This window comes from Cupressus sempervirens, chromosome 8 (assembly GCF_028749045.1).
Source record: "Cupressus sempervirens isolate cs-2001-9-10 chromosome 8, ASM2874904v1, whole genome shotgun sequence".
Taxonomy (NCBI): Eukaryota; Viridiplantae; Streptophyta; class Pinopsida; order Cupressales; family Cupressaceae; genus Cupressus; species Cupressus sempervirens.
The window spans coordinates 747076358-747653073 of NC_143125.1; the positions used below are offsets into that span (position 1 = coordinate 747076358).

The 576716-nt window shown below is 35.1% G+C and overlaps 2 protein-coding genes and 1 pseudogene across 3 annotated transcripts; 1 reads left to right on the forward strand and 2 right to left on the reverse strand.

Moving 5' to 3' along the window:
• Positions 1-3543: 3543 nt before the first annotated feature.
• On the reverse strand, positions 3544-20892 carry LOC149544577 (serine/arginine-rich splicing factor SR45a-like). Of its 2 annotated transcripts, XM_089795191.1 has the most exons (7): positions 20597-20826; positions 7632-7717; positions 6421-6500; positions 6172-6283; positions 5307-5456; positions 4484-4547; positions 3544-4326 (listed from the first exon to the last, which is right to left on the reverse strand). In XM_089795191.1, the coding sequence occupies exons 2-7, from the start codon at positions 7650-7652 to the stop codon at positions 3869-3871; spliced, it is 885 nt and encodes a 294-aa protein (XP_089651317.1). In that variant the 5' UTR covers positions 7653-7717; positions 20597-20826; the 3' UTR covers positions 3544-3868. The 2 variants fall into 2 exon arrangements, with proteins under 2 accessions (XP_089651317.1, XP_089651318.1); XM_089795192.1 differs by lacking the exon at positions 7632-7717 and having other exon boundaries at positions 20597-20892.
• A 130325-nt stretch (positions 20893-151217) lies between these two features.
• Positions 151218-405497, forward strand: LOC149544578 (ubiquitin C-terminal hydrolase 13-like). The gene is made up of 34 exons (XM_089795193.1): positions 151218-151475; positions 151593-151635; positions 154675-154801; positions 156436-156602; positions 156955-157214; positions 157312-157524; positions 157611-157719; positions 158751-158866; positions 159060-159158; positions 159270-159379; positions 159508-159582; positions 193971-194049; positions 194152-194295; positions 296684-296740; positions 297188-297244; positions 297687-297761; positions 297874-297993; positions 298106-298228; positions 298324-298392; positions 306570-306658; positions 306761-306869; positions 392535-392603; positions 392753-392857; positions 394913-394968; positions 395099-395276; positions 395374-395475; positions 395560-395631; positions 403784-403849; positions 403937-404023; positions 404133-404213; positions 404301-404414; positions 404540-404611; positions 404707-404789; positions 404955-405497. Exons 1-33 carry the CDS (start codon positions 151422-151424, stop codon positions 404767-404769), a joined length of 3360 nt encoding a protein of 1119 aa, XP_089651319.1. The 5' UTR covers positions 151218-151421; the 3' UTR covers positions 404770-404789; positions 404955-405497.
• Positions 237826-238668, reverse strand: LOC149544579 (UBP1-associated protein 2C-like; annotated as a pseudogene).
• Positions 405498-576716: the final 171219 nt, after the last annotated feature.

The following is a 576716-nucleotide window of genomic DNA, read 5'->3' on the forward strand; positions in this document are numbered from 1 at the left end:
CTTAGGTACAAACTCAAAGGCAAAGACAACTTTATCCAAAAACTACCAATCAACACTGTCGTAGGCTTTAGGTAGGTCCAACTTGAGCATGAACCCCTCATTGGAAGAAATCTCAAGGGAATGAACTCAAATGATAGAATCCAAAATCTGCCTACCGGAAACAAAACCAAAATGCTAAGAACAAATTATGAAGCGGAGAAGTTCCAGAAGTCTCGGAGTAAGAAGCTTTGATATAATTTAATAGAAAGACTATAAGAGGCTAATAGGTCAAAATTTGTCCATAGACTCAATACTCACCACTTTCAGCAAGACTAGTAAAGTAGAATTAATTTGTTTCAAAATGTTCATAGACCCAAAGAACTCTATAACAACTTTGATAACATCTTTATTAACAATCTCCCAAAGATTTAGGAAAAAAGTTTCAAAACTTCATCAGGTCCTGGAGCTTTGTCCCCCTCAAAGGAGAGAGGGCATCCTCAATTTACTAAGCTCCAAGGATGGCACCATTTTTTCAATTTTGCTATTCAGAAATAATTGGAGGGGCGTTTCTTAGAAGGATCTCCTGATCGTCGAAAGAGAGATCAGGTTCTATGGAACGAAGAGCAACAAAGAATCTTTTTTGGTTCCAAACTGACCTCATTGTCCTCCCGAGAGCCATTATCCACTACTCGGCAGCTTTGTGCTTTAATGATGGAAAATCTGATAATTTTATCCCCTTATTATAGCCAAAGCAATCTTAATTTTTGTTTCTAAAAGTACTACCTATTCGGAAAGCAAGTCTTCCTTCGCTAAACCCTTCGTTATATCCAATTGTGTTGGATCTCATCTTGAGTCTGCTCGATGTATCCATAAGCAAGGGAGATTTTGAATCAAAAATGTTTCCGATATCAGATTTATTCCATTTTCTAACCTCTACCTTATTTTTAATCTGATATACTTATGACTTCTAATATGTGATTTTTTTTTATTTTTTACAATTTATGGAAGTTGTGCATGCCATCTTCGTTATATCCAATTGGTTGGATCTCGAGTCTGCTCAATGTATCCATAAGCAAGGAGATTTTGAATCAAAAATGTTTCCAATATCAGATTTATTCAATTTTCTAACCTTTACCTTATTTTTAATCTGATATACTTGTGACTTATGATATGTGATTTATTTTTATGTTTTACAATTTACGGAAGTTGTGCATGCCATCACCACGACATGTTCCTTTTTCACATGTATGCATGTATGAGATTTACATATACATGTATGTTAGACATATTTCTTGTATATATATATATATATATATTTCTTATACAATTATTAATTGCTATTACAGATTTTTCACTCATTTTAACATCAATGTAGATGCATCAGTGTAGAAAACTATCAAATCTACAATTCAAATAACCATTCAACATTTAGAAAAGCGATACAAATTTTAAAGAGGCAATCACAACGTTTAAACTTCATCTAAATTGGAACTTCAAGTATTAATAGAAAGCACTCACTAATCTCTAGACAAAAATGCACTGAGACAAAAAAAAAGAAGTCCAAACATTTTTTGTTTCAGATAGTATTTCTCAATTTTTTGTTATTTTTTGAAATTTGGTCAACAGTGAATTTTGTAAATTTTGAAGGATAGCTGCATCCTTAATTAACAATTCAACCCAAGGAACCGAGGAACCAAAGATAAACTAGCACATTAAAAGGCTAGTGACTGGTTTGTTCACCTCTAACACTAAAGCACTAAAAACCTGCTCGAACAAGTTCATAATTCGAGATTTTAACTAGACTTATCATTAATCAAGCGCTATCAATCAATGAAACCTCTAACGCTTAAGCACTCAAAACCTGCAAGAAGAAGTTCATAATCCAAGAGCTTTTAACTATACTTCATCGTTAATCAAGCGCTGTCAACCGATGAAACCGACTCTTTAATCATCGAGATACCCGTCAATGAAGTATTTCAACATTTCAAAAATAAAGAGTGAGGATTCAAAAATAAAATATCCCTGATTACACATTCAGCGAGCCAGAACTTAATTTCAAAAAAAATCATGCAAAAGTGACAGTTTCCTTAAAAAAAGATGAAAGGATAGAAATTGATGTTAAATTAGAAAGGTTAATGAACCATCCAATCTTTGTATATTTGTCTACGTGAGAGGACCCCAACTTTGCACTCCTCAGAATCATACATATAAATTTCAGCTCAATCCCAATATTTTACAGCAGCTTACTTGACAAGTCCCCTAATTACAGGTTTCAAGGCAGACCACCACATACAATGTCACATCAGCATGCATTTTGCCATGGGGTCCAAGAAGGTCAAATAGAAAAGTGAACAATACTCGTCACCTTAATCATATTTTGATGTTGCATCACAGATTGTGTTGCTCTTTAGATCTAAGTATTTCTTTCGATTAATGATAGTCATTACTAACAACTTTAAAGTCACAACTATTGATGTAATACTTTTTATAATATTTAATATTGAATCAACAAGAACTATCACAAGTATTGAAATGAGCTCAACTACTATCTCATATCCCGTGTATCGTGTTCAACAATGTCAGAGCAACTTTGATGATATTGCTCAAATGAATGACGAGTCATTTGACCAGTTCCTTCACCTCCAATGTTTTCCACATGAGCTGCAATCTCTGTTCAAACTGGTGCTAAAATGAGAGTTTGAAACATAGATTGTAAAAGGGATTCCGAATTCAGACTTCTTAGACCAATACAAAAATACAGAATCAGATAACCTTGACACAGAAAAATGGAAACCCCCTAATTAAAATGGTGGCAAATTAAATGCTTCAACAGTCATGGATTGCATCTCTTCTTAAACTATGAATAATACGAAAACACAACTTACGAACTATATCTCATTATACAGTGACAGTGGACAGCACAAAATCCCTGCTCACTTAAAATGGTGGCAAATTAAACACTTCAACAAAATCCCTGCTCACTTAAAATGGGGTCTAGCCAACGGCCGGGTCAGGGCAATGCCCTGGCGAATAGTAGGGGCGCTCTAGGCCCCTCCATCTCTTCTTAAACTATGAATAATACGAAAACACAACTTACGAACTATATCTCATTATACAGTGACAGTGGACAGCACAAAATCCCTGCTCACTCAGGATTTACAATATCAAGGCTCAACTACGGTACCACAGAAGCCTAATTCCAGCTACCATAAATCTAATGCATCTGTTCTTAAACTATGAATAATAGGGAAACACAACTTACGAACAACTATATCTTATTATACAGCGACAGTGGACAGCACAAAATCCCTGCTCACTCAGGATTTACAATATAAAAGCTCAGATACAATACCACAGAAGCCTAATTCCTACTACCATAAATCTAACCAGACAAACGAAGCTTTTTCATTTATTGCAAGCAATTCACACAATTTACCCTACATCAAAACATGCAATATTTATATAAAACTAGAACATGGAGAAAAACAATCATGCAAAGTTTCAAGTACATTTCAAAATAAGGAACAACGCTGAACAGTTTGAAGGATACAATGTGACAGTGTCTGAAAGAATGTAATAGCAAGTATATAAGAAGAACAGAAGAAAGAACAAAGATACCATTTGATATATGCTCCACTCAGTGCATCCATACAGTATAAAAAGCTTGCCGCATGATACGATAGGATATAAAAACCAGCAAGGCAAAGTTTGTCACCAACCAATTTTTATAACAAGCACAAAAAACCTCATTAGTTGTGTGCAACAAAGAAGCCAAAATGCTTCTCCAGCATGCAAGTAAATTGCTAGACTAAATTCCGTCCTCCAATAAATGGCTGAATATATGAACAATGAGTTTAATCTCCTATTTAACTGCTAACTCAAGTAGGCTCTAATCATATGGGGCCAATGATCTGGACCTTGATCGATCCCGAGATCTATAAGAATAATTTCTTCTGGAACCATATGGTGAATTTGGAGTAACCGATCGTTCACGTCTCTTATATGGTGACAGTGCTCGATGCCGCCTAGAATATGGAGATGGTGATCGCAGGTGCCTGGCATAAGGTGACACTGAGCGATCTCGCCTACCATAAGGAGAAAGTGACCTATCTCGTCTTCCGTATGGGGACTCCGATCTATCACGTCTTCCATATGGGGACACCGATCTATCATGTCTTCCATAGTATGGTGACAATGATCGATCCCGTCCATACCTTCTATCATCGTATGGCGAGTGCATTGGTGAACCATAGTGATCTCCCCTGTATGGAGAATAACTCGGAGAACGACGAGAGCTATATCGATCACTGGACCTGCTATATGTACGCCGCCTTTCATAATCACGCACTGCACACAGCAAAAAGATATATGCCACGTCAATGTTCAAAATAATACTAACTACATGCAAAACTATAAAGTATATAATAAAATTAAAAATTAAAAACCTGCATACAACAGAGAAATGTTAAACAAGGGTGAGCTCTAGCATGGTTTCACAACTGACCTCTTGTTGGTCTCACACCAAGGTACTTGCCAGGAGTAGGAGTCCTTCCCCGCTTCCGTTTTGCCTGCAGCAACAGATTAGTGTCAATTTAAGACCAACTAAAATTTGGCATATTCTAATGAGATACAACCATTTGTACATACTATATGTACATAGCAAAAATTAAATTCACAAGAATGTCTAAAATATCTGTTTTAAAACAACAGGGAACGGGACTTGTTCACACCTAAAAACAACCTGTTATAATTTAAGAGGATCTAATCTGACAAAAGAAGTCAGACTTGTAATGACATTAAGCTCAATCTATCATACACATAATGCATTTAGATGCAATCACAAAAACTTCTAAAATACAATCATAAGCATGGTGTTATGCAAGGAAAGTCAGTCAATTGCTATGAGACAAATAAAATATGCATGGCATACAACCCTTTAATAGATGGGTGATTTGTCGTATTTGAGTTGAATTTTGATAAGTTTCAAATCTGATGTAGCTGATGGTCACATTGTCGAATCTATCAACATAAGTACCAATTCATGTTGGTGGGAAAGTCTGACTGTTATGCTCGTGAAGGCTTAGACTCTTAAGTTGAGAAAAAGTCGAAGCTGTTAAAGTTGAAAAAGAGTCGATGAAGCTACACAGCTGCCCTGCTGCCAAAATAGTGGAGGCAACATTTCTTAAAAAAGTGAGGGTCAATATCACAATAAGTTAAACTGAACCAAACTGAACCAAACTCATTTTGCATAAGTGATTTTGCAACGTATCATTTCCAAATGACAGATAACACACCACATTAAGCCTGACCATTAAATTCAAACATACCTTCTCAACAGTAATAACACGACCTTCAAGAACAGAACGATGCAAATACTTAATGCAGCGCTCTGCATCCTCGAAACTAGCCATAGTAACAAATCCAAATCCACGGGATTCCCGAGTGCGTGGATCAACAACAAGATGACATTCAACAACCTGTTCATGTGTTACACACAATGAAGAAAGGAATATAGTTAACATGAAAGCGTATACAATTAGTAAAAGAAAGTATTATTAAGTCGAAAAAACAGTCTATAACAAAAAAACCTAAATTACAAAGCTGCATGGAAATTAAATAATTACATCAAAATGGCATCTTAACATATGATTACATAAATTGAATCCATATAAAATGTTAACAAGACCAAACTCGACACAGTAATCAGTTTCCCATTGTCACAAGACCACAGTAGCACAGGGACACATCCCCCCACTTTTTGCCCAACATCCCAGATACTTACGCACCTGGAACTTGCAGACTCCGTCTCCCTGTCCCCAGCAGCACCACCAGATTCCGCCATCTCCACCAAGGGTGGGGGACATCCCAATATTGACTATTTTCAGATTCAACTTATTTATGTTTAATGTTCGATGTTCCAATTCAATGCAATGTTCAAGTATTTTATATCTTATATTGCAATACATATATTCATAACTAGCGTTTCAAGTACCATATGCAAATATATATACCCCCCTCCTCTCCCCCACCATCCCCAAATTAAGGCCCCTATGTCCCCCCGTCCCAGAAACTTGTCCCCCCGTTCCTCCATCCCCCCATCCCCCAGGGCAGTGTAACCATGCACAAGACACACCTGAGGTACAGACTATAGCATCAAAATAACACTTGAGAATTCAAGGAGGCCATACCCACCGTTCCCTCTTTAGAGAAATGATCTTCAAGATCCCTTTTTGTTATTCTGGGTGACAGACCAGTGACATAAAGGTTGTTTCCAGGATTACGGACATCATCGGAATCACGGCTCCTATTAAGAGACAAAAATTATGTTAAAACAATATAAATATCTGCAAAACCGAACACATTTCTAAAGAACTTTAAAAAGCAGATCAATATACAAACAAACCAAATTGAATAAGAATTGGAACATAGCAATGTCCTTACCTGGAACGGCTCCGTGACCTTGACCTTGACAGTGAACGGTTTCTTCGCGGTGAGTAGGAATCATACCTCCTTGAATAAGACTGCACCGAGAAAATTACAATAAACAATATTGCTAATAACTATCACGATTTAAAATAACAAACTTTAACAGTCACTTCCAAGCAACCTTACAATGAAGATAATAAAAAGAACACTGTACTTTCAACATATTCAAACATCATTCAACTTTGGAAAAGAGCAAAGTCAATATAAAAGGTACATAATTAGACTGGAAAAATGACTTTCAAAAGCTCCACTCCCAACAGTGATCATAAAAATAAATTGAATGCGTGAATGTTTATAGTGACAATTGTATCTTTTCAGCCTCAACATGGACTAGTTTGATCCAGACTTTTTCCTACACAAATTTTGTAAAATGAGCTTGATCCTTCAAAATTCAACGCTTTCAAAAGCATTACCAGTTAACACCATAGTGCAGTCACGTCTCAACAATCAACTTCTAGCATATCCATTCGTCAACAATAAACCACCCTATCTATCTCAATCAACTTGAAGCATATATCCATTAATCAGCAATAAACCATCCTATTTATCTCTATCAAAGACTTTTTCAGACCTTCACATAAATTTTTGAAAAGAGATCACATATTTTCCTTATCTTAACAATTTGGTGATTAAACAAATTAATCAATAATTTCCCTATAATCTTTTTGAGGGCTTTGATCTCTTCACATCAAAAAGCTCTTCAGTCTGTCTGCCACAACATCAAGACACCACAAGATGAGGAAGGTAGCTCTGTCACTCTATTTGTCTCCTCATAATGTGCTGTTTCAAACTTCAAAGGAAAACTGCTACAACTACTTCCTCTCTCTTGAGATATTCTACTATATATTATGAGTCAGAACAACTTTCTTCCTTGGCTACCATACCAAAAATGGCACACAGAGAGGATTTCACCCAACTGTATAACTTGTTTACCTGGTACACATCAGAAAACAAATATTCTTCCCCAATAAATAGATATCTATTCTGCTATAGAGTCCCTCCATAATTAGGCAGTAGGAATACCTCTTATTATAATACACCAAACTGATTTTCCTTCTTTATTAAGTTATGTGCACTAGTGTGTTTTGTGGGATGATTGCACAAAAATTTCTTTCATAGGCCTTCCGCTTTCTTGGATTAGAATACATACATAATTTTATATTTACCTCACATACTAGAAGGATCATCTTCCTTGGTTTCACAAAGAATGGCACAGTAATAGACTTTCACCCAACTGTATAAACTTGTTTACCTGGTACAAATCCAAAACAAAATCTTCTTATCCAATACGAAGATATTTATACATTCTTATTATAATACAGAAAAGTTATAAACTTTCTTCTTCTATGTAATATATGTGCACTACTGTGAGTTTTGGGGGATGAATGTACAAAGATTACTTCCATAGAAATCCAGCTATCTTTGATTAAAATGCATCCATCACTTTATCTTTACCCACAGACTAGCAAGATCAAATGCTCCGATACTCTGTAAAGTCCCTTTTAGTTAATTCCTGACTTTCCTGATTTTCCCCTTAAAACAATAACATTTATTCAAAATTGATGATAGCTTATCAGAGAGTGAGAATTTATGATAATATTCAGATCAATAAATCACAGCAAAATACTCAAAACCAATCATACCATAGAGATTTATGTCCCTAGCCCAAAAGTGACAATACACTAAGGGTTTTCATCCATCCTCAACCCAATTTTAGGGTTTTGACTTTTCATCCAAACTTAGTAAGAGCGTGAAAGGATTTTTGTCCTTGAAATTCTCATGTACTTCAAAGATTGCATCTTTCCCGTTTGAAACACAATTCTTCATATTCAGAACAGATTGCTTTACGGATTTGCCAGGTTATTTTTTATTGCCTTTGCCAATTAATATTTCTTGATGGATTAACAAATCAACATTTGAATAATCTGTGAATGACTTTATAACTGATTAATGCTTGAATTTATTTTCTGAATTGATCAAGTTTCCTGAACTGATTTTTTGATTCAATGGATTGATGGCCTCCTTGCTTGGCAATGAACTGGTTTACCCTTCATAATAACCATTTCTTGAAGTAGTCAGCACCCTTCACAAGAATTGAATCACCACCCATCACAAGAATTGAGTCATCACCCTCTATTGCTGCCTTTGAGAATAGTATCTCCTTTCCAAATTGATTCATTCATTCCCAATTGATGATTAATGGATCCTTTATGAGTCAATGATCTATTCCATGATTCTCCCAATGAAATGATTTGCCCTTTATATCCATTTTACGGCCTTTTTTAGAGTAATCACTTATTTCCAAATCCATTCCTTCACTTCCTATTGATGATTGATTCAATGATGATGATCCACGGATGCCATTCTAAAATGAAATGATCATCCTTTTATATCTCATGTTTGCAAAAGTCAAAAAACTTCAATCCACGCCTAGTGACAAATCACTTAAGTATTAAATTTAATTAATACCATATTTCATTTTTATCTTTTGTATTTTTATGGCTGTCACTAAAATGCATACATGGTTATTCCACCATCCTTGAAATGCTAAGGAACATATATCCATAGATAAGACCTGCAGACACATGTGTGCATTCACTTGTTTTTTCAACATGGTGTCTCAAGGATTATAACAACATCTAGTTCTAGTTGAGTTAACCAACCTTGCGGCATGTAGAATTGGCAGAGTTGATTCTCTCTGTGGGACATATTGGACATATTGTATTGTACCCTGTAATGTCCCCATTTTCTAGGACATTATAATTTAGTGTTGCCGGCTCACTTCATCTAGGTTTCAAGGGTGAAAAGGTTCTTTACAAGGTTCAGTTCAAGATTTGGCCTAGACATTTCCAATTTCAAACCCATCTAAGCAGTTTTGGCAGGTTGTCCAGATGATTACTATTTTTAGTAAGTAAACAGTGCTCAAAATTCTTGATATCTCAATGTTGGTTTGGAAGTGTCTCACCGAGAGCTTTCCAACAAGCTATTGCACATGTTTATCCAAGCACATGTTTATCCGAGTTCATTTGGTCAATTATTTTGATGCCTGATGATTATATAGTTCACTGGCTAAGTAACTTTTAAAGTTCATTTAACTTGTCACTTTATTTTTAAAAGGTACTATGTTCACTTAAGTGACTAAAGGGCAAAAAAGGTGTTTTATCCCACATGGGAAGGAATGCAGATTATAATATTTAAGACAAATATTAATCTGGGAGCTGAAAACAATTACTAGTTGTCTCTTCTAAGACGCAAACCCTGGAAAAAGCTTTCGGAGGTTGGATGCAAACCTAGCCTTCTTATAGGTTTACGTTATATTTCCAATCTCAATGTTATTTCTATTTATAAGATTGGATTTTCTGGATTGTAGCGTATTATTGTATTGCTGTTGTATAATACAGTAACGTTATTTAGTAACTATTTGTGTTAATTGTTGGTTTAAATATGTACTTCTGAATATTGGAGGAAATAAACACACTTTTTTGGGTTTTCTAGTACGCATATCTGCTGGTTATAAATCAATTAAAGTTCTGGACTTTTATATCAAGTATTGGTTTTTTCTGTCGGTTTAAATCTGCACTTTAATATCAAGAGTTTTTTTAGTATAATATCTGAAAAGGGATAATACAGTGGTATCAAAGCCAAAGATCTTGCCAGCCTGTGAAGTTCAATAACAATGGTATTTATAAGAGTCTGGAGAGATTTCTGGAATATTAGAAGTACACGGAAGTCTAAGGAGTCGAGATCAACTTTCTTTTGGCATTTTATCTGCTTCGTGAATTTTGGGGAAGATTGATTTTGAGTATCAGACGTATTGTGTATCACGGGAAATAATTAAGTTTACGGTGACTCTGAAACAAACCCCTAACCTCCAGGTTGACTATATAGATGTTTGAAGACTAAGCACCACGAATCTATTTGAAGGGTGCACCGCTTATGATTTATATGGATTTTAATACTTCCAGGGGAATCAATTCATTTCATTCTGAGGAGGAGTTTATGCATATAAGAACTTTGGCCCAATTTCTATATTAAAAACAAAGAGGAATGTGGAACAGACTTTGGATTTTAACAAGACTAGGCATAGTAACAGATGTGTTGGTCGGCATTCGCATTTGGTTAGAGAATAGCAGCGACATATTCCCATTTCAGTCGGAGAGGACAAAGTTACTATCAACAGTGAGTTGCAGGGTTATGTGGTTGCCAGTTGCCGTGAGACAAATAGGGATTCACGAGTCAGCTCCAACGTGAAGGACAACTTCCTAGCATCTAGCAAGGTATCGGCAGTGGAGTGAAGACAATCGAGGAAGTCTGGAAGGGTCTTTAAAGACGTGTTTTAATGCAATCACAACAATGAAGGGATTCAAAGAACCCAGATGATAGTCATCTCAAAGTTGGTGATACACATCTCATCCAAGCATTGGAGGGCACTCTACAATCACATGCATTCACTCTCATATCAAGGGAAGTTGCCACACTTACTGATGCCACTTGTTTTGAAGCACAGATTGCAATCACAGGTAGAGTGTCTCCCGTGAGGGGTCACGTAAATCTAAGGCAAACTCACATCAGATTTCGAGAAGTGTATGAGCGATCAGTGCCACTCAAATACGATAGTCGTGTCCACCAATAACAGCATTGTTTGAGGTTCACAGGGTGAGCTTGGGCCATAACCATGAAACCTACAGTCGGAGCAATGGTATCATTCTCTTCACAGGTCAGAGCCCATTCTTCCCTCAGCATGGGTTGCGATTTCATACTGCAACCAGCAACAGTTTGGACAAGAACCAAAAGGTCATCCGGGTTATATACGTGGAGCAGACCAAAGCACTTCATGGCACACTCCTAAACCATAAGCTGACTATTAATTTCGGTCTGCAAGTTTGTAATAAACTTATCTATTACCAGTCCTCAATACGAGACTTAGTCTTCCAATCTTCTGCAAATGGTTTGAGACTCCAGATTTCTGGCATTTTGGTTCTTATCCATATACATGTTTATATTATGTGATTGTATTTGCCGTCCCATTTGCAAATTTATGGTTTTAGTTGGGCAAGTTCGTTGAAGATTATTATGAACTGTATGCTCCCTGATTTCCTTTAAATAAAAGAGATACATACTACAGTGATTCCTTCCTTATTCAGCAGTATCCATGCCAACTATTCAGAAAAATGTCTTGGACTGAAAACATAACAAATTTCTTAATATCTACGGAAGCATATTACAGTGGTATCTCTTACCGCTTCCCAGTCTGAAAAACTCAAGACAGATAAGTGTTTGATGAAATTCCATCAGACTGTTGTTCTAATGCTGTTTCATTTGGATCAGAGACTATTACAGAAAAACTCTTGAAGATTCCAGGCTGGCACCCCCAGTTTGCCTGTGGATTGTAATTTCACCATTTTATCAGCTAGATCGAACATTGTGGTATCAATTTTGGATAAGATTATTATCTTCGTGGAAGGTACACTGTTTGGAAGTATCTAAAGATTCTAAAGAGTAGAAATTTCATATCAGAATTAGCAGACAAGTACAGAAGAAGTAATTTGATAATTATTTTAATGCATTAGCTGGACCATGCATCATGAGGAGAGGAGTTAGTGAGACATAAAGAAGTGATCTCCTTGGCTTCAGTTTGGTTATTGATTGAAATGGCAAATTTGGCTCACATGGGTGATATTGAATGGAACATTCAACAATTTCATTAATTACCACACCTAGCCGTACACACCAAGAATCACCTCACACCATCTACAGCTGGTAACGAAGTTGAAGCAGCAGTATTCGTAGAAAGAAAACAGAATTTGTTACCTTTGTCAGCAGACGTGAGGCAAGAAAAAGAGCCCAGTTAAAGATCATCAGCCAGTCATATTACTTTGGCATTTATTTATGCTTTGCAAGCCATACAAACATCAGAGAACGAACACCAAGTGTTTTACCAAATTCCTACAGCAAACATTTAGAATCTCTCTGTTCAGTTTAGACAGAATTGTGAAGTTTATTGCAGCGGTTTGACAAAATACCTTCTACATTCAGAGTTCAGCAACAATTGGCAGTCAGACTGTAGCTTTAAGTTCACCGAATTATTGGTCAAAAATTGGGAAGTTGATTACACTGATTGGCATTGAGTCGGAAGCATAACCTTGATCAGTCTTTCAATACAAGTATAGAAAGTCAAGAATTGTTGAAGACACAAATCATGGCTACAACAGAGCTTCAAAAAAAAAAGAATTCAAGGTCCACTCATGATGGGCATGTCAAAGATCCTTATGAATGTAAAACTGAAGTAAGGAGATTGTATGATGATTATAACAAATTTCCATCAAAGCTTCAAAAAAAAATTTCCTTTCATTAATTATGTGGACTTTCAGCTAGAGCTGCAAAACAAGACGGATATGATAAAAAACAAATACTATGCATTGGCTTGAGATCTCCTTGCAAAGGACAATTACAGAAATTTGCATAGGGAAAGATATCAATCAACTTGATAGTAGTACTAATAATGGCACGAGTATACCGAAAGGTAATTGGGAGACAGAAGTATCTTATGGAGCTGTTTACCCTAGTCCTTTTGATGAGCATATTAATGGCCCACATAGAAGAGTTGACCAAACCGTCAACGTTGGCAACTCCCCATCTTATTTAGACATGGAAAACACCAACATCTTATTTGGTGACATGGAACTTAACTTGGATCTAATTTTTAGAAGCAAATGGACCACAATGTTGACAGGATAGATGATCTAGCACACATTGAGTTAGAGGACATATCTGAAACTGTTGTCTCCCTAGGTGATAAAAAGTCAAGAGATTCTATCGGGAACAGGCCGCTTGTGTTCGAAGGAGATGGTCAAAAACCATTATCACTCCTTGACTTATTGGATATTCTTTTGGTCAAAGAGCACAAGATTGTCCAAGTGTTGACGAGAATGGATGAATCTTCCAATTTGATGGAGGCTTTCATGCAGAAGATTGTGATAGAAGAAAGGCATGAGAATGCATGTGGTGATACAAGTCCTCTTTTACATATTATTTTTTAAATGATAAAATATGGGTACTTGCAACTATTAATGGATAGAGGCCTAGCAATAAAATTTGGAAGGGGCAAGGTGAGTGAGGTAGATGAGCTATGCCTTCAATAGAGCTTAACACATTACTCCATCCACAAAGTTGAAAATCAAACGAGTGGGGCAGCCACTTATGAAGAAGATAACTGTGGTTCAAGGGCACAAGAAATCACGCAAATCATTGAAGAAATTCATAAAGCGGGTAGATGTGAAGGCAAATAATGTAATTCAATTACGTGTTCCCCATCTGAGACTTTCTATGATGACAAAAATTCTATGGATCAGCAAGTTGATGAGTCTGAACATTCTGCTTTTTATGACAGCAGTTGTACATTTTCACAAGGGCACATGGTTAGTGATACGACAAGTGAGGATAATTCAGAGATTTCAATTAATGGTGAGCCTTCCTTTTATGAAGACTTTGACATAAGCGAGAGTACTTATGATGAAGTACGAAGTTCAGATTTATCCTTAGCATGCTTTGAGTGATATTTTCAGCTTACCAAGAGATTTATCACCCAACTCTTATGAGATGGCCACAGCCTACTTGTTGATTGGCGATTTTACTTAGTATATTCCTGCTATTAATGATGTGCCTATGTATGTTGGTAGTTTATTCGCGGATTCTATTTGGCCTTCAGAGGTCAATGAGTTATTTGCAGATGAGTGAGGAGAGCATATATTACCCTACGTACCACGTGAGGTGTCTACATTTTTATTTCAATAGTACATTGAAGACAATGTTAGCATTCATGATGTTGGTGATTCACCAACCCCTTTTTCCTTTACCCAAGATCATGTTGATTGGGTGATCGGGGACCCAGGTGTTACAAAGGATTCATAAATTGAGGCAGGGGTAACAATTGTTTTAAACATATGAAAATATGCTAGAAATCATCCATTGATCAATGCTTTGATGATGTCCGCTAAAGGGGCAATGTTTTTTAAAGCAGTGGATTGTGAAGAGCAAGTAAAAGATGGGCAATTTATTGCTAATATTCTCATCTCTACCATTGAAGGAGTGGGTGCTAGAAACGTCGTCCAAGTTGTAATGGACAACACAAAAAATTGTAGAGTTGCTGGTTTGTTGGTTGACATGAGATATTGTCATTTTTTTGGACAACTTATGTGATTCATTCACTCAATCTTATGTTACAAAAGATTGGGAAAAGTATTGAGTGGATCAAGGAGGTGCTAAGGACATCCAAATGTTCATCACAAACCACCACATGACTCAAAATATTCAAAATGTTTTCACATTTGGAGTTGTTGAAGGTAAGGCAACTTGATCTCAAGTTAGTAATTTAATATTTTTTAAATATTATCTTACAATTTCTGATTTTTTGATTGTGTATTGTATATTCTTTTTTGAAGTACACATCTAATAGTTATATTTTTTGTGCTCTATTTTATGTTACAAGTTGTTGAGACATGTTTTGTATCAAATGTAATCGTCTTGAGGCAACCTATGGAAGTGAAAAAGGCAATTACCAATATGGTAATCAGCAACAATTGGGCTATGTGGAGGCAAAGCAACAATGAGAGAGCATCAAAAATAAAGCTTAAGATAATAGACGACATGTTAAGCACATGTGGAATATCTCATTAAGCACACCAAGCCCATTATGATCATCCTTAGGTACATCGTTGCCTTGGAGGGGTGGCATAGACTCAATGCTTGAGAAGATCAAGCAAATTGTAAATGAAAAAGACCAATACCCTCAAGATACCTTCTTCACACAAGTGCAAGCTATTGTTGTAAAACGATGGAACAAATTGGCCACTCCTCTAAATTTGCTTGCATATGCATTGACATCAAATAACTATACCACCCAATATATTGATCTACCAAGAAGGCTACCACCCTATAGAGATTTAAAAGTGTCTAATAGATACAAGGCAACATTTGAAAGACTTTCCAAATGATAATATGCGATATTTGATTACGCATAAGTTCATACAATTTGTAGAGGCAAAAAATCTAAGTAATGATGCTCCTCGTCATCAGTTTAGGAAGGATGCTCATAGTTGGCAATGCCTCCATGGCCAGAATCCCAAACGTTGCAACCCCTTGCAATCAAGAGATATTACAAGTTTAATTTTAAAAAATAATAATAATGTTAGATTACTTTGTCTTCATAAATTGTTAGATTCAAAAAAAACAAATTATATTATATTTTAATTGTTTACTTGGTTATGTCTATGTAGGTTGTTAATGCATCTACTTCATAAAGAAATTGGAGCACATATTCTTTCATCCACCCAATGAAGCACGATAGGTTGCAATTATAAAGAGCGGTGAACTTGGTATTTGTGCATTGCAACTTGCATCTCCTCTCCCACAACACTAAAAGATACAGAAAAGGTGAAAAATAGAGGTGGGATGTAAATGCAAAGATGGCAAGACTTCGATGGTATGATCATAATTTGAAGTCCCTTGGGACTCACCACAACACAAGACTTGTGGCTTGTCGAGTCATCTCACTATGGGGTTGCAAAACAAGTCCTAGCACGCCCAAGTCAAAGAGTCGCACAAGCTTTCAAAAAGAACTCTCAGCAGATTCTCGAAATGCCAAAACATACTTTAAACCCTTCCGAGTCCTAAAAGAATTTTTCCAAAGTCCAAAGTAGGAGTCCTATTTTGGGCTGTTGAGTCCAATTTTTCAAACTTTTCCATATTGCTTGCCATAGGCCCACGAGTTTAGACATCTGTTAAGCGGTCACCAGAGGCAACCCTGACCCTTTGTTTCATAGTAGTCCTTGACACTAACTCTATGCTTCTCATAAAACAAAATGCATGCATTCATTCCCCTCTTACTCGTAAAGTGAAATGGAAGTGTGAATGACCATTGATTTAGTGTTGAAGTCACAGTTTTGACAGTCAAAAGTCAACCAAAATGCATTGAAACTGACATTTAACCCTGGGATTAAAGAAGAATTGCCTCAATTATCTAAAATAGACTCCAAAAAATCTGTGAATGAACATCCATGCCCTAGGTAAATCAAACTAGTTTTCAGTTCCATTAATATATTGTACTCAAAAAAGCATCTAACTAGTTATACCCTGGTCAGTAACTTCGCATAATAAATCATGGATATGAGACTGATAAGAATGTGCATGTATTAAGAAACTATTTTATTAGTCTTAACACATGGTTACCAGGAGACCCGTCTCCTACACCTGGAGACGCGTCTCGAAGACCCCCAGTACCGAAGACGTCCCCAAAAATGTTTATGGATGCACGAGGTTTTGGTTGCCATCTCCAAAGTCCCCCAACCAACAATTGATGTCTCCCACCAAAAATATTGAGCATAAAGCATCCTAAAACTCCTAAATCTTATCCTCTATCATCACCCCTTAAAAATTTGTTATTACTTATATCATATATGTTAGTAATTATAATGATAGCCACTATAGTTTTCCAATCAGTTTGCTTAATTGCCTCTAGAAAGACTTGTCAATGATGTATAATTATTTCTTTATTAAATAACAATTAACATCTCCAAGTACCCACGTCTCCTATTTTTGAAAATTAGCCATACCAGTACCAATACCAGTCTCCAAGGTCTCCAAGTACCCCAATCTCCTGGTAACCTTGGTCTAACATTTCACAACAAAGAAATTGTTTGCCCTGAGTTATTAATTCAATTGTAGAAACTCCAATCTGTGATATTGCTATCAGGATTAAACTCTTGGAGTTTTCAAATCAACTTCATTGAAACATATTTCATTAGAGTAGCAATTCCTAGGAACCTAACTCTCATAAGAATGAATGGAACATATAGCACTCATTTAGGACTCATTACATATATGTGATGCTCACTTGAGTGAAGCATTGGAACTTCTTGGGACTCATTCCTCTCAGCTTTGCTCACCTCAAAGCATGGGTTAATGAGTTTGACGTGTGCTAGGAAACACCTCCTAGTTGTCGAACTCTTGTTTCTCAAGTAAGAAAAAGCTTATTTGTCAAAAGGTTGAAAACATAAAATATCCTGATTAACCAGTGATAATAATCTAGAGATACCACTTTTGAGACAGAACTGTAATGTTAAATTCAACACTTCAAAGAGCAAAATTGAGGGAGGAGGAAGGTGGAGAACCTCCATACGGCTTAAAACTCAAGTTTTACCTTGTTTAAACTAATTTAAAATTGCTAAAAAAAAAAGTTGATTGGTCTACCTATGCTTTTTATGTTTCCTTCGAAATCATTATAAAACAAAACTGAAAATAAATGGAATTTTTATTCAAATATTGTCCCCTTGAATTTTTATATGTTGAGGACAACCTCAAAATTAAATGGAATCATTCACTCAGAAAACAAGGAGAACACACTGCCAGATGATATTAATTGAACTGTATGACAGAAACAACCATCCTAGACAGAACTAATAACATAAATTAAAAATTAGAAGACATTCTAACAAGATTAAAAAAACGTCAAGGTATACTGCTTCAATGTCGCTTGGCTGCAGAAAACTCAGGCTACAGTTTTTACAAAATATGTTGGTTCCTATGCCTGCAACAGACGAAAACCATGGCCTGAGTTTCAAAAAATGGCAGAAGGCAGGGTGCTGGAGCTTCGTGCAATGCACCTGTGACAGCTTTGGACCCCGAGCATCTTAAATGGAGGATGAAGGGGCCATATTTCAATGTGTTCAAAGTAAGTTGAACATCTCTTGTTGCAGATCATGCAGGTGATGGTGATCGTTTGAGCCGAAGTTGAAGGCGAAGAGCACAGGGAATAGTGTATGGGGTGTGGGCTTAGAAAAAGTGAGGCAAGAATCCGTAAATGGGTAAACAGTTAAGGCCATAGCACTCTCACAGAAGGCTTGCTCTGTTGTCTTGGAGGCAGAGTTAGAGGAAGAAGCTGTTCACAACATGGCCATATTCACTGAGCTTGGGTTGATTTGCCGGTTCAAAGGCCCTCTGAGCAAGCTTGATTGATCTTCACAAATGGATATCAGAATATTGGAAGACGATTCTGGAAGGTTATGTGCAGATCTACCCTGCAGCCAAAGACCTTTTTACCTTTGTTTTTGAACTTGTAGAAGATGAAAATAGGATCCTAGTTGTTTTTTTAACTTGTACAAGATAAAATATGTGATTATCAATGGTGTTGAAAAAAAAAATTCCTCTGATGTTAAAGCCATGGCATCTAGATTTCAATCCAGCCAAGGAAGTTTTCGTGAAATTTCCAGTTTGGGTGAGGTTGCCAAATCTACCCTTACATATTTGGTTTGATTCTTGTCTTGAAGCAGTAGGTGACTTTTGATGGTAGATGAGGTATCCTCAAATCTGCTCCAATCTACCTATGCTCAAATTCTTGTGGAGATGCATAGTATGAAGGAGCTCCCAGCAGAGATTGTGATTAAAGATTAAAGATTCAAAGGGCAACTGGTTCCAACCAATGGATTATGAAGGAATCCCCTCCAGATGCAGGATATGTTTTCAGACTGGGCATATAGCAGCCAAGTGCAATAGGGAAAAAGAGTGTGGAAGCCAGCAACATGGTGGAGAATGTTTCTGCCCAGCACTATACAGTGGAGAAGAAGGCAGAGCAGCAAATGAGCTTCGTGCAAGCAATCTCTAGGGAGTAAGAGCAGAGTTAGTTGAACAACCTACAAAATTCAATGAGAATAGAAATGAGCTAGTTGGCGTGAAGGAGGCAAAACAGAACAATGAGTCTGCTACTCCAGCTGGAAAAGAGGGAAAAAAACCCTTTAGCTGGGACCCGAGAAATGGGTGATGAAGAGGCAGCATGAGGGTTTCTCTCCAATCTAAAGGAAGATTTTGCAGGTGAGCAAAACCCCGCAAACCCAAGGGGATCTTGCGGAAGAGAGGATTTTGCAGGGGAGCGAAACCAGGTTTTAATGGATGGCTCTATGTATTGGCAAACGGTAGCAGCCAGGATGGAAGAGGGTTGGAACATTGTAAAAGGCAAGAAGAGTAGGGAGGCAAAGTTGAGTTCATTAAATATGACTCTATATCCTCATACAAAGGGAAGCCAAGATGGAAGAGGGTTGGCACATTGTAAAAGGCAAGAAGAGTAGGAAGACAAAGATGGCTTCATCCGATATGACTCGCTATTCTCATACAATGGGAAGCAAAGATTGTAAAGCTTGATATGGATGTAGTTACCTGTGCTTCAGGTTGCTGTTAGCAGTCCTGGGTGCCCTTTGATAGCATGCTTCAATATTTCTGTTTTGTGCGTGCATGATTTAAATGGTTAGATACAGAAAGGGCAGTGTGGATGTTGGGGGCCTTAAGAGGCTTGATAATGGGTGTATGGTGTCCTCTTTTGAGGCTGTGAACTTCATGTAATATCTCTTTTTAATTAATAAAATGCATCTACTACCGAGCCCAAAAAAAAGATAAAGAAAAGGTCAAAGCCCTTGAAGAGAAACGCTAATCAAAGACAAATTTACAGAAATCCTATGAAAGAAAACGGGAAAAGATAAGCAAAAATATGGCAAATAACTCGTCCTACGGCACAACTCAAAGTCTAATCTAAAAATCAACATTGTCGCTTTCAGAGGATATCCAAAGACGAACAAAAAAACATAAAAAACCCTGCTTAAATACAATTAAAACAGCTCTCTCATTTTGTTTATGGGAGAAAATTATAGATACTCCAGTAGTTTATAGATAGTCGAGTCGAGACACTCTACTATAATTCTACTAAGATACTTCCAATCGTATCCAACTTAGGTTTCAAAGAGGGGAAAATTAAATAAGAAAAGTTTCCTAACGGAATCAAGGACAAAAAAATTGATGTCACAATTTAAGCACAGCCAGAAACGTAAAAGGAGAACAGAATAACTCGTATGTTTATTTTTATTTTTCGCCTCCTTCAAACAAAAGAGGGTTTCATCTTCTAAACTCATTACATTTTTCTGTAAATACTATAAATCTTCGAGAACTGTAAAAAGGTTTCTTAATATTCTGCCAACAGTAAACGCACTGTTTCAGCGTTCCGAAAATCAAAACTTGGAAACACCAAAAAAAAAAACAACATCATCCAAATTCCGGTTTCGAGGTTAGACCAAAAGAGATCGAAAGTTACCATCTCAGTCGGGTAGACTATACTTTACGCCAAAGAAATTGCGGCTTAAGACAACACTCTGCAAAAAGTGCTCAACTCCTCCCGTCAGAAACCCTCTCGCCGATTCCGCTTCTGCTGATAACATCTCCCGAAAAGTACCGTGGAGTAAAAATATATGAAAGCTAAGAGGGGAGATCCGCGAGGCTTATACAGCCACAACGGATTGTTCTGGAAGTTTAGCTTCCGGACCTCAAATACCCATTAAATTTTGTTGCATAAATCGGTTGGGCTCGAAATGTTAGAAGAGGGGAGATGATATGTGGGATTCAAAGTGATTGCTAAAATATGGTTTAAGATGGAGAAGCGGATAAAGTTTTATTTTATTTTTTTAATTTCTAGTGGGTTCTTTAAGAATCTTAAAATTATTATTAGTCCCTACCTAAAAGGCGGGAGACTATAGCTTTCACCTCACTACCACCAATTAATCTATTCTTTGAAAACTAAAACTATGTAAATTACAAATTATCTCATTTATCTTATGCTCTCGACAGATTTTCTCTTTAAAACATAATTTTATTTATTTATTTATGTTTTCTTATTGGCTCTATGCATTTTTCTCGGAGCCTTTTCTATTTACTAGTTGGAAATTACCAAAAATAAGGTTGAATGTTGCACGTGGCAAACATCTACAATTGGCACTCAACAAGATATTCATGTGGTTCATCTGTGTTGTAACATTTTGCATACGTGCATACCAAGGCAGTTGCAAGAGGAAAAAGAAAACAAAATAGCAACTAGACAAAGAGAAATCAATTGTTGGACAAACTTTAGAATGCATGCTTCTCGTCTCTTCGTGCTACTTTGGATTATTCGATGGGAATTAGCTAAAGATTGAGGTGAGTTTGGATGATACGGTGGGATTGAGATGGAGATGCATATATCTTACTTCGAAAAGAGCTGAAATATTCCATGTTGGATTACAATATTTAGTCACTTTCCTCCCACTAATAGATTTGTGGTATGAATCTTTAGCACCCATTTCATTTATTTTTAATTTGACATATTTGTTAGCTATGGAAAGTGTCAATTTTGCCTAGGCTCTAGAAACAAGACTTATAATTAACAAATTTGTTTTCAATTTTTTTCTTACTGCTGGAACATGTCCACTTTGTTTAGTGAATCATCAATGCTACATGATAGTTGATCAATAGAGATTTTTTTTTAATTAGGAGGAATTTAGCACATAAAGGGTTGGGTTTGAGCTGCAGGGTTTATGTCTATTTGAAAAAATCTCAAAATGGTTTAGATTTTGAATTGTTTACTAAATCAGAGGTTGAAATGAGCTATGAAACCTCATAACAAAACCTACAAAATATCATCCCACTTGCGCAAACATTAGAACTATTCTTTAGCCCTAGTATGCTTCAAATATTTTAGTTTCCATAATTTTAGAGTTATGGAGTACATTTTTGGATGAAATTTGTTTTTTTTAAGTACCATGAATAACAGAAAGAGAAAATTATTTAATTGATACTAATAGATGTCTACCTCTTATTAATGTCGAAAATATAAATACCATTTATATTACTTGTTAGGTCGGAGAAGCATCATGTTATTGTGTTTCTTTAACATTTTTAGCCGCTACATGCCTTTTAAACTACGCCTTAAAGGAAGCCAACTAAAAAATAACCTAACCAGAGAGAGCTATGTGCAAATTACAAACTAAGAATAAAGTTAAATGTGATGATTTTCTCATGATAAACTAATCTAATGTGACGTATAATTTTTATTCTAAAATGGACATATTTTCATATCTTAGAGAAGAATAAATTTAAAGGAGAACTTAGTCGAAGCTTTGTATCATTGTTTCCACCCATGAGTCAATTTTGGTAACCTATAAAAGAAATTAAAATTTTGGCTCTCAATATCTATATTTGATAATACACTCACTCTTGCAATTAATTTTTTATCTAACACATTTCATTCTTCCAATATCTATAGCGATACACATTTTAATTTTTATCTTCTATACATTTTAATGTTTAAACATTGCTAATGTACGATGAGTGCATTGGCTTAGGCATCTAGTAAAAGTTAAATTATTATAGATGCTCTGATATTGTTCTTTCTTTGCTTATATTTTCCAATAGTTTTTCCTTTGGTGATAAGGATGAAAGATTACTACATAGCCCTTCAAAAGATTGAACAACCAAATCATGTACAATACAATATTTGTATATTGCTCCATTGTGGGCTTTATTTAGTCCCTAACTTTTAAAGGTAGGGATTAAAGTTTTTGATGCTCTATTTCATATTAATCTATGTTTTGGTATTTGTGTAAGCTCTTCCATTTCGCTTATAATCTATGGTTGTCTCAAAATATTTCATTAAACAAAATTATTTATTTTTTATTACTATTTTTTCATTGGCTATATTCATTTTTCAGGGCAATCTAATAATTTTAAGGCATAGGAAATTTGAGAAAAATAGGGTTGGACAGGCCAATCCATAACGAAAAGAGACATGTTTGTTTTCAAATTATTTTATGTGGCATTGTGCATGTGCTTCACTTACCTCTCTATGCTTGTGTTCCTGGAAACTTCATTTCCTACATAACAGAGGCATGTCTAGTGGTAGGAGCAATACAACATTCTATAGATATGAGATACTATATAATTTTGGTGTTAAAATTGTCTGTCGTAGAGGTAGACTTTGATCTATTGCGTATGATAGTGAACATCTTGTACTACAAAGTTTTCAAAGGCAAGGGAAAAATCAAAGCTTACAGGCAGCCATCCATGAAAAGTCTACGCAAAAAATGATTGTAGCCATGATTAGTACAATCAACTATTATTGTAGAAAATGTGATCTCAGATATAGCAGGTGTGTTCCAATTCAACTTCAAAATTTATTGCTAAGACATTGTTTAATAATTTTTTATTTCTAATTATGTGCAAGAAATTTTAAACTCTAGACATTATATACTAGAATTTTCTATTTACTACTAAGCGATGGATTGAGTGTCGTACAATAATCTTTGGTGAAATTCACACTAGGCATACAAATCAACATGGTCCTCTTTGACATATATTTATTTGCACAAGTCTTCTCTTTAGCTCAATAATCTAGTAGCTTTGAACCCTGAGACCATTAGTTCCTCTTTTAACTTATGATATATTGATTGAATCAGTAACTTTAGGGAGGTTGATTTTTGGTTCATTTCATTTAAACAAAATTTTGGTGCTTTTAGTATTTTGTTTCATTTGTTTCTCTTTCATAATTTTTATTTAAAGCTTTGTTTTTTATTATTTTAGTGAATATATCAAGTACAGTTGCAATTTGGTTATCTATTTATGTTTCCTCCTTCCATGTGAACATATCTTGCATTTTTTTTTAATAGTTAGTACTGACTTGCCAATCTGAAATACTTAACATGTTTGAACATATGGACCATAATATATTTTAATATTAGTTGTTTTGGGCAAGTGGCATTTTGCTAAAAAATTGGATTGACTCTTGAGACAAAATGGATACTTTGTTTATTCTGCAGCATATAGGAAGAATAAGAACTTCCCATTTCAATGGTAGAATGTGATAAAAAAATTTAAAATAATGTGTTGGATAGTAAATTGGATTAAATTAAGTGACAGGAAATGTCAACTTCAAAAGGAACAATGCAATTTGAAAAAGTAATAATAATGAGGGTAAATGATAACTATGGTAACATTTTTCTCTCTTCTAAAGCTCTGGCAATATGTACACTTCAACATAGTACACAAATGTTTTGTTTTGTGATGTTGAGTAAAATTTAAAATTTAGAGTCAAAATCGGCTAAGGTCTTGCAATTAATTTTATAATTTTTCTCAATCTATTTTCATGACCATGTCTTTTTTAAACTACATTAGAAAGCTTCTAGACATTAAATAAATAAATTGTAGAAGCATTTAGATCAACATACATAAACCTGCCAAAAACAAGTACATAAATGTTTTGTTTTGTGATGTTAAGTAAAATTTAAAATTTAGAGTCAAAATCGGCTAAACGTCTTGCAATTAATTTTATAATTTTTCTCAATCTATTTTCATGACCATTTCTTTTTCAAACTACATTACAAAGCTTCTAGACATTAAATAAATAAATTGTAGAAGCATTTAGATCGACATACACAAACCTGCCAAAAACAAGTTTTGTCTAACTATTCAAGATCTACATTATATAACCTTTTAGTAAAGAAAAGTTGAAAATATTAAAATGTTGTCTACATTTTTTATAATTTTAAATTATATTTATCATAATGTTTATTTTTAAAATATCACAATTTAAAAATAAAATTAATATGTTTTTTTCATAACCTTTATTCTTATGGGTTGCGCTTAACATAGTTCTTGTCTAGTGCTTTTTCTTACAATTTGTTCTTTAGGCAGAAGGTAAAAGGTATTGCATTGACTATTTAAGTTGCGTAAATCTACATCATCAATCATTTATCCAATAAAGATATGCACAATCCTCATTAGATTGCAAAAATGAATATCCATTATTTTGGAAGTGTTGCTGCAATTATTTTTCCAAAAAACATTTATACAAAAAGAATATAAAAGATCATATGTAGCAATTTTTTGTTATATAGAAAGAGTACAAAGGATTAGATTAGTACCAATGAATGCAACAATTAATTTACCTTAGTTAGTTATGAAGCACAATATCACTAGTTTTCTATTTGGCATTCTATGTTGTCAAGATCATTATAATTGATCTCATTTTGTGTCTAATAAAATTAGGGTGCAACTGTCATGGGAAAAAGCTAATATATGATCTCTATTTGACATATGCACTTTACTTGGTGGGGATCAATGTGTAATTTAAAATATAAAAAAATCACATATTATATATGTTCGTATATAGAGATAATTTATGACATATTTTATTGTCAAAATTGTTATTACTAATCTCTCTTTAGCATACTAAAGTGTAAATTACTTAAAAATACTATAACTAATATTATTTAATTCATTGTATATTGCATTTACTACCTTGCACCACAATATTTGCCATCATGCCATGAGAATCACAATTAATATTTTTTATTCTTTATATGTTGCTAAGGTTGGGAAAAAAAAAATTCTTTATCGTTGTTTCAAATATCTCGCCATTGATGGACATGTCGTTTTTATTCTATTACAATTACATTAGATATTTTTAATTTGATGAAAATGTTATGGACATGTTGACTACATATGTTGTCACTTAATATTCTTTACAATACCACTCCATTTAGGCAGGGACTCAAGCTCTTTCAGAGCTCTTGTTATAATTTATTTTTATAATTATGGTAATAATAATTTATTTTTATAATTACACTAATTATTTTTTAGTATTTAATATAAATTATAATTATTCTGAATTATAAAACAATTTTTATTATAATTAAATTTAATGTCATCATTGAATTAGGCTTAGTTTAGAATAATATTTACAATTATTTATTTCTAAGTATGACTCAGGTTTAAATTTGTATTTATAATTGACTTCTCAATACAAGTAATATGTTATTATTATGAGGCAAGAGCCTACAACACAACGGTAATTTGTGACCTCTTATTGAAGAAGTCTTGGGTTCAAATCTACATGCACTTAATAAAACTAATAATAATAATTAATAACAATACATAATAATTAATCTTTGCTTCAACCTCTTATCAATCAAAATATATATATATATATATATATATATATATATATTATTATAGAGAAATTAAAAATATAAATTAATATAATATTTAAAAATAATATAATATAATAGTTGGGTGATTAGAGGATTATAATCACATTTTGTATAAATTAATTTTATTTTTATTTTTGGATTGGTAAGAGGTTGAAGCCATGATTAATTATTATGTGTTATGATTAAGTTGTTATTATTTTTTAAGCACTCGAGTAGATTTGAACCCAAGACCTCTCAGATAAGAGGCTCACAATTTACCGTTGTGTTGTAGGCTCTTGCCTGAATAAATTAAAATATTTATATATGAAATAGAAAAGTAAATATTTTTTTGTATAGAATTTTAGGGGAAAATTATATATAATGTTAAAATTAATATTAAAATAAACATGTGTTATGTAGTGGATCTACCCCTAGTTGATTTTTCATGTTTATTGTTGAATTCTTTTAGGCCATCTTTTATGCTTGTATGTTGTGATCTAGTAGTACTTGGTTAGTTGATTTGATTGTTGTTACTTCGTACTTAGATTATATATCTGATGAGCTGCTTGATACTTAGTTATTTCATGTGTTCATGGTTATTCTTTCGATAATGATGCTTTGTATGTTTCATATAGTGATTTCAGTTGTTTCATGATGACAATTAGATGGATGATTTATATACGATTTTCATGGTTACCTACCCCGTACTTGCATGTGTATGGTATACATGTATGTTTTACTTTATGTTTGACATTCCTGATGTGGTTGAGGGAGGGAGTCATAGTCACCTACTAGTTTGGATCTACATAATGTACCACTCCTTGTCATTGCCTATTTAGTTTAGATATATATATGCATATGTACATGTTCAACTTTTATGCAGATTGCAAGTACAAAGCATCAACTTCCCTAAATTGCCAAGATGAATGAGTCATCGCAATATTTCATGGTAAAGAGGGGAGATAGTTCTCAAGTCCAAATCTAAATCTGAAGCAAATTGTCCTAGAATATAGGACAAGTATCTGAGTTATTTACCCTTCTGAATTCATCAACTAACATGAATTTGAGATTTTAACCCTTAAGTTTAAATCTGTACTTTGTCTTTTAGATGAGTTTTCTTATTAATTTTGTGGGTTTGCTGTGATTTTCAGTTATAGTTAAATCAAATACAGATATTATTAAATGATTTAATTTAACAAAAAAATTATAAAGAAAAATCATTTTTTAATAATATTTAATTAATTGAGAAATTAATTAGATAGAAGAAATAAAATTTAAAGATTTAATTAAAAATTTAAATTTGACGTAATTATATTTATTTAATTTAATAATAATTAATTTAGAAGTTTTATTTTAATAATAAACTCTAAGATATATGAGGATGGAGTGTGATTCTCGGTCTACTAGGGCCTGTGGGCCCTAGCCCGACCTGCGACCTTTTGTGTTCCCTATGGCATTGTGTCTGTTATTTTGACATTTGTGGGTTGCTGCAGAGTGGGTGTTCGTCGGTGTTCTGAGTGTCTGGTTTCCCCTTGGCTATGGGTGATTGCTTGCAGCTCATTCTTGTGTTTTATTAGATGCATCCTTGGTGGGAGTCTATGGCAGTGTGGGATTGAGGGGCTTCTGCCCTGTCTTTTCCTTGTCTGCTTGCAAAGTTCGGGCTCGGGGTGAATGGGGGTCTTGGTGTCACCTCTCCCTGGCCTTCTAGTGGAGATTTGGAGATGGGTGAGCCGATTTCGGGGGTGCATGCCAATAGTAGGGCTCTGAATGGGAAATCCCAATCGGGAGAAGGAGAATCCTCTTCGAATGGGAAGCTTTGACTACAAAAAATTAATGGATGTTTGCAGAAAGATGAGGTCTGAACAATTATAGTCATTCAACTTGAATAGGTTTCAGAGGATGTCGAGTATTGGAGTAATCATGCTCTTATCTGCAAATTTCTGGGGCTTCGTCTTTCATTGTCGGTGTTGGAGTCCTGGGCCCGTCAGGTGTGGAACCCAAAAGGTGATATGGAGATTTTGTTAACAGTTAATAATTATTTTATGGTTATCTTCTCATGCATGTCAGATAGGAATAGGGCTTTTAAAGGTGGCCCTTATTTCTTTAACCAAGCGGGGCTATTCATCAAGCCTTGGCACACAGGCTTTAACTCTGTTGAGAAAATCCCCTCTCGGGTTCTGATGCGGGTTCACTTGCCGAGACTTCCTTTGGAATTATGGAGGGAATATATTCTTCACTCAATCTCTATGCTTCTATGAAAACTTGTGGGATCGACTACACAGACTCAAGATCGTAAGGTAATTTATTTTCCTCGTACTTATGTAGAAGTTGATTTGAATAATCCATTGCCAGATTCTATGGAGACTTGTCTGGGCTCAGTTTCTTGGATCCAACAGTTGGATTACAAGACCCTACCACTTAGATGCAAAATCTGCTGTGAATTTGGGCATCTATTGTGCAAATGTCCTAGGTATAAGAATCCCTCCTTGGATGCTCTGGGTCCCCCCTAGGGAGGACAAGGGAAAGGCTACAGTATCTAATGGACCTGTTGATGGTGAGGGATTTACTCAAGTTAAATCTCATAACAAGGGCAAAGTTAAGAAGAGAACCAGGATGGATAGGCTGACTAACGACACCTTTAATAGGTTTGATGCTCTTGGAGACATGGTCCAAGAGGAAGGTATCCCAGTTGAGCTCTCTTTTGAGGCCAAAAGTCAGCATGAGATTCAAGTAGGGGATATGCAAAGAGAGGATTAGATTCTATTTGCAAGGGACCTATAGCTCGAGCAATTGGAAACTAATGTGCCCCCTCCTATTCAAGATATCGTGGATCTTCGTGGAGCACAGGGTTTGCAGGGCCCAGCCTTGGTGGCCACTAACCCCCTTACGTCTAAGGGGACATCTGATTCTATTAAGAGTAATAAGGCTCCTCTTATTTCAGGCATTCAACAGAAACCCTTCAAAAAGTGGCCTTTAGATAAATTGTCAAAAAGTGGTAGGAAGACTGATCAGGAGAAAGTGAAGATAATGGGTGAAATTTTGGTTGAGCCCGAGTCTATAAACCCATTGGTTCTCATTTCTCTCACCCCATAAATGATTGTGCTATCATGGAATGTAAGGGGGTTGAACAACATCCCTAGACAAAAGGTTGTTCACAAATTAATTGAGTCTCTGTCTCCTTATATGGTCTTTATTCAGGAAACTAAGCTTTAATTGGATGGATTAGCTAATTGCGATGCGTATATCTGGCCCCAAGGCTCTTGGCAAGGGGTGGGTGCCTTGAATAGTTCAAGAGGGGTGGATTCCTTATGGGACCCAAGGAAAGTCTCCCCATTATGGTGGATCTCCAATTGGTCATCCATTTCTTTGATTGCCACTAGCTTTGAGAACAAAGAAAGGTGCTTCTTATCCAACATTTATGCTCCTACAGACTTTTCAGGTAAATCCCAGTTATGGGCCCATATTAGAGTCATCTGATCCCTAGAACCTTATCTCCCTTGGATTATGGTGGGAGATTTTAATGTAGTCATTAGCCTAGAGGAAAAAAGAGGAGGGCTAGCTAGGCTCCACCAATCTTCAAATCTGCTCAAAGATATGATTGGCCCATTGTTTCTCATTGATGTGAAGCTGACTAATGGTGTCGTTACATGGAATAATCAAAGATCTGGTGGTAAGGCTATCTCGGAAAGGCTTGATAGATTTTTGGTTTCATGTTATTGGATGGACAATAAGTGCATCACCAATTCTAAAATTCTTGACCGGAGGGGATCAGATCACTAGCCCGTTAAGCTTTCCATCACTTCATACTGGGTCACCAAGAATCCCTCTTTCAAATTCTAGTTGATGTGGCTCAGAGACTTATCCTTACTTGATCTTATGGTGGATTGGTGGTATGAGGGGATGCTTGATCATGGTACGACCATGTATACTTTTAGTAAGAGGCTTTAACATGTGAAGTATAGGCTTAAGAGATGGAATAAATAGTGTTTCAATTATCTACATGTTCAGAAGATTGTTGCTCAAACCAAGCTAGATAACATTACCTGTCAGATTCATGACCATGGGTTGAATTTTGAGATGAGTGAAGCTGAATCCCTAGCTCTTAAGGAGCTAGAAGAATGGGAGCTTTAGGAGGAGATTTTCTGGAAGCAAAAATCTCGTAGTGATTGGCTTCAGGAGGGGAATAGGAACACTACTTTTTTCTACAACTTTGTTAAGGCATGAAGGCATGGGAACTCTCTCTCCTCTTTTGTCTTAACGGATGGAATTCAAATCTTTTCTTATGAAGATATCTCTAGGGAAGCAGTCAATTAGTTCTCTAATCTCTTTTCTAGGGAGGATCCTGGTGTTGGGCCTGAGGAGTGAGACATCTTGGATTGTATCCCTCACCTAGTCTGTGTAGAAATGAATGGCACCCTCTTAAGCCCTATCTTGCTTCCAAATTTGGAGAAAATTGTGTTTAATATGAAGAAAGGTAAGGCCCCTAGTCCAGACGTGTTTTCAATTGAGTTTTTCCAAGAATTTTGGGAGATAATAAAGTATGATCTCCTAGATGTGGTCCAAGAATCATACAGGAATAAACAAATGCTGAAGTCTTTGAATTATACCTTCTTGGCTCTCATACCTAAGAAGGAAGGGGCTAATCAGCTGGATCAATTCAGGCCTATAGCATTATGTAATGTTGTCTACAAGATCATCACCAAATTGATTGCTGAGAGGCTCAAGTCATTTCTCGGTTCTTGGATCTCTATTGAACAGGGTGGCTTTGTTGACAAAAGACAAATTTTGGATGGAGTTGTGATAGCAACAGAGGCAGTCCACTTGATGGCCACCTCTAAGGAGAAAGCTATGTTCATTAAACTTGACATGGCCAAGGCTTATGATCGGGCGAGTTGGGAGTTCTTACAGAAAATTCTTTTGACTTTTGGGTTTGTTGTGGAATGGGTCGAATGGGTTCTTAGCTATGTGACCTCGTCCTCCTTCTCAGTTCTTATTAATGGAGAACCTTTTGAGGTGTTTGGTGCCTTTTGGGGACTTCAACAAGGAGACCCTCTATCTCCCTACTTATTCATTATCATGGCAGAGGGTCTTGGCAGATTTTTAAAAGCTCAAGTGCGGTAGGGGTTTAGCTAAGGTTGGAGTTGGAATAATAACCTTCCTTCATATTCTCATCTTCAATTTGTGGATGATAATAGATTGATGGGCATGGCTAGAATCAGTGGGGTAGTGAATATCAGGAAAGCTTTGGATATCTATTTGAGAGCCTCAGGTCAGAAAATTAATGATGATAATTCTTATATTTATTTCCTTAACACTCCTTGGCTTATTCAGAATAGGATTGCTAGAATTATTAGGTTCCAAATTGGCTCCCTTCCTCTGATGTATCTTGGGGTCCCTTTGTCCTTGGGTGCTCAGTGAAAGGATTACTAGCAGGGGATTTTGGATAAATTCTGGAGTAAGGTTAGTCACTGGACTTGTAGATGGTTATCTTCTGCTGGGAGATTGGTTTTGCTAAAGACTATGGTGTTGTCTCTACCCATTTATAGGTGTTGTGTTCAAGTTCCCCCTCCTAATTTTGTGTGGGACTTTGATGCTTTATCTCGGCAATTCCTTTGGTTAGATAGTCTTCTCTCCTTGAAGTGGAGCCTGGTCAAGTGGGAGTATGTGTGTAAGCCAAAACATGCGGGTGGCCTTGGGCTTCGCTCAATGGCTCTTATTGTCACAGCTTTGGCTACCAAACTGTATTGGCAATGGTGTAACAGTCAAGATCAAGAGTGAGCCAAGATTCTTACCCATAAGTACTTTCCTGGTGCAAATTGCTTTGAGGTGCCATGACTTCCTTTGGTGGGTAAAGGCTCCTGTATTTGGGATACTCTTAAGAAGGGAGCCCAACTAGTTAAGGAGGGGCTCTTTTGGATTTGTAACAGAGGCTTGGATACTTTGTTTTGGTAGGACTCATGGGATGGCCATCCTCCCATTCTTTCTAGCTTTCCCTAGCTTCTCCCCCTCTCCCAAACTTTTAGTAATGCAGGGTGGCTTAAGGTGGAGCATTTTAAGACCGTCAAGCGCCTGGGGCAAGTTGAGATGACTTACTGGAAGGATTCTCAAGAGTGGTCAATGAGGGGCTCTGATGAGAACCGTGCCCTTCTCTCTAAAGTTCTGGAGGGTAGGTTGTGCAGCTCTTTCAGTGGGAGGGACAGCTTGGCTTGGAGTCCAAGTCCAAAAGGTATATTTATAGTGACTCAAGGCTATGTTATTCTTGACAGGAACCTTCACAGTCTGGCTAAAGTGCATTGGTGGAAGAAGGTTTGGAGTAGCTTTTCATGGCCCAAGTGTAACTTTTTCTTATGGTTGTTGGCTCAGAAGAAATACCTCACTTGGGAGAATCTTCGCAAATGAGGTTTTCAGGGACCTTTGGTTTGCATTCTTTGTTTGCACAATGAGGATTGTGTCTCCCACTTGTTTTTTCTCTGCCCCTTTTTGAGAGAGATATGGCATAGATGGTGGGAGGTTGGTGTCATGGTTGTATTCATGCTACTTCTCTTATTGATTTTTGGGAAAGCTTGGGCAGACCTCCAGTGAAGACTTCTTTCTTACAGGTTGCCTGGTTGGTTGGTTTGATCTTCATTCTCTGGAACCTTTGGCTAGAAAGGAATTGCATAATTTTGTGTGATTCGAAACTTGGAAACTCCCAATTGTGGAAGTTGATTCTTAATAGGCTCCAGGAGATGATTTATGCAAAGTGTGATATGTCTGTCAATATAGATCCTAAGGATCAAGTTATTGTGAGGAATCTGAACCTGGGAGATAACTGTCAAAGATGTATTCCCGAAAAAATATCGGGCCATGCTAAGAAATGGGTGTGTAGAGATGGGAGGTGGTCTCCTCCCCCGACTGGGTTCTTGAAGATCAATACGCATGGGTCTTCTTGGGGGAACCCTGGTCATGCTGATATTGGGGCTATTGGTAGAGGCGATGATGGTGGTGTGGTTTTTCTCCTCTCTGTTTACAAGGGTCAACATTCTAAAACATTCTAATAATCTGATGGAGGCCTTGGCTATTAAGGTTGCTATTGAGCGTGGTTGCTCGTTAAGGTGGTATAAGATCATGTGTGAGTTTGACTCTTAGATTGTTGTGGATATGTTGAATAACTAGAGGTTGGAAAATGTTAGTTGGCAACTTGCCTCTTTGGCCAGACAAATTCTTAGTCTTTGTAGTTCCTTGGACTCTATCTCCTTTCATCATATCCCTCGCAAATGGAATAGAGTGGCAGATTGTCTGGCAAAGTGGGCTTTAGAGAATGTGGGTAGATGGGATATTAATGGTAGAGATGAGTTACCTTCTGAGTATTGTGAGATCATTGATCAGATGTTACTGGAGGACAGGAGTATGTAGTGTTGTTTTGGGCCTTCGGCCTTTGCTCTGTAACTTGGATTTGATTGAATAAATTTTTACCCCTCTTTTTTCCAAAATTAAATAAAATAATGAACTCTAAATATTATTAGTTAAATTAATAGATATACTTTCTAAATACATCTTATTATTTAATATAAAAAAGTGCGAATAATTTAAATAAATTTCATTCTAATTAAAAAGTAAAAAGTATGCACATAGATTTAAATAAATTAAAATAATAAAAGAGAAGGCTTTTGCATGCTCTTAAAACCGAAACTCTAAGAGGAGAAAATCTTTAATTGGGAGATTAGAACTCATTTCTCCACACACAGGTTTGGAGGAGCAATTTTTAGAAGGGGTTTCAGGAAACGAGAATTTTTACATTCTTCACGCATTAGTAAGGTTTAACATCATATCAAAGTAGGAATTCTATTGAGATTATCACAGTAAATCCTTTCGAATTACTTATGTCTTCTTTGTGCCTATTTATGGATCTTGATTTGGAAACTCATATTTTAATTGAAAACCTTATCTTGTTAAAGATCATTGTTCTTCGTCACTGAAACCTCTATGAATGAAAATGAATTGAAAACCCTCATGATAGGAATTGATTGTAAAAGATTGGCTAGGGTTTTATTGGAATCAATTTAGATCTTATTTATGATTTTTTATTTTGAAAATATACTCGTTAATATTTTTTAAGAGAGAGAGAGAGAGAGTTGCTGGAAAAATTCATCCTCCAGGCTCAAATTTGCAAGCAATTGAAATATATATATATATATATATATATATATATATATATATATATATATATATATATATAATATTTTTTTTTTTTAAAATTAAAAAAATTGGAGCGGAACGGGGAACCCATCTCCCACCCCCATGATTGCCAACAATAACGATTGTCCTAAAGGATAGGTACGCTGCTAAGGCAGTGTGGCTGTCTTTGGATAGTTCGTCGCTACTAAGGTAGCATGCGCTGCCTTTGGCAATGCGACACTAGGTCACACCTCATAGTTTGGGGTTAGAAGATAATTAAAAATAAAATAAAATTAAATAATTAAATAATTTATTATTATTTTAATTAAAATATTATTTAAAATTTATATTATTATTAATTAGTTTTTTAATATATAAATTAATTTAGAATTTTAATTAATTATTAATAATTAATATTTTGTTAATTAAGAGTAATTTAATGAAAATTTAACTATTGTTTAATAGTGTTGAATTTATTTTGTAGGAAATTGTATTATGTATTAAGGGAATTACTATTGGATTGTCAAATCATTTAGAATATTAGTCAATGGGTTTCATGAGTAGAGTTGAAATGAAATAAGTTTTTCGTATAGATTATCATTGAACAAAAAAAAAATACATCTTTTATTTGGGAAGACATAGTTGATTAAATTAAATAAATGAAATCTATATATTTGATTAATTCAAATTGGAACCCTCATTCAACTACAATACTTTCAAAAATGAAAACTTGAAAACCTTATTGTGAATTGAATTTTTATGATATTATTGACAAGCCTATGTAACTACACTTGTTTAACTACATGATGAGATGTTATGTTTTATTTCATGTTGAGGTTTGGGATAAACCTAGTTTTGACTAGTTATGTATGTTTACCAGAAGCTTGGGAAGTGATTGACTTATGATGTTGTTGTGTAATGTTATTTGGTCACGATCTTATTTATTCTCAACTATTGTGATGCATTCATGTATTTTTGTGATGAGGTTTTCAATTAGTCATATCTTTGTGCTTTCTAGTTGCATGTATAGGACTGAGGTGAATTTTGTGATATATATATATATATATATATATATATATATATATATATATATATATATATATATATATATATATATATATATATATATATATATGAGCTTAGGGTAGGTTATCTATGTTTATGTTGGGAAGTGGCTTGTAATGGAGGTTGGAGCCCTAAAGATTTTATCTGGGTAACCCATTGTAAGTTGTATTAATAAGTGATAACATTTTATTAAATGGGTTAAAATGAATTAACAAGAGTTATTTTTTTACCTCGCCCATTCCTCAAGTCCTAGTACAAGATAGGATCAGAGTAGAGAGGATGCTTGGTTTTGATCTTGCATCATTAGTATGCCTTGTCTGTAAGAAAGGATATTGATGCCGCATATAGTCACTAGGGGGTTGAAGTCCAAAGAGGTTGTCAAAGTAACTGTTGGCCATTTTTGCGCCCCATTCAACCCATTATTAATAACCAATCTGAGAGAGATCTTCAATGGGTTGGATTCTTTGTTGTGGGTTAACATGCGATATGGTTGGGGTTAACATTTCATGTTAATTCAGTCTCTTCATGAATTGAATTGTCTTGGTTCCTTCATTGACTAAGCTAGTTCAGTTTGTTCTTTGATTGAGTTGACTCATTTTCCTTCATTGACTAAGTTGCAAGTTAATGTGCGCATCTGCAGGGGTTTGCTATTTTGGGGAGTCGCTTTTCTTACTTCCATGAAATTGCAACTGCCTCTTCAACCATGCATTTGGAATTTTGTCGACCAATAGATTCATGTCATGTGGTGGCTCCTTCTTGTCATGGGCTACTTTTAATTGGATAGTGCTCGCATTTTTGTATTGTTGCCTTTTGCTCATGCAAAGATGTGATGGTCATTAGATCTAGGAGCATATTTGGATATTATGAGTGCATCACAGTCATCTATTGGAGAATGAAGGGAGATCTTGGGTCTACGATTGGGTTTTAATCTTTTGTTGGGGAGATCTTTGCAACATCTGGACTGTCTATTTCAAATGAAGATCTACATTGGCAATTCGGATTATTTCCAAGCATATTAGATTTATTCCACGTGGATCATCTCTGTAATTTTCATGTGGGTTAACATTGTGTGTTATCCCACCCTGCATTTTTTGACAACGGCATGAATTACTTTGTTGCAGCACGACACGTTACGAGGACTGTTCTTTGATATTGAACGACATTCTTTGGCCTGTTTGCATGACATCTTTGCATATCCATGCCTCTTTATTAAATGTATTGATCAAATCTCATGGGATTTGATTTTTTTATGGTTGGGTGCATTTGTTTTTCCCTTCCTATCACTTCCAAAACAACAAATTATATTTCATGATCGAATTTAGTTCTAACTCTTTAGTTATTGTTCTCTGCAACTCAACTCCACCTTGGTTAGGGTTTGAACTTCATGATTAAATCAGAGTTTTTCCTAAACTCTTTAAAAGGCAGTTGTAAATACTTTTTCTGGGTTCTTCTCTATTTTTCTCTTGCAACTGCTTATGCTCTGCAATTGTAAAGTTCTTGTTTTGCCTTGCATTAATAGAAAACCACGTTTCCTCTTCTTACCATTTAACTATCTTGTGCATATTTTTGTCATGTGTTGAATGTTTCTTTTCCATCTTTTAAATATGCATGTTGTGTTAGATGCTCATGAATGTTGTAATGTGAATAGATCTTTCCTTGCAACATTTCATTTGTTTGAACCTTCATATGAGCATTTGAAAGGTGAATCAGAGTTGAGATCTGTGACTTTTGGTGTCTTTTGTTAATGTCACATGTATCTACAGGCCGAGTGGCAACCACATTCTATCTCGGCGCATCACCCCCCTTTCCCTTCAACATTTTAATTTCTTGCATTCCTCCTCCCTTTTCCTTCCCAGCTATAGTGTAGGTGCATCCTGATAGTAAGGAAGTCGACCTTCTCCTGAGATTCAACCTCAAAGTGCAAGTCTCACACTTGGAAGTCATTTCCATTTTACATAAGGTCATTTGAGGGCCATACCTTAAGCAAGGGTGCTGATTTTTGTGTCAACACTTTTTGGCATGCCTAATGGGACACATAGATTTTGGTTTCATAAGTTTGTTGGAAGCCAATCTAGTATTTGTGCATTGAGAATTTGAGTGTTATTCTCAATGAAATCAGCCTTTGGAGGTATTCATCCAACACCACGGTGACTCTATGCATACATTGGTTTCAATAGACCAAGTGTTGATTTGTGTAAAGATCATTTGATCTTTTTTGTGTTTCTCATATTTCTTATGAAGTTCCTTGTTTAAATGCTTCTTCATGGATCCCCTTCATGAGGATAACTTTTTCAATCCTCTATATTATAAGAACAAAAGTGAATTTGTGGCCTACATCCACTCTCCAGAGTGGAAGGTGAGAGTGGCTCAATTTGAGGAGGATCTTGCCAGAAAATTGGCTGTCATAGAAAAGGAGACAAGGCTCAAACTTCCCCAGTTGCAAGAAGTTGAAGTGTAGGAGCCTCCAAGGCATAAATTTTCTCACTTCAGGTAGAGCAATCCTCCCCTTCTACAACAACATGAGGAGACACATACATTACCAGCCATACCATCAGAACGATCCCCTTTTGACCAAGAGGATTTGGGTGTTGTAGAGCACAACATGGTCAAGATTGATTTCCTAAACCCAACACCATCAAGAGGATGCCCCATAAGGCATCTAGCTCTTGAACAATGTAAGTTCCCCCTGATCATGCTCATTCCAGAGCACGAGGGAGAGTTCTAGAAGGAAGAGCAAGCATGTTTTGCTCAAAATTTTGGTGTCCTAGTGTTGGAGAGCTTCATTTTTCTCAGCATTGGGAAGGTGTTTCAAAGTGCAGTAGTATGCTTGTCATACTGGTTGATTTGTCTAACTACCCATGTACATGGGAGAAGGAACCAACTTGTAAGGAAGGGAAGCTACTTCAATAAGCCAGATAATGTCTTTGTTTGATCTTTTTGTTTGTAAATATTTGTACATAGTAGAGTAGGAGTTTTATGGTTTCCAAGAAGTATGCATGCACATTTTCTCCCTTTTTTGCAGTTTTTTTGAGCTTTTTAGAGCTCCCCAGAGTTTTTGTTTTTTTGTTGGTTGCAGTTTTTGTGAAGTTGCAAGTGGGATAATACATCATTCTTTTTGGTGACTTTATGCCCAATGGATTGCTTGAGGCAACTAATCTATGCTTACCAGGATAGCATCCCCTATGAGTCACCAAGAATGTTGGCCATTTTTAACCCCCATTCAGCCCATCATTGATAATCGATTTGAGAGATCTTCTATGGGTTGGATTTTTTATTGCAAGTTAACATGTGATTTGGTTGGGGTTAACATTTTGTGTTAACCATTTTTGCTATTTTGTGGAGTCACTTTTCTTACTTCCATGAAATTGCAAAATCCTTGCTGCCTCTTCAACCATGCATTTGGAATTGTGCCAACCAACAAATTCATGCCATGTGGCGGATCCTTCTTGTCCTAAGATTCTTTTAATTGGACAGTGCTTGCATTTTCACATTGCTGCCTTTTTCTCATGCAAGGATGCGATGGTCGTTAGATCTGGGAGCATCTTTGGATATTATGAGTGCATCATAGTTGTCCATTAGAGAATGAAGGCAGATCTTGGATCTACAGTTGGGTTTTAATCTTTTGTTGGGGAGATCTTTGCATCATCTAGGCCATCTATTTCAAATGAAGATCTACATCAGTGGTTCAGATTATTTTTGGGAAGATTAGATTTATTCCATGCAAGTCAACTCTATTTTTTGTGGCGGGTTAACATTGCGTATTATCCCACCCTACATTTTTTGATAGCAACATGAATTCTTTTGTTGTGGCCATGACACGTTACAAGGATTGTTCTTTAATGTTGAATGGCATTCTTTGTCCTTGTTTGCATGCCATCTTTGCATCTCCATGCCTCTTTATTGATTGTAATGATCAAATCTCATGGGATTTGATTTTTTATGGCTAGATGCATTTATTTTTCCCTTCCTATCACTTACAAATAACAGATTGTATTTCATGATCAAATTTAGTTCTGACTCTTTAGTTATTGCTCTCTGCAAGTCAACTCCACCTTAGTTGGGGTTTGAACTTCATGGTTAAATCAGAGTTATGCGTAAACCCTTTAAAAGGCAGTTGTAAATACTTTTTATGGGTTCTTCTCTATTTTTTCTCTTGTTGTTGCTTATGCTCTGCAATTGTAAAGATCTCATTTTTCCTTACATTAATAGAAAACCATGTTTCCTCTTCTTACCATTTAACTATCTTGTGCATATTTTTGTCATGTGTTGAATATTTCTTTTCCATCTTTTAAATCTATATGTTATGTTAGATGCTCATGAATGTTGTAATGTGAATAGATCTTTACTTGCAACATTTCAATTGTTTGAACCTTCATACGAGCCTTTCGAAGGTGAATCAGAGTTAAGATCTATGACTTTTGGTGTCTTTTGTTAATGTCATGTGCATCTACAAGAAAAGTAGCAACCACATTCTATCTTAGCATATCACCTCCCTTTCCCTTCAACATTTTAATTTCTTCCAGTTCTTCTCCCTTTTCCTTCCCAGCAGTAGTGTAGCTACATCCTAATAGTAAGGAAGTCAGCCTTCTCCAGAGATTCAACCTCAAAGTGCAAGTCCCACACTTGGAGGTCATTTCCATGTTACACAAGGTTGTTTGAGCGTCATACCTCAAGCAAGGGTGCAAACTTTTGTGTCAACAATAACCTCAAAGTTGGCAATGTGATGACACTTGCCCACGTGCATATTAGGTTTCCTATGTGTCTTTGTTGCCTCTAGGATTAGATGTTATTTGTGTACTTGGTATCTTTGAGATAGATCGCTATCAGGATATCCTTGACCTAGATTCTTGTTATGACTTTTGGATTGTTATCCATTTGGGACTTGAGATTATCTCCTCAACCTAATGGGAATGGGACATTTAGGTTCCATGAGGTAGTGTTTCTTATACCATTTAGATTTTGATAGCTAGATGTCATTGTTGGATGTACTTGTGCAGTTGTTCCTTTCTTCTAATCTTGTGATTATGTTCTTTAGTGATGCTCTGATGCATTGTACTTTGATTATGTAAGATCCTATAAGATGTTGTACCCTATCATGATGTATATTATTTTAGCATTTTATACCCTATGACTTGTACAAAGGATGATTATGCATTTTTTGTTATGCTATGTGGCATCTTATGTACTTGTATATTATTTAACATGATTTTATACTTATGGTTATTCTATGATGTGGACTTTCTTTATTTATCATATTTAATCTTAATAAAACTTATGCATGTGATTCATCGTCATGGAACCCTTGAGAGATGTAATTGTTATTGTATTGCTTATGTATGTATGTGAGTTATTTCTCTGGCTATGTTATCCCATTTTGTTTAAATCTTTCAAAACAAAAATCTTAGCCAAACTTAGTGACATAATAAGTTAATTTCTTTTGGTTTCCCTGGCATGGTGTTATATGTTATAATATTAATTTATAATACAGAGTAATGTCAGTAGTGTGAAACTTCACTGGACCTAGGGCTTCTCGTGGATTGGGGACATAAGGAATCCATGCACCTCCTTGGTGATCTAGACATAGGTTGTCCTCCCTAAAAATGGATTGAATTGCTTCTTAAGTGAATAACATGCAGATATTAATGAGCATCCTATAAACTTGGTGAAGTTAGAACATATTATCTCCTTCAAGTAATGCCCTTCAAGTCTGTATGTGACTACAAAGCTACATAATACTATGTAGTAGTAGTAGGGAAGCTTGCTCAAGCTATGAGAATGAAGCATCTCCTTCCCCCCCCACCCCCATTAATGATGTGGCATCCCCCAAAACCCACACCTCATACCATTTCGCTCCTTCTCCACTCAAGGTGGAGTTTAGTAAGGAGATCACACTTAAAGTTTTAGAGAATGAAGATTTATTTTCTAAACAAGGTTTGATTCAAAGGTTTAAAGGGTTATGTCCAAATCTTCCCAGCTCCATAAAGGGATCTCTTCTATCTAGAAACCTATTTTAAAGGACAATTTTCAAATTTAGCCATGTGTAAGAGGGTTCTTTGTGGTGGTTTTCAATGACACCCAAGATAGAAGAGTGACTCCCATGGTTACCAATAGGATATGGAGGAGCACCTTCTAATGTTGAAATCATGGCACATATCCTTTGATCTAGACACTAATCTTTTACTGAATTTGGGTTAGGCTCTTGAGTTTACCACTACAATTTTTATTTCATTTTTGTTTTGAAAAGTTTAGCAACTCCTTGGGAAAATATATGGTTGTCAATGAGGGATTTCTAGAGTATTTTGACACAACCCATGCCCGAGTTTTGGTTGATATAGACACCACCAAAGATTTTCCTATAGAGCTCACCCTTTAAACCTCTGGAAATATTGGAATCAAATTATTGACTACAAAGGCAATCCCTTTCGATATTGCAAGTTTTACAATGTTGGCCATACGAATGCCCAATGTTCTAAATAATGGAAAGACAATCAAGCTTACACCTCTTGTTGGAAGGATGCTTCCCCTCACCACTATTAGAAAATGATGTATCTTGCTAAGACAATAATGGTGTGGCTGAGGGGAATCTTACTCCACTAGACTCACTAAAATGCACAGATGATAATCCACTATATTCAAGTTACAACATTGACCCACAAAATCCCACCGACAAAACCATTACCGGTGATGGGGGAACATAGTTCACATCAATATTGATTATTGATTTGGTGATCGAGTATTATACAAACCACAAGAAGTCTAGTACATATCACCCTCAGGAAAATGAATAGGTCAAGATAACTAATTGGAAGATTGAATCAATCCTCACAAAGACAGTCCAACTACATAAGAAGGATTAGAGCAAAAAACTTCTTGAAGTAGTATGAACCTACAGAACAACCTGCAAAGCTACAATAAGGTTTACACACTTTGAGTTGGAGTATGGTAAACTAGCTATGATGTCTATTCAATTTGAGCATAAAACTATGAGAATAGACTTAGAACTTGACATAGATCTTCTTATAACACAAATGGAAAATACTTGCAACTAAATGCATTGGATAAAATAAGGAAATATGCACTACAACTCATTGGGTTAGTTCAAACACAAAGGAAAAAATGGCATGACAATCACATTAAATCCAAAAGATTTGTTCTTGGTAACTGGGCACTATTATATGACTCATGTTTCCAAGGGAATCAATGCAAGTTGAATACCAAATCGTTGGGACCCTATAAAATTGAAAGAGTGCTTGTTAATGGAGTTGTGCAATTAACTACTTCTGATCTAGTGAGGTTCAAGTTGTTGGTAAATGCACATAGGCTTCACCTATATCATGAACCAACCACTAAGGATGATCTCTTGCAACAATTCAATACTCCACAACAAACAATACTTCATGTAGCTAAAGGTGTTAACCTCTAGATTGTTGCTTCTCTTTGATGATGCCATAACATGAAGATCCTAATAAATTTTTCATTTTCTAGGAAACTTTTTTATCCATAATTATATTTTCAACTCCACCTATTCCACGTATCTTTCATTCCATCTGTAACTCCACTTCACCCTATAACTGAGTCATTCTTTCAAGATGCCCAAGCAGGAAATAATTATGAACTAGCACATGCAATTTTTATTTAACCAATTGATTTATTCATTATGATACGATGTAGATATTATGTATTAGTATATTTGATTATTTGTTCACTGTGAGATAATTAACATGTGTAGATACATGGAAATCTTTTAGTAGGGGGTAGGGTCATATCTTTACTTTATTTTTCATGCATCACCACCTTTTTTCTATGTTGCAAGTTCATGTAAACATTCACACATTGCCAAAAAAATGATATGTCCTAGTAATCATTTTCTGTAGTCATTGTATGAACTAATTTGATTGTCAATATGTATGCAATCTTTGAAATATGTTATTGTACCCAAGTATATCCTTCCTACTACTATTAATAGCATTTGTTGTGCCTAAAACTTGATTTCACAATTAAGCTTCTCAAAAGTTCCAAATTTTCTTTGAAGGGTTTGTTAGGTTTGTTGAGTGGAAGACATTAGCAAAAATTTATAGTAGATGGATGCGATATCCCTATTTTGACATATAATAAATATTATATATAAAGTAATATTAATAGTAATATTTTATAAATAATATAATATTATAATCATATAATAATACCATATTATATATATCGCATTTTACTATAGAAGCACTATATTAATAAAGTATTATAATATAATAATAAAAATAGTTGATATATTATTAAAATAATATAAATATATAATTATATTATTGTTAATATGATATAATTATGATTAGGAAAGGACGTGACTCTTACTATGTAAAATATATATAATAGAAAATGTTCCTGTAAGGATAATCAAGGAAAAAATGGAAATTATATGCACAGTCAGAATTAAAAATCTAATGTCCTAATTGGGGACATTACAAGTGGTATTAGAGCATGATCCTGCCATCCTAAAGGGTGAAGGTTAAATAATGATTGTTATCAGAAGTGAAGTAAATTAAAAATGGCAAAAAGACAGTGGATACATTATGGAAGCCCATGATTAAATTGTACAAGATAAAAAAAATTGTGGAAAAGAAAGAAGGAAAATCTGAAAACTAAGTAAAACTCAAACTTGTAGAATTATCATTACAGTTATGGAAACCTTTTAGAAGTCTGCAATCAATTGTAAGATGTGATAAGGAAAATTACAAGCGTCTAATATGGAGGAATGAAGATGAGAAGTGGGCACATTAATCAGTTAGCAAGAAACATGACCAGTCAGGAGATAGGAACCAAGTTACTAATAAAGTTAGGAGAAAATGGCACATCAAGCAAGGAGAAGCCATCCTTAGAAGACTTCATATAAAAACATATTAAACTCAATTTCATATCATCGGAGAGTTGGCAAATTAAAAAAGGACAAACATCAGAGTAATAAGCAACAAATTAAGATAAGCACCCAAAAATGAAAAATATGCAATATAGGAGCAAGTACAAACAATAAAGCACAAATCCTATAAGACAAGGACAACAGGGCAATAGGAAAACACATACAGTCAGTGATAAGGAAGATGATATCAAATGAGGAATATTGTCAATCTAAATACACATTATCTTTGATATCATAATTGTATAAGAGTATATTATATTGAGTGGTGATCGCAGGGCTTTCTACAATATGGATACAAGTGCTTAAATTAAAATATTATTGTTAGAGAAATTAGGGATAAGATATCATTTGAAATTAATTTTCTTATTCTACATACTACATCAATTACTCAACTAGTGTCTCTAAATACAAGTCTCGCATCCGCTTATCTAGCTTGTAGTTTATGGGATCAAACTGGGACTTGAAAATGTCAAGCATTACTTTTATTTCATATGAGAGTGATCGCATACACCACAACCAAATGGATAACAATAGAAATGTAAGAGTGGGGGCAAGATTAGTAAAGGAAATATAGTGAAGGTGGACACCAAACATAACATACATAAGAATGGAATTCAAGATACCTTTCGATAGGATATCCTCATTAGAACATATCAAATCCTATTGATGTCAGAGAGAGGTGATCATATTTAAACATATCCATTTGGGGAGATTACTAAAAGTCCCCACATTCAAATATAAGATTGAAAAAAGGATAGAGTTGGCAATAGTCACTAGAAAATTCATTTATCATAATCAATTATGGGATGCCTGCATGTGCTCGATTATTGAAGATAGCTTTTAGTGTATCCATGCCACTTCTCTTTTAAATGTTTCCATTTTACAATCAATTTTTAATTTCATGTAGTGATTGATTTGCCTTCTATTGTACAATATACTTGATTCAAAGAAATTCATGTTATGTAACTATCCTCATCACAGTAGCACATGTCATTTCTATTGAGCCTATCCATTATCTATCCTATAGAAAGTATTTAATGCAAAAATACTAGAGGGATTAGAGAGCATTAGAAAGGAGAGGAAGGAAACATTGATTTTTTTGAGCAAGAGAATCCAATTTCCATTAAATGGAAGTGTTAAATAAGTATAAATAGTCATTTAAAGTAGTACCAATTTGTTTTAAAACATATTATTCAGACAAGACACCGATATCTTCCAAGTCAGGGATAACACATTCAACTTTACCTTATAAAACTAGTAAATTCCTCTACTATCTTCCATGTCAACAATGATAGCCAAGAATTGAAAGGAAAATACCAAACAAAAAAAGAGGCAGTAACACAAAAGTAACCATAAACAGAAAGATAAAGGGAAAGAACATAAAAGAAATAGAGATCATGTGGAGCATGATCATTAACTAAGGGGTATATAAGGAAGAAATGTCTTGAGGGATCAATGTGGTGATATCAGTGGCTAGCTTAGACATGATTATGAGAGAGGAGATACTTATAGATTGAAAAATTTATATGTCACATAAAGAGGTCAATGTATGATGTGCAATGTTTTTGGGATTGATACAAGATGATTTAGTGTTCATCTAATGTGCTTGACAGGGAAACTATTAGCACTAACTGCAAATAGCTTTGTATGCATTGAAAAATAATGTTATGTTAATCAGAAAAAACTTGGTGGATATACATATATCTAGTTTGATAAGAAATTGAGCATTGAGAGGCCCTATTAATACTCAGTTGATGGACTGAAAACCTTATGGACTGTGATGATATGTATTTGTATTACCATAAACCATCAAATAAAAATAGAAGAACATTATCAAAATGATCAAAGAAGATATCAATTGCATCATTATTCGTGCTATCTTACACATGGAAAGAATGAAAAGGACATAAGTTTAACAAACTATCCCAAACTCATCCTTGTTAGGTCATAATAAGGTGCTTATATCATGTAACTAATATTATATTTGACAAGGTGACACTTTACTGGTGCAAGCCAAATAAGTTAAAATAAGAAGTTTTTCTTCTTATAAAAGGGTCAAATTAAAAGCAAGCCCTAAGTAGATCCAATATAAAAGTAGAAAGGAAGGTTATAAGTTCTAATGCCGAGGAACAAACTTGGAACTATAGAGAAAGTTAATTAAGGTCTTAGAAGGGAAAGCCCATCTAGGGTCAACAACTTATTGCTTTTGGGAGAAGTTACTCTTTGGAGAGCACAATACAATGAAAATTGTGACCTTTGAATCAGCAAGAAAAAGGGTATATGATTAAAGGATAAATACCTTAATGTGGAATGAGAGAACAAGACCATCACACACTCCTACATCATCCCCCAATCACCAAGGTATGGAGGTAAGTTATATATTTTCTACATATATTGTTATTATAAAATAATTGTTAATGTCTTTCTTATTATTGACACATTTTGTTATTGTGATGAATATTGAATAACCTAATACCTACTATCAATGATTCTAAATCAAATGAAATTGATTTTATTCTAAATAGAAATCAAAGGTAAAAATGGGTAATGTCCTTAAATAAGACATTATTGATAGGTAATAATCAAATAATGATATGATAGAATTAAGTTTTCAAAATTCTAATATTGAACTTTGAGTGAGATTATTTTCAATCATTATCACAAATAATAGTATTAAGTAAAATCAATAAGATTATCTCAAAAGTTTTTTGATATGAAGCATATCTATGTCAATGATAAGAATTTTGGTATTAGTGTATAGTGGATGGGGAGTGTGCACAGGGGGAGGAGTAAATCAATCGCGTTGGGGCAAGAGAATCCCAATATGGATAAAGATTTGAGGGAGCCCCAAGATGAGCATGTCCAACCTCAAGAAGCAGTAAATCTACCATCCACATAAAAATTAAAGATGTTCCTAGTGCATAGGGAGTGTGCATAGGGGGAGGAGTAAATTAGTCATGTTGGGGCAAAAGAATCCCAATATGGATAAAAATTAGAGGCAGCCCCAAGCTGAGCGTATCCAAACTTGAGCAACAACAAATCTACCATCCACTATGGAATTATACACCCTATTATTGTTTTCCCTCCCATACTCAGGAAATGATGAGTTAATAAATGAATTATACTTTTGATTGACAAGTCACAAAAGTGAGACCATAAATACCTTGTCAGGGGATTGATATAAGGAAATCCTAAAAAGAAAAATTTATATATAAATGTGTACTAATGATTTTTTTGGTTGCAAGTTTACAGTCAAGGGATTGAATAACATGTGTATTGTGTGTTTGCATCATGTATGCTTCGTGCTTTCATGCATTCATGTGTCTACTTTGTGCTTACTTTGTGTTTTCATTTATTAAAGATGTATATCTCATAAATCTTTTAGGCCTTTTGTATGTAGATGTGTTTTGATATCTATGAAGGAGCTTGTGTATGAATGATTTTGCTTGAGGACAAGCAAATTCGAGAGGGGAGGACTGTGATATCCTCATTTTGACATATAATAAATATTATATATAAAGTAATATTAATAATAATATTTTATAAATAATATAATATTATAATCATATAATAATACCATATTATATATACCACATTTTAATATAGAAACAATATATTAATAAAGTATTATAATATAATAATATATAGTTGATAAATTATTAAAATAATATATCTTATGATATTAATTAATAAAACTAAGCTTATTAATATAAATATATAATTAATATAATTATATTATTATTAATATAATATTATTATTATTATGAAAAGACGTGACTCTTACTATATAAAATAGATATACATAATAATAATGCTCCTGTAAGGATCATCAAGGGGGAAAATGGAAATTATACGCATAGTCAGAATTCAAAATCTAATGTCTTGATTGGGGACATTACAATGGAGGTTTGTGTGACGTTAGCAGTTATAGGTGAAGATATTTGCAAAAAAATTCCAAGGAAAAAATTCACATATGGTTTTTGAGTGATGGAATTTAAAAGCTTACAATGGATGGTCAACAAATTTGGCATGAGCTTGCCAATTATAAAGTTTTACATCAAGCTCGAGGATGTTTAAAAAAATTAAATGATTGTGTGTGGTTGATTTATTTCTTAGGATGAATGGTTATAATGGTAATATTTCTTTTGAGTTTGTAAATACATTTAACAATGGTGAGGCTATAATGAAAGGACTATGAGTTGTTTCCTTAGAAGAAAGGATCATAGAAGTGACTAGTCCACTAGTTGTTGGTTAGTCATGTCCTCGTAGGCATGACGTTAGAACAACTAGAGCTAAATTTATACAAAGAGTAGATTGTCGCTTGGAAGTAGACAAGCAAGGTGACATAAGATTTTAATCGCCTCTACAATATAATCAACTAGCTACCTATATTATAAGGTGTTTAACCTATGAAGGCCCTTTTTATTATTTACATGTGCGTAGGGGGGATGTGAATCAAGGAAGATAGCCCTAAGTTCATCACACAACCACACACACCTCAAAAGGATTGAGTTCAAGGAAAGAGATTCTTTCAAACCAACCCTCAAAGGTGTCAAATCTTAGCAGGTTAATGCTATACAAGGGATAATTGAGCATCAACACAAGCTAATTTTTAACTATTACGAAGGTAGGGAAAATAATGCCTCTTGCCTTTGAGATCTAAACTAATTATTTCTGGATCTATGCAAGATATATAATGTAAAGTAGATAGAGTGCTTAAATAAAATGTTCAATTGACAAAGGGGAATAAGGGTACTTATCTTGAAATTTTAAACCTTGGTTTTTATGTTTAGTATTGTTGAGAGTGAACATAATTGGATATAGGCTTGAAACTGTGAGGCAAACAAAACCCATAAATCTTTTGGTGATCTATTGGAGGTGAATTGGATCTTTAGGGGTGAAATGGGATCATCAGGCATGCAGTATACTCTTGATGACAATGAGTAATTCTAATTTTGATTTCGTAGTTATGATAAATGACAAAAAGGCTACTCCAATTTGCAACTCATTTTTCCTTCTGAGATCTGTTGGTATCTAAATTTGTGGGGTGTTGGGTGGCTATGTAGGGGTTTTCCTAAGTCAGCTCCCCCCTTTTGGTGGTTTCCACCTCCATAAATAGCCAATTTCAAAATGTAAAGTGTGTGATTCTTATGTATGAGCTTTGAATGTGTAAATGTTGGGATCCAAATTCTTAGATTTGAAACCCCAACTTCAAGTATTGTGCTTCAATGTAGATGAATAAAAATTCATAGATTCAAATGGTTATGGTTAAATGGTGGAGAGTAGGGTTTTCAAGCAAGAATGAGGGTGGTTTCATGAAGCATGGTGGGGGTTTTCAACAAACTCAAAGGTTTGAACTGTTCAGAAGGCATGTGTAATGCCCTGTCATGTGAACCAAAATAAGTGAACCTAATGTTTTACTAAGTTTGTCAAACATCTTTTTTTAAGTTCAAGATAATAACTTAACAACAACAGTTATAACATAGCGGAAGCAATTATCGTTCACATAAACACATACCATAAAACAAATGAAAATTCTTAAGGGTCTCATGACGTTGAATCACATTTAAGTTTAATTAATAATAAATTTAATATATAATAAATCCACATCAAATAATAATATACCAACATGAATCCATTTAAATAATATACAATTATATATGATGCCACTTGGTAATAAGCAGAATGCACAATCATCCATTGTATAGGTCACAGGGTATGAAAGCCCGAAATAATATACATCATGCAATAAATTACATCATCTCTTAAGATCTTATGAAATCAAATACAATACAATAGTACAACCATCCATCATAGAAATACAAGAACAGATAGAAAGGAACATTTGCACAAACACATCTAGCAACGACATCTGATGGTTGAATCTCAATGGTTTAACAAAAAGCACTACCACCTGACCTTGTGGAACCCAAAAAGGTCCACTCCCACTATGTTGAGGAGACAGTCTCAAGTCCCAAAGATGATAACAAACTCAACAAACAAATCCAACATCTAGGTTCAAGGAATCACCTGAAAGCAATCTAACTCAAAGGTACCAAGACACAAGTATTAAAAAAATTCAATATTTAATTAATTAAATAAAAGAATTAAATTTAAAAGATTATATCAAATTTCTATTTTTGATGTATTTATATTTAATTTAATGATAATTATTTAGGAGTTTTCTTTTAATAATAAACTCTAAATAATGTTATTAACTAAGTTAATAAATATATTATTAAAAAATATCTCGTGAATTAATTAAATAAAAGAATTCAACTTAAAGATAAAGTTTTGGTTCTAATTTAGGGGTAATTATATTTATTTAAATTAATAATTATTATTTAAGAATTTTATTTTAAATAATAAATTCTAAATAATATTATTAGTTGAATTAATAAATATATTATTAAAACATCTCATAATTAACTAAAGAGAGAAAATATTAATTTAATAAAGTTATTTTAATTAAATTGCACAAAGTGTATGCATGAAATTAAAATATAATAAATTAATAAGAGAGAGTAAGCAATTATTTAATAAAGTTTATTTTAATTAAATTGCATAAAGCTTATGCATGAAATTAAAATATAATAAATTAATTAAAAAGAAAAAGCAAATAAATTTAATAAAGATATTTTATATTGCAAAAGCGTGCATGAAAACATAAAAGATAATTAAAGGATTAAAAGATCAAAGATTTGATATTGTTTTATTGTGATTATTTAATTAATAATTATTAAATTAGAGTTGCATTTAAATAATGAGCTTTAACTATTCTTATTATTTTAAATAATAAACTATGCTTTAAATAGTGGTTACAATAATTAATAAGTGGAGGAAAAGAAAAAATAAGAAAAATATTTTAATTAAAATTTTCTTTAAATGTGCATGAAAGAATTAAATTTAAAAGATTTGATTAAAGTTTATAATTTGGGTGTATTTATATTTATTTAATTTAATAATAATTTATTTAGGAGTTTTATTTTTAATAAACTCTAAATAATGTTATTAGTTAAATTAATAAATATTATATTAAAAGCATCACATGATTTAATAAGGGAGAGAAAACTTTAATTTAATTAAATTGCATAAAGTGTGTGCATGAAAATTAAAATATAGTTATTAAAGACAAAGGGTTTTCACATGATTGCATGATCAAAGCCTTGATTTGGGGGAAAATCTCTTTATTAAGGAAATTAGAGCTCATTTCTAGATACAGAGGTTTGGAGAAGCCAATTTCTGAAAAGAGGGTTTTCGAAGGAAAAGGAAGATTCTTGCATGTTTGTGCGTTCATTGTTTTAGCATCAGATCCAGGTAGGATCTTATGGGTTTGTGCAGTAGCTGCTCATTCTTCAAATTCCTATCTTCGTATCTATTGTGTTTCTGTTTTCAGAAGTTCTCTGGGCAGAAACCCTTGTTTGAAAAAAATTGATTTCCATTATAGAATTATTTGTGATTTAACCTAAAAACCTTTAGTAAATATTGAACTTTAGGGTTTTCAAAACCTAATGAATTATGAAATTCACTTTTTTATGCACTTTATGTGACGTATGATTTATTTGTGTTGGAGTTTTTGGGTTTGTCTTAGCTTTGGCCAATCATGATGTTTACCAGAGGCTTGGGGGTTGTTTTATGATGTCATGATGATGTTTATATACGAGCTTTTATGCTCAACCATGGTAATGTGTCTGGTGTTGGTGCTCAAAATTGCATTCCTATTTTGAATGTCCATTCTAAGTTTTGAGCCCCTATGAACACTTTTCATGCATATGTACCCGACTGTTGAATTAATGCCTAAGTGGTGTTTTATGTTTCTAACACCCTTCATTCAGCCTCTCCATGTGTTCCATGATGGTAAATTGACATTTCAAACCATTTTGTGAAGTCCCATTTTGAGTTGTCTTCAGTTCTACATTTTCTGCATAAGTTTCAAACAATGATAGAGAACCCAGTTTGCCTTTGAATATCTCATACTCGATTAAGATTCATGGCCTGCCACTTTGAATATTTTTAATATGCATATCAAAGAACCTATGTTCCAAGTTTGAAGTCATTTTGAATTCATTTGACTTGGTTTCAAACCTCTCAAAGTTGGTCAATTACCTCTGTTGTGAATTTGCATTTTGTTCATAATTTCGGGTAGCTCTGTTTGACAAGCTATAACTTTTGACCAATTGACCCAAATAAGAAAAATCCTTTTGCATCATATTCTAGGGGTCAAAAAATTTATACACTTCAGATTTAAGCTTGTGATGAATCTGTTTGATCAGTTTTCAAACGCGATTCCATTTGCAATTTTTAGAGTTTCACTGGTATTTTGAGGTGTAGATTGATTGGGAGCCCTGTTCAGGATGTCATGTCTTTGAGTCTGTGATTGGTGGGACCAAGTGGTTTATTTCCTTGCATTATACTCCAAAAATACTACAAGCATACCAATTTTCAAGTCTTGAAAAATCCGTCTGCACACTTTTCCAGGGCCATTCCATTCGCAAAAAAAACTATTTTACTGATGTTTACTGTCTTGCAAATCCAAGTAGCCAACTTCAGACCTTTTCCAAATGCGTCCCGTGAATTTTCATGAGCCCAAATCATAGAATTATATTCTCCTCATGATAAAGAACAAATGCCCCAATTTTCAGAACCTCAAGTGCCCGTCTGCCTAGTTTTCAAGGCCAAAACCAAACGCACTTTCCAGCTTTCTGACATGTTTATCTGCAGGTGATTTTAAGAAGGCATGTTCGGAGGTCGATATCTTTTGACCTCGATGTTATCATGAGACAAGATTTGGTAGGCCTGTTGAACATGTCAGAGAGATAAGGTATCCAAAGTTTTAGAGCCTGACCAAGTGTTTATGATAGTTTTTAAAGCCAGGCAACAGGTCTCCTGACACAAATTTCACAGTGGTGCAACAATGATTTAAAATGAGTTTTAGTGATCAATTTGCGATCAAATTTGATTCCAGTCAGTTCAAGGTGATCGATGAATCAATTTTCCATGTTAGTTGTTTGGAAACAAATTTTTTTTTTTTAGCTGGACCCATTGTGGGCCTGGCTGAATCCACTGAGATTGACAAAGCTCAAGGGAATTTAAAGATGTCTCGGAGGAGAGAGTATAATAGTGTTAATCACCAAAATGCATTTTATATATTTATCATCTTGTTTGAAAGAATGAAGAGGGTTAATAACTAATATGTTTTTATCAGCATCCATGGCATATTTTTCTTAAAAATATTGGGCGATGCCAAGCAAATGTCATAACATTAGAGGAGATTACAGCTAGCTTTTGAAGCCACTACCCATTTTTTGAAGCCATCCATGTGCTTGAGGAAAAGACTTAATGTATATATGTTGAACCCATGCCTGGTAGAGTTAGTGGGAATGCCAAATGTGCTTTCACAATAGGCAAATGAAGAAATTCACATCAAATGTGAGGGTACCATGATTTCAAATACAAGCCATCATTCACATCCTAGCTCCATAGAAGAAGAAGCAATCTTCATAATGAAAGGCATTTGATGGCTTCTGCCCATGTTTTGGAGTTGCCACAGCATATTAGTGTTCCACGTTTTTATTGGGGATGCCAGGTTAGAACAGGGGTCACCCACTTTTTAAAAAAGGGGGGAGGATGATTTGCATTTTGCAGCAGATAATGAAGCAGAACCCACGCACAGGAATCGACATCTGCAGGGATATCAACGTTGAAAGCTGCAGTAATATAAGGAAAGCCCCACATTTTGGTATAATTGGGCTATTCAAAATGTCTAGAAGCCTCAAGGGCATGTACGCCCATGTACATAGCAGGAGGGGGCAGCTCACATTAATGGCAGAGGAACCACGTAGTGGAAGATTAGTCCACACCTTTAAAAAGAAACAAAACTGCAATTTATAGATGAAGAATGCTGGAGGGAGCTGAATATGGGTAATGCGGTGGTATCCACATTGTTTAGAGCCTCCAATGCATGGTATGGAGGAGCTCCAAGGCTGAGCATCCAACGTGGCAGTATATTGAAGAGCATATCCACTGCAGTCATGGAAAATTTTAACACAAGGAAGGATGCCATTAAATCTACAAACCACGACACAAGGTAAGTGGCTTCAGCGCGTTCAACAAGGTGGAGTTCCCTTGGCAGCATCAGGATGGAGGTTCACACAAGAGGGAAATTACCTATGAATTAAAATGCCCAGCTGAACATATCCATAAAACATTCACATAAGGTGTTCAATGTGTTTGTCCCACATTAAGAAATCAGTGGTGAAGTTGTATATTTTATAAACTAAGGTGCACGAGAGACAAGTGTCTTTAAGACATGTTGCTTGGGAAGCTGCCGCTCATGTGCAAGGGGGCCCAGCCTATTGCGAGTCAATGCAGTTTGATCACCCAGTCGCATGGTCGAGAGGCAAATTTTGTGGAGCCCCGACCTTACAACATTCTCGTAAGATCAGAGGGTAGGAGAAAGGGGACCATGACCTTACAAATTTCGTAAGGTCGGGAGTTCAAATTTGGAGGCCCACAATCTTACAAAATTTGTAAGGTCGTGGGAGTTAAAAAAATTCATTCTAATGCTACGAAAATGATCTTGCCGTATGATCGGGGAAGCCAAAATTGAAGGCTATGATGCTACGACATGAACATTAAGTTGAGTTAAATAATTAATATAAATATTCAAATGATGGTCAAGTATCAAAAATCAAAACTTGTCGTGACATCGGGAAGATGATCTCAATGAGCTACGATATTACGATTTGGTCGTAATATCGTAGGCTTAAATTTAAAACATTTCAAATGCATAAATGATAAAAGGGTTGCCTGGGTACACTCCAACAAATGAAAAATTAACACATGGCATATATGGACTGGAGGGATAAGTAGAAGAAAGTCAAAATGATTATAAAATCAAATCCCATTTGATTTGAACGCTTAGATTATAAAATTGAAATAATTGAATTGTTTTAAAAGTTTATATAGTTCATACTATATGAGCCTTTTAAAAAGAATTCAATTTGTATATGCTTTGTTCATCCCGGGAGCTTGATTTTCAGAGTGGTCTCAGGGGGGCGATTTTTGTCCAAAATGTACAGTGTAATATATTGTCGAAACTGGAAAAGAGAAAATTTTCCAATTTTGCAATCAAATTTTGTGCAGGTCTCAGCCGGTAGCAGCTACAGGAGGTTTTTTGATTTTGGGGGCTTCTTAGTGAAAATTGCAAATTTAATGTTGCAGATGAAATTGCAATCTGATATAGACATAATTTCATCATGTATGTCTTCTCCAGCAATTTGAAGGGTGATTTGATTGTCTTTGATGCAATTGGGAGCAATTAAATGTTTTTGGCAACAACACAAGTTGCATTTCACGACAAAGCATAAGTGACATGTTGAGATCAAATTTTTGGAGCCCCAGTACAGTTTGATGATTTCTTGATATTTCTCCATGGGATATTTTGCTAATTGTTAAAGGGGATATATCAGATATTTTGGCATCATTTATGGTTTTTTGCAGGTAGATGAGGAAGTTTAGTTTCAACAACTTCAGAATGAAGGCTCTTTCAGTGGGACAGATGTCAATTCCAAATTACATTTCCTAAAAGATCTTCTCTCCTATATATCTTCCTTTTCTGTTGATTGTAATGGTTCCAATTCTTTGAAGATTTTAGGAGGATTGTGAGACCAATCTGGTTCCAATTTCCTAAGTTTTCTCACAATTATGATACCAATTTTCTCAGTGTTATCTTGTTATGAACATCATATTGTATTCCTTTTTAGGCATTTGCTATATTATACAGTCATTCTTTGTGTATTTTATGAGTTTTGATATGCAGATAACATATTGTTTTCAATGAAATTAATACAAAAGCTTCACCTTTCTTAGTTTCATTCAGATTCTTATCTCCTTCTTCTGTTATCTGTAATGTTTTGTGTTTGAGAATGAAAAGCTTGGACTTAGTTGCAATCCTTTAAGCTTGTATGTCAGGATGAATTTGTTGTTGGAACAAAGATCCATGTAAATGCTTGTTTATGCTGATAGGGTTACAGGTTACACCAGAAGGATTTCATCATAAGTACGAGAGTTGTTATGAAGATTGATGTATGTTTGCAAGTCAAATAGATAGATTATATGCCTAAATATATGAGTATACTTTAGGTATCCATCTGCATGTTAAGGTTTAGTTGATGCCCAATGGATAAGGGACTGGTCAGCTTGAAGGATACATGTTCTCTATTGTTGCATACCTGGATAATGTTGAGATACAAATCTTAATCGAATATCTTTCCTTTTGTGTTTAAGAGTTAAAATAGTTTTCCCTCACTTAGTTTATCAAGTTCATGTGCTCTGTTATCAGCTATTTCACCCATGAATGCTTGCATAAACATAAAAGATTAAGGGATTTTATCTATTTTCCAGATTCAGTTGTATGCCTTTACACTGATACCATATGAAGAGTTTGAGGTCCACCTACCTAGGTCTAACAGAGCCTGAAGAAGAAGAAGGATTTATCGTTATAGTTGGCCCAAGACTGCAGCCAAGTGCATCGATTATAGGAATTTTCTAACCTTAGATGTATTGGTCTGGTTTCTTAGTTATTTCCATAACTGTTAAATTAGGAGCCAACATCTAGTATGCTCTATGATGTGTGTTGATCTATTGATTGTTATTGCTTTTCAGTGTTCTTGTGTGAAATTGAAGTGAATGGTGTGACCTATCTGATATAACCTTTGAGTCTTCGATCAATTGTATTTGGATTGCTTTCCAATTGCTTTTATAGGACTAAGGTGTTTGTATGATTTGTTCTTGGTGATGTCATGTTATGACATGTTTGACTTAACCTTTTTGAGTCTTCGATCAGTTATTTTTGGGATGCTTTCTAGTTGCTATAAAGAACTGAGGTGTTATAGTGAATTGACTTATGATGCTTTCCAGTCACTTATATAGGGTTGAGGTAAAATTTGTGATTCTTTGATTTACACTTTTATGAGCCTAGGGTAGTTATCTATATGTAATGTTAGGAAGTGGCTTGCAATGGAGGCCAGGGCCCAAAGTGGCTGCCAGGGTAACTCATTATAGGTTATGTAATATGTAATAACATTTCATTAAATGGGTTTAAAATAAATTAACAATATATTGGTACCATAGAAAGTCACTAAGGGGTCGAAGGATTAAAAGACTAGCTAGGTAACCTTAGAGTTGACTCGTTAGTATGCCTTGCCAGTACAAAAGGATACTAGTGCCGCATAGAGTCAGTAGGGGGCCAGAGGATTAAAAAACTAGTTGAGTAACCCTAGATTTGGTTCGTACGATGACACTTGCCCACTTGCATAGTAGATTTCCTATGTGTCTGTGTTGCCTCTGGGATTAGTTAATACTTGTGTCTTGGTACCTTTGAGTTAAATTGCTTTCAGGTGATTCCTTGAACCTAGATGTTGGATTTGATTATTGAGTTTGTTATCCTATTTGGGACTTGAGACTATCTCCTCAGTGTGGTGGGAGTGGATGTTTTTGGGTTCCATGAGATTGGGTGGTAGTGTTTTTTCTTATACCATTGAGATTCGACCATCAAATGTCGTTGCTGGATGTGTTTGTGCAAATGTTCCTTTCTATTTGTTCTTGTATTTCTATGATGGATGGTTGTACTATTGTATTGTATTGTATTTGATTTCATAAGATCTTAAGAGATGATGTAATTTATTTCATGATGTATATTATTTTAGCCTTTCATACCCTTTGACCTGTACAGTGGATGATTGTGCATTATGTTTATTGCCAAGTGGCATCATATATAATTGTATATTATTTAAATGGATTCATACTGGTATATTAATTATTTGATGTGGATTTATTATATATTAGATTTATTATTAATCAATCTTAAATGTGATTCAATGTCATGGGACCCTTAAGAATTGTAATTTTTTTTAATAATGGTATGTGTTTATGTGAATGATAATTGCTTCTGCTATGTTATAAATTTTGTTGTTAAGTTATTATATTTAAGTTTATAAAAAAAATGTTTGAAAAACTTAGTAAAACATTAGGTTAACTTCTTTTGGGTCACATGGTGAGGTGTTACAACATGAAGGTCTAAACTAGCGTGGTAACAAAAATGGGAGATGACATAGGGAAGATAGAAATCTGCAAAAGAGAGTTCAATGGAAAAAAGTGGAGCAACAAGGCAAAGAGTTTTGGAAAAATGGTGGAGAAAGGACTAGTTTCAATGGACATAGAAGCCATACAACACAAATATTTACATCCTTTAATTTGAGGGAAGAGTGGACTTTGGAGAGATTACAAAACAAATGAGGAAACCTCAAGCAGTGAAAAACTAGGAAAAACAAAAAAATTGAGGACCAGAAAATGGTAAGATGCACAATGGAAAGGGTAGTTTTAGAACAAGGCCCTATGAAGGTGAAGAGGGACTTCTAGAAAATAATTATTTCTTTTTTTTAAATGGGAGGACCATGGCCTACAATAGGCAAGCTAAAAAACTAGTGTGATGAAAAATGGGGAAAAGTAAAAGATTGCAAAACTCTGGAGAATGGGTTTTGCATGGTAACAGTGGAGTTGGTTCAAGATAGGGATAAGATTTTGAATGGGGGGCCATATTTTTTAGAAGAGTTTGGTTTTTATATGAAAGCATGGGTACCAAAATTTGACCCCACAAAGGAAATAATAAAACAATTTCCTATATGGGTGGGTTTGAGAAACCTCCCTCAGAAATATTAGAATGAACATTGTTATAGGATGATAGGTAATAAATTGGGAACTTTTGTAAAGGCTATGGAAATTATTGATGTGGAGACTCTTCAAATGTTTCCAAGAACTTGTGAAGGTGAAGAGGGACTTTCTGGAAAGTAATTCTTTCTTTTTTTAAATGGGGAGGACCAGGGCTTGCAATAGGGAAGCATAAGATGACTCTTAGATTTAATACTTGTTTAATTTTGATAAAGGATATAGAGCACATGGTTAAGAATGTCACAAGTATGTGGGAGAATGTTTATCACTTGCATAAACAAAGTGACTTCCCTATAGAAGTCAAGGATGATAACAGTGATGATGAGGAAGAAAGATACTCTGAGCCAACACATTTTGACAATGAAGAAGTTGAAGAAGACAAAGAGGAAGAAGCTACCAAGTAAGACAAAGAAGATGATGAGGAGACTGATCCTATGAAGATAGCAGCCACAGTCATTGCCTCACTTCCACACTCTCCAAGCAAACCAATAGCTACATCAAGCTTAGAGATAGCTTCAACAAGTTTGATTGTGACCACAACAGATACATCAAATGTCCAATCACTCTTCGCTCTCAAACAACTCAACACATCATTGATAGAAGTGTCTATCACTTCATCTACTGAGCTACAGTCTCCCTCTTCTTCAGCTACCGAGTCAGCATCATCAGCAATGAGTACAATATGTTCTACAATTTTGTGTTCTACTATATTAAGTACAATTTTGGATACTTATGTAAATACTTCAGTTTTGGATTTAGTAAGTATACTAGTTAGTATTCCATTTGTTGGTACTATATCAATTCTCACTACTAGTCCTACTATCTCTACTATTGTTTCCATTTCGGACTCAAAGGCATTAAGTACAAGTATAGTTGAACCTAAGACTCAACTGAGTACAAGATTTTTGAGAAGAGGTAAGGAGATAGAGGAGGATATAGATTTAGATGAGGAGATTGAGATTCCCAAATAGGATTTTGATAATATCACTGTGGATCAAGTGCATATAGCTGGTCAACTCCTTCAAAAGAAGGTAAAGTAGAAGAAATTGAGAGAGGAGAGAGACAGAGAATACAAAATTATAGAAGATGCCAAGAATATTTTGACTGAGGTGATAGGTGTTGAAGTTGATACTCCTCAACACATTTTGTTCCAACTGGAAGAGGCAGTCCAAAAGTTTAATGAGGACTCTAGTGGTCAAGCTAAATTGATTGAGAAAGCAAAAAAGAAATTTGATAATAAAGTGCTTGAGCACATTGCTCAACAAATTTCTATTCAACAAGTGGATCTTTCCTCAATTTTGACCAATCTTGAAACCTCTTGCATAAATGTAACATCACTTTTTGGAAAGTTGTGTAATGTTACCAAGTTTATAAAGAAAATAAAGAGAAAATTGACAAAGATTGATGAAGATCTAAAGGCTAGTGCATAGCAGTTGCAACTTGACCCTAGTTCAAGCTCTACACATCATATGAAAATTAGATTCTTGTCAGATATGCAGGCAGAGTTGTTGAGAGAAGAAGCAAGGATCCGGTCTTCACCGATAGATATTCAGAATACGATCCTTCCCATCATGGATATAATGCAGAAGCATATTGCTTATTCAAAAACATTGATTCATGACAACAACTTCTCCATTGTAGACCACATGATAGAACTATCTGTAGAAGTACAAATTTCTCTACATACATGCAAAATTTTAGAAGAGAACTAGGATAAGACTCTAGCACTTATTCTCAAGGTACATTCTGATTTTCTTTCCCATATAGGTGTCTCCATGTAAATAAGTTTTGAATAAATCTTTGGCATTATTGTCAAAAAGGGGGAGACACTTAGTATGTATATATGGGGAGAGACACTTGTTATGCTATGTATATTGTATGGGGGAGAATCATGCAAAGGGAGAAAAGTGTATATAGCAGAGAATTTGCAGATATAGTATATTGTATATACTTACAAAGACAAATTTTGAAATCTCAAAAATAGTATACCATACTAAGCCAGTACCACATTGAGATGTATATAAGCTTTGGCTGATAAGTGTTTTTGTCACTAATGCCAAAGAGGGAGATTGTTGACATTCAGTCAAGTTTTTTTATTAGTGACAACACTTATTCAGATTTTGTATGGCTACTAAGCTCATTGAATAGTCTATAGTGTTTGCCATGTAATTCAGTAGCCACCGAGCATTACAGTTCCTACTAAGGGAATTCAGTTAGTGTGAAGTGCAAAAGTTCAAACCAAGCAGAATTAGTTAGTGTGAAGTCTAGCAGTTCAACCCAAGCATTTCAGTGGTTGCCAAGCTTTGCAGTTTCTATTGAGCTAGCAGTTCATGTGAAGCAAAGTTAGTGTTAACCGAGCTATATGAAGATTAGTGTTTACCGAGTGAAGTCAAAGTAAACATGTAATTCAATTTATACTGAGTTACACAATATCTACCAAGTCACCAGTGCAGACTGAGTTCAAGACTACTCTAAGATTATTAGTATGGACTGAGCTTCTACTTCTATCGAGTGCATGATGATACCAAGTAATGACAGTGGATGCCGAGTATCAAAACTACACCAAGTCAGTCTACAAAACCCAAGTATCTACATATGGGCCAACTTTGTAATATTGGTGTTAACTTGTATATTGGCCAACTTTGTAGTTTTGTAAATTGGATTGATATATATGTAATGTATTGCTTCATATCCAAGGTAGTATGAAAAGTGTGACAATGACAATAGTGTGAAATAGAAGCATGTGAATGTGAATCAGCAGTAGACAAAGTGTCTTGTAAGGCCATATCAAAAAAGGAGCAACGGAGTCATATCTATCACATAAAGGTGATTAGTACTTCAAAAAAATCTCTATCAGCAAATTAGTTCTAAGTCAAAGATCTATTATTTCATCATAACAGGTGAACCAGTCCAAATCCTTTAACAAGGTAGACTTAACAGTCTTTTCTCAAATCTCTTTACCAAGTGCATACTTAATTGTGTGTTTGTAAAAACCTCTAAAAAGGTAGACCTAGTAGTCCTAATTGCTCCTAATAGGTTAGATCATTAGAATTGATTGTTGCAAGCCTTAACAGGCCAACTTTATGTTGTAGTAGTGAAGTTTAGTGGGTATCTTCCCACCCTAGTTTTACTTTCGATTTGGAAGGTTTTTGGGTCACCAAGTTATTGTGTTCAAGTGTTATGAATATTTTATGTTTTTAGTTTCTCATGCATGTAGTTAGATTTGATTTAATGAACTAAATGGTAATTGGATTATTGCAATTAAGATCTAAATAGGATAAAGTTTTTGACGTTACTAATTCACCCCTCTCCTCTTAGTTACCTAGCTAGTCTTGAATATTTTCAACAACAACATGTTCCCAATTGTACTTGACCTCATCTTCAATATTTGATCTACAAGACCTCAATCATTGTTTGTTACCCTGCCAATCTTCTTAGTATGTTGAAATCAATGACAAATATAGTCATGAATGCAACACACAGTCATGTTATCAATCTCTCTAATGCTCTAGCAATTCTAGGATACTCCCCCATAGGAATATCATCAACATTCATGCTAAAAATCTCCACCTTTAGCAATGATGACAACATAGATGAAAAATATCTAAGTTCCAAGAATACATATTGCTCTATTCTTGTTTTTGATCTTATCTTGTAAAATTCTCTTCATTAATTAAATCTGAATCTCTCAGGAACAATGATTGGTCCCCCATTAATATACTTTCCTATTGACATCAATAATTTGTTTATGTACAACTCTCCTCCATTCTATCTTCTCATCTTTCGATGCATTCTCTCCCCAATGTTTAGGAAATGTTTTTCATATGCACTTACTCTCCCCCATTCATAGGAGATGTTTTTCATGCATTATCTCCCCCACTAAAATCAATGACAAAAGCAACATTATGTCAATCTACTAATCATTTTTTTTCAACCAGCTCAAGTTTCCATAGACATTGTTCAATACTAACTACTAGGAGTCTTTCGGGACTCTGCTTAATCAGATATACTTCCTCATAAAGGAAGAATCAACATTCAGTCTAGATAAACAATAGTGCTCTATACTACTAGACTGATTCAATTTCTCCATCATCTACTTAGAAGTAGGTAGGGACATAACCCCAAGCATACCTTGCAAATACACAAATGTATACTTAGGCAAAGGATTTGTAAAGATATATGTAATCTACTCCTTTGTATTAACATACTCCAATCTTATCTTTTTTTTCTAGAAATTTCTCTCTCAAGACATGATACTTAATTGATGTGTGCTTTGTCTTAGAAGGTAATACAAGATTCTTAAACATACTCACTGTATTGTGTTATCACAATGTATGATAATAGTTTCTAAAAAATCTATCCCAATATCCTTCAATATCTATTTCATTCATATGGTCTGATTCTAATTGTTTATCGCTACTACATACTATGCTTCTATTGTACTTTGTGAAATACAAGCTTATTTCTTGCTTAGCCAAGAAACCAATCTTCCTCCAAGAAAAAATGCTCCACCACTTGTACTCTTTTTGACATCCATACTGCCTTCCTAGTCTACATCACTATATGTGCATAGAGTAAAGTCATTTTATCTATCATACGATAACCCAAAATTAGGTGTACCCTTGAAATATATGAATATCCTCTTTACTTCTGCATAGTGTGATTTCTTAGGATCAATTTGAAATCTTACTACTATACCAACTACATTTTCTATATCTAGTCTTGTGTAAGTTAGATATTGAAAACCTCCAATCATGGATCTATACTTCTTCTGCTCAACTGTAGGTGTCTCATCTTTGTTAGATAACTTGTGACCAATTATCATAGGTGTACCAAAAAGCTTACAAATTTCCAAGACAAATCTCTTCAAAAAGTCTTTCAAATACTCAATCTGTGATAGGAAAATACATTAAACTAAGAAATATTTCATCCCACCAATCATGCTCATCTCAAAGTCATTCTTCATTTCATCAACAGTTTTTTCACTTTCTTCATCATTGCCTACAAAGATTATATCATCCATAAATACCACAATAATAAACAAGTCATTCTCAAATTCTTACAAATATAATTACTATCTACAGTTCTTTAGAAAATCCTAGTTTTTCCAAATACTTATCCAACCTTGCATACTAGATTCTAAGTGCTTGCTTTAGTTCATACAATTGTTTCTTCAACTTGCATACCATATCTCCTTCTTTTATTAAAGGAAATTCTTTAGGTTGCTCAATGTATAGTTCTTAGTCATGTTCTCCATTTAGAAATATTTAATTCACATTTATTACATACACTTTGAACTTCTTATTTGATGCATAAGTCAAGAACATTCTCACCACTTCAATTTTGGAAACAGGTGCAAATATCTCCTCATAGTCTATACCTTCTTACTATGAATATCCTTTGCATACTAGCCTAGGTTTGTTTCTCACAACCTCACCTTGTTCATTCATCTTATTTCTAAAAACCCACTTATTTCTTATAACATATTTATATTTAGATCCAAGGACCAATTTAGGTCTAGGGACCAATTCTCATGTATCATTCTTCACAATTTGATCTATTGCTTGAATCCAATGATCATCATTGCATGCTTCATCTGCACTCTTTGGTTCAACTTGAGAAATCAAACATAACTCTTCATATACTCTGTTTCTTGTCATAACTCCTTTTTATTTTCTTCAAATAATTTAATCAACATGGTAATTCTTTGTGTAAATCTTGTTTGGTGTTGGTGTTACTATCTCAACCCTTACTTCTGGTCTAGGTTCAAATCTTGGTTCTTCTCTCTATTTTACAACTTGAATGTCATTCTGCAAATCATTGTTACTCTCATAAAATAACTCAACATTCTCATGATTAGTCTTAGGATTAACTTCTTCATTAGAATTATAATCAAGTATTCTCTTTTGAATTCAAAACTTCTCATCCACTTTCACATTTGCACTCTCAACAATAGTCTTAGTCCTCTAATGAAAACATATATAAGCTTTTTTTTTCAATGAATAACTAATGAACATACCTTTATTGCTTCTTGCATCAAACTTACCAATTTCATCATTTCTCAAGTAACATTTACTTTGAATTTTTTTGAAATACTTTACTAATGGTGCATGTCCAAACCATAATTCATAAGGAGTCTTGTTCATACCTTCACTAATCTACACTTTGTTCATTGTATACACTAATGTATTAACTACTTCTCTCCAAAATGTCTTTGGTACATCATTATCAAACATCATAGTTCTTGTTTCTTCTATTACATTCCTGTTTCTTCTTTTTTCTATACTATTCTACTTTGATGTTTTAGGGGCTAAAAGTTGTCTTTTAATCCCATTTAGTTCACAAAAGGTTTTAAACTCATTTGAAGTAAATTATCCACCTCTATCAAATCTTAAATATTTAATCTTCAATCCATACTCATTCTCAACTTCGTTCTTACACATTATAAACCTTTCAAATGCTTCAAAAATTTCTCTGAGAAATTTTACCCACATCATCCTAGTAAAGTCATCAACAAGAATCATAAATTACCTTTCACCATAAAATCCACTTGTCTTTTTAGGACCACTAAAATCTTTGTGAACAATCTCTAGCTTTGTTGTTGTAGTAAACTTCTTGCTAGGAAAATAACTTTTCTTTTGTTTAACCATAACACATTCCTTGCACACAATATTAGTAGACTTCACAATTTAAGAAAATCTCTCACAACAAATATACCACTTACTTTCATAATATTATCAACATTTATATGACAAACTTTTTATGGCACAACCAACTGTTGTCAACCTTAGCAACCAAACACGTCATCTCTATAGGGTTCAACTGAAAAATATTACCTCTAGATCTTGTGCCAATTCCAATCTCTTACCCTTCTTATCCTTGATAATACATGTCTTCTTTGTGAATTGCAACCGATATCCCTTATGAACTAGTTGTCCAACACTCAAAAGGTTATGCTTCAATCCATCAATAAAGTAAACATCATCAAATTCATCAAGAATAATAGATCCTATTCTCTTAATGTGATAAGCCACATTGTTACAAACTCTAACAATTCCTCCATCACAACTGTTGAAGTCAACAAATTTATTCATATGACCAGCCATATGATGTAAACAAGCACTATCTATGATCCAATTAGTTTTCTTCTCAACCTACGATACTAGGATTTTCTCTTATTTGACTTGCTTTCTAGGATTTTCTTCCTTTATAACAACAAATCCTAACTCATTATCATTTTCACTTTGAACTCTTTCATCTGATTCTTTTTTTTTTTTTTTTTTTGAATCAGTAAGAGGCCGAAGCCAATATTAATTATAATGTGTGCTTGATTAATTATTACTATTTATTTATTTAAGTCAATTGGATTCGAACCCAAGACATCCCAGATAAGAGGCTCACAATTTATCGTTGTGTTGTAGGCTCTTGCCTCTTTCATTTGATTCATTAGCATCCTTTGCATATAAACATTCTCTAGCCCTTATAGACTTCAAATTATTTTCATTCTTGTTCACCCTTTTAGGATATTTAGAAGCATAATGACCAAATTCATTACAAATCCAACATTTAAATATTTTCTTACCATCTGGTTCTATTTTCACAAGCAAGGAAATTCCTTCTTCAATATTTCTATCTTCTTTAGATCTTGATTTACTACTACTAGAATAATCTCTATTATGCTTGTACTTCTTGATAAGGAAGGGCGAACACTTAATGCACTAAAGGTAGTCTCCACTCTAGGAAAATCTCCAGACTATTTAAAACTTATTTCTACTGGTTCTAATCCTACAAAAATAATATCTCTAGAAAAATTTCTAGTAAAGAGTATCACTTTCTCAATCATTTCCATTGTCTTCTTGAATGGTGGTGTCAAAGTTTTCAAGATCTTCCATATGATCTCATCTTCTTCTTTAGTTCCTTTACAAGCCTTGATTCCTACAATAATTTTTGATATTCTGCTAATATAACTTCTTAAAAATTCATCTCCATTATTTAAGCTTCTTGAAATAAACATATCCATTTTTTCAATATGATTCTCTTAGCATGCTTATCACTTTCAAAAGTAGATTCTAAAGCTTTCCAAATTTCATGAGATAATGCTGAATATTTTACTTGACTGAACTCATTTTTTAGGAAGAGCTAAGAAAAGTGCTTCTTTGGAAAACATGTTACACATTAAAAAATATCTTTCAACTTTTCCACATTCTTCAAGTTTTCTTTCTTTCACAATTGTCTTTCTATTCTTGGTAATTAGCCAATATCTTGGACCCATGCATAGTAGATATGTATTCATCTTCTCTTTCCAATTGAAATAATTAACTCCATCAAACTTACGAATTTATTTTATGAAATGACCCGCCATTGATCTCCTTGAGTTGTTAAGATTTTCCTTCAAGAACCTGATGCTCTAATACTAATTATTAAAAAGTAAAGTCCACCAAGATAACTAAGAGAGGTGGGTGGGTAAATCAATTATTAGATCAATACAACTTTTTATCAACCTTATTATTTATCTTAAACATGTGATTAGTATCAAGAACAACCATAATAAGATACACATACACAATAACACAAGATATGTTAACTAGGGAAACCCTTGATCAGAGGGAAAACCCCAGTGGGGATGTTACCCTTTAAATGATGTACTAATATATAAGTTCCTTGTAAGAGGATGGACTCTATTATGAGTCAATGGAATAGATTCAGTACATATTAGTCCCTATTGAAGACTTTGAATCCCTATGAGAAGATTCTAACCCTGCTAGGAGTTCCAAATCTATTAGGAGTTGTAGAAGGCAGATGGAGCCACTGTCCAAATAGCTTTAGGGTTAAGACAACTAAACTCACTATCCAACTGGCCTTTGTATTATTCCTTTCAAAATAATATAAATGCAATTGATCTCTACAACTCAAACTCTTTCTTTGTCCTCTTACCATGCCACTACCACACCAAAATACTTCTTAGGTCTCAATACCAGATCTACAAACTCATATCACAATAATCCCTTTGATCTCTTATTCATATTTGCCAATCTTCTTCAATTATTGAATTCACAATCACTTATATACACTATTTATATATCTAATCAAAAGGAAAATAACCTTCCTTTATGGATTGTACCCAAAATAATTAATCGAGTCAACCTTGAGGCTTTCCTAATTACAATTATAATAGGACCTCATTAAGCTAATAGAATACATTACATAATTACAAAACATTTCCAACTCATAGTCTTCATAAATTCTCACATGTGTGACCTTGGAGTTTGTACACTCTCTAACATCATCATCGGGTTGTCTTTTGTCTTTGTCTAACTATGCTTAGTCAAATTCTATCCTTGTTAGTGTTGATCTCATTTTGGTTTTGATAAATGAGTGACAATACACTTAAGTCATTACTTAATAGCACTTTGTGCATGTCGAGCAAGTAGTGTATGTCGAGCATAAGTTGTCAGATAATGCATGTTGAGCGTAATATACAGTATGTGTCAAGCATGAGTATCTATTGAGAAGATAGTGCCGAGTCACTCTATTACTAAGTAATCTAATACATGCCAAGTGATTTAGATGTCGGGTGAATAGTGAATGTTGAGTCATTTAGAGGATGAGTTATGACATTGAAGATGCAGTGAATGTTGAGCATTAGAGGCTTCAAGTGTTGAGTAAGTAGTTTTGGACATAGTTGTTTGCAATGGCACAAAATGCTATGTAAACTATTTTTAGGCCAACTTGAGGATTGTTTTATGATTCTAGAAGATATATACGAAGGTATATTATGAATCCCTATACAATGCATGCAACCAATTAGATTAAGGGATGCTCTAAGCGAAAAAATGGGTGAATCACAATCATTGATTCCTACCCAAGCCTAGGTCACCTAAGTCTTCTTAAGGAGGGAAAACCCTAATGAGTATGAAGAATGTGAAAATGAGAAGAGAAGGGTAAATGCTAACCACATAGAGCATTCACAGTGACTAAGGAGTTTGTGATAGAGATATGAATTGGGTAAAAGAACAAACCTGTGTCACCTTTTATAAAGAAACAAGATATTAGAATGTGACAATTCAACATTAATGACAAAAAAAATGGTATTTGTGTTTAGAATATGAAGACGATGTAAACTGATGAAATTTATAGAATTGGATAAATTTTATGCCTATAATTTTTATAATTTTTTTGATTAAGAATTTATTCATTTTATTTTATTTTGAAGTCCATTTTTTAACTATAAAAAATATAGGGTGTAGTTCCCATCAAACAAGTATATGCAAATCATCTTTTTTGTTTTGATTTGAAAATATCTTATAGATGACATGTATAGCTAGGGAACAAAAAAAGAAATTATATATATATATATATATATATATATATATATATATATATATATATATATATATATATATATATATATATATATATATATATATATATATATATATATATATATATATATATATATATATATATATATATATATATATATATATATATATATATATATATATATATATATATATATATATATATATATTCTTTGTTATAAGTACTCAAGTTCAACCTTATCAAAATCCAACAATTTTTCTGTCTCGTCAAAACTTTCCTATCAAATCTATACCTTCTTGAAAAAAAATAACATATTCATGAAGAGGATTCTCTCCTCTGGAGATAAATATGATTTTTTAATTCTTTTGACATGATTTACTATTTTTGTTCTTTTTTTGAGCGAGCATCTTCTGAAATGTTGAAATATCAACATATAATATTTTGAGATTATAACATATTATAACTAATCAAAACACTCAAAAATTTATATAATGATGATATTGAATCTGAGATCTACAAAAGGGCATTTTTAGTTTTTGAAAAAAATTGAGTTTTGATAGAGAAATGAGATTTGACCAAAACAAGTTTTGGTATCCTAAACGGTGACACAGATCTGTGCTTTTATCCAATTGCATAATCACTTAGAGAGAACAAAGGAAAGTAGAGAAAGGACATAAGTGATACATTTGATCGGGAGGATCAAGTATACATCAAGAAAGAGGAGATCTGATATCTAGCAGACTAGTGCTAATTGAAGGATCAAGGTTAAAACATTCTAACAGGTGAATCAATAGAAATATCTTAACCGAGTGGTCCTAGAAGGCTTTTGTAAATCCTTTAACAGGGTGCTTATTTTATTGTAAGTTTAATTCCTCTAACCAAGAACACTTCTTACAGGGTGTTGAAATCCTTTAACAAGGAAATATTTAACAGTCTTTGTAAGCCTTTAATAGGGTAGACCTTTTACAGGGTAGATTATATTTTATGATCAAACAATTGTAACCTTCATTGGATACACTTTACAACTGCATTAATGAAGAATTTTTAATGTCATCCCCACTCCAGTTTTACCTTCTCATTGGATTTCTTGACAACAAATTTACAGTGTCATGTGTTATTTGTTTTCATGCTATGGATGAATATGTTTAGCTAGTTATTTCAATTACATGCAAATTGTGAGATGGATGTGTGGTGAATATTTTTATGGTTAAATTTTAGAAGGACTAATTCACAACCCCCCCTCCCCCCCCAGAGTTTACTTTCCCATTGTTAATTCCAACAATTGGTATTAGAGAGTTGGTTCTCTAGAAAGGAAAGCTTTGCAACTTAGAGGAAATATCTTGAAGATGGAAGTCTACAAGTTGGGAAAGGTTATTGATAACTAGAAGATTGAAATCTAGCTTTCTCTACATCAGTTGAATGAAGCAAGAGATGAGTTGAAGTGCTCATTTAAGAGAAGGAAAGATATAGCTATTGAGGAAAATGACACAGATTACCAAGAGGAAGACACTATTAGTGAATTTGATGTAGCAATTGTAGATCCGATGGAGAAGAATGGTGCCCTAACTCAACAGGTCAGAAATCTAAAAATAGAATAAGAAGTCCAATCAATATTGCTATTGGAGGTGACTGAGTAGAAAAAGAATGATGAGGAAGACAAGGTCATGATTGAAGATGACAAAAACACATTGACCAATAGACTGGAAGAGAAGACATTAGAGGTACAAAGAATTTCTAGCATGCACTTGGATAGAATGAATCAACTAATGATTACAAATCATGAACTGAATGGGAAGGACATTGAGATCACAACCCTGAAGTTACAGAATGAACAACTGAGGAATGAATTAAGAAGAGAAAAATAATTTGTTGAAAGTCTCAACAAACCAAATGAAGCCATCAAATACTTTGAGAAACTAATGAGATCTCCTAGATCTAACAATGGCACTAATAGATTGGGATACACCAGTACTAATGAAGGAGAATCCTCTAAACATGATGAACAAAAAAACAACAAAGGTAAGAAATACAAACCCACTTGTCATAATTGTGGAAAGTTAGGTCACATAGCCAATGTTTGTAGGAGAAACAATGAAAATCAAAACCCTAAGTAGAAATTCATGGGTTATTGTCATAAGTGCAAGAAGCAAGGACATCAAGCACATGAATGTAGGACCAAGACTTCAAGAACACAAAGATTTGAAGGATATTGCACAATTATTAGAAGTGATGTGACAATCAATCTTGATAACAAACCCTAAGCTCTCTAGGGTCTTCATAGGTCTTCCACCTAATCAAATAGGGCTTCTTTCACACCCTATGCTACTAAGGATTCTATCAAAGAGATCCCACTTCTTCAAATGGTGCACATCAATAGGTCAATACAAGATCACTCAAACTTCCACAAACACACAAATAATTGTAATACCTTTCCATTTGGTCAAATGAATACCTAGGCATTCCTAAGGTTACTCATCAGCATACTACATCCAAAATAAGTACAAAACTCTATTCTAATTGCTATCCACAAGTCAAATTGTACTTAGTTGCTTGGAAAAATGGTTACAAGAATTAGCCCTCCAAACATACTAAAACTAAGATATTTTGAAAAATCCCTTACCAATGGCCAAAAAAAATCACCTTTCTGTATACCCTTTTTGAAGTACTTGAAGATTTTGTAACTCTTAAGCCCCCAACTTGTCTGTACAACCCAAGCATAATTTTAGGCTTAATTTGAGGGTTTCATGGATTTTGGTGTTATTCGAGTTTTAAACCTCCTAAATGTCCTTACCAAAACTCCTCCTCTAGTTTTAGTTGTCCCTCACCATATACTTACTCACCACATTCTTGGATTGAATAATCAGACCTTTGAACACTCCAAATGCTCTTTTTCAGATTTGTGATCCCTGACCAGACAGCTTGCCTAGGGCATCACACTAAAAGTTCTTGTTGTGCTTCCTATGGGCTCTCCTTTGTTTTACATAATGTAAAAGGAGTATAGTTCCAAATCATAAGAGTTTTTATATTTCATACCCTGGGAAATGACCTTAAGACTTCATTTTGTGTTGGTTGCCCAATTCAAAACAACAACCTGCTAACTTATAAGATAATTTATTTGAACACACAAAATTCTCTAAAAAAACACTAAAAATAAAAATAAAAAATCAAGTAAGACCTCCACTAAAAATTCCAACTCAAAAAACCCTAAGTTTGATCCGTACGAGCATGAAAAAAATACTCAAAATAAGAAACTGTTGTAATAATGAAAAATGTTGATTACATTTCGTACAATGTCATTTCTCCTTCTTCCAACCCCTTGAAAAGGTTGAGTTCACCCTTATATAGACTTGGAATGTAAGTTTCCAAATACTTTAAGTGGTTGAAGGGCTCCCATGAAGAAGTTTCTCTTTTTGCATAAAAGTTGCAAAAGTTGTCAATGACAACATTGCAAGAAATGAGCAATTTTTGCAATTTTGCAAATTTTCTACCCAAACTTGCTCTACTTGCTACCAAAATTTCCAAAAAGCCTAAAATGGATCCAAAAAACCTAATAAGGGCCCTAAAACACTTGATTACCCTATTTGGCCCACAAAACCCAAAAATGCTCTATGGAGCCAAATGAGAACTTTTTGCGCAATTAGGAGCAATATTGCATTGTGGGACTCTTCAAACCTATTTAACCTCAACTTAGAACCAAATTTATCCTATTATTACTCTAGTGATGTGGCTAGCATCACTACAATCAAAAAACACCAAAGAAGCCCTAGGTCTACCCTTTAGCCTACCTAGGTGCTCCTGCACCATACTCCTCCCATCAAAAAAACTAAGTCCCACATAATGGAAACATGTCTAAGGGTATTCAAACCTTATTGAACTCTATTTTAGAAACCCATGTAGCCTCTAAATTTTTCTTTCCCTTCCATTGAATGAGATGTTCCATATACACCTTGTGCCCTATAGATTTATTCACCCTTGAGTCTAACACTTTCTCTACTTCCAACTCGCTGATATTAGGTGTTTCAATAGGTTAAAGGTTAACATGAACATCTAGACTGATCTAAGGTAAGGTACCTTTGTATTCTACCAAGTCTTACACATTGAAAATCGAGGATGTGTCTAAATCTAAAGGTAAGTCTACCCGATAGGCATTTGCTCCATACTTTGCCAAGATTTTGCAAGGCCCTACCCTCTTCATATGTGGCTTGGTAGGAACACTTTTTTGAAGCCTTTCTTTATTCAAATGGATTGTTACATTGTCACCAACAAAAAACTAAACATTTATCCTCTTTTCATCCACTTTGGCCTTGAGCTTTTGAGTGTTATCTTGGATGGTCTCCTTGACTTTCTCTTGAATCTCCTTCATAGTTTAAACAAAGTATTCAACTTGTCCACTTCTCTGATCGATATCACCAAGATATCTTAGTTCACGTACACCCCTTGGATGCATTCCATAAACTATCTCGAAAGGACTCTTTCCAATGGTCTTATTCTTGCTATCATTATAGGCATACTCTGCTTGAAATTATAACATCCCAACTTTGACCATATTCCTTAGTTAGGCACCTTAGAAGGTTTCCTAAGGTCCTATGTACCACTTTAGCTTGACCATGAGTTTGGGGATGGTAAGCTGAACCAAATGACATGTTTGTACTAAGCTTTTTCCACGAGGTTTTCCAAAAATGGCTCATAAATTTAACAACACTATTTGATACAATTCTTAATGGGAGTTCATGAATATGTACAACCTCCTTGAAAAATAAGTGGGCAATGTGACTAGCATCATTAGTCTCCCTACATGGAATGAAATGCCCCATTTTGTTGAATCTATCAACAACAACATAAATGCTATCATACCTTTACTTAGTTTCTGGTAAACCTACAAAAAATTCCATACTTACACAATCCCATGGCCTATTTGGAATTGGTAAAGGCCGATATAAACCTTCATTATTGATTCCTCCTTTGGCTTTCATGTACACCATGTACTACTCCACATACTTGGTTACATCCCTTGCTGGTTTTAGCCAATAATAGAACCTTTGCACTAGTTCTATGGTGTTGTTGATACCAAAATGACCACTTAGGTTGCCATTATGCTTCTTCTATATTAGGTTCTCTCTCATGGAACTCCTTGGTACACACAACTGATTACCCTTGAATAACAAGCTATTTTGAAAGGTATATTATGAAAATTTTCTATGAAAATGATTCTAAAATTCCATGCATACCTTGTAGGCTTCAGCAAAGTCCTCATCTTCCTTGTAGAGATTATGAAAACTCTCTATTCCAATGCTTTGGAGCTAAATCTCTTCGATTTTCATAATCCTCCTACTTAGTGCATTTGCCACTTTGTTCAATTGTACCTTCTTATGCTTTATTGTGAAGGTAAAGGCCTACAAACACTCCATCCACTTCAAGTGTCCATTTCTTATCTTTTTTTGAGTGTTGATGTAGCTAAGAGCTCGATTATCTATAAACACATAAAAAATCCTTGGGCGACAAATAATGTCTTCACTTCTTAAGACATTGAACTAAGGCATAGAGCTCTAAGTCATAGGATGAATACTTCTTCTTGGCATCATAAAGATTCTCACTATAAAAGGCCACTGGTCTACCTTCTTGACTCAAAACACCACCTACTGTTAAGCCACTTGCATCACATTCTAAGGTGAACAATTTCTCAAAACTAGGCAATTGTAGGATAGGTTGAGTAGCTACTTGTTTCCTCAACATTTCAAATGACTTTTCAGCTTCTAAAGTCCACTTAAACTTAGACTTCACTCCACCCTTTATGGTATCCAACAAAGGTGCACCACTAAAACTCCTAATGAATTTCCTATATAATTGAGACAAACCATGGAAACTTATTACCTTAGTAGATGTGGTAGGTGTTGGCCAATCTATTATAGTAGAAAACTTCTCCTTGTCCATCTTTAATGTGCCTTGAGACACCACAAAGACTAAGTACACAAGTTCCTCCTTGAAGAAGTCACACTTCTCAAGATTTATGGCTAGCTTCTCCTCATGAAGCCTCTTCAAAGCTATCTTAATATGCTTGATATGCTCTTCTCTAGTCTTGCTAAAGATAAGTATATCATTTAGATACACCAATAAAAATCTACCTATGAAATCCTTGAGCACTTCATTCACGAGCCTCATGAATGTGCTACGAGCATTAGAAAGACCAAATGGCATTACAATCCATTCATAAAGACCATCAGTAGTCTTAAGTGATGCTTTCCATTCATCTCCCTCTTTTATCCTTATTTGGTGATAACCACTCTTCAAATCTAGGTTAGTGAAGTATTTAGCGCCTCCAAGACAATCCATAAGGTCTTCAATCCTAGTTATGTGAAACCTATACCTAATTGTAATCCTATTAATGGCTCTTAAATCTATACATAATATCCATTCACCTCCTTTTTTAGATGCCAACACAATAGGAACTACACATGGGCTTATGCTCTTTTGTATCAAGCCTTGATCCATTAATTCCTAGACTTGTCTTGCCACTTCTAAGTTCTAATCTAGAGTCAACTTGAATGTTCCTTTATTAGGCAAGGAAGCACCTGGAACAAAGGCAATTGGATTACCATCACTCACTATGTCCTTATACTTTTCAAGCAAAGTTTGGACTTCAATTGGTACGAGTTCCTTAGTTGCATTCTACTTTGCTTTAGACTTTAGCACTACTACAAAAATTTAACATTCCTCATCCTTGAGGTCTTTAACAAACTCTTTCCCACTACAAAATAACACACTAGGCACTTTTGCTTGTGTCTCCTCCCCTTCCAATAAGAACTAAACATTGAAGGTCTTTCCTCCTTTTATAAAAGTTGTGAAATTTTCTCTACCATCATACACAACTTCTCTATCAAATTTCCAAGGCCTACCTAGCAAAAGATGACAAGAATTCATAGGCAAAACATCACACAATAGTTTCTCCTTGTATCCTACTATGGAGAATTCCACCCAAGCTTGCTCATTCACCAAGATGCTTTGTCCCTTATTGAGCCAAGTAACCTTGTAAGGGTTTTCATGAGGTATCTTATACAATTTCAGCTTAGTAATATCCTCCTTTGGTATTACATTATCAGTAGAACCGAAATCAACCACTAATTTGCATACTTTTCCTAGGATTTTGCATTTTATCCTAAATAATGCCGTCCTATGTTTAGGTTCATTAGGAGCTAGTTATTTGATCAATATTCTCCTAAAAATGAGGTTCTCACCTTTTTTGGACTCAATGTGGTCTACATTATATTATTTTTTGCAATCCTCTTACACATATGCCATTCTTTTGTCCTAATTTGAGGAAGAAGGCTTCTTTGGGCATCTGTAGGATGGATGACCCAAGTGACCACAATTGTAAAATTTTATACTTGAAAAGTATGAATTGGATTTTCTTGATCCTCTCTCTCTACTTGATCCTCCTTGGTTTCCTCTCCCTCTATTGTAACCAACTCTTGAGGAGTTATCACTAGCTTGCTCTGTGAACTTGCTTTCACCTTGATTCTTCTACTCACTACTTCTACCTACGTAGCCTCCTCTTTTCCCTCTTTTATTTCTACCCTTGCCTCTATCCTTGAAGTTAGAATCTCCTTTCCTTGTGTTCTTTTTCTCTACCTTTAGAGCTAGCTGATGGAATATTTGAACTGAGGTAGGTGCCCACAAACTGAGCTCCTCTTGGATATTCCACATCAAGGCACCTAGATATCTTGCCACTTTGATTGGCTCATCTTTTTGTTGCTTCTATCTTAGAAATAAACTCTAAAATTATTCAGTATAAGAGGTAACATCTAGGTCCTTTTTTCGTAAACCTTGCCTTCTCTTGAGGAACTAAAATTTCAAAATTTTAAGGTAGGAAGTTCTCCTTCACTTTAGTGACCATATCTTGCTAGTTAGCTATAGGAGCCTTACCCATGTTGATTCTTTTATCTTGAACATATTTCCACCATGTTATAGTCGAGCATCTAAGTCTTGAATTAGAAACTTTAACCTTTTGTGACTCTGATACCCCCTCACACTCAAAATGGTTCTCCATGCCATCTATCCAGTCCATGATTGCATCTATGTCCATCTTTCCACTAAAAAGTGGTAAACCTTCCAAAGTTTTTCCTCCTAGGTCTTTGAAAGCCTTCAAGAAGGTCTATTCATTCAAGATAGAGTCAGGTTCAAGGACTACATCCTCCTCTGCTACCTCTTTACCCTTCTCAAATTCTTCTTCTTCCTTTCTTCTAGCTGCTTCAGCAAATGCATCCAGTTTCACCTTCACCTCTACCAGGGATTCTTCAAGAAATCTATTCTTCTACCTTTTTTCATCAACTTCTTTGGCTAGTTCTACATTTTTCACCATGTTGGTTTCACCTACTGACTCTCTAGTAGCTACAGACATCCACCAACTATTCCCAAATCTTTAACTTACTCTAGTACCACTCTGATGTGACAACCAATCTTGCTTACAAACCCTAAGATCTATAGGATCTACTTAGGTCTTCCACCTAATAAAATAGGGATTCTTTCACCCCTATGCCTCTAAGGATTCTATCAAAGAGATCCCACTTCTTCAACTAGTGCACATCAACAAGTTAGTACAAGGTTGCTCAAACTTCCACAAACACACAAATAACCCCAATGCTCCTTGGACCTTTCCATTTGGTCAAATATATACCTAGGCACACCTTAGGTCACTCATCAACATACTATACCCAAAACAAGTGCAAAACCCTATTGAAATTGCAATCCACAGGTCAATTTGTACTGAGTTGCTTGGAAAAAAAGGCTACAAGAATTAGCCCCCCAAACACACTAAAACTGAGATATTTTGAAAACTAGCTTAACAATAGCCAAAACAAATCACCTTTTTGTATACCCTTTTTGAAGTACTTGAAGATTTTTTTAACTCTTAAGCCCCAACTTGTCCGTACAACCCAAGCACAATTTTAGGCTTAATTTAAGGGTTTCAATGATGTTGGTGTTGTTTGGGTTTTAAACCTCCTAAAATTCCTTACCAGGACTCCTCCTCTAGATTGGAGTTGGCCCTCACCATATACTTACCACATTCTTGGATTGAATAATCATACCTTTGAATCCACTCCAAATGCTTTTTTTTAAGATTTGTGATCCCTAACCAAACATGGTTTGCTTGCCTAGGGAATCACACTAAAAATTCTTTCCATGTGTCCCATGCTTCCCAAGATCAAAGAACTCGAACACAAGCACAACTGTAGACCAAAAAGGAGTATGATCAATATATCATGACATGTCCATATACATCACTATGTGTTCTAATTAGATTTTATATGATTGTACATACTAGGAGTGCCTATCTATAAAGGCCTCTTAGGAAGCACCTAGAATGTCTTTAGAAAGAGCTAGGAGATAAGATAAGCATGATAACTAAGCACACATCTTATCCATCATTCTAGATGAGAGGATAAGAATGATGAGGTTTATCTCAAGTGGAGATGTTGTAGACACCATGTGCTTAATTAGTGTGCTAACTCCTGTGTTGTCAACATGACAACTCACAAGAGTGCACATACTCCTAGGTGACAAATAAATAAATATTAAAATAATGCATTAACCTAAGTAAACTTAAGTAAGTGTAAATAGTAAATACTTATTTACACCAACATTATCAATGACAACTTTGCAAGAAATGAGCAATTTTTGCAATTTTGCAAATTTTCTCCCCAAACTTGCTCTACTTGCTACAAAATTTTCAAAAGGCCTAAGATGGATGCAAAAAACCTAATAAGGACCCTAAAACCTTTTAGTACCCTATTTGGCCCTCAAAACCCTAAAATGTTCTATGGAGCCAAATGAGCACTTTTTGAGCAATTAGGAGCAATATTGCATTGTGGGACACTTCAAACCTATTTAACCTCATCTTAGAACCAAGTTGATCCTATTATTACTCTAGTGATGTGGCTAGTATCACTACAAGCCAAAAACACCAAATAAGCCCTAGGTCTACCCTTTAGCCTACCTAGGTGCCCCTGCACCAAGAATTATGGACATAAAGCACATGAATGTAGATCTAATGCTAAGTGGACATCAAACAAGAAGACAAAGGTATAAGCCAATGGAAATTCCTACAATTGGGATTACAATACAAGGTACAATTGTCACTATTGTCAAGAGTATGGACATGTTGCTGAGAATTGCATTAGAACACATTTCAAAAGTGATTACAGTAGATGGTTGAGTCAAACTACATGCTCTAGTTGTTTGAAGACTAGTCACATCAGTAGGAACTGTCCAACAAGGTCAAAAACACCAAACAATAAATTCAATAAAGGAAAAGAGAAGGTTGATATTGAGAAATTTAATGTGGGAATGATATCTCAATGATATATTTTACATTAGTTCCAAGAACCTAAGTTCTTAAAATATTATATATGCATGAATTAAGATGCAATGTGTTGGTTATAACCTGGAAAAAATCTATAGGTTTTATTAGTTTTCATGTTGTCAAGCATGAAAAGTTTCATAGTTGTTGCTGAGTGAAAATGAAATTTCAATTGATGTTGAGCTATTAAGGGTGATAATATTGGTCGAGCTTGTTGTAATTGTTGAGTGTAGTGGAAATTATGTGTAAGCCGAGTAAGTTGAAATTGCTATGATAGTCAAGCTTACAACTATGTAAGCACTGAGCATTTATTACCAATTTTTAAGGGTTATATTGTTTATTTTCAACTCATTTGCATTCATTCAAGATCAAATAGAGCATGAAGAGCATAAGGAAAACCAAGGAGGAAGATTCAAGTATTTGTGAACTAGATTTAGCTGCTACTCATCACCAATCATCAAATTCATATGGTATTTATCGTGTGTCAAGCTATGTTGTCTGAATTATCGTAAACCCTAGTTAATTAATATGGCATCTAGATCTTCTACCATTGTTAGGAAGGAGGGAAAAGAGGTTTTAAATGTTCAATTAGTAAGTAATAAGATTAGACAACCATCCTTCCAAGCTATTCCTAAGATAGCATTTGTAGTCAAATAATGACGGCAATTTACAACAACAGTGTAATTTATGGTCATTTTCATGTTTTTTTTGCAATTGTGCCCGATGCCATCGCAATAAAGAATTTGACATCTTAATTGCGATGCCCCCCAATCATTTTTTTAAATAAAAAAATGACAATCATTTTCCATTTATTTTGATTTTGTGGAGCTACACACAAAAGAGGTGGAGAGCTCCGAATTACAAGGGTGGAGAGTTGTGAACATTGTCATGACCCTTGTGATTGGTGCATTTGGTTGTTGTGCCCTAGTGATCTCTACATTTCATTTTTGTGCCCTTTCTTTGCAATTTCATTATTGTTTCATGTCCTTGCTTTATGATTTCAATGTCATGTCATGCCCTTGCTTTGTGATTTTCTTTAAGGGCAAGAAGAGATATGTATGTAAATGTTTTTCTTTTCCTTGTAAACATTTATGTATTTATATTTCCTTCTAAACATGTATCTCTTTATATATTCAAAGAGAACTTTTTGAAGGTGCTTATTACATATATGATCCAGTTGCATACATATTCTAGAATCCAAATAATAAAACAATAAAACTCACTCAACCCGTGCTAAGTGACCTACCTCAAAATCCTATGCAAAAATAATGCAGACCATGAAAATGGTTAGAGTTCACAAGAAATTTTACAAAAACGTATCATAGTAGATATTTTTAGAAAGAAACAAGCCATAACCTAGTTAAATTGGTCTAGTTGTTGATTAGCTGGGTTGATTACAAATTGTTGTAGAACCATCATCAGGTTAGGTACAATAAAAATGAACAATCAACTTTACAAAAATGATCTAGCTACATACATATTCCAGAATCCAAATAATAAATAAAACTCACTCAACCTGTGCTAAGTGACTTACCTCAAGATCTTGTACAAAATAATGTAGACCACAAAAAATGAGTAGAGTTCACAAGAAAATTTACAAAGACATATCATCGCAGATATTTTTAGAAAGAAACAAGCCATAACCAAGTTAAATTAGTCTAGTTGTTGATTAGCTGGGTTGATTACAAATTCCTGTAGAACTATCATCACATTAGGTACAATAAAATGAACAACCAACTTTACAAAAACTAATCCAGTTGCATACATATTTTAGAATCCAAATAATAAAACAATAAAACTCACTCAACCCGTGCTAAGTGACTTACCTCAAGATCCTACACCAAAATAATGCAGACCATGAAAAATGGGCAGAGTTCACAAGAAATTTTACAAAAACATATCATAGCAGATAATTTTAGAAAGAAACAAGCCATAACCTAGTTAGATTGGTCTAGTTGCTAATTAGTTGGGTTGATTACAAATTCTTGTAGAATTGTCATTGGATTAGGTACAATAAAATGAATAATCAACTTTACAAAAATGATCTAGCTGCATACATATTCTAGAATCTAAATAATAAAACAATAAAAATTCACTCAACCCATGCTAAGTGACTTACCTCAAGATCCTACACAAAAATAATGCAGACCACAAAAAATGGGCAGAGTTCGCAAGAAATTTTACAAATACACATCATAGCAGATATTTTTAGAAAGAAACAAGCCATAACCCAGTTAAATTGGTCTAGTTGTTGATTAGCTGGGTTGATTACAAATTCTTGTAGAACTTTCATCATATTAGGTACAATAAAATAAACAATCAGCTTTACAAAAAATGATCTAGTTGCATACATATTCCATAACAGTGGCCTCCACATCATTTTACTTATTGTACAATTACATCATAGGGATGGCAAATTTTTCAAATAGATGTAGAGAATGTGTTGCTGCATAGAAATATTCATGAGGAGATCTATATGAATCAACTATAGGGATTTTTTTAGGAATTCTATGTTTCTTTTAGTATCTAACATTCATTATATGGCCTCAAGAAAGTTTGTGAGGCTTGGTAAGAGAAGATGAACTCTTTTTCTCTCTCTTCTAATTTCACTCATTGTCATTCCAATCCCATAGTTTACACTCAATAGCAGGAGGGAAACTACAAGAGGGGTATTATTTTATCTGGGTATTATATGTAGATGATTTGGTCCTTACAAATAGATCTCACTCTATGATTCAAAGTGTTTAGTGAACATTGATGGATATTTTTAACATGAGAGATCTTGGGCATCTACACTATTTCCTTTGGATTGAGGTTGTTCAACATTTCCATGTGATTTTCATTTGTAAACAAAAGTGACATGCTTTCAAAGTTTTGGCATGTTTGATTCCAACCCAACATCACACTCTCTCAACTAGGTATTGTTTTGAATACCAACAGCACTTCTTTATTGGTTGATATTTTGTTTGGCAGTCTTTTATACCTAACACATACTTGTCCTAATATTTATTTTATGGTTGACCTTTACGTGCTCACTTTTCTCATGATCCACATGAGTCAATGGCAGACTATCAAATGCATTTTGAGGTACTAGACTTTCTTTATGCAATTTGAGGCATTACTATTTACATGAAGCAATGTGGTGTCCTCATTATTCTAATGTGGTTCTAAAAGCCTCAATTAATGGCGATTTTCAAGGAAAACTTTTGAAAATGTTCAACAAAGCTTGAAAAAATAGAGAAATAGAGAATTCCTTGTTCAGAAGATAGGGCTAATATGAGCAATTTGTGGTCATGGTCTTCTAGTGGATAGTCCTTGACCCAACTCATTCTCTCATACCCACAAAAGAATATCTGATGGGTTCTTGTAGTCCACCGCAATAGAACTCATCTGACCTCTCATCAAATGGGTATAAATACTGTCATTCATTCTTCCCATATTACATAGGGAAATTGATGCCTTCTCCTCTATTTTAACCTTTGAAGATGAATGGGGTTGCATTGTGGTTCCGATGGTCTAATTTTTCACAAGGCAAATTTTTCCTTAAAATTAGGTGTAAAAATCAGATGGGCTTTGGGTCTTGCATATTAGGGTCTAGTTTGTAAGAAAAATTTTAACCCTAGGTGAAATCCTACTTAAAAAGTTTGTTGTCCCAAATAAACATGTTAGGTCTTGTGCTTTTATTTTATAAATGTTTTGGTCAGGAAATTGTTTTTAAATTGGAACATTATTTTGAGAATCTTTTTAAGTTTTCTCCTTTTCCATTTCTTGTTCCCGAAATTATTTTCATCATCAAATCTTTGCAACATCTACGATGGTCATTGTGTCGCATAAAAAAGATGCAAGGTTTTTTTAGCCTATGCGACTTGGCGACCATCACAAAACAAAAGGTCGATGACGTAAAGTAGAAATTAGGCACCGAATTTTCCTCTTATTTTGAGATTTTTAGTAGTGTGGCTAATGTCAAAATTTTTAGTACTGGAGAGGTGACTAGTTGGAATATGCTACATTTACCATCACTGGCTTTGGGTTTTTTTCGGTGAGTCGCTATGTCGCAATCGAAAAATGCAAGAACCCTACCAGTAGCGATATAACACCTTGCCAAAAAAGTAAAAGGATGTGAGATTAATAAGTGAACAGGAACTATACAGGTTTTCCACTTTAATGGGGGTTGTATGCTCATAATTCATTGTCAGAAGCATTGAATGTAGTGATAATGGTAGAAATGTGCATTTTTCTCGGCACAAGAGTTTCTTAACACCTCAAGAAAGTTGCTATGTCGCAACTGGAAACTCTATAAGTCCTACCAGTAGCGATATAGCGACTTGCTTAAAAATTTGGAACGTGGCAACATTAAGGAAGGTAGGTCCCAAAGAATTCCCTAGTTAGTAATGAGTTACGTAATCAGAGTGACACATTGGCAGCAATAAAAGGCATGTATGCCAGAAGTTACTATGTCATGACTGGAAATTAAATGAATCCTTTCTGTAGCAACATAGCACCTTGCCAAAAAAGATAAGACACGGTGGGGCTCATTTTTATCATAATTATTAAAGGATTAAAATATTGATTTGCTAGCATGCCAAAGTCTTTCCGAGTCATGCGTGATGTGGAACCATGCTCAAGCAAAGGGTAGATGAAGAATTAGGAATGTTAGATCAAATTCACGTCAATGGTAGGCACTGATTCGTTATGAAAAGCTAATTTTTTTTAATGGTAGCAACATAACGACCTAAGAGAGAAATGGAGGGACCCACCATAGTCATGTTAAAATAATGATCAAATGCACATCGTTAGATCATAATAAATCCACAATGGTCATTATGTCACATAATCAAACTGCTCATTGTTTATGCATGGCGATGTAGTGAGAAGGCGACACGTGTCCGTGAATGCCAGTGGGTCTAGTCCAAGTTGCCAATAGTAAAAGAAAAGATTAGGTGGAGAAAGCTTATTGGATTGGCTTCCAGCTTGGTGAGTGGAAAATGAGTCATTCCTAGTTTTATTCCTGGATCATCAAATTTTTTGAGATTGATGGCGTATTTTTTAAATTCAAATGTGATGTCGCCCTATTTTCCTTACAATTCATTTATGAAGATTGAAGGCTCCTCATGCGAACTAGGAATAGGATATATTGCAAAAATCTTGTTTTTTCCTTCATACACAAACAAATCTTTAGGCCTCCAAAGAGCTTAGAGTTATTAAGAACTTGTGCTTGGTGACTAAAACTTGAAGGAACTCTAATAATCATGGTGTGTTGCAGAATTACAATTGTAAGATGGTGGAGAGAAAGTAAGTTTCTTAGTCCAAAATATATTAAGCTTTCTAATATTCTACAATTTTAATCACCATGCCTCCAAAGAAGGTTTTCTCGGGTCAGGTTGGTTATTTGTCCAAAAACATACATGATGACCTTTGAATTGTTGCCTAAATCCACTAATGAATCTGCTCAAGTGAAGAAATTAACCACTCTGAACCCTAGACTCAAAATTGTTGATGGATTGTATGATAAGGGCAACTGGGTTAGGGATGCCAAAACTTCTCAAAAAGGACTTCGTCTCTTCAAAAAATGGTTCTCTGAATGAAAATTATTTGCCCCTCATGGGAACATCTGGAATTTTGACCTAGGAAAACTAGTGGTCCCTAGTGTTTTCATGGATTATGACCTATTAGAGGTCATTGCTAAAAATTATGACCCAATAATCAAAGTAGTGAGAAGATTGGATGGTGAATCTCTCATCACCATAAGCCCTAAGGAAATTCAAGAAGTTTTTGGTCTTAAACCACTTTTAGATTATCATATAGCTATTGACCTGCAAGAGTTAGAAAAGGAATATTTATCTAAGAGGGATAAGATCAGACAGGGTGCACTAAGGGCACACATAGGCACAATTGGAAACTTACCAGTGATCACAACATCTACTAGGGAACCTTTTAAAAAGGAATATTTCACTTCCCGGGCTATGGAGATATATAGGACTCTATGCAGGCTTTTTGGTGAGGATGAGAAAAAATTTATGCCTATAAGTTTTATGTATATGATGGCTCAGATTTCTTCTTTTGGCATTGACATTCTTTTTTATTTCGCTTCATACTTAGCAGAAGAAATCCATACAAGCTTGGTTGGAATTGCCAAGGGCAAGGTGGAAAAAATTTTTGGTCATTACTTGCTATTGATGCATATATTCTTATTCAAAGGTGTAACATATTTTGGAAAAGAAATGAATTTGAACAAATAACAGGATGGAGAAGCTATGCCTATTCAATTGTGGAGTGTAGATATGACTTGGGATGTAGAAAAGGCCAGTTTTGTCAGGTTTGGTAGATATTTTGCCTCAAGGTTAAGGTGTCTCTTATTGAGGGACAATCCCAAAATCCCTAAGGCATTAATAAATTTTATCAAACCTATGGAGAACCCCTCTGGTTTAAAAGTATCACACAATTGGGGAAATATTATACCATACCCTATTTCAATTGTGTTTAGAGTTTATGGTTTCAAAGGGACTCCTCATGTTTTTCCCTACCAGGTGCCTCTAAAAGTGGGGATAGCTGAGATGCTATGGCAGCTAGGAGGATTGGAGGAAAATTATTTAGTAAAAAGACAAAGAGGCTCAATTTTCCCAACTTGTATTGTAGCCTATCATTTTGTTATTACAAAAGGTGGTTGGTTATTTCTATATAAATTATTAGACCAATATAAGATAGTTGTGTTTCATTCCTATTTTTGTGATAATGAGGGATTCTATGATTTGGCTTTTAGACACAGGGCTAAGCTTGGTACCATAAAATACGAGCCTTATTACCCTGAGGATATAATAAAGAATGTGCTCTCTTTCCAAGAGCAGGAGACTAAGAAAGAAAAGTGGAGAGTTTTTTGAAGAGTTTTGGAATTCATTCATTATTTTGACAAAGATTATAAGCCTCTTGGTAATGCAGTTTCAGAGGTGGATAGAATAAATAAACTCATGATAACTTTTCTTGAGATAATCGAGACAATGAATGAGAAGAAGTAATTCTTCATCAATACCTATCCTAATGAAGCCAAAGAGGGTATGAGAAGACTGACATTCACTCCCAATGTTGGAATAGGACAATTGATTGTTCAGAAAAGGTCTGGCTATAATATAATTCAAAATAAGGAGACCATTATGGATAAAGGTAAACAAATAATAGGATCCACTAGTGTTGTCTTGGAAGAAAGACCTGATGAGACCTCTCCTAAGAGGTAGAAAATAATGAAAAAACAAGGTCCTCACATTGAGGAATATTCACCTACCCAATCCAGTTTGCCAATTGAAGAGGAGTAGCTCACTGGAGTGAAAGTTGAATAGTTGAGGTCCCAAGGGGGAGTTTTTATTACCCAAGCAGAGCTGGATGAAGGAAACCTTCAAGAGCCTCCAATGCCAAGTCTTGATTTGATAGCGGCAGACTACAAAGAAGGGAATTAGACCTTGTAATAGAATAATCTAGCCAAGAATTTTTTTCAGATGATAAGTGTTAACCATATTTGCCCCTCGCCAAAAATTTGAAATTCAAACACTTGAGCCCACCCAATGGCCGCTTCCCATCTTTAATATTATTTAAATGCCCTGGAAATACAAAAAAAAAAGAGATAAAAACTTTATGGTATTTCTTTTATTTCCTAATTTGTTTCCACTAGCCTGCAACTTTCTGTGCCGTCAGATCTTTCATGATCTACAGGGGGCGCTTTTTCGCATTCTCAAAATGCACTACCTTTACATAATGCAGGTAAGCCCTTTTGTGATGCATGGTAGGTGAGGCAAATGTTCTTATGTGGATCGCAAAAAAGAAGAAATGTCAGTCCAGCTGGCATTTTGATTGGTGCCCTCTTTCTCGCATTCTATCTTTTGTTAGACTTCTTGACAATGTGGGAAAGTGCCCTGGTGACACATGTCCTAACGATGTCATGGAGGATATTCACATAGGTTCAAAGGGTATGAGTTATGTACACCATCTGATGCAATGAGATCGAGGGCTGGTGCTTCCCTACATTATGAATATGCAAGGAGATTAAGGAATGTGGGCAAGCGCCTTGCTGCCATGTCTCCCTGTGGGGTTAGGTTATTATGAAGCTGCAAGGTGATGCCAAGGTGGTGCCAGGTCATGCTGAAGTGTATGCTGAATGGTTTGCAGGCCCAAAAGTATTAAGGGCAGGCACAGTGTAATGAGGATCTTTCACGATCATTGATCTTACGGAGATCAACGATCAGCACTTTCCCGCATTATGAAGATGTGAGGAAATTAAACAATGCGGGGAAGTGCCTGAAGCACATGTGTCCCAACGGGCCCGGCTAAGGAAATTAACTGAAAGGCAGCATAGTTAAGGTTGGCAGTTATGTGACCGCCATGGTTAGGGTTTTTAGGAGGTGGCGTGGTTAGTTGGTTTGGTGGTCAAACTTGGGAAGGCCTTACGAGGTGGCAAAATGAAATGAGACTATTGGCCCACATGGCCCATTTTGGTTGCAGGATTCAGTTGACCTGCTGACTTTGTTGACTGATGAACCAAAAATGAAGGAAATCGAGTTTTCTTGCATGATTTGATCCTTGTGATCAATTCCAACTACTCTCGAATGAATACTGAACCCAGTAAATAGTAGGAGAACACTCCACCACCCCAGTTTATCCATCTACTTGGTCAAAATGGTTTAATGGCGTTGTTTCTGTCAGAGCCCTGTTTCAACAAAATATCAGATTTCATTGTATTTGAATCTGTGCCCAGATCAAATTTTCTCCAGATCTTTATCAAGACTTAATGGCAGTGGTTGTGGAGTAACTTCAGTTAGAGAACATCTTAGTTATGCCTAAGCTATAAAGGCAATTTTTGTAGATTTTCTCTTCACTGGTCGACTCTTCTCTATTTTCTCTGATATTGCTCTCCAATTTCACAGTAAATCCCCTTTGCCTCTGAATTGTATGACATTGTTATCTCTTTCAGCCATTGATGCGAAGTGCAAGAACTATTTGCCTCTCATTGGTGTATTGTAGATATCTACAATCTTGCATGACTGTATCTCTTTTGGCCTATGAATGATATATAAGTGAATCCTCTCTTTCCTTATGTCATTTATTTGGGTTTTTCTGATCTGCATGTGATTGTTAGATTAAAGCAAGTCTAGATGTGTATATCTTTTGGTGTCATGATGGTTCAATAGTGCATGTATGGGCAGAGATTGGTTTGAACACTCTATTTTTGGTGCATCACCCCCTTGCATTCCTTCTCCCTTTTCCTCTCCAAGAGTAGTTAGGTGCACCCTGATAGTAAAGGAAGCCGGCCTTCTTTGGAGACTCAACCTCATAGTTCAAGTCCCACAGCTTGGAGGTTGTTTCCATGTTTCACAAGGTTGTCCTTAGGTAAAAACTTTAGACAAGGGTGAAAACTTTTGTGACAACAATAACTTTGTTAAGTCAAGAGCCTTTTACCAATTTGCATAAAGAGAAAATATGGGAAGGTATGAGGAAATGTGCAACAAGTTGAGAACTGAGCACTCAGAAATAGAGGAGGCAGCCATCCAAAGTCAAATAAAAGATGAAATGATGCAAGAATTCCAAAACTTGACCCCTGAAGAAGGGAGACAAATGGTAAAAGTATCAGGTGTTTTGTTGTTATCCTATTGGGATATAGCAAATGCTCTAGTTTTCTATTTTGTTTCTAGCAGATTAACATATAGGATCAGAACAAGAAAAAAATAAAAGGTTCCACTTTCAGTACAGACCAAGCTACCTTAGTCATTTGGTCATTAAGAAAGGGATCCAAGACTATTTTATCACAGTTAGATGATACTAGATTAATGGGAAATATAATTGTGAAGAGGGTAGTAGATACAAAAAATGTGGAGGTTGCACATTTGAATGTTGATACATCTAACCTAGCCTTGGCCACTGCAGAGAGGGATGAGAAGGAAAGGTTGGAGTTGCAGGCAAAATATGAGAAATTTTTGGAAGCTTGTAATAAAGAAGTTCAAAAATGAATTGAACTTGAAAATAAAGTGATGGGACAGTGCTCTAGGCCCTAGATCACATACCCTCACCCACTAGTGGAGCCTTTTAAATCCACTCCCCTCATTGAAATTCTTGATACTCCACAAAGGCCACAATATTATACAGCTGAGGATTTTGAAGAGGAAAAAAGCAAATTGTGGGCACTACATCTAGAGTTGAATGGTCAATATGAAGATAAATTGAGAAAGGCTCTCATGTATATGGTTGACAAGATTGAATGGCCATTGTTCTATGATCAATTAGCAAGGGTAATAAACATATGAGAAGAAATAAAAGCAAATGAAGAGACTTTGAAATCCATTGTCAATAAGTGGAATAAAAGGAGAAAAGAGGTCACATTTCTTTGTTATTCTATCATAAAATTTTCACATGATCACATAGAAAAAACTTATTATATTACTAATGATCTTCTAGAATTTGATGACAGAAGAGTTGGGTTGTAGAGGAGAATTGTTAGTTACTTGAATAAGTATAAAAGTGAAAATTTTGGCTTGTTTCCATTTGCTTTAGATAAGAAGAATAAATTGAAGAATAAAGATGAATGGGTCAAAGATTTAGATGATTTATTTTGTTTAAGAATAAATGAAGTCATTAATGAGAAAGGACATGCATGGTGGGCAACCACAACAGAGGAGCTGGTGAAGGTTCAGTTATTTTTTGATTCTTTGAAACGAGAATTTGTTAACATTGATAAGGAGGCTCAATTTGTAATCAAGAAGTAGAGTGATATCTTGCACTTTAATTGGCTAGATGACACACTTTTTGACAAGTGGATGGCAGATATTGCTTCCAATGAGCAGTGGGAAGAGGTTGGGAGTGATAATGAGGAGATGGATCAAGATAAAATTTAAATCATTGCTGCACCTTCAAAAGATCAGAGGAAAGAAGAAGACAAAGAAGGGAAACCATCTCAAGTGGAAAGTACCATAGGTCAGGATAATGATGTGATAGAAACAAACCTACATGTACTAGTTACCTTAATAGTTCATGACGAAGATAGTGAAGATCCTCGAATTGAGGTCAATCTACAAGCACTAGATCATAACACATCATTAACAAGTTTGATGGCTACATATTTTGAGGAATCAAAATAGCAGAAGAGCCAACCATTGAAATCATCATTTTTAAAGATGTAACGGAAAGTGGACCCACCAAAAGAATGTTTTGTTGTAAAAATTTTTTGTTACCCATAGTTTTGTCTTTTATGATAGTTTTTATCTTTTTTTAAAAGACAATTGTTAGTTCTCAATGCCTGAAGCTTGTTGCATCTCACAGTATATAAGTGAGATTCTAGGGCTAGAGAAAGGGTCTGAATAGTTGTATCACTTTTAGCTTTTGTTAAGTTTTCCTTTTAAGTCTATTCGATCTAATGTCTTGTTGTGAATACTTTGAGATATGTTTTCTCTGCAAATTTTATGAGAATACATCAATTTGACATGATTTAATTGTTATGTCTTGAGTCATTTTGAGTCCTATTTAATAGTATACAAATTTTAATGGAAATTAATACAAAGATGGATTATCCCCACTTATGTTCTTCCTGAATTTTTTCTCCATTCTATTATCTGGATATTTTGAAGTTGTATAAGCAAAAACTTGTCCAATTTAATGCAATTAAATCAAATTGTATGTCAATTCATTATTGTTGTTAATTCAATGAATTAAGTAAATGCTTTAGTGATGTTGGTAGGGTTTTCCATGGTAATAAGAAGGATGTTGCTAAGTATGAAATTCCAGTCAAGGCTATTGATAATATTGATTGTAATGCAATCAATTAGATCTAGGAATTGAATGGATTCTGAATCCCAATGGCTAAGGCACTAATCTAATTAATTTAGTTTGCAGATAGAAAAGTTATAGATAAACATCAGACTTATTTTCAAAATCATTTTCATTTTACCTTTTAGAGATCATCAATGCTGGTCAACACTCATTTGCATTTGGTCTCTGAGTCTTAGTTAGCTACTATCACTAGAAACATTTATAAACTTGAGGAGAATTGTGACCAAATCTACTTATAAGGGATGTATATCATCTTAAAGTGTCATGGAATGAACAAACTATGTATATGTCAGAGATAGGAGATGAAAATAAGAATGAAACTAAAAGATTCTTATTTGGTAGTATTCATTTGAACCATCCCTCGGGTATAACCACCTTGGTTCTGCAGAGTCTAAAGAGAAGGAAATCCATCTTGATTTTGTTGCAGTTGGGTCCAAATAAGGAACACATTCAATTGTTTATAGGAAGTAGCTGATCCTTAGATTAATTATCTTGGTATTGAGCATTTTGTTTCTTAGTAGTTTTTTGAACACCAACAAAATGGTGACTCTACTAGGGAGTTGCCTAACACGTGTGTGTATAAAATGTACTACAGTTTCTTTGTTTTAGGTGTATATGTGTATGTCTGAGCATTTTAGTAATGATCATAGTGGTGTTGAGATTCTAGTGACAAACCTTGAGAATTTAAAGAAAAGACAAAAGACCACAAGTATCACGAACTTATAATAACCTATACAACTTTTATGAAGTGTCTTATCTATCAAGCAAGAGTTGCAATCATGTATTTTGTGTGATTGGTCCCTTACATCATAAAGTCATTTGGTATTTTCTGGTACTTTTTCCTCTAAAGTCAAAAACAATCTTACTGTCAATTTTTCCTAAAATAGGGTGGTGACTCAGTCAAGGTTTTGAAGCTAGTGCTTATTTAACAAAAAATTCTCTGTAATGACTGATAAAATGAAGAATACAAGAGCTTATTCAAGGGCCAATCCTAATATACCCTTATATACTAACTTACCACAAGGTGGTAGGAAGAATCAAGGCAAAAAGAAGGTAGATCCAAATCTTGCTTGGAAACCCAAAAGTAATACATCAGTGTATCCTTAATATCAACTAGTGGTAGGAAGGGAGTCTTCATCACTAAGTTCTGAGTCAGAAACTACAAGGCTTTTGGGCACGAACAAGTTTATCATGATAATAATGTTTCCTCAATAGGAGATACATTTCATAGATTAGATATGAACCTTAGGCTAGGATATGGGAATGCCATGAAAGATCCTTGAATAGCTCCATATGAAGAGCCTAATCTTATAGATGTTGATGATCCTATTGATTCAGAAGCAACTTCTACAAACCCTAAGGAATTATGTTCAGAAATTGAAGTTCTAAAGAAATGGGTTGTAGAAGAGGAGGCCAAATGTATCTATTTGGAGAAAGAAAGAGAGCAAGCCACTTTGAATGCCATTGTTGAAATAGATAACTTGCTCAGAAGAATGGCTACTTTGAAGGAACAAAATGAGAAATTAGAAGAAAGGACCTCAATCCTTCATGTTGATGTGTTTGGAGATATACATAGTTTAAGTTCTAAAGTTCTAGAACAAGAAAAACTCATGAGCCAAAGGCAAGAAGCTATCATTACCCAAGTCCAAGCCTATAAGCATGTCCAAGAAAATCCTGTAGAACCTACTGTGAAACCCATAGATAAAGGAAAGGGAAAAGCTGTAGGAATTCAAATAAATGAACTCCAAACTGCATTGAGAAAATTTTTAAATCCTCTTATGTCTAAATTGGACCTTGATTTTTGAAAAGGCTAGAAAAGAGAAAGAGGATTTGGAAAAAGAACTTGAGAAAGTTGAGAATGAAACTCAGCCAGTAGAAACTAGGAGAAATATTCAGTTCATTAAGTCTAACTCTACTTTTGCTTCCTGGCCCAACTTGTCTACCCAAAATATAACTCTTGTGCCTACTTGTGGACCAGTAATATTTAGTCAGGCTATGCCTTAGTCTACCCCTGTCTCTTCATCCAATACTAGTATCTCGATCCCTACTGTCCAAATACAACAATCTCAAGCCAATATTGCTCAAAATTAGACTAATATAGCAAGCACATCAAATGCTATTGGTTTTCGGAAGAAGCCTATGTATATGTAGAAATTTAGACAAATATCATTCCTAGGGATTCCTAGTTTCCCTCATCCCATATCTTTTGATCTAAGAGATAAAGTTATTAAGTTCTCTAGGAACAATGTTGTCACTGGAGAGGAACACTTGAGAGTCTTTGTAGACATGTTGAATGACTTTGAAGTTGAGCATGAAGATGTAGTGATGAAACTGTTTGTGCATTCATTTATAGAAGATGTTAGGGATTGGTTTAGGAGATTACCAGATGATTACATCAATTCTTGGAGTGATATGGAGAAATTGTTCAAAGGACAATATGGTGACAATACTAACGTTGGTTTCATGTTGAATGATTTTAATAATATCAAGAAAAACCCTAATGAATCTACATTTGATTTTAATGCAAGGTTTCAAAGAGGAATGCATAAGTTGTTCCAGGTTATGAGGTTGAATGAGGATGTTTGTCTCACAATATATTTTAATGCTTTTGATAGCAAGATGGCTTATCAGTTGAGGGATACTGATCTTAAAACTTTAAGGGATGCTTATAAGATTGTAGTTAATATTGAAAATAATAGAAAAGCATCTAGTAAGCTTGGGAGGAGAGATGATCCAAAGCTATTCAATCCCAAAAATAGCAACAAAAGGGAAGTTGATAAAACTCCTGTAGGTAAGAAACCTAAAGAACCCACAATAGGTCAAGTATTGAACTTGTTAAAAAAGATGAACCCAATTACTTTTAATACACATAAGTCAAATATTGGTGAGAAGATCACAATGAATAATAACCATTTCAACAGATAACCAAGAATGCAGAACTATCCTTATACCACACAATGGAAAGATGGCAAACCAATTCCTAACCTGCCCCAAAATGTAAAAGATAAGGGTACATCAGATCCTCTACAAAAAAAATTTCTTAATATGAATGATGATGTACCATGGTGCATCATATGCCAATCACCCCACTCTCTAGATTATTGTGCAGTTGCTCAATCATTTTCTTTAGATCAAATTGCACAAGATGGAGAGCATGAAGAAGAAAAAAGCCATGATGATGTAAGCTATAATATCGTTAGCATGTATGATGATTGCATAGATTCTAATTTGGAAGAACCTAAAAATGATATTGCACACCAAAGAATTGCTTATCAGTTACATCATCAACAAGTGTTTTCAGACAATGAAGGTTATGATGAAGAATAGGTATGTGTTACATCTTCTGAAGTTGGCCATGTAAACTTGAGAATACCTTCTAAGGAGGAGATTGATAGGATTACTGGAGAGATGATTTCTCAAGTTCACAACAATTACAATTTGAGAAATCAAACAGTCAATAATGATGCTAGGATATCTTATGGTATATTCATCAACGATATTACACACAAGATGAAGGATGAAAATGAGAAAACTCAGGCATCTACAACAAAGGCCAAAGATAGTAAGGCTAAGAAGTGGGAGCCTAAAACAAAGAGCATTTTCAAAAATGTGATATCCCTAAAATAGTGGTGCAAGAAAAGAATTTAGGAACCAATTTAGCCAAACAAGTTGTAGTGCTTGCTACTCAAAGGACTTCAACTCCAGGTATGCTTGTAAAGCCTACTATATCTAAGCCTATTGATATGATATCCATGTTGTCACAGATCACTATCAAAGTACCTTTGCCTGAATTATTCAGAATTGATGAGCACAGGAGCAAAGCCTTGTCATGAATAGGTGGGATAGGAAATAATGGTAGTATGGTTGAACCAAACACCACTCAACAATCCCCAATAGTGCTAGAAGATAGTGGTATTATATCTCAAATTCGCCAGATGTTCTTGGATGATTCATTAGTAGCATTCATAGAAGATATTGACCCATTTTTTCTCAGTTTAATCATAAACGGAAAAACCCTAAAGAATTGCATGATAGATTTAGGAGCTTCTAATACCATCATGCCATTCAAAGTTATGGAAGCTTCAGGTCTAAAAGTAGATACCAAGCAAGGAAGATGCAAAGGTATGGATGCTAGAGAAGTTCCGGTCATAGGTACTATCAATGCTTTACCATTTAAGCTAGTTGCATACCCTGAGGTAGTATTGACCACGTCAGTCCTTGTGGTTGACATTCCTCCACATTATGGGATTTTTCTTTCTAGGAAATGGAGTGTTGCTATGGGAGGTAGCTTGTAGTGTGATTTATATTGTGCAACTTTCAATATAGGTGATAAGGCAGTTAGGGTTGATAGAGAACCAAAGGTCAATAAAATATTAGGAGAAGGCATTGATAAGGATTCAACTTGCTTTTTGGACATTGTTGTAAATTCTTTTAGGGAAGAATTGATCATTCAAGAAGTAGAGAAATTGTCTGTTGTAATTGAACATGAAGTGGAATGTTGCATAGATTCACTAGTTCTATGGACCATCTACTTTGATGGGGCTAGTTCTAAAGAAGGTTTAGGGGCAGGAGTGGTTTTTGTTTCTCCTAAGAAGAACACCTTTAGATATTCATTTACTTTCAAATTTTCGTGTACCAACAATATAGAAGAGTATGAAGGTTTGTTGTTAGGACTGAAAGCTGCTACCCACCATGGGATTAAGAAATTACATGTCATAGGTGATTCCAAATTGGTCATTTCACAGGTAAAGGAAACCTATGCTTCAAAAAACAATATAGAAATGCAATCTAGGATTAGATAGAGTTTTTTGATGCATTTGGTATCTCATGGAGAGATAGAAGTCAGAATAAAATGGTAGACTTACTTGCAAATGTAGCAATCAAGCCTAAGGAAATGCCATTTGTAGGAATCTCACAAATAGAAGTTCAAAACAGACATTCAATACCTGACAATATTGAAAATTGGAAAGTTTTTGAAGATGATCAGGATATTTTAAACTTCATGTTAAGTGAGGACAAATACCATGGTCAAGAAATGGATTGTATTGATTTAATTGATACCATTGATGGTAAGGAAACTATTTTTGGCCAAGAGATTATGCAGTTGAAAACCAACAAGGTACCTAAGGGGTTAGTGATTTTAGAGAATATTTTTGATAATCAAGATAGAGTAAAACTTGGAACTAGGGATCCTAAGCCTCAAGAATTAGAAGAAGTAAATCTTGGTACTGTTGAGGCTCCCAGGAAAGTCTACATTGGCAAGAATTTGTTAGCAAAATTTAGAAAAACACTAATTGAATTGCTAAGGAAGTACAAACATGTTTTTGTCTGGTCATATGATGACCTCAAAACTTATAAAGAAGATTTATTTCAACATGTTATACCATTGAAAGATGATGTAAAACCTTCCAGATAGAAATAGAGGCCAGTTAATCCTACTTTAGCCCCCAAAATGCAAGAGGAGCTAATGAAGCTAAGGGATGGAGGGATAATTAAGCCAATCAGACATTCCACCTAGGTTTTAAATATGGTACCTATCCAAAAAAAGAATGGAGACATCAGATTGTGCGTAGATTTCAGAAATCTAAAAATTGCTTCTTTAAAGGATAATTATGGGTTACCAAGCATGGAGGTCATGTTGCAACAGGTAATAGGCTTTGAGTTGATGTCTATGATGGATGGATTCTCAGGGTACAATCAAGTCCTTGTGAAAGAAAATGAACAATTTAAGATAACATTTACAACTCCATGGGGAACTTATGTGTATGTGAGAATGCCATTTGGGTTGATTAATGTTGGTGCAACTTTTTAGAAGGCTACGGATGTAGCTTTCCATGATTACATAAATAAGTTTATGGTAGTATACCAAGATGACCTTACAACTTATTCCAAGAAGGTTGAAGACCATTTTAGTCACCTAGAGAAGATTTTTGTCAAAGCCTTGGAATATGGGGTATCTTTAAATCCAAATAAATGCACATTTGGGGTAACAAAAGGTAGATTAATAGGACATATAGCATCAAAAGATGGTGTAAAGATAAATCCTAAGAGAGTGGTAGCCATTCATAAGGTGCCTAAGCCAAAAAATGTGAAGGTGATACAATCTTTCTTTGGGCAAGTTAATATTCTGAGGAGGTTTGATTGAGTTATCTCTTCATTGTATCTAGCTATATTACATTACAAATTTAGTTTGAGTTATCTCTTCATTGTAATTCATATTGCATATTGTGACTTTTTTAACGAATATGACTCCCTATTTGAATTTTGTTCCCTCTAGTTTTTGCTGAAATTTGATGTACCAAGATCTTACTTTGTGCATACTTTGATCGTTATAAGTATATGATGATTAGTTGGTTTAGTGTTTCATTAAATAGCACCAGACACACAATTTATTTATTTAATTGAACTCCTTTTTGAGTTTTTTATTCATATATTTGTAAGCACTTTCCTTATTGTTATCCTAAAATGATATGAGATTTTCTATGCATCATAAAAATATGGAGAAAGAAATTTAAAATCTATTCTACAATATATAACAATAGAGAAACAATACAACTGGGAGAAGCAAGGATTTAGGTTAGTTGAAGATGGAGAAATAATTTTTCAATTGAAAATAATTTGAACAATCAGTTGTTCCTAGCTAGCAAGATCAAATACAATTTTTCAAGGTGATAATATTTCATACGTAGATGCATCAATTGCATGCTAGGCATGAGTGCATTCCCCAACTTATAATGAATGGTTGGATATAAAGGCTCCATACGCTAGCCCAACAATGGAAGCCAACGATGTTGAAGAATAACTTTAGTGAAGAGTTGAGTGACATTACCTCTAAACCTCTAAACATATTGAGAGACATTTTGTGGTTGACATTGAGGCCCTTTCAAATAATGATCAAATAGGGCCCTAAGGCACAAATATCTTGGACATTAATTTGAGCACCCAAGATTGTGATTAAGGACTTCAAAGTCATTAGGATGAACTAGATGAGATCACGTCCCTAACATGGCTATCAAAATGAATGTGATGGGACAAATAATAATAGCCCAACCCATTAGGAGTTAGCAAGGTAGATCTAATATCAACACCATGTTCTTTCTTTTGAGCTAACAGTTCTTCAAGTGCATTTTCTTGTAAAACATTAATTTTGTTGAACAATTGTAAACTCTTAGAAAATGCATTCTTGTATTCTATTACCATTGACAGGCTTCCCTTGAACAAAATAAAAATAAAGAGGCATAAATACACAAATTTTTTCTTTCAAAACCATGTGTACAGATATAAACATTAAGTATAACATGTCCAATATTTTTACAGATATACACATTAATTACACCAAATTTTTCTTTCAAAACCATATGTGCAAATTTAAAAATTAAGTACAACATGTCCAATATTTTTGCAGATAGACACATTAATTACACTAAATTCTTCTTTCAAAATCATATGTGCAAAAATAAACATTAAGCAAATGATACTCCTAATGCAAATTATACTGCTACTGATCACGATGATGATGCTTCTACTGATTATGATGATCTAGGAGCATGATGATGATGATTATAACCTTTTACTATTTTTAATTCATATGTGATGCTAATATTTGATGTAATTTTGATTATATGTATTATGAATTTTCTAGCTAACATAAGACAATTGATTTACTATTGCAGAAACATGAAGCCATCTCATGAGCATCCCACATAGTCTCATGGATCATCAAGTATAAGTCAGTACACCCCATAGAGATTAATGTCTTTTACTATTTGTAAAATATCTCTCTCATTAACACCTATCTCTCTTATTTTGTGGAGTCAAGGTACCAACAAATAGGTATTTGTTAGATTTGTCTTCCTCGAGTGAGGAAAATGTAGGAATGGAAGAATAAAGTGAGACATTTAGTATGTCTAAATCAAGGAGATCGACTCGAGGTCAAAATATCAGAAAGAAATTCAATAAGTGCATGAAATTTTTCTTTGCTCAAGGGGGCTCATTTTCTTACGATGATGAGAGTAAAGGCAACTTCAACATGCCCTTTAGGTACAAACATCTACATAAACAATGAGTCCCTAATGAACTTCCTCCAATAAACATTGGTTTTAGTGTTGGAGAGAGGATATATCACATAAAACCATCCTCATTACATGGTTTGGGCCTATTTTCCATGGATGGCATAAAGGTCTCTTACAATAGGGTTGTTGAATTGATAGAGTATGTCAGATCTTGCTATGATTATAGTAGTTGGACGCAGATTGTTAGATAAAAAAAAAGTATGTGTAGGTATCCACTTGCAAAAAATTATATACAACAAAAAGTTAGTGAACAGAGTAAAAGAAAGCTATATACATTGACAGAAGGCCAAAAGCATTAGGGAATATTGTAAGTTTTATAAATAGTACATGACTTGCATCAACTAAGAAGCAACTCGATTGCATATTTCAAGCATGTGAGGTAAATTGTGTATTTGTATGTGTGATAATATCAATATGTAGAGGCTAAGAGCTTCTTATTGATTATAATTCAAATCACATAGATACAAACAAAGCCACTATCATGGGCGATTGGTACATAGTATGCACATTTAAAATCAACTCCAAGCAATGAAGATAAATACACCATTAAATTTGTATATTTTTTTGCTAACTTAGAATAATAACACATGTTTTAACATGTCTCAATGATTTTTTTTTTGAAATGCAAGGCTACAGTATGGATTAATAGCCACAAGATCTGCATGACAACAATGGTTCTTCTTCCTGACAGGTAAAACTCATTGTTATTGTACAAATTAGATACAAGCAATATGTTAATGCATTTTTTTTTTATGATTTATTCTTCACTACTATTTTGGATTGGATTAAATATAGAACTAATAATATTTCTCTCACAAATGAGTGTTGATCAGGACAAGGGAAAAGAAAAAGTAGTCCATGAGGACGAGGAACCACGCCACGATGAGTTGGCTAAATTTACTATTGATTTTAATTCAGCCCCTGATTTAGTTCTTGCATTAAAGAAGTGTATTAATGATATAGGAAAAAAATTATCAGAATTGTCATTAACTCAACCTTAGACTCCTATAACACAAGACATGATCAATAGTTTGTTGACCCTAGTTCGCATATATTCAGTAAGTATTAATGTAGTTTTTAATTATAACAAAAGTTCAATGGTGGTTTTTATAGTATACTCTTTTATTTATGTCATCAAATAAAATGCATGTGTTATTTTTTTAGAGGATAGAAAGGATGCTAAGGGGTGATCCCCTAGAGGATGATACTTCAGGTGGTTCAAGTACATTGCATGTTCTATCCTAAAACCTTTTGCTCGAACAATATTTTTTTAATAGCTCTAACAATCTTGTTTTATTGTGCTTTAAAAATCTCATTTTTTAGCTCATATTATTGATCCTCTATTTACTACAAATTTGACAACATGTATCTCAGAGACAGATGCGATGGCACTGCCTATTGGTAACCCAATTACTCTTTCTCTCTCTCATTTCTCATGTGTTTATTTCATTTGAATTATTATTTCTTAGGGGGCATTTTGTAATATTGGATTAATTTTATGTAGGAGGCGATGAGTACCTTCCTGGGTGTTCCCATGTTAGATGTACGAGAACATTAAAGAATTGTAATCAACTGCTTGTTAGCAATGAAGATGGTCTTCCCCTGAAAGTACCCCAACTTCTAGGTAATTTAAAGATTGATCCTTGCTTTTATATGGAATAATATATTTTATGAAAAACTTATTGATGAATGTTTGCATGTATTTGGGTCGATCATATGCACAGGGTATCATATTTTGATTTCATTACTAAGTCATGTTTCCTTAATTTGATCAATTTTTTCAAGCAAATTAAAATGTAGCTTTAGTTCATTTATGAATCTAACCATTTTTCTCTTTTATGAAAAGGTGGAATTTGCAAGCAAAAGAGTTAAAGGACCAACTCATTGATGCCATGACATCACTTTTTGGACCCAATGTCTTTCAAAGACTTAGGCTCCTTGAGAAAGCGGGCCAAGCTTTGAAGTATATTAGGTTCAACTGCATGACCCAAATGAAAAAAAAAAAACCCTTGTTATTAGTGACCCCCTTACATTCCCATTATTGAGTGGGATAACCTTATAAAGGATTCCACTAAGATAAAAGCAAGAGATAATGGAGAACCGGTACCTCCCAAGGAAAGAAGTTATGTCATAATATTAAGAATGAAATTATGTAATAATTACTCTTAATACTTATGTGATCTAACATATTTCAAACTTCACATAGGTTGCTTGACACATCAAATGCAACCAATGCAAGAAAATAGAACCACAAGCAACACAAGCTCAACTCAAATGGATATTCAAAACTTGTTGCACAAGTTGTAAGTATAAGCAAAGGAAAAATTATCTACAAATATTTATAAATTGTAAAAAAATTGGTCTTGATGAAATTGATTACAAAAAAAATTCATGATACCACACAAAAATGTAGGCCATGGAGTTTTTAAAAAAAATCTCTGAAGAGGACAAAAAATTAAGCTACACAAAAGACTATACAACCATGGTTGAATGACTCCAAGCAATGATTGTGCAAGGTTCTTCTATTGGATTGGTCAATGAGGTAAACAAGTCAATTAATTTTTATTTTAAATTGAATACTCTACCAATTATTGTATTTGATATTAAGTTCCAAAAATATAAGTCGTTATATTAGTTTAAAGTAAGGAAACAATGATTATATATTTGATACACGTATTAAAATGAATGATTAAGATTTCTCAATATTTGTCTTATATTTATATGTATATATTGTTGATAAATGCACTAATTATTTGCATTGGATTGCATCTTGCCAATCCTGATACATCAACCAAGCACCGTGGAGGCGATGCTTCGAATGTGGGTCCTAGTACTCAAGGTATATATTTTCTATTTGATTTTTTATTTCTAAATTATTGATACAATTTAAAAATTTAAACTGAATTTGGTGTAGTAATACAAATTTAACTATAATATGTGTTGGGATTAAAAAACATCTTGTATTGCAGTTGCGGGGGATATAGAGGTTGTTCCTGATGAGCATGTTGAGGTTCAAGCCGGCGAGAAAGATGATGTGGTTGGACAAGGTAAAGAGCACTACAATGTTCTTCAAAATCTTTAAAGTCTCAATTTTTTAAAATTTAACCCTTTTATTTTTTATTGCAGAGGACTTTCCTTTGTAAAGGACATCAAGTGCACATTCATAGGTGTAAAGAAATATCGATGACGAAATGAATATGCTTGTGCAACAATATAGGGAAGGACAAAAAATTAAATTAAATTAAAAAAGAAGAAGAAAGAAATGATTCGTGTAACTTATTTGGTAATGATTAATGTTTATATATAGACATTCTATTTATGTTCTATTGAACGTTCATGTGAATGTTCTAATGAATCTGGTGTTTCAATGTTAATGGAAATGTTCTAATGAAACTAATGTGTTATTAAATGTTATCATGTGATAATTCATGAATGTTACATTTTATTAATAGAATGAATGAATTTAAGATGTTAATGAGGAATTAGATGTTGGGGAAGTGGGGTGGGGCCAAATGAGCTTCCACCTTCATGTGGTTGGCCCCGATTAGTAGTGAATATTAAACTATTCTTGAAACCAAGTGAAGCTCAACATTAACCTATGATTGGATGGAAACTATGTGAATCTCTTGGTTTCAGGCAATGTAGAAGGACGACATAGTCAAACTCATTTATTTATGAAATTTAATTGCAATGTATGAAGTATTCAAAAGAATGGCTTACTATGGGATTATCTCAAATTGTCATGCCCAAAAATATGGGGCAAACACACACAACAATTTTTTTTTTAAGGTTAAAAATTAACATACTCTAAGTTTGATATATTTGTGTTCATAGATAACGTATAAGTTCTCTACATAACATCTTAAGTTATAATCTTGAGGAGAAATAAATCGTTAAATTTTGAACTCTTGTTATTATTTTAATATTGACATTTGTTTCGTTATTTCATTTCTTATACAACATTATATTTAAAATTATTGAATAACAATTTAAATGAATACGGGTCTAATTAATTGAAATATTAAATCAAGAATTAATTAAGATAAAAGTCACATCTAACGTACACATAAATATACTTTATTTTACTTTATTCAAATTACAATTTTATTTAAATCCATGATGATTTTTTTGAAATTAACATTCTTAATTTAGTAACAATATAAAATAAACTTAAATTTCACCAAATGTTAAAACAAAACAATTCAATCTATCTTATTAGTCTCTTGAAAGAGAACTTGTACTCTTGAAAGAGAGGTCACAAGTTCAAATTCCACGGGGGGGTAGGGTATGTACGCCTCGTTTGTAGCGCCAAGCACCTCTCGAAAAAGAGTACGAGGTAGTCCCATATCACTATCACCATATGTAAACCCAAAAACTATGGCATAGTGTCGTGGACTATAAAACCTCCTTTCCTTTCCTTTCCTTTCTCACATAAATTTACAACTAATATTAATTTTATAACTTTTTAACTAATAAATCAAACAAGCCATTTAATAAATATTACTTTATTAATATCAATAAATCTAATATTAAAACTAAAAAAAATAAAAAAATAAAAATAAATAAATATTATCTAACAACAATTCTTAACTAAAATTAAATACTAATAAAATAAACTAATTTAAATTAAATTTAAACTAACATAATTATAACACTAAACTAAAAATACATCAAAAATTAAACTAATATTAAATAAAAATCTAACATTTATTACATACTAACATTTAAGAAAACATAAAACAACGTAACACTAACTTAGTAAAACAATTATAAAACTACTAACCTTAATTTAAATCCATTTTAATACACTAAAAAAAAACATAATTTAAGACAATACTAAACTAAATACAGACTAACTTTACATTAATACAAACTAAGCTCCCAAACTTATTAACTACACCCCTAACCAAAGAAAAAAATTAAACTATCTCAAAACTAAACTAAACTAAACTTAAAAACTTTAAATGATACAAACTATACTAAAACTAATCCTAACATAATTAATAACTAACTTAAAATTTTTAATAAATTAAACTAACATCACATAAACTAAAACAAATCTAAACTTAATTTAATCCTAACTTAAATCTAAAACAAAACTTAATTCAAACTTTTAACAATAAAATAACAATCCTAACCTAATAGCTACCCTACACCCACGTCTCATCTTCCTCTCAAACAACTTGCCTCAACCTCCCTACACACACATAACAACTTCCTTACAAACTAATGCGCTTTCCTAGAAGAGGCACGATGTTTTAAGTTGCCAGGCCTTCTTTCTAGCAGGTTTGTCCCCTCTTACATGCATGACAAGACCTTCAAGGCTAGGTGCTAGCAAAGGAAAAAGATGGAAGTTTTTTTTTTTGTTTAAAACAAATGCATTTGTCATACATTTGTTTGGTTGACTTTGATGCCACATATGACACCTTGCCCCCTTCTCATTCGCTAGCACTAATGTCATGTCAGGCCCCTCCAAAAAAAAAACAAGCACATTTAATGTAAAAACTGGTCAAAAAGGTCTGCGCCCATTTTTGGGAAAGAGTTAAGTTTAAAAAGTTAATTAGGTGATTTGATTTTGCAATGATACATTAGGATATTTAAAATAAAATAAAATCTAATATTAATAAATTCAAAATAAGAATATTTAGAGATTCTTTTTAGATGCTCTGTTGCAATTGAGAGGATTAATTCATCCTCATACAAAAAGTAGAACCATTTTTCTCAAGGATGAGCAAATTTTCTCAAACTCAAATTTCTTCTAAGTGTGGAATTTTTGAGTAAAGTTATATTTCCAAGTTTTAAGGGGATGATCATACTTCTCTTCTAGGTGTTGAAATTTTGCAATACATCTATTTGATCAAAGGGGAAAGATTATTTTTCTCTCTAACATTGATAATCATTGAGTTTAGATATTATTCTAACCATATTGTAAGACTATCTATCATATCTCCTAATAATCACGAAGCCAAATCAGTTTCCCCACATAGAAAAATCTTTGTCTTAACATTTTTGAAAAGTGAATTTTTGCATAATTGAACATCCTCCTTTATCTCATTTTGACATTCATTCCTATAACTAAAAAGAAAAATACGAAGACCTCATAAGAAGCAATAATTCTCAACCACTATTTTATTGACAAACCTGATTCAAAAGCTCAGTCGGGAAAGAACCAGGAAGAAAACTTAGTGTCGTTGCTGTTACAAAAAAGTTTTGAAATACAAATTACATAGGATTCCAATCCCAAAATTATAACAATTTAATTGAATTTCCTTCATGACCTTTATTAAGGGATCCATATCATTTTCTGCAATACATTGCTAAGATCGTGGAGAGAACAAAATATGATCAGGTGTCAAACAAGCATGACCAAGAGACAAAATCAAACATGCATATTCATACTAGGTTTTCACAATAGGATTCACAATGAATCAAAACTAGGGAAAGGTGGATTTTTCCAATAGGATATGTCAGACCCAACACCAAAATAGATGACCAATCGGGGCTATAATTCAAGAACTTCCGTTCTTCCATTTTAACATGCCAAAACTCATACGAGGTTTGTGCTGACAGGTAGGGGCCCATAACAGCCTACCCTTTCTCCCTCTTCTTTTCCTGAGAAGAGACTCTATTGGAGTCCAACTAAAAAGACCTTTCTCGAAATTGGCCACTTCTGCCCTATCCAAGGGTGAGTAATGCCAAAACACCCATACATGAAAACTTCAAAATTCAAACAAAAACATGAAAGAAAAGCATTCAAGAAACATGGTTTCAATCCTTCCCAACATACCCAACATACATACAAGCATACAAATTAACAATCCCAATAGCATAAGCATGAAACAAGCATGAACAAACTGAACAAGGGAGATGAAGAACTCCTACCTTCACAAAGAGGTAATGGTAAATGAACAATTTTGAGAAGAGCTTTTCCTCCCTTCCCTTCAATCTTCCAGGACTCCTCTCTAAAAGTAGAGATTGGGTAACCCCCAAAACTACTCCAAGAAGGGCCTCTAAATAAGATCCAAACTCAACCGCCCAAAAAGGGCAATAACTACCCCCACTCACCTAACAATCTAGAAGTTTCTAACTCAATCAAACCTAGGGTTAACCTCTAAGTGGAGTTGAGGTTATGCAACTCAAGATAACCACTTTCAATTTTAGCAGAAAGGCAAAAATAGACTTTTTGAGTGACCTCAAAAGTCAACAAAAGGGGCTTAGGGGGTGGAAAATGCCCCCAACCCATACCCATACCCCTTGGGTATAAAGATTTCATGTTTTAAGGCCTTAGGAGTTGATTTGGGCCCAAAAAATGCTAGAAAAATTAGGACCATCTAACAAATCCAAAAATACAGATTAAGCACTAATCTAGATTAGGGGTGACTAATCTCAATTAAAACAAATTAGCAAAAAGGTCACTAACTTAGTTTGACTTAAGTCCAAAGGTTACATAGTTAACCCTAACTAGCATGCTGGAATGCATATGCAAATTCACGAGTGTCAAGCGACACTAAAGATCATAGTTACGAAACATAACATTTATTGATCACGAAAAGATACATTTATACATCTCACAATAAAATTAAGTTACGAACAAAAAAGTTTTCACAAATGGCACATAGGGATCAGTTTCGTTCCTTCGTCGGGTTTCTCAACTAAAATATCCTGCACACTCATTGCACACATCAGTAGTCCAATAAAATCACATGCACATATGTATATATGTATCAGGGAATCACATAAATTGAAACAAACATCTATAAATCAATCAGGGTTTCTCTCATCCTACTCATATTTTTAATCATTAAAATCTCTTAATCAAAGTGTTAATCCTGCATTTACTTATTTCGTCAACATACATGTTCATAAAGCATTAAATGACGAACTCAAATATCTGAAAGTAATCATCACACAACATGAAATAATATAATATGTTCAAGTACCCGATAATGTCTTGACAACTCGAGTCGTGAGTATCAAAATAATAATGTATTAACTATGGCTATGAAGGGTCAGGGCGAGGCCTCACATCCTCCCCCACTAGGCATGAACTTCCTCCTAGAGTTCATCAAAAGATAAGGGTACTAAGATCGCATCCATGCCACATCCTCCCATAAAGCTGTAACCTCATCATAGCAATCCCACTAGACCCTAACCTGGTCCAGCTCTCAATCTTGAAGTGTTAGGGTCCATCGGGCAATAATACGGATAGGTTCCAGCACTAACTGGCCAACCAACTCCACCTGTAGCCTCAATAACTATAGCCTGATGCTTAGTCTAATGGTTGTCAACTGGTGCAAAAACTCTGTGGGACCTACCCATGTCTCCAACTGTCGGCTCTGAAAAAACCCCTCTCTGACCACTGGATGACTGTCCCTACGGACACTCTCTAGCTATATGACCCATGCCACCACAAGTGTAGCATGGTCCTCAGGTATAAGATTGTGCATCCTGTGATCCAGACTGCTGTGGGCCTCCTGACCTGCTAGACCCATTGTATCCACCCCTGGAAGACTGTTGAGTCTTCTCTGACTGTGGCTATGGGGCATATACTTTTTGATCTTGTTGTGACTGCCACTGCTTGGGCTTGGAGTCCTGATAACCGTGTGAGGGTTCCTGCTATTGTTGTTGAGACTGTTGGCTCTTAGAGGACCCTGGTGTATAGTTCAGATTCCCTTTCCAAGGGGGTTTTTGTCGGGTAAAGTTTCAGTTTTGAGACCAATCCCGTGATTCCTATCTACCTCGAGTATCCTCAGCAACTAGTGCTATCTCCACTACCTGTCTGAAGGTGGTAGGGAAGGCCATACAAACTGGACCCTGAAGTGAGAAATTCAAACCCATGATAAAGCGATGCACTCACAGTTTCTCATCGTTCACGTATTCCACGTAAGGAAGGAGCTCGAGAAATTTGCTCTCATACTGAGCTACTGTAAGACCTCTCTGATATAGAGAAAGAAACTCCTCTATTTGCTTCTGTTTGAAATGCTCTGACAAGTACCTCTTTCAGAATCTCTCCAAGAATGATTCCCATGTGAGGGTATCCATCCTTACTCCTCCTATAGTCTCCTCTTGATGCCACCAATTGGAGGCATCTCCTCTCAACTGATGGACTACTAGACGTGTCTTTAGATTAATCCCATAAAGATGTAGTCCAAAGCACCATTGTAGGCTCTGCAACCATGCCTCTTCTATTGTGCCCTTAGTGGAACCGATAAATAATGGTGGCCCGAGTCGAATCAATTTCCTGATATCATCTCCTATATGCCTAGGAGGTCTGTCAAGTGGGGGTCCTCTTTGGTGTATTGACTCACCCTCATGCTCACCCTGCCCCTCTAACTATCTTGGTGGGGGACTCCTAGTCCTCTCTTTGCCTCTAGGCCTACCTCCTCCGGGTCCCTCTGCTCCCACTACTGGAATCTGCTAACCTGGCTGAACTACGGGTACTATCCTCTGCTGAACTACATCGATCAATGTCTGAATTGCATCAATAATGTCCTAATTTAGGTTGGGTGGTGGTGGAGGTGGTCCATCCTCATGTCCCGCACTACCACCTCTTGCCCTACGACCTCTGCCTCAGAAATTGCTTCGAGTAACAGGAGGCATCCTACACAATTTAATGTTTAGTTTTACATTTCAGAAGCATAATAGTTTTAGGTTCCTAGTGTTGAAACACAAGCTCTGATTAAAATTATTTTTTTGTAAAGTATTTTATTGTTTTTATTTATCTGCAATTGTGTTTAATTGCATTTGATAACTTTTGTTGTAAATTGGGAGAATGAAGAAGAATTTGAATAGTGGAAACAAATGATATTAGATCATTCTATAGTATACATTGATTCATGAACTATTCTCATTATTTCTTTTGAGTGTGGTGATATGTTGAATAATATTACAGGGAGGAAGCAGAGGATCCTAAAGTATAGCCATTGTCTCAAGAAAGACCAGAAAAATCTTGAGATAGCCGAGCTTGTATCGACAAACATCAATAGACATTATTTCAAACTCCACAAAACCTGCCATCATAGAAGAAGTATCTCTTTGAATAAATTTGGTCTTTCTCTTACCTAGGCTCTGATACCATGTAAGATCAGAGTTTTGATTATTCATCAAGTCATAATTTTTTCTCCTACAAATCCTAAATGAACCCCAAATTAAATTGCCTATTTAGAAACTCTTTTTAGGATATGAAATTGTATCAAAGAATGGGAATTTCATTATTTTTCTCCTAACTCCCTTCACCTAGATTGAGCAATATTAGGCCTAATTTGCAGATTTAGGACCAGCTCACTCTATAAGTTATTATTGAAAATATTTACTGGACATCTCTGTTACTAAGGAAAAAAATCCTATACCCTTGATGGTATGATTTTTATATGTTTTCATTGTTAGTTAAAACCTTTATATTATGTTGTGTGACATAAAGAGAAATGTTATCAGAGAAGTGTTATTGATATACTTATAATCTAGTCCAACTTCCATTAACTTTTGATATAAATAGATCATTGGATTCTTCATCTTGCATTTACATTCTCAATGGGACTTATTTTTAGTTTTCTATTGATTTTTCACTGTTATATTTTCCAATTCACTTCAAGTGTTTTCACATCATTTTTTTTATTCTACCTAATTTTTTATTTGTTCTCATCTTGAATGCATCCTTTTGGCACAGGGTGAAATCATCTATTAGACAAAGGATTTGTAGTTTATGGAGTAATATGTTTACAATAACAAGAAATAACTCCTTGTGTCATTGTCATTGTAAAAAAAATTTGCATCTTTGATCTCACACAAACCTTCATCCAATATTTCCTTTTATCCTCCAAGTTTTTGAGATGGGGAGGATGGTAAGGGACAACAATTAAAATAAGAAAATTGATAGAAGTATAAAAAAATATTTTTTAATTCCAAACAAAATAATTACTCACTTTTTTTAACCTAATAGTTATTACAAGATTAATATAGATGTAAAAATTTAATGAATGTGATCATTACTATATTAAAATATTATATAGATAATAATAATAATAAATTATAGAGGGAGAGAATTCCAGTATGCATATTAAAGTCACTCTTAAACAAATTTTTAACTACTTGTTAATGTCTTGTCATATCTGACATTGACTTAATCCAAGATCTCATCATGAGTCATGTCCTGTCAATTAATTTCCCACACTTCAACTAATCATCTGCACGAATGTACATTTGTCACCTTCTCTTTAATTTAAACCCCTCAATTTGATTACAAGATGTCCTTGCACTAAAACAAGCATATCATTGATGAGCCTATAAAATGACATATTTATATTTATCTACTACAAAACTTTACCCAATTATTTCAAAATATTTCCAAGCTATTTCCATACATTAACTTGATTTATGAAGCATTAACTATGATAAATGATTTATTGATTAGCATTTGTATGTGTAGCTAGTTAATGCTAAATAGTGATGATTTATTATGATAAGTGGTTATTATTAAAATATAATTATCTTGAGGTGATTAAGACATATTTTGTGAGGTATTTGAGTCATTCATGCAGCTAGGAAAAAGGAGAAGCAAGTCGACAATTGTCAATATTCAACAGTTGTAGGAAATGCAGAAAAAGTCAAAAGTTAATTTCAGTAAAATAGGTATATATCACTCAATTCTTAATGAAATTAATAATGTCTTATGGATTTGGAAAGCTGAAAACAAGGCACACAAACCCTTTTAAGCATTTGATTTATTTCAAAATAACTAATGAGCACCACAGATCAAAAGTTGATTGAGTAAAAGGTGGCACCGTTTCAAGCAACAAAAAACCACTTTCAGTAAAATGATCATAACTTCCTCATTTCTTAATGAAATTCAGATTTTAAAAATGATCTAGAAAGATAAAATTAAGGAGCACAATATGGTAAAAGGGTTTAACATAATTCAAAATAATAAAAGAGAACCATGCGTTTGAGTGGAATGCTAAAAATGTGGAACAAAAAATCAGCAAACTTAGTCATTAGCTTTGTAATTAATCTCTTCCTTGTTTAAAGGAATGATGAGAAACTTGTTAGATTGTTTTTAGAGAGTGAATAATCTTATATATTTGAAATTGTAATCAAGCATTTGATATGCAGACATACATATAGATATAGATAGATTAGATAATATACAGTTCGTATAGCCACTACTATGCAGTTTCCTACAGCCATTACTGTGTGCTTAGATTTGTTTTCAACATTGTTATAGTTTTTATTTTATAATGCTAGAATAGCTTAGAGATTTTTATAGTGCATATACTTTGCAAACTTGCTTCAAGTATATGTCCTCGAGTTGACAATTTAACTAATTTTTCTCCATAAGAAAGATAGCTACTCATTTTGGATGTCTAATCTATGAGTTGAGCTCTTAGAACTAAGTTATTAATCTAATTGGGAAGCCAAAAAAAATTGTGTCGTTGTCAGGACAAGCCAAGCTATGAGAGTCTTTGAGTTTTTAGCAGCTCTTTGTAATTTTTCTAGAATCTTAGTTTCTATTCAAAGCACTTAGGATCATAGAAGTTTGCAGAAACACAATATGGATTTTAGATCCATGGATAATAAGAATGAAGTTCTATTATCATTTTCAACAAGTTTTAAAATCAATGAAGACATGTTCTCTGGCATCATAGAGGAATTTTGTTCACATATGGATGACAAAATGTTGATTTATGAAGAGTCAAATCAAGACAACCTTATTTTGCAAAATAAAGAAATCACCATACACAAGGTTGTTGTTAATGATCAATGTGATGTCAAATCAGAACTCCTACTTCAAGAAGAGAGTTGCAATAAAGTGAGAATCAGTCCTCTTAAAGAAGATAGGTTTTGGGATGATTTAGAAGAGTTTTTCTTAACATTAGATGTTAAACCAATATCTTTTGTAGAGAAAAACTATGAGCCTTATAAAGATGGTGCAAAAATTCTTGTACTCTTATCAAATCAGCCACATAAATTAGATTTTAAAAGTCAAGAAGAGGTTGAAGAAGAAACTCATCTACACAAAGCCAGAAAGGAGGGTTCAAATTTGTTCTTTCATGAGGGTGTCCTATTAGACATCTCATTCATATGGAGGTAAAGAAATCTTCGCAAGCTATGCAAGAAGTTACAAGTGAAGATAAAAGTAAATATGCAGCTGGAACTAGAGGAGAAATATTTCATCTTACTTATGTACTTCAATACGACAATATATATTATCAACATGAAGTAGCAAGTGAGATTTCTAATTTCTTTCCAAAAATTTTGTTGCATATTAAGTTTTAACTAATGCTACAACTATTTCCAATTGCTCATAAGCATGTGAAGCATTGGAAGATTTTGAGAAGAGGAAGATACTTCAAAGAACCAGTTAATAGTTTTGTTTAAGCAGTTTATGTAATTTGGTTAGTGTAGGTTAGGATAGGTTAGAATAGGTTTCTCATTCAATAAGTGTTTTTGCACAATGTCTTAGAGTTAGTAGTTGTGTATTTTGGTTTGTTTCCCAGTTCTTCTTGTCTCAATGACTATTTTGGAGGAGTTTACAACTAGTTGGTTGGCCAGATTTCAAATCATTTTTCCAAGGGTGTGACTATATCAAGTTTCTAATTGTGTAAAAGAGTCTTTGCATACATTTTCAAAAAGTTACATTGAGCAATTGAGTCTTCATGATGTCAAGAATATATATTCAATGATAGTGTCTAGCTGGTATTATCTATAGGTTTCTTGTTGTAACAGTTAGTCCTGCAGCAACTACTATCTGGTTTTAACAATCACTCCTACAGCCAGTTCTCTTTGATTGAATAGACAATCCAATAGAAACTTCTATGTGATCCAAAAGACAACTTTGAGAAAGTATGAAGACAACACTTATATTAAATATGCAATACTCTTAGAGGGGCCTAAATTTCAACAATCAGGGCCTAAATTTCAACAATCAAGGACTTGTACTTTTAGTTATTTGCAAAGTTTGAAGCTTCTCACAACAACAAATGGTACTATGTTTATGATTTCTATTTATTCATAATAATTATCATTTTTAGTAGTTGATTATCTATGCATTGCATTTTGTTTTTCAATTATCATTATTCCAATTATATGCTTCATAAGTGATTTTTCTTCTACCCTCACACATACATTATCATTTGAGGATAAACAACCTTTTAGCTAGGGGGGAACATATGTATGCCTTATTTTATTGTATAGACCATTTGAGGATGACTTTTCATGAACATTTTTAGGCTACCTCCTATATTCTTGGTGAAAAATATGAAGATGAGAGATGGAAAAAAAAAGAGTATGGAATTATAATAGCTTTCATGACTATCTAATGCCTATCCCTTGCTCGAGGACAAGCAAGATTTCAACTTGGGGGGATGATGAGCCTATAAAATGTCATATTTATATTTATCTACTACAACACTTTTCCCCATGATTTCAAAATATTCCCAAGCCATTTCCATACATTAACTTGATTTACAAAGCATTAACTATGATAAATGATTTATTGATTAGCATTTGTATGTGTAGCTAGTTAATGCTAAGTAGTGATGATTTATTATGATAATTGGTTATTATTGAAATATAATTATCTTGAGGTGATTAAAATAACGTTTGTGAGATATTTGAGTTGTTCATGTAGCTAGGAAGAAGGAGAAGAAGTTGACACTTGTCAATATTCAGCAGTTGTTGGAAATGTAGAAAAAGTTAAAAGTTAGTTTCAATAAAATAGGCATCTCACTCAATTCTTAATAAAATTAAGAATGGCTTACAGATTTGAAAAGATGAAAAAAAGGCACACAAATCATTTTGAGCATTTTATTTAGTTCAAAATGATTAATGAGTACCACCTATCAAAAGTTGATTAAGTAAAAGGTGGCACATTTTCAGACATCAAAAAAATCACTTTCAGTAAAATGATCATAACTTCCACATTTCTTAATAAATTTTAGATTTTCAAAATGATCTGGAAAGAGAAGAATGAGGAGAACAATGTGGTAAAAGGGTTTGATATAATTCAAAATAACAAAGGAGAACCATGCGCTTAAGTGGAATGTTGAAAATTTGAAACAAAAAATCAGCATACTTAGTCATTAGTTTTGTAATAAATCTCTTCCTTGTTTAACAGAATGATGAGACACTTGTTAGATGGTTGTTAGAGAGTGAATAATCTTATATATTTTAAATGGTAATCAAGCATTTGATATGCAGATATACATAGAGATATAGATAGATTAGAAAATATATAGTTCCTACAGCCACTACTATGCAATTTCCTGAAGCCATTACTATGTGCTTAGATTTATTTCCAGCATTGTTATAGTTTTTATTTTATAATGATAGAATAGCTTAGAGATTTTTATAGTGCATATACTTTGCATACTTGTTTCAAGTATACATCCTTGGGTTGACAATTTAAATGATTCTTCTCCATAAGAAAGATAGCTACTCATTTTGGATGTCCAATCTATGAGTTGAGTTCTTAGAACCAAGTTATTAATCTAATTGGCAAGCCAACAATCATGCCATCTTAGAGCTTTTTTGGCACCAGGTAATTTTCTCTCTGTGTTGCTAGGCTTCCCATTTTATTAACTTTTTAAGCTCCCAATGGGTCTACTTCACATTTCTTCTTAAACTCTATTTTTTTGTCATCTGTGTTTGCTATTGTTTCAATTGGTTTGAAAATATGTTACAACGTTAAACAATTTTTGAATTTAATTGTGTAAAGAATTATTTTGTTATTAGAATGCAAGAGAGCTAAGGAGTTAAAAAATAATAATTCCTTCATCCAACCACTAAAATCAAGACGAGCAAGTAGCGAACAAATTGTAATACAAAAGCATTCATTTTTTGGCCTGGAAGCAATATAAAAAGTTAGTTTATTCAATCATTACTTTGATTTAATTATTTTTATTCTAGTTCTAATTTACTTACATGTAATTACAAGAAAGGCAAGATTTGTTACTTTTTCTATTTTAGAATTAGATCGAGCATTCACAATATACTTTGATGTACTTATTTTTCTTCTAGCTCTTTGGTTATGGGCAATTGCAATATACATGAGATTATGGTTATAAGGACACTGACCATACATATATGGTTTGTTGGAATATTTTGGATAAGCACAATAAGAAATATTCAGATCCTTCAAGGGCACTTACAAAATATGGAATCCCGATCTTAAATATTATTGTTTGTATTTATTGAAGAGAATTATTCACATTGCAATGATTTGAAATAAGTACAAGTCATGATCAATATGATTCAAATCTATTTAAGGTTTTCTATGTGGTAGATGCAACCAACATTTGTATTACATTTAGTTTCCCTTCTAGTGGTGTTCATTTTACATGTAGTTGCAACTTCTTCTTGTTTCAAAATGTACCTCCTTTTTGTCTAAGGATGTTTCTACATTCAACGGCAATATCTGTTACTAGAGGGTCGTGACCATGTCTTTAGCTTCCACCATCATTCTCTTTTAAAATAAGTTTACTCATGTACCTAGGCCAATTATGTGTTATGTTAAACAAAAGTGTAGGTATTTTTCATGTTACCTTAATTAGATGGTTCATTTCATGCTTCCAATAAATTTCTCCTTCCATGTTGGCAATTTGTATATGTTCCCTATTTGAAATATGACATAACATGCAAATTTATGGTAGCTCAATTAGTGCTTCCACTCTTGTGGGAGATTGTGATTCCCTAAAGCTAAATCACTCAACTCATAAAAGATCTTAATTTTTTCTTTGGTATAGTTTGGCATCAATAATTCTCTAATTAACTTTACACCTTTTGCAGAGTTGAGTGAGTTTAATCTTTCATCTTCGTCGAGGTGTCTAAGTTCAATTGAAAGGTTGCAAGAAATGGTAAAAGCAAATACCAAACTGCAACCAAGCCAGCCAAATGCACTTTTTATAATTCTTGTTTAACAACAGTTTGATCAGTAATTGACATTACTGCAATCACTATTGTAAATAAAAATATAATTATTTTTTACCTCTTCTAGATAAACCCGGTGACTACAATATTTGAATTGGAGTATTTCAAGTATAGCTTTTTGTGTTTTGTGTCCATATGTCACAAAGTATGACACTTTTTCTTCTCCCTATTTATGGCCCAATTGCAAACAAGATTTGTGGTGGCCATCACAATCTATCCTTCTGATCATTTTTTTCATAGAGATATCAATGGTATGGGGCTTCCCACCTCAATATTAATTTAAATTTAATAGTTCAAAGTTGACAAGCTACACATAACATATGTGCATTTGATCTAAATAGAACCCTTCTTATACTAGAAGCCTCACTACACAGAAATATGCATTTACTTCAAAGAAGAAATGAATATGAACTATGAAGATTTCCCTCTTTATATTGTAGTAAATAGGCCCTTTAGAAAGATTTATAGAGCTTAAACTTGTATTTATTCTACAACAATTATGGGACTAATATATTATCGTGTAGTGTATATGCCAAGTGAAGCATGACTTGTACTTGCTTTAGATCATTGCAATTCCTCATGCTTGTACGTTGCATGGGAAAAATAAAAGTTCCCTAAGACAAATACACTTATCATGATGTTATTTTTTGGTAGACATGTCTCCATGATCTTTGATGATCGTATGGATGTGCTCTAGTGGTTCTGCCTTTTGCAGATTCACAAATTTAATTTTGTGTTGGAGATGAGTTGCATCAACTTGGGGGATCTTCTTTTACAGAAAAATCAAAATGTAGATAGCATTCAGAGGAAGGTTATGTGGGAATTGTGGCCTTCCATTTGGCAGTGGCATTGATGGCATTCTCTTAGACAGTTTCATATGAGAGCTCATCATATAGGCCAATATATGTTTTGAATTCTGATGAAGTTAGGTGTATGTAGAACTTAAACTAAGTAGAGACAAAGGGAGAATGTGGCTCTCAAGGTATAAGAAATTTGGGCTGATCAAATACAAAATTATACCTACCAAACAGTATTTACTCCTATTCCTCTTCACACCCCCCTTATAATATGAGTTAGAAAAAATAAATAAATATATATAGATATATTTTACCCCTCCTATAACAACTTCTTTACATGGATGAGTTGTTATCATATACAATAAAATTTAACCTCATGATCATTACATGAGTTGTAACAAATGCTCACTTATTTTGAGCATGGATGTATGTGACACATTTTTATATTTTGTTCAATTGCTTTTATGATATGTAATGTAGTTTTTCTAGATAGAGCAAATCATGGTCATTTTCACCATATGAGTGGTAATATATGATGTAAATAATTTGGCAACACAACTGCTACATGATTCTATAGTTACCATAGTTGAAGTATAGTCAATATGGAGATTGGTTCAGAAGATTTTGCCATTTGTAAACAAGCAAGATCAGTAGTGTCCCCTTTTCTCATTCTTGTTATTTTATGGTTTATCTAGAATGCATACCACTAGAAGGGCAACTAAATGTGATACAAATGTTGGTTTCATCTACCACATAGAAAACCTTAAATAGCTTTGAATCATATTGATCATGACTTGTACTTTCTTCAGATCATTGCAATGCCTCATGCTTCATATCATTGCAATGCCTCATGCTTCATATCATTGCAATGCTCTTTCTACAATGAATAGTTCTCTTCAACAAATACAAACAATGATATTTAAGATCAGGATTCCATATTTTGCAAGTGCCCTTTAAGGATTTGAATATTTCTTATTGTGCTTATCCAACATATTCTAGCAAACCATATATGTATGTTCAGTGTCCTCACAACCACAATCTCATGTATATTGCAATTGTCCAGAATCAAAGAGCTAGAAGAAAAATAAGCAGATCAAAGTATATTACAATTACCCATCTTCATTCATATCAAACAAATTATTTTTTAACAACCTAATGGAAATCCGTTGGACCAACAACAATACCGTTAGATGTTCGTCACACTTGTAACAAAATAATCTAATGGATTGTCATCGCATCCATGACATGGCTATCGCACACCGTGGCACTTGCGATGACATTCTAATAGATTATTATCAGCCATAGAGTGTGGATGTCACTATGGGGATGACATAATGGAACAATCATCTATCATAATTGCAATGCCCACCTGTCACAATAATGACAATGTGATGATGACATATTGTCATTATCGTCTACACAATTGTGACAATTTTTTGCATCACAATTATGACGAAAGATCTTGTTATCATAATGTGTGATGCCAAAAGTGTGACACTCATCTAATAGGAGCCATTTCTTGGTACTGTTACTTAGGCGATAGTTGATTGTCATAATTGTGACATCTTACCATCGCAATTCAGGTCCAAATGTAGTAGTGAGAGATCCATCTAGTCTGTTATCTATGAGACCACCACATGTTTTTATGATACAAGATGTTAGGTGTTGCTACACTTGTAAGGTTGGAAGTATTGGAGACATGGAAATTAGAGATTTTTATGGAAAACTATGTATTGAAGGAGGAAAACAAAGTTGTAGAGAGAAAAGGGTCAACTCGTGACCTAGATTTTCCAAATGTATTCAAAATAAAATGGATTAAGATAGTACTTAGTAGAATACATGATCACTCTATATGGTTAGAAAATGGCCCTACCAGGATCACAAAAATGATCATTAACCGAGTAACAAGGTATCCTACCCTTGATAGACCTAAGACTATGCGTAATGATGAAAAGGAGATAATAGAGAAGAATACAAGGGTAATATGGAACAAAAGAGGAATGACTATAGACACAATGATTGATCCCCTAATTGCATTTATAATGAGAATAATTGCTCACAAGTTCTTTCAATCTAGCAAATTGAACGTGTCTTGTATGTAGTGGATTTAGGCTAAAAGATAGTGAAGAAGGACCACACTTATGACCTTGCCGAGTTACAACTCTAGAAATTATCAAAAAAATTGGGAGCCATAAGAAAAACAAAGAGTACATAATGCAAATTTGGTTCATTACTAGTCTGTATATTTTTCTATGTGCTGAAAACATTTCCCACATTTGGTTAGGTGGTGTGGAAGGCAAACAAGCCAGTAACTGTGCAAAGTTTAGAATTAATAGAACAACTTGGAGAAAATTTTGAAATAGTTATGACTAATTGTAGACACCTAAAATTGATTACACCGCTTTGATAATCCTATTTAGTTATCTCTAAAGGCATCATTAATTAAATCCTTTGTCATCCCCTAGCTGATTAATTTAATTAATTATCTATAGTCCTAATTGATAAATCAAATAACCTATTATTTATCAATTAATCCTATTCTTCTATCTAATTCCAAAATCCCCATTTATTAAATAAATCTATTTGATAAATAAAATCCTCAAATCTAATAACCCCTAACGTATCCTAAACCCCCTTTTAGCCTAATCCACCCCATCCACCCATACTAACCAAGCTTAGCCACTAACTCACCCACCCTCATGAATACCATCCACTTACAAATCTCTAACAAGCCTAATCTAATCCTAAACCCAAGCCTAATCCACCCCCTAATGTTGTCACATTCCCTAAGTAAGCTTAAGACTTTCTTAAGCCAAGCAAAGTCAACAATCTCAACTCCCCTCAAAATATCCCAACCACTTAGCAATGAATGCTCTTACAAAAGCCATAAAGACTCTTACAAGCTCTTACAAGCCATAATGAAGGGTCTTTATGAAGATATTATCCCTTGAGCCTCCTTTGTTGACTCATACATCCCCTTTCCTCCATCCACTCACCCTGTGACATGTGTCACTCCCTGATTGGTGCTAAACAAGCACAATCCATGTGCTCCTCTTTGAGTGCATCCTAGCCCTCCTTAAGCTTTTTTCTTTCCTTACATCTTAACCCTCCATCCCTCAAGCCCTTAGCCTATAAATTGAATCCCCTCCCAAGCCATTTCATCACAATCTTGAAGCTAAAGTTATAATGCTAGTTTGAGAAACCAAAGCCCTTAACCATACCCTTATGATGCCAAATTGAGAGCTCACAAAGCTACCAATTTGCCATTTTTCATCTCCATTGAAGCTAGTTTTGAGAACCTTGAGCATACATACCAAATCTAAGCAAATAGACTCATCCCCAAAGCAAGTGACCATCCTCATTGGGAGAGCCATTCTATGGCTCATATTCTCATTTGAGGGTTTCACTTTGTCTCTCATATATGTTATGTTTTTTTATGCTAGTTAATGCTTTTGTTCTTTTAATAGATTAGTATTACTTGCTAACATATTTATCATATACACTAACTACTTTGAAGACTTTAAGAAGTCTATGAAACAAAGACTAAGGATTCCAGTGTCACTAGTGGAGAAACATTATAATGATGTTTGCTTCTTAGTTGATGTTGATCAGACATATGTTCAAGTAGCTATTCTAAGGGTCATATGGCTCTAGTCATTGCCACATGAAATCAATTTGGATGAGGCATAAACAACCATCACAACACTATTAGTAGAAGAAATAGACAAAAGTGCAACCTCATTTGGAAACTATGAGGAAGCCAAGTCAAGAATCACAATAGACTTGAAGACAACTTAAGTTGTAAGAAAAAAAAACTAGCTTGTGAAGAAGCTCAAGGAAATATTTGGTGAAGGGGAAGAAGAAGAAGAAGATGATGATGATGATGAAAATGATGAAGATGATCAACTAGCTAAAGCCCCACTTACACAAGGTCAAGGAGAGGACCAAGAAGAAGAAGAACATGATGAAGGTATCAAAGAAGAAGCCAATGAAGAACCTAAACCAGTAGAAAAGAAGAAGAGAAAAGCTAAGGAGCCAACAATGAGTAAAATAAAGAAGGTTGTGAAGCCAACACAAAAAAAGCTAGCAGTACCTATTAACAGGGCTAGCACAAGATAAATTGCAAAGAAGACACAAGAAGCTGAAAAACTTTACGGTAAAAGAACTATTGCTACTACAAAGAAAAGTTAGCAAGTTAAACCAAAGAGGAGAAAGTATGTAGCTCTAGTTGAGTCAGATGAGGAGAAGACTAGATCATATGACAATAGCTAATTCCAAGTGGTAAGCCACAATCCCTCTTCTAATTTAAACAACTTGTGTGACACACAAAAAGAATAATGTAGATTTATCAAGGTTCACACATGTTGAGTTTGATAAACTTGGAAAGCTAGACATGAATAAGGTAGAAGAGGCTATATATAAGATGATGGCCAAATTTAAGAACACTCCTATTCAGCTTGCCAACTCATTACCCAAAATTCTATACGAAAAAGTTGAGCGGAGGTGGCAATACAATTTAACTACTGGAAGAAATATAAGGGAGACTACTCTAGCTAGAGTAATGCCAATTTTGGATAAGTCAACAATGACTAAGGCCATAAAAAAATATAAGGGGATATTTTCTCCAATTATAGAGCCGTTAATATTTTACAAAATAATATTGAGGAGGTTGTCAAACATAGCACCTAGATATGGAAAGTTATCTATGGGTTGACAAAAAAAAAGGCAAGTGATCAAGCACCTAAGGAGGCAAGTGAAAAAAAGATGATCAAGAGGTAGTAGAGATTACTAAGGTTGTAACTATCAAAGATGGACATGATGGAGGCATAGAGAAGAAAGTAGATGAAGAGGCTATAGCTAAAGAAGAGTAACAACAAGATCATAACATACCTAAGGTACAAATGTCGAGTGCTAATCCCCCTCATGTGGACCAAGCAAGTCAATAGAATACAATAAAGATAAAGGATTTTTATGATAACATAGTGCAAAACATTAGTCCTTTGATAGAGGATGACTTGAAAAGGATATTATAGGATTCTACTTTAGTTGCAAAATTATGCACTAATCTTGTATTAGTAAGCACAATTGAGATTGACAATTTATCAACAGGGGAGAAAAAAACTAACACATCTAGTGTACCCCCCCACATCTACATAAATAAAAGGTACACAAGGACTATAAGGTGTCACCATTGATACACATATTTCAATTCCCATTGTGGTATATCAAATAAAGGACATAGTAATATCAGATGTTAGCACATTAGTGTTGAATGCTTCAATGCAAGCAATTTTGACACTTGAGCAAGATGGGACACAAGTCCATATAGGTCAGGAAGTCAGTCTTGTACCTATCTCGCATGAATAAGGTGAAGTTTTGACAAAAGAGAAAGAAGCTACTAGGACTAAAGAGTCAGTTTTGACTATGAAACCATAGGAACATATAGCAATTCAAACATTGGTTTCCCTGCCGATATTTGCATCTCCTCTTCCTAGTCAAACTCCTCATAGGTCAAGTGAAGATTCTACACAATTGCAATCATCAAGGCCTAGTCCTGATATATCTAAGGTTGGAGAAGGCACATCTTATGGAGATGTCAACTTAGATGAAATGATTGAACTTCAAAAGTTTTATCTTACAACAATCACCATAGAATAAATGAGCATATTGCAGGAAGCTCTATCAAGAAAGAAGCACCAAGAGTTACTCAAAAGGGAGCACAAGCAAAGACAAGTTCTACATGAGATCAAATAAATATTTATTAATGCATTTATCCTCCCAAAAACTAATGAGGAGAAACCTATTATTGAGCAAATGGTGAATATAGTTGACAAAATTAGTGATGTAGACCTGGATACTAATACTAAACTTCTAGAATGGTTTGAGAAGAAGTTTCAAACAAAGTTTGATGAAAAGATATGTAGTGCCATTGTACTAAGATAGGTTAAGCTATAAGCAAGATGGAATGAAAAAGGAGTTAGAGAATATATTTTCTCTATACAAAAAGCTTTGTGATGTAAATTTATTCACACAAGAAGCATAGAGGGCTATTGACTGGCTGTAGAGAGATCTAAAGACTACAGGTAATATCTTACAACTATCTCCTAGTTAAGGTCATACTCATTTTCAAAGATTTTTATCTACTGAAGGTCAGCTAGTTGAATTACATGCACAAGATGTAAACATTCGAGCTACCTTGATAAATATTCAAGCCATGTTGACCCCACACATGGAGGTTTTGCACAAGCAACTAGCCTTTGCTGAAAAATTGATGAGGAAAGATTCTCATCTTTCCACTCATGATGGCCTAATAGACCTTGCTGGCAAGCTAGATGTTCAATTTCAATTTATAGAGGTAGCATGCAACAATTGGGATGCAACACTCAAGATTATAATGGAGGTCCATAAAACATTTTTGGATAAACACACTATTCATATACCACCCATGACATAAGTGTCAAAAAAAAGAAGGATATTGAAGATATTAAGAAAAGGGGGAATTTGGAGAAAAAGAAGAGAATACACAAAGGAGGAGTAAGTGTAGAAATAGAGGTAGACAACAATTCAACATTTTTACTCAATAGAAGTATCAGATTCAGATACAACAAAGAACAATTAACTCAGGGGGAGTTATGAAGTTTTGAGGTATCACTGATAAGTCATCAATTTTGCAAAATTTTGAAGTTTTAAAATTTTGTATGCAAGCCGAGTAAAGAATATAGATTATTTGAGTTATGCTCATAAATTAAGGTTATATATGCATGACAAAGTGTTTTTTCCACTCATGTCAAAGGGGGAGATTTTTTATCTCATTTTGGTTTTGACATATGAGTGAAAATGCACTTAATTCATTACTTAATAGTACTTAGTGCATGTTGAGAAAGTAGTGTATGCCGAGCATAAGTTGTCTAATAATGCATGTCAAGCGTAATATACAATATGTGCCAAGCAAATAGTTAGTGCCAAGTCACTCTAGTGCCAAGTAAGCTAATACATACCAAGTGATTCAGATGTCGAGTGAATAGTGGATGCCAATTCATTCAGAGGACGAGTTACAACATTAAAGATGTAGTGAATGCCGAGCATCAAAGGCTTCAAGTGCTGAGTAAATAGTTTTGGACATAATTGTTTGTAATGGCAACAAATTCTATGTAAACTATTTTTGGGCTGACTTATGGATTGTTTTATGATTCTAGAAGATATATACGAAGGTATATTACAAATCCCTATGCAATGCATGCAAACAATTAGATTAAGGGATGTTCTAAGTGACAAAATGGGTGAATCACAATCGTTCATTCCTACCTAACCCCAAGTCACCTAAGTATTCTTAAGGAGGGAAAACCCTACAGAGTATGAATAATGTATAGATGAGAAGAGAAAGGTGAATGTTAAGCATAGAGAGAGCATTAATGGTGACTAAGGAGTTTGTGATAGAGATATGAATTGCATAATCAGTTAGAGAGAACAAAGGAAAGTAGAGAAAGGAAAAACATCTAATCAGGAGGATCAAGTATACATCAGGAAAGAGGAGATATAATATCTATAGGAGCTAATGAAAGCCAACTTCACAACTCACCAAGATCACCTGCATGCAAATAGCTCGTTGAAGAGAAACTAAAGGAGCAAAAGCTTGAAGGAAACAAAGCAAGAGAAAATATTTCACAATAGGAAAATGAAATTGCTATGTGAATGAATGATTTTACAATGAGAGAGAGATTGAATATAAAGGCCTCAAGGAAGCTTGTAGAACAAGCTAGAAAGTGGTAGAAGATAAGGTTAACAACTAAGCACACTTCCAAAAAAAGGTGGAACATGCTAGAAGGGAAAAAACTCCCATGTTGTCAACAACTAACCACTACAACTATTAAATACTAAATATTAAATAAATGCATTAACCTAAGTAAGCTTAAGTAAATAGAATAAATAATTAATAATTAATTATTTACTCTAACACCCCCCCTTAAGTGCAACTTAGGGGAATTCCTTAAGCTCACAAAACTAAGATGAAATGAAGAATGGGTCCCAACAATGAGGCCATGTTAGGTACCCATGTACAATGCAAGAAAATGCAACCTCTGCAAATAGGGAAAGAGAGAAAACCACGTGGGAAAAATCCTCCCCCAAAAAGAGGTAAAAACAACATGTTGAAGAAAAAACATGAAGTGAAGGAAGGAAGGCCTCAACCAATCCCCCCAAGGCCAACTGCCACCAGAAAAGAGTCAAGAGGCCCACTCAAAACCATAAGTATAACCAGTTCCCTCATGAGAGATACTAAAGCCTCCCCAGAATAAAGAAGCCCCTAAAGGAGGGATCGAACCAATGCAAATCCAATGTAGAAGAAACAAGGGTACATAACAAGGGAATCCCTGAATGAGAGGCGAAACTAGAAAGCCTAGCTGATGCCTAGAGGAGAATGTATGAGGAACCGGAAAGAGAATCCCCAAGGAAGGTGTATCAGCAACAAGTGCATCTGGAGGCTTGATGAATGATGCTGGATGATCAAGTAGAGTGGAAGCAGAATCTTGCGAAAGAGAAAAGCCCTCAACTGGATGTGGTGTGGCAATCAAAATAGGGATCTTAGGAAAAATACAAAGGTTCAAGTATCCTAATTGCACCACATGATGCTCCTGTGAAAGAGAAGAGCCATGCTCCAACAATGGAGATGGTGGACCAAAGTGTGAGAAGGTGTAGAGATGAGTGGAAGGATCAAATGCCCCTGTAGCAATAAGAACTCCTGTTATACAATCTCGAATGAAGAGTGAATCAGTAGTGAACTCAACTGTCTTCCCTGATCCACTACGTGTAATTTGAGAAATCAAGAGAAGGTTGGTAGACAAAGATGGAACATACAATACATCATTGAATATACCATCCTGAATGTAAATTGAACCTTTCCCGCAGACTAGTAGGGAAGTGTTATTCCCCATGAGAATATGAGGAATACGAGAAGCCTCAAGAGTAGAGAAGACACCTTGAGAAGATGTCATATGGTGAGAAGCACCTGAATCCAGTATCCAAGGAGCCTATGAAGGAGATGCAATGGAAGCCTATAATGCATGACCCTTTCCAAGATCTAATGTAGATGGTGAAGATGTGGAAGAAAATTGAAAGGCAGAGCCCTATGAGGTAGAAGAGGATGGGGAAGAAATAGTGCTCTTCTGAAGAAGAGCTTGCAAATTTGCAATTTGTTTCTCATAACCATCAAATCTCTTCTGAAAACAATGTGCCTCATCATGAGATCCTTTTTGATAATAGGAATAGGTAGGAGTCTACTATGTCTTCTTTTTCTCCTTCTTCTTAGAAGAAGATGATGAATAGTAGAAGGGGAATTTGATATCTGCTTTGACTTCTACTCCTATGTATCCTTGACAAGCAATGCCTATGATTGTGAACCTGAAAGTGAATCCATCTCATTGATTTTGGACTATTCACAAGTTAACCGATCACAAAATATCTCAAATGAAGGCATCCTATGTTTGTCACTCAAGGCATCCATAGTGAAGTAGAAAGTGGAAGAGAAGATTTGATATTGTCCCCTCAACTTTAAGAGTATAAAAAAGATACACTCATCATCTATCTTGGTTTTCCCACATCCCTGCAAAAGTGTATGCAAAGATTTGAACTTCATCAAGAAGTCCTCAATCGTGGGAAAGCTATCAGGTGTCAAAGAAGTCAACTCTGCATCTAACTAAAGTGCCTAGAACTCATTCACTTGGCCAAAAAAAGTCTAAAATTTGAGCCAATAAGCTCATGGAGTAGTCAAACCATCCAAGTGAAATAGTGGACTGTTTGTAATGTTCAGTGCAATCAATCCCATGGCCTCATCCATTTTATTCCTATGCTGAAGAACCTCAAAAGCTCATGTAAGAATAGGTTGATTCTTATCCAGACATGACCATAAGCCCCTTGACATGAGAACCTATGTCATTTGTGCCTTCCAAGTGTTTTAGTTGTGTGGTGTGAGACGGGTCACAAATGGATCCACCATTGAGAGAAAGAAGAAGACGTAAGTAGAAGGGTCTTATTCTGAATTAAATTACAAAAAAAAAAATACTCCCCTAATGTATGATTTGGGCACTCTATACTTAGTGTGACTACAATAGCCAATTTAGGGCCTATTTCTGAAAGTAATATTTCTATCCACAAAACCTATAATCTAATTGCAGATCTAGAAAGTAGACCAAAAAATATGCACTTAAAAAAAATGGAACCTGATTATGTGTCTAGATGAGCCTGTACAAAGCATTTAAAGTGGTAAAAATTGGAATTTGCGAGTTGCAAAAAAATTTTGAAATAGAGAAGTCAAACCACCTACCTTAATGTGTAAATCACAAAATTATGCCCCAAAACAAAAAACATTGTTTAAAAAATGAGTCCGTATGAGGGAGATATCATTGTTTGAAAATCACCTCTGTAGTTATTTTTTCTAAATCATTGCCGTCGCACCTCCAAAAAATAAAGAAAAAAGCCCAAAAATATCTGATCTTTTATGTCAAACCCTCTTTCTCCTTTTCTCCAAATACTAAAAAAATGCTCTTCCTCCTAATTGAAAAAAAAATCACAAACAAACTAGGGTTTGTGTCTCCGAATCGCGGCTTCAAAAATTCTTTAGACCAAGAAGAAGAAGGGAGGCTCTGATACCATGTAGGAGTTGATGAAAGCCAACTTCACAGCTCGCCAAGATCACCTGCATGCAAATAGCTCGCTGAAGAGAAACCAAAGGAGCAAGAGCTTGAAGGAAACAAAGCAAGAGAAAATATTTCACAATAGGAAAATGGAATTGCTATGTGAATGAATGATTTTATAATGAGAGAGAGACCGAATATAAAGGCCTCAAGGAAGCTTGTAGAACATGCTGGAAAGTGGTAGAAGATAAGGTTGACAACTAAGCACACTTCCACAAATAAGGTGGAACATACTAGAAGGGAACAAACTCCGATGTTGTCAACAACTAACCACTACAACTATTAAATACTAAATATTAAATAAATGCATTAACCTAAGTAAGCTTAAATAAATAGAATAAATAATTAATAATTAATTATTTACTCTAACAATATCTAGCAGACTAGTGCTAACCAAAGGATCAAGGCTAAAACATTCTAATAGGTGAATTAGTAGAAATCTCTTAACCAAGTAGTCCTAACAATCTTTTGCAAATCCTTTAACAAAGTAATTACTTTATTATAAGTTAAAGTCCTATAACCAGGCACACTTCTGAAATCCTTTAACAGGGTAAGATTTAATAGTCTTTGTAAGTCTTTAATAGGGTAGACCTTTCACAAGGTAGATCACATTTTATGATCAAACAATTGTAACCTTCATTGGATACACTATACAACTACATTAGTAAAGATTTGTGGGTTTTATCCCCACTCCAATTTTACCTTCTCACTAGAGGGTTTCTAGGTAACAAATTTACTATGTCATGTGTTATTTGTTTTCATGCTATGGATAAATATGTTTAGCTAGTTATTTCAATTACATGCAAATTGTGAGATGGATGTGTGGTGAATGTTTTTATGGTTAAAGTTTAGAAGAACTGATTCACCCCCCCTCTTAGAGTTTACTTTCCCATTGTTAATTCCAATAGTTAGGAGATATAATCCATTTACCAAAAATTACTTCTTAGGAACTTTGTCTACAAACTGTCTTGCGTATATCATTAAAAAATAATACCAGTCTTCAACTTTATGCATGCACACTTGACCAAGGAATTATGATACATTGTAGAACATGTCCCCAACTGTGCTTGATCTCATCTTCAATAATCGATCCATACAACCTCAATCACTACCTACTACAATCACTCTTCTTAGTATGTTGAGATCAATGACAAATATAGTCATGAATACAACACAGAGTCATGTTGTCAATATCCCCAATGCTCCAACAATGCTAGGATAGTCCCCCATAGGAATATCACCAACATTCATGTTGACATTACATTCACTGACCTCTTACAGGGGGTCTGCTGCCATTGTAAGGTTACACCTCTTTGTGTAATAATAGATGCACAAAACTGTATAATAATAATCATAATTAATAATAATAAGAATAAGATTTTCTACCTTGAACATCTATATTATTTAACAAAATAATTTTACACATATTCTAGAGGAAAATATAAATAATGAATAAAGGAGAACATGTATTCTAATTTTATTTCCCACTTACAGTTTGTAATATAATTCAATTTTTTTGCAACTTTAAGTAATGCTATATATCCCTGGATTAGACACATAGGGTTAAAGTTGAGCATACTAAACAAAATCAATATCTTGATAAGGAAAAGATAAAATTGGGATGATAATATGGAAAAATATAAGGCATGTTCCTATTTTTTAACAAAAAAATTGAAGTGTTTTATAACCCAAAATTATAAACTATTCAGGAAGAGGGTTGACAATAATCCCAAAGAAGAATGTCATTTCAAAAGCAAAGCTCCCACACAATGCCTATCTACTCAATAAATATAAGCTTGATTTACATATAAACTGAGGTGAACTCTAATATCTAGTTTAAATAAAACCATGATTATAATTCCTACTAAATTCTAACCCCAACTATAGGCAAACATTAAACTTGATCTCTATAGAATCCTAATCTAACTGTAACCATAAACATAATTAAACCCAAACACTAGAATTAATTGAACTCTAAACTCCTTACCATAACCATGCTTGGAATGTAATAATAATTTAATCATAGTTTGAATATTTTTATCATAACTCCAATTGAATCCTAATACAAAGTCACTCCTAGACTTAGCCCTAACTCTAACCCTAATTCAACCTTACTTTTAATTAAACTCTCCATTGTCTTAAATTGGAAGCACTCTAATTTAATAAAGGTTTAACACCCATTTAATATGATTCCATCATTTGTTTATATTTATTCTCTATTTTCCTCCATTTAAATAATTCATTTCATCTCATTTGACCTTTTATTATTTTAGAATTACTATAAATGGGTTGGACCTTCATTTCTCTTAATTATTGTGTCCTTCTTTATTAAGTAATTTAAATTAATATTTTAAATTATTCATATCTTAGATAATATTTTATCTCCCCTATAAATTATTCTTATGTGGGTCCTGTTATTTTCTAAATATGGGTAGACCTTTATTATTTCAAATTAATAATCCTTCATTTACTCACCCAAAAAATCTTATTATGACCAATCATTTATTGCACCACTTTAAGATGGGTCTTACCTCATTTTAAAGTTTGAGGCATTGGCCACTTTGAGTATTGAAGGGGACCTTCTTGTTTCATTTTACATCATGTATTCACAAGATCATGCATTCACAAGATCAAGCACTCGATCTCGGGGTCTCAAGTACTCAAGCCTTCAAGCAATTCCTCCATTGAAGATCAAGGATTCAAACATTCAAGTATTTGAAGGATTTTATTTATCAATCTCTTCTTTAAGACACTTTTTTACATCTTCCACATCTATTCATCTTCATATTCTTGATCCAAAGCAATTGGTAAGTGAGCACACTTCATTCAATTCAAGAGATCCTATTATTGTAAGGTGAACTCATACATTTGCATTAAATTTATGTAATTTTATTATTTCAATTGAAGGTTAATTCCTAACTAGGGTTTGACCAAGGAAAACCCCCCATCAACAACAAATACCCTTTTTAATTGTAGGTTATAGATCTCAGATATGCAAACAAGTTGCATATTTGAGTACCCTTTTTGACTTTTTACAGAATTGTGAAGTCAGAATCAATGTCACACCCATTCCTTTAGGGTCAACTTGGTCAACTTTGATGCTCCAAATTGACCCTGATGCTCCATTTTGACACTAAATAGGGAGGTCGACCTTGACAAATCATCGAATGATTTTTGGGTTTTGTCCATCTCACATTTTCAATCTAGAATTCAGGAATCAACCCTTTCGAAGGTCATTTTCCAACATGTTTATAGGCTTTTATTTCACAAGGTATATTTTATTTCCTTCTCTATTTCAATACACATTTCTATTTCCTTTCACTTAATTCTTACATTGCACAACCACTTAATTTCTCTTTATAGCTCTTGCTTCATTAGGGTTTTAAGGACTTTTGCATTCTTTCTCCAACCCTATAACCATTAGATCTTTGTTTATATTAGTGCTCCTTTATCACTCGATTGATATTAATCTTGCTAGATCTAGTTATCTTAGAGTTGGGATTTCAAGGATCAATCTCCTCAACTTTCCTTTGAGGTACAAGGTTAATTAACCACCTTTGAAGTGTGAAGTAGTTGAGACTTATTCTAGTTGCTTCATATTTCACCTTGTACATTTGGTGAACCCAATTGTCAACATTTCCTCTTTTGATTATGGATTTTTACCCTTGCATTATATTGTGTTCACCCACGTACACTTTGGTGAACCTGACTGTTGACATTTCCTCTTTTGATTTTGGAGTTAGATTCTTTCATTATATCGTGTGCTCACCTTGTCCATTTTGGTGAACCTGCTTGCGACAACTCTTTCTTTCATTTTGAGTTATATTTTTCTATCATATATTGGTTTCTCTATTCTCTGTGTCTATAGATCTACTCTTGTTTGCATTAGTAGAATTTTGTTAGCTCTCCTTTTCATGGATATTGCAACATTGAGTATGTACTTTTCATGCTTTATTGTTCATGTGTTTACTGGATCTTCTATACACTTAAATGACAAAATAATTTGTCGAATTTACTTTATTTGCGATTCTCTTTTTATTATGTTACAAAACTTATTATCCAAACATCATTCCATTATCTTTGAGCTTAAGAACCATCCTCGTCTCTACTTACCTTTACAATATGATCTTCCTTTTTATGAAGATGAGTGATAGATTGATGTTGTTCCTTCTACTCCTTTAGGCCTTGACTATGGGGACACATTGCTTGAGGATGCTTCTATATATTCTTTCAATTCTCCCACCTTTGTGGACCTTCCTTTAACTCATGATTATTCTTCTTTTATGGATTTCTTTAGTGACAAAGGTGTTACCTTTATGGATAATGTCAATATTTGGATGAATCTCTAGACAATGATGTTGACTATTCTCTTCCTCATGAAAAAGATAGCATCATGACTGATGCCTTTTATTTTTTCCATGACAAGCTCGATAATTCTTCTTCTCCTAGAACATATCTTAGTGATATTTTAGAGTAAGAAGAAGATATTATAAACACTTGTCTCAATTTTAACTTACCTTCATTTAACACTCCTAGTCAAGTAGAAGCATTAATGGACATCCATAATTCCTATTCTAAGGATTCCTTGGAACAAGTGAATAATGGAATTATCTTTAATTATTTCCATTTTAGTTAATAATCTATAAAGATGTTGAATCTTAATCAAGTTAATGTTGCTCAACCTATTGTCGTTGTTAAAGGTTAGCATCTTCTCAATGTTAAAGGTTGTTCTCCTATAATTATGAAGGGAAAATATAGTGATCTTTTGAATTATAATGGGGTGCCTCACACCTATCCTACAAGGATTAATCCCCAATCTACTACATCTCTCCCACCTTCTCAACCCATTCTTCCTCCTTCGCCTCATTTTTCTCAAAATCTTGGGTTGAATTATGATTTAGTGTTGAAATTACATAATTCCCCCACCAAGATTTCTCTTTGGGAACTTCTTCAAATGTCACCTATATACCATGAAACCTTGACAAACATTTTATCCAATGTCTCAATTCCAACTCTTAATCAAGATAACATCAATGTCTATTTACAATGCATGCATACTCTTGTCCCACCTACAATTGTATTTACTCATGAGGATTTTCATTCTAAAGAGATTCAAGATCATTGTGACCTTATTATGGTTATTGTTTCCATTAATAAAACTATATATGTCGCACTTTGATTGACAATGGCTATGGTTTGAATATTTTTAGTGTAGATATGATAAAGGATATGAATGATGATCTTTCTACTATTCAACTAGATAATACTCTTATTTCAAGGATTTGATAACATTGATAGGAGCACTTTGGATATTATAATGCTACCTATGAAAGTTTGTAACAATATTGGATACTCCTATACATGTTATGCCTAGAACCTTACTTAAACCTTCTCTTAGGAATACCATGGTTGCATTCCATGCATGTTGTTCCTTCCACTCTTCATCTTAAGGTTAGTTTTTTTTTATAACAATCTTATGTATACCCTTCATGCTGATGATAAACCTAATACTTGTTTAAACGCAAAATATGTTTGGTTTTCTCCTCCTACATAGGAAGTGAAGAAACCTGAACCTAAAGAAGACCCTTCTTCTTCTACTCTATCAGAAGATGATTGGGGTACATTAGATTTCAATTTAATTTTTATTGGTGAGTATAGAGTCAATGATCTTTCATTCATGATAAATAAAGCTTCTACTCTCTTTAATAACTTTTTTTCTACTTCTATTCATAAGGAATTTATAAAACCTAGTATTCCCTTAGGTGATGGGGGGCATAAACATTATTTCAACACCATTTCTAGTCATACATTAGGATGTGTGCAACAAAGTGATTCTTGGTTTACATACTCTCCTTTATCCTCTTTATTTAATCAAGAACACCTTTTGCCTAAACTTCTTCATCCTAAGAAGATTACTAGATCTAAACATAGAAAAAAACATTGTCAAAAACCTATGAATCTTCTGTTTTGCATGTATCATCGTTATCATGGTCACTTTACTAATGATTGTCAAGATTTGCATTTTAAGAGTCAACAACTCATTAATAACAATGTTATTCACATGCCTTCTTGTCATGAGTTTTATTTCAATTCGAATGACTTCAAATAACATTTAGGTCCCTATTATGTTGCTTTGTGACATGTAACATTGTTAACGTCTCTCTTGGATGCTCATTGTTACATGTGGTCAACTTTGTGAGTAGCATAATAGATCATCTTTTCTCTTTGTTCCTACACTTGGGAGGCAAGAGAACTATATACATATTTCTCATTATCTCAAGGATCCACTATTTCCTTTGATTGAGTGTTATTTGTTTATCATGTCACATCCAATCTTTTATTATTAGTGAGTTTTCATGGTAGACATATCACTTACCTTGGAGACTCATAATAGTGTGGTATCATTTTCAATGATTTACTTCTTCACTTCTTGCATTATGCATCTTTGCACTCTACCCTTCCATGACTTCATAGGAGTTGTAACCTCTTTGGTTTGGATTGGGTGTTGCTCATGGAGAATATCTTGATGGTGAAATTGCTTTATCCTTCTTCATCACTTCCTTAAGATGTTAAAATAACAAATTATTTTTCCATATTAAGGGGAGGCACACATGGTCCCCTTATTTTCATGTCTTGGATTTGGTTGAATAGCATGATACACACTTGCTAGACCATTTGACCTATCCTTTCCCATTCTAGAATGATTCTCATGGAGTAGTAAATACAAATTCTGAGTGTGGCTAGGGTACTTTAGACTTGTGAGTTGGTATGCTTCCTACGTTATCCTCAAATCTATGCATTACTACTTTATCCCTCCTTTTTGTACATATTTTGTACATATTTTCCCTTTATGGATTAGGCACAATCCTAAAGCATGGATTCTTTGTGGGAAGAGAGGTTACTTGACATTGGGTCTCTCTCTCTCTCTCTCTCCCTCCCCCTCCATCCCTCTCTCACCTTTTTACACACATATGCTAAATCTTGTTTATGGGTAATGCACAACAATTTTCTAAGTCTCATATACGAGTAACACAATCTCATAGGGATGTGCTATGGTGATATAAATTACATTGATCTATGGATGGACACTCTGATGGGTTGACTGGCGAGTTACCACCCTACTAGATAATTCAATGCCATCTTTTGCAATAGCTCTTGCAATGATTCAAAGTAGGGTGGGTACTCTACAGGGAGAGTTAATCACCCCCTCCTCTCACAACTTCTTTTCAATCACTTGTTTCTCTCTTATTACGATCTTGGGATTAGGAAAGATTCAATCCTTTGGAAGGTTGATGGATTCTTTATCTCCTTGATTATGATAAGATTATCTTATGTCTTGTGCTCTACCTTACCATGAGTTTGGATCGAGTCCATACTCTCACTAAAGTGGGGGCTAAGTATACCATCTTTAATTGGAAGCACTCCAATTTAATGAAGGTTTAATACCCATTTAATATGCTTCCATCATTTATTTGCATTTTTCCTTTATTTCCCCCTATTTAAATTATTCATTTCATCTCAGTGGACCTTTTATTAATTTAAAATTATTATAAATGGATTGGATATTTATTTCTCTTAAATTTTGTGTCCTCATTTATTAATCAATTTAAATTAATATTTAAAATTGGTCATATCTTAGATAATAGTTTTTCTCCCCTATAAATTAATACTATGTGTCTCCTCTTATTTTCTAAATTGGGGTAGACCTTTATTAATTCAAAAATAATAATTCTCCATTTTCTCCCCAAGAAATCTCATTATGACCAATAATTTATTGCACCACTTTAAGATAGGTCTTACCTCATTTTAAAGTTTGAGGCATTGGCCACTTTGAGATATCTATAAAAGGGGGCCTTCCTATTTTATTTTACATCATGTATTCACAAGACCAAACACTTGTGCTCAAGCTCTTAGATACTCAAGCCTTCAAGCATTCTTCAAGAAATTCCTCCATTGAAGATCAGGGATTCAATCATTCAAGCATCTGAAGGAGTTTATCTAGCAAGATCTTCTTCAAGATCCTTTGTTGCATCTTCTACATCCACTCATCTTCATCTTCTTGATCCAAATCAATTGGTGAAGCTAGCACACTACATTCCATTCAAGAGATCCTAGTATTGCAAGGTAAATTCATTCATTTGCTTTACATTTCCACAATTCAATTATTTCATTTCATGGTTAATTCCTAAACCAAGGTTTGACCAAGGTAAACCCCTCATCAACAAAAAAAGCCCTTTTTTATTGTAGGTTGTAGATCTTGGATTGGTGAATAGCTTGTAGATCTAAGTACCCTTTTCATCTTTTTACAGAACTATGAAATTAGAATTATTGTCATGCCCATTCTTTCAGGGCCGACTAGGTTGACCTTGATGCTCTAGTTCAACCTTGATTAAGGAGGTCAACCTTGACAAGCTATCAAACAATTTTTGAGTTTTGTCTATCTCACAATTTTTATTTGATTCACAAGAATCAATCCTTTTAGAGGTCATTTGATAACCCATTTATAGGTTTGTATTTTGCAAGGTAAGTTTTTATTTCTTATCTATTTCAATACACATTTCCATTTCCTCACACTTAATTCTTAGATTGTACATCCACTTAATTTCTCTTCATAGCTCTTGCTACAAATGGATGGAGCAATTGCAAGCATACACTTTCACATTGAAGCAAAAGAAAGGTCAAGAAAATAAAGTGGTTGATGACCTTAGTAGAAGGGTTTTCCTAATTGAAGAAGTCCAATTATGTAGTATGACATTTATGCACTCAAACATCTCTATGAAGGAGATCCAGATTTTTGAGAAACATTTAAGGTTTTTTTTTGAGTTAATAGGAAAATATCACATTGATTTTTCTAAATATATTATTCAAAATGATCTTTTATTCAAAGGTTCTCAACTTTGTATACCAAGATATTCTATGAGACTGAACATCATTAAGGAGAAGCACTATGGTGGCATGGGAGGCCACTTTGGCATTGATAAAATATCTAAACAGATCAAGAGGAGTTTCTATTGGCCTAAAATGTTTAATGACATCAAGAAATTTGAGGAGGGTTGCACTATATGTCAACAAGCTAAGGGTGTATCCATAAATCAATGGTTATGCCACCCATTGCCAATACCTACTAGACCTTGCGAGTCCATTTCAATGGATTTTGTAATGGGACTTCCTAGAAGCAAACATGGATTTGACAGTGTATTTGTTGTTGTCAACAGGTTAAACAAAATAATGCATTTTGTGCCATGCAAAAGTACTAATGATGCCTCACACATTGTTCACCTTTTCTTCAAAGAAATTGTAAGAATTCATGACTTACCAAAAACCATTGTTTTAGACAAGGATGTGAACTTCCAAGGACATTTTTGGCATACACTTCACAAGAAATTGGGCACAAATATGACATATAGCTTTGCTTATCACCCACAAACTGATGGCCAATCAAAAGTGGTGAATAGATCACTTGGGAATCTTCTTTGGTACTTAATTAAACAATATAATCAGAGTTGGGATGTTATACTCCCTCAATAATTTTTTTCTTTTAATGATTCTGTTGGTGTAAATACGTACTTTACTATTTACACTTACTTAAGTTTACTTAGGTTAATGCATTATTTAATTATATTGCATTATTTTATTATTTTTATTTATGAGACACTTAGGAGTTTGCACACCTTGTGATTTGTCATGTTGACAACACAGGAGTACGCACCTCTATTTGAGCACGTGGTGTCTACAACACTGTTTTGCGTGTCCCACCCTTCTAGGCTTATCCTCTCATCACCGCACTTACTTTCGTGCTTAATGGAGGATAATCCATATCTGGTGGACATGTGCTTGGTTGTATGACACATCATGATGCTAAATTCTATGCATTCTAGAAGCTCTCCTAAGGCCTTTATAATCAGGCACTCCTAGTGTACTCTTGCATCAAGTATTGAATACATTGTTATTCTGATCATACTCTCTCCATTTTTGGTCTATAGTTGTGCTTGTGTTTGAGTTCTTAGTTCTTGGGTGAATTTTGCCCTTAGGCAAATTCTTACATGGTATCAGAGCTTGGAGACTTTCTCTTCACAAGTCGTTCGAGACCTCTTGCTTGCTTCATCACCTAAGCCTGAATTCGGAGTGCTGCAAAAATTGGGAGTGTCCAGCACTAGATTTGACCTTGCCATTGCGTTCAGAACGCTGAACCGGTGAAAATCGACTATAAGCATGCCTACTTTGGCCCATAGTCGACAACGAGGCAAATTTTTTTTGCAAATCGGCACCCAAAGGCACCGATTTGCAAATTGGGTATGATCTAATCGATCTAATTATTTAATTTTATTTTCAGATCCCATTCTCTATCTTTTTCGAATTTGCATATTTTCGAATATTTTTCATCAGATAGGACACAGAATTTTAATTTTTTTGGGCTGAACTGGGCCATCAAACCCTGGCTCGACACTGCGCATTTGGGGTGGAATTTTTTTGAAACTGCAAGGCTTTGAATTAAATCTGCGTGCTTTAATACTATTACTAATGGCCACTGCCCGCAATTCGGTGTGGCTTGAATCTCGTCTGAGTGCAGTTTATAATACTAGCATCCAAATAGCGGCACCACCATCGGCTATTGACATTTTCGATGACAACGACAAACATCGGTCTTGTTCGCTTCTTTCATCTCTGTTAGCGCTTCTATTTTAAGCGCATAGCAATCAACAACCCCACCCATGTGGGATTATATTCACCCAAACCCTAGCGGCTATCTGAATTACGGCCATTTTTGCCTGCTATTTCCTGCAACTATCGACGACACGTGGCGATATTAGATTCGCCCAACTTGCACACTTATTGGTGACTGTAATCCCAATCAGATCGGATTGAGCACACGTCGATCAGACACATCAGAACACTCGTACGCACCCAGTCAGCAAATCGTACTGACACGCAGGTAGGCCACATCATTTTTCATATGGATCTATACATTCTGTACAGTATGGAAAGTTCGAGTCAGCTGCCACATCATCCAGGTGGCCGAATTTTTGCTGACATCATCATTTTCACGAGCCTAAATTTGACGCCTGTCTGGACATCATTCCAGACCATTTTATAACTACTGTGATGACTGTTTGACCGTCAAATTTAACTTCGCAGTTTCTCCTCTAGACCCCTCTCCAGATTGCTTTTTAGTTTGGCAGCCTGACTTTGCGAGCTCATAACTTGGACACTCGGACTCCGATTCAGGTGCAATTTTTTTTGAAATCAGGTAAAATTTCTTGAATTTTCAAGTGGTGGTGTTGTTTTCTGGTTTTGGTGCACAAATTTTACAAAATTTGCATTTTTTGGTGACTGTACCTACATAATCCTGCCTTTTGCAACTTTAGAACCTCCGTACGGGCACATCTGTTCACTTTTACAGGTGTCATTTTTTTTGAAAGTGCATGTTTTTTTGTCTACTTTCCAGATCTAAAGTTAGATTCTAGGGTTGTGTGGAAAAATTTCTCACTTTTAGAATTAGGCCTTCTTTGGCATTGTAAGCTTTCATTCTTTTTCAGAATTGTTGTAAATCTAAGCTACAGTACTTAAGTGACAGATTTCATCCTTATAAGGAAGTTGTAAAAGCAAAATCAAAAATTCCACTTTGTTCATTCTGACAAGTGGCTCATTGTAAATGCACTACTTATAAAGTGCCAAGCATCTTTGTTTGGGGGGTCTTTTGATTGAGTGAAAAGCGGGGGTGTGTACTATGTTCTTGTGTCTCTATTTTGTGCTCTTTCATTTCTACATCATGGGTTTTAAATGTCCTCCTCTAACTTCACACAACTATTCTACATGGAAAGATATTGCATGGAGTAGATTAATGGAAAAAGGATTTAGTCTTTATGTAGATGGTACAATTACCAAACCTACTGATGCTAAAGAACTCATTGATTGGAAAAATCTAGACCGACAGGCTTTAGGTGTTATCAGGAGTTATGTACATGGGGATCTTCTCTTTCACATTAAAAATTGTTTAGAATCTAAGGAAGCTTGGGATAAACTTGAACAGTTATATGGTAAAGTGGATGAAGAAAAGGGATTTCAGATTGAGGATGATCTACTTCTCCTAGATCCTAAAAATTATGACACAATTCAGGATTATATCATCAAAGTCAATGAGTATAGGGCACTTCTAAAAGATTGTGGAGATCCCATGAAGGATGATAGGTTGATACATCACATTCTGAAGAAGCTACCTACTGAGTATGCCAACTTTGTTTCGAGTTTTAATACTCACAAGTTGACCATGGGATCTGCTTACTAGAAACCTTCCTTTGATGGATTTGCAAACATGTTGATTGTTGAACAATCTCACTTGGTGGATTTTGGTCTTCTCAAGTCATCTAAGACCAAAGCCTTAGTGGCTAGTGATGGTCAGAAATCTAGTCAAGGGGGAAAAAGCAACAACAAGAAGAAGCAGTGGAAGCAGAAAACACAATTTGAGACACAACATGACTCCTCTCAACAAGGTGGTTCTTCTTCAAATAAGAAAGGAAGTAATGAAAAGAAGGACAAACTCTTTTGTGAATATTGCAAAAAGCAAAATCATGACGAGCATCATTGCAAAACCAAAAGAATCGATGAGTTAGAAAATCTACTCAAGAAGAATAAGATTCAAGTGCCAGGTACTTCCAAGGATTCTAATCCTAACTCTTCAAAGGGTAAAGGTCAAGCACTTATGGCCAACACAAGTTCTTCTTCAGACTGGATACTTGACTTAGGTGCCTCCTACCACATGGGTTCTTCAAAGCAAGATTTTTCTTCATTGAAGCAGTCACAGGTACCACACATCTTCGTGGGAGATGATGCCAAAATGGAAGTTGAAGGGAAAGGACATGTTGAAATGGAAGATGGGGAATTCAAAGATGTTCTCTATGTTCCAAATCTAAGCTCCAATCTACTTTCAGTTTACCAAATCACTCACCTTGGAGATGGTCATAAGGTTGAGTTCCTTCCCGATTCAGTGATGGTGCGAAGTCTAAAAGATGATTCATTGGTATTAGTTGGGAAAGTCAATGATGATAGGAGGCTTTATTCCTTCTCCCATTTTGTGCCTAAGAGTTCTTCTCAAGCCTTTTTAACTCACTCTAATTCAAACATCAACTTATGGCATGAGCGGTTTGGTCACCTTGACTTTCGCTCTCTTCAGCAACTTTGCTCAAAACACATGGTCAAAGGTCTACCTAACATCATCTTTTCTAAGGGGAAGTGTTCATCTTGTTTAGTGGATATGCATCTCAAGGAGAAGTTTGATAAAGGGAAGTCTTCTCGAGCTCCAGTTGTTCTTCAGCTAGTTCACATGGTATTAGCAGGACCGTTTGCAGTGACTTCAGTCAGCCAAGGCCGCTACATACTTGCATTTGTTGATGACTTTTCAAGATTCACTTGGGTCTTTTTCCTTCATCAAAAGAATGAAGTAGTTCACAAGCTTCAAGAATTCAAGGCTCATGCTAAACACAAGTCAAGGAAAGCCATCAAAGTATTAAGAGTGGACAATGAGAACAAATATGTTGACAGGAGACTTAAGAACTTTTGCAAAATTGAGGGGATTGATCTTCAGAACCCACCAGCATTCAGTTCGCACAAGACAGATGTTGCAGCTATGAGGATTAGGACTCTCAAGACCATGGCAAGTTGCATGATAAAGGCCAAGTCTCTCGATCCTACACTAGAAGTTGAAGCCATTAGCAGTGCTACTCACATACTTAATAGGTCTCCTCATCTAGCCTTAGATGGCAAGACTCCTTTTGAGGCATGGTGCAGCCAAAAACCAGTTGTGAGTCACCTTAGAGTCTTCGGTTGTCCAGTATGGGCAAACCTATCCTCTAGGAGTTGCAAGGCACCGTCACCTAGGCCTTGTACCTTTATTGGTTATGAAGACAATGTGAAGGCTTACAGACTAATGGATCCAGAGACTCATGAGATTTTTGTGGAGAAGGATGTTCACTTTGAGGAAAGTTCTCCGAGCTTGTCCTCTACTCCTCTCCGCACTTCATACATAGTGGAAACTGATAGTGACACCAGCGATAGTGCTTCAAAAGGTTTAGACATGTGGGGTTCTGTTGACAGTTACAGTGAGAGGTCACATCAATCCAGTCCACGTGCTTATATTGCCACAGTGAAAGGTCCATCACAACATGGTACATCTCGTCTTCTAGCTCCAAAATCAGTTGACTTGGGAGACAGACTTGAGGACTTACATCTTCTCATTGATGATGATACTTCTACAGTTGTTGCGAGGGCTCACTCTGACCCTCATGTCCATTCTCTACATGATCAATCTACACAGGTTGGCGTGATTGTGGATCCTTATGAACAACAATTAGTGGAGGGCTCTTTGTCAGTAGAGGAGATAGATGGTTCAGTGGAATAGGTTCAGCAAACATCCTTGCCAGATCTGCATTCATTCTTTTCAGCACAGTTGGAAGGGGTGAACTTCAGCATCAGTACAGGGATACTTGAGCAGGTTTCAGGGCCACAATACATCTTTAGGACTGTACTTTTGCCATTGTTTCTTCCTAAGGGGAGGAACACTTTTCTACATTCATGGACCTACTTCTTCATCGGAGCAGCTTTCACTTGTTGGCATTCTTCTTTTTGGGGGGGAGCCTCTTCTATCTCTCTTCCTTCTTTCATTCTCTTATGTATATACTGGATGTATGTCGTAATGGGGGGTTCTTGATTCCTCCATCCATCGATGCATCCTCCTTTATCTCTCTTTTTGGGGGAGGGTTTTTCCCATGAGGTTTTCCCTCTTTCCTCGCTTTATGGGAGATTGCATTTCATTATGTACATGGGTACCTAACATGGCCTAGTAGTCGGGACCCATTATGCATCTTCATCCTAGTTCGTAAGCTTAAGGGCATTCCCCTAAGTTGCACTTAAGGGGGGGTGTTGGTGTAAATACATACTTTACTATTTACACTTACTTAAGTTTACTTAGGTTAATGCATTATTTAATTATATTGCATTATTTTATTATTTTTATTTATGAGACACTTAGGAGTTTGCACACCTTGTGATTTGTCATGTTAACAACACAGGAGTACGCACCTCTATTTGAGCACATGGTGTCTACAACACTATTTTGCGTGTCCCACCCTTCTAGGCTTATCCTCTCATCACCACACTTACTTCCGTGCTTAATGGAGGATAATCCATATCTGGTGGACATGTGCTTGGTTGTACGACACATCATGATGCTAACTTCTATGCATTCTAGAAGCTCTCTTGAGGCCTTTATAATCAGGCACTCCTAGTGTACTCTTGCATCAAGTATTGAATACATTGTTATTATGATCATACTCTCTCCATTTTTGGTCTATAGTTGTGCTTGTGTTTGAGTTCTGAGTTCTTAGGTGAATTTTGCGCTTATGAAAATTCTTACAGATTCCTTGAATAGGTCCATTGGGAAGACACCTTTTCAAATAGTGTATGGTCTACATCCTAGAGGACCATTGAATTTGATAGACCTACCATCAGACTTTAAAGTCAGTGCTCAGGGAGAAGACTTGGAAAAACTCATCAACCAAGTCCAAGAAGAGGTAAAGACTAGACTGCAACAAACAACTCAGCAATATAAAGAACATGTAGATAAAAGGAGAAGAGAAGTCCGTTTTCATATTGGAGATAAAGTTTGGGCATATCGTAGAAAGGAAAGATTACCAAAGGGAAGATATTCTAAGCTACACATGAAGAAGGTTGGTCCATGCACAATTTTTTACAAAATGGGAGAAAATATTTATGAATATCCTTGCCCCCTGCATTGTCTATTCCCCCAATCTTTAATATTGTTGACCTAACTCTCTATAAAGGTGATGCAAGTTATGATATTGTAGGTACCTCTACAAGTTTAGATCATGCTGATACATCAGATTTTGTTACAAATATCCCTCCTAGCAAACTAGTGCAATTGGAGAAAATACTAGAATCTAAAGTCCTTAGGAAGACCATGACTAAAACTTTTATGTAGCACCTTGTTAAATGGAAAAGGATTACCTAAAATAGATGCTACTTGGATGACTAAAGAACATATCCTTCAACATGGCACTACTATTGATCAACTTGATGCAAGTGGGAACTTGAGCTCTAAAGTTCATGGGGAGTATGGTGTAGGTGCACTGTTAGAAACAACAGTCTATCAAGATAACTGAGAGGGAGGGGGGGGGGGGGGAGAGGCAGATGAATCAGTTATCCAATAATGAAAACATTTATCAAACTTAAACAATCTTATCCATTCAACCAGAGTAAACAACATCCATAACAAGATGCACATAGATAATTACACCAAATATGTTAACTAGGGAAACCCTTGATCAGAGAGAAAACCTTGGTGGAAATGATGCCCACAAGATGATGTACTAATATAAATATTCCTTGTTAGAGGATGGACCCTGTTAGGAGACTTTGAATCCTTGTTAAAATATTCCAACCTTGTTAGGACTTGTAGACAATAGAAGGACCCACTGTCCAAACAACTTCTGGGCCAAGACCACTAAACTCATTTTCCAACTGATCTCTCAACTATTCCTTGCAGAATAATTGTATGTAATATACTTTAATTTCTTTCCTCTTGTCTCATCAACTAGGGAAATCATTGTCAAACCTTGTAGACTAGGTCATCGACCTCAGATCCAAGTATCAAACTTCAGATCACACAATAAAAACCTTAGCAATGAAGTTTCCTTCACTTCTGCTATGCTCTTCTTATCTTCACATTTCACTCTTTGTGCTGCTTACAATCATTCACATTCCTCCATCCCTGATAAATGAAAACATCCTTCCTTTATACTTAATCCATAAAACAATTCCCTGAGTTAGTTTTTAGACTATCTCAATTAATTGTTATAGGACCACATTAAGAATACGTTACACTTAGCGATAACATTAATCTTTCACCTTGCAACTTGAATAACTTTCCGTACATGTAAGATTATGATGAGTGAGCTTAGTCATGTCATCACCAACATATCTTCTTTACATCTTTGACTTCTACTTCTCTAAATAACAAATCTGCTAAGAGATATAACAAGTTTACCAGAACATGCCTCTATAAACTCTATCTCATGATAGTCTTCACCAAAACTTGCATAACTTCTTCCAAACTTAATATCTTATGCTTTCGAGGTTAGCTATGTCTACTAGATACATAGTATAATCTCCCTTTAACCTTGCTACTGATAGTACTCAACGATTTGTCTATATCAACTTGATCTTTATCGTTGTTCTTCTATCAGATACCACAGAAAACTGCTATGTTGACATCAATGAAAAACACAGTCATGAATGTAACATATCATCATGATAATGATCTAAACATGTTTTTCCAATACTCCCCCATAGGAATATCATTAGAATTCATGTTTCCAACAGGAATCCCATTAAAATACCAATAAAATGCAATGTTAGTACTCTTTTGAAGTCTTTTAAATCATTAGGTTTTGATTTAGGAATGTTGGCTATTCATGTTGACCCACTTGTGAGACCTAGTTCCAAGATTGGTATTTGATAAGCCCTTGTTCAACTATGGTCAAAGGTGTCACATAGCTTGGAATCTTAGGGTAGATAGATTTTTCAAGTTTTTACATGTTTTGGTCCATGTTGGATCAGTTAGAAATCAATTTGGTTAACATAGGCAAAGTTGCACTAAAAGTTGTAAAGTCTTTTTGCAAATTTTGTAATTTGAACTCCCAACAGCCATATTTGGTTTGAATAGTTGTTATAACCATTATGAAGGCCTATAGATTCCTTTTAGGTGGGTGGTAGGCAAATAATGTGTAATTTTTCTTTCAGATCAATAAAATATCAAGTTTTTCTGCAAAATCTCATGTTGCAACATGTTATACAAAATCATTCTAACAAATAGGTATGTATTGGTGAAATTTTTGGATATCCTAGTGAATCACCTCTCAAATTCACTTGGAATGAGTTCCTAACTTGCCATACAACTCCATATATCTCAGTTTTATTGATTGCTACCATAGTTTCTTGTAGCAACCTAGGGTTTTTAACATTTTCACTCATATCTTGAGATTCCACCATGGGAATTTAATGGCTCTGGGTGGAATCTAGTTAGGAACAATGTATTTTAAGATTATTTTGGTCTCTTGTGAAAAAAATGTGGACTACAAAGAGAAACTTGATGCCTTAGGCATGTAAGATCCGTGTGCATGCTAGAAATGTGTAACAAAAACTCCCACAACTTGCTATAAAAAAGTCTTCAAGGCCTCGGATCTTGTTTATAAACATTTCATATGAACCCCTTCATGTTCCAATTGTTGGATTAGAGTTTTGGCCAGAATTTTTGGTACTTCCTTTGTAAATGGAGGCCTAATTAACTAGTCCTTCTAGGTGAGATCTTAAGTTTTACTTGCTGCATTCTCATCTTGGGGTCCCAATGCTTCGTTATGTTATGTAAAACCCAAAAGGGTATTTGAATCAGTGATTCATTCCTTGTGTTGTGTGGAGTCTTTTGAAACTAAATCAAGATTTTCGATTTCAAGGGCCACAAGCCTTGTCTTGGGTTTGTGAAGCAACTATTGAATAAACGTTGCATAGTTTGATTCTAATGGTTGATTCATGTTGTTTTGGACCTAAATAGACTATAAGCGTGTCTTAGAGTCACCCCTGGTCCTTATGTGTGTTTGGGGAGTAATGTCATGTCCCCATTTTGGAGGCAATTTGATTTAATTAATTTAATTAATAATGTTGTCCAAAATAATGAATATTTTATGAGGATGACTAATTAATTATTTTAATTAAATAAATAAGTGGTATTAAGTTAATTATTTATAAAGTTATCAAATAAATAAATATTAAAAGGTAACTTTATATTTAATTAATTTAATAAAGTGACTTGAATTATAAAATATTTTTTATAAAGTCACTTAATAGATAAAATAAAATAATGTTCTAGAAGTTTCTGGAGAAAGTGGAGAAAAAGAATAAATAGGCACCCCGGGCTTCATTCTAATCATCCAGTTGTTTATTTCTCTATTGACATCAAATTGTGATTCAGTCACATAGTCTATTCTGGAGCCAAGTGGTTTTAGATAGTCAGTTGATCTTTGGGAACGAAAACTCCCTTGGATTAGCATAACTGAGGAAGTGAAATATCTTTTGAAGGGTTGCACATTTGGAGGTGATACTTCAGTCACTTCAGCTAGGGCATCATTGGGCCTAAGGCCATTTTCAACATTTCAGCATTTCAGGAGGCAATTTTAGCAGGGCCGAAATTATTGGAGGTCATTTCTAGCAAGTTCGCAGGCTGAAAAAGCAGTCCGAAAAAAGCAGGATGAAAAAAGCAAAACCGACAAAAAAAGCAGTCAGAAAAAAGCAGGCCGAAAAGGCAATCCAAAAAAGTAGCTCCGAAAAAAGCAATCCGAAGAAGTAGTTCGAAAAAAGAAAAACGTAAAAAGCAAATCCGAGAAAAGCAAGTGGAAAAAGCAGATCGGAAAAAAAGCAAGCAGAAGGGGCAGCATTGAAGGAAAATATTACAGCCATCCACAATTAGGTTCTTCACTTCTCATTTGGCATATTTTTTGAGAAATGTAGGTTTTCAGCTGAATACAAAATATAGCTTCAACACTTCATTATTTCACCTTGTACTTGTCTTTGTTTGCCATTTGGCATTATTGGTATCAAAGGAAGGCTAGGATTTTGCAATTGAAAGAGCGTTGTAATTTTTAGACTATCTATATTGCAATCCTAGAGTTGATGATCAACTTAGTAGTTTGCATTCCAATTGTTTGACAAAATGTCAATTGGTTGTAAGTTCTCTTTTTGGCATAAATAATGTTATAATTTTGTATACTAAGTGTTTATATTAATGACACTTGGTTGTAAGTGCATTAATGCCATCTTAGGTTGCATCCAAAGTATTTATCATAATTACTAGTTGCTGTAGCTGCATATTGCAAGTAGTTAAGTCACATATTTGTATTGAATATTGTCAAAATTAGTTGCACATTCATGTTAGGTCATTGCTTAGACAATCTGGAGTCTTTTTGTAAGCATTCTCTTTGATGCAAATCGAAACAAGAGACATTGCAGCAATATGAAAAGTTATATCAGTCATATGACCCCTTGTATGCAAAGTGTTTGACAAAATTCTTTGAGCCTTCAATCAGCATTTTAAGGTCGGAATTGAGCAGGATTATGGCAGTGGTATCAGAGCTTGCTTGCAAAGTGTTTGACGAAATGTCAAACCACTGAAGTATAAATATTTTTGGTGTTTGAAGAAGTTATAACCTATTGGGGTTATTACAAGTAATGTGTCAAAAATGCCTTGTAATGCCCTTAAGAGCAACTAGAAATTAGTTGTCTTTGTGATAAGTTTTCCTTGTGATTGGGAATTCCTAGGAGTGGTTTACGTTGGGATAACCATAACCATATTTTTGAACACTTGTGGTAGGTGTTTTGGGATAGATTGGCTTTGTAAGGACACTAGTTGGATTCATACCTTTAGTGAAGAGGATTCTAGGAACCTTCTTTTAACCCACTACTAGTTCCATTGCATCAATTAGGGTTTTAAGGACTTTTGCATTCTTTCTCCAACCCTGTAACCATTAGATCTTTGTTTGCATTAGTGATCCTTTATCACTCGATTGACACTAATCTTTCTTGATCTAGCTACCTTAGAGTTAGGATTGAAAGAATCAGTCTCCTTAACTCCCTCTTTGAGTTGTGTAAGTGTGGTTATGTGATGAAATTAGGGTTTATTTTCTTGATTCACATTCCCCCTATACAAAATCTAACCCTTTTCTAATTGAACCATAACTCTAATTTAGATTCAAAGTGTAATTAAAATGAGCGTATAATAATGTACCCACTCCATATAAGGAAAAATAAATGAAGACACCATACTAGAAAAGATGCAAAAGTTTGTGAGGAGTAGAAGCCTCTCACAAATTTTTAATATATTATGAATGAAAATTGCCCAAACTTTGAAAGAATTAATGATGGTGGACTAGATTAATAGGACTTGAACATCCTAGATTACATGACTAGGGTAAACATAATATCTTTGGGATAAAATTGACGATCTAAAAAACAAAAACAAAATAGGAAAGTTACAAGGCCTTACACAAATAACCATCAAAGATATTGGTAGAACTATGGAAGGGAGAAAAAATTCAATGAGGGAAAAGGTTTTGCAATCTCAACTAGAATAATGAAACATACTTGAGATCATTACAACAAGCATGGCATTCTAACTATATGAAGTGAATTTGGTTAGCCTCTATATAATGTCATAAACTAGTGGTATAATAACTTCTTAAGAAGTAAATTCCACACATAATTGGGGGGTGAATCAGTTATGGACAAATAGAATTACATCCAAACTTATAAAACTGATCACCAACAATTAAAACAATGACGCACAATAGTAAGAAACCATGCACCATAACAAAATGACTTTGCTATCTAGGGAAACCCTTGATTAGAGTGAAAACCTCACAGGGAAGGTGCCTATACGATAGTTTTCTAATAAATAAGTTCACTATGAAAGGATGTAACCCCCTTAGAAGTCAACCACTACTCCTATTGTACAACAATCCCTGTTAGAGGACAAAAACCTATTAAAAGACCTCGAACCCTTGCTAGAAGATTCTAACTCTTTTAAAGGTTCTTGAGGACAAGTAGATCGACTGTCAAAATGATCTGACAAAAGTGAAACACAAATCATTTAGGATAAAATATCCAATAATCATGCACTAATTGATCTACAACTTACTTAGACAAAATAGTTCCTTTGAATTGAACTCAATCATCCAACAACATCTCTTCTCTGCTATGATAATCTAACATCAAGGCTTGCAACACATGTATCTAGACACACCATACATTCAACTCACACATCTAAACAAGGAAACCATCTTTCCTTTATATCCTGAAAATTTTCAACCAGGGTTAGAATACTTAACCTAGTCTAGGAAATTATCATACCACCAATTTTTGATGTATTTTAGAGGTTGATCAGATCCATGCCATGCCTCTTGTAACGATCCCAAATTTGTTTCATTGTATTAGTAAGAGTTACACAGTTTTTATCTTCATTAATTTTTTTCTTCTTTCCTTGGTTCTCGTATTTTTGATGGCTTGTTGTATAAGGTCTTTTATATTGCATATTTTTCCTTTTTCTTGTAAACCATTTATTGTAGCCCAAGAAGGGTATACTATTTATCCCAGTATCATAGTTTAGGATGATCAAGGTTAATTGTTTACTCGTAACATGGTTTGGAATGATCCTTCTATAAGTTTGGTTCTTCCATTTAAATCTCTTTTTTCATGATTTTAGAAATTGTTAATTTTTTTGACAAATACTTTTTATAAGAAATTTTTTCTTTAGACAAAAACTTGCTTACATAATTAAGCCGAGAGGCTTTCTACAATGGCAGCAATCTTCAATGTAAACATTTTCCATTTTGAAAAAAAATTGATGTTCATTTACATGTCAAAAAAATAAAATAGAAATAAACTAAATATAATTATAATTAAAATCGTGAAAATTAAAGACAGGAAATGGAAGTAAAAATGAGGCAGGTCAAGTGTTTCGTTCATCATTTCCTCACGCCTCTTAGACTCACAAAAATATGTGATGATAAAAATTTTGAGATTATGAAAATAGATGCCTCGAGAAGGATATCTCTCAGCTTATTATATATATATATATATATATATATATATATATATATATATATATATATATATATATATATATATATATATATATATATATATATATAAGCTAGTGTTAACTCAAAAAAAAAAAATTTAACTTCAAATAGAACTTTTCATTAACTTATTAAAGATATTTTGAAATAAAATAAATAAAAATAAATAACGAAAGATAAAATATTTAACCAACCATACACATAACAGACTACTTTTAGTATCATAGTTTATTTTATAAATTTTTTCATTCGACTTTCCCCCCCGCCCTTTCCCCCCCGCCCGCAAAAAAACAAAACCAAAAATTAATCTACCATGATATAATTTTTGAAAAAATATTTTAATGGTTGAAAAATTTATTACCGTTGAGCAAAGAAGGCAAGTTCTAAAAACTTGGGTCAAATATCATGCAATTGATAGCGCCGACATGGGACAAAAAAGAAACGAAATCGACGCGAAATTTCCCCCCAAAACAAAGCTTTGCGAAACAATTTAGCAGCTTCGCTAAATTAATAAGCTGCCGCCATTTTACTTCAGTTCATTTTCACGTAACACTTCTGCTTTCAACTTTTTGCCAGCCAGCCTACTAAAATGAAGCCTTCACCATTTCTCAGCCTCACCAAAACCTCGCATGAATCACTATAATTTGTCAAGTAAAATGTCCTCTCCTCAAGAAATTTCTCTGGTGAGGAAAGAATAAAAATATAACGGAACATCTTTAACAGTCTATGAAGAAATTGATTTATGAAATGTGTATATGCTTTTGATAAAATGTTTAATTATGTGGATGTTCACTTAGCAGGTCGCTCAGGAAAGCACAGAGCTGGAGCTTCTGTTGAAAACTGGTAAAAAATATAGTTCCTATGCGTTTTTATGAGCTGGATTTTATTTTGCATTGTGTCTATGGGTTTCTTTGACTTGGAATTTGATAAAGATTGGGGATATTGTGCTTTGCTTGTGAAATGCTTTGAAGATTTTAGCATGCTTTATAGGATTTCAGATTAATACGAAAGTCGTTTTAGGAGATGACTTTTTTGATTTGGAAAATGATAGATTGGAGAATTGTCTAATAGTTCGAAGATTTTAGCATAATTTGAACCTTGCTTTCTTGGATTAATGCTTCATAGCTTTTCCTGATTTGGAAACAGATAAGGATTTTGGAAGTTAAAGATTTGGAAAATCGTGTTTTGCTTGTAAAATGCTTGGAAGTTTTCTGCGTTATGTATATGATTTCAGCACTACATGAGAATTGTTATGGGAAATTAAAATTTGACGGCTTATGGAATGGTCTGAAGATTCCAGCATAATTTCTCCGATTTTGCTTTTTTGGTTAATTTGAAAGTTTTTTAGTGGATAACTATCTGATAGACTTCTTTGATTTGGAATTTGATAAAGATCTTGAAAATTAGGTTTTCATTTGGGGAGAGTTTTTGAGATTTTGTTTTAAGGTTTTGAGTATGTTAAAGTTTGAAGTTATTTTCATGGAAGAGCTTTTAATGGGAGAAAGTGAGATTATTTGTCGGATGTTCAGAATAATTTATCTTAATTTGTGTAGTATTTTACTTCTAAGGATTTTCTGAAAGTTACAAAGAATTTCACATCAGTTTGGGGGATTTAGTTGCAATTTTAAAGCTGTTTTAATGGATGATTTCTTGTTGGGCTAATAATGGATTTAGGAAATTTGACTTATATTGAAGGAATTGAAAATTCTGGTATAATTTGGGAATTTGAACTTCTTGATGGATTTCGCGATTGGTCTAAGGAGTTGCAAATGGCTTGATGTGAGCAATTTGTTTTGTATTGTCATTATAAATGACTTGATGCAAACGTATATATAAACTTATATATAAATTTTATCTTTATTTAAAGGTTTTCAGAGTCGCTTTGATAAATAAATATTTTCAGAGTTGCTCTAGCTGACAAATATTTGTTGTCAGTTTTTATTTTTGTAATTCAATAAAGGTTGAGAAAATTGCATAGTAACACGGGGACGCGTCCCCCCCCTTTTTGCCCGACGTCTCGGAGACTTCAACGCACCGGAGACTTGGGGACTCCGTCTTCCCGTCCCCAGCGGTGCCACTAGATTCCACCACCTCCACCGAGGATGGGGGACATCCTGTTATTCAGTATTTGCAAATTCGACTATTTATGTTTAATGTTCAATGTTCCAATTCAATGCAATGTTTCAAGTATTCACTCTTTTACATCTTTACATCCTATATTGCAATACATATTTTCATAACTAACATTTTTAAATACCATATGCATAGATATATACACCCCTCTTGTCCCCCCACCACCGTCCCCCCACCGTCCCCCCGCCGTCCCCAAATTAAGGCCCCTCTGTCCCCCCGTCCCGAAAACTTGTCCCCCCGTTTCGCCGTCCCCCCGTCCCCCAGGGTGGTGTAACTATGGAAAATTGGATTTGCTTGTGTAAGGATGTTAAGTATTCAGACCAGTTTGAATATTGTATGAGGTGTTCCATGGATTTATTTAAGTACCTGTTTAAGGCAAGGATATTTTTATGGATTCCGATTTGGTTGCTTGAGGCTTAAAACATTTTGACATAATCTAATGAGTTGTTTTAGCAGATAAATTAATATACTAATCTGCTGCTTTCAAAATGGCAAATCAGTTTGCACTCTTGTTGTACACGGTTTTGTTGTGAACAAGGGTTTAAGGATTTAAGCTTTAACTTAAATGAGTGTTTTTAGAGTTGCATTTATGAATGAATATTATCAACGTTATTTTATATAATGGATCTCTTTGATAATTTATCTGATAAAGATTTAAAACCTTGGGTTCACTAGTGGAATATTATTACAATTAAATTTTACCTTGTATCAACTTTTTCGAAATCTTAGCATATTTGAATTTTTTTAGGTAAAGAGTTAAAATTTGGATAAATTAAAATCAAAATCGTTAATATATCTAGTTTCTAATTTTATGAATTGTTTGACTTTTGAGTGGTGGATTTGAGTATCTTTGAGATGTGACAAATATTAATGAATTCAAATTGGTTTCATTCTTGTTGTAAATAATCTTGTCCAAAAAAGGTTTTAGTTTAACTTTATTTTTTCACCTTCATATCTCCAAATATTGTCCATAAGATGAATGGACAATGTGTCTTTTAAAACATGTAAGAAGATATAAATTTGAAGGATTGGAAGATATTTTTTTAGTTTGAATGGCTGTAGCTCAATTTGAATGTATTTGACTCTAAGGTGTCAGTGATGTATGGATTTGAGCATTAGCTCAAGACATGTATCCATCTGTTTTGGATTCTAATTTGGTAATTTAAGATTCTTAAATTTTTAGCTGAATTGAATGTTTTATGATTTGTTTTAGTAGATTGAATTTTTACTGGTTTGCAGCATGGTGATTGTTTTTCAATGCCAATTCCATTTGTATTCTTCTGTATAATATTGATGTGACGATGGTTCTTTTGGAGTTTGTTAAAGGAATTTAATTTTTCAATCTTTCTTTATTAGATGGATTTGAGTACAATCGGTGGTAGTTGAGTTGATGTGAACGTGGTTTAAAAACTTGAGCATAATTAGAATACTTATTGGAAATGATTCAATTGGTTAATGCTTTTAAAGTAATTTTGAAGGATTGATTTGAGCATCATTGGTTGAATTCTTGTTTTAGGATGAGTGTGGTATTTTTGATTTGATGTTATTTACTATAATGGATGGGTGTTTTAAGAGTACATGGATTCCTTTGAGTACTTTTATGAGATATTGCAGTTCTAATTTAGTTGTTGTTATCTAATGTTATTTCTATTTTCACAATTGTCTAATTTTAGGAACGTTTTGCACTCAATTGGATTCAGAATGATAATTTTTGAGTAAAAGGTTCCTAACAGACTCAATTATTATTAGGAGCCACACTGAGCAAGACATCAGATGATTCTGAGCATGTGGATTTTGTTTGGAGAGTTCATGGATTCCCTGCTTTAGGGACTGAGATTGTAAGATCAGATAAATTCAAAGTGGGAAATTTCAACTGGTATGCCTCTTTTCTGAATAAATACAGGTGATGGAAAGAAAAAAACATAAATTGTATTTTTGTTCATGGATAAGTATAGTAACGGGAGCTAGAAAACAGCTGGTTACAATAGTTAATAGTTAACACAGATATGTGCGAATTGGACTAAATTTGTAGTCATCAATTTTTGTTTTGAGCTTAGACTTCATTTTGGAGGATTTACAACAAATTAAACTAGCCAAAGTTTATGAAAGGATATGTCTGAACTAGACTTGGGTTGTATTTGCCACTTATTTCTGCTAAACCCAATGTAGGTGTTAGATGGTGTCTGCTGATTACGGTGAGATCACTAAAGACCAAAATACAATATACATGTAAAATTTGCATAACCCATGTACTGAAACAGGGTACTAATTACGCGCTCCTTACATATCCTTTGCGTGATTTTCAATTCTTTTGCTAATTTTGTTGGTTTTTCCTTTTGTTTCTCATAAAGAGTTCTCAATGCGCTTATTATGCAGACAATGTCAGTTAATATTATTTGGTGGTATTGCCATTTTATGCTTCTTGGTGCTCATGTAAGGCAATATTTTCCAACCTGTGTTCAAGAGTTGATGTTTCACAAAAGTGAATAGAGATGCAATACAGGCAATAAGGTTTTACATATTTTTGCATATTATCACTTATTGTCAAACCTAATTTTTTTTTGCTCGAGTAGTGGGCTCAGATTGAACATAAGATTTTCTTTTTTTTTTCAGCGAAACTTTATATTTATATTAATAAAAACCTGGTTCAAAAGAGGGCTCCCAGAGAAAAGAACTAGAAAGAAAAACTCCGTTCATAACCCATTGCAATATAAAGTGCAGTATAGAGTATAATCTGCATCAAAACCTAGAAGCTACCCAAGAAAGCACATGATTGTGCTTAACATCTTGATCCTATGAAACAAGCCACTAAAGAAGCCCCCCAACATAATAACAAAGAGGCTCATGAAAACGGAGCCTATCATATATAGAAGTTTTTGGAAAAAATCACAGCACGATATAAACCCCAAGATTAGATTACAAAAATCTGAGAATATATGTTTTCACCAAGGAATTTGACCATGAAATCTCATGTCCCACCTCACATACATAGAAAACATAGGACATCATAGTCCCTTTCATTGAGAATCAAGAATCTGAAACTTGGTATAGTGCAGCTAGAAGTTTGCAGAAGAGCAAATCATGAGAAGCATTTCCTTTGCAGCAGTAATAAAAAACCATGAGATGGATTTGAAAATGCTACCCAATAAAAAGACACCTGAACGGGCCCTGCTAAAAAGAATTATCCATTGATCATCAGAAAGCATATCAAAACACTATTGTTTTAAAGGCATCCCATAACTAATCATTGGATATCATCATAAAAAAGTAGAGCTTTGTGAAGCATGATAACAAAAAAGTGCGAAAAAATCTCCAGTATTTCATATGAACTGCAATATCTGACATGGAATTGTCAATGTCACAGACCATTTTCATAGCATCAAGTATTTCCACAAAAGATTGCCCTCTGCATATTTTGTTTTATTTCATTGTATTTGCTAATTCATTTGAATTGTGTCTAATGCTAGATCTCCTAGAGTCCTTATGAGAATGAAATTCTAATGCCTGCAGGAGAGTGCTTCTTTATCCAAGAGGATGTAAAGGCCAGGACGATCAAGTGGCAGTCTTATTAGAGCTCTCTCAAGAGGATACTTTAATGACAAATGAAAGGTCAGTGTTGGTCCAGTGCTACTTTGGAGTGTTTAATCACAATGAACAGAAAATCACTATTCATAAAGGTACACATTTCTCTATTATAATCTTATTTTGACATGACATTAAGTTGAGTTTACAATTCCCTTTATTATCATGGTTGAGCAATATAGGTCTATCAAGAAATAGCAATGCTTTTGAAGCACAGATGGTCTTGAAAACTTTGATTATTGTACGGAGATACCAATTATACTTTATAGTAGGGGGTGTTATGCTCAAGTTCAATATCCATTATATACAAGGAACATTTTTCTGAGGCTTGGGGTATTTCTTGGATTGAATTTTTCTGTTACCATGAAAAAATGTATGTCCAATGTGGAACTTTTGAGACTGATTATCAAGATTGAAAATTGATTGTGTTTGTTTTGATTGCTACAGAATACAGACATCGGTTTTCTGCAAACTCGACAGAGTGGGGCTTTGGTTCATTTGCTTCCTATAATGTGATTTGCAATCCTGGAAATGGTTTTCTGTGTGATGATGCTTTAACTCTGATAGCAAGGGTTCAAATATATGTGGATTTGTCAATTTTTGATGCAAAGAAAGAGATTAATTTTGTTGGCCTCAAGAATCAAGGAGCAACATGCTATTTGAATTCGTTGCTGCAAACATTGTATCACATTCCATATTTCAGAAGGGTAACTGTACTTCAGAACCTGAAAATCTGATGCTTAAATGTGATACAACAAAAGCTCAGTTAACATGATATGATTCTTTAACTTGAAATGTCTGCAGGCAGTGTATCGTATGCCAATGGAAAATATACCTTCAACCAGAATTCCTCTCGCTTTGCAGCACCTGTTTTATAATATGCAGAGTAGCAATAATAGTGTATCGACAACAGAACTTACAGGATCATTTGGATGGAGTATATATGACACATATCAGCAGCGCGATGTACAAGAGTTCAACACAATGTTATGTAATGAGTTAAAAGAGACAATGAAGGTATTTTATTCATAATTTAATCCCTTTCTTGAAATGCTGGATGGGTATTCTAATATGTTGTAAGTGACACAGTTAAACTTTTACAGGGGACTTCAGTTGAAGGAACTATTGAAAAACTATTTGAAGGACACCTAAGGAATAGCATAGAGTGCATTGGTATGGATTATAAATCTACAAACCAAGAGCCATTTTATGGTAAGGGTTTCCATTTTCATTTTGTATTGACGTTTCTGGTTGTCCTATCTGTTCTCCATGGTAGCAAGAAGGAAAAGGAAGTTTTGATTTTATGTTTTTGCTGCTATTGGAATTGAATGAACATTCCTTTTGGTGCTCCCTTAAAGTTTATTAAGCAGTGAAATCATCCTAATTAAGTAAAAAAAAAATCAAGATAACAAGTATAGGGTAGGCCTTCATAAAATAAAATTTGGTAGCTTTTGAGATCTTTGATTTTTTCTTTGAGGTTTCACCATTTTCAAACTTCTCTTAAATACTTAATAAAACAATCTCAGAATCTAACATGTAGAATTAATTTTCAAGTCTCGATGATATAATATTTGTGGCGAGAAGCAGAGAGACGTGTCCATAAGAATACGGAAGTAGGCCTTGGCTTGGAAGGTTCTTTGTTTTGAAACTATTCAATACGAAAGAAAGTTCCCTATGCTTTTTGAATTGGCTTTGAGTGAATCAAATGACCAACAAATGGGGAGACCACATACCTGAATGTATACTTGTGCTCAATATGTACTTGATGTTATGTTAATCTGATGGTAGCATTCCTGAAGGAATGTCTCACTGTCAAAATACCACAAATCTGAGAGAAGTACATATCCTTGTTGGAGTCAAATTTGTTAGAAATCATAAGGAAGTGTGTTAGGATATATCTGATATTTAAAACTTCAAGTGTAGACCAGATAGCAGTAATCTAGTTTACAGCTCTTGCACCACTGACTGTATCTCCTTTCTAATCTTATATCTTGCAAAGGTTTAACCCATTAGTTCTACAATATTTTTATATAAATCTTATAATAGATTCTAGATGGTATATAAATTTATGTTACATAGCAGGAGCCCTTTATTTACTTAATACAAAAATGTAAAAACTGTACATTTTTTTTTCTTCTCAAAAATATTTTATGTTTGAAGTTTGAACCTATCATTTTTTTGTTATTTTATAAACATAGCTGGTATGACTTGAGCATTTTCTAACTGCGTTTCTTCTTACTTAGATCTTCAGCTTGATGTCAGGGGCTGCATGGATGTCTATTCTTCTTTAGATAAATACATTCAAGTTGAGAAACTTGAAGGTGACAATCAATACAAAGTAGAGAATGTTGGCTTCCAGGTCCAAAAAATTCTTGCTGAAAAATGATTTCTTTTATTTTCTTTACTCAACAAAATTCTTGTTATTCTAATTCTACCATGTTGTCAAATCTTTATTTCTGATCTAATTTAGGATTTAAGTTCTTGTACCTCTGAGCATGTTTCTGTCGATTGGACAATAATTTTCTGATGTTTACCTTACTCTTTTCCTGTAGGATGCTCGAAAGGAGACTTGTTTTGCGGATTTCCCGCCTATACTGCAACTTCATTTAAAACGCTTTGAATATGACCATACCAGAAATCTGTTGGCAAAGGTAACACGAATCCATGCAATGTTGATTGCCTTGGTTTATGTAGAAGGTATAGAAATTGCTCTGGTTCACTTTGTTGTATAAATATAATGCATTATCTTTTATCACTGTCAGATCAATGACAGGTATGAGTTCCCATTGCAACTTGACCTGGATAAAGATGATGGCCGATATCTTTCCTCTGATGCAGATAGAAGTGTGCGGAATCTTTATTCTCTGTATAGGTAAAATATCTGTGTACTGCAGGCTTATGTGAAGGCACAGTTTGTTTTGCATTCTTGTTAAGTAACATTTAAGTTTTATATAGTTTGTGTTTCACTAAATTAACTTAAATTTTGCAATTCTATTGCAGTGTTTTGGTTCACAGTGGAGGAGCCAATGCTGGACATTATTATGCTTTCATCAGGCCTCTCTTATCTGAGCAATGGTAATTTATGAGTTTGAAACCCATTTTTGTATTTCTCCACATTGGTTTCAGCTAGTAGTCTTTCTCATGTAATCATTTCTTCATGTTTTTTCGGCAAAGGCCTTTGATGAGAATTTTTGGTGTCATCTCTTAGCCATAGGAACATTTAAATAATTCTGACTAGTAATCAAGCATTGTTTCAAAATAAAAATAGGACAGGCCTTTGATGATAATTTTTTGTGTCAGATAGGAACATTAAAAAAATTCTTACTAGTAATCAAGCATTGTTTAAAAATAGAAACAAGAATGTAATCATATTGATGTTTAGACTGACTAATATAGGTCAATAGAACTTGGATATGTTGCTAAAGATGGCAGCAAGAGGGAGACAATCCAAGGCTTTTGAGAAGCTACAAGCTAAAATATATCTAAAGGCAAAACAAAATCTGATGAGGGCACAACCCAAAACAAAATGAACACAACAGGAAAAGGGGAATATTATTATCAGAAGTGATCTGCTATTACATTTAGTACACTGAAAATAGACTCAAAGACATGCCCTATGGGCTTACACTATTGTCTGAATCTGGAGAAAATCCTCCTCACGGTATGCTCTCCCAAACTCCACCAAAAAACTGCCTTTACAATGCTAGAAATGTCCTTAAGTACCAAGTTAGGTTTAGGGTTAGGAATACATTCTAGAATATGCCATTTGCCATCCACTGCCAAAACAGAAGGTTCTAGAAAACACGCCAGAAGTCAATGTAAAATTAGAATAATTCAAAAATGGTAATCCAACTTCCAAGAGGCATAACTTTTGATCTGGGACTCCGATTGATGAACCGTTTACATTTCCGGAAAGCTCTCCAAGCGCCCTATAGCCTTATGGAGCAAATCTGCTCATTCCCCATTTTTTAGGTCCGTACGAGGCCATTTAGTGCCTCAAATCTGATTTTGAAGTGCTCTTAGGAGGTTGTCAGGCAACTTAAAACTGCAATAACTTTCAAACCGTAAAGCCTTTTGACTTGATTCTTTTTCTGGAGTGCGTTAAATTACGAGTATAATCATTCCTCCAACTTAAACCCTCTAACTCATTATAATTATGGCTCAATTATAAAATAACCTATTTTCTATATTGGCACATATCCCAAGGTGCTCAAAAATTCTAACCTAGAAGAGCAATAGTGGAACTATGAGAGTTGGAATCTTTAGTTGACCCAAATGGGTATTCAGAAATGAAAACACTTTAAACAGAAACTTATATTAAGCATATTTTTGGGTGATACAGGATTACCCTTACACCACTAGATGCTTTTGCATTAGGCACCCAATGTAGATTGAAAAGTGACCCTGTCACTTTATAGCTAGTAGGGGAAAACCCAACTGGGCAACCTCCGTCGCAGATATCCAAGTTGAGTCTTCTATTGGTCATACTTTCCACTTCACCAGGTATTCTTCATACTGCTTGTTTCTGGTACTCCGACCCTCACGATTATCCATAAATATTTCAATCTCTTCCTTCATAGAAGTAGGAATTGGACATGGCTCCAGCATCAACTCCTTATCTGCACCATCATCATGATATTCTGTTAACTCTGCAATATTGAAAATATGAGAGATGTGAATCCCATCTGGCAACTCCACCTCATGCATTTCCTAAATCATATTTCTTCAAAATTTGCAAGGACCAAATTTCTTCATCTTCAGCTTGTTGTAGGTACCCACTAGAAATTGTTCTTTCCTCAAATATACCATAAATCGGATCTCCAACTTGGAACTCTTTATGTCTCCTCTTTTGATCTGTTCTAGCCTTATACTGTAGGTTCATCTTGGTAATATGTGCATGTACTCCTTATGTAGGTTCTTGACATGTTCACCAAAGTCTTCTGCCTTGGCACTTGTCCTCCCCCCTTGCTCCATCTTCCTCAACTCTGGTGCAGTCCTTGGACTACTCCCATACACAATTTGGAATGGTGATCTAACAGTACTCCTATTTACAGAATTATTGTAAACAAATCCTGCTTGTGGTAGAATCAAATCCCATCCCTTGGGCTTATCTCCTACAAAACACCTTAGCAAATTGCCCAGACTCCTATTCACTACTTTTGTTTGCCCATCAGTCTGCAGATGATGTGCAGAACTGAACTTCAATTCTTTCTTCAACTTCTTCCAAAAAGTCCTCCAGAAATACCCCACAAATTTAGTATCTTTGTTAGAAACAATACTTTTTGGGAGATCATGTAGCCTCACCACCTCTCTGAAAAACAAATCTGCAATATGTACTGCATCATGAGTCTTGTGGCATGGAATGAAATGTGCCATCTTGGAGAACCTATCAACCACCACAAATATTGAGTCATTACCCCTTTGTGTCCTTGGCAATCTAAGAACAAAATCCATACTTATGTCCTCCCAAGGCTTTGATCGATGGAATAGGCAATGGTTGATAGAGTCCAGTATTATGACTATTTGACATACTCGACAACTTTGCACAAACTTCTTCACATCTTGTGACAATTGAGGCCAAAAATAATGTTCTCTAATAATGACAATGGTCTTATCTCATCCAAAGTGTCCTGCCATTCCTCCACTGTGCTTCTCCTTGATCAAGTTTTCCCTCATGGAACTCCTTAGGATACACAATTGAATTCCCTTGAACAACATACCATTCTAAATCATGTAATCTAGCCACCTGGTCTTATCTAGAGTAACAGGTTCTTTACAAGCCTTACAAGCCTTTACAAAGTCAGGATCCTCATGGTACAGATTCTTGAGTTCATCAAACCCAACCATTTCAACCTGCATTACTATCAGCAACAACTGTCAACTACTTAATGCATCTGTAACCCTATTAGACCTTCCACTTCTATGTTTCAATACAAATGTATAGCTTTGCAGGAACTCTACCCATTTCAAATGTCTCTAATTCAATTTACCTCGGCTATTTAGGTACTACAATGCCTAGTGATCAGTATAGAAGACAAACTCTTTTGGCAACCGATAATGCCTCCATTTCTTTAAGGCCTGAACTATTGCATGGAACTCCTGATCATAAACAAAATGCTTCTTCTTTGCATCATTCAATTTTTTACTAAAATAGGCAATAGGCTTACCTTCTTGGCTCAACACAACTCCAATAACACTGTCACTAGCATCGTAATCCATTTGGAACACTTTGTTGAAATCATGAAGTGCCAACATAGGTTGCTCTGTCACCTTCTTCTGCAGTAATTCAAAACTCCTTGCAGCTCCTGTAGTCCACTTGAACTCTTTTCTATCCCCCCTCATTGTTTCAGTTAGGGGTGCACATATACTACTAAAATTCCTAATGAACTTCCTGTAAAAGCTAGCCAGACCATGGAATGACCTCACCTCAGTGACAGACCTTGGAGTGGGCTATTCCAAGATGACCTTCACCTTCTCTGGGTCCATTTTGAGACCCTCAACTGATACAACAAACCCCAAATATACTAATTCCCTTTTGACAAAGCTACACTTCTTCAAATTAATCAACAATTTCTCTTCTCTCAACCGTTCAAGGACACTATGAATGTACAATAAATGTTCATCCAAAGACTTACTGAAAATCAAAATATTATCGAGATAGACTAACAAATTTTCCCAAAAATTTCTTTAGTATCTCATTCATAAGCCGCATGAAGGTGCTTGGTGCATTGGTCAGTCCAAAGAGCATGACTAACCAATCATATAGACCCTCCTTGGTCTTGAATGCAGTCTTCTACTCATCTCCTTCTAGTATTCGTATCTGGTCATAGCCACTTTTGAGATCTATCTTTGTGAAGTACTGTGCTCCACTTAAATAGTCCATAAGATCATCTATTCTTGGCAAAGGAAACCAATACTTGATGGTTATTCTATTTATAGCCTGAGAGTCTGTACACATTCTCCACTCTCCATCCTTCTTTGGTGCCAGCACTGCAGGTACTGCACATGGACTTAGTCTCTCTCGAATCAAACCTTTCCTCAACAACTCCTGAGCTTGTCTGTTTAGTTCCTCAGTCTTAGTAGGAGTCATCTTATGAGTAGCCTTGTTAGGCAAACTAGCTCCAGGGACTAAATCTATTTGATGATTGATTTGCCTTACGGGCAGCAACCCTTCTTGAACATTATCAGAGATGACATCTCCATACTCACTTAATAGACTTGAAACTTCAAGTGGAATCTCACTACTACCTTCCTTATCCTTTCTAGGAATTAAAGCATAATACATACGTTGATGTTTCATGCCATCCAGAAATTTTCTTCCATTAGCAAGACATACCCTAGCACTACTGCGTACCTTTTCACCCTCCTTTATCAAGGGTTTCAATTTGTGGCGAACTCCATGCTTTGTCAGAGAGTATGTATTTGCATGACGATCATGTATAGCATGCCTATCAAACTGCCACAACCTTCCCAACAATAAATGGTAGACATCCATTGGAATGATGTCACAGAGAGCGTCGTCATGGTAACTCCCAATCTTGAATTTTACCAAACATTGCTCTCTAAACAGGACCTTATGATCATACTGCACCCAAGCAATCTGATAGGGTTGGGGGTGTTTCTCCCTCTTGAGCTTTAGCTTTCAGACCATCTCCTCTGACACCAAGTTGTCAGTTCTTCCACCATCAACAATCACATCACAACATTTACACTTGCACTTGCACTTGGTACGAAACAAACTCCTCCTTTGTCCAAGTTTAGTCTCACCGCTCAATAAGACCCTTTCTTTAACTAGAACCTCTCCTCTCCTCTTTCTTCATCCTCTGAATGTGATGACTGTGCATCATCATCCACATGAGCAACCCTTGCTTGACCATCAACTCTCCTATCTGTCCTTCCTTGGTTAGGGGCCAAAGTGATCAAGAGTTTGAAAGTGAAACGTCATTGCAGATTGAGATTGAACCTAGTGATACAGATTCCGAGGAGATAATATTGGAGAATATGGGTGAACGAAATGCAGAGGACAATGAGACACATGTTCAGGTAGCTGATAGAAACCATCAACTAGGGATGTGTGTTGGCTGAACTAAGAGCACAATGACAAGATCAACGGGTAGAATTCATTATTCAAATGAAGGCAAGACAAATGGGGATCAATGTGAATATTAGTGACAATAATGCAAAAAACAACATTGGGGGTCATGGTGCATCAAATGACAATGGGTGAGTTAATGATGGTCAAAATATGGGTAACAATGGCGGGTTTACTGCAGTTAACAATGTGGACCAACAGGTTGACCAAAATGGACCAAATGGAGGAATACAGGTGGCTGATAATTTTGTTAGAGCGCCTAGACCAGCAAGGACCACTTGTTCAAGGCCAAGCATTCCAAATTTACCTCCTAGAATTCAAGTCCAGCAAGGTAAAGAGGTGCAACTACAGGATGTTTAGGGCCAATTGTTGAGAGAATGGGCAACAGAAGGAGATGAGTTTAGGGCATCTATTTCTTTATGTAACTACATGGACTTGAGGATGAGACACATGCCAAAGGGGGCAACAAAGGCCAACAGATGGAGTTGCTAAGGAAGATTAATAAATTCTCTCTCCCCTCTTATGATGGAATGGGTAAGATGACCACAAGGGCTTGGGTCCAAAAGCCAGACATATATTTTCAGCTGAATACTACGCTGGAGGAAGATGCCATTAAATTTGTAGTATTACACCTAGAGGGACTGGTGCGCGAATGGTGGAATCATGGTATGATTACCTTGAGATATAATCAGATTACTACATTCATTGACTTCACAGAAACATTGATCGAAAGGTTTGATAACAAAGATCTTGAGTTATATTTTAAAGAATTAGCACAACTGAAACAGTGGATGAGTGTTGATAATTACATAGCTGAATTTCAAAGGCTAGCAGCCCTAGTGACTGATATAGCACCCAATAGGCTCTTAATGCTCTTTATGGAGGTCCTTACAAAACCGTTAAAGAGGATGGATCAAAAGACCAAGTCCAACTTTATTTTAGCAGGCCTATAAGAAGGCGAGGGACATGGGACCAACCATATCTAGAGAAAGATTTTTACTAAGGGTTCCACTTCCAAAAGAGACAAAGATAAGAATCCCTCCCACAAAGAGCAACCTCAAAGGTCTGAAACTAAAATGCTGGACAGCAATCAACTTAATGAACTTAGAAGGAAGAAGTTATGTTTCCATTGTAGGGAACCCTGGGACTTATCTCACAAATGCCCTCTCAAAACTAAGGCAGCTAACATGGAATATTTTTCAGCAGAGGAATCATTATTAGAAGGGGAAGACAACCATTCTGAGATGAAAACAACAAGGGAGGTGAGTCCACAGATGATGAGGTGATTGAAGGGAAAGTGATAGCCCCCCTATCAGGTGATGAGCAAGCTATTACCTTCTGTGCGAGGAGCACAGTTCAAGGACAATGAGTGATTACCTTGGTAGATATAGGTGCCAAACATAATTTTATATCAGAATTAGTTGTTGACAGATTAGGGCTCTAGATAGATGTGCATAGAGAGTTAAGAGTCATGGTGGCTACTAGACATCGACTTCTCAGCTCCTTGGTAATAAAGGATATGCCCCTATATATGAGAGAATATGATATGACAAGTAGGTTTTGTGTGGTCCCCACGAGTGATTATGATTGCATTTTGGACATGACTTGGATGAAGACCCTACACGAGATCACTTTCAATTTGGATAGGATAGACTTGAAGTTTAAGCATTAGGGTGGGAAGGTAGTGATTAGAGCTCTTTCATATAAGGTGCTTAAGGTGATATCTTTGAGGCACATGGAGAGGCTCATTCAACATGATCAAGTGCAGTGGGTAGTAGGAGTTGTGATGATATCGGAAAGGAGTATGTAGCAGAAGCATGAGTACCCACTGCAGATTTAGGATTGATTGAAGAAGCACTCTAAAGTGTTTGATGATATTCGAGCAGGTAGACCACTAGACCGGGGTATGGAGCATGTGATTGAATTAGAGGAGGGAGCCAAACTGGTTATTATTACACCCTACAAGCATCCGAAGAGGTACAAGGTTGAGATAGAGAAGGTGATTAAGGAGCTCTTGGAGATAGGTCACATCAGGCCTAGTAAGAGTCCCTTTGCTTCAGTAGTGGTATTAGTCAAGAAGAAAAATGGGACATTTCAGATGTGCATTGACTACAAGGAGCTTAATAATCGCACCCTTGAGAATTGGTATGATGTGGAGAAGACCTCTTTTAGGTGTCATTATGGCCCTTTTGAGTTCTTGGTTATGCCTTTGGGGTTGACCAACACATCGGCCAAATTTCTAGTCATGCATGAACAATACATTTAGGGATCAGTTGAGGAGATTTCTATTGATTTTCTTTGATGACATACTCATTTATAACAAGACGTGGGAGGAGTACTTGCAACACTTAGACATAGTTTTGAGCATCTTGGAGGAGGAGTCGCTATATATGCAAAAAAGGTCAAAGTGCGAGTTCGGCATGACAGAGCTACTATATCTTGGGCACATCATTAGTGTAGAAGGTGTTCGAGTGGATCCAGAGAAGATTCGTGCTATTATGGGTTGGCCCCCACCCAAGAACCTTTCACATCTCTGAGGGTTCATGGGACTGTGGTTTCTACAATGTTTTGTGAAGGGGTATTGAAAGACAACAACCCCCCTCATAGACTCGACTCAGAAGGACACCTTCGAGTGGACAAACAGGTCACAACAGTATTTTGATAGGTTCAAGTAGTTGATGAGCTCTTGCCCAATGTTGGCTACCCCCAATTTTACTAGGTCCTTTGAGTTATATTGTGATGCTTCAGGGGAAGGGGTGGGAGTAGTATTGATGCAGGACAAACATCTGATTGCCTATGAGAGTAGAAAGATGAGAGGGGGTGAGTGGAGTTACAATATTTATGATAAGGAAATGTTGGCTATAATGCATGTCTTAGCCAAGTTTAGATAGTACTTGATTAGTAGTAGGTTTACAGTAAAGACTAATCATAACAGTTTGAAACATTTCCTTGGGCAATAGGAGCTAAATGATAGGCAGCAAAATTGGGTCAAAAAACTACAAGCATATGACTTTGATATAGTTTTTGTGAAAGGAAAGAAAAACATAGTTGCTGATGCATTATTTGCAGGCCAACTTTGTGTGCGATTGGGGCATTGTTGGATGATTGGAGAGAGATGATTATGGCAGATTATGCTAGAGATGATTGGGCCTGAGGTATCATAGATGGTACTATCGAGGATGAGAGGTATATGGTTATGAATGGGCTAATCATGTATAAGGACAGGATATGGTTGGTGCCAAGCTCTACGACGAAGCGAAAAATCCTTAGAGCTTTTCATGACTCACCTATGATAGGACATTAAGGCTACTTCAAGACTTACAGGCAGGTGGGGGAGTAGTTTGCTTGGAAGGGGCTCAAAATGGATGTGAGGCAGCATGTGAGGGAGTGCGCAACCTGTCAGTGAAACAAACATGAACACTCTTATCCTGGTGGGTTATTATAGCCGTTACCCATACTCGAGTGGAAGTGGGACAACATATCAATGGATTTCATCATAGGCTTACCCAGAGTGCAGGGTAGAGATTGTATCTATGTAGTGGTGGTTTGGTTAATCAAGTTTTCTCACTTCATAGCTATTCCATCCACCCACACTGCGGTTCAAGTGGCTGAGATCTTCTTTAGAGAGATTTTGAGATTACATGGGTTGCCACGAACCATTGTTAGTGATCGGGACAAGTTCACGAGCTCATTCTGGCAGGAACTCTTCAGATTGTGTGGCACATAACTCACCTCGAGCACTCACTATCATCCCCAAACTGATGGTCAAATATAGATAGTGAATAAATGGCTTGAAGGTTATTACGCAATTATGTTGCTGGACAACAAAAGAGATGGGTGAAGTGGTTACACAATGGTGACACAATGCATCACATGTCCATATAGATGACACCTTTCATGGCCCTCTATGGTTATGATGCACCAAATTTCTTAGACTTGCTCCTTTGTGACAATAGGACACCCAAATTGAAGGAATGGTTGCAGGAAACACAGGACATCATGAAATCACTTAGGGAAAATATGTAGAAAGCTCAAAACCAGCAAAAGTAGTATGCAGATCAGCATAGGGTAGAGTGTTCTTTCGAAGTGGGAGACATGGTGTATCTCATGTTACAGCCCTATAGGCAGTCCTCTCTTAAGTGGAACAGTGTGGAAAAGTTGAAGTCCCGATATTATGGATCCTTTAAGGTGATCAGGTGGGTTGGAGAAGTGGCGTAGAAGTTGGACTTACTGACGGACATTAAGGTACATAATGTATTACATGTGTCTCAGCTCAAACAGGCGATTGGGTAGAATTTGATTCCTTTAATAGAGTTGCTCACATTGGATGATGAAGGGAAATTGATATTGGTTCTTGAAGCTGTTTTAGACAATAGGGAATGTGTACTTCACAAAAGAACCATTAAGGAATACTTAGTGCGATGGAGAAATCTACCCCATGAGGATGTAGCATGGGAGGGGGAGGAGTTGCTACAACAATTAGAACCGAATTCGCTTGAGGACAAGAAAATTCAAGGGGGGTGGACTGTTAATGTCCCCGACCTAAGCTTGTGAAAATAATGAATTGTCGGCCTTCGATGACGTCTCAAGAATGTTAAGTTGGACACATGGTAAGGGACATGTTGTGAAACAAGGAGTTAATTGATAGGGTGGATTGTGACGTGTTAGGAGATACCCACGTGGAGGGCACTTGAGACAAAAAAATAGAGCCACAAATGGAATACGGATGAGACAGGTTACTAGTTGCACATCCTAAAGTTAGCTAAGCATTACTTTGGGGGCATCGGTTGGTTTCTAGGGAGTAAGCAAGTGGTCGGAAAAATATGAAAGGAGGAAGTTTGTAGGGTATGAACGGGGAAGATAGTTTTTTGATTGGAAATCTTGGTAAACTGGTAGTAATTAGACTTCGGTAAACTATTTGAGTAAGGGCCTATGAGATGACAACCTCACATGCCAACAACCATGACGTCATTGTTAAATGGTCTTGAGGTTAGGAGTGTGTGTTCAACATTAGATTGAATCAGTCGGGCATCAAGTTGCAGGAACACATAAGCAAGGAGCATGGGATAATTCACCAAGCATTCTCGATTTTTTTGATGTGGAAGACAAGTAGTGGTAGAAGACACTACAACTGGGATAGGAGTCAGAGAGTCATGACTTGGTGGATGAGAATAGAGAAGGGTGTTGACATAGAGTGGAATGGAAGCCAGGTGCACATTCTCAGTGTTGACAAATCACAAAGGGCCATCATTGATTGGGCATAAAGTGTTGGAAATGGGCACTAGAGTTACAATGTTTTGAGTCACTAACACATATGTTCTCCACTTGAATGGTAGAGAAGACTCGACAAGCACATGTCAGGACTTTGTGACACTACTCAATATGCTTATAATGAACGTAGACCAATGGCAATCCCTGTTGTAATCTCATTTCTTGGAAATTAAGTAAAGTTTATCATAAGAACTCTATCATTGTTAACTAGTTAAATTGTCTAGTAGTATGGCATTTAGTACTTGTTTGTATGCTCTTTGTATTTTGTGATGTCTCAAGTGCAACATTGACATAAACAGAGCCGTTAGACCCCGTCGTGGCTAATGAATAGTAGTCAAGCCATTGATAACAATAATAACCCTCAGCTTACTCGATGCTATATACTTCATAGCGACTCCACTTACTTAGTGCAAGCTTCTAAGGAATACTCAAATCAATATCCCCTCTATAATTTTGTCAAATGAACGCAAACTAAAGACATAATATCAATTGAAGTTAAGTACAAACCATTGACTCATCATACAAGGCACTCCTAACATTAGCAAGAAGCTAGTGGCCTAGTTTTATATTTGATTCTTGCAAGTAAAGATTCACAATTTATTTCATCCATTTAAACTATCTCAACATGAATTGAAATCTATTCCAATTGAGGATTGAGGAACCGATGCAAGAACTTAAAGAAACGTTAAGTAATCCACCATGAAAACCAACAATGAATTATCATTAACTTTGATGACTTTATATAAACTATTTGATGAAGTCCTTCTGTTAGCTAGCCTACTATAGTCTAACCTTCTACTACTTTACAAATGATGGCATAGAACTATTTGATCAAATCCTTCTGTTAGCTAGCATACTCTAATCTAACCTTCTACTACTTTACGAATGAGAAGCCCTCAACCTTATATAGATGCTCAGTTTCAATGAAGGGCTAAGATCCATTCAAATCAAGGACCAAGATTAATCCCTACAAACCCTAATTAGTGTTTTCATAATATCAACCAATTAAATGAAGGCACCACCCCATGGGCCAATAATGGACTATGTTGAAATTGAAATTTTCTGATTAGTAGAAGACAACTAGGTGCTACCTCATCATTTTCATCTTGTGGACTTGATCAATCCTTTGGTGATGGGATAATATTTCTTGATACTCAACATTGCCAAGCCTTCAATAGTGATTGTATATTCCCAAATTGCTTCGTCTTCTCAAACTTTCTTCATCTTTCACTCCTGAAATTTTCTCATTGTTATTACTTGAACCCCTTGCATCTTTGTAAACTTTGAACATGGTTTGAATTTACCTCTTGATAGCCTTGATGTTGAATTTTCTTCATTTGAATCCTCGATCTTGTGCCTTGAAGTATCCACTTAAAGCCTTTTAAGTCTTGGACATCTACCAACTTCTATTCCTCCAACAATGGTCACCTTGCAAAACCAAGAAAGATATTGTGTTAAACTTTTTAAAGATCACAAGAATAACAACATGAATATAGGCTTTGAAGTCTGGACATCTACCAACTTCTCTTCCTCCAACTATGATCACCTTGCAAAACCACGAAAGAAATTGTGTTAAATTTTGTAAAGTTAATAAGAATAACAACATGAAGATAACCATTGAAGTCTTGGACATATACCAACTTCTCTTCCTCCAATGATGACCACCTTGCAAAACCAAGAAAGAAATTGAATTAAGTTTCGTAAAGATAATAAGAATAACAACATGAAGAAATCTAAACGTTTCATGATAATTCTTTCAACATTCAAATGAAAAAGATTTCCCTTCGTCTCAAACTTAAATCTTTTCTTCCTCTTGCAAATCTTGACTCGTTAATGTAGGCAGGAATTCAAGTCAGATTTTGTTGCATTTTAGTTTACTTTAGTTGAATAGTTACCATCCAAAATCCTCCCTATGTGAATGTGATTTATTTTTATGAAGCATCTAGAATTTTAACTTGAAAGAGCTGGGCGTTTACTTACAGGTGGCTCAGATCTGCATTATGAATCAAATCAAACTTGGAAACAATTCTATTTTAGTACATTCATCTTTTAACTTATAATATTCCTCCAATATGATTTTCTTATTGGAAGGGAGTCTTGGGAGGAATTCCTTTAATCTTGAGATCATTTGGAGGGTTTTTTTCTCTCAATTTGATGGACATCCTATTGTGAGGTTCTCACACCATCGCCCCAAAAATTTTGGGGATCCCTTTTGTTTAGTCGCCTTGGCAAATTTTTGAAGTTGTCCAAATTTTTTGATTTGATTTTTGAAAACTTTAAGTCTTGGACACCTTCAGGCCAGAGGGGAGAGGTTAGATTTATTTTCACCTGGTTTCAAAAATTTTAAAATTTTAAAATTTTAAAAAGCAACTATTGACAGGATAAAATTGTAAGATTTGTACTTAGACGATTTCTTTTGAAAATTTGGATATAATTGTGTAAATTTGGATATTTTCAAAAAATGAAATTTTGTTAGATTTGAATTTTTTTGGAAAATCTTGAAATTTTTTCGGTGAGAAAATAAATTTTTGTTATGATGAAAGCAAATTGCAAAATCAATTTTAGACTTTAGAGAAATAATTTTATTTGTTTTAAAAAACTAAAATTACTTAGCAAAGTCGATTTGAATTGAATTGCAAAAGATTGGCTTTAAATGGATTAATTTTGCCTTGAAAACTTTTTTTTGCCATTTAATGAAATTGGTAATTTAATATTGAACAAAGGGCTTTTGGTTAGCCAAAGTCCAATTTTAATGACATATTAATTACTAAATCCTCATTAAATGGAAATATTTAATATCTCCAAGACATTATTTAATTTCTTTTGGCAATTTGGATCTAATTGGCAATTTAAAAAAGCAATTTTTATTTTGGCAAAGTTAATTTTTAGCTAAGTATTTAATTGTGGGCCATAATTTTGCATTAATTATTGTTTTTCTTGCTCCCAGGGTCCAAGTCGGCCAGCTTGGAGGGAGTAGGAAAGTTGGGTATAAGAGGAGGCCTCTCTCCCATTTCCTCCTCACTTCTCATTTTTCCTCTTCAAGGTGTTGGCGATTTTTGGCTAAGGGCAGATTTTGTAATGTCCCCTTTTTAGCATTCGTAGCATGATGTTGTCGTTAGCCTATTTTCCCATGGTCCTGTAGGCTAACCAGGACATTAAAGGGACTTAGAGGCCATTTGGCCTAGATAGTTTCAGTTGCAGGTCTTTCTGAGGGGTTTTGAGGCAACTTTGGGCATACTTACTATTTATAGTAAGTCATCTTGGACATGGTTAGACATCCAGTGACAATGGTATGTCGATGGTAATTGTTTAAAATCGGCAAGAAGACTTGTTTATCATTGATAAGATTTGTTATGCATTGATAAAGCTATTTTATAAAGTTAAATTTAAATATTTAACTTTATTAATGCATAAACTATAGTTTGTGGAAAATATTTAAATTAAAAGAGTCCCTTTTATTTTATAACACATTGGAGACATAAGTTACATAAAAGGAGTTATGTTTTATCCCACATTAAGAAAACGAAGGATTGAGCTCTTGTGAGAACACTATAAAGGAAATGGAAGAACTTCTTTTTAGTATGCTTGAATAAAGATTAATGTTATGTTGCTGGATATCTGATTATCGGGCTTGGAGGACGAAATTCCTCTTTGCTAGCATTCTCTTCACTGTTGAAAGACACAGTCAGGAGGATTAACGGTGTTTCCAAACACACTGGGTTTCATTTGGTGTTTTGCTACAGTGCGCGTGAATAGTGGTTGCTACAGTGCGCATGAATAGTGAATTTACTACAGTGCGTGAACAGTATTTGCAACAAGTTTATTGTTTATTCTTGTTGATTTGGGGGTTTGGAAGGTTGCCAACTACAGTGGTAAAAATACTACAACAACTAATTCCAGGTTTCTTCTGTCAAATTTTTATACTTTTGCATTGTAGTTGTTGAATACGAGACTGATATTTGTCACAGCATGTTAAACAATTGTATGGGCACATTTTCATGGCAAAAATCAATATTTAATTAGCAAATAAGAAGTTTCAGATTTTCCTATATATTGTAGTATGTGTACCAAGTGTTTGACAAAAATGCTATGTTGAGTTATTAAGCAAATTAATTGATATCATAAAGTAGCTTGCAAGTTTCTTTATTTGGGAAAAAAAAATAGGGGAGGATACTACAGATTTCTTCTTCCTTGGACGATTTTTGCAAGGGCAGATTTCTTCTTCCTTAGACAATTTTTGCAAGGGTGGATTGGTATTTTTTTTGGATGATTTTTTTAGCAAGAGCAGATTTGCACTCTTCTTTCTTGGCAAATTTTGTGGTTGCCGAATTTTGTGGGAGCCAAATTTTGTGGAAGGCAAATTTTGTGGGAGGCGAATTTTGAGAGAGCCGAATTTTGTGGGAGCCGAAATTTGTGGAAGATAAAATTCTGATTTTCAAGAGGGGCTGCGATTTTCTCCTAGAGCTAGGGCCTCAAGATTTGCAAGGGGTTTGAAATTCTCGAAGTTTGATCCTAAATTCCAAAAAGAAGATCCGACTATTGGTAAAAGTAATTTCAAATCATTTAGAGTTGAAAGGGGTCCTTAAGCTAACTTCCTTCTTTTGTTCTAGTTTAAGGATTGCCTCCCTTGGTTCTGCTTGTCTAATTATCCACCACTTTACCATCCCGTAATAAAGCGACAAGATGGAGGATGTTAGTACAAGCAAGAATTCTAAGGGGACAAACACTAAGAAAGACAAAGAGGATATGATGCCCAAAACAACTTTCTTCTCGAAAATGAAGCGAATAACTGATACCAATGTCAGTACAGTAAACATGATACTAAAGGAAGGACAATCCCCTTTGGCAAAGAAGATATACAGAAGGTGGTTGCACATCACAGCCCGGGCATCAATACTTCCATTACAACCATGATGAGTGACATCAGAACAACACTTAATTTTGAAGACATTAGAGAAGAGGATATCAACGAGGCAAGACTCAGATTGAGATTGGATGAGTTAGGAAGGGTTGCCATCAAGAAGAAACATTTGAACACCCTTTCCTCCAAAGAGTATGAGAAGGATCACGAGAAGACACTGCAAGCAGTAAGTAGCATGGTGAAATCAGCTGAATTTAGGATGAAGTATACACCTTGTCCTCCTATAGAGGAAGTCAACAAAAGGCTAGCTAGGTCCATTGCCTTAGCTAAAAGAACGAAAGAAAAGGAGAGAGTCATATTAGAAGATCATTTAATGTAAGCCCAAGTGGTAATTTTTCTTTCTTCTAGAATAGGAAAAGTGTCTATTTCAGATTGGCTGCCATTTTGGTGCCTTCTTGTTGGTTGCCACTTTTACAATTTTTTCATTGGTCCATTGATGAGGTGGCGTCTTCTCATTGGCTGATGGGGTGGTAACCCTAATTAGGGTTCTTAGGATTCAATCTGGATCGTCGGTTTTGGTTTTGATCTCTCCTGTCGGTTGTAATTTTGGCATCTATAAAAGGCCATTTGCTCTCATTTGTAAGGGTGGGAGAAAATTGTTGCATAAGATAATGCCAAAATCACTATCTTTCTCATTGTTGTGACTTGCATGGTGATTAAGAGCTTTTGGTATTATTGCATGGTTTCTACTTCCAAATAGTTAGAGTAACATTTGTGAGAGAGTTATGTTGGAGGATTGTTGCCAAGATATTATCAAAATTGTTCTCTATTCATTGTTGTGACTTGCATGGTGGATATACATGATCATTTTGGTGTATTGCATGGTTCTTCTCATCTCTCAAATTAAAGTAGGATTTCATTTCATGTTGTTAAAGTAGGAGTAGATGGCTAATTGTATGGTGATGTTAGTGAATGTTTGATAGGGATCAATAGTAAACCACTAGCATTCTAGCGGCTTGTTGGGAAGCTTTGTGTGGCAAACTAGTTTATTTTTCCTTTGAATCATTGCATCTGTGAAGGTGGGGCCGTTGGTTAGCTTTCATTAGATTCGATCCACATCAATTTGCTAACCTTTCAATTCATAGGAGTAGGAGTCAAATAGTGAGTAGTTGAAGGAGTAGGAGTAGAATAGCGAGTAGTTGGGTAGTCAAATTTCACTCTAAGAAAGTTAGGAAGGTGGAAGTCATTAGAACCATTATCGCCTCCTTCTTGCGCAATCAACATTATCTAGCGCTAATCCTCCACCATCACCGTCACCATCAACATCACCTGACACTCATACAAAATCATCACCATCTCACCAAAAACCCAAGTCATCCTCGAATGAATAGCGTAAAGCCGCCTATGTGATTACTAGCAAATCACATTGATAAAATTGAGCGAGTATCCACAAGTGTAAGGAACATTGGAGTTATTCTCATGTCCCATGAGCATTAACTTTTCAAGAGAGGAATTGTGTGTTTGATACCCCGTATCAGATATTCAATTACTAATATGTTATGTAGTGGTACAAAAACTCACATCAACACATCCCCCATTCAAGACTTAGCCCCTAGACCTTCCTCCAATTTGGTTTTCTCATAGAAAGCCCATTATGAGAATGGTTTGAAAACAAATCCGCTTCCAGGTTGGTCTGTTGGTAGGAAAACCTGAAGATTACAATGCTTGAGGAGAATTTTCTAGGTCTCATCTCCAATTAAGGAACACATCACCCATTTAGCACACAAAGCAAGGCCTTGCTTCTGGGTAGAAAAAAGGCCAAAGCCTCTAGGCTCCTTGGGAAGAAAACTAAAATCATAAGCAACTCTGTAAAACCCATGATGGTTAGCTCCAGAAGCCCGAAGGAAGTAAGTCCTTAAGGAGCTTATCTTGCTTCATGTAAAAGTCCTTGGAGGGATCCCAACAGGAAGAGTAGTAAACATGGGTGGTTGCTAAAACTTTGGAATTTACCAGCAAGAGAAAGAGGCTTACTAATCTAGTACTCTAATTTCTTTTCAAGTTTTAGCTAAAACCACATTCCAAAGATCCATAGGTGAAGCTTGGAAGGAAAAAGGAATGCCTAAAAAGTGGAATATCTCTCCATGTTGAACCCATTTTCAGCCATACTATAGGAACCATGGTGGTGAGGGAAGGAATGATTGTCTGTATCAAAGGGTTTTGTGCCAGTGAATGAATGACCCATAAGCAAGACAAAAAAGTGTCAAAGCACTAAAGATCATTGCTTATAGTCTCCTCATATTCGATAAGAGTGAGAAAGGAATCATTGGAAAAATTGTCCATTGACAAGCTAAGCAGGTGACTTGGGTAGGGAAATACCTTTGACAAAGCCAGAAGAGATGACATTAGTCAGTAAGTAGCCAAAGCCTTAAGCAACAAGAACATAAAGAAAAGGTGCCAAGAGGCAACCCTAATTGATGAACCTGAAGAGACCTAAGGCTAAGATTGTCGGCAATTTATGATAATGCAAGTAGAGGCATCTCCAAAAAGTATCCACATCGATTAGAGAAATGAGGACCAAAACCTAAAGCTTCAAGTATGGCAAGATTAAATGGCCATTCAATATGGTCTAGGCTTTGGAAAAATCAATCTTGACAAAGATTGCTATCTGCTTGGATTTTATGGCCCACTTCATCCCTTCCCCAACAACAATGATGTTGTGTAGGATATATCTGGACTTGATAAAAAGTATTATGTTCAGGATGTGCCACCAGAGACATGAGACAAAGAATTTTGAGAAGTAGTGCTTTACCAATGATCTTGTAGGAAACTATTCTACCCTGGATACACATCCTTACTTTTTGTGAGCAAAAAGTGGGGTCCCCTCTTTTCACTTTTTCCTTACCTCGCTTGAGGTAATTTCTTTTATTTGGTTTTGATTTTTGGTGTTCAGATTTTTGCATCCTTGTCTAGGATATGGGACCCTTGCATGTAAAAGAAGGAAGTGAGGATTTTTGGCCTTGGGGTAGGGGATCCTCGCCTTCGCAAAGGCTACTTTCAAATCAAGAGAGAGTCTGTTCTCGTATATCTTTGACGACGGGGAAAGATTTTTATGGTCCTAAGGTTAGAGACGTGGCAAAGCTCATTAATGAAGGATAAGTATAATCACTGCACCTTTTAACTATCATGATCAATGGGTTATTTAAGACGCCCAAAGGGACTAATTGTTACTTTCTTTGATAATCACAATTGCACTCTACAAGTAAAAATTGCTATCTGGGTTGTCACCCCACCTATAAGCGTTCATTTTGCAAGTTTGTGAGGGTGTTGTTTTCAGGGTTAGGCTGGTTCTATTTTGTGCCAAGGCGAGGATGAGTCCTGGCATTGCGACACTTCTCTGTTTTAGTGCTCCAGGTTGGCATTTTCTCCCTTCTGTGTTTTCTTTGGTTCGCAGGTCATATCTTTCTAGTTTTTGCGTAGTCTGTTTCATTTTTGGTGGTTGTGCAACTCCTCTTCGGTCGAGCCTGCATGTGGTTTCTTGTTGTTTTGGTTGTTTGTTGTTGGGTAGAGCAACTTCGACTTCAACCTCTGTGTTTTGGAAAATTGACTTGCATTCTTTTAGTGAAATGAGATAGGTAGTCTAGATTTTGGACTCCCATGGGGGTATTCAAAATTCATAGTACAAAACCCATCTCCTTGTAAGAGGGTAAGTCCAGTTCTACCTCTTTTCTTTGCGTTTTGTTTGATTAGGTGGTACAAGTTTCACTTCCACAGGTTTTCTTATGCACTTGCCTTGCCTAGAAGTAGTTTCTGTCATCTTGGGTGCTCTCTAGTACCCTCTTTTGGTCAGTGCTCTCTAGTACCCTCTTTTGGTCTCTAGTACATTAAACTATATCATGATATTTTAAATATGCAATTGCATTTGGAGAGTCCACCTTTAGAGCACTTAAATGGTCATATCTCTTGATTGCCAAGTCTGATTAAGCCCTAAGATATACCAAATCGAAGGGAAAACTAAAAGCAAGGGATTGAACAAAACCCAAAGATCAAAAGCAAACAAACACACACTAAAAAATGTGAGAAAAGGACGTTGAGGGCTTCAAAAATCAAGCATAGGCTTAATAAAATGAAAAACGAAAAGGACTTGACGAAAACCTTAAGTAAAAAGTTCATTATACAAATTGGGGTCAATTGATTGATCAATGTTAGCCAATTAAATAATGAACTATCTCAGAGAAATGCGAGACTAAGTTGAAAAGTTTCATACTGGTACCTACAATTTGTGGTGACAAAAAGCAGTACAACACAACCAAATACAATGTGGGTCGAATAGTACCTCAATCGATGAAAGAACACATTATTTTTGATAAAAGAATTGCTTTAGACAGAGTTTAGTTTATTCTTGAAACCTTCTTGGTTATATTAGTGTCGTTGGCACATTTAATAATTGGCATGACAAGGCTCAATCCATATAATAGTAATCCCATTGTGATTTCACAATTGATGCGGATGGTATATTCAAAACTTCAGTTCATGACAAGATGAGACAACAAGATGATGACTATGTTATTCATCCAATAAAGGATGATAGTGTTTATCAGGTAGAATCGTTTTGAATTTCATATTCATCATGTGGATGCTGCTCTCTATCGATTGTCGTCACTTAAGTCTAGTAAGGGCATATGTTTGAAAGTGAGAACTTAAATTGGCACATCCCTCTTAGCTCATGTTGTCTAGAAAACACATATCTATATACAAAATAAATCTAGACTAGATAGAGACCTTTGCTACGATGGAAGATTGTGTTCTTCCTTGTTGATAAAAGAATTGCTTCAGACAGAGTTTAGTTTATTCTTGAAACCTTCTTGGTTATATTAGTGTTGCTGGCACATTTAATAATTGGCATGACAAGCTAGATCCATATAATAGTAATCCCATTGTGATTTCACAATTGATGTGGATGGTATATTCAAAACTTTAGTTCATGACAAGACAAGACAACAAGATGATGACTATGGTCATTCTTCCAATAAAGGATGATAGTGCTTATCAGGTAGAATCGTTTTGAATTTTATATTCATCATGTGGTTGCTGCTCTCTATCGATTGTCATCACTTAAGTCTGGGAAGGGTCTATGTTTGAAAGTGAGCACTTAAATTAGCACATCCCTCTTAGCTCATGTTGTTTGCAAAGCACATATCTATATACAAAACACATCTATACTAGATCGAGACCTCTGCTATGATGGAAGGTTGTGTTCTTTAGTGCTTGAAAGGATGCCAAAGGTGGACAAGTAAAATTCCAGCAAGTAGCACAGCCCATGTGAGTTTTGATTCATGGTAGATCCTGTGATCTGTAGCAGTCTAGCAGATGATGCCGCAATCTAGAGTAGGTTATCATTTCTGCAAAGAGTTTGGAGGACTGGTGCATCATTTTTATCTATCTTTGCAATAATTGCATCTACCAAACCATCTTCTTTGTGCAAATTATACAACTAATGGGCTTACTAAGTAATCAATCTTTAGTCATTCCCTTGCAAATTTGAGACTCCCATATTTCGACAAGGAAGAATGAGAATAGGTAGATGATCATGTTTGGGACTTACAAATAGGAATACATCCAACAATCAACATAAGAGATTAAGAGTATCCTTCTATAACAAGAGGGAGCCTATCATTTCATTAGAGACAACCTTGGATGAAGAGGTTAGGAGGTTGATGCATGCACTTGAATCTTCAGAAGGGAACTACATTATCCTAAATACCTAGTGTTGCCAAGTCTGAGGATAAATCCACAGTTTAGTACATTCACCCATATTACTATGAATCAAGGTATGCTTTCATGACAAGAGAAGATAGATGATATGATTCAATTAACTTTTGAAGATCTTGTTCATATTGATTTGGAAGGAGTAGACCATGTCGAGATGGATTCTCCAGTAATTAGGAGACTATAGTAGTCAAAGAACTATGATCCATGAGATGAAGCTCCATGTTTGTAGACTAAACGACCTTTATGTGAATTCCGAAATCATAGATTGGCACTTGGAATGCTATCATTGAAGGTTTGACACCTGATATTTTATCCAAGCCTTCAAAGTGAAGTTTGTACATTTTTGAAGACAAGCTTGGAATATTCATGGTGGATCCACCTTTTCATATGGTTCATGGTGGATGTTATGTGAGTTATTACATGATCTTGTGAAAACATCTTGAGAGGTAACAATCTTTCAATGTAGTTTGCTTGTGGTTACCATGGTAAAGTGACGAATTTAACATAGTTTAACCTATTGTCGCGATGGATATCATATGGTTGATATTCGAGAACATGTCATGATAGTTCATATCTCTTACATAATGTTATTAGATGTAACATCCATGGATAATGCCATTAGAAGATATCTTCTTTGGTAGACATCATGAGACGTGATGTTAGCGCACATACCAAGAAAAGATGAGTATGGTGAATATCATATGGTTGATATTGTTGGGTATACCATACTTCTAATGTTCCTGTGAGGTAACAATAGTACATCGTTTTGTTTGTTTTAATAGAAATTATCCTCTCTACCTAAGAGGGAGTGTTCATGATTGTTACTTTGACCAGATGATTCCAATTGATGAAATCAAATGTTTGAATGACCCATTGGCCTTAAACATATGATATCTATCCTTCACTATTATTATCATAGAGCATTATTATTATTGATAATAAATTATTAAATGGATACATATCTCTCTCTCTTTCTGTATATATATGATATTTTATAATCATGGTAATACATTGAGAGAATATCATTTGTGACATGTTTAAACAATAACTAATGTGAGTTATGATATTAACAAGAGACATGTCTCTATGTGAGACATACCTCTTTATATCACATATATATTCATTGAGATAATAACTTGAAGCGCATAGAAAGCAATAAGTGTTATTACAAGTCACAGGAGAGAGATATCATCTCAAGTGGAAAGCATTACATTATGCATCTAGGAAACAAAAATTAAAAGTACATCAAAATTTAACAAATATAATAATCATTCTATTAAAATGGTAATTAATTATTATATATAGCTTTATTCTAATTTGACTATTATACTATAATAGTATAATTATTACTAATTATTAATTACGGAGAGTGGTGACCCTCGGTGAAAAGTCTTCTATCACATATATACGAGATATGTAATCTCATTATATGGTATAACTAATAACAATTAAATAATGAAAGATCAATATGGCAAGACGCTTGGGGGAGACAACTGTGAATTGTCTATGGTTGAGAGGGCAATAAGAGTTATTGCGTGTGGTGAAACGTGTTGAAATATCTAGGATAGTTCTCTGCAAATGTAATAACACTACCTTTGTAATTGGTGTGTTCCAAATGCAGATTTTAAGACATAAATATGAGAGGAGACATTTCTCATGAAGAGACATGTTCTATGGTTAATCATCATAGATAATAATAATATTTTAGCAATAATATAACTAACCATATATATATATAAGAATATTTATCTAAATGATGAGTTACCATCAATAATGTATCTCATAATCAAAGCAATCCAACTGAAGCTACAAAAGCTACAAAGGTAACAGTCCCTCTTAGCTAAGGAGGATTGTTATAGAACACATTATGCTATCAAGTATATGAAGAGATATCATCTCAGTATGATATTCCTGGAATGACATATTTAAGGATATCAACATTTATCCATCAACTTAGATATTATCTTTCAATATAATCCGAAGTATGTTTCAACAAAAAATATCAATCATATATATTCATTATACTTATATTCTTTTGGTATGTGCACTGGCATCAAATCCTTGATGCGTACCAAAAGAAGATGTTATATCCTAGTAGAATATGAGTTATCTGATTTTCGGCACTCGGGGACAACTTAATGAAGTCGATCAAATACCTAGTAATCAACATGTCACGAACTCTATCATGACAAGTATAATGATCTCTGGCACTTCGAGACACCAAGTTAATGTAGTCTGATCATGAGACGTTCACTATCATGGCTACCGACATTCGAGGACAACTTAATGTAGTCTCTCATGATAACAGTTGAAGCTATTGCTAAGATCATCACCTTACAATAACAATTCTTCATATATATATATATATATCAATGAAAGATCATCACCTTTCATGACATAATCAACATATGCAAAATAGTAACCACCATGAACCAAGTTAGAGGGCGGAACAAGGGCTTTGACCTCAACTTCCCTCTCACTAGAGAATAATGCATTACAAGAAATTTCACTTAGCAATTCTCCCTCATAGAGAAGATATCATTCACAAGGAATTGGACCTCAAAACTCTCCCTCTAAACAATGATCGTGGGAAGTCAAATCCTATGATTACTCCCTTAGAGGCTCTCTTTTCCCAAGAATTCCTTTTGGACTCCCTCTGAATCTGATATTGATCTTCTGATTTTCTGGTAATAAGTTATTACTTCCTCATGATGTACACAGCAGTAGGCCCATCAAAATAATGTAGTCACACACATGTATTTCTAGACTCCCTTTGAATATCAATATTCTGAGCTCCTACATTGCCTTTGTAGAAGTGCTAGACTCCCTCTTAATATAGAACGATTTCAATTATCGCTGATATTTTCTTCAAGCGTCTCACTTTATCAAACATTCTTTTCCTGCAAGAACATCCCCAGAAACAGAGAAAAAGATCAAGGCAAATAACTCTTATAGAATGTGTAGAATTGCAAATAAGAGAGAGACTACAATAAGTAAGTAAATACAATACTCAAAGATAATAGATACTTATCTCCACACGAATGTTCTTGATACAAGTTGCTTCAATGAGGGTCCATGTGCCTCAAATAAGATGATGCTTCAGTATACATTGGGAATGAAACATTGATTATTATTCCCCCCACAATGTAAAATTCCCACTTGTTCCATCAATATTGTTGGGTGATAGTATTTATTTAGTGATATGAGTGATAATTTCATTCTATGCAATTCGTATCTTGAGGAATGTATTGAAGTTCTGTTCCTATGAATGATCCATCATTGCTATTATTCCTCATATCATCATCTCCTTTGGTGTGGGTAATCCGATGGAATTCACAACACCAGTTATGATGGTTAACTAATAATTGATACCTGTGTATCCATTTCGTTGTGGATGTTCTCTATAGATATTCTAAAATATTCATGGTTCTTTGCTCTATTGAGTGTTTTATTGTTATTGTTTTTGTTTATATGTTTCTTAATGATTCCCCCTCTTCCTCCTTGTCTCACAAACAAGCTGATTATATATCTTGAAGCGTCTAAAGGTCACACTCTTTGAATGGGTACTTCTTTTAAGAGACATTTCATTGCTTTGAGTCATAAGAACAATTACATGTCTTACCACCAATCATACTACTTAACAAATATTTATGTACTTCAAGTGTTTCCTATAGTCACTGATTTTCATCATTTAATGAATTACTGGTTTCATGTTTATTCTAAACAAACTTTTCCATTTCTTGAGATTCATATATTTCCTTTAAGAATCATTACTATTGTTATAGCTGTCTAATGTTGCTTATTACTAATGAATTACTGATAGCATCTTCACAACAGTTTTGTATTTAATTAGTTGTTGTTTTATTATTAAAAAAAATCACATCTCTTTCATCATTAGTCGAATTTACTAGCTTTCTTTGATTGTCGTCCGCACAAATCTGGATGTTCTTATCTCTCTCCCATTCAATAGAAATATGATTGTTTATGACAATGGATCTGTTGAATGGTTATTAAACTTTTAGTCTTCCTCGTTATTGCACTCTCTATGAGAAACGTCAGTAGAGATATTGTCATGCCTTAATTAATAATTATTATATTCATTAACAATGATCATCAAATTTCTAAGATAATAGGCATGATAGCTATCATTTTCAGTCTCTAATGGTGTCCTCGATATTTATTGTTAATTCATAGGAATCATTGTTTTCTTCTTGTGATATGTGCAATGTTATTCTTCTTTATCTTCACCTCTTCTTTTCAAAATATTTGATTTCCTCTCTATGTTCTTCATCGATGTCTTGGCCGGTTTGCAAGCATCTATGAATTAGTTTCAATGTTGGTTGTTTGTTGCATCATTCCTAATGTCCGATATTAGTACTTCTTTCTTTTGGTAGTGTTAATATTAATGTCTTTGAGCATTGATACATAATTTATTTCTGTGCAAGACCTTTCTTATGTTTGGAAATTATTTTATCTTTGCAAAAATAATTCATATTGTTTGACTTTGTTGTTAATTACGAAAGGCAGTCCCCAGCAGTGGGAATTCAAACTTTTGAGAATGTGATTGGACTTTTCCATGGGATGAGCTCTAGGTCCGAGACACATGTCTTAGTCAATGTAGGATGTTGCATAAGGTAGATCTAATGTAACTCATCAGGCTTTGACTGCTAAAGTCAGATCGGCTATCTATAATAGCCGAAGAATAAAAATCAAGTGTTCACCATGGTTAATGTGGGTTGTGGGTCACATTGACTTGCATATCAGAGACCCATGTTACCTGAATCAAGGTGGGCTCATTTTGAGGAATGTTGAATCATTGATGCTTAGATGTATTATGCTACATTGGTAGATTTACTTGTCCACATAATTTACAAGCTCAAGATGTTGAGATCATTGTGACTGTCAGAGTTGGATCCCAAGTCAGATCTTGTGTTAGATCGGGAGCATAATGGTGGGTGGCTTAGATGGTCCAACTCTGATCTTCTTTTCAACTTGTTTGCAAAATGCTTCCAAGGTCCGCTTGGCTAGCAACGAAGCTCACCCGAGAATGAAGACCTCAAGATGAGAGGAGCACAATGGTCTAACTATTCACATGTACTGTGAAACGTATAGTAGCTGCATAATAGATGCTTTGGACCATAGTTCTAAAAATCACCATAAAATCGCCAAAATCGCGTGAATCGCGAGAAGACTCATGGTTGCCGAGTTTTTGTGAATCTTGAATCACTGACAAGGATTTTTTGGCATGAATTGCTTGAATCGCTGATTCAGGCGATTCATTCCAAAAATCGCATGAATCACCCACGTGAATTGCCCGCAACAACTAGAAAGTTGTATTGAAAATTTAAAAAAACTCATGTTTTATTTCATTTCTTTTTTGCCTTTCATCTTTTTTATAACCCTAAAGGGCCTTCTAATTGTTAAGCATGAGTAGAAGAGAGGAAGAGTGAGAGAGAAGAAGAGAAAAAAAAAACCATAGGTTTCTAACTAGCAAGAAGGAAGAGCACCAAAGAGAATAGAAGTCCATTTGGGGAGCCCATAAATTGCATTAAGAGCATTGAGGAGTCGATATCAACACTCCTCAACTCATTTGCAAGAGGTAAGTGCTGGTTTTTTTTTGCATGTTAGTGTATTATGCATTTTTTGTTAAATTTTTTTAGTGTTCGTTTGCAAATCTTGAATTTTTTTAATTTTTACTAAATTGCTAACTAGGGTTTGTTGTTTTGTCGATTTTGTTTATTAGTTTCAAACTTTGATATTTTACATGATTTTTTTTTATTGCAGTAGCTCTTTGCTTTCATTTTTCACAATGGGTAAAAAAGATGAATGTTGGAAATATAACGAAGAGTTTTCTGGAAGAACTAAATTTCAAACAAAATGTATATTTTGTAAAGAAAAAATAAATTCTGGAGGTTTTAATAGATTGAAATACCACATTGCTACTATACCTGGACATGATGTTACAATTTGCACTCAACAAATTGCTGAGGCAAAATGCACTTGTTTAGTGGCATTAAAAAAAATTGAACAAGACAAATTGAATAAGAAAATGCAACTTGAAGGGTTAAGGGGTATTGGCTCCCATGTTCCCACAGCCGCATTTACCTCTGCATCTGCATCAGCTTCCGCATTCGTAGGTTGTGTTGGAGAGGGTTCTTCCAGGCCTCCTTTTCGTCCTAGTTCTAGTGCTCATGTGAGTGCTAGTGGTAGTCGGTCTTATATTGAGACAGAGTCCAACACCAACCTATTGCGGCCTAGAGTGCGGAAAAAAAAGAATGGATAGTTACTTTGTGCCCCGCACTACTCCTAGCTCCCAACCCACACTTGAGGGCATGGGTTTGAACAAGGAGATTCATGATGCTGCCAAAAAAGAGATTTGCAAATTTTGGTACTTTTGCAACATTCCATTTATTGTAGCCAAGTAATTGATTTTTTTTTCTTTGTTTTCTTTAAAGTTAAACTTAAAAGTAAAAGTAAAACTTTAATTATATCTACTTGTTTTATGATTTGAGTTTTTGACATCTAAATTTCTAATCAATATCATTATCTATTTATGATAGGACTCCTTATTGGCAAAACATGATAGATGCAGTTGCTATTTATGGTCTGGGGTTTAAAGCCCCAACTGAGGTTGAGTTGAGTGGATATCTCTTGGATGAAATGGTAGAGGATATGAGGGTTGAGCTTGAGGAGAAATGAAAGGAGTGGATCGAAAAGGGTTGCACCATCATGACTAATGGTTGGACAGATAGGAGGGGAAGAACACTCCTCAATTTTCTTGTATCTTGTGGAGGTGATTGATTATTTTACTTTCCTACATACATAATTTTGAATCGTGATTGATTATTTCAAATTTTGATTTGTTGATTGCTAATTTGTTGATGATCCATTTAACATTATAATTTGTTGTTTTGTTACTTGTAGGATATACCATGTTCCTCAAATCCATTGATGCTTCCGCTCATGTAAAAAATGCCATATACTTATGTGAGGTTATTGAGGAAGTCATAGCAGAGGTGGGGGAACAACATGTGGTGCAAGTGGTGATGGATAATGCAACAAGTTATGTTGCTGCAGGTAAAGTTCTAACTTTTCAAGTTTTGAAAATAAATTTATTTCAACTTTGAACTTTTTCTAATTCTAACTTAGAATTTCTATGTTTCCTAAGTTCTAACATGTTTGAAATTTGAATTTCTAATTAACTTAAAATTGTTGTAGGTAAACTTTTGATGGAGAGTCACCCCACCATATTTTAGTCCCCTTGTGCGGCACATTGCATTGACCTCATGTTGGAGGAAATTGACAAACTTGAGTGGGTCAAGTCATTTGTGGAAAGGGCAAAAAATATATGCAAGTTTATTTATAATCATTCATTTATCCCTAACACAATGAGGAAGTACACAGGAGGCAAGGAGTTAGCTCATTCAGGCATCACGAGGTTTGCCTCGAATTTCATCACCTTGCAGTCCTTGTTGACATCAAGGGATGATTTGAGGAGCATCTTTATTGGGCGGGAGTGGATTTCATCTTCCTATGCTGTGACCACTGCAGGGATAGATGTGGTGGATTGCATATTTGATGACGATGGTTTTTGGAAACCTGCTAGAGAAATTCTTAAGGTAAATTAATTGCAATTTAACATTTAGTATTTTACAGTTTACTATGCTAATTATTTAATGATTTAGTTTTACCTTAAGTTATATTATTCTATATTTAAGTTTTGACTCAAATTTTTGTTTTACTTTATATGTAGGTCACTGAGCCCCTTGTATCTCTCCTACGAACTGCTGATGTGGAGAAGCCCTCTATGGGCTACATATATGAGGGCATGGATAGGGCCAAGGAGGCCATTAGAGCCCAGTATGCAGGAGTGCAAGAGAAGTATGCCCCTATTTGGGATATCATTGATGGGAGATGGCAGAATCAACTCCACAGACCCATCCATGGAGCAACTTACTTTTTGAATCTGGCATTTCATTTCCATCCTGACTTCAAGGTGGATGAGGAGGTTCTCACCGGATTATATACAGTGATCCAGAGGTTGAGTAGTGATGAGGCTAGCGCTGCTATAATTATTGAGCTCGACAAGTTCAATAATAAAGAAGGACCACTTTTCTCTAGCAGGATGGCCATAGATGCTCGCGCAACAATACAACCAGGTAAAAAGTAAATAATATATTCAATGTTCATGAATCTAGATTCTAAACTTAAAGTTGATTATGTAATTTTAGAGTTGTAATTTGTAAATGAGCCTAATTGTTTTTATTTTCCCTTATCAGATAGGTTTGGGGCCACAACCCCAAAACTTCAAAAAATTGCCATTCGTATTCTGAGTCAGCTAAGTAGTGCTTCTGGATGTGAGGGCAGTGGGTCCATGTTCGAGCGCATTCACTCGAAGAGGTAAAATAGGCTGACAGTGTAGAGGTTGAATGATCTTGTCTTTGTTCATTACAACCTCCATCTTAGGATCAGACAGATTTTGGGCACTGACTCCTCTCCGATCATTCTGGAGGAGATTGATCCAAAATCAAAGTGGCTCACAGAGTTTGTGGATCCAATCTTCACTGAGGAAGACCGTGCATGGGTTGACCAGGTGGATATAGAGGCTGAGACAGCTAGAGCACGTTCTTCAGGCATTGGTAGACGCACACGCACACGCACAGACACAGGCCCTAGCGAAGTTGTTCATGAGCCCATCTTACATGCGGGGGATATGGCTCGGCGGTCCTCTAGGACCTACATTAGATGCCTTTCTAGTAGGCAGATTGGATACTCAGAGGTTGAGGTTGAAGCTGCAACTGAGCTTGAGGATGATGTTGAGGATGATGATGACTATGAGGCTTGAGCTGGAGCCATGTTTTTATATTTTGTTTACAGATATTGATATTGAATCATTGATAGACATACGTTTCAAACTTTCATGGATCTTCATCTTAGATTCTTACATACATTTATGATTTGATGTCTTATGGATCTTCATCTTACATACATTCTATGATTTGAATCATTATGATCATTTGATTTCTATTTACTTCAGCTAGTCTACAATTTACATTTTAGATAACATAGTTACATATGTGATGGATTTTAGGTTCCAAACTTCCATGTTTATGTATGTTAAGTTTTAATTTTTATTTGATGATGTTATAGTGTATTTAAGCTATATTCAATAAAGGGTGCATGAAATAAGTTTTAAATTGTTAAAATCTGTAAATTTGAAGGGTTTTTTCAAATTTTCCGATTCATCGCCGATTCATTGCCGATTCACAATTCAATTCGGCCTTGCCGATTCCGATCCGATTCCGATTCTCGTTACTTTGCTCTGGACCAAAATTAAAAATATGGTGGTTGTTAGTATGTGCCTCTTGGATCGTTTCTACCTATCAAAGTATAAATGTGACTGGGTAAAGACTCCTTACTGCAGATCATCGTCTCTATCTTGACGCTGACTATTTGTTGATCTGTATGTTGTACGTATGTATTCTTATATTGATCATGGCTTGTATGTCTGATTCCCTTTGCTGATAATTTCCCCTAATGTTATTTTTATTTATTTATATATTTTTTCTTCGACATCCAATATATTAATCACAATTCTTAATATGCAGATATGCAACAGTATTTATTCAAGATATCTTTTATTATAAGCAGGACTGTACTCCACGTAATCTCTAGAAACTTCCATGGTGGCTGTACTATATTTTCGGGGGTATAAAGAAGACAATTTTTATATCTGTGATTCAAATCATGAGGTGTTCATCTCTTAACTTTTCAAAGACAATGTATTATCTTGCAACCTGACATTGATACCACATTGAAATAGCTAGGATCGTTTTCTGCAAATGTAATAACACTGCCATTGTAATTGGTGTGTTCCAAATGTAGATTTGAAGATTGATAAATATGAGAGAAGACATGTCTCACAAAGAGACATGTCTCACAAAGAGACATGTCTCACAAAGAGACATATCTCTATGGTTAATCATCATTAGATAGTAATAATATTTTAACAATAATATAAATAATTATATATATATATATATATATATATAAGAATATTTGTCTAAAGGATGATTTTTCCATAAAAAATGTATCTCATAATCGAATCAATCCAATTGAAGCTACAAACTTAACAAAGCAAGCATTGAAAATTTCAGCACACCTGCCCAACCCTAACATTTCTAGTGCAAACTGTACTACTTTAGAGGACTTAAGGTGAGTTTTTTTGGAGAATTTGGAGATTATATTTTCTGATAAAGGGGTTTTGGTAGAACAGTGACAATAATTTGTAGAGTTTTCAGACTTAGTTCTTGCTGTACAAAATTATTCCAGCATCTATATTTACTCCATCATTTATTTATCTTTTTTGGCTAGGCATTGGAGTTGGGTCTCAAGTACCAATACAAGCAAGGTCTATGAGCATTTGTAAGGAGCTTTCTTCTCTTCAAGAAGTCGTAATAATCTCATCCCCAAGCATTTGGGAGCATTGTAAGCATCATCAAGTAGTGCCAATCTATGCTTTGTGAAGCAATTTCTTATTCTTTCATTGCCTTTATGTTGTTATGTGCTTGTTTATGGGTTTTTAAGGGTGGTATGGCCATTCATCAAGTGGTATTAGAGTGTGTTAAGGGAGTACCCTTCATCACTCTTGATTTGTTGCTCATAAACTGTCATCTTAATGAGACATAATGCTTCTTGTTCCATCTCATCGTGTTTGAACAGCTGTTCCATTCTCCTAAATAAAATCACTCTAAGCCCACTATCTAATAGTCCCCGGACTACTACTTTCCTTCCCCGATGCTCAAATCTCATATCCAATTTGTCCACATTAAAAGTAAACTCTACTAAGGACTTCATCCATGTCATACTAAGAATAACATTGTGGTCACCCATGTCAACCACATAGAAATCATCCACCACCTCATAGTTGCTCATTTGCATTCACAGCTTAGAAATATTATGAGTGCTGAGAAGCTTTTGTCCACTAAATACTATCACCCTGAACCCATAATGTACTTTCGCCTATAACCCCCTCTTTGTTACAAAACTCTCATCAATGAAGTTATGAGTAGCTCTCATATATATAAAACAGATCGCTCATTGTCCCTGTTGTTCACCCTCTTTTTGAAATTTATTACATTTTGGGTACCAATAAGCTGTGCCATGTTACTATAATCACTAGACTCTGATCATTGATGTATTCTCTTCATTGCTAATCCTTGAACCAGATTGTTGTTCTGATCTTTCTAATGCCAAATATTTAGATGAAAAGTACTCCATTTTCTTAACACTTTCTTTAACATCACAGTTACGCAAAGAGTCACATGGACTTTTTTGGCTCCTAAGTTTATTCAACTGATTAATATTTAACCAATTTGAATCATTGCATAGTTGATATGAATCCTTCTAGATTTTTTTTTCTTTGTCTTAGGATGGGAATCCATTTAACTGGAATGTACTCTTGGAAGAGCATCAAGGTTCCATGTCCCTAGCTTTCTTGATAGCTTCCTACATTGTGGTAGGATTGAGGCCCTTGACTCATTGTCTCAATGGATATGTGTTAGATGTGATTTTTGTTCCACTAAAACATGCGGCATCAAACACTCAATGTTTTGGAGTGAAACACCAAATATTCAACCCTCTTTTGATATAAGGTCATCTCTCATGCTAAATTTGCAAAAGTAAGACCATGAAGTGACTTAAGGTTCCTTCCATTTGTGGATACTCACTTAGTGAAATAATGTGTTTTTCTTGTTATCACTTAGAGAACTTACGCTATACATTCAATGGACATCAACTGTTTGCACTTCTAAAGATTTGGATTTACAATGTACAATGAAAATATATTTGATTTTCCAATTCCCACTTCAACATAACTTCTACTTCTAATTATGAATGTAAGAAATCATGGATGGATCTTGAGTCTACTAGGTGCAGGTTAATCAACAGCTCTACTCACCCAGTACAAGTTTCCAAGGATCACTTAGAGGTCGAGTGGGAAAAGTAGGAGGATGTGATGGGAGGAGAGAGAATGAATGGGGAATTAAAAATTCTTTTTAATTCCATATGATAGGTAGGGATTAATTAAGTAAATAATGTAATTTACTTTATCGAATGAGGGATTAAGATGTGCGTTGATGGGGAGAATAAGCCTTTTCATTTAATTTAAATTCAAAATAGAGGAAAGGGGATTTAACTAAACACATGAATGCATTTATTGAATTTAGAGAGATGACATTATAGGCAAATAAAAGCAATTAATTTACCTAGGAGGACTGCAGCAATCAATTGTTTAATGATCAAATTCGGATGTCTACATACCTCACATATATTTGCAACTGAATCTGTCTAGGCCAAATATTTTCTAGATCCCTCGAAGTCTTGGTTAACCCAGGGGACCATTGAAAAGTAGGCTGACAAATCATCATATCACCTATGTTTGAAAGGGGATGTTACACTCTGTTATGCTTTCACCTTGATCATTATTTTGGAAACTCATAAAATGCCTTTGCATTTCCTTTTTGATGTAACTTGATGCTTTAATTAATATTTTAGCTTTAGCAGGCTTCTCAGCTTTCAGTTTTCAGCATAAGCTTTTGAATTTCTAGAGTAGTAAATGCCAACTAGCAATAGGAAGGAGCAGAGAGATGGGAGAAACACGTGGGTTTTCTTTATGGGTTATTGTATGTTCTTTTTATTTGCACAAATTCATAGAAAAACATGTGTCTTCTTCTAAATGCTTCCTTGAATTAGAAGTTACCTTTTCATTTTTGCCTTTTAGAAGCTTTTTAATACATATGGACAGTTTTTGGTAATAACTATATCTTGCTTGCATTTGTCATGACATCAAGTCTATTAGTTACTGTATTTAGTTTTCTCTTAACATTTTTTTCTGCTGATATCCTATCATGGACAGCTCACTTACATACAACAAAGGCTGTGATGTTTGTATCCAAATCAGTATTGGCATGATGCCAAAATGAAGTGCAGGGAAACATCAAGGGAACCGTTGACATGAAAAACTGTATCATGTGCATATAACATGCAATAAAATCAACCATTTTCAGTACAACAACATCAAAACTTTCAGATGATATACATGAGAATGGTATTGTTCATATTAGGAAAATCAACAAATTAGTAATTTATAATATCTCCGGCATGAAAAGAACATAATGTCAATATGGTATGGGAAGAATGGTGTTAATTTCTTTTAATGATCTTTAGAATACAGTTAAAGGATCAGTTGAAACAGGTTTGTCAATTGGGGCATGATTGTTTGGAATAATTTTGGAAACATCCCATACTCACCAACTCTATAGACCTTACAGAAAGTTGATCGTTTGGATATAGTATTTAGTAAGCTAAGGATGGCACACACCTATGGAAATGAGTTATTTTGTTTTCTTTGAATAATATAACGATAATTGCATTTCTCTGTTTAGACCCTTTAATTTCATGGATTAACAGGTTTAAATTCAATGATGAATTTGTAACAAGAGAAAGCTTGGAAACAGTCTTAGATGAGCAATATGGGGGAGAAGAGGAAGTAAGTAATTTTATAATTAATCTTGACATTACCTGCAACTGTTGGATCTCGTGAGTATGTTATTCATTTTGAAGTCTTTTCCTTATGCTCTTATCGTTGCAGATATCTCTGAAAAAGGTTGCCAATAATGACACAGTTACATTCCCGCGACATTCAAATGCCTACATGCTTGTTTATGTCAGGAACAATGACAAAGATACAATAATGTGCAAAATAGATGATGATGATATTGTAGAACACATAAAGGTGTGACTCTGAGAATTGTGCCTATATTTCTCTAGCATTTTTCATTTGTTGACTAATTAGGCTGTCTGTTTTCCATTGGCTTCAGCTACACACACATCCATTCTATATTCCGATTGACGATTTGACTTAATTTAAGGTGTAAACATGGCACCATAGCCATAATTCTTAGTTCTAATGTAGTTAGTTTCCAAAGGAAAGTTGTTGTTCTTGTTGTAGAATGGTAAACTAAGCTAGAGAAAACATTGTACCTCAACCGCAATTCTTAGTTCTAATATAGTTGTTGTCAAAGGTGAATGTTGTTGTAGAGTGGTGGAATGAGTTAAGAGGAAATGCTTGGCTTCTGTTCTTTTTCCATCAACATGATTTTCACAGCTAATTTCAGTATGTCAAGTTGGGAACACATCTTGGAAGAATCTGTTTGATGGTCAACCTCTTGTCTTGTTTCTTTTCTTCGCAGACTGCAAATACTCTTGGAATTTGGCAGCATTGTTTTTCTAGTTGACATACAGTGACCATTAGAACGAGTACCATCTTGCTTGTATGCATGCCATTTAGATTTTTTTCCAGGAAGACAAACTGCTAAAAATAATGTAATAGCTTTCCAAGAGCTAATACATAGAGAGTATCTCAGTCTTCTTCAAAGTAGATACATGAAAGGTTTTTGAGAGATGGGACTAGGGCATGCTATTTAAATCATGGGATGTTTTGGCTCTAGCAAGCAATTTATGAACCGGAACAGGAGCTATGTTAGCACCCTAATATTCTCTATAGTTTCTAAATGGACCAAAGGGGGCATGGTTTGAGATAAGTAGAAAATAATTAAACTAAGGGGACCTATTAAATCCATACCTTCTTATTATAATGGTGAAGCATTTATAGATGTCTTATCCAATGATGCTTCTGGAATTCCTGATTCTCTGGAAGCAAATGTAGAACCATAGGTTGTGGTAGCCAACATAATAGCACTACTTAATGGTCCTTGTTGGCCAGAAGATCAGATCAGTTCTGTGACCAGTTCTATGTTTGTTGACTTTACACAAATTAATGCTTCCAAGGGAAAATTGGTAGAATTCAAATAAAATTCTTCTGGAAAGGGACATATGGGAGCTTTAGGCATCCTTTTGCGGCTTGAGATGACATATGCAACTATTAAGAGTTTGTGGACACTCAAAAAATCATGGACTTAAATACATCTTTTGCAATGGTATTGGCATTCGAGATATGATATCCCTACTAGACTATTTAGCTAACCATTAGTACCAAGTAGCTCTAGGAACCTTATTAAAAAGCTATGTCACAAGATTTGAATTCAAGTTTTTCGATCATAAAATTTGGATGAAATTCGGCAAGGGTAAAAAATTTGGAAAAAACTAACATTAAATTTAAATAATATTAATTAATTTATTTTTAAATAAGTAATTTGGAAAAATAGTTTGTCATTGCTAAATAATTAAACTAAATATTTCAATATTATTTTAAAATTAAGTAACATTATTATAAATAACATTTGAATTTGATGAACCTCTAGGTACTAGGTCTTTGTAAGACCTGGTTGTTTTTTATGGTTTATACTTTTGCTTTCAGGTCCCTGTAAAGCTTGGTAATGATGTTTTAAACTTTAGGTTTCATGTCCTTGTAAAACCTGGTGGTGCTTTAATGTTTATTTTTAGTTTTTTGTAAAAAGTTTCGGGTCCTTTCAAAATTTGCTTTTACGATAATCTAAAACATTTGAATTTGATGAAAGCTCAACCCCACAACTCCCAAGAATCACTCCATGCAAACACCTATCATAGAAAGAGAGGAGCAAAGCTATGGAGGTTCAAATTCAAAGATTCACAGAAGATGAGACATTGTTGATGTGCAAAAAAAATTGCAAATTGTATTGAATGAATGAATAGATTTACAATTAGTGTCCTTATTAAAGGAGAAAGGTAAAATCTAAAAGGTAGAAACCCTAAAGGGAAACATCCTACGTCGCATGATAATAATTAATAAAAGAATTAGTTATTATATGCCTAAAGTTTAGCATAAGTAAACTAGAGATAACAAATGACTTAATAATTAAATCAAAAGGATTTAATTAATTAGGAAATACTTTATTACTCTAACACCTTCCCTTAAGATAAACTTAGGGAGTAGCTAAAAATCTAAAAACTACTATTGAAAGAAAAAGCAAATGGGTCTTGACAACAAAAGCCTGATCAGGTACCCAAGTACAAAAAATCTTTGTAAAGAGGAGAAACAGAGAAAACCAAATGAGAAAAACCCTACTCCAAAAAGAGATGGAAAGAATGTCCCCTAAGATAGAAACAAAATGATGATCGTGAAGAACATCATTGAAGCATGAAGTTGCAAACACTGTCAAACTGCTGATTCGAAGAACCTACACTATATAGAATAGGACCAGGTAGAGAAGACTATGCTGAAGAGTTGATCAATTAAAGATGGACGATATCTTCATGGCCTCCAGAAATAGGAATGGAAGAGTGTCCATATGATAAATGATCCATCTCATCAAAATGCATATGTATCCAACCATTGCAACCACCTAATACATAGGATCAAATACTAAATACATAGCTCACTCCATCAAACCAAGAAATCAAAAGAACCAACATAACCCTCCTATAATCTTGAGAGGCAAGACAAGCACACTGAAACTTAATGCAATATCTCTTGCAGAAGGAAGAATAGGAACATCGAGAGTGCAAAAGAAGTACAAACATCTATAATGACACATGTTGTCGACACATCATGAGGCTAATGTCATGGAAGGAATACTCACTTGACAAAGGAAGATGGCGAAAATGGCCAACACAAAACCCCCAAGACACTTCATAATGTAGTGTGTGTGTACAACAAAACACAAAGATGTACAAGTTCTCGAAATGCAATAGAGTGACACTTTATCTTAGTGCGTTTGCGTAAAATGCTACCAAAAGATGTCAACAAATATCAAAAGAGACATAAGGCTGATACGATAGATAGTACAATCCATGACGAATCATCTGAAGCAACAAAAGTGATCCTTGAACCTGAAATCACGGTATCCACCAAAATGCATAAATACAAAAAATGAATAGAATATGCCTAGAGAAGAATTTGGAAAAACAACTAGCATCACTAGAAAGAGTTCAAAAAGACCTTTCCAATAATATAAATAATTCCCGGATTAGAGATCGGGTGCTCAAGATATGTCTCTCGGAGTGCAAAATAGAAACCCCGACTTTGATTGCATAAATATGAAATCAAACAGAATCAAAAGTCCAAATAACCTATACCATCATGATGGGCTTGGAAAGAGTTTTATGACGATATAAAATTTGTTATAAAATACCTCCGTATGACAAATATATGACCAAAATATGACCAATTTCTTTTTATGAAAAAAAAAGCTGAAAAGGATTACAGTTTGAAGGTTGTCAAATTTTGGCTTAAAAAAGGATGACATTAGCACCTGCAGCAGGCCTGCAATGTGTTAGTACTTTTCTGACATCCCTGCCCGCGTCAGTACATGGTTGATGTAGGCATCTTTTTGGGAAGAAGAAAACATTTAAAAAAAGAAAACTCTTTGATTTTTTTTTAAAAGAACAAAGCATACGCTCTTTTAAAAAATTCATGTGTTATTTTTCAACAGAGTCTTTTTTTTTGTGCTTAATTTTTTTGCATTAAAAAAATAAATCACCACCTCCGAAGTGTGCCCAATTTGGGGGCAATTTTTTTTACTCTAGATAAAACTGTGTTCAAATTGGACAAATTTTATATGGAAATAGGGGTTTTTGGGAGCTACAAATCTAATGGTGAGGTTTGTTTGGGAAGTATCCTAAGTTGCATTGTAATAATTGATAAAAGAATTAATTATTATATGCCTAAAGTTTAGCTTAAGTAAAATAGAGGTAATAGGTGACTTAATAATTACATCAAAATGATTTTATATAAAATAGGCAAGAGCCTATAGCACAGCAGTAACTTGTGAGCCTCTCAATCCAAAGGTCTTGGGTTCGAATCCACTCGAGTTTAACACATAATAATTAATTTCAAACAAATAATAGTAATTAATCTAGGCTTCGGCCCATTACCTATAAAAAAAAATATGATATTAAATATCATAAAATTGAGATGAAGTTCAGAAAGGGTAAAAATTTGCTGAAATTCAAACTTCATGGATGAAGTTCGGCGTATCTAGCAACTTGGTAAAAAAGGAATGAATATTCTTGTTCCATATGGAGAGTTGGGATGATTATCACACTTTATATGTCCAAATCTGCATGAATCCTAAAATGAACCTCCGAAAGCCGAGACACAAAAGAGAATGAAATCTTTAGCTTCTACAACAACCACTTCAGTAAATACAGTTATAGTGATCAAAACATATGAATACCTTCTTGAAATGAAAATCCTGGTTTCCAGGGGGGATGAGATAATAATATGGAAATCTGCCAGGGATGGAGGCTGCACAATTGCTTTGTTTTACCAGAATTTACCAAGGGCAGCCAGAACCTCAGAGGGAAAGGAAAACTTCATCAGAACTACGTTTCCTCTACAAAATAAAACTTATTATCTGCATGGATTTTCAAGGCAAAATTCTCACTTGTTATAAACTAAGGAAAAGGAGATGGGTAGGCCCAAATATATATTCTAATTGCAACTTCATGAGAAACAAGTAGCTCATAGGTTACTCCTCTTAGATGCTTCAAACCAAGACATCATTTGTATGATCATATCACACAGATCTCTAAAATATTGGAAGCCAAATGCCAATCATTAAATAGTTAATTCAACTCAGCCCTGGACTATATCTTTTAGGTATTATGGCTAGAAGACAATAAGAGGGTCATTGAAAATACATGCCACTCCAAAGGTCAAATAGCAAAGAGGGCCTTATAAACATAATGAAGAGAAGACAGATACAACTGCTGATCAAGCTTGCTAGACCTTTGTAACACAAGAAAATTGAATTTTCAATTCAAGTGCATAATCACTTCTCTATGTCAGACATGACATACTTGTATTGGTATGGAGACCAAAACTAATTCATTTGTTAGAAAACATAGAAATCAGCTGCTTAGAAGTAAATTGGAAAATGCTAGGGCAAATGTGCATGTTTTTATCTTTGATCTTCAGGCTGAAGGTACTACTAGCATAGGATGGTAAACCCAAATTAATTCTGTCACTTCAATTTTCAGTCTCTCAGATTACATTTTTAAAGAGGAGAGTGATATCACCAAAATGGACTTCATCTTACATTGCTTAACCAATATAAATTCTGGATATGCTTGCTATAAATGTACTTAAATCTCAAGTAGATTCCGACCAGATTACTTCCATATTGGATGCAGATTTCCATAAAAATACATTCAACAAATAGCTTCTGTATCCATTCCAAGTATATGAAAGAACACCTGGAATACTGTAAATGCTTCTTGTAAACCCTTCAAAACCTTTGGTAGACTCTGAAAGAAAAACATTGGAAGCAACAAGCAGATGCAGATAAACAAGAAAGAGCCCTTAAAAGTGGAAGAAGATGATAATGTTTCTGTCCTTTTACACAACTTGAAAGGAAAAGAGAACTAAACAACTTTAGATCTTAATTGCTAAATTCCTATCTGCTCCTTTATCCAAGAGTCTGGCAACTTTGGAAGCAACAAGCAGATGCAGATCAACAAGAAAGAGCCCATAAATGTGGAGGAAGATGATAATGTTACTGTCCTTGTACACAGTTTGAAAGGAAAAAAGAACTAAACAACTTTAGATCTTAATTGCTATGTTTCCATCTGCTTCTTTATCCAAGTCTGGCACTCTCTCTGTTCTACCCAACTCTGCTTTCAGGAAAGTATTGAACTCAAATGTGAGAAGGGTTGATATCCTTTTCTGAGTTATTTGCAAAATCTTGCAGCACCAGCATTTTTTTGACCATTCCAACAGGTCGTCACATTGTGCAATCGTTAATAACTCCATCCATGAACATGTTATGCCATTCAAACCAACTTCTACGATTATACCAGTGGGCCACAGTAGAATATCAGAGGCACTAAGAAAGTCCCCAAGAATTTTCCTTCCAATTCAACACATTTATGATTTATATCATTTCCCAACATCAATGTATCTTATTGGACTGATTCTTGGAATGAAAGAGAAATGTGCTGACATTGGTCTCCATCAGCAATGCATTTCTCTGCTTGCAAGCCTTTTAGAAAGTTTTAGTGACATTGGTGTCAACCAAGAGGCTTCTATTTCCCCTATGTTTTGTGGTCTTTATATTCAGGAATTAGAAGATTGTAAATATCCTAAGAGGGGACGGTGATACCTTCTATTGTATGTTGATCTATCTTTATTGGTACATCTGTGCAAGGGCTACAGGAGGATTTAAATACCTCAGAGGTAGGTATGTAAAATAAGACTAGCAAGACAAAGCTAGCATGATCTTTTCCAATAAAACTTATCAAAGGAATCACAAGTGGATCGACTTTAGTTTTGTAGGGTACACTCTAGAGGAAGTAATAGAGTATAAATATATTCACATTTATTTCAACAAGCAGCTCAACTAGGATACTTGACAAAGGAAGAAATCTTTTGGGTGGGTGCGGGGTTAAGGTAGGGAATGCTATATGCATTGAAATAAAATAAAATTTGGGAGCTGGAGCTATGGAAGTGAATAAGAATGTGTATTCTTTTTGGGTATTTAGTTATTGTAGCAACTGTTTATGGATGTGAATTATGGGGAAGAAATCAGAGATGATGAAACAAAAATGATCACAAGAAGATTAATGCCAAAAATTTGGTTCCTTATGACATGATCACATTTAGATTCAAACTCAGAATTTTAGTACCTTATGAGATTGTTCTTGTTGAAGCAGGTGACTTCCCTATTGAGAGCTTTTCTGTAGTGTGCCTCATAAGCTATCATTAAAAGGTTAAACAAATGGAAACTCATAGATGGCATAAGGTTGTCATCAAAGAAGTCTTGAATGAGAGAGAAATAAGTCTTAGATGAAAAAAACATGGATTGGTTGAGCAAATGGGCCATTTATTTAAGTGCTGATAATAGCAAACAAATAAAAACTTTTATTATGGACGAACTCTGAAAGTCTATGAAGGAAAACTTATAGAAAGAAATAAACATTATTTGGCGAATTTAAACCATCTTATAATCATCAACGAAAGACATACATAAGGGCAAGTATACCTTGGAAAAGAGATTTTTTGCTTTACCTTACACCATCTTCAACGGAAAAAGGCCGAGAGAAGAATGGGAGGAAAGAGTTTGTATCTTTGCACAATAGGAATAATTGAGCAGCATTTTCTTGTAGAGTGATTACAGATTAACAAAATTTGTTCGGAGGCCGAGAGAAGGCCAAGAGGTAGTTGGACTTGAGAAGCACGTTATTCTAGATTGTGAAGATTACTTATAAATTCAAACAAAGTATATAGACAATTAAACGATTACTTGTCTACAAGATTTGTTCAAAGAGGATAAGGTTGGGAAAATAGGGTACCTCATCATCGAGATTCTTTGCATTTGTTTAGGAAGTTTAGAGCTAGAATTGGAGGAAATATTTTGTATCTTTTGTACAATAGGAATAATTGAGAAGCACTTTCTTGTAGAGTGATTACAACTTAACAAAATTTGTTCAAAGAGGATAACATTTGGATTATCATCAAGATTCTTTGCATTTGTTTCACAAGTTTGATAACTAGAATGATGTCATATAGTATCTTGTTGGGTGATTTTTTTTGTAACCAATATTTTTCCAACCACTTGCAAAATGGTAATCTCAACCAGATTGTGTGAGACACACTCTCTCCTATTTGTAAGGGAAGCCTCCCACCCCATTTTTTTTTATTACAACTAAAAACAACTAACACTAACTAGAATATAAAATTATACTAAGATAATCAATAAGGTGTTACCTTCACAATATTCTCTTTTCTCAAAATAGGTGTTCTTCCTCAATCACATCCTCTACTTTTAGAATAGATGATCCTTACAATAAGCAGTCAAGTACAACCAAATAGAGTTAGTAACCAAGAAGCTCACAAGAGCTTAAAGACTTTCCATAATCTTGTATAAAATTTTAGAAAAAAAGAGTTGCAATATATATATATAACTCAAAGACTAACATACATTACACCTTAGTCCATAAACATAGAGGATAAAGAATCACAATGACTACATGTTATATCTTTCTTGAGCATGTTACATTGATTCCAAGCTCAATAAGCAACTCAAAGGCTACAAGATTAAGTTTGAAAACATAACCTTTACTCCAAACACAAGGAGTAGCTCAAATACTACAAGATCAAGCTTGAAACCCTTTTAGATAACACAACAATACTCACAATCAACTTTGGATAATCCTATCACATAACTTGTTCCAATGCAGATTAAAAGCAACTTTTCGCCTTTATTGATTGCAATTTGATTTACATCCAAAGTTAAGGTTTTAAAGTGTTTCCCAAAATAGTAGAGTTTTGTTGCAGTGCCAAAGATAAAACATTTACAAAGAGCTCCCTCATATTTACAAATAAAAAAGTGGTAGAGTTCCAACTTTTGACTTATTTTAGATTACAATCGTAAACTATTTTGACTTGTAATGTAATTACATTTAATTGCATTTACCGACTTTACATGTAATTTTTCAAAACATGATTACATATGCATGATGTTAAATTTCCATTGCTTTGTCATTGTTATGACATGTACTAACACTTATAGATTTCTGTATATTTCAAGTTACCTTCTCAAAGCATATGTATATGATAGTAAGAGGCATGCCCCCGTAGAGACACGTCTCTTTAACTCTCATTAGTTATCAATTACATTTACTTATTATCATGATTAAGAGTGTGATAATAACTTATATCTATACACACACACACACACACACACACACAATATCTCATATTTCTAAGATATGTATATATTAAATGAGTTAAATAAATATCACACACACACACACACACACACACACACACACACACACACACACATATATTCAGTGATTTTTATCCAATTGAAACTATACTAAAATTAATACTCCCTCTTAATTAGAGAGGATAAACATATGAATAGATATTACGCCATTGGTAATATTAGTTAGAAATGACAAATTTTAAGGATATATTTGATAAGAAAATCTCCACCATTTTGATATCAATTTTTTCACGAGTATTGGCTTCTTGAATATCAACACATGATATTCACCGCATACTCTGAGTAATGACCTATTGTGTATTGATATTCACCAAGTACTCAATAATAAGGTAACGGCCTCTTGAATATCACGTTACATGATATATTACCGAGTATCTATGATATACGTCACATGATATCATAGTAAAATAACGAATTTGTTGTTAAATAGAGATAAAAAATTATCTATATATACAAGTATACACAAGAATGCTTCTTTAACGAACAAAGAGAGAGAAATAGAAACATTATGAAGAGAGAGAAAAAGTTTCCATAACGAATAGGAGTTTATGTAAGCATTACAAAAAATGTGACCATTAGAAAAAGACGGAAGAGAGTAAATAGAAACTATCTAATATCATAATACCCTCCCTTAATGGTCAATCTATCTTCAAAAAATAGAAATTTGCATGTCCTTTAAAAAGTGTAAACGGCAGCCTTAGGGGGTTGATCAGAGAGGTCTACATGTTTTGCAATGTTGGTCTGTGGCTGAGACCCTCTCTGCTTCTGTTGGTTAGAAGCAATGCGAGTCCTGTATTCTTGGATCACATTAAAAAATTGTGGCAATAATTGCACCACATTTGCTTCTTCTTGGAACTATTCTGAGACTAAGCAAATCATTGAAATGAGCCTTTATCCTTGTCAAAGGATTGGGCTGAAAATGGTTGTCTAGAGGAGGATGAACGAGCACTGCTGCCAAATTGTTGTTTCCAATGGTCTTGCTGTAGAAGTTTGGTGCACAAATCTGAAAATTTGAGGTCAACATTAGTTGCAGGAATGTTAAGTGTCTTAATAAAGTGCTCATAGGATGATGGTAGACTTTTCATGACCACGATATCCTTTTCCTCCATTGTACGATGAATGTCCTCAAGCTGATTGCTGATGTCCTTAATCATTAGAAGATGTTCCTGTAAGGACATGTGCTCATCCATAATAACAGAGAATAGCTGATTCTTTAGAAAGAAGGCTCTTTTGTTAATTTGATGTCTCGTGGAGTTCCTAAAATGTTTTCCAGATCTATGTAGTTGTCTTGCTAGACGACACTTGAGACAACTGATCATTAGTATCTAAAAGCTTAATAAGCATAATTTCTTCACAATTACGATCATCAAACTTCTCTTGAGTAGCATCGACTGTGGTAGTACAAGTCTTGGTAACCAAAACAAGCGCCTCAAGGCGATGGTACTCAAAGATTGTCATTTTTCTCTGCTTCTAGGTATTGTAGTTCTTTTCATTGAATCGCTGACTTCCTTCCAAGAGAAGATTAATGAGAGATGCCATGACACATTTTTCAATGCAAAAAAATGAATATAAGAAATGACACAAACTTCAAGGAAAATTGATGGAAGACCTAGAAAAAATGAAAGGACACCCAAAAGAGATCTTGAAAAAACCCAGAAAGAATCTGAAATTAGATTCTGATACCATTGCCTCGAAAATTGAGGCATGGGAAATGATGCAGCTGAAAAAAAAAGACCAACCCATTTGAGATCTGCAAAAACCTATAGGAATATGCCAAATTTTTGTTAATCTGACACAAGAATTGAGGGTGGATTTGAAAAAAAACAAGTAGATTTTAATCCATGTAGGGGGTCATGCTAGTTGAAGAATGCAGAAGATGGAGGTAGAAATCGTGAGAAAGGTCAGAGAAGCGCCTCATTTGAGCAAAAATGTAGTAGAGAAATATTAAAAATGACAATGAAACTCAGGAATTTTGTAGAAAAAGAGACCATGGGTGAATAAAATAAGGTTGCAAAAACAAGAAAAATGCAACTAGAAGTCAGAGATGCATCTGTAACAGGAGGAAGATGCACACAATCTTGAGGAAGAAATGCAATTTTAATGATCTGCGATTTTGAACAATGAAAATTGCAAAAAAAATTGGACGCCGAATCCCTAGTTAGATTTGGAGGGAAAAAAGATACAAATTTTGAACACACTCGAGCCGATATTTCAAAATTTTTGAACTAATAATTTCAAAAAGAAATTAATTTTTTGAAGCGGCCATGAATTTTCGTTGATAACATATTATGATAAAATAATGGATGTGTTGTTAAATAGAGGCCATAAATGATCTATATATACAAGTATACGCAAGAATACTTCTATAACAAACAAAGAGAGAGAAATAGAAACATTCTGAAGAGAGAAAGAGAAAGTTTCCATAACGACTATAAGGAGTTTATGGAAACATTACAAAAAGTGTGACCATTAGTAAAAGACAGAAGATAGAGTAAATAGAAACTATCTAATATCGTAATAGTAATGGCCTTTTGAATATCACGTCACATGATATTCACCAAGTACCTATGATATATCTATACAAACAAATCATAGACTGTCAATTGAATGGCATCTAACTTGGAGTTGTTGATTTACAAGATATAATTTGTTTACAAATTTGTATAAAATGTATATCAGGATAGAAAAATCTTTTAGTTATTGTAAAATTGTCACCTTTCAATAACTTCTGCAAATACAAGTGATAATCATTTGGAAGTCATCACTTCCTCATGATGTACACAGGGGGTAGACTCATAGATACATGACATTACAAGTTCACATGAAGTCATTATAGATACTGTCATGTGTTGTTGTCATGACATCTTGTTGCCCTCAATTTTGGCTTCACAAAATTGGGGCAACCCTACGCAATTTTCTTATGGATTCATAGGTGGATTCTCTTTGTTTTGATGTCATGATAAGGTTTCATGGAACAATTTGTTATCCCTAAATTGTACTCTATGTGATCCTATCTATGCATTCCTTTTGAAGATTTTTGTCGAGTTAAATCCAAATTGTTTGCTAGTAAGAGTTTTTCTTCTCTAACTACAAATGCTTGATTTTTGGCAAACTTTCGTGTCTTTTCTTTGTGTTGTAAATATTTATTAGTCTTGTTTTTTCCTTAGGTGAATATCCCTTGGAATTCCACTCCTTTTGAGCTAACTTAGGTCGAAAGAGTTGTATAGTTTAAGTTATAGGGGAAAAAGTAGGGTTTTTTAGGACAACTGCATATCTTGATTAAAAAATCTTATAAAAGTGAGATTTTTATTGGTGAAAGCATGATATAAAAGTATTTTTGGTATTTAAAGTGGATTTTGTGGTCCATTTTATTTTTTTAACTTATTCTGAGTTGCTTTTAACTATAGTTTTATATCTTTTATGAAAATAGCCAATTTCAAGACTATTTTTCATGTTACTTTATTAAAAACTATAGTTAGATATTAAATTTTAATTGCATAAGACACTTAAATACACTTTAAGTGAGGTTTTTATTACATATTGCATATATCTACATGCAAATGCCATTGTGAAAACCCACTTCCTATAAATTACAAGTCCCAACATCATTAAATTGCACTTTTTCAATGCAATAACACATTTTAATGTGAGAAGCAGGTTTTTAATAGGTATTTTCATATTTAAAACTTATTAAATCAATGTAAGTGGCAATTCTAACACATTTACATATGTTTTTGCATATATAAGCTCATTTTAATGTTTTAATGCATTTAATTGGAGTTTTTCAAACCTATTACATATGCATTTTAAAAATTGCCACTTAAGTGGACTTTTGAGATCAATTTACATATTATTATAACATGCAAATACATGTTTTAAGTGAAGTAAACTAAAAGTGCTGTTTTTTGACTCTATTGCATATGTTTCTGGTACAAGAAAATCCATTTTTATGAGCCAAACTAGTAGTGGCAAATTTTGACCCCATTACATGTCTTTTAAATGCTAAAAGAACATGTATATGCATTGAAAAGCCCCATTTTTCATGCAATAACATGTAGTTTTGAACATGTTTTCCACTTGTAAAAATGTGTTTAAGTAAGAGTGGCGATTTTAGACCCATTTGCACATCATTTAGACATGCCAATGGCTTCTAAAAACTTGTTCTTATGGCTTGTAGTGCATTAAAATCGAAAGTGGCAATTTTTCCAGCTATTGCATATGTTTTGAACATGCAAATGCAACCAAAAAGTGCGTTTTACTTCATAGTATGAGGCTCTTTGATCAAACACCTAACAATGGCGATTTTAGCCCAAAAACACATGTTTTGGGCTCTTAAAACTTCACTTTTTTGGGCGTTTTTCTCCGAAAACAGATTTTGCAGCTTTTAAATGCTCTTAGCTTGAGCAATACTTGGTCATTTTTTATGATTTACACTTGTTGTTTTAATAGTGCAAATTGCTCAAAACTAGGGCATTTTGAGCAAAAACGTACCCTAGATGGGTTGAGAAATGAAGAAAACCCTCAACAAACTCCCCTTTTGAGTAGCCTGGTGTGTTCTTTGGGTGATTTTAGGCCCTTCCTAGCTTGTGTTCAAGCCTTTTAAATTACTTGATAAGCTTTGGACACCATTTTTCAAATTCTTTGCTTATTGCACATTGCTTGGTCAAAAAGTTTGCTAAATTGATGAAATTTTTTGCTCTAACTTCCTACACTTGGCAAGCTACACATTTTGACTCAACTTTTGCAAGGACTAGAAATAAGTTGACCTGAGGATCAAGATGATTTTAGGACTAAGATGAGGAGGGATAAAGTTGACCTAAGTACAAAAACCTGAGATATGAATTATTTTGTGCATGTTCTATGATTTCTTCTCTAAAAACTAGCTTTGGAACAAAGATGACTTAGGTCAATTTGGTTCCAAAGCTTCATCTTGCAATCTTTCTACATCCAAGAAATCCTTTGATTGCATTTTCAGATTTTTACAAGTGTTTAAAAGGACTTCTTCTCTTGCCTCTTGAGAAAAGGGTATGATTTCTTGTTGTTTTTCATAACGTTTTTGTTGAATGTATTTTTTATGTTGTGTATGCAAGTCTCATCATTTCCATTTTCAGATTTGCATTTGTTTTGTATATGTCAAGTTGCTTCTTCTATTCTTCCTTCTACTTCTCTAAGTTGCATTTGCAAAGCCTCACTTATTTGCATATGCAGTCCGAGATAAATCTTGTTCTAATATGGTAGCAAGTACCTTATTTTCCCTCATAAGAATGTAAGCGTAATTCTCACCAATATGCATTCCATGAACCTCTACATGGCTGCCCTATGGTTGAAAAGCAATTTTCCACATGCTTGTTGGATACATAGCATGGCTAATGCCTATTAAGGCATGCTATGTTTCAATTTCATTGCACTTTACTCCTCATTTGCACATTTTAAAGCTCGTTGTCTGCATATGCAATCCACTCCAAAAAACCCATTTTTGGCTCGACCCATTTTTGAGCAATTTTGAGCTTTGACTCATTTGCTCATTTGATATCCACAATTATTTCATACACTTTCCCTTTTCATACGTTTCCCAAATCTATGATTTTACATATGAAAAGTGAGAAATTGACCTATCTATGCTTGAAAGAACATACGTTGGTTTTTTTTTTTGAAACTCAATAATGACAACATGCATAACCCTAGACATGCAAAGAAGAAAGAGGAATGTGAAGCAAGAGTAATCACATAATGGATCTCACAATGAGATGAGACAATGATTGAATGCATAAGATGTTTCAAAATGGAGATAAAAAGAAACAAATGTGTTTTTCAAGCGACAATCACCATTACAATACAGAGCAACCAAGAATGCAAGTTTAGATTCTAGTTCAAGAGTTTACACCAAACCCGAGCACGTCGACCATTGAACATCCTATAACAACATGAAGATATATAGAGGATGATGTAATAAAGGTTGTGTCTTGTCAAACACCTGGATCATTTTCATCATGTATCATGTATTTGTAATTGACATATTACATGTAATTGAAAAACAAAATGTAATTGCATATGATAGTATCACATGCAAATTTGTAACATGTAATCAAGTTGCAATCACATTAGGAATGCAACTTTGAATAAGTCAAATTAGTTAGTTAGAAGTTTGTTAGAGAATAAGTCAAGATGGTTGAAGATTTCCTCTTTTTCCTCCACCTTTTTCTCTCCTATTTTCCTATATCAAGGAGGGAGCTCATTGTAAATAATCATCTTTTGGCAAGGAAACAAAATTTTGCCAATTTGTATTGTGCACTCTTAAGACTTTGTGCTTGGATGTAAATCAAATTGCTTTCTATAAAAGAGACAACTTACTTTAAAACTTTGTGTTGATTCAAGGTGTTATGTGACAACATTTTCTAGATATTGATTGTGAGTTTTGGATTTTTGCACGAGAGAATTTGAATTTAATTGTCCAGACTTTGAGCTGCCTATTACATTCAGAGCAAATTTGAACTTTTGAAGACTTTGTGCTATAGGAGGACAAAATGTTATAGATAGTAGTGACTATAATCACTTAGATTTTAAGATTTTGGGCTTCGATTGTAAGTACTTTTGTTGAATTTGAGAGAATCTAGTAAGAGGCTTTGGGCTTCCCCTATCATTCTTGAAAAAAAATGAATTGATCAAGAGAACCATCCTTTTTGTAATTTTAGTTAAGTTCCCGTTGAAGCCACCCATGGTAAGAAGGGAGCCTCCCCTATGTTAAATTTGTAGCTTTTGTCGAATTGAATTTGTTAATGTTTTAGCATCAGAAGAAGCAAAATATGGACTATTTGATATACTGATCTAAGCTTATGAATGAATTAAATTAGTGCTGATTATATCAACTACATGTATGTGAGCATACACACACACACACACACACACATATATGCTTATGTACGTGTAGTATTATGAAGTTGATTATTGGCAGTCATTTAATATATTGTGATCAGGTTTCATTTGTTATCAGCAGCCTTTTATGTATTGTGATAGGGCTTCTTACTATCGGTAGATATATATTATTGTGCCTCATTACATTACTTGTGTTTGTTGCGCTTATAACTAATCATGTAAGTTGTTTTTGTTATGAAACATGCCTCCGAAGAGGCATGCCTCTACATGGCCTTTGGGCCATGTAGAGACATGACTCTTTGGAGTCATGTGCTTTGCCCTCTTATATATATGCCCTTTGATCGCAGTGAAAAACAATCAATTCATGGCATTCCAATACCTGCAATCAGAGAAAAGACATTTGGTTAACATTTCATTTTGCAGATATAATAACATCAAATATATATCATCTCTATTCATTTCAGTATACAGTCAAAGGAAGGCAAACTGTGATCGCTGGTAAAGTCATAAAGGAGGAAATACTTTCAGCACTATTCAAGTAAGGATATTCTTTGCAGTTATTAGTTTTGTAATTGTTTTTATCTATCAGAGATCCACAAAATTTAACATGGTATCAGAGCTATACTGATAGGAAAACTATTACAAAGTATCTATTCAATCTGAAATTTCAAAAGCTAAAAGAAAGAGTTTTTAAAACATATTATTAAAATGGTGAATCGTGTAAGGATAGAGGATAGGCTAGATGGGGCATCAAATTTCTAATCCTAGAAAATCAAATTATTAATAGTATTAAGAGAAATGGAATTAGAGAAATATATTGAATCAAATTTACCCATGCCTGAAAATGAATAAGAAAAGTTAACTTGGAAAAGGCATAATAATAAAGCAATGAAGATCATTATAGATTCAGTAAAAGATCATATACTTCCTTCTATAGCAAATCTTCAGACTGCATTTGAAATGTTCTCCTCTATTCAAAATACATTTGAAATCAACAACACTAGTAGATTATTAACTTTAAAACAAGATCTACTATATGTAAAGATGAAAAATGGAGAATCTATAACTTCATATTTCCTAAGGATTACTGAATTAAAGGATCAACTCACAACTATGAATAATCAAGTTGATGACAAGGAACTAAGCATGATTGCTCTTAGAGGTCTTCCTCTTTCATGGGAAACCTTCATTCGAGGTTTAGGTTCACAACCTGAACTTCCAAAATTTGATCAGTTAAAGAATGAATGTGCTCAAGAAGAATCCAGACTAGCTTCAAGAGGACTAAGTACAAATCAAGAGGGAGACATCCAAGCACTGTATACTAAATCAAACAAGAAAAAAAAGTTTAAACATAACAAGAAGGAATTCAACAAAACTCACAAATCTCACAAACAACGTGACTGGTCCAAAGTTAGATGTTTTAAATGTGACAAGATTGGTCACTCTTATTATGTATGTCCAGAGAAGCAAAAAATTCAAGCAGCATTAACGGAAGTTAAAAATGAAAATGTTGAGAAAGTAGAAAAAGAAAATTATGCATTCTAGTTAGCTCTCTCAAGTGAATTAAACACTAACCACAATACTTGGATCATAGACAGTGGAGCTTCTCATCACATCACTGGATTTAAGGATAAGTTTGAAACTTTCACTAATCATGCATCAGAAGAAGTAACCATTGGAGATAACTCCTCTTATCCTATTAAAGGAATTGGTTTCTGTTCTATATAACTGAATTCTGGAATTACACTTCAACTCAAGAATGTTTTATATGTACCAAAAATAAGAGAAACCTTGTCTCCATCTCTGGACTTGCTGATCAAGGATACGAAATTGCATTTCAAGAAGATAGATTTCTATCTTGGCCCAAGAATTCAAATATTAAGAAAGCCATCTCCATTGGAGTCAGAGATGGGAATCTTTATAAGCTTTGTAATAATCAAAATCCTAACCTAAACTTAACTCTTAGTTATGATCATTCAAATTCCCGTGAAGTTTGGCATAGGAGACTAGGTCATCTTAACTATTGGGCATTATCATCTATAGGGAAAATTGTAAAAGGTCTACCTAATCTAAAAGATGATCATTTAAGTATTTGTAAGGGATGTGCATTAGGTAAAAATACTAAACATTCCTTCCCTAAAAGTGATCATAAATCCAAATCCATTCTTGAACTTATTCACACAGATCTCTATGGCCCTATGTCAGTTCCCTCTCTTAATGGGTGTCTTTTCTATATAATCTTTATTGATGATTACTTTAGGAGAACTTGGATCTATTTTCTAAAGCAAAAGGAGTCATCTGAGGTCTTATCCAAATTCAAAGAATTCAAAGCCTCAGTTGAAAACCAATTAGGTCAAAAGATCAAAACCCTAAGGTCAGACAATGGGGGTGAATACATATCTGATATCTCTAAAAACTTCTGCATTTCTGTTGGGATTAAGAGGGAGTTTTCTGTACCTTATAATCCTCAACAGAACAGAATAGCTGAAAGAAAAAATAGATCTATAGTTGAATCAGCCAGAGCTATGTTACATGATCAAAATCTTCATTATTCATTTTGGGCTGAAGCATCTAATACAATAGTCTAAATTCAAAATCGATGCCCTCACTTTGTATTAGAGAATACCACGCCAGAGGAAGTATTCACAGGCGTTAAACCAGAGCTAAGTCACCTGAGAATATTTGGATGTTCAGTTTATATTCACATACCAAAAGAGAAAAGAACGAAATTAGAGCCTTCTGAGAAGAAGGGAATATTCATTGGATATAGTGAAACTACAAAAGGTACGGGATCTACATTCCTGGGCAAAGAACAATTGAAATTAGCAGAGATGTAATATTTGAAGAAGACACAACCTTTAAAATTTCTAGTAATAGTGATGAATCCATTTTTGAAGAAGATCAACTTACAAAAATTGAGAGGGAGGATGATTCTGATCTCTCTTCCATGTCTAATCATAGAGAGCTTGAAAACATCAGTAATAATAAAAAGAGACCTCTTTGGGCTAGGAAAATGTTAGAAGAAAATCAAGTTGAACTAGATGAAGTAATTTAGGAAAGCAAAAGGACCAGAAACCAATTATGTTATGTTGCATTGTTATCTGAACTCATAAAATTTGAACCTGCTAATGTTGAAGAAGCACTCTTACATCAATCATGGAAGGAAGCAATGATTGAGGAATATAACTCTATATTAAAGAATGATGTATGGTATGTTGTACCAAGACCTAAGAACAAATTAGTTGTCTTTTCCAAATGGTTATTCAAGATTAAACATGCATCAGATGGCAGTACTGAAAAATACAAAAAAAGATTTGTAGCTCGAGGGTTCTAGTAGAAAGAAGGCATTGACTATGAAGAAACATTTGTCCCTGTTGCCAGGTACACTTCAGTCAGAACAATCCTAACAATTGTAGCATCCAAAGGATGGAAGGTACATCAGATGGATGTCAAAACATTTCTCAATGGCAAGATTGAAGAAGAAGTCTATAATATATATTGAACAACTAGAAGGGTTCAATACTTATGACAACAAAACTCATGTTTGTAAATTAAAGAAAGCACTTTATGGACTCAAACAGGCTCCCAGAGCCTAGTATGAAAGAATAGATAACCACCTATTGAAGTTAGGATATTCTAAAAATGAAGCCGACCCAAATCTGTATTTCAAAACTGATGGTGATGATATGATTATCCTTGTATTATATATTGATGATTTGCTAATAACAGGCGAGGAACATCTCATAAAGAAACATAAGCAAGAATTCACAGCAGAATTTGAAATGAAAGACTTAGGGTTACTTCACTACTTTTTGGGATTAGAAGTCTGGCAACAAGACAACTATATTATTCTAAATCAGGGGAAATATACAATTGATATTTTAACCAAATTTGGTATGATGGAATGTAAACCAGCTGCTACTCCTATGGAAATAAATTTACACAAATTGAAAGATGATATGAACAAATCTGAACTTGTAGATCCTACTTACTACAGACAGATTATTAGATCCCTAATGTATTTGGTAAATACTCGTCCTGACATATGCTATGCTACTCATGCCTTGAGTCAGTTTATGTGTGCACCTAAGAAGATACATCTACATGCATCTAAATACATATTGAGATATCTAAAGGGCACTATTGGAATGTGAATCAAATATGACAAAGTCAACATTGAACTTCTTGGATATTCAGATTTCGATTGGGTTGGAAGCTCTGTTGAGCGGAAGAGTACTTCAGGATATTGTTTCAGTCTTGGATTTGGTATGATTTCTTGGTCTAATTGGAAACAAACTTCAGTAGCATTGAGTTCCACCGAAGCTAAATGCATTGCATCTTCCTTGGGTGCTAGAGAAGCAGTATGGCTATGAAAGTTGTTATCAAATCTTTTCAAAAGGCATTTGAAGCCCTCTGTGATTTATTGTGATAATCAAAGTTGCATTAAACTTTCATTTAATCCAGTATTTCACAATCGCTCCAAACATATTGAAATTCCATTTCATTACATCAGAGACATGGTGAATCGAGGAGTTATTCAACAAGAATATATATGTACAAATGAGCAAACTGCTGATATCCTTACCAAGCCTCTTGTTAAAGTGAAGTTGAAATACTTCAAAGAGAAACTTGGTATGATTAATTGTAATAAAAAAATGTGAAATAAAATGTTTATCTCATTTGAGTTTATGCTTCTATTGATTACTTAGTAGCGTTTGATACGTAATGGAAGGTGACGATCTTTCATGGACATATTCATTAGAAGAAAATTATTTACAAGGTGATGATCTTGTAAATAATAAACTTGTGTGTATTATGAGCATCTCTAGACATTGCTTAAGTGCAAGTAGAGATTATATGGGTATTTCTAGAAATTTCTTAAGTGCAAGTAGAGATTATATGGACATCTCTAGACATTGCATAAGTGCAAGTAGAGATCATGAGAGTATTATGGGCATCTTTAGATATTGCTTAAGTGCAAGTAGAGATTATATTTGTATCATGGACATCTCTAGACATTGCTTAAGTGCAAGGAGAGACCATGAATGTGTCATGAACATCTTTAGACATTGCTTAAGTGCAAGTAGAGATTATGAAAATTTAATCACTATGGACATCTCTAGACATTGCTTAAATGCAAGTAGAGATCATAGGATATACTTTATATTGTTCAGAGATTTTAATACATATTGTGTTGATTACATGATGATTCTGATTCTAATCTATTGATGTTTTACTTCTCGCTTGCTAAAGAGGGAGTGTTAATGTTTTAGCATTAGAAGAAGCAAAACATGAATTATTTGATATGCTGATCTAAGCTTATGAATGAATTAAATTGCTGCTGATTATATCAACTACATGTATGTTAGCATATATATATATATACACACACACACACACACATATACATATATATGCTTATGTATGTGTAGTATTATGAAGTTGATTATTGGTAGTCATTTAATATAGTGTGATCAGGTTTCATTTGTTATCAACAGCCTTTTATATATTGTGATTGGGCTCCTTACTATCGGCAGATATATATTATCGTGCCTCATTACATGACTTGTGTTTGTTGGGCTTATAACTAATCACATAAGTTGTTTTTGTTATGAAACATGCCTCTGAAGAGGCATGCCTCTACGCTTCAGAGTCATGTGCTTTGCCCTCTTTTATATATGCCCTCTGATCGTAGTGAAAATCAATCAAGTCACAACATTCCAATACTTGTGATCAGAGAAAAGACATTTGTTTAACATTTCATTTTGCAGATATAATAACATCAAATATATATCATCTCCATTCATTTCAGCATACAGTCAAAGGAAGGCAAACTGTGATTGCCGGTAAAGTCATAAAGGAGGAAATACTTTCAGCACTATTCAAGTAAGGATATTCTCTGCAGTTATTAATTTTGTAATTGTTTTTATCTATCAGAGATCCACAAAATTTAACAGAATTAACTTAGAGATAATTCCTCTATGGTCATTGGTTAATCATAAATAAGATAAACACTAATATATACCTACTTTTATATATATATATATATATATATATATATATATATATATATATATATATATATATAGGGAGAGAGAGAGAGAGAGAGAGAGATCTTAAATTAATATTGTTTAGTTAATGATTAATTTATAAATTATCAAAGAAACATCTCTTCTACGAATATTTATATAACATTCAAATCTACAATTGGAACACACCAATAAAAATGTCAGTGTTATTATATTTGTAGAAAATGATCTTTACTACCTTAACATTGTATCGGAGGTAGACTACATATGTAATAAAATAAATATATAAGAGGAAAACAATCTACACAGGAAAATGAGATTAACGTATTTTAGAATAATGTATAGCATACTCTATAGGCCATCATTAGTCATAGTAGAGACTCCAATTGGAGCGGTGCACACATATGACTAATCGAGTCCCAAATCAATAACTTGAAACAAAAGGAATTAATAAGGAACGGATTGAACTAGATAAAGGATCAGCAGACTGGGTGATAAGATTGAATCAGAAGAACACAAAGATCTCTCATCACATCAACCCTATGTAAGATTGACACCAGCAATATCATCGAGAGGCTACAAACAGAGATATATGAAAAGAAGGGAGTTTAGATACGAAAAATGGCAGCCTAAGGATATCGCGTAATCCCAAAGTGGAGCTGATAGGAGAAAAACATTCAACTGATGCAAATTTAGAATAAGAAGCAACACGGGGTTAACACAATTCTTAGAGACATTGAGAATTGATCATTTGAACTTGTTCCACTCTTGATTGAAAGATTCGAAACAGGAACATGAGCTTATCGTGGGACCTTATAATATTGTTCCTGTGTAACGCTGCAGTAAACAAGTAAAATATTATAATTAAGGAATATAATGAATAACATTAGAAAGGAGAATGGAATGAGTCATTCTCATTCACATACCCATAAAAGGAAGCATAGTTGGAATATCATATAGGGAACATATATTGTTAGAACTTGGAATATCATACAGGGAACATATATTATTAGAATTGGCAATGAAGTCCAGGAGTAGTCAATGCATGGAAATTGACAAAGGCAATGAGTCATGTCTGGAGTATATTGATGGATAGAAGAAATCCAATTCAAGTTTGAAAGTAGCGCATTTTTGAAACATCAATGAGTGAAGAAGATTATAAATAGATATTAACAGATTGTTATAACTTTAGTAGTAGGGCTACACTTAGTGAGGGATTCACCATATTTCATTTGTATCAGCTTGGATTCTTTGAACATTACAAATCTATAGTAGATATTAATCCATTCTAGTTTCGCACATACATGATGATAAGGCATTGACTTGTCCCAAAGGAACCATTTATAAACATAGATAGGAAGTCTATGATAAAAATTATAGCAATATAAGAAAGGTAATTGGTCCACACACAAATATCAATAGAGGGAATGATTGGAAGTCTTCCTGAGCTATTTGCAGATCTACAATATAACCAATATATGAGATGGGGATGGTTCTAATGAAGAAGTAACATGAAGGAATAAGACATGTTATAAAGGAAATTAAACAATTTATTTAGGAAGAGATGAGGAAATACTTATTCAACAAAAACCAACGTCAACAAAAAGAAAGAAGATTATAATGGAGCTATATTAAGTATGACTAATATGAAGACATGGAAACGGTGTTGGCATAGAGTGGTAGCCAATATTGGGATAATGACAATGTTACTATTCATTAACATATAAAAGAGAAAGCACACAATCTACTTTAGCTATCTTCACTATGATCTGAACTGCTACACATGGAATGAAGAAGCTTATTATTGTTTAGTGGGAAATGTGACTATTATTAGAATTGCTACACATGGAATGAAGAAGTTTATTACTCCTTAGTGGGCAATGGATATTCTGGGTAGTAAGTTTGCTAAGTCAATATATATTAATATGAGAGTTAGGTTATGAGTTTATGATCCTTACTAGCAGATTTCAGTGGAAATTAGGGATCCCAGCCTTCGGTTGAGATATATATGAGCAAGATAAAATACATTCAAATAGGAAGGATGAAAGGATTAGAATAAGTTGTATAATATTTCTATGAATAGATGTACAAAGTGAGAGTAATTGTGAGCATTATGTTATTGTGATCAAACTAATTAGGGAGATTTATCACAGCCATCAAAGAAGAAGCACTGGATAATTTCAAAGAGAGACAATAACCTGAGATTTTACTTGGAAGAATGATGAGAAGTTGAAAAACAAATTCTAGACAACACTGCAGATTTCTTGGATTAATTGGGATAGCCATTATAGAGGCATCAAAAAGATGGTGAGTAGTGATCATAACAAAAGAGGGGATACAAATTGGCAAAAATTAAATAAAATGTGACTATACTCACAAGCCAATAGGTGAAATCAATGATTCATATACTTTTGTAGACATTGGGAAGAGTGTGATGTACAAGCACTAGTTTGAATGGAGTTTCGGCTATCCACAGAAAAGATGCGAACCATTTTTAGTTTTTTAGGAGTTTGGTGTTTGAAGGGGACGTGTGTGAAGTGTTTTATAAGAGGGAGTGAGAGCTTCATTGTTGAGGGTGAAAATACACTAAGGTTCTAATATACATTAAAAAGAAAGAAAGAAGTTTTCCATATTTGAAGAGATCTGAAATTGTTCAACAATATAGGATTGGGAATTTTACATTGGGGGGGTGAATAATTACCTTAACCAATGTTTCATTCCCCATTGGAGGCATTTTCTGATTTGATGCACATGAACCTTCATTGGAGCATTTATATCAAGGATGTTGTTGTACAATAATTTTTTATTATCTTTGAGTATTACACTTATTTTTTTATAGTCTCTTTCTTATATGTATGAATAATAAGAGTCATGTGGCTTCATATAATTTTGTTCCATTCTTTGGTCTATAGGGATGATCTTGCAAGAAGAGAAGAATGGTGCATTAGGTATGCTGCCAAGGCATTAGTGCAGGACTCAATCTATGATTTTTGAGAGGAAAAATATCTTCGATGATTGGGACTATGTGAGATGAGTATTTTTCTATATTAAGAGGGAGTCTGACACTTCTTCAAGGAAACACATGAGCTTAGGAGTTTGATACTCAGAGGGAGTTTAAAAATAAATATGCGCAACTGCATGGTTTTAATGGGCCTACTCCTATGTACATTATGAGGAAGTAACAACTTATCACCAGAAAGTTAGAAGATTGATATCACATGGAGAGGGATAACTACATGCAACCTTGGGTGAAGAGAGCCTCTAAGGGAGTAACTACAGGACCCGACTTCCCAGGATCATTGTTCAGAGAGAATTTTGAGGTGCATTCCCTTATAAATTATAAGTCCTAAGTGAAATTCCTTGTAATGCATTCTTCTCTGTGAGAGAGAAGTTGAGGTGAAAGCCCTTGTTCCACCTCTAACTTGGTTCATGGTGGTTACTAATTTGCATGTGGATTATGTCATGAAAGGTGACAATCTTTCATTGATGTATTAGTGAGGTTGCTATTGTAGGGTGACAATCTTAACAATAGTTTGATCTATTATCATGATTGATTACATTGAGATGCTGTCTTGAAGTGCCGGATATCATGATAATGAATGCATAATGACAAACTACATTAAGTTTCTATCTAGGACTCTGCTGGAAGTCATGACACTCATGATAGTGATCATGACACCTTGATTACTTGTTATCTAATAGACTATATTAAGTTGTTTTTTCGGTGTGCCAGAAATCAGATGACTCATATCCTATTAGGATATAACATATTCTCTTGGTAAGCATCACAGATTTGATTCTAGTGCACATACCAAAAGAATATGAGATTGATAAATATCTTTTGGTAGATCTTCCTTGTTGAGTCATACTTCAGATGATCTTGAAAGATAACTTCTATTTTGATGAATATATGCTGATTCCTTAAATATGTCATTCAAAAATGTCACATTGAGGTGATATTTGAAGAGCACATGAATGTACTTGTTGGGGGGGGGAGGGTTGAATGAGTATAGTAATGAATTTGCCATTAATTTTTTTATCCAAACAATTAACTTTAAATACTGTAATGAACAATTAGGCACACAACACAATGACACAATATTTATGTGTACCCTAATGCAAGAGAAAATCACGAAAAATAAATGCTTTCTTATATAGATTAGATGTTTTAAAATGTTTGTAGGCTATGACCTCTTATGTTCATGAGCACCGACTCACTGGAAGTTCCAACTCCCACACTTCGTGATGGAGCCTAAATTTATAGCTTCATGTGTAAAATTATGTTAATGAAATGATAATCAGGAAATTATGGGATCCAGTAATGGAATAAAGGATACTAGATTAAAGGCATCCAAATGTACAAATGATTGGTAAAATTTCTAATAGAGGTTATGTTGGGTATAGGGCAGTCATGAGGCATAATTTGAAACATTCATAAAGGGCATTCATCTAATCAATTTGGTGGTGGACTTTGGCAAGACTCATGGGAAATTTGAGAATTCCATCATAGCATATGCGAGCCAAATAATTAGGTACAAATTTCCAGATTTTCCAGATTTCCCGAGGTAGAATTCTAAGGGGTGTTTTAAGGAGATTAGAGGCCTTTTGGTTAGAACTGAGGAGGCCACACACAACCTGTAAAATATAGAGATGCTTAGGATATTTTTAAGAAACATATTTATAAGAAAATATGCAAGTTGTTTATATGTTACTATGGGTGGATTTCTGGTTAGAACCAGTGTTTTGAAGGTCCAGTTACATACTTGCAGCAGATGAAAAGAAAAGAAAGCCATATGTCAGAATAATATACTCAGAAAATAATTAAACATGTGGGATAGGAATAAGCTTTTGTTGCATATAAGATGGAGGAGCATCAGACTTTGAAGACGGGAATAGGTGTTTTAATTCACAAACACTTAAATATAAGGAATCTGGATAAATCTATAACTCAAGGAAAGGTTGAAGGATCTGTTGAGGTTGCTTGCACAACATTGAAAAACTCGAAGGTGGCAATATTGATGATGCTAAAACTGTTTGTGCACCAGATATATTCTTGACTATGGCGAGATGGAGGAATGAATTAAAAGTTTGTTTGGCACCATTGCTACATGGGATGCGCTCTCCATCATTCGGTTGGCATTTTACCAAAATTAGTAAACTACAAGAGGAGTTTGAAAGGTTTCATTGGTATTTGAACGAAGGTGACATGATTGTGGATTTCTATTGTGGAACTAATGACTTCTCGAGGTTGATGAAAGAAAAGCTTCAGCAGATTGGGAAAAAGTGCCTTTTAAAGAATTTTGACATAACTCAGCCTAAGGATGATTTTGAGATTGTGAAATGAGATTGGATGACTGTGATTTGAGAAATCATTGCTAATAGGTACTAGATTGATAATGGGATTGAATCCTCCATTTAGTGTCTATGCTGCCCTTGCAAATAAATTTATCAACAAGACTTTGGAGTTCCTTCCAAAATTAGTCATGCTTATTGTTTTTGATGCAGGAGCATCCAGAGGTATAAGGGCAATCCTGTGTCACCCAAAAAATGTACTTAGACTTAGTTTCTATTTTATGTGTTTTCATTTCTGGATACCCATTTGGGTCAAATAAAAGTTCCAACTCTCAGAGTTCCACTATTAGTGTTTTAGGTTAGAGTATTTGAGCACCTTGGGATACGTGAAAATGCCTAAAAAATAGGAGTATGTGAGTAAGCCATCATTTTGGTGAACCAGAAGGTGTAAATTGGTTAGATGATTGTAATTGTAATTTAGAGCATTCCAGAAAAAGAATCAGGTCAAAAGTCTCCAAGGTTTGAAAGTTATTGCGGTTTTTAAGTTTCTGGAGACCTAAGAATGCTTCAAAATCAGATTCAGGGCATTAAATGACCTTGTACAGGGCCGAAAAATGGGAGACGAGCGAAGCTGACCATAGGGCTATAGAGCGCTTCGAGAGCTTTCCGGAAATGTAAATGGTTCGTCAATCAGAGCTACGGTTCAAAAGTTATGCCTCCCGAAAGTTCGGTTACTGTTTCTGGATTCCTTTACTTTTGCTCCGACTTCTAACGCGGCTTCTGGAACCTTCTATTTGGTTGGTGGATGCCAACTAGCACTTTCTAGAATGTATTCCTAATCCTTAACCCTTTGGGGTCTATTTAAGGACATTTCTGGCATTGTAAAAGGCAGTTCGGAGTGGAGTTTGAGAGAAGGTACTGGGAGAAGAATTTATCTCCAGATTTGTGCTATTGTAAGCCCATAGGGCATGTGTAGAAGTCTATTTTCTCTGTACTGAATGTATTAGCATATTTTCATAGTTAATAAAATTTTCCTTTTCCTGTTGTGTCCGTTCTGTGCTGGGTTGTGTCCCCATTAGTTTTGAAGGAAACGAATTGACTAGATGAGAAACCAGAAAGATATGATTTTGTTTGGGAGGATCCAGAGTTATTGGGAGATGAGTCATTTTACCTGCCAGGTTTTGTAGATGTTGATGACAATCAACTAAGCCAATGGAATGCAATTGCACAACCATTTTACCTCTGGAGCCGACTTGATTGGACATCAGTACACAAGGAATTTGCAGTAAAGCAAGGACATTTAGGAAATCATTGATAACTCGCATGGGTGTTGGTTGAATAGAGTTTGTTCTTTTCAACATCAACGGCTTCCGTAGGACCTTTTGGTAGGTCTTTACCATAAAATTATAACTTGTATTCTTACTTATAGTGCTCTATGTGTTTGATGCAGGGAATGGCCAGATCTAATAGCCACTTACAGCGATGTATGCAAAAGAATGATGGAGTCGAGAATTTGAGTGGACGAGTCTTCATAGTGTCTCTTGAAAATTGAATTGTGCTTAACAAAAAAGGCCACAATGGTGATCCTATATTAGGAGGAGATTACCGGTTGTATTTTTTCGAGTTTCCTCATAATTGGAAATGAAAATATTAGAGCATACGAGCACTGAACATCTATGTTAGCGGCTATGCTGGAAAGAGCAGTTTCTTGGATCTTGGTTGGAAAGGATATGCATAGGTATAAAACTTCTTCCTTCTCTAGGGAATCATGTTTGAGTCAGGCAGAAGAGGAAATTTAGAGGTATGAAATACGTATCCAAGCCGTGGATGCCAGGAATTTAAACACACACCGATGGAGAGGAAAAGGAAAAACAACAATAATAAAACTGTCGGTTGTGTTTGGAGTTAATTAAAATACATTAATACTTAAAAATGGTTAGTTATTAATTCTGAAAAGGTGCAATGTTTGATTGTGTAACTGATGCTTTCTAGTGCTCTATAAGTATGTAATGTAAAGTAAACCAAGAGAACCATTGATATATTACAAAAAAGAATTCTCTACATTCCTAAGACATACAAATTTTTACAATTCCTTTGCTGGAAGAAATTGAATTTGAACTAAGCTCCAGGACATTGAAATTATTGGGCATATTTTCAATATTGCGTGATGTAAAATCGTGTTGAGTGGAGCATCTATGATTGAATGTCTTCAACACAGATTTTTTTGCAGTATAATCAGTAAGGTTTTTATTGGCTTTAGAGTTAAATATTATATAGTTCGTCCTTTATGATTTATTTGTTTTCTATTAATAATTTATTATTGGGATAAGTAGATTAAATTATTCATTGCTGTTTAGACCTGAATAATACAAATATTGTGGAATATTATAATTGTTCTTATTTGTATCTATTTTGTCCTTTTAATGGTTAAAACATTATAGACTGGTTTTAATATGCACAAAACGAAATAATTTGACGCATCCCAATAATTGAATTGTTCATAGATTTAATATCATAATATCCTAAAGTTGTATGTGAAAAGTTATAATATTGACTCTATCACCCATTTGAATTTCAGCACTGATTTTTAAATTGTTAATTTTTCTCTATCTGTTTGCTGGCAATATTTTGATCTTTTCGTGTTAAGGGTTCAATATCCAATTGCTTTAGTAATTCATTTTTAATCGTATTTCAGCACTCACAACTCTATTAAAGTAATCAAATTTTGAAGAATAATATTCTCCAATCTCAATCCAGAAACTTTCCTTAAATTTTGCCACTTGAGGGAGTTGTCTTTGCATTATATCTATTCGCTATAAAACATCTTGGATCCAAGTTTTGTTGTCGAGGATCAGATGTACAGGCCTTGGTATTGCGGAGCCAAAAGCGTGGAGGATTTAAATCGAATTGATTGATCTTGTCAAGTTGGCCAAGACTGATTAGATATCCTAGCATTAAGTGGGCAAGGCTTGCAAGTTTCTAATGAACGGTTTTGATAACCAACAGATTGGTGACTCCACCATGAACAAAGTCTCAAGTAAGCTTTGCATACTTACTCCAGCAAACCAATGTAGAGATTCATTTAAACACGATTTTGTGGTAAGTTTTCAGATTTTTTCTTTTTATAAGCATTTACCAAAATCGTGAATATATTATTAGGTTTATATTCGGTATTTTCATTTGCTGTTTTATAATTTTTAGATTTTGTAAATTAGCTTTCTTATCAGCATTTAAGTATAAATACATAAGATTCTTCCTAAAAGTTGAAAATTTTGATTGTGCCCAAGTTTTTGAATCTGAAACTTTTATTATTATAGTCCACATAAAACTTTGAAAGTAACTAAATTAAAATTTTTTATTGATATTTTCAAAAAGAAACATTCTTCAAGTTCAAGTTATTATTGGTATTAACTCTGCATGATAAACACTTAGGCATTTATTTCTTTCTTTTAAAAAAAAGAGAAAGTGGCGACTTTGTTGTGTTTCATTAATATTTTGTTGAAGAGCATTTACTTGCTTTTGAGGTGTATGTGGGGAAGGAGGTCAGTAAATCCCCGACCTAAAAGGCTTGAGCAATTAACTTTTGAGGAAAAACCCAAAAATAAGAAAAGTAAAAATCAAAAGTCAAAAATGCTTTACACAGGACACATAAATTTTTAGGAAAGGACCAACGTACAATCTAAGATGGGTGAATCAAGTCATAATAGTCCTGAAAAGGATGAAGAAAATTGTAATCCATTTTTTTCACATTCCTAGGGTAGATGAAGAGCCAGATTGCAAGATAACTCTTATTGAGGATGACGAAGAGTATGAATAGATAATGCAATGGGATATGATTATAAAGAAAATGGCTGAAACAACAAATGGCAACAGTGCAATATTAGTGAAAACATTAAAAATGCAGCTAGATTATATCCTTGAAAAAATAGGGATATCAAAGGATCTTATTGGTTCCCTACTTAGAAAAGATTGTAATGAAGATAAGTCAGATAGGTAGAGGGAAGAAAAGTCTGATCAAATGCAAAATGAAGTAAATACATCATCAAAGTACAATCCACCTCATAGAAAGAATCTAGAATCACAATTCACCACTAGCCATGTTAATCTGCTATATGAGAACAAAAGGGATAAGAATCAAAATAACAACTTTAATAGGCATTTCAACAATAACCAATGGGCTTGGAATACTGGACAACATACCAGAGGAGTTCCAGAAAACAATGGAAACATCAAACAACCTAATGGTATGAATCAAAATAATAACAATCAGAACACGTAAGGTTACATGGTTCAAAATTAGGGCATTAGGAATCAAGCAATAAGGCAGCCTATGACAATCAAAAGATATAGATAGCTTGATTTTGGCGGGATCAAAGGATATCCAAATCTAATGTCAAATGATTTAAGGAATGCTATTCCAAAATTTTTAAGAAATGACACAAAATTTGCTGAGTGGCATGTGATTAATTTGAAAAATGTAATTGAAGATTTTGAGGAGGATCATGAGGACGTGTTTATGAAAATTTTCGTGCAATCATTAACTGAGGATGTTGTAGAGTGGTATCGAAGTTTTCCAGATGGATCCATTTTTGAATGGTGCGATTTTGCTGATCAGTTTATTGAGCAATTTGGTGCTCACAATGACACATCTTTTGCATCACATGAATTGAAAAGTATTAAGAAGAATACAAATGAATCAGTATCAAAATTCAATAAAAGATTTAACAAAGTTTTAAATGGGATCCCCAGAGAGACTAGGCCCATGGATTCATTCCTGATTGATTTCTACTTAAGTGCATTTGACAGTAAAACTCATTATGAGATAAGATCTCAAAGACCTTCTTCGCTGCCATAGGCTTTTAAAGTTGCTATGACGATTGAAAATGATAGGAAAGCAGTAGGAAGAATCAACAAAAGGGATGATTCAAAATTATATAATCCCAGAAACCCTATGAAAGATGAATTAAAAGAGATAATGGACATGCTCAAAGAAATGAAGGTTTAACAAAGTAGAAATGAAATACCATCATTCCACAGAAATGACAGGGTGAGACTACAAGATATGCCTTATAATACAAATTGGAAGGACGGGAAACTAGAAAGACCGAATTATGTTAAGGACACCGTGATCCTTTAAAGAAAATCAGCATTGTTGATGATGGGTCATGGTGTGATGTATGTAGGCTGCCCCATGATCCTAAATATTTCATTGTTGCATAATCTGTTTTAGAGGAGGAAAATCAGGAAGGTGAAGAAAAATCTGTGGTTAACGCCATATCATTAGAACCATTATGGGGTAGAGATGAGGATGATTCTATAGATGAAGACCAAAATTCTGATTATCACTACAAGGGTTTTAATCAGCAATGTTGTGTCCAACAGGTGTTTTTAGATGAGGAAGATGTACCTACTTTGTGGAGATTGACAGTAGAAGAAAGGAAAGCTTATACTATTGTAGCTGTAGAGCATGCTAAACATACCTATCAAAGAAATGAAGAAAACATTGCTGATCAAGATAATCCGGTTGGTATATTTGCAAAAAATCAGCAACAGGTAGAAACATCTAAAAAATCTGGTGATCAAGCTTGGGCTAAGCAAAAAGAAAGTAATTAGTCTTATAAGTTAACCAAGTAGCCAATCACATACAATAATGGCAAGCAAATATCTGACTGTCATAATTTTATGAATCATGCATTGTCTTAGTTGAAAATTACTGTTCCTTTAATGGAAATGATGAAATTTTTTGATTATAGGGATGAAACTTCGAAGATATTATCTAGCATGGAAGATATTAGTAATAAGAATGATGCAGGAAACAATGAAGAACCACCTATTGTATATCTAGGGACAGCATTGAATAAAAATTCAAATCAAGTAGACCCATTTTATTTAACATTGCTAATAAATAATAAATTGATAAAGAATTGTATGATTGATTTTGGCACAGTAGTTAATATCACGTCTGCTGATGTGATGAAAGATATAAGTTTCAAAGTAGATACTCCTTTTGGCAAATGGTATGCTATGGATAATAGATCTGTGCTAGTAGTTGGAATTATTAAAAATGTTGAATTTCGTTTTCCATCATTTCCACATATCATATAGGACTGACATCACCGTAGTTGAGATTTTAGCAAGTTATGGCATGTTGTTATCTAGACAGTGGTCGAATTTGGTTGGTGGTCATGTGCAGCTGGATTTGTCTTATGCTACCATACCTGTAGGGGGCAAAGAAATTAGAATTGAGAGGGAACCCCAGTCGTATTAGATAGTTTAGGATTATATTCCGGATCCTGTAGTCAACTTTTGCCATTCTGACATGGATAACTGCAAGGTAAGTATAACTAAACTTGTTTCTAAAATTATTAATCCAATTTCAATACATGCAAAAGAAGATTGTAATAACTTTTGGCAAATGTTCTTTGATGGTGCTTGTAGTAAGGAAGGAAATGGGGCTGGTGTTATATTTATTTCACCATTAGGTAAAATTTTAAAATTTTCTTTCCTATTAAATTTTGAGTGTACTAACAATACTACTGAATACGAGGCTTTGATTATTAGTCTTGATATTGCTAAAAATTATGGGATTAAATTACCCACTGTGTTAGGGGACTCAGATTTGATTGTTTTCCAAATTAGGCATAAGTTTTCAACTAAAAAGCCGAGATTAAAACAATATCATAATTATGTTTGGGATTTGTTAGAATTTTTTGATGCTTTTTCTATAAAATGGACTGATAGGTCAGCCAACTATTTGGCTGATATAATGGCCAACCTTGCTATTAGACAAATTGATCTTCCATTTGATGAGGTTATTCAAGTAGAAATGAAAAATAGACCTTCAATACCAGATAATGTACAAAACTGGCAGGTTTTTGAAGATTGCCAAGATAAATTTAGGTTTTTAACTTGTCAGGAGGATTATGAAAATCAATTCATTGATTAGAACGGATGTGTGAAAGAAGAGGATGGAAAGGACATGCTATTTGGAAAAGAAATAGTTCAATAAAAAACAAACAAAATACTTAAGGGTCTCATAGCCCTAGAAAGAATCTTTGATGAAAGAGTGTGATGTCCCCAGAGTGGGCCCCTAACGGAAGGTGACGTAGGTCTGTCCGTGCGGTTTGTCGCTACCACGTGTCCGGGGTCCTCGCCAGCGAGGCTATCTTGGGGTTGCCCCCTTAACGCGGGGAGGTGCCGTTTACTAACAGTCCGGGCTTTTGGTGCAACGGTTACTAACTTGGTATCAGAGCCGCAGGTCTGGAGGCCGAGACCCGCGGAGCGTGGTGGGCTGTGATGTCCCTAGAGTGGGCCCCTAACGGAAGGTGACGTAGGTCTGTCCGTGCGGTTTGTCGCTACCACGTGTCCGGGGTCCTCGCCAGCGAGGCTATCCTGGGGTTGCCCCCTTAACGCGGGGAGGTGCCGTTTACTAACAGTCCGGGCTTTTGGTGCAACGGTTAGACGTAGGTCTGTCCGTGCGGTTTGTCGCTACCACGTGTCCGGGGTCCTCGCCATCGAGGCTATCCTGGGGTTGCCCCCTTAACGCGGGGAGGTGTCGTTTACTAACAGTCCGGGCTTTTGCTTTTGGGGAGGTGTCGTCTACCGTTGCACCAAAAGCCCGGACTGTTAGTAAACGACACCTCCCCGCGTTAAGGGGGCAACCCCAGGATAGCCTCGCTGGCGAGGACCCCGGACACGTGGTAGCGACAAACCGCACGGACAGACCTACGTCACCTTCCGTTAGGGGCCCACTCTGGGGACATCACAGCCCACCACGCTTCGCGGGTCTCGGCCTCCAGACTTGCGGCTCTGATACCAAGTTAGTAACCGTTGCACCAAAAGCCCGGACTGTTAGTAAACGGCACCTCCTCGCGTTAAGGGGGCAACCCCAAGATAGCCTCGCTGGCGAGGACCCCGGACAAGTGGTAGCGACAAACCGCACGGACAGACCTACGTCACCTTCCGTTAGGGGCCCACTCTGGGGACATCACAAAGAGAAAGTGCAAAACCTAACAAATCCACTAAAATCCAAAACGATATCGAGGAAATAAAATTGGGAAGTGAAAATTCTCCCAAAAAAGTTTATATAGGGAAGAAATTATCATTCAAGATTAGGGAGATTAGGGTTGAGTTGATCTCCTATTAAGGAAGTACAAACATGTTTTTGCTTGGACTTATGATGAACTTAAAGCTTATAGGAAAGACTTGTTTTCAGCATGAAATACCATTAAAACCCAATGCTAAACCTTTTAGATAGAGACAATCCCCAATCAATCCAACTCTAGCCCCAAAGATGAAAGATGAACTCATTAAGTTAAGAGATGCCAGAATCATTAAACCTATTATGCACTCTACATGGGATTCAAATTTAGTGCTAGTAAAAAAGAAGAACAATGATATTCGATTATGAATAGATCTTAGGAATCTAAAGATATCTTCTGTAAAATAAAATTATGCATTACCTAATATGGAGATCTTATTGCAAAAAGTAACTAGTAATGAATTGCTATCCATGATGGACGGGTTTTCAGGCTATAATCAAGTTAAAGTTAAAGAAGTCGAACAATATAAGACTACTTTCACAACTCCTTGGGGTACTTACGTGTATGCTAGGATACCTTTTGGGTTAACAAATGCGGGAGCCACTTTCCAAAGGGCAATGGATGTTGCCTTCGATGGACTAATTGACTTTATTATGGTAGTTTATCAAGATGACCTCACTGCCTATTCTAAGAAAGTAGAAGATCATTGTAAACATTTGGAGAAAATTTTCATAAGAGCCCTTGAATTCGGAGTTTCCTTAAACCCTAAAAAGTGTCATTTCTGAATTACTAAAGGGAAAATTATTAGGTCACATTGTCTCTACGAAGGAGGTAAAGATAGATCCGGAAAGAGTGGCAGCCATCGATAGTATTCAGATGCCTAAAACAACTAAGGGTATCTAACCATTCTTTGGGCAAATTAACTTTTTGAGAAGATTTGTTTCTAATTTTACTGAGATTATTAAACCTACTGCTAAAATGCTTAAAAAATGAGCAAAGATAGCATGGGATAATGAAGCTATAGGAGCATTTGCTAGGATAAAGAAAGCAATAAAGGAAGCACCAGTTCTTAAATCCCCAAACTTTAAGAAACCTGTTTAAATATTCTTGTTTGCTTCTTATCATACTATAGCCACTGTTATGTTGCAAAAGAACGATGAGGGATATGAACAACCGATTGCATTCTTTAGTGAGAGTTTACAGGTTGCTGAACTTCACTACAATATAAATGAAAAACAACCTTATGCTCTTATTAAAGCAGTTAAATCCTTTTGACCCTATTTGGTCGGAGCTGAAGTGATTGCGTATCTGCCTAATGCTGCCGTTAAGGATATATTTAGGCAGTTTGAAACTACTTGAAGACAATTTCGTTGGATAAATCAAATTTAGGAATTTAATATAGATATTCAAATCACAAAATTAGTTAGAGGGCAGGGATTGGCTAAACTTATGGAAGAATCAAATTTGGAGGTTGTACAATTCAATCAGATCACTGATGATCATACTAAGGTCAGTATTGAGAGATGTCCTTGGTATACCGATATAGTTTATTATTTATAGCATACAAAATGTAGAGATGATCTGAGTGACAATTAAAATAGAACTACTAAATTGCAAGCCACTAAATATGTCCTAATTCAGGGAGATCTATATTGGAAAAATCAAGATGGAATTTTATTTTTTTGTTTGGATATTGCTCAATCTGTAGTTATTCTTAGAGAGATGCATGAAGGAGTTTGTGGAGGTCATTTTTCAGCTAGAACCACAGCACATAAAATATTGCGAGTAGGTTATTACCGGCCCCAACTTTTTAAAGATTGTCATTCCTATGTGCAAAAGTGCGAGGCTTGTCAAAAATTCTCTAGTAAGTTGAAATATAATGGTGCCCTTCCCTTAAGAACATTATAGGTAGAAGAGCCTTTCCAAATGTGGGGAAGTGATTTTATAGGGGAAATTAGTGATAAATCGAGCGATAGACACAATTGGATTCTAGTTGCTATTGATTACTTGACCAAGTGGGTAGAGGCTATACCCACTTGACAGTCTACAAGTAAAGTAGTAATTAAATTCCTCACTTAGAACATTTTAATTAGATTTGGAGTTCCTCAAAAGATTATAACAGATAACAGTATGTGTTTTAGATCTAATGAGTTTGCTGATTTTTGTAGGAAATATGGCATAACTCTATCATACTCGTCTCCATATCATCCCCAAGGCAATGGGCAAGCTGAGTCTAGTAAAAAAAACATATTAAAGATTATTAGAAGGATGCTGGATAATAATAAGTGTGCTTGGGATTCAAAACTGAGTTTAGCATTGTGGGCAGACAAAATCACGGTAAAAAAATCTACCGCTTTCTCTCCTTTTAACCTAGTTTATGGCAAAGAAGCAAAGCTTCCTTTAAACAATTTATTGCCTATTTATAAATTTGTTACTAAGGAACAGATAGAGGATATCAATTTCATGGAAAATAGATTGAATGCACTAATTGAGCTAGACGAAGTAAGGAGGCTTGCATAAGAACAAAATATAAATAAGTAGCAACAAGTTAAATTTCTTCATGACAAGAAAACTTTGAACCGATCTTTTAAGGTAGGTGATTGAGTCTTGAAATGGAATGTTAAAGATCAAGACAAAGGAAAACATGATAAGTTCGAGGCTTTTTGGTTAGGACTATTTATCATCTTTGAAGATGCTGGGGAACACTCTTATTTTTTGCAAGATACGGAGGGTTGCATGCAGGATTTTCCAGTTCATGGACAGTATCTTAAGCCATTTTTTCAATGAACATATAAAGGGGAGTTCTTTTTCCATTTCCCTATTTTGTTTTATTTTTATTAGATTTTTATATGTATTATTTTGTGAACCGATCACCCCCTATGTTTTGGTAGGTCTGCTCCTCTAGAGATAGTTGAGATTGCTCACTATGCCCACAAGGAGCATATGTCCCCAATGAGAGCCACTGATGGAGCCTAAATTTATAGCTTCATGTGTAAAGTTATGTTAATGAAATAATCAGGAAATTATGGGATCTAGTAATGGAATAAAGGGTACTAGATTAAAGGCATCCAAATGTACAAATGATTTGTAAAATTTATAACAGAGATTATGCTGGGTACAAGGCAGTCATGAGGCATAATTTGAAACATTCATAAAGGGCTTTCATCCGATCAATTTGGTGGTGGACTTTGACAAGACTCATGGCAAATTTGAGAATTCCATCATAGCATATACAAGCCAAATAATCAGTTGCAGATTTCCAGATTTTCCAGATTTCCTGAGGCAGAATTCTGAGGGCTGTTTTAAGGAGATCAGAGACCTTTTGGTTAGAATGTAGGAGGCCACACACAGCCTGTAAAATATGGAGATGCTCAGGATATTTTTAAGAAACATATTTATAAGGAAATATGTAGGTTGTTTATATGTTACTATGGGTGGATTTTTGGTTAGAACCAGTGTCCTGAAGGTCCAGTTACATACGTGCAGCAAATGAAAAGAAAATAAAGCCATATGTTAGAATAATATACTTAGAAAATAATTAAACATGTGGGATAGGAACAAGCTTTTGTTGCGTATAAGCTGGAGGAGCATCAGACTTTGAAGACGAGAATAGGTGTTTTAATTCACAAACACTTAAATATAAGGAATCTGGATAAATCTATAACTCAAGGAAAGGTTGAAGGGTCTGTTGAGGCTGCTCGTACAACATTGAAAAACTTGAAGAAGGTGGCAATATTGATGATGCTAAAACTGTTTGTGCACCAGATATATTCTTGAATACGGCGAGATGGAGGAACAAATTAAAAGGTTATTTGGCACCATTTCTACATGGGATGCGCTATCCATCATTCGGTTGACATTTTACCAAAATTAGTAAATTGCAAGAGGAGGTTGAAAGGCTTCATTGGTATTTGAACGAAGGTGACATGATTGTGGATTTCTGTTGTGGAACTAATGACTTCTCAAGGTTGATGAAAGCAAAGCTTGACCAGATTGGGAAAAAGTGCCTTTTAAAGAATTTTGACATAATTCAGCCTAAGGATGATTTTGAGATTGTGAAGTGAGATTGGATGATTGTCATTTGAGAAATCATTGCTAACAGGTACTGGATTGATAATGGGATTGAATCCTCCATTTGGTGTCTATGCCGCCCTTGCGAATAAATTTATCAACAAGACTTTGGAGTTCCAAAATTAGTCATGCTTATTGTTCCGAAGGAGACAAATTGACTAGATGAGAAACCAGAAAGATATGATCTTGTTTGGGAGGATCTAGAGTCATTTTACCTGCCAGGTTCTGTAGATGTTGATGACGATCAACTAAGCCAATGGAATGCAATTGCACCACCACTTTATCTCTGGAGCCGACCTGATTGGATATCAATACACAAGGAATTTGCAGTAAAGCAAGGATATTTAGGAAATCATTGATAACTTGCATGGGTGTTGGTTGAATAGAAATTGTTCTTTTCAACATCAACGGCTTCCGTAGGACCTTTTGATAGGTCTTTACCATAAAATTATTACTTGTTTTCTTACTTATAGTGCTCTATGTGTTTGATGCAGGGAATGGCCGGATCTAATAGCCACTTACAGTGATGTATGCAAAAGAATGATGGAGTTGAGAATTTAAGTGGACGAGGCTTTTTTGTGTCTCCCAAAAATTGAATTGTGCTTATCAAAAAAGGCCACAATGGTGATCCTATATTAGGAGATTGCTGGTTGTATTTTTTCGAGTTTCCTCATAATTGGAAATCAAAATATTAGAGCATATGAGCACTGAACATCTATGTTAGCGGCTATGCTGGAAAGAGCAGTTTCTTGGATCTCGGTTGGAAAGGATATGCGTAGGCATAAAACTTCTGCCTTCTCTAGGGAATCATGTTTGAGTTGGCAGAAAAGGAAATTCAGAGGTATGAAATGTGTATCCAAGCCGTGGACGCCAGGAATGTAAACACATGCCGATGGAGAGGAAAAGGAAAAACAACAATAATAAAACTTGTGTTTGGAGTTAATTAAAATATATTAATACTTAAAAATGGTCAGTTATTAATTCTAAAAAGGTGCAATGTTTGATTGTGTAACCAATGCCTTCTAGTGCTCTATAAGTATGTAATGTAAAGTACACCAAGAGAACCATTGATACATTACAAAAAAAATTCTCTGCATTCCTAAGACATACAAATTTTTACAATTCCTTTGCTGAAAGAAATTGAATTTGAACTAAGCTCTAGGACATTGAAATTATTGGGCATATTTTCAATATTGCGTGATGTAAAATCGTGTTGAGTGGAGCATCTACGATTGAATGTCTTCAACACAGATTTTTCTGCAGTATAATCAGTAAGGTTTTTATTGGCTTTAGAGTTAAATATTATATAGTTCGTCCTTTATGATTTTTTTTTTCTATTAATAATTTATTATTAGGATAAGTGGATTAAATTATTTGTTGCTGTTTAGACCTGAATAATACAAATATTGTGGAATATTATAATTGTTTCCTTATTGGTATCTATTTTGTCCCTTTAATGGTTAAAACATTATAGACTGGTTTTAATATGCACAAAACAAAATAATTTGACGCGTCCCAATAATTGATCTGTTCATAGATTTAATATCATAATATCCTAAAGTTGTATGTGAAAACTTATAATATTGACTCTATCACCCATTTGAATTTCAGTGATCTTTAAATTGCTCATTTTTCTCTATCCGTTTGCTAGCAATTTTTTGATCTTTTTGTGTTAAGGTTTTAATATCTATTTGTTTTAGTAATTCATTTTTAATCGTATTTCAGCACTCAAAACTCTATTAAAGTAATCAAATTTTAAAGAATAATATTCACCAGTAGCAATCCAGAAGCTTTCCTTAAAATCTTGCCACTTGAGGGAGTTGTCTGTGCAGTATATCTATTCGCTATAAAACATGTTGGATCCAAGTTTTGTTTTTGAGGATCAAGTGTATAGGCTTAGTGTTGCGGAGCTAAAAGTGTGGAGGATTTAAATCAAATTGATTGATTCTGTCAAGTTGGCCAAAACCGATTAGATATCCCAACATCGAGTGGGCAAGGCTCGTAGGTTTTTAATCAACAGTTTTGATAATCAACACTTTGTAGGCTCCTATGTACTAGAAGCACCAACCCCACTATTGTCTTAGTGAACACCAACCCGCTGCACAAACTATTCTTTCACCCTAATGATGTTGCTTGCTTCAATTGATGATGGCTGTTTTCTTAGCACAATTTCTTCCACTATTTTGTTTTGCACACTTCTGCAGTATACCTTATTTGTACTTAACAATTTACATTAATATATCAGGAAATTCTGATTATATAGTATCTTCCTTTTATAGTTTTACTCTTCTATACATATATACTTATCAGATTAAAAACTCTGAATGTACGCTATTTTCTTTCCTTTTAATTTTACTCCACTTCTTACTTATCTCTGATATATCCTCCTTCACACATATTCCTTCTGTCACATATATCTGTCACATATATATCGGATTGATATAACTGATATTTATTTCTTTTAAGTGCTTCAATCTGCTTACATTATACTAGTTTTCCTTCCACTCTTAATAATTATTCTTCTTTGTTACATCTGCATTCTCACCTTTTTTTTTCTTAGCTAATAATCCATTCTATACTTATATCTTAATGATGGGAGGGTGTGACTTTTCAAAATCAAATACACATATGACCCCTCAAATCTAATTACACTTTTCTTTGATCCCACAATTTTACAAACAAAGTTTATTTCAGATTATTATAACTTTGTCTTATAGTGTTTCTAAGTCCACGATATGACATGAATTGGTTTGGACTTTTGATACCATGGTGTAAGGTGTGTTGGTACAGATTTTCTTGTTTCCTTACAGCATGTACTGGATGTCTTTGTTAAATCTAAAAGATAAATTGCAAACCAAAAAATAGAGAAAGAGAGACATGATTTATCCTCGTGGTTCACGACAACTGTGGCTACGTCCACACCGAGAGCAGAGCAAATATATAATTCAGTCATTGCAGCTTACAACTTACATACACAGGGCTTTGCCCTTTTATTTATACATTAGTTCTTCAAGAGAAGACGAAGAGACAAATAAGAAGAATGTGAAATGAACAGACATGACAGTTGGACTTCACATCCAACAATATTCCACTTGAAGTTCAACTCATGCTACAACCTCATATCTGAATATCCTCCCAGTTAAACTCTGCTTTCCCTTACCAAAACTCATGGTAAGAAAGTTGTCAAAAGACAATTTTTGTAGCCGGAATAGCAACCATAGCTAATCGCTAATCAAATCCAACTATCCATACAACATGAGTAGATTTATAACCACATAACCAGCCCATACAACTCACCAAATATAACATTTTCCAACAAAACACACCAAAAAACCATTGATGTGCAAAAAACTAGAAGACCATTATAGAGAATTTTAAATTGCATGAGCAATGCCAACTATAAGTTGACTCAATCTACCAATCAGCACATAGAAGGCATGGCATTAACTTGAGATGATCTACGAACTGCAACCAACCTGCTGCAAAATGACATCTTCCAAGTCCTCATGAAAAGACCATGTAATGTTGTTAAAAACCAATGAAGTACAACAACAATATATGACCTCAAAAACTCTTGGAAGGAACACCAATGCAAATCATAACTCATCCTTCTACCAACACCATCAAGTGCCCAGCTGTGTCAAGTATGATCTCCTTTACCTCCCCATATGAGAGCATTTACAACACCCAAACACCATGAATGAAAGCTCCTATAAACAAGAAGATCAAACTCCAAACATTCCAAAATTAGGAACAATATTAACCATCTCCTAAATGCACGAGGAGATAAATTTGCCGAATAGACCAAGCATGGGGAGTGAGAATGCTCTTCCAAGTTACACCAAGTCTCAATGACTGTTCTCCAAGAACAATCTCCATTAGGTCTATAATGAACTCGCACCCATCCACAGCTGTAGGTTGCTCGGACTTCATGCTGAAACCTCTAAAGAGAAACCGTCTCAACAAATGTTCTCTAAACCAAGAGAACTGTAGCCTCACCCAAGCCTCTTAGTTTTCAAAAGCACCTCCATGTTCAATCTGCCAAAGTACCCGATACCAAGAGCACTAACCAAGATCAATTATCAAAACTCCCACTGCACGTCTGCATAACCTAGGAAAATCTTATGACAACTTGATCTCGAAAATCTTATGACAACTTGATCTCCACAAACCACCACTAATGCTCTAAGGAGCAAAACCTATCAAGATAACCTCTATCATGCCAATGCTCTAAATAGCTCACCATGGCACAATAACAATCATCTCCAATCATATGGAGGGAACCATCTCATAACAGTAAATTATTATTATTATTTTTTGCTAAAACTTCCATTGCACTATGACAATGAATTTTTTGAATGTCAGATACATCAGAACTGTAGAGGCCCCAAGATTACCCTCACCGAACTTTTGCTTCTGACCTTCCATGGCCAGTTTGTAAAATAACTGATGTCTATCAATGGCCTTGGTGGGCTCCTCTAAAGACCGCTTGGCAGCATCCACTGTCTTGAAGATAAAAGGGCAAAACCCTTTGATCGACCTGACTGTTTATCAAAGCCCAGGGGGCCTTCATCGATTTCACCATATGAGAAAACATACTGAAGAGGCGATTAGCAGACATGTCAACAGGAACATTGCCAACATAGATTTTCTTGGTCGAAACGTCAGCAGAGGGTTGGGGGTGTTGCTGAGAAGAGCCAGCGGAGGCTAGCTCGCTGACAGTCATACGACCATTGATCTTCTTGCTGGGCTCCTTGAGGGCCTTAATAGCGCCATCCATGTGCTTGAAAGTGACAAAGCCGTAACCCTTGCTCTTACCAGTGTTCTTGTCCATGATGACAACCCCTTCCTCTAGCTCGCCAAATTGGGAAAAGAGGGACTTGAGGGATTTAGTAGCGGTGTCCCATCCGAGACCCCCCACGAAGAGCTTGCGCTGGGCGGGATCTTTGTCTGCAATTCCTCGAATCGCCTGCAGGACGTCCAAGTGCTTCGCCCTCGCCTCCTGCACAATCTCCACAAGCTGCTCCCGACTAAAGCCCTCTATCATTTTCCCCACACCCTCGGCCACCACTTCTACTTCCCCTTGCCCTGCCCCACTGTTTTCTTCCACTTTTCGCTTCTTCGAATCCATTTTTGCGTCCGCTCTACGAATTGCAAAACTCACTTCGCTCTGAAAATGTCTGCCTCGTTCCTTGGACTCTTGTAGTTTGCTCTCTAGGATCTTACACTCTCTGATACCAATTGTTAAATCTAAAAGATAAATTGCAAACCAGAAAACAGAGAAAGAGAGACATGATTTATCCTCGTGGTTCACCACAACTGTGGCTACGTCCACACCGAGAGCAGAGCAAATATATTATTCAGTCATTGCAGCTTACAGCTTACATACACAGGGCTTTGCCCTTTTATTTATACATTAGTTCTTCAAGAGAAGATGAAGAGACAAATAAGAAGAATGTGAAATGAACAGACATGACAGTTGGACTTCACATCCAACAGTCTTCTAGTTCAATCTGAGTTGTCGATAAAACGATATCCTTTGAAAATTGTTGCTGCCAATCAATACTCTTGTCTGAAGCCACGCCATTTGTAAAATATGTCGGGCCCTCACTTTTATGAATTTCTGAAGTCTCCGTAACAACACTTTACGCACATTAGACTCGCTTTTATCTTTATCGGCACCCTTCCCCAAGTCTGCTCCATCATACCTCTAATGCTTTCGTCCACCGTGCCTATGGTCTTTTTATAGTCAGAATACTTATAATGAAGTCACTGACTTTTGTTTGAATATTTGTCGGGTTTCTTATTATCTCTGCCTTCTGTGGTAATTGTCTCACTCTCTAACGTGGAGTCTCTTTCATCTCTTTGTTTTTAATCTTTTCCCTCACAGCATATGTTGTTGCGTTTAAATGAATTAATGACTTTCATCAATTCTTCTTTCGGGCAACATCATTTAACAAATATAATCGCAACTGCAAATATATATATTTATTTTACTCCGTCTGACATGGTCTGTGGAGTATTTGAATTTGTCTTCATATGAATTGTTATATAATCATAATAGTACGTTCAACGCAAGCCTTCTTGCCATAATATTCTTGATTTACTATCGTTTTTCTTCAATATCAATGTTCAGGTGATCCAAACAGAGCATACACGTCTGCTTAGTTTTTAGTGTATTCTTTATAATCTTTTGATCTTTCTTGACTTAGACTTCCGCTTCTTCCTCAAGATATATTCTTTGCTCAACACCTTCAAATTATGTAATCGCTGCTTCTAAGCATAGAGTCTGACAAAATATATATTTGCCTTTTGGATTTTTATTTGATTAGGTGCTGCCTTCATCATATATGTAATCTGAGTCATTGTCTTTCAAAGAGACCAATGTTGCTGACTGCATGCATATCTCCATGATCTCATAGTCTAATCGTTTCTTGAATAGTGCCGGACTGTATATATTTTACTTGTTGGACATTGTGCACCCAACATGATTATCGGGTTTGCACCAAAAAATACTCATTATCTGTTGTCTACTTCTCATAATCCATTCAACATATCAAGGTGGCGGTTTGTAGCAAATATGACTCTAATTCCCTTGACCACATGATTGCTGCTGTAGGCCTGTATTTATATGCAGATAAGCAAATACTGTCTGTTATCATTTCTGACTCCAAGAAACATCAAAGCATATCACTCTTATTTTCTGATATATATGTGGCCATAGATACTCTGCTAATGAATTGTCTTAAATTGAGGCTTTTGTATTGTCACTGCCATCATCTGTATTATTGTTGTCATCATTCCTTAAGTTGCAGTTGTTCAAATCTGCTAGGATGAAGTAACTAACCATTTCTTCAGATCTATATATCAACTTAAATGAAGTACATATTCCATATGTATGTATAATAAAAGAACATGTATTCCATACTGTCATTGCTGAGGATTACCATTAGTTCTCTACCATAATTTTTTGGTGTGTGTTAGACCACTTATAATCTTCTTTATGAACCTTTGACATTGATGATAGTGAACTTTATATCAATGATAACATTTCTATCAATTGCATGCATACCTTTGACATCAATGACAATAATCCATTAATCTCCCCCTTGGTCAAAGATGGCAATAACAAATCTTCTCAATCCCGTCCTTTCTCTTTCTCTCCCCCTTTGACATCAATGGAAAAGGGCTAGCTAACAAAACTAGTCATTAAGAAAATCCCCCTGTGAAAGTTCTCTCGTGTTCCCCCTTAGAAGGACTCCTCATCATTTCTGCACAATCTATTACAACCATCGTTGCATCTGCTTCTTTTGAAGATTCCTCTTTAAAACTTTGATATTAATATAATCATCTTCAAAGCAACAACTATCTTTCTTTTCAACCATCTCAATTTTCTTCACAAAGGGATTAATGAATATCTGATTTGAATCTCCCCCTGAACTCATGCTTTTTTTCTCAACCTAGGAGGTATATGAACTGCAAGTTGCACTTGTATTAGTTTCTCCTTCTCCCTTAGTTATCTTTCTTCTCCAAACTTTTATAGTTTTTCTTTTGTGATTATTTTTTGCATCCCGTCTTTTGTCATCTATATGAGTCTCTCCATCATCAAGTCTGCAATATTTTGCTATATTCCCATAGTTATTGCACTTACAACATACAATGTTATAGTTTAAGTTTGGATTATAATTTCCACTTCTTTGTTCACAAGGACTTCTTATTCGTGTTCTGTATTCTCTCGCCCAGTGACCAAAATAGTTGCATGAGTAACAAAATCCATAGAAGCTAGGTTTATATCCTTACTTTCTATAATCCTTTTTAAGTTCAATTCCTTTGAATTTCGTGGATGAATCAGCCATGCTACTTCCTTACTTGACAAAGCCTTTGAATGTATGATCTCGATTGCTTACTTCTTCTTTATAACCTACTCCAGTCTTGCTTGTGAATGGTCTTTGACAATCAATAATTTCTGTTAGAATATCAGAGCTCTTTTCAAACTTGAGACAGTTGTTCAATTTGGTGTTACTCGTCTAGATCCTTTCTTAATTTTTCAATTTCTTGTCTCAATTTGGTACACTCATCATTCTCAACTTGTTTGGATTCTATTAGTTGAGTCTTTAATTCTTTAATCTGCATCTTGTACTAACTTTTTCTTTCAATTTTGTAATTTGTTTATATGCATAATATAACTCTTCCATGACATCAATGCCTTCTTCCTCGCTTGATGTCTCACCATTTTCCTCTTCTTCACTACATGTCTCGTCAACATCTTCATCCTTGCTGTATGACTTATCAACATTATCTTCTTCTTGCTCTCTGGTCATGGCTAAAAAGAGTATCTCATCTTCTGCATCATCACTTTGATAATCATCATTGCTCTCTTCTGATGAGCTGCTTTCTTTCTTCAAGTACAAACTCTTTTTGTGCTTGTGAAACTTCTTTTTTTTACTATGCTTCTTATCCTTTTTCTTTGAATATTTTTCTTCTTCATCATCACTAGAGTCATTGTTGTTTAGAGGGCATTTTGATGCATAATGTCTAGGTCTTCCACAACTGAAACATTTGAGCTTTCCTTTGTTCTTCCCATTACTCTTTTACAGATTTCTTATAAAGTAAGCATCTAATTCATTTGATTCACTATTTAAGCTTTCACTTGAAATTTTGTTTTTGTTTTTACCCCTTTTAAATGCCTTGAATGCTATTTCCTTCTTTGATTCATTTCCTCCAACCCGCATTTCATAAGCAGTAAAGATTCCATGAAGTTCATTTTTTGTCAATGTATCTAAATCTTTTCTTTCTTCAATTGCAAATATTATAGAATTAAACTTCATAGGGAGAGATTTTAAAATCTTTTCAACCACAAGACTTTTTTTTACTTCCTCACCAAGAGCTTGCATAGAATTGACAACATCATCTACACGATCAAGAAGTGGCTATATTCTCATCTTCCTTCATGTAGAGACTTTCAAATACTTTCCAATGAGTTTGTAGTTTGGATTTCTTTACACTCTTAGTTCCTGTTACTCAATTTTCACACATGTTCAAATGGAGTAAAGCATACATGTTTATCACTATCAAGTCATACTCAAAATTGCAAAAAAAGAAGCATTTTTTATTCATATTGAAATAATAGTTAATGTTTTTGTATTATTCACCATGATGGTACAATTGATATTTACAAGTGTGAAATAAAGATGCTGAAAGTGAATTTCTCTCACACATTTGACTGTGAGAGTAGTCCCTATCTATTAATATATACTCCTACTCTACCAAAATGAATAATATAAAAAGAGTATAAAGAGAGGAAAGGTCATGGGTTCCAGTCATTGCCTGTAATGAATGGTCGAGTTGCATCCATCTACTTCCATTTGTTGGCTGCCTTGAACCACGTCCCTTCCCTGTATTTGATCCCTGCATTCATAGAAAAAAGTTGTTAGATCCAATGGATCTAAGCAATGCTAGTACCTCAGTTCACCTCATATTCAGAGTCCTAACATACTACTCATCTTAGCAAAATAAAAACATACATCAACAGAGAAAGATGACAATCACGATAAATGCTTCATTATTAACATGTTTGTTTCCTGTACAACGGATCATAACAAATTGAACTATTTGTGTGACTAATTCATAACAGAAAATAAAAAGTATTAAAGAGACAAGTCATTTTGATTTGAAACCTTTTGTTTTTAATATCAGAAAAAGTCAAACATTAAAGGGACAAGTCGAATAGGCTTGAAACCTTTTGTTTCAAATAGAATAATAGAACTGAAAGCATGAAGTTGCAGAAAAAGAAACTATACAAGTGTGCTGAAAGAAAAAACATACAACTAGTATGATAATGATACATTATTTCCAGAAACCCACAGTGATGTATTACATGTAGATGATAATGATACATTATTTCCAGAAACCCACAGTGATGTATTACATGTAGCAGCAAGATAGAAAATTGAACAAGCAAAGAAGCCAAGAGTGTTACAAGATCATATATGTATAATCAATGATATGATATAGGAAGGATGTTGTAAGTTGACGGAAAAGAAAAGGACAATGTGAGCATCAAGAGAAAAAAGGGTGTTGGAGTGCAATGACAAAAGTTGATGAAGGAATTATCAATAAATCTTAAATTACACCTGCTTGGTTAAATCAATACCAATTTAGAATAGTCACAAAAGCAGAGAAAGGATTAAAGTTGTATGGAAATTGGTTAGCTTGTACAGCTGAAAGTGTACAAGAAGAAGATTATGTGTTCTAGGAGAAACATCAATAAAGGAACACATATTTTAATAAGAATACGAGTAAATGTCCATGTTTTTAAAGTATTTACTTAATTCATTCCAGCTGGTAAAATAAAGATACAGGTAACAGAAAGGTATATTTAGATATGTAAGCAATATGAAGGTCTGCATTAGTTGAAGCCGAAAACCCTCATGTAATTCATAACTATCTGAAATTCACAAACATATCTTCATATAATCTTTACTACTTCAGTGGAATACGTGAGTGATTGAATTAAATTTTTTTTCTGTATATAATAGCTAAAGATGTTCTTACCCAGTAAGGCTAATGGCTTCCATAACAACAGAATGAAGTCGTCTTTTACAAGCAACCAACAGTCATGAGCAACAAGGAAAAAGAGCTCACAACATGGAAATGAAACAGAACCAAGACAAGTAGACAGACCAATAGCTGTGAAAGACAAAATGCAACCATGGTGATATACACAAATGTCCACCAGTCACTGCACCATAGAGCACTCACAAAATGGAGTAATTAGCACTCACGAAATGGAGTAACCAACAGTCGTACCAAAACACTAATGGAATCCCAACAAACAAAACTCAGAGCTAGACAACTCGCAGTTGAAGGTGAAGAAATCACCAAAACACTAATGGCTCACATACAATAGGTAGGAGTGACGAAATCATCAACAACAAGATCCAAAGACAACAACCAAACAATGAAGCACGAGTATAACAACAGAAATATGGCATCCAACCAAGACAAGGAGAAAGATAGAAGAACAATTCATGACATAGAGGAGAGCCATAAAAGTTGTAGCCGGCCATGACCTCCAAACAACAGAAAAGAAGATATAATAACCATTATGAACAAAAAACAGGGAGCAACTCCATGATAGCAAGAGAAAGACACCAGCGGCCGCAAGTAGAACTGCATCATGAAAATGAACCGGAGCCATGAAATAGAAATGAACCGGTATTCATGGCACCTTGAAAGGCCATAAAAAATCATAGGAAAAGACCAGCAACATGCGGCTAGGGTTTCTCAAAAAACCTTCTCCTGTGATTATCCTTCCAAATTAGAGCATTGAAAATGCCAAAACAAACTTATGCTCTACCTTTTAATCATTCCTTCCAATATGTTTTATAAAATTTCAAGTCCACACTTGTTGGTTAAGGAAAGGAATGTATTATTTATTAAAATAATAATATGGGATTTAATGTGTGAAGTCCATATTATTATTTAAATAAATAATTCATTATTTTTATTGCATTCTTGTTTAAAAATGTAAATATTATTGCTTTCTAGTTGATGAATTATAAATCAACTAGTTAAAAATGATTTTTTTTTAATGCAATAAATAATGGTAAAGGTAAAGTTAAATTTGACTAAGTGTTTTCAAGAGGGAGTTTCATTCTTAAATGCCTAAATTCGAGGGTAAGGTTTTAGTTGCTATTTTTAGACTCGCAAATCAGACTCATGACTTTGGAGTTAATTATGGAGTGGTTTTTGGCATTTATAGAGTCTTCTTGGACTTGTCTTCATGTGTAATTGGTCAAGGCATAGTTTGGAGTACATGTGGCATGTTTTTGGAGCTTTTAGGCTATTTTTGTAAACAATTTTCTCAAATTTCGACCCTCACTTCCTAATTTTGTGGGAAGGTGGTGTTGTTTCATGATTGTTATATACCCCTCTTCGTTATAGAGAAGGGGTTCAGATTTTGGGAGGAGAGAGATGTGCATGTGATATTTGTCCTTGACATCTTTTTCTCGAGTTTTCTAAGCTATTATGTAGAGATACTGTTATTTGAGCCTTTGATTGTAATACAGTTTTCATTGGATTCAACTTTTGGAGTAAATGATCTGGTTGTATGCTTTGTGGTGATTTATGTTATCTAGTTGTGTTTTACTGATAAACCTTTTGGATAACGTCTTGTTTCGCATCTTCTATGTTTGACTATTATTCATAGGTTTTGAGTTGTGTTTCCTTAGTGATGTATTCGGTTGTGATTTATTTCCTTTCATATGTTCATATTTTAACTTTCTCTTAAAAATATTTATGTGAATTAACAGTTCTTTCAAGCTGTGTTTCGTGATTATCTGTTGAAAGCGTTCATTGTGTTATAGAATATAATACTAATCTGAATTATTATTTTCTGGTGTATCACCTTAGTTTTCATAATTTAGTTTTTCCATTTTCAAGTTTACCTCTTTACTCTTTTTCATACAAATTTCACGTTTTCATTAGTATAGGTGAGATATCAGTTAGGAACTGACTTAGAATCCAGAGGTTCAATCAGGTCATAGGTTACCCACAACCTCTGATTGATCCAATGTTTCTCCACAATTGCTGAGGGTTTCAAGACTTAAAGCATTAGGGTGCAGTTTTTGGCATGCTGGATGGGACACTTGCCTTAATTTTTAAGAAAGTTATTGTTGTTTTTGATATGCGAACATAGGGTTTAATTATTATATGCTCAAGGATTTTAAAATCTGCATATCTGGCGACTCTGTGGGAAAGAAAAGTGCAGATCAATATTGTTAATGAAAAAAGTACGGACTAGAAGCTCTAATACTTTTGAATATCTGCAGTTGGATACACTTAAAAGGCGTGGGAGTACTCTTGCTAGGAAAAAACCAGCAAAGAGGAATCAACAATCAGCATTAGATACTTGAGTTTATCAAGGAAAAGTTGTGCAAGAAAAAGAAATATCAGACATTTAGCAGGTCCAACTTGTAGAACCGAGCAATTTGAATCAGAAATTTCTATTACTTTCACTGATACAACAAGAAGCTCAAGTTTTACAGAAAATTTGTTTTCAAAGCTAGCTATAGTTTCAATACACCAACAAAAAATCAATTATCAGCCACCATTAATGGCACTACCAAAAGCTTTTTCTTTTGTGCCCTTTAATCAAGGAAGCCTTTTAAATCTTCAACAGCATAATGACATTCCTTTGGCAGCTCTAAAAGGAGTGTCGTATTTTACTGGAGAGGACCAAACCATGGCTTTTGAGCATGTCAAAGATGTAGCAACTCTCTATAATGTTCATCATGTAACACAAGAAAACATAGCAATTAGATTATTGACAACTTCATTCAAAGGAAAAGAGTTGGAATGGTTTAGAAGCTTACCGGTGGCTTCAATAAGCACATGGGATGAATTGGGTGATGCATTCACCAAGTTTTTTGAAGATAAATCTAAGCACTTGTCACTAGTAGAGCAGCTAACAACTATAAAAAGGGCTCCACAAGAGAAAATGATTGATTTCAACACACGTTTTCAAAAAATGTGGGATAGGATAATTGTCGTTGTCAGACCAAGTGCTGATCATGCATTTTTGTACTATTTAAAAAGTTTGAATAGTGACATTTCTTTTATGATCCAATCTATGGGAGGTACTACATTGCCCCAATCATTTTCTATATTAGTGAGGGAAAAAAACAACCTTATTTAGGTAGGTAAAATTGCTTCTAGGCCTCCTATGCCTATTTTTTTGAATGTACAGCCTAATATGCCTTTACAAATGTCATCATTTAATCTATTGCCAATTGTTTCCAGCCAAGAAATAGTAGTCATAGGACCTACTCAAGAGCTGCAAGAGATTAAACAAAACCAACAAAAGATTGAAAGTTTAATGGAAACATTTGGGAATGAATTGGTCAACTTAAAAAAGCAATAGTTCCAACCAAGAGAGCCCTTTCAATCACAAAATTTTGTTGCGAATCAAGGATATCTGTAGCAAAATTAAGGATATCAGTAGCAAAATCAAGGATATTAGCAACAAAACCAAGAGTCAGTCTCAGAATAGACCAAATATTCAAGGGTATAATGTTGGAAATAGACAAAATATAAATCAGAGGCCATACAGATCTTACAATCCAACACCCTTGAATGTTAAGAATCCTGTAAAGGATATAGTACTTATGCAAAACAATATAGCTGCCGAATATGAGTGGTGTTTTCCATGTAATCAGCCCCATAGCCAAGCTACATGTTCTAATGGTGTAATTAATCAGGCTTTGATGTTGCAAAACGCTACGAGTATCCAACATGCATCTGAGGGTGAAATTGAACAGCAGCAAGATATACCTCTTGTGGATGCTTCATTCTTAAATTGGCAATGGGACTAGTTCTGTGGTCTGAATGGCGATGATTCTAAGATTGTTGTTTATTCCAAAAATTCAAAGAGAGCTCCTAACAACCAAAATATCCGCAATGATATTAATGCAATTAATGCAGCTGTTGTTGGATCATCTAAGCCAACAAACCAATAAGTTCCACTAGCAACTCTTCCAAATACCAATAAGGAGCAACAACAACAAGCACAACCTACTATTGCAAAATCACAGTGTAAGGTATATACAACTATTCCTTTTAATGTTGTTGAAAATATGAAGAAAATGAATGTATCTATTAGTATGTGAGATTCTTTGGCTATTCCTGTTCAAGTTGATATTTTGCAATCTAAACTGTCAAAGAGGGATAGTGCTGGTGAAATTACAAGTATTGTATTTACAAATAATGATGAAAATAGCAGCAAACCAATGATTCCAACTGTCAATTCTCCTCCCTTTTATGTGTCATTGATAATAGGTGATAATTTGGTTCACAATTGCATTATTGATAGTGGAGCTACAAGCTCGGTCATGCCTAAAAAGGTAGCAAATTAGCTAGGGCTAAAATATCAACCTTTGCAGAAAGACATAGTATAGCTAGATGGGTCACTCGTTTGTACGATAGGTGTCATTAAGGGTGCTAGTCTAACTTTACATGCATGTCTAAATTTTTCAATACCTCAAGATGTTTACGTCATAGACCTTCCACCATACTTTGCATTATGTTTATCTAGAGACTTCACAGCAAAGATTGGTGGTTACTTGTCATCAAATTGATCTCATATGCTCCTTAGGTCAAGATATGGTACTAAAATCAAAATCAAGTCTGAAAAGTTAGCTAAGGACCATATAAAACCTTATGTCCCTGCTGCCATTAATGCAAATCTGATGTCATTTGATAGTGATGAACAACCTGCTGAAATAGATTCCAAAACATGTCTCGATGGTATTCCAGACATTTTACTTGATGAGTGGGCAGCTGAAAATTCTTTTAATAGTCAAAACAACATTATTCATAATGTCGGTTTTGGTAATTATATGATACTGGATCAAAATTCAGTCATCCCAAATCTAGTCAAGGATTCAAATCTGATTAACGAACAACAAAACCAGGTATGGAAGATTTATTTTGATGGTTCATGAAGTATGAATGGTGTTGGTGGAGGTGTGATGCTAGTATCACCTCATGATGATAAGTATTTTGCTGCTTTTCGATTTTCGTTTGCGTATTCTAACAATGTTGTTGAGTATAAAGGTTTGATTCAAGGCCTAGAGTGGGCAAAAAAGAGGAAAATAACGTGCTTACAGTTTTTGGGGACAGCAAGCTGATTGTAAACTAGGCTAGACGTCTGATTTCTGTAAAAAATGATATCCTAAAGCTGTATTAAAACAGGGTATGGGATATTATCGAAGAATTTGATGCTTTTAATATAATATCCATACCTAGAGCACAAAATCAGTTTGCTAATAGACTTGCAGCAGTAGATGCACAGTTCGATATTATAGAGAATATCACAAAAGAGAATGAACAACATTATGTGAAGGTAGTAGTCAGACCTTCAATACCAGATGATCACGTAAATTGGCAGGTTTTTGATTTAGATAAGCAGATATTGAATTTCTTATTGCAAGAGGATGTGTTTTCAGTTTCTAATCAAGATAGACTCAATTAATAGCAATGTGATTAGGGTATATAGCTGAAAACAAACAATTTACCAAAAGGTTTGAACTTTGGTTACTCTAGAAACTATCTTTAATATGGATGACTAGGTAAAGAAGGATAAAACCAGTTTACTGTGAAGGTAGAACATAAAGAAAAATAAAGACAAGTTGAGAAAGTAACCAAAAATTGAGTTTTTGTAGTATGAGAAGAAAAACTCGTACCTACAAACAATTGGGGATAATCTTGACGTATTTTTTTCAAAAGAACACATAAATAAGACTACACAACGAACAATTCGGGGATAATGAATCATTTTCATGATGTCTCATTAAGGCGTTAAAACAAAGAGGATGCACCTAGGAATCTATGAGAAAACTCCGTAGGGTTGCGTCAATTTTGTGATTGCAAAATTGAGGATAACACACAAAATTGGTGGACTTCACAATTTTAGGTAAATCTTTGACAACAAATATACTACTGGCCTTCACAATATTATCAAAGTTTATATGACAAAACCTTCTATGCTGTAATAACCCCAACTAGTTATAACTTCAACAAATACAAAATTCTTTACTAATTTAGTTGTTTGACATTTCGTCGAACACTTTGCAAGCAAACTCTGATACCACTGTAATAACCCCAACTGTTATAAATTCAACAAATATTGAATTCTTTAATAATTCAGTCGTTTGACATTTTGTCAAATACTTTGCAAGAAAGTTTTGATACCACTGTAAAAACCCCATTCAGTTATAACTTCAACAAATACCAAATTCTTTTATAATTCAATTGTTTGACATTTTGTCAAACACTTTCCAAACAAACTCTAATATCACTGTAATAGCCCTTGCCCAAACTAATTGATTTTTGCTCAAGGAATATTGTCAAACACTTGTATGTTGCTTTTCTTTTTTCTGATTTTTTTCTGTTTCAGATTATTTGATATAGTTTGAATGATGCTAAGAAATTTAGAATGTTCGTAAATGATATTACAATACCTCTTACAATGAAATAATATGCAAGTGCAGTTCTTTTTGATATTTTTAATGCATATACGTGGAAACAAGATATGGAATGCATACCTACAGCTAACTGACATTTTGAGAAACAATTGGTATACAACTATTATGCTGATCATATAAGCTATTAGATGGACATTTTGACAAACAATTGGCATACAACTATTATGCTGATCATATATGCTATTAGATGGACATTTTGTCAAATAAATGGTATGCAACATATATCTCCTTTATTCAATTCATTCCCATGTACAATGTTGCTATGAATTTGCCAAGATAAATGGGCTTACAATAATGACTACAACAATGCCAAATATGATTCTGAATTATCACTTACAACAACAAAATTATATGCCTAAGATTACAATGCTAACTACTAATAGTTGCAAGAGGAACTTGATAGTAGTGATGCCCATGGATGGAGATGAAAGTTGCAATGAGAATCGAGCATAAATACTGTAGTGTGGGTACTCCAGTGTGACACTGTTCACGTGTATTGTAGCAACAAGGAAAAAACGATTACTAATGGCTGCCAAAGATGAATCGTCAGGTCGGCACTCGTTAGTCCTTCAATATTCTTCAAACCGTTCGGTTATTCCTTATCTTTAAGCACAAATAAAACTCCAAAATGAAGCTCTCCTGAATACCAGATTCAGTGGATATTTCACCACCTCAAATGGTTGCAACACTGAAGAATTGACACTTTCCAATGGTTAACTGAAATTAGAAACCCTTAGTTTCTTCTCTCAAGTTTATATCAAATGCAATTGACAATAATCGAATGCCTAACAATGAAGTTCTCACCTCTATTTATTCTTTTCCTTCACTCTTCTAGAAGGAAATAAAATATTATTTAATTGCACTCTCTAGAAGCTCCCCCCTTTCCAACACAATAATTAGTTATCTTTCTAGACAATGCACTCTCTAGAAGCTTCCCCCTTTCCAATACAATAATTAGTTGTGCTTTTGGAAAATTAAATTAATTAAATATAAAGTCACCTTTAGATTTATTTATTTATTGACTTTAATCTAGTTTATTTCTTCTTATTTCTTCACTTAGCTTTTGGAGAATGAAAAGCTAAGAACTTCATTGAGGGCCAAAAAGATGGGGAACATTACATATGCCACAACCAACTGTTATCCACTTTTCCAACCAAACGTGTCATCTTTGTAGGGTTTAGCTGAAAAACATTACCTCTAGATCTTGTACTAGTGCCAATCAACTAACCATCTTTATCCTTGATAATGCATGTCTTCTTTGTGAATTGTAATTGATATCCATTATCAACCAACTGTCCAATACTCAATAGATTATGCTTTAATCCATCAACAAAATAGACATCATCTGTGTTAGTCTTTCCATCAAGAGTAATATATCATATTCCTTTGATATGACAAGCCGCATTGTTACCAACTCTGACAATCCCTCCATCATGACTACTTAACAAAACAAATTTATTTTTGTCACCAGTCAAATGATGTGAACAACTACTATCTATGATCCAATCAATTTTATTTTCAACCTACAAAACTAGGGCTTTTTCTTCTCTGACTTCTTCTTTTACAGCTACAAATCCTAACTCATCATCACTCTCACTTTGAACTCTTTCATCAGATTCATCATCTTCATTTGCATACAAACAATCTCTAGGCCTTCTAGATTTGAAATTCTTCTTATACTTTTTCTCTCTTTTAGGACACTTAGAAGCATAATGACCAAATTCATTGTAAGTCCAACATTTAAAGATTTCCTTATCGTCTGGTTCTCCTTTTACAAGCAAGGCAAGTCCTTCTTTAATCCTTTTATCTTCCTTTGATTTGGATCTGCTGCTACTAGCAATCTCCATTGGCACTTACACTTCTTGAAAAAGAAGGGCAGACACTTAATGCACTAAAAGTGGTTTCCGCTCTAGGCAAATCTATAGATTGCTTCAACCTTACTTCTATTGCTTCCAATCTTCCATAAAAGTGGTTTCCACTCTAGGCAAATCTCTAGATTGCTTCAACCTCATGTTTGTTACTTCCGATTTTCCAAGAAGAGTTTTGTTGAGGTCAGTTTTGCACCACTACATAACATATAACAATTGAACACTTGATATGGAATATCAAACACTCAATCCCTCTCTTGAAAAGTTAATACTCATTAAAACATGAGAAAAACTCCAATGTTCCTTACACTTGTGGATACTAACTCAGTTATATCGATGTGATTTACTGGTATACAATAATAATGTTCCGCAGAATGCATCACCCCTTGCAACGTTTGCCGCATACAATAATATGCCAAAGAATCCTGAACACTTTTATTCTAAATTCTTTGTGAATGATGTGAACCGCACTGCTGATGAACACATTAAAATTTTTGAGGATGTCATCCAGAATAGAAATTTGCAAGATGAGAATGTTGCATGTAGACTATTCCCTTATTCATTGGGTGAGGAAGCATTTTACTGGTATATCAACCTACCTTCAAATTCAATATAGACTTGGCAACAATTGAAGGATGCATTCCTCGGGAAGTTCAGATTGCCTATCACCCCTGCAGAATTGTATAGGCAGTTTATCGAGATAAGGAGACAAGAACGTGAATCAATTGGTGCTTTCAATAACTGATTTCAAAGGGCTTATTCAAGATTGCGTGATCCATATCGCATAGGAGATGATGCGGCACGACCTATCTACTATGCAGCCCTAGACTGTTTCACATCTATGTTTGTTCAAAAAACTCATCCGGCTCCTACAAGTTTGATCCAAGCATATGCTAAGGCGGAGAAAGTTAGTTTACAATCACGACAACTACGAATGGAGCACCTAGCTATTTTGGAAATGCAAATGCATTGAATCAAGGAGCTTTGAATTATGCTCCAATTATCAATCCAGTTCCTGCCCCTCCAAGCCAGTTGGTGTTGCACCTTGGAGCACCTATGTCGCAGGCAATGCCCACATAGCCAATTTATCTCCAGAACACAACAAATTCTACAAGGACCCAAGAGGAAAAAGATGAGATGAGAGATTTGATTTAACAAGTGAAAAAGTTGTCCACTGAGGTCACTTACCTTAGAAATCAAAATAATCAGTTGCAAAATGCACAGAGGAATTATCAGTCATATCAAGGTAGCAACCGAGGTTATCAAGGGAATACCACTCCACATCATGATAGTAACCAAGGACACAATCAAGGATTCAATGAAGGTAATCAAGGATATCGTAATAATAACCAAGGTCATCAAAGAAGATTATGGAAAACTAATCCAAATAATGGGGGCGTACCGTCACCATTGGATAATCCTCCATCTGAGAATCGCTTAGCTGATAAAGTTTTCTTAGCAGAAGCTGCACTATTTGGATGGTGTAGATTACATGAGACTAGTCAACATTCTGAATTACAGTGTCACGAATTTCAAAGAGCAGTAGATATTTTCAAGGGAGAAGTGAGGAACACTACCACATCTGAGAATCCTCGTCCTACAAGATATGAGATGGTACCCTCACCAAGATATGACCAAGCATTGGTCTTTGATGATTTTAAGTTTCCTCCTCCTGATTCTCAAGATTACATGCCAATACAAGCTAATCAGAAATTTCCACCAACTTCAGCAAATGGTCCTGTAGAGATGCCACGTTATCAAGTCCCACCAGAAAATCAACCTCCACTAGTATCCCCGAATGAATCACTACATAAGGATGGATTTTCATTCCCTCCTCTCTATAATAGTGCCTTCGCGGAAGGGACAAGTGAAGTGCAAGCCTTTCAACAAACATCGGGTAATACTCCAATAAAGACATATCAAAGGAATTATAGGAACCATGAGCCATTAACATCATCAGTTCCTCCAAATAACTTTTCAACTCCCCCGCATCCAAATGCGAACAATAATCCCAAGCCTCTCAGAGACTCCCCTGAATATCGACAACTCACGAGCTCTCAAGGAGATAGAGGCCAACCTCCCATGACAAATTCTTCACAAAGTGATAAAGGAAAGAATAATCTTCAATCCTCTGCTCAACAAGGAGAACGAAGGCAATGTGAAAATCTAGGACAAAAACAGAAAGGAAGTCCTTCTAGAGAGGAATTGAAGAGGTTGAGTTCTTATATACTAGAGGAATTCAAGAAAATTAAAGTGAGTCTTCCACTCTATGAATTGATGAAGATTTCAGAAATTAGAGATACATTATTGGAAAGTTTTAATGACACCCCCATAAAGATTGTTTCTCAAAATGTATCACATCCTCCAAGAGGGGTATCCAATGTCCAACAATACAATTTTGCACAAAACACCAACATTGCAGATGATGTACCACCATGTGCATCTAAGCTTGCTCAAAATCCTTCAAGTTTCATTGGAATGGTGCAAAACTCTTAGGATGATCAGAAGGTCACATCAAATGGACAAGTATCTTCAAAAGATCCATCACTAGAAACGATCAAAGATAATTCTCCTATAGTGGAAAGTTCCATGACAACTCAAAATGGTAGAAATTCTATACATAACAATGAGATATTTGATTCAAAAGGGCAGAAGCCAGTGGCTTTTTATCAAGGGAAGGAGGAACCTACACCTTTCCTAGTATCTATTAGAATTTTCGGGAAAATGTTACATAACTGTTTAATTGACTCTGGTGCATCAAGTAATGTAATGCCATTGGACATATGTAGAAAGTTGGGATTGATTCCACTTTAGACTGACAAGAAGGTTACACAATTGGATAAAATTGAAGTCCCAGTCGTGGGAGAGTTGAATAATATTCACATGCAATTAGCCTCTGATCCACGTGTTCAAAGTTGTAGTGACATATCTGTTGTGGATATTCCTAAAGGGTATGGCATGCTTCTTAGTAGAGATTGGGCAAGAAAATTGAATGGTTATATTGCAACAGACTTTTCACACATGTGGCTCCCATGGAAGGGAATTCCTAATCAGATAAGAATAGAGAGCACTCCAAGGCTCCGGTTGTTGATCACTGAGTATGGCAAACATAATGAGATCTTGTTTATGGAAACCACTTTGGGATCATATATTCCCAAAATTGGAGAGGTTTTAATGTTGCAAGGTTACAATCAAGGGGGATGTCCTGATGTGACTCCAACTTTCACTAAGGTACCAGTTATGGATGATTGAGAACCATCACTGAATGAAGGAATGTTTGAGAATTTTAGGAATTTTGTCCTGAAAAGCATTAAGCAGGAAGTTGAACTAGGAAAAGATGCATCCATTCAAGATCTATTGTTACCCAACTGGTGTAGAATACATGATGCTTTTCGTTTTGAGATATCATGCACCATGTGCAAAGAAGCAATTGCACAAGTTTCCAAAATGGTTCCACAAGCATGGATAGCAGAAAATGTGGTCAAAATGAACTCATCCTGTATGAAAATTTTAGACCCACAGCATAAAAGAATTCGAGAAGGTGAAATAGGGCAAGAAGAACATAAAAAAGAATCCAAGGATTCAAAGGTAAGATCACCCTTGGAATATGAAAATGATCAAGTGTGGACCCTATCCTTTGATGGATCCAAATCAAAGAAAGGTAGAGGAGCTGGTGTTGAACTCATCAGCCCAACTGGAGAAACATATTTGGCAACACATAGGTTGCAGTTCCCTTGTACTAATAACGTGGCTGAGTATGAATCATTGGTCATTGGATTGCTCCTCGCTATCCAAAAGGGTGCCAAAATCCTACATGTACGTGGAGATTCAGACATAGTCATTGGGCAAGTACGCAAGAAATATACATGCCACGATAAAAGATTGGGTCGGTATCACAATAGAGTTTGGGACCTAATCGAAAGCTTTGATGCTTTCAATATTAAAAGGATAAGTCGAACAAGAAATCCAGTAGCAAACTCTTTGGCTCAATCTGCAAGTTCATTAGAACCATTAGCCATGGATTGCGTGAAGAAATTTACAGTTGAGCTGACTTCAGTACCATCAGTTCCTGACAACATCACAAATTTTCAAGTGTTTGAAGATGACAAGCATATTCTTGATTTTTTGACAAGCTCGAGGGTATTTGAAGCACAAGTCATAGATGAAGGAGAACAACAACAAGCTCAATTTGAAATCGATGAGATTATGAATTTAAGGACAAATACCATTCCAAAAGGAATGATTGAACTAGAGAGAATTTTTGATGTAGACAGAATGATTTCCCTCAAGTACCAAAGTACTGAAGGAGGGGAATGTGAAAAGGTGAACTTGGGAACGAGAGAAAATGTCAAGAATGTATTTATTGGGAAAGTTTGTACCCCCACAGAAAAGGAGCAAATATTGAAGCTTATGAAGGAATTCCCCGACGTGATTGCTTGGGGATATGAAGATCTGAAGACATATGATACGTCTCTAATTACACATACTATTCCATTAAAGCCAAACAGTAAACCATTTAGACAAAGGCAGAAACCAATAAATCCATTGTTAGAACCACTATTACATCAAGAAGTGAAGAAGTTATTGTCAGCAAGGATTATATTCCCAGTTCGACACTCAACGTGGGTCGCCAACCTTGTACCTGTTAGAAAGAAGAATGGAGAGATAAGGTTGTGTGTGGATTTTAGAAATCTCAACAGAGCTTCAGAGAAGGATAATTATCCAGTGCCGTCATTGGATGAAGTGATACAAGTTGTTAACGGTTCTCAAATGATGTCATTTTTAGATGGTTATTCTGGATATAACCAAGTGATGGTAGAAGAAGAAGATAGACTAAAGACGGCATTCACAACTAAATGGGGTACGTTTGCTTATAGAAGAATGCCTTTTGGTTTGATCAATGCAGGAGCCACTTTTCAAAGGGCCATGGATTATGCTTTCAGAGACTTGGTAAAGAAGTGCATCATCATTTACATGGATGATCTGTATTCTCTCGACGCAGGGAAGATCACATTAGTGATTTGAGGAGAATCTTCCAAAGATGTAGAAGATATGGGATTTCCTTGAATCCAAAGAAATGCATGTTTGCTGTCACTAAAGGGAAATTGTTAGGACATGTAATATCAAAACGAGGAATCTCAATTGATCTTGAGCGCATTGAGGTAATATCAAAGATAGGATTGCCAGCTAGTCAAAAAGAATTAAAGTCATTCTTTGGGAAAATTAACTTTGTAAGGAAGTTTATAACTGGGTTTGCAGAGATAGTAAGGCCATTAAATGACATGTTAAAGAAAGGAGCAAGGATAGATTGGACACCTACATCAAGAAAGGCATTCGAAGAAATCAAGCAAGCAATTGTGGATGCTCCTGTTTTGTTGAGTCCTGACTACACCTTGCCTTTTTATATATATTCTTTTGCCTTAGAACACACTTGCGCAACTATCCTCACCCAGAAGGCAGATGGTCAGGATGAACATCCTATTGCATTCATGAGTTCACCCTTGAAAGATGCAGAATTGAGATATCCGAATATTGAAAAACAAGCTTATGCTTTGGTGAAAGCAATAAAGAAATTCCGACATTACATCCTAAGAAGCAAGGTTTATGCAATAGTTCCTGATGCAGCAGTAAAGACTTTGCTAATGCAAAATGAATTGGGAGAAAGAAGAGGAAAGTGGATGGCAATTATTCAAGAATACGACATGGAGATACAACCAATGAAGTTGGTACAAGGACAAGCTCTAGCCCAAACCCTGTCTACAACTGGTCCTGGGTTAGTACAACAAGTATATGTGTTAGAAGAAGTATCCCCGGATGAATGGTATGATGATATTGTTCATTATTTGCTAAACCATAAGTCTCCATCACACTTGAATTCTGTTCAAAAGCGTTCATTGAGAATGAAGAGTCAAAATTTTATGTTTTAAGGATCTGTGCTATATAGAAAGAATCATGATGGGGTTTATTTGAGATGTGTTGGAAAGGAAGAGGCTGGACACATCATTGAGCATTTTCATAGTAAATATGGAACCAGTCATGGAAGTGGTTTGGCTATGGCTCATCAAATATCAAGAGCAGGGTATTATTGGCCAACCTTATTTAAAGACACTTATGAACACGTGAAAACTTGTCACACATGTCAAATAGCTGTGACACGTGAAAGAAATCCTGCTATGCCATTACAACCTGTTATTGAAGTAAAACCATTCGCAAAATCGGGATTGGATTTCATTGGTCCCATCAATCCACCATCATCAGGACACCACCAGTATATCCTGACTGCTACAGACTATTGCACCAGATGGACTGAGGCTCAATCGTTGAAAAATTGCACAATAGAGGTTGTTATCAAATTTCTTGAAGAAAATATCATTACCAGGTTTGGATGTCCCCATGCATCTGTATGTGATAATGGGCCAACATTTAGATCCTTGAAGTTCTCAAACTGGGCATTTGACTATGTGATCACACTAAATTTTTCATCAAACCGCTATCCGCAAGGGAATGGATTGGCAGAATCAACAAACAAAAATCTATTGAGTGCAATGAAGAAGTTATTAGACAATAATCCTAGAGATTGGCATACACAGTTGAGATTCGCACTTTGGGCAGACAGGATCAGAATAAAGAGTTCTTTGGGGACATCTCCATATCATTTGGTCTACGGACAAGATCCAATTTTTCCTATCCAATTGAGAATTCCAACACTACGATTCATGCAAGATTTTATGGAAGGAGAAGATAGAGTGCAAACATGTTTGACTCAATTATTGCACTTGGAAGAAAAGAGAGACGAAGCATTGGAAAAGTTTGCTAAACATCAAGGAGTTGTTAAGAGATGGTTTGAAAAAATGGCAAAGGTTAAGGAATTTTGAATTTCAGATCTGGTACTTCGCTGGGATAAGGCACATGAAAAGAAAGGTGGACATGACAAGTTTGATAATTTGTGGAAAGGTCCTTATCAAATTTCTGAAATTTTGGGAGAGTGTGCATTCAAGCTTAAGACTCTGACAGGAAAGGAAGTCCAATTGCCCGTCGATGGGCAATTCCTCAAGCATTATTTCTGCCCTTAGGTTTTCTTTGTGAAGCCTAACCTGTACATAGTTAGTTTATGTTTTCCTTTGTGGTGTGTTTTTGTTTTGGTTAGGTGGGGTTTTGGTTTGTCTCCCCTCTCTTGGTTAGGAGTTTTGGCCTTGCGTAGTTTAGGTTTCTTTTCCTTGTTTGTTTTGTTTTCTTTTTCCCTGGGTTGTCTTCCTTGGGTGGTTTGGTTTTCTCTCTTCTTTTGGGTTTGGCTTTGGTTTTGGCTTTTGCTTGGTGGCTCATAGCTGTGAGGATCTCTTTTTGCAAGTGGAGTGGTGTCGTGATTTGCTTACTTCATCTAAAGATTTCCCCGAGTTTTGTTTATTTCATTTCTTGGATAATTGTTATGAAGAGCATTAAAATCTCGGCTATCCTTCATATATTTTCAGTAAGTTAGAAAACATACTTGACTCGGAAGGTTGATCATACATTGTGTCTTGACGCATGAACTCTGAGGTTGCCACATATTTCACACTCTTAACTATTGCTCTAAGTCCATTTATGTTTCTTTGGAAAGGTCATGACTTGTGAAAATTTTAAAATCTTGCTTCAGCGCCACTCTAACTCCTAAACCCATGGTAAGCTTAATTGCTTACAAGCCAAGAGAAAAGAAAGAATTGAAATACCAATTCAAAAGGAATAAAAAAAAAGGAAAATGATGAAATAATAAGATTGGCTTTGGGGGTACGTGGAAATCTCCATAGGTGTTCTAAAGAATAATTTGCCGGAAGTGGAGCAATCTCTGTTGGTTTTACAGCGACAACTCCGTCGGGGCTATGGACGCCTGACTGGCAGCGGGGGAATGTCCAGGATGCTTTTGAAGTCAAGAGGAATCAATAACTTGTCATGATCAATCCTAGGATTTTTGAATGGTCTTGTCGAGCTGGAATTAATACATTTGCACACACTTAGGTTGTCGCAGAGTAAATGTGTTTTGATCCAATATACGATTATTCTCCCCTTTTGCGCTTGTTTTCCCTCTTATTGATGACGTAAGATTGAGAAACCAGAGATTCTGAGTTCGGATTAAGTTTTATCCTTGAAATGTTTGTAACATTTCACCTGTGGAGTCGCCAGATGTTGTGGCCACCAGTCACCATCGCCCCAGCTTGGGCCCCCCTTTATTCTAAGTTTTTTCCAGCTGTTTCCTTCTTTTGGGTAGTGCAAATCTGAAGGAGTCACAGAATAGAATCCTTCATTTCCAAAAAACCCCGCTCTCGCATGCAGAGGCACATATTTGGAGTGGATGCAGAAAATTTTGAAAAAGACAAAATCCGCCATTTCATAAAAAGCCCCCTCCGGAAATCATGGAGCGCAGTTTCAAGGAAATGGAGGAACAGAATAAATTCCTTCACTTCATCAAAATTCCGCTTTCATGAAGTGGTGGATCGAGTGCATGAAATAACCCCGTCAGGATTATTGACTATTTAAGCACCAAAAACTTGAACTTCATTGATTAGGCATTTCGCCAAACAGTTAGCACCCAAACTGGTTACAAAACTTCAATGTTCAGGGAGAAATTTACAATCAAATGTTTCATGGTTTAATAATGGGCCTGGACCGTAGCATCATTGTACCTTGCTCCTGAAATTGGCAATGGTTGACATTCCTCCAGCTGCGTTGTCAACTTATTCAATCACTTCTACCGATTTCTCGAGACTTTGAATCACATTGAGCTCCAGCTGATGAATTGCTTGGGCATCCTTATAAGCCGGCATCTCCTAGGGATCTTTAACGTGGGCATCAACTAAGCTAGCACCAAACCCTTCAACTTCCGTGAACTTAATGCCCTTCAAAATGGTGGTGTGAAACCTATGTGAAACCCGCAATCGAAGGCAGGAATTTGTATTGTTGAGGCAACGGTCGATTGTAGTCGGATTCCCAAACGCAATACCGTCAACGATGTGTAAAATCCGCACGCATGAATGCCCTTCGTAATGGTCCTGATGGTGATTGCCGGTACTTATAATCAGCCAACTTTCATCCGCTGCCTTCTTCTATTGCTCTGCTCTCGCCTTTCAACAATCTCACCGGCACACTTCCCATATCCCTCTCCAACTGTTCAACCCTTCAAATCCTCGACCTGTCATTTAACAGGATTACCGGCCCTGTAGCTTCTACCCTTTCTAAGCTATCCGAGTTACAGTAGCTCATCCTCAATGATAACGATTTCACTGGCCGAATACCCGATTCCCTATCGAACTGTTCCAATTTGGTATCTCTAGATTTGTCTCTTAATTCACAGATTCATACCTAAACGGCTCGGCCATCTCGCCCGACTGCAACCTCGGTCTAAGTGGCAATCATCTCTCTGATCCGTTACCTGTAGCCGTCATCTCAAATATGACTCAGCTCCGGATATTGAAGCTGAGCATTAACAATATGAGCGGCCCGATTCCTTCATGGCTCGGCCAAATGCCAATAATGTCTTCTGCAGATTGCACCTTCTTGTCCTGTTGTTCTGGGTCGGATCCCTGACTTGTTAGTTCAATTCCTTCCGAATTCTTTTCAATCCTGCAATAATTTGCGAAAATGTCGGCTAACTCTATTATCCAGAAATGTTGGCTGAAAAATGGTGATTAATACCACTCTCGCTGATCCAACGATGAACAATGATGCAAGAACCACAAAATTGGTCTTAGACCCAAATTAATGACCTGATGAAATGACTGATTGTCACCTCCAATCTGCAATAATTCAGATGATATTTCACACCCTCAAAATTGCGCACCAATTGAGAGTTATCGTTCTCAATGGCCAACTGTGACAATTGCGAAAACCCTAGGTTCCACAATGCACCCGTGATTGAATCACAATCTGAAAATCAAAGAGAGATAATCAACTGCCTGATTCGAATGGAGCCCCGGGGTGCCTATTTATTCTTTTTTCTCCATCCTCTCCAGAGACTTCTAGAACATTTTTGATCTTATCCCTCAAGTGACTTTATTAAATATTTTCCAAGTCACTTTATTAAATACAAGGTCATCTTTTAATATTTATTTATTTAATTAAAATAACTAATTAGTCGTCCTTGGACAACCAAATTAATTAAATTAATTAAATCGAACTGTCACCAAAAATTGGGGATATGACAGTCCGCCCTTCCTGAAATTGCTTGTCCCCAAGCAATGGTTGAACCATGACCCAATCAGTCTGCCTGGATCCCAAATGTAAATCTGTGTATCATCCCAATCCGCATCATACTCCCGTGGAAAAATCATCAATACCAGTAACTGAGAAACTGTACTCAACATCCAAACAACTGACACTTCTGATGAAATCATCTGAAAACCAACTGTAGATGCCGGTAGAAGAAAACATTTTGCGGAACTCAAGCCAACTGGAACATCAACTCTATCAAAACTCAAGCCCCTGTCAAAAAGACACCTGCACCCAACTGCACTGTAAATATGACAACAGCCATAGGTACTTGAATTACTGCCATCAAATCCAATCTTTGAAAAACTGCTCCGGGCGTGTCGATGCTGCAGGCCGAGTAACTTGCTACTACCAGTTTTATTTTCAAAAGAAGGTGCCAATCTATCCCCTAATGGATGGTAAGAAACTGGAACCAATCTACATCTGCGTGAAATAAAATCTTTTATCTCTGTGTCAAAAGAACAATGATGAGCGTACCCTACCGTATAATGCCGGTAAGAACCTCCAAACTCTGCTGCTGGCTCATCATCACTGAACTGGGAATCAACAGATGGCTCCATTTTCTGACTCCGAGTGACTGTAGGTCGGATAGGTCCCTGTGCACTCTGCTCAACAAACCCCTCCTCGAGATCCCTATGAGGTAGCATAGTAGAAAGGACCCCTATAATCTTCTCAACCAATCTACAAATAATACTAGTATCTTGGATGAGAACACCTTCCGTCACTTTATGCGAGTCCAAATGAACACATGCACTATCCAGCAAATATTCCATGAACGGTTCAGTGCAGTAAAAATTATATGAGGAAGCATTTACATACTCCCCTTTACACCACATCGGGTCCTCCTGTAAGGATGGCGTACTCAACTGTACCACACTATCAACTATCTGAGTAGAATCAATCTGGAGACTTGACTCAACTGGTATCCCAAATTCATTAGAACCAGCTACTACCAAATCTTGAATATATGTGTCGGCCTTAACAATATGCTCCTTAGTAGTAACTGCGGAAGTGTACTTACCATCATCCACCTCAGTAGTCAAATGAACTGGGTCTGGGGTTGGTTTTGACCGTAAATGCTCCAACTCCACGGTCACCTCCTTCAACTGAAACTGCGACTTCTGTAGATCTCGCTGTGTGTCCTCTAACGCCTCAGTAGTCGCTATGAGCTCTTGGGAAAGCTCACTCACCTCCTCTTCACGATCCAAGAGTGCCTCATATGCTGTACTTCCCCACTCAACCAAGTGATCACGGTCGGCTACCAATTGTAAATAATCTTGCTTCAAAATCCGAACAGCTTCACGCAAGGCATGAATCTCTGCCAAAGAAAAGTAACCACCGCTGGACTCATCTGTCATAGAAGAACCCCAACCAGTAACAGCTAACAACTGACGAGCAGTATCAAAATGCTCACAAGCGATAGCAATGTCTCGCTCACTAACTTTCAACTGGATAACCACATGATGGCTCTGGCTGAATTGTCTCCAACAATCTTCTTCTGGAGCTCTTAAAGGAGTATCCTCAATATTAACATCCAAACCTCGTGAATCATCTCCAAGGTCCATATCAATATCCAAATTGTCAAAAATTGTAGTACTGTTGTCAAGCTCTTCCATACCCAAAGAAACTGTCAAAGAAGCTGTGTCTTCAAAACTGTCCATTTCATCCTCCTGGATGTCATCAAGGCCAAAATGATCCTGGGACTCATCCGTACACACTGGCAAATATGAAAAATCTTCAACACCTTTCAGCAAGAAGGGTCGTCTACATTTATGAACCAAGCCCAATACCGGTGTATAAAAACTAATACCAACATCGGATGTTCTGCTGGCACAAGGGAAGACAACACCGTATATTCTGCTAATCAAATCCATGATAGCACTCAGACAATCATTGCTACCATTAAGTGTTAAAGATCTCCAGTTAACTGAATCCCAAATGCTGCTGAAACATTCCCGAATCCATATGCAAGAAACAACTGGTAACTCAAGCAAACTACTTACCTGAGTAATGTGACCAATACCAGCTAACTTCACATACCTGTCTGCCATTGTCCTTGTATCCTGGACGTGAATGCAAGATGAACTCGTAACATTATCAGCTACCATATATGATCCGTCAAGTGTAGAAAGCTGAGTGTTAGACGTACCAGATGAAATTAAACTTAGCTCCATGCCATGCTCATTCTCATGTCTCTCCCAGTCCTGTAATGCCAAAGTTGCTCGAGTGTCCTCAAGCTCGCAAGAAAGCTTGACAACTTCCTCCTCCTTCCTCCTCAAGGCATCTGAATAGTCTTTGGCAAGGCTTAGAAGATGGTCACGATCTGATAGAAGATGTAAATAGCTCAACTTCGTCGTTCCCATTCGTTCACCAATTGCATGCAAGTCACAACAAGAAGTTTTTGCCTGAACTCCCTTATGTCTTCCTTGTAACTGAATCATCTGGATGTGCTCTTCTAACATCTCCCGCATCCTGTCATGATGAGATAAAGAAGCCACAATACTATCTTTGCTTACCTTCAGCTGGCTGGACAAATCATGTGAAGTACTGCCATTCTCATCCTCATGTGACGAAGCATCTAACTGAGCCTGGTACTCTCTGTCAGCAAAATCATAAATGCTCGATGTCTGCTCATTTTCACCAGGTATCTCATCACCATGCACAATGACATCTTCATCATCATCTGAACTCACTTCACTGTAATCATTGCTTGTCGGAACCAAACTACCCTGAGTACATGAGATATCACCCTTGGGAAGCTCGTATTCAACTGTCTCAACTTGAGTGTCAAGTTGACAGTTACTATCTATCAGCGTAATATCCTTCACCACTTCTTCCTGTGACCGAACTGAAGCCTCTGACCGGTTGCACACTTGTTTCTCGAACTCCTCATTAAGGTTCCTAGTAACATCGCCCACTGTATCAGCTAGTGCTTTGTGAGAAGATTTGTCAAAACGAAATCCAGTTGATTTATTCACCTTAGCTGGGACGGACAGCCTGTCAAGCATATGGTGGTGTTTAACCAACAGTTCAGACATGTTATGTTTGATTTTTCTGAGCTCACCCTGAATACCTGAATAGTCCTCCTTTCCACAATTCCGACTCTGAATACTCTGTCTATTACTTGTCTGAGATTGTGTCCTTGGAGACTTTGTGCTGTACCTGTACATGTTGGTTGAAGTCGAGTGCTGATTACTCATGTAAGTCGGTCCTCTTCCCACAGGATGGCAAGAAAAACCGCTCTGATACCACTGAAATAACCCCGTCAGGATTATTGACTATTTAAGCACCAAAAACTTGAACTTCATTGATTAGGCATTTCGCCAAACAGTTAGCACCCAAACTGGTTACAAAACTTCAATGTTCAGGGAGAAATTTACAATCAAATGTTTCATGGTTTAATAATGGGCCTGGACCGTAGCATCATTGTACCTTGCTCCTGAAATTGGCAATGGTTGACATTCCTCCAGCTGCGTTGTCAACTTATTCAATCACTTCTACCGATTTCTCGAGACTTTGAATCACATTGAGCTCCAGCTGATGAATTGCTTGGGCATCCTTATAAGCCGGCATCTCCTAGGGATCTTTAACGTGGGCATCAACTAAGCTAGCACCAAACCCTTCAACTTCCGTGAACTTAATGCCCTTCAAAATGGTGGTGTGAAACCTATGTGAAACCCGCAATCGAAGGCAGGAATTTGTATTGTTGAGGCAACGGTCGATTGTAGTCGGATTCCCAAACGCAATACCGTCAACGATGTGTAAAATCCGCACGCATGAATGCCCTTCGTAATGGTCCTGATGGTGATTGCCGGTACTTATAATCAGCCAACTTTCATCCGCTGCCTTCTTCTATTGCTCTGCTCTCGCCTTTCAACAATCTCACCGGCACACTTCCCATATCCCTCTCCAACTGTTCAACCCTTCAAATCCTCGACCTGTCATTTAACAGGATTACCGGCCCTGTAGCTTCTACCCTTTCTAAGCTATCCGAGTTACAGTAGCTCATCCTCAATGATAACGATTTCACTGGCCGAATACCCGATTCCCTATCGAACTGTTCCAATTTGGTATCTCTAGATTTGTCTCTTAATTCACAGATTCATACCTAAACGGCTCGGCCATCTCGCCCGACTGCAACCTCGGTCTAAGTGGCAATCATCTCTCTGATCCGTTACCTGTAGCCGTCATCTCAAATATGACTCAGCTCCGGATATTGAAGCTGAGCATTAACAATATGAGCGGCCCGATTCCTTCATGGCTCGGCCAAATGCCAATAATGTCTTCTGCAGATTGCACCTTCTTGTCCTGTTGTTCTGGGTCGGATCCCTGACTTGTTAGTTCAATTCCTTCCGAATTCTTTTCAATCCTGCAATAATTTGCGAAAATGTCGGCTAACTCTATTATCCAGAAATGTTGGCTGAAAAATGGTGATTAATACCACTCTCGCTGATCCAACGATGAACAATGATGCAAGAACCACAAAATTGGTCTTAGACCCAAATTAATGACCTGATGAAATGACTGATTGTCACCTCCAATCTGCAATAATTCAGATGATATTTCACACCCTCAAAATTGCGCACCAATTGAGAGTTATCGTTCTCAATGGCCAACTGTGACAATTGCGAAAACCCTAGGTTCCACAATGCACCCGTGATTGAATCACAATCTGAAAATCAAAGAGAGATAATCAACTGCCTGATTCGAATGGAGCCCCGGGGTGCCTATTTATTCTTTTTTCTCCATCCTCTCCAGAGACTTCTAGAACATTTTTGATCTTATCCCTCAAGTGACTTTATTAAATATTTTCCAAGTCACTTTATTAAATACAAGGTCATCTTTTAATATTTATTTATTTAATTAAAATAACTAATTAGTCGTCCTTGGACAACCAAATTAATTAAATTAATTAAATCGAACTGTCACCAAAAATTGGGGATATGACAGTGCAATTCGGCAGGAGTGAAGGAAATTTCGTGGAAAGAAAAATCCTCCATTTTGGGAAATCTTTGTAGTTTCTAAAATCCTCCATTTTGTGGAATCTTTGTAGTTTCTTGTTAACTTTCAAAGCTGCATGATACCAGACTTAACCTTTTCATCAGGCCTGACTATAATAGATTTGCGGCAAAGGCACATTCGGTTTCCAAGATGACATAGTTTCTGAATCAACAAGTCCAATATTTCTGTGATGTGACAGGAGTCGGTGTTCGAAGGCTCCACTCTTGTCACTGCATAGGATGAAGCTATGAGTTTCAAGTATAAATTAGGGAAAGGCAGATTTTGAAGGTGCTTACTGACTTTTGTAGTGATGGTCTTCATCGGATTTGGATTTTGACCGAAAAACTCGATCCTTGTACACATGATTACTCTATTTTGGGATTCAGGATTCCTGAAAATCATGGAGCACAGGTCAGCGGAACTAAGGGAATTGTCAACTAATGAAAATCTCCAGTGATTTTAAAATTGCATATCCTTCATTCTGGAAAAAAACCCGATCCCAAAAAGTGTGGAGCGCAAATTTGAAGAAGTCATGGAAAAGACAGATTCCTTCACTCCATCAAAATTCCACTTTCATAAAAGTGTGGAGCGCAAGTTTTAAGGGAGTAAGGAATATTTTGAAAAAGATAAAATCCTTGATTTCATAGAAAACCCGCTCCTGTAAATTGATTAGCGCACAAGAATTTGTTAAAAAATCATGAAAAGCGAGAAAATTGAAAATTTTGTGGAAAATCCAAAATTTTAGAGGAAAAGAATGAAATTTCTTATGAAGTGAAAGTCGGATTCAGAGAAGAAATGATTTTCCTTCAAAAAGTATTTTTTGGATTTACATTAAAAATTTAAATATTAGTTTACTAATATTTAATTTGATTTTTTTTGAATAATAATCCAAAAAAATAATGGAGAAAGTTGGAAATGAATTTGATTTTTTCATATGGAAGTTAATTAAATATTGATTTTTTAAATTGATATTTAATTAATAAAAGAAAAAAAAATCAAAATCGGGGAAGAATACTTAGCTTCATCTTGAAGCTAAGAGCATCAAAATAGCAATTTTTTGAATCAAACAGCAAAAAAGAGACAAGTGGCGAAAAAAATGGAAACCTTGATGGTTAAGTAAAGCAACTGCCTAATTTGAGTCTGCAGCTTTAAAGGAATCTTTTTGAAGGATGATTTATATAAGATACCCTCTCATTCATTCAGGCTCAAACAAAAATTTGAAGAGCAAATTTCAAGGAGTCCAAGGAAGCAGATTTTTTGGGAAATTTTCTGAAATTGTTGAGGAGTTTTTTGGGAATTCACGATAGAAGATTTTGAATCCTATCAGAAAGGAATTTTCTTTGCAAAGAGGAGAATGGCAGAGCCCAGGGGAACAGGAGAAACGCGAGGACAATTGATAAAGAATGAAAGGAGAGGATTCTATCCTGAATCCAATATTGTGTCAAGTTGGGCAGAAATAGGAGATACAAGCCTTGGTGGCCTTGATTTGAAAGATTTTAACCGGAGAATGCTTGGATACAATGACTATCACCCGACACACCTAGCCACAAGAATTGTGAGAAGCGGAATTTTTGCTGCAGCTGGTTTCCCTCCTCCTTTTCAGCATCCAAAGTTAATCGTGGAATGTACCAAGCACTACAGTCCTAGAGATAGAACCATCCGGGATTCTAAATGAAATATTCTGGCAGATTTTTCTCCGGCATCCATTTCGGAAGCATTTGGAATTCCTTCAAATCCAAGGATGGTCACAAAAACACAAGAGCAAGCACTGGAAATCTACACGTCTGGAATCAATTTCTGTGAATAAATAATCAACAAAAGATGGTTGAAAAAGAATAGACCGCATCATTCCAAGATTCCTAAGGAAATAGTATGGCTCGACTTGCAGAGGGAATATAGTGATATGGTCATGATGTTGAGTCGCATATTTGGCATGCCTTATTCTTATAGGTTTGAATCTTGGATGTGGTATTTTGTTGAGCAAGTGATAGAGGAAGGCGACAGAATAGATTAGGCTGGGATCATAAGTGACAATCTAAATGAACAGTTGATGAATCTAGAGCATACAAGGAGATTTTACATGAGCTCCTATGTCATCTACATGCTAGCACGGAGGACAAATTATGATGGACTACGATGCAAAGGACCAATTGGAAGCGGAAGCCAACACCTCAAAGTCCATGAATGTTACCCACAATTGCATTTGCATTCAAAGGACGATTACATGAGGGTTAATGATATATTTGCCATGCGCATAGTAAGAACACTGCAAAAGAGGCCACATATAAGAATGTCAATGGGTGCAATGAAGTTGGTTGAGGAATATGGCGCCTAGTTCATTCAGTTTCCTACCTTTTCATACATCCGAGTTCAAGGATTCTCGACGGAGCCATACAAACTTCCCAGGTATCCCACGGATAAGATGGTCTTGTTAGAGCTTACTCGACAACTTACTGCTTATGACATTCAAAAAGGGAAGAAGAAGTTGGGATTGCAGTTTCCAATTTCCATAGGAGAAGGGAAAACTGAGGTATGCCCATGTCTAAAAGCTGCAGAGAAATCATCAGATGAGCTCCACTTCTTCCGCCTTCCGCTTTATCCAAAGAGGAATGATTTTTATCCTTACACCAAGATCTCATCAGTAGGAGGATCAAAGTACCAACACAAGGTTCACTTTGAAGACTTTTGGGCAAATGCAGCAGAGGAGAACAAGATTAGAAAAAGGTTGCATTCAAGACTACCATTGAACATTATTAGAACATGCAACATATTCAAGGTTCCTGATCAAATGGAGGAGGACCCAAATGTGATGCGAAAGGGATTCAATCCAAAAATGACAGCTTAACCATTTTGATTGGAAGAAGAAAGAAATTACAGATCTCGAAGCCCTTTCAAAACCAGTCTTGGATTTTACAAAGTGGTGGATCGAGCGTAAGCTTGAAAAATTAGTTGCACCAGCTAATAGATTCACATATAGGTTGCTTGGCCATAGACCACTTAGGGATGAAAGATGAGGACAAATATCTGAAGGGACTATTGAGGAAAGAGGAACTCCATCCGAAGATGTAAGAACCAAGAAAGCGAAGAGGTACCTCGAGAAAAGTGTCCTAGGATTGAGGAAGTCATCTAGGAACCTCAAAATAAGAAGCAAAAACATGGAGATGCTCCCTCTTCTCCGAGTCGAACTCCAGGTGTCCAAGAGATATAAACTTTTGAAAGGCAGGATGTAGGGACAAGTATAAGGAGATTTGAGCAAGAAGAGAATTTGGATAGGCCAATTCATGATAGGCTGAGTATAAATGCCTATGAAAAGTCCATGCAAGAAAGAGGGAGAGATCAAGATATGGCTACAGAAGAAAGTTTTACTACGATCGTAGAGCGAGAAATGATTAATGATGGAGATGGTCCACTAGAGGAAGAAACTCTAGGAGTAGCAATACATCTTCTAAGAGCCGAAGCTGCAGTTCCTGAGGTTACAATGGATAGTCCAGGAGGTGAAGAGGAGATTGACATTCGAGCGGTCCAAAGGAAAGAACAATTGGTAATTCCAGGGGACCAAAGCATACCCATTCCGGAATGGTTGAGGCAACGAATTCAATCGCGTCAACAAAGGGAGGTTGATCCAGTAATTGAATTACAGGAAATTTTGGACCGATCAAACTGATCAGAAGAACAAGGAAAAGCAAAAAGATATACTAAATTCATCAGAGGAGAATCAGGATCCAGAATCTTGTAGATTGCGACTCCCACAGTTGACAAAGGGAAAAATCAAATTGCTCCAGATGAATATCATGTTACAAAAGTAAATCTTGGTCGGGCCTCCCGAGAGCAAATATTGGAAGAATTTGATGACTCCACACAGGCTTTGAAGGATAGGCTGAAGAAAGTAGAAGAAGGGTATGAAAAGCAGAAAAGAGAAATTCGAGCCTTATGTCAGTACATCAATAACTTGCCTCATCCAGTAAGAGAGGAAGGTCCATCATTTGTTCCTCCAACAGGTGTTTCCAGTGAAGTGGTAGGTGATATTGACAGAATCAAGTGGATTGCCCAGGGTGCAAAGATTTGGATCGAAGGAATTTAGGTGGTAGCCTTCAAACATGCAGAAGAATTAGTGCAAGTGCACAATAGGGCATTGGCTGCAATCTCTAGGATCCAGTGCATGGAGGAATCATGGGTGGATGAGCATATTTACCAAGAAGAGGTGATTGCCGACATTCAGAATCTGATGGATACCCCAAAGCAAGAATTGATTGATGGTCGAGTTATTAGCGAGGGCAATGTCTATGATTTTATTCGATGGTACAGTGCAGTGATCATGGCTAAGGAAATGTTTGCGAGCTTTACCAGGGAATCTAGTCAATGGAAAAAGATCGTTGATAACATCAAGCAAGGAATATCAAATGCAGTTGCATCCTTGTTATCACGAAGATTGGGGGAAGAAGAAATGACAATTGATAATTTGAAAGTCAAGTTAGAGGAATTCTTTCAGCTAAATGTATATGGAAGAGATGATTTTGAGAACTTCTCCATCTTCTCAAATACAATGCACACTACTAAGGACTTACTACCAGATTGGGATGAAAGCTTGGGAAAAGTAGAAAGAGCAATTGCAGTTCTAGAATTCAAGCAAGAATCTGCACCAAGTATCAGTACAGAAGAGTTGGAAACAATGTTAGATCGATTTTGATCTTTCAGGCGAAAAAATCAAGGATAGATGCATTAAATGCATAGTGGGTGTGCATAGGGATCATTTATTACACCCCACTTCTTCTTAAATGAGCATGCATAGTGGGCATTTATTACCCACTACAGTAGTGGATTCCTTATGGCATTAATGTAGATTCCTTTGCATTGCCCGAACCCTAATTAGGGCTGATGTGGCACAATCTTGGCCATCGGTTATTGTGATCATCCGGGCCACCTATTGTAATCGAAGGCCTATATAAAGGCCTCATTTCTCATTTGTAAGGGGAGATTTTTATGAGATTGTTGCTATGAGCTGCTGAGATAATAAAGTTTTCATTGGAGTTTGGTGAATACTTGATATGTCTTAGTGCTTGCTTGTTCTCCTAAATTTCTTCAATTAGATTAAGTTTAGCATAGTCAATGTGTGGTGATTACAATGGAGAATATGATGGTGTATTGATGAATTCCTTTGGTTCATACTTTTGACGTTTTAGTGATTCTAATTCGTTGTGTAAAGTTAGCCTGAACCCCTTTCATGCATATGCTCAACTTCTATCATTTGTATACATTGTTCTTTATGATGGTGTATGTAGTGATATGAAAATCTTTGGCATAACCCGTGAAGATTGTACTGATTCACGCTTAGTTGTAGTATAACTTTGCAAAGTGGAATTCAGAAAATTGAGGAATTTGTCCACTATAGTACTATTTTTTGTTATCACTACCCTTAGGATTATAATAGAATTCCTGAACCCCATCCTATTGAATTTCTGCATATTCTGTGAAAAATTCAAAAAAAAAAAAAGTGCTTCATTGTAAAACCTTAAGATAGCTCCCACATCTAGTATGACTTGAAATGAATATGAATTAACACATAAGGCCCCTTGTGATCATCAGCAAGTCACATCAAGCACCGATCTTATCCACAGTCAAGACCTGACATTAAAGGAACCTTGAAGTCATTGTATGATCTTCTAGCAATCTTAGCATACACAAGACTTTATTCAAGAGAGGATAAGATATTTCGGTATTTTGTTCTACTGTTTGGTGAGTCATAAAACACACATCAACACTACTCCTACTCATATGAATAGAAAAGATTAGCAAATGGATAGGGATCGAATCTAATGAAAGCTAACTAGTGGCTCTACCTCCTAGATGCAATGATTCAAGGAAAAATGACTAGTTTACCACATAAGGCTTCCTAACAAGCCACTAGGATGCTAGCGGCCTAGTTATAGATCCCTATCAAACATCCACTAATATCACCATGCAACCATCCATCTACTTTTAATCTTACTTAGCAAATTTTTGAAATGAAACTTACTTTAACAACTTCAAAATGAAATCTAGTTCTAACTATTGGAAGTAGAAACCGTGCAACAACACCAAAAGTCTTTAATCACCATGCAAGTCACAACAATGATAAAGAAAAGCGATTTTGGCATTATCTTAGCAATAATCTTTTTTGACCCTTTATAAATGAGAGCAAATGGCCTTATATAGAGGCCAAAATTTACAATAATCTTAGCAATAATCTTCTTTGACCCTTTACAAATGAGAGCAAATGGACTTATATAGAGGCCAAAATTTACAACCGACAGTAGAGATAAAGAGGATAAATCAATGATCTAGATTGGATCCTAGAAACCCTAATTAGGGTTGCCACCCCATTTGCCAATGAGAAGATGCCACCTCATCAATGGACCAATGAAGAAAAAGGAAAGTGGCAACCAATGAGAAGGCACCAAAATGGTTGCCAATCAGAATTAGACACTTGTCCTATCCAAAAAGAAGGAGAAATTGCCACTTGGGCTTGCATCAAATAGTCTTCTAATATAAATCTACCCTTTTCTTTCATCTTTTTAGCCAAGGCAATGAACTTGGCTAGCCTTTCATTGACTTCCTTCATGGGAGGACAAGGTGTATGTTTCATCTTGAGCTTAGCTGAATTCATCATGTTGCTTGCTGCTTGTAGTGGCTTCTCATGGTCCTTCTCATACTCTCTTGCATATCTGATAACAACATTGAGGGAGGCAAGTGTGCCCAAATGTTTCTTTTTGATGGAAACCCTCCCCAACTCATCCAACCTTGATCCCAACATTGTCTCATTGATGCTCTCCTCTTTGATATCTTCAAAATCAAGTGCCGCCTTAATGTCGCTCATCATGGTTGAAATGGAAGTGTCAATGCTTGGGCTGTGTTGTGCAATCACATTCTGTATTTCCTCAAGTATTCTCAATCTAGTAATCAAGGCAACAAACTGAGACTCTACCATACTCAATCCTCCTTCATTAACCTGTTACTTAATTTTAACACATGTTAAAATTCAGACATGAAAATTCTATTTTGATAAAAGCACATTTCATTTGATATTTGAAAGAATATAAATGTCCTTGTATCATTCATTTCTTGAATATACAATTGATATTTTACAAAATAATGAAATGCTGAAGGCAAAGTATTTCACACAAGTCATGAATACAGTTGCTATCTTTCATATGTACTAAAAATAAGAAAAATGAAACATATGGGAGAAAAGTCAGAGATAACTAGTCATTGCCTTTCAGACTTTGACTGGTTAGATGTTCTGTCGTTGCATTGTCACCCATAGTACAACTCTCGATCTGGTAAGCTCCTGGTTTCTCGTTCCCCTGCGAGAGAAAGAGGTGGGGTTAGATCTTACGATCTAAGCAATGACTAGTTACCTACAGCTACATTCTTGCACATGTTACATTTCTCCTATTTTGAATACATACAAAAGATGCAAAGCATAATGTCAAAGGGACATATTATGTTGATACGAAACCTTTCATTACAATCAAACACAGGCATGTTCAGTTCATAAGAAATAACTGCAAATTACAAAAAGGAATGGTTTATGACTGTCACAAGCCCGTACTCGAACATCATAAAATATTCTATTTGTTATGATTGCATCTATTCCATCAAAATGAGGTTGTGCATATGCTGTAAGTAAATAGAAGCGACTCTTTAAGTAATACAATGCAAGGGAATGCAGGGAGCTGTAGTTGCAGAGAAAATTCTAATGTGTCTATGCAACAGATACAGGAAAATATATTGCAGACAATGATATCTTCCAGAAAATTTAACACAACAGTTACCAGCAGTAACAGAGAAACAACAAGAAGAATCTGAATATACTGAAGCATTCTAAACTGAAAAAAAGAGTAACAAGCACAAAGATATGCATATGTACATTGTCACTGTTACTACTGAATGTTCTAAAGCTCACATCAAACAAAAGGAGTCAAATGATTACAACATGTTGAATCAATGTGGAAATAAAATGATTTCTATTTGGAAAGAGAAATCTCAATTAATATACAGGTCAAACAATGTATTTTTATGACATTTCTCTCAGGTACCCATAACAGAATCTACAAGATTAATATGATGATAATCACAAAGCATGATAAAAGATGAGCATTCAGTCAAATACATACAGAAAATCAGACTAGTATATACCTGTTTTCTTTCATGAAATGGCGACTTTAAGGTAAAAAATGCCCAGATTTCTGTTACAACATTATTGGGGAAGACACGATTTCCAAATTAATGACAAAAGTCTTGTCAGACAACAGTAAGAGGTGTTTTCATTGCATAAAAAGTAATAATCTGAAAAGAGCAATGACGAATTTAAAGCACCAAATCGTGCCAAATCCCTGTACGGTAGCAAACCAAATGCTGTCACTTTGATACAGAAGTTGCCAAGTGGAATTGAAGAGAATCTAGATGATGGTAGGTATTCAATAGTAGCATCGAGTGTTGGACCCGTTGTCACAAAAAAGAAAGGAACTCAGCAGAAGAGAAACTTATTTTCTCATTCTAAAATGAAATTGCTAGCAAAGGGGTTACTGTTATTGGGTGGAACAGTCTCCTCACAAAAGGCCATTCTTCTGTCGGGACAAGGCTTGCTGTGGTATGTCTTGTGGATAAATTGATTTAAAAGATGGTTACCTCAAAAGACAGTATACAAAAACAGCTGTTGTTGAGGACACTTGTAGAAAACCGACATTGATGATGAATGAACCGGTTATAAGTAAGCCATTAACAAGATGCATTCGTTAGTGCTGGATGAGACACAACACACTCAATAAATACTGATATCCACTCAAAATCCAACTAGTTACCTGCAACATATAATCAAATATGGAGCTATTTCAACAGCAAAAAAGGTGCCCCAAATAAGGTCAAAGCAAAACCCTGCAAAAAATGTGCTTCCAGCACTAATCTTAAAAACGCATCTATCATAACGTTTTTTTTAAATGCAACAGAATCGTGCTTCCAGCACAACAACAAAACATGCTAAATCGAATTGAAAGTTTACCTAAAAAGATCGGGTTGACATGATCAAATAGCAGAGAAAACCACTGAAAGTGACTTCAAACATGGCGGCCTCACACAGCAAAGCATACTCCAAGCGCCACGACAGCGAGTCTGATCCAGAAATGGTTGCAACAAACATTTTCATGGCATTTTTTCTGGGGTTTCAAAAACCCTCTTATTAGCCGCCAAGCTCTTTCTCTAAGAGCTTTCGAATGTGAAATGCCCAAAGAGATTGCTTTGTTTAGGGTTAAAACTTTGCATTTAACCATTTTACATTCCTTTTCAAATCCGCAATACATGCATTTAACCATGTATTGGTATTACCTCTTAATACGTTATTACATAATTTCTTTTGTTTCATGTAAAGTTTAAATAATATAATAATGTATTACTTTAGCTAAGTAATATATTATTATATTATTTAACTTTTAATGAAGTGATATGTAATTTAAATTTGCAAATTGAAAAATGTAATTAATAACAATCAAATTGATAATATTATAAATCAATTGATTGTTATTAAGTTGAGCAAGTTTAGTTCAAACAGATCCATTTTCGGATTTAAGAGAGAAAGGGGGGAATCTGAGTTAATCTTATGATTAACAAGTCATTGTAACATGTGTCTTTTAGACTAAGTCTTAGAGGTTAATTTTTCAAAGACTTAGTAGCTTCATTTAAGGTCAAAGTTAAGGTTTTTGAGTCATTCCAGGACTGTGGGTCGAATTTTGACCTTGTCCTAGCATTTTGAGGCCATGTGTTGACGTTTTGAGTCTTTTAAGGGCAGTTTAAGGTGAGTCATAGGTTCTGTTATGACTTAGTTCATTTTTTAAAGCAGTGAGTCATCTTTTGATAAGTTTTGACTCCCTTATTGTAGCCTTTTTTCTTGATTTCCACTAGGAATTTGCTATTTAGTTTTCTAAAACGGTGATGGAAAAGGGCAGTTCTAAAGGGGATTAGACTATTGTGACATTTGACTGTCCTTGGTATGCTGATTTTTCTGAGTTGCATCACAGAAACGAATGTTTTTTGACCTCTGAAGGCATAATACAGTTGGCTAAATCTATTTTGGGACTCATCGTTGTGTGCAATACTGGTGATTTGATGTTAATTTTCTGTGTTCTATCAAGAGGCTTTAAAGTTTATGTCTCATTTTCGCACTTATATGTGTCAGTAAAACCTTTATGCATAGGTCATAAGTTGTGCATTTTAATGAAATTATATTGATTATGGTCCATATCTTTTTGATATTATTCATTAAAGCCTTCTTTTGAAACACTTTTATGTAGAGATTTTCATCAAAGTAGTATTTTCAACTACATGTCATTTCATTGTGTTGTTGAACATAAAATCCTTTGTTATCGTCTTTGGTGTATCACCTTTCTAATTTAAATAGTTTTCATTTTTATTTTCTCCTCTTTTTCCCTCACAAGTTCATAATATAGGAAAAGTATCATAACTTCATACAGGAACCGACCTATAATCCGGAGGTTCAGTCACATGCTTAGTTTACCCACAAACTCGTGATTGTTCCAATGTTTCACCAGAATTTCTAAGTATTTAGGTGCTTATCTTGAGGGCGCAAATTCTGGTGATAACATAACCAACTTGGCTCTTTCCAAATATTTCTTTGCTAGTTCAATGAATGTCTATAGCTTGGGAATAGCTAAATCCTTGACTGGAAGAAAATCCTTCCACTCCTCTCCAAACAATCTAAATTTATCTCTAGTAGGCACTAATGACCTAAATGTTGAGATAAAGGAAGGCAAGAAATTTCGCCCGTCTTGGATTGTATCATGGATCCAATCTTTGACTTCATGCAACTGAGCTGATATCTCTTCTATGTTGCTCCTGTTGTCTTGAGGAAGGGATGCATGGTGCAACTGTTGGATGGGCTAGCAATCTCTCCAATATTTGTTTTTAGCTTCCAACTTTATGATCCTTTCATTTGCCTTCCTCAACCTTTCTTTGATTGAACCTATGCCCTCCTAGATCTCCTCACATTCTGTCATCTGTGTTTTTTTCCAAGTTATGCTTTACTATTTCATATTCTTGAGTTGCAATCTCATCCAATGCCTTGCTAACCATTGGTATAGCAATCTGAACCTTTCAGTGACCATCACTATCACTCCTAATCACCTTTTCCATTTTTTTGCCATTTGTTTTTAGTTCTCGCTATCCCCCTTCTCCATTAATCCTTGGATGTCTTCAACTATTCAAGCAGTTACTACCTCACCTCTTGGGATAAGTATTTGCCTCAACCATAGTAGTGCGGTGCATCTCCCCAAATTTGGATTTGGTTCAATTAGCCAATTATCATCAACAGCATCGGGTGCTTGACTTATTTCCTCAATATCAATCGGCCCATCTTCTTCTCCACTAGTAACTGCCATGTTGTCCCCACATTGGTTCTCTGAGAGAGGAGAGTACTCGGTGCTATCATTATAACCACTTGATTCTGAATCAGAGCTCACCTCTGCCGCAACCCCTTGTTAGCTTGTGTTATCTTCTTGGCCTCTAGCCTCAATTATGCTTTCCTTTGACAGTGTTGCACTTTGTCTCTTTGCTGGAGGTTCCGGATGTTCTTTACTTTTCTCAACCTCCAAGGCTCTCTTCTTGCTTCTAACTGTTTCTTGTTGTTGGCTACTTCCTTCACCCTTCTGTTTGACTGACCTCGTTGGAACTTCCTTTCGCTTCATCTTTTCATAAGTAAGGTGTACCCTTTGACTTTGTAATTTCCTTAACTTTCCATTGTACCACGACTTGGTGTGCAGATCAACTATCCTTGTGACTGCCTCCAAGGAAGGATCTTGATGATCGTTCCAATCCACTGGATTTAACTCCGTTCCCTCCACTATATCATAATCTTCTCTTAGCACATTTCCATCATCCTCCAGTTGATCAGGACTATCAAGGCCTCTCCATTTGATATCTCTTATCATGTTCACTGACAATCTTGAGAAAGCTAGCTTTCTCATGTGAAAGTCATCAGGGGCATTGGCCCAAAATCTTCTATATTAGGAACATGTTTAAATACATTTCTGTGAGATACCTTGATAAGACCATTAGGATCGAATCCTTGCCTTGCTCTGTACCATCCTAGATGATACCATTCCAATTCTTTCTCCACAGTTGCAAAGGTGACAAGATTGGGGCAACTATCATTGCCAATTCTGAATGAGAAGGTAATCCTTGTCTCACCCTTAAGTTTCATTATTCTGTCATAATGCACAAGTTGCCTAGCCAATTCCATCAAAACTAATTTGCCAGGTGGGTAACTTGGAAGTCTCTTGGGACAAACTGTGCTTCCTGCTACTCTAATGTATGTAAATTGCAGAAATTGGATAAATCAACTCCCATATTTCTTAATTTTTGCTTCTGCTTCTAATGAGAGCCTCTTACTAGGTGTCTCTTGCAATATCCTTATTGTCTTCATGGAAAAGGTGTCACTGAACATCTTGTAGTCTTTGTTGTTTTGCAAATGAAGTCGTGGATAGCATTCATGCACCAAACATTGCCCCGACGTATTGCTAATTACTCCTAAGGCCTTAAGTCTAGGATTTTCATACAATTTCGCAATTAGATTGAACAGATAGGACCCCGTATAGAATTGCTTTTGATTTTGCATGGTCCTAAGTTGCAATTCTAGAATCTCGCTTATGATCCTAGCCCAATCAAATCTTCTTTTTCGTTTTTGAATGTCATCAATAAAGAAGTACATCCAGTTTCCAAATTGCATACATTGAGCTAGGCTCATGATCCAGTTGAGAAGCACAATGAGATTGCCATATTCTGATTTGAAATCTGACACGGTGAGCCTTGATAATTTGGTAACACCTTTCTTGCCCTTGTGTAGCCAATCCTGCTTTAGATGAATGAAATAAGCCTCCTGGTTATCCTGGAATAACTTAGCCGCTTGATCCATCATTACTACTGTCATGCCTTTATATTGGGAAATATTAAATGCTTCTTCGACTACTTGTTTGCCGATGTTGGCTAACACTCTCTTCCCTTCATAAAAAATGATGGATTTACTAACCAATTCAAACCTGGATGCACATTCCATGACCAATTCTGGACAAGGCAAGGTAGGAGTGAAGGCTGCCGTGTGAACAATTTCACTTTTGTAAATCTTCTTTGCCATGGGGGATTGTCCTTCCTGTTGTTTGTCCTTTAGTTGTATCATGTTTACTGTATCGATATTGGAATTGCTTATTCGCCTCACTTTTGAAAAAAAGGTGGTCTTAGGCATCATGTCTTCTTTGTCTTTTTTAGTATTCGTTCCCTTAGGGTTCTTGTTTGCACTAACATCTACCATCCTAAACACTTATTTCTGCCCTTTCGTTCTAAGTGATATGGACTACCCTTATCGATCTCCAACCTTCTTTCTATCAATGGATTCTAACTTATTTCTGCCTTGCCAAGTCCTATCACTACACTGATAAATCTTCAATCTTCAACTTAGGGGTAGGACTACCACTTATTTTTACTCTTTGTTACCTTAGGATGGACTACACTTATATTTCCCAAATTCATTCCTAGGGTGGTCTATCTTATTTCTGCCTCACCAAATGTCCTATCATGGAATCTACATTTATCTCTCCAACCTTCAACTTATAATAGGATGATGAAGTGGTGGATGATGAATGCAAGAAGAACATAAGAGAAACAAAACCAAGCAAGAACAAGGAGTAAAATCCGCTTTTAGACCAATCTTTAGTTCTAAAATGAGTTGAATTTTACCTTGATTTTGCCTTTACCAATAGCTGGGCCTCCTTTTGAAGTTCGGATAAACCTTGAAAAATTCATGCCTCCTTGCAAAAAAAAATCAAAATTTTTATCTCATTGAAACTGCCCACACTTGCCCTAAAATCAGATCTTGAATCAGGTATCCTCCGCCAAATAAAATTGCCTAGATCTGGTGCAAAATTCGCAGCCTTCAGCAAGAAAATCAAATTCCTCAAAAAATTGCCAAACCCAATGAGTGCTAAGTGTTCCATTTATTCTCGTGAGAGATGGATTTATGTTGAATCACTACTCATGAAACATGGGTCAATGAGTTTGACTCAAAATTACATAGTTAAATATTGATAGCACTATCACAAGAAGAAAAACACTGATCTGCCCCTTCAAATCGTCTAGGGCAGAAATTGCAGTCCTAGTTTGAAGAAGAAAATATGCCAACAATGAAAATCTGCCTCTAGAAAAAAATTGCCAAGGTCTGAAATTGCCGTCCTTTGCAAAAAAAATCGCCAAGCACAAAGAAGAAAGCTGCTCCAAAAATCGCTAAACACATAAAGCTGCTCCTTGCAAAATTGCCAAGTAGGAGGCTGCTTGTGATGGAATGAGAAAATGGGAGAGGGAGGAGCCCTCTTATACCACTTTCCCTTTACTCCTCCAAGATGGCCGACTAGCACCTATAGGAGAAGAACATTAAATTAGTGCTTGATAAATGGTCTCAAATTAAATGCCAAGCTAAAATTAATTTTGCCTATAGTGAAATTTGCACATTCAATTGCCAGTTAGGACCAAAAATCGCAAAATAAAATTAAGAAAGCCTTAGAGATGTTAAAATTTTTCATTTAATAATGTTTTAGGTAATTCAAATATTATTTAAAATCGGATTTAGCAAGCTAAAATCAATTTTTCAATTTTAATTCACTAACCTCTTTAAATATTTTTAAAATCTTCAAGGTAAATGTAACCAATCTAATGCAAAATTTTGCAATTTAATCCATTTTTGGTTTTGCAATTTTAATTTTAATTTTTTAACCAAAATAAATCATTTCTCTAGCTTCAAAAATCAACTTTTCCAATTTAATTTCACTATCGCAAAATTCTCTCTTTCACGAAAAAATTAAAGATTTTCCAAAACAATTAAATCCAAAAAAAAAAAATTCATTTTGAAAATGCTCGAGATTATACAATTACATCCAATTTTCAAAATAAAATCGTCTGAGTCCAAAATTTTGTAAATTTATCCTACCGAGTATGGTTCTAACCGTTGAAAAAAATGTTGTCTTTGAAATTTATTTGGCCTAAGGATAAAATTACATGCCTCGGAAAATCAGGTGAAAACAAATAAATCTAGCCACGTCCCCCCTGGCCCGAGGGCGTCCAAGATGTAAAATTTTCTAAATCTAATTTTTTTTTGGACAATTTGTTAGTGTTTGAAAATGTTGTAGGTTTCCAATTACTCCGATGAGAATATGACACATCTAAGGGCAGCTAACTCCCATCTTTAACACATCATTTTAGACATTGAGCCAACTATAAGGCTTAACTCCTTCTTTACTTTAGGCTCTGCAAAAGCTAGGTGGGTGGACCTTAGATTCAATTAATATGGTACCAATGCAAAAAACATATTCCTGAATCTTCTATGTAGATTTAATCTTTATATCTCCTAATGACCTATGCAGTAACAAAGAAGTGCAGTAGCAAATTACAACTCTATGAAATACACAAGCTGAGTGAGGGTTAGACTTTTCAGCTCTTCAACATGAAAGGGAAAAACATTTGATTAATGATGCTGAATTCAACAAAACCTCAAATATGCAACAGCATGAACAAGTGATCTTATAACTGACCAGTGCCTTAACCATTGGGCACTTCCATGAATCAAACACACACATATGGATACTTGATACCTATTCATATATTCAGAGATTTGATCAATCTATTCACCTTGTAAATAGATATCTGTGTTTAATCTAAATCTCATTCTTACCTGATATCCTCCTTAACAAACTTGCAACCCTGTTGATTTCTTTGAAGCATTTACATAACCCCTTGAGTTATAAGCAACAATGAAACAACGTATAGCCTTAAGGGACTGCAACTATGACCTAGGCTGAAAGAATGGTGTCACAATCAAGGAAACATGTAAAAAACTGGAACCAATGGTCTCACAGTGAAAAATTGGAACCCCTAATGGTATCACAGCAATGAAACTTTTTCTTCCCAAAAATTGGAACCTCTACAATGAGAAAGAAAGAGAATCATATAGGAGAAATGAATTCTTGGATTTGATCAAAAATTGACAAGTGTCCCCTCAGAATTCTTTCCCAAGAACCTGAAAAACCTCTCTCTACCCTCTCTCTATAACTGATAAATCAAATCATCTTCATTTGACCTCCAAAAAACACAAAATATCTGAGATATTTGGTTGAAAAGATAACTGATTTTGACGCCCAATTTGAAACTAAAAGCCAAAACAAAAATCAATTAAATGACCTCAAAAGGAAAAATAAACCTTTCGAAATCGCTTTTCTCCACGTTCAGGCTTCAACAAGTCTTCAAATCTGCCCTCTAACCAATTCTGATGCTCAATGGTGAAAATTGCTCATTCTACTGAGAATGCCCTGGGAATCACAAATTTCCTTATAACTCAAATTGGTGAATAACTATGCAAAAATTGACTCCAGATATGGATAGCTCATTTCCTCCCGATTTCGATGGTATATTGGAGTGCCCATTTCGGTGAAAAAATGCCCCTGTTATGCCCCTCTGAAGTTTAGGTTTCCATCTCATGGCTTTGCAGAGCACTTTAAAATTTCAAAAATTTGATATATTATAAAGTTTGAGCTATGTCATTAATTCAAACTTTATCTAAAATGAATGTGCATCTCAGGAAAAATTTATTTTATAACTTTGAAATTTCTTTCAATCTTCTATCTGGGTCAAACTTGGTTTGACCATTGGCGACACATTTTGTCACATCATTGGCTCGGGCCTGCACAGTCATCCGTCCCTGCCCACCTGGATGCCACGTGGCATCATCTCATTGGTCTAGCACTGCCACTTCAACATGCCAGATGGATGCCATGTCGTGGTCACTATGTCGCTATGTTGATTGGCGTGCAACTTCATCTTAGCGACATAGCGACATTTGTTAGATTTGCTACATGGCACAATCTGGTGCATTGCTAGATCTGATCACCATGTCACAACTTGCCTTGAAATCCGTGCCACATGGCACCTTGTGGTTGGTCTGTAACTCCACATCATCGCCAAATCATTGCCATTTCATCATGATCGCTGCACTTCAAACTTTGCCGGAATTTTGGTTTTTCGGGCCGGATTTTGAGTTTCCCGGCGGGTCGCTGGCCGGATTTGAGATTTTTTGGTAGGTCGCCATGTCGCATGCTAGAAAATCTCACCATTTTCCGATGGCGCAAAGCGACCACCGGAAATCTCTACTTTCCCAGCAAATGTTTCAAGTTTTTCCGGCACCTGATTTCTCTGCTCCATTGGTCAAAATTTAGCTTTCCATGCCAGCTGTCAACCATTGGCAAACTCCACCACATGCCTCTGTCTTTCAAAAGGCGTCATCTTAAGACAAGTAACATATAAAGCGCTATTGTATTTAAACATTTAAAAAGTCCTTGGTTTATCAATGTGGGATAAAAGGTCTGAATCGTTTTCCCCTTTTCCTTGAAACCGTAGGCGTTCCTTGCTTGCGTGGAGTGATGGCTTTTTGCCTCATGCTGCAAGCTTCATCCTTTTCACATGGTATGCACTTCCAAACCTCCACTTCCAAATGGCGTTTTTCATGGCAGCTTCCTTCTTATTCGGTGAGCTTTGGCGGCAGTTTTTATTTGCTTGGCATCTTCTTCTATGGCGGCTTCGTAATCTGCCGCAACTTTCTCCTTTCATGGAGATCCCATTTGAAACAACTTCCTTGCCTTTTTGTTTCTTGTGAGAGCTTAGTCCTCCAACGGCTTCCTTTCACCTTCTGACAACATTTACCTTCAAACTATCCTATCTCTTAGCGTAGACTCCCTTCAACATGCCTTCTTCTTTGGCATAACCGCTAACTTTCTATATGTGTGGTCTCTTCCTACTGTGGTCTAAGTCAAAAGTTGTGAATGCTACTTCTTTTTTAGCGTGGGGACTCCTTAGTTTGGTGTGGAGATTCCCTGAATGCGTAGGTTCCTCTTCATGTTGCTTGGGGCTCTGACTTCCGTTATACATGTGGCTTCGTGTTTCAGCGTGGACTTTGCCGCGGGTTTCTTTTTCTGTGAGCTCCACGTTTACTCCTCCATAGCCGTGGGGCTCTATTCACCTTGACTGTATGCCATGATGCCTCATTCTCTGATCAGGGACAAAGGATCCATTAGACTGAAAGATGAAATGTTTGTTCCCCTGCTCATGCCATTTGTTTTTCTCTCAACTTCTTTGCCTAGCGTATTTGTTGGCATTGCAATCTCATGTCTTGGAACCTTTGTTTGTGTTTTTAATTGTCGATGCATCTTCTAATCATGACGTCTCCCTCTTTCAAACTGGTGATTTCTCCTTACAGTGTGGACTCTTTGCTTGGAGATGAGACTTCCTTGTTAAAATTGCCAAAGTTGGAGAATCGGCAGGAGATTTAGTCCAGTGGCTTCCACCTTTTGATGCTCTGCCCTTTACGTGGGCTATTACTTGCAGGTCTATAACGTGGATCATTCTTTGTTTTTTCATTGCGAGGGCTTCTCTTTTGGCGTGGAGTGAGATTAACATTTTGCGTAGGTTCCTCACTTTAACACTGGTCTGCCATGCCCTCTACAATTTGATGTGCTCTGTTCTTTAAACCTGCGTGGGATTCCTTTTTCCATGCACATCAATGACAATGTAACCAGATGTTCGCTTTATCAGAGTATACCCATAGGCAGCTGCAGCATAAGCTAGTGCATGCTCATCAGGAGATTCACCTTGATACTCAATCAATCTCACACCTTCTGACGTTTCAGTTATAATGGGCACTACTGTATTACAAGCGGCTAAAGCAAGGAAATAATCATGTGCAAATCTTGTCTCTTGTGTCAAATTATCTTTCTGAAGGAATTGCACAAGTCTGGGATTCACTTTAACCTCCATTTTCACCTTCCAAGTCTCTCCATCATTTACACTTGACAAAATCTCCTCTTCATTCTGCAAAGAAGAATTCTGGTAATTATACTCTGTCAAACTCTTTGAGGTACTGTAATTTGTCCCAGTCTTATCTGAAAAAACATACTTTATTTGTCCAAGGTCCTCATTGATCTTCAGTGTTCGGCATTGGAACTTTGATTTAGAAACATTTATCATACATCTTTTTATCCCTAATCATGAAATAAGCCTGTCCCAAACGGACCAGCTCCATGGATATATACAAAGAAATGGGTATCATTATCTAAAATATTATCACTGTCGACAACATTGCAATGACTACCTCTCCTCCTATACCATTGAGTAGCACTAATAAAACATATACCGTCTTCTATAAACCAGACATATATCATTTCATTGCTCCGCTGCTACAAGGCATCTAAGGTTTTGTGTCTAAAAGTCTCTATATTCATTGAATTCAATTTCAATAAAATACTTCATTGCCGCCCTCACTGAAATGAACCATATATCATTGAGCATATATTTCCATCCCTCATTTTATTTTCTATAATAATGTATTAAGATAAGTTTGAAACATTGTTGCATCTTTTGAACACCCCAAATCCCAACATCTTATCAATTTGGTGAAAATTAGTTGGGCCCCAAAGTGGGTCCGGTTTATAAAAAAATTCGTTTCTGAACAACAGAACTACAAAATTGATCCATTAACCATCTCATATTGATTAGAAACAAGTTCAGTCACCGAACCGTCAATTAAAGATCACTTTACCATTAATTTGTAACTTGTCGACTTTGTGCCAAGAGGTCCTTTGACTGGCCTTAGAAACTGATCAGAACACTTGATCGGGCTCTGAAAACCGGCACATTGATTCTTTGATTTGCATACTTGCACCTTGTCGAATCTTGTCTCATGATGAATTCGGGGTCAAAAGATATTGATCGTCAAAGTTGCCTTCTTAGAACTGCTTGCAAGAAAACATGTCAGAAAACCATAAATTGCATTTGGATTTGGCTTCAAAAACTGGGTAAACGGATACTTGGGGAAACGAAAATTGGGATGTTGGTTCATTGTCATGAGGAGAATATGAATCTGCGATTTGGGCTCATAACGAATAACTAGGTGGAAATGGCGAGCGGTCAAAGTGGGCTACTCAGATTTTGCAGACTGGAAACAATGTCAGAAAAGTGTTCTTTGCAAATGGAATGGACCTGGAAAAGTAAGAAGACGGATTCGTCAAAATTTGCAAACTGACACACTTGGAGTAATTTCGGAGTACAACATAGTGGTAAAATCCTATCAATCTGACCTACCACGAATTTCAAGTTATGACATCCCAAACAGGGGTTCTGACAAATCTGCCTTTCTTGACACTAGTAAAAAGTCAGAAATTGCATTTGGAATCGCGTTTGAAAACTGATCAAATGGATTTGTCATAAGCTCAAACTTGAAAGGTAACAAGTTTCTGACCATTGCAATGCAACGCAAAAGGACCAACATTATGGTCAACTGGGTCAAAGTTATAACAAGTCAAACAAGGCTTTGTAGAATTCTGAACAATTCACATCAGCATGACAACATTAAAAGACCAACTTTGAGGGATTCAAAACCTAGTCAAATGGACTCAAAACGACTCAAAATCTAAAACATAGGTTCTCTGGTATGGACACTAAATACTCCCAAAGCGGCAAGTCATGAAACATCACTGGGTGCGAGATATTCAATTGCAAACACAAGCTCTTGTCGCTGTTTGACACTTGGTGAAAATGGAGAATTGACAAATGCTCAAAATGGGACTTCACGAAATGGCTCAGATCGACAATTTAACTTCATGAAACACTTAGACGCACTAAATGAAAGCTGTTAGAAACATTAAACACCTCACGAGACTCAAAGGTATAGCCGGGAACACATGCATTTGAAAGTGCTTAAGGACTTGATTTTTTTCAAAGGTGCTCAAAATTAGGGTTGTGATTTTGAGTGCCAACAGAGAACTCCGAAATTTTTTGCCAAGGCGATCAAGAAAAAGGTGGTCCCCAAAAATTTTGAGGTGATGATGTGAAAACTTAACAACATGTTTCTCTGGTAAAATTCTTAGTGAAAGGTTGTTAGAAACAATAGTTCACCAAGATAACGGGAGGAGGGGGGGGGGGGGGGTTGAATAAGTTATCCAATAATTAAAATATTTATCAACCTTAAACAATTTTTTCCATTCAACCAAAATAAACAGTAACCATAACAAGATGCACATAACAATTACACCAGATATGTTAACTAGGGAAACCCTTGATTAGAGCCAAAACCCCGGTGGAAATGATGCCCACAAGATGTATTAATATAAATATTCCTTGTTAGAGGATGGACTCTGTTAGGAGTCTATTACAAAATTTAGTACACATGAGTCCTTGTTAGGAGACTTTGAATCTTTGTTAGAAGATTCTAATGCTATTAGGAGTTGTACCAACACTGTTAGGAGTTGTAGAAAACAGAAGGACCCGGAATAATTGTGTTCTGTACCTTAACTTCTTTCCTCTGTCCTGTCAACTGGACCAATCATTGTTAGACCTTGTAGATTAGGTCACGAACCTTGTAGATTAGGGTTGAATAAGTTATCCAATAATTAAAATATTTATCAACCTTAAACAATTTTTTCCATTCAACCAAAATAAATAGTAACCATAACAAGATGCACATAACAATTACACCAGATATGTTAACTAGGGAAACCCTTGATTAGAGCCAAAACCCCGGTGGAAATGATGCCCACAAGATGTATTAATATATATATTCCTTGTTAGAGGATGGACTCTGTTAGACCTTGTAGATTAGGTCACGAACCTCTGATCCAAGTATCTAACTCGGATCACACATTAAAACCTCGGCAATGAAGTTTCCTTCACTTCCTCTCTACACTGCTTAACTTCACATTCCATTCTTTAACCATTCACACTCATCCATACATCATTCATGATAAATGAAAATGTCCTTCCTTTATACCAAATCCATAAAACAATTCCTTGAGTCGACTGTTACACCTTCTCAATTAATTATTATAGGACCACATTAAGAACATGTTACACTTAGCGATAACATTAATCTTTCTCCTTGCAGCTTGAATAACTTTCCATACATTATGACGAGCGAGCTTGTCCATGTCATCACCAACATGTCTTCTTCACATTTGTAACTTCGGCTTCTCAAAATAGTAACTTTGCTAAGAGATATAACAAGTTTACTAGAACATGCCTCTATAAACTCTATCTCAGAATAGTCTTCACCGAAACTTGTATAACTTCTTCCACACTTAATATCTTATGCTTCCGAGGTTACCGTCATATACTTGACACATTATAATCTCTCTTTAACCTCGCTACTAAAAGTACTCAACAATCTGTCCGTACCAACTTGATCTTTCCGTTGTTCTTCTGTTAGATACCGCAGAAAACTACTATGTTGACATCAATGACAAACATAGTCATGAATTTAACATATCATCATGATAATGATCTAATCATGTTTCTACAATACTCCCCCATAGGAGTATCACCAACATTCATGCTTCCAACAATCTCCCCCTTGGACATTGATGGCAACATAGATGAAAAACATCTAGTTCCACGAATAATAACTGTAAAAGACTGTTAGCCTTTCTTTTCAAATCCTCGTCATCAATCATTTTCAAATCCTCTTCATCAATTCTTTTCAAATCCTCTTCACCAATCATTCTCCCATTCTATACTTCTCCCAAATTGTTTTCTTCTCCCTTCAATGTACTCAAATTGTTTTTCATGCTAAATTTCTCCCCCATTGACATCAATATCAATGGTTTCAGCAACCATCAAACTATACAACAACTATTTCTGACTAGCTCAAGTGTCCAAAGAAATTGTTTAAAAACAATATCCAACAAGAGTCCTAGATGACTCTGTCCATCACAGATACTCCCCCACATAGGAAGCATCAACATTCAGTCCAAACAAACAATAGTGCTTTGTTACATTGGACTGATGAATTCTTGCATCTTCTACTCTGATGTAGGAAGGGGCATAATCCCTAGCATACCTCACAAATACTCAAAAGTCTCTCTGGGAAGAGTCTTAGTGAAAACATCTACAATCTACTCTTTAGTGCTCACATACTCTAATCTAATTTCCTTTTCTACAACTTTTTCTCTCAACATGTAATACTTGATAGAGATGTGCTTGGTCTTAGAATGCAACACTGGATTCTTAGATATATTTATTGTGTTTGTATTATCACAATGTATGACAATAGGCTCACTAAATTCTATCCTTATATCCTTCAGCATCTGCTTCATCCAAACAACTTGATTACAATTGTTTGCTGCTACAACATATTCTGCTTCTTTTGTACTTTGTGAGGTACAATCCTTTTTCTTGCTTAGCCAAGAAACCAATCTTCTTCCAAGAAAGAAGGCTCCACCACTAGTGCTTTTTCTATCATCCATACTGGTTGCCCAATCAGCATTAGTATAAGCTCATAGAGTGAAATCATTAGATTTATCATACCACAATCCAAACTTAGGTGTTCCTTTCAAGTATCTAAATATCCTTTTGACTGTTGCATAATGTGCTTCTTTGGGATCAGCTTGGAATCTTGCAACAATTCCAACTACATTTGCTATATCCGGCCTTGTGTGAGTTAGATATTGCAAATCTCCGATCATAGATCTGTTTCTTTTGCTCAACAACAGGTGTCTTAGCCTTTGTAAATAACATGTGTCTAGTTACCATTGGTGTTCGAATAGTTTTACATGTTTCCAAACCAAATCATTTTAGTAAATCTTTCAAATACATAGTCTGAGAAATAAAGATTCCTTCTTTATTCTGCACAATCTATCTTAGAAAATATTTCATTTTTCTTATCATACTCATTTCTTCTGAAACTTCTCACTTTCATCATTATTTCTTCCAAATATAATATCATCAACAAATATTACCAAGATCGTTAATCCATCATCAATTTCTTTCCAATAGAGATTACTATCTGTCATACCTTTGCTATATCCAAGCCTTGTCAAATGCTTGTCTAACCTTACATACCAAGTTTTGGGTTCTTGCTTCAATCCATACAATGCTTTCTTCAATCTGCATATTGTGTCCTTATCATCTGTTAGAGGACAACCTTCAGGCTATTCAATGTATACCTCTTCTTCAAGTTCTCCATTCAGAAATGATGACTTGACATCCATCTGATATACTTTGAATTTCTTATATGCTGCATATGCTAAGAATATCCTTACTGCTTCTATTCTTGCCATAGGAGCATAGGTCTCATCATAGTCTATTCCTTCTTGCTGTGAGTAACCTTTATGTACAAATCTTGCCTTGTTCCTTACAATTTCGCCTTGTTCATTCATCTTGTTCCTGAATACCCATTTAGTTCCTATCACACTCTTATCTACTGATCTGGGGACCAATTCCCATGTCACATTCTTTACTATCTGATCTAATTCCTCTTTCATAGCTTACTTCTAGTAGTCATCTTTACATGCTTCATCTGCATTCTTAGGTTTAACTTGAGATATCAAACATAGTTCATTGATTTTGCTTCTTGTCATCGCATCTTTATCTCTGCCTTCGATGATCTGCTTGGGTGGATGATTCTGTCATATTTTTACCCGAAGTAGGAGTTGTTATCTCAACTCTTGGTTTTGCTGAAGCTTCCAAGCTTTGTTCTTGCCTTAGCCCTCTTTCATTCTGCAAATCATTGTTAGTCTCAAGGAATACTTCATCATTCCTTGGTTTAGTAACAATATCATCATCTGAATTGTAATCAACTATTCTTTCTTGATTCCTAAATTTCTCATCAACTCTCACATTTGCATTTTTCATAATAGTCTTAGTTCTCAAATTATAACATCTCTAAGCCTTTCTTTTCAATAAATTGTTAAGCCTTGCTTTTCAATGAATATGCAAGAAACATACCTTCATCACTTCTAGCATCAAACTTACCAATATCATCATCTCTTTTGATATAACACTTATTGCCAAAACTTCTGAAATACTTAATTGTAGGTGCGTGACCAAACCAAAGTTCATAGGGTGTCTTGATTTTGTCTTTCCTGACCTGCACTCTGTTCATAGTGTAGACTATTGTATTCATAGCTTCTCTTCAAAACATCTTGGATACATCATTCTCAGCTAACATAGCTCTTGCTACTTCTGTTATTGACCTATTTCTTCTTTCTGCTATACCATTTTGTTTAGTTATCGTCAACCCAACTCTTTCTTTTGCTCTGGGATTAGATCTCTGTTCTTCAATCTGATTCCTATTTTGCAAATTATTGTTAATGATAACTTTCACATTTTCATGGTTAGTCTCTGAATCAACAAAAGTTACCAAAGCTATGTCTTCTAGTACTTCCTTTTCTTTAACCATTTTAAGCTCATTATCACAATCTTTCAAGAATCTTTCCATACTTTCTTTAAATTCCTCATCTTCAATAGAAATCAAACTCTTTCTAGATTTCCTTATTCTTTTGGGCATTTAGATGAAAAATGACCAAAGTCATTACATGTCCAACAAGAAAAAATTTCCATACCTCCTTTTTCTTTTTTTATAACCAGATCAATGCCTTTCTTGATCTTTATGTCTTCTTCGAATAACTCGCCAAGAGTCTCTATCTTTTGTGTCGAAATCTCGACTATTTGACTTAGGACTATCTTTGCTCACCATGATCTCCCAAAGCTGTTAAGCTTTATCTTCAAGGACCTCATGCTTTGATACCAATTATTAGAAACAATAGTCCACCAAAATAATTGAGAGGGGGAGGGGGTGAATCAGTTATCCAATAATTAAAACATTTATCAACCTTATCTATATAACCAAAGTAAATAGTAACCATAACAAGATGCACATAAACAATTACACCAACTATGTTAACTAGGGAAACCCTTGATCAGAGGGAATACCCCGGTGGGAATGATGCTAATAAGATGATGTACTAATATAAATATTCCTTGCTAGAGGATGGACCCTGTCAGGAGTCTATTACAACATTTAGTACATATGAGTCCCTTTTAGGAGACTTTGAATCCTTGTTAGAAGATTCCAACCTTGTCAGGAGTTGTAGAAGACAGAAGAATCCACTGTCCAAATAGCTTCTGGGGCAAGACCACTGAACTCACTGCCCAACTGATCTCTCAACTATTCCTTAAGGAATAATTGCATGTACCATACTTTAACTTCTTTTCTTTGTCCTGTCAACTAGACAAATCACTGTCAGCCTTGTAGACCACGTCACGAACCTCAGATCCAAGTATCTAACTTTGGATCACACAATAAAACCTCGGTAATGAAGTTTCCTTCACTTCCGCTCTGCACTGCTTAACTTCGAATTCCACTCGTCAATCATTCGCATTCATCCATACATACTTCATTCATGATAAAGGAAAATGTCCTTCCTTTATATCGAAATCATAAGACAATTCCCTGAGTTGGCTGTTACACCTTCTCAATTAATTATTATAGGACCACATTAAGAACACGTTACACTTAGCGATAGTATTCATCTTTCGCCTTGTAGCTTGAATAACTTTCTGTACACGTAACATTATGATGAATGAGCTTGTCCACGTCATCACCAACATGTCTTCTTCACATCTGTAACTTTGGCTTCTTAGAATAATAACTCTGCTAAGAGATATAATGAGTTTACCAGAATATGCCTTTGTAAACTCTATCTCAGAACAGTCTTTGCCAAAACTTGCATAGCTTCTTCTAGACTTAAGACATAACTTCTTCCTCACTACTGAAAGTACTCAACGATCTGTCCGTACCAACTTGATCTTTCCGTTGTTCTTTTGTTAGATACCATAGAAAACTATTATGTTGACATCAATGACAAATATAGTCATCAATGTAACATATCATCATGATAATGATCTAATCATATTTCTACAATACCCCTCCATAGGAATATCATCAACATTCATGCTTCCAACAAAGGTATCACTAGCTCAATCATCTATGCTCTCTGCTTGAATGACGGTGTCAAGGTTTTCAAGATCTTCCAAATAATCTCATTTTCATTTGTAGGTCCATTACAAGACTTAATTCCTACAACATTTTTTGATATTCTACCAATATAGCTTCTTATAGTTTCATCTTCCATCATCTTAGCATCTTGAAACAAACATATCCAATTTTGTAATCTGATTCTCTTAGCATGCACATCACCTTCAAAGGTAGATTTTAAAGCTTTCCAAATTGCATGAGATGTTTTTAAAGATTTTACCTGACTATATTCATTCACAGAAATAGTTGACAATAATGCTTCTTTGGCAAGCATATTGCACATAAGTAGATCTCTTTCAACTTCATTGCATTCTTCAAGTTTTCTTTCTTTCACAATCTTCTTTCCATTCTTTGTCATCAGCCAATATCTTGAACCCATCAATAGAAAATGAGTCTTCATATTCTCTTTCCAAATGTCATAGTTAACTCCATCAAACTTAGAACTTTCTTTTCTACAAATGACCCACTATTGTTCTCATTAAGTTGTTAAGCTTTTCCTTCAAGGACTTGACGCTATGGTACTAATTGTTAGAAAGTAAAGTCCACCAAGATAACTAAGAGGAGGAAGGGGGTGAATCAATTATCAGATCAATATAACTTTTATCAACATTATTAAAACTTAAGCATGTGAACAATATAATCAGCAACGATAAGAAGATACACATACACTAACACCAGATATGTTAACTAGGGAACCCCTTGATCAGAGGGAAAACCCCGGTGGGGATGGTACTCACAAAATGATGTACTAATATAAAAGTTCCTTGTAAGAGGATGGACTCTGTTAGGAGCCAATGAAATACATTCAGTACATATCAGTCCCTGTTAGGAGATTCCAACCTTATTCAGAGTTGTAAAAGGCAGATGGACCCACTATCCAAAGAGCTTCAAGGGCAAGACCACCGAACTCACTGTTCAATTGGTCTTTGTACTATTCCTTGCAGAATAGTAGAAATGAAATAACTTGAACTCCTTCTTTGTCCTCTTGACTGGACCAAACCTCTTTATATTTCAATACCAGATCTTCGAACTCACATCACACTGATCCCTTTGATAGCTTACACGTATTTACCAACTTTACATATTACTTGCACAATTAGCACTTGCACAACTTATACACATTTGCATACATACTCGCCACAAGGAAAATAACCTTCCTAAATACCATATCCTCAAAATAATTCTTTGAGTCGGCCTTGAGGCTTTCCCATTGAATTATAATAGGACCTTATTAAGACATTACAAAACATTACATCTTTTTGCAATTACAAAACACTGTCGACTCATAGTAAATACAACTTCTCACATGTGCGACATCTGACCTTGTGCACTCATTGACGTCATAATCGGGCTGTGTACTATCACTGGCTAACTTCGCTCACCACAGTTTTATCCCTATTAAGAGATACAATCCAAACATTAGAAACCACTTCTCAGGTACTCTATTTGCATATTGTCCTTTGTAACTTCTCAATAACTCTTGCATGTCTTTGACTCTCTGCATGCGCACTTGACCATGACATCATGACACAATGTAGAACATATCCTTAACTGTGCTTGATCTCATCATCAATACATAGTTTGTATGACCTTGTTCTCTATCTACTACTCTGCAAATCTTTACAAAAACGATATTATGTCGACACCAATGACAAAAATAGTCATGAATGCAACATGTCAATCATGCTAACAAACTCTCCCCAAAAGAATACCATCAACATTAATGCTAACAAAGTTAAGCATAGAGAAAGAGAGAAGGCATTATGTGGAACTGAACAATACATTCTATACTGATAACTATTTCATGTGGGAAAATTATAATACATAATTTGTTCTAGTTCACATGGAAGAATTAATCACACTGCTTGAATGTTTCCTTCATGTTTTGCATACAATAATAATATTTATCATTTGTTGTTTGGATAAATGTCTTGGTTAACATAGATACTGATAAATGAGCATGTTTATATTTTTTCCTTCTGTGGCGGGCATGCTGTGGTATAATTATTTACTTTATTTTTTATCCTAACATTCATTTTGATGGAAGAACAGGAGAATGATCGGAAACAAAGAGAAAGTGAGGAAGTACACCTGCTTAGAAATATAAAGGTCTGATTCAAATGCCTGATATCCATATCTTTTGTTTATAAATAGCTATTATGATGATAGCAATTTAAGCTATTAAAGAAATTTGCCCTTGGCAGTTCCAGTAAGATGGTCAGGTTGTATATCATGCTAATTAATGAATACAAATTAGAAAGAATTTATAATTAGATCTTGCATCCAAAAAAATAACATCTGATAATAATACCACCATTTCTAATGGAACTATTTAATTGTGGCGACACTAGCATCCTAGCTAGTTTACATGCTTTTACAGTATGTGCCTATGTGCAAGAAAGTAAAGTTAAATGAAGGCCCATATTTAAATAAAACGGGTATAAGATAGTTTATTAATAATTATATGCTCCTAGTTTTGTTTACATATGATGGGCATGCTTTGATATAATTATTTATTTGATTTTTATGCTAACATTCATTTTGATGCAAGAGCAGGAGAATGATTGGATACAGACAGAGGGAGAGGAAGTTAATTTTCTTACAAATATAAAGGTCTGATTGAGAAGCCATTTAGATGCCTTCATATCTACATCTTTTATTTATAAATTCTTATCATGATAATAATGATTGAAGCTATTAAAGAAATCTGCATTTGACAGGTACAGTAGTGATGATCAGGTGGTATATGATGCTTATCCATGAATGCAAATTGAGAAGAATGAATATTTTTATCGACATTACATCTAATAAAATATTCCTACCATTTCTTATGGAACAATATGTCGTGATGATGCTTGCATTTTTCCTAGTTAGTTTGCACACCATAATGATATTTGTGTTTATAGTAAGAACATACATTTGACGAAGGTTCATATTCACATGAAGATTGGTATAAAATAATATAGTTGTAAATGAGTATATCTCTTTGTTTTGTTTATGTATGATGGGTATGCTTTCCTATAATCATTTATTCTATATGTGTACTAACTTGCAGGATACAATGGAAGAACAAGAGAATGATTTGAAACGGAGGCAGCGAAGGGAAGTTTCACCATATACAAATATAAAGGTCTATCTCAAAGACCTTTGTATCCATTTCTCTTTATATAACATGATGTTAGCATCATTCATTTATGAACATATAAGATATCTATCATTAAAATTTGGTAACAATGGTGCAGGTGGTGTGTGACAGCCATCTACAAACACAAATTGGAAAGGATGTAATTTTTGATCTTGTTGATTTTGACAATGTTAAGCCCGTTATCTTTGAAAATAGTGTGCCACTCTCACAAATCAAGGTGAACTCAGTTTTGCAAATATATATATATAGTTTGGAGTTTATTTTACGTACATATTCAATTTTTTCGCAAGAGCTTGTTAACATCTTTTTTGCTGTTTTGAGCTATGTAGGATCATTTTTCCAAGGAATTTTTAATTCCTATCAACTGTCAGAGAATTTGGATTTGGTCTAAAAGGAAAAACAACACTTGGCGTCCAAGAAAAGCATTAACCTCTGTGGATGAAGAATTAACTGTAAGGAAATCTCTTTAATTGAAAGTTTTGAAGAATAGGCTGCTGCAGAATAGCAATCTAAAGTAATATATTGAGACACTAATTGATATAAGCAGATTGGGGATCTCAAACATTATAATGGTGGCTTTGAAGTAAGACTCTTCTTGGAGAAACAAATTGCTCAGGTATTTTTCAAGACTTTTATAAGCTACCTGATTTTGACAATGGGTGTTGATCAGTTTCAGTAATTCGGCATTTATATTGGAGATCAAATGGATTTTTCATACATGATGTAAATTTGGTTTTCATTCATCTGCCTTCCCTGTAAATTTGACTATTTGAGTCCCTAACCAGAGACCTCACTCATGTCGAGTTGTAATGATCCTACTGAAAGCTTCAACCATAATAGATTATAATAAACAATGAATGAGGTAAAGGGTCACCTTGTCTCACTCTTTGGGAGAATTAGAAGAAAATGGGAGTACCATTAATTATAACTGGAAAAAAAGCTCCAGCAATGCAAGTGTTGATCCGTTTACACCATTTATCCGAGAAGCCAAATTTCTGTAAAACCTTGAAGAGGAAAGCCCGGTTGGGACTGTCATAAGCCTTCATCATGTCTAATTTGATAAAGAAGGCGGGGGACTGATTTTCATTAACAGAGTGAAGAGCTTCATGAGCCCCTAGTGCTTCTTCCATTGTATCTTTACCAAGAAAGAAGCCCCCTTGTTCAAGCGAAATGATTTTGGCAAGGATAGGTTGTAGATTCAAGTAAATGGCTTTGGTGAAGACCATGTAGATGGTGTTGCAAAGTAAAATAGGTCTGAAACCTCTAAAAATTTGAGGGTAAATACCTCGGGAATAATGGCAATGCTTGTACTGTTAAAATTTCTACACATGACAGAATTTCGCTAGCACATGCATGATAGCGAGCATCTCCTTATCATAGGTGGAGTAATGTCTCTCATTACCTCTCATCTTCCTACTCTTGTAGGCTATAGGATGGAATTTCTGCATAAGAACCAAACCAATACCCTCTCCTGATGCATCACACTAGTCACACTAGTACAAAGGGCCAAGAGAAATCTGGAAGGGCTAAAATTGGGCAAGTGCTCTTAACTTGATAAGTCTTTCAAACACAACCTGTGCCTCCTTGAACCACCTGAAATCCCCCTTCCAAGAGAGATCGTTAATGGAGTTGTAAGCTGTGAATATCCCTTAAAAAGCCTCCTATTATATGCACATAAACCAAGGAATCCATGTAGCTATGTAATGAACTTGTGTGGTGGCCAACCATGATTCTCTTGAAACTTCTCTTATTGTACTTGTACACCATTCTACCCAATCACATGTCCCAAGTATAGAATCTCTATAAGTCCAAACTTACATTCGGATATCTTGACGAACAGACATTGAGCCTTCATAATATGAAGCACCTCATCCAAATGTCTCATGTGATCTTCAGATGATCTATTGTATGCCAAAATGTCAAAAAAATAATAGTACCAACATCCGCAACTGCCTCTTAAAGATATGATTCATGCATGACTAGAAAGTGATAGGTGTGTCAGTGATTAAATCTAAAGGCATTTTTATGTATATCCTCCTCTCCAACCCAGCTATGATGGTATCCTGAACGAAGATCAATATTCAAAAAGAAGACTGTGCCATGTAGCTCATCTAATAGGTCATCTATGTGCATAATCAAATACCTGTTCTTGATTGTCTTATTACTAAGTGCATGATAGTCAATACACATGCGCAGAGTACCATTCTTCTTCACTAACACCATGGAAAAAGAAAAGGGACTAGAACTAGGCCTGATATGCCCCATGTCCAATAACTCTCACATAGTCTTCTCCATCTCATCCTTAAACTTTGTAGGAAGATGATAAGGTGCAGTGGTCATTGACATGGTGCCCTTATCAAGTTTTATCATGTGCTCAAAACCACGATCCGATGGTACCCCAAGAGGAATGCCACCAAAAAGTAGGTTGTGCTTATCCAAAAATTCTCTAAACATCAACATGAAAATACTGGTCATTCTATGAGGTGGGTGACTTAGACATAATGAAGTATTGTACCACCCAAGCCACATCTCTATGTCTGAAAATATTTTGCATCTTATGAGATGAAACCACTGTTGGTCCTTCATCTCAAAGTGCCTCAAGCACAACCTTCCAACCATTTTCCATAAACTCAAGTTGTATCCTCCTCAAATCCTACACATCTCCCCAAGGAATGCAACCACTGAATTCCCAAAACTTTGTGTTCCTCTCTAAGTCCCACTACATAAAATTCATTTGTAAAAGTGTAATATCCCATCTAACTACTCAACTATGGAACACTCCTAATGCTTCATAAGATAAAATCATTCACCACTGTTATACTAAATTCCGGAAAATCCTTTACATGTAAGCCTTGCCTTGCAAGCAATCCCTCATCTATGAAGCTATATGTAGCTCCAGTATCTACTAAACAGTTTACGTATTGTTCCTTGATCATGCGCTTAAGATGAAAATGATGGATCTTAGGAACTCCTGGAATAGTGGCAATAGTACCTTTTATCACCTTTGTAACTTCATCATCACCAGGCTCTACCTATTGTACCTCCTTCTCATCCTTTGCACCATTGTCCTCAAAACTTGTATGTTGTACGTGCTCATCATCCACATCAGAGGTGATCTGAATAAGGCATGCCTTTCCAAAGGCATCTGTGACCTGAATCCCCTAGCTCCCTACAAGTGAAACATAACTTCCTCCCGAACTCATTTTGGGACTCCTAATCTAATTTGGGAGGTGGAGGTGGTGCATCTTTGCGCTAAGTAAAAGCCTTCTAGAAAGGATTTGAGATCTTGAATAGTTTCTTATCTTGAAGATAAGAAGATGGGGGTAGTGATGTATCAAGTCTAGTATAATTTGAGGTCCTTGGCCTAAAAGCTCGGATCAAACCCCTAAGTTTCTCCTACAGCCCCTCTATACAAAGTATTATAACATGCCTCTAAGGCATTTCAGGTACCATTGCTGCTACATTTTGAAACACATTAATATATATCTCCGCATGATTTGTTTACTGACCCCTGTAATACAACTCCAAATTCTTCCTATCAAAACTAGCAATAAGCCTCTTTGTGGAATTTGCATAAGAGTGTACAAGGCCATGATTCTATGTCACCAAGCTGTGGTGCCACCAATCATAAGCAATCCCCTCTGTGTAGTGCAGAAAACTGAATCGCCTTTCTTTAGCATAGGCTTAAGTGATAAGTAGATGTCGAACTTGTGCATCCAAGCTTGTGCACTAATACTCGCATTGCCATCAAATACAGCCAAAGTGAGGTTTCTAGTAGCTTGCTTGAGGCCATTGTTCTGCTGCTTCCTTGGACCCTTTTCCAAGGCATCTATGACCTGAATCCCCTAGCTCCCTACAAGTGAAACATAACTTCCTCCTGAACTCATTTTGGGCTCCTGATCTAATCTGGGAGGTGGAGGCGGTGCATCTTTGCACTGAGTAAAAGCGAATAGTTTCTTATCTTGAAGATAAGAAGACAGGGGTAGTGATGTATCATGTCTATTATAATTTGAGGCCCTTGGCCTAAAAGCTCAGACCAAACCCCTAAGTTTCTCCTACAATCCCTCTGTAGAAAGTATCATAACATGCCTCTGAGGCATTTTGGATACCATCGCTGCCACATGTTGAAACACATTAATATATATCTCCGCATGACTTGTCTACTGACCCCTGTAATACAACTCCAAATTCTTCCTATCAAAACTAGCAATAAGCCCCTTTGTGAAATTTGCATACGAGTGTACAAGGCCATGATTCTATGTCACCAAGCTGCGATATCACCAATCATAAAAAACCCCCTCTATGTGTAGTATGGAAAACTGAATCGCCTTTCTTTATCATAGGCTTAAGTGATAAATAGATGTCGAACTTGTGCATCCAAGCTCGTGCACTAATACTCCCATTGCCATCAAATACAACCAAAGTGAGCTTTCTCGTAGCTTGCTTGAGGCCATTGTTTTGCTGCTTCCTTGGATCGTTTTCTTCCTTGAATCCCATAGTACACTTGCGCTGAGCACACTATGAGACAATGAAAATACCTCCCTAACCTCTGTTGGAAGAACCCTCCAATCATCTGTGGCTGGTAAAATGGTCTCCTGAAATCCCACTTCCTCCAATGGGTCTGCATGTGCCTATTCTTCTCTAGGAGGGAAGTGTGAATCCAATGGCCTATCTATAGTACATGTGTGTGTCTATTTCCATCTGAGGGATCCCAAAGCACTGCCACCCTGAAGATCATTCATGTTTGTTGGATTTCCTGTACCCAATTCCAAGTATGCCTATGCTATCCTAGAGTTTAATATCAGTGAGCCCCTATTCTGCCAAGATGCATAGAAGTGTTCACCAATCCCACAGGCTGGCGAAATTACTGCCTTAATACCACAGTCCACTGGAAGATCCCAACTCAATTCTGACATGATTTCTCCAGTTTAAGTGTATTTGTATTTCGTTAAACATTTATCATGTAAGGTCACTATAAACTGATTTCTAAGTTTAAAGCTCAGGTTTGTTGCTTATTTAAGGGATTTTCACATATGCCAAATAAAGGAAACATAAACAATAAACTGCATATAAAGTCAACGAAATCTCTGCCAAATGTCTTCGTTATCATCAAAATCAATTCTGATTATAAAATTTATCAGATCTGAAACAACTCCAAAAGTCCATTCCCAACAAATGATCTACACAAAATCATGGACTAGTTGGACCAATTAACTAATTTTGTAAATTCTGTAAAAGTATTTGTGACTAATCTGCACCCTCAAATACCCTATCGGTTGTTCCTTATGGTTGATGTCAGCTACAGGAAAATAAACACCGCTAACTAGGTTGTACAAGTGACTTAGAATCGATAAATGAGCTCTGATAATTATTTCCCAATCAGCTCTGATCTGTTCTTGCTCCAATGCTACTCTAAACCAATCTGAAACAATGCAGATAGCCTTTCAATCGTTACACAAACTCTGCCTATAGAGGTATGACAATGCCAGGAGGTACAATGAGGACCAAATAATGCTTCAAAGAGTTCGATCTGCAACCCCTTCTCGTTCTTCAGCCCTAAATCAAAACCTTTTACAGGAAAATTGTTGTTTAAATTCTACAAATAGTTGGAAGTGCATATAAAAATCAATTCTATTGGCAATGGAGGAATGCCCAAGCTGAAAAGCTCAAGAGATCTTCGTTCTTGATGCCTGAAACTGCTGGAAACTCAATGGTGAGCTCTCCTTAGACCAGTAGGTAGACATTTTGCATTGTAGATGTGTAAAATGATCTCCTAAAACACTTTAATATCTAGCCCTAGCCCTAATTTCAAATTAGGGTTTCATTCCCCCTTAGAAAATAATTAAACAACTTTATTTTGTTTCACTTCTTTATTGCTTTATCAAAAAGTGATAATAAAGTCACTTTTTATTATTTATTATAAGTGAATATATTATCACTTTATATTATTATTTTATTATAATCCCTGTTTACCATACTGGGTAAAGAAATCAGTGCATACAGACAATGGATCAGAATAGCAGAACTTCTTATATTATTCACATATGCCAAAAGACGTTACATCCAGATGATGATTACAATGATCCCAAAGGGGGTATATATACATCTCAAGGAATCTTCCTGAAGGTGTCCGTTGGCTACATACAACATGTCAGCTACATAATAAGAACCTAACCGATACCAACGTAGAACCTTCTAGATACAAACTTCCTGATACCGACGAGAACCTTCCCGATACACACCCTGTCGGCCGATACTGACGACACACATTCTGATATCGACGACATACATCCTGATACTGATGGCATACATCTTGATACTGACAACATACATCTTGATACTGATAGCATACATCCTGATACCATATTTACTGACGACATCGACCCCCCCAAAAAGAAAAATCATCTCCGGACGACCACACAACAAAACTCAACAACTAACTACATTTATTCATAAAACGACATAGACTTAGACATCATGAACCAGAAGGTTGTGTCTCAGACTGTGAAGACCGGTTGCGTCGAAGCTGATACACTTGATCTGTCCGGACCTTCAAATCAGCTCTGATCTGAGAGTTCTCTTCCACTACTTCCTTCAGCATCAATGCAACCACCTGACACTCAGCTTCTTTCTTATCATGAGCCTTCTTCGTTGAGTCCTTCTCCTAAAGAGCTTCTACCAAACGCTGCTCCGCTACTGCTACTTGCTAGTCCGCTTGCTGCTTTCCTCATGCACTTTCCTTGAGCTGTGCTAATAGAGCTACCCGCTCTGCTTCCCATGAAATCTGTTGGGTGGGAAGTCGGTCGGCCATCTCCTCTTGAGCCTTTTTCGCTGTCTCCCGAGCTTCCTGCCCAACCTCGCTCGTCTTCTCTCTGTAAGCACCAACTTTGCTAGGGACTTGCTCTGCTCTATGATGACAGCAAGGCGAGAACGGACATCCTTATCCTTCTCCTTCGCTGCTAGTAGAGGGTCTAACACCTGCACCCATTCATCTACTTTCTCTGCTGATGCTGCTGCACTCTGATCCTCCACCCCTGGTGATGCTGGTCCCTCGACTACCTCGCTGCTCGACCAAATGGCCTCCAACTGTAGGTCCAGGTCTCATCAACTAGTCAGACTTCCCACGACTGATAACTACAATGACTGGGGTCTAGGGGGCATTGCCCCCAGTAGGGTCGAGGGGCAGTGCCCCAGGTGCGCTCCTTGTCACACTCTAAAACCCACACAAAAATGCATGGGACACACTATTTTTGCGATTTCTTCTAATCCCACACTCTTTTTGGCAACCGCTGATGTTTTCCCTTCCCTTTGGCATCATCCATTATGCATTCTAAACATTTTTGATTTGTTGACATTTTTTTTTGTAGAACTTCTTATATTATTCGCATATGCCAAAAGATGTTATATCCAGATGATGATTACAATGATCCCGAAGGGGGTATATAAACATCTCGAGGAACCTTCCCAAAGGTGTCCGTCGGCTACATACAACATGTCGGCTACATAATAAGAACCTTCCTGATACCGACGTAGAACCTTCCCGATACAACCTTCCTGATATCGACGAGAACTCGATACAACCTTCCCAATACCGACGAGAACCTTCCTGATACACACCCTGTTGGCTGATACTAACGACATACATCCTGATACTGATGACATACATCCTGATACTGACGGCATACATCCTAATACCAACGACATACATCCTGATATTGACGACATACATCCTGATATTGACGGCATACATTCTGATACCATATTTACTGATGACAATCCCGAACTTAGGATATAATAATTTATTTTCCTCAATTACTCATAAAATGCAAACTAGGGCTCAAAACCAAATATTATCTTAAGCTTACTGATTCCTGATACTGTTTGAACCCTGTAGGCAAACTAGAACCTGTTTACCGTACAGGTAAAGAAATCAACGCACAGACAATAGATATGAATAGCAGAACTTATTATTATTCGCATATGCCAAACAGTACATTCTGCTTGATAAGATCTCATGATTACAATGCTTCTCGAAGGGGGTATAAATACTTTCCGAAGAACCTTTCCGAAGGGGTCCGTCGGCTACATGACAATAACCTTCCCGAAGGGACCCGTCGGCTACATACAAGAACCTTCCCGAAGGGGTCCGTCGGCTACATGACAATAACCTTTCCGAAGGGACCCGTCGGCTACATACAAGAACCTTCCCGAAGGGACCCGTCGGCTACATACAAGAACCTTCCCGAAGGGACCCATCGGCTACATAACAATAACCTTTCCGAAGGGACCCGTCGGCTGATACACAATTTTTACCGACGACAGAAGCTGACTCAAAACACCCTGAAACTGTACATGAAATTCCAGAGTGAGTCCCCTTAACAACCCATTGGCCTTCGAGAACTTTGGCAATAGGCCAACTTCTTGATGATTACTGAGCAATTTAGTGCGGGGACATGCCAGATTTCTTTCTTGAGATGCAGCAATAAGAATTCTTTTGTATTGATGCCTCCTCTACCATGATCTGGCTTCAGTCTAGGTTATAATTATTTTATGATGCTGTCTTGCACAGGTTGTAAAACTAGTGGATATCTAAACATTTTTTCTATATATAAAAAAGCTAATAGAATTTATTAGCTTTCAATTTCTCTATTTTATGACATTAATATAATCGTACAGTGGTATAATAACCTTTTCAAACTCTCTGAAAACCAGAATATATTTTTATATTTTTTAATTTTATTGAAGGATATACTCAAGGATGATAGTTATGTAATTATGATTTTGTTTTTTCAGGAAGAACAGATAATATCCCCATTTACAATTGCAGGAGAGGTTATACTACTATTTTTTAAGCTTTATGACCCAAAGGAAAAGGGGCTTCGGTAAGTCAAGATGTCCTAGGATAAATTTGTTACTATTGTCTTAGGTGAGTCCATATCGTTGTGCGCTTTGAATGCTAAACCATACTTGTTTTGAGTGTTCAGATACATAGGAAAACAACATGTGAAGAAAGACAGCAGGCCTATGGAAGATCTAGACAAGTTTAAACAAATGGCAGGGCTTGAAACAGATGAAGAAGTGGTGCTGTACGAGGTACACCACTGTATACTAGATCCATTCTAAGATTGAAATAAGCTTTTTTTAATAACTTGAGTTCTGTCTTTGAAACTAAGTTACCTGTGAGGTTTTCATGGCTTTATAAATTAGTTGCTTGGTAAGCTCTTGCATTGCCTTTTATGTGAGCATTTGAGGAGATAGATTGAATGATTTGATATACCTTTTACAAATAAATGTTTTCTCTATTACTTATTAAATGCATGGTGCTTTTGCACTTTCTAAATAAACTTTAAAGCTGACAGTGTTATTTGCTATAGATATTCTCAATAAAACACATGGTCGCAGTTTAGACACTTGTGATTTACTGGATGAATCAAAATCGTATTTGATGGATACCAGCTCCTTTTGGTTGTTGCCAGCACTTTTGTTGACCAAAATGTGCTAATAAGACATTAGGTTACTTTATTACAACAGCGCTAACTGCACAGAAAGTCAAACCACTGTGCCCCGTTACTAAATTTCAGATTGCATGAATATCAAGCATTAATAAAGGTTAAGCAAAGTTAAAAATTCAAAGAGAAATGATCAGAGATCTGGAGGCTTAATATGCATTTTACCTTTTTCAATCATGCATCAATGTTTTATGCTTGCATGAGACACTACCCTATCATGCATTTATTACTCATGTAAGCCTGAGCTAGCCTGATCCTTTGGGTTTTGTATGATTGTTTCCTAAAGGCCTGCAGAAGTAGTCATGCCTTCTATATAAAGTATACAGAGCTCCCCATCTCAGCCAGCAGAATTTAAGTTTTCCCCTTAGATATACATTGAAGTGTCTGCTAATGGTGGGAACTGATATAGTATTCAACCTTGAATACCTAACACCTCATGAGCTTGGGTGGGGAAATTATTGAACTGTTGCTGATTTGTGACTAATTAAGTCACAGTGTTTATTGGTATAGGTATGACCATTTTGTTTATCAAGATTTTCATACTAGTGCAAATAGAGAGAACCATTTATTGTAAACTGGAGTTGAAGAAAGTTCAAAATGCTTGTTGATGGCGAAATAGTTACCTGTACAAGGCAGATAAGCATAGTACAGGGTAAATAAACGAAATATAAATTCTAAATGTGTTGAGGAAACTCAAGAACTGCTGACATACCCTAAAGGACTCGGAACCTTAATTATTCAGAGAGCATCAAGTGTAATCTTTTGAAATAAAATAGTCAAATCTGATGGCATGAGGACAGCAAATTTAATACCCCTTTTATTGAAGATTAGATTTTGTAACCAATGTGCCTACATTGGGAGTAAAATGAAATTCTAATCTGTGGAATAGTGAGATAAGATTTGTCTTCATATTATATTGGTAAGTTCCCTGAAAATGAATCTAACCCTAGACACGAGACCACTGACAAATTTTACAATTACAACGATATGCACAATTGCTAATCCTATTTTTGAGAAAAATGAAATAAACTGAAAATATATTTAGCCTTGGATATGAGCACAAGACTGGAAACCACTCTTCTCTCAAAGGTAAGATTTTTTGGCTTTCACAAATTAAAGCTAGTAAGAATTTAAGTGGTTGGTTTGAAGTATAGTAACAACACCTTTATGCTGTGTAAAACCAGAAACCAACAAGTTAGAGCACAAAATTGTAAAGATATAACTACATCAACACATAGAAAACACCTGACTGCAAGAATTAAATAGCTAAACCTATATACAAAGCTGCAACCTAGACAGACAAATAATATGAAGGTAATGCTCAATACTACTTAACAACCCTCAATTTGATACTTGAAATACTGAACAAAGTGATGAAAACCACAAACTCTTGAGCTTTGAAAGCCTCATTTTTTGGAATTTAGGTTGTTGAATTGGATAGTATAGGTACATAGGTACGAAACTTTGATATGCATATTTTTGGGAGGGGTTGTGTAGGTTTTCATAGTGCCCCCATATAGGAGACATGCACATTGGTCATGGTTGACTTACTGAGTTCCCATAGGTTAGTAGAGTGTGGAGGGAGCCATATAGGGTGTAGAGAGTCATGCATGAGCTGTTTAGGCAGATTGGAGCAGTTGATCACAGGTTCCTAAAATTTAGGAGGGATGCCTATTATTTAGGGATTCCTTGGGAGTTGTCTAAGAGGCGTCCAAAGATCTCAGTAAGTGTTTTCGAGAAGTTGAATGCATTTCATATTTTTTAGGATGTGCTCCTATTTTTTAGGCAAAACTCCTAGATCATTGGTAGATGTCCATAGGGGTGCACATAGCAAACGCGAGACCGTTGAAATTTAGTTACAAGTTGGTAAGTCAAGTCTGCTACTTTTTTTGGAGGATCCCAAGATTTTATTGAGAATTGACAACGAACATGGTGCAGGAGCACCTAGGTAAGGCTATCTAATAACCTAGGGTTCCTAGTTGAGTTTTGGCTTGTAGTGGCCTTAGCCAAACCACTAATGGAATAAAGAGGGATAGAGAGTCCTAGGGCAGGACTTAGCCATTAGGAGGCCTAATTGGGTCTTCATTACTACCTAGTCATCCAAAGTTGCTTATTGAAGTCAAATTGTTGTCATTGTTGCTAAGAATGGAAATTGTGCATCTAGAGGGCTAGATTAGTCAACTAAGTGGTGGAATGACATTTTCATGTCATAAGTGACATATCTAGGAACTTGGTGGAGTTTCATGGGATTTGGACCAAGTTTGGCCTAACTAGGACAAAATTGTAAAAATTGCTTGACAATTTTGCAAAATTGGAAAAGTTATCATGACAACTTTTCTTGCAAAAGTGCAACTTCGATCAAATGGTTGTGCAACCACCTCTAAGAAGTTGGATCAGAGGTGATAGACCTATATAAGGCCTCCCTCGACTTGTCACAAGGGTTGGAGGTAGTCTTGAAGGAAGAGCAACTTATGAAGGAGCAAGTTTTCAGAGTATTTTGATATATTTCCTTGTTGTTGGTATTTCTTTGGATTGAACTCAGCTCTGTGACTTGTGAACATGATAGCCCATGTAATTAGTACATTCTGTGTGTGTTTAGTTAGAGTGTTTGGTTCATTTTCATTGCTTTTGTAAATTCTTTAATTTTTGTGCACTATCGCTGGTCTGAACCAGGCAGTTTGTGTAAATGGGGTCATAACTCACCATTCCACCATGGCATTTGTATGGGCTCTTGGAATTGGTGAGATGATTCCTTGTACCATATGTGTGGAGAAGGTTGAGCCCTGGAAAGTTTGTTTGCTATTTTTGCAATGATGCCCTAGGTGAGCTAGTAGTGCATGGCTACGGAACACAGAGCACTGCAAGAGTCTTTCAATGGACTGAAAGCATTGGATGTTTCAATCTGAGCATTTGGAGAGGAAGGAGGAAGTTTGAGGAGGCCCCATGCCCAAGGAGAAGTTTGGGTGATGAGTTCTGTGAGGAGAAAAAGTAAACCCTTGTGCAGACTATATAAAGTCCAGAAACCCTTGTTTTTAGGCTATAATATAACACTCCATTGTATAGACAGTTTGAGGAGTGGAGACTAGCAAAATCTTGAAGGGCTCCATAAAGGTTATCAAGAAGTGAAGCTTGTTTGGCACTTTGATAAAATTTGGAGTTATTGGTCAAATAGTGAGAATTTAGGTCTGATTCCTTGTAGCCCAAATTAGGACTGTATGGTGCTAGATCTTGAAATCGATAGGGATTTCAATGAAATTAGGGTTGTTTGATGTTGTAATGGACCCAAAACCTTAGTAACAAGCCTTCCTCTCCATTGTTGATTGTTTTTGATAAAATTTGGTTGTTAGGTATAGGGGATGCAGGGAGACATCCAAGGGCAAGGTTATGGCTAAGTTGGTTCTAATATTGATGTTGGAAAATTGAAGATAAGAGGTTCAAATTAGGAACCCTCTTGAGTTAGGGTAGTGAAGAACCCTAATAGGCTAGAGAAGTGGCCTAGAGAAGACCCTAGGGCAATTAGAGTTGGTGAGTGAGCAAGATTTGTCATTACATCAGAACATGTTCACCACCTAAGGGAAAGAGGAGATGAGTATAGACCTCTTCAATAGTTTCTGGCACCTTGAGCAAGGTTCCTAAATTTTAGGGCAAGTGGTACAGGAGCACCTTATGGTGAAACACAAGACCCTAGTCAATTTTCGCTTGTTCATTCATGGTGAGTCAAGGATGTAATAAAGGATAGTGAAAAGCCTCAAGAGTGTGTTAGTGTGTTTAGGATGTTAATGTAATATTCATACCAAGTTTGGTCAATCTGTATTTTGTATGGGCAAAATATTGCTAATTGGGCCAAATAAGTAAAGTATGAGTCTAAGTGTTAGGAGAGCCTATTTTAGGCTTAGAAATTTTTTATCCACCTTGAAAAATGCTTTGGTAAATCTCTGATTGCAGAGAAGAAAGAGATGAGTGAAATTGCAAAAATTTGCAAAAGTTGTCAATTCAACATTGACAACATTGCAAGACAACTTTGCAACAAAGTTGCATCTTTGTAAGAACCAGTTATGGGCGGCCTAGGAAGAGTGTGGGTGGTAGCTATTGATGTATTTAAGGCCTGTCCATGCCAAATCAAGGGTTGGATGTCTTGTTTATGAAAGTTGAATATAAAGAGTAGTGGACTGTTACTGCACAATTCAATTGCAACATGAGCATCTATACTTTGATTGATTCAATTTCTATATTTTTCATTGTAAATAAGTAGTTTAGTTGGTCTTTATACTTTGTGTACAAGGGTGTGAGTAGTTAAGAAGTTTTGGTGTGCTAGTAAAAATTCTGAAGTTCTTTGCCAGTCAATGGCCTAAATTGAGTGCTTTGTACAAAATGACTTTCCATTTCATTTCCCATCATTGAATTAGTATGACCTTTGGAGAAATGAAAGCAGGGAAGGTGTAAATTCTCATGTTTTTGACTAAATATTTGCATAGCTAAATATTTGCAATGGTGGATTGAAAGACTCAAACGAATGAGTCATTGAGTTAGGGCAAAGTCTAGAGATGGGGAATCTTGAGTTTGAAAGGATTTTTAATCCATTTGCCACTATTTGAATCAAATTGAATAATTTTACTAGTTAAAACCCTCACATTACCCCGAAATTGTGGATGTCTTGTATGGTCGCATGGGAGAGTGAAACCTACCAAATCTGTTAGCACTCCAAAAAGGGTGTTAGGATCAATGATTTTTTTGCCAATTCCTTAAGGTGGGTTCAACAAGAAAACCTGAAAACTTGAAAGAAGGGCTGATTGTGCACAAAGGAATACTAGGTCTAAAGAGAGGTGTTGTGAAAACAATAAGGGAGAGACTTATTGTTAAGGATAAATGAACCTACGAGCTGGCTTGTAAGTTGGATTGAACACCTCCACCACCTTGCAAGGTTTCCATTGTGTCTTGGAGGCTGGTCAATGCATGGTGAAGCTAAGTGCATTAATAGTAAAGAAGTGTCAAAACCCTTGGTAGGTCACCTAGAATGAATTAAACAAGAGGGATCTTGTGAGCATTTTGAGGAGCCTTGAGGCTTTGTTACACCTTGGAAAACCTTTGATCAAGGAGTAAAAACAGTTAGCAATATGATGAACTAGGTGAACCCTATTAAATTGGTATTAGAGCAAGAATGTTTTGGGCAAGGAAGTGAGTATATGTCTAAACTTGTGTGTGTTAGTGAATCCACAATGGTGACAAATGTAGAACTAGCTAAGAGAGTGCTAGATCAGGAAGATGAGAACACATAGTTGAGGGACAAGCTTGTAGAGATGGAGGCAGAGTTTGGAGAGGTAGCCTAGAAAATAGAAGAAGTGACAAGCAAGGTCACTAAGAAGGAGGAACAAGAAAAGATAAAAGAAGTGTTGATTGAGGATTAATTACCTGAGCTTGATCCTGTGTTGCAATAGAGTCCTTCCTTAAGGTTATTAAGTCTTTGCGGGGAAAAACCTTAGAAGGTATGCCATTGTTTAGTTGAAAAATGGAAGAACTTATCATGGAGTGGATTGAAGGAATGGAAAATCACTTTGAGTGAGAGAATGTGAGTGAATTGCAAAAGGTTAAGGTTTCCAAGTCAAGGATGAGAGGAGCCGCATTGACTTAGAGGAATTTTTTTGCAAATCGAAAGAGAAAAAAGGGAAAGGCTCTATAGTTAGTTGAAAAGGAATGGTGGATAAAATTGAAGAGACTTACCTTCTTGAGGAGTATGAGGTACAATTGCATAAGAAGAGACAAAATTTAAGTAAGAAAGGCTTAGATGTAAGTGCATTTACTAAAGAATTTCTAAAATTAAGTCTTAGATCCCATGTGGTGGAGGAGGAAATTATTAAAGTGGCTAGATATCTAAATGGGATGAGGTGGAATATGCTAGAAGAAATAAGCCTTTTGAGTCCAAATATTGTCTGTAAATGTTATCACCTTGCCCTCAAGGTCGAGGAGAAACTCAAAAAGAAGCATGAGACTAGTAGTAGGCATCAAGGAATAGGAAGAGATGGCAGGGGTTACAATGGAAGTTATCCTGGGAGAAATTCTAAACAAAGAGCTCAAGGCGAGTCCAAGCGTACTAAACAAAGTGGGGAAACTAGCAGCAGAGGTGGTTACAACAAGGGTAGAAGCCCAAGCAATAGTTTTAGAGGCTGATCTAGTGGACAAGGGGATCTTCTTATTTTTCTACTATGAAGTGTTACAACTGTAATAATGTTGGGTATCCAGCATATAGGTGCCCTAAAAAAAGTTCCTCATCCCAAGGTGGAGAGAAAAGAGTCCATTATGTGCAAGAGGAGACATCAAGCAGTAAGACATCTGAAGTGGTATTGGATTCAAAGGTAGGAGATAATCTTATGATAAGGAGAACCCTCATCAAGGAGCCAACCCAAGAATAACCAAGCCAAAGGAGGTCCCTTTTCAGAATCAATTGCAAAATGTTAGGTAAGGTGTGCAAAGTTATTATTGATTCAAGATCCAGTAACAATATCATTTCTGATGAAGTAGTAAGTTAAATTTGTCAAGAATCCCTCACAATAATCCATATAGGGTAACTTGGTTAAATAAGGGTCAACATGTACTTGTGAATGAACAGGCTTGGGCAGACTTCACCATATGAAGGTATTAGGATAGGGTACTATGTGATGTCTTACCCATGGATGCTTGCCCTTTCCTACTAGGAAGGCCTTGGTAGTTTGTTAGGCAAGCTATGTATGATGGAACTAAGAATACATACTCTTTTAAGAAGGATGGAGTCACCTATAAAATTCAGTCCATTTTAGATGTGGGAGAAGTAAGGATAGTAGGCCCTAATGTACTTTTGGTGGGAGAGAAAGAGTTTGTTAACACCCTAGAAGAAGGTGATGGCAAGGGGTTTTCCCTAGTCTTGAAACCAAAAGAAGAGAAGATTGATAAGAAACATGATGCTCCTGTAGAGGTTTTAGAAGTTACTAGAGCAATACAAAGAGATAACAAGTGATGGACAACCTGCCACATTGCCACCCAAAAGAGCCATCAGTGATCAGATTGAATTTATCCTAGGGGCCTCATTACCCAACAAGGTTGCATATAAAATGACTCCACAACAAAATGAATAAATCACAAAAAATGTACAAGAACTTCTTGACAATGGCTTAATTAGAAAGAGCATTAGCCCTTGTGCAGTGGTCCCTATCGTGTTAGCTCCAAAGAAAGGTAGTTCTTGGATATTGTGTTCTAATTCCAAAGACATTAATAGGATTGCCATAAGATATAGTTTCCTAATCCCAAGGATAGAAGATTTAATAGATTGTCTAGGGGAAGCCACGCATTTTACTAAGATTGACCTTGTGGGTGGTTTACCATTAGATAAGAATCAAGGAGGGAGATGAGTGGAAAACTTCTTTGAGGACCACAAAAGGTTTGTATGAGTGGCTTGTAATGCCATTTGGGTTGACCAATACCCCTAGTACCTTTATGAGGTTAATGAATGAGGTGTTGAAGGACTCCATAGGTAAGTTTTTTGTTGTTTACCTTTATGACATTCTGACTTTCAGTAAGAATAAAGCCAATCATTTGAAGCATTTGCAAATTGTATTACAAAGATCGCACAAGGAGAAGCTAACTATAAACTTGGAGAAGTATGAACAATGAAATAGGAATTAATCTATCTTGGCTCTGTCATATCACATAGAGACCTAAAAATGGACCTAGCAAGGAGGAAGTAATCTTAAGTTGGCCTACTCCCAAATATGCCATAGAGGTAACAATCTTTCATGGGTAGAAAGTTTATTAGACAACTCAGTGGGATACGTGCACCAGTCCTAGAAACCATTAAAGGAGGAATAAAGGCAATGTTTCAATGGATGGAAGAAGCCAATAGAGGTTTTGAGACCTTGAAGGAGAAAATAGCCACACAAGTCATCTTAATACTACCTAGCTTTGAGAAGTTGTTCACTATTGAATGTGATGCCAGTAATGTTGCCATAGGTGCAGTCCTTAGTTAGGAAGACAAACCACTTGCATTTCATAGTGAGAAGCTTAGTGATGCAAAGAAAAGATACTCCTCATATGACTTAGAACTATATGCTTTTTTGTTCAAGCTTTGAGAAAGTAGAGGCACTATCTCCTCCCTAAAGAGTTTGTGGTGTATACACACAATCAAGCCTTTAGTTTCCTAAATTCCCAAGACAAACTCACTCACAAGCACATGAAGTGGGTAGAATATCTTCAAGCCTATACATTTACCATCAAGCATAAGAATGGACAAGCAAAACAAAGTTGCAAATGCCCTAAGAATGAGGCTTTTGATAGGCCAAGAAATTCAATTAAGGAGAATTGGCATAGATAGTTTTAAAGAATTTTACCTTGATGATGAGGACTTCTTTGCTCCTTATAAGGTATGTGTTGTGAAGTTTTCACATCATCGACCCAAAAAATCTTGGGGACCCCCTTTTTTTGATTGCCTTGGCAATATTTTTTGGAGTTGTCCAAGTTTTCGATTTGAAAATTGTACACCTTGGACGCCTTCGAGCCAAAAGGGATGTGGTCAGATTTATTTTTTCACTTGGTCTTAAGTTGATTTTCCGAAACATGTAATTTTATCCTTAAGCCAGACAAATTTCAAAGACGACATTTTTTTTTGATGGTTAGAACAATATTCGACAGGATAAATTTACAACTCTTTAGACTTAGACGGATTTTGAAAATTGGATGTAATTAAATAATCTCGAGCATTTTCAAAATGAAATTCTTTAGATTTAATTGTTTTGGAAAATCTTTAATTTTTTGGTGAAAAAGGAAATTTTGTGATAGTAAAATTAAATTGAAAAAACTGATTTTGAATGCTAGAAAATGATTTATTTTGGTTAAAAATTAAAATTGCATTGCAAAATGGAAAGTGGACTTAATTGCAAAACTTTGCATTAAATTGGTTAAAAAATTGCCTTGAAGATTTTAAAAATATTAAAAAGATTGGTAAATTAAAATTGAAAATTGATTTTAGCTTGCTAAATCCGATTTTAATGATATTTTAACTACCAAAATGTTATTAAATGAAAATTTTAACATCTCCAATGTTTTGTTAATTTTATTTTGCAGTTTTTTGGTCACAACTGGCAATTAAATGGGCAAATTTCGCTATGGGCAAAAATAAATTTTGGCTTGGCATTTAAATTTAGGCCATTGATAAAACACTAATCTAATTTTCCTCTCTTAAAGGGCTAGTCGGCCAGCTTGAGGGAACAAGGAGATTGTGGTATAAGAGGGCTCCCCCCTCTCTCATTTCCTCATTCCATCTCATTTCTTCTTCTATGTTTGGCGAATTTTCTTGGAGGAGCATCTTGCATAAATTTGGCGATTTTTCTAAAAAGAGGCAATTTCAGACTTGGTGATTTTCCTTGGAGTAGATTTTCCTTGCTTGGCACCATTCTCCTTCTTCCAATTTGGATGAATTTCTGCCCTAGACCAGTTGGGGAGCAGATCTGAATATTTTCTCCTAAATATTTTCTCTTGCTTGGGCGATTTTTCAAAGTTCTGATTTTCTTGCAAAGGGCTGTGAATTTCTGCCCTAGATTTGGGCAATTTTTATTTGGTGGAGGATACATGATCCGAGGTCTGATTTTTGGGCAGATGTGGGCAGTTTCAAAGTGATCAAAGTTCTGATTTTTGCTAGGGCATCATTATTTGCAAGGAAGGCTTGAATTTTCGAAGGTGCGATCCGAAATTGAAGAAGGCTTGGTTATTGGTAAAGATAAAATTAAGGTAAAATTCTATTCATTTTAGAGGTGAAGGTTGGTTTAAAGGTGGATTCCATTCCTTGTTCTTGCTTGGTTCATTTCTCTTATATTCTTCTTGCACTCATCATCCACCACTTCATCATTCCATTGATAGGTTGAAGTTTGGAGAGATAAGTGTAGATTTCAAATAGGACACTTGGTGAGGTGGAAATAAGCTAGACCACCCTAGGATTGAAGTAGGCAGATATAAGTGTATTCCATCCTAAGGTAACAAAGAGGCATAAATAAGTGGTAGTCCAGCCCCTAGGTTGAAGATTGGAGAGATAAGTGTAGAGATAGGACTTAGCGAAGTAGAAATAAGTTAGATTCCATTGATAGAAAGAAGGTTGGAGATCGATAAGTGTAATCCATATCATTTACAACGAAGGGGCAAAAATAAGTGTCTCGGATGGTAGATGTTAGTACAAGCAAGAACCCTAAGGGAACGAATATCAAAAGAGACAAGGAAGACATGATGTCCAAGACCGCCTTCTTCTCGAAAGTGAGGCGAATAAGTGATAACAATATCAACACAATAAACATGATATAGCTAAGGGATAGATTGAAGGAAGGACAATCCCCCATGGCAAAGAAGATCTACAAAAGCGGTATTGTACACGCGACAACTTTCCCTCCTACTTTGCCTTTTTTGGAATTGGTCATGGAGTGTGCATCCCAGTTTGATTTGGTTAGTAAGTCCATCATTTTTTATGAAGGGAAGAGAGTGTTAGCTAACATCAGCGGACACGTGGTCGAAGAAGCATTTAATATTCCCTAGTATAAAGGCATGACAGTAGTAATAATGGATCAAGCGGCTAAGTTATTCTAGGAAAACTAGGAGGCTTATTTCATTCATCTAAAGCAGTATTGGCTACACAAAGGCAAGAAGGGAGTCACCAGGTCATTAAGGCTCATTGTGTCAGATTTCAAATCAGAGTATAGCGATCTCATTGTGCTTCTTAGCCGGATCATGGGCTTAGCTCAAGGTATGCAATTCGAAAATTGGATGTACTTCTTATTGATGAAATTGAAAAAGGAAAAAGAAGATTTGATTGGGCTAGGATCATAAGTGAAAATCTAGAATTACAACTTTGGATAGTGCAAAATAAAAAGCAATTCTATATGGGGTCCTATTTGTTCCATTTGATTGTGAGATTGTACGAAAATCCTGGACTTAAGGCCTTAGAAGTAATTGGCAATGGGCTGGGGCAATGTTTGGTGCATGAGTGCTATCCACAGCTTCATTTGCACAACAAAGACTATAAGATGTTTTGTGACGCCTTTGTGATGAAGACAATAAGGATATTACAAGGGACACCTGCTAAGAGGCTCTCTTAGAAGCATAAGCAAAAGTTAAGAAGAACGGGAGTTGGTTCATCCAATTCCCGCCATTCATTTATATTAGAGTAGCAGGAAGCATAGGTTGTCCCAAGAGACTTCCAAGGTACCCACCCGACAGGGTAGTTTTGATGGAATTGGCTAGGCAACTTGAACATTATGACAGAATAATGAAACTTAAGGGTGAGACAGGGATTACTTTCTCATTCGGAATTGGCAATGATAATTGCCCCAATCCTGTCGCCTTTGCTGATACGGAAAAAGAATTAGAATGGTATCATCTAGGATGGTATAGAGCAAGGCAAGGATTCGATCCTAATGGTCTTATCAAGGCATCTCATGGAAATGCATTTAAACATGTTTCTAATATAGAAGATTTTTGAGCCAATGCCTAAGATGACTTTCATGTGAGAAAGCTAGCTTTCTCAATATTGCCAGTAAACATGATGAGAGATATCAGATGGAGAGGCTTTACTATTCCCAATCAACTAGAAGATGATGAAAATGTTCTAAGGGAAGATTATGATACAATAGATGGAACGGAGTTGATTCTAGTGGATTGAGACGATCATCAAGATCCTTCCTTGGAGTTTGTTATAAGGACAGTTGATTTGCACACCGAGTCATGGTACAATGGGAAGTTAAGAAAATTATAAAGTTAGAGGGTACACCTCACTTATGAGAAGATGAAACCAAAGGAAGGTCCAGCGGAGTCAATTGGGCAAAAGGGTGAAGGAAGTAGCTGGCAACAAGGAATAGTTAGAAACAAGAAGAGAGGTTTGGAGGTTGAGAAAGGTAAAGAACATCAGGAACCTCTAGCAAAGAGACAAAATGCAGCACCGTGCATAATTGAGGCTAGAGGCCAAGAAGATAATACAAGTGGACAAAGGCCGCAGTAGAGGTGAGCTCTGATTCAGAATCAAGTGGTTACAGTGATAGCACCGAGTATTCTCCTCTCTTAGAGAACCAACGTGGAGATGACATGGCAGTTACTAGTGAAGAAGAAGATGGGCTTGTTGATATCGAGGAAATAAGTGAAGCGCCTAAGGTCGTTGGTGATGATTGGCTAATCGAACCAAATCTAGATTTGGGGAGATGCACTGCACCACTATGGTTAAGGCAAATGCTTATGCCAAAAGGCGAGGTAGTGATTGTCCGAACAGTTGAAGACATCCAAGGATTAATGGAAAAGGGTGATAGCAAGAACCAGAAACAAATTGCAAAAATGGTGGCAAAGGTAATTAGGAGTGACAGTGATGGTCATCGAAAGGTTCAGATTGCTATACCAATGGTTAGCAAGGCATTGGATGAAATTGCAGCTTAGGAATACAAGACAGTAGAGCATAACTTGGGAAGAAACGCAGATGACATGGAATATGAGGAGATCCAGGAGGGCATAGTTTCAATCATAGAAAGGTTGAGGAAGGCGAATGAAAGGGTCATAAAATTGGAAGCCGAGAACAAATATTGGAGAGATTGCCAACCTATCCAACAGTTGCACCAGGCAACCCTTCCTCAAGACAACGGGAGCAACATATAAGAGATATTGGCTCAGCTGCATGAAGTCAAGGATTGGATCCATGATATAATCCAAGACGAGCGAAATTTCTTGCCTTTCTTTATCTCAACATTTAGGTCATTAGTGGCTATTAGAGATAAATTTAGAATATTTGAAGGTGAGTGGAAGGATTTCCTTCCAGTCAAGGATGTAGTCATTCCCAGGCTACAGGCATTCATTGAGCTACCAGAGAAATATTTGGAAAGAGCCAAGTTGGTTGATGAAGGAGGATTGAGTACAGTAGAGTCTTGGTTTGTTACCTTGACTACCAGATTGAGAATACTTGAGGAAATATAGAAGGAGATTGCACAACATAGCCCAAGCATTGACGCTTCCATTTCAACCATGATGAGTGATGTCGGGGTGGCACTCGATTTTGAAGATATTAAAGAGGAGAGTGTCAATGAGATAGAGTTGGGATCAAGATTGGACGAGTTGGGAAAGGTTTCCATCAAAAATAAACATTTGGGTACCCTTTCCTCCCTCAATGCCTTTATCGGATATGCAAAAGAGTATGAGAAGGACCATGAGAAGACACTGCAATTAGCAAGCAGCATGATGAATTCAGCTGAGCTCAAGATGAAACGTACACCTTGTCCTCCCATGAAGGAAGTCAATGAAAGGCTAGCCAAGTTCATTGCCTTGGCTAAAAAGATGAAAGAAAAGGGTAGATTTATATTAGAAGACCACTTGATGTAAGCGCAAGTGGCAATTTCTCTTTCTTCTTGGATATGGTAGGTGTCTGATTTTGATTGGCTACCATTTTGGTGCCTTCTCATTAGTTGCCACTTTTCTTTTTTTTCATTGGTCCATTGATGAGGTGGCATCTTCTGATTGGCCGATGATGTGGCAACCCTAATTAGGGTTTCTAGGATCCAATATGGATCATTGATTTTGCCTCTTTATCTCCACCATCGGTTGTAAATTTTGGCCTTTATATAAGGTCATTTGCTCTCATTTGTAAAAGGTCAGAGAAAATTGTTGCTAAGATAATGCCAAAATTGCTTTTCTTTATCATTGTTGTGACTTGCATGGTGATTAAAAAATTTTGGTACTATTGCATGGTTTCTACTTTCACTAGTTAGAATTAGATTTCTTTTGAAGTTGTTAAAGTAGATTTCATTCCAAGAAGTTTGTTAAGTAAAGAGGAAAGTAGATGGATAGTTGCATGGTAGTATTAGTGGATGTTTGATAGGGATCTATAACTAGGCCACTAGCATCCTAGTAGCTTGTTAGGAAGCCTTGTGTGGTAAACTAGTCTTTTTCCCTTAAATCATTGCATCTATGGAGGAAGAGCCACTGGTTAGCTTTCATTAGATTCAATACTCGTCCATTTGCTAATCTTTCCATTCATAGGAGTAGAAGTAGAATAGCAAGTAGTTGAGTAGTCGGAGTTTGAAAAAGAAAGTTTGGAAGGTATAAGTATCTGAACACACCTCCCATTACCATCACCATCTCCATCAACATCATTTGGAACTCATAGAAAACCATCAACATCACCACCATCATATAAAAGGTCCAAGTTGTCCTTGAATAAATAGCGTAAGGCCGCCTACGTGATTACCAGCAAATCACATCAATATACTAAGTTAGTATCCATAAGTGTAAGGAACATTGGAGTTTTTTCTTATGTCTTCACGAGTATTAACTTTTCAAGAGAGGAATTGAGGGTTTGATATCCCATATCAAGTGTTCAATTGCTATATGTTATGTATGTAGTGGTACAAAACTAATATCAATAGTATGTAAAGAGTTTCAAAATTATTTTCATAGTGAGTTATCAGACTATACTCTTCGAGAGGGTTTTTTGTTTAAAGGGGGACAACTTTGTGTACCTAGAGGTTCAATGAGAGGAAGCCTAATGCAAAATAAGAAAAATGGGAGTTTTAGTGGTCACATTGGCATAAATAAGACCTTAGAACTTGTTTAAAGATATTGCTATTGGTCCAAGATGAATAGAGACATTAGAAGGTATGTGTTATCTTATACTATCTATCAGAAGGCTAAGGGAACATCATCAAATGCAGGCTTGTACCAGCCTGTTTCCATCCCAAATAGGCCTTGGGAGTACATCAATATCCATTTTTTGGCTCGCTTACCGAAGACTAAACATGGGTATGATAGCTTTAATGCCACTGTTGATAGATTTAGAGGCCCATTTTATGCTTTGCAAGACCACCCATGATGCATGCCATATTGCCAATTTGTTTTTCAAGAAAGTTATTTGGATTCATGGTTTTCCAATAAGTATTGTTTCGTACAGAGACTCCAAATTTATGCTTCATTTCTAGAAAACTTTATGGAAGAAGCTTGGAACCAACCACTCATTTGGGTCTTCTTATCACCTACAAACAAATAGAGAGACTGAGATTTTCAACAACAGTTTGGAAAATCTTCTAAGATGCCTTACTAAGGAATATGATCAAACATGCGATCAAGTCATTCCTTAAGTTGATTTTTCTTACAATGACACTATAACAGGACCATAGGTAAAAGCCCCTTTTAAGTTGTTTATAGGGTACACCCAAGAAGCATTTGTGAGCTCAGAGACCTTGGACAAATGGCAACAAGAAGTGGATATCCAAGGAACCTTTCTTAGTCCATGAAGGAGATACATGGTTTAGTTATAATTATAATATAGCCAAAGGTTGGAAAATAATAATTCCACTCACAAGGTGTTAATATAAGGATACCACCCTATATCTATCTATACTTGTATATGCATGGACACACGTATATGTACATATACGTGATATGAAAAGCATATGTATCTTGGGTATACATCTTATTCTAAGTGGATGTATATGCTCATGTATGTCTTATTTGAATTACACATATACATACACACACACACACACATATATATGCGCAAATATATGCTTTGAAGTTCATATCAACAAAGGTAAATATGTTTTTTCATTTAGTTATTTTACCATCTTATTAAATATGTAGACCAGCCTATTTCATGGTAATCACTTGGTACCCCCTTATTGCCTAATCTGGTTTTTCCTTTAACCAAGGTGGTTTTAGGACCCATACTTGTTAGCTCGATGGTAGGTGGTGTCCTCATGCCTTTTCTTTTTCAGGAAATGCTTCCCTCCCTTTTTTGCGTTCTTGCAAGAAGAATTTAACCAAGGTAATAACATTTTTCTTGTCATTTAATTAAGTCAAATCTATTATAACAAGTATTCATATTAACTATACTTTTCCAATTGCTATGAAAACTTAACAATTAACTATGTTCCAAATCACATGAACTTATAATGAAAAACCAACACTTCCATTTCACATGAATGATAACTATTAACTAACTTAACCAAATCAACTTACTTCACATGAAGTTCACAACAACTATAAAAAGCATTTTATTTCTAAGAAAAAAATAGGGATGCGACATACCCTACCCCTTGTGTTTCATCATCCCCAATGAACTTTGCCATTTAAATATTTAAAAGAATATTCAAACAAGTATGAGGTTTATGCCATAATAAAATCATCATAGTTCAATTGAAATCTCAATTTATCTATTTCAATCTATAGTTCAAGTTGTTAGAAAAATATGTGGACATTTTTGGAAGATCTTATCATAGTCTTCCCATGTGGCATTCTCCTTGACATACTAGTCCCATTGGACCTTGCACTGAGTGATAACTTAATTTTGTAAGAGAAGCTTACGCACCTCAAGTATTCTAAGTGGTTCTATTTCCACCACCCATGGATCTCGCACCTGCAAGAGTTTCCAATCAATAATATGTTCATGGATGGTTATATACTTCTTAAGATAAGAAACGTGAAACACATTATGAATTCTGGCAAGAGCTGGAGGTAGAGCAATAATGTAGGATATGAGTTTTATGAATTCTAGCACCTCAAAGGGTTCCACATATCTCGGGATTAATTTGGCATTCTTACCAAACTTGATAGTACTCTTCTGTGGTTTAACTTTCAAGATAACCTTTTCTTCCAATCAAAATTCTCTAGGAATCCGTTTTGCATCTGCATAACATTTTTGTCAATCATTTGCCTCCTTCAGCCTCTGACGGATCTGAACTACCTATTTCTCCATCTCTGGAAGCATCTCAAGCCTAATAATAATTTGGTTGTCAATTCTTTTTCAACTTCTAGGACTTCTGTACTCATGCCCATATAGAGCTTTAAAGGGTGTCATGTTAATGGCAAATTGATAGGAGTTGTTGTAGGAAAATTCAACTAGAGGGAGGTACATCTCCCATTAACACTATTGATCCATGCAATATACTCTAAAGATATCTTCTAATACTTGGTTTACTCTTTCTATTTGTCCATCGGTCTTTGGATGGTAAGCTGAACTAATGTTTGGTTTCATTCCCAAAGCTGAGAATAAAGTTTGCCAAAATCTAGTTTTCCAAAATCTAGATATTATCCTAGCATCTTTGTCACATATAATCTTTTTTGGAATTCCATGAATTCTAAAAGTCTCTTTTGCAAATTTATGGGTCATCTTTGGCACCCCATCTGCTAAGTCCTTGGGATGAAATATGCTACCTTTTCTACCTGATCCACGACCACTTGGATGGTATTATGTCTATTTCAAATCATGTGTAGCTCCTAGATGAAATCCATAGTAATTATTTTCCATTTCCATTTTGTAACCTCATTTGGATGAAATGACCTAGTTGGGTATCGGTGTTCAACCTTAACCCTTTGACACTTGAGGCAACCTACTACAAAATCAACTACTTCCTTCTTCATGCCTTTCCAAAAGTACAAGGGCTTCATGTCAACCATCATCTTTGTTATCCTGGGGTGCCCCGAGTAAGGAGTGGCATGGATTTTTACCAAAATCATTTTTTAAATCTCTAAGTCCTTAGGAATGTACATCCTACCATTCTATCTTAGGAGCCCATCTACTTCCAGTTGATATCCTTCATATTTAATTTCTTGGGGATCCCTAAGAAGTGCTTGATGTACCTCAATATAAAATTCATCTCTTGGCAGATGTTGGATTACTTTCTCCCTAAGCCCAATATTTATTTCTACCATAGCTGAAATATGTCTTTGCTGACTTAGGGTGTCAGCTACTCTATTCTCTTTACCCTTGATATAACTAATCTTGAAATCATAATCTACTAGAAACTCAAACCACCTCCTTTGGTGAGCATTTAGATTAGGTTGGGTAAATATGTAGTTTAATTGGTGATGGTCAAATCTTAAGATCAAATGATTTCCGAATCATATAATGTCTTGACATCTATAGAGCATGGATGATGGCTGCTAGCTCTAAGTCATGTGGTGCATAATTATGTTCATAATATTTCAACTTTTTGGATTCATAAGCAATGACGTGATCTTCTTGCATCAAGAAACCCCCCAGTCCTCCTGATGCTTCAGTTTTGACCATAAAGTGTCCCTTGGGGTTTGGCACTCTTAAGTATCCGCACAATGGTTAGTTTCTCTTTCAAGTATTCAAATGTTGTTTGGCATTTCTCGGACCAGATAAACTTTTTTTCCCTTCTTTTGCAATATAGTGATGGAATATGCAATCCTAGAGAAATCTCTAAAAAAGTTTCTATAATAACCTTCTAGATCCATGAAGCTTTTGACGTCAAACACATTTCTAGGGATCAACCATTCTTTGATTTCCTTGATCTTGGTAAGATCTACTACTATTTCCTTAGCAGAAACAATATGTCCTAAATACTGGACTTCCTTCTGGTAAAAAGAACACTTAGATAACTTCCCATACAACTTATGCTCATGCAATCTCTACAACACTACCTCAAGATGCTTCTGGTCTTCCTCCTTATTCTAGGAGTAAATGAGAATATCATCGATAAAAACCAATATAAACATGTCTAGACAATCCTTGAATATACTATTAATGAGATTCATAAATGTTGCAGGAGCATTACTCAGCCCGAAGAGTGGACCGTGAACTCACAGTGTCCATAGCGGGTCTGAAGGTAGTTTTGTGAATATCTTCTTTAATCCAAAGTTGGTGGTAAGCCTGATCTAAGATCAATTCTGGAAAACAATGTTGCTCCTCTCATTTAATCAAAGAGATCATCAATCCTAGGAAGTGGATATCTATTCTTGATGGTGACCTTGTTAAGCATTCTATAATCTATACAAAACCTCATAGTTCCATCCTCTTTCTTGACAAACAATACTAGGGATCCCAAGGCGAGACACTGGGTTAGATGAGTTTCTTATGCAATAATTCTTGCAACTGCATTTTTAATTTTGTTAATTTGGTGGTTGGCATCCTGTAAGGTACTCTTGACATGGGTTCTGCCTCAAGTACTAGGTCTATGGTAAAATCAAAACTGTAGGTGATAAGCTAGCCAATTCTTCAATAAATACATCTTGGAAATTTTTAAGATAAGGATACTTTTCTTCAAAAGATTCTTTCAATCTTTGTCTTAACTCCCCATCTTCAAAGATGTAATCATCTTGATACGTGGTTTCTTCTAGTTCGTTCATATCTTCTATACTTATGACAAAGATTTCGCCTTCTTTTCTGTCCGCACCTCTTTAGTTCCATAACCATAGATGAAACTTGTCAGGGTTTTACGTCATGCATTAATCCTTGAATAGGGTTTTCTTGGTCATCTAGGCATTCCACTATCTTTGCCGGACAATCTATCTTCACTTTGTGCCAATTGAGCCGATTTATTCCCATGATAATATCATAGGACCCTAGAGGTGCTACATACAAATTAACCTTCATAGATGAATTAGGATAGTCCACCTGAGCCTCAAATAGACATTGGTCTACTTGAGCTTTGTTAGAAAGTAAATTCCACCAAGATAATTGAGAAAGGGGAGTGGGGGTGAATCAGTTATTGGACCAATGCAACTTTTATCAACCTTATTAAACCTTAAACATGTGATCACTAATCACAACAACCATAAGAAGCTACAGATACACAATAACACCAAATATGTTAAGTAGGAAAACCCTTGATCAGAGGGAAAACCCCAGTGGGGATGGTACCCACAAAATAATGTACTAGTATATAAGTTCCTTGTAAGACGATGAACTTTGTCAAGAGCCAATGAAATATATTTAGTACATATCAATCCTTGTTAGGAGACTTTGAATACCTGTTAGGAGATTCCAACCTTTTAGGAGTTATGCCAACCTTGCTAGTAGTTGTAGAAGGCAAATGGACCCACTATCCAAACAGCTTTAGGGGCAAGACCACCGAACCCACTGTCCAACTAGCTTCATTATTCTTTTTAGAATAGTAGAAATGCAATTGATCTCAACAACTCAAACTCTTGCTCTATCCTTGTGCCACTCCCGCACCAAAACACTTCTCAGATCTCAATACTAGATCTCCAAACTTGCATCACAACGATCCCTTTGATCACTTACTCTCATTTACTGGTCTTCACAAATCCAATAGAATTCTCTTACATCCATTCATACATCATCATAAGGAAAATAACTTTCCTTTATACCATGTCCTCAAAAACATTCATTGAGTTAGCCTTGAGGCTTTCCCAATTACAATTGTAATAGGACCTTAATAAGATAATACAATACATTACATCTTTTTATAATAACAATACACTACCGCCTCATAGCCTTCACAACTTTTTGCATGTGTGGCGTCAGATTTCGTACACTCGCCAACATCATCATCAGGCTATCTACTTTTCTTTGTTTAATTGAGCTTAACTAGATAATATTCCTATTAGGAGATATAATCTAATTACCAGAAACCACTTCTCAAGAACTCTATCTACAAACTATTTTCTGTAAATCACAAATAACTCTCACTAGTGTTTGACTTTTAGCACGTACACTTGACTATTTAATTAGGACATACTATTTAACATGACCCCAACTATGCTTGACCTTAGCTTTAATACTCAGTCCGTACGACCTCAAGCTCAATTTGCTATTCTATCAATCTTCACAGTATGTTGACATCAATGACAAACATAGTCATGAATGGAACACACAATCATATTGTCAATCTCTCCAATGCTCCAACAATGATAGGATGCTCCCCATAGGAACATCATCAACATTTATGGTAACAATCTTCCCCTTTGGCATTAATGACAACATAGATGAAAAACATCTAAGTTCCAAGAATATCAAACATATTGTTCTGCTGTTGCTACCACTCTTATCTTTTTAAATTCTCCTCATCAATCAAATCTGAAACTCTCAAGAACAACCGCTGCTCCCACATTGATACACTTCTCTCACTTACAAATTTCTCCCCCACTGACATCACTCTGTCTTTTCTTCATAACTCTTCCCCATTAATAGGAGATTCTCTCATATGTAGTCACTTCTCCCCCATTCATAGGAGATGTCTTTCATGCGCTACTTCCTCCCCATTGACATCAATGACCAAGACATCATTATGTCAATCTATTACTCAAAGTCTTCAACCAACTCAAGTGTCCAAAGACACTTTTTAATACTAGCTACCAAGAGTCCTTTATAACTCTACTCAATCACAGATACTTCCCCATAAAGGAAGTATCAATATTCAATCCAGATAAACAATTGTGCTTTGTACCATTGGACTAATGCAATCTCTCTACATCATTACATTTATAGTTTTGCATGCACAAGATATTGATAGATGTGGTTAAAACTAAAAAGTGTTTGAGATTATGATTCAGTGTTAGGATAACCCACAGACAGAAATAAAAACTACATGCAAATATAACCAATAACAAAAAATAATAGATCACACAGAAATGAACACAAAGCACCAAGATTTAACGTGGTTCACCCAATCCCTAGGCTACGTCCACCAAACAGCAAGTCCGATCTTATTACAATCTAGTGATTACAACCTAATTACAAACCATAATCCCTTACAACTCAATACCACTGCAAGAACCAATTTTGCATCACAACATCATAAAAAATACCCAACCCTAAACCCTTTTATACAAGTATTAAACCGCTTTAGGGTTATAACTTGTCGTCCATAATTAGCCATAACTTTAGTGACGAATCTACTGATGGCGAATAGTACCAAATAAATTTTTTTTAGGGTGATGCCTCGAACCCCACTAATTATGAAGTATGTACAATACTTTCTTGATCAATCACCACAATCTAACATTCAGTCCCCCCTGCTTTGCCCTAATTATCTAGTTTACACCTCCATATATCAACACACTCTCCTTTCAAAACTAGTTTGATATAAACTTGAGAAGATAGGATGTTCAATGTAAAAAGTATTATTAAAAAAAAAAAACTTAATATTTTGTTCAAAATAAAAAAAAAGATATTCAAAAATACTTATCTCAATTTACTAGAGTCAAAGAGATCACCCACTAGTATGGAAGTGAAAATAGTACATTTTACTTGATTTTGCTAAAAGAATTCATCAAGTCTATCATAGTAAATGCTTTCATGAATGGATATTCCAGGGAATCAACTTCTACTTTATTCATAGGAGTGTCATCTATAGCCAATTTTTCATGTAATTGGACTTCATATGGATCTTTCTTTTCATTTCTTTCCTTTGGATGCAATCCACCATGAAACAATTTATTTTAGTCTGCAGGTGTTTTATCATATGAGGTATTAAAAAACTATATACCTTGACCAAATTTCTCTTCTTCATAATCATAATCTACTTTATCTCTAAGACCGATTTCTTAATCCCCTAAAAATTTCTCATGTTCACATAATATGTGGATTTATTTATTTTACCTATATTATTTAAATGAAAATGATTTATTTCATGGAATGGATTGTAAAGTGGTTCATACCTAGAATATAATTTCTCGTAAATTTTTTTAGTATTTAAAAATATTTCAAAGTTGTTTTGAAACTTATCTCCTTCATTAGGTGTTATTTCGCTATGATTTGATTTCCCATCCTGTAGATTTAAGAAAAAATGATGATCATTTTTTTGACATACCTTTTATATTCTTCATTTAATAGATTTGAAATTTCATCCACATCAAAAGAATATCCTTCTTCATTTATGCATTATGTGTGATTAATTTCTATACTAGCTGCATCATAAATATATTCTTTGGCAATTTGATCCAAATTTTGTTCATCTAGAATGCTATTTGGGTTTTGTGATTCACCTGGAACATCTTCTTCATCTTCACTTTCTTCCTTTGTGACTACATTTAATACATATTCAATAAAAGCCATTAAATCTAGATCATCTAAGATATTCATTTTATGAATTTTATTTCAGCACTCATTATATGAAGGTCTTATTTCTATTGGTATCTTAGGATACATATTTGCCATCTTTATGAATACAATTGATGTAGACTCATCTATGTATCTTTCTAAATTATAAAATGAATCCAATAAAGATAAGTATGTGTCTCCTTTAATGACATATTGTTGATCCTCCTATTCATGTAAAATGGTCTCTGCATCATCACCATTGTTAGAAAAAAACATAAAGAACCCATCTCTTATGTTGTCTCCATGATGAGATGCATCTTGTAGGTAATGCTTCATATTGTTGTCTTTCACTAATCCATAGTGTTCTAATAAATATTTTTATGACTTGATCCTCTGTAAATATTCTATATTCTTCTATGAATATAGAAAATGCATCTAAATGTTGAAATGTTCATTCATCATAGTCACCATTAAATCTAGGTAAGAATATTGGAAGTCCTAGAAATAGTCTATTAGGTTTATCATCAAACCCATTGAGATCTAATGGCTTGATGACATCTAGAATAAAATATTTTCTTTGGAATGGTCAATCCATCCTCGAAAAAACATATCCTTTCACAAAAGAAAGTATATCATTTCTTTCATAGTTTTCTCCCTTAGTGGACTCACTTTCAAACTAAATAGAGCTCCCACCTCTTTCAAGGAAAAAAGTGTTTTCTTGGTATTCTTGGTTCACTTTCCAGCAAAGTCACACTTCAAACAAAATGCTTCTACTTATTTTTTGCTTCTAATATATGAAACTAAAAGCTCTAGGTAACTCCACAATATGAATTGTGAGATACTCTCCCCACTGGAGTTGCCAATCTATTCATTCTCAAAATTTTTGGTTGAAAACTTACAAGATTTTCATGTTTGATGTTGGAATAAACAAAATTTTGGTGAACAAAGAAGGTCAAAATACAATTACTCAATCTCCACACTTTAGGCTATGGAAAACTTAGGTGGTTTTACTCTTGCTCTGTGTGTGTGTGTGTGTGTGTGTGTGTGTGTGTGTGTTTATATATATATATATATATATATATATATATATATATATATATATATATGAAACAATGAAAACAAAATTTATATGAGACTAGGCAACTAGAAACGACATTGGTGTAATAATTAAAACAAATCTTGTCAGAATGCCTAATTGTGGGGCCTTCTAGTTTATGACCATATATAAAGGAAATTATAAAATTAGATTCCAATATCACATACTATATTCTTCTACAATATTCCATGCTACTCTATCATATGTCCCCTCTTCTGCATCTAACCAAGCCTCTTATATAACTAGGTAAGCCACAAGTTGGCTATTCAAGCATTAATTACATTATAGGTCCAACTTAGAAAGAGTTAACCAAAACCATCACAAAATGAAACACAAAGAAATGTGCACTCCATGGCAGATTGACATGTGTCCAAGGAGTCTACTCCTAACTTTTCCACATGCCATGTTAACAGAAGAAATTGTGTGAAAAGAAACAATGCAACTCGTTGGAAGCGAAACCTAGGAAAATGGACCACAAAGAATGGTTCACAATTCAAGAAATAAAAATGATCAAGGATTGGTCCTCATAATCATATTAACTATACATAACATGAAACGAATAGTATAAATGGCTACATTATGAACAATAGAATAGTACATAAAACAAGAGATTTTTTGGTTGATGAAATATTTCTCCAAGACCCAAGATGCTCGTACATCAGACACTTTGGGTTAATAAAGAACTAATATCCACATTACGTACTACTCATATTATAACCTGTATCATAAATATCCACCTAAACTTTTGTAATCCATGAACTATCTTCAATTGGCTTGCCTTTCCAAGAAACTAGGTATTCCATGTAGTCTTTTCCTCTTCTGCTTTTGCTTATTCTACTATTCAAGATATTCTCAATGTTGTCTTTCCACTTTTTAGGATAATCTAGGCTATCTTCCATCTCCCCATTAGACTCAAATTACTCAAAGATGTCTGTAATATTGAATATTGGTGAAATATCCATGTCTTCTTGTAGTAACACTTCATAACTATTTCCATTGTCAAATTTCTTCATAATCTTACAAGGTTCGAACTAATTTTTTTTTAGTTTACTATAGGTACCAACTAAAAATCTATTCTTCTTCAAATGATTCATAACCTCATCTCTAGGCTTAAAAGATTTATGTCTCTTCCTCTTATATGCTTCTTGTTTATATTTTGGATTACTATCTTCCAAATTCCTTTTGACTTCATCATGCAAAGTTTTCATGAAAATTGCAAAATCCTTAGGTTCAATACTTCTTCTAGTCTCAGTGGGAAAATCTCTAAACTCTATGGTTTGCTTAGGATGAAATACAATAACAATCTCAAATGATGTCTTCTTAGTACTTCTATTCACATAATTATTATATGCAAACTCTTCTTATGCCAAAACTAAATCCCAATTAGTAGGCTTATCCCCAACCAAACAGTAAGTTATCCAAACTTCTATTCACAACTTGATTTTGTTCATCTATCTAATGTTGAAATATAGAACTAAACTTCAAATTTGTATTCAACTTCTCCCAAAGTACTTTCCAAAAGTAGGCAATGAACTTAGTATCTCTATTTAAAATAATAGTCTTAGGAAAATCATGTAATCTTACCACTTCTTTGAAAAATAATTCAATTATATGTAACACATAAAATGTTTTCTTGCAAGGTATGAAATGAGCCATTTTTCAAAATCCATCAACCACTACCAAAATAGAATCCTTATCTCTTTGAGTTCTACACAACCTAAGAACAAAGTCCATACTCACATCTTTCCAAGAATTATTAGGTATAGACAAAAGTGAATACAATCCCAAATTTTGACTAGTTCCTTTTGTTCTTTGACAAATTATACAACCTCTAACCATTCTCTATAGATCCCTATAAATCTATATCCAAAAGTATCTATCTTAAATCAATTTTATTGTCATATCAATCCCAAATTATCCAACAAGTCCACCACTATGCTTATCCTTCATTATGTTATCTCTCATAGATCCTCTAGGTATGCATAGCTAAATTACTTTAAACAATATATATTATTGAATGAAATAATCAGTCCACTTCTCACTCACTATTTTTTCCTTACAAGATTTCCAAGGTTCAACAAAATTAGGATTAGTTTCATAAAAACACTTTAAGTCATTAAACCCTATGCCGCAACACTTATCTCTATCAAAAAAAATATTCTTCAACTCAATGCATCAACAACTTTATTTAATTGTCCAATTTTATGACTAATTTAAAAACAATTTTTTGTAAGAACTCAACCCACTTCATATATCTCTTATTACAATTATTCTAACTTTCCAAATACTAGATAGCTTTATGGTAAGTATACAACACAAAATTCTTAGGCATCAAATAATGTCTCCATTTATTCAAATCTTGAACAATAACATAAAATTCCTAATCATAATTTTTTTTTTCTTATTGTCATTTAATTTTTCACTAAATAAATATACAATTCTTCCTTCTTTTCTTAAAACAACTCCAATTGCACTTCCACTCGCATCACATTCAACTTGAAAAACTTTTTTGAAATCAGGCAAGGAAAGTGTAAGAAAATTTGAAATATTTTATTTCAATTTCTCAAAACTCCTTTATGCTCCATATGTCTAGTTGAAATCCATTTTGTATCATCTTATAGTTTCTATCAAGGTATAACAAATAGAACTAAAATTTCTTATAAAATTCCTATAGAAACTTGTCAATCCATGAAATGAGCCCACCTCTCCAACATTCTCTAGTGGAGGCTAATCCAAATTATTCTTACCATTTTAGGATCCATGTTTAGTCCACTAGCTGAAATCACAAAACCAAGGTACACAATATCTTCTTTCATGAATGAACATTTCTTGAAATTAATTAGTAACTTTTCTTCGTTTAATCTTTGCAATACTTTTCTGATATGTTCAAGATGTTCTTCCTTACTCTTACTGAATATAAAAATGTGATCAAAGTATACAATCATAAACCTACTTAATAACTTCTTCAAAACTTCATTCATCAACCCCATGAAACTACTTGCCATATTAGCTAGACTAATGGGCATAACCAAGCATTCATGTAAACCTTCATTAGTCTTAAAAGGAGTTTTCCATTTAACTCTTTCTTTTCTTCTAATCTGGTGATATCCACTTTTCAAATCAATCTTTGTAAAATATTTTTCTCCACTCAAACTATCCATTATGTCATCCATCCTAGGCAAAGAAAATTTGCATAAGTCCCAAGTATCTTTTTTATAGCTCTAGAATCAGTAAAAATTGTCTATCCTCCATTCTTCTTAGGTGCTAACACAATAGGTATTGCATAATGACTCAAACTATCTAATCAAACCCTTCTCAAGAAAATCTTGTACTTGTTTGTTTAGCTCAATATTTTCATCAAGTGTTAACCTATGTCGTGCTTTATTAGGAAAACTAACTTCAAGTGTACAATCCATATGATGACTTATACTTCTCATAGGAAGAAAACCATTAGGTACATTATAAAAAATGATGCCATGAAATTATGTAAGAAAAAGTTTAATCTCATATGCATTTTCTAACTCATCTTTTTTCTTAGTCTTTCTAGGAATCAAAGCATGGAAAATATTATGTTCTTTAATTTCTCTTGCAAACTTAATACCCTCAATTGTGCATGTTCTGACTGTACTACAATGACTTTCATCAAAAATTTCCTCCAAAGGAAAAAATAGTTGATTCTTTCCATTTACCCAAATAGTATATTGATTCAATCTACCATTATCTAAAGCTTGTCTATCATACTGCCAAGGTCTACCCAAAAGAATATGACAACAATCCATAGGAATAATATCACATAAGACTTCTTCATGATAATTCCCAATTTTTAATTTGATAAGGCATTATCCACATACAAGTAGTTTGTGCTCCTTCCAAATCTAAGCAACATGGTAAGGCTTAGGATATCTCAATATTTGCAACTACAATTTGTTAACCAACTCTTCAAATGCCAAATTATCCAAACTTCCACTATCATTAATCACTTTGCAGAAAATAGGAAACAACTACAACTATTATGTACACATGCCGGCTCTGGGCAACTGAACTTCAAAAAAACTCCTTATCTCTATCAATTACCTAATTTTCATTTGAACATGCATGAGGTAAACTAAAAATACTTCTCCTATCAGTTTCATGAATTAAATTAGCATCCTAAAACTCAACACTTAGTAAAATTGAATCTTCGTTCATACTTCCATAATACATATAAAAACTTGCTTCATTCTCAACTGTTTGCTCATTATGAAAATACTGATCAGCACGCTCAAACATATCAGACGAAAATTGAAAATCCTCTTCATTTAATAAATCATGCATGCTATCAACTTTGAATATGAATGCATCATATTCAACATGGAGAAAAGGATCGCTCATACCTTCAAAATGTGAATCCTTATGTATGAGTAGATGATACTCAAATGAACACTCTGACTTGTATTCACACATGTCATCAACGTTAAAATCTAAAGATAATCCACAATCTTCAAATGGTTCTTCACAATTAGAAAATAGATTAGTCTTCACATCAGAGAGTTCGTCATCAAACTCATTGCAAGATGCATACTAATTTTCAAAAACAACTTCGTCAAACAATTTGTCACCTATCTCATTAGATGCAACATAATCATTAGTTTCACTATCAAACTTGGAAGAAGAAAATGTTGATCTCTTATAGTAGTAAGACAAGGTATCATCATCAAACTCATTCTCAACTAAATCTGAATTTTCCATGTGCTCTTCAAACAAAGGATTAATAACTCCATGCAATGACCCTCTTTGAATGTTTTGACAAAAATTGGACTGATCATCATTAGGATTCTCATCATATAAAGTGTTAATATATACTTTAAAAAATTAAAACTATTACCCATCTCGTCTTCAAGGAGACTTTCAACATGTGAAGAAAAAACAGAACTACATGTGGACTCACTTTCTACTCCATCAACGAAGCATGTAGAATATAAATCAAGGTTACTTTCATTGTCTTCATGTAGGTGATTCAAATGTCTTGCAAGAAAATCATCATTTATCTTACCAATAGGTGCTGATGTATTAACCTTAGAATCATTTGTATGCTGATTATCACTGCACTCATTCTCAAGACATTAATCTACATGATTAGGTAATCTATTTTTATAAACAACCTCTTTATCCTCATATTGTGTAGACATCTCTTCAAAACTTTCAACATCTAGCTAACTTGTATAATGCTGAACTGAAACTTCACTTTTAGATTTAGAAATAGAATTCATACCTTTACTAACATAAGAGCACTCACTTTCGTCATTGCTATCTTCTTCCCAACTTGCATCTGATTCACATGAAGATGAACATACACTATGACTATCATGTCCTTGGCTCGAGTAACAAATCTCATCATCACACCTCTCGATAATATATCGGAGCAGCAATTTTATTATCATTACTTGAAAATGACTTTCAGCTTCTTCATACTCACATTGAGATGACTGTATTTCAAATTCAGATTTAATAACATTCTCAACATGATGCAATCTCTAAAGAAGATAAATCATTTCATGCATATCTGATTGATCAACTGAATCCATCTTACCATCTATTATTGAAACATTTGAAATATGTGAACTTCATTCCTTTGAGTGAAGCTGAGATGAATGTGACTTACATTCTTCATCGTGTGTTATCTCTCCATGACATGTCAGATCAGCAACATCAAGTTCATGACCGGAGAGATAACTTTTAGCTTCCTCACTTGCACAAAACATAGATCTAGGTGTAACAATTTCATTAGCAACATTATTATATACATGATCATGAGAACTTGCTCCTGTAACTAATGTTTGATCCATAAAATCAACATAATGCTGAACCTGATCAAAGTTTGAAATATTACACACTACTATAGCATCATGAACATATGTGTCTTTATTTTCAATAAACTCATTATTCTCTACACACATTCTGATTTGAAATTTCAATCTAATTATTCATTAAAACAGGGGTATTGATAAGCTTATTTGAAATTGAAGAATCAACAACATGTTCAAATTTTCTTTCATGACCATTATACTGGCGATCATTCATAGCAAAATGACCTCTAATCAATCCATACTTCATATTATTCTCAATATCTCTAGCAGTCATAAATGCCTGATATAATGTCTATGGTTCTTTATTCCATAGTAGATAATTCATTTTCTTATCAAATGCATCAAATAAACAGCTAAACACATTTGATCATTAGGTCTATAACTCTCAGGGATTTCATTCAAGACTCTTGCAAATCTGATATTGAATTGAGAAACAAGTTCATTACACTCAATATGGATCTTTAAGAACTTATCATAAGAATCAGATATGCTTACCCTTTCTCCAAATTTCTCCATGAAGGTGGAATACAACTCACCCCAAGATGAAATGGAATATATTGGTAGAAAAGAAAACCAATCTCTAGCATCATCTTCTAAGGTTTGAACAAATAAATTCATGTGAACATCTTCTTGAGCAATCTCATAGTCACCCATCAAATCACTGAACAATTCAACATGATGACTAGCAAAAACAAGACGGTCTCCTCTAAACTTAGGCAATTCATTTTGGATATCATTAGGAATGACATTCGGGAAGCCATGAATACCATCAAAGCATAATAGCATATACCTCTTGGTAGAAATAGGTCTCAAAACTTTTCTAACAGGATAGATACTTGATGAAATGATATTTGACATCCCTCACAAACTTAACTCATTCCCCATTAATACTTAGATTCATAACTTGCAGCATATCTAAAAATACTTTCTACCAATTTCAACTTCAAACACATTACACAAACTTAAACACAACTGACTAAAACTTGATCTAATGAAGTGTATAATACCTTAAAACTATTCTCCTCTTCTTAGTGCTAAAACTACACTTGATGGAGAACACATGTGTAAAACTTACTTTCTTTCATGATAAGAAAAACATCATGAAAATCAAATACCTCAAGTGTTGTTGCATGAAACCACTGATCTGCTAATTGGCCTAGTGTTGATCTTAATTCCTCACACCAATGATCATATCTTTTGTAGAGTCGCCATCTCCTTAAGGAGAACTAAATGAAATCACAATTGCGGTTCATTGTTTATCATTTCAAAACTTATGACAACAGATCAAACAACACTTCTAAACTTATCGGTCAGAAACTTATATACTCTCTTCTTGCTTTAAAAATTTGACACAACTTTCAGATCTACCTCACTCAACTAAAAACTATTGAGAACAATTATAGGTAACTGATCTACACTGGTACAGAGATCCTTTAGAGAGTCGCCACTCAAAAGTGTGAGAAATTTTTTAACACGTGATTCATAACATGACAGATCTGAACTGGATTGTCAACTTGTAGAACATTGCAAATCCTTAAACACTTAAAAGAGAGAAAAACACTTTTATAACAATTCTGACTAAATTACAATAGTACTTTGGAAATAACAACCGGCTGAATTGACTGAAGATGAACACCTTTTAGTAATATAATTTACATTCAACCTCAAAGTTACTAATACAAATGGATAAAACTTAACTACGGTGCATGATTTGTAGTAAGAAAACTAGAAAGAACATTAGAGAACTTACTGCTGAAATTTTTTAATGCACTTCTCCTACTGTACCGAATCTCTTCTTTTCAAATTCTCAAGGTTTGTCTTAAATATGATTCAATACAGTTCCCTAGTAGAGTCACCATTTTGTTAGTGTTTGAAAATGTTGGAGGGTTTTCAATTATCCCACTGAGAAACTAACATATCTAGGGGCAGCTAACTCCCATTTTCAACATGCCATTTCTGACAACAGGTCAACTGTAAGGCATGACCCTTCTTCTACTTTAGGCTATGCTAAACCTAGGTGGGTAAACCTTAGATTCAAATGATACCGTACTAGTGCAAAAACATATCCTTGAATCTATTAAGCAGATTTTACCCTTATTTCTCCTAATGACTCATGAAATGACACAGATCTATAGTAGCTAAATGTAAAACTATGAATCTCATAAGCTGAGTGAGGGTTAAACATTTAGGTCCTTCAACATAAGAGGGAAAGAACATTTAATCAATAATGTTGAATTCATCAAAACCCCTAATATGCACCAGCAAGAAATAAGTGACCTTGTAGCTATTTAGTGCCTTAACCATTGGGCAAATCCATGAATCAAATGCATACATATGGATATCTGATACTTATTTACATATTCAAATATACAATCTATCTATTTACCTTGTAAATAAACATTTGTGCTCAATCTGAATCTCATTCTTACATGATATCCTTCTCAATAAACTTGCGACCCTGTTGATTCACTAAAGCATTTACATAACCCCTTGAGTTACAAGAAACAATAAGACAACATACAACCTTAAGGGACTACAACTATGATATAGGCTCTTTGTTCAAAGATTATAAAACTTTGAAGCTCACTCAGATAGAAGACATGATTCAAGATGAAACTCAACCTACTATTGTTTTTATTTATTTCTTTGAAACAGAACAACCATGTGCATGAAATGAAAACATGAAAACACCTAACAAATTAGAACTATCATTGGGCTCTAGATAAGCACGTCACATAAGACTTACAAATTATTGTGATCCATTGTGCCTACATCCTCACTTGATATTTTCTAATAATTTTGTACTTAGAATTTGAATTTGCTATGATTGGGCCTTTTCTCTTTTGTGTGTATTAGCTCATGGTTACACACCAAAATATTCATCATCATGATTTCAAATTAATGACATAGATATAATGGTAAAAATAGAGTACAAGTAAATTCATTATTATATATTGCCCCTACTGCTGATTCTAGCTTCCCTATCATAGATTCCACCTACATAGACATTTCCCTCTGCAATAATCTCTCTAAATGTATGGATTTTCTTTACTTTCTACTTGCATTGGCTTCTAGAGTTGAAGACACGATCTCCTTTAATCTCATTGCCCACATAGTGGGTCTCAGCTTCCAATACTCAATAGAAGTTGATTTAGAGAGTGACTTTTCTTCTGGAGGTTAGATACTTTCTTCAAAATCTAGTATCTTCACATACCATCCATCTAAGGCTTTAGCACCTTATCTTACTTGGATTTACATCCATCTCCAATACTATCATTAACATGACTGAGATGAGCCAGTGATGTCTTGCTCACAATCTTACACAGAGACGCAATCATTCACTCTGTACATTCCCTATGCCCTTTTGATCTCAAATGAAAATAAAAACACACTAAGATATTTGATAATTGCAAACATTTAGGACCCATAATATAACCCTGATATCCATGGTATTAAATTGATCTAATATAATTAGTCGGGCCCCAAAGAGGGTCTTGCTAAATTTTTTTTTTGTTTTCGAATGACTAAACTGTCAAATTGATCCTTCAACCTTCTCGAACTAACTGGAATGAAATTTGATCACTACACCATCAATTAAAACCTCTTTTATCCCTTATATGCAAACTGTCAATTTAATGCTAGAGGGTCTTTTGTCTAGCTTTAAAACTAACTAGAACACTAGATTGAGATCTGAAAATTGGTACACTAACTCTTTGCTCTGCATACTTGTACCCTATCAAATCTTATCTCATGAAAAATTTGAGGTCAAAAGATATTTGCTGTCAAAGTTGACCACTCAGAACTGCCTACAAGAAAACAAGTTAAAAAGTAATAAATTGGGTTTAGATTTGGCCTTGAAAGTTGGACAAATGGACTCTTGGGAATACAAAAACTAGGGCATTGGTTCTCTGTCATGAGGAGAATATGAATCTAGGATTTGGGCTCATGACGAATAACTGGACACATTTGGTGAATAGTCAAAGTGGGCTACTTGGATTTTTTAGATTGAAACAATGATAGAAAAGCATTTTTTGCAAATGGAATGGACCTGGAAAAGTGTGCAAATGGATTTTTCTTGACTTGCAAATTGGCACGCTTGAAGTATTTTCTAAGGACAACACAATGGTCCAATCCATTTGATCTCACCTATCATGGATTTGGAATTATGACATCATGAATAAGGGTCCTTACAAATTTGCAAATGCTGACATCGATAAAAAGTTCTTAATTGGTTACAATTTTCAAATTTCCTTGCTTAAAATTGGTCCACATCATTAACATTCTCTACATCATACAAGCACTCCACATGCACGTGAGGCCACCATGGAAGTCAACGTCATAAGGAGGAATGCATGAGCCAATAGAGAGGGAGTTTATGCAATGATAACAAAGATAGAGCCATTGTTGGCGCTCAAAATTGTAGCCCAAATTTTGAGCACTATTGAAGAAATTGAGCCCTATATATGCTTTTAAATGTGATATGTACCCGACTGTACCTTTGAGGCCCCTAAGGTGTTTAATTTTTCTAAAACCCTCCAATCAATGCATTTAAGTGTTTGATGATGATAAATTGACATTCTGAGCCATTTCATGAAGTCTTGTTTTGAGCTAGTTCAAAATCTGCATTTTTACCCAAAGTGTTAAACATCGATAGGAGGCCCTGTTTACTAGTGAATATCTTGCACCCAAAAATGTGTCATGACTTGCCACTTTGGGAGTGATTAGTGTCCATACTCAAGAAACTATGTCTTAGATTTCAAGTCATTTCAAGTTCATTTGATTAGGTTTTGAATCCCTCAAAGTTGCTCAGTTACTATTTTCATGCTTTTCCACTTTGCACCTAATTCTAGGAAGCCCTGTCTGACATTCTATAATTTTGAACTAGCTAACTAAAATGATAAATTTCATTTTGTGTTGCATTGTAGATGTCAAAGACTTATTATGTATCAAGTTTCAGCTCATGATGAATCTTTTTGATTAGTTTTCAAGTGTGATTCCAAACGCAATTAATAACTTTTTACTAATGTCAGCATTTGTAGATTTGTTAGGACCCCTGCTTGTGATGTCATAGCTCCAAATCTGTGATAGTTGAAATCAAATGGATTATACCATTGTGTTGTCATCCAAAAATACTTCAAGCACGCCAATTTGCAAGTCATGACGAATCCATTTACACACTTTTCCAAGTCCATTCCGTTTGCAAAAAATGCTTTTCTATCATTGTTTCAATGTGCAAAATCAAAGTAGCCCACTTTGATTGTTTTCCAAATGTGTCTTGTTATTCATCATGAACCCAAATTCCAGATTTATATTCTCCTCGTGACAAAGAACCAACGCCCCAATTTTCATATTCCCACGTGTCCATTTGCTCAGTTTTCAAGGCCAAATTTGAACCCAATTTATTACTTTCTAACTTGTTTTCTTGCAGGTAGTTTTGAGAGGTCAACTTTGACAATGAATATCTTTTGAACTTAAATTTTTCATGAGATGAGATTCGATAGGGTACAAGTATGCGGAGCAAAGAGTCAGTGTACCAGTTTTTAGAGCTCAATCAGGTGTTCTGGTTAGTTTTAAAGCTGGACAAAAGACCCTTCCGGATTAAATTGATAGTTTGTAGATAAGTGATAAAAGAGGTTTTAATTGATGGTTCAGTGATCAAATTTCATTCCAGTCAGTCCGATAATATTGAAGGATCAATTTGACAGTTTAGTCATTCGAAAACAAAATTTTGTCTTTTAGCTTGACCCTCTTTGGGGCCCGGCTGATTCCATCAAATCAATTTAATACCATGGATATCAGGCTTATATTATGGGTCCTAAATGTTCGCAATTATCAAATATCTTAGTGTGTTTTTATTTTTAATTGAGATCAAAAGGGCATAGGGAATGTACAAAGAGAATGATTACGTCTCTGTGTAAGATTGTGAGCAAGACATCACTGGCTCATCTCAGTCATGTTGATGATAGTATTGGAGATGGATGTAACTCCAAGTAAGATAAGGTGCTAAAACCTTAGATGGATGGTATGTGATGATACTAGATTTTGAAGAAAGTATCTAACCTCTAGAAGAAAAGTCACTCTCTAAATTGACTTCTATTGAGTATTGGAAGCTGAGACCCACTATGTGGGCAATGAGATTAAAGGAGATTGTGTCTTCAGCTCTAGAAGCCAATGCAAGCAGAAAGTAAAGAAAATCGATGGATTTAGAGAGATTATTGTAGAGGGAAGTGTCTACGTAGGTGGAATCTGTGACAGGGAAGCCATAATCAGTGGCAGTGACAATATATAATAATGAATTTACTTGTGCTCTATTTTTACCATTATATCCACATCATTAATTTGAAATCATGATGATGAAAATTTTGGTGTGTGATCATGAGCCAATACACACCAAAGAGAAAAGGCCCAGTCATAGAAAATTCAAATTCTAAGTACAAAATTATTAGAAAATATCAAGTGAGGATGTAGGCACAATGGATCACAGTAATCTGTAAGTCTTATGTGACATGCTTATCCAGAGAAAAATGATAGTTCTGATCTATTAGGTGTTTTCATGTTTTCATTTCATCCACATGGTTGTATTGTTTCAACGAAATTAATACAAAGAACAACAAGTTGAGTTTCATCTTGAATCATGTCTCCTATCTCAATGAGATTCAATGTTTTATGATCTTTGAACAAAGAGCCTAGATCGTAGTTGCAGTCCCTTAAGGCCGTATGTTTTCTTATTGTTGCTTGTAACTCAAGGGGTTATGTAAATGCTTTAGTGAATCAACAGGGTTGCAGGTTTATTAAGAAGGATATCATGTAAGAATGAGGTTTAGATTGAGGAAATATGTTTGCTTACAAGGTAAATAGATGGATCATATATCTGAATATATAAATAAGTATCATATATCCATATGTATGCATTTGATTCATGGATTTTCCCAATAGTTAAGGCATTGATCAGGTACAAGGTCACTTATTTCTTGCTGCTGCATATTAGGGGTTTTGATGAATTCAACATTTTTTATTAAACATTCTTTCCCTTTTATGTTGAAGGACCTAAATGTTTAAGCCTCGCTCAGATTATGAGATTCATAGCTTTTCATTTAGCTACTGTAGATCTATGTCATTTCATGAGTCATTAGGAGAAATAAGGGTAAAATCTACTTAATAGATTCAGGGATATATCTTTGCACTAGTACGGTATCATTTGAATCTAAGGTTTACCCACCTAGGTTTAGCAAAGCTTGAAGTAGAAGAAGTTTCATGCCTTATAGTTGGCCTATTGTTAAAAATGGCATGTTGAAAATGGGAGTTAGCTGCCCCTAGATATGTCAGTTTCTCAGTGGGATAATTGAAAACCCTCCAACATTTTCAAACACCAACATGAGGAAGACCCTAGTGTCGTACATACTAAAGGAGGGTGGTTTTGTCTCATTTATGGAGGCACTTAATGGACACAATGAGAATTTCACTATGCAATTTGTTAACTCCTGGGAGAACCATAGAGTTACCATAGATGGTATCTCATTTCATATTTTGGAGGAGGTGATTGTTCTGGCGACGAGCTTGCCCATGAGGGATAGCAAATGGTAGACGGTGATGAGGCTGATAGATGATGCAAGCCTACAATATTTCTTCATGGATGGCAAGGAATTGATTTGACATAGAGGTGGTTTCATGTGGGAGAAGCTTCCTAACCCATGGAATGAGGTTTGTTTGGTTTTGATGAAATATCTTACCCTGGAAGGAAGGTATAGAGTCTGCTACTACTATCACTTTCCTCTCCTTAATCATTTTCACTACCGTGATTTCATTCTACTTCTTTTCTTCCTGCTACATGATTTATAGGATTTTGTTGTTGATGTAAAAGAAAAAATGAAAAAGAGGGTTAATTTTATAGTTTTACACCAGGGTTTAATTTTTAGGCTATACCAATTCCACCTCACCCTTGCCCCCTCAAGCTTGTCGAAATTGACATTCCTACCCATCTAAACCCCCGACCCCAAATTATTCTACTTCACATTATGGGTCCTAGAGCCCCTACCCTGCAACCCTGACTTATTGAGTCCTTGATGAATCCCTCCCCCATGGGGAAGAGAGGGAGGTAGGATAAAGGGAAGATGAAGATGATGGTGGAGTTAGAGGATAAGTAGAGAGGGGGTAGGAGGAGGTTAGGGAGGTTAGCAAAATAAGAGGAAGTTGAAGGAGGGAGTCTTTTAGGAGGGGGATTAAAATTCAGAGGATTCAGGCTGCCCTAAAGGGAGGATGAAAGAAAAAGTTGTTAACTTTGGGGTAGGAGGTATGGAGGAGGTGGAGGAGGAGGATTGGAACTCCTCTAGGTCAAATTCAGGTGATAGAATGGAGAATAAGGATGTGTCACATGTTTCAGAGTTAGTTGAGCTAGGGTGTGTGGACCTAACAAAGGACCAATTTCTAAAAATAGTGGACAAGATGCCTTCCCCTATAATGATCTCCTCCCTTGTTAAGGTTGTTTCTTAAAATTCTACTAACCCCCTATTTGTGTAGGATACCACAAAGACTGGTACTGATGGCCATTAGGATGGTCTACATAAGGTTGGTAATGAGACATGGGAGAGAATTCATGCACTAGAGGAGAGAATGTGCCTATAGACCAAGTTCATAGTTAAAGTGACACATGTGGTAGCTACCACTCTGTGCCTGCTCAAGGATGCTAATGGGGACTTGTGTAAGGAGGAATCTATGATGCTATTCAACTTCTTGGCAAAAGACTAGGAAAACATACTATTGGGGAGGAAAGAGGCCAAGAAATCTTAAGGGCTTCCTTATTTTTATTTTTATGTTGTTAATGTGCAAGTTATCAGACTTACTAGTTTGCAAGGTTGTTATGCCTTAATATTTTTCTTTAGACTCTTAAGTTTGATAACATGCATTTTGTTTAAGCCTACTGATACTCTCTTAATTATGGTTGTGAACCTTGTTTTTGTTTCTAGCAACAATAGGGGTTAGTTTAGTTTTGATGGTAATCCACTAGTAGTTGACCAATTTTCTGTTATGGGCTAGCCCCCTTATTTTGGCTTGCTATTAACTCAAAGACAATATCTAGAGTTTTCATGATAATAGCCCTATCATTTGTAAGATCGTCACCTTACAAACAATTACCTTTTGAATATATATTTCTATGAAAGATCATCACCTTTCACTACATATCTAATGCAACTAAACAACAATAAAAGCATAAACTCATATAAATTAAAAATCAATATTTAATATTACAATTTAATCATCCAAAATTTTCCTCTGAAGTATTCCAACTTCACTTTAGCAAGAGGCTTGGAAAATATATCTTATGTTTTCTCATTAGTATTGATGTACTCTTGTTGAATGACTCCTTGATTCACCATATCTCTAATGTAGTGATAAGGAATTTCAATATGCTTAGAACGATTATTTAAAACTAGATTAGCTAAAAGCTTAATACAACTTTGATTATCACAATGAATCACGATGGTCTTCAAAGGTCCTTTGAACAAATCAACTAGCAATTTTTGTAGCCATACAACTTCTCTAGCTCCCAACGAAGAGGAAATGTATTCTACTTCTGTAGAATCTAATGCAACTAAAGACTATTTTCTACTGAACCAAGAAACCATTCTAGATCCTAGATTGAAGCAACATCCAAAAGTATGCTTACATTCAGTAGGGTTGCCTACCCAATCAGAATCAGAATATCCATGAAGGTTGATGTTTACTTGATCATATCTAACTCCCATGCCAATAGTGCCTTTTAAATATCTCAAAATCTATTTAGCTACATGTACATGTATCTTCTTTGGTGCACACATAAACTAACTCAAGATGTTAGTTGTATAACATATGTCAGGGCATGTATTCACTAAATACATTAAAGATGCAATAATCTACCTATAGTAAGTAGGATATGTAGATTTTGATTTGATCGTATCATCGTTGAACTTGTGTAGATTGACTTCCATAGGAGTAGAAGTTGGTCTGCATTCCATCATTCCAAATTTTGTGAAAATATCAACTATATATTTTCCCTAATTCAGAAAAATGTAGTTACCCTTTTGCCAGACTTCCAATCCAAGGAAGTAGTGTAGAAGACCTAAATCTTTCATGTCAAACTCTACTCTAAGTTCTTGTTTACATTTCCTTATGAGATGTTCTTCAACTATTATCAACAAATAATCAACATATAACATAAGAATAATCATATCGTCACTATCTATTTTGAAGTATAAGTTAGGATCACCTTCATTTTCAGAATATCCTTACTTCATTATATAGTTATCTATTCTTTAATACCATGGTCTAGGAGCTTGTTTGAGACCATATAGTGCTTTCCTTAATTTATAAATGTGAGATTTTATTGTCATTAGTGTAGAACCCTTCTACTTACTCAATACAAACTTCTTCAATATTACCATTTAGAAATGCTATTTTAACATCCATTAGATGAAATTTCTATCCTTTGGATATTGCAATAGCCAAGATAGTTCTAACTAAAGTGTATCTAGCAACTAGAGAATTTTTTTTGTCATAATTGATGACTTCTTTCTATGAGAAACCTTTTGCTACATATCTTACTTTGTACTTTTCAATACTGCCATCAGATTCATTCTTAATTTTAAACAATCATTTAGAAGAAATGATTGATTTTTTTCAGGTCTAGGTACAACATCCCATACATCATTTTTTAGTATGGAATTAGATTCTTCAATCATTTCTTCTTTCCAAGGTCGACCCAATAGTGCTTCTTTAACATTTGAAGGTTCTATTTGTATAAGTTTAGTTAATAATGCAACATAGCATGACTGGTTTCTAGTTCTTTTACTCTCTTGAATCACTTCATTAGGTTCAACTTGATTTTCTTCTATCATTTTCCTAGCCCAAAGTGCCCTCTTTTTATTGTTAACATTTTTAGAATGTTTTGGATTAGATGTAATGGTGGAAGATGACTCAATATTATTCTCTCTCTCAATTTCTGCAAGGTGATTTTCATCTACCCTATTGTCTTTGGTTGTTTCACTATATCAAATGAGTATCCCCTTCTTTTGAGAGGGTTCTATTTTTTTTCTTTTCTCTTTAGGAATGTGGATATAACTAGGACATCCAAATATTCTCAGGTGACTTAGATTTGGTTTAATACTTGTAGATACTTATTCAGGAGTGGTGTTTTCTAATACTAAGTGTGGACATCTATTTTGAATGTAGACTACAGTGTTAGATGCTCCAACCTAGAAGAAAGTATGAAGATTTTGATCGCGAAAAATTTCTTTTGCTGATTCAACAATTGATCTATTTTTACATTCTACAATACCATTTTGTTGAGGATTATATTGTACATAAAGCTCCCTCTTAATCCCAACAGTAATGCAACAATTTTAAAATTTTTTAGAGATGTATACATGTCCATTGTCTACCCTTAATATTTTTATTTTTTGTCCTAACTAATTTTCAACTAGAGCTTTGTGTTCTTTGAATTTTGATAATACTTCAGCTAATTCTTTCTATTTTAGAAAGTAGATCCAAGTTCTTCTAGAGTAGTCATCAATAAAAATTACAAAAAAGAGACACCCATTTAGAAAAGGTATAGACATAGGACCACAAAGGTCAGTTCATGAATGGATTTTGATTTGTGAACACCTTTAGTAAATGATTGCTTTATATTTTTGCTTAGCGTACATCCTTTCCAAATTCTTGAGTGGTTAGAATGAGACTAGGTAAACCTTTTACAATTGTTCCTATAGATGATTATACATGATAATGAATGTGACCTAGCCTCCTATGCCAAATATTGGTCAAATTTGAGGTTCCATGAATTAGAGCTAAGTTTTGATTGTTACAAAGTTTATATAGACTTCCATCTCTAAATCCAATAGAAATTGATTTCTTGATATTAGAGGTCTTTGGCCAAGATAAAACTTTTTCCTCTTGAAAAGTGATTCTAAATCCTTGATCACCAAGACCAAAAATAGAGACCAATTTTTTATTATTATTCTAGGTACATATAAAACATTTTTGAGTTGGAGACTAATTCTTGAATTTAGGTAAATTGACTAGGAGTGAATACCTTTGAAAGGATGAGTGGGGTTATCTCCAACGGTGACTACTTCTAAGGAGTGTTCTGAGAAATTTTCAAATTTATCTCTAAAATTGGTTATATGCCGACACTAATACATTTGGCACCAAATTGCAATGGCAGTGTCATTGTAGTTTTTCCATCACAACCTTGTTGTCGTCGCAATTGCGACGGTCTACCATCGAAATTGCAACAACGACAAGGTTGTGATGGAAAAACTGCAACGGCACTACCGTTGCAATTTGGTGCCAAATGTATTAGTGCGAGATGCTCCACTATCTATAATCCTAGTGTTATTGTTTGAGTTTAATCCACTTGAAAGAGCTAAATAAAATGCATAGTTTTCTTTTTCTTCTTTCTCTACTTCCTCTCCTTTGATTTCTACTAGGGCTGCTTGAATTCTCTTCCATTTAGGGTAGAAGTTATGAGAGCAATTTTATCACATCTAAAACATCTAAATTTGGACCAATCACATTTCTTATATGAGTTGTTAGTTTCCCTCCTATTATATTTGAATTTTAGTTTCTTATTTAAATTTTCATGTAGAGCTTGAATGTCTACCTCTTGATTTATACTATGTCCCCTTGAGACTAATGTTGATTTTTCTTGTGTGCATTCATTTTTTAGTATTTCAAATTTAGGAAGCTTAGGTTGAGAGTTTAGACGTCAAATAAATGTTTCCCAAGATAGAGGAAGTCATCTTAATGCTATTATGCTAAGTTCTTTTTCCTCAACTCAATTTTCCATTGTTGCAAGTTGATCTTTTAATTTATAAATCCTTAGAAAATAGGATGTAGTAGATTCTACATTTTTTGTCCTTATGTATAGTAGATCTTGTTTTAGAGTTAATAGTCTATTAGTATTGTTAATTTCAAATGTGTCTCTAATAGTCAAGAACATCTCAAATCTAGTCTTAAGACTGGATATGGATGGAATAATATGGTATTTTACAGAGTCTATTATAATTTTCATTGCCTTGTTATTGTGTCTTTTCCATGTCATTTTATTTGGATCATTTTCAGGCATGGATTTATTTGTTTCTATATACTCCTCTAATTCCATTTCTCTTAATATTATCATGACTCAAATTTTCCATGATGAAAAGTTTGATGCTCCCTCAAGTCTATCTGCTAGCCTTACATGATTCACCATTTTGATTTAAGGATTAAATTTAAATTTTATAAATCTAAGACTTTAGATTTAATTCTAAATAACAAAGTTTCTTATTAGAATGGCTCTAATATCATGTTAGTTTTAGTGATCTCTGAGAGACAAAGCTATTACAACAAATATGAACAATAATGAATATCCTTACTTGAAAATTTTCTGAAATAGAAATGCAAAATTTGTTCTTGAAATCGTAATTAATGATTGTTTATCTTCAGTCTACAACTTCAATGTAGATTGCTGATAATTATCCTGAGACATTATGCAGATCACTGGGAATTAACTTGTAGAGGAAATATGTAGATCATTGGGGCTTTTATTGCCATGTATTGAATGTTTGTCTCCTACATTGAACATATATATATTTGTGAAGACTCATGCCTCCATAGGTTCATGACTCTATCTTTCCTTTGGCCATACAAAGTCATGCATCTATGGGTGCATAACTAGTCATTTTTTAGTTTGCATAAACAATGTTATATATTCAGCAACCTTTATGTAATTGATGCCAACCATAAGGCCCCTTGATAATAATAATAGCTTTCATAATATCTGTCAATAACTATATAGATTGTTATGAGAATAATCCAAATGTATATGTATGTATGTATACATCTTGAAGAATAGGATTCACATAAGACATCACAATTGATCATTCCTTCTATTGATGTTATACATCAATAGTAACATTTGTAGCTCAACAAGATCATACTCATGATCTTTCATTACGATGTTCTAGGCTTGGTCCAAAACAATACATGTTACACTATTCAATCTCATTAATTGATAGAATTTGTGAGAAATAACTCTCATTAAAAATTCTATGAGTGGATTAGAAATACTTGTAATGAACATAGCACACCCATTCTACTCAGCTCCTATATTTGCTTCAATTTCTTCTTGGCTCAAATATCACATGGTTTTCTTTTATTTAGGGTTGGATAAATTGAAATCCAATGTATCATCTTCTTTATCATCTCTATTGTTCCATTCTATAACTAGTACTTCATATAAGGAATTCTTCTCAAAATAAATTTGATCCACTCGATTATTAAGTTTCTCAAGAATCCTAGGGCTCGAGTTAACCATTTCGTCTCAATAATTTGAAACTCATCCTTCAAAGTTCCTTCATTACACAAATTCTCATAAGCTTCCCTAATCTTGAAATCTTCCACTTCTCTAGGTTTGCACATATAACAACTTCTAACATCATGAATCATAATGAATTTAAATAGTATTAAGGATAATGCACCCACCGAGTCTCCTTTCAAAATGATTTGTTGAATAACACTAAATTTAGGTGGAGGACATGTGTCACTTCTCACTAGTTGAATTTCACTAACCTTTTGGCTCATTCGAGTGGTCAATGAAGCTGCCATGATCATCACTAGGTTTGATGTTCTTCCTTTTTTGGATACTCAACACTCGTTTCACACTCTTTTCTTGTTAAATATGTTTTTATCAAATTGCTCCTTGAAATCTCACTTGGTTGCTTGAATTCTCTTAATTGCTCTAAGTTATTTGAAAATCTAGATACAAGGTATGAAGTAACACATTCAAAATTTTTTATATACCTCACTTTTGATAGATTGGGTTCACCATTAATGCCACATACTTCATTGAGTTGAAGCTATATAGAATAATAGTTTAGTCTCTTCCATAACCTTTTATCTCTATTGGAGTGTTTGGTCTATGTTGCAATGCTCGATCAACATAGAAAACTTTATTGATACTTGACAACCTTTCACAAACTTTGTTGTCATACATCTTATATATGCAAATATGAACTTTTGGCACACATATATGTAAGGAATTGATGTATGACATATATTTAGGTTTATAGTTCTATACATATCTCTTATACTCAATTAGAGATGATAGGATCACCTTCTCCATTGATTGGGTGGACCTTAGCTCCATTGTCTCCACTATTTCCATCTTCTATTACATTTTTCCATTTCTAGTTCATTTCAAATTCCTCACTTGTTCAATGTCCACTTTACCTTTTCCTTTGTCTTTTGTCTGATTTTTTGAATGCACTTGACTCCTGCAATTCTTGCTTTGATGCCCAAACTTGTGACACTTGGAACATGTATTGTTAGATGCATAATTCTTCTTTCTCTAATTTGGCCAATAGGGTTTTCTCTCAGACCTACATTCAAATGCTCTATGCCCATATTTCTGATAGTTGTAGTAGTATCCTTCAATTCTAGGTATAGTAAGTGTATTCCTTAGTCTTGACCTATACTCATGTATTTGATGTTCTTGTTTCTTGCAGTAAAAATAGTGACTAGTAATGTTAGGCTTAGAATTTTGCATACCATGTTTGTTTCAATAGATATTTGTAGTATGACCAATTTTTCCATAGTGATAGCATGTTGGTTTGTCTTCTAGCTTTGCATTTCTCATTTTTCGATTCTTGGAGGATTCTCCTTTCTTAGTGCATGAATGTCTTGATCCATTGGAATAACTTGATGACTTCATAAGTTCTTCAAAGTACTTCATTTCTTCCTTTGGTTAGTTGAATTTTTCCATAGATTCCTTTTATTCTTTAGTATCTCATTATGAGATTTTAGGTTTCCAATATCCACATTCTTGTGATTCCGTTCCTAATTTGCAATCATTTTTTGATTCATTAGATCCATTTGTGTATCTGTGATATTTTTCACATCTAATATCATTTCTTTAAGTCTTGTAGCCATTACCCTTTTGTCTTCTTCTACCATAGTCCTGTCTTCTTTAGCATTCTTCTTTTTTTTAGTCACTTCACATAGTCCTATTGATGGGATCTCATGTTCTCTTTTCAGTGTCCTTATCTCAACATTGACAAGTTTTCTCCTTTCAAGTAGTTCAATAGATGTTTTATCATTCAGATTGATTGATTCAAATAGTCCTTCAGTTTCATCTTCTTTATAAAGGTACTTATTTATCTATATCGTAATTTCCTCTCTTCTTTTTAGGGAACCCTTTAGATCCTATCTTGCCTTTTCAAGTTTCTACAGTGTGAGTTGGATGTCAATCACCTGATTGTTAATAGTCTTGTCCAATTTGAAAGCCTCCATCATCTGAGATATAATCTTCAAGCCTTTAAGCTTCTTTAAGGAACTAGATTCTCTAATACTAATTAATGATTTATGCAGGTGTAAACTAGATACTAAGAGGGGAGGAGGGGTGAATCATAATGTTAAACACTTTTTTATTTTTCACAAACTCAACCACATCTATTAATAGCTTGTACATGGAAAACTATAAATGTAAACTTTCTTCTAATATATAAATAAGTTCAATCACATGCATGAAAGTAATAACACATTACACAATATTTGTTACCCAGAAAGCCTATAAGATGAAGGTGAAATTGGGGTGGGGATGACACCCACAAATTCTCACTACTACAATAATAAAGTTAACTAGTTAAGGTTACAATCTTTGACCATAAAATATGATCTACCCTATGAGGAGTCTATCATGTTAAAGACCTAAGAAATATTTGGTTTCACCTTGTTAAAATATTTTACACTTACAACTAAGTAAGGACACTATTAAGATATTTACAAAGATCTGTTAAGACCACTTTATTAAGACATTTACTCTGATTCAAGTCTATTAAAATTGATTCAATACCTAACTCTTAGTTTGTTTTGCAAGTTGATTTTGAGTTTCCTCCTTACCAACTAATCCTTTCCTCTGATTTGACAACTCTTTTCTTTCCCTTTCACATTCATTGCTTATGAATAAGTTACTTGCTCCGTTAGATGATAAAAGAACCCTTGAATAACTTCTAATATTCTCAATCCTCTCACACTTACTCTCATTCTTTCTTTCCCTCAATTTAGGTTGATCATAACTATTTAAAGATTTTCATAAAGAGTGTTCTATATAGTTCTTTGTTTTGGCTCTTCATCTTGATTGTTGAACATACACATAAGGATATGTGATCCATGCCATGTAAATGTTTTGTAACAACTTCTTCAAGTATTAAATATTCTATTACAACCTCTTCAAAACTTAAATAGACCTTCCAAGTCATCTCAAGATAATCATTTTTCCTAAAACTCTATTCCATTCATTACTTTTATGTGAACCCTGCATTGCTTGACCTTTATTGTTTCATATGCTTGACATTTCTATTGCTCTTCTCATGTTAACCTTCTGATGATTAACATGTATTTTTCTCGGCACATACTATATCACTCAGTACTTATATACTTGGAATTTTTAGTCAGTTGTTGATGAGCTTGGTACCTATAGAAAATTACTCTTACTCGACTTCTATAGAATTACTTGATACATACTATCTTATGTACATGACTTTGCCTATGTAGAGTAGCTTGGTCACAATGATGACCATGTGCCTCTACCTTGTAAATGAATAAGTGGTATGGTTAGATATACCAACAAAGTGTTATTCTCAAATTTCCAAGAGATAGGGCTAGATTAGATAAACCTACCAGAATATAGAATAAACTTGGAAAATAATAAAATTCTTCCTTTATTCAAATTGTGACTCATTGACATAACAATGTCAACATCACAATGTGATCTTAAACTCATCTATATCTTACAATAGAACTCTATTGTTCAACACATTATCTAAGAGATTGTCACCTCTTAAATAATGAATACAATGGTGGAGCCCATAACAGTCAATAGCCTGACAAAATGAAATTATTTATTTAATAATTTATAGAGTACAAATGGATAACAACTCAACCATACCAAGTCTTCTCCTGAAGTGTTCTATCTTCATTCTAGATAGAGGTTTGGTGAGTATGTTTGTTGTCTGATTTGCAGTGCAAATGTATTCTAATTTCACAGAATTCCTGTCTACCATATCTTTGACATAATGGTAAGGAATTTCAATATGCTTGGACCTGTCATGAAAAATTGGATTCATTGAGAGCTTGATGGAACTTTGATTATCACAATGAATAATCGTAGGATTCATGGCTTTGCCCAAATAATCCTATAAGTAAATTCCTTAGTCAGACTGCTTCTCAAGAGGCCATTGCGGCTGCAATATATTCAGCTTTTGTGGAGCTTTGAGCTACTGAAGACTGCTTTTTACATATCCAAGATATCATTGCCGATCCTAAACTGAAACAACATCTTGAAGTACTTTTCTTGTCTTTAACATTTCCACCCCAATCTGAGTCAGTGAATCCATGTAAATCTAACCCAACCTTCTCGTATTTGAGTCCAAAATTAAGAGTGGCTTGTAAGTATCTCATAATGTGTTTAACTGCAACTAGGTGAATCTCCTTTGGCTCACACATAAACTAGCTTAAGGCATTAACAACATAGAAAATATCAAGTCTTGTATTTACTAAGTACATAAGGGACCCAATCATCTGTCTGTAGAGAGTAGAATCTATGGAAGGTGATTCTGTAGTTGTTTCTTTAAGTTTATGTAGATTAGCCTCTATTGGAGAAGACATAGATTTGCAATTTCACATTCCAAATCTCTTCAAAATGTCTAATATATACTTCCCTTAATTAAGTATGATACTGTCAAAATTCTGCCGCACTTCCAGTCCTAGGAAGTAATGAAGGAGTCCCAAGTTTTTCATCTCAAATTCTCTAGTTAGTTCTTTCTTGCATCGATCTATAAGATGATCATCACCTGTTATTGATAAATCATCAACATATAGTATCAGAATTACCATATCATCTTTATCTCTTTTATAATATAAATTTGGATTGGCTTCATTTGTGGAGAATCCTAAGCCGGTGAGATCCTTATCAATTCTTTCATACTAGGCCTTGGGAGCCTGTTTAAGCCCATAGAGAGCTTTCTTGAGCTTGCAAACAAAAGCGTTAGGATCATGAGTTTCAAATCCTTCAGGTTGTTCCATATATACTTCTTCTGTAATTTTTCCATTTAGGAATGTTGTTTTTACATCCATCTGATTTACTTTCCATCTCTTTGATGCTGCAATTGCTAAGAATGCTCTTACAGAGGCATATCTAGCAACAAGAGCAAAGGTTTTTTCATAATCAATCCCTTCTTTCTGAGAAAATCCTCTGGCCACAAATCTAGCTTTATACTTTTCAATGCTACCGTCAACAACATGCTTTATTTTAAATATCCACTTGGAAGAAACAACTGATTTTCCTTTAGGTCTTGGAACAATTTCCCAAACATCATTCTTCATAATAGATTGATATTCTTCTGTCATAGCTTCTTTCCAGGCTGTATGTTTAATAGCATCAGAAGGATTGGTTGGTTTTGTTTTGGATAAATCACTCATGTTTGTTGTATAGCTAGAGAACCTTTTCGGTCTTTTGCTTTCTCTGATTGTTCCAGAAGGTGTAGCAAAGTCTTGTGCTTCCTCTATCGTTTTAATTGCCCAAAGTGGTCTTTTCTTTGAATTTTGAGTTTCTTCAAGATTTAGATTTTGAATTTCATCTTCAATTTCTTATAAATTCTCCCTTTGGGACCCAGATTCACTATTTCTTTTAGAACTAGATAGAGGAGAAGGTTCTTCAGAACTTAGGGCTCTTTTGAATGCAAGATCCTCTTCACAAATCACATCCCTTCCAAGTATGAAAATCCTATATACCTTAGATGTTTTGCTATACCCCACAAAAATACTTGTCCTTCCAGAGGGTTCCAACTTGGTTCTCTTTTCTTTTGGAACATGGATATATACGGGGCACCCAAAAATCCTAAGATGACTTATATTGGGTTTAACCTTAGTAAATACTTCTTCATGAGTTTTATCTCTAAGGTAAGAGTGGGGGCTTCTGTTATGAATATAGACAACAGTACAAGAGGCTTCTGCCCAAAGATAATATTGCAGATTTTGATCAAAAATCATAGCTCTAGCAGCTTCTATAATTGTTCTATTCTTTATTTCTGCTACCCCGTTTTGTTCTAGATTATAAGGAATGGTGTATTCTCTCTTAATCACTTATTCTTTACAAAACCTTTTAAACAAGTCTGAGGTATATTCCCCTTCGTTATCAGTTCTAAGGGTTTTAATTTTATGTCCTGAAAAGTTTTTAGTTAATGTTTTGAATTCCTTAAATCTCTTTAGGATTTCTTGTAATTATTTGCATTTTAAGAAGTAAATCCATGTTTTCCTAGAGAAGTCATCTATGAAAAAAATATAATACCAGAATTCTCCAAGAGAAGGAACAAACATAGGTCCACATAAATTTGAATGAATTAATTCTAATACATTATTTGTTTTTCTAGTGCTATCATGAAATGGACTTCTCGTGTTGTTATCCAGAGCGCATCCTTTGCATATGCTTGAGTTATTTAGTTTAGGTAACCCAGTAACCATCTTCTCCATAGTGGATAAGGTTTTGAAATTTAGATGCTTTAATCTTCTGTGCTATATTTCATTTATGTCTGTAGCTTCATGAATTAAGGCTTGAATAGGTCGACTAGATTTTGTGTTCAATTCATACAAATATCCTTTTTTCTAACCAATCAACTTCGTTTTCTTGATTGAGGAGTTCTTTGCCCAAGTTATTACTTTGTCATCCACGAATCCAACATTATGCCCATCATCTTCTAGTGCTGTAATTGAGATTAGATTTCTTTTAATTCTTGGTATGTAGAGTACACCTTTGAGAAGAAGAGAATTCCCAAATTTTAGATTCAAGGTGCAATTTCCAATTCCTTCGATAGCATGTGCTGAATTATCACCAAGGCGACTTTGCCACTAACCTTTTCTAATAAGGAGTCTAGTGCTTCTTTGTATCCCGTTATGTGTCTAGAAGATCCACTATCAATTACCTATGCTTTACTTGAAATTTCATTTGATAGTGATGAGTACAATACATGATTCTCAGGCTCATAGGTATCTTCTTCTCTAGTAACATTTGTACAGTTTGCTTGTTGTTTAGAATTCTTAGGACAATTAGATTTGTAGTGTCTAAACATTTCACATTTGAAACACTTTATATTGGATAAATCTTTCTTGGGTTTTCCATTCTTTTGATTTCTCTTTTTCTTCTTGAAATGCTTCTTCTTGCCCTTATAGGAGTTTGTATTAAGAACATGAAGTTCTTCATCTTCTATTTTCAGTTTCCCTCCTTTCTTTAATTCTATAGGTTGTTCTTGAAAACAATCATTCTTAAGTCTGTTGAAGTCAGAAAGATTATCTCTGGCACTTATTCCTTGTGCAAAAGTCTTCCATGAATCTAGTAATCCATCTATAGCCATTAGTGTTAATTCTGTGTCACTGATGATGGTTGCTATACTTGACAGTTCATCTCTAATGCCGACAACCCTTAGGAAGTAAGAATTCATTGATTCTCCTTTTTTTATCTGAATGTGATTTAGTTGCCTTTTTAGTGCTAGAACCCTAGTTGCATTGTTGACCTCATATGCATTTCGTAATGCATTCATCATGTCAAATACAGTTTGATGTTTAGTTAGCATAGGTACAATGTCATTCTTTACTCAATCTAATATGATCTGAATTGCTTTTCTATTTCCTTTGCTCCAGATGGATTTATGAGGTTCAACTAGCGGTTGTTTGGAAGCTTTATCAACAAATTGTTTTACATTATTCTCTTCAGGAATCATCATGATTCTGAATTTCCAAGCATCAAAGTGTTCTTTTCCATCAAATCTGTCCTTGGGTCTAATTGTGCATGCGATTAAAGATAGGAGATAATTGCTATATATATATGAAGTCTGGTTATTAAATTTTGTAGAGCCTAGGTTCGACTACAAGAGCTCTGATACCATGTAAAGTTTTTGCAAATATCCTTGGACTGAATATAGACTGGAATCTACCTTCTTTATCTCCTTAGGGTTTGTGAGAATAACTTCAGATTATAGCTTTTAATTGAATTAGAGATATAACTCAAAATTCTGTCTTCTATTTCTGCAATTCAAATGAGGGCAGTAATGACTAAGGAGCAGAATTGTATTTATCTTGTGTGTCCTTAGACTTCATCCTTACCCTCTATAAGTATAGGAGTCAAGGGACATGTCCTTAGAAAGGACATGTCTCTTTCAAATGTCATTTGCCTAATCCTATAGAAAATCGGCGACTTTCTAAGGGTAAATACATATTAATTAAAAACACAAACAATGTTGTTAGTTAATACTAAAACACCCTCCTAAGGATAGACATTGATCTTGAAGAAGGAATAATGCAACTTAGACTTGGTCCTCTATTGATCATGCTATATCAAATCAGTATGCATAATCAAGTTATAGATTTAACAGATAATTTGTGACAAGTTATCATAGGTGTACCAATAGGCTTACAACTTTCCAAGCCAAATCTCTTCAACAAGTCTTTCAAATAATTAGTTTTTGATAGGAAAATACCATCATTGTTTTGCACAATTTTTAAATCTAAAAAATATTTCATCTCACCAAATATGCTCATTTCAAATCCATTCTTCATTTCATCAGCAAATTTGTCACTTGCTTTATCATTACCTCCAAAGAGTATATCATCCACAAATATCACAATAATCAACAAAACATTCTCAATTTCTTTCAAATATAAGTTTCTATTTGCAGTACCTTTAGCAAATCCCAATTTTGCCAAATACTTATCCAACCTCGCATACCAAGTTCTAGGTGCTTACTTTAGTCCATACAATGCTTTCTTTAACTTGCATACCATATCTCCTTCTGTCAAAGGAAATACTTCAAGTTGCTCAATATAGACTTCTTCAAGTCCTCCATTCAGAAATGGTGAATTCACATCCATCTGAAACACTTTGAAGTTCTTGTTTGCTGCATAAGCCAAGAACATGCTCACTGCTTCAATTTTGGCAACGGGTGCAAATGTCTCTTCATAGTGTATACCTTCATGTACTCAGTTTCTTGTCATAACTCCTCTGTCTTTGCTACGAATAATTTGATCAACAATGTGATTCTTTGATAAATTCTTGTTTGCTGTTGCTATCATTGCCTCAACTCTTTCTTCTAGTCTAGGTTCAAATCTCTGTTCCACAACTTGAATATTGTTCTAGAAATCATTGTTAGTCTGATAGAACAGCTCAACATTCTCATGGTTATCCTTATGGATAACTTCTTCATTAGAATTATAATCAAGTATCCTCTCTTGAATTCCAAACTTCTCGTCCAGTTTGACATTTGCACTCTCAACAGTAGTCTTAGTTCTCAGATTAAAACATCTTAAGTTTTTCTTTTCAATAAATAGCTATGGTACATACCTTCATCGCTTCTTGCATCAAACTTACCAATCTCATCCTCTCTCTTGATATAGTATTTACTTCCAAAAATTCTGAAATACTTTACTAATGGTGCATGTCCAAACCATAATTCATAAGGAGTCTTGTTGTACCTTTTCTAATCCACACTTTGTTTATTGTATACACTGTTGAATTAACTTCTTCTCTCCAAAATGTCTTTGATACATCATTCTCAAACATCATAGCTCTTGCTGCTTCTATTACAAATTTGTTTTTTATCTCAGCTATACCATTCAGCTCAAGTGTTTTAGGGGCTAAAAGTTGACTGTTAATCCCATTCACTTCACAAATGGTGTTGAACTCATTTGAAGTAAATTCTCCACGTCTATCAGATCTTAAACATTTAATCTTCAATTCGGATTCATTCTCAACTCTATTTTTGAACACTTTAAACTTTTCAAATGCTTCAAATTTTCTCTAGAAAATGCAACCCACATCATCCTAGTAAAGTCATCAACAAGAGTCATAAAGTACCTTTCATCATAGAATCCTTGTCTTTCTAGGACCACTCAAAGCAGTGTGAAAAATCTCCAATTTTTCTATTGTAATGAACTTCTTTTTAGGGATGGAACTTTTCTTCTGCTTAGGCATAAAACATTCCTTGCACACAACATTAGCAGGTTTTACAATTTTTGGTAAATCTCTCACAGAAAATGTACTGCTTGCTTTCACAATATTATCAAAATTTATATGATAACTATTACAATAATAGATAATCATCTATTATTGGTTAATGGTAATCTATTTGTAATCTAGTGTAAATATTAGAATGTTTCTAATATTTAGTGAGATGTAGTTAATCTGTTAGCTTTTTTAGATTTCTTTCAGCTAGAATAGAATGTTTCTATTCTTTATGATCATTTGCTAAAGAAACATTGTTCCATTCTTTTGTATATATAGACTTCTTGGTCTCTATTAATAACAAACAAGTATTTTACCAATTACTTCATAATATGGTATCAGAGCAAGGGTGATTTTTTTTCGAAAATAATAATTTCTTTTTGAAATTTTTGAACCTTTATTTTTGAAATTAATCCTACCTTAAACTACTTGCTTCAAGAAACCAAAGTTTATTTTTGATCCTAGTGTTTGTAAATCATGATTGGATGTTTTGCTCAATTTTTGGCAAATCGCGATTTTTTTCTTTCATCAAACTCCTCTGCAAATTGCAACCTAAAAATCGTATCTAAAATCATCAAGACCTTTGAGATGTGTCCATATCTTGGCGGTTGTCTTTTCGGATGGAATCTGAGAGAGATGATCATCAGCCACAAATAATTTGAGAAGCATCACTGCATCTCAATTATTCAGATCCCATGTATCCTGATTAGTACTAGGAGTAGTTGGACGCTTTGTAACACCCAGAACAATTTGATCAGTATTCCAATATTCAAAAAATGCTATGACCCACTGCTTCCAAGTGCCATAATTTTCTTGGTCTTCCATTTTTTTGCCTCGAAGAACATGACTACTCTTAGTACTGATCAAGATACTTGGGATCTGAATAATTGAGAGGCAGTGATGCTTCTCAAATTATCCATGGTTGATGATCAGCTCTCTTAGATTCCATCTAGCAAGATAGATGTCGAGACATGGACACATCTCAAAGGTCTTCATGAGACTTCTAACAAAAATAGAGCTTTCTTCTTGAAGAACACTCTTTTTTCTTTTATTATGAATAAGCGAACCTCGCTTCAAGCTCACCTGAATAGGATTCAGTAAATTCATGATCAGTTGCTTGCCATCGATCGCAAGATGGAGGAAGAGGACATTGTGGTTTTTAGTCTTCGGAGTTTACCAAAGTCCTATGAGCATTTTATTGAGACTCTCAACATCACATCTTCTGGTGTTGATCTGAAGTTCACTGATCTCTGCACACTTTTGCTTTAGCAAGATCAGTGGAAACAACAGTTTGGTAGCAGCTCCACCTCCACTTCCATAAGCAAGCCTTTACTACTAAATCCTTTTAGAAGGATAAAGACAAGTTTCAGCAGTCGTCTAAGAAGAAGTCTTTTGCTCCTACTTCAGATGACTCTCAGAAGAAGAACATTCAATGCAACTATTTGCATAAGTTTGGTCAAATGAAAGTTGGATGTCGGAAACTCTTAGCTGCACAATCTAAGCAATCAGATTTGTAGCCCAAATCATACAATGCAGAGCACGCTGGGCAGATGTAATTTGCCTTTTGCGCCTTCATGGCTAAAAGACCTACAGATCATGTGAAGTTGTATGCAGGTACCTCTTGTTATTTCACTCACCACAGAGACTAGTTTACTAACTACCAAACTTATTTAGATTCTGTTATTTTTAGTGGTGGAGAAGAGTACACCATTGTCGAAAAAGGCAACATTTAGATTTAGTCTACTGGGAGGAATCTCATTTTCCTCGATGTGTACTATGTTCCAGGGATGGACCTAAATCTACTCTCAGTCAGTTAGTTACTACAACATTTTCCACACTTGGATGCCACCTTCAATTCACATCAGTGTACCATCATTGATTGGGTGACTCAGTCTACTATTGCAGTGGGTCTTGAGGATCATGGTTTTTTCTGACTTACTGATTCTGGTGATTCTCAAGAATTAGCTATAGTTACTCAACGTTCTTCTATTAGCACACTTTGGCATTAGTGGCATGGGCACTTAAATTTTCATTATTTCTCTTAGCTTGCTTGGGAAGAGCTTATCCTTGGATTGCCAGAGATTCAGACTTAGAAGCTTGGAGTTTGTGATGCATGCCAAGCTAGGAAGCAACGTTGTACACCTTTCACTAGTGGTGATTCATTGTGAGCTTCTCAGGTACTTTAGCTTTTTAATGCCGATATCTGCGGCCCTATGGTCACTCCTATTCTTGTGTCCAGATATTTTCTGTTGTTTGTTGATGATTTCAATAGAAAAATGTGGGTGTATTTTCTTAAAAAGAAATCCGATGCATTTCCAGTATTTCAAAAGTTTAAACCTTTAGTTGAAACAGAGTTTGGGAAATCTATTATTACTCTTAGATCAGATAATAGGGGGAAATTTGTTCTAATGATTTCTCTAGCTTCTTGGATACTCATGGCATCAAACGCTAGTTAACCACACTCGACACACCACAACAGAATAGTGTAGTTGAACGTCAGAATAGAACAATCACCGAGATGGTTTGATCCATTCTCGAACACATACATGTTCCGAAGAAGTTTTGGGCAGAAGCAGTCAACAATGTAGTTTATCTTTTGAGCTGATCATCCACAGTGATGGTCAAAGGTAAAACTTTGAAAGAGGGTTGGTCAGGTTGCAACCCCTGAATCAGTCACTTGTAAGTTTTTGACTCTCTTGCTTTTGTTTGGATCCTTGATGCATCACGCACCAAATTGGATACCAAGAGTCAGAAACTCATGCTTGCTGGATATAGTAGTCTTCACAAAGCCTACCGTTTGATTGAAACCAAGACGTCTTGTCTCATCTACAGTTGTGATTAGTCTTTGATGAACAAGGACCTTTCATGCATGTTTCTGTTGTTCTTGATCCAATAGACCAGCCTATGAAGGTCCACAATTTTGGAGTTAGGCTTCTATTAGGTCCATCTAATGGGAGGGCTCCAGTAGCTCCTACAACTCTAGTTATACCAGTGATCCTTGTATGGACACATCCAGTTTCTCCTACAGGATCACCTCGATTTGTAGATGCTTCACCTGAGTTTGATCCAAATTCTTCTGATGAGGAACTTGATCACCACGCATCTCTTGATATTGATTTTGGTCATTCTCCTATCCAGCCTAAGTGGTGGGCTAAGACACTTTTTGATCTTCGTGATGATGAGCTCATTGATGGGAGAACCTCTCGAAAAAAGAGCAAAACTATAGAGTCTATTAAATTTTCTTTCATGACTAACATTCATAGTGTGTTTGAACCTCAAACCTATTCCGAGGCTAAAGGAATTCCAAAGTGGGAATAGGCTATGACATTTGAACACTAGAGCCTGCTAAAGAATAACACTTGGATCCCTTCTGATCTTCCACCAGGGAAGAAACCCATTGGTTGCAAATGGGTTTACAAAATCAAATACAAATTTGATGGTACTTTTGATAAGTGCAAAGCTTGTTTAGTTGCAAAGGGCTTTTCTCAATGTCAGGGCATTGATTATGAGGAGACCTTGGCTCCTACTACAAAGATGAGCACCATTAGATTAGTCCTAGCCATGGCAACACCGTTTGGCTAGAAAGTCCATCAGATGAACGTCAAGAGTACTTTCCTGAATGGTGATTTCAATGAAGGGGTCTACATGAGGCAACTTCCTAGTTTTGAGGTTGTTGGTAAAGACCATTAGGTTCTCAGATTGGTAAAAGGTCTTTATTGCATGAAGCAAGCCCCTCGGGCATGGTACATAAAAATTGATAAGTACCTCAGTGATCAAGGCTTCAAGAGGAGTTATTCAAACTCAAATTTGTACATCAAGACTATTGACAGTGACATCATCCTTATGGTTATTTATGTGGATGATTTGATCATTACTGGCAGTCCAATATCTTCAATTTAGGGAATCAGAATTTACGCCAGTCTTTTGTATGATTAACCTTGGGCTCATGTATTATTGCCTAGGTGTTGAAATTTGACAACAATCTTCTAGTATATTCATCTCTTAATTCAAATATGCCCGGGCTATGTTAGACAAATTTTGTATGTAGGATTGCAAGCTTGCATCTACACTCATGGAGAAAGGTCTCAAATTATTAGCCAAGTCCTATTCTCCTCCCATTGATGATACTACATACAGACAACTACTAGGTAGCCTCATCTACTAGGCCTCACATCATCTTCGCAGATAGCTGCATCTCACACTTTATGACAGCTCCCAAGGCTGATCATTAGATGGCCACAAAGAGTATGTTTGTTATGTGAAGGGCACTTTAGATTATAGACTTAATTACTCTTGAAGTTCTAGACCTAGACTTGGTGGGTTCATAGATTTAGATTGGGCAGGCTCTGTTGACGATAAAAAGCCAACTTTTGGATGTGTTTAGTTTGGGATCTGGTGCCGTCACATGGACCAGTAAGAAGCAGTAGGGAGTTTCTTTCTCCTCAATAGAGGCCGAATACAGAGGGGTTAGGGCATGATGTGAAGTTGTTTGGCTTAATCGGATGCTTGGGAATATGCAGATGTCACCAGCAGGAGCAACTACTTTGTTTGTTGATAATGAAGGCGTTATCAAGTTAGCCCAAAATCTAGTCTTCCATGAACGAACCAAGCATGTGGATGTTCATTGTCACTACATACTATAGTTGGTTAAAGACAAGACAATAGATTTGCAGTATGTGCCTACCACAGATCAGATTGTAGACATTTTCACCAAGCCTCTTGGTCCTGATAAGTTTGTCAAATTCAGACGACAGCTTGGTGTTGTCGATAGATTAACCATTAAGGGAGGATATTAAGATAATAGATAATCATCTATTATTGGTTAAAGGTAATCATAAATATTAGAATATTTCTAATAATTAGTTAGCTATAGTTATTTGTTAGCTTTTTTGACTTTCTTTCAGCAAGAATAGAATGTTTCTATTCTTGACAATCGTTTACTAAGGAAACATCATTCCATTATTTTGTATATATAGACCTCTTGCTCTCTGTTAATAACAAGCAAGTATTTTACCAATTACTTCGTAATAAAAACCTTTTATGCCACAACCAACTATTGTCAACCTTAACAACCAAACATGTCATCTCTGTAGGGTTCAATTGAAAAACATTACCTCTGGATCTTGTGCCAGTACCAATCATTTTCTCATTCTTATCTTTGATAATGCATGTCTTCTCTGTAAATTGCAACTGGTATCCCTTATCAACTAGTCCAACACTCAAAAGGTTATGTTTCAATCTATCAACAAAGTAAGCATCATCCGTGTTAGTTTTACCATCAAGAGTAGTAGATCCTATCCCTTTAATGTGACAAGCTGCATTGTTACCAACTCTACAATTACTCCATCACAATTGTTGAACTCAAAAAATTTATTCATATCACCAGTCATATGATGTGAACAACCACTGTCTATGATCCAATCAACTTTCTTCTCAACCTATGATAGTAGGGCTTTCTCTTCTTTTTCAGGATTTTCTTCTTTTATAGCTACAAATCCTAACTCATCGTCACTTTCACTTTTTTCCTCAGATTCATCATCGTCATTTTGGTACAATCATTCTCTAGGCCTTCTAGACTTGAAATTCTTTTTGTGCTTCTTTACTCTTTTAGGACATTTAGAAGTGTAATGACCAAACTCGTTACAAGTCCAACATTTAAAGAATTTCTTACCATCTGGTCCTATCTTCACAAGCAAGGCAATTCTTTCTTCAATCTTTCTGTCTTCTTCATATCTTGATCTATTGCTGCTAGCATAATCTCCACTGGTGCTTGCACTTCTTGATAAGAAAGCACAAACACTTAATGCGCTAAAGGAAGTCTCTGCTCTAGGCAAATCTCCAGACTGTTTCAACCTTACTTCTGCTACTTCCAATCTTCCAAGAAGAGTCTCTGGAAAATTTCTCAATATAAGGTATCAATTGCTCAATCATCTATGCTCTTTGCTTGAATGGTGGTGTCAAAGTCTTCAAGATCTTCCATATGATCTCATCCTCATCATTAATTCCATTACAAGACTTGATTCTTGTAACAATTTCTGATATTCTACCTATACAACTTCTTACAGATTCATCTTCCATAATTTTAGCTTCTTGAAATAAACATATCCAGTTTTGCAATATGATTCTCTTTGCATGCTTATCACTTTCAAAACAAGATTCCAAAGCTTTCAAAATTTGACTGGATAATCTTAAGGATTTTACCTGATTGTACTTTTCTTCATTTTCAGGAAGAGCTGATAAAAGTACTTCTCTGGCAAGCATGTTACACATAAACAAATCTCTTCCATCTTCGCTACATTTGTCAAGCTTTTTTCCTTCAACTATTGTCTTTCCATTCTTCATAATCAACTAATATCCTAGACCTATGCATAGAAGATGTGTCTTCATCTTCTCTTTCCAATTGTCATAGTTAAATCCATCAAACTTAGGACTTTCCTTTCTAAAATGATGCACCATTGATCTCCTCAAGTTGTTTATCTTTTTCTTCGAGGACCTGATGCTCTGATACCAATTATTATAAAGTAAAGTCCACCAAGACAACTGAGGGGGTGGGGGGTGGGTGGGTGGAAGGGTGGGGGTGAATCAATTATCAAATCAATACAACTTTTATCAACCGTATTAAACCTTAAACATGTGATCAATAATAGCAACAACCATAAGAAGATACACCCTTTTTGTTCGTACCTCTTTAGTTGTATAGATGAAATTTGTTGTGGTTTCACTACATGCATTAATCCTTAAATAGGGTTTCCCCTATTATCTAGGCATTCCATTATCTTTGCTAGGCAATCTATCTTTGCTTTGTGCCCATTGAGCCGATTTATTCATATGATAATATCATAGGACCCTAGAGGTGCTACATACAAATTAACCTTAATAGAGGAATTAGGAAAATCTACTTAAGCCTCAAATAGACATTGGTCTACCTGAGCTTTGTTAGAAAGTAAATTCCATGAAGATAACTGAGAGGGGGGTGGGGTTGAATCAGTTATCAGATCAATACAACTTTTATCAACCTTATTAAACCTTAAACATGTGATCAATATCAACAACCATAAGAAGATACACATACACAACAACACTAAATATGTTAACTAGAAAACCCCTTGATCAGAGGGAAAACCTCGGTGGGATGGCACCCATAAAATGATGTACTAATATATAAGTTCCTTGTAAGAGGATGAACTCTATTAGGAGCCAATGAAATATACTCAGTAGATATTAGTGCCTGTTAGGAGACTTTGAATCCTTGTTTGCAGATTCCAACCCTGTTAGGAGTTGTGCCAACCCTATTAGGAGTTGTAGAATGCAAATGGACCCACTCTCCAAACAACTTCAAGGGCAAGACCACCAAACTCACTATCCAACTGGCCTCTGTATTATTCCGTTCAAAATATTTCTTTGGTCACAATACCAAATCTCCAAGCTTACATCACAATCATCCTTTTGATTGCGTGCTCACATTTACTATTCTTCACAAATCCAATATGATTTGCTTAAATTCATTATTACATCATCATAAGGAAAATAACTTTCCTTTATACCATGTCCTAAAAATAATTCATTGAGTTGGCCTTAAGGCTTTCCCAATTACACTTATAATAGGACCTCAATAAGATAATACAACACATTACATCTTTCCATAATTATAATACATTGTCAGTTCACAGTCTTCACAACTTTTCACATGTGTAAGCTTGAACTTCGCACACTCGCTAACATCATCATCAGGTTGTATAGTGTCTTTGTCTAATTGCTCTTAACCAGATTCTATCCCTGTTAGGATATATAATCTAATTACCAAAAACCACTTCTTGGGAACTCTGTCTGCAAACTGTCTTATGTAAATCACAAATAACTCTCACTAGTGTTCGACATTTTGCATGTGCACTTGACTATTTAGTCAGGATATACTATAGAACATGTTCCCAATTGCGCCTGACCTTAGCTCAAATACTCAATCTGTAGGACCTCAATCTTTGTCTTCTATTTTGCCAATCTTCATACAATATCAATGACAAACATAGTTATGAATGAAACACACAGTCATCTTGTCAATCTCTCTAATGCTTCACCAATGCTAGGATACTCCACATAAGAATTTCATCTGCATTCATGCTAACAAGTTTTTGACTGATTTCCATACTCAAAACTCCAGTGTTTTGCCATAAATATAGTTCTTTTAGGAAATCTACTTAATAGGTTTGGGGATATAATGCATTCTATGGCTCCAGTATCAATTAAGATAGAGATGAGGTTTCCATAAATATTACCTGGGGTTTCTATGGGGCCCAATTGTTGCTTTGCCTAGCAGTTATCAAGGGCTGCATGGATCTTCTACTAAAAATGATCTGTTGAGGCAGTAAGGGAGTTCGTGTTCGCTAGTTTGAGATGCCTTTGTTAGGACATTGGTTCGCATAGTGGTCTCTGCCACATGTAAAACAACCTTTGGCTGGTCTCTTCCTCTCATTTCCCTTATTGTTATTGTTACTACTAAAGTTCCCTTTAGATTATTTGTTGTTATTCCCCTTGAAATCTGATTTGTTGGGCTTATAGTTTTTGAAGCTCTAGATTCAAAACTAGTGACGTTCCACTTGACCTTTTTAATTTTGTCTTGGATGGAATCATCCTTCTTGACCTTATGTTCCTAATAGATGGCCCTTTCAAGGGCTTCTTCCATGGTTCGTGGAGCTAGCACATCCACCACTTCCCTAATAAAGTTATTCAGTACCATAACAAATTACCTAACGTTGAGGTTCTTGTCTTGCTAATAAGGAGGGACATATTTCAGTAGTTTGGTGAATTTTTCCCAGTATCCATAAACTGTTACTCCTAACTTTGAGGTTCTTGTCTTGCTAATAAGCAAGGACATATTTTAGTAGTTTGGTGAATTTTTCGCAGTATCCATGAACTATTAGGTCTCCTTGCTTGAGGTTCTGGAAGTCTAACAACTTTTGATCATAAAAGGCTTAGGGTAGCCATCAATTCTTGAAGATGGTGACACATCTATCCCAGGTGATATCAGTATTCTTGATGTTCAACTCTATCTTAGTGTTTCCCCACCAGGTAGTTGCTTCCTTAGAAAGGTGGTAAATTCCCCAAACTGCCTTAGAGGATCCCGAGAAACTTTTGATCTCAAAGTATCGTTCCATTTCTGTTAACCAAGCCTCAACGACTTCACCAAATTCAAATCTGAAAAATTTAGGAGGTATAATTTTCTTAATGTGAATTTATAGATCATTGACTATCTCTTGTTTCTTTTGCTTTTGAGATGGTGTTTTTGGAGGTCTGGTTTCATGTGCATTGTGAGCAGATAACTATTGCTCAGTTCTAGGAGGAGGGGAGGAGTGGGTAAACTCCTGTCCTTCCCCAAGTTGAGCCAGTAAGGCATTCACTCTTATTTCCATGTTTTATATTCTAGTTTGGGCATCCTGCAAGACTTGGACCAACAGGTCCGTGGGGTTTTGAGGAATGAAATTTTGAGGAATGGTTTCACTAGACATTTCATTCTCTACATTGTTTCTATTGTTTTCCATGGTGTTTGTTTCCTAAAATATACAATTGGTTCCTTTATCAATATTATGATTTCATACATATGCTCAGGAAGAGAGTAGATACAATTGTTTTCTCAAAATAAATTAATTACAAAATGTCATCTGCTCCCATTATTCTTCAAGAAGCAATTGGATATTTGTCGCTACTGCAACCATATTTATTTACAGAATTCCTTGCTCTTTTGAGGGCACATAAAAATACTTTATCAAATTTTTTAAGGAGAATAGACACCCTATTCGTGGGTATCCTATTTGCTTCCTTCCTTGGGATTTTCCTGCCCTTTACAAGATACATGGTAGATCATAAGTTGATTTGTTTGTTTGGCATTCCATGTTTAAATAAATGTGTTTCTCATATTTGCCTTTCTGGCAAGAGTCCACCTGGATCGCTCCTTGATCCAAAGTAAAGCATGGGCTAATGTTTCCTCATCCTTAGCTACAGTTAAATAAGAATAATCAAATTTTGGCATGTTTTTAATGAGGAAAAAGAATATGGGATGACAGGGTTTCTTTCAAGGAGCCATTGGGGTGTGCATCTTGTTTTCATTTTAACATTACATTTTCAGTTTTCTAAGCATGACAATGATGAGCCCAAGGTTTAGTGTTGAATCTAGAGATTTGATACCATATGTAACATGCTAAATTTCCCACTCCTAAATAATCGATTAATTATAAATGAATTAAACTATATTCTTGATATTCACATGAAACAATTATTACTACTCTATGCATTCAAAAGAGTTCAATAGCTATAACAGAATAACTAAGTCCTAGTACAAGGAAAGAGAGTAACTGATCTTACAATGATAATCTACTTACATATCTTCAATTGAAATTAAATACATAAAGTACCCATTTTAAAGAAGATAACTTGAATGTGGAACATATCCCTCTTTTGTGCAAGTCTTGGCATGTGGTGAAGAGGAGAAACATTGTCAAGGGCTTAACCTCCCAACCGTGGACCCTTAAGTATCCTCACACAATATCAACTCAGAAAGGCCCTCCCTACTTAGAATTAGGTATGGGACACTCACTCAGAATTAGGTATGGGACACTCCTGTCCTACCATTGAGCATCCTAATGTTAGTGTTAGCTAGGCAACTAGCTAGGCTATGGAGTCCTTCCCATCAACCCATCTATCCAATTGCTAGCAACCTTGACCTCTAGTGATCACAGTAGAAAGCATGCCAGTAAACCTACCTTGGCTAGGGATTTAAATGGACACTTACTTGTTCGATTACCCACTGCTTGACTTGGTAACAAAATAGTACCCTTGATTACCATGAACTCACTCACTCTACACTACTTAATATGTTTATTACTTGTTCATAAAAAATTCTGATTTTTTCTTTTTATCTGGCAGGTATAGCTCATTGTTCATATCCCATCAGCCCATACTCTTCATCTCAACCTTACTGGTCATCCTTGATGAATCTCAGTATGGTTGTCTATATCCTTGAACAATCATGGTTCATCATAGTCCATCACTTTCTGTCCACTCTGGATTTATGACAGATATAATGAGTGCATGTAAATTATTACCAGTTCTCTTAACACACGGAGAGTGCTTCCTCTTATCTCAAAGGTATATTGAGGATGCCCTTATATAAGTATTGCACGGGGTAAGAAATCCTTCCAAATCCTTATTTAAGTTCTGAAAGGACAAACTTAACAGTATTTAGTTACTAAATGTAATCCTTATGCAGTCTTCAAGTTACAATCTCATGCAAACAAGGCATTCTTTTTAGAGCTGATTGTTTGGATCTATATGATACTTAACATTATTTCTTTCTAAATTTTCAACTAGAACTTTCAGAGACATTCAGATTTAATAAAATGGTAAGATAGAATGCATGACTTGACAGGGTATTATCACCCTCAAGTGCAAGGAAAGTTGGATTGCTTGATAAGGCTCCTTGCGTGCAGCTTCTAGCAACATGTTTACAATTGAAATTGATGTTGAGGAGTATGCTGAGTAAGCAAGAATCAAAAGGCAATCCCCCATGGAACCATAGGTGAAATCTCAACAGAGCCGATGTGGAATAATTAATCTTAGCAAAAGAACATGACACCAGATGTGTAAATTTGAGCGATGTATGAAAGGCTATAGAAGATATATGCACAACACTGAATGGATAATTTGTGGCAAAGAATATGAATAATATCACAGATATGGAGCACAGGAGTATGAAATTGCTGAGGTAGGAAATTGGAAAAAGTTTAGCATATGCGGGCACCTCTGTTGATAAATATCAATCACAGACAAGAAAGATCATTTCTAATTGCTCTCACGAGCATGCTTGGTTACAAGCAAGATGAGAAAGGTGGCGACAGTAAGAGTTAGATTTCAAGTGCCTCTAAAGAGGCTGATAGCACGTGGCTATTTCCAAAGAAAAAAAGGAATTAATAGTTAGGTCATTGGAAAAATAGAGAGGGACAATGACATAAAATATAATCAAAACATAGCCAAAGTTTGGAAAATAATAATTATACTCACAAGGTGTTAATATAAGGATACTGCCCTATATGTATCTATGCTTTTATATGCATGCACATAGGTATATATACATATACATGATATTTTAAGCATATGTATCTTAGATATATGTCTTATTTTAAGTGGGCATATATGCTCATGTATGTCTCATTTGAATCACATACATGTGCAAGTATATATAGGTACAATTTAATCATTATATTAAAACATGTCAATATTATATATAGGTACATGTACCTATATTATATATAGGTACAGCCAACTGGCATTTTTACAAACAGTTGGTATGCAAACTAACTAGCTGATAAATAATGATATTAAATTGCTTAAATGACACCAGCAACTATTATCTTCTTAATTGCAATGAAAATTACAATGTTCATGAAATATGGCCAAGACTTTGGCATTTACATGGATTACAAAATGATAATGCTGGTATAATGCACACTTACAGCTGAAAGCTTATAACACCCTAAAAAACAATACTAACAAAAGAACCTAGTTGTAGATGGCTGTAATAATTTCCTTCTATGTTGCCTCTTCTGCTTTGCTTTTTTTCGAACTGCTTTTTCGGCTTGCTTTTTTCGGTTCTGTTTTTTCGGACTGCTTTTTCGTACCCGTTTTTTTAGACTGCTACCATGTTGAATCTCAAGACCATATCTTTCAATGGCGTCAAGATTTCCAGCTTGAAGGGATTTCGTCTCTCAAACTATTGAGACATAATCTTCAGAAAATTTTTCAATTTCTTTGATATTTCCAAGCATACTAAAAAGAAGCTCTTCCCTTTCTTTTATAGTGTTCTCACAAGAGCTCGATCCTTCGTTTTCTCAATGTGGGATAAAACATCACTCCCTTTATGTAACTTATGTCTCCAATGTGTTATAAAATAAAGGGGACTCTTTTAATTTAAATATTTCCCACAAACTATAGTCTATGCATTAATAAAGTTAAATATTTAAATTTAACTTTATAAAATAGCTTTATCAATGCATAACAAATCTTATCAATGATAAACAAGTCTTGTTGCCGATTCTAAACAATTACCATCGACATACCGCTGCCACTAGATGTCTGACCATATCCAAGATGACTTACTATAAATAGTAAGTATGCCCAAAGTTGCCTCAAAACCCCTCAAAAAGATCTGCAACTGAAACTATCTAGGCCAAATGGCCTCTAAGCCCCTTTAATGTCCTGGTTAGCCTACGGGACCGTGGGGAAATAGGCTAACGACAACATCATGCTATGAATGCTAAAAAGGGAACATTACAGTCCGCCCTTCCCAAAATTGCTTGTCTCCAAGCAATGGTCGAACAACAACCCAATCAATCCACCTGGATCCCAAATGTAGTCATGCACTATACTGCTGTCAGTCAACATAGGCTCCTGCAACAACCTCTGAAAATTAACCAAGAGGAATCCATAATCAAATTGGCGAATACAACTCACCCAAACTCCAAAGTCAGGAACCCATGAAAAACAAGCTCTCGAAATATCAAAACCCAAGTAGAGTAGATAACCCAAACTGCCAACATAGTAAATACCATCAACATATCCCACTAGCCTATGTGGAATGTACAATACAATTCTGCAACAACGATGAATACTCCCGCATGAAACTGCACCAAATACAGAGAATCCACACACTGCACACCTACTGCAATTAACACAACTCTGCAGATCACCGGTCACTGTCTCATAACCATAACACCCATGCACTGCTGATGGTGAATAGTCATTACACGGTAGATAGCAAAAACGAGAGCCCAGTCCAAACCTGTCTGCCATCAACTCCTCAACACATGGATCAAAAGCAAACCAATGAACATATCCTTTAGTATAATGCCGGTAAAAAGAACCAATCTCAGTCAAAGACTCATCCTGTAGACATGATATGACCAACTGTGACTGATCATCAGCTAAGTCAGAGGATTATATAGCCAAGAGTGCAGAATCAACAACAACATCACTAATCTCTGTGCCCTCCAAGTCAAACATATCACAACGCTTAGCTGTAGCGCCCAACTCAGTTGAACCTGCCTCCAGTGGAAATGGACCAAATATGCCAATAGTAGTGTCGTGGACAGATATATCCTCATCTCCACTACCTCTATCAACCTCGACCATGGACATCCGTGGATCACCAGACACCACGGTTCATGATTGTACATAATCTGATAAAGACTGAAGTCGCTCTAACTCCATGGTCACCTTAGCCAAATGAAACTGTGACTCCTCGAAAGCCAACTGTGTATTTTCAAGAATCTCAGAAGTCACCTCGAGTTGCTGAGTAAGCTCACTCACCTCATCTTCCTTGGCCAATAATGCATCGTATGCTGTACTCCCCCACTCCATAAGATAATCTCTGTCGGCTACCAACTGCATATAATTTTGTCTCAGAATCCGGATAGCCTCCCATAAAGAGTGGATCTTTGTCAAGGAAAGATAATTGCCTCCTTGCTCATCACTAGGAGGAGAACCCCATCCATAAACTGCTAACAATTGACGAGTAGCATTGAAATGCTCACAAACGATAGCAATGTCTCACTCACTAACTCTCAGTTGACTAGACACATGATTGTGTTGGTTGGTCAAACTCCTATACTCTACCCCTGGTACACTGTCAAAAGGAGTAACCTCATAATAGCTATCGTCTGTAATACTGCCATCCAAATTCTGCAGTCCAACTGCTGAACTTGTATCATCAAACGGAGTGACTGAAGCATCAACATAAACCTCCGTATCAAAGGAAACTGTTGAGGAGACTAAGTCCTCAAAACTGTCCACAACATCCCCCTGGGTGTCATCTGTAATAATCAGATCCTGGGACTCTTCTGTAAACTTTGTCATATCTGAGAGATCATCAACCCATTCCAACAAGAATGGTCGACTGGATACATGAACAATGCTCAACAAAGGTGTGTAAAAACTAATTCCAGCATCAAACAAGCTGTTGGCATGGATGAGAACTACACCTGGCAAACTACTAATCAAGTCCATGATGGTGCAACAGATACTACTACCAAAGAATGATAAATATCTCCGGTCAAAACAATCCCAAGTACTAAGATAAGGATCCCAACATCTAATCCATGAACGGAAACCAACTGGCAATTCAAGTAAACTTCTCACTTGAGTAATGTGAACAATACCAACTGACTTCACGAACCTGTCTACAGTCTTTGAATTCGGAGTGTGAATGCTAGACGTACTCATATCATCATCAACATGTGACCCGACTGTAAAAGGAAATTGAGTCCCTGCTATATGCGCTAACTCCCGAACTGAACTCACCTCAAGACAACGCTCGTCCACATTTCTCTCAAAATCCTGGAGAGCCAACTTCATTGCCTCCATGCCTTTCTTAATCTGTTGTAAGTCATCACAAGAAGAACCTGTTGTGACTCCTTTCTGTCTCTCTTGCAGTTGAATCATCCAAATGTGATTCTCAATCAATCCATGTATCCTATCATGATGGGATAAAGCCGTGACAATATTCTTGTCCCTTGTCTTCAGCTGGCTTGCCAAACCAAGTAAAGAGCTACTAGCCTCTATCTCATGTGAAGAAGCATCCAACTGTGCCTGATACTCACTTTTTGCAAAGTCTTAAATGCTCACTTTCTGATCAACTGTACTATCCTCAAACATGACAGTATCCTCAACTGCTGTAACTTTATCTAGCCCAACTGTACTGGAATCACTATCTGTGTCAATCACACAATCCGGTGTGCTTGTGATATCACCTTCTAATGCAACTGGCTCAACCTGCACAACATTTGTAACCCCTTCTGCCTATGAAGATGATGCAGATAAACCATTACCTAAAGATGTGCTAATGTCTCCCTGTATCGAATCAGCATGTCTGTTAAACTCCTCATACAAGTTTCTGCCTGTCATAGGGAAGGTACGATCCTTAGGCCTATTAAAACATTCAATCAGTCCCTCCTTAAACTCCACATATGAGGTAATGTGTGCATGACCCATAGTGACCATACCATGATGCCACCACTCGTGTGCTAACCCATCTAGGTGAATTGCTGCATACTTAATAGCTTCTTCCTCAGGCATAGGGTTCATTTGAAAGTATGTGTCAAGCCTTTGAACCCAAGCTCTTGCTGTAGACTTCCCGGAGCCATCATAATGTGCTAACAGAAGTTTCCCTACTTTCTTCCGTAGCTCATAGCTCTGGTTCCTGTCATGTCCACGTGGCATATGCTTCATCCACACATCTATATACTCCCTAAAGGTGATTGCAATAGTAAACTCTGGACCTCCGGCTTCCCAATCTCTCCTCAGCTGGTCCTGTATATTAGTGATCTGGGTCTCTGGTACGGGCTGCTCTGGAGCTCTAGGAGGAAATGTGGAAATCATGGGCCTCGAACTCACTATCCTAGTTTGCTGGGGTGCATGACCGAAATTGTTCCCAACTTGTTCACCTCTATTACGTGCCCCATCTTGATTATTACCATTCTGATTATTTCCTCCACCCACATTAGCATTCAACCCCATTTGACAAGCCATCATCTACATCATAAGCTCAAATCTCTGACTCTGTTCCTGTGCTCTTTGCTCTGCTGATCGCTGTCCCTGTGCTAAGGTGTCTAATAACTGTAGGAATCTTTCCTTTCCCTGATCTGGACCGGCATTCATTTTGTCAAACATTTTTCTCTCTATCTGGCTATTCCAAATTCCCTATAAGACCTCCACAGGATGGCAGGACTTATAGCTCTGATACCACTGTAATAAGCCCAATAGGTTATAACTTCTTCAAACACCAAAAATCTTTATACTTCAGTGGTTTGACATTTCGTCAAACACTTTCCAAGCAAGCTCTGATACCACTGTAATAGCCCTCCTCAAATCTGCCTTCAAAAATGTTGATGAAAGCTCAAGGAATTTCATCAAACAATTCACATGCAAGGGACGTATGACTGATATAGTATTTCAGCTAGCTTCAAATGACTTTTTCTTCAATTTGCATCAATGAGAATCTTGTGCTAGAAGACTACAATGGACTACACAATGACCTAACATGAGTGTGCTACTAATTTTGACAATATTCAGTGCATATATATGATCTAAGCATGAGAAATGAATACCTACGACCAACTGGCATTTTTACAAACAGTTGGTATGCAAACTAACTAGCTGATAAATAATGATATTAAATTGCTTAAATGACACCAGCAACTATTATCTTCTTAATTGCAATGAAAATTACAAAGCTCATGAAATATGGCCAAGACTTTAGCATTTACATGGATTACAAAATGATAATGTTGGTATAATGCACACTTATAGCTGAAAGCTTATAACATCCTAAAAAACAATACTAACAAAAGAACCTGGTTGTAGATGGCTGTAATAATTTCCTTCTATGCTGCCCCTTTTGCTTTTCTTTTTTTCGAATTGCTTTTTCGTTTTTCTTTTTTCGGTTCTGCTTTTTCGGACTGCTTTTTCGTACCCGCTTTTTTAGACTGCTACCATGTTGAATCTCAAGACCATATCTTTCAACGGTGTCAAGATTTCCAGCTTGAAGGGATTTCGTCCTTAAAACTATTGAGACATAATCTTCAAAAAATTTTCCAATTTTTTTGATATTTCCAAGCATACTAAAAAGAAGCTCTTCCCTTTCTTTTATAGTGTTCTCACAAGAGCTCAATCTTTCGTTTTCTCAATGTGGGATAAAACATCACTCCCTTTATGTAACTTATGTCTCCAATGTGTTATAAAATAAAGGGGACTCTTTTAATTTAAATATTTCCCACAAACTATAGTCTATGCATTAATAAAGTAAAATATTTAAATTTAACTTTATAAAATAGCTTTATCAATGCATAACAAATCTTATCAATGATAAACAAGTCTTCTTGCCGATTTTAAACAATTACCATCGACATACCGTTGCTACTAGATGTCCGACCATATCCAAGATGACTTACTATAAATAGTAAGTATGCCCAAAGTTGCCTCAAAACCCCTCAAAAAGATCTGCAACTGAAACTATCTAGGCCAAATGGCCTCTAAGCCCCTTTAATGTCCTGGTTAGCCTAAGGGACCGTGGGGAAATAGGCTAACGACAACATCATGCTATGAATGCTAAAAAGGGAACATTACACTTTATATTTAATTAATTTAATAAAGTGACTTGAATTATAAAATATTTTATAAAGTCACTTAATAGATAAAATAAAATAATGTTCTAGAAGTTTCTGGAGAAAGTGGAGAAAAAAGAATAAATAGGCACCCCAGGCTTCATTCTGATCATGGAGATTTGTTGTTGTTGTTGTTTGTTGTTGATGGTTGTGGAGCCTAGGGTTTCTGCAGTTGTCTTTGGCCATTGAGAACGAAAACTCTCAATTGGTAGGCAATTTTGAGGGTGTGAAATATCACTTGAATTATTGCAGCTGGGAGAAAGTTACTTCAAACTTTCTATTTGAGCTTCATTAATTAAAACTTAGTGGCCTTTGGCCAAGTTTTTGTATGGTTTGATTGGGAGCATTGCTGGAGACAATTTGTAATCGAAATCTTTATTCTTGGAGGTTGATTTGCATTGTGCATGCTCAGATTCAGATTTCAGTCCATCCAGATTCTCGTGGTAGTGTATTGAGACCAACGATTTCATACATTGAAGCCCTTATGTGCATCGATTCTCTTCTTTCATTGGGGTACACCATTGGTGGAAGCCTTGTGTTGGTCTGTGGTAATTGGAAAGTGCATTTGGAGGCATTTCGGTGCCCTTGTTATCAGATTACGGTCACCATTGCTGCAGACAAGGATACCACGTTTTTGTTCATAGAGGTTCCTAGAGCCATCGACTTCATGCCCTAAAGGTGGCGCTCGGTTCTCAAAGGAGTGGAGATCATTTTAGGTGCTTGTGTTGGCACTTGGAGGTAGCCAATAATTTATTAAAAATTATCTTCTCCAAAACAGGGGCGGCAGCTAGAGAGGCACGACTTGGGCACTTGAGGAGGTTATTTTCTGTGCAGTTGTATTGCAATTCATCTATTCTCTAAGGCGACTTCATATACCAAGTTTTATGTGTATTGTCATAGTTGCATTTCACTGTAGAGTGCTATTGTAACTGTCATTCCATATCAGACCTATCATTCATGAATAGATACATCATCCAGTTGTTTATTTCTCTCTTGACATCAAATTGTGATTCAGTCACATAGTCTATTGTGGAGCCAAGTGGTTTCAGATAGTTAGTTGATCTTTGGGAACGAAAACTCTTAAGGATTTTGCATAACTGAAGAGGTGAAATATCCTTTGAAGGGTTGCACATTTGGAGGTGATACTTCAATCACTTCAGCTAGGGCATCATTGGGCCTAAGGTCATTTTCAGCATTTCAGCATTTCAGGAGGCATTTTTAGCAGGGCCAAAATTATTGGAGGTCATTTTTAGCAGGTCCAAAAATATAGGAAGCTATTTTTAGTAGATCCAAAATTATTGGAGGCCGTTTTTAGTAGGTCCGAAATTATAGAAAGCCTTTTTTAGCAGATCCGAAATTTTAGGAGGCTTCTTTCAACAAACCCGAAATTATAGGAGGGCATTTTTTTAGGTCTATTCATTTTCAGTCATGAATTTATTGTAGGACATCTTTAGAAGGCTTAATTTGTGGTGGAGGAAAGATTTATATTTGGTGGTCCGTTTTTGCTACAAGTTTGATCCAATTTTCAGAATTTTCAAAACTCCTAGACATTTTCTCTTGCCATCCTGTTGGGTAAGAGTCGTCTTGTATGAGTGATCAACACTCTACTTTATCCGGAATGGACAGGTATAGTACAAAGTCTCAGAGGACACGATCTTGGACAATTGATATCCAGAGTCGGAATAGTAGAAAGGATGGTTATTTAGACATTCGAGGTGAACTTAGGAAAATAAGCCATGGCATGTCTGAACAGTTGGTTAAGCACCACCGTATGATGAATGACATGCTGTTCGACCCAGCTAAGGTGGATAAGATGACTGGATTTCTATTTGGCAGATCTGCTCACAGGGCAGATGACACAATTACCAAAAACTTGCATGAGGAGTTTGAGAAACTAGCTTATAGCCAGGCAGAGGTCTTAGATTCTACTTCGCCACAGGAGGTAGTGGGAAAGGATATTAGGTAGATTGATAGTAATGGTCAACTTGATACTCAAGTTGAGACAATTGTATACAGATCGTCAGAGGGTGATGTCACAGGTACTCGGGATGGTTTAGTTACAATAGGCAGTGACTACAGCGTAGTGGGTTCAGATGATGATTATGAGGATGTTGTTGTGCCTGATGGTGAGATACCTGGTAGAGATGAGCAGACATTGAGCATTCATGACTTTGCTGAGAAAGAGTACAGGCACAGTTAGATGCTTTGTCACATGAGGTTGAGGCTGGTAGTACTTCACATGATTTGTCCAGCCAGCTAAAGGTGAGCAAAGATGGTATTGTGACTTCATTATCTCATCATGATAGGATGCGAGATATGATAGAGGATTACATTCGAATGATTCAGTTACAGGGTAGACATAAGGGAGTTCAGGCAAAGTCTTCTTGTGTTGACTTACAGACGATTAGGGAAGGCATGGGAACGATGAAGTTGAGTTATTTACATCTTCTATCAGATCGTGACCATCTTCTTAGCCTTGTCGGAGATTATTCAGATGCCTTGAGGAGAAAGGAGGAGGAAGTTGACAAGCTTTCTCGCGAGCTTGAGGACACTCGAGTTTCTTTGGTGAATACTCCATTGGCATTACAGGACTAGCAGAGACATGGGGATAAGCATGGCATGGAGTTGAGTTTAGTTTCATCTTGCACTCTTGATACTCAGCTTTTTGTGGCAGGCAGATCATATGTGGTCGTTGATAATGTTGCGAGTTCATCTTGCATTCACATCCAGGATACAGGGACAATGTCAAAGAGGTATGTGGAGTTAGTTGGTATTGGTCATATTACTCAGGTGAGGAGTTTGCTTGAGTTGCCAGCTGATTCTAGTTTACGGATATGGATTCGAGATTGTTATATTGGTGTTTGGGATTCAGTTGACTGGAGATCTTTAACACTTTTTGGTAGCAGTGATTGTTTGGGTGCTATCATGGATTTGATTAGCAGATTGCACGATGTCTTTTCTTGTGCCAGCAGCTTGTTCGATGTTGGTATTAGTTTTTATACACCAGTGTTGGGCTTTGTTCATATATCCAATTGACCATTCTTTCTGGAATGTGTTGATGATCTTTCATATTTGGTAGTGTGTACAGATGAGTCCCAGGATCATATTGGCATTGATGACATCCAGGAGGATGCAGTGGGTAGTTTTGAAGACTTAGTTTCCTTGGCAGTTTTTTTTGGTACAGAGGAGTTGGACAGCAGTGCTACAGTTTTTGATACTCCGTATGTTGATATGAGCTTTGGAGTTGATTCGCAGGATATGGATGGTAATACTCTAGAGACCAGTAACTTTGAGGATACTCCTTTAGACAGTGCGTCAGAGGAGGTTTGTAGGAGACAGTCTAGCCAGTGCCATCATGTGTCTAGTCAGTTGAGAGTTAGTGAACGAGACATTGCTATCGCTTGCCAGCATTTCGATGATGCTCGTCAGTTGTTAGCAGTTTATGGATGGGGTTCTCCTACTAGTGATGAGCAGGGAGGCAGTTATCTTTCCTTGACAGAGATCCACTCTTTATGGGAGGCTGTCCGAATTCTGAGACAGAATTATATGCAGTTGGTAGTCGACAGAGATTATCTTATGGAGTGGGGGAGTACAACATACGATGCATTATTGGCCAAGGAAGATGAGGTGAGTGAGCTTACTCAACAGCTCGAGGTGACTTCTGAGATTCTTGACAGTACACAGTTGGCTTTCGAGGAGTCACAGTTTCATTTGGCTAAGGTGACCATGGAGTTAGAGCGACTGCAGTCTTTACCAGATTCTGTACAGTCACAAGCCGTGGTGTTTGGTGATCCGAGGATGTCCATGGTCGAGATTGTCAGAGACAGTGGTGATGGGGATGCATCCATCCTTGATACTAACATTGGCATATTGGGTTCGTTCCCACTAGAGTTAGGTTCAGTTGAGTTGGGTGCTGCAGCAGATTGTTGTGGTATGCCTGACATGGTGGTGGCCTCTAGTACTGATGGCACAGAAACTAGAGATGTTGTATCAAAGATCATGTGTGATGTTGGTGAGCCGGCAGTTGGCATGGTTCCTGCTAGTAATACTATTCCCTTGGCGATGTCTTCAGAGGTAGTAGTCAATTCCAACTTGGTTATTGATCGATTGCAGTTAGTTTCATCTGGATTGCAGTCTGAGCCATTGACTAAGATTGGCGCATTCTATCGGCATTACACTATGAGGTATGCTCATCAATTTACCTTTGATGACCATGTTGATGAGATGATGATATAGAGATGTACTTTGGTTCCTAGTGCTTGTCATCAGTTATGGGACGGTTTGATGCCTCGGGATGAGAGTTGTGATGGGCATGACATGGCGATAGATTCTGCAGTTGACAGCTTGATAATACATGACTTAGAGCAGGAGTTTGGGAGTGATGCTTCAGCAGTTGTTGTTATTTATTCTACTCCTTTGGCTGTGACATCTCTTGACTTAGCTGGTGATCAGTCACAGTGGGCTGTATCACTTGTTCATGGAAAATTTGGTTTGGGTTCCATTTCTTGCTATTTATCTTGTGATGTCTTTTCACCATCAGCAGTGCATGGGAGTTATGGTTATGAGACAGTGGCCGGTGATCTGCAGAGTTGTGTTGACTATAGGAGTTGTACAGTGTGTGGATTCTCCATACTTGGTACAGTTTCATTCGGGAGCGTTCACCATTGTTGCCGAGTTGGATTGTACATTCTGTATAAGCCAGTGCGATGCGTTGATGGTATTTACTGTGTTGGCAGTTTGATTTGTCCACTTTACTTGGGTTCTGATGTTCTAAGAGTTTGTGTCTCGTGGGTTTCTGATTGTGGCAGTTGTGATTTTGGAGATTGGTTGAGCTGTAATTGTCAGTTTGATTATGGATTCCTCTTGGTTATATTGCAGAGGATATTGCAGGAGCCTGTGTTAATTGACAGTAGTATCATTCATGACTACATTTGGGATCCAGGCGGATTGATTGGTTTATTGTTCATCCATTGCTTGGGGACAAGCAATTTCAGAAAGGGCGGACTGTCATGTCCCCATTCTGGAGGCAATTTGATTTAATTAATTTAATTAATTAGGTTTTCCAAAATAATGAATATTTTATGAGGAGGACTAATTAATTATTTTAATTAAATAAATAAGTGGTATTAAGTTAATTATTTATAAAGTTATCAAATAAATAAATATTAAAAGGTAACTTTATATTTAATTAATTTAATAAAGTGACTTGAATTATAAAATATTTTATAAAGTCACTTAATAGATAAAATAAAATAATGTTCTAGAAGTTTCTGGAGAAAGTGGAGAACAAAGAATAAATAGGCACCCCGGGCTTCATTCTGATTATGGAGATTTGTTGTTGTTGTTGTTGTTTGTTGTTGATGGTTGTGGAGCCTAGGGTTTCTGCAGTTGTCTTTAGCCATTGAGAACGAAAACTCTCAATTGGTACGCAATTTTGAGGGTGTGAAATATCACTTGAATTATTGCAGCTGGGAGAAAGTTACTTCAGACTTTCTATTTGAGCTTCATTGGTTAAAACTTAGTGGCCTTTGGCCAAGTTTTTGTATGGTTTGATTGGGAGCATTGCTGGAGACAATTTGTAATCAAAATCTTCATTCTTGGAGGTTGATTTGCATTGTGCATACTCAAATTCAGATTTCAGTCCATCCAGATTCTCGTGGTAGTGTATTGAGACCAATGATTTCATACATTGAAGCCCTTATGTGCATCGATTCTCTTCTTTCATTGGGGTACACCATTGGTGGAAGCCTTGTGTTGGTCTGTGGTAATTGGAAAGTGCATTTGGAGGCATTTTGGTGCCCCTGTTATCAGATTATAGTCACCGTTGCTGCAGACAAGGATACCACGTTTTTGTTCATAGAGGTTCCTAGAGCCATCGACTTCATGGTCTAAAGGTGGCTCTCGGTTCTCAAAGGAGTGGAGATCATTTTAGGTGCTTGTGTTGGCACTTGGAGGCAGCCAATAATTTATTAAAACTTATCTTCTCCAAAACAGGGGCGGCAGCTAGAGAGACACGACTTGGGCACTTGAGGAGGTTATTTTCTGTGCAGTTGTGTTGCAATTCATCTATTCTCTAAGGCGACTTCATATACGAGGTTTTATGTGTATTTTCATAGTTGCATTTCACTGTAGAGTGCTATTGTAACTGTCATTCCATATCAGACCTATCATTCATGAATAGATACATCATTCATTGTTGTATTTCTCACAATGGTATCAGCAATCCATGGCTTTAGTTTTATTTAATCATGCTTGTGATTAGCGTACTGCTGTAGGGGAGTATTGAAGTAGATTTTAGTATTGCATTAGTTTTCATTGGCAGCTGTAGGTGCATATTACTTTACCAGCAATCATCATATTTTGATATCTTTGTAAATGCCAAGAGTCTTGGCTAACTTAGTATGAATATTGTATTGGATACTACTTCTCAATCAAGGAGATACAATTGCTGGTCATTAATAGTTGTCTTTGAGCATTATTATATCATTTATTTTGCATACCAACTGTTTGTTAAAATACCAGTTGGCTGTAGGTGATCATTTTTCATGATTAGAGCTCATATATGCATTCAATATTGCCAAAATTAGTTGCACATTCATGTTAGGTCATTGTTTAGACAATTTGGAGTTTTTTTGTAAGCATTCTCTTTGATGCAAATCCAAACAAGAGTCATTGCAGCAATTTGAAAAGTTATATCAGTCATATGACCCCCTTGCTTGCAAAGTGTTTGACGAAATGTCAAACAACTGAAGTATAAAGATTTTTGGTGTTTGAAGAAGCTATAACCTGTTAGGGTTATTACACTGCAAGAAGAATTTCACCAAGATAATAATATATTTATCATCATTTAATCAAATAAAATCTATTATAACAAGTATTCATCTTAACTATCCTTTTCCAAGTCATATGACAACATAACAATTAACTATATTCCAAATCACATGAACTTATAACAAATAACCAACACTTTCAATTCACATGAATCATAATGATTAACTAACTTAGCCAAATAATCTTACTTCACATGAAGTTCACAATGGCTATAAAAAGCATTTTATTTCTAAGCAAAAAAGAATAGGGATGTAATAGACACACTCTTATGAGTAATTGAGATAATTTAGATGTTAGTTGATCCAAATTTTTTAGCACCTCGTAATAATTTACCATTGATGATTTGAGTTGGCATCTTTAGTAGTGAGTACTATATACTTATTGTATAATCTAGTTCAAAACTTAGATGTTTCATACTAACTATAATTATATGGCTTGCATCTCATAACTCACATGCAATAATTTGAACTCCGCTAAATGCTCTCTTTATGTATCCATTAGAATAATTTATATAGAATGCCATAAATTTTTGGAGATGTGTGCTAAAATAATGAATATTCGAGATTTTGTCATTCACACTAGTATCAACAACTATGGCAAGACAAATTGTGTCAAGGATCTTTTATTTCAATTTTGTAAATGTTGAACATAGGGTCTTCGCTAAAGGGGCGAAGCAATACCACATGCATTCATAATGTGGGTGTTTAAATTGGAGAAAAAGGGGGTAATGTATTTCCTAAATAGAGGGTATGTTTTTTTTTGGAGTAGGGGTGAGAGTTTATATAGGAAAAAAGGTGCGGCGTGTGTTGGGTGCTATGATTTAGGGTCACTAAGTATTAGAGTGCTAGGTTCAATGTTGAAACCTTGGGTCCAACATTGTTTTTTTTTTTTTGAGAAACTGAAAATGTAAATGTTGAAAAAGTTTTAATTTGCATAAATGAATATTGCAATCAAAACTAGAAAATCACATCTAGAAATCATTTAGAATAGCTGGGAAGGGCTGAGATGATATAAAATGGACAAATGTAAAAACTGTAATATCATAAAGATGAAACATAATTAAGAAAATAAAATGATTGGCAAGTCGAGTGGTGGTGATCGGGTCGTTGAACCCATTGGAAAATCCTTGGCCAAGGTAATTTATAGGCATATGTGCCATCTAATGATCACTTAATGTCCGTAGACGTCAGTTATATAGGTATAACTGATGGGGCACTCAAACCACCGGGTATCTCAGATGGCTGGACTAATGAACATCCCAAGAAAGCCATTTTAATATGTTAGAATGTGTGGGGATAAGTATGGTTCAAGGCCGAGGCTTGCGCAATCCAAAATAGTTTCTATAATCTTGATAAAATGTTATAAAAAATCCATGATGATGGCTAAATAATTCTTTTCAGTTGAATGTTCTTAGCATTTACTCTATACAATTAAATTCGTGTTCTTATGAAATGGTAGAAATAAATTGTTACCTATTTTGAACCTGAACTGACGGAAAACAAAATTGTGAATTATGATCCTTTCTAATGTTGATTAAATGACAAGATCATTTTGTGCTCTAGTATGGAGTAAACACACTTGCATAATTGAAAACTATCAATGCTTGTTACAGATGTAAACTTTGACGAGATGGACATGAAAGCCTAAGTCATACAGATGGAAAAGATAAACTTCCAGATATTTATAGATGAATGATGAGTTACTTATGAGAATTTTATGAATCGTTTCAGATGCTTATGATCTTGATTACATGCATGATGAGCTTGCATAGTATATCATGTTTCTACCCTTTGACACATTGCTAGACATGAATGATACACATGCAATGTTGACTTTACATATTGAACTGTTGCATATTGTTTTGGAGATGAAGTGTATATTTGATTATGAGATGATTATTCTAATGAAATGTTATTGTGATAAGATGGGCAAAAAGGTCGAGGTTATATAAATGGAAAAACATGGATTCGCTAACCTTTTCAGATGATCTGTAAGTTTGCAAGGATGATCTACCCATTAATGAGTGTCATATGCTAGATGGTAGGTATAAGTGATTTATGATCTAGAACTTGCTAGTTGAAGAATTCCAATACTTATCCTACTCTCAGTTATTGAACACTGAAAATTCTTTTGAATGAAGATATCAATATGGTATCAAACTAATGACATAGTGAGTGTGTACATGAGTATGACAGGAATATGAAATAGAATCAACTCAATTGATGCTAAGATGAACTCAGGTGAGTATGTGTTTAATTTTGTGATATCATGCAAGCATCTTTTTGGAAACATTGAAGTAAAAATGGACCTTGAGTTTTGAGTATGATTTAGACTTTGATACAATCTTGAAAAGAAACGATACCACGATGCTATATATACATCTTATATTTGGAATATTCTTTTAGTATTTAATTTGCAAAGATCATCGAGGACGATGAAACACAAAGGGGAATGGTACATTACATTCCAATCTTCAAAAAAAAAATGCTCTTTTATAATGTTCTTTACAATTTCAAGTTCATTGAGGATGATGAACCACAAGGGGAATGGTATGTTACATCTCAATTTTTGACCTAATTTAAAAATAGCCGTTGAGGTTCACATGAAGTCAGTTGACAGTTAAATTGGTTATAATCCTATGAAATGACAAGATGGTTAGTTGTTATAATTATTTATCACGAATTCATGAAATTGAATGGGCGGTTAGCCGTTATGATTATTTATAACTTGTTATGATAATAGGATTTAATTACGAAGAATCTCCTTGTAGGAAACACGTCGAAGGGGTGGAAGCATTATCAAGAAAGAATTAGGCACAAGAGCATCACCGTCACTGCGCAAATGGGTTGAGAACCTAGCGACTTGAAATAGGATACGTCTGTGGGACATGCATGAGCTATTTAATTAAATAATTTGAGAAACATAAATAATTGAGTTAAAATATAAACTGTACCTCTAAGGATTTAATATGATCTTTCACTTTATTATTATAATAGATATATTTATATACGTGCATATAAATATAAAAATGAAATGGCACCATTTATTATAATAATTTAATAAAGCGATGTCACCCTATTAATATATTTATATGTACATTTATAAATATAAGATTATAATAATATTTGAAATATAATAACATCTGAATTATAATATTTGAATTACAATCTTCCAACTCTATTCTTTCCAATTGAATTTTCTTTGCTTTTAAACGATAACACTTGGCATGATAAATCAATTTAATATTTGGCAATTCGAATTGTCTTATAATCTTTCCAACTTCTCTTCCAACCTTTTTATTTATTTTTCCCTCTCTTTTTCCAATTGATTTAATACCTAGAATTTGAATGGGCATATAATCTTTTAAACCGATGGGAGTCAAGAAGTCATGGTTTGCTCTTTAAATGGAAGTCGTGAGGGAGGCGGATGGATATACCTATTCTTTCATTCACTTGACTACCTTTTAGAAGATCGGCCTTCTTTAACTTAGCTGTGTATGAAGTTCGGCATTTTTCTTTTTATGCTCGATGGCCTTAACATTGAGTCTTATTTCTTTGGATGATATTCCACATATCTCAACTTGACTTTTACTACATTTCTTATTTCAGCAGCCTTCCATTTCTATTGCGTTCATTGCTTTTTTTTTTTAACATCTTCGGCATTGAATCCACATAATACCGTGAGCCGAAGTTCCTTCTATTTACTTCCAGTCTATGCATCCAATTGCAATGGTTAATTTGCGGTAAGAACTCAGACTTTGGAGTAAGTGTGCATTGATAGGTCTGTAACAAAAGAGGAGAAGATTCCAATTCGAAATTGCAGGGGACTCGAGCAAATCCAGTGATTACATTAGGTCATGTTATGACATTTCCATATTAATTTGGTTACTTTCCAAAGCAGACAATCATGCATCTAAGATATTTATCATTTCACATTTATTTCCAAGAATCAATATGAGATGCTACTTATTCAATGTCCTTATTATCAACCCTTATGGAAGCATATTTCCAAATGCGTTAAAGTTTGGAATGAAATATACTATCCAATGATATTTTTCTCCAAATAGACTCAAGAACCTAACCTTCTAGTCACAGTTGTGATAAGCATACTAAGCAACAAAGCTATGCATAGAGTGGATTGCAGAAAGTTTCAATATTTATCATCTTGTTTGATATCTTGTTTGAATTTCTAGATTGAACTTTTTAAAAATAGCCTTGTTCATGACAGGTGATGACCAAGTAACCATGGTATGGATCCAAAAATTATTATGCCACTAGATATTAGAATTAAACAACCAATTCTGAAATCTTTAAGGAATATAATCATGTAATCACAAATTGTGAAATGTTGGAGGTATGTAATCTTTCTAAAATAATTGACAGAGTTGTTGCTCAGGGATTTCGAACACCTAAGGTTCACCCGACTGTATAGCCAAGGAAAAGGGTGGAGAGGTGAGAGAAAGAAATTTGCAATAACAAGAAATCAGAACCAAATATGACATACAATGTTTATCATTTTAATATAAATTATTTAATAGCTCATGCATGATTCAGTTTATTGTAATCTCCTGCTGTCAAGTTGACGGGTGTGGTTAGATACCAGGTTGCTCAGCGGATGACAAGATGGTCTCTGTTTATTTCGAGTAGGGAGGGCCTTTCTCGTTAGAGATTGTGTGGGGAATAAGTTAAGGTCCGAGGTTGCGTGGTTAAGTGCCTGACAATGTTTCACCTCTCCCCAAGTTGTTGGACGCACAACAGACGGAGATAAGCTATACATTCAATTGTAGTTGGAAAACAGGTATTATCACTTTTATGATGTATATGCAAGAAGGTAAGATTAATTGAGTTATTTCCTCATTATAGTTATTTTACACTTAGATGCGGAAGATAGATTTATGGATTGTCTTTCAATTATATGGACATCAAATATGAGCATGTCTTCTAATCTTATGTTGTTGCCACAATTAAGCAATCAAAAGGAAAGGGATGATACAGTGGTATCTGAAGCCCTAATTGATTTAGTGGTATCTGGAGCCCTGAATGATACAGTGGTATCTGAAGCCCTAACTGATTCAATGGTATTTGAAGCCCTAAATGATCCAATGGTAATTGATGCCCTAATTTATATAGTGGTATGTGATGCCCTAGTCTAATATAGTAGTATTTATTAATAATCAACATTTGTTTTGTTTTTGAGATAGCGGTTTTGGATGGTAGTCGTTGTATGATATTGTTATAGTGGTATTTGTGGACTAATCTAGATGATTGCAGAAGCATTCCTACAATGATTTATCGATTCGATTTTGAGCTATGTGGATTTTAATTTCTATAGTAAATTCATTGATGGTGTTTTAGGGTCTTAGTTAAGAAATTTTGTTTAACTGTTTTTAATTGACAATCCCTTTTCACATGAACATGACTGATATAGTTGTCTTACTATGAAATGAAGTAATAATTGTATTCTTTGAGAATGTTAGTTGTTATATAAGACCCAAAAAATCGGGTATGTTACACATGCATTGATAATGTGGGGGTGTTTAAACTGGAGAAAAAGGGGGGTGATGTATTGCCTAAATAGAGGGGATGCTTGTTTTTGGGGCAGGGCTGAGAGTTTATACAGGAAAAAGGTGTGGCCTGTGTTGGGTGCTATGATTCAGGTTCACTAAGTGAAGCCCGCATGATGTTGAATAAATGATTTCATCATCTTCTAATTGGGCATGAAACAATTTCAATCATTATCCTCATTCCAAAGCATCATTTTTGAGAAATGAAACAATGACAAAAAGGGAATTTGGGGTAATATTTTTTGAGAATAGGGGGATTCTTTAGTATGCTACAAATGCATGTGCTATGATTCAGGTTCACTAAGTGAAACTCCCATGATGTTGAATAAATGATTTTATCATCTTCTTCTTGGGCATAAAAGGATTTCAGTCATTATCATCATTCTAAACTATCATTTTCGAGAAATGAAACAATACCTGGTTCAGTTTTCCAGCCCACTCAATTCATGTCTATTAAGCGCTTTCTCTAATAAACATAGCAATTCCAAATCTATTAGGTGCAGAACGAAATTGTTATCTGATGGAGCTACTTTAAATATAGGTAAATCTGTAATTTTTCAATCATAATATTCTGTACTGATTACATTGTTGATATTTTGTCATATAACATGTCTGAATGTGTGTACTTTCACAAGATAAATAGCCATTTAATGAAAAACAATTGTCGAGGATGCCATTATATATATATTTGGTGTTCCCTTAATGAATTTGATTGTTATAATTTACTATCTTGTGGCATCTCTTAAGGTGGGATTCTATTTAGAACATTTTTTCATTTTTCTTGCTTTTGGTGCACTACTTTCATTTTGAACTCTTGGCGATTTAACATTTTATCTTAGATTTAATATTTGTGTTTCATTTTTCAGGAGCGTAGCTTTATTCCTTATGTTCAGTGTGTACATGTTAACATATTGAAAAGTTACAAAGAAAATGAGGTAATACTCTATCTTCTACTCAACCTTTATTCTTTCAATCAAGGAAACAAAAAGAGTTTGTGTTCTTTGACAAGGTTTTGATATTACCTGCATTTTAAGGAAGGAAATGTTAACATTGTATCGTGTACTTAATCCCATTTATTTTGTAGCTTCAAGATGGAGATATCATATGCCTCCAAAGATCCATAATGGATGACGGAAAGGATGAGTTTAATTCCATTGTGAAGTATTTTCACCATGTCAAATATTACAAGGTAAACTTGCGATGTTGATGCTTTAGTGATTATGTGATAAAAAAAAATAATTAAGTTTTTAACATTTTCTTGACCAAATTTCTTTGTAGGACCTAGTGAAGTCTATCATTCAAATAGGCATCTTACTTCTCCTTAACTCCATCATGCAATACATCTGCGAAGCTTCTATTGTTGTTGTCAATGCTATCCTTCTGCACTTAATTCCTTTTGAATCTTTAAAAAAAGTTGCTCATCGATGTTGCAATCAGTTTCTTTCCTTGAGCTTTGGCCCTTTTCACAAATGTATATAATACCTTAAACCAAACAAAAAGATATAAAATACCTTCAAACAAACTGAAAGATATAAAACAGTAGTTATTTAGTAATGTGTTTGAAAAACTATTAATTTAAATTAGTTTTACATTTGAACATGATGGAAATAAAGGTACACATGTTATTTCATTCTCAGAAGATAGAAACTTCCATTGAGCAGTTGAACTACAAAATTGGATGAAGATGCTTATGATATTATTAGGGGCACATGCTTTAAGGAAATGTTGTTCATCGTTAAAGACAATGTTTTCACACCAAACTGTTTAATTCAAATATGAGTGATTTCTTTTGACCTTGGATATTCTTTTGATCAGTTTTAGAAGCGTATAAAATCTGAAGAGTGGACAGTTGATTAAACCTTGTATAGTCAATTTTTTTCTAATTGTTAGCATTGCTGGGACAAATTATCGTAATATCAAATCCTCCCACAAATCTGGATGAATCCATTGTGCAAAACAAGGATCTTGCCTGGACCTGCACGAATCCTCAAGGATCGATGGGTTTAAGTGGGTCTAAGTTATTTAATATGAATTTTTAAAATATATTTTTTGCTTTCTAGTCCTATAATGACCCTCTTATGCATTATATATACCAAAAACTGAGAGAAATATATATATATATATATATATATATATATATATATATATATATATATATATATATATATACATATATATATACATACATATATACATACATATATATATACATATACATATATATACATATATATACATATATATATATATATATATATATATATAAACAATTCCTCCATGAATCCTAATTGGGAAAAAAAAAATCGCGAATCCACGGATCCGATTCTTATATATATATATATTAACAAATCCTCCATGAATCCTAATTGGGAAAAAAAAAAATAGCGAATCCACGGATCCGATTCATGTGCCCAAATCGGATTCGTACCCCGAATCGGTAACTAAGGTTTGGCATGATAGATTCTGTAAAAATAACTTGTTAACATAGTTTACTTTATGAAATTGGATGATAGACTAGTGATAAACTCACGCCATTAAAGGCTACACCTTTTTGGCAACATGGAATTTGATGTACATATGCTGTCTAATCACCCTACATAATGAGGATATTGGAAGCATCTAGTTGGGATAGATATTTTCATCATATTAGGGAAGTACACTTCAATACATCAGAAAGTTTCATATTTGAAGGGGCTGTAATCTGGTCTCAGAATTGTAATTACATGATATACTTTAACAGCCTGTTAGGATATTACTTCAGATTGGAATAGGTGGTAACAATAAGCACTTGATCAATAATGGTTTGCAACATAGTGTTGGCAAGAAAGCAGATGATGGTGAAACCTTATCGTTCTGATGGTTTATGTTATTTATGAGAAAGAACAGTAGATATTTCTTATTACTGATTTCTTTGTGACAAGGAAGGACCCTTAGTCCTTACCTTGTCTTCTTTCTTGTTTTGTTCCTGGCTTTTGTTTCTTCTCAGTCACCGTTTGGTGCTTTTGCTTTGGCGAGCTCTTCTATTTGTATGCTCAGTCCCATAAACCTTGTTGGTTTTTCGTGAACATTAATATTATCTTATCTTATCTTATGCTTTATCTGTCCCCATATTAATAAAATAAAATTCTTTTATGACAATATGACATCTCCATCTTCATTTTATAATTGGAAAGATGATTAGATATCTCATGGCCACACAATTGACTTAAACAAAAAAAAAGTTAATTCTTTAATGATTACTCAGGATGTGCACTTTCGGAAATTGGACAATCCAGAAAAAGATGTGGCTTGCTTGGAATTGTGAGTATGATTTTCTTTAACCAATGTTATGATAAGCTTTCAGTACAAGAAATTGTTAAGAGTGTCCCATTTAATAAAATGACTCTCTGTTTCAATTGATTTTGTACTTTTTAAACTCTTGCTTGTTCAGGAATACTTTGATTACATACGATGAACTTCTGAAGGTTTTAGTTTCACATTTGAAACTAGATGATCCATCTAAGATCAGATTTACCCCACACAATCTTTTTACTGAACAGCCTGGGGATCAACCCATAAAGTATCTTAGTGTAAAATCTCTCAAGGAGATGCTTCTTTATCACAATCAGGTGAGAAGTCTGTTTAAACATTTATGGACTTTTTAGTCCATTCCGTCTCCTATGCTTTACAAGTCATATATAAGTCTAATTTTGGTACACTTAGCAGATGTCAAATATACTGTACTATGAAATACTTGACATGCCTCTTTCCAAGTTGGAAGAATTGAAGGTCATTAAAGTGTCCTTTTACAACTCAAAAGTACAGGAGGTAATTAAATTATTGGCATTCTAGAATATTTCCTTTAGATTTGTTAATGTCATCGTTAAATGTTTTGTGTATCTTGTGTATTAGGTATCTTCTAATACCATAATGCTGCACCATGAATGTACTCTGAGTGATGTTATGAGACACCTGAGAGGAAAGGTATTTGCCAAGTATCTTCTATGGTTATACACATGAATCATGAGAAATGTTTCTATTCTAATTTTGTTCAAGTATCTGCATAGTTTGTTTCCCATATTTACATATCTTAAGCTGTTCTAGTAAATGGTTTTTGGTATTGATGTATATGCATTCTATTTGATTTGGATTTTCTACCGGACTTGATGTTCCCATTTCATTCTACCTAATTTGGCATGTTACATTAAATATAAATTAAATTATTTAGCATCTTCCAATTCTTTCCTTTACATTCACTTCTGATATTATCAGAATTTTTATTATTATTGTTTTGCCTTTGATTCCGAATTATTTCATTTGTTTTTGAGCATTTACCTCTGGACTTATATTATCTCTTATGTTTCTCCGAGATTTTAGGTTGATGGGACAGGCACGTACCTTTTAAGAATGGCAGGGCATGTTGATATATATTGCTCTCTAATTAAACATCTAACATTCAGCATTGAATAATACTAATAGACATAAATTATCATTTTTAATTTTTTTTTAACTTTTTAATGATTGTACTTGAAAATCGCCTTGCACTTTATTATTTTTTAACTGTTGACATAGGTAACATCAAAAAATGCTCAAGATGATCAGCAGATTCTTGACATTCCCAGGGACTGTGGCCTCCCTCTAGCCCGACCTGAATAAAAATTTGGTAAATGGTCTGAAGACAGAAAAAGCATTTTAAATTGTTTTATGGAATTGAGAAAAAAATTAAAGAATAAACAACATTACATGTACAAATCAGGTGATTGATTTCCCGCATAGTCAGGTTGGTTGGCCATGTACATTATTTCCAACATAGCTAGTTAACAAAGTGATGTTGTGGTAGAAAGTTGATTCAACAACTAGTAACTAGATGGTTAACACAGTGATAGTGTGCTAATAATACTTAACAATAAGCACCGTGGACATGATCTTGAAGATGCCTTGTGACATGGTTTTGCATTAACATTTGAGTGTCCTCGCCCTTGGTGTATGATCTTTCCGCGTATACTGCATGATTGGCAATATTTCACATCAGCAAGTTGAGCGAGAGAATTATACATGATGTCCTAAAATTATTTCATTATTCTCCTCAACCAAAGCATATGGCACCTGTTGATATTAGTTTTGTACCACTACATAACATATAGTGATTGAAGACTTGATATGGAATATCAAACACTCAATCCCTCTCTTGAAAAGTAAATACTCATGAAGACATGAGAAAAACTCCAATGTTCCTTACACCTGTGGATACTAACTCAGTTATATCAATGTGATTTTCTCGTTAATCACGTAGGCGGCCTTACGTTGGTCATTCAAGTATTGTCGGGCTCTTGTTGTGGTGGTGATGATGATGGTTTTGTATGGGTGCCAAATGATGTTGATGGTGATGGTGATGGAGTTTGAGTGTTCGAATGACCTATGCCTTCCTAACCTTCTTCTTTGAAACTCCAACTACTCAACTACTTGTTCTACTCCTACTCCTATGAATGGAAAGATTACGAAATGGACGGGGATCGAATTTGATGAAATCTTACTAGTGGCTCTACCTCCATAGATGCAATGATTCAAGGGAAAAAAGACTAGATTACCACACAAGGCTTCATAACAAGTTGCTATGATGCTAGTGGCCTAGTTTATAGATCCCTATTAAACATCCACTAATATCACCATACAAATATCCATCTACTCTTACTCTCACTTATAAAGTTTCTTGAAATAAAATCTACTTTAGTAACTCCAATGAAATCTAATTTTAACTATTGGAAGTAGAAACCATGCAGTGACACCAAATGTTCTTGATCACCATGCAAAGTCACAACAATGATAAAGAAAAGTGATTTTCGTATTATCTTAGCAACAATTTTCTTCAGTCCTTTACAAATGAGAGCCAATGGCCTTATATAGAGGCCAAAATTACAACCAACGGTAGAGATTAGAAAGAAAAATCAATGATCTAGATTGAATCCTAGAAACCCTAATTAGGGTTACCACCTGATTGGCCAATGAGAAGATGCCACCTCATCAAATGGACCAATGAAAAAAGAAAAAGTGGCAACCAATGAGAAGGCACCAAAATGGTAGCCAATCAGAATCAAACACCTATCCTACCCAAAAAAAAGGAGAAATTGCCACTTGGGCTTACATCAAATGATCTTCTAATACAAATCTACCCTTTTCTTTCATCTTTTTAGCCAAGGCAATGAACTTGGCTAGCTTGTCATTGACTTTCTTTATGGGAGGGTAAAGCATGTGCTTCATCTTGAGCTCAGCTGAATTCATCATGTTGTTTGATGCTTGTAGTGTCTTCCCATGATCCTTCTCATATTCTTTCACATATCCGATAAAGGCATTGAGGGAGGCGAGGGTGCCTAAATGTTTCTTCTTGATGGCAACCTTCCCCAATTCATCCAATCTCGATCCAAATTTTGACTCATTGACATTCTCCTCTTTGATATCTTCAAAATCAAGTGCAACCGCAACATCGCTCATCATGGTTGAAATGGAAGTGTCAATGCCTAGGCTGAGCTGTGCAATCTCATTTTGTTTCTCCTCAAGAATCCTCAATTTGATGGTCAAGGCAACAAACCAAGACTCAACCGTACTCATTCCTCCATCTACCAACTTGGTTTTCTCCAAATATTTATTTGGTAGCTCAATAAATGCCTGTAGCCTGGGAATGTCTAAGTCCTTGACTGGAAGGAAATCCTTCCACTCCACTTCGAACGTTCAGAATTTATCTCTAATAGCTACTAATGACCTACATGTCGAGATAAAGGAAGGCAAGAAATTTCGCCCATCTTGGATTGTAAAATGGATCCAATCCTTAGCTTCGTGCAGCTAAACCGATATCTCTTCTATGTTGCTCCCACTGTCTTGAGGAAGGGCTGCCTGGTGCAATTGTTGGATAGGTTGGCAATCTCTCCAATACTTGTTGTCAGCCTCCAACTTTACAATCCTTTCATTTGCCTTCCTCAACCTTTCTTTGATTGAAACCATGCCTTCTTGGATCTCCTCACATTCCATGTCATTCGTGATTCTTCCCAACTTATGCTCAACTATCTCATATTCCTAAGCTACAATCTCATCCAGTGCCTTGCTAACTGTTGGTATAGCAATCTGAACTTTTTGGTGACCATCATCATCACTCTTGATTTGTTTCTACTTCTCACTATCACCCTTTCCCACTAACCCTTGGATGTCTTTAACTGTTCAGGCATTCACCACCTTGCCTCTTGGCATAAGCATTTTCCTTAACCATAGCGGTGTAGTGCATCTCCCCAAATTTGGATTCAGTTCGACTAGCAAAGCATCACCAACGGCTTCGGGTTCCTAGCTTATTTCCTCAATATCAATTGGCCTATCCTCTTCTTCACTAGTGATTGTCATATCATCTCCATGTTGGTTCTCCGAGAGAGGAGAGTGTTGTTGTAACCACTTGATTCCAAATCAGAGCTCACCTCTACTGCGACCCCTTGTCCAGTTGCATTATCCTCTTAGGCTCTAGCCTCAATTATAGTCTCCTTTGATGGTGCTAGATTCTGTCTCTTCGTTGGAGGTTCCTGATGTTCTTTACTTTTCTCAACCTCCATGTTTCTCTTCTTGCTCTTAACTATTCTTTGTTGCTGGCTACTGCCTTCACCTTTCTGTCTGACTGACTCCACTAGACCTTCCCCTGGTCTCATCTTCTCATAAGTAAGGTCTACCTTTTGACTTTGTAACTGCCTTAACTTCTCATTGTACCACGACTCAGTGTATAGCTCAATTGTCCTTGTAACTGCCTCTAAGGAAGGATCCTGATGATCGTCCCAATCCACTGGATTCAACTCCATTCCATCCACTATATTATAATCTTCTCTCAGCACATTTTCATCACCTTCTAGTTGACTGGGAATATCAAGGCCTCTTTATCTGATTGCCCTCATCATGCCCACTGACAATCTTTAGAAAGATAGCTTCCTCACATGAAAGTCATTTTGTGCATTGGCCCAAAAATCTTCTATAGTAGGAACATGTTTAAATGTATTTGCGTGAGATGCCTTGATAAGACCATTAGGATCGAATCCTTCCTTTGCTTTATACCATCCTAGATGATACCATTTTAACTCTTTCTCCGCAGTTGCAAAGGCGACAAGATTGGGCCAAGTATCATTGCCTATTCCAAATGAGAAGGTAATCCCTGTCTCACCCTTAAGTTTTATCATTTTTTCATAATGTTCAAGTTACCTAGCCAACTCCATCAAAACTATCTTATCGGGTGGGTACCTTGGAAGTCTCTTGAGACAAATTGTACTTCCTGCTACTCTTATGTATGTGAATTATTGTAATTGGGTGAACCAACTCCCATACTTCTTAACTTTTACTTTTGCTTCTGATGAGAGCCTCTTAGCACGTGTCCCTTGTAATAGCCTTACTGTCTTCATGGAAAAGGCATCACAAAATATCTTATAATCTTTGGTGTTGTGCAAATGAAGCTGTGGATAGTACTCATGCACCAAACATTGCTCCTGCCCATTGCCAATCACTCCTAAGGCCTTAAACCCAGGATTTTCACATAGTCTCACAATCAGATAGAAAAGATAGGACCCCATAGAGAATTGCTTTTGATTTTGCACTGTCCTAAGTTGCAACTCTAAATTTTCACTTATAATTCTGGCCCAATCAAATTTTCTCTTTCCATTTTTCAATTTCATCAATAAAGTAATACATCCAGTTCTCAAATTGAATACCTTGAGCTATGCCCATGATCCGGCTGAGAAGCACAATAAGATCATCGTACTCTGATTTGAAATCTGATATGGTGAGCCTTGATGACCTGGTAACTCCCTTATTGCCTTCGTGTAACCAATTCTGCTTTAAATGAATGAAATAAGCGTCCTGATTATCTTGAAATAACTTAGCCGCCTAATCCATCATTACCACTGTCATGCCCTTATACTGGGGGATATTAAATGCTTCTTTGACCACTTGTTCACCGATGTTGGCTATCACTCTGTTCCCTTCATCAAAAATGATGGACTTGGTAACAATATCAAACCGGGATGCACATTCCATTACCAATTCTGGACAAGGCAAGGTAGGAGGGAAGGCCGCAGCATGTACAATTCAATTCTTGCAGATCTTCTTCACTATGGGGATTGCGCTTCCTTCAATCTGTCTTTCAACTATACCATGTTTACTGTGCCAATATTGGTATCACTTATTTGCCTCACTTTCGAGAAAAAGGTGGTTTTAGGCATCATGTCTTCCTTGTCTTTATTGGTATTTGTTCCCTTTGGATTCTTACTTGCACTAACATCTACCATCCTAAACACTTATTTCTGCCCATTCGTTCTAAATGATATGGACTACACTTATCAATTGCCAACATTCTTTCTATCAATGGAATCTAGCTTATTTCTGCCTCTCGAAGTCCTATCTCTACACTTATCGATCTCCAAACTTTAACCTAGGGGTGGGACTACCACTTATTTTTGCCTCTTTGTTACCTTAGGATAAACTACACTTGTATCTCCCAACTTCAAACCTAGGGTGGTCTAGCTTATTTCTGCCTCTCCAAGTTCCCTCTTATGAAATCTACACTTATATCTCCTGACTTCAGCCTATCTATGGAATGATGAAGTGGTGGATGATGAGTGCAAGAAGAAAATAAGGGAAATGAACCAAGCAAGAACAAGGAATAGAATCCGCCTTTAAAACCAATCTTCACCTCTAAAAATGAATATAACTTTACCTTAAATCTGCCTTTACCAATGACTGGGCCCTTTTCAAATTCGTATCAGATTTCAAAAATTTCAATCCTCCTTGCAAATAATGATGCCCTAACAAGAATCAGAATTTCGACTTCCTTGAAATTGCCCACACTTGCCAAAAATAAGACCTTGAATCATGTAGCCTTTTCACCAAATAAAATCGCCTAAATCTGAAAGGAGAAATCGCAGCGCTTGGAGGAAAAGTTGGACCTAAAAAGAAATCGTCCAAGCTGGAAATTTTTTAGATCTACTCCAAAATTTGACCTAGGGCAGAACTTCGCCCAAGTAAGAAGAAGAAAATGACGCCAAGCAATGGAAAAATCTGCCCAAAAATCACCCAAATTTGAAAGTTTCTCCTCTAGAAGAAAATCGCTCACTCAAGGAGGAGGAAGAAGGAATAAGGAAATAAGAAGGGGGGAAGCCCCTCTTATACCAAATTTTATTGCCTCTCCTAGTGGGCCGACTTGCTTGGAGGAAGAACAAAATTAAATTAACTCCTTTATTAATGGCCTAGATTTAAATGCAATGTTAAAATTATTTAGCCCATAGCGAAATTGGCTCATTTAATTGCTATTTTTGATCAAAAATTGCAAAATAGAAACAAGATAAGCCTAGGAGATGTCAAAATTTGCATTTAATAACGTTTTGGAAATTAAAATATCATTAAAATTGAACTTAGCAAGCTAAAATCAATCTTCAATTCCAATTTACCAATTTCTTTTAACATTTAAAAATCTTCCACACAATATTTCAACCAATTTAACCCGATTTTGTAATTTAACCCAATTTCAATTTTGCAATGCAATTATAATTTTTTTTCTTTTTTTTTTTGTTACAAAATTAATCCTTTTCCTAGCAACCAAAAATTCAAACTCCAATTCCAATTTCACTATCAAAAATTTCTTTTTCATTGAAAAAATTCAAAACTTTCCGAAATGACCAAATCTAACAAATTCATTTTTTGAAAATACTCAAGCTTATACAATTATTTCAATTTTACAAAATTCCATCTAAGTCCAAAATTTGCAATTTTATCCTGCCAATTATTATTTTAACCATCGAAATTTTGTTTAGCCTAAGGATAAAATTACATGTTCCGAAAAAAAAAAATCAAGTATCGCACCAAGTGAAATTAAACCAAATCAAATCACATCCCTCTTAGCCCGAAGGTATCCAAGGTGTAAAATTTTCAAGTCGAAAACCTTTGGACAACTCCGAAATTTTTTTGCCAAGGCAACTGAAAAAGGGGGTCCCCAAAACTTTTGGGGCGATGATTTAAAACCCTCACAACAGCACCCTGTAAATTTTGCATTTTCTATTATGATTTGGACAATAATTGTTAGCTACACCATATTTATGGACTTCATGATTACTTTGGAAATGAAGTTTGCATCTATTCACTTGCCCCTCACAATCAGTCAACTTCAAATATATTGCCCATTTTGGGGACAGTGCAATAAATTTAATGGTTTTTTTTGGAAGTTTTCCATCAATAGATACGATGGACACTTCTATCTCAATTCATGAATTCCTGATTGATTTTAGCCATTTATCTATTTTATTATTTAAAAATTTAAATATGAATTCCACATGGTACAAAAGTTGGAGGGATGATAGAGAATGTGGGCTCAACTAGTGATCTTGAGATTTATAGCACATTCACTTTAATGAGCTCCATAAAATTCCAATCACAAGGTTTTATTTGTAACAAACTTAACACTTTTGAAGTTTGCAGGCAAAGTTGGCTGTTGAAGAAACAAGCCATCATTCTGCAAGCTGATAATGCAAATCATTTGAACTCTCTTGAAAAGTCAGTGGTAATAGCATTATTATATGTAAACCTAAAATGAGCCATGAAATGTGCTAGGTGTGAATGAAAGATTGCATAAATGTAGGTTAGAATATGAAGATTGAACTATCTGTTGGAACTGAAATACATGCCAGAACAACCAATTTCGCACTAAGTTGACTGAAAAGGCATCTTTCTCTATAAATAAAAAATCAGCTGTGAATTTTTCTAGGTGAGAATCAAAGATTACATAAATGCAGGCCATGATACAAAAAGTGTGATTTATTCATTACAAGTGAAATACTAACTCGACGACAAATTTTACACTGAAACTCACTGTTTCTTCAATCTCTCTCTCTCTCTGACAACGAGTTTTCAGTTAATTAATTTTAGCACATGGAGATGGAGATTCGTATTGTTAAGAAAATCCTTGTCACTAACTTTTGATATGGCTTTAGTGCTAACCACTAAGAACTGTCTTCCAACTATTGTCTTCTATAATCAATAGCCTCTTGATGCATAAAATGTAACAATTAGGCTTTCCTTATCCTGCCTCTTTCTAGCATATTTTATTCAGTTTGTTGTATTTTGTGCAAAGGTGGAGATGTCTGGTCAACAGGCAAAGCTCAGGATTTTGCAGATTATTGGTCACAAGATATGGAAGGTAATGCAATAATTTTTTTTGTTGTTTGAGAACCTGTAATTAAAATTTCTTTAAGTGTATATGAGATAAATTTATTTCTCTTCACAGATCCTTTCTCCTAATGATAAAATCAAGTACATGGTTAGCCAACATGCTACATTCAGATCCCACTGTGTCACACTCAGAGCAGAAGAGGTATGTTTGTTAAGAATCAAGGTCCTTGAAGGGCTTGTATTATTTATTTCTTTTGATTTCACACTACAATCAGTGCTCTCAGCAAGCATGTGATGGATATGGTTATCAGATCCCAGAAGAGGAGAGAGGTAAAGGTCCTGAGGACTGTGTTGTTCACGTGTATCATTTTAGACGAGATCAAAACAACAAGGTAAGAATCTTATTTTCTTGTTCCTATATAGTTTTAAAAAGCTAATAAGAAAACACCTATATATAACCGTGCAATGAAATTTACCAGATTGAGAATTTTGGGGAGCCATTTCTGTTTTTAATAAGATCAGGTGAGACATTGACTCAACTGAAGGAACGTGTCAAGAAAAAGTTACAAGTGCCAGATCATCAATTCTCGGAGGTTAGATATTATTTTAAACCTAATAGTTTAATGAACATCAAAACAGCTTAAGCCTGATTCTTTATTTTAAGAAATTTGGCATTTAGTTTACTGGAGGTTAGAACTGAAGATTGTTGGATATGCAGTTCAAGTTTGCATCTGTCCATCTCAATCAACCAGCATATCTCAATAACGACGATGATGTGAATACTTTTAAGGTAATTACTAATAACTGTAATGAGCATTACAGATCATTAGGCCCATTCCAGCCTTTTGAAACTAGTCATTGAGCTTGTTTCTGATATTTCTACAGAAACATGCAATATATGGCCCATGGGAATTTTATCTAGGACTGCAGCATCATGATACAGTTTAGAAAAGCTTCAACCAAATTGGGTCTGTATTTCTTGCACTCCCTTCACTCTAGTCTTTCACTACAGTAATTTCCAGTGAAAATTATCTTAAGTACTATTTTTATTGCATTAGATATATTTTGAAGGTTTATATATCAATAACATGAAAATAGTTGGTGAATCTGATGGACTTCTGACAAGCCTGCAGAGATACACAATTAAAAAAGAGGAGCAATCGATCTCAGAAAAAGATACATGGTCAGCCTGTAAACTTTGTAAACAAGTTGCTAACAAGCAAATATCAGATATTATATAAGACATTCTTCATTCCAATACCTTTATTGTCATGTTGTATGTGCTTCAACACAGTCCATCAACTTGGAAACTTATCATCTCATGCTTCAGTGTACATTCGTGAGAGAGTATGCATGATACCAATCACAGGTATTTGAGATAATTTTTCTATCGAGTATATATTGTCATTTTGAAGGCAATCGCAAATGGATTGGACTACCAATTTCACTGAAGGAGCTACAATGGCTTTTTCATTTGTGTTCATTGTTAAGTCTACCAGTTTCACACGAAAATATATGCATGGAATGCCAGAGTACAGTTTTGTGTAGTTAGAATCTTGTTGGAATTTTGTTAAACACTGTAATTGTTTTAACAACTGATTAGTACACTTTGTATCATTCAGTGGATCATCTTCTAAAAAAGTGACATTTTTTATGGGTATTAATAATACCATTCTTGTTCTTTAGTATTTTTTAAAGTTCCCACCATAGGCAGGTAAACAATTGGATTCATTGAGTGCCACAAAATAAATAGTATGACCAATCAGATATTAGAATTTTTTTTTAAGTCTATAATTTGTTATAAAGTTAGAGATTTTTTTCATATTTATTAAAATAGAAATAGTCTATTTATCTAAAATCTTATTAGCTCCCATGAAAAATAGCAATGAGGAAATTGAATTCTCGAAGGCAAAATTCCAAGAAATATTACAGAATGCTGGCATTGATAATAAGGAATGCTGGCATTGATGGTGAAATTAATGCATAGAGAGTGTAATTTTAATTAGCATCAAAGACTCCACACATTTTACCTAGGATTTCTCAATCTCTTCTTGTTTGTGGATTAATCCAGAAGCCTAATCTTGGTTTTTCTCGACTTTGATTCTGTTACTTTGCTATTTGATAAACTTGGGCATATAAAGATGCAAAGCCATGGCTGCTCTTTCATTGCTCAAAGATCTTGTTCAGATCAAAATATTTTCTTTGATAAAATCCTACCAATGGAGGTATATATTTCTTGCCTTCTCACTGGCAGAGTTCAGAATCTTTGCTCTCCATTCAGGTTCATTATCCTACTGGAAAGGGCAAAACTCATATTGGAGTTCAACACAGAGGACGCAGTTTGCACCTATTCCAGTTATTGTGGTGATTTCATCTCCAGCATTGTTTTCCCAAAATTTATCTATTGTTCCAGACATTTGTTCTATTTATTACATTTATTTTGTTTGTTTCATTGCATGGTGTGTAGAGATTGAACTTTTCAACTGAAAAAGCTCATGGTTATGGGGAGACCTGTCTCCCAGTTAAAAGATGTGTCTCAGAGACGGAGATGCATCTCGGAGACTTTTCGCATCTTTGGAGACCTCAAAAAAGGTTGGAGACTTAATCACGAAGTTTCCTACTCCTAATCCAAAAGGCGAAGTCTCCTAATCAATGAGCACATGATGGAGATGTTATAGTCATCGTGAAAGAAGCAGTTGCACCAAATGGCCTTAATGAATTGCCCCTAGTTGTACTACTAGTTGTACTACTATCGGAGGAACCTGAGTTGGAAAGTGATGATTTTTTGGAGAGCGTGATAGTTGAAGACCTTGAGATGGATGATCACAACCTTGTGGACCAAATGATAGTACCATCAAGATACTAGTACTAGATAGATTTTAAATCACACTACAAAACAACTTACGAGTGATGTCTTTTGCATCGCAGTTGCCGATTGGTCCATTTGCCGCTGTCTGAAACAACGGATTGTATGTGTTGGGTGGATATTTTGCAACCGACAGTTTTTGGTAAAATCTAGTCGTAAAATAGGATCACCAGCCATAGTGTGTCAGATAGAGTCTCTCCTTAAAGGGAAGGCTCCCCCTTCTCACCGTTCCTTGGATCAACTCAAGGTAAGCAAAAAGTTGAGAGATTTTGTAAGGGGTGTTACCAATATTCTTTCCTCTTAGCTTTCAAGAAAGAGTCCACTTACCTGCGGAGTGAGTAATGGGCAAGATGAAACCTCAAACTACACTTCTATATAAAGTTGTAAACAATGATATTGATAAACTAACACTAACTCAAAGGCTAGATGAAAGTGTACTAGTTTGGCTCTAAGTCATGTTTTAACCTATTCTATAAGAGTAACCTCTACCATTGGGGCACAAAGACTTCTAGAACTAGGGAATTCTAATTATTTTTCATGAATTTGAGATGATAATACAAGCTACAGTCAAAGCTCTTAGTTTATGTATTGGCACAACTACTCCTAGTCAAAGCTTTGGCTCCGATTGCTTCTTAAATCACGATGCTCTATCATTGAATACACAATAATAACATGAATCAAAGACAATAGGGACAAATTACAGTCAAAGATTCTAATTTGCTCTATCACAATTGTTTTTAGTCAAATACATATTTTTCCTAGATCCTCTTTCTTAAACTATGCCCCATTATTAATGACTATAGATGAAGGAATTGTTAGCATGAATGTTGATAATATTCCTATGAGGGAGTATTCTAGCATTGTTGGAGCATTGGAGAGATTAACAACATGACTATGTGTTGCATTCATAACTATGTTTGTCATTGATGTCAACAGACTAAGAAGATTGACAAAGTAGCAAACAGAGATTGAGGTCATACAGATCGAGTATTTAAGATGAGGTTATCCACACTTAACCTAATATTCTACGTAGTGTCTAGTTGGCACATCTATGTAAGCATGTAGAAATTCGAAGACATGTGAGAGTTATTTGTTATTTATACAAGATAATTTGTACATAGAGTTACTGACAACTAGTTTCTAGTAATTGGATTGTATCTCTTAATAGGGATAGAATCTTGTTAAGCACAGTTAGACAAAGATAAAAGAAAGCTTGATGATGATGTCAGCGAATGCGCAAAGTCTAAGGTTGCACGTGTGAGAAGTCATGAATATTGTGAATTGATGATGTGTTGTAATAATGAAAAGATGTAATATATTATATAATCTTAATGAGTTCTTATTATAATTGTAATTGGAAAGGTCTCAAGGTTGACTCAATGAATTATTTTGAGGACATGGTATAAAGGAAATCATTTTCCTTGTGATGATGATATGGTTGATGTAAGTGTTTTTGAATGCGATAAGAGAAGAATATTGGTAAATGCAAGTAAGTGATCAAAGGGATCATTGTGATGTGAGTTTACAAATCTGGTACTAAGATCTGAGAAATGTTTTGGTGTAGTATTGGAGTTGTAAGAGGAGAAAGCAAGAGTTTGAGTTGCCTAGATTAGTTACATTTGTATTATTCTAAAAGAAATAACACAGAGGGTAGTTAGACAATAAGTTTGGTGGTCTTACCCTTGAAGCAGTTTGGACAATAAGTCCATCTACCTTCTACAATTCTTAATAGGGTTAGCACAACTCCTAACAGGGTTGGAATATCTAATAGGGATTCAAAGTCTCCTAATAGGGATTGATATGTATTAAATGTATTTCATTAACTCCTAATAGAGTCTATCCTCTTACAAGGAACTTATATATTAGTACATCATTTTGTGGGTACCATCTGTACTAGGGTTTTCCCCCTGATCAAGGGCTTTCCTAGTTAACATATCTATTGTTATTGTTATTGTGTATCTTCTTATGGTTATTATTCATATTGATCACATTCAAGGTTTAATAAGGTTAATAAAAATTGCATTGATCTGATAATTGATCCACGCACCCCTCCCTCCCCTTCTCTCAGTTATCTTGGTGGACTTTACTATCTAAAAATTGGTATTAGAGCATCAAGTCGTTGAAGGAAAAGATTAACAACTTAAGGAGATCGATAGCAGGCCATTTCAGAAAAGAAAGTTCTAAGATTTATAGAGTCAACTATGGCGGATAGAAAGAGAAGATGAAGACACACATGCTATGCATGAGTCCAAGATATTGGTTGATTACAAAGAATGGGAAGACTATAGTGAAATAAAATAATCTTGAAGAATGTAGAGAAGCTGAAAGAGATTTATTCATGTGTAATATGCTTGCTAGAGAAGTACTTTTGTCAGCTCTTCTTGAAAATGATAGTCAGGCAAAATCTTTGGCATTATCTAGTGAAATTTGGAAAGATTTGGAATCTACTTTGGAAGGTGATAATCATGCTACAAGAATCAAAATACAAAACTAGATATATTTATTTCAAGAAGCTAAAATGATGGAAGATAAATCTCTAAGTTATATTGGTAGCATATCAAAAATTGTTGTAGGAATAAAGTAACTAAAGATGATGATAAGATCATATGGAAGATCTTGAAAACTTTGACACCACCATTCAAGTAGACAACACAGATGATTGAGAAAGTGATACCTTGTACTGAGAATTTTTTCAGAAAGACTCTTCTTGGAAGATTGGAAGCAGTAGAAGTAAGTTTGAAATAGTCTAGAGATTTTCCTAGAGTGGAGACTTCTTTTAGTGCATTAAGTGTTTGTCCTTCCTTATCAAGGAGTGCAAGCACAAGTGGACATTATGCTAGCAACAATAGATCTAGATCTAAAGAAGATAGAAATATTAAAGAAGGAATTGCCTTTCTTGTAAAGAGAGAACCAGATGCTAAGAAAATCTTTAAATGTTCGAGTTGTAATGAGTTTGGTCATTATGCTTCTCAATTTCCTAAAAGAGTAAAGAAGGAATTTCAAGTTTAGACGATTTAGAGAATATTAGTATGAAAATTATGATGATGAATCTAAAAAAAGAGTGAAAGTGATCATGCGTTAGGATTTGTTTCTATAAAAGAAGAAAATCCTGAACAAAGAAGTCATAGAAGAGAAAGCCCTAGTGTCACATGTTGAGAAGAAAGCTAACTGGATCATAGAGAGTGGTTATTCACATCATATGACTGGTGATATGAATAAATGTATTGAATTGATAGTTGTGATGGAGGAATTGTTGGAGTTGGTAACAATGTGGCTTGTCACATTGAGGGAATAAGATCTATTACTTTTTATGGTAAAAATATCATTGATGATGTTTACTTTATTGATAGATTACAACATAATATTTTGTGTTGGACAACTAGTTGATAAGGGATATCAGTTGTAGTTCACAAAAAAGACATGTATTATCAAGAATACAAATGGTAAGATGATTGGTACTGACACAAGATCCAAATGTAATGTTTTTCAGTTGAACCCTTAGAGATGAAATGTTTGGTTGCTAAGGTAACAATAATTGGTTGTTTCATAAAAGGTTTTTTCATATAAACTTTGATAATATTGTGAAAGCAAGTAGTACATTTTCTCTGAGAGAGTTACCAAAAATTGTAAAGCCTACTAATGTTGTGTTGTTACACTTCTATTAATTCCTTGCTCTTTTCGTCAGCCTTTGAACTTCAGAAATAGGTGAGTTCAAATTCAACTTCAAGATTTCATCAAAGGAATAATGTTTCTCGAATGACTTATTCTCTATGGGTGGTTTTTCTAATAAGGCATTGATACCAAGATCATTGGAAGTACTTACCAAATTAGGGTTGTCGTATCTGATAGAACAACTTGATAGTGCAATTTTATTATAAGGATAGTTGGTGATGCATGGAAGTATGTTACATAATTAGACAAAGTTTGGTAATTAGATGAGGTTATCAAGAACCAAAAATGCACGTCAATTTGATAGAAAGAGTTTATTAAAAGGCTATAACATGTCTTGTCAAATAAATTCTTGCACAAATGTATTTAGTGTTCCACACTCCCATATCTGTTCATAATCTTTCCCAAAATTCATACCATGACTATTGGTCTTTTCACTATTATTTGTTCATTAACTATTCTGTAGTTAGAGGCAAAGAAGCTCAGTAAGGAATTGTAGAGGTGTTTTGACGTGAGAAAGGAGTAATCATGAACTTGAAGTAATTCATCCAAAGGTTCAAGTTCAATAGGAAACATAGCCCAGCAAAAGGATAACTTGCTCGAGATCCAAGAACAAGTAAAGGGGGAACAATCCTAAGAAAGACTGTGAAACATTGGTAGATTTTGATCCTCTTGAAGAAAAATAGGAAACAAAGTAGGTTCCTAGCTATGACACTTCCAATATGGCTAAGAATCAACAAACCTTGAGTGGTGAAGGCAACATCCCTATGGATTCCCTCACCTTAATAGTAGCTTTAGAACACTAGAGAAGACTCCAATAGCTCGCAAATGGTTGCAGACCTCTATCACCAAGAAGTAAAGGATAATGCCTCTATCTTGACCTATCGATGACCTAGTAGGTAAATGTTTGGGAGAGACACCCATGAGGAAAAAGTCAAAGATTGAATCTAGGATTAAGTTTGATGAAAATATAGGGCACTAGATGGTATAAATTGCCAAGCTAGTCAAAGATAAAGACAGTGATGAAGTAATTAGAAAATATCACCAAATATCAAAAGTGGACCTAGGAAAAGGCAATAGGGTAGTTGATATGAAAATCTTCGAGGTGTCAAATAAGAAGATTTTTGAAATTTTTTGGAAAGATGCCAAAGACAAACATGACGTGAAGGAAATGATGAGAAGTATGGTTTAGCATATCCATATCATCCAACTTCTTTAAGAAGTTCCTTTTAGTGAGATGCCTGGTTCTATAGAGGTCAAGTCTCCAATCAAACAAAAATTCCTAGATCATCTGCAGAGGAGCAAAGGAGTTGCCAAATCATTTGAGGAATGGGTTGACTTTGTCAAGGCAGAGGCAATCAAATAGGTTAACGTTATTAGCAAATCTCATAAAGAAACCACTAGTTTAATCAAGAATTTCAAATCAACTATAGACTCTAATGAGATAGAGAAAGGTAATTGGGTCAAAGAGGTATCATGGATGGAGGAAGTTTAGGAATATGGCCTACATAAATTTCTTGCAGAATAACCAATCTTGAGAATAGATGATAAAACCCTCTATGTGATAAAGGATTGCATTGAATGGATACATGAAGCTATCACTCAAGGAGTTTCTGAGATTAAAGAATTACTTAATGGGTTGGAAATCATAGATCACATCATTGAAGGAAACTTGAAATGGAATTACAAGTAGTGCACCAATGTAGAGGATAAATCAACTAGGCTTGGTGAAGAGATTGTCAAATATTTTTAGTAGTTTGAGGAGCTCAGAGAGATGAAAAAACCATCGGTAAAGGGCTTCTCCAAGGTTGCCTACATTGGAGTCCATGATGATAATCAATCATAAGCATTTGGAGATGTATGAGATAAAGGTCAAGCAAATTCACAAGGACAAAGAATTGCATATCTGGGATTACCACACCAAAAAATCATCTCTACATTCACTTCCACCTATGAAAATTGGAAAATTCCTGATTGACTCCTTCCTCATTAGAGAAATCCTAGGATCATGGACACCTAGAGATAATTTTAGTCTCTTTTACTATTATGCTTTAGTAGTTTAGTTAGTTATAGTAACTAATAGACTATTCACTCTCAATGGAGTAATTTTGACTGTTGTTAGTTTCATCCTTGCATGGCTATATATGTTTAGGCTTTATATTGGTTTACGATCTACTCTTTGGGGATACAAAGAAACTATTGTATTTGATATCTACACTTTAAGTAAAATGTAAGAATTCTATGATGAAGTATATATGAAATTCTACTAGTTTTATAATAAGATTATATTGAATATTGGATATTGTTGTCCATTGATATATGGTTATTTTTTTGTGGAAGTAAATAATATGCAAAGATGCTCATGTTTTATCATAGAAAAATTCTCATTTTGGTTTGAAGTAACAGAGGGGATGAAGTATTAAAGTCATATCTTTAGTTTGCAATAATAACAATCACATCGTTGTAATGTCCCCATTTTAGCAGTTGACCAAGTGTGTGTGTGTTAGCCTTGTTCTACATGGTCTCGAGGGCTAACGAAGGGTTTAATGGGATCTTGGAGTGTTTTGGCCTAGTCATTTTTCAGTTTGAGCCAAAACGAAGTTGATTTACTCAGTTTCAGGCATACTTACTATTTTTAGTAAGTCGGTAGGACACAGTGCAGGTCAATTTTGGTGATTGGATTCGATACTCCTCGGTGAGAGCTTTCCGATGAGCTATCACTCGCATTATTCGGAGTCCGATTGCTAATACATTTTAATGCCTGAAGTTTTATTAAAGTAACGTCTAATTTAATTGTTAAATATTAAAGTGTTACTTTAATATTTATTTTATGGTGATGTGTACCTAAGGGAGACATAACGGGTATTTTAATATATGTTTTATAGATTACACATCTTTTATCCCACATTGCCCATACGAGTTGAGCGGACCCTTGGAAATAGAATAAAAGGAAGCATTTGTGGCTTCATTAGACAGGTTGAATATGAGAAGAAATTGGTGTGTGAGTTGCAGCTCCGTTCTTGGCATTTGAGGACGTTTATCCTCTCTTGTAACATTCTAGACGTCATTCCCTTGGGGTTTGGCCTTTGGAATTCTTTGTTATCAGCTTCAATATCAAGCAGTTTAGTTGCATTTTTGGCTACAGGCGGATTTGGTATTTTGCTCATATCTTCTTCACTACTTGTCCGACGCTTATGCCGCTTTGAGAGAATGATATTACGAAGGTAGTGGACTGATTGAAGGACAAAGTACTATAGCAGCAAGTTCGAAAGCATGTGCTAGAGTATTATGTCAATAATGCTGAAGTAATTAGTGAGTTGATAAATTTGCCATGTATTTGGTTTTATGAATTCTGAAAATAACATTTATTTGGCTGTAGTTCATTTCCACTTTGCATATTATTGTAGTTTCTTTCTTGTTTATGTTGGATGATACCAATTCCATGCACAAACACAAAAAACAAATAAACGTTTGATTTCTGGAGTTATAAGGGGTTTAAAACATTAAATGGAGAAGTAAGAGGTTGAATGCAAACTGTTTGACATAATTCCTTTCAGCAATTTGGTTTAGTTGTTGGGACATTCAGGGGTGTCCATTACAGTGGTATCAGAGCCATAAGTCTTGCCATCCTGTAGAGGTCTTATAGGGAATTTGGAATAGTCGGATAGAGGGAAAAAGTGTTTGACGAAATGTCAAAACACTAAAATCAGAAATAAATAAAAAACATAGGCTAAGCATTTATGTTTGAGCATGCGACAGGGGTCTTATAATTTTCGCGTTACCAAAGCAAGACAAAATAAGATTTCAGACTTGCAAAGCAAACAGTCTAGTACATTCGTGCAGGTGGACATTGAATCCAACCATACAGACACAGATGAGATATTCTTTGATTAGGACAATAATATGGGTGATTGAGATGACAGGAATACAGGATTAGGCGGAGGCGGAAATGCTGGTCTAGATCAAGGGGAGGTACTGTTCAGATAGTTACTGGATACATTAGAGCAGGGGCAACGTATGCAGCAGGAGCAGAATAGGCGAATGGACATGATGTTGCAGCTCATGGCTAGACAGATGGGTGTCAATATTAATCCAGGTGATGCCAACAACAGAAACAATAACCATGGAGGCCAAGGCAACAACAATGGTCCTGAGAATAACATTAATGGTAATAATGGACACGGCAACAATGGGAATGAGGCTGATAACTTTAGACACATTGCATGCCCAACACGGACTGCGAGCTTGAGACCTCTTCTACCCACCTTCCCACCTAGAGATCCGGTTCAACCAGTAAACGAACCGCAGATTACAGAGTTACATGATCAGTTCAGGAGGGACTGGGAGGCTAGTGGACCGGAGTTTCAGGCAAATATTTCCCTCAGAGTTTATATGGACTTGAGGATGAGATACATGCCTAGAGCAGGAGGGAGGAATCAAAACTTTGAGCTGAGAAAGAAAGTTAGAAAACTTTCCTTACCTTATTATGATGCTTCAGGGAAGATGACTGCACGAGCTTAGGTGCAGAAGGTAGATACATACTTGCAGCTAAATCCTATGCCTGAGGAGGAGGCTATCAAGTATGCGGCTATGCACTTGGATGGCGTTGCACATGAATGGTGGCATCATGGCATGGTGACTTTGGGGCATAATCAGATTACATCCTATGAGGAATTCACCAAAACATTGATTGAGAGATTTGACACTAGGGATCCCGAATTACATTTCAAGGAGCTAGCACAGTTAAAACAGTCAGGTTTTGTGGATGCTTACATTGCCGAGTTTCAGCGCTTGTCTGTACTTGTTACTGATATCTCTCCTAGGAGATTGGTGGTGTTATTTTGTGATGGTCTTGCTGATCCATTACAAGGTTGGGTGAAGGGACATGATCCACTCACCTTAGCTAAAGCAACTAAAAAGGCACGAGATTTAGCCCCTTCGGTATACAAAGGAAAAAACCATCCAACAGATTCTTCCTACCGCAAGGACCAAGACTAAAAACCATTTCAGAAAGAGTATAGCAAACCCAAAGAAGGATCAAAAGGACTAGACAATGAAACCTTGAATGAACTTCGAAAGAAGAAGCTATGCTTCCATTGTAGAGAGCCTTGGGACTTATCTCATAAATGTTCTCTCAAGGCTAAGGCAAATCAAATGGAGTATTTTTCAGCAGAAGAGTCAGAGTCAGAGGGGGAGGGTCAACACTCCGATTCAGATGAGGGTAACACTATAGAGGAGAGCAACATTCCTAAGGATGATAGATCGTTGGCACACTTGACAGGGGCCCAAAAGGAAATCACATTTAAGATCAAGGGTACTATCCAGGGGCAGAAAGTGATATCTCTTATTGACACTGGGGCTACACATAACTTCATAGATGCACAGTTGGTAGCCAGGAGAGGGTTATAGACAGAGGAGCATGATGGGTTTAGAGTCATGGTGGCTAACGGTGATAAATTATTATGCACTCGGAAGATATCTAATCTTCGCATCAGGTTTGGAGATGGCTATGAGTTGGAGGATGAGTTCTATGTTGTGGACATGGGAGATTATGATGTCATCCTTGGCATGACATGGATGGCTTCACTAGTTGAGTTCACACTCAACCTAGTGAAATTGGAGATGAGATTCCAGCATGAGGGCATAACTGTGGTACTTAGAGGACTTTCAGATGGAGGTTGCAGAGTAGTGTCCTTGAGGAGAATGCAGAGACTTTTTCGTCATGATGACATAGAGTGGGCGGCAGAGTGCTACATTATGCCAACTTCACCAGAGCCACAGGAAAAGAGTCATCCACCAGATGTCCAGAAGTTACTTGATAGACACGCTAAAGTATTTAGCGATATTCCTCATGGGGTTCCTCCTGACAGAGGGATGTAACATGTTATTGAGCTCGAGGAGGGAGCCAAACCAGTTATGATTACTCCCTATCGTCATCCTAAGAAACACAAGGATGAGATAGAGAAGGCGATTAAGGATTTGTTGGAGATGGGGCATATCAGGCCCAATAAGAGCCCCTTTGCTTCAGCAGTAGTATTGGTAAAGAAGAAGGATGGGACGATGCACATGTGCATCGATTACAGGGCACTGAATAAGAAAACAATTAAAAACAGGTATCCCATTCCTAGGATTGATGAGCTGATTGATGAGTTGCATGGGGCATGCTTCTTCACCAAAATTGATTTGCGATCCAGATACCATCAGATCAGGATGAGAGCAAAGGACATTGAGAAAATAGCCTTCCGATGTCACTATGGCCACTTTGAGTTCATGGTTATGCCATTTGGTCTAACCAATGCACCCGCTACATTTCAGAGTTGTATGAACCAAGTATTCAAGAAGCAGCTGAGGGGATTTGTCTTGATCTTCTTTGATGACATCTTGGTCTTCAGTAAGACCTGGGAGGAGCACTTACATCATCTGGAGGAGGTGTTATCTATTCTGGAGAGAGAGTCATTGTATGCCAAGGAATCTAAATGTGAGTTTGGCATGACTGAGCTCCTTTACCTTGGGCATATCATTAGTGCAGATGGCATTCGGGTTGATCCTGAAAAGATTAGAGCTATTGTAGAGTGGCCTACTCCCACAAACCTTACACAACTTAAGGGATTCTTTGGATTATGTGGTTTTTATAGGAGGTTTGTTAAGGGATTCTCACAGATTGCTACACCCTTGACAGATATTACCAGGAAAGGAGCCTTCATGTGGACAGGGGCAGCACAGAGGTGTTTTGAGCATTTCAAGCAGGTAATGTCTTCATGTCTAGTTCTAGCTCTACTGGATTTCACAAAGCTTTTTGAGCTTCATTGTGATGCATCAGGTGATGGGATTGGAGCAATATTGATGCAGGAGAAGCATCCCATTGCATTTGAGAGTAGGAAGCTCCGAGGAGTTGAGAAAAGTTATTCTGTCTATGATCGGGAGATGTTGGCCATAATGCATGCATTGGCCAAATTTCGATCATATTTGGTAGGTGGACGTTTTGTGATCAAGACTGATCACAACAGTATTAAATACTTCATGAGCTAGTGTGATCTTAATGACCGGCAACAAAAATGGGTGACTAAATTGCAGGCTTATGACTTTGACATAGAATTTGTCAAAGGTAAGAAAAATGTGGTGGTTGATGCCTTATCTCGGAGACCTCACTTATGTGCTCTTGCAGAGATTTCAGGAGATTGGAAAGATCAGATTATAGCAGAGTATGTCGGAGATGCTTGGGCTTCTGGATTGATTTCAAGTACCATATAGGATGATCGCTATGAGGTGATAGATGGATTGATCAGAGTTCAGGACAGGGTTTATTTGATTCCATCATCACATTTGAGAGGCGATACTGAAGGCATTTCATGATGCACCCACAGCTGGACATCCGGGGGTCTTCAAGACCTACAGGCAGATCCGAGAGCGATTTTCATGGAAAGGGCTCAAGGATGATGTTCAGAGGTATGTCAGGGAGTGTGTGGTTTGTCAACAAAATAAGGGAGAGCACACATTTCTTGCAGGTTTATTACAACCCTTGCCCATTCTTGATAGGAAATGGGAAATTATTTCGATGGACTTCATCACTGGTTTACCATGAGTGCAGGGAAGGGATTGCATCTATGTGGTGGTGGACCGCTTGATGAAGTTTTCTCACTTCTTTGCTATTCCGTCCACTTACACAGCAGCACAGGTGGCAGATCTTTTCTTTAGAGAGATATTCAAGTTACATGGGATGCCCAAATTCATTGTTAGCGACTGGGATAGTAAGTTTATGAGTGTTTTTTGGCAAGAGTTGTTTAGGTAGTGTGGTACAGATCCTCCACCTAGCACTAGTTATCATCCGCAAACAGAGATTGTGAATAAATAGGCGGAAGGATATTTGAGGAACTATATAACTACACAACAAAAGGCTTGGATCAGATGGCTGCATATGGGAGAGTATTGTTATAACACCACTTATCATATGTCCATCAAGATGACTCCTTTCATGGCACTCTATGGTTATGAAGCACCTAGCTTCATGGATTTAGTTTTGGGGGACAATAGAGTGCCCAAAGCCAAAAACTTATTGCAAGATAGTCAGGACATCCTGAAAGTGCTCAAAGAGAATATACAACAGGCCCAGAATCAACAGAAATTGTATGCTGATCAGCACCGAATAGAGCGTAGCTTCGAGGTAGGGGATATGGTTTACTTGAGGCTACAACCATATAGACAGTCATCGCTTAAGAAGAGTGGAGCTGAAAAGTTGAAACCTAGATTTTATGGTCCCTTCAGGGTGATTTGCAAAGTGGGCAAAGTTGCTTATGAGCTTGAGCTTCCAGAGGGAAATCGAGTGCACAATGTGTTTCATGTGTCTAGGCTTAAGAAAGCCATTGGTCAGAGTGTAGTGCCTTCTGCAGATTTACCCCCTTTGGATGAGGAGGGGAAGCTTGTGTTAGTACCCGAGGCTATTCTGGACACCAGAGAGAGGAAGCTTAGAAACAAGATAGTGAAGGAGTATTTGATCAGATGGAAAGACCTGTCGGAGGAAGATTCTACATGGGAGAGTGAGCAGGTTATTCAGCAGGCTGGACTGAGATTGCTTGAGGACAAGCAATTTCAAGTGGGGCGGATTGTAATGTCCCCATTTTAGCAGTTGACCAAGTGTGTGTGCGTTAGCCTTGTTCTACATGGTCTCGAGGGCTAACGAAGGGTTTAATGGGATCCTGGAGTGTTTTGGCCTAGTCATTTCTAGTTTGGACCAAAACGAAGTTGATTTACTCAGTTTCAGGCATACTTACTATTTTTAGTAAGTCGGTAGGACACAGTGTAGGTCAATTTTGGTGATTGGATTCGATACTCCTCGGTGAGAGCTTTCCGATGAGCTATCACTAGCATTATTCAGAGTCCGATTGCTAATACATTTTAATGCCTGAAGTTTTATTAAAGTAACATCTAATTTAATTGTTAAATATTAAAGTGTTACTTTAATATTTATTTTATGGTGATGTGTACCCAAGGGAGACATAAGGATTATTTTAATATATGTTTTATATATTACACATCTTTTATCTCACATTGCCCATACGAGTTGAGCGGACCCTTGGAAATAGAATAAAAGGAAAGATTTGTGGCTTCATTAAACAGGTTGAATATGAGAAAAAATTGGTGTGTGAGTTGCAGCTCCGTTCTTGGCATTTGAGGACGTTTATCCTCTCTTGTAACATTCTAGACGTCATTCCCTTGGGGTTTGGCCTTTGGAATTCTTTTTCAGCTTCAATATCAGGCAGTTTAGTTGCATTTTCGGCTACAGGCGGATTTGGTATTTTGCTCATATCTTCTTCACTACTTGTCCGATGCTTATGCCGCTTTGAGAGAATGATATTACGAAGGTAGTGGACTGATTGAAGGACAAAGTACTGTAGCAGCAAGTTCGAAAGCATGTGCTGGAGTATTATGTCAATAATGCTGAAGTAATTAGTGAGTTGATAAATCTGCCATGTATTTGGTTTTATGAATTCTAAAAATAACATTTATTTGGCTGTAGTTCATTTCCACTTTGCATATTATTGTAGTTTCTTTCTTGTTTATGTTGGATGATACCAATTCAATGCACAAACACAACAAACAAATAAACATTTGATTTCTGGAGTTATAAGGGGTTTAAAACATTAAACGGAGAAATAAGAGGTTGAATGCAAACTGTTTGACATAATTCCTTTCAGCAATTTGGTTTAGTTATTGGGACATTCAGGGGTGTCCATTACAGTTGTTGATTATTGTTATAAAGTTTGAATGGTTCTTTAGATTGCACATTCTATTCATTTTGATGAATTGATTGTTTTACCTTTGTATTTTCTCGTTAAAAATACCTACGGGAGATATTCTCAAAAAATGATAAATTGTTGAATATCATTTAGTAAAATAGCTGCACCTAAAATTAAAACTTTCAAAAAGTATGCTATTATAGAAACTTAATTCTTGGCATTGTAAAACTATTCATTTTCTTTGATGTGAAAATAAAAAAATCAGATTGTCAAAGGGAAAGTTTGTCCGTCAAGATGTCCAAGGAATATGTTATGGCTAAGTAGAAGAAAAGTTATTTTCCTAATAATAAGCTCAAAGTGTATCAAATGGATGCAAATTCAACATTTCTAAATGGAGAACTTGAAGAAGCCTACATTGAGCAGCCGTAAGGATTTCCTTTGATAAAAAAAGTGTTATGCTATGCAAGTTGAAGAAAGAATTGTATGGACTAAAACAAGCACTTAGAACCTAGTATGTAAGGCTGGATAAGTATTTGGAAAAATTAGGATTTTCTAAAGGTATTGCAGATAGTAACTTATATTTGAAAGAAATTGAGAATGGATTTTTGATTATTGTGATGTTTGTGGATGATATAATCTTGGGAGGTGACGATGAAGAAGGTGACAAATTTGTTGATGAAATAAAGAATGAATTTGAGATGAGCATGATTGGTGAGATCAAATATTTCTTAAGTTTATAGATTGTGTAGAACAATGATGGTATTTCTTATCATAGACTAAGTATTTGGAAGACTTGTTCAAGAGGTTTTTCTTAGAAAGTTGTAAGCCTTCTGATACACTTATGATAGTTGGTTATAAGTTATCTAGAAAACATGAGACACCTAAAATTGAGAAGAAGAATGAAACATACCAATTTTCCTAATCAAGTTCAATCTAGAAATAATATTGACTTCCTAATTCACATGACTCAAATTTCCATTGGCTGTTAAAATTGAATTAAAATCTATTTACAATATTGAAGTTACTAAGAATTTATAATGAGAAGTTGACAATTAACTAACTAAATCAGCCGAAAGTAAATATTAGAGGTAATCATTTAACTACTTCTAATTATTTAACAGAAACTAAGTAACAGTTTTTCATGAAAAGAAATATCTAATTTAAGTAAAATTATTTGTAAAAGCTAATTAGAAAGTAAATAACTTTCATCTTGAAATGAAATAACTAAACATTCAGAGGTAAAGTGAACATACAGTGAATATTGAGAAGCTTCTTTTATTGGTTGTCCAAGCCTTGGCTTTGGTGAGAGGAGAAGCATTGACATAGGCTTAACCTCCTAGTCGCAGACCATTACTTATCACCACATATTCTAATTTGATAGAATGACTCTCCCTACCCCAAGGTCAGGCTTGGGATGTTCATTGATCCAACCATCAGAGCATGCAAGTGGGTTGAGGTCCCAATAGTTATTCAACAAAATAACTTAAGCATCTGAACAACAACATAGATCACTTGTTTCGGCAAATCTGCCTAATTCCACCTTGGCCAAGGATTTCAAATTGTGGGTTTACAACCTGATCTCCACCACTCAGCTTGACAACTTATTTCACAAGTGGAACTACCATGAGCTAATGCATTATTTATTTTATTCTGATTTCATTCTTGTTTTACAGATACCTCTACACCTCATCACCAAATTTAGGCCATCAAGCTGGTGATTCCTTAGCGCCTTTAGATTAACTTCACTTGGGTACTTTACACCTTTTTCACCATATTTTGGCTTTTTCCTGGTGAATACCTTGGTGTTCTAGTTTAATATCTCATTTATTAAATATTATAATAGGTTGTAAATAATTTTATTTGAGATGATAGCTTACAAAAGAAGAATTCAAAGAGATTACATTTCTAGATATCTAAAAGAAAATAACAAACTTGAGTAAAAATCATTACTATGCTATTACATATGGCAGTCAACAGACTTTTTAAAGAACACAATAAACTTGAATATTATGACTAGCTTTTATCATTGTATTATATCACAATTAAGAAAGTTGAAAACTTTAAATGGAATACGATAGGCTTCAAGCACAGAACGATGTCTTATATCACAAAGGAAGAACGACACACTTTGCAAAGAAAAACAATGATCTTATATACAGCTTGGGTCTTATGGCCAGCTCAGCATTCATAATAGTAAATGGAAAGTAACACGAGTTTTAAAATAGATTCTTATGTGACTCTCTGTCACAAATGTCTAAGAAGTGCCGACGCCTAAATAATCCTACCTCTCTTGCTCAGAGACCTGTGGTAGATGGAATTGGCTTGAGTTAAAGAAAAAATAATATCAGAACAAGGCTCAGTCGCTACTGCAATATTGAACAAAGAACTCGATTTCTTAGGGATTTGAGAAGCCGATCAAGAGTGCATGAAAAAGCATGCCGAAAGACCTTAAGGAATCCATAATATATATCGGGCCAGACCTTACAGCTACCTTTAGTAACAAGATTATATTCAAAACTTATTCAAATCGATTTTAAAAGAAAAAGAAAGAAAGGAGGGACAAATGAGAAGGAAAAGAAGATGAAAGGTTTTAAATATTAAATATTATTTTATTATTGTTTTATTTTCTCAACTATGCTTATATGTACGTAATGATAAGGTGGCATCGTTGTATTAATATTTTTAATGTAATGGTGTCACTTTATTATTATTTACATATGATCATATCTGAGAATATAAAATGATATTTAAATGAAATTAATATTTGATAATTCTTAAAGGTAAGAACTTATTTTTATTTTACATTGTTTTATTATAACATTTCACTTTGTAGCTCATGCAATTCCACCATGAAATATGTTGCCAAGTCCTAATAACCTTGCCAGGATAGTTTTAGGTCAAATCTATCGATTTTGATGACTGAACCATCCGACCATCCCCTTTTGATAACCTCATTTCGCAGTGCTTCCCCTCTCTTCAGTCTTCATCCTGCAATCATTTAAAACAACATTCTCGCCAAGACATCAATTCAAGATTTATAAATTTCTAATTCAAATTCATCATGTGACCGTTAGGGCTTTCATTGATGAAAAAATAACTAACTTTACATGCTAATAATAAAGGTTCAATGGCTATAATTAATTGACTCAATTTCACATGATCCTAAATAGATCAATACAATGGCTATAATTAACTGACTTACTTTCATATGATAATTAAATTGATACAATGGTTAAAATTAACTAACTCAATTTCACATGATAATGAAGATATAAACAATAGCTATAATTAACTAACTCAATTTCATATTGTCATGAAGAAATAAACAAAGGCTATTTTAACCAACTCATTTTCACACAATCATGAAGAAATAATTGATTCAATGACTATAATCCATTTAAAATTTTTAGGAAAAAATTTGGGATGTAACATACCCACCCCCTTAGATTTTTCTTTGTCCTCGATGAAAATAATATCAAATTGTACTTAAACAGTTAAATAAAGGAAACAAAATATTCAGTTTTCAACTTTTGAGAAAAGGTAGGGATATCTCTAAACAATATCATGATAATCTTCCTAGGTGACATTATGTTCTATATGTTGTTCCCATTAGACCTTGCATTGTGTTACTTCTTGATTTCGTAAGTGTAGCTTACGTACCTTGAGTATTCTGAGCGGTTTTATCTCTACCACTCCTACCTCTCACACTTGCAATAATTTCCAATCAATCATGTGTTCATGATGACTAACAAAAATTTTAAGATAAGACACATGGAAGAAATTATGCATCCTGGCCAGGGCTGGTGGTAAAGCAATCCTATAAGCCACTGGGTTGACAACCTCCAAAACCTCAAAAGGTCCTACATATATGGGAGCTAATTTTGCATTCTTGCCAAACTTGATTGTACTCTTCTGAGGCTTAAGTCTTAATAACACCTTGTCCCCTACTATGAATTCTCTAGGTGCTCTTTTTGCATCAACATAACTTTTTTGTTTGTCATTTGCTTCCTTCAATCTTTGACAGATCTGAAGTACCCGCTCTTCCATCTCCTAAAGCATTTCAAGCTCGACAATGACCCTATCTTCCAATTGATTCCAACTTACTAGAGTTCTACACTTATGGCCATATAAAGCCTCAAAAGGAGCCTTTTTATTGAAGACTAATATGAGTTATTATATGGAAATTCGACCAAAGGTAAGTATGTTTCCCATTGTTACTACCGATCCATGCAATATACCCTTAGGAGATCCTCTAATACTTGATTTACTCGCTCAGTCTAACCATCTGTCTTAGGATGATATGCTAAACTTATATTCAATTTGGTGCTCAAGGCTATAAACAATGTTTGCCAAAATCTGGAAGTTATCCTTGCATCCCTATCTAAAATAATTTTCTCTGGAACCTCACATAACCTAAAAATTTATTTTATGAACTTATGAGCTATCTTAGGTCCTCCATCGAATAAATTCCCTAGTATGAAATGTGCAACTTTAGTCAATCTGTCAACTATGACAAAAATAGTGTTGTGCCGATTCTAAGTCATAGGTAGCCCTTGTACAAAATCCATTGATGTTACCTGCCACTTCCACTTCGGTAGCTCATTTGGATGCAACAAACCTACTGGATATTGATATTCTACCTTCACTCTCTAGCATTCTAAACAACTTGGTACAAATTATATTATTTCCCTTTTCATTCCTTTCCAGAAGTATAAGGGTTTTATATCAGATAACATCTTTGTTACCCCTGGATGTCCTAAATATGGGGCTAAGTGATATTCACCTAAAATTAATCTTCATAGTTCAGGATTATTTGGTACATAGATTCTATGGTGATATCTGAACAATTCATCTTCTTCTAGGCTAAATTCTGAATACTTAGGATCCTGCGGATCCCTAATAAGTGTCATGCTAATTTTTGTGTAAAACTCATCATGTTCCAAATGCTGTAGAATTTGGTCTCTTAATCTAAAATTTACCATCGTCATTGTCGAGATGTGTCTTCTTCGGCTTAGGGCATCAGCCACCTTGTTTTCTTTTCCTTTAATGTAGCTTATGTTGAACTCATAATCTGCTAAAAATTCCGACCATCTCCTTTGTCTAGCATTAAGATTCTGTTGGGCGAAAATATATTTTAAACTTTGATGGTCGGATCTGAGCTCAAAAGGTTTTCCAATTAAATAATGCCTCCACATTTGTAAAGCATGTACTATGGCTGCTAATTCAAGGTCATGAGGTGCATAATCTTGTTTGTAACTTTTTAGTTTCCTAGACTCACAAGCAATGATTTGTTCTTCCTGCATAAATACACCTCCTAATCCTTCACCTAATGCATCAGTAATAACCACAAACTATTTCTATGGATTAGGTACCCTCAATATATGTGCAGTAGTCAATTTTTCTTTCAGAAACTCAAAAGTCAATTGATGCTTTTCTTTCCAAAAAAATTTGTTTCCCTTCCTCTAAAATGAAGTGATTGGATAAGCTATCCTTGAGAAGTTTTTGACAATTTTTTTTGTAAAATTTGGCTAATCCCATGAAGCTCCTAACTTCAGATATGTTTCTAGGTATGGGCCACTCTTTAATTGCTTTAGTCTTAGATGGATATACTACTATAACCTATGTTGAAATAATATGCCCTAGGTACTAAATTTTTGTCTAATAAAAAGTACAGTTTGATAGTTTCTCGTATAACTTGTGTTCTCTAAGTCTTTGTAGAACTATCTCTAAGTGTCTTTGGTGTTCCTCTTCATTCTTGGAGTATATTAAAATGTTGTCTATGAAGATCAATACAAATTTTTCCAAACAATCCTAAAATATACTGTTCATTAAGTTCATGAATGTTGCAGTGGCATTAGTTAATCCAAACGGCAACACTGTAAACTCATAATGTCCATATCTAGTTTTGAAAGCAGTTTTATGTATGTCCTCATCGTTAATTCGTAGTTGATGGTATCCTGATCTTAGATCAATTTTTGAAAATACAGTTGCACCCTTCATTTGGTCAAAGAGATCCTCTATCCTTAGCAATGGGTACCGATTTTTGATGGTGACTTTATTAAGCATTCTATAATCTATACATAATCTCATGGTTCCATCCTTCTTTCTTACAAATAACACTAGGGCTCCCCATGGTGAGACACTAGGTCAAATCATCTTTTTATCTAACATATCCTGCAGTTGAATCTGTAACTCCATTAATTCCATGGTGGTCATTCTTTATGGGGCTTTGGATATGGGTTTCACTCCTAGTATCAAGTCTATGGTAAAATCAAATGCCCGAGAAGGAGGTAATCTAGGAAGTTCCTCAGGAAACACATCTTGATAATTCTTCAAATAGAGGTATTTTTCTCAAAAGATTCTTTTAATTTTTGTTTGATTTCTCCATCTTCGACATAAATATAATCATCCCCATATGTGGTTTCCCTTGTATCTTCAACCCTAATTGCGAATATTTCATAGCCTTTCCTTCCATATCTCTTAAGTTGCATTGCAAAAATTTGTTGTGCTCTAATTTCATGTTTGATCCCTGAAATACTTGTGGGTCTACCTCGATCATCCACACGATTTATAGTTTTGGCAAGATAATCTACCTTAGCCTTATGTCTACTAAGTCAATTAATTCCAATGATAATGTCATAAGACCCTAGTGGAGCTACATATAAGTTCAATTCTATAGAGAAATTTGGGAAATCAACTTGAGCTTCGAACAAACATTTCTCTACCTTGGCCCTTGATTGGTTTGTATATTCAACCATCCATGATTTTTCCATTAAACCAGATCTTTTTAAAAATCTACTTAACAACCTAGGTGATATAAAACATTCAGTTGCTCTAGTATCAATTAATATAGTCACAGGGTTTCTGTAGATCTTACCCAGAGTTTCAATGGGGCCTATCTATTGCTTCGCTTGCCTATTATCTAAGGCTACATGAATCCTCTACTAAAAAACTTGCTGTTGCTATGGCAAAGGTGGGCATTGTGACTAGTTGTAGTTAGGATGCTACTTCTTGAAATGATTTTCTTCGTAGATGAAACATCCTCCCGATGGTCCTCTCTTCTTATTATTTCTGCCATTTTTGTTCACATGAAAATTTCCTTTGTTGTCTCTTATTCCACTATTTTATTCTCAACTTTTTAATTCTTATAATCCTTAAATTATTTTCTCGATGGTCCAAAATCAGCACCTTTTGAATTCCAAGTAGTCTTTCTTTTATTGTCCTAGATAGAATCATCCTTTCTAATTTTATGCTCTTGTCGGAAAGCCTTTTTTGAGACCTCTTCCATAGTTCGAGGTGCAAGAACATCTACAACTCCCCCTATCTTGTTATTCAGTCCCATGATAAACTTTCTTACCTTTAGGTTGGTGTCTAGTTGGTACAATGGTACATATTTAAGAAGCTAAGTAAATTTCTCCCAATATTTATGCATTGACAGATCCCCTTGTTTCAAATTCTGGAAGTCCAAGAGTTTTTGATCATAAAAAGTCTAAGGCAGCCAATGTGTCCTAAATATGTCTATGAACTTTTCCCAGGTGATGTCAATAGATCTAATGTTTCCCGACCAAGTTGCAGCTTCTCTGATGAAATGATATATACCCCATACTGCCTTTGAGGTCTCTAAGAAGTTTTTAATTTTGAAATATTTTTCTATTTCAATTAGCCATGCTTTAGCTTCTTCTTCAGACTTAGAACTAGAGAACTTAGGTGGTTTAATTTTCTTTATATCTGTTGATAAATCGGCCACTATTTCCTTCTTCTTTTGCTTATTTGATTGTTTAGGAGAGAGGGTTTTATTATGCTCAAAGACTTTTGTCTTAGCCCTAGGTGTGGTTTGTACTTCTTCACAATTTTTCCTCATCTGGACTACCATTTCACTCATTCTCCTTTCCATGGTTTCTAGTTTTAATTGCATCTCTTGCAAAATTTGGAGTAATAGTTCGTTGGAGGATTGGGGGTTCTCACAAACTATCTCTTGGTTTTCTGCATTCCTATTGTTATTCATTTTTGTGTTTTAGGTCTCTCACCTATCAGTTTACAATTATGTTAATGTGTGAAAAGAATTTTTTTTTATAAGCACATAATTTTCAAATAGCTCAACTAAGTATTCTGTTTTACTCAATTTAGTTTCATTGCTCAACTAAGAAAATTTTTATTTCCATTGTTCAAAATTTCATTATCATTCTTCAACTAAACAATCTCATTTACAAGATTCATTTCTATTTCTCAACTAAGCAGTCTTTTTTTCGCAAAATTCTTTTCCGTTGCTCGACTAACCAATCCTTTTTTTTTACAAAATTATTTTCCATCACTCGACTAAGAAATCCTTATTTACAAAATTCTTTTCCATTGATTGACTAAGCAATTCTTATTTACAATTTTTTTCTTCTCTTGAGGAAGTCTACATGCACACAGTATCTTTATTCTTGCTTTGCAACATCTGGTTCAGATTGGTTCATGTCTTGTACAATCCGAGATCTATGAAAATGGAAAAGGGAGCTGGTCTATTGGGCATTCTTGTTCTGTATCAGTTTGTTTCTATAAGTTGCCTTCTTGGCAGGAGTCCAATCTAACTCTTTCCTTCTTCATACGTTGAATTGCTTGGCTCAGGGTTTCATTGTCTTGAGGCTTAGAGCAAGAGCAATCATACTTAGTCATGTTCTTAATAAGATAGGGGAAAATAAGATGCCAATTTTTCTTATGAGGTGTTTTACGTACTAACATCCTATAGTCATTTTAGATTTCTATTAAGTTTTTAAGAAGATGATGTGCCCTAGGTTTAGTGTGGAACCCAGTGCTCTTATACCATATGAAACATAAAAATTTTCCTAATCAAGTTCAATCTAGAAATAATATTGATTTCTTAATTCACATGACTAAAATTTTCATTGGCTATTAGAACTAAATTAAACTTTATTTACAATATTGAATTTACTAAGAATTTATAATGAGAAGTTAACAATTAACTAACTAAATCAGCTGAAAGTAAATATCAGAGGTAATCATTTAACTACTTCTAATTATTCAATTAAAACTAAGTAACAAATGTTCATGAAAAGAAATATCTAATTTAAGTAAAATTATTTGTAAAAGCTAATTAAAAAGTAAATAACTTTCATCTTGAAATGAAATAACTAAACATTCAGAGGTGAAATGAACATATGGTGAATATTGAGAAACTTCTTTTATTGGTTGTCCAAGCCCTAGCTTTGGTGAGAGAAGAATCATTGACATAGGTTTAACCTCCCAGCCGCAGACCATTACTTATCCCCACATATTTTAATTTAATAGAAAAAACCTCCCTACCCTGAGGTTGGGCTTGGGATGTTCGTTTATTTAGCCATTAGAGTATGCAGATGGGTTGAGGTCCCAAGAGTTATTCGACAAAATGACTAAAGCATCTGGACAACAACATAGATCACTTGTTCTAGCAAATCTGCTTAATTCCACCCTGGCCAAGGATTTTAAATTGTGGGTTTACAACCTGATCTCCATCACTCGGCTTGACAACTTATTTCACAAGTGGAACTTGCATGAGCTAATGCATTATTTATTTGATCATTTATTTGATTTTGATTTCATTCTTGTTTTACAGATACCTGTAAACCTCATCACCAAATTCAGGCCATTAAGGCAGTGATTCGTTGGTGCCTTCAGATTAACTTCACTTGGGTACTTTACACCTTTTTCACCATATTTTGGCTTTTTCCTAGTGAATACCTTGGTGTTCTGGTTCAATATCTCATTTATTAAATATTATAACAGGTTGTAAATAATTTTATCTGAGATGATAGCTTACAAAAGAAGAATTCAGAGAGATTACATTTCCAGATATCTAAAAGAAAATAACAAAGTTGAGTGAAAATCATTGCTATGCTATTACACATGGTAGTCAACATACTTTTTAAAGAACACAATAAACTTGAAGAGATTATGACTGGCTTTTATCATTGTATTATATCACAATTAAGAAAGTGGAAAACTTTAAATGGAATATGATAGGTTTCAAGCACAGATTGATTTCTTATATCACAAAGGAAGAATGACACACTTTGCAAAGAAAAATAGTGAACTTATATATAGCTTAGGTTTTATGGTCGGTTCAACATTCATAATAGCAAATGGAAAGTAACACGTGTTTTAAAATAGATTCTTATGTGACTCTCTGTCACCAATGTCTGAGAAGTGCCTACCCCTAAATAATCCTACCTCTCTTACTCAGAGACCTATGATAGATGGAATTGGCTTGAGTCAAAGAAAAAATAATATGAGAACAAGGCTTAGTTGCTACTGTAATAGTGAACAAAGAACTCAATTTCTTAGGGATTTGAGAAGCCAATCAAGAGTGCAAGAAAAAGAATGTTGAAAGACTTTAAGGAATCCATAATATAGATTGGGCCAAACCTTATGGATACCTTCAGTTACAAGATTATATTTGAAACTTATTCAAATCGGTTTTAAAAGAAAAAGAAAGAAAGGAGGGAAAAATGAGAAGGAAAAGAAGATGAAAGGTTTTAAATAATTAATAATAGTTTATTATTGTTTTATTTTCTCAACTATGCTTATATGTATGTAATTGTAAGGTGGCATCGTTGGATTAATATTTTTAATGTAATGGTGTCACTTTATTATTATTTACATATGATCATATTTGAGAATATAAAATAATATTTAAATGATATTAATATTTGATAATTCTTAAAGGTAAGAACTTATGTTTATTTTACATTGTTTTATTATAATATTTCACTTTATAGCTCATGTGGTTCCACCAAGAAATATGTTGCCAAGTCCTAATAACCTTGACAAGATAGTTTTAGGTCAAACTTGTCGATTTTGTTGATTGAACCATCCGACCATCCCCTTCTGATGACCTTGTTTTGCAATGCTTGCTCTCTCTCTTCAATCTTCATCGTGTAATCATTCAAAACAACATTCTTGCCAAGACGTCAATTCAAGATTTATAAATTGCTAATTCAAAATCATCATGTGACTGTTAGGGCTTTCATCGATGTCAAAATAACTAACTTTACATGCTAATCATAAATGTTAAATGGCTATAATTGACTGAATCAATTTCACAGGATCTTGAATAGATTGATACAATGGCTATAATTAACTAACTTACTTTCATATGATAATTAAATTGATACAATGGCTAAAATTAACCAACTCAATTTCACATGATCACGAAGATATAAACAATGACTATAATTAACTAACTCAATTTCACATTGTTATGAAGAAATAAATAATGGCTATTTTAGCCAACTCATTTTCACACGATCATGAAGAATTAATTGATTCAACAACTATAATCCGTTTAAAATTTTTAGGACAAAATTTGGGATGTAACAAAGAAGTAAATATCCATGATTGGAGGTTTACAATATCTGACTAACACAAGACCAACTATAGAAAATGTAATTGATATAGCAACAATATTTCAAGATGATCCTAAGGAATCATACTATGCAATAGTAAAAATGATATTAAGATATTTGAAGGGTATACCTAATTTTGACCTGTGGTATGATAGATCAAATGACTTTACTTTGTATGCATATATTGATGTCGACATGTTAGGAAAAATGGATTAAAAAAAAGTACAAGTGGTTTTCTTAGAGGAAGATTAGTTTCTCAATTAAGTGAAAACACGATTGTATTTTATAGAGTAGAATAGAAGAAAAGTATGTAGCAACAACAAGAAATTGCTACATACATTTTGAGGATATTGAGGATATTGGGATAGAGTTTTTCAAAATCCATTATCATACATTTTGATAACACAAGTAAAATAAGTATGTCTAAGAATCATGTATTACATTCTAAGACAAAGCACATATCAATTATCATGTTTTGAGAGAGAAAGTTGCAGAGAAAGAGATCATATTAGAGAATGTTAATACAAAGGAGCAGATTGTAGATATATTTATGAAGCCTTTTCCTAAGGATAAATTTTAGTATTTGTGAGGTATGCTGAGGGTTATGCCCCTACCTACTTTTGAGTAGATGATGTAAAGATTGAATCAATATAGTGGTATAGAGAACTATTTTTTATCAAGATTATATGTCAATGCTTCCTTTATGGGGGAGTATCTATGATTGAGAAGAGTCACAAAGGACTCTTGGTATTTGGTATCGAACAATGTCTTTGGACACTTCAGCTCATTGAAGAAATTTAAGAAGTAGAGTGACATAATGATGCCTTTGTCATTAATTTCAATGTGGGAGATGTAGTACATGAAAAATATCTCCTATGAATGGGGGAGAAGTGAGTGCATATGAGAGAATCTCCTGTGAATGGGGGAGGGTTGTGAAGAAAAGATAGATTGATTCCAATGGGGGAGAGATATGTTAGTGAGATTAGTGTATCAATGGGAGCATCTATTTTTCTTGAGAGTTTGATATTTGATTGATGAAGAATAGTTGAAAAGATAACAACAATAGCAACATAGTAGCATGTTTTGTATTCTTGAAAATTAGACGTTTTTCATCTATGTTTCATTCAATGCCAAAGGGGGAGATTTTTATCTTGAATAATGATGATATTCCTATGGGGGAAGTATCTTAGCATTGTTGGAGCATTAGAGATATTGACAACATGATTGTATTTTTTATTCATGACTATGTTTGTCATTAATGCCAACATACTAAAAATATTGGAAGAGTAACGAACAAAGATTGAGGTTGTACGAATTGATTATTGAAGATGAGGTTATGTGCACTTGACCTAATATTCTACATAGTGTCTAGTTGGTACAAATGTGTACGCATGAAAAAAGTCAAAACCATGTGAGAGTTATTTGTAATTTATAGAAGATAGTTTGCAAACAAAGTTATTGAGAAATAATTGGGTAATATCTCCTAATAGGGATTGACATAGTGCAAGGTAGGTGAATCCCCAAAGGAGATGTCCTAGCCCCCAGCTATATAACCATGCAGTAGAAACACAACAAAAAGAAGTAATAATGCAAGATCTAATACCAAATCATAATAATATATTCATAAAATATAACGGATTACATGCAATGTGCCAGGCTATAAGGCCTTCCCAATTACGGCCAAATACAAAGCAAGTAATAGTTTTGCAAAATCCCTCAAGATCCAAACAAACCCTAGCTAGTCCAGATCCACACTCTGGTAGAAACCCTTAAGGAAGATCTCAACTTGTGCAGTGATCGCAAGAAGTTGGGTTGCAATTTCGCAAAAGTTAGATCCATGGAATTGTACTTCTTAGAAATGGGTACCCAATTTTTTAAAAATCGAGTACCTATTTCTAAAATTAAGCTTCAGGCACCCAAGCCAAATTTTAGAAATTGGGTACTTGATATTGAAAACCAGATCGGGTGCTCGAGCCGCTCAAATATCAGGCGCTCACTTTTTTACAAATCGGGTACTTGAGTTTTAAAAAATTGGGTACTAGATTGCTTACAAATCGAGTACCCAATTTGTAAAAGTTTATATAACCGCTTTTTTGGCATTTTTGAGGTCATTTTCATGACCTCAAAAATGGGAGCCCAATTAGAGATGCATATGGGAGCCCGATTTTCAGCCCTACCAACTACCCCCTTGCTGCTAGTTTTCGATACACCAAGTATTTTAATATGTTTTATACTATTTTACTTTATTTTTTTAAATTTTCAATTTAATATGTATGTTAATTTATTCTTTTTTCACTTTTAATATGTACGTAAAATTGTAAATTTACATTGTTAATGAACTTAGATGTTTAAATTTTTGTATTTTTTAATTAAAATATAGTTTCGTAAATGTTTATTTAAAAAATTATTATTTTAGATGTTTTGAAATATATTTAATTTATGTATTTATTAAAATGTTGAATGATTAGATTAGATGTAAATTCATTGTTTAAACATGTAATTTTATAAATAAATATAACCTCGACCTAAAACCATATAACCTCGACCTTGTTTTAACTATAACCTCAACCTAAATTCATTGTTTAAACTATAATCTCGACCTAACCATATAAATAAAACCCTAAACATATATAAAGTACTTAATCACATAACAGCCCACCAAGGGATCCAAACAAAAAACTTATAGTATTTAAAATGATTTTACTTAAATTATATTGTACTTTGTTTCATGGATCGAAAATGGTGATGTAAACTATTTTATAAATGTATATTCTTTCAGCATTTCATACCCTATGACATGTACAGTGGATGATTGTGCATTCTGAATTAATTTGCCAAGTGGCATTCAGAAAAAATGTATATAAATTATTTAAATGGATTGAATTGAAGTAGTTAATATTCTTTCATGTGGATGTGTTATTTATTTTACTTTTAGTAGTTTATAATTATTTAAAAATGAAATGTAAATGTGCTCATTAAGGAATGCAATCTCTTATGTTTTTTATAAATGTAAATTATTGAATGTATGTTATTGCTTGCTTAGTAAAACTTTTGATTAGTTCTTTGGATCCCTTGGCTGGGCATCATTTAGGATTAACTATAATGTCAATTTGTATTGAATTTAACTCTAATCATAACCCTTACTATCATCTTAACCTTAATCTTAATTTGCTAAAACCTACACGAGGTAATATATAAATAATTAAATAACTTTCCTATCTTACCTTGAGTACTAATTTTATAAATGTCAAACCCTAAGATTGAAAGGTAACCCTGGCCCTTAACTAATTAATATTATACTTATAAACCAAATTGAATTAAACCATGATCATAAACCTAATTATATATCCCAACTTAAGAGTAGAAACTTTGAATTTAACCTTAAAAATCCTTTCCCCAACCATTAACCAAATTGAACCATTACCCTAGAAGATTGAACCAAGTTAAATGTTGACCTTAAGACTAAACCAAATCACCCTAAACTAGAACTCAATAATATATTGATCACTTTAAAACAAAATTCAAACCTAACTTTTTTGAATTAATGTTGGTTTTTAATCTGAAAGCTCTAACTATAATTCTATATCTAAAACCAAATTTAGCAATTTAAAGCTTAATTCAATTTATTAACTCTTGTCCTAATTGAAACCTAAGCATGCAAACCTAATCAAACAGTACAAACCAAATTGAACCCTAATCCTAAAACTAATTAAACATTGATATCAAGGTCTCAAAATGATACATCATAAAAAAATTAGAAGAGACTTGAACGAATCAGGCATCTAATTAAGTAACCCTCCTTGACCATCAAGAGGTGGAGGTGTCCACATCAGTGCGAGTAGGAGCCCGGACTAGACCCTTGGATGCCTAAGAATATATCTAAAGAAGTGAATAACTTGTCTTTCCACTAGATGCCTAAACCTTTATATCCTAAGTGAGTATTCATCATGTAATATCTAATTAGGAGGGTGTTGAAGCACTATAACACCCCAATCCCTAACTAGATAATTATGTTAGGGTGGACTAATTTCTATTTATCTTGGGTTGGAAGTGCCTAAAAGTTTTTTTTGGAGACTGGAGATTCCCCTATTTGTTTCCTATTTTCTTGTATGGGTAGCCTAAATGTTTATTACCTTTGCAGAATGGAAGGCCACATAACAAAATATTGCCTTATTCTATAAAAAGAAATACCCACCCCCTAGTGATATATATAGTAAGATCTTTTTCCTAATTTTACTATCAATTTTTTTGGTTAGAAGACGATGATAGTTCAAAATGATTAAGAAGATGGGGATAAAATGAGAACCATCATTCCTAGAATGAAGATGCATTATTCCAAGTGATAAACCCATTTCTATCATAAATCAACTCCTCCATCCAAAAAATTAGTAATGAGAAATCCCTACGTCAAGTAATCAATGGAGGGCTCATAAAATTGATCAAGTGATCAACGGAGGGCTCATAAAATCCCTAGGTCAAGTAATCAATTGATCCCCAAGGGGAGATAAGAATCTCATTAAAAACTAGAGACAGGACACTCCTAAATACATATCATACAAAAAAATTATTGGCAAGGTCTTAGCCTCTAGACTAGAAGATATCCTACCCAAGATCATTAACCCTACACAAAAGTGTTTTGTTAAGGATATTTATGCATATTGGAGAACTTGATAACCTATTGGAAGACTTTGGATTGAGAAACATTTCTAGGATAGAGTGTAGGCATGCTCAAGTAATTGATTATGAAAATGTCTACAAAAGGGTGGAATGGAGTTTCACTATGATGATGTTGGAAGCCCTCTATCCAATATTAAATGTCAAATGGTGTCCTCTCTTATGATTGGTGTTAGGGTTTTAGTAAAGAAATTAATGGGGTTAGATCATAATTTTTAGGACTCTCTAGATAAATTATGAAAGGTTGTCCTCTTGCATCCTCTTTATTTTTTATTGTTGAACATTGACTCATTACATTATCTCCTTAGAGATAACCAGTTGTCTCTAAAAGTTAGAGGATCTACTCTCCAAATAATTAATAAGTATCTAATGTACATAGTTTGTTGATAATATATTTGTATTCTTTTTAAGCTAGAAGAGTGCAACACGAGTCATTTAATGATCAAATTGGACCTCTTTTCTTTGTATCGGGTAGTAAGATTTATGTCTCTACATCTATCTTATTGGGGCTAAATATTGAGTCCCCTACCTTGTGTAGTAAATATGGTATTGGATGGATATTTCATAATTAAGTGGTTAGGTACCTAGGGATTCCATTTGTAGTAAACCCTAACATATAAATGAAATGTGTCTTTATATCAACAAGAAAATCTTTGGAAAACTCAACAACTGGAACTCTAATTATCTCACTTTGGTTGGTAGAATTCAAGTATGTTAAAAGATTCTCTCCTTGAATATTAGGTGTAAGTTTCTCTTCTTCCTGCTCATTTTATTTAAATCAATTTGGTCTTCTATATAAATCTATTAGGAACATTTTGTTGATAGCCATGGGATTACTCTGGCAATAAAATGGATAACCATAGCTTCATAAGGTAATGAATTATGGATTATGATTAGAATTAGGATTATTATATGGTTAGGGATAGGGTTCACATGTATTAGTTCATTACCTGACATGATCTACACTTATAGTTTGCATTAAAAAGCGGATAATAGTTAGGATTCAAACTACAATCATAAATATTTTGTAATCAAATAATAATTCTATCTCTAAGCTTTCATTAGATAATTGTAACCTTAAATCTCATATTAACGCCATCTATTATGTATCCTATAAACAATAGGACCATAATAAATATCCAAAACACGTAAATATAATTTTAACTAAAACCATAATCCTAGGTAAGTTCCCTAACATTAAAGGATCACAATCATTATAATAATCTTAAGCTTAGCCATCATGAAAACTGTTAACATAACAAAATTGTAAACCATAACCTTGTCATAATCTTAACTTTGTTTTATCCAGAGACATGAACATGTATAATCCATAATGAGTTCATACAATCCCCCAGTGTCACAAAATAAGTGTACATGAAAGCAAAATTAGCTTGGTGGCTCCTATTTTAAGAAAAGAAACCTTGAACTAACCTAGATATTTTTTTTTGGACTATTATTTTATGATTAGACTTAAAAATTTAGTATTTAATGTTTAATTTGACTTAAGTGTAAAACTTTATTTATTTAATTGATATTATTTTAATAAAGATATGCACATTTATATAGATCTAGTTGATAAATTTTAGATTTAAATTTTATTAAATAGTAATTTTTTCATGTATTATGTTGTGATGTATTTTTGTCATGTTTTATGTTTTATGTTGTTTAAATATATATGCAGATTATATTTGATGGACCCACCGCCACCCCCTCCCCCTCCCATACCCCTACCTAAACCACCTCCACCTCCACCTCCACCTCCACCACCCATCATAGATGAGCTCTGTGAGACCATGAGGTGTAACCTCAACGACCTCATGAGTGATATAGAGGCCATCCGATGTGCACCCCCCCTCACCTACTACATATTGCAGATAGCATGCAAGGCATGGTTGATTCCATCCATCATTTTGATTTAGACATCAATTCATTTAGATCATGGAGGGAAAGCATGTGTGCCTTCTACTCTGATGGCTTATCATACAAAGAGGTTTATAACTTGCATATAGGTAAAGAGAATTTTCAACATTATTTTCTAAACCCTAAGATGGGTGAACCAATTAGTGATAAGAAGCCTCACATTTCCATTAGGTGGTGTACACATCCGCGCATAGCAGCACATTTTTGGGAGTGATGGTGGATGGTATTTGACCATCCACCACACGCTAACCATGAGGTGCCCATGTACTTCCTTAAGAATTTATGGGTTGAGTTTGAGTTGGGTTTGAAACCCAACTATTTTGATATGAAAGCATTTTAGGGGGTTGGTAGAGGGATGCCTTAGGATAGGCTTGGGGCAAAGCTGAGTGACAGAATGAGAAATTGCAAGTGAGCTGAGCCCCTTGTACCTCTTCCTACACTTGTTGTGCCTGCTCCTCACCATCATCATGCAGTTTCATCTACTTTTACCCATTTGAGTTCCCTTACAGGCAATTTAGTACAGCAGTGGACGCAGGCGGTACATACTCCTCCACTTTGACATGTTTGTACTAGCTGTGGAGGCATATGCACAGGCCCCTAGAGCAATCCTAGTGCAACACACAATGAAAATTATGCTGAGGGTGCAAATTTTGGTGATGATGTATATGCTGCCCATGGTGATGGTAGTGACGAAATAGACGTGTCATCATTTGTTGACCTCATGCAGCAGAGAGAGCCTGGAGAGAGTCAAGAGCAACAGATAAAATTTTAATTTCAATATAAATATAAAGTGCACATGATTATTTACTTTCTACATACATGTGTAATTGTATTAACTATATTAATTTATACTTTTCAAATAACAGAGGATGGATGATACTGTTCCTCCTAGGAGGCAGTATAGTCTTTTTTTGAGACCTACAAATGTTGGCATCCCTTATATGGTATGCACTTTGAATTACACTATAAAAATGTACATTCAAATTTGAATTTAATAACATATGCTCATATGTTCTTTTTATTTGATTTTGTAGGGATTGTCTGCATCTACACATATTGATGTTAGTACAAGTCCTACTCCAGTTACCATTGAGGCATAGCCTCAAATACAAGTGGTATGAACTTTTGACTAAAGACAAATAATTTGTATTATTTTTATGTATGTACATTATTATTAACTTATAATCTGAATTTTTTTGACTCACATGTATATATATTTTATGTGTTTTGATTTTACGAATAGGAGCATGGATATCATACTCATCCATACAGGCCTTAGTATAGTCTATTTTCAACTCTATCTTATGATTATCGTGCTAGCATACCTGTAGACATATTTGTGACATTGGCTACCACTCAGGTAGATATACACATTATATATACATGTTAATTTTATAGTGTATAAAAAATGTAGTGTACAAATTATGTACTTTGTAATTATTCATGTATATTTAATTTTGACTAAACGTTTATGTATCCATAATTTTAGGACTACATCACCACGAGTGTTGCTGAGAGCACAAGACTTAGCCAGATGGAGGTGCCTACATCGTCATTTGAGGTCAGTATTGTGATTTATGTACATAATGTATAGTTCATTATGCTCTAAAATCAAATTAAAAAATGTATGTATTGTAAATTACAGGACCTCACCACTGTTGCATTTGGTAGTTTTGACAGTGCACCTCCTCCCGTTATTGAGGGACACCCATCTCATGTGGTATAATTTATTTTATTATGTAGTGACTATTTAATTTATTTGCAAGCTAGATATTGAGACCCATTTCAATTAACCATGTACATGATGAGACGTGTCTCATGTTACATAGGGTGATACATCTACCTCACAGGTGTCCGACATGATGAGACGACTCATATTACACATGATGATCCATCTGAGTCCTCTTCGCATGGAGCAAAGAGGACATTCGATTAGATAGATTAGGTCTTGTTGGCACCTATAGATTTTGTTTTTATGATGTATATATTATTTATGATGTACACACTTTGTGTTAGGATAGTTAAAATTGTATGTTAGACCATGTATTTTGTCACTTCATAGATCATGTTATGATGTATGTTAGACCATGTACTATTTTTTTATGACTTTTTATAATGCTTGTGTATGTAGTACATATATTACTATGTTTTACCATGTTTTAAGTATATTCAAACCATTTTCTTTATTCTGACATATTCTATTCATGAACATATGACACATTTTGTAAGTATATATGCAAGATGAACAATAATTTTAACTATCTATAGAGCATTATTGGATAAATATCACATCAAATTTATGCATTGAGATTCATGCAAATAAAATTGACCTACTAGATTAAAAAATGTATTGATAATGTACCTAACAATGTATCATAAGTGATCTTAATGAGTTGTTTGGTAATGTAAGACTTGTTATCACCTAATACGACTTATTATGTGGTAGTAAACATATGAATACCTATCATAACCTATAACAGACATAATGACCTATTAGGACTCCCATGTCCCCTTAAGACACACATGTATGGATAACGTACCTAACAATGTACATCATAAGTGATCTTAATTTGTTGTTTGGTAATGTAAGATATAATCAATACAATGAATAAAATGAGTAATGATCTAACATATAATCAATACAATGAGTAATGATCTTTAAATTATCATGTGCAAGTGACTTGTTTTTAATATTACAATCAATAGTAATTTGAAACTTCAAACAAACATTAATTTAAACATGCTTGAATGTAAAAGTAATGGAACAAAATAGGAGGTCATTACTTAAATTGACAATTAATTTATAATAATTTATCAAGTGCACATACCTTTAACTTTCAAATAGAAGTAAACTCTCATTTTTGAATTAGTTTGTACAACATATTTCACAATATATGTAAGACAATGTCAATGATATATTTATAGTTCAGTGAACTCATTTGAAACATAAAATTGGTTGAACACATCTCTTCAAATGAGGTCATGTAAAATAAAAATGTAAAACAAAAACACACATGTTAATAAACACATAAATTAATATTCAAGGTATCTGAACTATGTAAATATATATGTGTAATTTGTATGCACTTACTATGTGAAATTGCACAAGATGTTGATGTTCGATCCACTTTAACATTTAAATTTGCATAAATTGTAATTGAGACTTGAATAAGAGGTATATAAGTTCTCTAAATTGGTATTGACAACACAAACATACATTTAATTAAATTATATAAGTACATTTATATAAAAATAATACAATAATGAAAAAAATTACATTTGTTTGATTTAAATGTAGTCATCCCACTATACCATCTTCTTCCTCTCTCTTCTCCAATGCATCTATGATTGTCTCATGCTTGTCCATTGAAATTTTCCATAATACCTTATTGGAGGGTCTCCCTTTGTATCTTTCTAATTTGATATTTGTTGCCACAACCAAATGAGAATAGTGTAAAATCTTCTTTTCGGTTTGGTAGTCTTCAAATGCTGGCAAACCATTTCTTCTTGTTAGGTATCTACGTAGCTAGGTGCCAGCTACAACAACAGACCCGATTGGATACTCAAAACCATCATCGTCTACTTGATGACATGTCAATTTTTTCTTAGGTTCCACACATCTAGCTAGCCGATACTCAGTCTGTTCATCATTATCACTAGGTGCAATAACAACATAAACATGTCCTAAAAGATAAGATAAAGTATAGAAATAATTTAATCACATGAGTGTACATATGCAAATTATATAAATTGAAGCATGAGATCACAAAAAAATCTAATTAAATTGTGCATACCAGGTTCTATGAGGTTTGAAATATGATCATAGTCTTCTGATGCAAAAGTAACATTCTGGCCTTCATTTACTATATCATCTTCAAAATGCGTGTCAGTAGGTGCTAATGATCTTTGTTGCCAATCTTCAACCCATTCTGTATTCTTACATTCTTTCCATTCACCTACAAGACAAAATTGACAAAAAAAAGCAAGCTCCCTAATCCATATAGTCCAAGTGTTAGAATCTGAACTCCTAAATGAATGCCATTTAGCTGAACCACTAATTGTATCATAATTATATCTTGAAGGGATATTATTTTCTTCAACTAGGTAGAAGAAACATTTGATTATAGATTTTTGACTTGACCCCGTGTATAAATATTTGTCACACCATTTGACAATCTCATGTGCATTTTTAAATTTAGCTTTTTCCTCAAATTTTAATTGCTCTCTACTAAGGGCTCTCTTCACACATGCACCAGCACCATCATGTTCTCCTTTACCATTTCCAGCCTCAAAAAAACTCCACACATGTTGGATGTTAGTTTTCTTATGTGTCCTACTCAACCAATAGAACATTCTAGCATTCTTGAATTGTCCTGTACAATTATCTGACCATATCCAATGTTGTGTCATTTGAATTTGTCTCTCTTTTAAATTATCATAAAAGGCCATGAAATAATGTTGGAAAAACTCAAATGAATGGAGTTTATTATCACTTAAATAAAAATGGTACTCTCTCAATATTTTTTGATCCTCCTCTATACTATCAGGTGCATGCCTATAAACTATATGAACATAAATTGTTACTTGCACTGAATTGTAATATTGTGGTTGTACCTCTTCTTGTAGTGCAAGCATGTAGTTCTTTGCAAAGTCAACAACTAAAAGTATAGTACCAATTGAAAATTTATTCTTACATATACGAAATTCTCCATCAAGCCATCTAGAATATTGAGAGTGTTTAACATATTTTGGTATGATCACACTCTTAAACTCATCCATAAATGCATGACAACTAACTCTATCTGTAACTAGTTCACACTTTCTTCCAATCTTCCCATCCTTCAATGGATATTCAATAGTTTTGAATCTTTTTACCTCAACTAATTGTTGTCCAAAAGTAGTCAAAGCATTTTCATGCAAACATTCATCTAAAAAAGAAAGATTGCCGCACATACCACATGTACTAGAAAGAAATGCATTGAAAAGAAAGTATTGATCATTAGGTGGCTTACAAAACAAACTTGATATGAAATCTTTTATAGTTTGAGGCGGTATTTTTATCCCACATTCTTGCAACATTTCTTTACTATGCATGGTACCATGTATAGATTGAAATACATCATAATGGTAACGAAATTTAATATGAGTTTTACAACAACATGTGATTCTTTCCTTGTTAATCCTTACATACCATGGTTTACACTTTTCAAAAGATTTTTGACTAATGGTAATATTTAATACTTTACCATCTACAAATTTTTTAAACAATTCAGTTTGAGTCATGTCCAAAAGGTGTTTAGGATGTGGATCACGTATTTTTGACCCAATTCTCAATTTAAGAACATCTCTTGAATTAGGTGACACTCTTGTATTATCATGCCAAAAAATTTCAATCAAACTTTTGATTTCACTAGTAAGTTTCATATCACATCTCGGGAGTCTACCACTAGAAGTCCATAAAATATTTGCTGGATCACATTCAAAATTAACCCTTCTCTTTACAACTCTTTCTAAAGTCTTACGATTCACATTAAGATATCCACTTATGTTAGTAATCAATCTTTTGTTAGATGTTGATTTGTTAACTCATTTTTATTCTTGGATTTTGCATACATTCCCAACCTTCTCATTACTTTTCGTATTTTAGACATTTTAATTAGTTGCAACAGTAGCTGACATTGAAACCCAAATTTATTATTATTAAAAAAAAGCCTATACAATCTATTAGCCTGTGTCCTAATTTGTCTCCATGAAACCAATCCCTCAAGATTATCTAACACATCATTAGGAATATGAAAATTATGTTTAGACACTTTACTATCATCCTCACATGTTTTTTTAGTAGTTGGTGTTTCTATGTCTATATTCATGCAATTTTTATTTTCAAACACTTTACTATTTTCATTGTTATTTGGGATTTGAATATCATTTTCAAATTTTCTTGGTATTTCTTTTGGGGCAGGCATTTCAATTGGAGTGTTTTGTGCATGATCATTTGACAATTTCTTCTCATGAAGAAAATCTAAATCGTTTAAATCATAACCTGCTTCTAAAAAATCACCAATTTCATCACAAGAGAAAATTTGAGGGTTTGGAGACACACCTGTATTGAATGCATGATTAAAATGTGCACTTGAATTTTCTTGTATTGGGTTCTCTTCTTTGACCTCTTCATCCATCCTGGTATCCTCAATGTCTTTCTCTTTTGAAACATTGTTCAAGTCTCTAATTCTCTATCTTCTCTCTCGTTGACGTTGTGCTTCATTCTCTCTATTTGCTGCAATCTCCTCATCTGTCAGAACTCTTGCTTTCTTCTTTCTTTGTTGTTTTGATCCCATGTTTGCACCAATTTTGAATTGGAATCAGTAGCCTGCAAATTGTATAAGAGGACAAGAAAATAGAATAAGCGTGACAAAATTTGGTGTTGCAGGTCGAAATTGTTGTTCAATCATTTCAATCATTGAAATTGGGTCAGTGGGGCAGCCTTTGGGACCCAACAGGTACGTTAGAAACGGGTACTCGATTTCTTAAAAATTGGGCACTCGATTATTTAAAAATTGGGTATCCAATTTTCAAAAAGTCGGGTACAATGGTTCAAAGCAATCAGGCACCCGATTTTTGAATTACAAATCGGGTGCCCGATTCATGAGACATGAGCGAGAATTTGGTATGGCTCCCAACTTTTGCATGGGTTTTTTCCTTGGGGAAAGGCATGGCATAGGCTTGGTCCCACCAAGCCATGCTTTCGTGGTCCTTTTTTTTCTAAGGCATTTAATCGACAATTTTTGGTATTGCCGTAATTTTTTTATAGTCATTCCTATTGAATTTTTTGATGAGACAAAAACCCATTATAGATCTTACTGTTCTGATTTCAAAGATGTAAATTTTATAGTGTTATTAGTTTATTTTCTAGTTTTCTATTATTTATTAATCAAAACTATCTCCTAAACATTAAAAAGTGACATTCACTAAAACTTTAATAACTTTTTTATTTTATAATTTTTCTTAAATTAATTTATATGTCATCAATCTACATACAATTCTTTTGATGTTAAAAAAAAAAATTTGAAAAAAGTGAGATTTTGATCAAATTATGTGGTCCGTACACAAGAGGTTTTAAAATTTACCTTTATAGCCAATTGATAATTAATAATAAAAAAATATTCAATAAAAAATTAAGAAAAAACATTTTCATAAATCTTAGGTGTATTAGGTAACTCCCTTTAAAAGGATTTGCAAAAATACATTTATTTGTGTCAAATTATGGTGTTCGTACACGAGCATGGTATGGTCCTGAAACAGACATTTTGAAAAAGTGGTTTTTAAAGATCCATACCAAAAAAAAATCTATCATGTGGGTGCACAAATAAATTACATATTCAAAAACTAGATTCTAAACACTAAAAAAATTTATTTTTCGAGTTTTTAAATATTCAATCTCTAAATACCTGAAATTTTTACATCAATTGACAAAAAATTTCAAAAATAGGAAAATCATTTCCACTTTTTTGCCAAAAGTGAGACCCAACTTCTTGCACTGACCCTGTGCTTGCAAGCCCACCAAGCAATCGCCTTGTTTTCCAAGCCGCAACTACTAGCTCTTCTCCAAATTTTCTCTTCCAAGCTCCTCCACTTCTCCACGATGGATGAATAATGACTAAAGACTTCTCCCCCAACCCTTACTTATACCAATCTAAGCCACAAGTCATCCAAGAACACAAATTAAATACAAATACATAAATTAAATGCCACAAGTCGGCCAACAACAACAATTAAATTCCCAAAATTGATGTCTTATCAAAATCATGATATCTCCTTTGAATGAATTAGAACTTGAGCTTTGAACCATAGGTAGAAATCTAGGCCCTCTTCAATCCCTAAAATTTTAATCCTCTAACTCATTGTGGAAAATTAGTTATACGACCTAGAATAGCCACCAAATTTCAAAGAAAAGTCGAGCTCCTCCCAGACCATGTCGAGAAACCCAAGACCATGTCAAGTGACCAAAGACCATGCCGAATCCTAAGACCATGCCAAGACATCATCTGAGCTCCAAAGACCATGCCGAGCTCCAATACCATGCCGAGTTCCCAAAGACCATGCCAAACTCCCAGTCCTTCTTCAACTGAGCACCAGTCCAAGCACCCTTGAAAGAAACTACTGAGCCACCTCCCATGAACTCCATATTAGTCACCAAGAAAACCCAAGATGCTCCTGAATTAGATTCCCCAGGTAAATAGAAAAGTGTGTCCCACACTTTGAAGCCCAAAGAAAGAGGAACAACCATCTTCATCTTCATCAAAGGCTTCCACTCCAACAGGGACAAGAGAACCAATTTGCTCATCATCCACATCTACATCACTCTATTAAAAACTAGAATCTCAACCATCCAATCAGTATGCTCACTCCAAGAATAAACTAAACATAATGCTTCATCAACAAATCCTCATCCACATCAGTAACTAGTGAATCCACACTAGTAGCAACAAACTCCACATCAATAGAAATATGTAGATCTCCATCAACACATGCCAAACTCTCAACACCAATGATCTCATTACTTACAGCAATATGCTTTGCAACATACAAGTCACCACCAACAACAACTAGATCATCCATGACTAAGTACTCCACAATCTCCATGTCAGACTCAACCAAATCATCATGAAAACCAACCTCTATCCCAACATCAACAACGTTAGGAATATCCTCAGCAACAACCTCTAGTTTCTCTCCAGGTTCTGTATCAATCTCCATAAACTAATCAACAAAACCAACCTCTTCCACCTCCACCTTCTCATTCCATCTCCTCTCACAAACAAGTCTCTTAACTGACCAGACAACTTTCTTTCGGATCGGTAGACTCCAACTCCAAAAACAACTATGGAATTCCTTTCTGACCTTGTCCTTAACATGATCAACCAAGCTAGCTTCAAATCGATTAGTCATCTCAAAAAACCTCCTCTCCACCACAACAAACATCCTTTCCACCACATCACGAAGATTCACAATCATTTCAAGGTCCAATCCTCTCAAAGCCATCTCCCAAGATCTTCATAAACCCTCTGCAACAAATCCTTCCCACACTCCTTGTGATAAACCCAAATTTTTTGTAAGTGAGATTGTAACCTACCATCTTGCACAAATAATCAGGAACCACATCAAAAATCTAGGATCATGGATCTATAATCCACAAACTCTTTTGCAATAATGCCTCAATAAGATTAGCCTTCCATCTTCACATCCATTGATCCATTTGTAAGCCCTCTGCAATTGCAAGTCAGAATGATGATCTGCCACATCACAACCAAGACCTCTAGGCCTCCAAAAATAAAATCCACCAACAAATCAAGATAAAATCATATCTACTTCTCCACTCAAGTCCTAGTGCAAACTACCTCAACTTCGGTGATTTGTCTACACACTTAGGAACAACCTTCACTCTGATAGCACCTAATGTAGTGAAAGGTAAGGAAAATCCCCAAAGGAGATGTCCTAGCCCCCAGTTATATAACCATGTAGTGGAAACACAACAAAAAGAAGTAATAATGCAAGATCTGATACCAAATCACAATAATATATTCATAAAATATAACTAATTACATGCAATGTGCCAAGTTGTAAGGCCTTCCCAATTATGGCCAAATAGAAAGCAAGTAATAGTTCTTCAAGATCAAAACAAACCCTAGCTAGACCAGATCCACACTCTGGTAGAAACCCTCAAGGAAGATCTCAACTTGTGCTTGCAAGCCCACCAAGCAATCACCTTGTTTTCCAAGCCTAAGCTACTAGCTCTTCTCCAAATTCGCTCTTTCAAGCTCCTTCACTTCTCCATGATGGATGAATAATGACTAAAGATTTCCCCTCCAACCCCTACTTATACCAATCTAAGCTAAAATTCATCCAAGAACACAAATTAAATACAAATACATAAATTAAATGCCACAAGTCAGCCAACAACAATAATTAAATTTCCAAAATCTATGTCTTAGAAAAATTGTGACACCTCCTAGCTCCAAATGATTTAGAACTTGAGATTTTAATCGTAGGTAGAAATATAGGCCCTCTTAAATCCCTAAAATTTATATCCTATAACTCATTGTGGAAAATTAGTAATATGACCTAAAATAGGCACCATATTTCAAAGTAAAGCTGAGCTCCTCCCTGACCATGCCGAGCAACCCAAGACCATGCCGAGTGAACAAAGACCATGCTAAGTCCCAAGACCATGCAAAGAAATCATAGACATGCCAAGCTCCAAAGACCATGTTAAGATAAAACTATAGATAGAAATAAAACTAAATGCAAATATAAGCAATAAAAATAATAATAGATCACATAGAAATGAACACAAGGCACCAAGATTTAACATGGTTCACCCAATCCCTAGGCTATGTCCACAAAATTGCAATTCTGATATTATTACAATCCAGTGATTACAACTTTATTACAAGCACCAAGATTTAATGTGGTTCACCCAATCCCTAGGCCACATCCACCAAACTACAAGTCTAATATTATTACAATCCAGTGATTACAACTTGATTACAATTCATAATCCCTTACAGCTCAATACCACCACAAGAAGCAATTTCACATCACAAAATAATGAAAATATGTAACACTAAACCCTTTTATATATGTATTTTATGTTGTTTTAGGGTTACAAAATGTTGACCATATGTCAGCCATATGTCTCCTACAGTGTCAGCCACAACTACAGTACTTTCATGATCAGTCACCATAATCTAACAATCTCCCACTTGGGGACTAATTAGGCTCCACACTAAACAACAATCTCCCACTTGGAGACTGATCCTATAGCAATACCACTACCACATGGGGATTCCACTGGATCAAACCACCCTGGACTCTGTTGTTCTTTTATTCATGTTCAGTCTAGCAGACCAATCGAAGCTGAAGAGGAGTTTAGCTTCTCCCTTGTTACAACCCTTGTCAAAATATCTACTGGATTGTCATTTGTATGTATCTTCTACAGCTTTAACTATCCATCTTCCAAAACTAACCAAATGAAATGGTACCACAACTGTATGTGTTTGGTCTTTGAATGTAGAGCTGAATGCTTTGCAAGATGAATGTCACTCTGACTATCTATGAACAAATAATTATCCTTTTGACGATGTCCCAATTCTTGCAAGTAGAATTAAAGCAATATCATCTTCTTGGCTGGCTCTATAGAAGCAACATACTCTACCTCTGTAGTGGATAGAGCATTAATCTTCTGTAACCTAGAAACCCAGCTCATGGCTTCCCTACCAACAGTAAAGACATAACCTATAGTACTCTACCTAGTATCAATATCCCCTGCCAAATTCGAGTCAACATAGCCTTGTAAATCAGTAGTAGAGCCCCCAAAAATGTAAACACTTATTAGATGTTCCTCTCAAAAATCTAAGAATCCATTTGACAACATTCTAAAGCTCAATTCTTGGATGATTCATATACCTGCTAACGACTCCCATTGCATGTGCAAAATCTGGCCTAGTACATACCATAGCATACATCAAGCTTCCTACAGCTAAAGCATAAGGTACCTTGGACATCTTATCCTCCTCTTCCTATGTCTTAGGACACATCTCCTTAGTCAATTTCAAATGACCAGGTAAAGATGTGCTGACAGCTTTAGCATTCTCCATAGAGAAACATTGCAACACCTTGTCAACATAATTAGCCTGAGATAGCATCAATGCTCTGTTCTTCCTATCTTTGCAAATCTTCATACCAAGGATTTGTCTTGCTACCCCCAAATCCTTTATAGAAAATGCATGTGCTAACTGACATTTTAGCCCCTTAATATAATCCATGTTAGACCCAACTACAAGCATATCATCAACATATAAGAATAAAATAATGTAGCTATCATCATCCAATGTCTTAAAATAAACACAATAATCTGAATGACACCTATTATATCCATGCTCATGCATAAAAATATCAAATTTTAGATACCATTGCTGAGGTGTTTGCTTCAAGCCATATAAACTTTTCTTCAATTTGCACACTAAGTTCTCCTTACCTTTGACCTCAAAAACGTATGGCTGAGCCATATATATTTCTTCATCCAAATCACTATGAAGGAAGGTTTTTTTAACATCAAGCTGCTCTAAATGCAAATCTTCAGTAGCCATAAGACTTAAAAAAGTACGGATAGAAGTCATTTTAACAATAGGAGAAAATATCTCATCAAAATCAATTCCCTTTTTTTGTGCAAATCCTTTTACAACTAACTTGGCTTTAAATATTTTCTTACCTCTTTCCTCTTCTTTCAACCTGTAAACCCACTTATTCTATAAAGCTCTTTTACCTACAGGCAACATACACAAATCCCATGTCTTATTATTCATCAAAGAGTCCATTTCATCTTTCATTGCAAACTCCCACTGAATCTGTCATGTCCCCTATTCAAATAATTTAAAAAAAAAAAACTTTGTTAAGGCAGGCAGGCTCCAAAAAGGTGAAATTTCGGAAAAAAGGGTTAATCTTTGGAAACCAATGGACTAATAAATAAAAATTATTATTAAATTATATTTTATTAACCCCTCTTGGATGTGAGTTAGGGTTATGCCCTCTTTAAAAGGGGTTTGGAGGCATTTTGGGCTCATTCTACATCTTGATTCTTGATAATTTTCTTGTTGTTCTTCAGAGGCTGCCAAACCTGTGGAGAAGGAGACCCAAGAACAGGAGTTTGCAGGTTTCTAGGAAGGCTAAGGAAAGGAGTTTGAAGCCATTCCATGTGCATGCTCATACAGAGTTTGCCCTTGTGCTGAATAGTGCCGATTTGGGTGTTTTCGGGGTTGTTTTTGGTTTGAATTTGGGTTTTCAGTTGAGTGTTTCATATCAGTTTGGTTTGCTGTTGTATTTTAGACTTTATGATGTTAAAATAGAGCTGAATATATGTATTGGGTCGTGATTAAACTTCTGAGATAATTTATGAGTGTTTTGTGGTGTTTCCGGGCATTTTTTGTGTTAATTTCGGGAGCCCGATTGAGCATAGTTTTGCCCTACATTTGTGATCTGTTGTGTAAGGGCTATACAAATCTGGAAATGTCATTTTGTAGGCTGTTATGCTGCTGAAATATCTGTAAAAATGTCCATTTTCAAATTTATTAATAATTTGTGAAGTTGTGAAGTTTTTGGCACTAATTTGGACATACCCGATTTGGGTTTTATTGGAAAATTGACAGATCTTTGTTATATTGGTTGTTTGATTTTAAAGTTAAGATTTGAGGCTGGAAATATCATAAAAAATTAGTAAAGGGACATTTCAGTGGTATCAGAGCCGTGATCTTGCCAGCCTGAGGGTTTGTAGAAGTTGCATGTCAGTTTTAACAACTACCCAGATCTTGCATGTCAAGTTTTGATAACTACCCAGATCTTGCATGTCATATTTTATGATTGCATGCAACTAAGTGAAAGAGAAAAAAAGATATTTGCAGCAAGAAAAGAATAAAGAAATTTTGATCAAAGCCCCAGTTGAAAGCAAAAGTACAAAATCCAAGGAAGAAAAAGGTATGGCTGATCCAGATGAGATGGAAAAGAAATTCTTCCAAGACATCCAAAATACTCAGAAGAAAACAGTGGATGGTTTGGCGGAAACTAGAGAGGCTTTGCGAATATTGACAGAAAAATTACAAGGAATTGCATCTATTAATGAGAAAGGGAGCACTTCAGAGGAGCCGAGAAATGGGAGATCCACACCATCTAAATCAACCAAATCTATTTTCTTGCCTGCAGATGAGCCACCAGTACCGAATCCAGTCATTAATCAAGTGGAAGAGGTTACAGGTAATTTGATTACATTAAGAGCTACTTACAATGGCTTAGATGATGACTTTCATAGTTCAGTTCCTTTTAGAGAATATGTGGATATGATGAACGCTTTGATGCCCAAGAAAGAGAATAGGAGGGAGCATGACACAAGTGGAAGAGAGCTCAAAAATAAAATAAGCAAGTTTACAGCACCTACTTTTGATGGAACAAATAAAATTTTAGCTAGAGCATGGCTACAAAAATTACAAACTTTCTTCACACTTAACCCCATGAAAGAGAGTGATGCTATTCAATTTGCAAGTCTACACTTGGAAGATGCAACCTATGATTGGTGGTATCATGGAATGACTACTCAAGGTCACGATCAGGTGACTACATTTGAAGATTTCAGTCAAAGGGTGATAGATAGATTTGACCTCAAGGATGATGAAGAGTACTTTAAAGAATTGTCAAAGTTGAAGCAAACCAAATCAGTTAATGAGTATATAGAAGAATTTCAAAAAGTGGCTGTTATGGTACCTGATATGAGTGAAAAGAGGATTGTTTATCTTTTTCTTGATGGTTTAGAAGATTCTGTTAGGGGTTTGGTTAAGGCTTTCTCACCCTCAACCTTACAGGAAGCTATCAAAAGAATCTTGCAACTTGAAACTTGCGTGCCTATGAAATCAATCACTAATCAAAAACCCCCAAATCTTTGGCAACATAAGGGAAATTTTCAGAAAAAGACTTTCCCAACACTACCACCAAAAGATGTGACAAATGTGGCAAAAAAGAAGGTAGATGAAGAGACTAGGAGTGAATTACGAAGGAAAAAGCTTTGTTTTACTTGTAGAGAACCATGGGTTCCAGGACACAGATGTTTGGGGAAAGGTCAAGTGCACTATATTGAAGTTGCTTCAGAATCTGATTCAGATGAGCATGAGGAATTTCATGATACTAAGGAGGAGGTAGAAGAAGAGAAAGTAAAAGAAATCAGCAAGGATGGTACTTTAGCAGCATTATTAGGAGTCCCAAGATACCATCCCTTCCGAATTCGAGGGGTACTAGCAGGGCAAAGGTTGACTGTTCTTCTTAATAGTGGGGCAACTCACAATTTTATTGATGACAGATTTGTCATGAAAAGAGGGCTTAAAGCAGAAGATTTTGAGGGATTCAATGTTACTGTAGTTGATGGATTCACTATGCCTTGCACACGGGTGGTGAAACAACTCAAGATGACCTTAGGAGATTATGAGTTATGTGATGACTTCTATGTGGTTGGTATTGGGGAGACAGATCTTGTATTGGGTGTTCAATGGTTGCACTCTATCGGAGGCTATTACATGAACCATCAAACTATGGAGTTTAAATTTCATTCCAATGGGAAAGAAGTCATATTGAGAGGGTTATCGAATGGAGCACCTAAGGCGGTCTCTGCAAAGAGGATGGAGAGGACTTTTCGAAGAGGACAAGTAACATGGGCAGCAGGAGTCATAATCCAACCAACAAGCTCTCCCAAGAATCAAGGTAATTTCCATTTTGAAATTCAAAATATTCTTGATAAGCATAGTATAGTTTTGAATGACTTGCCTCCAGGATTACCACCAGATAGAGGTTTTGAGCATGTTATAGAGTTAGAACAGGGTGCCAAACCAGTTATGACAACCCCATACCGCCATCCAAGAGGTTATAAGGAAGAAGTTGAAAAAACTATTAAAGAACTCCTGGACATGGGATTCATAAGGCCTAGCTCTAGTCCATTTGCATCATCTGTGGTACTTGTCAAGAAAAAGGATGGTACAATGAGAATGTGTATAGACTACAGGGCTCTAAACAAGAAGACCATAAAAAATAGGTATCCCATACCACGCATAGATGAACTCATTGATGAGTTACATGGTGCTGTATACTTCTCAAAAATTGACTTAAGATCAGGCTACCATCAAATCCGAATGAGGAGTGAAGATGTGGAAAAGACTGCTTTCAAATGTCACTATGGGCACTTTGAATTTCTTGTTATGCCATTTGGACTCACAAATGCACTAGCAACATTCCAATCTTGTATGAATAAGGTATTCAGTCAGCATCTTCGAAAATTTGTTTTGGTATTTTTTGATGATATCTTGATATACAGTAAAACATGGGAAGAGCATCTAAAGCACATAGACATTGTTTTGGGAATCTTGGAGCAGCAATCCTTCTATACTAAGCTATCTAAATGTGAGTTTGGTTTGACAGAGATCCTATATTTGGGACATATTATAAGCTCTAAAGGAGTACAGGTTGATCAACAAAAAATCCAGGCAATTTTGGATTGGCCTCCACCCACTAATCTTACACAGTTGAGAGGTTTCTTCGGGTTGTGTAGCTACTATAGGAGATTTGCCAAGGGATTTTCTCAGCTTGCTGCCCCCTTGACTGATTTGACAAAGAAAGGAGCTTTTGTTTGGACAGAAGAGACACAAAAAACATTTGATAAGCTTAAGGAGGTAATGAGTTCATGCCCTGTGCTTGCAATTCCAGATTTCTCTTTACCTTTTGTTGTTGAATTTGATGCTTCGGGAGAAGGTATAGGGGATGTCCTAACTCAAAGGGGACATCCAATAGCATTTGAGAGTCAAAAATTAAATCAATCAGAGAAAGGGTACTCCATCTATGATAAGGAAATGTTGGCAATCATGCATGCACTTCATAAGTTTAGACAATATTTGGTATGTGGGAGATTCATTGTAAAGACAGACCATAATAGCCTCAGGTTCTTCTTGAACCAAAGGGATTTGAATGATCGTCAACAAAAATGGGTAAGCAAATTGCAAGCTTATGATTTTGATATTGAATACATGAAAGGAAAGAATAATGTGGTTGCTGATGCTCTCTCAAGAAAGCCCACTTTGTGTTCCTTATCATCTATCTCTGCTGATTGGAAAGTCTCCATAATTTTAGAGTATGCTAAAGATTCATTTGCCACCAAAATTTTGGATAAGTTAGTGGATGATAACAGGTACAAGGTTGTTGATGAATTGATTTATTACAAGATCAGGATCTTCTTAGTGCCAGGGTCAAAAACTAAGGAGAGGATATTGAGGGCCTTTCATGACACACCTTTGGCTGGTCACCAGGGATACTTCAAGACATACAGGAAAATTCGAGAGCGGTTTTCATGGAAGGGTATGAAGGAGGATGTCCTTAAACACATTAAGGAATGTATGGTATGCCAACAAAGCAAGAGTGAGAAAAATTTTCCTGCAGGGTTGTTGCAGCCACTTCCTATTCCTGAACAAAAATGGGAAAGTATTTCCATGGATTTCATCACTGGGTTGCCCAAGGTTCAAGGTAAGGATTGCATATATGTGGTGGTAGATAGACTAACTAAGTATGCACATTTCTTTCCTATCACATCTGATTTCAAGGCATCACAAGTGGCCGAATTGTTCTTCAAGGAAATTTTTAGATTACATGGTTTGCCTAGAAACATTGTTAGTGACCGGGACAGTAGATTCCTCAGCTCTTTTTGGAAGGAGCTCTTTCATTTGGTAGGAACTGAACTCACTCCCAGTACTAGCTATCACCCTCAAACAGATGGACAAACAGAGATAGTTAATAAATGGATAGAAGGATATTTGAGGAACTATGTTTCAAATCAACAACATGCTTGGGTGAAATGGTTACACCTAGGGGAGTATTGTTACAATACATCTCATCACATGTCTATTGGTATGCCTCCTTTTCGTGCTCTTTATGGTTACGATGCCCTTTCCTTTGTTGATCTAATACTTTCCGATAGCAGAGTACCTGCAGCAAGTGATTTCATCAAGCAAAGCCAAGACATAATAAGGTCCCTCAAGGATAATCTACAACATGCACAAAACCAACAAAAGATATATGCTGATAGAAAAAGGATTGAAAGATCTTTTGAGGTGGGAGATTTGGTATTTGTGAGGTTGCAGCCATATAAGAAAAGCACCTTGAAGAGAAGTGGGGCAGAGAAACTCAAGCCAAGGTTCTATGGGCCTTATAAAATCATCAAGAAGGTAGGAGAGGTAGCTTATGAATTAGAGCTCCCACCAAACAGCAAAATACATAATATTTTTCATGTATCTTGCTTAAAGAAGGTTCTAGGCCAGAAAACCATAGTATCTACAGAATTACCACCTCTTGATGATAAAGGAAAATTAGTTTTGATACCAGAAGAGATTTTGGATACAAGAGAGAAAAGGTTGAGAAATAGGAGCATCACAGAGCATTTGGTCAAATGGAAAGGATTACCACTAGAGGATGCAACTTGGGAAGGAGAACATATTCTTGAGAATTCCAACCTTCATTGCTTGAGGACAAGCAATATTTGGGAGGGGAGGACTTGTCATGTCCCCTATTCAAATAATTAAAAAAAAATAAACTTTGTTAAGGCAGGCAGGCTCCAAAAAGGTGAAATTTCAGAAAAAAGGGTTAATCTTTGGAAACCAATGGACTAATAAATAAAAATTATTATTAAATTATATTTTATTAACCCCTCTTGGATGTGAGTTAGGGTTATGCCCTCTTTAAAAGGGGTTTGGAGGCATTTTGGGCTCATTCTACATCTTGATTCTTGATAATTTTCTTGTTGTTCTTCAGAGGCTGCCAAACCTGTGGAGAAGGAGACCCAAGAACGGGAGTTTGCAGGTTTCCAAGAAGGCTAAGGACAGGAGTTTGAAGCCATTCCATGTGCATGCTCATACAGAGTTTTTCCTTGTGCTGAATAGTGCCGATTTGGGTGTTTTCGGGGTTGTTTTTGGTTTGAATTTGGGTTTTTCAGTTGAGTGTTTCATATCAGTTTGGTTTGCTATTGTATTTCAGACTTTATGATGTTAAAATAGAGCTGAATATATGTATTGGGTCGTGATTAAACTTCTGAGATAATTTATGAGTGTTTTGTGGTGTTTCCGGGCATTTTTTGTGTTAATTTCGGGAGCCCGATTGAGCATAGTTTTGCCCTACATTTGTGATCTGTTGTGTAAGGGCTATACAAATCTAGAAATGTCATTTTGTAGGCTGTTATGCTGCTGAAATCTCTGTAAAAATGTCCATTTTCAGATTTATTAATAATTTGTGAAGTTGTGAAGTTTTTGGCACTAATTTGGACATACCCGATTTGGGTTTTATTGAAAAATTGACAGATCTTTGTTATATTGGTTGTTTGATTTTAAAGTTCAGATTTGAGGCTGGAAATATCATAAAAAATTAGTAAAGGGACATTTCAAAATCTTAGTATCCACCTACACAACTTCATCATAACTTTCAGGTTCACCAACATCAGTAAGTAAAATAGAATACAAAGAGGGAGAAGATATTTGTGGAGATCTAATTTTCCTCGTTGACCGTCTAACATTCACCGGTGTGTGTGGTATTTTTTGTTGTAGTTGTTGCACATCATGAGGAATGGCTTGAACATCAACTTTTGGAGTATCATCTAACACTACATAATCATCTTCTTTCTTCTCATGTTGCTGCAACAGATCTTTGTACAACACTTTCTCATTGAATATGACATCCCTACTTCTTACAATTTTATGACTTTCAAAATCCCAAAGCCTATAACCAAATTCATTAATGCCATATCCAACAAAGAAATATTTCTTTGATTCAGCTTTTGGCTTGGTTCTATTTTCAGAGTCTATATGAGCAAAAACTTCACAACTGAAGGTCTTGAGAAAAGAATAACTCACCTTCTTACCAGTCCATGCCTCCTCTGGAATACCATAGCCAAAAGGAGTAGAGGGACCTCTATTAATCAAATATATGGTAGTATTGACAGCCTCTACCCACATGTGTAAGGGTAACCCAACATGCAACCTCATTCTCCTTGTGTGCTCCATTATAGTCCTGTTCATGCGTTCAACCACTCCATTTTCCTGTGAAGTCCTTGAAATAGTTTTCTATCTACGAATACCATTAGTGGAGCAATAATCTTCAAATTCATGACTGAAATACTCACCACCATTATCAAAGTTGAGACATTTTAATTTCTTACCAGTCTCATTTTCAACCAAGCATTTCCATTTCTTAAAAGTTTGAAATACATTAGTTTTCTAAGGAAATAAACCCATACTTTTCTAGTTGCGTCATCAATAAATGTAACATAATAATGAGAGCCACCAAGGGAAGATACCTAAGCCAGTCCCTATAAATTTGTATGCACAAGCTCTAATTTTTCCTTTTTGTCTTCCTTCCCAGTCTTTACAAAACTCACTCTCTTTTGTTTTCCATACACACAACTTTCACAGAAATCTATATTAACACATTTGAGACTTGGTAAAACTTTCTTTGAATGAATTACTTTCATACCTTTCTCACTCATGTGCCCAAGTCTATTGTGCCACAATGCTATATCAGAATCTACAGCAACTATTTTTTCTCCCTACTCAACTGCAACAATTGTTCCTGATCATTCATTTTTCTCTGAAATAATCAAAGTAGAAGGAACAATATGACCTATACAAAGATATAAGGTGCCTACTTTTACACCTTTTGCTACTACAAGGGAACCTTTTGAAACCTTCCAATTTTTATTATTAAAAGTAACTACACAACCCTCATCACCGAGTTGCCCTGTTGAAATGAAATTCCTACTCAGCCTTGGAACATGTCTTACCTCATGTAGTAGCCAATGATTCCCATTCTGCAACTTAATGTTAATTTTTCCCTTTCCAACAATTTGACAGGGTTCATTATCCCCCAAATAAAAATTCTAAAATTCCCTTAGACATAATCAATGAAATAACCTCTATGAGGTGTAGCATGAAATGAAGCACCAGAATCTAATACCCATGAATCATCAACACTTTCTAAAGACAGAAGAAAAGCATTCTCTTTAGATTTGTTACTTATCACATTTGCCTCCTTGTCTCCATCTAATTTATCTCCTTTATTTTTCTTTCGATTCCAACAATCTTTCTTTTTGTGCCCTAGTTTCACATAGTACCAGTAGTTGTTTGGTCCTCTCGATTGAGACGTCCTCCCATTTGACTTTCATCTTGATTTCTCATGATTTCCAAAATTAGTTCCTCTCTTAGTTTTTCTTCCCCTGCTTTTTGCATTCAAAGCACTTTCTAATGTAGATCCACCTAAGTTTTTCCTACGAGTTTCCTCACTTAAAATAACATCGATCACATCATCATATTTTAGGATACTAGATCCAGGAACAAAATTACTCACAACCATTACCAAGCCATTCTAGCTTTCAGGAAAAGAACACAAAATCAAGAGAGCCCTAATTTTTTCTTCAAAATTGATACCCACAGAACATAATTGACTAGTAATATTATTAAACTCATTTAAATGATCTGTAATAGATCCACCTTCTACCATTTTCATATTAAATAAATGCTTCATGAGAATACCTTGTTTGAAGTGTAGGGCTTTTCATATAGTGTCACTAGGGTTTTCATCAATTCTTTTGTCGTCTTTTCTTTTTTAATATTAAATGCCACTGATGGTGCTAGGCATAATCGAATGCTTCCAAGTGCCTTTCTATCCAAAAGATCCCATTCATCATTTGACATAGTTCCCTGATTCTTGGCTTTGCCTTCCAACGACTTCCATAAATTCTTTTGATAAAGATAGTCTTCCATTTGCATCTTCCATAATTGAAAGTTTTTCCCATTAAACCTATCAACCCTCAGCTTACCCTCATCTATCATTCCTGCCACTCAATTGTGAGACTCTCACTTAATCATGAAACTTTCCTATAGAGGATAATTGAAAAAACAACTAGGCTTTGATACCACTTGTTAGGATAAAACCATAGACAGAAACAAAAACTACATGCAAATATAACCAATAAAAGAAAATAATAGGTCACATAGAAATGAACACAAGGCACTAAGATTTAACATGGTTCACCCAGTCCTTGGGCTATGTTCACCAACCTGCAAGTCTGATAATATTACAATCTAGTGATTACAACTTGATTACAATCCGTAATCCCTTACAGCTCAATATCACCACAAGAAGAAATTTTGTGTCACAACATAATGAAAATGCCTAACCCTAAACCCTTTTATACAAGTATTTTATGTTGTTTTAGGGTTACAACATGTTAGCCATATGTTGGCCATATGTCAGCTACAATGTCAGCCACGACTACAGTACTTTCTTGATCAGTCACCACAATCTAACAGACCATGTCAAGCTCCAAGACCATGCCAAGCTCCCAAAGACCATGCCAAGCTCCTAGTCCTTCTTTCATTGAGTACCAATCCAAGCACCCTCCACAAAAACTACTGAGCCACCTCCCATGAACTCCACAGTAGTCACTAGAAAAACCCAATATGCTCCTATATTAGGGATAGAATCTACTTAAGTGGAGTTAGACCTAGATAGAAAATAGCTTGATGATGACATCAACGAGTGTGGGAAGTTTGAGGTCACATGTGTGAGAAGTTGTGGACATTGTGAGCCAAAAATGTGTTGTAATTATGCAAAAATGTAATGTACTATATTGTCTTAATGAGGTCTTATTATTATTATAATTGGGAAAGTTGCCTCAAGACCAAATCAATGAATTATGTTGAGGACATGGTATAAAGGAAATTCATTTTCCTTGTGATGATGATATGATTGATGTAAGTGATTGTGAATGTGATAGGAAAAGAAGATTGGTAAATGAGAGTAAGCAATCAAAGGGATCATTGACATGTGAGTTTGTAGATCTAGTACTATGATTTGATAAGTGTTTTGCTGAGGTAGTGGCATGGTAAGCAGATAGATCAATATTTTGAGTTGATGAGATTATTTGTATTTCTATTATTCTAAAAGGAATAATACAAAGGATAATTGGACAATGAGTTTGGTGGTCTTTCCCTTGAAGTTGTTTGGATAGTGGGTCCATCTACCTTCTACAACTCCTAACAGGTTTGTAATCTCCTAAAAAAGATTCAAAGTCTCCTAATGATGATTGATATGTACTCAATTTATTTCATAGCTCCTAACAAAGTCCATCCTCTTACAAAAAACTTATATATGAGTACATCATTTTGTGGGTACCATCCTCATTAGGGTTTTCCCTCTAATCAAGGGTTTCCCTAGTTAACATATATGGTGTTATTATGTATGTGTATCTTCTTATGGTTACTATTGATATTAATCACATTTTTATGGTTTAATAAGGTAAATAATAGTTGTATTGATCTAATAACTTATTCACCCCAAACCCCTCCCCCCCCACCATCTTGGTGGACTTTAGTTTCTAATAGGAACACCAAAGTGACTAATTATGCAATTGAGTACGAAGAGGGACACATGTTTTCCTGTAGTAGTAGTAGAAGGAGAGACAACTTCATCCCTCTTTGCAAAGTATTCAATAGTTGTGACAATGAATTTGTGTCTACTAGAGGAACTATGATGGATCTTGCCAACTAAGTCAAAATTCCACTATTAAAAAGGCCAATGTGTTATAGAAGGTATGAACTTATGTCTAGGAGCATGAATCAAGTTACCATGGAGTTGACATTTCTTGTAGTACTTAACATATTAGACAATATAAACTTGCATAGTAGGCCAATAATAACCAGTCCTAAGCATTTTTTGAGCTAGTGCAATGCCATTAGAGTGAGACTCACGAATTTCATCATGGACTTCAGCTAACGCTCATTCAAACTCATCCTTCTCTAGCCATCTACAAAGTGCTACATCTAGACCCTTCCTAAATAAGTCATTAGAGATACGAGTGAAGTGTGAAACATTTCAAATGAATTGATATTTGTCATTGTGAGTTAGGTTGTCAGGTATGATTTGATCATGTAAGTTAGAGTAGATAGTGGCATAATAGGAAGAGTCATGACCAAGAATGATTTTAATGTCCCTAGGTAGTAGCGTTAATTGGATTAGATAAAAATTCAAGCACACTTTTTATAATCAAAATAATAACTATTATAACATTTCTATTTACATTACTCTACCCTCAAACCTACCCCGATCTTAAGGAAATCTCTAGATCGGACTTCCTAGCTCATAGCTTCCTTGTTGTCATCCCAAGAGCCCACCCCTTAAGATTCTTCTTAGATAGGACATCCTCTATCCAACGCAAATCATAGATGTGTTTGTTGATAACATCATAATATTCTAGTACATGAAAATTTTCTATTGATCCCTGATCATGGTGGTCAAATGGAGATCTTACATCTCACATACCCCATGCTTTGAGTTTCATTGATTTCCATTATGCTAACCCCATGGGTTAACATAACATTATCCAATTCTTATCCTTCATATAAGGAATTTGATTCATTTTATTTTAATAAATAGAATAGTTTATATTTTTATTCAACTATTGAATTTCTCAATTCCATCATAACCTCATAAATTAATAAACATATATCAATAACCATACATAGAATATCTTATTAATTAAGACTATGTTCATACGTTGATCAATGGGGTCTACCTTTAGGACTTGCATTGTGCTTGTGATACTAGAGTATCTACCAATTTCTTTGCATGACCACATATTAACCTATGTGGTATATCTTTAGCACAGGAACTAAGGAACTTTATAGAATAAAATAATAAAATATTTAGAAGGACTAAAAAATCCAATAAAATAATACTTGAAGCTATACAAAAATTAAGAAACAATAATAATTAGAATGAAAGGCCCAACTTACACAAGGAACTTCACTCTTCTCACGAGGAAAAAAAGCCATCATCATGAAGATTAGTTCCATAAGAAACTTTTCCCTCATTCATTCCAAGAGAGTAAACTATGGTATAGGAGGATCTAACTGCATACAGAGTGGAAGAAATCGCACAAATGTATGCCAATTTGGATCCGAACCTTTGAAAATGTATTCCCTTAAGAGAATACTATGAATATAAACTCTTGGAAAATAAAAAGAAACAACATGCAGATGAAGACCTTCAAGAAAAAATAAATAAGGTAATACTACCATGTTTTGATGGATGAGGAGAAGATAATGCTCAATCTCGGGTCCAAAAGTTAGATACATATCTATCTTATAGTCTTATGATAGAAAAATATGCTATCAAGTTTGCTATACTTAATTTAAGAGGATCAACCTAAAAATGGTGGCACTGTGGTCAAAATTTTCTAGGGCTCATAAAAATCACCTCCTATAGTGAGATCGCTCAAAAGTTGATGAGCATATTTCATCTAAGATATCCTAAATGGTATTACCAAGAACTAACTTATCTCAAATAGACATGGTCAGTAGAAGAATTTTCCAATAAATTTCAAAACTTAAATGTGATGGTTCAAATTTGTCTCAAGGATAACTCACATGCATATTTATAGAAGGACTTAAAGAATCCATTTAATGCCAAGTAAAACCCTTTGAACCTTAAAACCTTGAAGAAGCTATTCAGAAAGCCATAAAAATTGAATCTAATGCACGAAAGGAAAGGTATAGAAATTTATTATCAAAATTACCCTACCAAATAATGGACCTAGGAGAGATGATAGAGCAAGGCTATGCTTTATTTGCAATAAATCCTGGAGCAAAGAACACCACTATCCAAAAAAAGTAGAATTAAACTAGAAAAACCTTTGTTATAAATTTAAGGAACCATGTGGTCACAACCACAATTGGTCACAACCACCATGTAAAAGGTGATGAATGAACCTAATAGAAGAAGTATGTCAATATGAGGAGACTAACAAGAAAATAAAATCTAATGAACATGAGCATGAAATTCTACCAATTATTTTAGAAGGGAACGAGAATGTAACCATTCATATCAAAGGTGCAGTTAAAGGACAAAAAGTAATTTCCTTGGTTGATATAGGAGCCTCAAATGATTTTATTAGTAAACACATTTTATTAGGAGGAAATTACAAGCCAAAGAATTCAATTAATTTAAACTAGCATTGGGGAATGGAACCATTGAGTAATATACCAAGTTTATACCTAAATTAGAGGTCACCCTCAAATTACATACAATTAAAAGAAACTTCTATGCGAAAAATATTCAAAACAACATTATCCTAGGAATGCCTAGGATAAACTCCTCAGGAAGATTTATTATGGATTGTCCTAACTCAAAAATCTATTTTAATCACAAAGGACAAGAAATTACACTAAAAATATTTCCTGAAGGTTCCCCAAATATAGTAACTTGCAAAAACTTGGAAAAGATGCTTAGTCACAACCAAAGTTAATGGATGGCACAATGCATGATTCTAGATAAGTCAACTTCATGAGGGAAAACTATCCATATAGATATCCAACCCATATTAAATAAATAACAAAGGGTTTTCAAAGAGATTCCTCTAGGACTTCCTCCAAAAAGATGCTTTGAACATCCCATAGAATTAGCAGAAGGGGTGAAATGTGTAATAACTACTCCTTATAGAAACCCTCAAAAACAAAAAGAACAAATAGAAAAGACAAATAAAGAACTTCTAGACATGGGGCATATCCAACCCAACGGTAGCCCCTTTGCATCCTTTATAGTATTAGTGAAAAAGAAAGATGACACTACAAGAATGTACATTGATTATTGTCCTTTGAATAAGACAGCAATTAAAAACAAATATCCTATTTTAGAATTGATAAATTAATGGATGAATTGCATGGTTCATGCTACTTTTCAAAAATTGATCTACATTCTAGTTACCATCAAATAAGAATGAGAATAGAGGATGCATCTAAAACATATTTCAAATGTTGTTATGGACATTTTGAATTTCTCATCCATCCCTTTGGTCTCATTAACACTTTAGCAACCAACCAATCATGTACGACTCACATTCTTAGGAAACAATTAAGGAAATTCCTACTCATATTTTTTGACGATATACTCATCTACAATAAAACTCAGTAATAACATCTTTTCCATATTGAGAAATTTTTGAGAAATTTGGACAAAGAATCTCTATATGCTAAATTTTCAAAATACGAATTTGGATAATAGGAAATCCTATATTTGGGGCAAAAAATCAATATCAAATATGTGAATATAGATGAAGAAAATAATTCCATTAAAGATTGGTCAAGACCTTAGTCTCTATCCAAACTCAGAGAATTTGTAGTCTTATGCAATTACTATAGACAATTTGTAAAAGGATTCTCCAAATTGGCACCCCCTCTTACAAAATTAACTAAGGGAGCCTTCACATGGAATGAGGAAGCAAAAAAATATTTTGATAAACTTAAGGAAACCATGAGTTCTTGTCTAGTCTTAGTCATTCCAAATTTCACCAAACCATTTGAATTACAGTGTGATGCATCAGGAGAGGAAATAGGAGCAGTTCTCATTCAATGGAAGAGACCAATAGTGTTTAGAATTTGTAAGCTAACTAACTCAGAGAATCCTTTTTCTATATATAATAAGGAAATTTTAGCTATAATGCATGCCTTGGCCAAATTCCATCAATACCTAGTTTTTGGAATATTTATCATAAAGACATATCATAACATATTGCGATTCTTTTTAAACCAAAAATATCTTAATTATAGGAAACATAAGTCAGTGAGAAAGATTCAAGATTACAATTTTGATTTTAAATATGTGAAAGGAATAAATAATGGAGTCATCAATCCACTCTTTTGATGACCTCATATCAATTTCATTACCAACATCTCACAAGATTGGAAATGGGAGATCATATCGGAATATGCTAAAGAATCTCAAACAAGGAACATATTGGAAGGAATCTTATCCAAGGAATATTTCAAAATATGCAATGACATTATTCTTTACAAGGGATCAGTATATCTAATTCCTTAGTAAAAAATGAAGGAAATAATTCTTAAGGAATATCACAACAATCCATTAGCAAACCATCAAGGGTACTACAAGACATACAAAAATATTCCTAGAAAGGATTGAAAAGAGATGTTCAAAGACATGTATAAGAATGCATGAATTTCCAGCAGTATAAGACCAAATTAAGACATCCAACCCTTTCCATTTCCAATCCAAAATTGGGAGAGCATATCCATGGATTTCATAACATGTTTCCAAAGCTACAAGGGAAGGATAAAATCTTCATGGTGGTAGATAGGCTTACAAAATATGCTCATTTCTTTGCTATTTCCACATAATACAAAGCACACCAAATAGTTGAGCTATTTTTAAAGAAATTTACAGACTCTGTGGGCTTCCTCAAAATATTATTAGTGATAGAGATAGTATATTCCTCAAAAAATTCTTGTTAGGATTGAACCATGGACAGAAATAAAAACTACATGCAAATATAACCAATAACAAAAATGAACACAAGGCACCAAGATTTAATGTGGTTCACCCAATCCTTGGGCTACGTCCACTAAACAACAAGTCCGATCTTATTACAATCCAATGATTACAACCTGATTACAATCTATAATTCCTTACAGCTCAATACCATCGCAAGAACCAATTTTGCATCACATCATAATGAAAATACCTAACTCTAAACCCTTTTATACAAGTATTTTATGCCATTGTAGGGTTACAACATGTTGGCCATATGTCGGCTACAATGTCGGCCATGGCCAAATTTTTTTTTTGCCCAAAGAATTTATGAAGTATGTAATTTCCTGACCAGTCACCACAATATAACAATCTCCTACTTGGGGACTGACTAGGCTCCACACTAAACAACAATCTCCCACTTGGAGACTAATCCTAGAGCAATACCACTACCACATGGGGCTCCCATTGGATCAAACCACCCTAGGCCCTACTATTCTTTTATTCATATTCAGTCTAGAAGACCAACCAAAACTAAAGAGGAGTTCAACTTCTCCCTTGTTACAACCTTTGTCAACATATTTGCTGGATTGTCATTTGTATGTATCTTGTCTAGCTTTAACTGTCCATCCTCCAAAATTGACTAAATGAAATGGTACCGCAACTATATTTGTTTAGTTTTAGAATGCAGAGCTGAATTCTTTGCAAGATAAATGGCACTCTAACTATCTATAAACAAATAATTATCCTTCTAAGGATGTCCCAATTCTTCCAAGAAGAACTCAAGCCATATCATCTCCTTTTCTGCCTCTATAGTAGCAACATACTCTGCCTCTGTAGTCGATAGAGCATTAATCTTTTGTAACCTAGAAACCTAGCTCGTGGCTACCGCACCAATAGTGAAGACATAACTTGTAGTACTCTGCCTGGTATCAATATCCCTTATGAAATCTGAGTCAACATAGCCCTGTAAATCAGTAGTAGAGCCCCCAAAGTGTAAACACTTATTAGATGTGCCTCTCAAATATCTAAGAACCCATTTGACTGCATTCCAATGCTCAATTCTTGAATGAATCACATACCTGCTAATGACTCCCACTGCATGTGTAATATCTGGCCTAGTACATACCATAACATACATCAAGCTTTCTACAGCTGAAGCATAGGGTACCTTGTACATCTTATCCTCCTCTTCTTGTGTCTTAGGACACATCTCCTTAGTCAACTTCAAATGACTAGGTAAAGGTGTGCTGATAGCTTTAGCATTCTACATAGAGAAACGTTGCAACACCTTGTCAACATAATTAGCCTGAGATAGCATTAATGTTATGTTCTTCCTATCCCTGCAAATCTTCATACCAAGGATTTTTTTTTTGCCCCCAAATCCTTCATAGCAAATGCATGTGCTAACTGGCATTTTATCCCCTTAATATGATCCATGATAGACCCAGCTACAAGCATATCATCAACATATAAGCAGAAAATAATGTAGCTATCATCATCCAACCTCTTAAAATAAACACAGTAATCTGAATGAGACCTATGATATCCATGCTCATGCATAAAATTGTCAAATTTTAGATACCATTACCGAGATGCTTGCTTCAGGCTATATAAACTTTTCTTCAATTTGCACACTAATTTCTCCTTACCTTTGACCTCAAAACCCTGTGGCTGAGCCATATATTTTTCTTCATCCAAATCACCATGAAGAAAGGTTGTTTTAACATCCAACTACTCTAAATGCAAATCTTCAGTAGCCACAAGACTTAAAACAGTATGGATAGAAGTCATTTTAACAACAGGAGAAAATATCTCATCAAAATAAATTCCCTTTGTCTGTGAAAATCCTTTTACAACTAACTTGCCTTTAAATCTTTTCTGACCTCCTTCCTCTTCTTTCAATCTGTAAACCCATTTATTTTGTAAAGCTTTTTGACCTGTAGGCAACTTGAATAGATTCCATGTCTTATTCCTCAGCAAAAAGTCCATTTCATCTTTCATTGTAGACTCTCACCGAATCTTAGTATCCATCTACATAGCTTCATCATAACTTTTAGGTTCACCAGCATTAGTAAGCAAAATCAAATACAAAGAGGGAGAAATTTTTTGTGGAGGTTTAATTTTCCTCATTGATCATCTAAAATTCATTGGTGTGTGTGGTATTTGTTGTTGCTGTTGTTGCACATCATGAAGAATGGTTGGAACATCAGCTTTTGGAGTATCATCCAGCACTACATAATCATCTTCTTTCTTCTCATGTTTCTGCAACAAATCTTTGTACAACACTTTCTCATTGAATATGACATCCCTGCTTCTTAGAATTTTATGATTTTCAAAATTCCAAATCCTATAACCAAATTAATTAATGCCATATCCAATAAAGACACATTTCTTTGATTTATCTTCTATCTCAATTCTATTTTCAGAGTCTATATGAGTAAATGCTTCACAACCGAAGGTTTTGAGAAAAGAATAACTCACCTTCTTACCAGTCCATGCCTCCTTTGGAATACCATAGCCTAAAGGAGTAGAGGGACCTCTATTAATCAAATATATAGTAGTATTGATAGCCTCTTCCCACATGTCTAAGGGCAACCCAACATGCAACCTCATGCTCCTTGCGCACTCCATTATAGTCCTATTCATGTGTTCATCCACTCCATTTTTTTGTAGAGTCCTTGGAACAGCTTTTTGTCTACGAATACCATTAGTGGAGCAATAATCTTCAAATTCATGACTGCATTACTCACCACAATTATCAGATCTGAGACATTTTAATTTCTTAGCAGTCTCATTTTCAATCAAGCATTTCCATTTCTTAAAAGTTTGAAATATATTAGATTTATGTCTAATGAAATAAACCCATACTTTTCTAGTTGCATCATCAATAAATGTAACATAATAATGAGAGCCACCAAGGGAAGATACCTGATCCAGTCCCCATACATTTGTATGCACAAGCTCTAATTTCTCTTTTTTGTTTTCCTTCCCAGTCTTTACAAAACTCACTCTCTTTTATTTTCCATACACACAACTTTCACAAAAATCCATATTAACACATTTCAGACCTGGTAAAAATTTCTTTGAATGAAGTACTTTCATACCTTTCTCACTCATGTGCCAAGTCTATTGTTCCATAGTGCTGTATCAGAATCTACAACAGCTATTTTTTCTCACTGCTCAACTATAGCAATTGTTCCTGAACATTCATTTTTCTCTGAAACAATCAAAGTAGAAGGAACAATATGACCTGTACAAAGATATAAGGTGCCTACTTTCACACCTTTTGCTACTACAAGGTAACCTTTTGAAACCTTCCAGTTTTTATCATTAAAAGTAACTACACAACCCTCATTACCAAGTTGCCCTACTAAAATGAAATTCCTACTCAGCCTTGGAACATGTCTTACCTCATGTAGTAGCCAATGATTCCCTTTCTGCAACTTAATCTTAATTTTTCCCTTTCCAACAATCTGATAGGTTTCATTATCCCCCAAATAAACAAGCACAAAATCCCCTTGGACATAATAAATGAAATAAACTTTATGAGGTGTAGCATGAAATGAAGCACCAGAATTTAATACCCATGAATCATCAACACTTTCTAAAGAGAGAAGCAAAGCATCCTATTCGGATTTGTTACTTACCACATTTGCCTCCTTGTCTCCATCTAATTTATCTCCTTCATTTTTATTTTGATTCCAGTAATCTTTCTTTTTGTGCCCGGCTTCCCACAGTACTAGTAGTCGTTTAGTTCTCTCGATTGAGACCTCTTCGCCTTTGACTTTCCTCTTGATTTCTCATGATTTCTAGAATTACTTCCTCTCTTAGTCATTCTACCCCTGCTTTGTGCATTCAAAGCACTTCCTAATATAGATCCATCTAAGGATTTCCTACAAGTTTCTTCACTCAAAACAACATTGATCACATCATCATATTTTAGGGTACTAGATCTAGGAACAAAATTACTCACAGCCATTACCAAGCCATTCTAGCTTTTAGGCAAAGAACACAAAATCAAGAGAGCCCTAATTTCTTCATCAAAATTGATACCCATGGAAGATAACTGACTAGTAATAGTATTAAACTCATTTAAATAATCTACAATAGATCCACCTTCTGCCATTTTCATATTAAATAAACACTTCATGAGAAATACCTTGTTTGAAGCCGAGGGCTTTTCATACAATGTTGCTAGGGTTTTCATCAATTCTTCTATCATCTTTGCTTTTGTAATATTAAATGCCACCGATGGTGCTAGGAATAATCGAATGCTTCCCAGTGCCTTTCTATCCAAAAGATTCCGTTCATCATTTGACATAGTTCCTTGATTCTTGGCTTTGCCTTCCAATGGCTTCCATAAATCCTTCTGGTATAGATAGTCTTCTATTTGCATCTTTCATAACTAGAAGTTTTCCCCATTAAACCTATCAACCCTTAGATTACCCTCATTTTTCATTTCTCCCACTCAATCATGAGAGTCCCACTCAATTGTGAAACTTTCCTGCAGAGGATAACTGAAAAAGAACTAGGTTCTGATACCACTTGTTAGGATTAAACAATGGACATAAATAGAAACTACATGCAAATATAACTAATAATAGAAAATAATAGATCACATAGAAATGAACACAAGGCACCAAGATTAAACATGGCTCACCCAATCCCTATGCTATGTTCACCAAATAGCAAGTTCGATCTTATTACAATCCAGTGATTACAACTTGATTACAATCCGTAATCCCTTACAGCTCAATACCACCGCAAGAACCAATTTTGCATCACATCATAATGAAAATACCTAACCCGAAACCCTTTTATACAAGTGTTTTATGCCATTTTAGGGTTACAACATGTTGGCCATATGTTGGCCATATGTCGGCTACAACGTCGGCCATGGCCCAATTTTTTTTTTGCCCAAAAAATTTATGAAGTATGTACAGTAATTTCCTGATCAATCACCACAATCTAACAATTTTGGCAAGAAATTTTTCATCTAGTAGGAACAACACTGACACCAAGCACTAGCCACCATCCACAAATTGATGGGAAAACTAGGGTGGTGAAAAAATGGTTAGAAGGATACTTGGGGAACTATGTTACAAAACAAAAAAAACACATGGATTACATGGATACACTTAGGAAAATATTGCTACAACACCACACTTCACAAGTCTATCAGAATGAGTCCTTTTAAGGTGCAATATGGCTATGATGCTTCATCATTAGGAGAGTTGATATTCTAAGAAATAAGAGTTCAAAGTGAACAAGATTTCATTAATTAGAGTGCCAACATTATCAAAACTCTTAAAGAAAATTTACATTAGACTTAAAATCAACAAAATATATATGCATGCAAGTAGTGTATTGAAAGATCTTTCATGGTTGAAGATTTGGTATTCTTGTAGCTACAACTATACAAGAAATCCTCAATCAAGAAAAATAGAATGGAAAAACTCAAACCTCATTTCTATGGGCCTTATAAAGTTATAAGAAGAGTAGGGGTAGTAGCCTATGAAATTAAACTACTTGCAGATAGTAAAATTCATAACATATTTCATGTTTCATGACTTCAAAAAGTTTTGGGACAAAAATTCCATGCATTGATATCCTCAAGACATGAGGAATAGAGCTATTATCGAGTTTTTGGTTAAATGGAAAAACATACCAACTATAGATGCCACACGGGAGAAGGAGGAAATTTTAAAATTGCTCGAGGATAAGAAAATTTAGGACAAAGGGATTGTAATGGACCTTGACTAAGATAATTTTTATTTATTTATTGTTTAAATTCATTAATTAATATAAGGAATATTGTTGTAAATTAATGATGTATAATAATAGTGTTAGAAAGTACTCTTATTTATCATTTATAATGAATTATAAATTGATTATAATTGATTCCTAGGGAATGATATAACTATATAAATACAAAATACACATTTAATAGTTGACCAACTGAAAGGGATGCATACATTGGGAAGATTGATTGGTTGCATCACCTCTTTTAGGTCACTTCATAACTATTTAATAAGCGAGGTCAAAGGAAATAAAGACATGATGGAATAATAGAAGGAATGATTATAGCCAACGACAGCCACAAGAGCACGAATGTCAACATTGAGTACATTAGACATCACACCACATCCCATAAATAGTCATTTTTAGGAATCAACCCCTCCACAGGCCACATTGGATAGGAAGGAGTACCATAGACAAAAAAGACATACAACCACATCAAATATTGAAAATTTTCCTCAAGTCAATGATCGCATGAAACAACCTAAGTATGATTGGTGCACATATCAAAACATATATTTTGATAAAGATATACCACATAGCTTAGTACGTGGTTTGACAAAGAAACTGGTAGACGATCTAGTATCACAAGCATAGTGCAAGTCCTAAAGGTATACCCCATCGATTAAGGTATGAACATGGTTTTAATTAATAATTTATTCTATGTATGGTTATTGATATATGTTTATCAAAGAGGTTATATTTATAAGGCTATGATGGAATTGAGAAAATCAATAGTTGAATATAGATTTAAATGATTCTATTTATTAAAATAAAATGAATCAAATTCCTTATATCAAGGATAATAGAATTGGATAATGTTGTGTTAACCTAGTGGGTTAGCATCATGGAAATCAATGAGACTCAAAGAATGGGGTATGCAAAATGTAAGATCTCCATTTGACCACCATTGCTAGGGATCAATAGATAATTTCTATGTGCCAGGATATTCTAATATTGTCAAAATATGCATATGTGATTAGCATTGGATAGAGGATATTCCATCCAAGAAGAATGTTGAGGGGTGTGCTCCCAAGATTATGACAAGGTAGCTATGAGCTAGGAAGCTTGATTTGGAGATGTCTTTAAGATTGGGGTAGGTTAGAGGGTAGATTAATGTAAACAGAAATGTTATAATAGTTATTATTATGACTCTAATAAGTGTGCTTGTAAGTTTGTCTAATCTAGTTAATGCTACTAAGAAGGGACATTACAACGGTACAAATGAATCAATCATTAGGGGAATCATAGGTAGGGTGAGGTAGCTCTTCCACTAGGAATTCAAACTGAGACTCATGTTCTTGCAATTGTAAAATGGATGCTAGAATAGTCATAACATCAATAGCCTTATTCTCAGCTTGATAAATTTGTTGCAATGTAACACAAATGAAATAATTCCTCAAAGAATTAATTAGTTACTTGTAGGGGATCAACTTATCATCCTTAGTTTAAAAGTCATTTTTAATCTGGTTAAGAACAAGTTGAGACTCTCCAAATATGTAAAAATCTATAATCCTCCATTCAATGGCTAGCTTAATCCTATTTATAAGATCCTCATATTCAACTATATTGTAGATACAAATAAACAACTTGTAGGATTTAGGAATAGTGTAACCATGAGGGTTAACAAACAAGATGCCATCACCAATACCATTCTAAGTGTGAGATCCATCAAAGAACATCTTCCAAGTTCTCTCAATGACATACATGATAGATGAATCTAACAAGTCAAAATTTACATAAGATTATTGTCTTGAAGTAGGAAATCAACAAGTTTATCATTAATAGCTTGTCCTTTTATAGCTTTATGTTCAACATACTAAATCTAAATGTTACCAAAATTTCACACATGCTGAATTTTTACTTCAAGTGACGTCGCATAAAACATTGCAAAAGAAAGTATTCATTTTCTATTCATTTTTATCATTTTGCAATCATTTATGAAACCATGCACAAAAGAGATACAAATGTTCATTGTATAGATCATCACTGATATGTACAATTTTCATTTTTTCAATATGAAATGAATTAACATGCTGAATGGAAAAAATCTCACACAAGCCGTGAGGATAACTGATTAATTTTCTTTCATCAAGAAATACACTAACAGATAAATATATACATGAAAGAAATAGGAATAGAGATAACTAGTCATTGCCTGTTGCTTTGACTGGTTATGGTTTCTTTTCCTACCGCACTTGTCCAGCTCCAAGCTCCATGCTCTCCAGCAGCTACAAAAAACATAAAGCAACTGATGTTAGATCCTAAGGGATCTAAGCAATGACTACCTACCTCTACGACTACATATTCTACCTGTCAATGCATCCTGTCATGAAAGAAAAAAAATAGTGATATTGGCATTTAATGTTAAAAAGAAATAAAACCATTTGCAAGTGTCACGAGCCTGTGCTCGAACCTCAGAAGATATGCTACAAGATAGAAAAGATGAACAGACTAAAAAATCTGAATTATGAAGTTATTTATGAACATGTGCAACAAGCAAACAGGGATACCAAGGAATGTTGTTTGCATCTTTTAAACATGCATATCAAAGGAAAAAATAGTGATATAATGACAAGAATGACTATTTTATAGATAGAAATGGACACTGAGAGCATACACAGTTAAAATTTGTATCAATCAAACTCAGCATTTCAACAATCTAGAGCATAAGATTCGCCTTCATGAACATTTTCAATGTAGAGCTACAAAGTCATAAAGACTTGGTGTGAACAAGGCATAAGAGCTAGAACGCCAATTTCTATAAACGAAAAAGAATCTTCTCCTATAAATTCATTAGCAAGATTAAATAAAATTGGGAAAAGGAAGTGTGGATTCCAAATATCCATCTTATATTTTGAAGGCAGTAAGATACTCTCAAGATTGCTATCAAATAGAAGCTGATGCTACAGGAGAAACCCGTTTCGTTTTGTCTTTGAATATGGAAACAAGTATAACTTTCAAAATTAATCTTCCAGCACAACCTTTGTAAAAATGATAAATGCTGAAGCATACACCTACAGTAGCATGTGTGAAGCACACACAATACAGACTCTAGTACTACCAATGGCGGCAACAGTAGTAAAGAAAGCCAAATCATAGAAAGGGTTTTATACCAAAGCCACATATCTATGGTTGATGGCTCGATGAGAACATTTTAACCAGCAAAATGTTACAATAGCAAGCAATACAAAGAACCAGTCACTGTAAAAACTAGAAATATCACTTCTCTTTTGTATTTGAAGAACATATTTACTAGCTGGAAATTTTTGCAGCCAAGGAACAAGTTAAAATGCAAGAAATTTGTTAAATCCATCTAAACTATGACGGAACAGCAAGCTCAAATTTGAGCTCTCAGCAAATATATCAGTGGCAATGAAGAAAATACACAAACAATGAGTTCAAAAACAACTAGAACAACAATGAATCTCTCATGGCAACATCCATCATTCAGACGACATTATAATCATGGAATGAACACAAAAATAAATAAATAAATGATATATATCGTTCTTACCCAGTATTCCCAGAATGAGCAAATACATGATGGTGTTCAAGCAACTTCCAACAAGTATCATGGTGAATTCAGGCAAAATCAACCCATTCGGGTTATAAAAATGCAACCTACAAGTGTATAACATGGAAACATTCTCCCAAACAATGGTAGATTATAATAGTTTGGACCTTTTTCAGCATTACAACAAACCATACTTGGGTTTCAAAGCAATGGTACATGTGATAACCACCAGAAAAGGAAGGACACCAATTCAAATCTATAAATGAGCATCCCAACAAGCAAACAGAGGGAGCCATACAAGCTCAAATTCAAGATTTCTCAGCACATATATTAGTCGCATGAAGCTTTCAACAAATGAAGCTATGCACAAGAACCCCATTTGGGTGTTTTATATAAAAAATGAGTTCAACATCTTCCATGAAACTCAATTTCAAATAACAAGCAAGCATACCTCCATGATGCCATTCTGCAGGTCGAAGATATGTTCCCAAATGTGGTGGTTCAAAATCAAAATAGCAAGGCCGACTGATAATCTCCAAGTGCAACTCAGAAAACTTCCAAAGGAGGAGCAGGCAATGGGTAAAAAGAAGCAACCAACAGGCTCAAAATGATCAACCAGCAGAGCTCCATCTTCTTCAAACCCTCTCTCCTCTCTCATATGCGAGCAAAAAATATATGAATGAAATAAAAGCTAGGGGTTTCACAATATTAATTAGCCCCTTTTCATTCTGCATAAAATTTGAAGTTCAAGAGTTTAGGTGGGAGTCTTTTTGCCTTATTTTAATTTTCCAATAGTTGCAAACTTTTTGCCCAAGTCCTCTTACCCGAGATCAACTCTTTTTTATTTATTTTTTGCAAAGTTTTGTTTTGTTTAATTCTTTTAGAAGGTTAAATATATATTTTTTTTATTAGTTACTTTTTATAATTTAATTTTTTTTTTCTATATTAATAAATGTTAGCTATTTTGTAATAACCCCAATAGGTTATAACTTCTTCAAACACCAAAAATCTTTATACTTCAGTTGTTTGACATTTCGTCAAACACTTTGCAAGCAAGCTCTGATACCATTGTAATAACCCTCCTCAAATCTGCCCTCAAAAAATGTTGATGAAAGCTCAAGGAATTTCATCAAACAATTCACATGCAAGGGACACATGACTGATATAGTATTTCAGCTAGCTTCAATTGACTTTTTTTTCAATTTGCATTAATGAGAAACTTGTGCTAGAAGACTACAATGGACTACGCAATGACCTAACATGAGTGTGCTACTAATTTTGACAATATTCAATGCATATATATGATCTAAGCATGAGAAATGAACACCTACAGCCAACTGGCATTTTTACAAACAGTTGGTATGCAAACTAACTAGCTGATAAATAATGATATTAAATTGCTTAAATGACACCAACAACTATTATCTTCTTAATTGCAATGAAAAAATACAATGCTCATGAAATATGGCCAAGACTTTGGCATTTACATGGATTACAAAATGATAATGCTGGTACAATGCACACTTACAGCTGAAATCTTATAACACCCTAAAAAGAAATACTACCAAAAGAACCTAGTTGTAGATGGCTGTAATAATTTCCTTCAATGCTGCCCCTTCTGCTTTGCTTTTTTTGAACTGCTTTTTCGGCCTGCTTTTTCGGTTCTTCTTTTTTCGAACTACTTTTTCGTACCCACTTTTTCAGCCTGCTTTTTCGATTTCACTTTTTCGGACTTCTTTTTCATATCTGCTTTTTCGGATTGCTACTATGTTGAATCTCAAGACCATATCTTTCAATGGCGTCAAGATTTTCAGCTTGAAGAGATTTCGTCCTTCAAACTATTGAGACATAATCTCCAGAAAATTCCCCAATTTTTTTGATATTTCCAAGCATGCTAAAAAGAAGCTCTTCCATTTCTTTTATAGTGTTCTCACAAGAGCTCCATCTTTCATTTTCTCAATGTGGGATAAAAGATAACTCCCTTTATGTAACTTATGTCTCCAATGTGTTATAAAATAAAAGGGACTCTTTTAATTTAAATATTTCCCACAAACTATAGTCTATGCATTAATAAAGTTAAATATTTAAATTTAACTTTATAAAATAGCTTTATCAATGCATAACAAATCTTATCAATGATAAACAAGTCTTCTTGATGATTTTAAACAATTACCATCAACATACCGCTACCACTGGATGTTCGACTATATCCAAGATGACTTACTATAAATAGTAAGTATGCCCAAAGTTGCCTCAAAACCCCTTAGAAAGACCTGCAACTGAAACTATCTAGGCCAAATAGCCTCTAAGTCCCTTTAATGTCCTGGTTAGCCTACAAGACCATGGGGAAATAGGCTAACGACAACATCATGTTATGAATGCTAAAAAAGGGGACATTACAGTCCACCCTTCCCAAAATTGCTTGTCCGCAAGCAATGGTCGAACAACAAACCAATCAATCCACCTGGATCCCAAATGTAGTCATGAACTATACTACTATCAATCAACATGGGATCTTGCAACAACCTCTGAAAATTAACCAAGAGGAATCCATTATCAAATTGGCGAATACAACTCACCCAAACTCCAAAGCCAGGAACCCATGAGAAACAAGCTCTCGAAATATCAAAACCAAAGTAGAGTAGATAACCCAAACTACCAACATAGTAAATACCATCAACACATCCCACTAGCCTATACAGAATGTATAATCCAACATTGCAATAATGGTGAACGCTCCCGAATGAAACTGTACCAAGTATGGAGAATCCACACACTGTACAACTCCTACAGTCAACACAACTTTGGAGATCACCGACCACTGTCTCATAACCATAACTCCCCTGCACCACTGATGGTGAAAAGACATCACAAGATAAACAGCAAGAAATGGAACCCAAACCAAATTTGCTTGCCATCAACTCCTCAACACAAGGATCAAATGCTAACTGATGTACATACCCTACAGTATAATACTGATAAAAAGAACCAACCTCAGTCAACACCTCACCATGAACAAGTGATACAACCCATTGTGACTGATCACCAGTTAAGTCAGGAGATGTCATAGCCAAAGGCATAGAATCAATAACAACAACTATTGAAGCATCACTCCCAAACTCCTGCTCTAAGTCATGTATTATCAAGCTGTCAACCGTAGAACCTATCGCCATGTCATGCCCATCACAACTCTCATCCCGAGGTGTCAAACCATCCCATAACTGATGACAAGCACTAGGAACCAAAGTACATCTTTGTATCATCATCTCATCAACATGGTCATCAAAGGTAAATTGATGAGCATACCTCACAGTGTAATGCCGATAGAATGCACCAATCTTAGTCAGTGGCTCAGACTGCAATCGATCATTAATCATGTTGGAACTGACTACTACCTCCGAAGACATCACCAAGGGAGTAGTATTACTAGAAGGAACCATGCCAACTGCCAGCTCACCAATATCACACATGATCCTTGATACATCTCTAGTCTCTGTGCCATCAGTACTAGAGGCCACCACCATGTCAGGCATACCACAACAATCTGCTATAGCACCCAACTCAACTGATCTTGACTCTAGTGAGAACGAACCCAATATGCCAATGTTAGTATCAGGGATGGATGCATCCCCATCTCCACTATCTCTGATAATCTCGACCATGGACATCCTCGGATCACCAAACACCACAACTTGTGATTGTACAGAATCTGGTAAAGACTGCAGTCACTCTAACTCCATGGTCACCTTAGCCAAATGAAGCTATGACTCCTCGAAAGCCAACTGTGTACTCTCAAGAATCTCAAAAGTCACCTTGAGCTGCTGAGTAATCTCACTCACCTCATCTTCCTTGGCTAATAATGCTTCGTATGCTGCACTCCCCCACTCACTAAGATAATCTTTTTCAGCTACCAACTGCATATAATTCTGTCTCAAAATCTGAATAGCCTCCCATAAAGAGTGGATCTCCGTTAAGGAAAGATAACTACCTCCCTTCTCATTACTAGTAGGAGAACCCCATCCATAAACTGCTAAAAATTGATGAATAGCATTGAAATGCTCTCAAACAATAGCAATGTCTCGCTCACTATTCTCAGCTGACTATACACATGATTGTGTTGGTTGGTCAAACTCCTATACTATACCCTTGGTACACTGTCCAAAGGAGTAACCTCATAATAGCTATTGTCTGTAATACTGCCATCCAAATTCTACAGTCCAACTGCTGAACTTGTATCATCAAACAGAGTGACTAAAGCATCAACATAAACCTCTGTATCAAAGGAAACTATTGAGGAGACTAAGTCCTCAAAACTATCCACAACATCCCCCTAGGTGTCATCTATAATAATCAGATCCTAGGACTCTTTTGTAAAGTTTGTCATATCTGAGAGATCATCAACCCATTCCAACAAGAATGATCGACTGGATACATGAAAAATGCCCAGCAAAGGTGTGTAAAAACTAATTCCAGCATCAAACAAGCTGCTACCATGGATGAGAACTACACCTGGAAAACTACTAATCAAGTCCATGATGGTGCAATAGATACTACTACAAAAGAATGATAAATATCTCCAGTCAAAATGATCCCAAGTACTAAGATAAGGATCCCAACATCTAATCCATGAACAGAAACCAACTGGAAATTCAAGTAAACTTCTCACTTGAGTAATGTGAACAATACCAACTAACTTCAAGAACCTGTCTATAGTCTCTGAATCCAGAGTGTGAATGCTAGACGTACTCATATCATCATCAACATGTGACCTGACTATAAAAGGAAACTGAGTCCTTGCTATATGCGCTAACTCCCAAACTAAACTCACCAGACAATGCTCATCCACATGTCTCTCAGAAACTTGGAGAGCCAACTTCATTGCCTCCATGCCCTCCTTGGTCTGCTATAAGTCGTCACAAGAAGAACCTGTTGTGACTCCTTTTTGTCTCTCTTGTAGTTGAATCATCCAAATGTGATTCTCAATCAATCCATGTGTCCTATCATGATGGGATAAAGCCGTGACAATATTCTTGTCCCTTGTCTTTAGCTAGCTTGCCAAACCAAGTAAAGAGCTACTAGCCTCTAACTCATGTGAAAAAACATCCAACTATGCCTTATACTCACTTTCTACAAAGTCTTGAATGCTCACTTTTTGATCAACTGTACTATCCTCAAACATGACAGTATCCTCAACTGCTGTAACTCCATCTAGCCCAACTCTACTGGAATCACTATCTGTATCAATCACACAATCCGGTGTGCCTTCTGATGCAATTGGCTCAACCTGCACAACATCTGTAACCCCTTGTGCCTATGAAGATGATGCAGATAAACCATTACCTGAAGATGTGCTAATGTCTCCCTGTATCGAATCAGCATGTTTGTTAAACTCCTCATACAAGTTTTTTCCTATCATAGGGAAGGTATGATCCTTAGGCCTATCAAAATGTTCAATCAGTCTCTCCTTAAACTCCACATATGAGGTAATGTGTGCATGACCCATAGTGACCATACCATGATGCCACCACTCGTGTGCTAACCCATCTAGGTGAATTGCTGCATACTTAATAGCTTCTTCCTTAGGCATAGGGTTCATTTGAAAGTATGTGTCAAGCCTTTGAACCCAAGCTCTTGCTGTAGACTTCCTCAATCCATCATAATATGGTAACTAAAGTTTCCCTACTTTCTTCCGTAGCTCATAGCTCTGGTTCCTGTCATGTCCACGTGGCATATGCTTCATCCACACATCTATATACTCCCTAAAGGTAATTGCAGCAATAAAATTTGGACCTTCGGCTTCCTAATCTCTCCTCAGCTAGTCCTGTATATCAGTGATTTGGGGCTCTAGTATGGGCTGCTCTGGAGCTCTAGGAGGAAATGTGGGAATAATGGGCCTCGAACTCACTGTCCTAGTTTGCTGGGGTGCATGAACGAAATTGTTCCCAACTTGTTTGCCTCCATTATGTGTCCCATCTTGATTATTACTATTTTGATTATTTCCTCCACCCACGTTAGGATTCAACCTCATTTGACAAGCCATCATCTGCATCATAAGCTCAAATCTCTAACTCTGTTCCTGTGCTCTTTGCTCTGCTGATCACTATCCCTATGCTAAGGTGTCTAATAATTGTAAGAATCTTTCCTTTCCCTGATCTGGACCAGCATTCATTTTTTCAAACATTTTTCTCTCTATTTGGCTATCAAAATTCCCTATAAGACCTCCACAGGATGGCAGGACTTATAGCTCTGATACCACTATAATAACCCCAATAGGTTACAACTTCTTCAAACACCAAAAATCTTTATACTTCAGTTGTTTGACATTTCGTCAAACACTTTGCAAGCAAGCTCTGATACCATTGTAATAACCGTCCTCAAATCTACCCTCAAAAAATGTTGACGAAAGCTCAAGGAATTTCATCAAACAATTCACATGCAAGGGACGTATGACTGATATAGTATTTCAGCTAGCTTCAATTGACTTTTTTTTCAATTTGCATCAATGAGAATCTTGTGCTAGAAGACTACAATGGACTATGCAATGACCTAACATGAGTGTGCTACTAATTTTGACCATATTCAATGCATATATATGATCTAAGCATGAGAAATGAACACCTACAGCCAACTGGCATTTTTACAAACAGTTGTTATGCAAACTAACTAGCTGATAAATAATGATATTAAATTACTTAAATGACACTAGCAACTATTATCTTCTTAATTGCAATGAAAAAATACAATGCTCATGAAATATGGCCAAGACTTTGGCATTTACATGGATTACAAAATGATAATGCTGGTACAATGCACACTTATAGCTAAAATCTTATAACACCTTAAAAAGCAATACTACCAAAAGAACCTAGTTGTAGATGGCTGTAATAATTTCCTTCAATGCTGCCCCTTCTGCTTTACTTTTTTCGAATTGCTTTTTTGGCTTGCTTTTTCAGTTCTGCTTTTTTTGGACTGCTTTTTTGTACCCACTTTTTTAGCCTGCTTTTTCGATTTTTCTTTTTCGGACTGCTTTTTCGTATCTACTTTTTCGAATTGCTACTATGTTGAATCTCAAGACCATATCTTTCAATGGCGTCAAGATTTCTAGCTTGAAGGGATTTCGTCCTTCAAACTATTGAGACATAATCTCCAAAAAATTCCCCAATTTTTTTGATATTTCTAGGCATGCTAAAAAGAAGCTCTTCCATTTCTTTTATAGTGTTCTCACAAGAGCTCCATCTTTCATTTTCTCAATGTGGGATAAAAGATAACTCCCTTTATGTAACTTATGTCTCCAATGTGTTATAAAATAAAAGGGACTCTTTTAATTTAAATATTTCCCACAAACTATAGTCTATGCATTAATAAAGTTAAATATTTAAATTTAACTTTATAAAATAGCTTTATCAATGCATAACAAATCTTATCAATGATAAACAAGTCTTCTTGATGATTTTAAACAATTACCATCAACATACCGCTACCACTGGATGTTCGACCATATCCAAGATGACTTACTATAAATAGTAAGTATGCCCAAAGTTGCCTCAAAACCCCTTAGAAAGACCTGCAACTGAAACTATCTAGGCCAAATGGCCTCTAAGTCCCTTTAATGTCTTGGTTAGCCTACAAGACCATGGGGAAATAGGCTAACAAAAACATCATGCTATGAATGCTAAAAAAGGGGACATTAGAGTCCGCCCTTCCCAAAATTGCGTGTCCCCAAGCAATGGTCGAACAACAACCCAATCAATCCACCTGGATCCCAAATGTAGTCATGAACTATACTACTATTAGTCAACATAGGCTCCTACAACAACCTCTAAAAATTAACCAAGAGGAATCCATTATCAAATTGGCGAATACAACTCACCCAAACTCCAAAGTCAGGAACCCATGAGAAACAAGCTCTCGAAATATCAGAACCCAAGTAGAGTAGATAACCTAAACTGCCAACATAGTAAATACCATCAACACATCCCACTAGCCTCTACAGAATGTATAATCCAACTCTGCAATAATGGTGAACGCTCCTGAATGAAACTGTACCAAGTATGGAGAATCCACACACTGTACAACTCCTACAATCAACACAACTTTGCAGATCACCGACCACTATCTCATAACCATAACTCCCCTGCACCACTGATGGTGAAAAGACATCAAAAGATAAACAACAAGAAATGGAACCCAAACCAAATTTTCCTGCCATCAACTCCTCAACACAAGGATCAAATGCTAACTGATGTATATACCCTGCAGTATAATACTGATAAAAAGAACCAACCTCAGTCAACACCTCACCATGAACAAGTGATACAACCCACTGTGATTGATCCCAAGTTAAGTCAGGAGATGTCATAGCCAAAGGCATAGAATCAATAACAACAACCGTTGAAGCATCACTCCCAAAATCCTACTCTAAGTCATGTATTATCAAGCTGTTAACTACAAAACCTATTGCCATGTCATGCCCATCACAACTCTCATCCCGAGGTGTCAAACCATCCCATAACTGAAGACAAGCACTAGGAACCAAAGTACATCTCTGTATCATCATCTCATCAACATGGTCATCAAAGGTAAATTGATGAGCATACCTCACAGTGTAATGCCGATAGAATGTGCCAATCTTAGTTTGTGGCTCAGACTGCAATCGATCATTAACCATGTTGGAACTGACTACTACCTCTGAAGACATCACCAAGGGAGTAGTATTACTAGCAGGAACCATGCCAAATGCCGGATCACCAATATCACACATGATCTTTGATACATCTCTAGTCTCTGTGCCATCAGTACTAGAGGCCACCACCATGTCAGGCATACCACAACAATCTGCTGCAACACCTAACTCAACTGATCCTGACTCTAGTGAGAATGAACCCGATATGCCAATGTTAGTATCAAGGATGGATGCATCCCCATCTCCACTATCTCTGACAATCTTGACCATGGACATCCTCGGATCACCAGACACCACAACTTGTGACTGTACAAAATTTGGTAAAGACTACAGTCGCTCTAACTCCATGGTCACCTTAGCCAAATGAAATTGTAACTCCTCGAAAGCCAACTATGTACTCTCAAGAATCTCAAAAGTCACCTCGAGCTACTGAGTAAGCTCACTCACCTCATCTTCCTTGGCCAATAATGCTTCGTATGCTGCACTCCCCCACTCCATAAGATAATCTCTATCAGCTACCAACTGCATATAGTTCTGTTTCAGAATTCGAATAGCCTCCCATAAAGAGTGGATCTCTATCAAGGAAAGATAACTACCTCCCTGCTCATTACTAGTAGGAGAACCCCATCCAAAAACTGCTAACAACTGATGAATTGCATCGAAATGCTCGCAAACAATAGCAATGTCTTTCTCACTAACTCTCAGGTGACTAGACACATGATTGTGTTGGCTGGTCAAACTCCTATACCCCTGGTACTCTGTCCAAAGGAGTAACCTCATAATGACACTGTCCCTTGAATTTTGCCCAACATCATGACATACCAGTTGCAGCATTGAAGAGTTTGCCAGATTTTATTGGAGAAAACCAGACTACAGCTTATGAGTACATAAGGGATGTTGCTACTTTGTGCAACGTGCATCACGTTACAGAGGAGGATGTGGCTACTAAGTTTTTGGTAGCATCTTTAAAGGGGAAAGCATTATAGTGGTTCAGAAGCCTAACTATTGGCTCCATAGGCTCATGGGATGCTTTAGGTGACGCTTTGACGAAGCATTTTGAGGAAAAGTTTGACTTCTTGTCACTGGTAGATTAGCTCACAACTATAAAGCGGGTGCCACAAGAGCAAATGATGGATTTTAACAATCAATTTCAAAGAACCTGGACTAGAATACCCATTACGGTAAGACCTTCAGCTGATCATGCTTTTCTTTATTATTTGAGAAGCTTAAATAGTGATATATCAGTAATGATTCAATCTATGGGAGGTGTTTCATTGCCTCAAGCTTATGATATCACCATTAGAGCTGAAAATAGTCTTATCTAGGTTGGTAAAATAGCTCTTAGGCCTCCAATGCCCATTTTTTTAGACATTCACCCAAATATACCATTGACAATTCCACCATTTAACCAATTACCTATTGTTCCAAGCCAAGAAATTACCATGGCAAGCCCTTCAGGTACTACAGGCCCTTCACAAGAGCTATCGGAGATAAAAAATAGTCAGCTCAAGATCGAAAACATGATGCAAACTTTTAGTAATGAGCTGGTCAATCTTAAAAAAACAACAGTTCCAGCCTAGACCACCTCACCAACAGTAGAATCCAGTTGGAAACCTGCCTTACCAGCAGCAAAATCAAGGTCAAGCCCAAGGAAATAGACAACCATTTCAAGGTAATGCAATGGGTTATAGGAAAAATATCAATCAAAGGCCTTTTTGACCTTATAACCTGGCCCCTCTTAACGCTGCAAATCCAGTAAGAGACATAGTCCCCATGCAAAATAACCTTGCAGTTAATTTTGAGTGGTGTTACCCCTATAGTGAACCACATAATCAGGCCACATGCACAAACAAAGTTATAAATCAGACATTAATGGTACAAAATACAGTGGTAGGACAGCAAAATGCCATTTATGATGCACCTAAACAGCAATATGATGCACCTACTCCTGAAACTAATTTCCTTAACTGGTAGAAAGATGAGTTTTGTGCATTCAATAATGACTCACCAATATCAGTAAGTACTTGAGGTAAGAAAAGAGCCCTTGAAACAGAGCAAACAACAAATAAGGGTAGACTACCTGATACTGCTGAGCCATCATCAAGTGCCACAAATGCAGTGGGAGACACTCACGTTCGTGTCACCAAGGAGATCGTTGATAGGCCAATAGAGCATGGTGCTATTAAAGAACATTTGAACGTGTCCATGTCAATGTGGGAGACTTTGGCCATCCCTGGTCAAGCGGATATCTTGCAGAAGGCTCTCTTGGATGAAGCAAATCCTGCAAGGGTGATGGATGAACTAGCAAGAGTAGTGTTAACCAGCGCTAATGAGAAGGAGGAGGACAACGATAAAATTGCCAAGGAGCCAAATAAGGTAACAAAGCCGCTCCCTTTCTATCTTTCCTTGATCATTGGCAATAAACTAGTCCATAACTATATGGTAGATAGTGGAGCTACAAGCTCAGTCATGCCAAAAAAGATAGCTGACCAATTAGGACTAATATACCCTCCCATTGAAAAGGGTGTTGTTCAGCTTGATGGGACATCCGTGGGTACTATAGGCATGATTAGAAATGCAAGTTTCACCCTTCATGCCTATCCTAATTTTTCCATTTAGCAGGATATCTATGTTATAGATTTACCTCCATACTTTGCCATCTATTTGTCTAGAGATTTCACAGCAAAGATTGGTGATTACCTGTCATCCGATTGGTCCCACATGCTTTTTAGGACTAGATATGGCACAAAAGTGACGATCAAATCCGAGTTACTTGCAAAAAACCACAAAGAGCCTTATGTTCCTAGTGCTGTCAATGCAAACTTGCTAGCATTTGACCAAGCAGAGTGTCATACAGTTGCTGAAAGTTGAACTTAGCTAGATGATGTCCCAGACATTCTTCTTGACGAATGGGCATCAAGTCAGACCTATGAAAACTAGTTTTATCATATGACAAATGCTGACTTAGGGACATATATTATACATGAACAAAATGCAGTTGTTCCCAATCTGGTCAAACCCACCAATTAGTTGGGGGAGTCCCAAGATTAGCTATGGAGCATGTTTTTTGATGTTTCAAGAGGTAAACAAGGTGCTGGTGGAGGTGTCATGCTGGTTTCACCTGACAATGATAGGTACTATGCTTCTTTCAGATTTAGTTTTTCTTGTACCAATAATACAATAGAGTACAAAGGGTTAATCCAAGGATTAGAATGGGCAAGAAAGCACAGTATTAAGTGCTTGAGGGTGTATGGTGATAGTGAACTTGTAGTAAATCAAATCGGATGTCTGAATGCTGCAAAAAATGACATTTTAAAATCTTATAGACATCGTGTTTGGGATTTACTTGAAAATTTTGATGCATTTAATATACTAGCTGTGCCTAGAAAAGAAAACCAACATGCTGACAGACTAGCAGCTGTAGGAGCTCAATATGATATTGTTAAAAGTGTTTTAGCTGATACTGATTAGGAGCATATTGGAGTTATTACCAGGCCATCCATTCCTAATAATGATGTTAGTTGGCAAGTTTTTAACAGTGATGAACAAATTTTGCAATTTTTGTTGGAAGAAGACATTTTTGTGAGTTCTAACCAGTAGAGATATAAAGATCAGTATGGCAATCAGGTGATACAACTAAAAAACAAAAAGTTGCCAAAGGGTTTAGTAACACTAGAAAGCATTTTTAATTCAGATGATCAGCTGAAACCTAGAAAAGCCAACTTGTTGGTCAAAGAGAACCAATATGTAGATTTGGAAATTACACCGAGTAAATGCCTAAAATTTGGCAAAGTAAATTCAGTTGAAGAGAAAGAAACTTTTCTTCATTTGTTCCAAGAATTTAGTGATGTCTTCACTTGGGAATACAACGACTTAAAAGGATTCGATCTAGAGCTTGCACAGAATACAATAGAGCTAGAACTAGCATCTAAACCAATTCAACAAAAGAAAAGGCCAATCAATCCTAAGCTGGAACCTCTGATGCAAAAGGAGGTGTTCAGGTTGATTGAAAGTAAGATAATTTTCCCCATCAAATACACGAGCTGGGTTGCTAACTTGGTCCCGGTAAGGAAGAAAAATGGAGAGCTATGACTGTGTGTATATTTCAGAGACTTGAATAGAGTCTCATTGAAGGATAGACACCCGCTTCCATCCATAGAGCAGATATTATAGTGTGTATCAGGGGCTGAAAGGTTCTCTTTGCTGGATGGTTATTCCGGTTATAACCAAATCTTGGTAAAGGAGGAAGATCAGTTCAAAATAGCGTTTACAACAAAATGGGGAACAATGGCGTACACAAGAATGCCATTTGAATTGTCCAACACTGGAGCTACCTTTTAGAAGGCCATGGAAATGGCTTTCAGCAATTTGATGTACAGGTTCATCCTGGTTTATTTGGATGATGTCACTCTTTATTCACAAAAAATAGCAGATCATATTGATCACTTAAGATAGATTTCTGAGCGTTGTAGAAAGTTTGGCATCTCATTAAATGCAAAAAAGAGTATATTTTTTGTGCATGAAGGGAAATTACTTGGATACATTATATCTAAGTCAGGTATTACAGTAGACCCTGAACGAGTTGTAGCAATTCTGGAGCTGCCTCTACCACAACACAAGAAAGGTCTTCAAAGTTTCATTGGCCGCATTAATTTTGTACGAAGATTTCTGCCTGATATTGTAGCACTTCTCAAACCATTAATAGCTATGCTAAAAAAGAATGCAATTTTTGTATGGACAAAGGAGGCCAAAGAGATTTTTTGGGCCATTAAGGATGCATTAGCAACAACACCCATTTTAATCAATCCTGATTTTGGTAAGGATTTCATTCTTTATGCATATGGTAGTCATGACGTGATTTCAGCTATGTTAGTACAGACAAATGTGGAAGGATTGGAACAACCAATCACATTCTTGAGCAAAGGACTAGAAGAGTATGAGCAAAGGTATAGTTTTGTTGAGAAACATGTCCTTTTAGTTGTCAAAAGCCTTAAAAAGTTTCGACACTTGTTGATGTATAACAAAGTCATTTTGCGTGTCATGCATCCAAGTGTCAAAGAATTCCTCCTGAGTAGAGATTTAAATGAGAAGCGTGCTGGTTGGATCACACACATAATGGAATATGACGTAAAAATCTAGATAACCAAGCTGGTTAGAGGAAAGGGATTGTGCGAGCAAATCGTAGATAAGGATATTTTAGAGCTTGAAGAGCAAGAAAATGCTATTTTACTAATTGGTGCCGCTGGAAACAATAATGGAACAATAAGTTGGGTATAAGATATGATATATTTTTTGAAAACTAGTCAATGTCCAGCCACCTTAGATTGAGCAAAGTGAAGGTATTATCACTGAAAATACTTCAATGGAGTCCTTCTCAGATGCATAGATTTAGATCAAACTACTCAAATGTTGCATGAATTTCACGATGGGCATTCAGGAGGGCATTTTTCTCCTAGAAAAATAGCCTACAAGATTCTCCGAGCTAGCTATTATTGGCCTGATTTATTTAAAGACTATCATGCACATGTCATAAAATGCGCTAAATGCACCATGTTTGTAGGAAAAGACAGGCTGCTAGCTTTTCCCTTGCAACCAATTAAGACCAAATAGCCATTTCAAAAGTGGGGCATTGATTTTATAGGGGCCATTAACCCCCCATCAAGTGTGGGTCACAAGTGGATCATTACAGCCACTGATTATTTCACGTGCTGGACTGAGGCAACAACGTTAAAGGATGCAAATGAATCAGTAGTCTTAAGTTTTTATGATGACATTGTGAACAGATTTGGAGTACCAGATTCCATTATCTCTGATAATGCACTTGCTTTCATTGGAATGAAAGTCACTAATTGGGCTTTTAATCATGGAATATATCTCAGTACGAGCTCAAATTATTACCTGCAAGGTAATGGATTAGTGAAATCTTCCAACAAGAACCTGATAAGAATTATCAAGTGCAATTTACAAGATAATCAAAGAGATTGGCATTCAAAATTGAAGGCTGCCTTATGGGTTGACAGGATCACCCCAAAACAAGCCATTGGAAACTCGCCTTATAGGCTTGTATATGGGAAAGAGGCCAGATTGTCAATTGAGACAAAATTACGAGCGCTTGATCTTGCTACACAGCTGGTTTTATTTGAGGAAGGGGACCCTATGCTGGTGCGGTGTGCCCAATTGATGGAGCTGGAAGAAACTAGGTAAAAGGCCATGGAAACCATGGAGTACCAAAAAATGCAGATAAAGAAGAGCTTCAATAAGAGAGCTTGAGCTCAAGAATTTCATGTTGGTGACATGGTACTGAAGTGGGATGTTCTCAAGAGTAGACCCGACCAACACAATAAGTTTGATCATATGTGGGTTGGGCCATTTCAAATTGCTGAGTGTAAACAACACAATGCTTACCAGCTGGCTACCATAGGAGGAGACATCCTACCAATCCCTGTGAATGGGATCCACCTCAAACCATGTTTTGAGGTATGATTTTCAGTCCTGCCTTGTACATAATAAATTTTTTTCCCTTATTTTCAATAAGTGCATCTACATTTTAGTTTAGTTTTGTTTCTATTCTAGGTTAGTTTCCTATTTTTTTTATACTGCAGTTTAGTTAAGTTGCTGGTTTATGAGTTCTAACCTTTCATACCCACTCATTTCATTCATGCATGCATACATATGTGTACTCAAATGCACATAGATATCCAACATACACATACATACGCACACATATATCGCTGCAAATAAATGTCTAGCTGCCAGCCATACATATCTGCATACCCATGCATACGCTGCATACATGCATCCATTCAAGCCCACACATCCACCCATGCATCAACCAAATGGTCGACTATGACAGTTTCGACTCCTAGAGTTGATACTTGAGTTCTGACCCTGCATACCCGTCAATCCAATGAGTTTTTGGTCTTACTGAACTCATGTGCATGCATTCAAAATTGAACTAGCAACTTTAGAAGTCACCTTTTGTCAGGTCTAGGTGCTAGGAATGCATAATCAAACTCCGTGCTCAAGGAATAAGAACAACTAAAAGCAAACTGGTCAAATGTCAAGTAGGTAGACATACAACAGAAGTCGCCAAAAATGTTACCAAAATTTCACACATGCTAAATTTTTACTTCAAGTGACGTCGCAGAAAACATTGCAAAAGAAAGTATTCATTTTCTAATCATTTTTATCATTTTGCAATCATTTATGAAACCATGTGTAAAAGAGATACAAATGTTCATTGTATAGATCATCACTGATATGTACAATTTTCATTTTTTCAATATGAAATGAATTAACATGCTGAATGGAGAAAATCTCACACAAGTCGTGAGGATAACTGATTAATTTTCTTTCATCAAGGAATACATTAACAGATAAATATATACATGAAAGAAATAGGAATAGAGATAACCAGTCATTGCCTATTGCTTTTACTAGTTATGGTTTCTTTTCCTATCACACTTGTCCAGCTCTGAGCTCCACGCTCTCCAGAAACTACAAAAAACATAAAGCAAATGATGTTAGATCCTGAGGGATCTAAGCAATGACTACCTATCTCTACGACTACATATTCTACCTGTCAATGCATCCCATCATGAAAGAAAAAAAACAGTGATATTGGCATTTAATTCTAAAAATAAATAAAACCATTCACGAGTGTCACGAGCCCATGCTTGAACCTCATAAGATATGCTACAAGATAGAAAAGATAAAAGACTAAAAAATCTGTATTATGAAGTTATTTATGAACATGTGCAACAAGCAAACATGGATACAAAGGAATACTATTTGCATCTTTTAAACATGCATATCAAAGGAAAAAACAGTGATATAATGACAAGAATGACTATTTTATAGACAGAAATGGACACTGAGAGCATACATAGTTAAAATCTATATCAACCAAACTCAGCATTTCAACAATCTAGAGCATAAGATTCACCTTCATGAACATTGTCAATGTAGAGCTACAAAGTTGTAAAGACTTGGTGTGAACAAGGCACAAGAGCTAGAACACCAATTTTTGTGAATGAAAAAGAATCTTCTCCTATAAATTCATTAGTAGGATTAAATGAAATTGGGAAAAGGAAGTGTGGATTCCAAATATCCATCTCATACTTTGAAGGCAGCAAGATACTCTCAAGATTGCTATCAAATAGAAGCTAATGCTACAGGAGAAACCCCGTTTTGTTTTGTCTTTGAATATGGAAACAAGTATAACTTTCAAAATTAATCTTCCAACACAACCTTTGTAAACATGATAAATGCTGAAGCACACACCTACAGTAGCGTGTGTGAAGCACACACAATATAGACTCTAGTACTACTAATGGCGGCAACAATAGTAAAGAAAGCAAAATCATAGCAAGGGTTTTATACCAAAGCCACATATCTATGGCTGATGGCTCAATGAGATCATTTTAACTAGCAAAATGTTACAACAGCAAGCAATACAAAGAACCAGTCACTATAAAAACAAGAAATATCACTTCTCTTTTGTATTTGAAGAACGTATTTACTAGCTGGAAATTTTTGCAGCCAAGGAACAAGTTAAAATGCAAGAAATTTGTTAAATCCATCTAAACTATGACAGGAAAGCAAACTCAAATTCGAGCTCTCAGCAAATATATCAATGGCAATGAAGAAAATACACAAACAATGAGTTCGAAAACAACTAGAACAGCACTGAATCTCTCATGGTAGCATCCATCATTCAAACGACATTATAATCATGGAATGAACACAAAAAAAATATAAATAAATGATATATATCGTTCTTACCCAGTATTCCCAGAATGAGCAAATACATGATGGTGTTCAAGCAACTTCTAGCAAGTATCATGGCGAATTCAGGAAAAATCAACCCATTCGGGTTCTAAAAATGCAACCTACAGGTGTATAACATGGAAACATTCTCCCAAACAATGGCATATTATAATAGTTTGGACCTTTTTCAGCATTACAACAAACCATACTCAGGTTTCAAAGCAATGGTACATGTGATAACCACCAAAAAAGGAAGGAAACCAATTCAAATCTATAAATGAGCATCCCAACAAGCAAACAGAGGAAGCCATACAAGCTCAAATTCGAGATTTCTTAGCACATATATCAGTGGTATGAAGCTTTCAACAAATGAATCTATGCACAAGAACCCCATTTGGTTGTTTTATATAAAAAATGAGTTCAACATCTTCCATGAAACCCGATTTCAAATAACAAGCAAGCATACCTCCATGACGACATTCTGCAAGTCGAAGATATGTTCCCAAATGTGGTGGTTCAAAATGAAAACAGCAAGGCCGACTGATCATCTCCAAGTGCGACTTAGAAAACTTCCAAAGGAGGAGTAGGCAGTGGGTAAAAAGAAGCAACCAACAGGCTCGAAATGATCAACCAACAGAGCTCCATCTTCTTCAAACCCTCTCTCCTCTCCCATATGTGAGCTCAAAATGTATGAATGAAATAAAAGATAAGGGTTTCACAATATTAATTTGCCCCTTTTCATTCTGCATAAAATTTGAAGTTCGAGAGTTTGGGGGGAGTCTTTTTGCCTTATTTTAATTTTCCAATAGTTGCAAACTTTTTGCCCAAGTCTTCTTACCCGAGATCAACTCTTTTTTATTTATTTTTTGCAAAGTTTTGTTTTGTTTAATTCTTTTAGAAGGTTAAATATATATTTCCTTTATTAGTTACTTTTTATAATATAATTTATTTTTTTGCTATTTTAATAAATGTTAGCTATTTTATAAAAACATTAAGTAATTGATTCTTATTACTTAATGCTTTATATAAAAAATAATAACTAATACTTATTAAACTAAGAAAGTGTAAATCATATTATAAAAAGTTATTAAACTATAGATATTAGATGCTTTATATTTTATTTAAAATATAAATCATTTAATAAGTATCATTTAATAAGTATCATGATAGGAAATATTTATTTATTTTTCATTTTTAAAAGAGTTAAGAGAAATATATTTTGTAGATCATTTTGATTAAGTGTTGAGTCATGTATGATAAGACTTGGGGGCAGGAAATTATTGCTTTTTGAGGACTTTTGGAGTCTGGTAGGAGTTTTGGGGCTACATTTATGAGGGACAGTTGGTGATATTATTAGACCATGCCTTTTGGGCTATTTTGTACACCTTTTTGAAGTCTTTTCAAGGACTCAAGTTGGCCTTTGGGGTTGAATCTGATCCAACATTTATGGCTTTTGGTAAAATGCAGTTGAAAAAATATGTTAAGTATGAGTTTTTCAATTCATTTTAGGGGTTCTGATTTGTGTAGATGGAGGTTTTGTGGCTTTTTCTCTAAGCCCTAGACTTCATTTTATAGAGTTTGTAATTCATTTTTGGAGATATAATACGGGTTGCAGTAGTGTGATTATGCTTGGTGAAGCTATCAGTGAGCCCTTTTCCTTTCTACAATTTCTGTGTGCATTTTAAAATGATTGGATAGGTTAACTTGTGAATGTTTCATTATTCCCTATTTTTTGTCTCATTTCAGCATCTTTGTGTAGAACAGTAAGTTTGTTTGCAGGTTATAACATGTGTTTTGGGTGAAATTAGTCAAAGGACGGTATTAGTTTTCCCTCCTTTTTTTAGTTTCAATGGAAAACCTTATTATAAATCATTCGTGCAAGCCTTTATAGGAAGTTGTGCTTCATCTATGTTTCATAAAGCTATATTATCCTCTCTGTTACATGTGGGTTACATTTCCATATCCCTCTTTGGTGTATCACTTCCTTAGTTTAGACTTAAAGTTTAGGTTTTGGTTTTCAGCATCTTCTTCCCCTTTTACCTCAAGTTTTCTTTAAGTTTCAAGAGGTTATCACTAAGAGATTCAACAGGAGCCGGCCTAGAATCCAGAGGTTTCATCTCACTATCCAGTCCCATATAGTGAAGTGAATCCCATGTTAAGTAAGGGTTATTAAACATTTTTTTCATTCAATAAAGGGTGCAAATCTTGAAACTTAACAATAAAATTATGAAAGAGTCATCATCCATTTAGTAAGTCTACTAGTGAGAGAAGCTTTACTTAAGAGGTATTTGAGAGGATCAATCTTATCAACCAAGTGTGTAGTATGAGCCAACATGTAGTGTCTAAGTTTTTGAGATGAAAATACTATAGCAAAGCAAGCCTTCTCAATATTCTTATAACAAACCTCATAAGTGACTAGAGTTATGCTAATATAGTAAATATCTCATTCCTTTCCATTTTCATCTTATTGTGCTAATAATGACCCCAAGGAAGTAGCCATAGATGAGATGTACACAATTAAACATTTTCCTAGGATAGGAGGTATGATAATAAGAGGCTTAGCCAAATATTCTTTGATTTTATTGAGCCTCTTCTCACATTCTTCATTCCATACACATGTGGATCTGTTATGCAAGGTCCTGTTGAAAGGTTTTGATCTATCAGCTAGCTGAGAAATAAACATCCTTATTGATTGAAGGTGTCCTTGAAGACTCCTTAGTTGACTAATATTGTGAGGAGGTGGCATTTCCATGATTGCTTGGATGTTTTAAGGATCAACCCCAATTCCCTTAATAGATATGATATAGCCCAACAATTTACTAGAAGTGACACTAAAAGTACATTTCTTTCTTAGGATTAAACCTAAGCTAAAATCATTTCATGTGGTCCAAAATCAACCTCAAGGCATCTAAGTGAGTATTCCTTTTCTTAGATTTATCAAATGTGACATCTATAGTCTCCCATGTTCTTATGCATCATGTCATAGAAAATAATTGTCATAGCTCTCTGATATGAAGCATCAACATTCTTTAGTCCAAATGACATGGAATTCTAGTAGAAATTACCCTATGCACATGTAAAAGTGAGTTTCTCTTGACCTTCTAGAGATATCTTGATTTGGTTATAACTTGAGAACCCATCCATGAAAGAGTACATCTCATGATAGTTTGCAGTCATGTCCACTATCATGTCAATGTTAGGAAGCAAAAAATCATCCTTTGGGCAAGCTTTTTTAATCTCTTAAAAGTCGGTGCACACTTGAATTGATTTATCATACTTGGATATAGGTACAATATTTAAAATCCATTCACCATAGTCTATAATTCTTATGAATTCAACACTTAGTAGTTTTTATAGTTCATCTTTCACCAAGACGATGACATGTGGATTCATCTTTCTTAGTTTTCATTTCATGGTCTTGACACTAGGAGCTATAGATACATGATGCATGCTAATTGTAGTGTCAAGGATAGAAATTTCTACATAAGTCCAAGAAAAGTTGATTTTTTTTCTCTCGAAAGAATTGAATGAATTATTCATTCTCTTTAGCTAATAGGGACAAAGCTAGACATATGACTTTGGGATCCTCTTTTTTTCTGAGATTGATAGCTTATGTAAGCTCAGTTAGCACTAATGATCTTTCTTAGAAATAGTTGTGAAGACTACCAAGTACCTCATCCTCGGGTGCCTCGTAGAGATCTTAACCCTTGGATGCATCTTTATTTTAAACTCTTTTTGGCTCTCACACCGCCACAAAGTGGTTTTTGCCATCAGAGCGCTTGTTGTTTTTTTATTTTTATTTTTATTATATTACTAAGTTACTTAGTATCTATTTATTTCATGTTGGTATTTAGTTCACTAGTGGAACATACTATAGGTTCACTAGCATTAAGGTAGAAAGTGATATTATAGTCATTTTAAAAGGAAGCTAGCTCAAGTCATTGATTTTGTAAGGACCAATCAATAATATTGGGATACATACATTGGAAATATAGATGGAGTAACTAAGGGGGGAGGGTATAAATTAGTTACCAAAAAAATAAATCCATAGATCCCTTAGATGTCTTAAATAACAAGTTACTACTATCACTCGATAGCCACATAGAAATTTTTTTGTAACTTGGTAGATGTATTGTCTGTTAACTTATTACTGATCTTTAAGAATTCACAATTATTAACATGCATGCAAAAGGAAATAACATGAACAAAAGAGACACCGAATTTAACATGAAAACTTAATATGGGAAAAACCACCAAGTAACTAGCTACTAATTTTCACTCTTTTGAAGTGAGCCATATTAGGACCCAACCCTGTTAAAGGTTACAAAACACATTATTAGGTGTGACTTTGTTAGAAGATTTAATCACCTTGCTAGGAGTGGCCTTGCTAGAGGACTTTAGAACAATTCAATAGAACTATCCACCTTGTTAGAGGATTTACAAAAATGGCTGTTAAACCAACTTTATTAAGAGATTTAGGAATCACTACTACAATGGTGAAAAAGTAACAATGAAGTGACCTGAATGAGACGCAACTGAACTTTACTATTATAGATCCCTATTCTGCTTCACTAGATCCTCTCTAATTGAATATGCATTTTTTGCTCCTCAAGATATTTGAGCCTTGTTCAAAATTCACTCGCACTTTCCTCTTTACACAATCAACTCACTTGCATGCTCGTTCATTACAATTAGAATTCACAACTTGACCTTTTATTTATACCTTAAAAATTGTCAAGTTGACTCATTTACAAGTTACAATTATCAATAATCATTACATTAGTTGACTACAATTATTACATGAAACAATTAAACTTAATATCCCAAAGCAATGAAATCCTTCATTTGCCGACCCAGCTCAGTAAATACTGCTCCAAAAATGATTTGCAGTGTTAACCAAGTGAAGCTCGGTAAACACTACTCCAGAAATGATTTCTAGTGTTGACCAAGTGAAGCTCGGTAAACATTGCGAACTCTACAAAATCCTTTGGAGATCAAGTGAACTTGATGAACACTGACTTTCCTTTGCTAACCTTGTAATCTTGGTAGAAACTAACTTCTGCCACAGAATCCTTCAATGCCTGAGTGAGCTCAGTAGAAACTATTTTCATAGAGTAACTTTAGGAACGCTCGGTAGACTCTATAATTCACTTTTCTGACCATCTGAGCTTGGTAGAATCTATTTGATAACTGATATGACATTTGTGTAACATCAAAGATGACACACAATTAAAAAATTGTATCTAGAAATCTCCCTCTTTGGCATTGATGGCACCACAACATGTCATAATAGATGAAATTTGAGAACAAGTCTTTTTCTGATAGAACATTTCTCCCTCTTAGATTTTATGCCACAAACTTCTCTAATACAATAATCTCCCTTGTGAAGGAATTACATAGCTTCTATTCAAACAACAAACTCTTCACAAAAAAATTCAAATTTTAGAAAGATATGACAATATACTCTCCCTCTTTGAAAACACATGCCAAAGACAACACAAATCAAATGAGTAGCAATGTACCTTGAGTACTGATTCATATGCAATGTTCCCATGACTATGCTACATCAACTGATAGTTCTTCAACTTGGTACCTATTGATGCATCACTAAAACTTCATTTTAATGAGCTTCAGATAGGAGAATGACCCCTAACTTACCTCTTAGATATAAGAATGTATCCTTAGGTAGTGGCTTGGTGATAATGTCAGCAATTTGTTCTTTTGTATGGACATATTCCAATCTGATCTTCTTATCTTGCACCAAGTCTCTGACAAAGTGATACTTTATTGCAATGTGCTTAGTTTTTGAATACATCACTGAATTTTTATATATTTTGATTGCACTTGTATTGTCAAAAAAAATAACAACTAGTTCTTTGATTTCTATCTTCATGCCTTCCAATAATTGTTTGAACCAAATAATATTAGAATAGTTTACTACTGCTGCAACATACTCTACTTCTACTATGGATTAGGATGTACAATTTTATTTTTTGCTTGTCCAAGAAACTAACCTCTTTCAAAGAAAGAATGCTCCTCCACTTGTACTTTTTCTATCATCAATGTTTCCTACCCAATCTACATTAGTAAACACTTTCAAGTCTAGATTACCTCCAAAATTGTACCATAATCCATGATCTTTAGTGCCTTTCAAGTATCTCATGATCCTTTTGATTGCCATCATGTGATTTTCTCTTGATTTTGCTAAAATTTTTGCTACAATACCAACTGCAAGAGAAATATCTGGCCTTGTATGAACTACATACTACAACTTTCCAATCATTGATCTATATAATGTCTGATCTACCTCTTTTGATTCATCATCCTTGGTAAGCTTTAGTCCTATGCACATAGGAGTTCCAACTAATTTACAATCTTCCATCCCAAATTTTTTGAGTATCTCCTTGATGTATTTAGATTGAGTGATGTAGATACCATTCCTGCTTTGTTGAATTTGAAGACCAATAAAGAATTTAATCTCACCAAACATTGACATCTCAAATTTCTTGTTCATTTTCTCTAAAAATTCTTTGCATAGATCATCATTTCCTATAAACAAAGTATCATCCACAAATATTTTTGCCAAAACAATTTTGTTATCTAATCCTTCCTTGATATAGAAGCTACTATTATCATTAGTTCTTTGAAAACCAATCTAAATAAGATAGTTATGCAATCTTTCATACCATGATCTAGGGGCTTGTTTCATACCATACAATGCTTTGTGTAATTTGCAGACCATGTCTTTCTTGTTTGGATCAAAAAAACCTTCAGGTTACTCAATGTAAACTTCTTCATCTAGAATACCATTGAGAAATGCTGACTTGACATCCATATGATATACCTTAAATCCTTTGTATGTAGCATATGCAAGTAAGGTCTTGACACCTTCCAATCTTGCAATAGGAGCAAAAGTCTCTCCATAGTCTATTCCTTCTTCTTGAGAGTATCCTTTACATACCAGTGTGGCTTTTTTTCTTAATACCTTACCATCTTCATTCTTATTTCTAAATACCCACTTAGTTCCAATCACATTTTTATCTTTAGGCCTATGTACAAGAGTTCATGTTTTGTTCTTCTCCATCTGCTCTATCTCTTTATTCATATCCTTAATCCAACTTTCATTTTCTAATGCATCTTTGACATTTCTAGGTTCAAAATCAGCAAGTAAACAAGTACCTTTTAGCTTACTCCTTGTCATGCTACCTTCAGATTTGTCTCCAATAATCTAATCTAGTGCATGTTATCTCCTAACATATTTTGCTAATAGAGGTTCCTTTCCTTTTGAATGAATTTCATTGTCATCCTCTTACATTTCAACTTCAAGTTCTAGCTACTTTTTTTGTTGCTCGAGTCCTTCAAACTCGATAGGCATTGACTCAATAGCATCTGAATGTGACTTAGGTTCTTACAACTTAGTTTGAACTTCTTACAACTTAGTGACTAAAGACTTGGGAGTGGAAGTTTCCTAATTGATAGATGTATCTAGCACTGTATCAGGTTCAATGAAAACAAATCTCCTATGATCTTCTGGTTCCTTTTTGCTTTCTTCTTTAGTCCTTTCTACAAACTCATCAACTTTCACATGTGCACTTTCTATGAATTTTTGAGTAGAAAAATTCAAACATCTATATGCTTTACTCTTGCAAGAATATCCCAAAATTATTTCTTCATCACCCTTCACATCAAATTTAACTTTTCTACATTCTTTCAAAATGTAATATTTTCTTCCAAATACTTTTGGGTAACTTACATTGGGTTTATAGCCATACCATAACTCACAGGGGGTTTTGAAGGAGTCCTTATTTAGTTGTACTTAGTTCAAGGTATGAATTGCAGTGCTGATAGCTTCCTTCTAGTATTTGATAGCAATGTTCTTTTCAATCATTAAAGTTCTTGCACAGTCCATGATAGATTTGTTCCTCTTTTTAGCTATTCCATTCTGCTCAAGAGTTCCAGGGGCTAATACCTATCTTTTGATTCCTCTTTCAATGAAAAAGTTATTGAATTCATTGGAGATGAATTCACCACCTCTGTCTGACCTCAAACATTTTAGTCTTTTCCTTGTTTCCTTCTCTACTCTATCCAAATACCATTTGAACTTCTCAAATGCTTTTCATTTCTCTCTCAGATACATGAAATTCATCATTATAGAGTAATCATAAACAAAAATAATGAAGAAATTTTCTCAAGTATAGCTCTCAATTCCAATAGGTCCACACAAATCAGTATGCACAATTTCTACAACTTCTTCAACCTGATAGCTCTTACTTTTAAAGCTAGTTTTTCCCATCTTACCAATCTGACAATTCTTGCATAGACAAACATCAGGTTTCTTTATACTAGGAATTCCTCTATCTTGAATTTACTTATTTTCACCAAATTATCAAAGTTTACATGACATAACTTTCTATGCTATAACCAACTTTCTTCAACTTGAGCAATACAACATGAACATTCACCAAGTTCAAGATAGAACAAGTTACCTTTTGTTTGTATGCCTGTTCCAATCAGCTTTCCTTTGTCATCCAATAGTCTTTCTTTTCCATGCATGAATTCCACTTTTAATCTAATATTGATTAGCTGTGCCACACTCAACAGATTATGTTTTAGTCCTTCAACCCAATAGGAATTATCACATACAAGCTCTTTGGTTAGTGAGATTCTTCCTCTTCCTTTTATTTAACAAGGTTCATTATTACCAAACCTCACACTACCACCATCATAGTCTTCAAAATGTTCAAAATTTGTTTTATCACCAGCCATATGATGAGAACAACCACCATCTATGATCTATGTATCATTTTTTATCACATGAGAGATAAGTGTCATTTTATCTTCCTCATCATTATTAGATTCATCATTCACAGCAATGTAAACAATTTCATCTTCACGATCAGAATCATTAGATTCCTTAGCCATGAAACATGTTTTCCTACCTTTGTCCTTGAATTATTTGAAATCTTTCTTGCCATTGCACTTGTGACCTTTATTCTCATCATTGTTCTTCTTATTTGGACACCTAGCAGCAATATGACCAATTTTCTCACATGAAAAATAGATTAGAGGAACCTTACCTTTGTATTTTCCTTTGCCTCTAGAATATTTCCTTGCTAGTAGAGCTTCAACCACCTCAAGATCACTATCAAAACTCTATTCTGATTCTTCTTCACTTTTTGACTGAGAATTCTTTATCTTCTTTCCCTTTTCTTTGAGTGAAAGCTTAGCTTCAAATGTTGATTCAATGTTCTTGGAAGCTGGAACATAGTTGTCATAGTTGTCTACCTCAAATGCAGTCAATCTTCCTACTATGGCCTCTAAATTTATCTTATGATTTGCTTCACATCTTCTTTACTAAATTGCATAAACTTTGATTGCATAAATGGGAAGTAATGTTTTAAAAAATTTACGTACAACAGTTTCCTCTTTGATATCTCCTCCAAATGCCTTGATTGAACTGACAACTACTTTGACTCTTTCAACATATTTGGAAATATTTTCATCCTATCTCATCCTCTTCTGATCAAGTTGTCCTCTTAGGCTTTTTTCTGTGGCTCTTCTCACATTATCATCACCTCTATAGATATCTTTCAGCTTCTTCCACATTTCAAAGGTTGTTTTGCAGTCCTTGACATCATAAAATTCTTCATAGCTTAGGGTAGATGCAATGTTTATCATCATGGTGTTATGAGTCTTCTTCTTAGCAATGTCATTGACAGATAGTGTACCAAAAGGAGTTATATATGCTTCATTAAGATATTTCAATCCAGTATCTTCAATGGAATCTAGATGGAGTCTCATGAGACCTTGCCATGCTTAAAAGTTATCCCTATTAAGTCTTGGAATTTTCTTCTTGTAAGACATCTTGATCTTTAGCTTAGATCCTTGAAATCTTTCCTACAAGCACCAAAAGCTTTGACACCAATTGTTGGAAATATAGATGGAGTAACTAAGAGCGGGTGGGGTGAATATATTATCACAAAAACAAATCCACAAATTCCTTAGATGTCTTAAATAACTAGTTACTGATGTCACTTAGTAGCCACACAGAAAAAATGCTGTAACTCGATAGATGTATTGTATGCTAACTTATTATTGATCTTTAAGAATTCACAATTATTAACATGCATGAAAAAGCAAATAACATGAACACAAGAGACACCAGATTTAATGTGGAAACCCAATATGGGAAAAACCACCAAGTAACTAGCTATTGATTTTCACTCTTCTAAAGTGAGCCCTATTAGGAGCCAACCCTGTTAAAGTTACAAAATCCACTATTAGGTGTGACCTTGTTAGAGGATTTAATCACCCTGCTAGGAGTGGCCTTGCTAGAGGACTTTAGAATAATTCAATAGAATTGTCCACCTTGTTAGAGGATTTACAAAAATGGTTGTTAAACCAACTTTGTTAAGAGATTTAGAAATCACTGCTATAATGATGAAAAAGTAACAGTGAAGTGACTTGAATGAGATGCAACTGAACTTTTTTGTTATAGATCTCTATTTTGCTTCACTAGATCCTCTCTGATCGAATACACCTTTGCTGCTCCTTAAGATAGTTGATCCTTCTTCAAAATGTTCTCACACTTTCCTCTTTACACAATCAACTCACTTGCATGCTCGTTCATTATAATTAGAATTCACAACTTGACCTTTTATTTATACCTTACAAATTGTCAAGTCAGCTCATTTACAAGTTACAATTATCAATAATCATTACATTAGTCAGCTAAAATTATTTACAATTATCAATAATCATTACATTAGTCAACTAAAATTATTATATGAAGCAATTAAACTTAATTTCCCAAAACAATAAAAACTTTCATTTGCTGACCCAACTCAGTAAACACTGCTCCAAAAATGATTTCTAGTGTTAACCAAGTGAAGCTCGATAAATACTGCTCTAGAAATGATTTCCAATGTTAAACCAAGTGAAGCTTGGTAAACACTGTGAACTCTGCAAAATCCTTTGGAGACCAAGTGAACTTGATAAACGCTGACTTCCTTCATTGACCTTATAAGCTCGGTAGAAATTGACTTCTACCACAAAATCCTTCAATGCTTGAGTGAGCTTGGTAGAAAATGTTTTCATAGAGTAACTTTAGGAATGCTCGATAAACTCTATAATTCACTTTGCTAACCATCTAAGCTCAGTAGACTTTGTCTGATAATTGATATGACATTTGTGTAACATCAAAGACAACAAACAATTGAACAATTGTATCCAACAACATAAGTGGTTGTGAAGTTAACAATTCCAAGTTGTTGATGTAGAGGGACTAATCTCCAGTGACAAGAAAGTTAGAATCTAAATAGGGGTATGTGCAGGATCATGGTCAACCAAACTATGACCTTAAGTGGCAGTGAAAAATCAACAAATCATGGTTATGTCAATTTGACACATAATTTTAAAGTAGTTATGGAATTTATATCAAAAATTTGTAACAAAAGAATATGTAGGAAATTGAATTTAGTTTCTAAACTACTAAGCCTTATCTAGAGAAAAAAATCATTTGATTGGTCAAATTTTGGATTACTACAAAAATTTTAGGGCAAAAATAAAAAATACGTGTATGTCTGACCACCTTAATCAAAATCAAATGATAATATTTTTAAATATAATTATAGGTATATAAAGTAGACTCATGCTCAGATGTGATACATATTTTTGGTATTTTTTTCTAAATAAATAATTAAATATGAATTTACTAATATAACTTTTTCAAAATAAAAAAACTCTTTTGTATGACCACCTTAACTAATTGAAAACTTTACAAAGTTTTATTTTTTATTTTTTTATTTCTTATATTAGGTGAATCATAGAATGTGACACATCTTTTGGATTTCAAAAATCTTATACAGTTTGAAAGTTATAGTTATTTTTTAATCAATATGTCAATCAACACTTTGTAGATAACTTCATTAGAAAATAAATAATAACTACTTACTAAACTCATAATTTAATAGACATTATATCGATGGAAAGATGAGAATGTTCTCAAGAAACCCTTTTTGTTTCATCAAGTTTGGATAAAAAAAGGTTGTTGGCTACATGGTCAAAGTCAAAAATATGCAATAATAGGCCAAAAACACATTTTTGGGATGTTTTTGGAGTTGACTGTGGAGGGTTGGCATTTGAAGCAAAACCAAGCCTAATCGGGTACCCATTGCCAAATCGAATACTTGTTCTCAAATCGAATACCTAATTTTTCCATTTTTTATTTTTTTTAATAAATAAAATTTAAAAATTACTTTTTTTCAATTTTTTTTAATAGAATGACCCCTTTTTAGGATCCTTAGTATGTTTTTTTAAAGGCTTTAGGACCCTTAACAATACATATAATTATTCTGAAGGATCAAAAGGGGTCATAGGGTACCCTTTGACACTGTTTGACCCATTCAATCACAATATGTGTGATTATGGGTCCTAGGACTCCTAACCATAGAAATGATATGATCTAATGGCTCAAAAGGGGTTTTAGAATACCGTATGACCCCTTTTGATCCATTAGATGGCATTAAGTGTTCTTAGGGGTCATAGGATATTCTGTTACCCCTTTTGACCCATTTGAACACATGATATATGTTCCTTGGACCCCTAAGAATGTATTTTCTTGTTTAATGGTCAAAAGGGGTCACGGGGAACTTTATGACCCCATTCAAACACATAATGTATGTCCCTAATGTAGACACCTAAAAACCTTTAAAAAATAAAGTATTTTTATTTTCTGAAAAAGTCCTGATGACATCATCATTTATTAATTAATTAATTATTTAATTAATTAATTAATTTTTATGCCATTAAATCCCTTTATCTTAATTAAAAATATTTAATTAAGGAATCCCTCCCAAAAATGTTTAAATCTTATTTAAACATTATTTCCTTATTTATTAATTATTTAATTAATAAATTGACCAAAAATCCTAAAATAAATAAAAAATTTATTTTTTGCCCAAAAATTGGCCAATTTCCTTATGACCAATAACCTCTTCCAAAATCTTCTAATCCTTCTTTAATTTCGATTAAAGGCTAATCTCATCATTTCCTACCCCTAACCCCAACTCAAAATATTTAATTAAAATTAAATATTAATCCTCATGTTTATTAAAAAAGTTTTAATAAATATCTCCTCAACCCAAACCCTTGAAATAAATAAAACTTTATTTATTTCCTAAAAATCTAATTTATCCTCACCCTAAGAAGTTCTAGACTCTTCTAGAAAGTCTTTATCCTCATCCAAAATCTAGACTCTTCTAGAAGATGTCTTTAAACCTAATCCTAATCCCCTCCTAACCTTGTCACATTCCCTAAACATGGGTTAAAACTTACTAACCCAAGCCAAAGTTAACAAATATCTCTTCCTTCACCCACCCTCATTAAATGCCATCCACTTGCATATCCTTAAGCTAATCCTAAACCATCCTAATCCATCCTCTAATCATTTGCACAAGCCTAAACAAGCTTAAAACATTTCTAATCAAGTCCAAGTCGAATTTGCTCTCATCACCCTCAAAATATCTCAACCATAAAACTTTATGAAGTCCACTAGGTCATAAATGACTCTTCCAAGCCCTTTTATTGCTCTTACAAGTCATTATGAGGGTCTTTATGAAGATTTTATCTCTTGAGCCTCCTTTGTTGACTCATCCTTGCCCTTTCCTCCATCCTCTCACCATGTGACATGTGTCACTCCTTGATTGGCTATAAGGAAGCACAATCCATGTGCTCTCCTCTCATGCAATCTGAGCCTTCCATAAGCTTTTTCCCATCCTTGCATCTTAGCCCTCAATCCCTCAAGCCTCTTGCCTATAAATTGGATCCTTCCCCTTTACAAAATAACACAATCCATGAAGTAAAGTTATAATGCTATTTTGAGAGCCAAATCCATACTAAAGCCATCTATCCACACCAAAAATCCACAATCATCCATTGAAGCCTTTGGAAGCATAAAGCTTGAGCATACATCCTATCTATTTAGACAAAGCTACTCAACAAGAGAGCTTCTTATTGAGAGAGCCCATTAATGGCTCATATTCTCAATTAAGAGCTCATCTTAGTCTATCTTGAAGTTTATGAATTTTGTTTAGTTTGTAGAAGCTTTATTTAAATTTGGTTTCTATTAGCATACTAACATTTTCTCATATACATTTTGGCACGCCCGGTGGGACCCCGCATGGGTCATCTTCATTAGCTTTTTTAGTCAAGTTTTGTATGTCATTTGCTGATTTTGGCTAATTTTTCTTGTTTTTGTGATTGGTAGGATTGTATAAATTGGTTTTGTAGGTCTACATGAGCATGAAGAAGACAAAGGAACTCATAGTCAATCTCATAGTGTTTGCAGATTTTTCAAGCTTATAGGTGGAGAAAGCACTTGGGATTATTCTTCCTCTTCTTGTCTATGTTCTTCTTATTCCATCTACTTCTTCTTCTTCTTCTTGTGGGAGATCTTGGCCTTTTTTTTGTTAAGGAAGCAAAATCATACACACTTCTTTTTAGTGCTTAAAATGAACCCCCAAATCATACTTAAATCCATTGAAAAACTAACAATTTGCAAAAAAGAAAAAATCTTTTAACAAGTGAAACTAAACCAATCTAATCATTTGCATCCTTGCAACATCAAGGTTTTAGATGCATTCATGCAAAATTAGGAACACTTCATTTTTGGGAATTTAAAAAGAACTTCAAGTTTCTATTTCAAAAGATTCAAAATCAACACTAAGTGCACACTAAAGTTCTTTTAAAAAAATTTCATGAAAACTAAGAGTCCTAAATGGTTGCCAAAAATTGTCCTAAAAAGCTTTGTTATTTGTTCCAAACAAATGTCTTATTGCAAAATCTTGAATGTTTCTTAGGATTTTCATGCATCAAAACAATCTAGGAATATCATTTTTGGGCTTAAAATATGCAAACTAGAACACAAAATCTTGAATGAAAACCAAAGTCCAAAGAGTCATTTTCACTTTTGAGTCCAAAACAATCTTGAATGATCTAAGGTTAAAACAAAGCACTTCAAAGTTCTTAAAACAACACACAAAATCTCAATCTTGAATGCTCAAAAGAAAACACTTGAATGTTTAACCACTTTTCTTTGAATGCATGTTGCTAAAATCACTCTTGAATGCCATGGATTAAAATCAAATTTTCCTTGAATGCATGATTAAAACAAAAAATCCAATCTTGAATTCTAAGGATCAATTAACCATTGCAATATCAAACACTTCATTTGGAGCTTCTAAAAATTGAACAAAACAAATCTCTTTTCCACATGCAATCTAGGTAAAGTTTGATTTTTGGACATTTAAGAAACCTTGTTAAGTTAAAATACAAATTTGCAAAAATCAATTTGAGTAGTTCCTTGGACTCACCTCTTTTCTAATCACCCATCAAATATTAACCATTGGTTGCAATCTCAGCACCATTTATGGGGATGCGTCTACTTGAAAAAGGTGTTAAATGTTCCACAATCTAACTCACTCACTTGGTCTTTGAATGTTTGCTTTAACTTTATCAAAATTCTTAAATGATCAAAACTCTAGATTAAATCGATCACACTTCAAGTTTGGGCACTAAAATTGAACAACAACTGACATGGAGAGCCTCCGGGCGCGCGCTTGAAATCAAATCTCACACACTTTTGTTTTGGGCTTAAAACAAACTCACACTCAATCTTGAATGCCTAACAATCAATGAACATCGCATGGTCTTGATGCATTTTCAATGGCGCTCGCATTTCTTATGTTGACGATCTCTTGACTTCTATTATGTTGACGACGCTATCAAGTTGGAATGAACATTGTATGCCATAATTACAAGTGTCTTCAATCATAGCTTACAAAATCTAAATCATCAATTGGAAAAGAACTCTGTTTTTTAGCCCAAGGTCATCTGAATCTTCTCTCCCCTTGTCGCCTTTGCAGGCCATCTTGGGTGCATAAGACTAGGATCCAAAACCTTGTTTTTAGTTTTAGGAGGCCTGCTTGGGGATTTCATCACCCCTTGGGACGACCTCAACTCCAGCGTTTCGGCGGAGTATAAAAATTGGGAGGTGAATCCAAAGACACCTCTCTTGGAATCAAGATTTTGTCACTCGGGCTAAGCCTCAAGGAACTTTATACCCTTGAGAAGTGAAAGAGGAGAAGTGGGTTACCGCTCCTCTCGGCTGTGTGACATCTTTTTGGTTTCATCTACGGATTTGGGCCTCACGTACCTTGCGTATATCGAGGACTCCCTAGCTAAACCAAATTTCATCCTTGTAGGAAGCTTCCTAGGATGTTGGTGTGTTTGACGTGCTTGCTCAAAACTTTTGTTTGCTTGTTTGTTCATAGCTTTTGAATGAATGTTTGCCAACTTTGGTCAAAATCCCAAAAAAGCAAAAATCTCCCAACTCAAGGCATACTTAGCGTAGTCACTGCCTCATCAGAAAATCATCCAAGCTCCCCTGCTGCAACCAAATCCATCTAGTTCCTTGCTTTAGAACAATCCCAAATCCAAAGTCCATCCAAATCATCCCCCCAGCCAGCTAGCAACCCAATCCAAAATCACCCAAGCCTTTAAGGAATTGTTGTTACTCTGCCAGAGTTTTCTATCCAATCAATCTATCCTACCAATCAACCAATCTCACCAAGGTTATCCCTCTGACAGAGCATTGTCTAGGGTAATCTAGCTTTGTCACTTGCATCCCTCATCACCTTGAGCTAAAGGTTTGGATCCACAAGTGGTCAATCTCGTGTCATGCCCATAGGATCATTAGTCTATCCTCAAGTTGACACAGCCAACACCAAATCCAGCACATAGGAAAGCAAAACTCTCACTTTTTGACAGCATACCCTTGAAGTCTTCCACCCACAAGATAGCCAAAAATCTCTAGCCAATCCTCCTTAGGTCTGTCATACAGCTTTGACTCTCCCTAGGAAATCTTTCATCAGCCAATCCAAAATCTGTGCTTAATCCAAATCCAACCATGAGCTTTCGTGTTCATCCATATGCAAGACCCCATCCCCATCAAACTCATCATCAAAGCATGAAGTACCAATCCTATCATGATGTGTTTGGTCGCATTGTCCTTGCTCCCGCCACCTCCTATTCCAATGATGATGAAAATCTTGTTGACTATGATGGGTATATTGAAAGCCTTAGAAACATTCCCCCAAGCATCCCCCAAAATCCAAGAGTTATTCCAAACTATCTAGTCATGCCATCCAATATTCCAGCTTCCCCTCCATCACCCCATCAACCAAGCTTCCAATTTCCACCACCATCACACTAGCTATTCCTATCAATCCACCTCCACCTTTGACACACGAGTCTCCAAGGAATCTCCTAGAGGAAATACAAGAAAAGTCACCTCCAACAGTCAATAAGCCATGTCATCTAATCCAACAATGTGAAGTAGTCAGTGATGAAGCTTCCCCATCTATAATATCACCTCCATCTCCCATAGCTATCATCCCCATACCATCCATCAAATTGCTTAAAATCCTTCCACTTCCCGCAAGCATCAAAATCCCACCACCTATCAAATCCCTCCAAATCCTATCCACATCGCCTCCAAGCATTTCCCAAATCTCTCGTAATGACCCTTATGCATCCATCTTCTACTCACCCATCTCCACTACTGAATCCCCCATCTATCCATCCGCTGCCTTTGAAGAATCCATCCCTTCACCTCCTATTGCACCATCCACTCCAAACCAATCCTATCAAGATCCTGCCCAAAATCATGTTGACATCCCCCAAAGCATAAATGAAGATATCATCGTACCATGTCTTCCATCCATAGTGCAGTCACCATCTCCTCCATCTCCAAAACCTCAAGCCATATCTCCTCCACTACAAGATATCTTGTCATCCCACCAGCTACATCAAGATACTCTCCTTCCATCTCCCCCGCTCCATGCTTCCATCTTACCACCTATCCAAGCTATTACACCATCTATAATCTACCCTCTTGGTTCACTTACATTCATCCATGGTGGCCCTCTCTCAGCAGAAGAATTAAGAACAGTATCTCCCCATTGCAATACACCTAATAAATCACTTCTACCATTTTCTGCAAGCAAAAAGTTTCCTCAGCTTGTTCAAATGCTCAATCGATGGCATTATCAAGGTCAAGGTTTAGGACCACAAGAGCAAGGAATCAGAGAGCCTATTATTGCACAAAAAAATCTAGGATTTCATGGTCTTGGATATGTATCCAAAGGCTCACCATCTAAAGGTGTTGGTACACCACACCCCCAAACCAAGCCTATCTCCAAGCCTACAATGCCAGCCTCCCATCACTCCTTCAAGAAATCTTATGTCATCCCCCCTCCACCATCTTTGCAACCCAAAATAACCTACCATATCACCCCTTCATCCGCTAAATCCATTTTGGGTCCCTATGTCCCAAAATCTACCATCCTCCATCCTCCTATTAGCCATCATAAAAATCCTATTCCATCCATTCCTATGCAAGATCAACAAAGGCACATATCAGGGCACATCATCCATCATCATCCCCCTACATCCTCTTTCATATCCTCTCCATCTCACAAAGCTTCTCCTAACCATCTTCCCAAAGCTTACCACAACAATGTGAATGCCAACTTCAAAATGCATAAAGCTAAAAATCCACATCCTAGGCAATCATATGTCTATTCTAAAAGACATACTCCAAAAAGGAAAAATCCAATCAAAGAATGCAAAACAATGGAAAAGCCAATGAAAAGAAAATCCAAAACCATGTGGATCCCCAAGAAAAAAGTTGAAACCCAATGCATAATGGCATCCACCATTGCTAATCCCCCATCTAGTGACTCATGTCTCCCATCTCCTAACTCCATCTTGGGTGCCTATATCCCCAAGCACGCTTCCACAAATCCTCCATCACGCCCGCATCTACCATCTATCCCCCATATGCTCTTTTCACACCCGTCCCAACATGTGCCAATGTTGCTCTTGCAAGCATCCTCATCTCATGCTCCTTTCCAGCATTTTCATCCCTCCATCTCCTACCATCAATCCCATCTAATCCGATCTATTGCATAAATCACACATTCGGTGTACCAACAGCTAGCAACAAAATTGAACATTCCAACAGCCAGTGAAAAATCCCAAAAAAGCCAAAATAGCTGAAGAAAGCCAAAATCATTCCAGCTAAGTCCAAAGTCAAAAAGTCAAAAAAGAAAAGAAAAATAAAGCGTCCACTGGTGAAAACTTGGCAATTCAAGCACCTTGGACAAGTACCATGATGAAAACTTGGCAAACAAGCGTCATGTGTAATCCTGCCATCCCCAGCTTAGCCTATCACCCTCATCCTTTTGGTCATCTCTTGACATCCAACTCCATCTTCCAATCTATCCACCTATCCTCCACCCTCCATCTTCCATCTCACACCGTCCACTAATCTCCTGCAACTTCAGCCAATCATCCCAGCTATCATCCATCTCCCTAGCCCCTTCAGCTTTTTCCATCCTAGCTTCAATCCTATCACATCCATCATAAGACCTCCTTCCACATGTTATCTTCTGATTGGGGGCACTATATTCCTTGGAGATCTTGTCTTGTCCATCCTCCCTTGTCATTGATATCTAGCTCTAGGCTATCCTCATGCAAACCCAATGTCATCTCCTTATATCCATCATAATCCTAGCTATCTACCATCCTATCCAGCCCTCTCATCTTGCTCCTCTAGCTATCCTTGGTCACAAAATCTCTCATCATCATTGGATGCATCCTGCCAAATCCATATCTTTCGCTATCACCCCACCCTTAGCTTTCGCATCTTGCACAACATCGAACCATCCCGCTATCCTCTCATCCTGAGCTTTTTATCCATCTGTATCATACCTATCATTGGTCTGTTAGCTTGTACCATATCTTGATTAGCCTACTTGTAAATATCTTGGTCTGTCAGCTTGTACATCCTCTTTAGCTTAGTACCATTGTATCTATCCAAATTTCATGTTCATTCCTCCTTGATTAGCATCTTGCACACATCGCACAACCCTTGGTTAGCTATTCCAATGCATCCTTTAGCTAGATCTCTTGTCACCAAAGTGCTATCCTTCTTAGTTCAGCTTGCCAGACGCGTCACTCATCCAAATCCACCAGCTTCGGTGCTCTCCGATAGGTCCTTGCAGGATATAGCTTTCCTCATGTCTGATCTTGGTCCGTTAGTACCTTGTCCTACCCATCTCGTTGGCAAATAGTTCTCTTTTGGATTTTCACTTTCTTTTGATTTGGGATCTTCCCTTTTGGGTCTTGAAGTATCTTTTCCAAGCAATCTCCTTGTTCCCTCCTCAAGGTTGCCACGATCTTCCATATCATGGTATGCTGCGAATGGGGCAATTAGAGCGTAAGGTCTTGATCAGGTCTTTCGTTTGTTTTTCTTTACTGCTTGTGGGTTCTCCAGTGTCGTTTCCACGCTGCTTCCTCTAGGATTCATGTGTGATGCTGGGGCAATCCTTGTGTGTTTGTTTTGAGTTAGTTTGTCAGTCCTTTGGATGGTTGGTGAAAAGGCCTTGATGTTCTTGGTAACCTTGGCAATTAACCAACAGTCCTATAGCAAATCTAGTGCTCAACTACATGGTGGTACTTCTCTTTGAAGTATCCCCCCGCTCAAAAAGCTTCAATGGTTTTCCTTCATCTCCATTATCCCCCATCCATATCCAGCATCTGTCTCTCCTACCCTAGCTGATGCATCAGTATCTCTTTGAATCACTCATCACTCTTAGCTTTAGGGATCCACAATCCTAGTCTTAGGGATCCACCAATCCAAATCAACCCACCAAGCCTCATCTTTCGAGATCCACAATCCTAGTCCTAGGGATCTCCGAAACCCATCTTCCGCCAATCTAACTCTTTGAAATCCTGTTCCATCAGCTTTATAATCCCCTCATCCATCTCCCTATCCTGGATTCCTTTTTATAGCGCTCTGCTCCTTCATCCTCCACCTTCCCTAAGGTCTTAAGCTTGCTTCCTCTTGTGCATCTGATTCTCCTTTATCATTCTCCCATAGTGAGAGTTTGAGCTAATTCAGCCCCTTCTCTTTGCCAATCTGAGTCTCCTTGCTCATCCCAGATTCTTGTGTTTTTCAAGAAGCCACCGAGCCTCGCTTTCTCTCCCCGCTGCCTTCTTGAGGGGGGCATCTCACAGTCCATTCTCTCCTCTTCTGCTCTAGCCTTGGGCATCTTATTTTCTTATCTTTGATGTCATGCCACTTGCGGCATCACATCAAAGAGGGGCAAAATGTAGACACCTAAAAACCTTTAAAAAATAAAGTATTTTTATTTTCTGAAAAAGTCCTGATGACATCATCATTTATTAATTAATTAATTATTTAATTAATTAATTAATTTTTATGCCATTAAATCCCTTTATCTTAATTAAAAATATTTAATTAAGGAATCCCTCCCAAAAATGTTTAAATCTTATTTAAACATTATTTTCTTATTTATTAATTATTTAATTAATAAATTGACCAAAAATCCTAAAATAAATAAAAAATTTATTTTTTGCCCAAAAATTGGCCAATTTCCTTATGACCAATAACCTCTTCCAAAATCTTCTAATCCTTCTTTAATTTCGATTAAAGGCTAATCTCATCATTTCCTACCCCTAACCCCAACTCAAAATATTTAATTAAAATTAAATATTAATCCTCATGTTTATTAAAAAAGTTTTAATAAATATCTCCTCAACCCAAACCCTTGAAATAAATAAAACTTTATTTATTTCCTAAAAATCTAATTTATCCTCACCCTAAGAAGTTCTAGACTCTTCTAGAAAGTCTTTATCCTCATCCAAAATCTAGACTCTTCTAGAAGATGTCTTTAAACCTAATCCTAATCCCCTCCTAACCTTGTCACATTCCCTAAACATGGGTTAAAACTTACTAACCCAAGCCAAAGTTAACAAATATCTCTTCCTTCACCCACCCTCATTAAATGCCATCCACTTGCCTATCCTTAAGCTAATCCTAAACCATCCTAATCCATCCTCTAATCATTTGCACAAGCCTAAACAAGCTTAAAACATTTCTAATCAAGTCCAAGTCGAATTTGCTCTCATCACCCTCAAAATATCTCAACCATAAAACTTTATGAAGTCCACTAGGTCATAAATGACTCTTCCAAGCCCTTTTATTGCTCTTACAAGTCATTATGAGGGTCTTTATGAAGATTTTATCTCTTGAGCCTCCTTTGTTGACTCATCCTTGCCCTTTCCTCCATCCTCTCACCATGTGACATGTGTCACTCCTTGATTGGCTATAAGGAAGCACAATCCATGTGCTCTCCTCTCATGCAATCTGAGCCTTCCATAAGCTTTTTCCCATCCTTGCATCTTAGCCCTCAATCCCTCAAGCCTCTTGCCTATAAATTGGATCCTTCCCCTTTACAAAATAACACAATCCATGAAGTAAAGTTATAATGCTATTTTGAGAGCCAAATCCATACTAAAGCCATCTATCCACACCAAAAATCCACAATCATCCATTGAAGCCTTTGGAAGCATAAAGCTTGAGCATACATCCTATCTATTTAGACAAAGCTACTCAACAAGAGAGCTTCTTATTGAGAGAGCCCATTAATGGCTCATATTCTCAATTAAGAGCTCATCTTAGTCTATCTTGAAGTTTATGAATTTTGTTTAGTTTGTAGAAGCTTTATTTAAATTTGGTTTCTATTAGCATACTAACATTTTCTCATATACACCTAATGGTCCTAGGACTCTTAGGAAAATATATGTTTCCATATAATGCATTGAAAGGGGTCATAGGGTACTCTATGATCCCTTTCAACTCATTTGAACACATGATATATGTTTAGAGGGATCCTAAGACACCTATGATATATGTTCTCATTTAATGGGTCAAAAGGGGTCATAGGGAACCCTATGACCCCATTAAATCAATTCAAACACATGATATATGTCACTATAGGTGCTAGTACCCCTAGGAATATATGTTGGCACATAATGCATCGAAAGGGGTCATAGGGTATTCTATGACCCCTTTCAACTCATTCAAACACATGATATATGTTAGGGGTCCTCTTACTCCTAGGAACATATGATATCATTTAATGGGTCAAAAGGGGTCATAGGGACCCTATGACCACATTCAACCCATTCAAATAGATGATGTATCTCCCTAGCAGTTCTAGGACCCCTAGGAGCATACATTGTCATATAATGGGTCGACAGGGGTCACAGTGTACCTAATGACACTAGTAAATATGGACTCAATTTTTGATGAATGTTGGTCAAAATTTTGACCAAGCAGTTGGTGGTAATTTTTCTTGTCAAAATTTTGACCAAGTTGTAGGTGGTCAAAATTTTGACAAATACATTCATCAAATTTTTTTGCCTCTACCAACACTAATTTGTCTCTTTTGGTTGAAATTTTGACCAATTCTTGGTGGAAAACTTTCAAGAATTGGTCAAAATTTCCACCAATGTTTGGTCGAAAACTTTCAAGAATTGGTGGAAATTCTTGGTAGAAAACTATCAAGAATTGGTCAAAATTTCCACCAATTATTTGTCGAAAACTTTGAAAAATTGGTGGAAATTTTGACCAATTCTTGGTAGAAAACTTTCAACAATTGGTGGAAATTTCCACAAATTCTTTGTCGAAAACTTTCAAGAATTGGTGAAAATTTTGACCAATTCTTGGTAGAAAACTTTCAAGAATAGGTGGAAATTTCCACCAATTCTTTGTCGAAAACTTTCAAGAATTGGTGGAAATTTTGACCAATCCTTGGTAGAAAACTATCAATAATTGGTCAAAATTTCCACCAATTGTTGGTCAAAAAATTTCAAGAATTGGTGGAAATTTTGACCAAACTAAGTTGTTTAAAAAAAAAAATAGAGTGGGTGAATCCCCCAACAAATGCCTAGTAATGCTTCTAAAGTGATGTTGTTGGCATGAATGAAGCATCAAAATTCATTAAAGAAATCAAGTAAGTATTTAAATATATAATAACATGGATATAAACAAAAGAGATTGATGATGACATCAAAAATTGTAAACAAGAAGAAGCTAATTGGCTAAGAGTGGATAAAAAATTAAAGGACTTGATAAATCTAGAATTGACAAGTTGTCATCAAATAGATTATGGATAATGTCATTGAAAGTGGTCATCATATGGAAGGTGTAACATTATTATTTTTTACTATCAAATATTTCATTCAAGAATGAGACTGTTACAACATGGCCAAATCAAAGCAGATGTCCAAGTTGGCCTATCCATTAGCGTAGATGATCAAGTGAACTCACAAGATATGGAAGCCAAGGTTAGCAGAAATGACTTTAAAAGAAAGATCAAGTTTTTGATTAGTAGACAAACATTCTATGTGGAAAACTTGAAAAAATGAAGTACTATCAATGCATATCTAACTCAATGCACATGTCATCTTGCCACTTATCAAAGCAAGTTAGAGAATGTTTATGATAGCCAAGTATTATGGGGGTTAATATTTGACAATGTTAACATTCCAATAATAAGTTGGGAATTTCTATCAGAGTATTTTGAGTGTACAAGGCCATGATTGTTGCCCAAATGCCTTAGTCTCCATACTGATGTCATGCCACCTCAGCAAAATGTTTAGTTTGTTTAATTTGTAATTCAAAGACATTGATTTTTGATGAAGTGTTAAAGTTTCTTGAATTTTGAAGGATTCTTTAACCTTTCTAAGTGTTTACTTTTTCCTATTACTTCTACTTCAAAAAGCTACAATGATAGTCATTTACTGCTTAGCAGATAGTACTATATGTCTTGTATGACAGAAACACAACTTGAATCACTGATTACAGCCTATATAACCAAAATATGAGAGCAACTACTATGAAAAGGTAATTGCTAAACAAAAATAGGACAAACGTATTAATTGTATATACAAAATATATTTCAAAATAACTTTGAAACTTCTAACTCTATCAATGTGCTTTCAATCCACTCATGTGGACCAACCCATTATGCCTTCCATCCCTCTTGTTGCTCTGATTTTCAAACCTAAAAATTTTTAAAATCATGGTGAGAAATCATTTGAATTCTTAGGTTGCCCTAAGTCTTGCCCTGTCTCATATGTTATCAGAGTCTGTTGATTTCTCCAGGTTGATCTCCTAAAAACACCCATGATATTGTCCTAGGTCTGAAATTGATGGCATCCCTTTTGAATTTCTCAGAAGGAGTTGTAAAATTTTTTAAATTGGTCCTTTACATTCTTACGGTGTGAGGATTCACGTAACAACGGAATGCCTTTTGTTTTTGTTTTCTGTGGCCACGCTTTTTGATACAACGAAGAGGCGTAAAGGATTATCGCGCCTGGAAAAGCTCGCATTACGGGCTTACGAGTAAATACCTTGAGCGAAGGAGCGGGAAAGCCTACAATGTGACCTACGCGTATGCGCCTCAATGGGTAGTGTAAAGGCGTAAAGCATGTTCTGAAGGGCACGTGAGGGTATCACGGTGTTACGAGTAAAGGTTTTTTCGTAAGCACAAAAGAAAGGTTTCATGGTGTTTACATGTCTATGATTCTTAGGTTTGCAGACAACCATAAAGCTTTGTTCTTAGCGGTGAAGGAATCATGTGGGACCTGTTGAACTCTCAGAAGGGCCCAATTGCAGTAAATCAGATGGAGACACGACATTTATGTCAGATGGGCCCATCCCTCGTGGCATATGACTTAAGCCTTTGATATTACGCCCTTACACTTGTAGGTTAAGAGTATGAACGAAGAGCTATTTTTTCTTTCCTCCGTGGTTACGGATCCAGTCTCAGCGTGTAAGCATAAAGAGGCGAGAAGGAAAATCAGTAAAAGGGGTTTATGCTCATACGACAAAAGGAAGACGTGAGACTGCAATAGCAGTTGAGAGGGCTCTCCGGTGATACGAATAAAGCTGACTCGTAATAGCGGGAGATAAATTTTTGAAGCCTTACGCTGCTCCGAGAAATAAAGTAAGCGGAAAAACGTAGAAGGAATTTCCAAGGTCTTCGCAGATACGTGCACGTAGGAGTGTAAAGGCAACCAGAATGACTTGAATGAGGGTTTTACGCTCACACGAGGAATATTAAATTGTAGAGGCGGAGATACATAGTAACAGGGCTTGAGATCCTACGCGGTAAAAGGTTTCTAGGAACGTAAAAGGGATTTGTAAAACATTGTAAGAGAATCATCACGTTCCTACAATTAGGGCATTTTGAAGCTTTCTCTGAGTGAGCGTAGAGATCCATCAAGAGCTTTTCTGACATCACGAAGATTGAAGGTTTAACTCAGCGTAAAAATAGAAGGTAGTCATATAAGAAAGAACTTTTGATGTATCACGACAGATAAGCAAAAAGGAAAAAACTACTGTAACCAAGCAAAGTAAGGTTTTGAAAAGTACAATCAGAATCAAATTTTGCGGCTGATATACCTTGATGACGACCTTGCGATCATAAGTTTTAAAGCTCATGCATGCTAAATTTATTAAAAAGGTTGGTAGATATATAATTAAAACATCAAGGATTTATTTGAATTACCAGCCTCAAGAAGTTTGTTCCTGTGTTGTTCTGAAGTTTTAAAAGCTACAGAGCTCTGTGTATCCTATGAAGTTACAGAAGAATTCTAAGTAAAAAATGGCCGACCAAGAAGTTGAAGAAGTTCACGCAAAAGAATTCAAAGTCGAAGATGAGGGTGATGATGTGGTAGAAGTCACACCAGAAGGAAAAAGGAAGAAAACTGCTGTCAAAACAGAAAAGAAGACAAGGGTCAGAAAACCGAACAAGCATGCAGAAGACTGGTTAAAACTTCTTCCATGGTCGTCAAATGCAATTTCTGCAAATGATCATATATTCAGAGACCCTTATGCTTTTGTTCGAGATGCTGAATGCCCTAGAATTATCGGCTATGATCTTTTCATGTACTTTTATTAGAACAAAATAGAGAATGTGCCAGTATGTAACCCTTGGAATAGAAATATGGAAAAACTAATTTTTCCAGAAGTGTTCGTTGATGTTGACCTATTGAAGGCCCTAATAAAGTCATACAATCTAGTAACCAGGACTTTTCACAGGCATAATGGGAGTGTATTATGTACATTGGACAGAACTTCTTTTATTGAAGCTTTTGGATTGATGGGACAAATGGATGTACCTATTGACATAGCAGACTTACAAGGAAAGTTCGCTAGGAATAAAACCTATTTTGTAAACAATGTCATGCTGCCGCACATTCCTTACAGAGTTAAGAAGGCAGGGTTAATTCCAAGAAAGGTGGGAGATTTTTTACCTTTGAGTAGGTTCAAAAATTATTTCAAAAACACAATTTATGGGTTGCACAAAGTATTGGGAAGTGATGGCGTAGAGGATTGTGTATATGGTTCTCTTTTTCTAATGGCATGCAACATACAGGATCCTTTTCATCATAAGGAGTATGATTATGTGGCCTTTATCATTGACAGTATGCACATGCAGATCTGTGACACCTAGAAAGGAGAACTGAAAGACTTCAAGTTCCACCATTACTCATTATTGATGCACCTTATCCTGTATAGCAACACTGGGTACATCAGTGGAGACTTCATTGATCAAACTTTTGATGAATTTGGTGAGTTACCTGTGCAACTCTGGACTCGTATCTGGCACAAAGATTTCTTCTATTCAAATGCTCTAGTTTTTTTCAACTTGTTCAGTTCTATTATTATGAGGCAGCTAGATCATACTTTCTTTAGGGCACCCAATGTTTTGAAGACTCTGCTTAGGCCCCTTTTCTTAGATGAAAAAAAAAAATTAGATCATAACTGGGGAAGCATATTTTTGTTTAAAGAATGTACTTTAATCAAAGTTTTTGCATGCCCACAGCCTCCTCATCTATTGCCTAAATATCTACCCCCTAGATTGGCCATTATTGAATTCTTTTGGCAATTCTTGTTGATGAATAAAGAAATGATCCCTCCCTTGCTACATAAGCCTACTTTTGTGTGTAGAACCTTTAAGGTAGGAGATTTTGAAATAGGCAAGAATGCTTTTGAGGAATTGAGTGACTATTTAGGTTAGTATAAATTTGCTACTGGGCCCTATAGGGTATATGATCCTGACGGTTACATTGCAAACGAGGTTAAGACCATTAGGGGTTTTGTTCTACTTCCAAGTAAGCCTATCCCTATAGAGGACCTAATTGCCAACATAGTAGCAACAAGGGAGGCAGATGAGTTACTGAGGAAATATGAATAAATAAGGAAAGTAGAAAATGCTCTGAAGAGGACCAACCCTGATTTTAAGGGTTTTTATACAAAAATCCCATATCCTAATAATTTGAGGAAAATGATTGAATATTTTGATCATATTATGTTACAAATGCCTCATGAGCCATTAGAAATTGATTTGGAAGAAGAGTAGCCATCAACTTCAGCCTGGATGCCACAAGGAAATAAAAGACAAAAGACAATGCACATCCCTGAAAAGGTGGTAAGAAGAGCTATACAGGTCATGTCTGGAAGTAGTGAGTATTTTACTGATATTGGGCAAAATTATTTTCATCAAAGGGCTACTGAAGCAGGAAAAGCTTCTACTGACATGCAAATTGCAGCGTCAAGGTTGGATGACAGGCTCATTCAATCTAAGAAATTCATGGAAGATGATGATTTTATTAAATCATCAGAATTAAAAAATTTTCTCTATAAAATCAAACAAAATGAACTCACATTGAGTCTCATGCCAGGAGAAGATCCAGAAAAAAAAGAGAGTTAGTTGACAAACTATTGGCTTATGACCCTGAAAGTGAAACAATGACTGCCGCAGAAGCTAGGGAATTAGTACATAGGAGTGGTATGATTCTAATACCACATTGGGATATTGAGAAACCTTTTGTGTTGGACCAAATGAGAAGACAAGATAAGGCCATCAGTTATGAAGCCACTAGCAGTGAAGGTTTTAAAAGAGGGTTAGGTTTTAATGTGGACACTAAAACCCTAGTAGTATGGAGTGTGGCCCTTGACACCAAGAAGCCTAAGATGATGGATATAGAAGAAACTGCTCAGGGCAATATGATTGTGTGGACATTGGAGAGCACTACCGGGAAGGAAATCTCCAGTTTGGTAAAACATTTTGCTCTAATGAATGAGGAAAAGGTTGATGAAATTGAGGATAAGTTAGCTGCAATGTTTAATGAATGCCTTGATATCAGGAGAACATACGAAGAAGAGCTCAAAATGAGCCATGTACAGAAACAAAGAATAGAGGAGTTGGAGGAAAAAATTAAAATTCTGGAAACAGAAATAAAATCCCTCAAAGAATAGCTCAAGATAGCAGTAGAGGCAGAGCATGCACCAAGACAAGAGGAAGAAAGAAGGCACAAAGTAGAAGTAGAGGCCCAAATAGAAGAAATGCTTATGGAAACAACAGTGTCAGTGCCTGTGATTAGTGTGGAAATAGAAGTTTCCCAGGTTGACAATAATACCAAGAAAACTGTTTTGATGAATGTATTAAATCATAGAATTAGCATTCTGAAAAGAATATCTCAAGATACTTATAATACATTCGTTAGTCTACAATCTGCGAAACAGGTATGCATGGGTGCAGTTAGGTGGCTTGAGCCTATTTTTCAACAGTGGGGACCCTATATGCAATTTTTTGACAGGTTGATACCTTTGCTAGCCAAGAAACCAGATCTCCTGGATAAAGTTATTACTGTGAAGGAAGGTATGGACAAAGTGAAAGAATTATTGCAAATCTTCACAGGGAAGTTGGCAGTAATCCAAAGTAAATTAAAAATGCTAACAAATGGTTTCTATTCTTTGATTCCTTCTGTTATCAATTCTAATGATAAGTTAAAAGATTTTGATGAGTGGTTTGATTCTTTTGATCACATTATAGACTTGCCACAAATGGTGTCCATCCTCCAAGATGGTCTTGATGGATGTCTTTTCAATGAACTAATTGATACCCTTTTCAAAATTGAAACTGAAGTGAATAGGTTTATCATAGAAGGAAGGGTGATTACTGATGCCAGGTGGCAGAAAACAGTGGATGAATTAACAACAGTTAAAGAATGTGATTGGCCCACTAAAAGAGAAATATGTGTCTGGGAAGCAATCGCAGAAATCAAAGTGCTACCAACTGGGAGCAGTTAGAGAAAAGGACAAAATTGAAGATTTTATGCTCCAGCTGTCATTTTCTTTCTGTTTTATTTGTTTTGGTTTTGTTTGTTCGGCTCTCTTTTGAAAAGGGGTAATTTACCAAATTTTTGTAAAAGGACACATGTCACTCTCTTTAGCCCTAAGCTTGTTGCATCTCACACTATTTAAGTGAGATCCCAAGGCTAAAGAAGGGTCCAAATTCTTTTTCTTCTAAGTATTGTGCTTAGTCTAGTTTTTGGTCCAAATTTTGAAGGCAAGTTTGTAATGTGTTTCTCTGTCAAATTTTCTGAAAATACATGAAGATAGAATGAACTGTGTTTATTTCTGAAGGCTATTCTGAGTTTATTGTAAAAGATGTACCATTTTCAAAGGAAATGAATACAAACTATGAACTGTCCCCATATCAGTTCTTTCTGAATTTTGTCTCCTGCTCAATACTTAGCTACCTTGATGTTGTATGAGTAAAAGCCTGTGCAATTGAATGCAATCTAGTTAGGTTGTATATCCATCTATCATTGTTGTTAATTAAATGGATTAAGTAAAAGCTTTGATGAATGTGATAAGATTCCTTAAGTATTGAAAAGGATTTTGAATGATAAATTCTGATAAGAATTGCTGATACAATTTGTTGTAGGGCAACAAATTAGATCTTAGATTTTGCTATAGACTCTGAAACCCCAATGGATTAGGAACTGATCAAGTTATTTCAGTTGGAAGAGAAGTATCTTACAAATGGTTGTTCAAATACATCATCAAATCAAATTTTACTTTTATTTCCTGTAGATCTTCAAAATTGGCCAGCACTTGTCTGCATGAAATCTTTTTAGCTTCAGTTAGCCATTGTTGTTGAAAACGTTTGCAGATCTATAGAAGATTTCTTGGCCATATCTATTTATGGGATGTGTTTTGGCAAGTTAGTAAGAATTATGTATATATTTGAGGATTTTGAAATGAGAATCAAAATGAAACTAAGAATAATCCTCATACAGTAGTTTCATATTTGAACCATCCTTGGGTATACCCACCCTGGTTGTGCAGAGCCAAAAGAGTAGAAAACCATTTGTGGTTTTGTTGAAGTTGGGTCCAAATACATTACATATGCAATTGTTGATAAGAATAGGCTAGTCTTTAGATTGTGTATGTACTGTCATTCTGGTATTAAGCTTTTTGTCGCTTAGTAGTTTTAGTACCATTTAAAAACACCAACACCTCTTAGAATCTTATCAGCTTGAATGAACTTCCTATAGGGGTGATCCACAACCTCAACCACTAGTAACCTAGTAATGACAACAAGTGATACTACTTCTATAGGAGCTTCTCTTTCTTTCCTTTCTTTCATTCCCTATTAATTTATCTTGGCCATGAAATTCTCCAAGGTAGCCTCAAAGCGAGTATGTTGATATGAGTAAAGCAAGGTTCTTCATGAATATATCCACACTTATTCTATCCATCAATCTCTTCCCATCTACACCCCTACTTAGATGGTCCCAATTCTATTTTGTGATCCTCCAATCTAGGCAAGGTAGCTCACCCTTCCTTATTTTGTTACATCTTAATGTGCATCACATGGAACTTTAAGTTCATGTGGAAATTCTATAGAGCCTTTAGAAGTTCTTTTTGTTGGAGAAAAATTTCCACATGATACCTATGCTCAACACTATTTTACTTACTAGATATGCCCTAGATCCCTAACATTATAAGAATGGATGGTGTTCATAAGAAGGGGGATCTATTCAAAGTTCATCATGATAGTGTTATATATGCAATCTATCTTTAAAACACTACTTCTACACACTTCATCACATATCGCCCCTCATTCTACAACTAATAGTTGCAATAGTTGAAATTCAAAAGATAATCTCTACCAACCATGAGGATAATCAATCACTGAGTGGCTAATTTTCTTTCAAAAATGCTTCTAATATAGTTCCACAACACCTATTTTCAATTGAGGAAGGAATAAACATTGCAACAAGTTGGCCACCACAACAGAAGTGGGAGAAACTTGACCCATCAGTCCTGGAATGAAGGGTGGGTGCCATAATGGAAAACCTACATTCCAGAACCATGTCAGCAATTAAGCTAAATGTACCACATATTTTGTTCTGTATTCTAGAAAAATGGCCTATTAACATTTTCTATTTCATTTGTTAGAAACTATTGAGAGGGAAAATTTGTTAGTGCAATTGTCATTGTTGATAGCCAAGGTTCAAACTAGTGTAAAAATGTAATATATGCTAGAAAAAATTGAAGAAATCATGAAAAATTCTTATATTCAAGATCAACCAAAAGTTGCTTGTAATGGATATATAATGAAATATAATAAATTTACAAAGATCAAAGGCCAAACATACAAAAAGAAAAAATAGTGTAATTTTTAACTAAGAGCAAATACATAATAAAACTCCTTGCCCTTGATAATGTAAGTAGATGCCAAAAGAAAATTTGGTTAAAATTTTCATTCATTGATATCATAGAGCACATAATTTATAGAGATGGGATATAAATATACCAGTCAACACTTAAAAATAAATAAGATTTTGAAAAAGAAAAAATATGGTCTCCCTCATTACCTTTAATTTTTTTTCCTTCAAAAAGGATAGTGAATCTTTAGAAGCCTCTTCCAAAGCGATCACAAAATGCTCAAACCTACAACAATTATAAAAGTGATTCAATAGACATGTCCAAAATCAAGGAATATATGACTACAAATATTGTATCTAAATGAATTGTAGCTCTTAAAATATGCATGTTTAAAATACTAAAAAGAAATTTAGGAAAATTGCTAAAAATGTAGGAGAGAAACTTCGCATACAACAGATGATAGATAAGTAGCTTTTGGCTCAATTTTTCCAAAAGTGGTAGGGAATACACAATAATGATTTATATCTTCTACAGAAAAATATATGCTAATGAGTTTAGATTACAAAAATATTTTTCCAATAACAAAATCTAAAATATATCTAGTTGTATGATTCATTTTTAAGAAAAGAAAAATGCAAACCTAATTACTTATGAGCTGAGGAACCCATAATGCTTGAGACAAATAAACATCATAAAGAATGCAAACACATAAATTTGACTTCCAAATATCTTTGTTGTAAGAAATCTTCCCAGTGCCAAATGAGCAAAAGCGAATTTCCATCTGTTGACTCAACAAGAGCATGGAGTAGTTGCTACCCCAAATATTTTAGTTTTCTATCTGGTATCAAATTGGCCTAAATAAAAGAACAATCAGTAACATGATAATTTGAATCTATGATTGATTAATCTATATTTTCCTTAAAAAAAAGAAATAGATAATGGAAAGACATCAGTAGAAAGATCCATCCCAATAGTTGCATCATTAGGAGTACAACCTTTTTTCTCCATTTGATTCATCACCAAAAGAGTTTTCTCAATGTCATGTCTATGGCACAAGGTAGAGTGCTTGGAATTAAACCCTTTTCTCTAATCTGCTTAAGCATTGAAAAAGCTATGTCTATTTTGTTTTCCTAGCAAAAACAATCAATCAATATAGTATATGTTAGAACAGTTGGAGTAATACCAGCAACTTTCATGTTTAGAACATATGTCAAGGCCCTACCAATTTCACCAATTTCACAATGGGCATCAACCAGATAGTTACACAAGTTTTACATCCTTTGCATGGAGTTCTCTGCTCATAAATAATTGCACTCTGTATCTGCTAAGAAAAGTTAAACATATTTGTGACTACATTGTTGTCTCCCTTTGTTATGGAACACAACTAATAGTGAACAACGACGCAAGTAAGTGTACAAATAGCCATGCCATGCCACATTTTGTTTTAGTAATTATACAACTAAGGATTTATTATTTCCTTTGTTTAAATTGATAATGCAATTGTACTTTAAGAGTTTATGTAGGTTGAAAAGCATAAAGGAACTACTTTTAGAATTTGCAAGAACAACCAAAAATATATGCACCAAATACATATTTATTGTGAGAAAGTTTAAATAAATATTCAACATCTATAAAAATAGAAGCTTACCAAAGATTTATTATTTTTTAAAGTATTAGTGTCATTGATGACATTTTAAAATTCAATACTCAATGAGCTGTCTAAAATTCAAATTCAAAATATGTAGTAAAAAAATAAAGAACTAGATCCCCATAAATATTAAGACATTTGATCTTTGTTAATATAGAAAAATAATCAAGTCACCTAGATCGATTCCATCAGTATTTGGTGAGTGCGATGGATCAAGGATGGTTACATCTTTAATGTGCACATTGTTGCATTCACCATAAATGCCATTCAAATTACAATATTATAATGATAGTTGATGAAACAAATTATCAAATAAACAATAGGAGTCTATAGAGAGATTGGTGAATAGCATATGCTAGTAATGAAAAGGCTTGACAAGCATACAGAAACCATCTACAATACATACAAACTAACTTGAATGCAAACCTATAGTGCATTGGATGAATGTTCTAGAATGGTAAATTTATGAATGTTAGATTTGAGATGAGGACATTAGTTGAGTCTACCACCTCAACAAGGTGAGGGTGAGTGTAACCTAGAGTATGATTATGGTACTAATCCCACCAAATAGATCCCTGCCCATCAATAGTACCATTGTCACCTATGAAAATGAATATGCCAAGCAAAATATTAGAAATATAACAAACTAACAAAACACATATAAAAACTTTGAACTAATGGCCTCTACAACCATCTAATAGCAACACCTTTTGATAGTTGACTACTAAGTCTAAGCAAGAGGGTAAATTAAGTCTCAATAAAGATAAGATTTCATGATCTAGAATTTAAGATTATGCTATGGAAAGTACATCCCCACTTGTTATTACTTATGTCACATTGAATGCAGTTATAAGGCACTATGAAATTAGAAACCACAGAAAATGAACATGAATTATGTTTGATTAAGAACATTCTATTGAATTCTATAAACATATCTGCAAACCTAGAAAGGTATTTAAAATTAGATACAAAAGTAACAAATAAAACTAAACATACCCCAACAATGTTATCAAATGAAGGCTACCTTTAAACATCGCATACTCACATGCTGCTTTCTTTCCTACCGTCTTTGAATAACAATACCAATTCTAAGCACCAAAAGAGATAGAGGAGACATTAGTTTAATAAAGTTGGAATATGGAGATAAGTTTACAAGTCTTTCCATGGTATACAAAAACAAAGTAAATGGGTTACTTGGTTTGGATGCAGTAATGAAGGTTGCTTCAGTAGTCCTCATCCACTATGGTTTACAGATTTCTTATGGGGTCAAGGTTGTTTAGAGAAACTATCAAATGACTAGTGCAAACTAGAACACTACGGAGGGTTATAATTACCTAATTACAAAATAGCTAAGACCAAAGAAAAACATTTATTCAAAATAAGGACTATTTATATGGTGGCTTGTGGACTACAACACCATCTATTATCATATGGGAGTTATGGTAGGAGAGAAATAGACACATTTAAAAAAATAAAAGGATAGGATAGGAACAACTTATCTATAAGATGGGGGTTGCCATTATCAAGATTGTGAATAAGAGAATATTGAAATTGCAAAAAGTGACAGAAAAGATGACTTATTGGGATGAGAAGATGAGAGGTAGATGGATTTGGGTTTTGTGATTCTTTGGTATGTTAGTTTGAGCTTCACTTGGTTTCAAGAATACTATAATATTCTCTACTTAACAAGGCCAACCACATGAAGATGGAAACTCATCTGGCTCACCCCTCTCCCCCTAACATCAATCTAAATTACCCATTATTATCTAATTGCATACTTCATTCATTCATTCATCCATTTATGAACTATAACATTCAATCAATACAATCACATAACATTCATTAATATGATATAAAATTCATTAATACATAATACTAATCAAGACTTCATTAACACATAACAATATTCATTTACATAAAATAAAAATCAATATTAATATGCAACATTCATAGATAATTATTTAAAACAAAGTTCTTTGATCATCCAACAAGGTTTATCAAAGAGCATTTTTAAAACATCATTTCTTCTTTTTGTTTTTCTTATATCTGTTAAGAAAAAGGATGATAGGAGCATCAATATCTTCCTCATTGTCCTCCTCTTGTGGAACATGTAATGTCAAATTAAGATGGCTCCTCCTCTTTGGAGGAGTAGGAGGCTACTACACTAAAGTGGGTTCTATTGCAAGAACAAGTAAATGCGTTAAATTGGCATACTCTTTTTCTTTTTTAAACTGTTGCAAGTATATAATTAAGTATGAGTACAAAATAACATGCATTTTTCTCACCTAAGAATGCCACATCATGTACATTAACATTTTGATCTGCCACCACGTCAACATGCTGAATACTTGGAACATGCTCCACTCCTTCACAATGATGTTCAACATGCTCTAAAATATTCAAAAAAAGGATAAACATCAAATTGCAGTTCAAGATGTTAAATTTTATCCATAATTGAATAATTAATTTCCAATAGAAAATTAATACCTCCACCACTATAATGCACATTATGGCCTTCATCATGAGCAGGTTCTATTATGGGATATGAAGGCTACAGTAAAATGTTATGTAGTAAATTTATGTTTAAAACCAACAACAAAAAATATTTTTCTTAATTATTCAATTTCATTTTCTTTTCATTTGGCCAATTTACCAATGACTCATTTGGTGCACCAGATTCTTGGGCAAGGCTTTTAGATTCTTGGTGTAGGCATGCAACCATGACTTTATAGCCTTCCTTCAAGGAAATTTTTCTATCTTCATCCGTGAGCTCCACATTGAATTCTATGCCCTCTATTTTTTGCTTAATATCATTAGTTTTCCATGTATGGTTTCATTAAATAAAATTGTTTGCAACATTATATATATATATATATATATATATATATATATATATATATATATGAAATTTAATTGTTGCTACTTACAAGTTGAGATTGAAGATTCATATAACCACTAGAGCCAATTTTGTGTTGGCCAACCTTTTTTAGTCTTGCTTTTGTAGCCACATATGTGTCTTGCAATAAATCAACAATTTCAAACACGTTAGATTATATATTTACAAAGATCACTAATTAGTGCATGATTACAATGTACTTGATACTATCATGAAATACCTTCTTTTGCCCTATGCTAGTTCATTTACTCTATTTTCACATAGCCTTTTTTCCTTTGCATCTTCTATTACTTCGTTCCACCCCATCAATGGAATCATAGAAGGATGATCATACTTTTGGTTATCCTTAAGACCCCTTCTATATTGATCCCTCATAGTCTTTATATTCCTTGATGCTCTTTTCAGAAGTAGGGCGGTGCCAAAGATATTTTTTCCAAATAGGTCTTCCAAAGATGTAATTAGCTAATTTTTAAATTCAGAAGCCAGTAAATTCCACCTTTAAAAAATAAATTAAATTGTTAGATCAGTAACTTTAATATAGTAGAAAAAATGGAAGAAAAGAAAAATTATGTAGCAATGATATGAAACTATCTACCTTTTATGTATGGTGGGTCCAAATAGCCTCAATGTCATATCAAAAAGATCAAAGAAAATATTATTACCTACAAAAACATAAAGGGATTATTAGTCCAAAATGAGTTATGTATAAGCAAACTAAATTTACACTTTGAATAATAACAATTTTAAAGCACCTGCAAGCTTTTTTAATTTTACTGAAAACATAATTTTCTTATTCAACAATAATGTCCCTGCAAATGAACCAGTACTAGTCACACAGACTACTCCAAGAAATGGATCAACTTTAGTAGTATTGGTCTTTGTTGTTCTATCAACTAAAGGTATATCTATTAGTGCACAAAATAGGTACATTAGTACAAAATCTACCCAATAATAAAATAATGCATGATTAGCACATTACAAAATATAGAAAAATAAGATTTTACTAGTTGTAGTGGGCATAGATGAGGATGTTTGCATGCTCCTTATTGCCAAAAATACACAAGGCAATATTGGAGCACCGACCGAAGGAGGCATGCCCACTTCATCATGAGCTGAAGAATAAAATATTGTTAGCAAAGACATTTGCAATGGATAAAGATCAAATGAGATACTAGCTAGAAGTGTCCAAAAAAAAAGTTAAAGTGTTATAATGTTGATGAAAACAAACAAAGAAAGTGTTACTTATATGAAGGTTGTGTGCTACAACCCTCACCATGTTCACCACGTGATGTCACAACTATCACATATTTGTGCACAAGAACACTTAATATTTTAGATCATGATCCATAAGATACTATAAAATATTAACATCTATTGAACTTCTATTATTGCTTTAGATTAATTATTGCTTACCTTCAAAGGTTTGACCCTACGGTCTAATTCTTTTTTCAATGCCTCTTTCTCCTTGCTTTTGTCATACTTGATGATAATGTTAACAATTTCATTAGTGTATCTTTGCTTGAGTTGTTGGGTCATCACTAAGGGCGATGTCATGTAGAAATGATGTCCATATTTTAGATCGCATTTGATTTGTTGTCATTCTAGCTTTTTCCTATTAGTTATGACATTAATATCAATAATATTTCATCAAAATAACTCTAAAGCCATAAAGAAAGGAATATAATAATATGACATTTGTTTCTATATAAAAATAAAAATTACAATAATTAATGTTTACCTCCATTGAAGGTGTATGAGATGGTGCATCTCCACCTGTATGTGGTGGTCTACCCATGTTACCCTGTGCAAAAGATTACTTATTCTTAGAAATCAGCAGCAAAATGAAACTATTTGACATGTTATGCTTAAAGTTTGTATCTCCACATATGGTTTTGAAAGAAAAATTTGGCGTAACTAATGTGTATATCTACAAAATTCAGAATCAATAAAATTTCATCAAAATAACTCCAAAGCCATAACGAAAAGAACATAATAATATGACATTTGTTTCTATATAACAATAAAAAATAGAATAATTAATGTTTACCTCTACTAAAGGTGTGTGAGATGGTGCATCCCCGCCTATGTGTGGTGGTCTCCCCACATTGCCCTATGAAAAAGATTAGTAATTCTTAGAAATCAGCAGTGAAATGAAAGTATTTGACATGTTCTACTTAATGTTTGTATCTACACATATGGTTTTGAAAATTTTTTTTGGTGTAACTAATGTGTATATCTACAAAATTCAATATCGGTAAAATTCCATCAAAATAACTCCAAATCCATAATGAAAAGAACATAATAGTACAACATTTGTTTCTATATAATTTGAACAATTGCAATATTTAAGGTTTACCTCCATTGAAGAAGGTGTGTGAGATGGTGCATCCCTGCTAGTGCAATGTGTTGGTCTACCTATGTCACCCTATGAAAAAGATTAGTAATTCTTAGCAATCAACAGTGAAATGAAAGTAATAGACTTACCAAAAAAAAGTATTAATAATAAAGTACATTGTATATGTATATCATTTATCTTAAGTTAGCAAAAAATTTGGTGTAACTAATGTGTATATCTAAAAAAAATATTTGACATGTTCTACTTAATTTTTATATATGTACATATGATTTTGAAAGAAAAATTTGGTCGCACATGACCCCAACATAGTTGACATTGATCATACCTAAAAAAACATTTCATTGATCATCATCTTCATACATGTCATCATCAACATCACCATAATCATATTTGTCACTTTGATCATCGTCATCACCACCACCATCTTCATCACCATAACCATCATCTTCATCACCATCATCATCATCTTTATCACCATCATCATCATGACCATCATCACCATGATCATCACCATCTTCATCAACATGATCATGATCGTCATCAACATTATCATCACCATCATTACCATTATTGTTAGCATGACCAGAATCATCACCATCTTTTTCTTCTTCATCATTGGGTAAATCATTTAATTCATCTTGCGCTTCTTCAGTATCTTCTTCTTCCATCACATTATAATTTATCAACATTCCTCTTGGATCATGTCTAACAACAAATGACCAACCTGGTTTGTGTCGAACACCAAAGTAAAACACTTTCTCGCATTGGCTTGGAAGAATATAGGGCTCATCTTCAACTAGCTCAAATGACTTCGTACTAATAATTGTAAATCCACTACCATGTTCAATAATAGTCCTATCATGATCATTTCAATTCAGTCGTAGTGTATACCATTTAATGAAAAATAGAACTATTTTGAATGAATTAAAGTTGCAGTCAAGTATATCATCAAAAATGCCATAGTGTCAATTTTCAGATTGTTGAGGATGTATGTCAGTTCTAGATGAAATATTGGTGACTGTGAAGACTACACTTATCCCAGAATCACATGTTTTCTTTGTTTTGTCTGACTTTTTTATGCAAAATTTATAGTCATGGTAGTACATAGCTTTGTGATGTTTGACCTACAATTATTGAAACATGTCAAGATTATTTGCATCAATCTGTGAGTTGATATTAAACTTATGGCTCATGATTAGTAATTTTCTATGTACCTTTGTATCTGTTAAGCCATATACTAGATCAAGTACTATTGGCGTAACATTGGGATCTCCATTACAATGACCTTCTTTAACCAATGATGCAACATCGTACCATGTTAAAGAGAGACCATTTTCTTGAGACTATTCAATCCATATCATCATCCAATCAAGATTGTTTGCAATATACAAATGTAGTGCATCCCACTCATGAGCAATTATAAAGAAAACAATTAGACTAATTAGAAACAAATTACATTGATGATGGATAAGAATTAGTAAAATAAAAAAAAATAACTTATAATTATCTCTTACTCTACTCAATCTACCTTTCCCCATCAGGTACTTCCCTTCGAATTTGTAATTAGAGTTGGGATCACAAATGTGATCTACATAGATATTTGTTGCAAACTTTGGAAGATATTCACTAATGTACAGCATGATCTGGTATACCATATATCCCTCTACCATAGAACCCTCAGGATGTGCTTTTTGTCGAACCAAGCTCTTCATAAATTTCAAGTGTCTCTCAACCATCCACATTGACTTAGTTTTTATAGGTCTACACAATTCAATCTCCTCGACTTGATGTATGAGGTAGTATTCTTAAGTATTGAAAAAGGTTGAAGGTAGACACTTTTGCATTTCACACATAAGCTGTGGAATTTTTGTCTTTCAATATTTTATATCTTTTATATCAATTTTTTAGATGATAAACACCTAAAAGAGATTCAACATGAAAAAACATATAAACAAAATTTTAGATAAAATTATACAATAGATTTCAGATAAAATTATACAAATCTAAGAAAAAACACTTCTAACCTCGCGTGTTTTCTAAGATCATATAGAACTTGTTTAATACTATTGTCAAACTGATGTGGGAGGGATAGAGGTAGGATGTACTACAATCATTAAAAAATGATCATTTCAATATATTATTAAATTATGCAATAGGTAGTACATTCAATTTTACAAATATACTGTAAATAGAGAACATGACTTACCTTGACAAAGGTATGCAAATCATGTGTTTTCAACCCTAGCCCAAAATCACCTTTCTTTGATAGAAGAGTGCTTAGATTTGTAGCAAATTCTATTGGATTTTTTTTTTTAATGACTTCTTTTAATGCATTACTTTGTTTATCCTTTAATAACCAAGGAAGGGCACTTGTATTTATGCAGTCTCCATTGCTATTTGATTCAATAAAATCTTTTAGTGCATGGTTGGATTCATGAATTTCAATACAAATTTTGGTAGTTTTTTCTCCATCATTCCTTCCATCCAATATTTTCCATAGTGTCTCTGTTACGTTCTTTCCAATATGCATAGCATCAAATAAATGCATGATTGTGAGATCCTTGTAGTATGATAACCTACTAAATTGAGTAGGATAAATTCTCATTCCTTTAAGAAGTTGGTCATTTATTCCTTGACGACCTTTACAAGCATCAATTACATCATTAGTAAATATAAGACAATATCAAAATGCAAATTTTAAACTTTGAATGACAAGCTGTACATTACCTCGATGATTTAGTTGATTGTATTCTAACTTCCATAGATGAGGTGTCATTCTTCATGGCCTTTATGATGTCTCTTCTTTCCTATTAAAAATATGTTTCTCAATAATTTGATACTTATTATTATTGTGGAGAAAGTGCCTAAACTCATTGAACATCTGCTATCCTAAACTTCTTGAATGACCAGATTTCATCTTTGGACTACAAACTGGACATGCAAATTTTCTCTTTGTCTAAAGACCTAAAAGATCATGTACAATTGGACCACATACAATTATCATGTGAAATTTAAGCATATAATAGTAATGTGTAAGCACTATAATAGACCAAAAATATGTGATCTTAACAATATAACATACCACAAAAATGAGTTAGTCCCGAGGCATCATGTATTGTCCATACAAGCATTGCATGGAATTGAAATTGTTGATGTCCTATTGGTCTAGAGATGTTATACATAGTGATGCCATTCCATAACTTCAACAACTCATCAATTAGGGGCTTAATGTACAAGTTCATATCTTTAACTTGGTACTTACCTAGTAATTGAATGAACATAAACATTACATAATTAATACGAGCATTTTCATGCATTGTTTATAAATTAATTTAGATAACTATTAAATGAAAAAAATACCTGCCACAATCATTGACAACATTATGTGCTCCCCTTTATGGACATTTAAGGGGGAATGTTATTGTTAATAACAAAATTAAGCCACACTGAGTAAACAAATCTTATATCTCCAAATGGATTGACACCGTCTGCTACCAATGAAAGCTTTAGATTATGAGGTTCTTCTTTAAAGTGTGACCATGCTTCTTCTATATCTTTAAATGTAGAACCATCCATAGGCATTCATATAATGTCATCTTGAATTCTATTGTGTGCATGGTAATCTATAAGTTATGCCAAGCTAGTGCACCTAAATAATCATTGAAGACATGGAATAATAGGAATGTACCGAAGAACCTTGTGAGGAACCCTTTTTGTTATTTGATCTAACTGATATCTACTGATATGATGATCAGGGCATTCTATTGCAAATTCATATTTTTATGATATAGAATGTGATCATTGGGACATGTATGTATTATCTGATACTTAATTCCAATCTAATTCACAATGGTAGATAATTCTCAGTATGAATGAGTCAAAATGTTTGATGGTGGTAACAAAAACTCACCTATCAACCTACAATAAAAAAAATGCATTTTTAATATAATGAATAGTAATTGCATGCTAACATTGAAGATGAAAAAAATGGCATACCTTAACATACATGACATTGCTACATTAGATAAATCATTCATAACCTTTAAATTCACCAACAATACTATAGCTAAGAGAAGAGTTGTTTGGGAGCCTTTGTATAGGGGCTTGTGTGCCTTCTCAAGTAAAGGTATATTAAGACCATCTTCATCATCATTTTTAGATGCGCTAGTACCATAATTGTGAGCCTCTTCATCACTTGCTCTAATACCATTTTCTTCAATCATGTCCTCTGGCACATTACCATCTTCTTCCATGGGAGTGTTATCCTCAACTTGGATATTCACACCTTCATGTTCCTCTAGTAGGAAATCCACATTCAGCAATGGAAAAAAATTGAGGCCAACTTCAATGTGACCATGTTGCCTACAATGAATTTGGACTATTGTGATTAGAATTCTTTGATTCTTTAAGCCCTTACACTTTTTGCAAAGACAATTACATTTATCAACTTTTCTTCAGAACTGAGACCACAATGTAGCCATTGTCTCATTATTTTGTTTTGAGTTCATGTTGTTAGGCATGGTCTTTCTTCATAGGAAAATATATCTGCAAATAAATTGGACATGTTGTACTTAATGTTTACATCTGTACATATGGTTTTGCAAGAAAAATTTGATCTAACTAATGTGTATATTATCTGCAAAAAAATTGAGCATGTTGTACTTAATGTTTATGTCTACACATGGTTTTGAAAGAAAAATTTGGTGTAACTAATGTGTTCTCTAATTGTAACAACACTTTTGCATTATAATACAATGAAGTTTTTGCAATTTTGAGTGTAATTCCTTGGGTCTCCAATGATCCAAAACATAAAAATATAGTAAACATATGGATACAAATGTTTTGAGCACAAACCAATGAGCTTTTTTACAAAAATAGTGTGAAGAAGTGCTCAAAGGTTTTCAAAAGAGTGTTGCTACTTTGTAATCATAATTGTAGATACTAATAAGTAATAATAAATAGAAGAAATAAGGTTAGCATTTAGTTGGGGTAAAAATTACCACAGTGGCTGTGCAAAGGGAAATATGTGTGAAGCTTCCTCCTTTTGAAGAGGGACCACGACCTAATGGAGAATAAGGAAAGGCTTTTATATATTCAATGAATTCACTAACAAAAATGGCTCACTACAAAAATATAGAATCAACATGTTTTGAACGTGAACAACCTTTGCATGTTACTACAAACCACTGCATGTTTTTAGTAGGAGGGAATTCTTAATTTAAAAAATGATCATGGGCATTAGATTGTTAAAGCATGGATGAGAGCAGATTAGAGGAAATTTTCACCATAAATTGAGGTTGATATGGCTTTAAAAAGTTTATTGTTCATCATAGTCCCCAATGCTTAATCAGCTGGTGAAAAGGAAAAGATGGATTTATGGTGAAATGCTTTTTTTGTTGGAGAAGAAACAATTGCTAGCTTGGTTGTTTAGAGATTGTAGACTTCTAGAGAAGTTTAGCTACTGCCAAGTGCCAAGAATATTGGTAAGATGTAAGCCATAGGGAAAAGAACAAATCATTATAGCTATTAAGATCATCCTTCAAGAGGGAGATCATGGACCATATTGTAATTGTAGCTTTTTAGATTCAAGTTAGTCAAAGCCCCAAGGAGACTAAGGAATGTAGCCAAAAAAATCTCAAAATTAATTTCTAAGGATATTATCAGAAATAGGTTGACCTTAGAAGATCAGTAGATCTAAAGAAGTTGTGTAGCATATTACAGCTTAAAGTCTGATGCTGTTTGAGGAGAACAATGTTTTGTTCAAATTAGACATTGCAAAAGTCTAAATCTAACAATAGTTAAATGAGATTCAACATCCATCAATCCCATCATCAAAGGAGATTATATTAGGTTTGAGAATTGTAGAAGATTATTAGTGCATTATTAGGTCATTTATTCTTATTTGTACAAAGAAATTATTGTTTTGATGGAAAAGTTGGGTAAATGGGCGAAGAAAGAAAAAGCGAGTTTAGTGTATTTTTTAAAAGATGAATTGGTGAAACATAAAAAGGCTAATTTAGAATTGGTAGAAACTATAACAAAGTTGAGAAAAGATATGCATGAAAGTTCATGTGAAAATGATATTCTTCAAAAAATGGGAGAAAGTTAAAAAGGAAAATGGAGAATTAAAAGAAAATTTAAAGTTGTGTGATCAAGCTCAGAAGAAGAATGAAGATCTAGAAACAAGAATCAAGCTATTAAAAAAGAAAATGTGAATCTTAGGTCACCCTCTAGTGTGTTATGTCACATGTGATATAAGTAATTTATGTCCTTCAATTGATATGGATGATGTAACTAAAGTTTCTTCAAGCGAAGAAGAAGTTGAAGTTAAGGATGTTTATGAATCACTAGATCTTGGAAGTGCAAGTTGTAATTTCTAAAGTAAAGGTTGTTTTGAAAATAAAATTGTTTGAAGATCATGCACAAAATGGGATATAAAGGAAGAGGACTAGGAAAGCCTAGGAAAAGAATAAGAAAGCCCATTTAGCCAATTATGAGGTCATGGAATGAAGGTCTCAAATATGGTAAGAAATATAGATTAGATGTTGCTAGTGATACAAGTTCATGTCAATCAGCTCAAAGAGTGCAATAATCGCATTTTCAAAAAGAAAAATAAATAAATAAATAAGTAGGGACCTTGATCTTTGTCCAATTTGTGAAAAAACATGTTGGAATAGAGAGAGGAATAGAAAATCCATAAAATTAATTATATTTGGATTGATGAATCTAGAATATCAAGGTTACAAATATGTTGAAAAGGTTATAAGACTAAATGCTTGCAGGTAAACAAAAATAGGGGTGAGTCAAGGTTTGAATGTTTGAGTCAAGTAGTTGATGACTGCTTCTTATGATTGGTAGGTCAAAATGTCATGAATTTTCTCTATGTTAATCTAAGAAGGAAAACCTAGTGATCTCTCATGAAGAAAAATAATGAGTAAATGGACACTTGACATCTACAAAAAGTGTTGCATAGTGAGTTGGTTGGAAATGTTGCATAGTGAGTTGAAAAGATTTTTATTACACCACATTGAGTTATCTTGTACCACATCAAGTTTCAAAGGTCTAGTTCCTGAAACTTCAAAATCAAAGTGTGTCTCAAAATCAAGGATGACTATGTAGGTAACTAATGTTGATCTAATCCTTGTCCCATTCCACCAATTAGAGGAAGCCATATACATGACCATGAAAATTATTTTTAATATTTGTTGTTATGTTATGTTTTAATAGTTAGTTGAGAAGTAGTTTTCATTATTTTTTTTGGATCTGCCAATTACAACTTTGCAAAAAAAAATCATGTTGAATGCATGGAATGTTATCAACCAAAATAATATTTGTTAATCATTCATTTAGTAGGAAAGAATGATTTTTTTACAAGGCTACAACCTTTATAATACAATGCATTATTGTGCTATTGAAAATATTATGAGTATCTAAAATACTAAAATGTAATCAATCTTGGATAATTTGAATGATATACTTATTTTTTGTTTGTTTTAATAGCACTATGTTTTCTGTAACTATTTGAGCTTATCCTGTGTTTTCTGTTGCATTTTCAAAATCTACACAAAATTTGATGTCACTTTTCTAGTTGATGAGATCTTTGGGCTAAACCACTTGCCTCTTCCCTTAGCTTCCTCTCCTCCATCAATAGAGCACAAATTAAATGGACCCCAGGCTCCAAAGGGGAATTCACACTAAACTTTAAATGGAACTGCAAGAGGCAACTCATGACATTTAAGTGTTGGTAGTGTTATCAAGGATGACCATAGTACAATAATAAAGGTAGCTTCCAAAAAGCTCCCACCTAGAACAAACCATAAAAGAGAGGCAAATACTCTTCTCCATGTTCTCCTTTTGGCTAAATCATGTATCATTCAAAAGATATGTATAGAAAGATACTGATCATTATCATCCTTTGTATGCAAAAAAAGAATTCAACAAGTTGGAGGCTTAATAACATTATGGGAAAATATTGAGATATTTAAGGTAGATTTCCCAAATAAATTATTTTCCATTGCTACATGAAGATAACAAAGTGGTAGACCTTTTATATAACATTGGTATCAATGAGAAAGGATCTAATTACTAATGAAAATATGTAGTGTTAGTCTCACTGAATTCTTTTCCATTCATCAAGTCTGAGTTTAGATGGTTAGTATTCTTAGAGACAATATGGGTGTATCAAGGAAACATTAAAGGAATTGATTAGAAAGATGGTGAATATAGATAACTTCATTAAGGATTTAGTTGATAAGCTGGAAAAAGCCTCTAAGGCCATCAAGTTCCTACATCATTGGGTTGACTGGTCAAGTTGGAGAATGGAGGAAATACCATCTCCTTCTTTAGTTTAGATAGCAAATGGCTCCCCCTAAGGGGAGTTTCCATCTAGTGATGGTGTCTGGTTATGATGTGGACTCACATCCTCATTGAAAGATATTTCACTACCATTATTTTTTTTTTGTTTAAGTCTTTTTAGGATTTGCACATTACTAAATTTAACAATTTGTTCGATTTTTCTCATTTGTGGAACAATATGGGGAACAATTGTATTAAGTATTTTTAGATTTTGAGAGTCCAATTTGGAGTTGTTTACATACAATTTCTTCATGGCTCCATGCAATTAGAGGAAGTCATTTTATAGTTTACGGTGGCATAGTGTCTCCTCATTAGATTGAATAGTTAGCAAAAAGTTGACCTATCATTTGAGTTCCCGTAGGTCAACAGTATTCTTAGTAGACTCATTAAGAGGGTTATGGATCTTTGTAAGGGATCTGTGAGCTATTTTTGAACTTTCAGATGGAAATTTCTACATTTTAGTTTAGGAAGGGCTAGTAGTTGATTGGTTGACCACCCAAAGGTCCATAGAGTAGAGTGGTTTAACATGACTAAGGACAGTTTCTTAAATTTTAAGGTGGATCTCGACTATTTGGGAGGAACTACTTTTTGGCTTGCTAGGGTTTTAGTCAAAATTCAATTTTGAATCCTATTCTACATTTTATGAATAAACCTAAAAATATTAAAATATCTTCAAAGTTGAGAGAATTAAATTAATATTGAGTGAGAATTATATTCACATTATATTATAATTACTTATAATAAGTCCATGGGCCAATCTCCCTAGGTAATTTGGTGATGAGTTGTCTAAATAAGGGGGCTATTAATGTGAATGAATAATATGTCTTGGGGGTCAATTTTTATGAGACATGGTTTTTATTTAAAAGTTAAAAATGTGTGAGAAACCTAGAAATGGTCAAATTTCTTAGAGGGGGATAAAAACAAGTTTGGGCCTTCATTTTCAATTATCCAAGTCTATTATTTTGATTGCATATTGAAGAAAGAGCTCTAAGATCAAGGTTTTGAGCAGATTGAAGCTTCAAGAATGAAAACTCTTGAGGTTGCCAGGTTGGACATCACCCTAGCTTGCTTGTGAATTATAATTTCAATGATATATTAGCTATTGAGAGAAAAGTAGGACTTGGGAATGATCTTTGTTGCTAATACAATTTCCTTATGTTGCAAAGTAGTCATAGCTTTTAACACTCTTCAAATTATCAAAGTGATGTTTTAAAGCTATATATGTGGTTGTAACATGTCAGTAAATGCTCTTCAAATTATTAAATTGATGTTTTAAAGCTAAATATGTGGTTGTAACATGTTAGTAAGAACATTTTTCAAACAAGGATAAAAGGTTTGCAAATTTTGCTATCAAAGTTTGGTTCAAGTAAATTTCTTCCTCCTTCTCAAAAAAAACATAGGTGTTTACAAAATGTAAAGATAATGGATTGAATAGGGAAAACATACATATCTATTAACTACTATAACTAATTTTTCCTTAACATTTGAGAAGGAATAACTGCCAGGGTGATGATATATGTTCAAACCTAACTAAGATGCTTAAAATTAAAGTGGATACATTGATTCATGTCACACCTGAGCTAGGCCAGGTAATTGGCCTACACAAGTTTGGCAGTATACAATTCCTTAGGGCATAGATTATAAACACAATGGTGAAATCTAGATGATGGTTAATCAAACCATGGGTGCATCTTATAATTTTAAAATATTTGTAGAACAAGAACCCTTCAAAGACTTCTAAGATTGATGGTATACTTAGATAGTGAATAAGTGTTGTCATTATTAAAATTTGGTGCTATATAAACCTTGGAGATAGTTCATAAGCATAATGGTGACCTAACTTTGATGATGTATTCAATTTGTGTATGAGTTCTATATTAATGCAAATTTGCCAAAAGATTAAGCTTTTTGACACATGTTCTAATCTTAGTGGGACTATTGGAAACTAGGGGAGGTTGGCATAATAGAAATGATCCAGACACAACTATAAGTCTAATAATGATTTGATCTTGATGGTGTATTCAGATTGTGGGTGATATAATGATTAGGGAATTTAGCACTGTAGAAACTCGTGAGATGCAATTTTGAAAGAAAATGGAATCTACACTTTTATTGGGTGCTTAAGACATTAGGTTGTGTGTGTAATTACAATAGTGGTCCATAGGGAGGCATCAAAAAAATGAAACATGCTTTCCCTATAGGGAATGTTTCTAAGACTTGGCGACTTGGAGAAAACATACCCCCATAGAATCACCATGTCTGCCAGCTCTACTAGGTTTTTTTTTCTATATTTCATATGCTTGTACATACTATTGCAACCTTTAGCTTCAAGAAACTAGTTTTCCTTTCATTGGGCACTTGCAGATGTTATATTGCAGACTTTGCCTCAAATTTTTTAATTTGCTTCAATTTATTCATCAACTTGCTCCCCTCCCCCTCAAATTAAAGCCCTTGGTCTCTGTGTTCCCATGGCCCCTATCAGTAAACTTCATAGAACTATGGTAATTAATAAAATAAGGCATTATAGAAACCTTTTTGACACATCTATTAGGCCTAATTGTGATCTAAGCTTGATGGGGCATTCATATTGTGGGTGAGTATTGCAATTAGGTGAATTCATAAAAAATGATCTCCTTAGAAACATCATTGATGTTTGCTAGTGGTCTAAGTTGGTTGCTATATCTAGATTGTTAGTCAATGCTATTATCATGCAAATCTAGAAGAGAAAAAATCTCTTAAACACATCTTCTAATGCTCATGGTGATTTAAGTTTGTTATAATATTTAGTTCTTTGGTGAGTGTCACAAATCTTTGAGTTAAGAACAACATAATTAAAGACATCAATTTTTTACGATATAAAAAGTTGGTTGTGACTTTTTCTAGATTTGATTGCATGGTAGTTTAAAACTTCAAATATTGATGTAAAATTAAAACTAGTCATAAGTAACTTTCCCATAGTTGAAACATTCATTGCCCCATACCTGAAATTTTTTTTTAACTTGCAACCAATTTTTTCTTTTAAATGGCTACAAAAAATCCTCTCTTAAGTTCAAGATTCTTGTAGCCCTAAAAGCCCAATATTTTTAGATTAAATTTTCAATTACTGTGAAAGATTTTAAGCAGCAAGGAGCAAGAGAATGTATATACAATAGTGTGAAGGGAGTTTAAGTAGATAAGTTTTATCTTTCATAGAAGTCATAGTTTATATTGTTTGCATTAATGTTCTCATATATGATAAATAAATGCTGAAATGTTAAAGAATGACAACAACATTTAGATGTGTGCAAAGTTATAATTCTCAAAATAGTTCAAATTTTCTAGAAATAAGTGGTAATAATTTAGTGTCCTCAAATGAACAGAGCTGACTTTTAGGACTTCCTAAGGTACTCTTAGGTATAATAGAGAAATACTAAAGTATAAAATCCCCAGGTTTTAAAAAGCAGTGGGAAGTTATAACAAGTTGAAAAAAATGTTTGGCTTAAAAAAAAATTGAAATAAAAATACATTTACAAGGAAAACAACAGTTAAAAGATTAGTCAAGACACTAATAAAGAACTTAAAACTTAAGACCACACATGTAATGCATAGAGTAAAGGGGAAAAAACTACCAAATAATTCTAGGAGGAGCCACATCAAAAAAAAATTAGTTAATGAATGTTGCATTAGATCTGAACCATACTAAAAATTGAAAATAATTACCATCAATGGAAACAAAAGAAGAAACAATTATGACTATATTTTGGATTGCATTGCATATATAGGGGCTCAGAGCATGTGATAGTGGAAATAATGCTATAGTGATTTAGTAATATCCCTATCTATGGATCTAGGATTAGCATTGGTTTCTTTCTACTAGTTGAGTTTGTAAAAATCTATGGATACAATATTATCATTGGCTACCTTGCAGTAGTTGATATTGAAGAAACCTAAAGTCAGGGTTAGCAATTTGAGGTTATCTACATTAGAACTATTGTTGCTTGCCCTGATATCTAGAGTACTTAATACAAAAAATTTTCCTTTCCTAAAATGGATTGCTCCAAAATTTTGCCAAACATTGACCTAAGAAGGGGCATCGAGTGCCATAGAAATGTTATGTTATGGCTAAAGCAATAAAGCTTGAAAATGTTTTTATTAATCATTATGTTTTTGTTCCTTTCATTTTAATGTGATCTTCTTATACATTTTAATTAATTAAAAACTTGAAATTGGGTATATATTTCCCTACATCCTATTGAATTTAACTATTAAGTTTGTGTTATGATCATGCTTTGACATTTGATTGTTAAACTTGTTGGCTTTTCAACACAACAATAAGATGTAGAAAGAATTTTCATATGAATTGTTTTGGCAGCGTGAATGTGATCTGTTAGCTTTTAAATTTAATTGGAGGAGTATGAATGTGATTGGAAGGAACACTAACCTATGATGGATGTAGAAACCTTTAATCTTCCTCTAGCAATTGATCATTGCAAAATGAGCCCTAGTATTACTCGTAATCACTACAAAATGAGCCCTAAAATGAACCAGTATTAGCCACAATCAAAATGAACCTACAAAATAAACCCAATATTAGCTGCAATCACTACAAAATGAGCCCTAAAATGAACCTAGTATTAGCCACAATCAAAATGAATATGCAAAATGAACCTAGTATTAGCCACAATCAAAATGAACTTGCAAAATGAACCTAATATTAGCTGCAATCACTGCAAAATGAGCCCTAAAATTAGTCGCAAATTTCCATCATAGCCAACATGGGAATGAAATTAGCCAGAACTTCCATCATAGCCAACGTGGGAATGAAATTAGCCACAAATTTCCATTCTTCTTACATGATATGATAAATCCAGTTTTATTATAAGCCCAATTTTTTTATAAGCTTGATGCATGATGTATTAATAACATTTTATAAGCCTAATTTTTCTTTGTTATGACCCAAGTTGTTCAAAATTTTGACCGACTTGGGAAAACTTAGGATACTTTCAACTTGTGAAAAATTAAGTTGGTCAAAATTTCAACCAAAGCAGGCATATAATTTTTATTTTTGACTAACATAGGAATGAAAACAAAAAGAAAGAAGGATTTATAGCTTTAATCACAAATTTTGGTAGAAAAACAAGTGCAAATGTACTAGTGTGACCCATTTGGATCCATTCAAACACATGATGTATGTCCTTAGGGGTAATAGTACCCATATGAATATGCATTGTCATATAATGGGTCGAAAGAGATCATAGGGTACCTTATGACCCTTTTGAATCCATTCAAACCCATTATATATGTCCCTAGGGGTCCTAGTACACCTATGATTATATTTTGTCATACAATGGCTTGAAAGGGGTCATAGGGTACTCTCTAACCCCTTTTGACTCATTTGAACACATGATATATGTTCTAAGGAGTCCTATGACCCTAACAAACATATATTCTCATTTAATGGGCCAAAAAGGGTTATAGGGAGTCCTATGACCCAATTTGACCCACTCAAACACATGGTGTATGCCCCTATGGCTCTTAGAACTCTTAAGAAAATATGTTGTCATATAATAGGTCAAGGGGTCACAGTGTACCCTATGACCCCTTTTTGATCCATTCAAATGCATCATGTATTCCCCTAGGGGTCCTAGTACCCCTAGGAATATATGTTTTCATATAATGGGTTGAAAGGGGTCTTAGAGTACTCTATGATCCCTTTTGACTCATTTGAACACATGATATATGTTACTAGGGGTCCTAGGAGCCCTAGGAACATACGTTCTCATTTAATGGTACTCTATGACCCCTTTTGACTCATATGAACAATTATAATATGTCTTTAGGGGTCCTAGTGTTAGTTTGTGGTGACTAATAAGAGAAGTACTCTATATAATTCATAATAATAAAAAAATTGCTCCTATTTTATTGTGCCTTATTTAGATAAAAATATTTTAACCCTAAAGTGGGAATATATTATATAAGGTAGCTTAGGGTTAGGGATTGTGGGAAAATGCGATGTATAATGAGATAGGTTGTTCTTGTGGCTATATTGAGCTATAAGGGTTTGTAGTGTAATCACTAGATAATAATAAATGTTGGATGATTGTGTAGGTGGAAATAGCCTAAGTTTTGGGTGAACCACGTTAAATCTGTGTTCTTACAATTTTCTTCTTTTGTTTTTGTATTTAATTGTTTATTCGTATATTATTTTGGATCTGTTGAATCCTAACACCAAGACCCTTAGGGTTATATGTTATCATGAAATGTGTCAAAATGGGTCATAGGTTATCCTATAAGCCCTTTAAATCCATTGAAACAAATAAAATAGGTCCCTAGGGGTCCTAATACCTCTAGGGACCTATGTTACCGTGAAATATGTTGAAAGGGGTCATAGGTTATCCTATCACCCATATGAACAATTATATTATGTCCCTAGGGGTCCTAGGGTCCTAGGTTATCATGTGTCAAATGGGGTCTTAGGTTATCCTATAATCCCTTTCAACCCATTGAAACAAATAAAATGTGTACCTAGGGGTCCACATGTTATCATGAAATGTGTTGAAAGTGGTCATAGGTTATCCTATGACCCTTTTTACCCATATGAATAATTACAATATGTCCCTAGTGGTCCTAGGACCCCTGGGGACATATTTTCTAATGAATCATGTCGAAAGGGGTCATAGGTTATCCTATGAGCCCTTTCAACCCATATAAATGGTTATAATATGTCCCTAGAGTTCCTAGGACCCCTAGGGACATGTATTGTCATGAAATATATCGAAAGGAGTCATAAGTTATCCTATGACTCCTTTCGACCCATTCAAACAAATAAAATAGGTTCCTAGGGGTCCTAGGACCCCTAAAGACATATGTTGTCATTAAATATGTCAAAAGGGGTTATGGGTTATCTTATGACCCCTTTGAACCCATTTAAACAAATGAATTTGGTCCCTAGAGGTCCTAGGACCACTAAAGAATATCATGAAATGTGTTAAAAGGGATCATAGGTTATCTTATGACCCTTTTTGACCCATTTGATAAAAATTAATAGGTCCCTAGGGGATCTAGGACCTCTAGGGACATATGTTGTTATGAAATGCATCAAAAGGGGTCATAGGTTATCCTATTACCCTTTTCAACCCATTTGAACAAATTAAATAGGTCCCTAGGGGTCCTAGGATCCCTAAGGACATATGTTGTCATGAAATGCATTGAAAGGGGTCATAGGATAACATATGACCCTTTTTGACCCATTTCAATAAACAAAATAGGTCCCTAGGGGTCCTCGGACCCCTAAAGACATATGTTGTCATAAAATGTGTTGAAAGGGGTCATAGGGTAGTCTATGCCCCCTTTTGACTCATTTGAATACGTGATATATGTCCTTAGGGATCCTAGGACCCTTAGGAACATATGTTATCATTTAATGGGTCAAAAGAGGTCATGAGTTACCCTATGACCCCTTTCAACCCATTTAAACACATGATATATGTCCCTAGAGATGCTATGAGCCCTAGGAATGTATGTTGTCATATAATGTGTTGAAAGGGGTCATGGGGTAATTTATGACCCCTTTCAACTCATTTGAACACATGATATATTTTCCTAAGGGTCCTAGGATCCCTATGAACATATGCTATCATTTAATGGGTCAAAAGAGGTTATAGAGAACCCCATGACCCCTTTTGACCCATTCAAATACATGATATATGTCCCTAGGGGTCCTAGGACCCCTAGGGACATACACAATGTATTTTAATGGGTCAAAAGAGCTCATAGGATACTCTATAATGCCTTTCAACCCATTAAACAACAACATATGTTTGTAGGGGTTGGACATGGATTTTGTGTTGAAATTGGTAGAAAGGGTTCATAGGGCATTCCATGACACATTTTGACCATTACATGAAAAAATATGTTCATAGGATTTCTAAGATCCCTAGGGACATACATTTTTAGTTCCAATGGGTCGAATGGTCTTAAAGGATATCCTATGACCTCTTTTGACCCATTACATGACAAATTATGTTCTTGTGGGTCCTAAGTCCCCTAGGACAAACATATTGTGTTCAAATAGGTCAAAAAGGGTCATAGGATAACTTATGGCCCATTTCAATCAAATACATCACAACTTATGTTCCTAGGGGTTCTAGGGCCTTAGGGACATACATATTGTATTCCGCTGGGGAGAAAGTTGGACCCACTAGATAAAAATATATGCTGCTAGGGTTCCTAGGACCCCTAGGGACATACCTCTTATATTCCAATGAGTAGAAAGGGGTCATAGGGTCTCCTACAACCCATTTTGACCCATTACATAAGAACATATATTCTTAGGGGTCTTAGACCCTTATCATCATGTGCATTGTGTTCCAATGGGTCAAAATCATATGACCCCTTTCAACCCATTACATGATAACATATGTTCCTAGGGGTTTCAAGACCCCTAGGGCCATACATGTTGTGTTTCAATGGGTCAAAAGGGGTCATCAAATACCCCATGACCTCTTTTGGCCTATTACATGACAACATATGCTCTTAGGGGTCGTATGACCCCTAGGAACATATGTTTTCATACAATGGATCAAAAGGGTCATAGGATATTATATGACCTCATTTGACCCAATGAAACACAACATATATGTCTATAAGGGTCCTAGGATCCTTAGGAACATATGTTATCATGTAATAATTTGAAAGGGGTCATAGGATGCTCTATAACCTCTTTCTACCCATTGAAACATAAGATATGTTTCCCTAGGTATCCTATGAACCCTATGAAGATATGTTGTCATCTAATGGGTCAAAAAGGGGTCATAGGGTATCTCATTATCCCTTTGGACTCATTGGAACACATATATGTCCCTAGGGGGACCCCCCCTAGGAACATACGTCATCATATGATTTATTAAATTAGGTTACTAATATATATAATATTTAATAATAATATATATGATATATGATTATACAATAATATATAATAAGTACTAACTATTGTATCATATTAAAATGGAAGGACTTCCATCTTGGTACCCTTTTTTGGTACATTTATCATGATAGACCTACATTTAGGATGCATTATGTACTTGATTCTTTCATTCTAAGTGAAATTAGGGTTAGGATCTCAAAGATTCTCCTTGATTTCCCTTATCTATGGATTTATTTCCTAGCTATGACTTAGGAATATGTACTCCTTTCCTTCATCATATTAATCATAATATTTTCTACATATTCCTCACACTCTATCCTATTCTTATATCATTTCTAGGTCTCTAAGCATTCTTGGGACATCCTATTTTCTATTCTTGCTGGATCTAGACCCTTAGGTTGAGGTCAAGGTCGACCTTGACCTAGGTTAGGGTCAAGGTCATCCTTGACCTTCTTTAGGATTTGATCCCCCTTTTTAAATTTTGGTCTCAAAACCCTAAAATCAATGTCAGGCTTTCATATCTAAATGCAAAAGGGTTTTAATTTGAAATTCATTTATTTCTCTTCCCTCCCTAGTTATTGTGATTTGACCATAATTCAAGGTGAAATTTGAATTATGGGTCCTCACATTACTCTAGGAGCCTCACCTTGAAACCTCTATATAAAGAGTCTCATTTTGCATTCATTAACAACAAGAAGTCATAAGAAGCACACAAGTGATGGTGAAATGAAGATGGAAGATTGTACGATGATTATATAGAAGATCAAGCCATTGTTGATATTAAGCATTTTTGTGAACACACCATTGTGAACATCTATATGGAGCAAGAGAGATACCATCTTCCTTGATCCACCATTATCAATATTCAAGCATTCAAAGATACAATCATGGGGTAGCAATTATAGATTATGAGTTTGGTAGGAGTAATTTAGCCTTGGAGGATTAGTATGTTTTCTTATCTTCAAGTCTATGGATTTCTTTCTCATACATATTTATGCTAGGGTTTCAATCTAGAGGATTAGATCTTGGCATTACACATTCAATACACACATATACTCTATTACAACTGGCTATTTGTGGAGGTGGAGATCACCAAAATGAGGGTTTGAATAAGGAAAAACCCTATATAGCCACCCTAAAAACACCATTTTCAGATATACACAATTTGTTTTTTGAGAATTGAAGTGCAAATCTAAGTACACTTTTCAAAAAACTTTTAAGTACATAAACAAATTTTTTGTCAGAGCAGAGGTCAAGGTCAACTTTTGGGTCAAGGACAACCTTCAGTGAGGGGTACGATTGTGCCATGGGGTAAGATTGTGCCCTATTATTTGGGTAAAAGTTGACTTGCTTCAAGAAAGGAAAAATTATTCTAGGTTTTCTCTATTGTTGTTTTTTGGTCCTAAATCTAGATGCAAAATTTATAGAAACTATACAAAGGCATCATAAAATAGGTATTTCAAAATACTTCCATCATGAGGTATGTATATTATCTTGTCTAATTTAAAACATTTCCAAATTTACATTAATCATTCCATTTCAACTCTAAATACAAATGAATAGTGGTGAATGTTAAAGGCATTGTTAAAGCTCCCTCCTTTTTATCCTATTCAAATATATATAATATTTATTTGATAAATAATAATAAATATTTAATACTATATAATAAATTTTAGTAATTATATATTAAAAATTTCCCTTTCGCAAATTATGCTATAACTATATTATACTAGGATAGTATAACTTAAAAGTTGGTCTCCCCTTTGAGTTTGGTAAATAAAAACCAATATTTATCTGAAAAAATGGTCTCATTCCCTTTAGATTTGAATTTGGTGCCATTATTTGGGTACCCATTATGAAATTAGGTACCCATTTTCAAATCAGATACCCATTGTCAAACCAAATACTCATTCTCAAATCAGGTACTCATTCTTGAATCGAGTACCCGATAAGGCAAGGGATTTCAATTTTGGTTTGGTATCAGAATGGGTGGGAAAAATATCAAAGCAGATTTTGAAATTCTTTTAGACATTTCAAAAATACATATTTTTCACACCGCCACTTTTTGGTACACCATGATCCTGCACCCAGTAAAGGAATTCTTCAAATACACTCAAATTAGGTTGATCTCTAGTGAGGTCAATGTGGTCCACTAAGGCAAGTTGTGAGTTCAACTTATCAAATGCTACAACTAACTTGTCAACTATGTTGATTTTGTTAGCATAGGAATGTGTAACATCAACCCCCAACTCATGAGATGTAACCAAGAGAGAATCCCATTAATACTCATCAGAGTTAGTACTTTGGTCACATTCTATGAGGGGATCAATATTTTTCCTAATTCTGTCTCTATTAGGGTCTTCCACATCCGATTCATCAAAATAAATTTGTATAGAGATAGCATTATGATCATTGGGTTTTTCAATTTCTTCCAAAAGAATGGAGGTAGAGAGCACAAAGTCCTCATCTTCTTGAGTAGCAATAGTAATAGATTAAGTTTCCTCTTTTGAGTCACTTGTAGTAGGATTTCTTGATCATAGATAAGTTATCCATCATCAACATCATAACCTAGATGTAATGTCACTTTTCTAATTTTACATGATATTTCAAACCTCAAATCAGATTTTTAAAACCAAACAACCAATATTACAAAGATCCACCAATTTCTCAAATAAACCCAAATCGAGTATGTCCAAAATAGTGCCAAAAAACTTCACAACTTCACAAATTATTAATAAATCTGAAAATGGATATTTTTACAGAAATTTCAGCAGCATAGCAGCCTACAAAATGACATTTCTAGATCTATATAGACTTTACACAACAGCTCACAAATGTAGGACAAAAACTATGCTCATCGGGCTCCCGAAATTAACACAAAAATGCCCGAAAACACCACAAAACACTAATAATCTATCTCAGAAGTTTAATCACGTTCCAATACATATATTTAGCTCTATTTTAACATCTTAAAGTCTGAAATACAGCAGCAACCCAAACTGATATGAAATACTCAATTGAAAACACCAAATTTATACCAAAAAACAACCCGAAAACCCACAAATCTGCACTATTCAGCACAAAGGTGAACTCTGTATGAGTATGCACATGGAATGGCTTCAAAATCCCATCCTTAGACTTCTTGGAAACCTTAAAAATCCCATTCTTGGGTCTCCTTCTCCACAGGTTTGGCAGCCTCTGAAGAATAGCAAAGAAATGAGCAAAAGTCAAGTTCTGGAATGAGCCCAAAATGCCTCCAAACCCCTTAAAAGAGGGCATAACCCTAACTCACGTCCAAGAGGGGTTAATAAAATATAATTTAATAATATTTTTTTATTTATTAGTCCATTGGTTTCCAAAGATTAGCCCCTTTTGCCGAAACTTCACCCTTTTGGAGCCTGCCTACCTTAACAAAGTTTATTATTTTTAATTATTTTGAAAAGGAGACATGACACTAGACTAGTAGTATCTTTTCTTCTTCATCCATTAGTGTGACTCATAGGTTTAGCAGGAGAATATTTATTATTAGCCCAGGGACCATGTCCTAGATATCACATCCTTGTAAGAAACTCATAGCCCTTTCCATATCATTTAGGATAAATAGGAGTAGTAAGTGTGACCTTATCATATGTCTCTTCTTCTCTATAAATCCAATCTCTAAGGGCCCATTTGGCTGTGGGAATATAAAATTGGGAATACGAATACTTATTCTTGAATAGAAAATGGGGTTATGTATTCTTATTCTTGTTTGGTTCACCCAAAATTTGATGCGGAATTCATGGACTCAAAATTTTATGTTTTCTAAAATTAAAAAAAATTGGAACATGAATATGTATTTCTATTCCACCTATTTAGGTGGAATAACAAATGCTAATTTTTGGGCCAAAATTGGAATATGCATTCCAATTTTATTCCTGTTCCAATTTTAATTTAGTGCATCCAAACAACCAATTCAAAATTTTAAGAATATACATATGCCTATTCCACTTGTATTCTTATTGCCAAATGGGCCCTAATAGCTTGGGCTTCTTTCTCATCTTCTAGTGGGATTTGAGGACTAGACTAAAGAGCCAAAGAATGTCATAACTGAAGATGAAGGTTTCATATTTTTTGAAGGTTTTCAATAGGAGTGAGGGGATACTGGAAGTGCAAAAATAGAGTCAAAAGTGTATTCTCCCATTCCAATATTCATCATTTTTAGTTTTATCTCGTAGTTAGCAAGTGTAGTTATGGCCTCATCGGGAGCTCTATTGTTTGGTACTAAGGATTCAACATTAGTGAGTGTGTTTATAGACATAGAATTATCCCCAAGGATAGATATCTCGGTACCATTGAAACAAAAATGAATGCATTGATGGAATGTAGAGGGGATTTCTTTCATTTTGGTCATTCAAGGTCTTCCTCGCAAAATGTTGTATGCAAGATGTATATCAATAACCTAGAAGACAACATCTTTCTCAATTGGACCAATGTAGATAAGTAGCACCACTAAAAGATTCTCTTGACTTATCTTATTTTTTAATTAGGCAAATAATAGGGTTTGAAGGATCCTTGAAACCTTGGACAAGTAGACTTTAATGTGGGATTCAAAACCCCACTAAGAATAATCACTAAAATAGATAAAACATTTATAAACAAAAACCAAAAAATAATAAAAAATCAACAAATAAATAGATATCTAGTGATGTACCAACCAACCAAAAATTAGAACACAAGGTTGAGACCTCACATCAAATAAATTGTCTCCTAAGTAAGGAGATCATTAGGACTTTGAAAGGCCCCCTAAACTTGTACATTGGGTTTTAACATGGATTTGAAAATCATAAAAAACAAACTAGCTAACAAGATTGATTATCATAGAAATAATTGAAACTATGGGGTTTTGAAAGATCTCCAAACTATCATGGGTTTTTGTAGAAGTTTATGAAAGGTCAACCCCATAGCTCCCAAGAATCACTTGCATTCAAACACCTATCACAAAAAGAAAGAAGCAAAAACTATGGAGGTTGGAATTGCCAGATCCATAGATAGGACATTCTTGATGAGAAAAAGGATAAATTTCTATTATCAACTCTTTTGTTCTTATCTTTTGAAGAACACCACTGAAGCATGTAGGACCTACAAAGCTCTATCAAAAGTAATTTCTGATGTGGAGAACTTGACTAGGTAGATAAGACAATAATCTACATCAAATTAGTAGGTACAATAAGGAAAATAATTAAAATTGAAGATACAGATGACATGAAACACGAAAGCTTGAAGAGATGATCAATCAAACATGGAAGGCTGCAACCAAAGTAGGAATGAAAAGAAGAGTGTCTATATGGTAAATGATCCATCCAAAATGCATAGGAGCCCAGCCACTACATCTTCCTAGTACATAGAAACAAATACTGAATACATAGCTCACTCCATTGAACCAAGGAAGCATGAGAAACAAAATAAGAGGCCCCCTTAATGCAGATAAGGGTGAAGTGATAGGCAACTAGAAAAGTGGGCCAAAATAATTGCATGTCAAGGAACCATGATTAAGATGCAAAAAATAGTATATATGTGTGTATTGAGGTAATCTCAGGCACATCATGAGACTAACATCAGAGAAGAGAAACTCACTAGATAAAGGAAGATGGAAAAAAAAGGAAAAATATCAACCCCCCATGGCACTTTAATCAGAGTAATGAATGTACAATAAGGCACAAAATCTGGTGAATCCTGAGAATACAATAATTTTCATGAGTCTCCTCATATGACACTGCTCAAATAAGAAGGCAAAACAAGACAAAACTACTTAAACAAAAATACATATGTAATATGGTTCTTTATCTCAGTACATTTACAAGAACTCATACAAATGATGTCTAAATAGACCATAAGAGACATAAGACTAATACAATAGATAGTATAAATCATGAAAAATCATCTAAAGCAATGAAATTGATCCCTATACCTAAAACAACCATGATATCCACCAGAATGCATAAATGCAAAGGACTGAATAGAATGTGCCTAGAGAAGAATATGGAAAAACAACTAACATCACTAGAAAGAGCTTGAAAAGACCTTTCCAATGATATAAAGAATTCCCAAACTGGAGATTGAATGCTCAAGATATGTCTCCTAGAGTGAAACATTGTATGTCTAAATTTGATAGAAAAAAAGCCATTAAAAGGGCATGTGCAAGATCATGGTCAACCAAACTATGCTCTTAAGTGGCAATAAAAAATCAAAAGATCAAGGTTATGTCAACTTGATGTGTAATTTTCTATTTTTTATTAACTTTATATCAAAAAGTTGAGAGAAAAGAATCTTTAGCAAATTGAATCTAGATTCTAAACAACTAGGACTTATCTAAAAAAAATAAAAATTGATTCGTCAAAATTTTGAATTTTAATGCAATATTACAAAAATTCTAAAACAAAAATAAGAAGTAAAACTATCTTAATCAAAATCAAATCATACTATTTTTAAATAATATTCTAGATATAAGTAGTAGACTCATTCCTAGATGTGACACATATTTTTGGGTATTTTTATTCTAAATAAGTAATAAATAAATAATTTTTAATTTTAGTATTTTTGGAATAAAAAACTCTCGTGTATGACCACCTTAACTAATTCAAAACTCTACAAAATTCAATTTTAAATTATTATTTTTGCCTTATAGTAGAAGAAATATAGAATGTGATGCATCTTTTGGGTTTAAAAGATGTTGTACCATTTGAAAGCTATAGTTGTTTTTCAAGTAGTGTGTCAGTTAGCACTTTATACATAACTCCATTAGAAAATAAGTAATAATTACTTACTAAACTCATAATTTGAAAAATCTTACATTTATGGAAAGATCATAACATTCTTAATAAACCCTTTTCATTTTATCAAATTTTGGTGAAAAAAAAAGCTGTCAGCTACATGTTTGAAGTAAAAATCACATAAAAATAGGCCAAAAACACATTTTTAGGATGTTTTAAAAGTTGACCATATAGGTTTAGTATCAAAATATATAGTAGACCTTATAAAGATATTAATTGTTTTCATTTAGTATTAGGGTGGGTGGGAAAAAAGTTGGAACAAATTTTGAAATGGTTTGAGATATTTCAGAACTATATATATTTTAGATCGCCAGATCCTGCACATACCCAAAAAAGTATTAAAACTAAAAACTAACTATACCACTATGATGGCCTTGGAACCAAATTTCCATTGATATCCCATTTTTAGAAAATGGAGCTTGTATGCTAGAGATATGAGCAAAAATGTGACGGTAGGTCCAAATAGAGCCTGAAGAGGTGACAAGAACATTGATGCAATGACCCTTGAGGCAAAAAATGCCTTAAAATGACCCAAAAGACCCTTGAGGCAAAAAATGCCTAAAAATTGACCCCTACTAGAAAAATAATATTCGATCACCAAAAACAAGACAAAGATGAAAGAACTAGTATCATTAGTAAAAGAGTCAGTTCTGGAGTAAAAATTTGATGGCCAATAAACATGTTTGGAAAAATGTTTGTGATTTTAAAAATATTTCCACAAAAATGGAAAACTACCATTAAAACTCTATATCATCATGCAAAGCCAAATCTACTCATCAACTATGCAAAATCATTGTTGAGACCAATGCATGGACTCATGGAGAACAAGTGGGGCCCAGATGGGCATACACCTAAGGTGTACACATGTACTAATAAAGAGGGCACAAAATGCATAAAATTTGAACCCAAAAAATAAGCTCAAAGTCCAAAGGTCAAATTATAGCTACTAATGTGGAAGTCAAAGTGAAGGTTTTACTTGGAGTAGTCACGAAAGACACTCCAAAAAATGGAAAAAAACATGTGCTATCTCTAAGGTTTTGCAAATCAAAATATTGTGCCCCTTCCTTGCACAAAACAAAAAATGTATGGGTCAACTTTAGTAGGTTTGTTGCCCCTAGAATTGCCGAATTCCCATAAACTATGGATAGAACATTCGATGGAGGAGGGCCATAGGTCAGAGGTGGAAACCATGCACAAAAACACTTGCAAAAACTAAATTACATCCTTGATTGTGTAGGTCTATGTAAAGGGCACCAAGATGGATATCACATGGACCACATAGTACCCAACACAAATCTGTCATGGATCATAGAAATTGAAAATTATGTTAAAAAACAATAATCAAACTTGCTACTAATTACTAGAGATACTATCAATAAAGGGAGGTCACTCAATCTCCAAGCTTGATTTTGGAGGTTTTTAGAGATTTAATTAGTGATTTTGGTGGAGATGCTAGTAGAGAACCCAAACTCTCCAAAAAAAAATGTGGTAGAGATCCCTAAAACAAAGGCACACCAAGATACAATGTGTAGGAGCAGGTGATGGTTGAGGATTTTTGAATTCAGCAGACTGAATTAATGAACCCCTAGATCGAATAAAAAACCATTGAAATCTTAGATCTAAAAATTGATGCCAAATCTCTCAAGAATAGAACATGGGCACAAAGATCTAGAGCTTGGATACCATGTTGAAATTGATGAAAGATCAACTCCATAGCTTCCAAGAATCACCTGCATGAAAACACTTATCACAGAAAGAGAGAAGCAAAAGCTATGTAGGCTAGAATTGCCAGATCCATAGATGAGACATTCTTGATGAGAAAAATGATAAATTGCTATTATCAACAATGAGTTAGTTAATAATTACAAAGAGAGATCATCCTTATAAAGGAGATCAAAACTTTAAAAATGTCTGACCTAGGTTGCATCATAAAAATTAATAAAAGAATTAATTATTAGATGCCTAAATTTTAGCTTAAGAAAACTAGAGTTAATTAGGAAATATCTAATTACTCTAATAAGTTTGACTTGGCTCCCACAACCATAAAAGGTATTTTGAAAGGCTCCTTGAACCTATTAAACATCAACAAACCAACACAAATAATTAGGTCTTGGATCTTGAGTTATATTATATTGCATGCCACTTTTTTGATGTAAGTTTCAATTTTATCATTTTATATTTGCAAGTTTTCTTCATTTATGTACATATTTTACATATGCATGTGCATTATATTTGGTTAAATTCTTTAGAAGAGGTATGAAAAATCTTACTTAAAATCCATAAGGTGATTTATTAAAGTGTGGCACATGTACCTCAATTTTATGGATTACGTATCAAATAATCATTATAAAGAAGACATAAGCATAAATAGAGGGTGGACTCATAAATCATAATAAATATATCCCTATAAAAATAAAAATCACTTCACAATAATGTTGTAGGTCAAAATAGACTAAACACAAGTAAGGCTCAACAAGAGCTTATAAATATTAAAGAGTCTTGGAAATTCAAAACTACGTAAACATGACAATTAATAAGGAAGAAATATTACAAGACAATTTTATATTTAAAAAGAAATTGATTGCATGAGCTCATGCATTACCATTCTTATCTATGAGATTTGAAAATTAGCTTCATAATCCTATCATTTTGCAATAACTATTGTAAGGATCTAATAATTATTTTACATTTTCTTGCCCTCAAGGTTAATGTAGGATTTTTTCTACCTCAATTCCTTTTAGTTATACTATGTAATATCAATTCCTTTGAGTTATTCTATGTAATACCAATTCCATTTTTTATGTATCATCCTTGATTGGATATGCTTACATAAGATGATACAAACATCTATATTCAATATATGTCTACATATGGTGTTAGACAACAAGAAAAAATAGTGACTAAGGTCTACCTCAATAAAAAAAGGTCCGAGTGGAGTAAAACAACCAACCATGGTCTGCATTGTTAAAGATCATCATGGGACAAGCCCCCATACTAGTTACATTCTTAAACCAAAAAAAAAGAACAAGGGACCTAGGTGGACCCTTTTAAAAAATAGAAAACATCTGGTCATAGGAAGAAAAGAATCAATGATGGAGAGACGAACTCATTCTCAAAAATTCCACTAACCAACCTCAAGCTACATATAGCCTATACTTCTTTCTTCATCATAGCCAAACCTCTAAAATCAACAAGACCATTAGATCAAGTTAGCATTCCCAAAGATCTTCTACCCCAGTACATATTTTCTTCCCACCTCACTAGAAAAGGGACCCAACTACATATTCGTTTCTCCTTCTATTGAGTTGGGTCCAAACATCAGTGCTATCAGTAATGGTAGCCCAAGTGAAACTTCCAAACATTAGTTGGGCTACCATTAGCAATAGTACTGATGTTTGGAAGTTTAATTTATTGATTAATATTACTATTTTCTTCTCTATTTTTTGTTACAATTATGTATATATATAGGAATGTACATGTTAGCTTAAAGAATAAATTTGACAACTGAGTGTCAATACACTTAACCAAGATCAAGATTAAGTGTTGAGTAAGATAAAGTGTCGAGTATTAACAAGTGTCGAGTGTAACAAGTGCCGAGTGTAACAGGTGCCGAGTGTTAACAAGTGCTGAGTGTAATAGGTGTCGAGTGTTAACAAGTGCTGAGAGCAACAAGTGCCGAGTGATACAGTTTTGTTTAGGTGCCGAGCTATCCAGGAAACAACATGTGCCGAGTATCAGCAATACTTCAGGAGTCGAGTAACTCAGTAGATCAACATAAAAGTTTGAAATTGCACAAACTATGATGCAAATAGTTTTTGCAACCGACATAAGGTAAACTTCGAGGGATTTAATGATAAAATTGAATCTTTTATTTTTTTCGTGCAATCCACATGCAGCTAATAAGAAAAATGATAAAGGCATGCAACCAATCAGTAAAAGAAAAGTATTGAGTGGGAAATTGAGATTCAATATGGATCGTAGATCCAAATCAAATTCAAAGTCTTTGAAGTCTTTATAAGGAAGATGAAATTTCATTGTAAATATACATGAAAGGACATACAAGGGTGTATGAGGAAATCTATTTTCAGAAGCAAGGGTTATCAGATCACAAAGGATCAAGATCAAGAGAAGGCGGAAAAAGAGCCTACATTCAGCAATCAAGGATTGTAATCTATCAGGTTTATTGTATCTAATACTCTCTAGCAATTGTATTAGAATGAAAATCTTATGGTAATAGGTTAGCTTTACAGCTATTCTATAGATCCTTTTTGATTAGGTGATTAAAATCCTTTAAGAGAGTAACACTTCATGTTAAGTGTTTGTAAATCCTCTAACCAGGTCACTATTAATACAGTGCAAAGCCTTTAACAGGGAAAACCATCAGAAGTGGTTGAACAATATTGCTGCAGTAAATTTTGTGGGTATCATCCCCACCCCAGTTTTACCTTCTTATTCCTGGAGGGTTTCTGGGTTACCAAATTCTAGTGTTATGGGTAATTGATGCATGAGTTTTGTTACATGTTTATTTGATGTATTTACATGCATGCGATTTACTTTTAGTTAAAAGTTTTATTGGCTAAGGTGTGATACTTATGATTCACCACCCCCCCCCCCCCCCCCCCCCCCCCCTTCTCATAAGTACTCTTTTCATATTTGAATATTCCAAAATTTGGTATTAGAGCTTTTCAAGTTCTCACAAAGAAAAGCCTAACAACTTGGAGGAAAAGATCTAAAGATGGAAGCTTCCAAACTTGGAAAGATCATTGAAAATCAGGTGATAGATGTGCAACTTGCTCTGCATAGCTTGGAGGAATTCAAAAAAAAATTGAGAAACTCATTAAAAAAGAGGAAGGATCTAGCCATAGCTGAAAATGATATACACTACAAGGAGATTGATACCACCAATATATTTTCCAGTGGAGACACTAAAGAGTTTGATACAGCAATAGTAGAATTGATGGAGAAAAATAAAATTCAAGCAAATGAGATAAGATCTCTCAAGATAGAACATGAATCACAGGCTATAATGATATGTGAAATTACTAAACAAAAGAAAAGAGCAGTTGATGATAAGGTCATGATGGAAAATGACAAAAGGAATCTTGCAAACAGACTTGAAGAAAAATGTACCGAATTGACAAGGATCTCAAACATGCAGATGGATACACTTGCTCAAATGATGAATCTTCATCATGAACTCAATATGAAAGATATTGAGATCTCTACTTTGAAGATGCAGAAGGAAAAAATGCAGAATGAATTGAACAGAGAAAGAGAGGTGGCAAAAAATCTCATCAAATCAAGTGAAGCCATCAAATATTTTGAGAAAATACTAAAATCTCCAAGATCAACCCATGATACAACAAGGCTTGGATATAATAGTACTGAAGTCAGAGAATCATCAAAGAGTGTAGAACAAAGAAGTGAAAAAGGTAAAGATGTTAAACCTATATGTCATTTCTGTGGAAAGAAAAGAAATACATCTAATGTCTGTAGAAGCAAGAATGCCCATCAGCATGACAAACCCAAAAGCATAAATCATTGTCATAAATGCAAGAAGCAAGGTCATCAAGCATATGAATGCAAAACCCAAACTATCAAGACATCAAGATTTGATGGACATTGTTATAATTGCAAAAAGTATGGACATAGAGCTTTTGAATGTAGATCAAAGTCTATGTGGATAGTAAATCAACCAGCAAAGACATCAAATCAAGAATTTTGGGATTACAACACCAGGTACAGCTATCACTATTGTCAAGAATATGGACATATCCCATAGAACTGCATAAGAACACATTTTAGAGGGAACTAAAAAAGATGGTTGAGTCAAACTACATGTTTTAGTTGCTTAAAAATTGGTCATGTCAGCAGGAATTGCCCAACAAGGTCAAAGGCATCAAGTTCTGAGTTCAGCAATGGAAAGGAAAAGATAGATGTTGGACATATCAGAAGTGAAATGAATAAGACATGGAGGAAGGAAGATGATTATAGCACATCAAGTACAGAGATCACTTCACCTAATAGGTCAAGTGATCACACTTCATCAAATTAAGAAAAGAATAAGTGTGTGGGATTGATAAACCAAGTTACATCATAAATCAGTCCCAAGACATATAAGAACTGCAAAAATGAAATCAACATAAGCAAAGATTTGTCAAAATTGAGAACTTTGTGAAGATTTGTCAAAATTGTCTTCAGGAGCCGAGTTGCTAACAACGACCGAGTTGATAGTTGATGTCGAGCTGTGAAATATCAATAGGAGCCGAGTAAAGTAAAACACAATGGGAGGGAGCCGAGTCATGACGAAAATTTTTAGGTGCCGAGTAGACAGTTGGCAGCATACTAAGCATTTATTACTCTATTTTGAAGGGTACATAAATCTGATTTTTGATCATTTTCCCACCATTCAAACGAGAAGCAAAGCCGAGAAAAGCGAAGAAGATCAAGATCAGCTCAGAAGCCATTTGTGAAGATTTCAACAGCGATTCAAGACAAGTTTCATCGATTTAAGGTATTTTACTTAAGTGTCGAGCTACATAGGACTTATAAACTTGTTTAAATCATAAACCCTAGTTTGGAAAACAATGGCATTTGGGTCAGGAACCACTAAGGGTATAGAGAGTCATGAAGTACAGTTGGTCAGCAACAAAGTTAAACAACCTGAATTTAAGCCCATTCCAAAAGTAGCATACAAGAATGATCCTCCAGGTGCATTATCAATTATTCTGGATAAAGTTGTTATGGTCCAAGATGTTCGCAGATGTTATAATTCCAAAATTGGTGCCATAGGACACTTAGAAATCCATAATGCATATGATAAACTATGTGAAAACAAAGTACTGAAAAATGAGTTTTCAATAATAGAAAGAAAAGGATTAACCAAAACCCTAGCATTTCCGACTATTTTCAAAACTGAATGGGTACGGATAGTTCTAAGCTGAATACATGATGGAGCTTTTTGGTTAGAGTCAGGGCCAGTAAAATTCACCAAGAAAATTGTTCATAGGGTTACTGGTATTCCAACCCTAGATCGGCCAAAGACCTTGCGAAGTGACAAAAGGGAAGTAATAGAGAAAAATACAGGTTCCAAATGGAACAATAGAGGAATGACTATCGACACAGTCACAGATTCCCAACTAGATTTTGCTGTGAGAATCATTTCACATAAATTCTATCAATCTAGTAGGTTAAACAATGTACCTTGTATAGCAGTTGATGTTGCATACAAGATAATCAAAAGGGATCACACTTATGATTTGCCAGAGCTCATGTTTCAACAAATTAATGAAAATCTGGGAGCTATAAGGAAGAGCAAGGGAGTTTAATGCAAATTTGGATCAGTTTTGATGTGCATGTTTTTCTATCTGATGAAAGAATTTCCTTCTATGGGTAAGGTAAGATGGAATCCAGATAAAACAATTGTTGAACAAATTAATAGATACATTGAACAGATGGGTGAAAATTTTGATGCCCAAATGACTGGTTACTTTGAGGACTTCAAAAAGTCCATGAAACAAAGAATGAGAATTCCAGTCTCATTGACTGAGAAATATGAAAAAGACATTTTTTTTCTTGTAGATATGGATTATACCTACATACAAGCACTTATACATAGAGTAAGATGGCTTAGGTCACTAGGTTATGAACTTGATGTTGATCAAGCCTTTGCAACAATAACAGCTCTACTTGCAGAAGAAGCTGATAAAAATGTAAAAAAATTTGGAACCTATGATGTTGTCAAATCAAAGGTGATAAAAGATTTGAAGACTGCTTCAGTAGTAAAGAAGAAAGAGAAAATGGTGAGACAAATCAAGAGAAAATTTGGCGTGGAAGAAGAAGGAACAACAGAAGAAGAGGGAGAAGACATTGAAGAAGAAGGAGATAAACTTCAAGATCTGACTCAAGGGTTAGGAGAAGATAAAGAGGAAAGTGTTGAGGTAGAAGAAGCCAAGCAAGCACCAGTTAAGAGAAAGACCACAACTCCTTCTACTCCTCAATCCAAGGGGAAGAAAGTAGCTGCTCCTGCAGCAAAGAGACCTACCACAAGGGCTGCAGCACAAAAAGCCCAAGAGGAGGCAAAAGGAAAGAAGAAAGACTTAAGGAAGACTACTGCTGAGTCAAAGAAAAGGAAATTTATTCCCCAGCCTGAAACAGATGAGGAGAAAACAGAGTCAAAGGACAATAGTCAATTTCAAGTGGTAAGACACAAACCCTAGACTGTTGTTGATAAATTATGTTCAAAAATTAGGAATGATGATTTAAAAGGTTTAAAGAACCTGAATTTTTCTAAGCTCACCAAAGAAGAGCAAAATAAATTAGAGGAATTTGTGTATGCTATGATGGCTGAATATAAACACACACCTCTAGAATTAGATGAATCTATGCCAAGAGAATTGTATAAAATTGTAGAGGATAAATGACATTTTTGTTTACAAATGGAAAAATAAATAAGGGAATCAACATTAGCTAGATTGTTGCCTGATTTGACTAAAGATCAAGTAATAAATGCAGTAAAAAGGCATAATAACATATTCACTCCCAAGTATAGAGCATTCAACATATTGCAAAATAAAATTGAAGAGGTAGTTACTAAATCCACAAGATTGTGGAAAATAGTTTACAAGAAAATAGAAGATGTATACAATGAAGAATATAAGGTAGAGGCAAGTGCCAAGACAAAGGAAAAGAAGGTGACAGAAACCAAAGAAAAAGAGAAGGAACTACTAGAGAAAAAGAGTAAAGAAGAAAAGGAAGAAGAGGCACATAATGAGAAGAAAGAGGAAGAGAAAGATACAGCTGAGCCACAAGATCAAAGTATGCAAGACATACAGGTATCTCCTCCTAGTCCTCCTCATGCCACCATCACACTTGCAGATATCATAAAAATAAAAGATGTTACAGACACTTCAAATCCAAACATCAATCCATTAACTGCAGAGAATTTGGAAATCCTTGACCAATCATCACTAGTAGAAAAATTAAGTTCAAATCCTGTATTGGTCAGTGTTGATGAATTACAGAATCCATAAGTTAAAACAGAGATAGTCAAGGAAAAAGCACAAGTGCTGCCTTTGACCATACAAACTACTGGTATTCTATTTCTTCCACCACCACCTCCACCAAGTATAGTCACTTATACACTCCAAATGCCGAGTACAGCAACAGGGGAAATAAAAGAAACATCTAAACAACCAACAAGTTCAACCCCACCTAGCAATAAAAAAAGGGATATTCAAGCTAAAGAAAAATATGAGACAAAGAAGAAGGAGGAGACTGCAATAAAAACACTGGTTGCATTACCAAAATTTGGTACTCCAACACAGACTCTTCAGCAGTCGAGCACAAATGGGTTACAGCTACAAATCAGGACACCAGGCTCGAGCTCATCAAAGGCAGTCAAGAAACTTCACTATGGAGTTCCTAAGCTTGATGAAGAAATAAAGATCCCATATTATGAATCTAGCACTCTTACTGAAGAAAATATTAATGAAATTCAGAGTGCATTGTACAAAAGAAGGAGACAAGAAGCACTAAGAAAAGAATACAAGCATAAGCTTACCTTGAATGAAATTAAAGATATATTCACAGAAGCTTTTTGCTTACAATTTCCAGATGAATCAAGACCAATTATAGAGCAACTATCTGATATAGTTGACCAGGTGACTAATGAAGACCAAGAAACAAATGCCAGATTGCTTGAATGGTCAGAAAGGAAGTTCCAAGATAAGGTAAATAGTAAAATATCCGGTGATATAGCACTGTCACAAGAAGAACTGGCAATGAAAGTTATAACAGTTAAAATTGTACTAGGAAACATCTTTTCCCTGTACAACAAGTTGTGTGATTTTTCCACATTCACACAGGACACTAGCTAGAAAATACTGAGCTTGGAAAAAAATCTGAAAATTTCTAGCATGCAACTCCCCACAAATCCAGCTCAGAGTGAGAAGCATTTTGTCCAATCACTTCACACACAAAGAGAGTTAGCTATCTTAGCAGCAGAGGAGGCAACCACAAAAGCTAAATTGATGCAAATTCAATCATCAATAACTCCTCATTTGGAACTACTTCACAAGGAGCAAATAAATGGAGAGACAGTCCTCAGGAAAGACCCCAATCTTTCTTCATTGATGGACTTGTACAACTAGCAGCAAAGATTGCCATCCAGCATAAGACATTGGATGTCGCATTAGCAAATTGGGATGCAGCTCTGAAGGTACTCCTTGAAGTAAATAGCACATTTTTGGCTAAGTATGGTATTTCATTGTAATACCCTTGACATAAGTGTTAAAAAGGGGGAGAATAAGTAATAAGAGAGTAATAAGAAGTGATTAAGTATGGGGGAGTTAAGTACAAGAATGAAATGATAAGTATGATAAAAGGGGGAGATAGAAAATTTTTGGAGAAAATTTTGAGATAGAAAATTTTGAATGTAGGATAAATTAATGAGTCACAAGGATCTTAATTAAGTGTTTTTTCCACTCATGTCAAAGGGGGAGATTGTTAGCTTAAAGAATAAATTTGACAACTGAGTGTCAATACACTTAACCAAGATCAAGAGTAAGTGCCGAGTAAGATAAAGTGTCGAGTATTAACAAGTGTCGAGTGTAACAAGTGCCGAGTGTGACAGGTCTCGAGTGTTAACAAGTGCCAAGTGTAACAGGTGTCGAGTGTTAACAAGTGCCGAGTGTAACAAGTGCAGAGTGTTAACATGTGCTGAGAGAAATAAGTGCCGAGTGTAACAGGTGCTAAGTGATACAGTTTTGTTTAGGTGCCAAGCTATCCAAGAAATAGCATGTGCCGAGTATCAGCAATACTTCAGGAGCCGAGTAACTCAGTAGATCAGCATAAAAGTTTGAAATTGCACAACTATGATGCAAACAATTTTTGCAGCCGACATAAGGTAAAATTCGAGGGATTTAATGATAAAATAAAAGCTTTTATTTTTTCCATGCAATCCACATGCAGCCAATAAGAAAAATGATAAAGGCATGCAACCAATCAGTAAAAGACAAGTATTGAGCGAGAAATTGAGATTCAATATGGATCGTAGATCCAAATCAAATTTAAAGTCTTTGATGTCTTTATAAGGAAGACGAAATTTCATTGTAAATATACATGAAAGGACATACAAGGGTGTATGAGGAAATCTATTTTCAGAAGCAAGGGTTATCAGATCACAAAGGATCAAGATCAAGAGAAGGTGGAAAAAGAGCCTGCATTCAGCAATCAAGGATTCTAATCTATCAAGTTTATTGTATCTAATACTCTCTAGCAATTGTATTAGAATGAAAATCCTATGGTAATAGGTTAGCTTTACAGCTATTCTGTAGATCCTTTTGATTAGGTGATTAAAATCCTTTAACAGGGTGACACTTCATGTTAAGTGTTTGTAAATCCTCTAACCAGGTCACTATTAATACAGTGCAAAGCCTTTAACAGGGCAAACCATCAAAAGTGGTTGAAAAATATTGCTACAGTAAATTTTGTGGGTATCATCCCCACCCCAGTTTTACCTTCTTATTCCTGGAGGGTTTCTGCATTACCAAATTCTAGTGTTATGAGTAATTGATGCATGAGTTTTGTTATATGTTTATTTGATGTATTTACATGCATGCAATTTACTTTTAGTTAAAAGTTTTATTGGCTAAGGTGTGATACTTATGATTCACCCACACCCCCCCCCCCCCCCTCATAAGTACTCTTTTCATATTTGAATATTCCAACAGTACATATATATTCATGTATTTACATGCATGCAATTTACTTTTAGTTAAAAGTTTTATTGGCTAAGGTGTGATACTTATGATTCACCCACACACCCCCCCCCCCCCCCCCCCCCCCCCCCCCCCCCCCCCCCCCCCCCCTCATAAGTACTCTTTTCATATTTGAATATTCCAACAGTACATATATATTCACACCTCTATACGTACCTCCATATATATATATATATATTAGTATTTTTTTATTATTAATAATTAATTTATTATTATTTTTTAATTTTTCCTTTTCATATTTTTATGTATGTATGTATATATGCTCTATATGCTTGTATATATATTTACATATATGCATACATACAAATATTTACTTATTATTATTTCTAATTTTGTTAATTTATTTATTAATTCTTTTATTATTCTATTTATGTTTATACATACATACATACATATATTAGTATGAGTATCTTTTCATTAAGGTTACTTATTTTTATTATTATTATTTTACTATTATTATTGTTACTAAAATTTTGCACATGTGTAAAATTTAAGTATACATGCAATGAAATTACAGAAGTGCCATTGATTTCATTTTAAACTAAAAAAATAGAAAAGTCCTTGTATTAATCATGTTCAAACATACAATTGATGTTTTAAAAAATGAAATGAATTGACATGCTGAAAAGAAAAGATCTCACGCAAGCTGTGAGTATAGCTAGCTAATTTTCTTTCATATAGAAATACATAAACAGAGAAGATACATATGCATGAAAGAAAATAGGAATAGAGATAACCAGTCATTGAATGTTGCTTTGACTGGTTATGAACTCTTTCCCTGGTGTACTCGTCTAGCTTCGAGCTCCATGTTCTTCAATAGCTACAAAAAATAAAAGAAGAAAACTGATATTAGATCCCAAAGGATCTAAACAATGACTGCATATCTATTCCTACATATATTCTATCTATTGATGCATTTCATTACAAAATAAAGTAAGCTGAAAGAAATCAAAGTATTTTGTGAGTGTCACGAGCCCATGCTCAAACCTCATAGAATACTATGCTACAGGTGTACAGAAAGTACATAATGATTGATAATACATATTGCAAACATATACTTACTACAAGAAAACATGAAATATAAACAACAGGAAATACTCCAATTCATGCTGAAAGTTGAGGAAATTTCCATTGCAAATATCAAAAATGCTATGGAAATTTTTTTCAAGAAATAAAATAGTGTTGGCTATATAAGTGTTCAATTTCCCAAAGGTTGTTTTTAGAAGATATGACCTGCTGCCAGTGGCTTATACCATAAAAAGCATTATCAAAAGTGTTATATGCTCATGAAAACATTAAGACATACCTTACAGAATAGAACTTTTGATAAAAGCATTCTAAGTTTTAAGAGCACAAGTTAAGTTAATTCATCTCTAGAAGTCAATCATAGTGATAGCAAAAGATATCCTTGGATCTTCTTGTTCTATTTGAGAAGCACAACAATTAAAATGCACATTGACGGATTACACAATGACAAAACATGAGAAACAATTTGGTATATGCCTAACTCTGACAAAAAAATCCAACAAAGGTTACTACAATTGTACCACATGTCACTAGCATAGAGTTAATCAAGGAAAAGTACATCTCCAACAATAAGAAAAGAGCAATTTTGTTAACAAAATTGAAGGTTCCGATGACTTGATTAAAGTATTATACTGCCATATCAAATCAAGATGCGCAAACTGCATATTTATTTACTATGATCTGGATTCATATAATTGACATGTTTTGAGGGTCTGAAAATTCATTTGTACTTCTTTGTGTACATGACAATACAATCCTCCACTAACCTATGGAATAAATACCAAATTTCTTGTTATACACATCCATCCCAGATGTACTGAAAGAGGTAACCCTTAACCCAAATGTATACACATTCAGTTATAAAACTGTTGGAAGAAGCAAACAAAGTAAAAGTTGCTTGCAAATTTCATTCTAGTCATGATGAACCTTCGCATTTACTTCCAGTAAGACAAACTAGATCAAAAGAATGACGGATTTTTGAGTTAGATACATGCATATATGACTAGGTGGGTTTGCCTTAACATTTACACCAATTTGATAATGTAAACTTTATGTCTAGAACCTGACCTCGAAGGAAAAGTAATATGCTCAATATATGGGCCTGAGAGATCAAGAAAATATAGAAAATAACCCTTCTTCATGTAATAGAAGAAGCATCAATAATGGAAGATCTCTTATTGAACTCAGTAATGAATTCAATTAGTACAATTTAAAGTTTCAACCTTTGGCCCAAGTGTCATGGTTAATTTCTCCAAGCACTGAAACTAGCATAAAGATGTAACAACAACATCATAACTCCTTGCTAAAATAAAATGTTATCTGAGACAACATACATAATACAAGAGAGACTATTAGCCAGTAAAAAGAAGTACTCATAATGAAATTCCATGCAGCAAACAAATTATGAACTGTCAACCTTCTTTGATGGTCAAGCTCCTAAACTCGCAGGTATGATAAAGGTCTCATGGAAGGAGCTGGTCTTATTATTTGCAAGGATACTATCCAACCAGTGTAATCTTTATAGGATTTAACCTAAACAAATAACTAGAAGTGATTATTCACTTCTAAGGAGCTTAGACATTTCATTAAGACAAGTGGCCTCGAGAATGGGCTATTAAAACACTTAAAGGGTCAGTTGACAATCATGGTGATTTAGAGAACTTAAGTGCTAATTCATGAAGAAAAGTGATTGTTTCACCTGCAAGCATTAAAGTTGACTTCATAGGTAGGCCATGATGGAGCTATGCTAATGCCTTATAGGTGTCTTAAAGATTCACCCAGGAAAAATAATAACAATAAACTCGGCCATAATGGATTCCCATCTTCAACAACATATCACAATGGCTATTGTATGTAAAAGGACAAACCCTCAAATTATATGCAAGTGCAGAAATGAACAGTCAATAATATTGTTACTAGCAAGAAGGAAAGGAAAACCCCATTTAGGTTTTATGAAACAAATTTTCAAAAGAAGATGCCCATAAAACTGTATTGAGATTCCAATAGCAAGTAAGGATGACAAGTGTTTTTCCAAACTCACCTCCAAGTTCAAACGATAATAGGAAAACCTGAGAAATGAGCTCTAGTGTAGCCTTCAAGTTTCTCATAGTGGTGGCATTCTAGAAATCCTCAACCCTTCTAGAAGACTTCGAATATGAAAATGTGGAAATGAGACAAGATTAGGGCTCTTTCAATATTTTGCATGCACTTTATCATTTTGAAAGAAAATTTGGAGTCCATAGGTTTGTGAATGGGATTGGAATCCCTTTTATTTGTTTTGTTTTGAAAGGGGGCTGATTTAATATTTTAGAGCCTTTTAAGTTTTATAATGTTACTTTGTTTATTTTTGCATAACTATTGTAAAGAAGTAATAATAAAATGATAAATATTAATCATTTAATACTATTTTCTTATTCTAAAATGCAAAGATAACAGGGACATTATTTTGATTATTTTTCATTTGCATAAATATTCGTGTAAAGGAAAATATTTAAATGATGAGACTTATAAATCATTAAATATTTTAATATTTTTAATGCAAAAGAAAAGGAGTCATTTTATTCCCTTGTCATGGTATTAATTTAGACAATCAATTGGGAACCTTTAGAGGAAAAATAGGGTTTATGGGTCGAATTTGGCTTACCATGAATGTTAAGTGACATTTGCTAGTTGTTAGAGCATTTTTAGAGATGTTTTGAGTGAGTCATAAGGTTCTTTATGACTTGATGGAGCTGTTTTGGCAAAAAATCATTATTTTAAAAGTTTCTAAGCTCTAATTTTGAGGCTATCATTTTGCATACGACCCAAGGAGCTGGGCATTGTACTTAATGAGTTTGGTAACTCATTTTGAGGAGTTTTAATTTTATGATATAATTTTGAAACTTCTTTTCTGAGTCCTCAGCTTTGTTGCAGAGTTTGTAATTCATCTTTTTGGAGACATAATACAAGTGACAATAGTGTGATGATGCTTCTTTGTGTTCACTATTAAGCCTTTTTCCTTTCTGCAAGTTCTGTGTGCATTTTTTTTGAATGATTTGATGGATTAACTTTAGAATTTTCTTTATTCCTTATCTTTCTATCTCACTCCAGCAACTGTTTATAGGAAAGTAAGTTTATTTGTAGGTTATGATATGTGTTTAAAGATGAAATTGATTAAAGGGAGGTGTTAATTTTTTCTCCTTTTGTTGTTTCAATATTGAAACCTTATCATAGATTATTTATGCAAATCTTTATAGGAAGATGTGCTTTTTTTGCTTTTCACATAGCTATATAATCCTCTCTGTCAAGTGTATTTGAGTCTTCGTAATCACTTTTGGTGGATCACCTCCTTTTCTTAATTTAAGCTTTAGGTTTTAGGTTTACTTTCAACAGTTTCTCACCTTTTCCCTTGCAAGTTTACATTAAGTATTTTACAGATTTTCACTAAAAGATCCAATAGGATCTGGCCTAAAACTTGGAGGTTTCATTTCATTTGCAAGTCTCACATAGTGAAATGACTCCCATGTTAAGTAAGGATTACTAAGCTCTTTCAATTTAGTACTAGGTGCAAATCCTGAAACTTAATAGTTTTGGCATGTTCAGTGGGACACGAGCACCTTTTTCAACTGTGTTGGTATAGCTGATAATCATTTTTCAACCAGCTAGCAGGGTATGATGAATTTATGAGAAAGATTCAAACATTAAGTTCTAATTCCTCTTAATATCTATAGTTGGAAACTCCAAAAAGACATGGAAGAATTCTTCCTAGAATGAAGCCAACATTAAGGAGACAACTTTTAGCCCCTAGTCTTTGTGTGTACAGCAAAACATGTCAAAGGAAAGTCAGGCATTCAACAAGTCCATTAGTAAGGGCTGAATCATTTGACATTTCTGCTGACTTAACTAAAAATTCATCAAGTACTAGTTGTATACCAGTAAGTACAAAAAATATAAGCTTTCAGTAGAGTGTTTTTCAATAAAAATTGGTGCAACAATAACCTATACAACAACCACCACCAATGGCAAGGGAATATGCTTTTGTGCCATTTAATCAAGGGAGTCCCTTGAATTTTTCTCAACATCATGACATACCACTTGCTGCATTGAAAAGTCTACTAGATTTTACTAGAGAAAATTAGACTACAACATATGAGCATATAAGGGATGTTGCTACTTTATGTAATGTACATCATGTTATAGAGGAAGATGTTTCTACTAAATTACTTGCAGCATCATTAAAGGGGAAAGCACTTTAGTGGTTCAGAAGTTTAGCTATTGGTTCCATAGATTCTTGGGATGCTTTGGGTGATGCTTTGACAAGACATTTTGAGGATAAGTTAGATTTCTTGTCACTTATAGAGTAGCTCACAACCATAAAGTGTGCATCACAAGAACAAATGATGGATTTCAACAATTAGTTTCAAAAAACCTAGACTAGAATACCCATTACAGTAAGACCTTCAATAGATCATGCTTTTCTTTATTATTTGCAAAGTTTAAATAGCGATATATATGTAATGATTCAGTCTATGGGAGGTGGTTCACTGCCTCAAGCTTATGATATCACCATTAGAGCTGAAAATAGTCTTATTCAAGCTAGTAAAATAGCCCCTAAGCCTCCAATGCCCATTTTTTTGAACATTAAGATGAATATGCCATTAACAATTTCACCATTTAACCCATTACCTATTGTTCCTAGCCAAGAAATAACCATAGCAGGCCCTCCAAGTACTATAGGTTCTTCACCAGAGCTACAAGAAATTAAGAATAGTCAGCTCAAGATTAAAAATATGATGCAAGCTTTTAGTAATGAGTTGGTTAACCTTAAAAAACAACAATTCCAACCTAGGCCATCTTACCAATAGAAAAATCTAGTTGTAAATCTACCTTACTAGTAGCAAAATCAAGGCCAATCTCAAGGAAATAGGTAGCCATTTTAGGGTAATGCAATGGTTACAGGTAGAATATCAACCAAAGACCTTTCCAGCCTTATAACCCAACTCCTTTTAATTCTGCTAATCCAGTAAGAGACATTGTGCCCATGCAAAATAATCTTGCAATAGACTTTGAGTGGTGTTATCCCTGTAATGAACCACATAATCAGGCCATGTGCACAAATAGAGTCATCAATCAGGCATTAATGGTACAAAATATAGTAGTGGGACAACAAAATGTCACAAATGATGCACTTGAACAGTAGCATGATGCACCTACTCCTGAAACCCCTTTCCTCAACTGATGGAGAGATGAGTTTTGTGTAGTTAATAATGACTCACCAATATCAGCAAATACTCAAGCCAAGAAAAGAGCCCTTGAAATAGAGCAAAGAAAAAATAAGGGTAAATCACTTGATACTGCTAAACCATCATCAAGTGCTACAAACACGATAGGAGACACTCACATCCCTGTCACTAAGGAAAATGTTCACAAGACAATAGAACATGGTGCTATTAAAGCACATCAAAAATCACACTTTTCTACACCATTTAATATTGTGGATAATATGAAGAAGATGAATGTGTCTATGTCAATGTGGGAGACTTTAGCTATTCCTAGTCAAAAAGATATCCTGCAAAAAGCTCTCTTGGATGAAGCAAATCCCATGAAGGTGATAGATGAACCAACAAAAGCTATTTTAACAAATGTTGATGAAAAGAAGGAGGACAATGATAATACTACCAAAGAATCAAGTAAGGTAATAAAATTGTGATGGGGACACAACCTAGCACAGAATGGACACAATAGGAAAGGGGAAATTTTATTTACTATGTAAGTATGCTATTACATGCAATACAGAGAAAATGGACTCCAAAACATGCCCTATGGGCTTACAATAGCACAAATTTGGAGATAATTTCTTCTCCTAGTACCTTCTCTCAAACTCCACTCAGAAGCCGTGTTAGAAGTTGGCGCAAAACTAGAAGAATCCATAAATGGTAACTAAACTTTCAAGAGGCATAACTTTTGAACCGTAGCTCTGATTGATGAACCATTTACATTTTCAAAAAGCTCTCAAAGCACTCTATACCCCTATGGACCAGCTTCACTCGTCTCCCATTTTTCAGCCCTATACGAGGTCATTTAATGCCCTGAATCTAATTTTGAAGCATTCTTAGGAGGTCTCCTGAGATCAAAAAACTGCAATAACTTTAAAATTGTGGAGACTTTTGACCTGATTCTTTTTCTGGAATGCTCTAAATTACAATTACAATCATTTGACCAATTTACACCTCCTAGTTCACCAAAATTATGGCTCAATTACATACTCCTATTTTTTAGGCATTTTTACAAATCCTACAGTGCTCAAATACTCTAACCTAGAACACTGATAGTGGAACTGCAAGAGTTGGAACCTTTATTTGACCCAAATGGGTATCCAGAAATGAAAACACATGAAATAGAAACTAAGTACATTTTTTTGGGTGACACAGGATTGCCCTTATACCTCTGGATGCTCCTGCATCAGACACCCAAGGTAGATTGAAAAGTGACCCTATCACTTTATGGATGGTAGAGGAAATCCCAAATGGGAAACCTCAGCTGCTGATATCTAGGTTGAGTCCTCAATCGGTCAACCTTTCCACTTAACCAAATACTCTTCATATTGCCTATTTCTGGTACTCCTTCCTACACGATGATCTAGAAGTTCTTCTATCTCCTCCTTCTTAGAAGTAGGAATCAAACATGGCTCTAACATCAGTTCCTCATCTGCACCATCATCATGATACTCTATTAAGTCTGCAATGTTGAAGATAGGAGAAATGTGAATTCCATCTGGTAACTCCACCTCATATGCATTTCTTGAGTCATATTTCTTCAAAATTTTGTAGGGGCCAAATTTCTTCATCTTTAGCTTGTTGTAAATACCTCTTAGAAATCTTTCTTTTCTTAAGTGTACCATGACTAGATCCCCTACTTGGAACTGCTTATGCCTTCTCCTTTGATCAGCCCTAGCTTTATACTATTGATTCATCTTGGTAATGTGTGCCTAGACCTCCTCATGTAGGTGCTTGATATGTTTAGCAAACTCTTCTTCTTCAGAACTTGTCCTCACCCCTTGCTCTATCTTCCTCAATTCTAGTGCAGTCCTTGGGCTATTTCCATATACAATTTGGAATGGTGATTTTCTAGTACTCCTATTTATAGAGTTATTGTAAACAAATTTTTATTGTGGTAGAATCCAATCCCATCCCTTGGGCTTATCCCCAACTAAACATCTCAAAAAAATGCCCAGACTTCTGTTTACCACTTCTATTTGACCATCAGTTTGCGGGTGATGTGTGGAACTAAATTTCAAGTCTGTTCTCAACTTCTTCCACAATGTCCTCCAGAAATACCCTACAAATTTAGTATCTCTATCAGAAAGTATACTCCTTGGGAGACCATGTAGTCTCACTACCTCTATGAAAAACAAGTCTGCAATATGGACAACATCATGAGTTTTGTGGCAAGGAATGAAATGTGCCATTTTGGAGAACCTATCAACCACCACAAATACTAAGTCATTACCCCTTTGTGTCCTCGGCAATCCAAGAACAAAATCCATACTTATATCCTCCCATGGCGTTGATGGAACAAGCAATGACTGATATAGTCCAGTATTTTGACTAAATCCCTTGGCCACTTGACAAACCTGACAACTTTGTACAAACTTCTTCACATCCTATGATATCTGAGGCCAAAAATAATGTTCTCTAAGAATGGAAATGGTCTT

Excerpts from the sequence above, each read along its gene's own strand:
- LOC149544577 (XM_089795191.1), bottom strand. The coding sequence starts at position 7,652 with ATGATCCTTCTAGTATGTGAG. Across the intron at positions 6,284-6,420 it reads AGGTCACGGAGCCGTTCCAG|GAGCCGTGATTCCGATGATG; the intron begins GTAAGGACATTG and ends GTCTCTTAATAG. Across the intron at positions 5,457-6,171 it reads ATTTCTCTAAAGAGGGAACG|GTTGTTGAATGTCATCTTGT; the intron begins GTGGGTATGGCC and ends ACACATGAACAG.
- LOC149544578 (XM_089795193.1), top strand. The coding sequence starts at position 151,422 with ATGAATCACTATAATTTGTCAAGTAAAATGTCCTCTCCTCAAGAAATT. Across the intron at positions 157,720-158,750 it reads AAACCAAGAGCCATTTTATG|ATCTTCAGCTTGATGTCAGG; the intron begins GTAAGGGTTTCC and ends CTTCTTACTTAG. Across the intron at positions 296,741-297,187 it reads ACCTGCTTAGAAATATAAAG|GAGAATGATTGGATACAGAC; the intron begins GTCTGATTCAAA and ends ATGCAAGAGCAG.